The sequence below is a fragment of the Pleurodeles waltl genome, chromosome 8 (genome assembly GCF_031143425.1).
Source record: "Pleurodeles waltl isolate 20211129_DDA chromosome 8, aPleWal1.hap1.20221129, whole genome shotgun sequence".
Lineage (NCBI taxonomy): Eukaryota > Metazoa > Chordata > Amphibia > Caudata > Salamandridae > Pleurodeles > Pleurodeles waltl.
This window is the reverse complement of record NC_090447.1, coordinates 548,681,474-549,258,189: the sequence shown is the minus strand read 5'-3', so window position 1 is coordinate 549,258,189 and position 576,716 is coordinate 548,681,474.

Here is a 576,716-nt window from a genome sequence, read left to right as displayed (position 1 = left end):
CTAAGGTACTCCCTAGCCAGCCCTCTGGGCAGAGTGCCATGTATGTAGAAGGCAGGACATGTGCCAGGTTGCGTGGCCTGTCCTGGTAGTGACAAACAGCCTAACTTGGTGTCTCACTGCTGTGAGTGCTGCTTTCTCATACGATTTGCATTAAAAATGCCCTGCCTTATGTGTAAGGAGTATTGTCTGATTTATGAGGGGTAGCGTAGGCATGTTTGGTATGGTTGTAATGGTGGTAAGAAATGCTGCCTACTGGTGTAGGTGTATTTTTTATTACTATTACAGAAATGCCACTTACAGAAAGTGAGCATTTCTCTGTGCTTATGACTCTGGTGTTTTGCAGCTTGACTCCAATCCATGTCTGGGCAGACTGACAGTTGGGGCTTTGTGCATACTTTTCATACAGCCTGTACACAGGGAGGGTGGAGGTGTCACAGAAGTGCATCTACATTTTGTATGGTCTTTCTGGGCTAAGAGAAGGGAGAGGTGGGGCACACCTGGATTTGTAAAGGCTGTGCCCTGGCCTCGCACAATAGGGTTGTTTACCTCCCACTGATTTTTTAAGCCTGTGCTGGAGGAGAGAAGGGGCACTCCCAGAACCAGTTGTAACTGGTTGGAACCCCCTCTCCTCCTCATTGTAAGAGACACTGCAAACTGAGTATAAGTACAGGTTAATTTTCTCCACAATTTATTCTTGGGACTCCAGAAGACTTACGTGAAACTGGACACAGGAAGCTGTTGAAAGGACTCACCAGGACCACCTTGGACTGCTGCTGCTGTGCTGACCTATGACCTGCTGATTCACTTGGAGGAACTGCCACAATCTGCATCCTTTGTGCTGACCTGTTGTTGGGCCTACCAGCCCTGTGCTTCCCCCCCACCTTGCTTGTCTCCAGGAGCGGGTTGCTGTGGCCCCTGACCTCTGTTCTTTCTACAAGCCAGAGGAGTGCTGCAATTTTCCCCTAAAGCGCCTTCTAGCGCTTGTAGTGGGACGGAGGCACTTCATATGAGCTCCGTGTGGTGAGGAGATCACCGCCGCAGCCCGGGCATAGCACAATGAAGTGCGCTGTCTGTGGGGCCCCAGAACGCTCTGTAGGCACTTTTGCGAAGACTACACCGCCGTGACCCAGGCTCCTAAATTAACTCCGCGCCCCGGCTTTTGTGGATTACAGCGCGCCGGAGTTGCGCTGTCCTCTGAGCCCCCGGGGCACCACAAATCAAAGGAATAGGAGCAAGCGCTCCTATCATGCCCCCGGGGCAAGCTCGTTCCCAGGAGCGCCCCCGGGGCACAAGCAGGCATCTGCTTTGGTGCCTGCACTCCAGTGTGCCGGACCGGCTCACTGGATAACTCCTAAGCCTGGTGAGGGGAGAGAAGTCTCATCAGAGTATTAGTAACTTTTGTAACATTCTGACAACTGCTAAGGTAGCAGGGAATTACTGACATGTAGTGTTTGGTCTAATTATGTTTTGTGCAATACAGTTTATTTTTACTTAGCTCAGTGTTGTGTTTACTTTGTGGTGTACATACACCATGCGTCACATGTGTTGTGTGTGTTGTGCAAATGCTTTACACATTGCCTCTGGGTTAGCCCTGACTGCTCGTGCCAAGCTACCAAGGGGGTGAGCAGGGGTTATCTTGGACTTGTAACTCCCTTTCCCTGACTACAGTGGGTGGGTGCTGCCTGGCTTAGGTGCAAACCCTAGCCAACCAGAAACCCCATTTCTAACTCTTATTATATGGTGTATCATACCTTGACAGGATGATTTTATATGCATGACACAGGGGGCTGATTTATATAATAGCAAACGGCCCATTCTGTCAGGGGGGATGGAGTAGATTACTTCATCTCCATGGTGGAAGGACCGCATGCCAAATTTATAAATGACCGCCATGATGGCATTTATTTATAAAGCATTGACAGGAACTACCATGACAGCGGTTGCTGTCAATGTATATTGATGTGTGGTGCAGGGTTGGGTCAGAATGACTGACTCATGTACCAAACAGGTTTTTTTTTTACTTCTTTAGCTTTAGTTGTAGTGATTTTTGGAAAGAAAAAAGTAATGTTCCCCTCGCCATTTGAGTCATCCCCATTGGGGGGAAAGCATTATTCACATTTTCATGTCCCTCACCACCAGTGTTTGCCTAGCTATAACAGGCAGTAGAAAATGGCTACATGTCTGCCCATCTACATTGGTCTGGCACACATGAAGCCATTTCTCCAAAGGCTGCATCAAAATTGGGCAGGTGCCCCTTATACTGGTGGTCTGTAAACTCTGTCACCATTGTGATTACACACACCGTCACATATAAACGCCCCTATGTCTCAAAGTAGGCTGATGTGAGTGAGAGTTTGGAATCCAACGACAGTTGTTGAACTCAGAGCCCAACAGACACTCAGAAAGTGCAATGTTTTAGTAGATAATTAATTTGGTAGAGTGATCATGATCTCGAATCTGGTGCAGTTAGCAAAGTATCTTCAGATAGGAACAGTTGTTAGGTATAAGTGGGGTAGTGGTGATATGTAAAGGTTATTGGGTGCTGCGGTGCATTAGTGGCCAAATATAAGTTGCTGAAGTTATAATGGCTCAAATAAGTATTCAAAGAGAAGCATTTACCGTTAGACAGTGCCATGACCAAAACCTTCATCCTCGTTATCCATGTCTCAAGGACTCATGAAATGTTGCCTAAAATTCCTGTCTACCAAGGTTTGTAGCTAGGGATTTGCATCACAATCTATAGGTGGTTAAATTGGAACATTCATGCACCACCCATGGAAAGCCCACTTTTGCAAATTAACATAAAGCATCCAAATCTATGGGTGGGCAAATTAGAACATCCATGCACCACCCATAGAAAGCCCACTTTATGCAAAATAACATAAATCAGTTCATATTACAATTTTACATTACTTTGTGATACTATTGAAGGCAAATTAGAGTTTGCATAATTGTTAATTACAACCTAACACATTGCACAGGGTTTGTGTCACAAAAGTGATGCAAACACAGAGCAAAGGGTTAGTAAACCTGGGCCTGAGTGTCAGTAAGTAACAATGAAGAAGAGTGAATGCATGTGAGTGAGTCAGAAATAATAGGAATGAGTGTAGGGGAGTGTAAGAGGGTGTGTTGATGTTTTGGTCAAGTGACATGCCTTCCAAGAAAAAATCTGGGTAAATGATTATATGACATAACTTACTGTGATGTCATTAAGGTAAAAGAGTATGTGATGTCACCTCTGCTACCCCTGGCTTTTTGGTGACTCATCACCCATGTGTCCTGTCAAGACCCCTCTCTGTGATGTCTGGCAATTAAGTGTTCTGCTCCTACTGATAAGCACAAACACCTCTGAGCATTTGTAGTTCTAATATGCATAATGGCACATGCAGAACACTACCACCTATATCTTTAGATTAAACCCTTACTCAAGTGGCAGGGGTGAGGAAGCCCCCTTTTTCATCAAGAGATACATTTAATTTCATGACCTGTGTTTCAAACATTGACTGAACGATGAACAGACCTCTTATGAGCCTCAGTTCCATTACTAAATAACACATCCAGTCCAGTTTTTTTTCTTTGCATTCTAGAATTTATAGTCCTAATTGTATAAAAATCTAACTAGGACTAAAAGTCTTAGTAGGCAGTGGCGGCTGCCACTGAATGGGGGTGGCGGGATGGGTGGGACAGGACGGGGAGTTTAAAAAAAAAAAATAATGATAAAAAATAAAAAAACACTTACCTTTGAGGGGAGACACGTTTGTCTCGCCTCTGTCCTTGTCGTCTTCCTGTTCCCGGGTGCACACAGGCCCCCAGCCAGCCAATCATGATGCTGCTATCTCCAGCAAGACAGTAGTGTTGTGATTGGTCTGAGTGGCCTGCTTTGCTGCTCAGAGTGTGAGCTTGTGCATGTTCTCCACTCGGCTGTCTAAAACGGACGGGTAGAGAACATGTAGAGTGTGCATATATATTTGTCCGGCCCAACATGGCTGGCCAAACCGACATGAGCATATTGTGGTGCATAGCCCTCCTCTGGCCCCCTTCCTTCAGCAGAGCCCTTTCCTGCCTCTTACTTCCAGGAAAAATAAAATAATAATAATGTAGCATATGTTATTATCATTTTATTTTTCCTTTTTGAAAAATCCAGCGGGGCGAGGCTCCTCAACCTTAGCGGAGGAGCTCCCCCTGTTAGAAAACAAAGAAAATTTGCGGCCTGCATTGGTTACTTAAGCATAAAACTGTGGAGCACCAATTAGGCTGTATACCCTAAACAGCAAGTTTAAAAAACAGAAAACGTTTCAGTTTAAATAACTACATCAATGATTTAATCGGTAATGGAATGGATCAGTGGGAAACAGCTCAATTTCTGACAACCACCATCTAAAGTATAAATTTCACAACTGACAAATCAAACTTCCACCCTTCTGTGAATTGATGGTCATTATTTTGAGTAATAGCAACACCTGTTACTCGTAATTCTCAGAAAAAACAGAAGTGTCCTATGAAGTACTATTTAAAACGTATTGCTGAATGACATGAAATGGGTTGTAATACACTGAAAGTTCACAGATGAGTAAATGGGTCATACATACAGAGATAACTCAGCATGTACTTTATAGAGTGCGAGCCTTTTCCTTTTTTTCTGATAATTTGAATTCTGCAGTTTTCAAACAAAATTAAAAGTGCCAGCATAGAAGGAAATATAGTAGTAGGTATGCTACTTGACATGGCGCAGGATGAAGTCAATAAAATATTGAAAGGTTCTCACAGAAAGATCCGTTTGTAGACTACAGATGGACCAGTATGGACCAGTACCTAAAGATCCAGGATTGGGATGGAGATGTCTGTCATTTAAAAATATTTGATGCTTTGTTTATTTCAATTCAAGACAGGATGCCTCAGAAAAGTCACATGGTATACTTTATTAAATGTGTTATATTCCATATCACGTGTTTTTACAATGAAGAATATATTTTTTGCTACTGTCACCAAAACATTAAAGCACATATAAAGGCAGAAAGGTATGCTGCGATCTGACAGGGCACAACCCCAAACGTCTAAGGTTGACACTTGCTAGGTGTGAGGGGTTACTTTAGTCCTGTTTTTGCTTATTTTATACAGTTACTTCTAATTGTAATATTCCAGGCATAAATGCTTAAATTTAGGTGCCAGAATTAAAACAATATTTGCCTCTTGAGCTTCACACATTTTCCTTTATAATTATTCACACAAAGGGCCTGATTGCAAGGAACTTGTTAAATTGCAATCCCTGCGCAAATACCTATTTATGCAGGAATTACACAAACGGTGCTAGGTTCAGGGCAACCAGTAAATTCATCCTTTGAGGTTTTAGTCAAATTTCAATGTTTTATGATCAGATTTCGGTCACTGATACATCCCATAGCGAATTTCTATTTTGAAGGGATGCCCTTAACATGCACCTTCCAAACAGCAATTCGTTATTTGTTCCTAAACCTATTTCGTGATTCAACCGAATTGGAAGATGGGTTTAGTACATAAGAAAAAGCCATTTTGATATCGCAAGCTTTGTAATTTTGCAAATTACAGGCTTTGCATCTGCAAAATGTTTTTGTACATCAGGACCTTACGCACTTATTTAAAATCATCCAGAGCTGAAACTCACGCTGTGATGAAAGAGGTGGCCTGTGCATTAAACACGATGTGTGTATTTAGAAAAAAGTAGTTTGACTACATAAAAAATGTAGTAAAACCACTCTACGCATGCGAAATCAATATTTATGTTAAGAGCAAAAAGTTGTTGTTAACATGTATATGCCAGAGACCAGCAGAAACACAATATTTCCCATTTAATTCTACACTCAAGATGATAGCATGATTACCAATTGTGCTAAAGCATTTCCTGGAACCATGATATTACCATAAAATCCCAGCAAACTGTAACTTAAGAACCTAAAGTGCTACATCACCAGTATAAATATACCGTTTCAGTATTAGTGTCCACTTCTATCATTCACTCTTAATGCCCTAATAACATATCACAAAAATACAGAATACCGCATTACATTACAGAATTAGGTTTCAATACCACATGAAAAGTACTGGTGGTAACGATATGTGAACAAACCCGAAAAACAATTACCGTCACATTATCACCTCGAGTTATTCCCCATTTAGGGGCCAAGAACCCCGTATCCATGGCTAGTAACACACGTCCTGCATTTGGTGATTTTATTAGTGCACCAGGATATTAACTTAAGTATCTGCAGCTGTATTCAGCATTCTTTCAGGAGACCCAGAGGACTGGGCTGTTGCTGACTCTCCGGATATCTTTAATGGCTGTTCCGCTGCTCTTAAACCTGAGCATCAGCGCTAGCTCCATAAATAATTTAAATACTCCCGGCCCAGAAGTTATAAAGGGAACTGAAAAAACAGAGTGATGGACCCTGTTCAACGAGAAAATAATTCAGGTTAATTTGTCTGGAAATATAAAATGGTTCCCTCCTGTCCATGATTTCAAATCGTTCATTGCATTTTTTGGCTTTTTTATTTTACAGCAGTTAAGGAAATAATGTAGCAACAAAACCTTTAATTAGAAGGGAAACATTCCAGTGTCTTTTCTTTTAATTTGCCATGCTCTTACGCTTGCCATTTATAAATATAGCATTTCAAGATTTGTGGAGGTGAACGTGAATACGTTGGCTTTGTTCATCTCTTCACAAATCAAAGTGTAACAGAAGGACCATTATTTGTTAATTGTACACATGATAAGATGGTGCTAAATTTTTCACTGGAAGTTTGGGAATGGAATAGTATTTTGCAAACTGATCAAAGTCTCAAAATATGGAATTGAAATGGAATGGAATATTGAATAGAAAAAAATGGCATCGCAGGGATTTGCAGAGACACCTGTCTAATTAATATTAATTAGGCAGGTTGCAATTTGTCACCACCAATCAAAGGGATAACGACCTGCAAGGTTCAGCATAAAAACCCTCACTGAGAGATGGCAGTAGTTCCTTGAACCACCGAATACTCTCCCTGAAACCTTTTTCAAAATCCAGAAAGAGGAAGTGGCCCAAGGTAGACTCCTCCAGCTTTGCAAGTCAGTTACCACACCAGCTTGGGCGACAGTAAGTTTTCAATTTTGCGTTTGAAGAACATTCATACATCACGATCGGAATTGCTATCTTTTTATAGAGCAGCCCCAAACTCCTCCGTTCCAAATAGCGATTCTAAAACCATTTGTAGACCAAATTAGCGAGTTGAAATATTTTTTCTGAATCACCAAGAAATGTTAGTAAATTTAAAAAAGAATTTTTGCATTTGTAAGGCCTCTGATTTACCGCATCTAAGGTTCTGCAAATGCTAGAACCCGTTCTTCAGTGATGCCCCATATAACAGAAACACTAAACTGGTGCAAAACACAGGGCAAATGCATCTTCATTATTGTTGCCCATGGTGTAATTTAACATAGAGTAAATTATATTTGGACCATAGTAAGATATGGACTAAGTCTGCATCCACAAAATGTTTTCTATTTATTTAACTTGAATTGGATAAGATAAAGCACATCCGCTTTCCAAATATGGGGTTGGATGAGAGGCAAAATAATTTTCTCTACCTTCTCCTCCTTGGATAAAAATGGCACAAATAGGTTTGTTCTACTTGTTTAAATAAGTGCAGTTTATTCGATATGATGTATTTTCTCAGGTCAGTCGGATGAAATATTGTTTTTACTTTTTTACATTAACATGACAAAGTTGCTCAGTATGGTGTATCTGGTATAGAGGATAATTCAGACTGGTGTCTGCACAGAAAACTTGAGACTGCGTGTAGTTATTTAAGCTGTGTTTTTGAATGCTTCTCATACAGCCGTGCATTAATTTTCTGGAGAAATAAGACAGAATGAGAAGGAAACTGATTTTCTGACAGAGGGTCCCCAATGGTTTGTCGAAGCTACTTTGTGAATCATATACCAAGGTTCAGAAAATCAAATCTTAGGTTTGGAAAGCAGCGGTTAATAGTACATTAAGCAGGTACCAGTTAAATCAATAGGCCTGATTATTAATTAAAAATGTATAATTTCATATAAAGACATTGATGAGATGTAAGGCACATATATGGAGAAATGCATGTTTACTGTGTTATAATGAAAGAATGGTGTAAGAAATTGGGTTGTTGATTGACAAGGTTTGAACCCAGGTCAAGCAGCAACCACAATCCTTGCCAGGGTAAGGCACAAGCAAACTCCAAATTAACCAGTGCTCAACCCCTTGTAGTTTGGCACAGAGCAGCCAGGCTTTGCTTAGAGGCAATGTGTTCAGTATTTGTGCAGCACTTCAAACAATAACAAAGTAAAACCACATCACTGAAGGATTCAAAATTAGGAAAATAGACTCGTTTTCAATAAATAATAAAACAAGACCAAAACACAAAGCATCCAATTAGTAGAATCAAACATATTGAATTTTAAAGACTTTAGGGAATCTAGCACTAAGAGGCGTAAAGTGCCAACTGCTTCACAAGGACAAAGCCTCAAGTTCAAGCCAAATGTGATAGAGTGTGGGACAACTACAAGGCCCCTTTTAGGCCTGCTAAACAGAGGCAGCTCGTCTATTAGAGTGGAGGAGCATCACCAATTTATTACCATCCAATTTTTCATCAACTTGGTCTGAACTGAGTGTCGGGACGGAGCGAGGACTTATAGTGGCAGCAGCAGAGAAGAGTGGTGGGTTGCCTGTGCACTAGTTTTACGTGTGCATGTCTCTTTGGCGTGCTGTCTTGTGACAGCCAGCCAGAAATGTGCACTTTCAACCTCTCAACCCAACTGTCTTAGTTGGATTGAGAGCAAGCACAGGCCTCCAGTGTGGTCTGGAGGATTGAGATAGGCGGCTTCCTCCAATCCTGGTGCTTCTCTTATGCTGGATTTTGAGCATTAGAGCAGTGCCAGGATTTTTTAAGGGAATATGCTGGGGCCCATGCTGGAGGTCAGATGAGAGAAGAGGACCAGAGTGAGGAGGACATGCCGTCTGCTGCATTCAAGGTCAGTGGCTTTTCATTTTATTATGTAGCGTATGTGCATGCACCAACCCACCACCCATTTGTCCACCTCACCACTCTTGGAGTTGTCAGCCACCAATGCTGCTGAACAAAAGTACCTTAAATCCCTGGTTGCGGAGGGTTGTGTGGATCCACATCAAAGATATGTCATGCAGCCAAGGTGATGCATCGGTTCCGAGATGTGGCAAGGCTGCTCTGTGAGATCCCGTTGTGATGAGTGCCACTGGGAAGGGTAGACTCACAGATGGTTGAGTCCGGGTGCAGATGTAAGGTTGTTGGAAGTCTTTTATTTCCCTGAGGATTCAAATCAGGAGGTCAGCCAAATAGACTTTGGCGTGGCCCTGGGCTGTGGGCTCAAGAGTTGCATGTCCAGTCCTCACCCAGGCAAGAGAGCAGGAGGCAACAGTTCAGTACAGCAAAGCAGGAGTGGCAGTCCTTCACCAGCACAGCAGTTCTTCTTTCTGGCAGGGTATCCACATGTCCAGAAGTGTACTGAAGATTTGGTATCTGAGGTCCAGTATCTATACCCAGTTGTGTCTTTGAAGTTGGGAAGAAACTTCTCGAGGCATGCCTTTTAAGTAAACAGATGTCCAAACTTTCCTGCCTTGGTTCCATATTAACTACAGGGGGTGTTCAGCCCTTTGTGTGGACACAGGAGCTGCCACGGTCCAACCACTGACATCTCCAGGTTGTCCACAGCCTGGTGGTCTCGGTGGTTGCAATCCGCCAGGGTGGCATTGCATACAGTGCCACCCTGGGGATTAAGACTCCCCAATCTACCAGACATTTCATGGCGATTGGACCACCATGGAAAGGCTGGTGGAATGGGGGCATTGGGGCCCCTGCACTGCCCATGCACTTGGCATGGGCTGTGTGGGGGCCCCCATGGACACCCCCGTCGTGCTTTTCACTCCCTGAATTACGCCATAGTGCCGCTGGCTTGATTACAAGCTGGCATCAATGATAAGGCGGAAATGCTGTTTCTGCCTGCCAGCCCAGCGGGAAACTTGTAATAGGGCTGGCGGTGTTCTTGCCACACTGGCGGTCAGATGTTGGTTCAAGCTTCTGCCCGTCAAACTCATAACGAGGGCCATACTTGAGATAACTATAATTGGTAAATGTCAGCGTTTTTTCATGTATGTTTTTATATTGTTGACTCTATGTAGTTAAGTTTAGATCAGTGCTTCCACAGAAACAGCATTTTTTGGTTTCACCATTGACTTTTTTGTGCCATTTGGAGTGGTCAGATGAATCTGCATGAAACTTTCACAAAAAAAGTTCATCCATATCATCTAAACAACTGAAAAGTTTCAGGGTGACCTGTCATTCTGGGGCCCAAGAAAAAGAGAAGTCCCAAAAAGTTGATCTCACATGTTAATTGCCATAGGAACGTTTTAAAGCTGCTACAAATAATCAGTTGAATGGAATTTCACCTAATTTGAAAAAAGTTTGAAATATTCTTACGCTTTTCATTATTTGGTGTGAATTTATTTAGCTGTTTTCTAGAAATGTGGGTTTAAAGAGGTGCTTAGGATGATCATAAAAGGGATACAAAGTTAGGTATATCTAGGCTATTGGTGTCCAGATATGCTCTGCTTGGCCACTTTAAAGGGGACTAGTCAATCCTGATTGACTGGCCACAACCTGAACAGAATGTTTTGGCAGCCATTATATAACTCAGGACAAGGTCACTGCCTCCTAAAAAGGAACTGAAAAATACATAAGGGGCAGGTGAACACACCCGACCTCTAGGGGCATGTGAGGGGGGACTCCAACGTGACGCCCACATGGATAACATGTTGTGGCACCCAATGCAGGACTCAGGGACATTGGCCCCATTGGAATGGAGTACTGAAAGCCTGTTTAGAGGGTAAAAAAAAAGAAGTAGGACATACAAAGGGTGATACCAGAATTCAGTCAAATCCAAAAAATCTGCTGTTGATACCATACTAATTTTAGGAATGGTGGTATGGTGTAAGGTAAGTTTTTTATATGAAAAATGATAACCCTCTGCAGCGATTTGATGAACCATGTTTGCGAGAAAACTGTTATCTCTCATGATTTTTTTACAGGGGTTGTGGAAGCTGCTTGGAAGCTAAAACGAGAGCATATTTTTAGAAGCCATAATATCTCCCTCAGCCATGTGAGAATAAGTCCATACATGCCAAAATTTGGAAAGCAGAAAGAGGAACATTTTAGGACAATAATCAAGGGGATTTATTTTCCCTATTTGCTTGTATTTTGGACTGGAAAAAAGTGAATTAAGGGCATTTTTGGCTTTAAAAATGCAGAGTCTTTTGCCTCAAATGGGTCTGTTTTCATGTCTGAAAGTCTTATATTCTGAGTAAAACATGCACTTTCACCAGCAGCAGCCAGTCAGTTGATGCCAGTGTTCCACTGCAGCAGTGTTGCCAGATTTTGAGGCCTGTCCAAAGCCCAAAGTTGTCTGAATTCAAACCCAAATTCAGCCCAACACAGAATGGAATCAGGTTAAAAACCAGCTCAAAGTTGCAACCATCAAAGTATGCAAAGACGGCCTACAGGAAACATCCTTACCATCATTTGAATTTCTGTTCAATATGCGCTAAATGGCAGGAGTTTCAGTAGGTAATACTTGCACTTCTGCAATCAAGTTCAAATTCTATTAATAATTATTAGGCATGGGTGGAAAAATGCATTCCACTCGCAGAATTGGTAGAATTCAGGTGACTCCACACTTGGCATGTAATGTGGAGTTCCTGTGTATTTCTGCCATATGGTGTGTGGCAGAATTTTTTGCTGTTGGTGTATGCAAGACTCTGATATCACTCATGAGGATCTGATATCATGTGCTTGATAGGGCAAACACGATTTCCCCACCTACTAGTATGGCTTCTGGTCACCACGTACCCTTCCAAGTGGCAAGGAGCCATTTTGTGTGGGCAGTCAGTGTACTTTTGCTGTAGCCCTTCTTGTGTTGTTTGTTCTCCATTCACCCTTGCTTGCTATTGTTGCTGTTTGACCATGTGTCTGGCAGCTATTTTGTGTAGGCAGTCTGTGTGCTTTTGCAATATGCCTACATGTGTTCTTTGTTTTCCATGCCTCCTTGCTTCTTGTTGCTGTTTGTTTACCATGTGGCCAGTGGCCATTATGTGTAGACAGTCAGGGGCATATTTATATCCCATTTGCGCTGAATTTGCATCATTTTGTACGCTAATTTGGCGCAAGACTAACTACATATTTATATTTTGACTTTAGACCCGTCTAACGTGAAAATATTGGAGTTCGCACCATTTTTTAGATGCGTTAGCCTACCTTGCGTTAATGAGATGCAAGGTAGGCGTTCCCATCTAAAAAATGGTGCTCACCCAATAGCCCCATATTTATCCCCGGTGCTAAAATGATGCATGGGTGGGAGGAGCTTGCTTTGCACCATTATTTAATGCCTGGGTCAGAACAGGGGTTAAGGAACCTGTGGACCCATTTCCATGGTTAAACACCATGGAATAGGTCCACAGGTTCCCTCCTCAAGCCCTAGGAACATCCCCATCCACACCAGAGGGACACCGCAGGATGGGTGACCCCATCCCAGGTAAGTAGGGTAAATATAGGTAAGTAATTTTTTTAAATTATTGTGCCATCGGGGGCCCAACTTGGGGCCCCTGCATGGCACAGGGTGCAATTGTCATGCCCAGGGGACACTGGTCCCCTGTGCTGGCCGTTGTGGGCATGACTCCTGTCTTTTCTAAGACAGGAGTCATGTGGTATTGATGGTTTTGCATCAGAAAATGACGCTAAGCTAGTTGGAGTCATCTTTTTTTACTCTAACCAGCCTAGCGTAATTTTTTGGTGCAAAACCCCCTTCTCCTATACCCCCAGCCCCACCCGGCTAACGTATTTTTTTCATGCTAGCCCACCCCTTGTCCCGGCTTCCGCCATTCCATAAATATGGCACCCGGCTGGTGCTCAGGAATGGTGCAAGCCGGTGCTAAACTTTTTGGTGCAAAACTGCGTTAGTGCAGTTTTGCACCAAAAGGTATTCATATGCCCCTCAGTGTGCTTTTGCCTTAGCACTGCATGTGCTTTTTGTTCACCGTGACACAATGTATAGATGTTATTTAACCAAGTGGGCGGCAGTAATTTTGTATAGGCAGTCAGAATGCTTTTGCCGTAGGCCTGGATGTTTTCTTCGTTCTTCGTGCCTTCTTCCTTGCTGTTGTTGTTTGACCATGTGGCCTTTGGCCATTTTGTGTAGGCAGTCAGTGTACTTTTGCAATAGGCCTGCATGTGTTCCTTGTTTTCCATGCCCCCTTTCTTGATGTTGTTGTTGTTTAACCAAGTGGCCGGCAACCATTTTGTTTAGGCAGTCACTATGCTTTTTCCATAGTCCTGCATACATTCTTTGTTGTCAATGACTCCTTGCTTCTTTTTGTTGATGTTTGACCTTGTGGAAGGGGGCCACTTTGTGTGGGCACTTAGGCCCTCATTACAACATTGGTGGTAAATGGCGCTTACTGCCGTGCAGAAGACTCCCAACACACCGCTGCGGCCGCGGAATTCTGCCACAGCTATTACGACCCTCAGCTCGGAATCCGCCAAAATCTAGGCACCCACACAAGTCCACCACACCAAAGGTCAGTGATAAACTGGCGATAACAAAACCTCCACTGTGACGCCAACAGGAATACGCCCACACTATCACGACCCACGAATCCACGTGGCGGTCTTTCAATCGCAGTATTCCATTGGCGGTACACATGGCTGCACTCAAAATACACACACTCTTACAAAACACAACCACATTGGACAATTAAAAAAATACACACACCTGATACACATACACACACCACTCCCACACACCCACTACAATATAAAACCCACACCCACATTACCCACAAACCCTTACATCCAAAAACTTTGAAGAAGCCCAGAGAGACAGCAAAGCAAAGACAACACCAGCATACAGAGGCACACAACACCATCACACATACACATCATCGCACAAAACAACACACACCCCTAAACATCACCCCACACATCACAACACACACCACCTCACACATCACCCACACCACCCCGTGGCACCGCAAAGACACCCCAGGTTTTCTGAGGAGGAGCTCAAGGTCATGGTGGAGGAAATCATCCGGGTAGAGCCACAGCTATTCAGATCACAGGTGCAGCACACCACCATAGCTAGGAAGATGGAGCTATGGTGCAGAATCGTGGACCGGGTCAACGCAGTGGGACAGCACCCAAGAACACAGGATGACATCAGGAAGAGGTGGAACGACCTATGGAGGAAGGTGCGTTCTGTGGTCTCAAGACACCACATTGCTGTTCAGAGGACTGGCGGCGGACCTCCACCTCCTCCCCTACAACTAACAACATGGGAGGAGCAGGTCTTGGCTATACTGCATCCTGAGGGCCTCGCAGGAGTAGCTGGAGGAATAGGCTCTGGTAAGTTAAATCTTTAAGTACTTCATCCCCCACCCTACCTGCATGCTATCACATACCCCCACCCTCACCCCATCACTCCAACTCCTCACATATGTCCCACTATAAAAAAACCACACATCCCAACACCAAGCCCTGCATGCAACAACAAAGCATGGACACCCATCACCAATGCATGTCCACTACACATACCCACACAGACCCCTAAACAATTATCACACAAGGTCCTACACAAGAATGTAAGCACTGGGGTACAGGGTCACCCACCCATTGCACACCATGGCACACACAGATGCAGTAATCATGCCTTTACACCCCTGCAGGACCCCTACCCAACGTCACCGGACAGGAGGTTCCAGACATGTCCACTCCCCCCACAGAAGAGGCCCACCGTGATGACAGCAGCTCTTTCCAAATGGATCTAGATTACCAGCCCGGCCCATCTGGGACCTCGGGACAGTCGGTTCCCTTGACACAGTCACAGGCCACCACAGAGCCTCCCCCCTCAGGAAACAACAGCACAGCACCCACCCAGCGGGTCTCCAGGACACTTCAAGCAGCAGAGTTTCCACCACTACAGGGAACCCAGGCTAACCCAACACCCCAAGAACAGCAGGTACCTGGGGGCAGTGGTAGTGGGCACACGGTTCAGGGGACAGAGGCCCAGGAAAACCGGGGAACTGGGAGGGCTGCTGTGCAACAGGGGGAGGACAGGCCAGGGAACCCACTTTCCACGAGGCCCTCTCCAACATCATGGGAGCCTACCATCATTCCCAGGAGACGATGACAACGGTACTGGCCAAGTTTCAGGAGACCCAGTGGCTGCAGGAGGAACAGTATTTGGGGTTCAGGGGGGAAATCAAATCCATCAATGCCACCCTGGGCACCATTGTAGGGGTGCTGGAGGACCTCGTGAACACCAGGAGGGACACTGTGGCACAACAAGGGCCCCCTGACAATAGCCTGGACGATGAACTGCCCACCACCTCCGCCGGCGCTAGTGGACAGGAGGCACCGCCACAGGACACGACAAAAGCACCCCACCCCCTGCAGATGGAGAACCACCCTGCAAGCGGTCCCTGAGATCCAGGACAAAGACAGAGAACTATGCCAAGACCCCCGCCAAGAAATTAGACCACCCTGAATGTCATCCTTCTGTCCCACTTTGTCACCCTGTCCATCCTTAAACTGCCCTAACTCCACTTCCTATGCCCCTTTGAACAATGCACCTGTGAGATTAATAGACTGGACTCTGCCATGGACATTCCTCCACCATCACCCCTGACCATTTTTCAACCCCCTCCACTATTTAGCACTTGAATAAACACCCTTAAATCACAAAACATTCTGGAGTCAGTCTGTGCTTTCACAATTGTGTTTTTGCAATAACTGAGGGAAATAGCAATGTCCATTGTATTGTCAACATACATATGTCACACAGCTCTAGTCCATGAGGTAACATAGCAGAGGTCACACAGTGGGACCCACATCTGTGAAATGGAAAGGCAAAGTGACAGGTCAGGGTCCATACACTGGGTGGAAGTGACAGACAGATGAGAGGTAGAACAATTTTATCAGATGTAGGAGGCAGTGATGTCTTCTTACCTGTGTCTCACTGGAAGTATTAATGGATCACAGTGTTTCTGTTGTCTATGTCCTCTTCTTCTGCCTCCTCTTCTTCACTGTCCACAGGCTCCACAGCTGCCACAACACCTCCTTCAGGACCATCCTCCTGCAGGAAAAGCACCTGTCGTCGCAAAGCTAAGTTGTGCAGCACACAGCAGGCCAGGATGATCTGGCACACCTTCGTTGGTGAGTAGTATAGGGAACCACCTGTCATATGGAGGCATCAGAACCTGGCCTTCAGGAGGCCGAAGTTCCTGTCTATAACCCTCCTAGTTCGCCCATGTGCCTCATTGTAGCGTTCCTCTGCCCTTGTCCTGGCATTCCTCACTAGGGTCAGTAGCCATGACAGGTTGGGGTAGCCAGAGTCACCTGCAAATGTCGAGGGACAACTGTTAGATACACACTAACCCTTAGGGACAACCCCATACCCAGACACCAATGTCAACTGTGTTGGGACCTTGGGCTCACCTAATAGCCACACACGGTGCCTCTGGAGTTGCCCTATCACATAAGGGATGCTGCTATTCCTCAGAATGTAAGCGTCATGCACTGAGCCAGGAAACTTTGCGTTCACATGGGAGATGTACTGGTCAGCCAAACACACCATCTGCACATTCATAGAATGGTAACTCTTCCGGTTTCTGTACACCTGTTCACTCCTGCGGGGGGACCAAGGCCACATGTGTCCCATCAATGGTTCCTATGATGTTGGGGATATGTCCCAGGGCATAGAAGTCACCTTTCACTGTAGGCAAATCCTCCACCTGAGGGAAAACGATGTAGCTGTGCATGTGTTTCAGCAGGGCAGACAACACTCTGGACAACACGTTAGAGAACATTGGCTGGGACGTCCCTCATGCAATGGCCACTGTAGTTTGAAAAGACCCACTTGCCAGGAAATGGAGTACTGACAGGACCTGCACTAGAGGGGGGATTCCTGTGGGATGGCGGATAGCTGACATCAGGTCTGGCTCCAACTGGCACACAGTTCCTGGATTGTGGCATGATCAAGTCTGTAGGTGACAATTGCATGTTGCTCTTCCATTGGCGACAGGTCCACCAGCAGTCTGTACACTGGAGGATGCCGCCATTTTGTAGGAGGCTTGCCTGGCTTGAAGTGGGTACCAGAGGTACTTACACCTTGTGGCAGGTCCAGTTATCCCTTATTATTGTAGAAGAGGTGTTTCTAGCAGCTTAGGCTGATAGAAGGTAGCTATGGCAAAGCAGCTTAGGATGAACTAGGAGACATGTAAAGCTCCTACTATACCACTGGCGTCATATGCACAATATCATAAGAAAACACAATATACAAAATTACTAAAAATAAAGGTACTTTATTTTTATGACATTATGCCAAAAGTATATCAGTGAGTACCCTCAGTATGAGGATAAGTTATATACACAAGATATTTATACAAACCAAAATTAGGTAAGTAATAGCAAGAAAAGTAATGCAAACAGTGTAGAATTACAATAGATTGCAATAGGAACACATAGGTATAGGGGCAACACAAACCATACTCCAAAAGTGGAATGCGAACCACGAATGGACCCCAAACCTATGTGAGCTTGTAGAGGGTCACTGGGACTGTAAGAAAACAGTGAGGTTTAGAAAAATAGCCCACCCCAAGATCCTGAAAGGTATGTGTAACGTGCACCTACTACCCCCAGAGAGCACAGAAGTCGTGATAGGGGGATTCTGCAGGAAGAACAAACACCAGCAATGCAACAACAGTGGATTTCCGAACCTGAGTACCTGTAAGACAAGGGGACCAAGTCCAATACTCGCAACAGTATCGAGAGTGGGCAGGAGCCCAGGAAATGCCAGCGGAGCGTGCAAGGAAGCTGCCACCAGTTGGAAGAATCTTGGAGTTCTGCAAGAAAGAAGAGAACTAGGAACTTCTCCTTTGGAGGATGGATATCCCACGTCGTGATGAAGCTTGCAGATGTGTTCCAACGCAGAAAGACCACAAACAAGCCTTGCTAGCTGCAAGGGTTGTGGTAGACGTTTTTGGATGCTGCTGTGGCCCAGAAGGGACCAGGATGTCGCCACTTGGAGGAGGAGACAGAGGGGTCACCCAGCAACTCAGGGAGCCCTCACAGAAGCAGGCAGCACCCGCAAAAGTACCTGAACAGGCCCTTGGAAGGAAAGTGAACCAGAGTCCACTCAACGTCACACCAGGGAGTCCCACGATGCCGGAGGGCAACTCAGAAGGTTGTGCACTGCAGGAAGGAGTGCCGGGGACCCAGGCTTGGCTGTGCATGAAGGAAATCCTGGAAGAGTGCACAGGACCCGGAGCAGCTGCAAATCACGCGGTACTCAGCAATGAAGTCTAGCGTGCAGAGGCAAGGACTTATCTCCACCAAACTTGGACTAAAGAGTCACTGGAGGACTGTGGGAGTCACTTGGACAGAGTTGCTGAGTTCCAGGGACCATGCTCATCAGGATGAGAGGGGACCCAGAGGACCAGTGTTGCAGTCTTTTGGTGCCTGCGTTAGCAGGGGGAAGATTCCATCGACCCACTGGAGATTTCTTCAGAGCTCCTGGTGCAGGGTGAAGGCAGGCTACCCCCAGAGCATGCACCACCTGGAAACAGTTGAGAAAGCCGGCAGGATGAGGCGCTACAATGTTGCTGGTAGTCGTCTGGCTACTTTGTTGCGGTTTTGCTGGTGTCCTGAGCAGTCAGCGGTTGATCCTTTGGTAGAAGGTGAAAAGGGAGATGCAGAGGAACTCTGGTGAGCTCTTGCATTTCTTATCTGAAGAATTCCCCAACGCAGAGACCCTAAATAGCCAGAAAAGGAGGTTTGGCTACCAACAAAGGAGGATTGGCTACCAAGACAGGTAAGAGCCTATCAGAAGGAGTATCTGACGTCACCTGCTGGCACTGGCCACTCAGACCAGTCCAGTGTGCCCCCAGCACCTCTAAATCCAAGATGGCAGAGGTCTGGCACACACTGGAGGAGCTCTGGGCACCTCCCCTGGGAGGTGCAGGTCAGGGGAGTGGTCACTCCCCTTTCCTTTGTCCAGTTTCACACCAGAGCAGGGCTGGGGGATCCCTGAACCGGTGTAGACTGGGTTATGCAGAGATGGGCACCATCTGTGCCCATCAAAGCATTTCCAGAGGCTGGGGGAGGCTACTCCTCCCCAGCCTTCACAACTATTTCCAAAGGAGAGGGTGTAATACCCTCTCTCAGAGGAAATCCTTTGTTCTGCCTTCCTGGGCCAGGGCTGCCTGGACCCCAGGAGGGCAGAAACCTGTCTGAGGGTTGGCAGCAGCAGCAGCTGCTTTGGAGGCCCCGGAAAGGCAGTTTGGCAGTACCCGGGTACTGTGCTAGAGACCCGGGGGATCATGGAATTGTCCCCCCAATGCCAGAATGGCATTGGGGGGCCAATTCCATGATCTTAGACATGTTACATGGCCATGTTCGGAGTTACCATTGTGACGCTGTACATAGGTAGTGACCTATGTATATTGCATGCGCGTAATGGTGTCCCCGCACTCACAAAGTCCGGGGAATTTGCCCTGAACGATGTGGGGGCACCTTGGCTACTGCCAGGGTGCCCACACACTAAGTAACTTTGCACCCAACCTTCACCAGGTGAAGGTTAGACATATAGGTGACTTATAAGTTACTTAAGTGCAGTGGTAAATGGATGTGAAATAACGTGGACGTTATTTCACTCAGGCTGAACTGACAGGCCTGTGTAAGACTTGTCAGAGCTCCCTATGGGTGGCAAAAGAAATGCTGCAGCCCATAGGGGTCTCCTGGAACCCCAATACCCTGGGTACCTCAGTACCATATACTAGGGAATTATATGGGTGTACCAGTATGCCAATGTGAATTGGTAAATTTAGTCACTAGCCTGTTAGTGACAAATTTGGAAAGCAAAGAGAGCATAACCACTGAGGTTCTGGTTAGCAGAGCCTCAGTGAGACAGTTAGGCATCACACAGGGAACACATACAGAGCACATACTTATGAGCACTGGGGCCGTGCCTGGCAGGGTCCCAGTGACACATAGACTAAAACAACATATATACAGTGAAATATGGGGGTAACATGCCAGGCAAGATGGTACTTTCCTACACATCTCCTCACCTGCCCCAGCGGACGTGCTCTATGGATGAGAACAGCGAGCAGCGGGTCAGCCAACACTGAGGTACGAATTAAACAACTTTATTGCACACATTTGTCAATCCGCTATGTGCCTGTCTCTGTGTGTATGCAAGGCCTAGATATGTGTGACACATGTAAAATGAATGCCATGTGGCCCCCTGAAATGGCGGCTGCCTGACCTGTAATGTGGGACAAGGGGATATGAGGTAACTGCACTGGCGTTGTACACCGTCGCGGTAGGCGGTCAAAGACCGCGGCGCAATCCTGCATTGGTTAACATTGGACCCTATGGGTCCGAGGAGCCAATGACGATGTACGCCGGCGGTGACGGTACGCACCACCGCGGACGTGACCGCCATTTTCAGTCTGTTCACTCACTTGATACCTGATCTTCGACAGGAGAGGACCTACACTGCAAGTGCTGCTGTGACCTCAGTCTGGAAGCAACAATGGCTCAAGTGTCTGGGGAAAGGGCCCCTACCTTCACATCAGAGGAGTTGGAGAAACTAGTGGATGGGGTCCTCCCTCAGTACACGCTACTCTACGGTCCTCCAGACAAACAGGTGAGGACACTGTGAGCATGCTGTATGGGCAATGCCTGTTTGGAGTGGTGTGGATGGGAGATGGGGGGGGAATGAGGCGTGCATGATACGACGGTGAGTGTATGTGCGTCAGGGCAAGGGTGGGAACATGGGCCAATGACTATGACGGTCCGGACGGTTAATGTTGTACCTTTTCCCCTGTACTATTCCTGTAGGTCAGCGCCCACCAGAAGAAGGATATTTGGCGTGCCATCGCCAAGGACATCCGGGCCCTGGGGGTCCACCGGAGACGGAGCACCCACTGCCGTAAAAGATGGGAGGACATTCGCTGCTGGAGCAAGAAGACGGCGGAGGCCCAGCTGGGGATGGCCTCCCAACGTGGGAGGGTTGCCCGTCGCACCATGACCCCCCCTGATGTTCCGGATCCTGGTGGTGGTGTATCCGGAGTTGGATGGGTGCTTGAGGGCATCACAGCAGCCACAAGCGGTGAGTACACTCACATCCATCTGATTCAGCGCGCATTGGAGGTGTCTGGGTGGGGGAGGTGGGCTGTGGGTTCCCCTAGGCTAGGGCGAGCCTTGTAGGCAAGGACCCCATGTGAGGCAGGCTCAGTGGCACCCCATCCCCACCAGTGGTAAGAGCCAACTACACCTAGTCAGGCTCCTGTGACTTCCATGTGTGCAGCAATCGGGCATAGGCCTTGTACCCCATGTCCCTGTGATCAATTAGGGAACTCAAAGTGCATGGCGTAGTGCAGAGGGCTGCTGTGTCTGTAGTGTCCGCCAACTGTAGCGGTATTGCATGCACTGAACATGTTTTTCTACTTTCTTTCCCACCCCCCTTTGTGCTCTCCCTGTTCTTGTGTGCATTAGCATCATCAGGCGGAGGAGTTGTGCCACCGGAGCAGGAGGGAGCTGCATCTCACATGGCCACAGAGGGCGAGACTACGGACTCAGAATTCACCAGTGGGACGGAGGGCGAGGGGAGCTCCACGGCGGGACAGGAGCTGAGACCAGCGACACCACCTCCTCCTCTGATGGGAGCTCCCTTTGCGGTGGCGGGCCCCTCTGTGCCCACCGCATCTACAGGTACAGCCGCTACCCCCTACCAGCACCGCCCTCCCACCAGCCCCTCAGCGTGTGCCCCGTGGCCGCTCACCCAGGAGGGTGGGCACCTCCTTCTCCCCAAGCACCTCAGGCCCTGCCCCAGTCAGCCCTGCTGCCCTCAGTGAGGAGGCCATTGACCTCCTCAGATCCCTTACTGTTGGGCAGTCTACCATTCTGAATGCCATCCAGGGTGTAGAGAGGCAGTTGCAACAGACAAATGCATACCTGGAGGGCATTCATTCTGGCCAGGCAGCCCAACAGCGAGCCTTTCAGACTCTGGCCTCAGCACTGATAGCAGCCATTGTCCCTGAGTCTAACCTCCCCCCTCCAACTTCCTTCACCCAGACCCAATGCCCAGTATCTCAGCCTATCCCAAGCACACCCTCAGACCAGCATGCACACACCTCAACACACAAGGGTAGCTCTGGCAAACGTAAGCACCACACATCCCACAGGCACTCTCACAAGCATCATACCCATGCAGACATACCAACATCCACTGCCTCCACGGTGTCCCCCTCCTCCACGTCTCCCTCCTCCCTCCCTGTCACATCTCCATTCACACCTGCATGCACTACATCTTCAGCCACTACCTCCATCACCAGCACGCCCATCACCACACACCGCTCAAGTGCACTCACCACCCCCACTACCATTCACACATCCCCTGTGTCCTCTCCCAGTGTGTCTGTGAGCCCTCCTCCCAAACTACACAAATGCAGTCACACACCCACCCAACAGCCATCCACCTCACAACAGCCTCCAGCCCATGCACCTTCACCCAAAGTCAGCAAACGAACACCTCCTACAACCACTACCTCTTCCTCCACTCCCAAAACCCCTCCATCTACCCGTCCCAGTGTGTCTAAACAAATTTTCCTGTCAAACCTTGGCCTCTTCCCTTCCCTTCACCTCCCCCACCCCTTCCATCCCCTAGGGCCCGCCTTTCCAGGTCCCAACCCAGCACCTCAGCCACCACATCACCAGGAACAGTGGTGCCAGCAGTAGCTGGCTTCTGGAGTGAGCTAAGCAGCAGGGCAGCCAGTGTCCCAAGGAGCGAGGCCAAGTACATTCCCCCACCTCCAAAACAAAAGAAGTTGCCCACATCCCAGAGGGAGAAGGCCAAAACACCTGCCACCAAGGGCTCAGCCAGGATAACAGTTGGGAATGGCAAGACAGGTGCGCCAACATCCAAGGTGGGAAAGGGCCAGAGAAAGAAAGGCAAGTCGCCGCCAACCTGCTCGGTGGACAAGACTGCCACCGGCACCGCCACATGCACTGCCGCCACGGGCACCGCCACCAGCACCTAGTCTACTATGCCCTTCACCTGCACCGCAGACACTGTGCCCTTCAGCAGCAACAAGGTAATTGAGGCCGCCACCAGCACCTCCACTCAGGACACCGCTGCCAGCAGCAAGCTCTGTGAGGCCGCCACCAGCACCGCCGCTCAGGACACCGCCACCAGCAGCAAGCTTTGTGAGCCCCCCACCAGCACCGCCGCTCAGGACACCGCCGCCAGCAGCAAGCTCTGTGAGCCCCCCACCAGCACCGCCGCTCAGGACACCACCGCCAGCAGCAAGCTCAGTGAGGCCGCCACCAGCACCGCTGCCCAATGACCACCGCCAGCACCGCTGCTACTGAGCCCGCCGCCAGCGGCCATGCCACATCTTGTACCAGTGGCATCATTGCAGACATGGCTGCCATCCCCAGTGGTCATTCGTACGAGGCTGGTGGTCAGTTCCAGGGGCCTGGACAGCTTCCAAGTTGCCCCACCGTCAGTGGAGTGTCACATCCACTACCTCAGTCCTTGCCAGGATGAAGCACTCTGGGCACATAGCCCCTGCAGAACCAGTGGAGAAAGGCATCCACTACCTCAGTCCTTGGCAGGATGAAGCACTCTGGGCACAAAGCCCCCTCCAGAACCAGTGGAGAAAGGCATCCACTACCTCAGTCCTTGGCAGGATGAAGCACTCTGGGCACAAAGACCCCTCCAGAACCAGTGGAGAAAGGCATCCACTACCTCAGTCCTTGGCAGGATGAAGCACTCTGGGCACAAAGCCCCTTCCAGAACCAGTGGGGAAAGGCATCCACTACCTCAGTCCTTGCCAGGATGAAGCACTCTGGGTACATAGCCCCTGCAGAACCAGTGGAGAAAGGCATCCACTACCTCAGTCCTTGGCAGGATGAAGCACTCTGGGCACAAAGCCCCCTCCAGAACCAGTGGAGAAAGGCATCCACTACCTGAGTCCTTGGCAGGATGAAGCACTCTGGGCACAAAGCCCCTTCCAGAACCAGTAGAGATTCACATCCACTACCCCAGTCCTTGGCAGGATGAAGCACTCTGGGCACAAAGCCCCCTCCAGAACCAGTGGAGACTGTTAACCACTTGAGAGACTGTGGCTTTGCACTCCCCAGGATAAAGCAGTGGGCAAACCACCTACTGGAGAGACTTGTGAGACTGTAGCTTTGTACTCCCCAGGATAAAGCAGTGGGCAAACCACCTACTGGAGAGACTTGTGAGACTGTGGCTTTGCACTCCCCAGGATAAAGCAGTGGGCAAACCACCCATTAGAGAGACTTGTGAGACTGTGGCTTTACACTCCCCAGGATAAAGCAGTGGGCAAACCACCCAGTAGAGAGACTTGTGAGACTGTGGCTTTGCACTCCCCAGGATAATGCAGTGGGCAAACCACCCACTGGAGAGACTTGAGAGACTGTGGCTTTGCACTCCCCAGGATACATCAATGGGCATGGAACCCCCTCGTGGAGCTGGCGTGGTGCACTCATCCAGCTGAGGTGCCCCCCCTTCCCTTCCCCCTGAGGTGCCTGTTTTATTTGGATCTGATGTCCCTGCAGTGTTCTCTCCGTTCGGATCGGGTATCTTGTGTGGGCCTCGCCCATGCATTTTGGGCCCAGTGGTCCATGGACTATGTAGGTGCAGTACATGGACTTGAATTCTTGGTGTACATATTTGTTAATAGTGTATATATATTTTTGAGTAATGGATTTTTCATGATTACAATTGTTCAAATAATTTCCTTTTTTCCTTGCGTTCTTCCAGGGGGTGGTGGGGGGAAATGTAACGTTTCAGCATGTATTGGTGTGTGTGTTGTTGTGTGTGAGGGTGGGGATGGGGGTGTTGCGTGTTGCGTGCGTGTGTCACTCTCTTTTTCCTCCCCCCTCCCTTATGTTGTAGGTGCAGTACTTACCGTGGTCGTCGCCGCCGTCAGTCCTGCTCTTGGTAGAGGAGCAGGAAGACTATCGCAGGGAGAATTTGGAGTTCTGGCTCCATGGCGTCCTGGTTCCTCGTGGGGTGTGTAGAGGTGAGAGTTTTCCCTTCCAAGTCCTGTTTCCGGCACGTTCTTGTTCGCGTTGAAGCCGCCCCGGAAAAGGTGGCAGATTGGTCTCTCATAATAGTGTGGGCGGTACATTGTCTTCTGCCTGTCTGTTGGCGGTTACCGCCATGCTGTTTGTTTCTACCGCTGTGCCGGTCGGAGTGTTAAAGTGGCTGTCTATGTTGGCGGTTTCCTCCACGGTCATAATTCAATTTTTTTTACCGCCGACCTGTTGGCGGTCTTACCGCCCCTTTAACACCGGCCGCCAGGGTTGTAATGAGGGCCTTAGTGTGCTTTTACCATAAGCCTGCAAGTGTGCTTTGTTCTTCATGCCTCCTTTTTTGCTATTGTTATTTGACCATTTTGCTGATAGTCATTTTGTGTAGGCAGTCAGTGTGCTTTTGCCATAGCCCTGCAGTGTTAGTTGTTCTCTCTGCCTCCTTGCTTGCTGTTTTTGTTGTTTGACCATGTGGCTGATGGATCATTTTGATTAGACAGTCAGTGGGCTTTTGCCATAGGCCTGCATCTGTTCATTGTTCTTCATGACTTCTTGTTTGCTGTTCTTGTTGTTTGACCATGTGGTGGTGCCATTTGGCGCAGGTAGTCAGTGTGATTTTGCCATAGGCCTGCATGTGTTTTTTGTTCTCTATTCCCCCTTGCTTGCTGTTGTTTTTTGACTATGTGGCCAGCAGTCTTTTTGTGTAGAATGTAAATTAAGAAAAAACCTATACAAATCAAAAGTGTCCCTACTCTTTATGACTTGATTGCAACAGGGCACAATAGAACCACAAGTCAACTGAAACATGACATTGATTAACTATTGCACCGTAATAACAGTAGAAAAATGTTCGTTGAGAAATGACCTCCACAAATTGCAAAATCCACTACTCTCTGTAACTTAGTCCCAATAAGGCACATACAGAGTATAACCAGACCTGAGATGCTGTATCCAAGTCCGACGCGCTGTGTATACAAAACTAGCAACCCAATATCATGCATGTGTGGAATTGGTTCCCCTACAGAACGTATTTCTGAGTACATTGATATCTATCTACAGTCTTTGGTACAGAATTTACCATCTTACATACACTATACCAAAGACTTGTTGAATAAGCTGGAAGATGTGGAGCGGACAGAAACTTGCACATTTGTCACACTTGATGTCAACTCCTTATAGACTTGTACACCACTATTGAGGGCCTGCAGGCTCTTGCAACCACTTTCGCATCACGAGATGCTACACTATTTCAACACAGTTAAATATTACTGGATCTCACAAGGCTAGTACTAGAGAATACTGTGTTCTTACACAATAGTGACTGGTTTAGACAAACACAAGGAGTTGCCATGAGGGCCACATTGTCCCCCTCACATGCTAACCTATACATGGGGGACTTTGAAAAGAATAATCTGTGGGTTGCCTGACTGAAATCTCTAAAAGTATTTTATATGGCGGAAGGTTTAGTTTTAATATTTTTCTCATCTAGATAGGGAATAGGACAGATTTGGATATTCTATTGACCCATTTATAGAATAATCTGTATAATATGAGCTTTACTCATCACATTGATCCAAGACAAATTGAATTTCTGGATGTGAATATTCATGTAGAAGGATCCAAAATGTTGTCCAGACTTTAAAGAAAACCCATTCCCTGCAATTGAGTTCTACACGCACAGAGCACACACCCAAGTGTTCAAATCAATGCTATACCATTAGGGGAAATTACACAACTAAGGCACAATTGCACTGATGATCATGTCTTTGAGCATACACTGAATCTACTGGAAAACCATTTTAGACAAAGGGGATATCCCTAATTTGTACTTGGTAAAGCCAGAAAGAAAATTGACAATACATCACACAGGTCTCTTCTTAACTCTAATCGCCTGATATGGCTCGCAAAGTCACTCTCTTTACCGTATTTTTTAATAATCTTTGGCATCTGCTTAAACTGAGCAATATTTTGCCTAAACTAATTATAAAAAAGCCTGGCATTACTTACAGGTGGGGTCACGCCTCTAGGAAACATGCTACGCCCCGGCAACATTCACCCTGATTTATCCAAGAATCCCAATATCTGGTTGCCCAACAAATCCAAGGGTTTTTACAAATGTTGCCAACAAATGCATGCCAACATGTGATTGACAAAAAGTTGGATTTCAAATACAATACCAGCAGGACTTATTATGTGCAGCATTTTATAAATTGTAACTCCAAATATGTGGTTTACTGTACTGTCTGCACTTGTGATCAAACATATATTGGTAGTATTTGAACAGGATGGCCACTGCACACAGAGTATATAGTCCAATGGTGTAACAGGGAGAATATCCCTGAAAGTATAATGTTGAAGTGAAAAAGTAGGCTGGAGTCCAAGTTCTTGTTTCGCAGATGTTGCCTTTAATTATAGATGCCAGGGATCATTTGTGTCATCAACGAGATACAGCCAACACGTGTTTCGTCACACAAGTGACTTCATCAAGGCTGGGCCGTCCGGCCAGAATGGTAAGTAACAGCGGTAAGTGGCAAGGGAGCCCCGTGATCAGTTAGCTGGGCTCCAGTAGGTCAATTGAAACTGCTAAGAGTGGACCTGTCATAATGTACCTAGTTAAGGTAGTGAACACGTAAGAAGAAGGCAGTAGGTAATGGCAGACCCTGATACGCCTGTGGTCAAATACCTGTAAGGTGGCGGAGTGTTGCACCGAGAACTCAGATCAGGGTCCATGATCATGATCTGAGTTCTCGGTGCGACACTCCGACGGTGTACAATGCCAGCGCAGTTACCTCACATCCCATTGTCCCACTTTACAGGTCAGGCATCTGCCATTTCAGGGGCCCACATGGCCTAATTACCAACTGCGTCACACATACCTAGGCCTAGTCTCATAACACACATACAGGCCAGATTTTGTTTATGAATGGTGTTCGGTGTTCGGTGTAGACTGTGGGTACATACCTCTGAGTTGTTTGACTCTGTGCTCGCTTCATAGGCACCGTCCGCTGGGACATGTGAGGAGATGACGGAATCCTCCAGTGTACCGACTGCTGGTGGACCTGTCGACAATGGAGGAAAGAAGTTTGATCATCACCTACAGGTTTGACCGTGCCACAATCCAGGATCTATGTACCCAGTTGGAGCCAGACCTGATGTCAGCAATCCGCCATCCCACTGGAATCCCCCCTCAAGTGCAGGTGCTATCAGTGCTCCATTTCCTTGCAAGTGGGTCTTTTCAAACAACTGTGGCCATGGCATCAGGGATGTCCCAGCCTATGTTTTCCAACGTGTTGTCCAGAGTGTTGTCTGCCCTGCTGAAACACATGCAGAGCTACATCGTTTTCCCTCAGGTGGAGGACTTGAAAGGTGACTTCTATGCCATGGGACATATCCCCAACATCATAGGTGCCATTGATGGGACCCATGTAGCTTTGGTCCCCCCCCCCACAGGAGTGAACAGGTATACAGGAAATGGAAGAGTTATCATTCCATGAATGTACAGATGGTATGTTTGGCAGACCAGTACATCTCCCATGTGAATGCCATGTTCCCTGGCTCAGTGCATGACGCCTACATCCTGTGGAATAGCAGCATCCCTTATGTGATGGGTCAACTCCAGAGACACCGGGTGTGGCTATTAGGGGACTCTGGTTACCCCAACCTGTCATGGCTACTGACCCCAGTGAGGAATCCCAGGACCAGGGCAGAGGAACGCTACAATGAGGCCCGTGGGCGGCATAGGAGGGTGATCTAATGCACCTTCGGCCTCCTGAAGGCCAGGTTTAGGTGCCTCCATATGACAGGTGGATCCCTATTCTACTCACCAAAGAAGGTGTGTCAGATCATCGTGGCCTGCTGTATGCTTCACAACTTGGCTTTGCGACGACAGGTGCCTTTTCTGTAGGAGGATGGTCCAGATGGCGGTGTTGTGGCAGCTGTGGAGCCTGTGGATAGTGATGAGGAGGAAGCAGAGGAAGAAGACATTGACAACAGGGACTGAGTCATCCAGCAATATTTCCAGTGAAACACAGGTGAGAATACATTCCTGCCTACTACAAGTACTTTTACACTTCTACCTCTATCCTGTCTGTCGATTTCACCCAGTGTATGGTCACTGAGCTGTCACTTTCCCTTACGGTTTCACAGGTGTGGTTTCTAACGTATGTCATCTGCTTACATTCCTCGTGGACAGGAGCTGTGTGACATAGGTATGTTGACATTACAATTTCCAGGAAAATTTGTCACTGTAATTGCAAATACACTATTTCTAAATCAAAGACAGACTCCAGATCTTTTGGTGCTTTAGGTGTGTTTATTTACATACAAAATATTGGTGGGGGAAGTTAAATGGTGAGGGTTGATGGCGGAGGAGTGTCCATGGCAGAGTTCAGTCTATTTGTCTCATAGGTGCATTGCCCATATGGGCATAGGAAGTGGAGCTGGGGCAGTTCCAATATGGACACGGTGACAAAGTGGGACAGTGGGTTGACAATCAAGGTGGTCTCATTTCTTTTCGGGGGTCTTGGCATCGTGCTCTGTCTTGTTCCTGGATCTCAGGCACCGCTTGCAGGGTGGTTCTCCATCTGCAGGGGGTGGGGTGCTGGTGTGGTGGTCCTGTGGCGGTGCCTCCTGTCCACTAGCGCCGGCGGAGGTGGTGGGCAGTTCATCGTCCATGCTAATGTCAGGGGCCCCTTGGAGTGCCACAGTCTCCCTCCTGGTGTTGTGTATTTCCTTCAGCACCCCTACGATGGTGCCCAGGGTGGAGCTGATGGTTCTGAGTTCCTCCCTGAACCCCAAATACTGTTCCTCTTGCATGCGCTGGGTCTCCTGAAACTTGGCCAGGACCGTTGCCATTGTCTCCTGGGAGTGGTGCTGTGCTCCCATGATGGAGGAGAGGGCCTCGTGGAGAGTGGGTTCCCTTGGCCTGTCCGCCCCCTGTCGCACAGCAGCCCTCCCAGTTCCCCTGTGTTCCTGGGCCTCCGTCCCATGGACCGTGTGCCCACTGCCACTGCCCCCAGGTCCCTGTTGTTGTTGGGGTGGTGGGTTATCCTGGGTTCCCTGTAGTGGTGAACACACTGCTGATTGACGTGTCCTGGGTATGGAGGTATGGGCCCGCTGGGTGGGTGCTGTGCTGGTGTTACCAGAGGGTGGAAAGTCTGTGGTGGCCTGTGCCTGTGTGAGGGGAACCGACTGTCCCGAGGCCCACGATGGTCCGGGCTGGTCATCTGGATCCAGTTGGACAGAGCTGCTGTCATCACTGTGGGCCTCTTCTGTGGGTAGGGTGGAGATGTCTGGACCCTCCTGTCTGGTGGCGTTGGGTAGTGGTCCCGCAGGGGTGTAAAAGCATGATTATTGCATCTGTGTGTGTCATGGTGTGCAATGGGTGGGTGACCATGTACCCCAGTGCAGGCATTCCTATGTGGGGGCTTGTGTGATGATGGTTTAGGGGGGTGTATGGGTATGTGCAGTGGGCATGCTTTAGTGATGGGTGTCCATGCGTTGGTGTTGCATGCAGGGCTTGGGGTTGGGATGTGTGGTTTGTGATATTAGTACATTTGTGAGGAGTTGGAGTGATAGGGGAGGGGGCGAGGGTGGGGGTCTGTGATAGCATGCTGGTAGGGTGGGGGATATGGTAGTTTAAGGTTTGACTTACCAGAGTCCATTCCTCCACCGACTCTTGCGAGGCCCTCAGGATGCAGAATGGCCTAAACCCGCTCCTCCCATGTTGTTAGTTGTGTGTGGGGACGTGGGGGTCCGCCGCCAGTCTGCTGTACCCCCAGGCGGTGTCTGGAGACCACGGAACGCACCTTCCCCCGTAGGTCGTTCCACCTCTTCCTGATGTCATCCCGATTTCTTGAGTGTTGTCCCACTGCGTTGACCCTGTCGACTATTCTTCGCCATAGCTCCATCTTCCTTGCAATGCAGGTGTGCTGCACCAGTGCTCCAAATAGCTTTGGCTCTACCCGGACGATTTCCTCCACCATGACCCTGAGCTCTTCCCCCGAGAACCTGGGGTGTCTTTGCCGTGCCATGGGGTGGTGTAGGTGATGTGTGGGGTGGTGTGTGTGGTGATTAGTGTGGTGATATGTAGTGGTGTGTGGTGTTTTGTGCGTGGAAGTTGTGTGGGTGATGGTGTTGAGTGCCTGTGGATGGTAGTTTGTGGATGCTGGTGCCTCTCTCTGGCTTTCTCTCTGTGATTTTTGTCGTAGGGGTTTGTGGGTGATGTGGGTGTGTGTTTTATATTGTAATGGGTGTGTGGGAGTGGTGTGTGTATGTGTATCAGGTGTGTGTATTTCGAATTGTCCAATGTGGCTGTGTTTTGTAAGAGTGTGTGTATTTTGAGCGCGGGGGTGTGTACCGCCAATGGAATACCACAGTTGAAAGACCGCCGCGTGGATTCATGTGTCGTGATAGTGTGGGAGTATTTCTGTTGGCGTGACAGTGGAGGATTTGTTTTTGCCAGTTTATCACTGACCTTTGGTGTGGCGGACTTGTGTGGGTGTCTGAATTTTTTCGGATTCCGAGATGTGGGTCGTAATAGCTGTGGCAGAATTCCGCGGCCGCATGTTGGCGGTCTTCTGCACAGCGGTAAGCGGCTTTTACCGCCAATGTTGTAATGACCCCAATATGCTGTGTTACACACTTGGTTTTATCAATGCTTGTTTTACCAATACTTGTTTGCTAATGTGAGCAGGTGTTGAGATGTGCTTCTAATTGTGTGTTGTGCAGACATGTGCTTCTAATTGGGTGTGGTGACTCATCCACATGTGGAAACTCAACTGCTTTCCTGATTGGCTATAAATAACAGAGTGAAGCATGCCTCCCTGCTTGGCTTTGTTTTGCTTCCTGATCTCAGCATCTGATTCGGCAGTCCAGCCCCTGCTGTCATCCTCATATTCAGGACGTTTGAGGCAATTCTTTTCTCCGTTCCTGTACCAGCTGACACCAGGTATTCCTCCAGCACTCCGGAAAAGACTGCAGCTAAGTGACTAGTATTCTCCAGGGAGTTTGTTCTTTGAGAGCTGCGCTTTCCTAAAACAGCTGGTGTATTTCAGACCTTGTATTTTGGCAGAGTGCTTATCTTGAAGAGACAAATGCATTTCTGAACATTCTACATTATTATTGTAGTTACTTGCCTAAATGTGCTCCATGAAATCTGCTTGAGCTCAAGTACTACAAAAAGTGACAGTGCAATTTTAAAAGAGCATTTACGTGCCTTTTCTTTCTCTAATAGCATAACTCTTGGATTTACATTGTGTAATTCATGCTGTGTTTCAGGTTTGAGGAATTTGCTTTTGAAGGGTTTTTCACACACATAGTGAAACCAAACCAAACTGTGCCATCCAAACTGTTTAATCCCAGAGTGGACATTCGTATTTCTTGGATTGTTTTTGTTCTTTTAGTTTAACCCTATGCATGCAGGAAAGTTATACGTGATATCATTAATGCCCTTGTTTGTCTTTCTTGTGCATGATAAGTGCAACCACAGTTCTAATTGTAGTGTGCAATAGTGAATCTCTGTGAAGCCAGCCCTAGTGTTGCAGTACTTATTGTTATGGTACTCAGTTTGGGTTTTTGGTAATGCAGTGTTAGTAATTGTGCCAACAGTTATTATTATCCAAGAAAAGTGCTGGAGCATCCCAGTGTTATTCTACCACTCCTGTGCCCATATCAGAAAAAGAGATTCATTTTCAAGGAAGTTGAGTGCACTAACTCTACTATCACTCTGTCAACAACGACCTGCCCCCGAAGGTACAGGGTGCCTGGATGGACCGGCAAGATGTGGCAGTGTTTTGTCTCTTTCTCTTCCAATCCCCCTTTCCTTTTGGGACACCAGCCAGGGTTTCTGTGTCCACCTGGAAGTACTGAGCGGTATTCCAGGAGGTTGGGGGCATACCATCGCCCCTGCAGACATCCTGCTTTTCAGGTGAGTGGCCCGACTCGACAGAAGTGAGCCTCAGATTCAGTCTGCAGGTCCTGTCCCACCTGCCAGGCCAGTGGGAATTCAGGAAAAATGATGGAAGCTCCCCTAATTCCACTTCCCATTGTTGGCACCATCATTGAAAGAATGGCCATCGATTTCATTGGCCTTTGGATCCCAAGACAGCCCTAGGTAACAGGTTCATCCTGGTCTTGGTGGATCATGCCACACGCTACCCAGAGCAATCCCTCTGAGCATGATGACTGCACCTGTGGTGACCACGTTTCTGATGAGGATCTTTACCCGTGTGGGGTTCCCCAAACAGATTGTGTCTGACTGAGGCACTAATTTCATGTCTGCGTACATGAAGGCCATGTGGGATAAATGTGGTGTAAGTTAGTTCACCACACCTATCATGCCCAAACCAATGGCCTAGTTGAGAGGCTCAACAAGACCTTGAATGGCATGATTGCAGGCCTACCTGATGCCATGAGGCATAAGTGGGCTGTCCTCTTGCCATTATTTCTCTTTGCCACAGGTGCCACAGAAAGGAGTAGGATTCGGTCCCTTCAAACTCCTCTATGGCCACCCTGTCAGAAGACCTCTGAGCATTGTCAAGGAGAAGTGGGAGAAAGGTCCCAGGAACACCCTCCCCACCCAGGAGGTGGTCAGCTACATGTTTGCCCTCCAGAACCAGATGGACCACTTTTGGAAAAAGGCCAAGAGCAACCTCGAGGCCAGCCAGGAGGTAATGAAATGCTGCTATGACCAGAAGGCCACTCTGGTGGAGTTTCAGCTTGGGCAAAAAGTATGGGTCATGGAGCTACTGAAGCCCAGAGCTCTCCAGGACCACTGGACTGACCCACACAAAATCAAGGACCATAAGGGGAAGGCCACATACTTTGTGGGCCTACAGACCCCTAGCAACCCCTTAAGGGTGGTCCTCACCAACAGACTCAAGCCTCACTTTGAGAGGTTCGAAGTGAGCATGATCCTTGTGACAGATTAGGAGAGTGAACATCTTCCTGACCTCTTCTCTGAACAGGAACACGATGGATCAGTGGAGGGTGTCAACCTCTCTGCCACTCTGACCCCAGAGCAGCAAGCTGACTGTTACCGGTTGCTGGGACAGTTTGCCTTAGTGTTCTCACTCAAATCTGGACTCACACATCTGCGCATCCATGACATTGTCACAGGAGACAGTCTCCATGTAAACAACAAAATTTACAGGTTGTCAGACAGGGTGAGAGGCAGCATCCTCAGCATCCAGGAGTAAGTCTCCAAGATGAGAGCTTTAGAGGTGATTGAACCCTCTAGAAGTCCCTGATCCAGCCCTGTGGTGTTGGTACCAAAGGCCATCCCATCAGATGACAAACCAGAATTTCGGTTCTGTGTGGACAACAGAGGCCTCAATTCTGTCACCAAGACTGATGCACACTCCATCATCAGAGTTGGTGAGCTCATTGACAGGCTAGGTGCCTCCAAATTCCTCAGTAATTTTGATTTAACTCTGGGGTACTGGTAGATCGCCTTTACTGAGGGAGCCAAAGAGAGGTCGGTATTCTCAACCCCTAAAGTCCAGTACCAATTCTGGGTGATGCCCTTTGGCTTGAAGAATGCCCCTGCTACCTTCTAACTGTTAGCTAACAGAGCCCTGGCTGACAAGGAGTCTTTCTATGCTGCCTACTTAGACAACATTGCTGTCTACAGTGCCAGCTGGGAGAAACACTTTCACCACCTCCAAAAGGTGCTTCAGGACCTGCAACAGGCAGGCCTGACAATCAAGGCCAGCAAGTGACAGATTGGGTAGGGTTCTGTGTTGTGTTTGGGGCACCTGGTAGGTGGTGGCAAGGTGCAGCCCCTGCAAGGCAACATTGAAACCATTGTGGCCTGGCAACAACCTCAACCCCAACTGAAATGAGAACCTTCCTAGGCCTCACTGGCTACTACAGAAGATTTGTTAAGCACTGTGGCACCATTGCTGCGCCTTAACTGAGCTGACTTCAAAGAAGCAGCCCAGGTTGGAGCTCTGGACAGAGGCTTGTCAGAAAGCCTTTGATTCCCTCAAGGAAGCCATGTGCACAGCACCTGTGCTCAGGGCCCCTGATTACTCCAAGGAATTTATTGAGCAGACAAATGCTCCAGAGCATGGTATAGGGGCCTCTCCTCAGGCAGAGAATGGAGTAGAAAAGAAATGAGAAAAATACAGCTTCATAGACCACAGACATATCTGTCTGTTGGATAAAGCATGAGCAGTCGGAAACGGAGCTGGGTGAAGAAGATTTGGCAAAGTCATACACAACATTGGTTCTTACCCTTGCAAGCAGAGAGAATGAGCTTCTGGCTCTGGTGCTTCATTTAATTGAAAGAGCCATTGCTCTAAATGGCACTGGACTGCTGGCCCCCTGATTCTAAAGCGGCAGGAGTCTCCTGTTGCCGACAGATTGAGTGCACAATCGGGCTCCTACATCAGACGCTACCTCCCCACAGCACAGGATACTCTACCTGGCCCTGGACTACGTTCCCCAGATTCCAAAGTGGAAGGAGCCACCTGTTACCCACAGTTTGAGTGCACCAAGGGGTACATAAATCAGAGGCCACCTCCCTGCAGCGTGGGATACTCCACCTGGCCATGGACTACGGGCCTCAGATTCCAAAGTGGAAGGGGCTGCCTGTTGCCCACAGTTTGAATGCGCCATCCGGGGCATAAATCTGACGCCACTACCCTGCAGCAAGGGATGCACCTGGGCAAAGCCTGTCCCAAGAGTGGGCATGTCCTTACCCATCGGAGCCCAGAGGAGGCTGGGCCACCCCTCTTTTGGTTGAATTCCTGGAGTTCTTGGACGATGTGCTTGTTCGCTCACCTGTGACCTTCCAGGTACTGTGGTTGTGCTTATACACAAATATTTGTGGAGTGCTTTCCTTTCCCGTGAAGACTGTTTTAGAAAGTACAGGGGAATAAGGGGAGGCACCCTGCTCTCATCTATTGTGCCAGACTGATCCCTCGGAGTGCTGACTGCTGCTCTGACATTGGGAAGTAACTATACTAGTGTCATTGAAAGCACTGACAATACAAAACATAGGGATACCACCCTAGGTACTAACCAAGGAAGGAGGAGGGAAGCATCAAGATACTCCACACTGTTTGTAGAAAAGTTTGGCGGACTTAGACTCTTTTGAGGCATTGGGTGATATTTTACATTTTCATATTTAGCTTGTTCTCCCCCTCCTTTCTTTTTCTTCTTTTTTGTTGGGGTCAGCAGTACCAAATGACTCCCTTAATATACTATAAGGTGGTCCTGTCATTTTGGCCCCTTGGGGAAGCATCTTGGGAAGAGTGTAGTGCCAATCCACTTTATTTGATAATCCATACTTTCCTTCCGGAGTGAGGAATAGCATGGAAGCTAACTGAGTAAAAGAATGGGGAAGACCAAAGCAACTGAGGCACCACTGGGCAAGAAAAAGATCCCACAAATAATGAGAAATGCAGGAGAAAATTGTACAATGGCAGAAATGGATGACCCAATAGAAGTGGTCGAGTCTATGTTAATTGACAAGGCTAAGCTGGCCAAGACATCGATCTTGAAAATAACCGCCCTTTACACAAAGAAGGGGGAGACCCATCAGAAAAGTGAAATAGGACATAAGTCTGTCTCAGGTCACGGTGCAGAGCAACAGGGACCCCAAATTTTGACAACAGTAACCATTGACAAAACCGCAATGGTGCCAATCAAACCACTAGGTCCCCACCACAGAGAGAGCCCAATACCATTAGAATTAGATAAAGAGAGGAAGGGGGTTGACTTCTGATGTTACTTGTTCAAATAGATATATACCTTTGGCAACTAGAGTCAATCAGCGCTACTGAGTTAAACTCAGAAGGTCCCAGCTCGCACCCCAAGGGAAGTAACTATGAAAATTGATACCTAACAAGTGAGGTTGTCAATTTAAAAAATCTTGCTAAAACTCTATTGGTGCAACTAAAGAGGGCCAAGATGGATTGCTCCCGAGCATGTGGATGTGAGTAAGTAACATGCCATCTAAACCAACTCACCCACCGACTCAACATCTGTCAAATATACATTGCAAACCATGGCTTGCCCCAGATCAGATACACCGCACCTAAACCTAAACTGCCAAATAGATTTAATATGCTACAGATAAGATTATCAGAAAAGGAGGGCCATTGTGCATCAAGCGCTCCCTCTAAGGTGTCACAACTTCAAATCCCATTTATACAACAAATGAGGAGCATAAATACGCAACACTCACAAAGTAGGGCTGAGCACAGGTGGGGACAAAATTTAAATAATATGCAACATTTTAATGAGCGCTCAAACACACTCAGAGAATAGAGAGTGTTTTTTACAAACGTTCCAAAATTAGGACAAAATAGCTGTGAGAATGGGAACTGACTCAAAAACACAGCCATCTAGTGGATTGGGCACAAGCGCCAATGTTTGTCAGTTGTGCTATTGAGTATCGTGATAGCAGAATGGCTAGTCAGCGGGAATGAAAGCAATGACACAGTTGCCCTTCTTGTTTGTGATAAAACAATAGTAAACAGCCTGATCTCCTTGGATTTAAGATCTAGTCCACTTCTACAAACTACAGTACGACTTAAGCTACATAACCCATTGATCGAGGAAGAAATCTCATCTAGGAATCAGTATGCCCTGACCAGCCAACTAAGGCACAATCAACACATGACAAATCTTGAAGCAGTGGAATGACTGAGCTATATTGCACCAGCTGCACCAGGCACTAGGGAATTACTGTGCAATCAGGGCCAAACACCAAAGGGAACTTTAGGCACATTTCCAGACAGGACCAGATATCAGACCCTACAGAGGGAAGCCCGTAAAGAGTAATGGCACAGAGTTAAAACATGAGGCTGAACGAAGCACCCTGATAACATCTGATCTAGAACCCATTTATATGAGTCTCTTGGAATGTGTCAGGATTAAGATATACGCTAATGGACCCTGATGGACACAAGTGTGTTGACTGGATCCATCTCTGCCTTTTCCAGGAGACTTGGCTAGTGGGCCCTCCACATAAGCTGGGATATAAACTTTATCACATCAATGGAATCCCCTCACCGACTGGAATACCCTGAGGGGGGTTGGTCCTCTGGCTAAAAATCTCACTAAATACAACCATTACTGTGTATTTTAAACATTCATCTGACATTTTGGGATTAACATTAACTACACATAGTAAGACTTTATTAAACCTGTTTAATGTGTACATAAGGCCATGGAGGAGCAACCAGGAGTCAAGGGCTATGGAAACATTAGATAATGCTCTTAAAATTATAGCTCATAAAGATACAAGTATTATAGGAAGTGGCTTTAATTGTACATATGAGTTAACAATTGGCCTAGGATCTATCATGGAGGATGAGGGCATGGCAAAGGTATTCCTCAACTGAGAGCAAGCTCACCGGTACCATGCACAGTAGCAGCAATGCAGTTGGTATATCTCAAATTAGAACATGGTCTGAGAGCATGTAATGGTAGGATTAGTCCTGACAATTCCAATTTATACACATTCAAATGGAGTAGTACTCAATCTAAGTTAGATTACACCTCACATAGTACAACTTCATGGGATAGGATAACTACCTTTAAAATAGACAGCAGAGAAGACAGCAACCACTTCCTTCTATGCCTAGCAATGGCAAGGAGCTCCCCAGAAATGCGATCACATTCGGCAGGGGCATAGCATCCATACATCCGTCCCTTGGCAACAACCGTAGGACGGTAAAATGGCCTGCCATATTGAATAACTTAGAAATCTTGGCTAACATCTATAACATATTTTCTGATGTACTGAGCCCTAATGTTATCCGTACTTCAACTGATACATCAATACCGGAAAATCCACCAATCCTTGGTTAATGCCCTTAGACTGCACTTGACAAAGCCCTTAGTTTCCAAAGAAAGGCAAGGGTGGATAAAGACTCGTTGTGTAATCCTTGGTATTTGAAGGAATGCAAAGTGGCTAGGAAGTCATTACTTGAAGGCCAAAGATGTAACAGGTGTGCAAGAGGCCAGGGCTAACTATGAACAGTCATTATATAAAAGTGAAAGGAACTGGGAAGAGACAAACCGGCATGATTTGCTCCAAGCGGCTAAAAGCAAAGATACCATCAAATCTGGAAGATGATTGCCCATGGAAGCAAAGACGCAGTAAGCCGTATTGAGCATTATTTGCATCAAAGTACTGGGATTCAACACTTCACTTATCTGTACTCTGAACCCATCGAGCATAGTCAAGAAGCCCAATGGGCCTTGAAAAACTGCACAGATGAAGTTAGGGCATTTAAAACATATTTCAGTATGGAGGAGATGCTGGAGGCCATAGATGCCATCAAGCCAAATAAAGAAGCTAGTTTGGATAAAATCCCGGGCGACCTATTTAAACATGCTAAAGAAGTACGGGTCCCATATGCCAACTTAATTAGCAATGCAGTGGCCTCAGGAACTCCAGTTCCTCCCACATGAAAAAGGGCTAAAATAGTCCCAATTCATAAAAAGGGAGTCAGCAGGAACCAGGTAACAATAGGCCAATTAGCCTCATAGATGTACTACAAAAAATATATGCTAGGCAAGTACTAAGGAAACTGAATGATTGGATGGACGATAATAACATCGTATCAGTCTACCAGGCAGGGTTTAGGCCCTGTATAAGTACAATTGACCAGGTCTTCAGGCTCCTATGTATTCTGTGGAAATACACTAAATTAAGAGGGGGGACTGTATATAGCATTCACAGATCTTAGGGCTGCATTTGATTTAATTCCAAGAAGTCCTTTTTGGGCTATGCTTAGGAGCAAATGTGTACCCGACGACCTTCTAACTCAGAAAATTGGAATGCACCGAGGTACTTTTGTCCAAGTTTGAAGCGGTATGTATGGTGAGCTCGCAGAACCCATTTCTAACAACAGGGGAGTGAAGCAGTGGTGCATGCTCGCACCTACCCTGTTCTCACTCTACGTAAATGGTCTAGTTGGCCACCTCAAGAAATGCAGCCATGACTCTCCAAAGGTCTATGGGGCCCCCTCTCCAGTGCTACATTTTGCGGATTACACCATCTTTGTGTCACAGATACCTAGGGGCCTCCAAAAGCTACTTGTAGAGTTTCATACGTACTGTGCCACAAAGGGATTCTAAATCAATACCAGTGAAACAAAGTACATGGCTATTAAATCGCATAGAACCTTTAAGAAAAACCCTATTGTCCTAGAGCAAAAATTAGAGCACGTGTCTAACTTCAGTTACCTCACTATAATACTAGATTCTAGGTTTTCATGGCTCCTCCACATGAGCAATACAAAAGCGGTGCTTGTACAAAACTCAAGGGCTATTACAAGCAAACATCAAAGATCTAAATCTAAAACGGTCGCTCTGGCCCTAGAGGTATATAGACACAAAACTCAAGTTGTAGCCTTATATTGGGCTGAGCTATGGGGTACCAGTGACTCAAAACACATCAACTGAAAACACATTCTTGAAAGGGTTATTGGTGTTACCCATGTCAACGCTACTAACACATATGCATCAGAATTTATCAAACAAATAGAGCACTTAGTAACTCTGAAACCTTTGCTCTATAGGATAAGATTGAGGACAACGCAAGAACGGGTTCATTTATAGAGGAGGTCTTGAAGAACTGGTAGACCTCGATTGGTCCCTAACTTTCCTTTGACTATGACGTGTCCAGACCTGGTTTAGCAAGCTTGGCCTACTTCCTTATTGGAGCAAACCCCAAACATTGACACCAAATTCAAAGGTCCAACTGAAGCAAACAAATTGAGAGTATCTCTTAAACGCTTTACATCAAAACTCCAGATTAGGCAGGCTCACAACACAATTCATCATTGCCATGCCAAACCCAAGCTTTGAAGTGTTCCTTGATAAAATCCATCCCCAACTGGTGAAACCATTATATCTGAAACTTCGCTATGATACCCTCCAAGCTAAAGCTTTCACCGCAAAATGGAAGCTGCTTGAGATTACTGAAGAAGATCCAAATTGCACTTTATGCACTTTAGGTAGCTCTGAAAATATTGTACATATGTTGTTTTTTCGCATGGCCTATGATAAGCACATTAGGAAAATGATAAGACCGATTTGCAGAAAAATGGGGTATAGGAAACATCTAGAAACACTAAGGGGCATATTTATACTCTGTTTGCGCCGGAATTGCGTCGTTTTTTTTGACGCAATTCCGACGCAAAACTAACTCATATTTATACTTTGGCGTTAGACGTGCCTAGCGCCAAAGTCCATGGAGTTTGCGTCATTTTTTAGCGTGGACACCTACTTTGCTTTAATGAGATGCAAGGTAGGCGTTTCCGTTTAAAAAATTGACTCCGAGGCATGTGCGCCGTATTTACACTCCCGGGCAAAATTCACGCCCGGGAGTGGGCGGGTCAAAAAAAATTACGTACGGCCGCTTTTGCGCCGTTTTTTAGCGCCTGGAAAAGGCAGGCGTTAAGGGACCTGTGGGCTCGGAAGGAGCCCAGAGGTGCCCTCCCATGCCCCCAGGGGCACCCCCTGTCACCCTTGCCCACCCCAGGAGGACACCCAAGACTGGAGGGACCCATCCCAGGGACATTAAGGTAAGTTCAGGTAGGTTTTTTTTTTTTTTTTTTTTTGTGGCATAGGGGGGCCTGATTTGTGCCCCCCTACATGCCACTATGCCCAATGACCATGCCCAGGGGACAGAAGTCCCCTGGGCATGGCCATTGGGCAAGGGGGCATGACTCCTGTCTTTGCTAAGACAGGAGTAATTTCTATGGGGGTTGGGAGTTGAACAAAAATGGCGCAAATCGGGTTGAGGCGAAAAATTTGCCTCAGCCTGACTTGCCCCATTTTTTGGCGCCCAAGCTCCATATCCCCCTATGCCGGCGCTGCCTGGTGTATGTCGTTTTTTTCCACGCACACCAGGCAGCGCCGGCGGCTAATGCCAGCTAACGTCATTGATTAAATACGGCGCCCGCATGGCGCTTCAGAATGGCGTTAGCCGGCGCTAATTCTTTTGACGCAAAACTGCGTTAGCGCAGTTTTGCATCAAAAAGTATAAATATGGCCCTAAGAATTGTAAAATATGAAACATCTCCCTAATTAGTCTATGGCATGAGCAAATACCTACTTGCAGTGGGTTTTATACGTGGGAAGATGGGACTGAAATTTTAAACTGATATGAATTCATCATTCACTGGGTTAACTAATTATTGTTTTTATTTGTATAGATTAATTTTAGCTGTAGGTTATTGAGCAAATATATAATGCATTGATTTTAGACTGTGGCCCTCATTACAACCCTGGCGGTCATGGATAAAGCGGCGGTAATACCGCCAACAGGCCTGCGGTATAAAAAATGGAATTGTGACCATGGCGGAAACCGCTCAGACAGACAGCCACGTTAACACTCAGACCGCCACGGCGGTAGCAACAAGCACCACGGTGGTAACCACCAACAGCCAGACGGAAGACAATGTACCGCCCACGGTATTAAGACAGGACTATCCACCACCTTTTCCGGGGTGGTACCAACGACATCAAAAGCATGGCAGAAACAGAACACAGAAGTCAAAGGACTCACCTTTGGACACTCAGGGAATAGCCACGATGCCATGGATCCCGAGTTGCACATTTTCCCCATGTTTGTCTACCTCTTCCTGCATTATGAGCAGCAACACCGGCAAAGACGACCACAGTGAGTACTGCCGCCTAGCACACAAGGGAGGGGGAGGAAAAAGAGAGTGACACACACGCGCAACACGCAACATGCAGCACCCCCTCACCCAACACCATACACACAATCAGAGGCACTAACATTACATATTCACCCCCTTCCCCTTAGGAATAATGCAAGGACAAAAAGATTGGAATAAAGTGAGTGTAATGCAATAAAATAACATGAATAAGTGCATCAAAATACTAATGGATATACATATTTACAAATGGAGGGACACTGCCCAGTCCTCAATGTCCGTGGGGCACAGGGCCACAGCACTTAGGCCAAGGCCCCACCTCACTCCTGCAACAACACGGAGAGAACACTGCAGGGGGATCAGTTCAAAAACACACAGGCACCTCAGGGGGACGGGGAATGGGGGAACACCTCAGCCGGAAGATGGTACAACGCCACTGGTCCTGGAGGGGGCTACATGCCCTGTGTGATGTCCTGGTGACTGCAAGGCCACAGTCTCTCAAGTGGGTGGGTTGCCCACTGCTTGGTCCTGGGGAGTGCAAGGCCATAGTCTCTCAAGTGGATGGTTTGCCCACTGCTTGGTCCTGGGGAGTGCAAAGCCACAGTCTCTCAAGTGGGTGGTTTGCCCACTGCTTGGTCCTGGGGAGTGCAATGCCACAGTCTCTCAAGTGGGTGGTTTGCCTACTGCTTGGTCCTGGGGAGTGCAAGGCCACAGTCTCTCAAGTGGGTGGTTTGCCCACTGCTTGGTCCTGGGGAGTGCAAGGCCACAGTCTTTCAAGTGGGTGGTTTGTTCACTGCTTCGTTCTGGGGAGTGCAAGGCCACAGTCTCTCGAGTGGATGGCTTCTCCAGTGGTGCAGGAGGGGGCCTTGTGCCCAATGTGCTTCATCCTGCTAAGGATGGGGTGAGTGGATGGCTTCTTCCACTGGTTCTGGAGGGGGCCTTGTGCCCAGTGTGTTTCATCCTGGGAAGGATGGGGTGAGTGGATGGCTTCTTCCACTGGTTCCGGAGGGGGCCTTGTGCCCAGTGTGCTTTATCCTGGGACGGATGGGGTGAGTGGAAGGCTTCTTCCACTGGTTCCGGAGGGGCCTTGTGCCCAGTGTGCTTCATCCTGGGAAGGATGGGGTGAGTGGATGGCTTCTTCCACTGGTTCTAGAGGGGGCCTTGTGCCCAGTGTGCTTCATACTGGGAAGAATGGGGTGAGTGGATGGCTTCCTCCACTGGTTCTGGAGGGGGGATTGTGCCCTGTGATGCAGAACTTGAGGAGTGCAATGTCACAGTCTCTCATCTGGGTGTCACACCTACAGGATTTGCAGAGTCCAGCATGCACTACAGCCCATGGAGGCAGGACTACACACTGCCCACCAGCAGTGATGGCTACTCAGTGGTGGCAGTGATTGGGCTGGTGTCGGGGCTGGCAGTGGTGGGGGGAGGCTCCAGCCTATCTCCTGCAGCCTCGGACAGCTGCCCAATGGGGCTGCTGCTGCTGGTGAAGGTGCAGGTGACGGTGCAGGTGGCGGTGCTGCCGGCGGTGCTGGTGGCAGTGCTGGCAGTGGTGGGGGAAGGCTCCAGCCCTTCCCCTGCAGCCTCGGACGGCTGCCCACTAGGGCTGGTGGTGGTGGTGCACGTGGCGGTACTGGTGGCCATGCTGCTGGCAGTGCTGGCAGTGGTGCTGGTGGCAGGGCTGGCAGTGGGGGGGGGGCTCCAGCCCTTCCCCTGCAGCCTCAGATGGCTGAACCGCCATGCTGGGTGGTGGGGGCTTTGAATGAGTCCCAGCACGAGGCCTCCTGCCCTTCCTGCCTGCTGGTGCTGGCCCCTTGCCCTTCCCTTTTGCAGCTGGTGGTGCCTCCTTGCCCTTCCCTTTAGCAGCTGGTGGTGCCTCCTTGCCCTTCACTTTTGCAGCTGGTGGTGACTCCTTGCCCTTCATTTTTGCAGCTGGTGGTGCATCCTTGTCCTTCCCTTTGGCAGCTGGTGGTGCATCCTTGCCCTTTACTTTCAGAGCGCGTGGTGCCTCCTTGCCCTTCCCTGATGCACCTGGTGCATGCACACTTCCAGTACTGCTGGCTGGTTCCCGGGATCCTCTCCCACCTGCAGTAGCTGTCAACACTACTGTGGCCATGGACTGGGTGGCTGAGGTGCTCATCTGGGGTCTAACCACCCTGGCCTGACATGAAGGATGGGGGGAGGGATGGGGAAGAGGTTAACGGTGGAGAGGAAAAGCTTCTTAGGGGCATTGGGGTGGGAAGAGGGTGAAGGTTTGGGAGTGGAGGAAGAGTAAGTGGTTGTTGGAGGTGTGTGTGTGCTGTGTTTGGGTGCAGGTGCATGGGCTGGATGCTGTTGTGAGGTGGATGGCTGTTGGGTGTCTGAGTGCTTGCATTTCTGTAATTTGGGAGGAGGGGGCACAGACACAGTGGGAGAGGACACAGGGGACGTGTGCATGTATGTGAGGGTGGGGACTGCCAGTGAGGGGTGTGTAGTGATAGGTGTGACGGTGATGGAGGTAGTGGATGCGGATGAAGTGCATACAGGTGTGAGTGTAGATGCTACTGGGAGGGAGGAGGACGAGGAGGAGGAGGATGACACAGTGGAATCAGTGGATGTTGGTATGTCTGCCTCTGGATGGTGTTTGTGTGAGTGCCTGTGGGATGATGTGTGGTGCTTGTGTTTGCCTGAACCACTCCTGTGTGTTGTCCTGGGTGCATGCTCGTCTGCCTCTGTGCTTGGGATAGGTTGAAGTTGAGGGGAATGGGTGTGGGTAGAGGAAGGTGGAGGGGGAGGCTAGCAACAAAGACAATGGCTGCCATCAGAGAGGATGCCAGAGCCTGGATTGATCTCTGTTGTGCTGCCGAGGCCAGAGTGAATGCCCTCCAGGAATGCATTTGTTTGTTGCAAATGGCCTGCCAGCCCCTAGATGGCATCCACAATGGTTAGCTGCCCAACAGAGATGGATCGCAGGAGGTCAATAGCCTCCTCACTCACAGCAGCAGGGCTAACTGGGGCAGGGCCTGAGGTGCCTGGGGCGAAGGAGATGCCCACCCTCCTGGGTGAGCGGGCACGGGAAACTCACTGAGTGGATGCTGGGAGGGCATTGCTGGTACGGGGTGGCGGTTGTACCTTTGGTTGGTATAGCCACAGAGGTGTCCGCCACCACCAGGGAGCTTCCATCGGAGGAGGTATCATTGTCCGAACTGTCCCCTCCTGTCTCTGCCATGGTGCCCCCCTCACCCTCGGTCCCACTGGTGCCCTCACCGTCGGTGGATTCGGCCTCCTGGGCCCTGTGAGATGCAGCTCCCTCTGTCACCGGTGCCTCTGCTCCTCCGCCAGATGATGCTAATGCACATAAGGACAGGGTGACAAAACAAAAAGGGGGGGGAGAGACAAAGGATACACTGGGTCAATGGCTGCTCCAACACCACCGTTGGCATACACGACACACACACACAGGGAATAGCCCTACGCATTAGGCAATGCACTACCAGTCACAAGTCTAGTCACCAGCACATGGACAGTAATACCTAACACCACTAACAGAATATCAGAGACCCACAGACCCCTGCCCAGTAGTGGATACCTACTAGCTTGGTTGGAGGTGGTTTACATCAGACCCTGCCCAACATGGGACCTACCCTGCAATGTCCGCCCTGGCCTAGGGGCACCCACAGGCCCACATCCCCCACCCGGAGACCACCCCACCATGTGCAAGTAGTATATTTGGAAACTGTACTCACCCCCTTATGGCTGCTATGATGTCCTCAAGGGCCCACCCAGCTCCGGATAGGCCACCGCCAGTATGCGGGCCATCAGGGGGGTCAGGGTTCGATGGGCACCCTTCCTCATTGGGAGGCCATCCCCAGCTGGTCCTCCGCCTTCTTCCTTGCCCAGCGTCTCAGTTCCTCCCACCATTTCTGACAGTGGGTGCTTCGCCTGCCATAGACCACGAGGGTCCGCATGTCCTTGGCGATGGCACGCCATAAACCCTTTTCCTGATGGGCACTGACCTGCAGAAAAATACACATATAAAAAAAGGTATCAGTCAGACCGTCTGGCCTGTTACAGTCATGTCCCACCATAGCCCTCCCATCTCCTTATGCACAGACATTGCCCACCATACATGCAACCCGCTGCCCAGGACCCTTCCACCAACCCCCCCCTTACAGGAGGCCTTCAAACACAGCACTCCATGCATTCATGCCCCATGCATTGTGCTCACAGTGTACTTACCTGTTGGACTGGAGGCCCATACAGCATTTGGTACTGGGGTTGGACCCCCATCCACCAGTCTCTCCAACTCCGTAACAGTGAAGGCAGGGGCCCTTTCCCCAGTCACACGAGCCATTGTTGGTTCCAGACACAGGTCACAGCAGCGCTTGCAGTGTAGGTCCTTTCCTGTTGAAGGTCAGGTAGCAAGTGGGTGAACAGATAGAAAATGGCGGTCAAGTCCGGGGTGGTGCGGAACGTCACCGCCGGCGTACATCACCATTGGCCACTGTAACCCATAGGGCCCAATGGGATCCATTGAGGAGTTGCATGGCAGTTTTCGACCGCCTCCGGCAACAGCGCACAACGTCAGTGGAATTACCTCATTTCCACATGTCACTACATTCAGGACAGATGCCATTTCAGGGGGGAGGGCAGGCCATGGCACCTAACTGCGTCACAGTACGCATATGCACCATTTGGGCCTACACAACAATCGTGTGTTACAGTCACAACATGCAATGCAGTGTAATGTTTTGAAATATGGGATACTGACCAGCTACTCACCATTTGCCCCCTAGATTGCAACCGCTGCAGATGAATCGGAGATGGAGACATCCCCCCATGTGCAGGCCCCTGGTGGACTTGGCAACAATGGAGGACAGGCACATTATCCTCACCTATAGGCTGGACAGGGTCACAATCACAGAGCGGTGTGCCCAATTGGAACCTGACCTGATAAATGCTATCGGTCAGCCCACCGGGGTTCCCCCTCTTGTGCAAGTCCTATCTGTGCTCCATTTTCTGGCAAGTGGCTCCTTCCAAGTGACAGTGGGCTTGGCAGCAGGACTGTCTCAGCCAATGTTCTCAATAGTGCTGACCACAGTGTTGTCTGCCTTGATTAAACACATGCACAGCTACATCGTTTTCCCCCAGGTGGAGGATTTGGCCACAGTGAAAGCTGATTTCAATGCAATTGGACATATCCCCAACATTATTGGGGCTATTTATGGTACACATATTGCATTTGTCCCCCCCCCGAGAAATGAACAGGTGTTCAGAAATCGAAAGAGCTTTCACTCCATGAATGTGCAGATAGTGTGCCTGGCGGACCAGTACATCTCCCATGTCAATGTAAAGTATCCTGGGTCTGTACATGATGCCTTTATCCTGAGGAATAGCAGCATCCCATATGAGATGGCTCAACTCCAGAGGCACAGGGTGTGGCTAATAGGTGCGCCCTGGTGCCCATCCAGTGGATGTTGGTGTATGGGTATGGTGTGGGCCCTAAGGGTTAGTGTGTGTCTAACAGTTGTCCCTCAATATTTTCAGGTGACTCTGGTTACCCCAACCTCTCATGGCTACTGACCCTTGTGAGGAATCCCAGGACAAGGGCAGAGGAACGTTACAATGAGGCACATGGGTGAAGAAGAAGAAGAAATTAAAGGACATTCGGCCTCCTGAAGGCCAGGTTTCGTTGCCTCCTCTAACAGGTGGATCCCTATACTACTCACCCAAGAAGGTGTGCCAGATCATCGTGGCATGCTGTATGTTGCAAAACCTTGCCTTACATCATCAGGTGCCTTTTCTGCAGGAGGATGAGGCTGGAGATGGGCGTGTGGGAGCAGTGGACCATGTGGACAGTGAAGATGAGGAGGCAGAGGATGAGGACAACAGAAGTGCTATTATAAGACAGTATTTCCAATGACACACAGGAAGACACTGCAATTACACTTTCATTGACAGTTTTGTATTTGATATTGTCACTTGCAGGCTGATTTTCCAAATTCCATGCCCACTTACTGTACCCTTTGGCATCCCTATTTTCAGATATTTGTGTCCCACCATCGCTCCTGGTGTGTTGACTGCAGCCAACTACAGGTCATTCCTATGTATACAATACTGTACAGTTATATTGCAGTGTTTAAAGCTTGTTAAACAAATGCATGGTTAAATGATTTGACAGACTCCATACATGTATTTTTTCAAATGGTGTTTATTTAAGTGCTAATGATTAGAAGGGGATGTAAAATGGGCTGGGTTGATGGTGAAGGAAAGTCCAGGATAGAGTCCAGTCTATTTGTATCACAGGTGCATTGTCCAAGGGGGCATAGGAAGGGGAGCAATGGCAGTTCAAGGTGGACAGGGTGACAGAGTGGGACACAAAAGAGTCCTATGTCCTGGCCGGGGTCTTGGCAATGTTCTCTGGCTTCTGCCCGGATCGCAGGGACCGTTTGCGGGGTGGTTCTCTTTCTGCAGGGGGTGGTGTGCTGGTGGCCTCTTGGTCCTGTGGCGGGGCCTCCTATCCACTAGCGGCAGAAGAGGTGGAAGGCAGTTCATCGGTTTGGCTAGTGTCAGGGGCCCGGTGGTGTGCCACTGCCTCCTTCATGGTGTTGGCCATGTCAACCAGCACCCCTGCAGTGGTGACCAGGGTGATGTTAATGTCCTTCAAGTCCTCCCTGATCCCCAGGTACTGCCCCTCCTGCAGCCGCTGGGTCTCCTTCAACTTGTCCAGTACCTGGCCCATCGTCTCCTGGGAATGGTGGTATGCTCCCAAGTGCCTCCTGGAGAGTTGGTTCCCTCGGCCTGTCTTCCCCCTGTTGCACAGCAGTCCTCCCAGCTTCACTGTTGTCCTGTGCCTCGGTCCCCTGAACCGTGTGCCCACCGCCACTGACCCGAGGTCCCTGATCATCCTGTGTTTGTGGGGTGGCCTGGGGTCCCTGTAGTGGTGGACACACTGCTGATTAACGTGTCCTGGGGACAGAGGTATGGGCCCACTGGGTGGGTACTATAGTGGTGTTTCCTGAGGGGGAGGCTTTGTGGTGGTATGGAACTGGGCCTGGGTAACCGACTGTCTAGAGATCCCTGATGGGCCAGGTTGGTCATCCAGATCCAGGTGTCCACAGTTGCTGTCATCACTGTGGGTCCCTTCTGGTGACGTTGGGTGGGGGACCTGTGGGGATGTAAATGCAGTGTTATTGTTTCTGTGTGTGTCATCTTGTGCATGGGTGTGTTGCCCTGCATGGTTGTTATTGCCCTGGCAGCTTTGCCTTGTGTGAGTAGTGATTTTGTGGACTAAGTGATTCTCTCTAATGTGCATGCTTATACATTGGTTTTACATGCAGGGCTTGGTATTGGGATGAGTTGGTTGTGATGGCGGAGTATGTGGGAGGTGGTGAAGTGATGGGAGTGAGGGTAGGGGTGGGGGTCTGTGATGGCATGCAGGTAGGGGGGGTGATAGTAATAGAAATTTTACTTAACAAGGTCCAGTACTCCTCCTACTCATGTCAGGCCCTCAGGATGCATGATCACCAAGACTTGCTCCAAATGTATTTTGGAACAATGCATGCTGGAACAACGTATGCCTGAACAACGAGGTTGGAACAACGACCGCCTTGTTTCCACTAATGCCTTTACCACAAATGCATTAACAACGATTTTTCATTGTAAAGGCTTTCCTGGTAAAGGCATTAGTGATAGGCATGCATGGATCCAGCATGTGTCCCCCTTGGCCCTCCACCCCCACCCTAAAAATTACAGCGACCCCCCACCCCTCCCCTAAAACCACGCCAATCCCCCACCCTTGCCCCTAAAACTACCCCAACCCCCACCTCGTCCCTAAAATTACTGCGACCCCTACCCTGCCCCTAAAACAACCCCAACCCCCACCCCATCCCTGAAACCTAAATGTTCCCAACCCCCACCCCTTAAACCTAAAACCACCCTGCCCCTAAAACTACCCGAGCCCCCCACCCGCCCCTAAAACCCCCGACTGTGCCCCTAAAATGACCCGACCCCCCAACCCACCCCTAAACCCTAAAACCACCCCAACCCCCACCCCTAAAACGTAAACCACCCCAATCCCCCACCCCTAAAAACCTAAACCACCCGACACCCCCACCCCCAAATACTAAAAATACCCGACCCCCACCCCGCCTCTAAAACTAAAAATACCCCTCCCCCAAACCTAAACCGCCCGACCCCCCACCCCTAAAACTAAAAATACCCCTCCCTTCCCTCCCCACCCCTAAACCACCCCGAAGCCCCTCCCCTAAAGCTAAAACCCCAACCCCCACCCCACCCAAAACTAAAAATACCCCAACACTCGCCCCTAAAACTAAAACCCCGCCCCTAAAACTAAAAATACCCCGACCCCCCACCCTGCCCCTAAAACTAAAACCCCAACACCACACCCCAGCCCCTAAAACTAAAAATACCCTGACCCCCCACCTGCCACTAAACTGCCCGACGCCCCTCCCCTAAAACTAAAACCCCAGCCCCACCCGCCCCTAAAACTAAAACCCCCTGACCCCTACCCCTAAAACTAAAAATACCCCAACCCCCACCCCGCCCCTAAAACTAAAACCCTAACCCCCCACCCTTGCCCTGCCCCTAAAACTAAAAATATCCTGACCCCCACCCCGCCCCTGAAACTAAAACCCCAACCCCCCACCTGCCCCACTTACCTGACTCATCGCGTCGTCCTCCTCAGCTGACTCCCTTGTTCTGTGCCTTAACCACGCATGTGCGTTGTTCAGCATATGTGTGGTTAAGGCACAAAACAACGAAGTCATGGTTAAGGAAAGCGTTGTTCCGCTTTCGTTGTCCACGACTTCGTTGTTACGGAGTCGTCGTTCACGGCATTTCCCCTTGCTCCTCCTATGTTGTTAGTTGTCGGGAAGGAGGTGGGCGTCCAATGCCAGTCCTCTGTACAGCTATTTGGTGCCTTACTGCTGTGGAACGTACCTTCCCCTGAAGGTCGTTCCACCTCTTCCTAATGTCATCCCTTGTTCTGGGGTGCTGTCCCACGGCGTTGTCCCAGTCCATGATTCTCCGTCATAGCTCCATCTTCCTTGCAATGGACGTCTGCTTCACCTGTGATCCAAATAGCTGTAGCTCTACCCGGATGATTTCCTCCACCATGACCCTTAGCTCCTCCTCAGAGAACCTGGTGTGTTTGTTGCAGTGCCATGGGTGTATTGTGAGTGGTGTGGGTTAGGGTGTGTGGGGTGCTGTGTTATGGTGTGTGATTTGGGGTGCATGGATGGTGTATAGGTGATGGTGGTGTGTGTCTGTGGTCTTGTCTGTGGTCTTGCTATCTCTCTTGTGGCACTTCGTAAAGGGATCTGGGTAATGTGTGTGTGTGATTTATAGTGGTGTGTAGGTGTGGGTGTGGCGTGTGTATGGGTGTCAGGTGTGTGTAGTTTGAATTGTCCAATGTGGTGATGTTTTGTATATGTGTGTGTATTTTGAGCGCGGCGGTATGTACCACCAATGGTTTAGTGCCATTGAATGTCCGCCGCAGTGATTCGTGGGTCATAATGCTGTGGGCGTAGTTCTTTTGGCGTAATGGTGTGGGTTTTGGTACCTCCATTTTATCACTGACCTTTGGTCTGGCGGACTTGTGTGTGTGGCTGTATAGTGACGGATTGCTATGTGTGGGTCATAATATGGGTGGCGGTAATCCGCTGCATCGGCGGTATGTTGGCGGAAGTCAGCATGGTGGTAAGTGGGATTTACCACCAAGGTCATGAGGGCCTGTGTGTTTAAGAACTGTGTATTCACTTTTAGTGGTTTTTACTGAAAGAAAGCTTGATTAATTAAAGAGTCGCTAAACATTTGTTGCAGATAAACAACGCATATGCAATCAATATAAGTCAGAGTTAACTTAAAACCCTCTCTTCTTTACAGCAGTAAATTAAGGCTCTATGCGTCGTCTATTGTAACTCTGCACATCTTTATTGAACTGATTAGTTTGTGAACGAGGGGGGCAGGGGAGTGGGAAGAACTCTGTGGAATTGCACATACTTTGTATGTACCCCCTCGCAATTCCACGGACTAAAACTCCGTCAGTTATGCCCACCACTAATTTAATTAAAATGCCAACTAAGTTGAACTGTGAAATACAAGCACCTTTTCTGTGTTTAGCCACTAAAACTACAGTTAACATAATACATAACCTGTCACCTTCTGATGACCTTTGTGACACAAGGGGCTCTACTAAAGGTTAGATCACATCACATCACATCCTTACTTGTTTTTTTTGGTTGTTGGGACCATGTGGCCAGTGGCCATTTTCAACCAGTCACCTAATGTATTTTTAATCTCTTTTTTCCAGTTTTCAAAGCCATTTTCTAGGGACATTGATAGAGGTCGATTCCATTTTTCTTATTTTTTACTTTTTTCCCTGTTATCAGTTTAATGTGTTTGAGAATCATTGAAGTACATGTATGAACAGTGTTTATAATATTATATGAGTGCATTTTTCATTTGTTCCTGCATCTCCTTGCCTCCCAATGGATTTCTCATAGTCCCTAGTGACACAATAGCATTTTTTTTTTCATTTTCCGTCCATCCCCTGCCTGCCATAGGACTTCTTCTCTTAGACCTTAGTCACAGATCAGCATTACTGTTTTAAGGATTATTCCCTTTTCCCCCAGATGCCCTGCCTGCCATAGGCATATACTAGTCATCATTTTTTAAGGATTGTTCCATTTTTCTCCACAACCCCGCCTGCTATAGGCACACACCTGCATTAATTTTTTTAAGGATTATTACATTTTTCTCTGCACCCCCCAACTGCCATAGGTGCATACCAGCATTCATTTTTTCAGGATTATTCAATTTTTCCTGCAACGCCCGGCTGCCATAGGCACACACCAACATACATTTTTTTAAGGATTATTTCATTTCACCCTACACCCTCCATCTGCCACCGGTATCTCTGCTTAGAAGAACATGACCCAAACAGTTACATCTGAACAGCTATTCTGATTCTGATTTGATTTATGGATTGCAATCGATAGTCAATCAATAGTCAAAACACTATTGTTGTTAATTATTTACAATAACCTCACTTATTGTCTGTAATATGAATAATTAAAATTCCAAAAATGCCACTTTTTACTAAATGTTTTTCTTGTTTGTTTGCTTTTAGGTGCACAAGAAACATCACCCACAGTACTACCAAACAGAAGGCTGGCACAAAGTGACATGACCACAGCACATGACACCTCTGCTTCCGCTTGTACAGCTGAGTGCCAACTGACAGAACTTGAAGATGGCCCAAAGAAAGTTTTTCCTACCAAGAAAGTGGCTAGTGAGAAGGAGAAGAAGAAGCAGATTGCCGCCATTGGCGTGCCACCCTCCACCTTTTCCAGAAAACATAGTGGGCCTGTTGCACTGTTCCCTGGGCAGCAAGCTGGGGGCAGCACTCCTGCTGCACTGGCAGCACCACCCCAACATAAGCCAAAGGCCTTGGCAATGAGCAGTGAGTCTGAATTGGAGTTATCTCAGCTGCAAATAGTAGTAGTAGCAAATACAGAGGAAAGTGAACAACAGGAGCTGCAGCCAGCATTAGTCCTTCCTGAAGTAGGAACTGAACAGAAGGTAGAGCTTCCTGTAAGCAAGATTTACCTCTTCTTGAACCATTGCCTTCCCGATCTCCAGCAAGAAAAATTAAGGGTACTCCACCATCTTCTCCAAGTCCCCCTACTGATGACCTGGACATGGATTGGACCCTGGCTGAGTCCAAGACCCACCACGAGAGGCAAGGGGAAAGGAAAGTTCTTGAAAGCCTTAGAATTATGGAAGGGGAGTGAGAGGACAAGCCAGTCGTTGTCATGGAAGCTGGCTCAGAGGACATTGACATTAGCCCTCCTATTCAACCTGCTCAGAGTGTTGTGGCACCGTTCCACCACAACTACCAGCTTCCATATTTGTAAAGCCCCTACTGAGACCTGCATCCACCATTAGCTCAGTCGAAGTACGCACTGCAGAGAGGCAATTGTAGACATACCCACCTACCTCTAGTTCTTTGGGCATTGTTCGTGGCAGCAGTGGCACACTAAAAAGTTTGGGACTTCTTTATGATTAGCAAGCAGGGGGATAACATTGCAATATTTTCCATTTTCCATGCAAGTGTTTGGCGCAGTAAGCCTGGTTCACACTATGGCACTGGAGGCCAAATGACCCACATGAAAAACATCACACGATATGGTGGGTCAATTGCTGCAGGTGTTTGTGACAGAAGGGAATCCGTTCTGATTATGGTGGGAGGTGATGAGGAAAGCACTTCTGTCCCCAGTGCACTAGAAGAACCACCTCCATCAACAACCTCGAAATGGCACAAGACTCAGATGGAGACACCACTGCATACAGCTACGATTACCCCCAAATGCATATTAAGTCTACCACCTCCTGGTCCTCTCCGGAAGTTACCTGCGTGAGTGACACCACAAAAGAAAAAAATACAGGCTACTTCTACAGGCATATTTATGCAGGAAAGGCCCTATGAATGGCGCAACCACCCAACGGCATGTTTGTACAAGGTGAAGCTGGCTACAGTGTAAGCACTGGGCCTGCTCCCTTTTTCTTTTGTGGAAAGAGTGGGATTTTTTAGAAGTTGTGACAGCCATCTGCCCAAAATAGAAGAATCCCATTTTTTTATTTTTTATTATACAATAATAACAATATAGTCAATGTCCCACATCTGAGAGGCCAGCATCAACGAAACCTAAAATGAGTGAAGCATATTTAGGTACAACAACATGCAACCTTCTCACAGTGTCTTCCAATCAGGATTCAGGCTTCACTTCGCATGATATAATACTATCAAATTCTGTGCACTCCCAATGATCACACTGAGAAACGAGAGAACTATACAACAACCAACAGGTTCAACCCAGGAAACTAAGAAGAGAGAAGGAATTGAAGAGTAAAGTAAGGAATAAAGAAACGTGAAAGACAAAAGATCAGGACAGGTCTGCCGCCGACATTGCGTCAAGATTCCTGCAGACCTTATGGGATAGCACAGAGGGAAGGAAACCTTAATGCAAGCTATAGAAAATGCCAAGCTTCTAGTCGCTTCTAAAATCTCGATTCGCCAAAAAAGCTCACAGTGGACCCCATATATCTTTACGATGCTAGCTCTCAGACATGAGCTCCCAGTATATCATCAGCTGCTCCTGGCAGTATGAAGCATCCCGCAGCCACTCATGACCCTGAGGCGCTCCGCCATATCCCCAGCACATCGCAACCCTGCGCTTGGCCGGAGGAGCCAAAATGGCGCCGGGACGGCCGCTTGATACGAGTGCTCCGTCTCCGGCTCGACCAAGACATCCTGAAGGGCGCCCCTCGCAACCCTGCTGCAGCAGCCGGGGCGGTGGCCCGGTCGGGAAGGACTGGGGCATTTGCCACGGATCGGACGCGGCCCGGGAGGTGCGAGCGAGCCGAGGCCGTGCCGCGGGGACTCACACCGGACGCGGCAAATGGCGAGAGGAGCTGCATCAGCGGCTCCGGGCATGCTTCTGCCTCGCGCGGCCTGCCCTCGCCTTCTCCATTCGCGGCCCTGGGTGCCGATGCACCACGGCCGTGCAAGCTAATTCAGGATTTCCGCCCAGCACCACCGAGGCGTGCGTGGCTGGAGCTGGCCCGGGGGGCTGAGGCGCCATTTTGGACATCGCGGTAGCAGAGCCGCGAGGGCACATCCTAAAACAAAGAAAGGGCACTCCTGCCCAGAACCAAAGCACACTGCAGCCAACAGCCCAGGAGGGAGCAGAGGAACATGGGCAGGAGCCAGCACATCGCGGTGAGGGGGGAAACCTGGGGGGATTAACTCGACTTACGTGGAGGGGACACCCCTGGACTCCCAGCCACCCCCCCTCACTGCCCTAACATCAGCGCAACCCACCCGCGCCCCCTGGGATGGAGACAGGCAGCGCTTGAACCCTAAAAGAAAAAGGGTGCAAGACCAATAAGTGCTGCGTGCCTCCATAGGCTTGGCCCTGACAGCTTGCGTAGCGCAGATGGCTGGTGCGGGCTGTGGGTGCTAGGGCCGCGCTGGCGCCCCGCGGTTGCCACTTGCTTTAATTGCCCTGCGCTGCACGGAACCTGCCCGCGGCTTCAGACGTTCGCCCCCCTCCTTGGTCCCTTCTGGGCTACACCGCCTGCCTTGGCCTTCAACTACGTTCCCCCTTCCTCTGGGGACACCTCTGGCACCAGGCTCCGCCGCCACCTATGAGGGTGAGAGTGCTCTCCTCCAGCTGTTACGCTCCCCGCGCACATCGGGGGGCACCGCAGATAGCCCCATGGGGACCCAACGTCGGACCGTCGTGGAATCCGGCGCCCGCTGCACCTATCAGTGAACGCATGGCCACAGGCAATAAACACGCATAAACAGGAAATACGCCCTCCCTTGGTACTGCTGACCAACCCCACGCTCCCAACGCCGTACGTACACACCATATCGAGGACATTCAGCAAAAGTTTAACTTACCGAATCAAAAGTGCCAAATAGTGCGAAACTACTGCAGAGTAGGAGGAGACCTCGGGACAGCTAAAATGGCCGGCAGAGCCAAATCAGCCAAGAATTTGGACCGAAACACCCATGGACCAACACCTGCCGACCAACAATCTAACCCGTCCATGCAGTCACTGGAAAACACGCTCATGACGCATTCTGCTCAGTTTGAGAAAGTATTGCAGGCGATTTTGGACACTAAATCATCTCTAGAAAACAGAATTGACACAGTTGCACAAGACTTGAACCTCCTACGAGTGGACCATCGAAGTCTAGCTGAAAGAGTGAAAACAGCTGAAGCTGAAATATCCGACTTAATCCCAATGGCGCAAGGAAACCAAAAACAGATCCAGCACATGGACGCGGAGTTGAAGGTACTCTGGTAGAGATCGGAGGAAATGGAGAGCAGGGCGCGTCGCAACAACGTGAGGTTTCTGGGCTTTCCAAAAAGTATGCGACAACCGGAATCGGAAATCCCCCTGGAACAATGGTTAATCAAGGAGGTGTTAAATGGGGCTCCATCCAAGTTTTTCTCAGTTGAAAGGGCTTACAGAATTCCAGGCAGACCCCCGGCCCGTTGCCAGCCCCCTAGACCACTGATTGCTATATTCCTGAACTATAGAGATCGGGATGCAATATTGCAACAATTCCGCAGCAAAGGCCCATTTAAATATGAAGATTCGACTATTAACGCATACCCAGACTTCACACAGGAGGTGCAGAACCAACGCAATTCTTTTGTCAAAATTAAACAACGCCTACGAGAACACAACATAAAATATGCCTTGCTCTTCCCCGCGAAACTAAGGGTAGTAGCGGAGGACCGCACCCACATATTCACAAACCCCGAAGATGCCTGGACATGGCTACATGCCAAGGGCCTAGCTCATCCTCGGGAAGACACAGAAGGGGATGAGAAATGGCAAACTCCTGCTGCAAGGAAGCAATCCAAAAGACGAACCAGGGGCCAGCCTAACGACTGGCAGGCAGCAGAAGAAAGAGCAAAAGTGCTGAAAGAGACGCCTCTACACATGCAAAGCAACTGTGCAATTGCTAGGAAACCCCCAGAGCTGGGATCGGACTCAGACACGGCCAGTTCCACATCTATAATAATAGGAGAACTAGGTGGGCCAAAGGTCACCCCCAGATCCGCTGACGAACTTTAAGCTACACACATCCACCCTGAGAGACCGCCAGTGACAATGCTCGAAACCTGAAAACCTCCAGAGACTCTGTGGTGCCGGCGAGGCTTGGGGACAATGCGCCTCCAACAATGTGTATCTTTGATATAAATACTAAGCTAAGTTATTGGGGGCACCTGGGGGCGGTTTGCGGGTGGCGGAGCGGTGCTGAAGGGAATAATCTTACGTATCGAGGGGCGCCCAATGGTATTAGCAGACTAAGGCGGTCATTCCAACCGCGGCGGGCGGCAGTAGCCGCCCGCCTGGCGGGAACCGCCGAATGACCGCACCGCGGTCAAAAGACCGCGGCGGCCTTCTGGCTTTCCCGCTGGGCCGGCGGGCGACCGCCAAAAGGCCACCCGCCGGCCCAGCGGGAAACCCCCTGCAACAATGAAGCCGGCTCCGAATGGAGCCGGCGGAGTTGTAGGGGTGCGACAGGTGCAGTGGCACCCGTCGCGATTTTCACTGTCTGCATAGCAGACAGTGAAAATCTTTGTGGGGCCCTGTTAGGGGGCCCCTGCACTGCCCATGCCAGTGGCATGGGCAGTGCAGGGGCCCCCAGGGGCCCCACGACACCCGTTCCCGCCATCCTGTTCCTGGCGGTAAAAACCGCCAGAAATAGGGTGGCGGGAAGGGGGTCGGAATCCCCATGGCGGCGCTACAAGCAGCGCCGCCATGGAGGATTCCCTGGGCCAGGGGAAAACCAGCGGAAAACCGCTGGTTCCCCTTTTCTGACCGCAGCTATGGCCCAGGAAGCACCGCCAGCCTGTTGGCCGTGCTTCCGTGGTCGTTGACCCTGGCGGTCGGTGACCGCCAGGGTCAGAAAGACCCCCTAAGTCTGCGGAAAGATGTGAGCCCCTTATAAGAGCCACATCTGGACGATATGAGAATCCCACTATGCAAATCCAACCGGATATGGGTTATTTCACGTGTTTTTAAGTTTAGTAGTCTCACAATAGTTGTAAGTAGTAACGGGGATTCATTAAGGGCAGTTGGGGTTAATAGTTTAGTAGGAACGCATGTACCGGAATCACTCAAAGCACAAAATGAACAGCTGCACCCGCTATATTTAAATACCAGCTACAGAAAGGTAGTGACCAGGTGGGCCAACACTAGAGCCCAGAACCTTAACACAGAAACAAACCCCCAAAGCCCCATATGATGCCTTCCAGCAACAATACTAAAAACCAGTACATTATAGTAACATGGAATATTAGGGGCCTGGGGGCGCTGAGTAAACGGGCTAGCGTGCATGCTCGACTCAAACGACTAGGAGTGCATATTGCCATTCTACAAGAGACACACATGCTAGAAGGGTACTTACGCGACTTGCGCATGAAATGGGGAGGCCTGCTGATAGGCACAATGTACTCGGCCTTCGCGAGGGGGGTGTTGGTCTGGATAGCGGCAGGAGTCCCATTACTCTTGTCGACACACAAGATAGACCAAGGAGGGAGATATGTGGTGGTGGAGGGCAGACTAGACGGCAGACAAATAGCAGTGGTCGGCATATACGCCCCAAACAGTGGCATCACGGGTTTTCTCACCACTCTCACTCCAACATTACTGTCCCAGCCAGTGGCCCTGGCCCTCTAGGGTGGTGACTTCAATAGCACCCCATCTGTAGTATTGGATAGAACCAGTGCCTATCCGAGCTCACTAACTAACAGGAAACCCACAGGTCCCCTGCAAGATTGGGCAAGCGTTATGAGACTACACGACATATGGCGACTAGGTCACCCAGAACAAAGAGAATATTAATTTTACTCAGCACCACACAACACCCACACTAGAATAGATATAATATGGGGCACTCGCGAAATAGGGGCATTGGTTAGCGAATCGGAATACTTAGCAAAGACACTGTCGGATCATGCGCCATTGAGAGTAACACTGAATTGGGGAAGGACACGTCAGGCAGTCCCCACCTGGCGGTTCCAGGCGGAGGCATTACAGGACCAAGCATTTGCCGAATCATTGAAAGAATCTATAAGCCAGTACTGGGATATAAATGCTATGTCCGCAACAACATGGGCGACAGAGTGGGACGCCCACAAAGTAGTAGCACGCGGAGTATGTATATCCACCACGTGGGGAGTGAGACGCTTTTTACAGGCAGAGATTGGCAAACTAGAGAAGGAACTCAGGGCAGCGGAAATAGCAGTAGCACTAGGGGAAATCCCCAATACTGCCCTAAAAGAAAAGCGCTCAAAATATAATGACGCAGACAGCAGACTCTGCTCCCATGATTACAACTATTACTTAACCAGGTTGCAAACGGAAGGGGATAGATCAAGCAGAATGCTTGCATGGCTGCTCCGTGAAGATAGACAGCAAACTCCAATAGGTGCCATCCGAGTGGGCGCGCAGGATATGGCTACCACACAAGTAGAAATAAATGAGACGTTTAGGAAATACTACTCAAACTTATACACTAAACGCACCTCATGCACTGCTACACAACTCGAGGCTTTTCTCGCCGATTCCCTCCTGCCCCAACTATCACAAACAGATAGAGATATAATCGAAACCCCCATGACAATGGATGAAATAGAACTAGCCCTTGCACAGCTGCCCAGAAATAAAGCGCCTGGGGCAGACGGCCTCCCGTCGGAATATTATAAAGCCCACTTATCCTGCCTGAAACCCCACCTTCTAGGAGTGTTCACAGAAGCGTGGACTAACGAATGCTTGCCCACATCCCAAAGGGAAGCTATGATTGCGGTACTCCCCAAACAGTGCTGGGACCCCACAAATGTTAAATCCTATAGACCACTATCGCTTCTAAACACAGACTGCAAAATATAAGGCAAAATACTAGCTAACAGACTAGCTCCCCTCATGCACTTATTGGTACATGCAGACCAAAATGGCTTCATCCCAAGGCGCAACACCTTCCTAAATATTCGCAGACTACTGAGCATAATGGGGGACCCTCCCCGTGACGCACAAGAGGAAATGGTGCTCTCACTGGATATTGAAAAGGCCTTTGATACGCTTGAGTGGGATTTCCTACTGGCCACAATGGCTTGCATGGGAATAGGCCCCAATTATATTCGCTGGGTCCGGACACTGTATTCCAACCCAAGCGCGAGGGTGAAGACGGGCGGGGTGATCTCCGACAGCTTTTCGATCTCCCGGGGCACACGGCAGGGCTGCCCCCTATCCCCGCTATTGTTTGCCATAGCAATGGAACCGCTAGCGGCAAGAATACGTCTCATGGAACATGAATGGGGAATAATCAGGAACGGGCTACACCACACGATCTCACTATATGCAGATGATGCCTTAATATACATCAGGAACGGCCGCGCAGTTAATCCCTCAGTAATATCCTTATTGGCTGAGTTTGGAAACTTGTCAGGCCTTGTGGTAAACTGGGAAAAGTCCAGTGCGTTTCCCCTGGTAAAGCGGGCACCCAATAATCAGGATGCTCCTCAGATAGGGCGACTAAAGTGGTGCCCGGCAACAATCAAATATCTTGGGATAAACATATACCACGACACAGAAGATCTAAGAGAGGGCGCTAACCTCCAGAAAAGGCTCATTACAGTTCTGGAACAGGCTCCCACTCTCGCCGCCTGGTAAGGTGGCGATCGCCAACATGCTGATCCTACCTAGGCTGCTATACTATTTCGCGGCCTTACCAATAACTATTCCCAAAAGCTTCTTTAGCAATTTAAACACAGCTTTGCTGCAGCTCATTTGGGGCGGTGGCGGAGCACGGGTGGCTCTAACCACGCTGCAACGCCCGGTGGACAATGGCGGCCTGGGAGCCCCCAACTTTGAACGATATTATGCAGCTGCACAACTTCAGTGGGTCAAGAATTGGATCCACAGACCAGAGCAGGCAGAATCCACGTGCCTGGAGCCCCGGCTGAAGGGGACCCCCCTGATAATATGGCTGACATCTAAGCTCCCCAAGACGGAACAGGTCAACCCACTGCTTGCAGTTGCGCATGCGTGCTGGGCTAAATTTGTGCAAAAAGGAGCGGATAAGCCCCCTTACTCCCCACACATACCACTGAACTACCTATTGGCGGGGACCGCAGCCGGAATGCGAGCTGCGCGGGCGTGGAATGAAGCAGGAGTACAGACAGTGGGAGATTGTTTGGAAGATGGCAAGTTAATGTCATTCAAGGCTCTCCAGGCCCTCACAGAGATAAACCCCGGCCAGTTCCTGACATACCACGCTATATGCCACGAAATTAGAAAATTTGGGGGGGGCAGGTATCTCGGAACCGGCGATCTCCCCCGTGGTTCACCATCTTTTTCGATATAATGACCAAATAAAAATAATATCCAGCCTATACAGAACCCTCAACAAATCTCCCGAGCCACAGTTGGAGAAAGCCTGGGAGAGATGGAACGCTGTACTCCCCGCCCGATCCCACAAGTGGAATGGCCAAAAGCCTTGTTCCACGCCCGTTGAGTGTCAAGGAATCCCAGATTTAGATACACCCAATTCAATTTCACGCATCAAGCATATCTATCCCCAGCCAGGATAAAGCGAATGTTCCCCAACTCTGAGCCAGTATGCCCTAGATGCAAAGCACCGTCAGTACCCTTCTATCACATGGTATGGGACTGCCCCAATATACAAACTGCCTAGGTGGAGGTGGTAGGGGAGATATCCGAGTTAACGGGGCTTGTGTTGACAGCAGATCCCGGGTCCTGCCTATTGGGACTGAGAAAGAGACCAAAAAAACAAAGATACCTACACAAGTTTGTAGACCTAGCCTTTTTAATGTACAAAAGATTAATAGCAATACACTGGAAAGCCCCCAAAGCTCCTGATCATAAATCTTGGCATTCTCTAATACTACGTTGGGCTCGCACTGAATATCAGGTACTAAAAAGACTTGCGCGAGAGGGGCGACAACATACAGGGTGCACCACCTTGGAAACTCTGGTAACCAAATTGGAGGCCAAAAATGACGAGATGCCCCCATGAACCAGGGAACACATACCTGTAACAACTGGCATATAAATCTCTCTGCTTCCCCCACCACAGAGGCATAACCCACAGGGCGACCAGGCACAACAGCGCATACACCCCACCCCGTACCCCCTCCTGCAGTAACAACCCACCAGCTCTCCAACACAAGATTACCAACGACGCACAGGGCGTAGCATCACCCGGGTAGTCATCCATGCTCACCAATCTGAATGGTGCCCCCATCAGGTGGCCAGGAAACTTATACCCAGCAAAATAGGGTCAACACTGGTCACGAGCGAACACCTTAAAAGATAGCTAACAAATGATAAACTCGTGGCAAGTGCAGCTAGAAATGATACTGTAGAACTGGAAGTGTTCTGTGTCGTGTTTATTGGGGGGGTATGCGATTGTTAAATGGTTTTGATATTAGATAATGCCCTGGGCGATCCTGTCGTTGAAAATTGAACAGTTTGTATTGCATATCTGAAACATAAAATCAATAAAAATATATTTTTTTTAAAAACCTGCGCTTGGCCAGCAGCAACAGCAGCCCTATCAGTCTTATGTGAGCAGCGGGGACTCCTTCCACATATCCTAAGAGGGCAAGCTTAGGAGTGTGCAACAGCTCAGTATCAGTCATCTCCTCAATAATTCGCAACACCTTTGTCCAGTATTCACTCACCCCGGCACAACTCCATGCGAGGTGCAGAAAGTCTGCATCAGCGACCCCACATCTCTCACAACACTCGTCAGCGCGCAGACCCATGCGTCTCAAGCCGCAGGGTGCATGACACAGCCGATGTAAAAACTTAAAATGAATAAGGTGCAGTCGATAATTAGGGGACAACTCTCTCATATGCGTGCAGCATATGTGTCACACCTCATCTGAGATGGCCTCCCCGATGTCTGCCTCCCAGCGCACTCTCGCCCTCATCCCAGTCTCAGGCGACTCGCTCTGCATACAAGCATAAAGCTTGGTGATAAGTCTACGTGGGGATTGCGTCTGATACAGGAGCTCCAGCACACGACACACCAGAGGCATCGCGTGGAAGAAGGAGTAATGCGAGCAGAGCATAGCACCAATTCTAAGCACATATAGTTGGTTCGTCGCAGTGTCACGCCCATCACTTAACGCCACCTCAGACGAGATGACCAGTCCATCTGAAAACCAAGAGCCCAAGGTGGGCAGGCCGGACTCACGAAGAAACACATGCAGACGGGCATCTCTCGACAGCTGCTCGTCCGCAACATCCAAAACTGCCATCACAGGTGCGAACGGCTCACGCACTTTAACACGCCTCAACAGCACAGACAAGGCCCTCGCCGTGCAAGCCACAGTATTGACCTCACGCAACCTGGACCCACCCAGGCTCCCCAACACATGCAGCAGCCTATCAGGCCATATAGCGTCCGCTTCAGGTGCCAAATGTGGCAGATACCTCACAGGGTACAGCCAAAAATGTGCAAAATGTGCTGCGCACAGTAACAATAAAGCTCTAAATCTGGGGCCGCCAAACTGTCAATCTCAAACGGAAGTGTCAATCTCTCCCACGAAATTCTAGGCTATCTACCGGCCCAGACTAACTTCACCAGAGCAGACCTAAGCCTTTTAAAAAAACTCACAGTGAGAACAAGTGGTAGGTTTATAAACAGATATAGAAACTTTGGCAGAATTACCATCTTCGTTATGGTGATACGATCCGTCAGCGACAGCGGCAGCGAGCACCACATCTCCACCTTGTCTTCCAACCATGCAAGAGCTCTGCCTTAATTCATTGACCAGAGCGCAGTGACATCCCGGCTCAACCAGATGCCTAAATACCGCACCGGGCCATCAGCCCAGACAATTGGATACCCAGAGTGGAACTGTGTTGTAACCGCAGAGAGAGTTACCACAACCGACTTGGACCCGTTGATGGTAATCCCAGAGAGCTATCCAAAACTCACTATTTCGTCTAGCAGAACATCAAGATGTCGCTGCGGATCTCGGACATACCGAGCAATATCATCCGCATACATAAAAATTAGTATCGGACGATTTCTAAATGCCGATCCTCTATGATTGTGATGTTGATTCAGCCGGGCAGCCAATGGCTCCATCGCTATTGCAAAAAGCAGCGGGGACAATGGGCAGCCCTGACGAGTGCCTCTAGCCATCAGAAAAGGGTCAGAAATGGTCCAATTCACTCTCAACTGGGCTGAAGGTCTTGAATACAGCAATCGAATCAGTTGAAAAAACCTGGAGCTCAGTACCACCCGAGCCAGCAGGGTAAACATGTACGGCCACGCAAGAGAGTCAAAAGCCTTGGTAGCATCTAGGAACACCGCCGCAGCACATACATCAGGGTCGAGCGCACCACAAACCGCAAAGTAGGTACCGAAATTGTGCAATGTGGAACGGTCCGGTAGAAAGCCAGACTGGTCCGGCAACACCTGGGATAGGAGCAAAGGCTGTATTCGCGCAGCAATTAGCTTCACCAGGATCTTATTATCTATATTGATTAATGAAAGAGGGCGGTAAGAGTCACAGCTGCATGGATCTTTCCCTGGCTTTAAAATAGTCACAATGAGGGCCTCACACAGTGAGGTAGGAAGAATCCCAGCATCAAGCGCTTCTGCATAAACCTCCAGGAGGTTCGTCACAAGGATATCAGCATTTTCCTTATAGAAGGATGACGTTAAGCCATCCAGCCCAGGGGCTTTATCACCCGGCAAGCTGCGAATCGCATGAACCACGTCATCCTCCGAAAAGGGGGCATCTAGATGTGACCGATGTGAATTCTCAATCCACAACAAACTGATGTCCTCAAAATAATCAGCTGACGCAGCCGAGTCCAACCCAGGAGGTTCCGCATACAGATCCGCATAGAATTTAGTGAGAACGCGTTTAATCTCGTCAGTGCCAGTGTAAAGATCGCCGGCTGAATCCAACAATTCTACAATATAATTACTTGCCCACGGCTCACAGAGCATGCCTGCAAGCGTACGACCAGCTCTCTCCCCTTCACCATATCTTCTTGCCACAGTATGCCTCCCCAAGAAACAAACTCTCGCAACGCAGCCTCCTCATACTGTGTCATCGTACTTCTCAAGGTGGCCAGAGTATCGCCCGACCAATCCACCGCTAAGCGTTTTTCCAGATCAACAAGCTGGGCCTACAGCTCCGCCAGCTCCTTCCTCAGCACCTTCAGCACTCCATGCTGCTTAGCGATGCAAATGCCATGAATCACTACCTTAAAAGCCTCCCACACTGTTCCAGCAGAAGCCACCGACCCTCGATTCTCAGCAAAGTAATGCAGGATGGCTTCACGGCTCTCATTTCAGAATACCTCATCTCTAAGAGCACCATGAGTAAGTCACCACATGAAGGCCCGTGAGGGGCTTCCCGGTATAGTCAACTCCAGCAGAACTGGAGAATGGTCAGACAAAGTACGCGCCATGTGTTTAACCGACCACGTCCAAAGCTCAACATCCCTGGTACCAAGCCACCTGTCTATGCAGGACCAGCTATTGTGAGCATAATTGACACCGGTGCCCTCCATATCAGTACCATGCTTTGCCCTCCAAATGTCTACCATAGCACCCTCAGTCATCACATGCAAAAGCGCCCTAGCAGCTCCCACATGCTGCGGCCGAGCTGAGCTCTCACGATCTGCTCCCACAGCAAGGTTCCAGATCCCAACGAGTCAATAAGCCAACCCACCTCTCGGAAAAAATCAGGGTCGTCAGTATTTGGACCGTAAAGCGACACCAATCTGCAGGGCCTATCCAGCAGCATGCCGCGCAGCACATGTCTGGATCCACAAGTGTATTTTCAGTGCGCACTGTAGCCCCTTCTTAATCAGAATCACCACATAGTTCGAGTATATAGCGGTATGACACCCTCCAATCTAGCCAGCCTTTATCCTATTGCGGGTGGCCGCAACCAGGTGGGTCTTCTGCAGCAAGCAAATGTCAATCGCGTGGCGCTGAATATAGGCAGACAACAGTCTCATTTTGCCCCCGTCATTTAGCCCACGTACTTTCCAAGTGAGGCAGCGCACAGGCGTCACACTACTCCCAGCCATTCCAAACAGTCATCCAGCCACCCAACCCTCCGCACCAAAAGGTCCAGGCGTCGTCACTATGCAGAAAGGGAAGCAAAGGCAAGGATAGAAAGACATAGTAAGAATTCCAAAACCAGAACAATGCTAACCCCCACCCATGCTGACCCCCCAAACGGGTCTGTGCAGCAATCCCACCCAACCCCAAATACACCTCCCAAATTACAGTATTAAACAGTGTCAAAGGACTCATCCAGAGGGGCGTGGAAAAGGCCATCCAAGACACCATCCCATGCGGGATAGGTGGCAGGGGAACTCGCAATGCAACAAGTACAATAGAGCAGCCATCTTACATATTAAAAACAATAACTAGTGTATTAGCAGTAAGGCAGCGGCGGGGTCACCATTGCCCCGGCACAGCAGAGACTATTTAGTCATTGTCACTCAGGACACCTCTCTCTCCGCCAGAATCTCTCGAACCCTCCAACAGTGCCTTTTTGGGAACCGATTTTGCAAACTTGGCGGCCAGTTTCGGATCAGTAAAGAAACGCAGCTTGCCCTTATGCTGCACACATAGTTTGGCTGGATAAATGAGGGAGTATTTGGCATCCGTCTGACTTAGAGTGTGCTTGACTGGCAGGAAGGCCCTACGGGCAGCCTGCACCCCAAGGGTGCAATCAGGAAAAAAGTTAAGCTCAGTATTGTTGTAAATCACAGGTCTATGCTTTCTGGTCAGTCTAAGCACAGTGTCCCTGTCCCAGTAGTTCAGACGGATCCCAGCTTGACCTATTTTGCCAGAGTTGCTGTTCCAGCACTCCATTTGATGTGCTGCAATTGGTTGGACAAGCTTTGGATCAGCGTGCTGTTCACTCTATCCATTTTACAACAGTCATATGGACCAGCTGTCAAACTGCTAATTACATTTGTATTAATGCACACTGGATCTCTTTTGTGGGGGTTAGGCAATAGCTATCTGCAGGTCTCAGCACTGAAGAAACTTTTAAGGGCATTCAGTGGCATGCAACAGTAGCGATGTTCACCATGGAGAAATCCCTTACAGCTGCAAACATCTTGGAACACTTTAACAGGAAGGTGTTTGAATAACTATGACCTAGAGGTCTTAGAAATGAATTTGTTGCAATGGCAGTAATATAGTCAAGGCCATGGCAAATGGTGGTTATTTCACCTTGCTGCGCTTGGCACATTGCAACAACCTAATTGTGCAGGACGTTCTAAAAAATGAAGTCATAATCAGCAACATACTGACCACCTGCTGAAGAATATGCAGTCATTTCAGTCATGCTTTTAAAGCCCATAAGCAGTTGAGGATCATTCAGTGTGCTTATAGAGTATTGCTTAAATCCTCATACAGGAGATGGCAACACAATGGAATTTGACTTACTACATGTGGCAACATCTGTTTGAGCAGTACAGATTGATCACCGACTATGCCCTTGATTGAAGAGGGAATGCAACTGGGAAAAGCATGATCATGGAGGTAGACAAAAGGACCCTAGTCAAATGCCTGACATAAATCCTACTTCCTTTTGACGGTTTCACATAGGAAGTCAGCAAGGGGGACCGTACCATGAGCCAAACGATCTTGTTGTTCAACCTGCACCAGCATGAGTGATATATTTTTAAGTGAGTGTGAGTGATGATGGTTCATGTGATGGCAGAGAGAGATAGTTCAACTAATTTTAAACTTGATTTCGATGATGTGTAATGTTTGGGGGCTGATGGGTGATTGTTTTTGCATGAAAGTGATTAGCACTTTCACACATAGCTAGATTTACTTGCATGGTCCACTCCTTGCTGTACTTTGTTTCTGGTTCTTCAGAGACCAGACCAATCACTTTAGTTAACAAATACAAATCAACATCAAATAAAACCACAAAAAACATTGCTCTTCTAGTTCATCAAGAGCACTGTCCTACAGGTCTTTCTCTCTCAATCTCATTTTGGTCAGGAGTCAGACTGATTCATTGCTCAGAGTCAGAACTCAGTGCGGGACTACCTCAACAGCCAAAAGAAGGAAGTTATCATATTCACAGGAAAAACAACATGATGATGACTCTAAGAGGACTACTTAGCCCTGTGGACTGGAGAGAGGTATGTTGATTTGGGAGATGTGGAGTAGTATGCTGGCACAAATGTCCAATCCCTCTATTATATGGTTGGTGTAACTGGAGACAGACATGCGGATGACAGTCACATCATCACATGATAGACACATTCAGCTAAGTGTTATGACAGTTGGGAGATTGATCAACCAGCTTGAAGCTTACCTTCTGTCCTTTTCCTCGACTCTACAATATTATTACTGTTTTACAATCCACAGGCCTTCTCTTCTCCTGCACGAAATGCAAAAGCCAGATAACACTCCTGCTTACTTTACCAGACCAGTTCATCCAGGCACCCTAGACAGACATTCCTTGAAGAATACAGATGCACTGCCGATTTGGCATTTGTATACAGTATAATTTTTCATAATTTTTAGAACTGTGTGGGTTAACTCTTCCATATTTTCTATTTTTTACAGCTAGATGAGAGAACATTTAGATGTATACAAATGTGGGTCTCAGGGGCTGAAGGACTGTTTGCAATGAATTTAATTGAACTGTGTTGTTTCTTCATTTTCTTCCACAAAAAAGATTTGATGATGTGCTGCTCATTGACCTGATGAATATGTTTGTTGTGTAAATGTTTGTTTTTGTCACACCTTTCCCCAACAATCAATTTATCAAACCACTAACCCTCTTCCCCCAGGCTGTGTGATTTATTGAGGTGTGACGTAAATTACACCATAAAGGGAGAGCAAACTTGGTGGGGCAGATGTGGTGGAAGTGACACAGATTCACTGTAGGATCTTTTTAGCTGAACAATACAATAGGCCACACCAATCCTACGTACCTACCCAGGCATGAAAGAGATAACATAATCCTTCATCATAGTGCAGAACAGTTAGAACAATGTCTGACTCTGTTCCAGTGTTCCATGATAGTGCACATTAGTCCAAGAGTTTTTTGTCATGGTAGGCTGGTCTCAGTTCTCCATAAATCACCCACTAGCTATGTATTTTGTTTCAGTCAGGTTCCCTGTGATGAATAAATAATGTTTTTGATGAATCCAGCAGTTAGAATTCACCTAATTGAAATAGTGATGATTTCCCTGGTAGCAGAAGAAGAGAACACTAATACTGACACAATTAATAATTGAGAAGGCCCTTTTATGAAACCCTGCAATAAGGTTTGGGAAGATTTTTGAAAAGTACCATCCCCTAGTAGTTAAGTGGTTCTTTTGGAAGGAGACATAAATGATATTTTTGTCTATGTTGGCAGACCCCTACTGGACAAATAGTTACAAACGTTATGACAAGGGCAGTTACTATACTAACCACTACTATAGTGCATAATTGATTTGTGGCTGTGTGCTTCAAAGCATCATCCAGTGAAACAAGTTTGAATTAACTAAGTTGCTGTTGCCAGATGGTGCCACTCTGACGGCTGGGAATACAGGAGTACAGGAGGAAATGAGTAACCTTGTGAAAAACATGGCAAAAACTAACAGGTAGGGAAAGTTAAGGGGGAAAAGTTGATGTATATAAATGTGACAATTTGACAAGCTATTGGGGCAGCTCCGTGTTGAAGTGTCTTAACTAAACAGAACACTCAACAATGCTATAATACATTATACTATTCCAACTAGCAATAGAAAGACATTAATGAATGTTGACAGAAAAAAGGAAAACCCATTTGTTTTTATAATCCCCCCTTTGTATTCACAATAGGCCCACCCGCTTCCCAAGTCAAAAAGCCACAAAAAGATAGTTTGATTCAATCCAAACTCAAAAGAATGTAGCACAGTCCAATAAAGTCCAAAACCTTCCCCCACATTTGTCCCCCCACCCTCTCCACCCACAACATGCCCTCATACCAAAACAAAAAATCAATTAAAAAAGGGCCTTGAGGGCATCCAGGTGATGGGACAAGTCCTGCTTTCCTTAGCTAAGCAGTGCCGTCTCACAGGTAAGAGTAGCCAACCATTGTAAGACAAGGTGGAGTGTTGGGTACAACGAGGGGAGGGCATAGTGTTATGGGTGGCAGTGGAGGAACTTGGCTGCAGGTGGTGGCATTACTGAGTTATAGGAGGACCTGACTGATGTTCTGAGGTACCCTGTTGCACTTCCTGAGCTTATACCTGAGGTCCTCCAGTTGCAGGGCCACCAGACGGTGATATTGGGCAGCCACTGCCTCCAACCTTTGCTGCTGCAGCCAGGCAGCTATCTCCTGCTGTGTTTGTGGGTGGCCCGGCACCGGTTGGTGCCTGGTGCCATCAGTAGAAGTAGCTACATCAAGAATGCAAGAGAAGACAAATTATAAAAACTCGAATTGTGATGCTCAGCTCCAGCAGATTTATGCTTTCAATAGTGGAACAGTAGCAGAACATTGTTGTTCCCCTAGAGCCATTGGAATTTTATTTGGATATGATGAATTATATTGTTAGTGGCACTAATCAGTCAAACACAATCTGGGCCAAGTTTGGTGCCCTGATGCATCACATCATAGCCAGGTAATCAATCACAGCATGGAATGTAAGGAATAATTAAGCCAGAACACCAATATAACTAATGAAAAGAAAACACAATTTTTCAGAAGGATTTAATTTCATAGTGAAACAGACCACGCATTTGGTGTGTTAAAATTCTGGATTACCTGACATTAATGAGCAAGACATAGAAATATGTATGCTGCACAATTAATGCTTGACTATGTAACATAATTAAGCTATGCTGGCAGGTCTGGTGGTAAATCTACAGCATGTTTTTGGGGCAGCCAAGCAGTAGCATGTTGTGTGAACTTATAATTCCAATGGCTTACTACCCTAAATCCAAACTTAAGTTATAGGTTTAGGATGATTGTCTGGCAGATGAGACACACTTGGTGGATAAAGGATATTCCATCCACTGTCTGGCATTACAGTGGACAGTGCATAGAAGATTATGATGAACTAGAGGGCAGCAAATAGGATCTTTTATTTGTCGTAGAGTATCCCATCCACAAAAGTCCAAATCAGGCACAGGCCCTTAGTTACACATTACACCCAGGTCCCCAAAACAAATTACTAAATACCTTCACTTGGCAGTGGGGAAATAAACCAGTCCACAGGGTGGTAATTTGTATGGCGTTTAACTATGGAAAGGTTGGTTGGGACAGGGGTAAATAAATGATCATGTACTATGGATTGATGGTTCAAATAGTTTTCCTTCCATCAATCAATATTAAGAAGAACTTCAAAGTCACATTGATTGATGGGAGGAAAAATATTCCAACCATCAACCCGTAATGTGTTTGGAAGATAACTTCACTTGGGCAGAGAAATGTGGCACAGACATTACATGTCGAAGAATTTACTTTTGGTAGGCTGGGACAAAGATACAGAATGATGATGTGAAACACTAGTAGGCGACATAATGGACACTGGGAAAACATACCTTGTCTTTAGTTTGTGCATTGCACTCTTAGTTATGTTGTGCCGCTCTGCCTGCTATAGGCACACATGAATTCAATAAGCGCCTGCACTCACCTTAGCAGCAGCAACTGAGATTAGTAATACACCACACTTCAGTTTGAGGTGGTGAGATGCCAAGAGGATGGACTTAACTTTGGAGGTAATGGGATTTCGGCCTCACTTCATGAGTACAGCACATTGTTAATAAGAAAGCAAGGTGACTTACCACTTGTTCATGCCACCACTGGGACTACATCTCCCTCTCCCTGGGTCACCTCAGCCTGCACCTCCACTGACATCCCAGTTTTGACAGCACTGCTTGTGGAGGTCTGTCTGTTGAAAAATATAATGCACCCATTTTCGATACCCAATGGCCACCTAAGTATTTATTTTGCACAAGATACAATGGCAATGCCTTACTGCAGTTGGGTTAGCTATTAATCAGTATCTTTTTCTAGTGAAAGTGCATGACCATGATGAACAGTCTGTCTCTCCCTCAGTATTTTTCAGTTGTTTGATCAGCAAACTAACAACCAACATGTTCGGTGACTTGAGTTCTACTTGGGCCAGCCAGTGTGATCTACTTTATGTTACCAAAAATATTTCCCCTCTTGTAGTACCTAACAACGCAAAACCATGTAATTGACGGGGACACTAGGAAGGTTAAGAAAAAGGAGCAGAAGAATGGTACAGAGAGGAGAAATTCAGCTGTGTAAATGGGAAATATAGAGAAACACAGAGAAATATGCAGGGATATCAAACATCCAACATGAAAAAAGTAGTAAGTAGACAGAAGAGCATAATTTTAGTAGTGGAGGTTAAAATTTACTTACAGGGGCAGCAGAATCATCGGCCATGGCCACAGTGCTGGTGGTGGGGTCTTAGTCGCCCGCTGCGGTTGGTGGTACTCTGTATAAACACATTTTTTCAGCATTATACTTTTTTCAGTCTTATAGCCTATCCCTTGTTTCATAATCTCGACTAAAACCTCAAACCACAACATTTTGATTTTTGAACCATAGCATTCCAAACAATGATCTTTGCTTCTCTGCCCCTTTTTTGATAAGTAAAATAGGTTCCCCTTTGCGTACTGCACATCCAGGAGATTGTGACTATAATTAAATAAAGAGATAAAACCACAGAAGAACTCCAAATAGTTACATAACAGCCCTGATATCTTTTACTAAAACTGTAAGAGTGAATTACATGGTGACGAGTTGACTATCATGCTTTAAATTAGCGCATGCAAGCTCCTCCCTAGCCTAGCTCACACTGGAATAGAAACCTGGCAGTACCATTCACTTGACTTCCACTACCATCCCACATTCCCAATTTCCATTTCATACTTGATTCCCATGAGGCTGGAACCATGTACCACTAGTATACTCTATCAAGGGTTTGTGTTACCCTTGCTTTTAACGATTGTTTTTGCGCAGGGGGTTGCCCCTCAGTGCACAAAACAATATAACAGTCAAGGTTGTGGTGTCATATATGTGTGTGTGTGTGTGTGTGTGTGTGTGTATATATTAATCGAAAAACCAAGGTTATACGGACATCATACTTAGATTGACATTTTACCAATGCAAAGCCATACAAATTCAGCAGTTGTAGTTATATTTATGTTAAGAAACTATAACTCATGACCTAAAGTAACTTAATGGTACGAATCATAGTTTTTCAGATAAGTATAACTATAACTGATGAATTGCTATGTTTTTCTATGGGTAAAACGTCAACCTAACTATAAGGTCCCAATAACCTTTGGTGTTTTCAGTTAATTTTTATAATTTTCATAATGTAAAGTAATATCTAATTACCGTACTTTAATATCTAATTACCGTACTTTAATACGACCAATGGTGTACATGGCTTTCGTCAGTGTGCGCAGCTGTTCGCCACAGGACCTAGCCGCAGGTCCCCCCACATGCACCCAACTCCACACTGCAGAATTTTTGTTGTGTGAGTGGGTGTTTTTCTTTAATCTGCAGACCCTTCACAAGTTTATTCTGAAGGTCACAGTGAGAGCCATAATGGATCCCCCAATCGGGCCAAAAAAATTGGCCAATTTTTTACCATGATGGGTTTCTCAGAGATCACCCAACATCTCTCCTATGGGGTCAAGATACTTGTATCCTGGCCTCTTATGTCAGTTTTTCATTCTGCCTACCCCCAGCCAATTATAAGAAAGAAAATGGTACCCGCAACTTTCCTCTCAGGTTGTGGCCAGCCAATTAGGGCCATGCTTTCCCTCCTGATCCGCAGATCCTTTCTGAGTGGTTCCACAAAGGTTCCACATCCTTAGATATGTATATTTCTTTTTTCATTTAATAATTCCAACATTACTGAACGGATTTACACCAAATAACAAAAAAGTCTCTTTCTGGAGTGGTTCGGGCTGTAGTTGTGTTTAAAATCCCTATGGGAAATTGCAAGGGTTTTGGGACACCCCCTTTCTCTCTGCCCCCACTTGATGAATAACACCAAAACCTTCTACACAAAAGCTAAAGGGACTTGCATGCTGGTTTGCAAATGTTGTGAAGACTAGTCAAAGGTGCCAAAATTATAGGCAAAACAAAAAATGCTTTTCCTACTAGGTCCTACCTATGACTACCTACTGACGATAAATATATATATATATATGTGCAAAAAACAAAGGAGAACTCTGGGAAGTTCCCAATTGTAGGTGGAGAGCAGCTCTCCTTTGTTTTTTGCATAATTTATGCGTCACTCTAACCCTGAAAGGGCATCGTTTTGACGTATACTGGGTGCTCCCTTGTGTCTGGACCAAGCTAAACCCCTCTGAAGAGCTCTAATGAGAGTGAAACACATGTCAGGGGTTGCTTTACTCATTCCAGGTTGGGTTGGATAGTATTTGACCAGTCCAAAGCTGTAATACTGTGGCGGAGTGGTAAATGGCTTTTGTCATTTTACAGCTTGGCAAGGATGACACTGTGTCAATCCTATGCTTAAAGATTTTGCTGTACAAATGGCAAAAGACTTTGTCACTAGCTAGGTCGGCGTACATAGCACTGTGCTGATCCTATGCTTAAAAATTTTGCTAGATAAACAGACATTTAAGGTGAGCAAATCTAGAGTGTCGCTGGTGTTGCAGGGTGCTCCTTACTAGAGCTGCTCTCCACCTAAAATTGGGAACTTCCTATAGTTCTCCTTTGTTTTTTTGCATAATTTATGCGTCACTCTAACCCTGAAAGAGCCTTGTTTTGATATATATATATATATATATATATATATATATACATGCAAAAAACCCTGATCCCTGAAAGGGTTTTGGTTTGATATATATATACATATACATACATACTTTAGAGGGCTGTTACCGTTAAGCTCACATTTTAAACGTGCAAAACCATAGAAATTCACCTGTTATAGTTAGAGTTATCTCAAGTAACTATAACTCAAGTCCTAAGGTAACTATAGCTTGCGCCTCCCCCATGCACTTTTTTTGTTAAACATATTCCTACAAATATTGCATTGATATTATCAATGATGTCATCAAAGATGTCATGAGTGCCATAATTTTGGGGGTAATTAGCAGTGTATTGCGAAGGCGCGAGTTATAGTTACCTTAGAGCACGCAGGCGTGCATGGTTGGTTCGGCTTTGACTGTGTGCAGCGGGATTGGCCACAGGGCCTGCAATCAACCCCCATAGCTACCCAACCCCGCGCTGAGAACAGCTTTTGGCCATGTGCAGCGGGTGTTTGCCACAAGGCCAGTTCTGCGGCCAGACATTGCAGCTCACTCCTATAACCATCAAACCCCATGCTGCGCATGGCCTTTGGTTGTGCACAGTGGGGGGTTGGCCACAGGGCCTTGACTGCAGCCAGACCCTGCAGCCAACACCTCTAACCACCCAACCTTATACTGCAAACAGCCTTTGGCCATGCACAGCTGTAGTTGGCCGCAGTACAGCATGTCCCCAGCCGTTGGCCAATTTCAGCCCAAGGACTCCTTCCCCTGAGACACAGCCTAAATATTTATTTATTTTGGGGTGGGACAGACAGCACCCCTCCCCTGGCTAATATCAGCCCTAGGGAGCCCATCCCCTAGTGCCTGGCACAAATATCTAAATTATTAGGGGGTTGCCCATTTGTGCAGGAAATAGCGAAGTCTCATAACACAGTACTGCAACTTCCCACAGTGTTCTAATGAACATGTAGAGTGCTAATATTCTGTATTTATGACAAAACTGTGGCACACCTGAAGCTATCTCGATGGAATAAAAGCTGTAAAAGGTAAAGCATTTCCTTTAGAAATAAACTCAATTAGAGGGTTTGTTTTGTCCTAGAAATTATGATAAGTGCTCTAGAAAGCTGAAATGAGAACATATTTTCTGTGAATTCTCCAATATCTTTCTTGTCCATCAGTAAAACATTCTCACATGTAGACTGAAACATGGCCTTTCAACAACAGCAGCAGTCTGTCAGTTAACTCCCCAGTGTTATACTACACATTTACATAATGTTCTAATAATCAACTAGAGTGCTAACATTATATATTTTTTTACAAAGATGTGTGTAGGAAAGTCCTCCTTTTTGCCCTGGTCACCCCCACACTTTTTAGACAGGTACTGGTGGTTACTGACTCTTGGCTGTGCCCTGGGTACTGCTTACCAGTCCCAGGGCCGGTGCTCTGTGTAAAATGGATATGCAAATTAGGCTAATTATAATTGGCTAAGTTAACCTACCTATAAGTCCCTAGTATATGGTAGGGCATGTAGGTTTAGGGACCACAGCATAGGTAGTGCACCCATAGGTGCACTGCTGAGGTGCCCAGTGTCATTTTAAAGGCAGGCCTGGCTTGCTGGCTGCTTTTAAATTAAATTCAAATTCGACTTTGGAATTAAAAGTAGTTCCAAATTCTTAAACTACCTTATTTTTACATATAAGTCACCCCTAAGTGCCCCTAGGGCTGGATGCCATGTAACTATAAACAGGGACCTTATAAAAGTAGTTTTATAAGCCCTGTTGAGGTAAAAACTGCCACATTTGTTTTTCCCTCATTGTAGTGAATGGCCATCAAAGGCTAGAATGGGGAGACTTTATTTTAATTGTAAAAGTCCCCTTAAATGACAGATACCAAGAGTTTGGTATCAAATTAATTGTTATAATAAATCCCACAACTTCCAGTTGTGGGATTTAATATAACTTGTTCAGGTAAAGAGTTTTAAACTTTACCTGAAAAGTTGCCAATTTCAGCCCTGCTATGTTTTGCTGCTATGCTCTGATTGGCCAGCCTCTTGCAGCCTGGCCAGGCTGCATGGATGAGGTGTAAAGTGGCCTGGCTTCACACAAAGAGATGTGCCTGTGGGAGGGAATTTCCCCTCAGCAGATGGTGAGGCAGGAAGGAGGAGGCTGCCAAACTGGTCTTCAAAGGCAGAGAAGGGCATTTGGACCAACCCAGCAACACCCCCATTTCCTGCAACCCCAGACAACTAGGTGCCCCTTTGCTTAGATTAGGAGAGGGCAGGAGAGGGGTGTATTTATGATTTTTAGCCACACCAGTGGGTGGGCTCAGCCAGATGTAACCTCCAAAAATCATTTTCAGCCATGATGGATTTTTGAAGAATGTTGCTTCCTGGGATTGATTTTTGCCACACTTCCCAGGAAGTGGTCATCACAGGGGGAAGGACCATGCACCTGTTTGGAGAATCAGGACTCCCCTGTTTTTCACCCAGGATCAAGGATAAAACTGGCAGACCTGCACCCACACCTCAGATCCCCATCAGATTCCAATAAGGAAGAACCAAAGGAGAAGAAGGACTGCCATGCTGGACCCCTGGCCTGCACCAGGAACCTGCACTCAGAAAGACTGCACCAGCTGCATACTTCGGCTTCACCTCAAGAAGGACTTTGCCTGGCTTCAACTGGTTCAAGGAGGGACTCCCTGTTTGCCACAGGTGAAAAATTGCTAACCAGAGTCCCCTGCACCAACTCCTGAAGAAATCAACCAGCTGACCACTGCCCAGTGGGCAAAAAGGAGTTTGCGCCAGGTGCATTCTGGGAGTTGTAGTCCACACCCCAAAGGATCATCTCAGAGCTTCTGGACCTTTGGGGTGAGCTGTGGACCCCAAAAGAACCTTGAAAGAACATCTGGGAGAAGATCAAGCTCCATAGAAGGACCAACCCGCCCCGGCAACTCTAGCCAGCTTGCCTCAACCGTGACCCGTCCTGATCTGCAGGTTCGTCCCGGTGAAGAAAATCTCCAAAAAAAAGACTAAGGGGGTCATTCTAACTCTGGCGGGCGGCGGAGGCCGCCCGCCAGAGTTCCCCCCTCCAGAATACCGCACCGCGGTCAGGAGACCGCTGCGGTTATTCTGTGTTTCCCGCTGGGCTGGCGGGCGACCGCCAGGAGGCCGCCCGCCAGCCCAGCGGGAAACCCCTTCCCACGAGGAAGCCGGCTCCGAATGGAGCCGGCGGAGTGGGAAGGTGCAACGGGTGCAGTTGCACCCGTCGCGAATTTCAGTGTCTGCACAGCAGACACTGAAATTCTTTGTGGGGCCCTCTTACGGGGGCCCCTGCAGTGCCCATGCCATTGGCATGGGCACTGCAGGGGCCCCCAAGGGCCCCACGACACCCCATACCGCCATCCTGTTCCTGGCGGGCGAACCGCCAGGAACAGGATGGCGGTATGGGGTGTCTGAATCCCCATGGCGGCGCAGCCATGGAGGATTCAGCAGGGCAGCGGAAAACCGGCGGGAAACCGCCGGTTTTCCTCTTCTGACCGCGGCCAAACCGCCGTGGTGAGAATGCCCTGCGGGGCACCGCCAGCCTGTTGGCGGTGCTCCCGCCGACCCTGGCCCCGGCGGTCAAGGACCGCCGGGGTCAGAATGACCCCCTAAGTCAGAAAGTACAAAGTTGACCGGGACCTCCCAGCCAGCGTATCCGAGGAGGGCTCCAAGGACGTCGGATCAAGATCCAGGTTTACCCCGGTCGAAGGATTTTCACCTCAAAAAAGTGAATAAGTCCAAAGGTAAAAATCTCCACCGAGGATTCCCATGACGCAAATCCGGAGAAGGGTTCCAGGAGGTCAGATTGGACTGGCAGGTTCGTCCCGCTGAAGAAAATCTTCAGTAAAACAACTAAGTGCGAAGTTAAACTTTTGACCGAGGCCTCCCGCGGCCTGTAGCCGAGCCGGGCTCCATCGCGGTCGGCCTTAAACTTTGACTTTGCCCCGGTCGAGGTGCAACCAGATTGGCACTTTTTGTTTCTAGGTGCTAGAAAACAATAATTCTTTAAAAATTCATATCTCCAGTTCCCTTTATCCTATTTTATTCGTTTTTGTGTCATTTTAAAGATAAAAATATAATCTATTTTTATAAATTGGTTTTGGATTTTTAAACTGTTTCCTGTGTTTTAGTTAATTACTGTTTTATGATATTTGAATGATTTACACTCTGTCTCCTAAGTTAAGCCTTGTCGCTCGTTGCCAAGCTACCAAAGGTTGAACTGGGTTTAATTTACTGACACCTAACTGGACCTAAGTGGATGTTAGTGGCCTATTGTTAAGTGTAGGTACTTACCTGCACTTACCAATAACCCATTTTCCAACATTGTGGCACACCTGAAGTCATCTTTATGAAATCAAAGCTGTAAATCATTTAATTTATACATGAACAAAATGAGGGGATTCTTTTTGTTACATAAATTATGATTAGTGTTCTAGAAAGCAAAAAATGATAGTGCATTTCCTATGAGTTAATGACCTCCTCATCCATTTCATAAAACAGTCTGACAGTCTGAGTGAAGCATTCCCTTCTTACAGAAGCAGCAGACTGTTGGTTATCTCCCTAGAAATCAAATGCAATTTCTCACAGAGTTCTATTGAAGAACAACTGGAGCAATAACATTCAGCATTTGTGGTAAAAGTGTGGCACACATGAAATTGACTTGATGAAGTCACAGCTGTAAAATATTAAAGCACAATGAAGGGGTCTTTTGTCATAGAGCTCATGGTTAGTGCTCTAGAAGGCTAAAGTGAGGACACAGTTTCCGTGAGTTCTCAAACATCTTCTTCATCCATTTCAGTAAAATGTTCTGAGATTGAAACCTACCCTTTCAACACCAGCAGTAGCCTGTTAGTTACTTTCTTATTGATCAACTGCAGCTTTACCATAAAATTCTAATGAACCACTAGAGTGCCAACATTATTTATTCAAGACAGAAGTGAGACAATGCTGAATGCCATATTGTTAGGACAGAAACAGGAATGAAAGCAGAGGGATAAATATGTGGAGGACGGTACAGGTTACGGGTTATTATTATTTTAAACATAATATATTTTTTAAATGGCTAAAAATAGTTAAAGAGAGAGACGTCTGCATAAGTACAGCATTTTCTTTCCACATTTGACTGCAGAGTTTTTCTTTAGTAAATTTTAAGGAAAAATAAAACTGTTTCATTTTACTAAAAAATAGTAAAAATATATTGTTAAATATTATTGTAAATTAATTGTATATCTTTATTTTGAATGTAGAGTAATAAAAGCTACTGTACTGTTAACTTTATTTTGACCTAAATCTTTAATTATTTTAAAATACTTTTTTTTTAATAAAAACTCTTTTCACAATGTTTGAGTTAAAAATAAATTCCCACCTAAACAAAAAAAAAAAATCTACATTCATATTTATTAAGTTAAGTATAGAATTACACAAATGCAATGTGACAACTTTTTATTGAACAGTATTTGTACATTTATTTTTTAATTAAAAAAACACATTGTTAGAATATATTATAATTAAACAATAAACACGTTTTATTGTTATATATTTTTTACCCTAAATTGTATTTATATTTTATATTTTAATTCCATTTAACATTATTTACTATGAGGGTTTACTTTATTTTACATCCCAAGCTCTGTTATTTTCATTGACGGGGTGTTAAAGTAACATTGGGTGGCCATATGTGGTGCTGAACTTACTTCAGCTCTGAGCTGAAGGAAGCTACTATTATTTTGTGTACCTTTCTGACTGTAATACTTCAGAAGTGCAGTTTATGATTAGCAGTGGGCTTATTCTTTTGTGGGTGGGTTCAGGTTTTTCTCTAAACCATCTCTTAACCCCTCTCTGCTCCTCCTTTAGCCACTTCCATTTAGTAGTAAGTATTTTCCTGCACTCTTCTCTGTCCCTCCCAAATTTACTACTAAAACGTATAGTTACATGTGTGGAGACTCTGCTGTTGGAACAGAAATCTCCACACGGAAAAAGCAAGAGGTGGGAGAGAATAGCATTCTGTAGTACATTTGCAGTACTATTGCAGTTCTTCTAAACATTTGCTTTACGTTGAAAGGCCTCATACTCTTTATGCCTGCCACAATACCTATCTGTGGTTGGAGGGCATGCCTCATCCTCTCATTCTTTTAAAGGTACGACAACTACCCAAGTCTTCAGTCAACTTTGCTTTTTTTTCAATCTCATCTTATTCTCCCCACTAGGCTAAGTCAGAAGTAGAGCACAGGCATAGTAACAAGGAAAGCCACTGATTTACTGCATGGGCTGCTCAAACTGGGCACTTGTCACCTAATTGCCCAAACTTCCATGAACAGGCTGATGGCTGCCTTTATTCATACCTTAACCACACAGATCGTGGCACAGTGGTTGTTGAATAGGATACATTTATTTAGCATGTACATGTTGGTTATATACAAGTTCTTTGCTGCTAGCCCTGATGAAGCTCCAAGGATATCATCCTCAGAAAGGAAACATATGTTGGCAAGATCCTACAGAGCTCTGAACTAGCGTCAAACCATTTGATGCTAGTTCCCCTAACTACTGCCACTTTGCTTAAATCAGGCCCTAAAGATTTTATGACCCATACATATAATATAAAACCCAATGTCTCAGAACATATGTATATTGCAAACTTTAAGGATGTGTAGTTAGGAATAGGATAGGAGGAGTAGGCCACTGTAGTACTGGCAATAGTTAATGATTTTAAAGAGTCATAATGGCTAAGCAAACCAATTATATAAAGTACGTTCTTCCCAGTACCAAGCAGCATAGTTGAGCCATCTTTCAGAACATTCTGCCACTTTAAGAAAAAAGTCAGTGAAGTTATTGATGAAAGGAAAGGTTTAAATGTGAAGCAGGGCAACACAAGTTCCAGTACTGGTGACATCCGCTTTTTTTGACTATCCGGAACACACTGACCTGGGGATGGGGAAGAGGGAGAGAGAGTAAAGTATTATGCATAGTACTGTACCTCCCATGGAATTTTGTGTTTTCATGTAGGTCATCAGAAGATGAAAACCATCTCAAGGTGTCAATGGGGCAAAAAGTATTCATGAGTATGGTAATTGCCTTTGCCAATTGGCTCTGAAACTCCCAACTCCCTAGTATAAAAGTGCAAAGAGGCCACAACCCTTCCTATTTCTGCCAACTGTATTTGAATATTCCTTTAATATTTCCATTATATTCTCATTTTAAATGATTTGGGGTCAATCACCAAGACATGTAAGAGTACACAAAGGAATACTACAGAAGTACTACTCTACGTACTATGCAATGCCTTTATGAATATGTCCCATAGTGTCTTGGGTAAATGCTGTGGGTCTGAGCCAAATGGGAAGGTACCTCACCATAAAGCTGTAAAGGTTTGCCTGTTATACCTTCTGGCATAATAGTCTGCTAATAGGAGCTCCTTAAAGCAGGAGCTGAGCGGTGAGACAGTGTGATTAAGACAGATTGTCAAGATGGTGGAGAAGTTTGTATAGTCTCTAAAGAACATTGCTCATAGCGTCTACTGGAGATGTGGTGTTATTGGATCTGTATAGGATGCCTCCTTGGCATCTTCTATGTTTGGTTGTAAACACAAAAAACAAAATCTGCTTCTTCAAAATTTGGAGATGTATGAGGCTGTACCATCATAGTTTATTCCTGTCAGGCTTCAAACTCCTCCTCATATCAGGACAAGTTCAGTGAACCATCTTTTATTTTGGACACTAAGAGCAGGATTGTTGAACTCCTAGAACAAAATGCCACTGTCTGGAAATGGAGCTCACTTAATGTTGCACAAGTGGTTTGACTATGCGATTACTGTCTAAATGTAGTAACAACTTGCAGATCTTGCAAAACATTTCTCCTATGAACCGATGGATCAACTGGACATAAGACTCTACTGCCACAATCCAGGCTGGAAATCTTCTAGTCAACCCAATCTGGAGGAGATCTGAACCCCCATCCAAAAAAAGTTTAGGGGCCTGATAAGGACTCTTGTTGTAAGCTCTTGTTAGCAGAGCAGAATCAACCATCACCCATATTCAGTATATTTTCAACTAGGATGACACTGTTTTATGAAAATGGAATGTCACAATCAGTTGAAAGTTCAAGCATATAAGGAACCTCCAAGTAATGGATTAAACCATCATAGAAAATAGATGTACTCAATAAACTGTCCTACAAAGATGCCCAATAGTAGTAAGTGTATTATCCTATGTAACTTCCTTCCATATTTGGATTCTGATGAAGGTCAGCCTGGAAGATGTGGGCGCTCAGCAACTGTTTTTGTTCCTAGTGGATAGAAACATAACTGATCAGTTTATCAATGGCATGTAGTGGGCTCTTCTCCCTTTCACTGACAAATGGATGTAGGGCATTCATGATTGCTTATGTACAGACCATTAACTTTGACTCATATGTTTAACATAGTCATGAATGGGCTTTTGCCATTGCTGATAGTTGAAAGAATCTATTCAGGTTACAATGTGTGTGTGGCTCTTGTATTCAAGTTGCAGGATATGTGGGTGCATCAATCTCTTATTCAAGTTGCAGTAATGTGAGAATATTGACACAAATTTCAATAAGTACACAAGGTTTTGTAATTCTGCTAAGGTGAAATCTGTGCACTTTAACTTAGCATGAGCATATAGATCAGAAATGCAATGTTCCATGAATATCTGGATGACTTTAAATTAGGAGAACACATGCTTTAGGAACAAATTATTACATATTTTTTACTCTGAGTAACAACTTATGAATGATACTTTTGGTTTGAAGGTAATTTTGCCGTTCATAATTTCCTTAGCTGTTATATTGTTTTTGACATTTTCAAAGTCATAGGGAGAGATGTTGTCATTAGTCCATGTTAACAAGGAGTGAGTGTCAGAAATTGGGATACTATTGTGGAAAAATGCAACCCCTAAAACTTAATTAAGAGTCTGTCCAAAACAAAAGTTCTTAGAAAATCTCTGTGAAACATCTGAATGATATGGCAAAAGCAGTTTTATGGCTTGCGACTGATGCTCACTCCGACTCTCATCCTCCTTTGGTCCTTGGCTTTTTACCCACCCCTTAATCCCTGGATCAGTGCTTTACCAATCAGGGTGTCATTTGTACTTGTATTAGAGGAGTCATGCTGCCCAGGAATGTGGCTGCCATATGTACAGTCCTCAGTTGTGAACCACCCACTCCAACACAAGCACAGCCAATGCCTCCTCCAATTCAGGAATGTTCAAAAAGCTGTGGCAGTATGCCACATCTGAATGGTAGGTTGCAGTGAGATTTGAAGATTTACTGTAGGATTTAAGAATCCTGGGATTCCAGGATTTACCTAAGGATTCGAAGAGTTACCACAGAATTCAATTGTGCTATGACTGGAGGATCTACTGAAAGTCTAAATGATCCCATAGCCTGGTTAGATGCCTAGCTTTCCTCCTTATTAATGAGAGGAAGTCTTGACTTAATCTTTGCTCTTCATCTGCATTCTTGGCTCTCCAGCTGAGATAATCTTCAAGCCAAGTACGGAGTTCATCTTCTCAGAGGTATTCTGCTTATGGGTCACCCTAGAATTTCTTCTATAGTGTCAAGTCAAAGATTTGCGTCCTTGGAACTCTTCAAGAAATTTCCAGCCATCTTTAGAACTATTTAAGCTCTTCCAGCACTCTCTTCATGGGCCTTAGGTTTGTTAATAGACAGGGAGAGTGATATTTATTGGAAACTATGGTTAGATTATTTAACTGCACCTTGCACCTTTGTACTAGAATTCTGCCACACCTTTTAAGTTGTGCTGTAACTTTTGTCTCTTGGGTATTCTCACAATCATTTACATTGCAGATCGTGAGTGAACCTTTGTTTGTGTTTGGTGCCTTCATTTGTTGAGCTTTAACAACTCCTATAAGACATTGTAACAGGGCAAGCCTCATAACAATTCCCTTCGCTCAGGCAAGGTAAATCTGATGTTTCATTGAAATTCTGTGTGTTTGCTATAAAGCATATACTGCTAAATTCATTCTTTGGTATTTTTTAAGTTTCTGTAGATTCTTACAATTCTTGTGAAGTCCTTGTAAATAGAACATCTGCATGCAATTAAAATTGATCTAACAGATGAAAGGACCATTAGTCTTGACCTCGGTTTAGTACAAGAAAGCTATCACTTGTAAGATACTGAAGACCAGAGAGAGGTTCCAGTTGACAAGACAAGCTGTGTGACAGTAACCTAATGACATCTATTATTTGACTTCACTCATGCCAATACCTTTTCCCCTCTCTTCTCTGGCGGTATAGAGCACATACTTGGATGTGTTCAGAACTGTTGATGGGGAAGAGACTGGTGGTTCAGAGTCGTTCCTACATGTTAGTGATAACTTGACACAATCAGCAGCCGATTTTAAAGAAAAGTGAGCTAAGTTGATTCAGTACTAACAGTTTTAAAGGCAAGCACACAGCACAATACTATTCCTAAACCAATTTAGAAAATAGAGAAAATGTAATGAAGAAAAAAGACATAAAGATGATTAAAAAAATAGAGAAAAGTAGGTATGATTTTTTTCTGAATTTTAAGGTACAAAATGCCTAGAAAAAGTAAAACACCATTGAAAAACGCAATTGAAAAACAAGAGTTCACACTTGACAGGGACCTTAGCGTGATCTGTGGCTGATGATGATGGAGGTAATGTAAGATAACCAAGTGGTTTATCTCACTGAAGTCTTTTCAATGGAATAGAAATTCCTTCAGTTGGGAAAGGTCCACAGCTGTGGCCGGTGAGGATACCTCGAAGTCTGACATATTGTCACTGAACTCCTGCTTAAGCCATTGATTTTGGCACCAAAAGTTATGGACAGGAAAAAGATGGATTTTCTAGATGGCAATGTTGTTAATCAGGTCATATAGATTTGCTGCGCTACTCGTCCAAGGTTTTACTTTCACGCTTAGTCACTTTTTTGATACACAAAATTCTCCAGTGATGGAAAGCTTGAAGATGAAGCAGGGCAAGACTACAGGAGGCCCCATATCTCACATCTTTAACGTGAGGTCACTCTGAAACTGTTTTCAATGTTGCAAAAAGCTCAAACCTGGTTTCCTTGCTGGTTTTGGTTGCCACCTAAGTGAGCAAGCCTCAAAATCATATCCCAGTCCTCAAGAGGTGACAAAATGACTACTGCTTCTACTCAACTGTTACAAAAGTTATTTTTGGTCAATCGTTTAGCTTCCAGATCCCCAGAGCAGGGTTCTAAGGATCATACCTCACTACAAACATGTCTCTTTTATGGTTAGACTGCTCTGGTAATTTATACCTTCATTCTACTTTTTGTGTTGTTGGATTAGGCAAACATAATATCAACCACCAGACGCTGGAGAGCAGTTCTAGTCTCTGTGTGAGAACTGATTGAAAAGTCTTTGAGTCATCTTCATCCACCAGGAGTTAGGAGTTCCTGAGTCCAATTTTGCTGCATGAGTCTGGAGGTTTTTTCTTCAAGCAGGGCCCTTTTTTCAGTTTCAATCTTTCCAGGTCCATAAATGTTCTGACAAGGTAGTAGTTGAGGTGTCAATTTTATCCTGTGCACTACCTAGTGATAGGAGAAATTCTGTCACCCCATCCAAACTATTTTCTCACAGGCATCACTCCCTGCTGGCTGAATTCTTCTTCTGTAAACTTACAGAGAACCCCCTGTTTCAAAATGACAGAAAACCTCTTCCACCAGGCAGGTGTTCTCTCCAGTTCACTAGCCACTCACCAATTTGGATAAACTTTCATCCAACCAGACAGGGTTAGAAGTGGTTACCTCATACACTGCAACTGAAACCAGGCTATCTAGTAGGGTCATGGGCATGATTAAGGGATGCCTTTTTGGCATATCTCACTCAAACGAAGAAGTGTCAAAGCTGTTCTTTGTTGTGCCAGGTGTTTTGTCCTGTCACAGGTGGCTAATCTCTGCCAGTATTTAACCCTACCCTATTCTTCCTGGGCTCAGAGGCAGCCTATTGTCATCTGAAACAGAGCCATTATTTCTCCTAACCAAGGATGTCTCTTCCAGCTCTGGAGAGCCTGATGGCAAAGCTAATTGTGCACTGGTTTGTCTAAGACAGCACAAGGTACCTTGGGCAAGTTATTATTCCACTAAAGTTATCAAAATCTGATTTCACTATGAATAATTCTGTAATAATGTGTTACTCCACAAAATAACTGTACCTTGGGTACTTATGATACATTAAGGCAAAACAAGTTGATCACGTTGCAAGAGTTACTCATCAGTTACAAAACATTACTCAAACCTTTTTACACAGAGCTTATAAACCATCATAAGTCTTCAGACGAGAAAGCTAATAGGTATTTAGAAGCTGAATACTGTTATGAATATAGTTGTTTGCCTATTTCAAGGTACAAGGTTTTACACCTATATTTGTCTTGATCAAATGATTATACATGATGTAATTTGTATTTCAGGATGCACCTGCTGGGTTTACTTTTCTCATTGCTAGAGTAAATGTCAATTATGTATTATTATCCTGGGTTAAAAAAAAACCTGGCTGGGATGTGCTTTGTTTGCACTAGGATTATTTTGGTGTCATAAAGGCTTGGCATTTATCTCTTTTCTGTAGCATTTGTATATCATTCTAGATTATTGTGGCACACTGCCCTAGGGAGGGAATGATGAGAGGACTGGTTACTACTCTTGTTGGATCATAACAGGCTTATACTGGAGGCCTAACATAAGTTCTTTCTATTTGAAGATCCTAAAAACTGGTAATGGACTCCCCTGAAACCATTAAGGGCAGACCATTTGAAATGTTGACAACGTGAGCAGGAGGCATGTGATATTGTGTATGTTTTGGGGTCATATTTGATTTTACAACCCTACTGCTGTCAACTCTGGTACAGATTGGCATGTTTTGGCAATTCACATATAGTACCATTTGCCCATTTGTCCATTCTTTATGATGTGACTGATGTGAACGGTATTACTATACACATAGATACATGAATTATGACCTCCCTAGCAGCTGCCACACTTTGTCTATTGAGGTACAAGAGCAAACAGTTGGTGCAAACTTTGGAGGAGTGGTTAGCAGAACTCTCCAGAAATGCTCAGTTTGAAACAATCATATACAGGATCAAAGACAATTTAGATGTCTTTAATCAGATATGGGATGTTGCTTCCCCTAACTTAATTGCCTTCTGAGCTCTTGTTTTGCTCACCTCGCTTGCACTGGCTTCATTACTCTGGGCACTTTACCACTGCTAACCAGTGCCAAAGTTCATGTAACTTCTACTTGAAACAAGGTAACATTGGCTTCCCCACAATTGGCATATTTAATTTACTTAGAAGTCACTAGTAAAGGGCACTACCTGTGCCCAGGGCCAGTAAATCAAATGCTGCTGTTGGGCTTCCAGCACTAAAAGTGCTACCCACTTCAGTAGTCTTTTTAACGTGACTCAGACCTGCCATTTCAAAGCTTGTGGAGGCAGTTTTAAACTGCTGTGTCAACCTGTCAAGTTAATCCTCTTGCTAGGCCCAAACCTTCCTTTTTAGTGCATATAGTTCACCCCTAGGGTAGGTCCTAAGCAGGTCAAGGTGCAGTGTATTTAAAAAGTAGGACATGTACTTTTAAGTTTACATGTTCTAGAAGTACACAACTTTTACGTTAGTTTTTCACTGCAAGACCTATCGCTCCCATAGATTAACACTGGGATTGCCTCATTACATTTTATAAGTGTAATTGTCCAATTGGGAAGAGATGGGATCCCCCCAGTTAGGTGTCACTGGAATTACAGTTTAAAATCACAATTTATGGTGAACTTGAAATTGTAAATTGTAGTTTGAAAATGACCCTTTTGGAAAGTTGGCATTTTCTTACTTTAACCATCTGTAGGCCCTCTGTCTGTCTCTGAATAGCCATCTGGTTGGGTGACAGATGGGCTTTTGTGCATTCCTCCAGAGAGCCACACACAAAGGGAGCTTAGGTATGACTTATAGGCCATCCACAGCCTGATGGGCAATCCTGGGAAGGATAGGAGGGAGGAGCTGACACTTACACCTGAATGGGCTGTGTTCTGATCCTACCCAAAGTGTTGAATACCCCCTGCAGCGAGTCTGGAGCCAGGGCAACAAGAGCAAAAACTATGTGCGCTTGAAAGGCCTGTCTATGAAGTCTCTCCCACTTCAAAGGAACCATTGAGTATAAGTACTGGACCATTGACACCACCACCTCTGTATACCTCTGGACCTGTGGCTACTCTGCCAGGAAGAAGGACTGCTGTGATGCTGAAAGAGCTGCCAATCTGCTGGACCCTGCTGGATTCCTGCTCTGCTATGCTGATCTGCTGCTTGCTACCCTCCCCGCCTGATAGTGAGGAGGAATGGTCCAGAATCACTCCAACCCAGAACCAAAGTGACTCTATGAGCTTGTTTGGCTTACCTCATGTTCTTCTGAAGCCTGAGTGACACAAGATAATTCTAACACACCTGCTGCAACTCCTTGACCTATCTTCAACCAGCTCCTGACCTCCAAGAGGTGCCTCTCCAGTCCTAGGCCCCTGGAAGTGTTTTTGGCCCCTGAAATCAAGGTTTGTGTGCTATTCATGACTACAAATGGGCCCACTTGCACCAGAATCTGCCACTCACCCAACAAATCAGCGCAAACTGCCACAAGTTCATCTCTTTGCCCAGCAAGCATCACCTCTTGAGGCTAAAGTCTGCCCGTCTGTGGCAACCAGGCAACTCTTCATGTCGGTGAACCATTGCCAGCGTAGAACTCCTTGCTCCTTATAAATTCTTCTTCCCTGTGAAGGGAACTCTTGGCTTAATTTTTGAGAAGCTAAACCTTCAGCTGGACTTATCTGGGACTGTATCTGACCTGTGCTCCACCGCAGTTGGCCTGAACGGTTGGATTTAACCCAGTCTAGTACAACCAGGTATACACGGTTGATGCTTAATGCTTCTAAGCCCCAATCTGCAGGTTAATCTTTATAAATTCATATCTCAACTTTAATTTATTGGATTGTTCGACCTGACAGCCAACTTTTTGCCTGCCTCCCTCCACTGTTTTTGCTTTGTTTAGGACTCTGCGCAATTTACCACTGCTAACCAGTGCTAAAGTGAATATGGTCTCTCACTTAAAACATGGTGGCATTGGCTCCTACCAAATTTACATATTTAATTTACCAGTAAGTCCCTAGGAAACTGCACTGCATGTGCCCAGGGCCTGTAAGTTCAATGCGACTAGTGGACCTGCAGCACTGATTGTGTCATCCACATAAATAGTCCCTTAACCATGTCTCAGGCCTGCAAATGCAAGGTCTATGTGTGCAGTTTCACTGCAACCTCGACTTAGCATTTAAAAGTACTTGCCCCTTTTTCTACATATAAGTCACACCTAAGGTAGGCCCTAGGTAACCCATAGGGCAGGGTGCTGTGTAGATAAAAGGCAGGACATATAACTATGTGTTTTATATGTAGTGGTAGTAGAAAACTCCCAAATGTGTTTTCCACTGCTGTGAGACCTGCTCTTTTCATAGGCTAACATTAGGTCTACCCTCATATAATGTTTGAGTGGTAGATTCTGATCAGAAAAGAGTAGACAGGTCATATTTAGTATGGCCAGAGTGACAATTCAAAATCCTGCTAACTAGTGAGGTTGAGTTTTATATTACTATTTTAGAAATGCCACTTTTAGAAAGTGAGCATTTCTCTGCACTTAAAATCCTTCTGTGCCTTACAGCCTGTCTCCAATCCACGTCTGGCTGGTTGACACCTCCCTTTTGCATTTCACCCAGACAACCACAAACACAGGATGCTCAGTCACACTTGCTTCCATCTGTATACTGAATGGGTCTTCCTGGGCTGGAAGGGTAGAGGGCCTGACACTTACATTTCAAAGGACAGTGGCCTGCCCTCACACAAAGGAGTACCAAACTCCCTACTTGGACCCTGGCAGACAGGATTGTATTGAGAGGGGACCTTGTGCATTTCAAAACCACTCTTTGAAGTATCCCCCACTTCTAAGGTACTTTTGGGTATATAAACTGGGTCCCTGATCCTACCAATTTAGACTTTTTGGGACAGACACTGTGCACCAGAACCTGTATCCTGCCAAGAGAAGCTGCCTGGCTGCCCAAAGGACTCACCTGGATTGCTTTGCTGTAAAGGACTGCTGCCTTGCTGTTGCCCTGCTGCCTTGCTGACCACTGGCTCTGCTGAGAATTGTTCTCCAAGGGCTTAGATTGAGCTTTCCTCCTGTTTCCTGAAGTCTCAGGGCCAAAAAGACTTCATCGCTGCAAGGAAAACTCCTTGTACGTGAACATCGATGCACATCCTGCTGGAATCGACGCACGGCCTGCCTAGTGGTGAAATATTCACTGCACCTCTGAACCGGAATGATGCAGCCCCGCTCCACAAGTGGAGATCGAGGCAGTGCCAGTGTTGCAATGCACAGCCCACTGGATCGACCCAACGCCGAGCTGGAACGATGCAGGCTGACTTCCTGAGAGAAGAATCGACGCAGCGCCTGCCGTGCGACAGACATTTTGACGCATCGTCCACCAGATTGATGCAACATCTGTGACTTCCCCCTGCATGCCCAGAATTTCAACGCATCATCCATAGGCGTCAAAAGACCCCGCATTGCAAAGACGATTCAAGCAAGCATGCACTCCAGAATTCGACGCAAAGCCCTTGTTGCTTGGACAGGAATCAACGCATCGTCTGTGTGCACCTGGAAATCCTACACACACCTACCTTTTTCTACGCATCTCTTCATCTGCAGTCCTTGTGTGTGTAATTTTGACGCAAACTAGGTGCTTTGTGCTTGCAAGAGACAATTGTTGCTTTTAAGAACTAAAGACTCTGCTTATCATTAGAAACGTGATATTTCAACTTGTGATTATTAAATCTTGATTGTGTTGATATTTATTTAATCAGATAAATATCCTATATTATTCTAAACCTGTGTGGTGTCTTTTTGTGGTGTTCTCACAGTGTTATTGCATTCTTTATTGCACAAATACTTCACACATTGCCTTCTAAATTAAGCCTGACTGCTCAGTGCCAAACTACCAGGGGTGGGCACAGGATAATTTAGATTGTGTGTGATTTACCCAGACTTGGATTATGGTTCTCACTTGAACAAGGGTGGATACGTCTGACAACCAGAGACCCCATTTCTAACATGTGTTTTTGTTGTTTTCATCTTGTTTTGCTCTTAAAATTAAGCTCTATTTTTCTTACCAGGTGTGGGGTCTTTTCTAAGGTGATTTCACTGTTTTACTGTTTGAAATGTTGCACAAATACTTTTTACATAGCCTCTTACATTAAGCCTTCTGCTCTGTGTCACACAACCATAGATTAAGCACAGGTTTATTTAGGGTGTGTATCTGACTTACCCTGACTAGGATTGTGTTTCCTGCTAGAGCAGGGTGCATACCTCTGCCAACCAGAAGCCCAATTACAACAGAACTTTTTTCTCTCTATATCAGTAGGCAACTGTAAATCACTGTAACTGTAAAAAACTGTGAATCACACTGTAATGCATTTGAGAAGACTTTAATTGAAAATGCCATTTGGTTTCATGACTTGCAGTGACAGAATGGTTACTCTACTCTTGCACAATACCACTGTTTGTGATTTCTTGTCCACGCCTGCAAAAATGCTCTTATTAGCACCATACTGACAGGTAATTGGGTTTGACTGCCAACTAAAGAGAAGGAAGATTCATTTCACCACATGTGACTTTTGCATTTGTGCTTGTCTTTCCCCCTGTTGTCTAAACAGGCTCTTCTCTATATATTTTCTGCAGGGTCTGAGGGTACTTCTCCCTTGATACACAAGCAGTGTAGTATCTATCGGCCTGATCTGAAGTTAGGGGGATGGGTTACTCCATCACAAATGTGACTGATATCCCATCTGCCATATTACAATCTCCATAGGCTATTATGTGATAATAATACAGCGGACGGGATATCCATCAAATTTGTGATGGAGCAACCCCCTCTGCCAAACTCCAAATCAGGCCCTATGTTTCCAGACCCTTCTACCCTCCCTCCTCCCAACTCTACCCATTTCAGCAATACATTGCATCTTTCTATCACCACTTACCACGTAACTAGATTTAGGGCCTCATTATGAGTCTGGCGTTCAGTAGACCACCAGACTTGCTAATGGCAGTTGGACAGACGCCAATGCGGTGGTCGAAGCTCCACATCACAACCCTGGTGGTCGAGCCACCAGGGAACTGCCAGATCGGAGATCCCGGTAATCTGGGGGTAGCGGCAGTCCTAATTAGCCAGGGCAGCGCTGCAAGAAGCTCTGCCTTGGGATTATGACCACTTTCTCTGCCATCAGTTACATAGCGGTACCACAACAACGAAAAGACTGGTGAAGAATGGGTGCAGGGGGCCCCAGGTGGGCCCCTACACTGCCCATGCACTTGGTATGGGCAATGCATGAGCCTCCCTGACCAGCACAATCGCAATGTTCACTGTCTGCTTTGCAGACAGTGAACATTGCAAGGGTGCTGGTGCACCCTGCTTGCTAACGTATTGCTGCCGGATTGAATACGAGCCAGAGGCAATGCTGTAGGCTGTTTCCTGATAGGCCAGCACTTGGAAACCTGAGGTTCCACCACTGACCTAGTGGAAAACTATTAATGGTGCCGGCAGGGAGGTAGCCTGTATGGGGACCACCTCCCTGTCGGAAGTCATAATGAGCCCCTTAATCTTGATTGGCTCATGTTTGCTTCATACTCTGAAAATGCTTATGTAATATGTGTTCTGTACTTTATTGCTCAGATATTTCTAAATGTGCAATTAATTTTAAGAAGTACTGCAAAAAAAGGATTGGTACGAAGAAATGTAAAAGGTATCCAGTGAGCTTTCATTATCTATAGTTTCTGCATATCCTTATCTGTCATTTCCATGAAATGTCTTTTTGAGTAAATTGGCCTCATACTCAGGGCAATCCTGACCTGTACCCCTGCAGAACCCTAAGAAGATTATAATTCACTCTTCTGGTCTGGTTTTCCAGGTTGAACAATGCTTCCCTCAGGTGAAACTGATAGCCTAGGATTCCTAGACAACTGCAATGAAGTGGACTAATGCATGATCACAATTTATAAAAGACCAACTGTTTAATAGCTACACACATGCTTGCATGCACATACATTCTATATATATATATGTATATATATATATATATATATATATATATATATATATATATATATATATATATATATATATATATATATATATAAATAAGTATATGTATAGACATGTATTGATATACATATGTGCATCTATCTAGATAGATAAATAGATAGATAGATAGATAGATAGATAGATAGATAGATAGATAGATAGATAGATGGATATTACCTATATATATATATATATATAAATAAGTATATGTATAGACATGTATTGATATACATATGTGCATCTATCTAGATAGATAAATAGATAGATAGATAGATAGATAGATAGATAGATAGATAGATAGATAGATAGATAGATAGATAGATAGATAGATAGATAGATGGATATTACCTAGAGGCAGTTGCAAATAGGTAGTTAAAGTTAGGACCAAGATTCAATAGAAAGAGCATTTTTTGTTTTGCTATTAACGTTGGGGCCAGATACTGAATCTTGACAAAACTTTCCCCAAAAAGTATTAGCAGTGCATCACGAGGGCGCAACTTATAGTTACCTTAGGGCACGATTTATAGCTAAGTGATGTCATATGAGATGTCACAGGCCCCCCCCCACATCCCAAAAAATGAGCCCTGGCGAGCTCGTGGTCCTCCGGGCAGCATGAGGGAGCCAGTAGGCCCCCCACTTTTTTTAATTTCAAACTCCCCCCTTGACACAGGGGCATTGGATTAACAGAGCACGGAAGCCCACGCTTTGTTTTTAAAAAAAAAATATGAGTGGATTTGCAGATCGACCACGTCTCTGCTCGTAAAATAAAAATAAAAAATGCTTTGGGACCCCAGCACCAGAGCTAAGTGGTCAGGGTGTTCGTCCCCTGGCCCCTTATGTTTTTTTTTTTTTTACTTTTATTTTTGGACTAGTCCCAACATGGCTGACAACACTTCGACAGCTTCTGTTGTTAAAGTGTTAACAGCCAATCAGATCTCAGCACAAGATCGTTAGGAGTCCCGAATCCTAAATGTCACTAGATATAGAAATGTGTTTTCCCCTTAATCTCTCAAAAACTACCAAATGGAATTACACCAAAACAAAAAAGCACTCACTCTGGACCAAGACATAGCTTCATGCCAAGTTTGGTGTTAATCCGTCCAGTAGTTTTTGCGCTATCGCTGTTCAAAATCCCTATGGAAAAATGAATGAGGAAAACATGTTTTGAGACCCCCCCTTTTATCTCAGCCTCCCTCCCCTGGACGGATCACCTTGAAACTTTCCAATCAGCAGATTCATCAAGGGGTGCCAAAGACATAGGCAAGTTAAAAAACACATTTTGTATATAAACTTGATCCTACCTACAACTGCCTAGTGGCAACCGCCACTAGGTACTATGTATAAATACATATAAATATATATACAAATATATATATATATATATGTATGTATGTATATATATATATATATATATTTCTTCAACAGATGGACTGATAGCCATCTGACGGCTGCACCGATCCCATCAAGTATCTCCCAAATCTCGAAATCGATTAAATCCAATGCGCTCGTATTTAGTTCATGAATTTATTTTCTTATACAGGTAACACAGAGTCCTGAGTGTGATGTCATATATACATATACACACAAATAAATGTCAGTAAACTTGCCTCTATACTTAGACATGTCCCCTGCTAATGTATGAGTATGGTAGTGCTTTGCAACAGTCAATGCTGTCCATTGAGACATCACTCCAAGGTGATGGATGAGTATTGTTCTGTTTTATGACATATTGACCAGCTTCATTAAACATCGCCCCTTTGAGATGAATGACTGTACTAGTGGACTGCAATAAATCCATCTCTTAATTAAAAAAATGCTATAGGGTGATAGGTCGGTGTAATAAACATTCACAACAGACTGACCTCTCTGCTCACAACTTTCAGCAGGATAAAGTGTAATTTTACTAATGGTTTGTGACATAGTGGTCTCTTTGCTAAGACCTCTCTACTGATTGTATGTTACAGTGGTTTGTGTAAATCTGACATTTGCATTAAAATATCTTTACAGGTTCATGAATGAAGTTGTTGTGGTTTCCAGTTGTCTAACCTATACAGTTAGAAATGTTACTTTGGTCATTAGTGTTTAAAGTGGTGGTTCAGAAGAGACAGGACTGTCTACTGAGAACTGTCTCCTCGGTGATCAGTAAATGTAGTAGTTGAAAAGGTTACAATGAGCTTTTTGCTGTACATCTCTCACCTGTGTAATTTGCTTCTTTTGTGTTTAAATATGGTGTGTGAGTAGGTGTGTGAGTGGTTGTGTGGATGTTTAAGTGGTTCTGTGAGTGTGTGAGTGGGTGTGTCAATGTCTGTGTGGGCCTGTATGTAGTGGGTGTGTAAGTGGTTGTGTGGGTGTATAACTTGTTGTGTGAGTGTGTGATGGGTTAGTGGGTGGGCTAATGTTTGTGTAGGTCTGTGAATGGGTCTCAGAGTGGTTCTCTGGGTCTATAAGTAGGTGTGTGAGTGGTTGTATGGGTGTGTGAATGACTGTGTGAGTGGTTGTGTGAGTGTGGAAATATGTGTGTGAGTGCCTGTGTTGGTCTCTGAGTACATGTGTGAATGGCTCTATGAGTCTGTAAGTGGGTGTGTGAGTGGCTATACAAGTGTGTAAATAGGTATGTGAGTGGTTTTCTGGTTCTCTCATTGGGTGTGTGAGTGGCTGCATGGTATCTGAGTTGGTGTGAATTTGTTTTTATGGGCCTCTGAGTGGGTGTGTGAGTGGCTGTGTCGGTGTGTGAGTAGATGCATGAGTGGTTGTGTGGGTGTATAGGTGGGCATGTGTGTGTGGGAGTGGGTGTGTGAGTGCCTGTGTGGGTTTGTGGTCGGGTGTGTGAGTGGTTCTCTGAGCCTCTGAGTGGATGTGTCAGTGACTATATGAGTATGTGAGTGGGTGTGTGAGTGCCTGGGTGGGACTGTGAGTGGGTGTGTGATTGTGTGATAACTCGGACCCCACCATGCACATTTTTCTTCATTAATTTGACTGCTAATGCTTCATTTATATTTTTAAGAATGTTATATAAGTTGTCATGAGTGCTGTGATATCTGGGGTACTTAACTGTGCAGGGTGAGGGCTGGAGATATAGTTACCTTAGGGCATGAGTTATAGTTACGTAAAACATCTCTAACTATAACTACTGAATTTCTAATGTTTTTATAAGTGAATTCAGAACCTAACCTTAACATCTCTGTAACCTTTTTTTTTGGTGAAACTCTTTGTTTTTTTAATTCTGTTCCCTAACTATAACATCCCTGTAACCTTTGTTTTTTTCAGTGAATTTCATTTTTTTTTGTAACGTAAAGTAATTTTATTGACTATACGTTATTCCAACCACTGCTGCTCACGGCCTTCGGCCATGCACAGTGGGGTTTGGAAGAAGGACTTGGCCTGCGGCCAGGCCCTGCTGACAACCCCATATAACCACCCAACCCCACAAAATGCATGACCTTTGACTGTGCACTGTGGGCGTTGGCTGCAGGGTCCATCTCTCTGGGTCTGAGAAAAGGTGTGAGAGGGTGTCCCAGGATATGACAGTGGGTTTTATAGTATCTGCCTGGGTGTAACCGTGGGTGTGTGAGGGTCTATCTGGGTGTGAGAGTGGGGGTGAGAGTGTCGGTCTAGGTGTGAGAGTAGGTGTGAGAGGGAGTCTCAGAGTGTGAATGTGGGTGTAAGAGTGTCTTTGTGGGTGGGTGTGAGAGTGTCTGTGTGGGTCTGTGAGTGGGTGCATGAGAGTATGAGTAGGTCTGTGAGTGGGTGCGCGAATGTCTAAGTGGGTGCATGAATGTCTAAGTGGGTCTGGGAGTGAGTGCGTGAGTCTCTGAGTGTGTCTGTGATTGACTGTGAGAGTGTCTGAGTGGGTCTGTGAGTGGGTGCATGAGTATCTGAGTGGGTCTGCGAGTGAGTGTGTGAGTTTCTAAGTTGGTCTGTGAGTGGGTGTGTGAGTCTTTAAGTGGGATTTGAGTGGGTTCATGAGTCTCAGAGTGAGTCTGTGACTGGGTGCTTGAATGCCTAAGTGGGTTTGTGAGTGGGTGCATGAGTCTTTGAGGGAGTTTGTGAGTGGGTACATGAGTCTCTGAGTGCATCTGTGAGTGAATGCATTAGTTTCTCAGTTGATCTGTGAGTGAGTGCATGAGTCTCTTAGTGGGTCTGTGAGTGGGTGTGTCAGCCTGAGTGTGTCTGTGTGAGTGTCTCAGTAGCTGTGTGAGTGACTCGGCCACAAAGGAACCACACCTGCCTGTTTATCCACCAAGAGTCTGCAGTTTTGCATAAAATGACTTAGCAACTGAAGTCCTTTCTACTGGTTAGGTAGTAAGTGCTACCTCGTTGGGTAAATGTCCAGTGTGTATTCTACACTACAGCTGCATAATGGACCATGAGGAAATGTCTCCAGGGGACCATGTGTGCATTTAATAATGGGATTGTTCCTCATGTGTCTTTCTTCAGAATTCTTTGATAACAGTAACTCTGCCTTAGAGAGGCCTATGAGACAACAAAGACATAATACTCCACAAAATCAGGGTGCTCCTCTTATCTATTTGATGTAAGTGCTTCTTTGTTTTGTGGAGAAGTCCTCATATTCTTCGGCATCAAGAAAGCTGAACCAAAATTGACCGGAAACACACTGGGGGGGGGGGGTCTTGGTAAGCTGGTAAAAGGGAGGAAAACCTTTGCATACTACTAAGGTGGACAGTGCAGGACCAAGTGGATGGAGCTTTTAGGTGATTTGCACATTTGCATTCTTGTAGCAATTTAAAGGGAGACCCATGAACTCTAGGAGAGAGGGGCTGAGCGCAGCCCCCCCTTGGGTCGATTTTGGCCCTAGGTACCCCATCCCCCAGGGCGTGGCCTTCATTTATTAGGGAGGATGGCCTCCTCCCTGGGCTGATTTCAGCACCAGGGACCCCATCCTCTGGGGCCTGGGCAGCAATAAGTGGAGGAGGAGGGCCACAGGGCCTCACTCTCCAGGCTGATTTTAGCCCCAGGTACCCCAGGGCCAGGCTTTCACTAAATAGAGGAGGGGCACCTCTCCCCAGGCCAGTCTTGGCCCCAGAGACCCAAAGCCCCAGGGCCCGGCCTTCTGTCCTTAGTACCCTCCAAGGCATCTAGTGTGCAATGGGACTGCAAAGGGAGCCTCAAGTCCTGTGAGGTCTCCAACAAGCTCCCCGCCTCCTGCGGGAGCCGGCATTGCTTTTGCACACAGGGAGCTGCTAAACATGTAGCTCCATGTCTGCAAAAGCAATTGTTTCACCTCTTTCCCTGTCTGCATCTCTGCAGACAGTGAAAGAGATTAAATCTCGAGAGCCCTTTGACAGCTTTTGCCCCCTCTTGAAGAGTGTTTATTCTGACTTGGTGAGAGCTGTCAAAGCTCCTGCCAAGACAGAGCAAACAGCTATGTCCTGTGGGGGGACATCCCAGGACACAGCAGGAGCCGGATCTGGGGGATGGCAGTCCCCAGGGCCAATATTGGGTCCCTGAGGGGGCTTGCTTATCCCCCCTCCAATGTTTCAATTTGATTGTTGGGAAGTGGAGGACCCCAGGACTGTGGGCCGGCAACAGACTCTCTTCATCATGTTCTATCAGCCCTGGGTAGCTGGTGGTCCCCAGGGCTGTGGGGGTGCATACACCCTGCCTTAATTATAATAAATTGTCCCAGGGAGGTGGCTTTCCCTGGGGCTGCAGTGAGCCATGTGGGCCCTCCATGTAAATTTTAGATTTAGCCCTGATGAGGTTGTGGTCCCCGGGACTGTGGGGGAGACCTTATGGGCCTCCTCCGTTTCAAGTAACAATTTCACCCCGGGGAGATGGCAGTCCCTGGGACTGCAGGGGCAACGTGGGTCCCCCTTGCATGAACTTCATTTTTAGCCCTGGGGAGGTGGTTGTCCCTCCCGACTGTGGGGGAGGCCATACGGGCCTTCCTTATCTTAAATAAAGATTTTGCCCCATGGAGTTGGTGGTCCCTGGGTGGTCCCTGGGACATGGGGGGCATGCACCCCCACACATTGCAGCATAATTACCCCGTTTAAAAAAAAAAATCTCAGGAAAATCCTTAGATCCAGATTCGTGGATTTTTCAAAAATGTCTTTTTAAAAAATGTGTTTTACCCTTGGTGGTGTCTGTGAGGGACCCCTAGACCAAGGATAGGGGCTCAGGGTGACCTTTTTTTAAAACCTTTTTTGTGGGACTCGTTTAAAGCTGAGTCCCAAGATGGTTGCCGGTACTTCCTTGTTGAAGTGTTGGCAGCCAATCAGATATCAACAAGGGGATAGTTTGATCTGTGGAGTATCTGTGTCCGTGGATATATATATATTTTTAATCTACAATACCTTAAAAACTACTGAACAGATTTATACTAAATCACAAAAAGCATGATTTCTGGACTAAGAGGTAGCTTTCTGCCTCATTTGGTGCAACCATCCATCTGTTCAAGCTCTAGTCAGGGTTAAAATCCCATTGGGAAAATGCATGGGGAAAATGCATCTTGGGACCCCCCATTTTCTCGGCCCCTGCTTGACGAATCGCCCCAAAACATTCAAGACAGCAGCTGAATCCACTGAAGTATGCGTTTTGAAAATATTGTGAAGATTAGTCAAGCGCCACCAAAGTTTTTGTCAAAACAAAAAATGTTCTTCCTATGGAAACTAGGTCCTGATTATAACTACCTACTTTCAACCACCAGCAGGATATATACAAGTTTTTCTAGCAACGTTTTTAAGCATAGAATTGGCACAGTGCCATCCACGCTAAGCTAGAAAGCGACCAAGTATTTTGCCATTCGTACAACAAAATCTTTAAGCATAAAATTATCCCAGTGCCATCCTTGGTGAGCTATAAAATGACAAAAGCCTTTCACCACTCCAAGCATACTATCACAGCTTTGGACTGGTAAAATACCATCCAAGCCAACCTGGAATGAGCAAAAGAAACTTTTGACAAATGTTTTGATGTCATTACATCTCTTCAGAAAAGTTTAGCTTTAGCCAGACACCTGGGAGCACCCAGTATAAGTCAAAACAAAACCGTTTCAGGGTTAGAGTGAAACATAAATTATGCAAACCAGAAGAGAGAGCCCTGGGTATTTTCCAATTTTAGGTGGAGAGCAGCTCCAGTGAGGAGCACCCTGCAAACAAGAGCTACGTTCTAGATGTGCTCACCTCAAATGTCTGTTTTTCTAGCGGCACTTGATGGCATGTTTAAAGTGAACTGAGAGTCTGTAATCTGTCTTTCCACTAAAGCACGGAGTAATATATTTAAAGACAGCACAGGTGACTGTTTTTCTTTTGTGCAACCACATTGAGAAATAAAAATTTGCTGCAACACATCTGTGGTGCAAGAAATTGGATTTAAAGTACCCATGAGTGCTTCATCCATTTTTTGGTTTGCTATTTAATAACGTGTAGGTACTTGCACGTAATGGATGCACCCATTAAGGGTTCGGCATTTTAAAGTGGACTTTGGTGATGAAATGGAACAATGCCACAACCACCGCCTGCCAAAAGGAATGTCATACCTACTGACACAAGGTCAAACATTACGGGAATGTGAAAGCTCTGGTTAAAAAATTTGCGGTTTGAGGTATGTGAAGTCTGTCAAGTGGCAATTTGCGGTAAACGAGGGACGTTTCATCCTGCCGTGTTTCAACTTTAAATGTAAGAAAAACTTGATTTCCTGAGAAAAGTGGAGAGCAACATTTATTGGGCTTTTTAAGAACTTGTCACAATGTGATGACCCGTACTCACTGAGAATGTGACATCTACTAAAGAATATAAAAACTTACCGGTGTTGACTTTGAAATAATATGGAGTAGAAGACATGGAATAATGGTGGTACCTTGATGGCAATGTTTAAGGTGAACTGAGAGTCAGTCATTTACCTTTCTACTAAAGCACAGAGTAATTTATTTAAAGACGGTTCGGGTGACTGTTTTTCTTTTGTGCCATCACATTGAGAAAGGCAAATGTTGCTAAACCTGTCTGTGGCGCAATAAATTAGATTTAAAGCACCTGTGAGTGCTCAATCCAATTTTTGGTTTGCTAACATATATATCTATATATATATATATATATATATATTTATATATATACACACACACATATATATATATATATATATATATATATATATATATATATGTATACACACACACACAAAGAAGTACGCACCAGGACTTCAGGATATATACGTGAGTGGCAATAGTTTAATCACACCAAAAAACACAACTAGTTTTGGCTGAAACACACAGCTTTGATCATGTGATCAAGGCTGTGTGTTTCAGTCGAAATGCATTGTTTTTTGGTGTGATTAAAGCCTCTGCTCACATATATATCCTGATGTCCTGAGTGTGAGTTATATTTCTTTGATTATTTTTGATTTGGACTAACCGGCCTGCTCCGCAGGTTGACACACCACCCCTCATGGGCCAGTCAAGCCCAGAAGGAGTGTTTTTTTGTGGACAGCAGACAGTAAACATTGTGAGGGTGCCAGGTGCTGGGCAGGGGGACCCCTGCACTGCCCATGCCAAGTGCAAGGGCAGTGCCGGCCCCCCCGTGGCACGCTGTACCTGTTCTCCGCCAGCCTTTGCATGGCAGCGAAACTGCCATGAAAAGGCTGTTGGAGAACCAGGTCGTAATCTGCAGGGCGGATTTGCATGCAGCACCACCCTGGCTGATTGCGACCTACACCTGCCGTCAGCCTGAAGGAATCACCTATCCTAGAGGAAGCGGCAGAAGTCTAGCTGTCTGACCTGCGGCGTCATAATGTGGCAGTCGGACTGCCACAGCAGCAGCGGCCCTGACCACTATCACGAGTCTGGTGGTCTAGTGATCGCTAGACTCATAATGAGGCCCTTTGTATTTATGTTTTCCATGAACTTATGCAGTGGATGGCGGTCATCAGTAAAGCAGAAGAACTTTTTGTTTAAAATAAAAAAAAAGGTCTATACTAATCATGAAACTGTTCTGATCCTTTACTCTACACCCTCTCACTATTGCATGTCCACCTTCACAGGCTTTGTGTGATGCCCATGCTAGACAAATTATAGAATAAGATATGAAACATACCAAGTTGAAAATTGCAGCAAATAAATCATCAAAAATAGTAAATGTTTTAATTACCTGGCATTCCTCATAACTTCTATGCATTTTTCTCATTCCTGTCTGACACTCTCATTTGTTCACTAAATCTACAATAAACAGGTTATCATCTGCTACTATGCAAACAGAGTAGCCCAATTGCAGGCAGTTTGCTATGTATAAAAGAAACAGACATTTTCAGGCAGGCAATAGTGTCAAAGAGAAAGCAGGAGAATATATGGATGATGCCTGAAGAAATCTGCAAGTAATACATTAAAACAAGAGGTCCATGGTTCAAATCTGGGTGCTTAGCCTATCTGACGCACAGCTTTGGACCTTCCAAAAATATTCAAGAACAACAATACACAAATTAATTACGGATCCAGGTATCTGAGTTTACAACAGTTAACTAAGACACAGTCAACACAAGAATAGCCTGGGATACACTAAAGGGTTACATGAGATTGCTTGCTAAAGAATATGTAGTGCTTACTAGATGACTGAAACAATCAGCAGAGAACAGTCTGCCAATCCATTTATCAGCCTTAAAACTTAAAAGACCTCCATAACAAATAAACCAAAAGGCAAGGGGACTCAAATTTCAAAACAGTAACTTGGAAGGAAATCCTAAAAATATGCATACAAATTAAAACGTTATCCAATTAAAAAACTTACCAAACAATCCAGGAAATCTAAGCATCTACAGTTCGAGCAAGGAGATAAAATTGGTACTTTATTGGCCACTCAAACACTAATAAATACCAATACACAAAGGGTGCTCTAGAGCAAAACAATAGAAGTAGTGGTAAATACTATCAAATCAGTCTCATTAGTTAAGTCTGCCAATTTTGATGCAATTCCTACTGGATTATACAAGTTTTCACTTACAATAGCACATTTTTTTCCAGCTACTTACTGAAATATGGCAATGTGTGCCAATACCAACATCATAGAATATAGGCTTTTTAATATAGTATTCTACAAGAAGGATAAATCTCCCGACCTAATAGGCTCTTATTTAGGGTAAGGAGAATGATTTGTTCCGTCTGCGGAATTGGCAGAATTTTTCGACTCATGTTACTCTTGCACCATGAAGTTCCAGCCAAATCACCGCAAATTGCTGTGTGAAAGATTTTTTCCTGCAAGCCTCCAGAAATGCTAGCTTGAGGGAGACTTAGCATCCTCTAGTGTGACTTTATAACACTGGAAGTAGTGGGCAATCGCGGGCAGTCACAAGGCATCCGAGTACTGCTTCTAAAGCAGCAGCATAATCGACTTGAATGGTCACGTGCTCTTGTGCACCTTATGGTGCTGTGCACAGTGATTTTTCAGTGCTGCTCATCCTACTGGCACTAAATTGCAAGCCCGTTGCCAGAACTCTGCGGAATCATGCACAGTTTTTGTGTATCTCCATGGAATTCTACAGAATGAAATTCCATGAGTTCTGCCCACCCCTACACTTATCGCTCAATCTTCTTACTTTGCAGTGACTATTAAATCTATGCTAAAATTATTGCAATAAAGCACATTATCCTTGAAGTTGCTATTCTTGTGGGGCTTTATGCAACAGGTTGGCATCCTAACACAGGTTGTAAAGGGAATTAAAGAAATCAATTGGCAGTCTTTTGCAACACTTTCCATCAAAAGGCTCAATTTTGAAAAGTTTCCAATCACCTGGTGCACATGCCAAGGATAGCCTTTTTCACCCTGTCTATTTGCTTTACGTTTGGAATCCCTTTCATTTATCATAATGGATAATACAGTTGTTGAATCTATTAGACTACCTAGACATGTGATTAAAGTAATGGCCTATCCAGACGATGTACAGCTGATTTCTCTGGAACCTGTAAGGACACTTTTAGCAGTGCAGGAGATAACAACAGAATTCAGAAGTATTTCAGGATCTAAGCTTAATGTAGACACAATGGAAGCAGAGTGCGTCTTTGAAAGCACTATTTATACTGTCTGAAGTGTGAGATATGTAGGGACGGCACTCACAGGCACACACAAGGGACTTTATGATGCAAATTATAAGCAAACTCTAGGTGAAATCTCTCACATATTGAGCAAATGGGAAAGGCTCCCAATCACAGTATTAGGTTGTGGAAATAACAAAATGATAATATTTAACAGGTTACTCAGATCATTACCACTGTACCATGCCCCTACGTTCTTTCGAAATGTTAGAAAACCTAATATTATCTTTGTTAGACCTGACAACCCTGGTGTGATATTCCCCCAAACCTTTAGTCTTCACCCATCCTGCCTTGCTTATGTGTTTTTGTTCACTTTAGGACTCTGATAACCAATGCGTAAGTACTTGTGCTCTCTCTTTCAAACATTGTAAAATTAGACTACACCTAATTAGCACATTTAATTGACATGTAAGTCCCTAGTAAATGGTACTACAACTACTCAGTGCCAGTAAATTAAATGTCACTAGTAGCTTTGCAGCACTCATTGTGTCACTCACTGAAGTAGCTTTTTAAAACATGCCCATGCCTGCCAAAGCAGCATGGAGTGCAGTTTTAAACTGCCATTTCAATCTGACAAAGTAAACCTTTTACCTGGCCTGATCCTTCCTTTTTCTTATGTATAGGTCAATCCTAAGATAGGCCCTAAAGACGTACAGGGCAGAGAAATTGTTTTTAAAAGTAGAACAAGTGATTTTAAGTTTTACAGGTCCTAGAAGTGAAAAACTCCTATTTCACTTTTGCAAGGCATATCTCCCACTTGACTAAAACTGGGTTACCGTATTACATTTAATAAGTGCTAACTTTGGATTGGGATCTGTTGTTTAGACTCAGATGAATTATAATTTTAAATCATCTTTAATGGAAAAGTCAGATTTTAAGTCTCGATTCTGCAATACCACTTTTAGAAAGTTGGCATTTTCTTGTCCTAAACATTTGTGCCTCCTGTTCAATTCCCAAGTCTCATGGCTTTGAATGGCTATGCTTTCAGAGTTTTTGTAGTCCTTCCAGACAGTGACACAAAAGAGGATTAGGTGTGGACAGGTTGTGCCATCTTTCCTGGATGGTTGAAGGCAGAGCAGTACCAAGACCCACTTACATTTCAAAGGGCTTTGCAACTTGCATACACAAAGAAACCTTACATAATTAATTTGTCACTCCAGACATCTTAGAGCCTTGAGATAGGAAGGTAAGAACTTTCCAGAACCAAATGTGAGATTAATGTAGGGAATCCACCACTTCAATGGCTGACAAATGGTATAAATACTGGACCTCCAGAGCCACTCTCTGGTACACTCTTGGAGCTACAGACATTACAGATGAATGGCTGCCTTATTCCCCAGAGGACAGCCCTGCTGCTAACAGAGGCCTGCCCTGCTGCTTAAGGCCTGCCTTGTTCTCCAGAGGACTACCCTATTACTTGAAGCCTGCCTTGATCTCTGAGAAGGAAGACTGGGCCTGCTCCCTTCATCCCATTCTAATTTGAGTAACTCCAAGGGTCGAATGGCTGACCAAATGTTCTGAACTACAGGGACACAACAAACTCCAAAGGCCTCCCTGCAACTGCCCAGCTGATCTGCTGCAACTGGACTTTTCTGGACCTGCATCTGAATCTATGTTAGCCCTGCTGGCTTCTGCTAAAATTAGTTCCTGAGTCCCAAGAAGTGCCCCGGGTTGGCATCAGAGACAAAGAGATGAGATCCTGAACACCTCACAATACAAATGGTCCCCTTAGTGCCGAGACTGTGCCGACCTCGATGACTGCCATTGGAAAGTTCCGGTAAAGGCCTGCTCCTCGAGCAACAGTGATGGCCAAAGATGACCCACAATGAAGGATCTGCACTTCACACTGCACCGTCAGGCTGTTGGGACCCCCATTGCGAAGCTTCTAGCTACAGTGATGATGGTCCTTGCCACCCAGCGTGCTCTTTGTGTCCTACTCCATTGTGAATGGAACTCTGTGCACTGGTCTTTGAAAAGGTAATTTTTTCACAGGACTAAACTAGGTCTTGTATGTGACCCATGCTCCTTCACGGTCAGCCTGAACTTCTGACTTCCCCGGTCTAGATGCCTGCAAGTGGCGCTTTGTGCTTTTAGGTACTATTTTTAAGTAAAAACTGAAATTGCATATCTTCAGTTCTACTTATTTTTTTGTCTTTTTGGTAACATTTTATGCATTAAATTTACTTTTTTTTATTGGTTTGGGATTTTTCTTGTGTTGTATTTTCGCTCTATTACTGTTTGTGTTCTGCATAAATAATTTACATGTTGCCTGAATGCTTTGTGCCAAGCTACCAGAGGATTAAGCACAGGGTAATTTCAAGACAGTTTGTTGTTCATCTGACAAGGGTTGTGGTTGTTGACTGAGAGGGCCCTCCCACAACCAATTCCCCAATGTGTTGCAAAGGCCTTTAGAAAGATATTTCCAAAGCAGTCACTTGGGCAACTCCACATGCTTTACTTCAGCATCATTTGTTGAATGTAGTGGTGTAGCACCATAACTAGTGTTTGGTCTTAAGAAAGACACTTGGGTGCTGCAGTGCTCCTTAATGTGTTCTATTAATATGAGGATTATCAAGTGTATATTTAGTGTGTAAGGATTGTGATGCGAAAGGTGGACATTATGATAAAGTTGTGATTCCTTTTAAACAAACAAACAAATACTTGGGGTTGCACATCTCTTGTCACAGTACTCAAGTCTTGTCCTCACAGTACAGTCATTTCTTATGATATAACATGTGTGTGAGTGAGAGGAGAAGGGATTTCAGGAAATCAGAAATAAGACAACAGAGAAAACAAAAAATAAACTATGCACAGAGGCCATTTTTTATGATAGATTTTTTATCTCGAATATAAATCTGCTGGTCTTGTGAGTTTGGAGCACACATGTATTTATTTTCTTTCCAACCTGTTATTGGCTGCAGCTGTCATATTCTGGTTGAAACTGTGGTGAGGAAGTTGTTCAAGGTGGTAATGACTGATCAGCCTGAAATGCATATATGAAAAGAACCTCATTGGCTTGTAAATTCCAGGTATTATTTACTTGGAGTCACTGAGATAACAAAATCAGACAAGATAACCCTGATTTTCTTTCCAGTGAGAGCTATTGCACGGTATATATGTGATAAGTTACCCCCTGCCATACAGTATAGGGATATTGCAAGTCATGACAGTTCTGTGACCATATAGAGGAACAAGGCTGAGGGTTGAGTTCCTTTATAATGCCATAGAACATCAAGGTGACTTGCTTGCAAAATCCTCATAATGTTTGGAGGGGTGTGCTTCATTCCTTATAATACATGGTCACATCATCATCTATCCTACAAACCACTTAAATAATTTGTGTGTTGCTCTTTCATATGAAAGAAATATTATGTATGCAGACATGAAGAATAAAGGTAAATTCTGAAGTGCAACAAACACTAAAACCTGTTGGATATTTGTTGCAAAAAGAAATTAGAATCAGTTTAATGAAAATCACATTTAAAAGTGCTGTACCTCAATGAGGCAAAGTAATGAGGAGAGAGTCTAGCTTTCTTTAAATACCCAAAATGTATTGAAAAAATGGTATTGTGAATATCTGTGATGTCGAAACTCAACTACAATAACTTATTGCAGGTGAGTGGCTAGGTTATTTTTTATTACCGGCGACTAGAGACCTCACAAGTCGAGTGTAATAAGAAAACGAAAGACGGGCTTTTATACAGGGATTGAAGCTTACCATGTATTATATATAATTCTATATTTGCTGAACGCTTAGTAGATTTAGCCCAAGTGAAGCCCCAGACATGCGATCTCTTCGGAATTGAAGCGCAATGGTGTGTTAGAAGTTGCTCTAAAATTACGACTCTTTTCAAAACAGTTACAGTGCATTATTCGAATGCCAATAGTGCCCCAGAGGCTTCCACATAGTACATGTATTGAGTCCATAGACGTGTCATTTATTATATGGGGCCTTCATATCTTGACATCACCGATTAGGGTCCAAGCTGAAATAATATTTTAATGTCAATTGTTAATACGTGTTTTGCAATTCTGTGTCTCGGAATGAAAGAAAAACGCTTTCGAACTGCTCTCTCGTGAACCAAGACCAAAACAACAAAAATCCACAATACACCAGTCAAGTTATTAATAAAAAATAAAAAAGAGTCTTTAAGTAGTTTTAAACACACGCTAGCATTGCTAGTGTGAAAATGTACCTGGTGCGCGTCAAAAATTACGCCGCACTGGTGGGTGTGAGTCAAAAAGGGCTTGCAATGCGTTAATTTCACTCACGAGCGAGACCTTGTGTCGTTTCCCCCTTCTGTCGAGTCGGCGTGCGTCTGTTCTTCTCTCCGCAGGAGAGTGATGCATCGATTCAGTCCGCACACGTGTCCAGGCAGGCCTTGCGTTGTTTTTGCATGCACAACAATGGTTCCTGTCAGAAATCCTGCCGCACAATGATCTGAAAACCACGCAGTGCGGGTTGATCTCACAGCCTCTGTCAGCGATGCTGAGCATTGATTTTCAGCTGCGGAGGCGGAGGCGTGTCGTTTATTCAGCCACAGATCGGAGTTGCGTCGATCTTTTCCCCGCACCGCGCTCTGTGCGTGGATTTCTTCCTCTTAGGCTCCCAGCTTCTCCTTTCAGGGTCCCAGGAACTGGATGGGCACCACAGGGCAGAGTAGGAGTCTCTCCAGAGACTCCAGGTGCTGGCAGAGACAAGTCTTTGCTGTCCCTGAGACTTCAAACAACAGGAGGCAAGCTCTAAATCAAGCCCTTGGAGATTTCTTCTCAAGATGGAAGTCACACAAAGTCCAGCCTTTGCCCTCTTACTCTGGCAAAAGCAGCAACTGTATGATAGCTCCACAAAGCACAGTCACAGGCAGGGCAGCTCTTCTTCCTCAGCTCTTCAGCTCTTCTCCAGGCAGAGGTTCCTCTTGTTTCCAGAAGTGTTTCTAAAGTCTGTGGCTTTGGGTGTCCTTCTTATACCCAATTTATCCTTTGAAGTAGGCCTACTTCAAAGTAAAGTCTCTTTTGAATGTGAAATCCTGCCTTGCCCAGGCCAGGCCCCAGACACTCACCAGGGTGTTGGAGACTGCATTGTGTGAGGGGTGGCACAGCCCTTTCAGGTGTAAGTGACCACTCCTCCCCTCCCTCCTAGCACAGATGGCTCATCAGGAAATGCAGACTACACCCCAGCTCCCTTTGTGTCACTGTCTAGTCTGAGGTGCGTCCAGCCTAACTGTCAAACTGACCCTGACAGGGAATCCACAAACAGGCAGAGTCACAGAAATGGTATAAGCAAGAACATGCTCACTTTCTAAAAGTGGCATTTTCAAACACACAATCTTAAAAACAACTTTACTAAAAGATGTATTTTTAAATTTTGAGCTCAGAGACCCCAAACTCCACATGTCTATCCGCTCCCAAAGGAAATCTACACTGTAATCAGATTTAAAGGTAGCCCCCATGTTAACCTATGAAAGGGACAGGCCTTGCAACAGTGAAAAATGAATTAAGCAATATTTCACTGTCAGGACTTATAAAACATATTACTATATGTCTTACCTTAACCATACACTGCACCCTGCCATTGGGGCTACCTAGGGCCTACCTTAGGGGTGTCTGACATGTAAGAAAAGGGAAGGTTTATTCCTGGCAAGTGGGTACACTTGCCAAGTCGAATTTACAGTTAAAACTGCACACATAGAAACTGCAGTGGCAGGTCTGAGAAATGATTACAGAGCTACTTATGTGGGTGGCACAACCAGTGCTGCAGGTCCACTAGTAGCATTTGATTTACAGGCCCTGGAACCTCTAGTGCACTTTACTAGGGACTTACTAGTGAACCAAATATGCCAATCATGGATAAGCCAATTACATACACATTTTGTATAGGAACACTTGCACTTTAGCACTGGTCAGCAGTGGTAAAGTGCCCAGAGTAACAAAAACAGCAAAATCAGAGTCCAGCACACATCAACAACCTGGGTAACAGAGGCAAAAAGTTAAGGGAGACCACGCCAAGGATGAAAAGTCTAACATGTGAAAGTGGGGAGCAACTACCCAACCTCATGGGAGTTTTCATCACTAAGGCGGAAGAACCTGGACAGACCATCAGCATTGACGTGTTCTGTACCAGGACGGTGTTCCACCGTAAAGTCCACCCCCTGTAGGGAAATGGACCACCTCAACAATTTGGGATTCTCACCCCTCATCTGCATTAACCATCTGAGAGGCCTGTGGTCGGTCTAAACTCGGAAGTGATTCCCAAACAAGTAGGGTCTTAGCTTCTTCAGTTCCCAGACCACAGCAAACGCTTCACATTCTATGGCACTCCACCTACGTTCCCTAGGTAGTAACATCCTGCTAATGAGGGCTACGGGTTGATCTAGGCCCTCTTCATTAAGCTGTGAGAGTACTGCTCCAAAACCATGCTCTGAGGTATCTCTTTGCACAACAAACTCCTTGGAGTAGTCAGGTGCCTTCAGCACAGGTGCTGTGCACCTGGCAGCCTTCAGGACATCAAAAACGTTCTGGCAAGCCTCTGTCCAAATCACTTTCCTTCGTTGCTTCTTAGAAGTCAACTCGGTTAAGGGGGTAACAATGGTACCATATACCTTAATAAACCTCCTGTAATATCCTGTGAGACCTAAAAAGGCTCTCACTTCAGTCTGGGTCTTGGGAAGCTTCCAAGCCAGAATTGTGTCAATCTTAGGCTGATGTGGTGCCACCTGGCCACTCCCCACCTGGTGTCCTAAGTACACCACAGAACCTTGCCCTATTTGGCACTTGCTCGTCTCAATAGTGAGGCCTGCCTTCTGCAGGGCCTCTAACACTCTCCAGAGGTGTTGCAGATGTTCCTCCCATGTGGAACTAAACACAGCAATGTCATACAGGTAGGCGGCAATTAACTCATCCAGCTCAGGCAACACCTGGTTGACCAACCTCTGAAAGGTGGCAGGGGCATTCTTCATCCCAAATGGCATCACTTTAAATTGAAAGTGTCCATCTGTGGTAGGGAATGCTGACCTCTCCTTGACCCCATCAGTTAAGTTAAGTCAAACGTACTGAGGTACTTGGCAGCCCCTAACCGGTCAATGAGCTCATCAGCTCAGGGAATTGGGTGTGCGTCAGTCTTGCTGACCGCATTGAGTCCCCGGTAATCCACACAGGACCTGAGTTCTGCACTGGCACCAAGTGCAGCAGCCTTTGGGACCAATACCACTGGGCTGGCCCAAGGACTGCTGGAGTGCTCAATAACCCCCAGGGAAAGCATTTTGCATACCTCATCCTTAATGCATGCCCTGACCTTGTCAGTCACCCTGTAACCTTCTGTTTAATGGGTGTACTGTCCCCAGTGTCCACATCATGTGTGCACAAGTGTGTGACTCCTGGGATCAGGGAAAACAGTGAAGAAAACTGTCCCAACACGTGGCAACAGTAACCTTGCTGCTCCTCAGTCAGGGAGGGGGAGAGGATCACACCCTCCACTGACCCATCTTTTACTCCTGCAGACAGGAGGTCAGGAAGAGGCTCACTCTCCTCCTCTACCGCATCATCTGTTGAAAGGAGCATTGACAGCTCAGTCCGCTCCAAGTGTGGCTTGAGGCGGTTGACATGCAGGACCCTTAAAGGGTTCCTTGGAGACCGCAAGTCCACCAGGTAGGCGACTTTGCTCTTGCGCTCCACCACCTCAAATGGCCCAGTCCACTTATCCTGGAGCGCCCTAGGCTCCACTGGTGCCATCACCCACACTTTTTGTCCAGGTTGAAACTCAACCAGAGTGGCATTCTGGTCACACCAGCATTTCATGTCCTCTTGGCTTGCTTCCAGATTCTCCTGACCGAGACTCCTAAAGTGGGCAGTCTGGTTTCTCAAGGCCAGCATGTAACTGAATACATCCTGGAGGGGTTTACTAGGAGCTTTCTCCAAAGCTTCCTTAACCAGACTCAAAGGTACCCTCACAGGGTGGCCACAAATCAGCCCAAAGGGACTAAACCCAAGTCCCTTTTGAGGCACCTCCCTGTAGGCGAACAGAAGGCATGGCAAGAGGAAGTCCCACTTCCGCCTCAAGGGCTCTGACAGGCCCATGATCATGCTTTTTAAGGTGCTGTTGAATCTCTCAACCAGACCATTACTTTGGGGGTGGTAAGGGGTGGTGAACTTGTAGGTTACCCCACACTCCTTCCACAGAGACTTCATATACGTAGATATGAAGTTGGTACCCCTATCAGATACCACTTCCTTGGGGAACCCCATGCGGGTAAAAACCCCCATCAAAGCACGTACCACCACAGGGGAAGTGATTGATCTCAAAGGAATGGCTTCTGTGTACAGAGTGGCATGGTCCACCAATACCAGGATAAACCTGTTGCCTGTGGCTGTCTTGGGATCCAGAGGCCCCACAATGTCAATGCCTACCCTCTCAAAGGGAGTACTGACAACAGGCAAAGGCTGGAGAGGAGCCTTACATTTCCTCCCACTCTTGCCACTTGCCTGACAAGTCTGACAAGACCTGCAATGTGCATCAGAGTGCCTGCTCATTAGGGGCCAGTAAAAGTGGGTGACAAGCCCCAAATGTCCAGCTAAAGGCACATCATGAACCAACCCCAGTAGGAAGGCCCTGAAGCACTGGGGTACCACCAGCACACGGGCTGACCCAGGCTCAGGAACCTTAGGCTCACTATACAGGAGGTCATCCTCCCAATAGATCAGGTGTGATCCTGGCTCCTTGCCAGCTGCCTGGTCTGCAGCCTGCTGCTGCAAACCCTCCAAAGTATGGCATGTCTTCTGTGCTGCACAGAATGCTTCTCTAGTGCCCCCCCTTCCTGCTGCCACCCTGACAGCTCAGGGACCTCCCTCAGTTCAGCCACCTGTTCCCCTCTAGGCTCCGGGGCGTCACCCTCAGGCTCCACCTCCCCCAGGACTATGGGAACTTCTGGAGCCGGTTTCCCATGGCCCCTGCCCTTCCTCTTCTTGGCGGTCCCCTGGGCAACTTTTTCAGGCTACAGGGGCTCTTGATTACCCTGATGGGCTGCCATTGACCGGGTGGATACGCTTTCCCACCCAGGCAGACCCGACATCTCCAAGTGAGACCTGTATTCCACCTCCTTCCAAGGGAAAACCTCCAGGTCACTGCCTAGCAAACAATCAACAGGCATGGTTGGGCTCACAGCTACCTTCAAGGAACCTGAGACCCCCCCATTCAAAGGGAACCTGCGCCACTCTGCACAGGTGCTCTGAGTTGTCCACTGCAACTACTTGGTGAAGTACCCAGGGATCTATCTGCTCTTCAGACACCATCTGACTCCTCACTGTAGTCACACTGGCTCCTGTGTCTCTCAGAGCCTCCGCCCTCTGTCCATTAATGGTCACCCACTGCCTGTACTTCTTAGTGTTTTCAGGCACTACGGTCCTCTGGACCATCTCACTTTCCCCTAGTGAGACAAGGGTCATCTCAGCTGGTTCCCACCCACCTGAAACCAACTCCTCCACAAGCGCTACACTGGCCAAACCCTGGGACGATGCACCAGTGTGTGCCGGTGTACTTTTGGGGCATTTGGGGTCCCCCCTCACATGACCCACCTGGTCACATGCATAGCACTTACGTGGGGGACCCCCTGCCACTGGCTTTCCTTTGGACAACAATGGCTTCTTTACACTGGGGGGTTGGGAATCCTTACCCTGGGAATCAGTTTGGGGCCCTTTAGAGAACTCCCCCTGTTTACCCTTACCCCCCCTTTCTTTTGTGAGGGACCCTGCCCACCTTGGCATGGTCTCCCCCCAACCTCTTCTGGACCCTGGTGCTCTCCCAGCGATATGCTTCCTTTGCAAGCTTCCCGGGGTCAGTCAGCTTATTGTCAATCAGGTGGTGGCGCAGCTCTGGAAAACATAAACTGTACAAGTGCTCCCAAGCAATCAGATTGTAAAGCCCCTGATATGTAGTTACCTTACTGCCCTTCACCCGACCATCCAGTGACCTGCAATAAGAATCAACACATTCCAACCACGTCTGGGATTCCTTCTTCTTGTAGGACCTAAACTTATCCTTGTACTGCTCTGGGGTAGGACCATACCTTGTAAGCAAGGCATCCTTCATGCTAGAGAGGCTGGGATTCTGAGCATCCCCTAAGGCTGTCAGTGCATCCCTCCCCTCTACCTCAAAGTGCTTACACAGACCCGCCCCCCAATGAGCTTCAGGGACCAGATTCATGTGGAGAGCAGACTCATACCCCTTGAACCACAAGTATATGTCATCCTCCCTCTTGTAATCTTTCACAAGGTCTTTAGGAATGTGCACCCTCCTTCCAGGCTGCACTGTAGGGTTGCTGCCACCATCTCTACTGGACTGGGTTCTATGATCCATCTCTCTCAAGCTAAGCTCATGAGCCATTGCTAACTTCCTCTCCTCAAGGGCTAGCCTTCTCTGCTCCAATTGGTACTCCCTTTCTGCCTGTCTGTCCTATAACTCCTCAGGTGTCAGACCCTTAGATGAGACACTGCTACCTGCCCTGTAGACCTTCTCCCTGGACACAACAGGCCCACCCACAATACCATTGTGTAAGGAATACTCTTCCTCATCCTCCTCATCTCTCTCATCCTCTGTGTGCCCTTCAGTGCTCTTGGCTGTCACCCAGGCCCTCAGTGCCTTTAGCAGCTCCTCCTTCCTGGATGAGCTCTTAATGGGACAGTCAAAACTTTTACAGAACTGCTTCAACTGAGCCTTGGTATAACTCTCCAATTTCTCAAGGTCAAAGTCAGCTCCAACTGATGCATCTCCAGCTTGGGACATGATGAAGATTCAAAAACAAGTGCAAAGTTCCAAAGGCAGAAAAACAAGTTCCCAAATGAAGTTCCAAAGAAAGTCAATCAAGGAATCAGTGAAAAAATGGAAGTAGAACAAAAACAGTCCCAAAGAGAAAAAACAAAAGATCCCCAAACAAGTAGTATGTGGTCACGTAGTGGTCTGCACTCAAAATAGTAGTGTGCACTTAATCACTGAGGCCCATATTTATACTTTTTGACGCAAAACTGCACTAACGCAGTTTTGCGCCAAAAAAATTAGCGCCGGCTAACGCCATTCTGAAGCGCCATGCGGGCGCCGTATTTATTGAATGGCGTTAGCCTGGTGTGCGTGAAAAAAAAACACGTACACCAGGCAGCGCCGGCGTAGGGAAAAATGGCGTTTGGGCGTCTAAAAATGGGGCAAGTCAGGCTGAGGCAAAAAAAACGTCTTAACCCGATTTGCGCCATTTTTTTACGACGCCCATCCCCCATTGAAATGACTCCTGTCTTAGCAAAGACAGGAGTCATGCCCCCTTGCCCAATGCCCATGCCCAGGGGACTTGTGTCCCCTGGGCATGGTCATTGGGCATAGTGGCTTGTAGGGGGGCACAAATCAGGCCCCCCTATGCCACAAAAAAAAAAAATACTTACCACAACTTACCTTCTCTTCCCTGGGGTGGGTCCCTCCATCCTTGGGTGTCCTCCTGGGGTGGGCAAGGGTGGCAGGGGGTGTCCCTGGGGGCTTGGGAGGGCACCTCTGGGCTCATTCTGAGCCTACAGGTCCCTTAACGCCTGCCCTGACCCAGGCGCTAAAATCCGGCGCAAATGCAGGTTTTTTAGTCCCGCCCACTCCCGGGCGTCATTTTTGCCCGGGAGTATAAATCCGACGCAATAGCATCGCAGTAATTTTTTTAGACGGGAACGCCTACCTTGCATATCATTAACGCAAGGAAGGTGTTCACGCAAAAAAATGACGCTAACTCCATGAACTTTGGCGCTAGACGCGTCTAACGCCAAAGTATAAATATGGAGTTAGGTTTGCGTCGAATTTGCGTCTAAAAAAACGACGCAAATTCGGTGCAAACGGAGTATAAATATGCCCCTGAATGTCAAGTACAAATACAAGCCCAAATCCCAACCCCTGATCACCAATGTTAGAAATGGGGTCGTTGGTTGGCAGTCAGGTTACCCTCTGTTCAAGCAAGGACACTCACTCTAGTCAGGGTAAAAGAGAATCACCCTCAGCTAACCCCTGCTTACCCCCTTTGTAGCTTGGCAGAGCAGAAGGCTTAACTTCAGAGTGCTAGGTGTAAAGTATTTGTACCAAAACATACACAGTAACTTAATGAAAACACTACAAAATGACACAACACAGGTTTAGAAAAATAGGAAATATTTACCTAAACAAAACAAGACCAAAACAACAAAAATCCACAATACACCAGTCAAGTTATTAATAAAAAATAAAAAAGAGTCTTTAAGTAGTTTTAAACACACGCTAGCGTTGCTAGTGTGAAAATGTACCTGGTGCGCGTCAAAAATTACGCCGCACTGGTGGGTGTGAGTCAAAAAGGGCTTGCAATGCGTTAATATCACTCACGAGCGAGACCTTGTGTCGTTTCCCCCTTCTGTCGAGTAGGCGTGCGTCGGTTCTTCTCTCCGCAGGAGAGTGATGCATCGATTCAGTCCGCACACGTGTCCAGGCAGGCCTTGCGTTGTTTTTGCATGCACAACGATGGTTCCTGTCAGAAATCCTGGCGCACAATGATCTGAAAACCACGCAGCGCGGGTTGATCTCACAGCCTCTGTCAGCGATGCTGAGCATTGATTTTCAGCTGCGGAGTCGGAGGCGTGTCGTTTATTCAGCCACAGATCGGAGTTGCGTCGATCTTTTCCCCGCACGGCGCTCTGTGCGTGGATTTCTTCCTCTTAGGCTCCCAGCTTCTCCTTTCAGGGTCCCAGGAACTGGATGGGCACCACAGGGCAGAGTAGGACTCTCTCCAGAGACTCCAGTTGCTGGCAGAGAGAAGTCTTTGCTGTCCCTGAGACTTCAAACAACAGGAGGCAAGCTCTAAATCAAGCCCTTGGAGATTTCTTCTCAAGATGGAAGGCACACAAAGTCCAGTCTTTGCCCTCTTACTCTGGCAGAAGCAACAACTGCAGGATAGCTCCGCAAAGCACAGTCACAGGCAGGGCAGCTCTTCAGCTCTGCTCCAGGCAGAGGTTCCTCTTGTTTCCAGAATTGTTAGATATAAGACAGAAACTCACCTTTACTCATCTGCACACGTCCTCAGCCACCATGGACCCAATAGTACACATTCTGCAGCTGCTGCTGCTGCTGCTGCTTGAAGAAGTTCAAAACTCACACCATTGTGGGAGCAACCAATGGTAAACAACAATCTAACCTGTTCCCATGAACTCCTCAGTTAACAGATGCTCAGGCAGGTACAACTTTAGGTGCCAAGGGGCCTGGGCTAAACCTATTTTGGGGGTCCCTGTTAAGAACAGCTTCCACTGTAAGACCTCCAGTCAATTCTTTGTTGCTCTCTTTGGCCAGGTCACTGATACTGCACAGGCACACTCTTCTAAATGTTAAATGTGTGCACAACTAATTTTCAGGGTTAGTGACGTGTGGCCACAATACTGTAACGCAACAGCAGAAACTCACTAACATCAGAGCAAATAATTACTGCAACACCCTCCAACTTTTAACATGCTTGGTCCAGTATTGGTAGAAAATAAACTTGTGTAGGGATGTTGCATTAAACAGAAACACCACTTCACTGCAAAATTACTGCAATAGACTCTCACAAATCGGTCACATCAAAAATATTTTTGTAAAATGGAATTCTAAACAGTCTGTCAAAGAAGTATAGCAAGGTCATCATGGAAACACATGTAGAACACGGTTGGCTCAATCAAGGGGCCCCCTGAAAGTCTGGGTCCCTGAGCCGCAGTCCACTTTGCCCATGACCCAAAACATCTCTGTATACAGTTCCCTTGGCTTTAAGTATATCATGGATAGCCAGTAGCATCACCAAGGGCAATGCATATGTGTGCAATATATAAGTGCAAGATATTAAAACAAACACATAATTACATTCTTCACATACAACTAAAGTAGGAGTAAGGTACACACAAAACAATGAAAAAATGTCACAAAAAGAAGGTAAAAAGCCATGACAATCAACTCTCATCCAGGTAAGGACTGATCAAATAACTAACTTGCACACAAGCAACATATGTCTGACATACATCAGAGGGTGAAGTGCAAGCCAAATTAGGATGACATTGCACAAGATAAGCTGATACCTTTACCATTTGTAATACTACCCAAATCACTGTCTGGCCAAATTTGTATATATGCCACATATCCATGCATGGAAACAGTGCTCCTTGCCTGTACAAGTCCTGTACTGGTCTGAAAGTTTAAATATACAAACCTGGCCATGTTGATCACCAATCAGGGTGAACATAACACACCTCAGTCCCACATGCCAATGTATCAAAGGTGTTGGGAAGTAGAAGAGATGGAAAAAACATTCTGCAGGGGTACCTCGGAACCTCGAAGGGGTGTAAGGGTGGATAATAGGGGTGGATTCAGAGGTGGGAAAGGAGGTCTGAGGTGTGTGAGCGGTAGAAACCTTCTTGGGAGTGGGTGTTGGATGTTTAGAAGGGTTTAGGGCTAGGGAACAGGAAGGATCTTAAATAGAGAACTTTGTAGTGGGAATGGGAAGGATTGGGATCTTGGAGGGAGAGGGAGTCAATGGGTCTGATGTACTTGGATCTGTTGTGGGTACAGGTGCATGAGTGTCAAGTATATGTACTGTGAGCATGGGTGTGTCTTTTATATGTGGTGTCTGTTGGGTGCTTAATTTTGTACATCTGTGTTTCTTAGGTGTGTACAAAGGGAATGTTGGATCTGTGGGTGTTGCTGCAGTGGATGTGCTGGTTGTGGGTATTGTCAATGTTGATGTGGTGGTGACAGTGGGTTTGATTGTGTGTGGTATGTGAATGGATGTGATGGTGGGGGGCGGTGTGCATGTTGGTGTGGTGTTGTCTGTGCTGGCTATGGATAGGGGTGGGGGTCTGTTATGTGCAAATGTGTGTACTGTCACCTGTGCTGTGTGGGATGTGATGGGCAAGTGGTGTGAGTATGTGGATGTGGTGTTCTCAGTGCTGGTTGTGAATGTGATGGTGGTGGTGTCTGTCGGGGTGGTGGTGGGGGTGGTGTATGTCTGTTTTGATGTGTGCCTTTTTGTGTTTATGTTGATATGTGGATGTGCTGCTTGGGTCTGTATGAGTGGGTGAGTGAAAATGTCTGTATGTGCTTTGGACAGATGTGGGAAAGGCTATTGGGAGGGGGATGGGGCAGGGGAGGGACAGAAGGTTGGCGGGGGCATGGGAGGCTATGCTGAGGGAGGAGGCCAGAGCCTGAAAATATATCTGTAGGCCTGATATTACACTTTGCATGCATTCCAGGTAGGCCACCATCTGCTGCAGAAGTCTGACTAGCCCCTGGATGGCATTCGGAAAGGCTGTATGACCCACAGAGGTGGCCCTCAGGAGGTCAATAGCATCCTCCTTCTGCGCAGAGGTGGGGGGACAGGGGTAGGGGCTGAGGTGCCAGGAACAAAGGAGACAGGGCTACTTGCGTGAGAGCAAGCTCGGTCAACTGGATGGGGTGTGACAGGGAGGGTGGAGATGGAACTGGTGGTGATGGACATAGACAAAGTAGGAACAGTTTCTGTGGGTCCACCACCAATCAGGAGTGTCCACTGGAGGATGACATCGAGCTTCCATCCATCTTTGCACTCCCCACACCCTCTCAGTCACTGGGTCCTTCTGTGTCTGTAGACTCATAACCGGAACCACTGTGGTCAGTTGCTTCCCCAATGACATTGGCTCTGTCTCCTTCACTTGCCCTGAATGGTTCTGAAATTACATATAAAAATGGTTGCTAGCATCTGCGTGAATAAACCTGGCCATCGTATTCAAACACAAAACATTACAGAAGGGCACAGATTACTCCAGCTGCATGGTTCACTACATTGGCTTCAACATTAGCATGAGCACGTGAATGCATACTACAAAATGATACTATACCGTGATATAACCTGCCTACACTCCATCCTCATGTATATACTAGGACAGTTGATCATCTTGTATACTTTGGCTTTGTAGCATACCATACTGAACTGATGTCACCAGATATGATGGCTAACAAACATATATTTCCACAGTGTCCACAGAAGCCCCTGCATTCAGCTAATGCTCCGTTTCCTGAAACAACATCATGATGTGATGATGGGCAAGTCATTCAGCAATGTAGCTGAAATAAGTGTTGTAGCAGAAACCATGTCACGTGCAAAGGCTCAGTTCACACTGATGTTATACATTTCTTGATACCTCCTAATATGTCCATTATTAAGATAGTAAAATTAAAGCTGTAGTGAGGTAGCTCCGCTACATATGACATGTAGCATAGAAAATTAGGCTGGTGAGACTCATGGCAAATGCTTTGTGAGATGAATACTACAAATGCACACATCATAATAGTCCATATTGCCCTATGGACATCCCCAATCCTGCTTTGTGCTGGTGACAACACCTTTCTTAGATTGCATTCCTAAAAGCCAATACACCTTTGAAGTTTGTTGTGTGTAAATGATTACCTATGACATGAAGAGGTAGACACACTTCAGTCCAAATGGGATGGCACATCACAGCACCAATGTGCTGTACCAGTAGTGCAAGCACCAATGGCCTTCTACAACCGAGTTCAGAAACTCACATATGATCCCTACATTGCAACATCTCACTCCTTGATGGATGTCACCAGTGTGAGAAAGTAGCCTCTTTCTAGCATGGTTGCTTTCAATGCACACACTATTTCACAGCCATTTTCACTGCATTTAAGTAACTTATAAGTTACCAATATGTCTAACCTTCACTTGCTGAAGGTTAGGTGCAACGTTACTAAGTGTGAGGGCACCCTTGCACTAACAAAGGTGCCCCCACTTAGTTCAGGACCATTTCCCCAGACTTTGTGAGTGCGGGGACGCCATTACATGTGTGCACTACATATAGGCCAATACCTATATGTAGCTTAACAATGGTAACTCAGAATATGGCCGTGTAACATGTCTAAGATCATGGAAGTGTCCCCCTATTCCAAATCTGGTATTGGGGAGCCAATTCCATGCACCCTAGGGGCTCCACTATGGACCCCCAGTACTGCCAAACCAGCTCACTGCAGCTACAGCTGCTGCCACCTCACAGACAGGGTTCTGTCCTCCTGGGGTCTGGGCAGCCCAGTCCCAGGAAGGCAGAACAAAGCGTTTCCTCTGAGAGCAGGGTGTTACACCCTCTCCCTTTGGAAATAGGTATTACAGGCTGGGGAGGGGTAGCCTCCCCCAGCCTCTGGAAATGCTTTGAAGGGCAAAGATGGTGCCCTCCTCGCATAAACCAATCTACACCAGTTCAGAGACCCCTTCTCCCCTGCTCTGGTGGGAAACTGGACAAAGAAAAGGGGAGTGACCACTCCCCTGTCCATCACCACCCTAGGGGTGGTGCCCAGAGCTCCTCCAGTGTGTCCCAGACTTCAGCCATCTTGCTTTGCAAGGTGTGGAGGCACTCTGGAGGGCTCTGAGTGGCCAGTGCTAGCAGGTGACGTCAGAGACCCCTCCTGATAGGTCTATGCCTGATAAGGTAGCCAATCCCCTTCTCAGGGCTATCCAGGGTCTCTCCTGTGGGTTCTCTTCAGATTCTGCTTGCAAGTTTCCTTCAGGAATCCTCTGAAACAACTTCAGACTCTTATGACCTCGGATCAACTGCAGCCTGCTCCAAGAAATGCTGTAACTGCAACAAAGTGTCTACAAGAGACACTTTTCATCAGCAACCTCAGCTCCAAGTCAGCAACTGCAACAGTTTCCATGGTGTGCACGCTCTGGGGACTCACTGTCTTCATCCTGCACCAGAAGGACTGAAGAAATCTCCCATGGAGTGACAGAGTCACTCCCCTTCTCCAAGCAGGCATCTTCCAAGGCGATGACTAGTACGCTGGAACTTCTCTCACGGTGATGAGTGTGCTCCTAAGGACACAGAGAGTGGACATCATCAACATAGACTGTCCTGAGATCCTGCTGACGCAATTAGGAGGAGGTAATACCTTGCCTTCCCTGAGAAAGATGGTACCTCTGTGTATTGTGTCTTCACCTCCTGAGGCCTCTGTGCACTCTTTGCAACATTCCTTTCTGCACAGCCTGGCCCAGGCCCCCAGCACTCCACCCTGTGAGTCTCAACTCACTGAGTTGTTCTCCGGCGGTGTGGGACCTTCTTTTGTGTGCTGCATCAACTGCATTTTGCACCTCCTTGGAACCCGGATCCTGTGGCTTCTGGGGGAGCTGGCTGGCATCCTGAGGGCTCTCTAAAGTGCTGAGAGTCACCTCTTCCTCCTCACACAGAGTTGAGGCCCCCAGGTCCCTCCTGGGTCCATCCAGCGCCATTTTGATGAAAAGCGCACTTTTGTCATAGCCAAGGTTTGTTGGTGCCTTCCAACATGAAATCTCATCTACAATGATCTTCACACCGTGGGACATCCTTTGCATCATGCAGGAACATGCTGGCATCTTCCTAGGGTGCATTTCTGCAGACTTCTACTAACCGGGGACTCTTCATTTGCACCCTCTTCTGGGTTGGCAGGGGCTCCTGTCCTTCCTGGAGCTGACTTCTGGACTTGGTCCCCTTTCTTTGCAGGTCTTCAGGTCCAATAATCCAGCAGTTGTTCTTTGAAGGCTTGGTTGGCTGCTGCAAAATCCCACATACGAGGTGTAGTGTGTTCTACGGAAACTTGCAGTACTTTACTCCTGCTTTTTTGGACTCTGGGGTGGGGTAATTTACTCACATTTACTGTATTCTTACTCTCCTAGCGATTCTGCACAAACTACACTTGTCTAGGGGGGAATTCATGATTCACATTCCACTTTTTTGTATATGGTTTGTGTTGCCCCTAGACCTATTTTCTCTCATTGCATTCTATGGGATTTCCTACTGTTTGCATTATTCTATGACTATTTACTTGTCTAATTATGGTGTCTAGTGTATATATTGTGTATAATACTTACCTCCAGAAGGAGTATTGTCTCTAAGATATTTTTGGTACTGTGTCACTCAAATAAATACCTTTATTTTTGGTAACACTGAGTATTGTCTTTACTTGTGTATAATTACTGTGTCACTATAAGTGGTATTGCATGAGCTTTGCATGTCTCCTAGTTCAGCCTAAGCTGTTCTGCTATAGCTACCTCTCTCAGCCAAAGCTGCTAGAACACTACTACTTCACTAATAAGGGATAACTGGACCTGGTATGAGGTGTAAGTACCCAAGGTACCCACTACAAACCAGGCCAGCCTCCTACAACCAGTCAGTGAATGTATCTTGAAACTTTATTGCAGATGAAACTACAACAGGGAAAGGTACACTGGGTAGCATGTACACAATAATGTTTATGCCACCAGTGCCATCAGCACACTCATGTTACTGATGAATCCTAACTTACCAATGGGAAGTGTTGTCAAGTCACTGCAGCAGTGTACTGTATGCTATGGCACATGTAACATGGCTACCATCATATGAGGCACAGCAGTGAGTGAGCATCACCCCTGACAGAATGAAGGCAAGTGGCCTGTTTGGTACAACCTTCACCCAGAACATCAAACAACATGAGGTGATACTGAGCAAAAGAACGATGGATTAAACCCAGATCTATGACTGGGGGTGAGTGTTTGACAATGTGCAGCATTCCGTCCATCACTTGTTGTTTTTGCTTTGTCGCCCTAAGTGGGAAGGGTATGCCCAGACGTGGGTCCCGTGCTTCCCATGCCACTGGATTCAAGCTAGCCTGGCTGATGAGGGGTGAAACCCGAAACCGGTCCCAGGATGCTTGTTTCCGGTCCAGTGAGGACCTGGCTTGGCAGTTCGGTCTGGACTGTTCCCATGAGGAACAGGGTCAAGACTGATTTGCATATGGCTGGGTCCAAATTGGGGTGGCATGGTGAGCAAAAGAACGATGGATTAAACCCAGATCTATGATTGGGGGTGAGTGTTTGACAATGTTCAGCATTCCGTCCATCACTTGTTGTTTTTGCTTTGTCACCCTAAGTGGGAAGGGTATGCCCAGACGTGGGTCCCGTGCTTCCCATGCCACTGGATTCAAGCTAGCCTGGCTGATGAGGGGTGAAACCCCGAAACCGGTCCCAGGATGCTTGTTTCCGGTCCAGTGAGGACCTGGCTTGGCAGTTCGGTCTGGACTGTTCCCATGAGGAACAGTGTCAAGACTGATTTGCATATGGCTGGGTCCAAATTGGGGTGGCATGGTGAGCAAAAGAAAGATGGATTAAACCCAGATCTATGACTGGGGGTGAGTGTTTGACAATGTTCAGCATTCCGTCCATCACTTGTTGTTTTTGCTTTGTCGCCCTAAGTGGGAAGGGTATGCCCAGACGTGGGTCCTGTGCTTCCCATGCCACTGGATTCAAGCTAGCCTGGCTGATGAGGGGTGAAACCCCGAAACCGGTCCCAGGATGCTTGTTTCCGGTCCAGTGAGGACCTGGCTTGGCAGTTCGGTCTGGACTGTTCCCATGAGGAACAGGGTCAAGACTGATTTGCATATGGCTGGGTCCAAATTGGGGTGGCATGGTGAGCAAAAGAATGATGGATTAAACCCAGATCTATGACTGGGGGTGAGTGTTTGACAATGTTCAGCATTCCGTCCATCACTTGTTGTTTTTGCTTTGTCGCCCTAAGTGGGAAGGGTATGCCCAGACGTGGGTCCCGTGCTTCCCATGCCACTGAATTCAAGCTAGCCTGGCTGATGAGGGGTGAAACCCCGAAACCGGTCCCAGGATGCTTGCTTCCGGTCCAGTGAGGACCTGGCTTGGCAGTTCGGTCTGGATTGTTCCCATGAGGAACAGGGTCAAGACTGATTTGCATATGGCTGGGTCCAAATTGGGGTGGCATGGTGAGCAAAAGAACGATGGATTAAACCCAGATCTATGACTGGGGGTGAGTGTTTGACAATGTTCAGCATTCCGTCCATCACTTGTTGTTTTTGTTTGTCGCCCTAAGTGGGAAGGGTATGCCCAGACGTGTTTCCCGTGCTTCCCATGCCACTGGATTCAAGCTAGCCTGGCTGATGAGGGGTGAAACCCCGAAACCGTTCCCAGGATGCTTGTTTCCGGTCCAGTGAGGACCTGGCTTGGCAGTTCGGTCTGGACTGTTCCCATGAGGAACAGGGTCAAGACTGATTTGCATATGGCTGGGTCCAAATTGGGGTGGCATGGTGAGCAAAAGAACGATGGATTAAACCCAGATCTATGACTGGGGGTGAGTGTTTGACAATGTTCAGCATTCCGTCCATCACTTGTTGTTTTTGCTTTGTCGCCCTAAGTGGGAAGGGTATGCCCAGAAGTGGGTCCCGTGCTTCCCATGCCACTGGATTCAAGCTAGCCTGGCTGATGAGGGGTGAAACCCCGAAACCGGTCCCAGGATGCTTGTTTCCGGTCCAGTGAGGACCTGGCTTGGCGGGTGGCATGGTGAGCAAAAGAACGATGGATTAAACCCAGATCTATGACTGGGGGTGAGTGTTTGACAATGTTCAGCATTCCGTCCATCACTTGTTGTTTTTGCTTTGTCGCCCTAAGTGGGAAGGGTATGCCCAGACGTGGGTCCCGTGCTTCCCATGCCACTGGATTCAAGCTAGCCTGGCTGATGAGGGGGGAAACCCCGAAACCGGTCCCAGGATGCTTGTTTCCGGTCCAGTGAGGACCTGGCTTGGCAGTTCGGTCTGTACTGTTCCCATGAGGAACAGGGTCAAGACTGATTTGTATATGGCTGGGTCCAAATTGGGGTGGCATGGTGAGCAAAAGAACGATGGATTAAACCCAGATCTATGACTGGGGGTGAGTGTTTGACAATGTTAAGCATTCCGTCCATCACTTGTTGTTTTTGCTTTGTCGCCCTAAGTGGGAAGGGTATGCCCAGACGTGGGTCCCGTGCTTCCCATGCCACAGGATTCAAGCTAGCCTGGCTGATGAGGGGTGAAACCCCGAAACCGGTCCCAGGATGCTTGTTTCCGGTCCAGTGAGGACCTGGCTTGGCAGTTAGGTCTGGACTGTTCCCATGAGGAACAGGGTCAAGACTGATTTGTATATGGCTGGGTCCAAATTGGGGTGGCATGGTGAGCAAAAGAACGATGGATTAAACCCAGATCTATGATTGGGGGTGAGTGTTTGACAATGTTCAGCATTCCGTCCATCACTTGTTGTTTTTGCTCTGACTTTACTCAGCCATGCGTCTGCTGAAAACATCAAATTGGTAGTGGACTGGACTCTGCTGGCTTCCTTGGCATAAAGACATTATGCAAAGCACATCATCATGCACCTACTACCAGACCTACACAATCTCGAACTCTTCCTGTGCATTGGACATGACACCCCCCAATGTTGTTAGGCAAATGGCTACTTGTAAAAAAAAATAGTTGATAATGTAACATTAACAACTCTGGCCAGGACTCACCCCTTTGTAGCTGTTGTTGGGCCCTCAACTGCCCATCAACCTCATGATATGCCATGCCCAGTACACAGCCCATTATGTGAGTCATTTTGTGTCACATTTCCCGTCCAAGTTGGAAGGACTTCCCCAGCTGGACCTCTGTGATCTTTTGGACCTAGAGCCTCAGCTCCCTCTTTCGGCAATGAACACTGCACTGATGATATACCCCCAGGGTCTGCACCTTCTGGGCGATGGCGTTCCAAATGGTACACTTCTGACGGACGTTGACCTGTATGGATACAAAAGAGGAAACAAACAGTATGTCACTGCAATTAATGGGATATCTGTTTTGGTGTTACACAATTTGTCTACAAATAGCACAACTGTAAATCAAAAGTAAACTCATAACGTGTAGTTTTCACATGTTGAGCACTACAAAGACATGTCTGTACACTTAGGTAGTCATCTGCTGACCATCCTCATCCCTGGTCATGTCCTACACTGACTAAGCCAGCACACAAACATCATGTAGCCCTGGACCATCATACTTGTACTGTGATGGGGTCCACCATGAAACATGACACACCATTTTGAGCTTTAGAAGAGTAAACTATTATTGTACAGACACCTTTACAGCCAGGCCCATTGACTATGCATACAGTCCATACAAGCTGGAACCATGCTATAGACTATGGCCCTCATTCTGACCCTGGCGGTCTTTGACCGCCAGGGCGGAGGACCGCGGGAGCACCGCCGACAAGCCGGCGGTGCTTCAATGGGGATTCCGACCGCGGCGGTAAAGCCGCGGTCGGACCGGCACCACTGGCGGGGTCCCGCCAGTGTACCGCGGCCCCATTGAATCCTCCGCGGCGGCGCAGCTTGCTGCACCGCCGCGGGGATTCTGACCCCCCCTACCGCCATCCAGATCCCGGCGGTCGGACCGCCGAGATCCGGATGGCGGTAGGGGGGGTCGCGGGGCCCCTGGGGGCCCCTGCAGTGCCCATGCCACTGGCATGGGCATTGCAGGGGCCCCCGTAAGAGGGCCCCTACATGTATTTCACTGTCTGCTGCGCAGACAGTGAAATACGCGACGGGTGCAACTGCACCCGTCGCACAGCTTCCACTCCGCCGGCTCGATTCCGAGCCGGCTTCATCGTGGAAGCGTCTTTCCCGCTGGGCTGGCTGGCGGTCTGAACGAGACCGCCCGCCAGCCCAGCGGGAAAGTCAGAATTACCGCCGCGGTCTTTCGACCGCGGAACGGTAACCTGACGGCGGGACTTTGGCGGGCGGCCTCCGCCGCCCGCCAAGGTCAGAATGAGGGCCTATATCTTAAGGCTTGGACACAACTAGCAGCCCTTAAATTGTGACCTGTGATAGCTTCCTCTTTGATGATGTGTGTACATGTGGGCAACTTAGCATAATATCACTCTACATCTGATAGAGCTTGTGTAGTATGTACTGGCATCACAGGACAAACCTTTTGCTATATGTGACACTGTTACAGGGATGACATCAACATACCATTGCATTTCTTGTTTGGTTGGATGTAAAAAAACGGCTGATTTAGATATCAAAACCTCTTCTGAAGTAAACAACTATTTGCACTGTTAATATGTCACATGTGAAATAAGCCTGTAGAGTACAAGCATCTCATATGGGAAATTTAAACTAGACATGTAGGTGTAAGGGGACTGTCATTATGACACAAGACACATTGACAATGTAGCTCACTGGAATGAAGTATCAGGTCAAAGGGGTTACCTCAGTCACCATTCCAAATATATTCCAGGTAAAAGCAATCATGGCTAATGTTATTTGTTCAAACTCTTATAGTGATCATCTAAGGATCCACAGGGAAAATACTCTCGGTATCAGTTGTATTGCCACACAACCCCCGCCCCAGCATGGCCCATGGTTATGATTGGGCACAAGTCATTGTCGGGCCTTGCTCCCTGCAGGTAGAGCATACTAAACATCACATTTCCAACAGTTCAACACATCTGATTGCACCTTGGGGCCATTTAATATGTGTGTTGAAGGATGTGTGGCTTTCTTAAGGGATCTATAAGCTATCGGTAGCTCACAGACAACATTTTGGTGAGCCATGATCTAGGCTGAGTGATTTGTTGGCATTTACACCCCTACTAAACATCATCCTCAACTGCTCTGTCCAGAATACATTCACAGCTCATGCTGCAAAGGGCAGACACATGTTTGCAAAGTTACCATGATCTGAATACTAAATATGTCATAGGTATCATGAAATGTTTACATGCATAGAAATGTATATGTTCCACAAATGGAATCTATGGGTTTCCACACCTCACACATTCTAATGGTGATGTTAAGAACACAATGAATAGTGAGGGACAATCTCTGACACTATTGTCCCATGGAGGGACCACAATACTTTACACCAGTAATCAGACTGAACACTTTAACTCCGCGGCACATTGTAGTCTGTGGGAATGGAAAACGATGGAGTTAAACAAAGTTACATATGCATGCAAGATAGTTCCTTTGGTGAGCCGCAGAGCTAGCCATACAGGGAAATTACCTCATCTGCCAGCAGCTCCAGCTACTCTCCTGAGAAGGTATGAGCCCTCTCACCTGCGTGGCCTGCCATGCTTGCTCCCAGAGGTGACACACAGCAGCTAAAAATGGAGGAGGTCTTGATAGCATCAGTGTCTGGAGGCAAGTGAGGTATTTTTCAAACTGGCATGTACATGTCAGTGACATACGCAGTCATCAGTGTATACGGACACAGCCATTGGCCTTCTACCATCACAATCACCAACTTTAGCCTACGGCTGTGTCCATTGTGGACTCAACCACCCACTGCATAGCCAACTTTCACCCACGGCATCAGATGCACAATGTTCAATATACGAGGTCAGGCCACCATCATTTTAGCAGCTGAAAGTACTGTATTGGTGACTGTTAACTGTGTCACCACCACTCCAAATGTGGGGTTACATGTGCAAATATGTACAAATCCATTGCTATTTACATTTGACTCAAGTTTGAATTTTTCTAGAGCGTTAGTGTTGATATAGGCTAGATTAGCGTGGTGCAGTGTACACCGCTGTAGACAGTATTTTGTCCAAAAGCAAATGTCTATTAAAAAGTGGTGCAAATTATACCTTCAAGATGTATTATTTGCACAGTAATGGTCAAGACACATGTTGAAACCACAATAGGGATTGGTGAGGGATGTTGCACAATAAATTCTTTTGAAGTAATATGTGTATATTGGTATGTGAAACAGTTTGCCCTATCACATGAGTTTTGGCTTACTTCTCACATTTTTTACTGTGAACATTGTGAACAACTTCCATATACTGTTTTCAATTCATGTGTAGGTGCCCTGGAAATGGAGGAGATGACAGCCTCCTGTGTATTGGCCATTTCCAGACCTTCAGACCATGGAAAAAAGGGATAGCATCCATACGTTTTGCTTGATTAGGAAACCTATATTGGATCTACATCATCAGATTGAGTCTGATTTCCTGCCTCAAAACACCAATATCACATGTATCACACCAATTGTGAAAATGATGGCAGTAATGCATTTTGTGGCAACAGGTTCCTTTCAATCAACAGTGGCAATATGTGGTGGTATGTCCCAGCCAATGTTCTGTCATGTACTAAAAGATGTGCGTTTGGCAATGAAGAGACACCTGGGCAGCCTCATTCAGTTCCCCAGGTGTGTGGATTAAGCCAATGTGGAAGCTGGATTCTATGAATTAGCTCAGCTACTACATGTAGTTGGAGCCATTAATGGCACCCATATTGCCTTAGTACCATCGCAAGCCAGGGAACAAGTGTAATGTAACAGGAAGAACTTCTGTTCTATCAACATTCAAGTTGTCTGCTTGCCCGATTTGTATATTCCAAACATCTGTGCCTGGGTCCCTGGATCAGCCCATGATTCCTTTGTCATGCAGAACAGCACCGTACCCCAGCTGATGTCACAACTACATCCAAAGAGGGCCTGGCTTGTTGGTAAGTATGATCTGTGCTAACCTTGTGTGGGTAATGTCAGGTATTATAAACCGGAAGTGTGTAACTTATTGTTGCACTTCCATCTGTCTTCCATCTAGGAGACTCAGCCTATCACAACCAGCCATGATTGTTGGCTCTGGTGAGGAATCCAACAACGCCAGGGGAAGTCCACTTCACTGAGGCCCATGGAAGGCCTAGGCAGCCAGTGGAGCAGAATTTTGGGCTCCTGAAGCCCAAATGTAGGTATCTAGACAAAACTGGGGGAGCCCTCCTTTACTCACCCGGGATGGTATGTCAGATCACCATGGCCTGGTGCATGGTCCACAACCTAGCCCTGCAACAGAACATCCCTTATATTGCAGAGGATGGAGACCCTGAAGTGCCACAGGTTGAGGATCCTGGAATGCCAAATGATGGTGATGGTGGTGAAGAGGAAGGAGTTGACTTGCATCCAGATCTCATCAACAACTTGTCCTCATGAGTGTAAGTATTTGTGTAACATGTAATAAGTTGGATTGTAAAAACAACTGTGTGAGAGGAATATGTTAAGGGAAAATATCAGGGAGGGCAAGCTCTGGGTGATCCAGGTAGAAGAAGTTTGCTGCACAAGGTTATGACACATGGTCATTATGCTTGGGTTGCTTTTTTTTGCTCTGATGTTTAGTCAGGGACTGTGTTGTACAGGAGTTGACTATCTGAATTGTCTCATCTGTATGGTTTAACAGCTAATTTTCTTTTTTTACTGTTTTAGGTACCGTAACCATGGCATCATCATTTAGACATTTCAGAGTTGTGACATTTGTGGGTAGTTGATGCTGTTTGGAAGTAAAATGGGGACAATAGTTGTTCCTGGGTATGAAAGACACAGCTTTTTAGGTGTACAAATCTTGTACCAAGACAGATTGCACAGTGACAGAATAGAAGTTTTGAGGAATCCATTGGACATGTCATGTGGCGGTCAAAATGAAAAATGTGTGCCCTCGTGGGCTCCATCAAAATGTTTTGCGGTCTCAAATCGTGCTATTTTCCCATCAGATTGGCTAAACCCTCAGTGTGTGTGATTTGTATGTAGCTGTTAATGTGTCTCATACTTGTCTCATACCCACATGCAGGGCCTCTCTAACTGTGACTGCAGCTGATGTAGATGGCCCCTGATATAGAAAGAGGTAGATGGTGCAGGGAATGCCCTGCACAGGTGTATATAAATAGCCATCAGTACCCTTATTAGGGAGCCCATGTAGGAGTTATGGGCCTCCATCTGATGATATATGTCCCTCTGCTGCTGCTTCATCTCCCTGCGTTCAGTGAGTACCTGGCCCATCATGCCTTGGGAGTCCTTAAAGGCTCCCAATACTTGGCTGAAAGTATCCTAGGTGTGAGTGGCCCCAGGGCCTCATTCTGCTGGCCCACAATTATCCTCCCTCAACCCCTATCTCCATGAGCCTGTGCCTTTGGCCCAGGGTGCCCATATTCACTGATTATTGGCTCCTCTGTAACTGGAGTGGTGGTTGTCACATTAGGATCCAGCTCGGGGGGGCATACAATGGTCACTAGAATGCTAGGTACACAGGATGTGATGGATGATGCTGGCTGAGGTGTTGTAGCTGGGGTGGGAGATGTGGTTGTAGGCCCCAAGAGACTCACTGTTGCAGTCTATCCAGGCTGACCAGATGGACCAAGTCCATCATCCTCATCCAGATCACCAGAAGTGTTGTCATCCCTAAAGGCTTGGTCCTGGGGTGGAGTGGGTGTCTCTTCTATGTCCATGCTCTAGCCAGATGCTCCGCCAGATAGACCTGTTGTGAAATAGAGAACTTTGTTATTGATGGAAGTGTGTTGCCTACTTCCTAATGTTTTGTGACACAGAAAGTAGAAACCTAGAAGAAGACAAAATAGGTAAGTAATACCATTGTGATATATTTCAGTGATATTAAACTTGTTGACAGGACATTTGTAGATGTTAACTACTTACCTAAATTAAGCAGCTCATTAGAGGTATTTGTTTTTGTATTGAGGGATGAGGAATAAGGGATGAACGTGACATCTCCCACACATTCAAGCCAACACAGTGGACAGTTAACATGTGTATTTGACCATTCCAAGGCCTAGCTGTGTACTTAACAGGCAATCTCATCATGTAAGCAGTGCAGAGTCAATGGGTCACCTAGAACTTCTAAACAGCTGAGTTAATGTTATACCTTGCAAATATTTGGTCCGCATACTTGGCATGCTGTCACTCATTCCATAAATTGTTTCAGTTGGGGAGACAAGAACGACATAAAGCAAAGTAGGCAGAAATGTTTCTGATTAGAGCATTGTATGTAGATTATACTATATATTATACATAAGAAATGAACATCAGTTGTGAGATGTCAGACAAGTGAGATTGGTCAAAATTACAATTTTATTATGTTTAGAGTTGCATAAACAGGGCCTCATGGTAGTTGTAGTACTTACAATCTCGATTTGACAACTCTTACAAAAGAGTTAGTGTATGGACCATATTGTTACAGATTGACACATATCTTGGGTTCTGAAATGAGATTTTTTGTGGGACTAGACTTACAGACACTATGGGGGTCATTCTGACCCCGGCGGGCGGCGGGAGCCGCCCGCCTGGAGGGAACCGCCAGAATACCGCTGCGCGGTCAAAAGACCGCCGCGGGTATTCTGGGTTTCCCACTGGGCTGGCGGGCGACCGCCAAAAGGCCGCCCGCCAGCCCAGTGGGAAACACCCCCCCATGAGGATGCCGGCTCCGAATGGAGCCGGCGGAGTGGAGGATGTGCGACGGGTGCAGTACCACCCGTCGCGAATTTCAGTGTCTGCTGAGCAGACACTGAAATTCAAACTGGGGCCCTCTTACGGGGGCCCCTGCAGTGCCCATGCCATTGGCATGGGCACTGCAGGGGCCCCCAGGGGCCCCACGACACCCCTCACCGCCATCCTGTTCCTGGCGGTCGGAACCGCCAGGAACAGGATGGCGGTGAGGGGGTTGGAATCCCCATGGCGGCGCAGCAAGCTGCGCCGCCATGGCGGATTCCCATGGGCAGCGGAAAGTCGGCGGTACACCGCCGACTTTCCGTTTCTGGCCGCGGCTGTACCGCCGCAGTCAGAATGCCCGGCAGAGCACCGCCAGCCTGTTGGCGGTGCTACCGCCGACCCCAGCCCCGGCGGTCCTTGACCGCCGGGGTCAGAATGACCCCCTATAACATGTGGCGTGTGATGGTAATTGATACATGTGATCTTATATGCAACAATGTACATTGGCACTGAAAAAACAACCTTTCCTATACTTTGGAGGTTACATGTTAGGAAACTAGGTAGACAACACATTGGCAAAAGCTGGATTGGGAGCAAAAAGGACCTTGAGGTTTTGTGATAGTTAGTGAGGTGTAACTTACTCCACTCCCCAGGTATTCCTCTCAAGCCTTCAGGATGTGGGATCTGCAAGACCTTCTCCTCCCACGGAAACCATCAGATTGGGTTTCTTGGAGGACCACCACCACTCCTATTGGTCTTCATGTGTTGCTTGGAATCGGGGGCGTGGCCAAGATGGCGACCGGAGCGGCAGCATAAACTGCAGCTCCGATCCCTGGCCCGGTAAATTATCCTGTTGGAGGCGCCCGGGCCCCCCCGAGAGCGGGTCCGACTGCCGCTAAGAGGGCTGCCCGGGGGCGGCATCGTTAATCGCGGCCGGAGACGCGCTACTCGCATGGCTGGCGATCGGCTGGATTGAGGCCGTGATCGCGCTGCAGACAACGCGCTCGCGGCGAGCGCTACATGGAACCACCCGCGACCCGGTCCCAGAACACGGGTTCGCGGTATGCTGAGGCGACATAGCACCTTCGTTTTTACCCGGTGGTGAGAGGCGCCGGGGTGCGCGCTCTGGAGGGGCGGTGCCGTCCAGGCCACCTACGGTACAGCGCCATCTTAGCGAGATAAGCCCTGCCGGAGCAGGCTTACATGTTTTACACCCGGTGAATGGGGCTTCCCGTACTGTGACTCTCCTGCTGTTCTGCGGTAACACACCGTTCCGCGGCCGTCCTGGAGGTCGTACCGCACGGAACACGCCTCCTGTTGGTGTGGCCTGGGGATTGCGCCGCATGCACGGAAGGCGCCATTGTGAACTCTACGCGGAACTGTGCTGGCTGGAATTTATTTTATTCACTGCGGCGAAGCCCCTCAGGGGCCGAATCCTGTCAAGGTAGGCCCTCCCCCGCACCATAATCATCGAGATGAGAAGCCGGTGTGGATGTTCTGGTTTCCTCTGCCCACCCATAGCTGCATAGCGCCCCGCGCTCTGGCTACTGATTAATCCATCGCATCAACAGGCCCAACAGGCGGCGGCCAATACGTAACACCTCTGCATCCTTTGCAAACAATAGTGCCTAACTCTGCCATAAAAGGCCCGCTGGCGCGTGGGTGGCGCTGTGCAATGGCGCGTCGCATCGGGGCGCGCACCCTGTAAACTCACTCTGTGTTATCGCTGTGGGGCGGCATCGACCTGTGGCATCCCTGCTCCCTGCACAGAGCAGTCCGGGAAAACAGACTCACTAAATAACTGGCTCCAGTGTCGCAGGCCACGTTGGATGATAAATTGTGGCCAATTAAACGCACTGAATCAATGCGGATTGCTACACCAGCACAGGGGACCACAGCCGCAGCCCCTACTGTACGTATCCTTGTCCTGCATTGGCCCGTGCTTCACTTCTGGGAGACCGAGGCATTAGGAAGTCAGCTATCTGGGAGAGGGGTAAACACATAATGGACCTGGCTGTTTATAAGGGAAGTGCCTATTGATGACAGTTACCGTGTGGTAGTGCGCACACGCATGAATCATCCCTCTTGGGACACTAGTTCCCATGTGTTGCTGTAACTTCTGTCACAATGCACAGCGTATTGCTCCCTATTCCACCAGTCTTATAAATTCATACCAGCCCTGTCATTATTAAGTGACACAAGTGATAGCAAAAATACCATCCAAAGCCTTGCTTGTTCCTGGCCTTGCTCCTTTTCAACGTCTAGGCTCGAACTGGTGTGACACTTGACTAGATCGTGCATACTGCTTCGCGTTTTCTCAGCACGCTAACATCTAAGAGCTCCTGTACTTGCCAAATGGTCAAACCAAAAACCCCAGGTGCACCTCTGGGCAAGATGGAACACGCCACTTCATCCTCCTCAGAGCCCTACGCCAACACGCAAGTGGCACTTCAGAAACTAGAATTGACCCTACAATCACACACATCACAATTCGAAAAGATACTACAAGCCATTCTAGACACTAAAATTACTCTGGAAGCTAAAATAGGTTCGGTAACAGAAGATCTTAACATACTTCGCACTGACCAACACGCACTAGCTGATAGGGTATCGGAACTTGAAAGAGATACTGTGGCTATCCCCCGCTCGGTGAAAGATCTCCAATCGCAACTAGTTCACTTATCGACAGAGGTGGACTCTTTAAAACGCAGAGCTGAGGATGCAGAAGGTAGATCTCGCCGCAACAATATCCGTATGGTGGGATTCCCCGAGCGTGCCGAGGGCCTCAGTGCTGAACTATTTATAGAGAAATGGCTTACTGATACTATTCTGAAGGATAATATCCCGAAGTTCTTTTCTGTCGAAAGAGCACACAGGATCCCTGCCAGGCCTCCCCCTCCTGGCTCCCAACCACGTCCGCTTATAGTAAGACTCCTTAATTACCGTGACAGAGATCTTATCCTACAGTTATTTCGCAAATCTGGCCCGGTAAGCTTCGAAGATGGTGTGATTACAGCCTACCCAGATTTTACAGCAGAAGTACAGAAGAAACGCAACTCTTTCTACCATGTTAAGGCGTGTCTCCGAAAACACAACATCAAGTATGCGCTGTTGTTCCCTGCCAGACTCCGGATACAAGATGACACTCGCACACTCTTTTTTACCTCTCCAGAGGACGCCTGGACCTGGCTACATGCCAAGGGGCTAGCCGATCCATTAGACACAATTGCTCTGGGAGCCGATAGACCCTCCTCCACGTCAGGTCGCAGACAGCGCAAGAAACAAGGCGCGAAGCCCTCGCCTGAACAAGCGCAAACTGAACGCTCCCGACTTCTGCGAGCCACATCCAGATTTGTTAACGCGTCACCTACTGCCTCCTCTACACAAGCGGACGTTGAGCAGGAACAGGATGCAAACTCTGACTCAGCTGAATCCACACGTGGCCCTACCCTCACACCACGCACAGCAGATGATATCTGCTAAACAGCTGGGCCCTACTGGTTCTTACAGATCGTGGACAGTATCACAATACTATTACACCTCCTTCTGAGCGCCATCGGCATCCACCTGCTACGCCGCGTGATTTGATTGTGCCCCTGGGCGGCACACTCTTCACCACAAGTGAACAGGGCAAGGTAAACCCTAGACTCTGTATCAATGCTGCCCGACACCCCCCTGCTCCATATGGACCATTCTCTCATGCCAGCAAATGCTGGAATAGATTTCTATTTTTCAATTCAGTTGTTATTGTGTGTTGTTTTAGTGTGCTCCCTTTTATTTAATCGTTGGTTTTATCACATGTTAGTTAATTGCAAATGCAGCAGCAAATGTACATGTCATGATTATCATAGCAATAGGACTGCAGCTCGCAATGTCGCTGGTGTGGGTCGCCCAACCTTAGTGTGCGCATGTCACAATGTTTTTATGTCATGGTCAGCAGGCAATCATTCCCTTGGGCATACGAAAACCACAACAATATCATGGCCACTCAAACTCATCAGAGTATAGCAAAATACAAAGTGCTCACATGGAATATTAGAGGCATGGCAACCCCACGGAAGCGTCAGAGAGTTTACGCCTTTCTTAAGAGACATCAGATACATATAGCATTATTGCAAGAAACACATCTCTCTAAAGCTACGCTAGAAAACACACGCTCAAAATGGAAGGGGCAATTGCATGGCACAACTTCTTCATCATTTGCCCGTGGGGTAGCGATTTGGATCGCCCCCGGGGTTCCATTCACCGTGTCTCGCACACAATGTGACTCAAATGGTCGCCACGTGATAGTTGAGGGCATACTAGATGGATCCCCTTTAGCCCTAGTTGCACTGTACTCCCCAAATGTAGACCAGCGAGATTTCCTATCTACACTTTCAACCGGCAACCTTAATGACCCTACGTTGGAATGCGTTTGGGGAGGAGACTTTAACAGTGTCTTAGACACTCAAAAGGACCGCTCGTTCCCCCCGCTTACCTCAGCTCCTTCCAATCGTGCCTCTCAAGCACTAGCAAGCTGGGCTTTAAACAATGGCCTGAGCGAAGTATGGAGGATGGCCCATCCTGCCCAACGGGAATACTCTTATTATTCCCCTGTACATAAGCTGTATACCAGAATAGATATGGTTTTTGTATCTGCAACAGTGATTCAGAAGGTGTGCGGATCTGAATACTTAGCGCGCACTATATCAGATCATAATCCTTTATGTGTAACAATAGCTTGGGGTCACATGCACACCCGCATACCAACGTGGCGTTTACAGCCGGAAGCCCTTTTAGATCCCCCCTTTCAAACAGAGATAGCTAAAATATTAGCTGATTATTTCCTGCTAAATAAAAACTCGTCATCATCCCGCTCTATAGAGTGGGATGCCCACAAAGTGGTGATAAGGGGACACTGCCTTGCAGCCACGGTAGGGGTGAGAAAAGTACTCACTAAAGAGCTACAAACATTAGAGGTAAAAATCCGTAATGCGGAGGCTGCGGTTGTTGGGGACGAGTCCATACTAACAACACTGAATTCACTCAGGGCCGCTCGTAGCGAAGCAGATACTAGGCTAGGCAAACATGACTACAGACATTATATAACAAGACAGCACGCTGAAGGAGACAGATCCGGTAGATTGTTGGCTTGGCTGACTCGACAGCCCTCACAGCCAACACCTATCGGCGCGATACGTTTAAACCCCAACGTTATCGTTAACACTCAGTCTGGCATTAATGAAGCCTTTTTCACATATTATCGTACACTTTATACGTCTCCTCCCCCTCCGCCGGAATCACACCTAACTGATACACTACAACCTGTCTCTCAAAACCAACTTATCCTCGATAACACCCATATTCTAGATGGCCCCATTACCATTGAAGAACTGCGCTCAGCTTTGGCACAAATGCCGCGCAGTAAAACCCCCGGATCGGATGGACTCCCGGTGGAATATTTTAACTCTCATGCGAGTCATCTCCTGCCCCCGCTCGTTGAAGTGTTCAATGAGGCGTACCATAATTTGCAAATGCCAGACTCTTTGCGCGAAGCTTTAATAGTGGTCCTTCCAAAAGCTGGTCGAGACCCACTTGATGTTAAATCATACAGACCGCTCTCCCTCCTAAACACAGACTGCAAATTACTAGGGAAAATATTAGCGAATAGGCTCCTCCCCTACCTACCGAGTCTGATACATCAAGACCAGTCCGGCTTTATCCCCGGCAGGAGCACCTTCCTAAATATTAGGAGACTGCTTCATATAATGCATAACAACACGAACACCGAAGCGGTCGCCCTCTCCCTAGATATTGAAAAAGCGTTTGACACACTAAGCTGGAATTATCTTATTTGCACACTCAGGGCGTTCGGCTTCGGACCTGGCTTCATAAACTGGATCAGGACGCTGTACTCTAAGCCCACAGCACGTGTAAAAAATGGTCGCATTATCTCCGAAGCATTTGCCATAAGTAGAGGCACCAGACAGGGTTGCCCATTATCCCCCTTGCTGTTTGCCATTGCCATGGAGCCACTGGCAATCAAACTGCGTAGCTTCGCGCATATGTGGGGTATCCCGGAATCTAACACCTATCATATCATATCTCTATATGCAGATGATGCCCTGATTTATCTGCATAATCATTCTACCTCCATGTCAGAGGTGCTGAAATTGCTGGACTCCTTCGCCCTCGCCTCTGGACTTCACGTCAACTGGTCCAAATCCAGTATTTTCCCTCTTATCTCCATTCCGACTGATGCGCATATAACACTTCCGCAATATAAACTACCGTGGTCATATACAACCATTAAGTACCTCGGGGTGCAGATTTACCACTCTGTTACAGATTTAAAAGAGGGCAATATTGACAGAGTGGTGAGATCCACTCGCGGCTCGATACCATTCTGGAGCTCACTCCCTTTATCCCCGTTGGGCCGGGTAGCAATAACCAAGATGATTATCCTCCCAAGGTTCCTATATTATTTTACTGCCCTGCCAGTGTGCCTGCCACGCTCCTTCTTTAATAAATTACATTCAATATTAACCGACCTACTCTGGGGCAAAGATAGACGTAGAGTAGCGTTGACCATAACACAACATCCGCAGGAAATGGGCGGGTTGGGCATGCCTAACCTCGAAAGATACTACGCGGCCGCTCAACTGTCGTGGCTGGCTGGATGGCTGCATGATGCCCCTTCCGCTGAGGGCGCACTGCTGCAGTCATGTATGGCCCCCAAGGGGCTGCTGCTCACATTGTTATCTACCCCTCACTCCTTACCCTCGAAACACATACTGATGGAAGCAGCTCGCTTTTGCTGGTACAGATATGTCCATGGCAAGTCCCCCTCCCCCCCTTACTCACCCTTGATACCGCTGTTTCAATTGCCGGGCACCCAAATTATTTCAATACATCATAACACACGGGATATAAATACACTGAAGGTGGGCGATCTATACTCCCATTCCGCGCTGTACTCCTTTACGGAACTGGTGTCTGCCGGGGTGATGCACAATGGGGCCTTTTTGACATACAGCGCCATTAAACGACTGCTAAACAAGACCTGGGGCCTCGGCAATAATGTACCCCCTGAGTCCCCATTATTCACTACTATCCTTACAATAGGTAGCGCAAAAGGTACCATAACTAAAATATACAAAATACTATTAGCAGCAGTTTGCACTACCCTGCTGCACGCTAAAGCACGCTGGGACATGGTCCTTCCTACGCCATTACCACTAAAAACCTGGACCGCAGCTCTTGCAACAATCAAATCAATATCCCGTAATCCTCGCTTACGCTATACCCAATTTAATTATATTCACCATGCTTATTTATCCCCAGCCCGCATTCTGAGAATATACCCGAACACAACTCCGTCGTGCCCAAGATGTGCTACCCCGGCAGCTGACTTTTACCACATGGTTTGGAGTTGTCACTCAATAAACTCAGCCTGGCACCGAGTTACAAACGTTACAGCAGACATCTCATCCCTCGCATTATCCCCCATACCAGAGTCTTGCTTACTGGGCATACGGCACCGCACTAAGGGAGATAAACAGACACACAGATTCATAGACTTAGCGTTTGTTGTCTTCAAACGTCTGATTGCAACACATTGGAAGGCTCCACATGTTCCGTCCCATTCGGTTTGGCTGCGCGACTTACATAGTCGCTCGCAGGCCGAGGCACAGACACTTAATCTATTGCAACGTAAAGGTCTCATCGAAGTGGGCCCTGAAGTCTGGAATACCTTTGTGGTGGCAATAGAAGCGCGTGACGACCTGCACCCCCCGTGAATAGTGCAACATACACAAATCTTACAGCAAGGTGGATACGATCAGCAGGATACTTGAACTGTCTCAATCTTAATTATAGACATTGCTGACACTCTCATTCTAATCCTCAAAGTATTAACCTAACAAACCAGGCTGTTTCCACTGCGTACAAGACTCTACGCAGGTCAAACCCAGTTCGATCAATGCCAATTAGGCTCAGCATCCAGCTGAACCCCACAAAACACAATCCTTGCCCCACCTCTGTCCTTCGATCTAAACACACTTACAGATATTAGCTGCATTCCTTCCTCTAGCCTCTCCCTACCTCGGCTTGAGGTTGCAAATATTATCAATGACATTGGTCGTGCTTAGCTGCATTGATATTCGGCAAGTAGTTGCCGCACAGTATTTAAGCTGTATGTTTCCTTTTTTCTTGCTCTGTTGGCATTATCTTATGTTTGTTTATAATTTGATTTTTCTCTTTCTCTTTCATACCAGTTAATATGCAAAGAGGCTGTGCAAGATTATTTATGCAAGCAAATAATTCGATAAATTGTAAACAGCCAATGTACTGGTATGTGAATGTTATGTTTAATAAACAGATTTAAAAAAAAAAAAAAAAAAAAAAAAAAATGTGTTGCTTGGAATCCAGGAAACGCACCTTCCCTCTCAGGTCATTACACCTCTTCCCAACTTCCACCTGTGTGCACAAGGTGATACCAATCACATTCACCCTTTGTACATTTCTGGACCACATGTCCCTTTTCTGACTAATAGTGGGATGTTGGACTGGGGCGCCAAACAACTGAGGCTCTACTCTTGTAATTTCATCCACTATGACTGCCAACTATGCCTCTGGAAAACCTGGATTTTTGGGCAGTGACACATCCCCAAATTAAAGTCAGTGACAGTGCAGCACGAAATGCATAAAGGGACGATAGAAAAAGTGCTGGAAAGGTGTGTGGTGAGTGGTACTAGGGATAGGTAAGAAAGGCCTGCCTTCTCTCACCATATGTTGTGTCCAAATGGCTGAGCTGCAATGGATTGGCAAAGGATCATGGTCTGGAATGGAGTGTGTTTTATAGTGTGATTTTCAGGTGTATCCACTTGGCCAATGAACATCAGGTGTGTTGTATTTGTATCCATCCAATGGCACCCTGTATGGTGGTTTGCTGAGCAGGTACTGCAGCAGCCAACCGCCATCAGGGAACCACCACAAGAGGACCACCAGTGCCAATTTGTTTCCGCAATCTGCTCAGCAGAAACCTGTGACCCTGACGGCGACAGAGTATGAATAGTTAGCATTGCAGTTCGTCGCTTTGCAGGCAAGAAACACTCAGTTGGCACGGTCAGCAGTTCAGCCTGCATGCATCATAATAGGGTGGATGAAAGATCGCCAACTCAGTGGAGTACTTGGGACATTCACTACGGCAAAATGGCTTAACGATTGCCAAATCGGGCCCTCATTTCACTTCCAGACTAGTTGGAACCAGGCAGATTGCTGGTCCATTCTGAGTCCTGTATGCTATTGGCCTGTTGCCCTTGTGTGATAGTTGCATTTTGAGATTGGTGTACTGCCTCAAGCGCTATCCTGTGTGGAGGCACAAACATAAGACATGGTCCCTTGCTTTGCAAGTACCTGTGAAACCGATATTGCTGGTTGTGTTTTGTTTCCATGGATGTATTTAAATCTTCACAGGCATCTATGTTTACATGCAGCATTGAATATATGCCAAGAGATGAATGATTTCTGTTTTGTCTGAAAAACCTTAAACCCGAGCCCCACCATGGTTAAATGTGGCCTATATGTAAAACTTCATGACCAATAATTGTTTAGAAACATTCTCATAACTTATTATTTCTGTTTACATGAAACTGTGTTTTCTCAGTTTTACTTGCAGAGGTTTGCAGACAGCAGAGCTTAAAGAGTGTTACAACTGTTCACAAACATAGCATTTAGCCATTGGTCATGGTTGTATGACTTTATTGTGCTTTGCATCTACACTGATTGTGTTCTGTGACCTTACTAGAGATGTGATATTGTGTTTAGAATTGTATTTTATATACTTTTAATTTGATCTTAACTGTATAAACTGTAAATACATTTCATACGAGGTGGTAAAAGTGTTACCTAGCAACAGTATTTCGTTAGATGTTCATACTTTATTGCTGCTTGATTATCATCTTGCAATCTACCCAAATGCACACCACAAACCCACTCTTGAGTTAAACTTTGGACAGTCTACCCAAAGAGACAAGGATGTATGCACAGCAATAGTGTAGACCTAGCTATAAAGCAAATGATTAAATGATCCATCTCAGAAGGGCAGTGGGTCTAAATGTCCGAGCCCTTTAAAACAAGTGTTTCCACTATGAACCTTGCAATGAAAGGGCAGTTACCTTTGCATGTATTGTCTGTGGTAATCTCACAGAAAAACGATGTCGGCATGTCTCTACTTTATAAAATATTTAATACATAGCAATTGCCATGGAAACCCACTATGAAATTCAGTTCACTACCACATAAATTGTACTTTTAAGAATCAATTGAATAATCACTGCATAGTCAAAACAGTGAGTTAAACATTATCAACAAGATAAGACAGAAAATGCAAATAAAAGCAGTGAGGAAAAACACCACATAATGGTGGTTAATAGCACTTCAGAGAACCTACAACAAACGTACATGAATTAAAGACCTCAGCTTGAGCAAAGTACAATGTGATAATTCAGAACCTTGACTTCGATTGAAATGGAATTACATATAACAGATGGTAGACTCATATTACGTGCCCAGGTAACTTAGGTAATCACTGGATTGCTGTAAAATGTCTTTTAACACATCTGTGTGTAAGTCCAAATTACCTCAATTCTAAATATCAGGATATGCATGTTATTGTGATGTTCTGAAGGTGTTTGTCCAAATTTTCCAGCTGGCTATATAGTCTTTCAAAAATAATAATGTTGCATTTACAGTGTGATATCGAAAATACAATTGTGAAGAATAATGCAGGTAAGGTTACCATTTTTTATTCTGTTGATTAATATTGTTGTAAAAATATTGCTGTTCCTAATATCATTTTATGTTATACCATTTTTTCAATATTTTTGTAGTATTATTTTTTCATAAAATATAATAAGCATTTTATGAGTGGGATGTTGGTTTTGAATGTATTTGTGCAAGTAGTTATTTAAAAAAATACATTTTCTTAAAACAAGAATTATGTAAACCTAAAGTTTTGTGTGGTTAAATATTTTTAAAATGTATTTATATATATTGCATGCACATTTTTTACTTATATTTGTAGTTTGTCAATGTAAATGGATAATTTAGTGAAGTGTATTTAGTAGTGGGATGTAGAGTTTATAGAGGAAAAGGGTGGGGGTGTTTTAGACATTATTTAAACTGTTTAAATTTGAAATTAATGTGTGTTTAAACAAATTATGCATCAGATATGTAATTTGAAATATTCAGTAAATAATTGTACAACAAATGTTTTACCTTTTTTGCTATGCTTGAGGTTTTGCTTGAACATTAACTGTAATTTGTTACTGTTTAGTTTTTTATTTTTAAATTGATTTTATATTAATTGTTTATTGCAAGATTTAATATTCTTGGCATTGATGAGTCATTGAAAACTTTTACATGTAATTTTTTATTTGATTTTTAAAAGTTTTCTAACCTTACATATTTTATTGAACTTTTAAATAGTTTGTATGTTTTGAAAATGTTTATATAATTAGTATTTTAAGTTACTTTTATTTTTATTTTAGATTTCTTTTTATTTTTGATTATATTAAAAATTAATGAGTGATTATTTTACATTTTACTAATTCATACTTTATTTAATATAATTGTTCTTACATTAGAGTTAGATAACATATCCAATTAAAGTTTAACAATTTTATAATAATGTATGTTGGCCTGGCAATACTAATTTTAGGCCTGTTAAAGTCTAACTCCTTCCCCAAACATAGCTTAGGGCCACATTATGAGTCTGGCAGTCCAAAGACCATCAGACTCATGGTGACAGTCAGATCGCCGCACTCCAGGTGGTCCGAACGCCACATTATGACCCTGGCAGTCAGACCACCAGGGAACCGCCATCAACACCAGGAGCATGGTCCCCAACAAGCTGATGGTGGTTGCACTTGTGGTCAGCCACGGCGGTGCTGAACTCAGCACTGTCATGTTGAACTCCTGTTTTCTGCCAGCCTTTCCATGGCAGGGTACATAGTGCTAGGGGCCAAAGATGGGGCCCTGCACTGCCCACGCCAGCACCCTCGGAATGTGCACTGTGTGCTGTGCAGACAGTGCACACTCCAAGGGTGCTGGAGTGCTACGGTATTGGCCTCAGCTCCCTTAAGGGAGCCAAGACCAACACAATAACACTGTTCCTGCCAGTCTGATCAACAGGAATGTCATAATACAATGTTCCTGCCAGTCAGCCCGTCAGAAACATCATAATACAATCTGGGGGGGGAGCGGTCAGTATGACGGCTGCCTCTTCCCCTCGAGTTTGGCGGTTAGAGTTTTCTGACCGCCAAGCTCATAATGAGGACCGTAGATTGGAGTGGGGATAACAAATGTAACCCCTTCCAAGTCGAACACCTTCCCCAATGTAGTTTAAATTGGAGTGGGAATAGTAAATGTAACCCCTTTAAAGCCCAACATCTTCCATATTGTAGCTTAGACTGGAGTGGGAACAGCAAATGCAACCCATTCTCAGCCCCTAGGTTGGCTGCAGTATAGTGTTGTTGGGTTCTTACAAATAATTGTTAAATATTGGTTTTGTGACATCAATTTTATTTTTACATGATTAAACTTTTTTTACAAATAGTATTACAGTTTTATGCATTTTTTGATCATACGTGTATTTTTGGAGCACTTTTGTAAACATAAATTGAACATAATATATATCTGTATTCCACTCAAGTTATGTTTCATTAACATGTTTATCATTTTACTTTTTACAAAAAACATTTAACATATTTAGGGCCATATTTATACTTTTTGACGCAAAACTGTGCTAACGCAAAGCAAAGCTTTGTGCTTAGCAAAGACAGGAGTCATGCCCCCTTGCCCAATGGCCATGCCCAGGGGACTTCTGTCCCCTGGGCATGGTCATTGGGCATAGTGGCATGTAGGGGGGCACAAATCAGGCCCCCCTATGCCACAAAAAAAAAAAAAAAATGGCTTACCTGAACTTACCTTAATGTCCCTGGGATGGGTCCCTCCAGCCTTGGGTGTCCTCCTGGGGTGGGCAAGGGTGACAGGGGGTGTCCCTGGGGGCATGGGAGGGCACCTCTGGGCTCCTTCAGAGCCCACAGGTCCCTTAACGCCTGCCTTTTCCAGGCGCTAAAAAACGGCGCAAAAGCAGCCGTACGTCATTTTTTTTGACCCGCCCACTCCCGGGCGTGAATTTTGCCCGGGAGTGTAAATACGGCGCACATGCCTCGGAGTAAATTTTTTAGACGGGAACGCCTACCTTGCATATCATTAACGCAAAGTAGGTGTCCACGCTAAAAAATGACGCAAACTCCATGGACTTTGGCGCTAGACGCGTCTAACGCCAAAGTATAAATATGGAGTTAGTTTTGCGTTGGAATTGCGTCAAAAAAAAGACGCAATTCCGGCGCAAACAGAGTATAAATATGCCCCTTAGTTTATATTTTGACATGTGTCACTATTTTGTGCATCGTTTCAAAAAAAGTTTCACAAATGCAATTTATTTTTTAACATGTTATAAGACTTTTGTAAACATATGTATAGGTCATTTATTAATAAGTACTATACTATAAATATATTATTTTTAATATAATTTCTATATTTTGTCTTTCATTATTTTAGAACAAGGAATACAATTTATTTGAAATATTTCAACAGTTCTTTTTTGTTTTTAAACATTTTAATCATAAAATAAAGAATATTAAAGTGTATTTATTTAAATTATATTTAAACGCAAAGGAAGTCTTTTTCATTTTTTATTTAACTGTCATTTTTATTGCTATCGTTCATCTTTAGTCGGTTCATGTTTTTTTGGGTTGCGCTTGTTTCCTGGTGGTCGGGGTTCCAGGCTGCCACAGCATAGATCAGATAATACTACTGTAAGCTATTCTTTGGGGATTTGAAGATAATTTGCATTTTCCTACACATTGTTGTCAGAATGGAGGACTTTCCATATTGCTTCATGCATTCATTTAAAAAAAAATATATTTTGACCAACATTATTTTTTCATTTCCTTTATTTTTCAGTTTTCCTGAACAGATTTTTGTATTTTATTTTTCAGATGTTTATTAGTTTCCAAAGTGTCTGCATTCTCGCTGTGGATATGTTCATTTTCTTTCTTGCATTTTTTTGGCTTGTTTTTAGTGTTCTTGCTATGCATTTTAGGTAATGTAAACCTTGAATATTTCATACATTTCTTTAGTCTGTTTTGTTAGTTTAAGTTTTACCTGGGCGATAGAATGTTGTCTTCTAAGTTGTTGGTAGGTGTTGCTATATTTTAAGTATTTTTTAGGAATTGATAGAGTGTAGTGTACCTGTGGTCTAATATGGATAGAAAGGCAATGTGCTATCGTTCTATTGTTTTGCTCGTTTTGTCTTGTTGGGACATAGGGCCTGATTATGAGTTCCTGTCGGGCCCATTACGACTTTCCTGCTGGGCTGACGGGAGGAAACCAAGGTTTCCAATAACACTAAGGTTATGGTTTTATTTTGGCATTCACCTTGTATAGTACACATTTGTGTGAATGGTGGAGGCACAATTTAAAAGTACCTTCTATCCTCTATATCTGACTTTGTGTTAATCTTAGCAGTTTATTTTCTGTACCATAAATAATTATTTTTCTGTCGTTGTTAGTGTCATGCATAAGTCGCGGTTCTTCGCTTTGTGTTGTAGTTACATGATCACGGATATTTATGTCTTGGGATATTTTATGAGCAGCAGGGGTTTCTGTTTTAGGTCTTCTGGTGCATGTCATGAATCTTTTTGGGGTACCTGGTAGTTGTCCTCTAGCAAGATATTTGTTAAAGAAATCCTGTGGGTTCATTTAAATTAGTGTTTGCATCTCTAAGTTCTTGTAAAATATTTCTAACTTCTATTTCTGTCAAGTTTCGGGGTTGATTAAGCTCTCTAAATTTAATTGTTAAATTGTTTTAGTTGTAGTGCTCCCATAACAAGCAATCAAATAATGCTTTGTACATATCCAATTACAATTTCTGTGCTTGTGCTCTCTTGACTGTAAGTATATCCCATGTGAGACAATAACACTTTTCATTTTGGGATTTGATCTAAGTGGCTCTTTCCATCATTATATCTGTAGATTTTAGACTTATTTGCCAAGTACATGTTTGTAATAATTATATTTTTAATTACTATTAATATTTGGATGTGCATTACAGTTTGTTTCATGGGACCCTGCCATGAAAAAGCTGGCGGAAAGGAGACTCGTGATCAGCACCACAGTGACTGACCACAGTGGCCCAAGACTCAAGGGCACAGTAAATTAAAGTCTAAGGGCAGATGTAAAAATGGTTTTTATGGTTGCACACTCTTCAGTTAGGTAAAATACTGGGTTTGCCACAGCAAATTCATTTTTATATATTTACTAACTCTACGTGTGATTTTGGAAAGATTTTTCAAAACACAAACTGGATTTAGAAATGATTTCTGAATGTGTGAAATGAGCAGAGGGATGCAGCTAGAGCGATGAGTGCAAGGGGCACTTTCCTGGGATCTGGAACAGCACAAGTTCTTTGGTGTGGCTAGGGCACCCCGCTGGGTTGAATCTAGAAGCATGCATAGACAGCAGGGGGCACAGTGCATGCTGTCAAACGTAGCCAATAGGGTACGGGAAATGTGCACTGTGCTGCCCAAATTATTAAATGTAAACCTTGATACAAGAAGAACAAACGCACAGAGAGTACCTCTACTAGATAGACCACACCATGGGCTGAACCAGATCCATGAAGAATCCGAGCGTGGATCACATTCAGTCACAGACAGCACAATGCAACATGTAGTGACATCTCAGGACCAGGCAGAATCTAGTGGGGTTAATAAACCACATACAGACGGCAAACTGATTTGGGTGTTGGAGGTCATCAAGTCCTGCATTGAAGTTCTTGAATTCAAAATAGACATAGTTGCATTTGACTTGTGCAGCCTGTGCAATGACCACAGAAAATTGTCAGACAAGGTGAACTGGAACAAGGAGGGCATTGGGGAGGTGTTCCTGATGATGACAAGCTTCAAAGGCAAATGAGGGATCTCTCTGGGAGGGTTGCTCATCTCGACATGAGGGTAGAAGATGCCAAGGGGTGCAATCGGAGTGACAACTGTCAGAAAACATTAAAGCTGAAGACTTGGTAACATTCCTGGAACTATGACTATCAACAGAGATGACACCTCAGGGCTTGGCCTCTTTTTACTCTCTTGAAAGGGTGGACAGAGTGCCACCTAGATGTCTGCTGCTGGTGGTACACCCTCAACTGGTGTTTGCACACCTTCTGAACTATAGGGAAAGAGACTTGGGGGCATATTTATACTCCGTTTGCGCCGAATTAGCATCGTTTTTTTCGACGCAAATTCGGCGCAAAACTAACGCCATATTTATATTTTGGCGTTAGACGCGTCTAGCGCCAAAGTAGGAGTAAAGAGCGTCATTTTTTTGCGTGAACGCCTTCCTTGCGTTAATGAGATGCAAGGTAGGCGTTCCCGTCCAAAAAAATGTCTGCGACGCAAATGCGTCGTATTTATACTCCCGGGCAAAAATCACGCCCGGGAGTGGTCGGGTCAAAAAAACCCGCATTTGCGCCTCTTTTTAACGCCTGGGTCAGGGCAGGCGTTAAGGGACCTGTGGGCTCAAAATGAGCCCACAGCTGCCCTCCCATGCCACCAGGGACCCCCCCTGCCACCCTTGCCCACCCCAGGAGGACACCCAAGGATGGAGGGACCCACCCCAGGGACATTCAGGTAAGTTCAGGTAAGTATACATTTTTTTTTTTTAATATTTTTTTTTTGGCATAGGGGGGCCTGATTTGTGCCCCCCTACATGCCACAATGCCCAATGACCATTCCCAGGGGACATAAGTCCCCTGGGCATGGCCATTGGGCAAGGGGGCATGACTCCTGTCTTTACTAAGACAGGAGTCATGTAAATGGCGTCTGGGCGTCGTTAAAAATGGCGCAAATCGGGTGGAGGCGATTTTTTGCGTCAACCTGACTTGCACCATTTTTAAGACGCCCTAGCGCCATTTTTCCCAACGCCGGCGCTGCCTGGTGTACGTGGTTTTTTTCCACGCACACCAGGCAGTGCCGATCTGCTTGCGCCGGCTAACACCATTCAATAAATACGGCGCTCGCATGGCGCTTCAGAATGACGTTAGCCGGCGCAAAATTTGTTGACGCTAAACTGCGTTAGCGCAGTTTAGCGTCAAAAAGTATAAATACGGGCCTTGATACCCCAAAAATCTCACAGTATCAATCATTTGCAAGTGGAGAATAGTTGTTTGGCCATCTTCCCAGACTACATTTTTATAGTGCAGCATCAATGAATGGGCTTCTTAAAAATCAATAAAGAACTGTCTGAGGCCAACCTTAAATCCATGCTGATGTTTCCAGCTTGAATAAAGGTCATAATAGATGGGCATACTCTGTTCTTTGATAATTGTATGGAGGCATGGGATTGGTTGGAACTGTCCATAAGGACTGACAACAACTTCCAACTCCGAAGCACAGACAAAGGGAATGTCACAACAAAGCAGCAGTGAGGGGTCCCTTTTAAGGAGAAAGTTACACAAGAAAAAGAAGATGAAGTAGAAGCAGTGATGATGTTCTGCACTCTGTCACCACAAAGACTGTATGTGAATTTGTCTGTTGTGTTGCAGGAGAACTTGGAATAAGAGGAATCCAATGACAAAAAGAACAACTGTCCCTTACTGACACTGAAAATGGTGGAAGATATCTAACTGCTGTTTTGAGCGTTTGACACTTATAATCATTGTACTGGTCAAGTATTGCTGGGAGTGAAAGCTATGTTGGGGTGAGGCAGTCACTTAGGGGGGCCACCCAGGTAAAACCTTGCAGATGCATTAGTGGGAGATGTAATGGTGGGTGATGCAGGAAAGAATACCAGAGTCCAAGTTACCATCACCTATTACGCCCTCTTCCCGGGAGGGATAGGGAAGAGCGAACCAAGTTATATTCCAACATATAGGGAGTCATTTTGAGTTTTGGTGGACAGAAAAGGCAATCAGGTTGCCACCAGTGTGGCTGCCTTTCAACAGGGCCCATTATGAGTTCCCTGCTGGGTCAGCTAGCGGAAAAGGGGTGTTTACACCCCCCAAGTCTAGCAGGGAACAGCCTACAACATTGACAGCAATGTTGTGGTGCGTAGAGTGCACCAGCACCCGTTGTGCAGGTCACTGTCTGTAATACAGACAGTGAATTGCGCAATGGGGCTGGCTATAGGGGCCCCTGCACTGCCCATGCCAAGTGCGTGGACAGTGCAGCGGTCCCCCTGACAGTCCCCTGCACCCCGTCTCCTCCACCCTTTACATGGAGGTGCTACTGCCATGTAAAAGCTGGCGGAAAAGGTGTTGTAATCCCCAGGGTGGCGCTGCATGCAGTGCTGCCCTGGCGGATTAGGACCGCCAGCACCACCAGCCCCTCCTGCAAGGGAAACTGGCAGTGCTGGTGGTTTGACCGTGGCGCAACAGCCACGGTCGTATTGTGGTGGTCATACCGCCGCAAAATCGGTCAGACCACCGCGACCCTGGCAGTCTGAAGACCGTCAGGGTCGTAATGACCCCCATAGTTTTAGTTAAATGGACAGATGACTGCTGCTGTTCTGACCTGGGTTGTGGGAGTTGTGAACAGTTTTAGTTTGCTACCCCAGCCTGGCCAAATAATTGCCACTCTTCAAATAACAGTAGAAGGTGAAGCTGCACCAATCATTTTAGAGATGGAAAGCAGATGGCTAGTGACTGCTACCTTCATTAAAGAGGGAGGAAGTTTTGCCGTAGTGCAGGGCAGATTAGATGGTGTTCATGTGACATTGAGGCACATGTATCCCCCAAATATGGGACAGCCACACTTTCTACATACACTGGCTACACAGTTGGTGCAGGGCATGCAGCCATCCAGACTCCTAGAGGAATCTTTAATTGTGTCACTGAAGTGATCATTGACTGTTCAATTCCCTAATTGGTTGACACCTTGAGTATTAAGTTTACACAGGATTTTGGAAGCTATGCAGAAACTTTGGAATTGCATGACATATGGCAAACAAGGACATGGGGTGTAGAGAATTCTCATTGTACTCTCCAGTCCATGACCTTCATGTAAGACTGGACATGCTGTTGGGCATTGTGCAGGGGCAGGTCTGCCATACATATAAAGTATTTAGGCTGCACCATATCTGAACACTATTAACTTTTAATGTGCAAAGATGAGGCCAGAAGAGGACCCCGATCCCGATCTGGAGACTCCTTGTCTCCCTACCATAGACTCTGCTTTACAAAAGCCACTGGCTGATACCCTACAAGAGTATTTTTAACACAATCAGTACAACATGGGCCATATGTGCGCTCAAAGAGATGCATTCAAAGTGGGGATACTCAGCACTGCATTAACCAGTCATTGGAAATTTAAAAAATACTGGAAAGGAGCCTTATGAAGATTAAGGGTTAAATCCATGGGCTCAAAAGAGGCATGCCAACTGTGCGTACCCTGGGACCAAAACTTCTGACAAAAAATGAACAATATGCAACATGGCAATAGAGTTTAAGGAATATCTCACCACTGCACATGTGGAGTGTGGGAAAACAGGTAGACTCAATGCATGGCTAGTGAGGACTGAAACTAATGACAAGTGCAAACCTTATGTTAGAAATTGAGCTGGTGACATAATGCACACGCATATAGGCATCCATGCAGTATTTACTCAGAATTGTGAGGAGTTATATAACAAGCAGGATCCCATTCCTGATGAGTTAGTTAAGGCCTTGTTGGACAGAACAAGACTGCTGCAACTACTAGCGAAAGCGGGGGAAGCACAGGGGGCTAGCACAAAAATGGAAATCATTGGGGGACTTAAGAAATTGTAATGTGTTAAGTCACCGAAAATAGATGGCCTTCTGGTGAAGTTTAGTGAGCGTATATGCCTCTTTACTGATGCTACACTTGACGGAAATGTGTTCCAAAGAATTAGAGAGAGGCTTTCTTTCAGAAACAACACAAGAGGCACTGCTGATCTCAATCCGTAAGCCTAACAAATTATCTTTCAGATGTGGCATCATACAGGCAAATTTTCTATGTTAAATTTAGACTACAAGATCCTTAGTAAGGTATTGGCTGCCTGTCTGTATTTCTACTTACAGGATTTGATACATGAGGATAAAAATTGATTCATCCTTATCTGCAATACTTCCTTGAACAGAAGGAGACTGCACTGGAAGAAACTCCTCAAGGACAGTGCCCAAAGGCACTGGTACTGTCAACATACCTATTAAAGGCCTTCAACACTGCCCAGTGGGCCTTTCTCCAGGTGACTATGTTCGGAGCACATAAAGATGGGCACAGTGTGGGAGAAACGGGTGGCACTTCTGAACACTGGGGTGCAAGCTTCAGTACTCACTTACCAGTGCCTTTCAGAGTTCTTTTGGGTGTGTACTGCCACCAGACAGGGCCGGCTTACTGTTGCCCATGTTGTTCACTAGTGTGATCAAAACATACGTACGTATAGTGAGAGGGGGCAAGATAAGGGCATCCCTTGAGGGAGGGAGGGCATGGAATAGCTATGCTAATAGTATGCTCTGACATCTTAAGGAAGCAAATTGGGAGGTGACATGCAATATGCAGGTATTGAAGGAGTTTGACAAGGTATCAAGGCTCTGTCCTAATTGTGAAAAGGTGTGCACATTCCCAGTTGACCTAATTTAAATACTGGTACACAGTAGGTGCCTAGTCAGAGACTCCCATGGGAATCCATGATGTTGAAATACCTGGATGTCAAGATCTATCATGAGGATAAAGATAATAAGGAGGGGAACTCAAGGGGCACTGTGCTGGAAATGAGGGGCAGTGTCACATTTTGGCATACACTGAATCTCCCTCTTATGGCCAGAGTAGCTTACACAGAGATGGTAATGCTTCTTGTATCATGCATGTTTTGGCAAACCTACCTATCTGGATGCCTCACCGATCATTCAAAGCCAAGAATATACAGAGGGATCTGATTAAGGACGAAGGTAGACAGAGAATATCTCTCTGTATATTACAATGCCCCTCAGGAGAGGGTGGGTTAGACCGCCCAGATTTTGAGCTGTACTATGTCGCGGCACAATTGCAGTGGGTCACTAGATGACTAGACTATATGAGGCATGGAGAACTAGGGATTAATTGAGATGCTAAGAGTGAGAGGTCTATCCTGTTGTGAATGGAGATACACTCTTGTAAGGAGCCAAAACTCTTATCTACATCACTACACATTTGGAATTGAGTAATTAGAAAACCCAAAAGAGACCACTGTATGCCCCAGAGCTCTCATTAGTAGATTTTTCCTTAACAAGAGCACAGTATTTTATAGCCCAGAGAATGGAGAAGTGGACGGAGTTGGGATTACTCACAGTCAGCGAATGCTATGACCAACCGTTGGGTGCTATGCAGTCTCATCCCTGTAAGAGAGATAGACAGCTTGCCAGAATCACTGTTCCTGACTTATGGTGCACTAACAGATACGTGGTCACAAGGTGGTGGTGCAAACAGAAAGTCCCCACACATGATGCCTTATGGATATTATGGACATATGGAGGAGGTAAACAATTAGGGCCATAATTATGGCCTGGTTTGTTTCGCTCTTCCCCACACAACGTGGTGCAAGAGCGACGCAAACCTTAAGTGAGCTTTTTAAAGCCACACAAGGCTTCTTTCGTGGCCCTGTGTGGCTTCATATACCTCAAATATTGTAACACAACGCAAATTGCTGTGTCACATTATTCTGGGCCGTGAAGGAATTTCCATGGGTGTTGCGTGGGTGTTCCCACGCTACAGCCATGGATTTTGATGCATTCCCCGATTTACAAGAACTTGTAAACCTGGGAATGTGGCAAAAAGATATGCTTCCCCAAGAGAGAAGTAATGAAGACTAACGTGATTAGTTCTCCTTGTTTTTCCTTTTCTGTTTGTGTTGCATTCTGCAGCACATATTGAAAGAGGAAAATGCCTCTCAAGATTGTTTTTGTGCAGGAAGGTGTCCCTTCCTAGACAATAGCAATCCTGCATGCAACGCAGGCCCCTTGCACCATGATGCAAGGTGTCTGCATTTGGTGCTAGGTTGCCAAAAGAGCACCAGTGCAGGGGGAAAGGATAGGAATGGGCCATATTGATAAATATGGTGCATTCTTTCCCTTTCCCTGTGAACGAGGGCAGTGCTGCAGGATGACAGTTACCTTTGCACCATGGTGCAAGGATGCTTGAGTCAGTACTTGTCACCCACAAGTGTGCCAGCACAGAGAGACAGCGGGAGTGAGCCATATGTTAGTAAATACGGTGCATTCCTGCTCTCTCCATTTGATGCAGTGCAGCAAGCTGTCTTGCTGTATTGCATTGTGCTAAATGTTGATAAATCTGGGGGTTAGTCTAGAACAAGCACCACATTCAAAGGAGTACTTGGCTGAGAATTGCTGGATAAAGAATGAGCCCCAGTTCTTCAGTTTCCCCATCTGATAGCCAGAAACACCAGAACTGGATACACTCAACTTAAGAATCGCCATACTACTTAATTAATACCACATAGGTTAAATGAGATATCAGGTTCTGAAGATGAAGCATTGCTAATTACGAGAAGTAGACTTCATACGCATGGTCTGGAGTTGCCCGAGTATAGCTGGCTTCTGGCTCAAAGTGACAACTCATCCAAAATGCATGACACATAGGACACATCAAGAAACTGACAAAATGGCTCCTAGGCCTGTACCTTAGAGTGAATAAATTGAAAATATGCTGTACATTCCTATACTTGGAGCAAATAGCAGCAAAGCACACAGTAGCAATACACCGAAGGTCACCAAAGGGCCCAAAGCACAGTAGGACGAATATGAGAGTGTAAACATAGGGAGTAGCAGACGACGCAACCTTGAAGGCAAAGCAATGAAGGGGCATGAGCAGTCAACCAATGGCAATAAAGTGGATAGAAATACTAAAAATCTTTGGCATGCAGAAGGGCAATGATCTTGGGAAGCTCACTCAAAAATAGGAAGTAAATGGAGAAATGAGGAACTATCATCTGTACGTATCAGCACCATCAGACAGACATACTCAAATGCAATATTGAGAGTGATATGAGGTCAGAGTAGAGTATGGACATTAGCTAACAACTGCTGAATAAGACCAGCCTGTTTTTCAGGAATTTTGTAGTTATATGGTTAAAAGTTGATATTAACACTAAACTCCACTATAGATACATTGATTAATATTTTTTTACTAACTATGGACCAAATGAACAAAGCATTTTTCAGGCTGCAGACAGGCTGATTAGCAGACTCAACAGCTAGTGGCCTCAAACATGTTTTTTTAGTGTACAAACCTCAAATTGCAATTTGGTAATAAGTTCCCAAATTTAAGTTTAGTTTTGCAACCCAAATAATGAATGATGGTGCTATGTATTAACGGTTTGCAAATGAATTCCGGTCACAAAACATTAATATTTTACCACTTCTTCAAGGAGTGGTAAACCATCTGCAAATGGTAAGGGGCCCCAGGGAACCCTTTCGCCTTTGAGAATGTTACAAAAAATATTTTTTAAGAGCAGGCAGTGGTCCATCCAACCACTGCCCACTTTTAAAAATTAAAATTAAATATTTCATTTTTTGTTTTTGAAGCGCATCTAATTTTCCTCGAAGGAAAACAGGCTGCATTAAAAAAAAGATTGCTTTATTTAAAAGTAAACACAAACATGGTGGTCTGATGTGCCCAGCAGGCCACACATTACTGTGATGGCCAGTGCTTAATTTGTTAATAAAAATGTGCGGTGCCTAAAGCTCTCCTCTGAAGCACGTGGCTGCTCCAAAAATGTTCCAGCACAGGTTCCTGAGGCAGTATAATATTAATGCCATCTCAGCCCTCTTTAATCTATTTATAGTCTGCTCCCTGCCCCTTCAGATCACTCTTGCAGCTTTCTGCTTTCTTCCTTTCTGAGGCTTTCCCATCCTTTTCTTCCTCCATCTTTCCCATATGTGTCTTTTGCTCGCAGTAAATGCTTGATGCAGAAAAATAAGTGCCGGCCACCCTCCCAAAAAAGTGCTGTGCCCCTTACCGGCAACCACCAGCTCAAATTAAGCACCGGGGATAGCTATCATTCTGGATGTGCAGAACACTAGAGAAACTGAGCACGTCATGATTACCATGAGAGTCACATGCAACAGCCACTGTGATATATTGTCATGAAGCAAAAGATGTTTAAATGTCCAGTCAATGGTTACAACTGTAAAATGAATAAAAAATAAATATTGAAAAAAATTGTCTTAGTTATAGATTATCGTAGTTGGAGGCATAAGTAAAGCCAGGCGATCAATAAATTCAGAAATCAAACTTGGATTGACGAAGTTTGCACCTGCAAATGCAATTAAATAGAAGTTGGGAGAGGAGACGCTGTATCGAAAATCAGTTGTGTCCATGCCTTACAGTAGCTGAATTATTACACGGAGTCGAAAATAAATTGCAGTACTTAAAAACGCTTGAATATTTTTTTTAAATAAGGATATACATGCATTGTACAGTGCACTGCACCATGCTTAGCCAAGATGAGCAACCTACCTACAAATTAAGCCAAGTGCATTTATCAATGTTGTAAAAAATAATTGAAAGTTCAGGCATTTGATGCTTCGAAGACCAATGCCTTATTTACTATTACCTTTTGAACTTCAAATATAAAATAACAAGGTGGGGATGTGCTGCTTTTGTGATTAGTGTGAGAGTTTCTTTAAAACGAATGCTACTTTAATATTTGTTAAAACGAGTGCTGATATAAGCAGGAGTCAAAGTTCCTTCCTCTTTATTCCTCTCCATTAAAAACACTTTTGAAGTTTTGCTTATGAAGAAGCCAAACAACGACATTTCTCCTCACTGCCCAAACTATAAAACTAGTGTTAGAGACTCTCGTGTGCCCACAAATCAAGAAAAGCAACTCAACCCGTCTTGTTTATTACTTTGTATTTGTTAAATCAACTAAACGACCTATGCATATATATGCTCAGTTTGCATCCACCATGCCCTGATAGATCCCAGTGGAATGAATGCCACAGGAACAAAAATTGATTGTAAATAATGTTGCATGCTCCGTAACTCTCAGTACACCCTTCCACACCATTCAAGGGCCCACAACAGTGTGGATAAAATAAACTATCATTTCTTTGCCTCTTAAATTAATTATCTATCTACAAAAAAATCAGGTTGTCTCTGGCGCTGGTCACCATACATGCAGCACATTCCAAAACATCATGGCTGGTGAAATGTTTTTGGTAGATAATTACATGTACCACCTACTGCTTTGACTCAGTGGGATGGCCATACCATTTTTAGGGACACAAGTGCTTAGTGCGATTCAGTCTTTCAATTAAGGACCTAATTATGAGAACGGCGGTGTATCCGCAGTGGCAGTTGAACCACCATGCCAGTGGTGGCAGTTAGACCACCGCACCTTGGCGGTCCGATCGTCACATTATGATACTGGCAGTTGGACCACCAGCACACCCCCGCCACTGCCAGGATCAGAGATCCCGACGAGTTGGCAGAGATGTAAGTCATGGCGGATTTGCCTTTCCACTGCGCAGACCCCATCATGGAAAAGCTGCTGGAAAGGCAAGAATGGGGCCCTAGGGGCCTACATTGCATGGGCAGTGCAGAGACTCCCGTCAGCACCCTCGGAATGCGCACTGTGTGCCATGGCAGACAGCACTCATCCAAGGGTGCTTGTGGCACTGTCTATGCAACAGCATTGGCTTCGACTCTTCCTGAGAGCCGAGGCCAATACCGCAGCACTGTTGCCACCAGCAAGTCCAGCAGAAACATCATAATACAGCGGTGGTGAAGCCGCTGGCTTGGCGGCCGCCTCTCCACCATCATATTGGCGGTCCAACAGTCAGCTGCCAACATTGTAATCAGTTCCTAAGTCTCAAACAATAAAAGGAAAGACAAAGTGTGTGGCAGTTAGCTCTGTTCAAAGCACAGATAGCCCAATCTGCTTCATTGAAATCTGTCTATGAAGCTTAAAAACAAAGGTTTGTGCACTAGGGACTTAATTACAGAAAATACTCAGGGGGCGCAATAACCACAAGCAGCAGTTGTTTCTGCCTCTGGATGCTTTGGTATTACAGAAGAAGCTGTACAAGCTTGTGCAGGACCTTCTGTAATAAGAATTGCTCAAGTGCAAAATATGTGCCAGCACCATTACTGAGGGAGTTTCAGCATTTGTATGGGAGCTTTGCCCCATGCAAATAAAGGAACCCTTTGTCATTGCACCTATGTAGTACTACAGACACTGGTGCAATGAGAAAGAAAGTGGCAGTAGACGCAATGATTGTTAACCAGATGGTTGTATTGCACTGTCAGTGCTCCCTTGGAAGGAAGGAATGCAGTTTGCAGGGACTGGTGGGCCGCACTGGAGGAAACCAGAGGTGGCCCACCTGCATCCTCAGGTGGCCACCCAGTGTGGATAGGACTAATTGGCCCTTAGGTGAGGAGGTGAGCGGAGGCCCTACACTTTTACTATTTGGAGCTCCATTGGTGTTGATCCCTGGGTGGAGTAGTGGGCCCCAAGAGTAGTGGGCCCCAGAGTCCTGTTTGTCACCACTGGAGGCTCCACAGTGATGAGGGGTAGGAGACAGACTTGGGGCCTCTGCAAGTGAGGGCATTGATTAACAGGGGGGGAGCTTGCGCTGTGCCCGCTTTGGGGGCCCCCTGTTGCCATCTCACCCTCCTTGAGAGGAGATCCCGGGGGGGTCTTGGCCAATGTCACCAGGTAGGGGTGCAGCAATGTGTGCTGGAAACAGGATCTTGACACTGGGACGGTCTCCCGATTTAGGTGTGAGGTCTAAGTAGTGGCATCTTGCACCTTCCTGCTGAATGAGACAATGAACCACCCCAGGAAACATGGTGAAGGGCCCAGAAACCTGGAAGAGAGGAGCCAAAGTTATCCAGTAGTAGGAGTGCCCCACCAGCCATGCTCAAGAGCTCTGCCCAGTAGTGTTGCAACATGGTCAAGAGTGTGAAAAAGTGCGACATGGACTCGGGAGGCTCGTTGCAGCCCAATGGTAACCCTGCTCACTCTGAGCATAGTGAGGCACCACCGACTGGGCTCATACCCCTCTCCCCCATGCTTCAGAATGTATTGCAGGTAATCGCTGCCTCACATGAGGCCTTGGAAACCAAAATTGACATACTAAGCACCGTTCTGGGCCACCTATGTGATGACCACCAGTGTCTGGTGGAGAGGATCACAGCGACTGAGAAGGAGTTACCTGACATGGCTCCAGTTGTGGCAGCGACCAGCGCTCGAAGGAGCTCTATCGAATACCGACTGAAGCCACTTGAAACTAGGGCAGAAGATGCTGAAAATAGAGTGCTCCATAGCAACATCAGAGTAGAGGGGCTCCCGGAGAAGGTAGAGGGCTTGGACATGGTGGGATACTTGGAGGACTGGCTCCAGCGCGAAATCGCACCTGAGGGGTTATTCCCCTTTTTCACTCAAGAGAGGGCACATAGAGCCCCTGTTCGACCGCTTCCCAGGGAGCTCCTCTGAGGCCTGTAGTGGAATAACTGCTACACTTCAAACACCATTACTTCATTCTGCAGCAGGCTCACTAAAAGGAGACTCTTGTAGTAGAGAATCATAGAGTGATGGTTTTTCAAGACTTTTCCTGGGAGGTACAGCATCAGTGAGTGGCTTTCACAGAAGTGAAGAGAAAGTTACAGGAACTGGGAGTGGTGTAGTCCATGCAGTTCCCAGCCAGGCTCAGAGTGATGACGCCAGTGGGGTACAGTATTTCTCCTTGGCTCAGGAAGGTTGGACTAGCTTGAGTGGGGTGTCCTGGGCACAGCAATGATGGCGACACCTGCGTGCCTGCAAGCAGAGATCCCCAGCCTCATCTTGATCCCCTATGGAGGCGGAAGCACAACTCGAGCACCTGAGAGTGATCGGAATGGTAGCCTCATTGAGTGGTAGGGCATCTGATCCACAGTCCCTGTTTCAGAAGCTGAACTAGGGGGGCTCTGACTATAGGAGCAGATCACTTGCATCAGGCCATTCTAGTGCTGTATTACCAGCGATAACCCCCAGGATGGCGGATTAACTGATTTGATGTACTGTGACTGATTGGGAGCTTAATTGCACTGGAATGGGTGGGTGGCTTTATTTTACTTTACTATGATGGGGTAAAAGTTGCCTGGGTGGGAGCTCCTCTGCCTGGGGATGGGATGTGCAAGAGTGCGTCATGTAATGATTATTTGTTGGATGGATGGGTACGCAGAGCAGCCGGAGCCTGGTGCTGCTGATTGTCTTCTCCCAGAAAACTTGATAATGTAAAGAACTCATAGTTGTTTTACAGTTTGGATGGGTGGGTGTTTCTCCCTGTCCTTGGGTGTAGGAGTTGGGATGTGTTGTTCCTGGGTATGGTTTGGGGTTGTGGGGACATCCCCTTGAGTCAGGCTTTAATTACCATTAAATGCATCATACATAGGAGGAAGACTTGTAGTTTCCCCCACAATATTTTATTCAGATGAGTGGAAAGCCCACTGAGCACCCCGCTGGCTGCCCATTTAACAAGAGCATTTTTATAAATTCACCAATTGGAACGTCCGGGGCATCCACACCACGACTAAGAGGCACAAGGTGTTCTCGTACTTACAGAGACGGGGAGTAAACATTGCTTTTTTACAGGAAACACACTTGATGGGCAAGGAGGGAGCAGCGATGCAGTGGCAATGGAGAGGTAATGCCATTTACACTACATTCTCTGCATCTATCAGGGGGACACTGATCTGGGTCAGAGCTGGTGTCCCCTTCCAACTCAGGCATTCCATAATAGATCCAGAGGGAAGATACGTAGCTGTGGTGGGCTAGCTGAACAGACTAGACATTTCCCTAGTCAACATATATGGCCCCAAAGTCAATCAATCCACTTTCTTCAACCAATTATCGTCCCAGCTGTCCACCATTCTGGCAGGCATGATAATTATGGGGGGTGAATTCAACTGTGTGGCGGACCCTGATCTGGACCGCTCCCACCCCACGCTGCCGGACTTTCCGATCCACTGAGCTGTGCACGCGCTTTGTGAATGGCGGGAGAACTGGGGCCTGATGGACATCTGGCGACCCCCAAGAAAGTGATTATTCCTTTCTTTCCACACTACATTAATTGCATGTATGACTTGATAACTTCCTCTGTTCCTCAGACATAAACTCATATATAGGGGGAGTAGAATACTTATCTTCTACAGTATTGGACTACAACCCTGTCTTGCTCCAGTTATAATGGGCTAGGCCCTTAGCTCAGAACCCCACCTGGAAGCTGAAACCCGAAGCCTTAGAAGATCTCCCATTCAGAGATGCCATTTGTGGAAAGATGGTGAGCTACTTTTCTGACAATGAAGGGACGACTTTGGCCAATCAGACTGAATAGGAGGCTTTGAAAGTAGTCATCCAAGGTCATTGCATAGCAGAGTCTATAGGGGTGCGCTCTACTCTCTTGTGAGAAGTCGTAGCTGCAGAATCCCGACATTGCACACTGGAGTTAGACCGACCGGGCCATCCTGACCTGCATCACTTCCTATTGGACACCTGAGAGAGTGTTGCGGAGCACACTGAGCGTGTCCGCTCCTTTGACCATAACACATATGTTGACAGGTCTTATGCGGAAGAAGATTGAGGAAGTCACCTTCTGGCATGGCTAGCTAACCCTGCTCGAAAGGGCTCTCCAATAGTGAAGCTAATCACTCCCGAAGGGAAGCCCCCGTGAACCATGATAAAATCAATGAAGATTTCTCCTCATACTACCAAACTCTTTATACCAGCAGACTGCCCGCTGATGTGGTAGGATGATACTGGTTCATCCGGATGCCTACAATACTATGGCCAACCCGAGATGGTGCTGATAACTTGGGGGCAGATATGACCCTGCCGGAAGTATTGGGGGCAATTAAAGGAATGGCCAGAGGTGAAATCCCTGGATCGGACGGTCTACCAGTCGAGTTTTACAGCACATATGCAGCTAAATTGTCTCCCCAACTAGGGAAACTATACAATGGGGCCAAAACTGATGGCTGGTTGCCACCGTCCAGCTGAGAAGCACTGATAATCCCCCTGCTGAAGCCAGGGAAGTCTGCTACAGAACTTGGCGCCTATAGACAGCTTTTAATGCTCAATGTAGATCACAAAATTTTAAGCAGGGTCCTAGCCTCTGGACTACTCCCACATATGGTCACGCTGATCCACCCAGACCAGACAGGTTTCATCCCTATGCGCAATACTGCCTTCAATATAAGGCGTCTAATGGCTATCCTGGAGGATGACACCTACGATAAGGGCAACACCATTGTCCTGGCAGTTAACATCGAGAAGGCATTTGATTGTCTCGAATGGGACTATTTATATGATGTCAAGGAACTTACAGGGCTGGCAGCAGACTTTGCAGCCTAGACATGCCTCTTGTACACCAGCCCAACAGCCCCGGTCCATACAGCTCAGTATATTTCTGAGAGTTTTAGAGTGGTGAGGGGCATGAGGCAGGGCTGCCCGTTGTCCCCCCTACTATTTGCCATTGCAGTGGAGCCCTTGGCATCACTAGCTCGCTCCAGATCATACTATGAGGGCATCCAAACCGGGGATGGGATCCAGAGGATTGCTTTATAGGTGGATGATCTCCTCATGTTTTTGCATTACACAGAGAAGGACTTGGGGGATACTAGAACACTTCTGGAGAGCTTAGCCAATGTCTCAGGCCTGCAGGTGAATTGGGTGAAGACAAAACTCTTCCCTGCCAGCAAGAACGCCGATCTTGGGACCCTTCATCAGATTTCGAGTTGGAATCCATGCTTAGGGGGCAAAAATATCATTCCCCTAGTGACTCATCTGAGGGTAACTATGGAGTGGCGATTCGTAACTTGAAGTTGCATTGCGCCTTGTGGCAGAAGCTACCAACATCCGTCGCGGGCCGCACAGCCCTACTTAAAACGGTGGCCTTGCTTCACCTTATATCTCTTCTGGGCTTTCCCGCTCAGGCTTCCTCAGTCCTTCTTTGACAAATTAACTACTATTGTTACTGTATTCATATCGGGCACATGATGCAGAAGAGTAGCACTTTCTACCTTTCAGGGCAGAACATCACAGGGAGGTTTTGCAGTCCCAGAATTCATGTTTTACTACATAGCAGCTCAGCTGCAGTGGCTTGCAAGGTGGATGGCAAGCAGACAATCCACTGATGAGCACATAGATCATTTTACCCTTCCCCAGGATTCCCTACTGAGGCACATATTAAGAATGCCTGGCACCCCCAATCCACCACTGCAAGCCCACAAGACCATGCAGAAATGCTGGGCACGATGCCTGAGAAAGACAAATACCAAGGTACCATGTTCTCCCCCGCTTACTCTGGTGGACATTCCATTGCTTAAACGTGACAGTAGATGGGGAAGGCTGAGCAACTGGATTGAGGCGTGAGCTACCAGGATAGGTGACCTTTTTCGGGACTCCACTCTACTCTCTTTTGCCGACTTTAGAGAGGAGTTTGACATACCGACAGGTAATTTCTTGCTACATGGATCAACAACCGTAACCATCCACCAACACTGGGGAATTGGGAATGCAGAACCCCAAGAACATCCCTGTTGTACATATGTGCTCCAAGTGGTGGGTACATTCAAAGCAGTTATCTGCTTGTACAGCTATTTGCAGACTGAGGCAATGTGGCCTCTCGATGCCCTCCGGGCTAAGTGGGACCTTGACTTGGCAAACCCGATTCCAGAGCGAGCCGGGAGAACATTCTAGAGATGAAGGTCTCCAGGAATGCAAGATTTAAGCTAATTCGTTTTTACATCTTGCACAGAGCGTACCTTTTCCCAGATAAAATCAACAAATACTTTGGCATAACATAGGCAGCCCGCCTCAGGTGCAGGATGCAAGAGGTCTCATTCCTGCATATGAAATGGTTGTGCTCTGAATTAGCCCTTTATTTGGCTGAGAACATGAGACTGCTGGCGGCGATCACAGAGAAATTGGTCCCAACCACTCTGGCCCACTGTCCTTTGCACTGGTTCCCCCACACTTCCAAAAATAAGGTGACTAGCTAATTTCAGCACTTAGGCCTAATACTAGTGAAACGGGAGATCACCAGGCAATGGAAGAACCCTAGCTGGCTGTCCGCGCTATCGTGGTGATGTGAATTGGAGAGATGGGCTGGATGTGAGGGAACTCTCCTACGTCAAGAAGCTCGCAGGGGGATTGGATGAATTGAAATAGCACAGGCCTCATAATTGCTCACTGATGGCTTGAAAGAATGGGATCCTCCTTAGAGGGGCAATACATGAGAACCACCCCCAACACTTAGCTGTTTCTCACACAATAGGCCACACAGGCAGGACGTGGAGGTTGCCCTGGACTAATAGCCACCAGCATTAGAGGACCCATGAGCAGGGGAGAAAATGCTTGTTAGAAATGGGGTCTTTGGTTGGCAGCCAGGTTACCCCCTGTCCAAGCAAGGAGCCTCACTCTAGTCAGGGTAAGTCACACACAATCCAAATTATCCTGTGCCCATCCTCTGATAGCTTGGCACTGAGCAGTCAGGCTTAACTTAGAAGGCAATGTATAAAGTATTTGTGCAATAAATCATACAATAACACAATATAGCACCACAAAAATACACCACACAGTGTTTAGAAAAATATACAATATTTATCTGAGTATTTGCAGGTCAAAAAACGATAAAAGATGCAATAAGAAATTGTAGAGATATCACTGAAAAGTGATATGAAGTGTCTTAAGTCTTTAAAAAGCAAACAAAGTCTCTTTCAAGCACAAAGTACTTGGTTTGGAGTGAAAAATCTCCGCAAAGGGCCGCAGAGGAGGAGATGCGTGGAAAATGGTGTGTGCGTTGGTCTCGCCCCTTCACACACGGACTTGCGTCGTTATTTTTCACGTGGGTAAGACGTTGCATCGATTTCCGGCACGCGAACAGTCTCCTCTGTGGGTCGCGGGATTTTCAGACGCCCTGGGGTCTGTGTGTGGATTTCTGGGATTGTTGTCCGGCTGCGCGTCGTTCCGGTGGGCTGTGCATGGAATTTTCTCCCTCACGGCAGGCGTCGCATCAATTTCGCCTCTGGAAGTCGGGCGATGTTGTCCAGGTGGGCCGTGCGTCAAAGTTCCGGTTGCACTGCAGGCGTCGCGTCGATCTTTTCCTTGCGGGGTCGAGCGGCGTCTTTCCGGATTGGCGTGCGGGTTAATTTTTCACCGCGGAACAAGCTGTGTGTCGAATATTTCACCGCACAAGAAGTCCAGTTGAAAGATGGAAGTCTTTTTGGTCCTGAGACTTCAGGGAACAGGAGGCAAACTCTATCCAAGCCCCTGGAGAGCACTTCTGCAGCAAGGGAAGAGTTCAGCAAGGCAGCAGGCCAACAGCAAGGCAGCAGTCCTTTGTAGAAAGCAGTCAGGTGAGTCCTTTGGGCAGCCAGGCAGTTCTTCTTGGCAGGATGCAGGTTCTGGTCCAGGTTTCTTCTCTAGGAAGTGTCTGAGGTGGTAGGGCATAGGCCCTGTTTTATACCCAAATGTCAATACCTGCAATAAAGGCAACCAGAGACTTCAAACTACCAGGCAGCCTTTCATTAATGTGCTATTCAAAGATTCAAAGTGCAAGCACTAGTTCGCACCTGCAATCTGAAGAGTGCACTGACTTTATTAGGGGCCATTGTCCCACTCTCTACCTGATGCTCCCAATTAAGGGTGTGTCACATAGTAGAGTGGGATAGAGTATCCTATCCATAATGAAGCCCCAGGGACCGTATTAAAGAAAGAGTCCCAGGGAAGCAAGGGTTGTGTGTACCTTCTTTTGCACCCCCAGGCACTTTGGTTTTATTGAAGGGGTTACAGATGCTTGTGTGGGCCCTTATGTACTTCAGATCATGCCGGTACTAAACATGCATTTATAGCATTTTTCCAATTGTGGAACTAAAAATGTCATATGTGCCCTTCCCTTTGCCCTTCATCACATTGGTAAAACTACACAAGAAGTGCGTATTATACAACATCAGTCTCGGAGTCACTGTAATGTTGTTAATGCCCCCTCAGTGGACCATTACACACAGAAGGGGTGTGCACCAAATGCTTTGAAATGGTTTGTTCATGAAGTGGTTAAATGCTCCAGAAGGAGACAAGAAATGGACTGTTTGCAATCAATAAAAGAACATAGGTGGATATGGTCAGCGGGCACTTTTAAGAAAGGATTGAACCAACAGGTTGAACGGAATGTTTTCTAATTTCTGTATCATCATGTCTGTATCATTTTGCCATGCTGCCCCCTGCTGTGGATTACATCCACATATGCTTAGATGTTGGTTTGTATTTCTACTAGATTCTAGCTATATGGTTGTTAATATTAAGCGGATGCATATTGTTCCACGTTTTTGGCCTTGGTAATAGCTCAAGTATTTTGGTTTTGGGTACATTTACATTAGTACTAGTATAGTGAAACCACTTGTTTTGGTTATCATTTCTAGTTTTGTCCCCTCACTTTGGGGTGATGTTGTTGTAGTTTTAATTTGTATGCAATTTCTTATGCTAAGTATGTGCTTTTAGTCATAGTGGCATTGTTTCATTACAGATTTTTAACTGTAAGCCTTCCTTCTAAAGATGGCCACTGCTGTTTGAGGCGGAATCAAGTGACCTTGAACGACGTGCCTTCACTGGTGGCCAGGTTCTGAAGACGAGGGTTCCTTTGCCCCTTTCCTAGGTTGGGCTTACGTTTCCTTTTTGATACCAGGTGAGTTCCATTTCTACAGTGTATTATAGTGTGGAATTTCTCTTCTAGGATGGCCATTGTTTTAGGCAGAATCATATGACTTGGAACTACGCTCTTTTACTGCTGAACACACCTGTGTATTCGGCGCCTTGCAAACTATTGTTTCGAGTGGGCCTCGGGGCTGATGCTTGCAGCTTCTTGAATAAGTGTTTCGCTGTTTTATGTTTTCCTCTTTACCTGGTATTTTTTTGCAATCACAGTTACTATGACAGTATGATTTTGTTTATTTACATACAACTTGGTTCAGACAAGTGAGTTAATTGACCTGTGATCTATCAGCATGGTAGTGTGACATTCTCTGGAGATATCTTTTCGGACTTTCTATTTGGATTGATGATTGAATTATCTATTAAGAGGAGTTATTACCTGCCGATGATCCCTGGATTTATACCAGTGAAATTATGTTTGTGATGGATCATTACTACGGGGGGCAACAGTGTTGACTACTCAAAATGCATTTCAATTATTGACATTGAATTGATGTAATTTTATTATTTTTTTCTATACCAATATACTCTTTACTGTGTTTTGTTCATCTTCAATTGTATTTGGTGATGTGCTGGTTGGATTGTGCAACTAACGTAAGAAGCAAAGACGAAATAATTCCTCCAGGAACATTGTACCTTTAGCAGGTACTAAACATGCAGCAGCACGATCTCAGAGGGGAATGTGCTCTCCTGCATGGTCCCTTAGCCTGATGAAAATTAGAGATCGTATTGACTTTCTACCAGCGCCATCTTACTGATGCACTCATATTGTTAAAAAGACCAACAGGAGGCACAATGACTGTGTGTCACAAAGAGGTGGCATACAGTCTGAGCTCCATCTGAGGACACCTATTGGTAACTCATAATTTTGGTTGTACCACCATGCAGTACAAAAGTGACATTATAATGTAATCAACAATACATATATTGTGTATCTTAAAGTTACTAATGTACAGTGGATCACTTAAATCATATTATTGAAGGTGTATTCACAGTTGAGGATTAGAACTTCATATGTATGTGTGTACTTATGATTGACTTTAACATGCTGGAATGTAGTACTCATGCACATGTATCTCTTGTACTCTGTCTATGCTATTGTGGTGAAACTGCATATAATCATGTTTTATTTATGATTCGTGTTTCATTTATAATTGCAAGACACACTTATAATCATGTATTTGAATGTGCATTCATTTTTCTTATTAAGTTAGCATAATCAAAGGCTTGAAACATTTTATTTTTTGTGTTTATCCTTCAATGTGGAATTTTGCTTACACTGCAATATATTTTCTTTGCAGGTGTGTCTCTGTGAGCCTACCGTTAATGAAACACATGCTGTGTGTATTGAAAATAGTGGGGTATGGGAGGATATTTTGACAAGGACAAAGGATGGTTAACGAGCTACTAAGAAAAGGCTCCTGTTTGTGTACCAGACACTAAGAGATCCTCAAGGCAATCCTGATGCCCAAGTCATTGGATGTGATATTTGAGGGAAGTTGTCAATTCCAACTGTGCATGGAAGATGAAACACTACTGGTGTGGATGACATAGGTTTCTCAAAGGCTCTGTAGGCCTAATTAGTATTCACCTAGGTAGATGAGAGCAGAGTTCTTTGAGGCTTGGAGGGTACAGAATCTTCTACTCTTTATTCCATTTGTTTGGCTTTATGCCATGCGCCACCTATCAATAGAATGTCTAAAGAGGTTTCTGTTATGCTGACACTTTCCTATAGTCACTGAGACATAATTAGGATTTCCCCTTAGCTTAATTTAGGGTATTTTGATTAATTTAGTTTCTCCAATGATTAAGCAAGAGGGTCTGCACTTTATATACCAGTTATCAGATTCTGTTTCTCATCTTTTGTACTGCTTCAAATGAAATTCTAGTATGCCTTATGCTTATACGATTTAATCACATATGACCCTTTCCTTCACCTTTGGTGATTTTATACTTATATAACACATTTTTTATATTCATTTATATAAGTCTTGCTCTTAATTTGTAATAAACATTTGAACTTTACTTACCACCTCCTGGATTTAACGTTTGACCAAATAGTTTACACTGTTATTTGATTTGAAAGGTTGGTTTTGGTTTTAACTCTTCTTTACCCCTCAAATTTCCCAAAAAAGGTTCATCAGAAGAAGTAAGAATATGGGCAGAGTGTCATCACTATTGAACAGAGATGACTTTACAGCTCAAGTTTCCCTGCCCCTGCCTGCCGGGTAATCCTTTTCCCCCTTTCAAACTCTGTCCTGATTCCGGCCTGTACATTGGAACATGGGCAGGTGACTTCAAACAACCTGCATGCCTTTCACTAATGTGCTATTCTGATTGTAGGCACAAGGTTGTTCCTACACTGGAAACAGCTCATTCACAGTAATAGGGCACACTAGCCCTCTCTACATTCAGCCCACCTACTTAAAGATTCTTCATTGAGCACACTGGGGCAGTTCATCACATAGGTAATATGGACCCTGAGTAATTGCCATCCTTTAAGATATTCCAGAAATCAAGTTGGGCTGGTGGATTGCAGATCTTTCCATGTTTCAGATGGCTAAAGTTAATCTAGTAGGGCTAGATCCATGGGATTGTTTAGCAGGGCTCCCAACCTCCCTGTTTGTTAAAGGTTTGTCCCCCCTAAGCTTGTCTTTCCCTTCCTCCTCCCACCCTTGTTTCTTTTACTCCATTCTCTCTCTATCCCAAGTGCTACCTGCTCTTGCTTTTTCAAAGAATACATTCCTTTCCACTAACATAATATTTTTGTGGAAAAGGTAATGTTGTCATTTTGACTCTTCTCCATAATGGAGCTCCGTCGGGTTGACTATCTTCATTATAGAAACTCATCGAAATAATAAAATTCCGACTTACACAACCCATTGCAACCCTTAATTAACGCAAAAGCATCAGCTTTTTTGAATCAATGCGATCACATAGGAGATGGGGACTTGGAGCAGTGTAGCTCATTTGTTTAATAAAAGGAATATATTAAAGATGCTCTGTAATCAATTCTGATGTTTTGGGACCCATAACATGATGCATGTGAAATACTTTGTGAATTATAAATCTGAGGTAAATTTTAAAATTAAAAACAAGGTAAAAAAATCACAACTGGACTGCAACAAAAAAAGTTACATTGCCCATGACAGCTGACACGGGTTAACCTCACCCTTCCAAAATCATTCATATTTCCTCCTCCCTCTCCCCTTACCCCAAGGACATTGTGAAGGATATGATTTTGACTTTAGAATCAAATCTCCAGCGTCAGCAGGGAGAATAGAATAAATGTTCACTGACTGCCACCCACCCTTACCCTCCAAAAGCAGTAGCACAAACCCAGTGCATTTCCCATTCCATAGAAAAGCATCACTTTGTTGCATGGCAGCAATTAGGGATAAAAACAGTTGGACAACTTTATGATCTGAATGATTTTGACATGCTGGCGGGCTACAAGCTACATATGATCTTCCTCACCACTTTTTCTTTAAATATCTGCAGCTAAGAGATTACTTTCTGTCTGGTCTGGATCTTCAAATGATATCTGAAAGCTCTGATATTATGATCAGCTTGCATAGGCCAAATAGGAAATCTCTGATCAGTACAATTTATCAAGGGCCCTTGAGGCCTGGACCAATGATAGTATGTTCTTGGTTGCTAAGTGGAGTAAGGAGCTTACGTGTCAGTTCCTGCCATCAGAAATACACAGTGCTTTGGAGACTGTTGATGACTTGGTACACTTCATAAATTTTAAAATTCATCAGTTTAAGTCCATATGCATGCTATATCATACTCCTGGGAGAAGAATTAAATGGGGTGGGAATCCGGATGCTGATAAAACTAGCTCTTTTAAGTGTGGCTGACAGGCAGCTGGTATTCTCCACGTTTGGGAATTGTGGGAAGTGGTGACCCAAATAGTTGCATCATACCTTGGTCTCTTCCATACTTTGCCCCCAAGGAAATAATGACGGGATATCAAATGGTATATGTCTATGGGCTGAGAAAACTGCTGTCTATAATTATTGTTTCGGCCAGGCTTTGTATTTCCAAACTATAGGTAACCCCCATCCCGCCGGGGGTCATCGAACGGTGAGGGGGCTATTATACAACTCTATGAGTCTGAAATTTCTTTGGCCAATGCCAGGGGTGCTTCTTCACTCAGGAAACTCAAGAAACTGGGCAGGATTTGGGCGGCTTTTAACTGGGAGCCACAGACAAATATTTAATTAATTTTTGCAAACTCACAGTCTATAGGCTTAGACCAGACGCAGTCGTCTGCTGTATGTACTGCATGGCCTTTTCGGAGTATTTTGTTAGTTTATTGTTTGGTATGTCTCGTACATGGGTGTAAATCCATGTCTGTGTTATAGGGTGTTTTCCCTAATTGTGTGTTTTTTTCTTTTCTCTTGTCTTGTGGTTTTGGTGGTATGTAAGCTGATGCTTTTTGACTGTTTAATAAAAAATAAAAAAATAAAAAAAGGAAAGCAGCACTTCAACCTGTCTCTGGAAGAGAAATGTTACATATGTGTCATGTTCATCAGTCACTCGTCTTTCTCTGTATTTTGATTCATCACTGTGTGGCACCAGGCAGGCATTGAGATCTAAGAAGCGGTTATGAGACAAAAGAAGACAGCGCTGATGTGAAAACGAGTGAAGTGTACAAGTGGGAAAATAGTATACTGTACAGAGAAACTGAAACATTTCCTAGCACCTATCAAGCTCTTCTTCTGGTTTTTGAAAACACATACTTTTCAAACAAATCAGACTACCAACTCAATAAGAAATAATGCAAACCAGGTAGTATACGCATATTAAATTCGATCTCCGTAATGTAACAAGATATAAGGACAGACGCGTGCACTCTTTTTGCTATCATCATGTCAGAGCTGCCCCAAGTGGCAGGTTTTGGTATTGCAAACACCTAGTTTGCAGTGTTCCGAGGTTACATTATGATTCGTGAATGTCTGGGCGATTTATGATCGCTTCTGTGATCAGAAAACATTGAAAGGATGCCGACTGAGAAGTGTGGAGTGGAAGCTGTTTTTGAGGAACAGCTTCCATTGTGTACTTGGCAGCTGCATGCAGCAGAGTGAGCAGACAGTGGTCTAAAGGACTGGTAGAAATTCCCTCAGTTATTCCCTTCAACGTGTGCTACTTTTAGAGGACCACAGATTCTCCTTTTGGTGACAGTGGTCCCAATACTAGCACTGTATAAGTAGGAATGAAAAGAAATACGTCTGCTCCCTCCTGTCTGCCCCCGTTTCTCTGTACACAGAGTCAGGATTCTGCACATCTTTGCAAACGGCCTTCTTGCACGTGGCCTGATTAGTAAGTCTAGCAGAGAGCAAATAGGTGAATATCGATGCTGGTCAAAGCATAGAGTTTTGTTGAAACCTGAGCAATTATGTATTTGGCCCATAGCCATAGGTGACAGATGATAATTGATGTGCCCTTTTGGGAAATTAGATGAGTAGTTTCAGTAATGTCTGAATGTTAGGTGAAAGCTTTCTTGAAAAGACTTAACCCTTAACAAATTAAAGGCTCATTCCTCAGAATATAATTCTAAGTTTTACATTCTGCTTTTATGCAGTGATTCCAGCTTGTACTGTCAGCAGTTTATTTTATGAAATAAAGCACAGAGTTATGTTAGACATACATGTGGTTCGTGTAATTTAGCTTTTCTTCAAGCATTGCTCCAAAATATAATGTAATGCAAAAGGGTTGATGTTGTTCAGTGAACCTAGCACTTTTTTCTTGTGATTCACTGCCCATATACGACTGTGGTGAATCCATCTGTGTAGTTGTAGAAGCGTAGGTGTAGAAGGATTACGGCACCATTCAATGGGGGAATAGGAAGAGTGACCCAATCTTCAGATTCCCACACTTCTCTGTTTTCTAGCAGATTCCTACTGAAAAAGTGCTTTGGGCAAGGGAAGCCGAGTGTTGCCACCAACTAGATAGAAACATTTTAGATACCCCTCAATTCGAACACCCTTGCCTCTGGACTTTTCTTAGAAATTCACTGATGTTCCCTTAGCAGACCCAACAAAATCTACACCACCTAAATATTTGTCAGATTTGAGTCGTGTTCAAACTACGTCTGATGGGTCCGTATTATCGATTTGGAAGACGTTTGCTGGTTTAGTTCGTAGTGTTTAGGTATGTCTGTAAGGTAATCCAGCCCCCACCCCTACATTTGATGTTGATGGCTGCCTTCTTCTTGTTGGACAATTCCCACTCGCTAAAGTGCTAGCCTACTCCAACTGGGGTTTAAGAGTTAAGTGATCTCTGTCAGCTGGCAATAATTAACCCGGGCATAGACCCAGTCATATTTCTGAGCTGAATACTCTTGCAGGGGGTCAAAAGGGAAAGCAAGGAATTGTCACTTTTTCTGTAGCTTATTTACCCGGGTGATTTAACAAATGGTTTCTGCTGTATTTAGTAGACTGAAAATTGATTTTTGGAGCTCAGTGGAACTGCTAAGGAGAGAGTACAATGGGTTCCATCTGCTATTTGGACCCAGGAGTCTAATGTTGGCCATTGATTTGGGGTTTGTATTTAACAAGTGCAAGATCCTTAATTTATTTCTGTTTAATGTATATGTAGTGCATTGTTCAAAAAGTCATATGCCTCAAATGGATACAGAAAAAGCCATTTGTAACTTATCAACGAAAATGTCCAACAGTGTAGGTTTTTCGTAGTGCTGCATTGATTACGAAATCCCAAAAATGTAAAACTATTTTTTTAAATCTAATTGCTTATAAGTGTGACATTTTATAGCATGATAGACTGAGCTGAAAGTGTATTATTTGTTGTCGGAGTTGACAAAACGTCTTTACATTTGACAGTATTGTAACTAAATGTGTATCTGCTACCTAGCTGACAAAGGTTTCCCAACCTAATTATTTTTAGGCAGATATGTCGTTTTTGTAGTAAATTTTCTCACTATCAGCACAAAGTAAGATTGCATGTGGAATTTCTGTTGGAAAACTCCAATATTGCCAAACTTTGCCCATGTCCAATAAGTGAGCCACTTGACCAGCAGTCAACAAAAACAACTGAACCCGACATTCATTTTACTGAAGCTTTTCTAGATTTACACCAGCGAAATCAATTCCTTTGAGGGATGTATTGAAGCCTTATCCTTCACCGATGATATTGTCTGCATCATTGTTGCACTCCTCATGTATAAAAATGAATTTCAGGACCTTCCTCTCTGATTCCCATGAAAAAAGCACTTTCCTCAATACAAAAAGTCAATTCTAAGTAGATCTGGGGGACCATCTTAAAACTATAGGAAGTTATGGTCAGAGTCATAATAAACTATTAACAATCAAAGACTACATATCTGATTTCTTCAATCCATTAGCAGTGTCAATATGTTTCATTAAAGTCCTATCAACATCCACCTTTACTTTAACCAAGGTGACAATTGGAAGTTAGAATTGCTTGCTTACAGGAATGTTGAAAAAACCAAATGCATCTCAAAAGTCAATAAGGGTAAAGTACCTCAAAATATATCAATATGTGTCAAACAACTGTCTATTATAAGAGAGGATGCATCGGTGTTTGAGGCACCTTTCATAAACCCAATTGACTTAGTAGTAGTTGTTATCTAACAGCACCCCTAGTACGCAAGTGACGCTGTAGGATGTATTAGTTTAGTGCTTACTTTCAGCTCCCAAACAACTTAGGCTTCATAGCACAACTTTGGAAGCCCTCCCCCCAAGCGTCCTGAAGCAGGGGATGAAATGAATACTGCTTCCATATGCTGGCTGTTGTCTTGCCCTGCTGTCACTTGGAGACAGCTAAGAAACCCTCTGCTCAAAGTCAATTTCTTGATACCTGAAGTCCCATCCATGTTGTTTAAAAAATCAGGGGCAGGGAATAGGGCTAGGGTGAATATAAACTTAAGGACATATTTACAAGAAAGTGGCATATCGGTCCTGATGTGCCACTTTTCCTGCGTCGCTCTTACCCCCCCTAATGACACCATGGTTGCACCGTTTTTACAATAAGACACACCATGACAGTCGTTACCACAACAGAGTCAACATTTTTGGAGCTGTTGTGGCGCTTTACTGCACTAGCATAAAAAATGTTTGCATAGTGCAGCAAAGCACAGGTAAGCCCATAGGCCAATACAGGAGCGTCACTTCATGGTGCAGTGAAATCTTATAAATTTCACTGTCATTTTTTCAGGCCTCCCTGCGGGGGAACGCCCCTCTTGCATACATCATGGCTGGTGCAGCGATAATGTGGCGCAAGGTGTTAACAATTGCATTGTACCACTTTGTAGATATGGAGTGGGGGAATGGCCTCCTTAACACCACCTTCGCATTAAAAAAAATGATGCTAGGACAGCGCAAGGTGGTGGTAGTGGCTTGTAAATATTCTCCATCATTTCTTGAGCAGTCTGGCAAAGTAAGGATAACCATAATTAAATAAAGATAATAGAAAAGCAAATCCAGACCTCCATTTTTTCAGATAGGAAGCACAATGCTTCTTTTATGGGAATATACAATGCCTACAGTATTTTAAATATCATTGTGTTATTTATTTAAAGTGTACATCTACCACTGTGAGACTAGTTTTAATTCTACAGTTCTACTAGTAATATCAGATGATTTTAATTTTGCTTTAGTGTTAATTAACAATAACAATATTAAACAACCCTCTCAAATCCCTTTTTTTAAAACTTGCATAGCAATAAACCTCCACCATAGAGGTGTGGAATGTATGCGCTCCAAGCATGTTCATAATCAGTACTGTAAGATCCAACAGTGATTTCACAGATCCCTCAGCAAGGATCTTTGTAACTAATCTGCATCGTTTCTGAAATATTAAGAAAATTAACTCAACTCACCTTGTTATTTTTGCATGTTTTTCTTACTCCTGATACATTTTTCATATTTGTGTTTCGCTGGCTAATACCATTACCTTTAATTAATGACAAATATCACAATGTCTTCATTTCAATTCACATTTGATCACTCAACCAATTTTGTAATTTTGTTAAACCATTTACATGAAAACTAGTGTCCGAGGTTTCTTTGAACTAAATTAACAAATGTCAAAAAAATCAAAATGCTTGTTTTGTTAAACACATCATCAAGGCCCCCATCTTATGAAAGCAAATATGTTCAACGTACCCTAATAACTATTAAATCAAGGCACCTCCTGAGCAATATAACATTGCAAAAACTACAAGAGTTGTCTTGAGTAACAAAATGTATGAGTCCACCTCCGAAAATGCTAGAACTCTCTTACTACACACTCAGGTGGATTTACAAGCCCCTTGATCTGCCTTAACACCACTTTAGCATCATTTTTATGACGCTAAGGCAGCGTTAAGGTGGCCAATCTCCCACATCTTATTTACAAAGTGACGCAATGCATGCATTGCACCACTTTGGAGCCCCTTGCGCCATTGTATGCCAGCGCACAGGGAGTCTCGAAAAAATGGTACTGTTGTATTCACAACATTTCACTGTGCAATTTTACCCATCATTTTTAATGCCTGCTCAAAGACAGCGTTAAAGTGAAGCACCTATAATAATCTATAGGCCTCCCTGTGCTTTTCTGCACTAGCGCTAACATTTTTGGGGCTAGTGCTGCAAAAGCCACAGCAGCAACAAAAACGTTGATGTTGCTGTGGTAACGACTGCCATAGTGCGCCATATTGTAACTATGATGCAACCATGGTGTCGTTAGGAGGGGAAGGAGGCCGCAAGAAAAGTGGTGCATAGGGACCGATGTGCCACTTTCTCGTAAATATGCACTTCATGGCCTCATTTACAAAACATGATGCACTGCTACTGCAACGCAGTGTTACGTTAAAATATTTAATGCTGTGTAACTACAAATCCTAACGCCATGCTTGCGCTGTAACAAAACAGAGCACCATGGCATTAGGATTGGGGCGGAGTAAAAATTACGCTAGCCTGTGCACTGCATCGTAAAAAAGAATTAGGCTAGTGCTGCAAATGTCAAGCCTACCGTCACTTTTGCACCTAAAAGCTGTGGAAAAACAGCTGCAAAATGCTGCTTTACAAAACAAACAGGAAACACAGAAGAAATGGAGAAGCCAGGAGTCCAGAGACTCCAGGATAACCCCAAAAGCCCCAGATCAGCCAGGATGTCAGACAGACTCCTAGGAGAAAGGGAAGAGAAAGAGGAAGTGCAGGTTCAGTGAGGAGAACAACTTGTTGATCACAGAGGTGACGGAGCATCAACAACAGTTTTTCATCACCTCCAAATTGCCGTTAGGGAAGAAAGAAGCAATATGGCATCCATGGTGGACAAAGTCAACAGCGTGGCAGAGGTGAAGAATACAGCCATTGACTGTAACAAGTGCTATCAGGATTGCAAGCGCAGAACAAAGGAGGAACTGGCCGGCAAACCCAAGGCAGCATTGCAGGCCAGAGGTGGAAGTCCAGCACCCCAAGAGCAGCTGAATGAGTTTGAGGAGATGGTGGCAACTGTCATCCATGAGGAGTTGGTGGCAGGAGTCTCAGGACAGGGCAGTGCAGCAAATGATAAGCTACAACATCCACATGGTAACTTGCAGTGGGGAGCAATGTGGTAACTATGCAATGTCAAAATGGGGAGGTAGGCATGTCCCAGTGCTAAAATTCACTGTCTGCAGGCAATAGGGTATAATGCGCCCTGACCTCCCACAATTAGCGCTTCCCAGGCCAGAACCATCCCCTCACTTTCTTCATTGTGTGGAGTGCAGCATCATTCCATGTTTACCTCACTTTGTTCCTCATGTATGAGGAAATGATGCAGTGCAGCACAGCCAGCCAGCTTGCTGCACTGTCCTGTGTCATGTAGAAAGTGCAGGGATGCATTATATTCACTGAAATTCAATGCATCCCTGTACTTTCCATCCCTGTACATTCCTCAGCGATGGCACACACATTCTGCTGCATAGCTACAATGCAGGCATCTTTGAGCCATGTAGCGACTCAATCTCATTTGGGCCTATGCACAGTAATCGAGGATGTAAATCCTCTAAATGGAATGGTTGTGTCACAGGACAAGCAACTCATCCGAGAGGGGAAAGGTGTGGATGATGGGAGGCATACACATAGGGACATGGCAAAAGACATGTGTATTGTATCCTGCATGAAACTAAATTACACCCAGCTGACATGGTGGGCAGGGTAGTGCACACAGGTGTCAGCTGACATGCAAGGGACCACAGGAACACATCACAAATTATCAATTGGAGGGTGGGTGATGTGAAAGTTGCACAACACTGGAACATGTATGTACAAACTAATGATTATGTTTAGGTATTGTGTGACAATGCTACTGCTCTGCATGGTAGGTGCTGACCTCTCATGGCAAAATTACATTTGGTTTGAACAGGGAGCCTGTGCACAATGGAGAGGTAGGAATGGACATGTATTCTGCATAGTACCTACGCAAAATACACATTCACCACTCGATCTGACTGTGCAATAATAGTGGCAAACTAGAGAAGTGATGGCAGAGAAGAACCCATTGTTGGACCACAACCTACATGACATGTGGACTGGAGGGAGCATGCGGCACAGTTCAAGAATGAGTATGATGCAACAATATCTCACAGTGCCACATGTATAATTTGGAGGGTGTCAAACAAGGATTTGAAAAGGGATTCCAAGAAACACCTAGTCACTAACATTTATGGGACCAATGGAGGAACTCAGGCTGAAGTGACTGGGCCTACTGATGAGGGATTCAAATGTAGGGACTTGCCACCAATCACATCTCCAGTACAATGTGGATTGAGGCCCCAACAATTGCTGTCTATAAAAAAGGAACATGTAGTCCCACTGGAAATGGACATGCATGATCGACTTGTCGTAGGCATTTGAGAATGAATGTATGATTTGGGTAGGATTATTGTATGCCACACACCTGTGTACCAGGACCCAAAAGTGGGTAATTTTACTAGGTTGGTACACGTATAGGCCCTCATTGTGACATTGGTGGTAAATCTCACTTACCGCTACACTGTTGGCCACCAACTTACCACAGCGGCGGTGAAAATCTGTTCTCCATATTATGACACACACACCAATCTGACAGAATACAGCCACATACACCAAACCGCCAGACCAAAGGTCAGTGATAAAGTGGCTACATCAAAACCCACACCGTTACGCCAAAAGAACAATGCCCACCACATTATGACCCACGAATCACCATGACGGACATTCAACGACGGTAAACCATTGGCGATACATACCACCGCAGTCACAATGGCCACCCACATACAAAACAACACTATATTGGACAATTCAAATAACACACACCTGACACCCATACACATACCACACCCACACACCCACACACCCACACCACTAGAAAACACACACCCAGAGTACCCACAACCCTTTATGACTACAAAGCATTACCAACAGAGAGACACCAAGAACACTGACACAACTAGAAACACACACTACTCTCACCTATACACCACTCACACACTCCACATTACACACCCCAACACATTACCCAACAGACCCTCACCAACACACCTCACAGAACACCCATAGCACCACAAAGACACCCCCGTTTTACAGAGGTGGAGCCAAGGGTCATGGTGTAGGAAATGATCAGGGTAGAGCCACAGCTATTTGGAGCACAGGTGCATCAGATATCAATAGCCAGGAAGATGGAGCTATGACGGAAAATCATGGACAGGGTCAAGGCCATGAGACAGCATCCCAGAACTAGGGATGACATCAGGAAGAGGTGGAACGACCTACAGGGGGAGGTACGTTCCATAGCAGCAAGACACCAGCTCGCTATCCCGAGGACTGGCAGTGTACCCTCACCTCCTCCCCCACAACTCACAGCATGGGAGGAACAAGTCTTGGCAATACTGCATCCTGAGGGCCTGGCCAGAGTTGGAGGAGGACTGGACTCTGGTAAGTCAGCTCTCTACTATTATCACCCCCTACCTGCATGCTATTAAATACCCTCACCCTCACCCCCATCACTCCACTACATCCCACACACCCCACAATCACGTCTCACTCATCCCAGTGCCAAGCCATGCATGCTGTACCAATGCATGAACACCGCTCACTGCACTGCATGGACACCACTCACTGCACTGCATGGACACTCATCACTAAAGCATGCACACCATAGAGAACTAACAATCCCACCATACACTAACATACACAAGTGAAAGCTGGCAGGGCAAATCAAACCATAGAGGGGAAGCCACGGTAGTACAATATGTCAGGCACATAAACCATAACACATCTGTTACATCCCCACAGGTCCCCCAGCCAGTGTCACCGGAGAGGAGGTGCAGCACTATCCAGTCCCCCAACTGAAGAGGCCCACAGTGATGACAGCAACTCTGGTCTTCAGGATCTGGATGACCCGCCTGACCCATCAGGGACCACTGGACAGCTGGCTACCCAGGCCCAGTCACACACCACCACAGAGCCTCCCCAATCAGGAAACACCACCACAGCACCTTCCCATCGTACCCACACGTCTGTCCCCATGACATGTCAATCAGCAGTGTGTCCACCTCTGCAGGCACCCCAGGCCACAGCTCACATACAAGACAATCAGGAACTTGGGGTCAGTGGCACTGGGCACATGGTTCAGGGGACAGAGGCACAGGCGAACAGGGAAACTGGGAGGAGTGTTGTGCACCAGGGGGAGGACAGGCACAGGGAACCAACTCTCCAGGAGGCACTCTCAGAGATCCTGGGTGCCTACCAACATTCCCAGGACACGATGGACAAGATCCCTGACAACGTGCAGGAGAACAGGTGGCTGCAGGAGGGACAGTACCAGGGGATCAGGGAGGACTTGCTGGCCATCAACAACACCCTGATCTCCATAGCAAGGGTGCTGGCAGACATGGCCAACATTATGAGGGAGGCAGTCTCACAGCAGTGGGCCCCTGCCACGAGCCAGACATCTAAACAGCCTTCCATTTCCACTGCTGCTAGTGGCCAGGAGGCCCCGCCACAGGACTTACAGGCCAACAGCACCCTTGCCCCTGCAGAAGGTGAACCACCCGCAAACGTTCCCTGCTATCCAGACAGAAGCCAGAGACACCTGCCAAGACCCCACCAGGAAATTAGACTCTCCTGATTGTCCCCCTTGTGTCCCACTCTGTCACTTTGGCCACTTTTAACTGCCACTGCTCCCCTTCCTATGTGCCCTTGGACAATGCACCTGTGCTACAAACAGACTGGAACAATACCCTGGACTTTCCTCCATCATCACCCTATCCCATTGCACTTTCCCCCTATATGTTAGCACTTCAATAAACACCTTTGGATCAAAATCGATTTCAAGTATTTCATGTGTTTCAAATATATATTGATTGAAACAGGGACAACCATTGGAAATTAACTGTACATAGAATGAGCATAGATTAATGACCTGTAGCTGGCTGTAGTGATCACACCAGGAGTATATGTCAGGTCACCAACATCTGCTAAATGAATTGCCAGAGTGTTGGAAAATGGGTTATTGGTAGGGCAGGTAGGTACCTACACCTAGCAACAAGCCACTAACCTCCACATAGGTACAGTTAGGTCTCAGTAAATTAATCCCAGCTCAACCCTTGGTAGCTTGGCAACGAGCGTCAAGGCTTAACTTAGGAGACAAAGTGTAAAGCATTCAAATATCACAAAACAGTAATTAAATAAAACACAGGAAACAGTTTAAAAATCCAAAACCAATTTATAAAAATAGTTTATATTTTTATCTTTAAAATGACACAAAAACGATTAAAATCGGTTCAGGGGAACCGGAGATATGAATTTTTAAAGAATTATTACTTTTCTAGCGCTTAGAAACAAAAAGCGCCAATCGGGTCATCTGGTTGCACCTCGACCGGGGCAAAGTCAAACTTTCAGGCCGACCGCGATGGAGCCCTGCTCGGCTACAGGTCGCGGGAGGCCTCGGTTAAAAAGTTACCTTCTGACTTAGTCTTTATTTTGAAGTTTTTCTTCACCGGGACGAACCTGCCAGTTGAATCCGACCTCCTGGAGCCCTTGTCCGGATACGCGATGTGGGTTTCCTCGGTGGAGACTTTTACCTTCGGACTTAGTCGTTTTTTCGAGATGAAAATCCTTCGACCGGGGTAAACCTGGATCTTGATCCGACGTCCATGGAGCCCTTCTCGGATACGATGGCTGGGAGGTCCCGGTCAACTTTTTACGTTCTGACTTAGTCTCTTTTTTGGATGGGACGAACCACGAAGTCAGGCCGGGTCGCGGTTGAGGCAAGCCGGCTAGAATTTCCGCGGCGAGTCGGTCCCTCTCTGGAGCTTTTTTCCCAAAATTCTCAAATCTTTTCCAAACTTCTGGGGCTTCACCCAGATGTTCTTTTAAGGTTCTTTTGGGGTCCACAGCTCACCCCAAGGGTCCAGAAGTTCTGTGATGGTCCTTGGGGGTGCGGACTTCAACTCCCAGAATGCACCTGGCGCAAACTCCTTTTTGGCCACTGGGCAGTGGTCAACTGGTCTCTTTTTTCAGGAGTTGTTGCAGGGGACTCTGGTTTAGCAATTTTTCACCTGTAGCAAACAGGGAGTCCCTCCTTGAACCAGTTGAAGCCAGGCAAAGTCCTTCTTGTGGTGAAGCCCAAGTGTGCAGCTGGTGCAGTCCTTCTGAGTGCAGGTTCCAGGTGCAGGCCAGGGGTCCAGCAGGGCAGTCCTTCTTCTTCTTTAGTTCCTTTCTTGTTGAATTCTGGAGGGGATCTGAGGTGTGGGGGCAGGTCTGCCAGTTTTATCCTTGCTCCTGGGTGAAAAGCAGGGGGGTCCTGATCCTCCAATCAGGTACAGGGTCGTCCCCCTGTGATGACCACTTCCTGGGAAGTGTGGCAAAAATCCATCCCAAAAGGCAACAGTCTCTAAAAATCCAACATGGCTGAATCTGATTTTTGGAGGTTACATCTGGCTGAGCCCACCCACTGGTGTGGCTAAAAATCATAAACACACCCCTCTCCTGCCCTCTCCTAATCTAATCAAGGGGGCACCTAATTGTCTGGAGTTGCAGGATGTGGGGGTGTTGCTGGGTGCTGCAAATGTCCTTCTCTGCCTTTGAAGACCAGTTTGGCAGCCCTCCCCCTTCCTGCCTCACCATCTGCTGAGGGGAGATTCTCTCCCCCAAGCACATTCCTTTGTGTGAAGTCTGGCCACTTCACACCTCATCAAGGCAGCCTGGCAGAAGCTGCTGCAGGCTGGCCAATCAGAGCACAGCAGCAAAAACAATGCAGAGCTGAAATTGGCAACTTTTTAGGTAAAGTCTAAACTTTTTACCTGGACAAGTTATATTAAATCCAACAACTGGAAGTTGTGGGATTTATTACAACAATCAATTTGATACCGAATTCTTGGTATGTAACATTTAAGGAGACTTTAAAATTTAAAATAAAGTCTGCCCATTCTAGCCTATGAAGGCCATTTACTTCAATGAGGGAAAAACGAATTTGGCTGTTTTTACCTCACCAGGGCTTATAAATCTATTTTTATAAAGTCCCTGCTTATAGTTACATGGCACCCAGCCCTAGGGGCACATAGGGCACACCTTAGGGGTGACTTATATGTAAAAATAAGGTAGTTTAAGACTTTGGAAGTACCTTTAATTCCAAAGTCGAATTTGCATATAACTTTAATTTAAAAGCAGCCAGCAAGGCAGGCTTGCTTTTAAAATGACACTGGGTACCTCAGCAGTGCACCTAGGTGTGCACCACCTATGCTGTGGTCCCTAAACCTACATGCCCTACCATATACTAGGGACTTATAGGTAGGTTAACTTAGCCAATTATAATTAGCCTAATTTGCATATCCATTTTACACAGAGCACAGGCCCTGGGACTGGTTAGCAGTACCCAGGGCACCATCAAAGTCAGGAAAACACCAGCAAAAAGAGGAAAATGGGGGCAAAAAGTTATGGGGCCTCTGCAATCAGCCCTGTTTTCTCACACAGAGGGAACAGTAAGTGGGCATAGAAGTGGGAAATATGAGCATGCCATTGCCACACAAATTACAACCAAAGTCATTGAAATGTAAAGTTACACTGTCTTACCTTTGTGTCATTGGAAATATTGACAGATCACACATGTTCTGTTGTCCTCATCCTCTGCCTCCTCATCCTCACTGTCCACAGAGTCTACTGCTGCCACAAGGGCATCTCCAGTCTCCTCCTCCTGCAGATGAGGGACATGGCGTCTGAAGGCCAGGCTATGCAACATGCAGCATGCCACTACTATCTGGCAGACCTTCGTGGGTGAGCAGCACAGGGATCCACCTGTTAGAAGGAGGCACCAGAACCTGGCCTTTAGGAGGCCAAAGGTCCTTTCAATGATACTTCTGGGTCGCCCATGTGCCACATCATAATGTTTTTCTGCCCTTGTCCTGGCATTCCTCACAGGGGTCAGCAGCCATGATAGGTTTGGGTAACCAGAGTCACCTGCAAATATTGACGGACAACATTTGGGATGCTGCTATTCCTCAGGGCAAATGCTTTATGCACCGACCCAGGATACTTAGCATTGACGTGGGAGATGTACTGGTCCACCAAGCACACCATCTGAACATTTATTGAGTGGAAACTCTTACGATTCCTGAACACCTGTTCATTCTGGCAAGGGGGGAACAAACGCAATATGTGTTCCATCAATCGCCCCAACTATGTTGGGGATATGTCCCATTGCATAAAATCTGGGGGTAGCTGCACATGTGTTTTATCAGGCAGACAACACTCTTGTCAGCACTATTGAGAACATTGGCTGTGACATTCCTGCTGGCAAGCTCACTGTCACTTGGAAAGAACCAGTTGCCAGGAAATGGAGTAGTGATAGCACTTGCACAAGAGGGGGATCCCAGTGGGGTGACCTATAGCAGATATCAGGTCAGGCTCCAATTGGGCACAAAGCTCTGTGATTGTGGCCCTGTCAAGTCCATAGATGAGGATAATGTGCCTGTCCTCCAGTGTTGCCAAGTCCACCAGGGGTTTGTACATGGGGGTATGTCTCCATCTCCTATTCATCCACAGCGGTAGTAATCTAAGGACACAAGAATGAGGAGCCAGTCACAACATGGATAATGGAGCTACAACAGTAGTTTACATTCTGTAAACATGTAATGGGTCAGTGTGATTTGTCCAGTATGTGCCAAAACCTCTTGTGTGGCAGCATTATTACAGAGGCCTGCCCCCCTCCCCTGAAATGGCGTCAACCTGTCCTGTGTGGAGGGACAGGTGGAAATGAGGCAATTCCGCTGACGTTATGCGCCGTTGCGGGAGGAGGTCGGGAACCGCCGTGCAATTCCTCATTGGTTATTATTGGGACCTATGGGGTACAGTGGCCAATGGTGTTCTATGCCGGTGGTGATGGTATGCACCGCCGCAGACGTGACTGCCATTTTCTATCATATTCCTCACTTGATACCTGACCTTCCATAGGAGAGGACCTACACTGCAGGTGCTGCTGTAACCTGTGTCTGGAACCTACCATGGCGCGTGTGACTGTGGAATGTGCCCCAGCCTTCACTTCAGAGGAGTTGGAAAGACTAGTGGATGAGGTCCTACCCCAGTATGGACTGCTGTTTGGGCCTCTAGACCAACAGGTGAGTACACTGTGGGCACGATGCATGTGGAAAGGATGCATGGAGGGGTGTGTGTGAAGGCCTCGTGTAAGGGGGGTGGGTGGATGTCCTCTTGGCGGCGTACAGGTTGTGTGCTGGGCTATGTGTGTGCCAATGGTAATGGAAATGGGTATGGTGGGCCATATGTGTAGCAGGCTGGACTCGTTGTCTAATGGTATTTCCCTGTGTGTATTGCCTCTGCAGGTCAGCGCCCATCAAAAGAAGGGTATTTGGCGTGCCATTGCTAAGGAGGTGCAGACTCTGGAGGCCTATGGCAGGCAGAGCACCCACTGTCGGAAACAGTGGGAGGACCTGAGATGCTGTGTACGGAAGACGGCAGAGGCCCAGCTGGAGATGGCCTGCCAACGGGGAAGAGGTGCCCGTCGAACCCTGACCCCCTGATAACTCTCATACTGGCAGTGGCCTATCCAGAGCTGGATGGGAACTGGAGGGCATCACAGCAGCCACAAGGGGGTGAGTACAATACCCATCATTACAATTTACTCATGGTAGGGTGGTGGATGTTTCTCAGTGGGTGCCCCTAGGCCAGGCCTGACATTGCAGCGTAGGTCCCCTGGTGGCTAGGGTTACGAAGGGATAATCCTGCTACCTAGCTCGTAGGCATCCACTACTGGTCAGGGCTGCGTGGCTCCCAGATCTGCTGCAATTGGTAGTGTGTGCCCCTCCTCATGCCTTTGTGGCTAGCAATATCATTGGTAGTGCAATGCATAGTGCGTAGGGCTGTTCCCTGTGTGTGAGGGTGCTGCGTACGCCAACGGTGGTGTTGGTGCAGCCATTGACCCAGTGTATCCTTTGTCTCTCTCCTCCCCTTTCTTTTTCTGTCATCCTGTCCTTATGTGCATTGGCATCATCTGACGGAGGAGCAAAGGCACCGACGACGGAGGGAGCTGCATTCCACAGGACACAGGAAGTCCACCGACACTGAGTGCACCAGTGGGACGGAGGGCGAGGGGTGCACCACGGCAGAGACTGGAGGGGACACTTCAGACTCAGATACCTCCTCCGATGGAAGCTCCCTGGTGGTGGCGGACACTTCTGTGACCACCCCTACTACAGGTACAGCTGCCACCCCCGTACCAGCACCGCCCTCCCAGCAAACCCCCATTGAGTTGCCTGTGCCCGCTCACCCAGGAGGGTGGGCATCTCCTTCGCCCCAGGCACCTTAGGCCCTGCCCCAGTAAGCCCTGCTGCCCTGAGTGAGGAGGCTATTGACCTCCTGAGATCCATCTCTGTGGGGCAGTCAACCATTGTCAATGCCATCCAGGGGCTGGCAGCCCAGATGCAACAATCTAATTTATTCCTGGAGGGCATTCACACTGGATTGGTGGCCCAACAGAGATTGATTCAGGCTCTGGCCTCCTCTCTGATGGCAGCCATTGTTCCTGTTTCTACTGTCCCCCCTCCAACTTCCACTTCCCAGTCCCATTCTCCTCAACCCCAACCCAAACCAAGCACACATACAGATGGGCATGCACACAAGACAACACCCAAGAGTGTCACATGCAAACACAAGCACCACACCTCATCCCACAGGCACTCAGACAAACACCATTCATTTGCAGACACTACAACGTCCACTATTTCCACTATCTCCCCGTCCTCCCCCTCCACCACCTCCCTCCCAGCCAAGTCCACACTCACACCTGCATGCACTACATCATCATCCACTGCCAACATCATCAGCACGCCAAGCAGAACACACACCTCACTGGCAGACACTTCCACAACATCCATGCAAAACATCCCCTGTTTCCTCTCCCACCGTGCCTGTCCTCCCCCCTAAAGTACACAAACACAAGCACTAAGGCACCCAACAGCCATCCACCTCACAGCAGCATACAGCCCATGCACCTGCACCCAAATCCAGCAGACAGACACCTCCAACAACCACTCCCTCATCCTCCACTCCCATTCCTTCTCCCTCTTCCCACCCTAATGTCCCTAAAAAACTGTTCCTATCCACCATTGACCTCTTCCCTACCCCTCCCTTCCATCCTGCAGGTATGGCCAGGGTATTACAAACCCAGCCAAGCACCTCAGCCACACAGTCCACAGGCTCAGTTCAGTCCGCAACCACTTGTGGTAGAAAGGAATCCAGGCCACACTTACTGAAGGGGAAGGAGCCTGTGCCAACAGGCAAGATGGGTAAGGAGCCTGCACCAGCAGGCAGGAAGACTAAGGAGCCTACACCAGCAGGCAGGAAGACCAGGAGCCTGCACCTGCCAGCAAGAGGGTCAAGGAGCCTGGGCCAGCAGCTGTGACGGAGCCCCCACCACCAAGCATGGTTGTACATCCATTGGACGGTGCAGGGAATGTGCAGGAGCTTCCCCCCCCCCAGCAGCACCACCGCAGTGCATCCATCCGAGGGTGCAGGGGATGTGCTGGAGCCTCCCACCACCACCAACACAGTGCAGCTATTACTGCCGGCAGACGGAATGTAATCCTGCGTCCATGGGCTGCCGTGCAGCCTGTCCCCACCAGAACCAGTGGGCAAGACACTCACTGAAGAGACTGTGACTTTGCACTCCCCAGGACAAAGAGCAATGGACATGTTGCCCCCTCCAGAACCAGTGGGCAAGTTACCCACTCCAGAGACTGTGGCCTTGCGCTCCCCAGGACAAAGAGCAATGGGCATGTTGCCCCCTCCAGAACCAGTGGGCAAGTCACCCACTCCAGAGACTGTGTCCTTGCACTCCCCAGGACAATTCACAGTGCATGTTGCCCCCTCCAGAACCAGTGGGCAAGACACCCACCTGAGAGACTGTGGCCTTGCACTCCCAATGACCAAGCACAGGCATGTTGCCACCTCCAGAACAAGTGGTCCTGTTTCAGATCCCGGCTGTGGTGCCCCTCTATTTACCAACTGATGCCCCTGCAGTGTTCTCTCCATGTTGATGCAGGTGACAAGTGGGGCCTTGGACTTTGGCCTGTGGCCAAGTGGCCCACTCAAAAGGAGGACTGGGCTGTGTCACTTGTTCTGTACATTTGTATATAACTGTTACATTGCCTAAATTATTATTCATACTATGTTGATCTTATTACATTCACTTTGGAAAATTCGTTTTGTCCTTGCATTATTCAGCCAATTTAGGGGGTTTAACTTGTTTTCTTGTGCAGCTGGTTGTGTGTATGGCATGTGTGTGTAGGGTATGTATGGTGTGTGTGTGTGTGTCACTGTCGTTTTCCTCCCCCTCCCTTGTGTCCTAGGTGGCTATACTCACTGTTGTCATCTTTGCTGGCGTTGGTATTCGTGGTGGAGTAGAATGTACAATATCATCGGAAATACTTGCAGTTCAGGTTTCATTGCGGCGTGGTTCTTCCCAGTGTCTCCAATGGTGAGTCCTTTCACTTCTGAGCTCAGTTTCCGCCAGGCTTTTGATGTCGTTGGTACCGCCCCGGAAAAGGTGGTGGAATGTCTGGTCATAATATGGTGGGCAGAACCTTTACTTCCGCCTGGCTGTAGGCGGCTACCGCTGTGGTGTCTGTTGTTTCAGTTCTGGCGGTCGGTGTGGTACATTGGCTGTCTTTCAGAGATCTTTCCGCCATGTTCATAATTTGGCGATAGTTACCACCAGCCTGTTGGCGGTATTACCACCACTTTATCACCGACCACCAGGGTTGTAATGAGGGCCATAATGGCGTGGGCCTGAGTCATATGATGTGTGATACTCTGCAGATAAACAAATCACATCAGGATGTTATGGGGAATGTAAGTGACCCAAACATCACAGTAGGACAGAGCCCAAACCCTCAGAGCAGGCATACATTGTCTGTGAGAACAATCCATTTGTAATGTAAATCTTGGGGAAACTGTGCATCAATACCTAAGCCCAACAGGTGAATTACACATCACTGTTCAACTCAGGGCCCCATGTCTGAGGAAATGATGCAACTTGGTGCTGCAAGCCAGCTTGCTGTGCTGCATTGTTTTTAAAGTGCAGGGATGCTTTGTATGTACCAAACTTCAACATGTGCGTCTAGTTTTATTAGTGAAGCAGAATGCAGCACACATTGAAACAGGAAAAAATGGGGACTAAAATGTCAGTTCTCTCCATTGCCCCACTTCAATGCCACCTCAGAGGTTGTGTAGCAATCTGATGCATTTCCACATATCTAAATCTGGGAATTAGGCACATTCATTTGGATTCAATGGGTGGTTGGGTGAGAACACCCATAGCAACTCCCATGGAACTCTTCTTTTATGCAGTGTAATATGTGAAAGGGGTACCGACTTACAGGGTCATGACAAGCTACACAAGGTGGCATGGTGTGGCCTTGGAAATTAGGGGCCTGCACACTGTGCCACTGGAGCATTAAATTCAGTGTCACTCCAGCTGGATAGTATGCTGCTAGGGCCTTGGAAATTATCCCTTTAAAGTGCTCCCTTGGAACTCTTGATTATAAACCTGATCAGTCATGTCAACATCTGGCTGAACACAACAATAACTTACCTCCATTTCATTGTAGAGGATGTCACCATACCTCCTGGCCAGCTGCCGGTCCTGGATTTCCTTCAATGATGTGGGTGACCAGCTGCAAACCATACATCCGGATACCCTCCAGCAAATCCTGGGTGCCATCCAGACACCATCTCCAGGCACAGGAACGCTAAACAGCATTGCTGGGTCTCCATATTGTCCACCCAGCATCCAAAATACACCACATGACAGCTCAACAGGAGACCTGGACTCCCACGACACAGGACTTACATTCCAAAAAACTGCGATAGGAGTCAAGCAGGAGCTGGCAGATATAGTGCAGTGGGGATGGAGACTGTGACGGGTACCCTAGAGGCAGTCCAGTGGTGCCTCAGTCTGAATACGGATACCTCAGCTTCCATACAAGGCACCTACTCTCCGCTTCATGGCCTCCAGCAGTCCCTAGCTGACGCTGGTGTCACGAGGCAGAGGCATGAGCAAATGGCCAGTAAACGTGCCATCAGCGAGGTTGCCAATAGGTTGGGGTCAATGAAAAATGTCTTGAAGTCCATGGAATGGAAGCAGGACTCCCTCATTGCCACATTGGGTGCCCTTCACTGTGACATTGCTACAGTGTTGCAAACCATGCAGCTCCTCCTTGCTGCTGTGCTGCCTCATGTGCTCCCACAGATGAGTGCTACCATGGACACATCATCAAGATCTTCAGCTCCTGATGTGTGTGCCTCCTTCTACTTCAACCCCTATAACATCCCTGTCATAGGAGACACCACATCAAAGGATGACAATGTGGAAGGAAAATCTTTTACCAGGAGAACTGCCTGGTAGCTTTTGTATGTGGCACATGGCCGCTTTCTTCTTTTCTCTGTGAGTAAGATTATGCCAGTGTCAAGACACCTAACACCATCTTTAATTGGAATCTCCCCCTGTTTTGCTCTCACATATGTGGACTGTCACTGTGGCCAATCTTCCCTAATGTCAATGTGGTCCTCCTCACTAAGGCACTCCTCTCCTACACACGTTCCATGACATGTTTAACCCCATGGTCTCTGCCTGGACATCCAAAGGCTGAATACATCTGTTGTTCTTACACACAATGTAAATCAGTTCTGCATGTAAATGACACATGTAACTAAAAACATGCCCTGCAACCTTGGTGTATGTGTGTCTGGAGCAGGAACAGCATGAACATGTTCCTATGTGTTAAGCAAATACACTGACTTCTCACCAAAGGGATATTTGTGGATTGCAGTCTGAGACAAAGCCACACAGACTGAGTGAACATGTTTGATGAATATGATATGTATGTTGGTATAAAATCAGTTTTAAGGCTCCCAGGCATGTAATGCAACAGGTATCATGCTGTCATTGTGACAGCTCATGTAACACACACCACAGGTTGCTGGTCTAAGCAAGGATAGTAGCAACAATCTTGCATTGATGTGACAACCAAACGTTGCAAGTTTAAGTGTGTGAGGGGCAGGCATGAGTGTGTGAGTAACAAATCCATGATTTAGGGTGAGCAAAATAACAGCAACATTCCACAAATGCATGTCCAATGACTCATCAAGACAGAGCAAATGTACATGAATGTCTGTTATGGGAAGTGTATTAATTCACATCCAGATTGTCACTTACATTGGTCAATGATGTTTGTATACACTCAATGGGATCCCATTGCCAACCTGACACGTACTTGCCTATAAGGAATTTACCTTGTCACAAGTTTACAAATACTGCTTGCAAAGCCAAATGCATGTACCTAACATAACCTGTGAAGACATGCTAAATCCTGGAAAGTAAATTGTGATTGAGGCCATAATGCATGAAACAACAAAACTGAATAAAACTATGAATCTTTCACTAAAAACTACTTAAGCAACCTAACCTAACTATCCTTACTTATCCTACACTACCTTAAAGTAATTTATATCTACTACTAACTTAACTTATAGTAATTTTTCGTATACATTTAAGGCCACATGATAAACATTAATCCCCTCTAGTCCCCTCAAAACACATCCGTAGACATAAACTAACTAAACATCTTGGCCTAAACAAAGATATGATATTTTTGTATTTAAAAAAAAAAAAAATGTTTTAAAGTACACCGCTAATAACATCCAATAAAAAGAAACCCCAAATAAAGTACTCCCCCCTAATAAAAGGTTCTATGTACTAAAACTACCCTACACTACACTAACGTACCTAACACTATCTAAAAACCTCAACAATAAAAAAACTATATCCAAGGGAAAGGGAGGTAAGTGTACATTTGGGACATTTTGCTCCTCATCGTCTGATCACAGCTGCCTTGATCTTCAGGAGCATGATGATCACCTGCTCATTCCTGTGCTCCAGGCTGCACAACTGCAACTTCATGTCTGCCACTTCCTGCTGAATGTCCCACTCAAACTCTGAACTCTGCCCAAAGTACATTTGGAGGGGCCTGTGGTGTGGATAGGGCAGTTGTCGTGGTGGTGGAGGTGGCTGGACCTGCCCCTGCAGGCCCACCACCATCTGTGGCCCGAGCATCGCCCTTTCCATGATGGGTGGAGGTGGCTGGTTCCATGGCTGGAGCCCCTTGGGGAAAGGCACTCCAGGAACCTGATGTTCTCTACCAGTCATATGTCTTCCCCATCCTCTTGAAGGCCTTTTACACATGGCAGGTATGGTAAGAGTGGTGGGCCCTTTTTTCAAAATTTCTCTTCTGGGATGGAGTCATGCTTCCTGAGTAAACAGAAGGAATACATGTCACACAAAGGCATTTGGCAAATGAACATCAAGCATTCCATGTAAATACTATCTGCAGACATCACCTGATGCACATCACAAATTACAATAACATCTTGAAGGTCAAAGTGAATAGATATCTGCCCAATATCCATCATCTCCATATTGATTATAGTCAAGATATCAAGGCCAAGATAAAGTTACATACTAGCATTGGGACATCTTTGAATGACCGTGTCATCATTGACTATGGTTATGATAAATGCTGTTTTGTGATCATGGTATGGCACACTCATCATGTTGCATTGCTCATCAGTGTCCCATCTGCATACTCCATTGCCCTTGGAGCCATTGGCATTTAGCAAACGTATCTGAGCAAGGGCTGTAAGTTAGATGGCATGTCTCACAACATTATGGGCCAGATGCATAATGATTTCCAATATCGATTGCCAAATTGCGATTTTTTGCGAATCGCAATTAAGTAATTGCTGTTGGAATGTATGAAACTCCAGGAGTTTCATATAATAATAACTTTATTCAGTATGAAAAAATTCATCCATTACAATAAATATTCTCCAATACATTTGTTAAAAATAACAATAAAACCATAAATAATAAGAACACCCATCAGGAATAAAAAACATATATAACCACATACATAGAAGCAATAAAATAGAAAATTCATTCTAAAAACTCCACATTATTATGCCAAGTAATAGCTCCCTTCAGGAATGATCCCAGCCCCTTCCGCACCAATACATCTGAGGCAATCTGCAACCACATAAAAGCAGGACGATATTGCACAAAACCCTTGGGCCTTAGAAGAGGTAATAAAAAACGAGTTCTGAATGGTGCATAAAAAACACAAAACAAAGTAAAATGGGGCAAGGTCTGTTGGGACACCCCATCACAGGTGCAAGGTCTAATACAGTTGTCCCCATACTGACCTAACGGGAAACACAGATTACTTCTGATGATTCCCAAGCGGAAACGGGTTATGAGAGACCTTTCCCTCACATCCTTTATCTCTAAGAGATAGCGCTCAGGACCTACCCACATCTTTAGCATAATAAAATCCCTGATCGATTTTTTCCCTAAGGCCTCCCCCTCCCTCCTGTTCTTCTGGATCCTTAAAAAATCTCCTTAACCCATTTCTTGTCACAGCTAAACAGGCCTTCGGGATGATCATCCAGTTCAGGCCGCCCCAGATCACGAGCCAACTTCCTTATGTGCATCAACCAGGGAATATTCTTTGCATTATCACAAGCCATACAATCCAGACAATCCTTTAAAATATCCCTATTCAGAGTGGCATGTTCGTTAGTCCAAATTGAGATCCATAGCAGAAGGGGAGCCAACTGAATAGTGGCCTGCACAAACTCCAGCTCCAGTTCCAAATGGAGGCTAAAACCAGGGATATTTTGTCCAACTCCCAATAGCCTTCTACAGAACCGATTTTCTTCCACCGTGAGGGCTCGGGAGTCCCTATACCCCCAAAGTGCAGCACCATACAGCAAGACAGGGAGACATTTCAGCCTATAAATTTCAAGCAAAGGCTTGATAGGTTTACTGCCTACCCTTACAGCAAAGTCAAAAGTCGCGACAACAGCTGCATGAAAAAGCACACCCCTTCTGGCAATACAAGGTTTCCAAGATCCTTTCTCATCAAAAATAATCCCTAGGTATGGAAACTCATGGACCCTGCTAATAATTTGATCCTCCACCCTTAGCTCCCCCACCCTACTCAAGGGTCTTCCACACACCATAAAATGAGATTTCTTAAAATTGACCTCTAAACCCAAAGCTGACATAAAGGAGGTATAAGCTCTAACTATTTCCCGGAGACCATTCATAGTACGGGCCATGAGGACTGCGTCATCCGCGTACGTCAGCACAGGGATATCAGTACCATTCACCTTTGGAACATCCCTACAATGTTTCCTCAGAAAATCAGACAGTCCATTTGGATATAGAAGGAACAAAGTAGGAGCCAGAACACACCCCTGGCGCACACCCCTTGAAAGCTTAAAGGCCTCTGAGCATTCCCCATTCGACCCACCCTCACATTTGCAACCATCCCAGAATGTAGATATTGGAGCAACTCTACAATATTAGGATCCAGCCCTAGCTGATTTAATCTTTCCCATAATATAGACCGTTTCACCTTTTCGAAGGCACAGCTAAGATCCATAAAAGCAAGATAGAGCGTACCTTTCCTGGCCTGCGTGTATTTGCCGATCAGCATCAATAAGTTGAGACATTGATCTTGCGTGCCAAGGCCTTCCCTAAAACCATACTGGTCCCGGCTTAAGACATCATTCCCTACCATCCAGGACTCCAGGCGCCTTAAAATAATCCATCCCAGAATCTTCGCCAAAGAGTCCAGTAGAGAAATAGGGCGGTAGGACTTAGGATCATTTCGGTCGCCCTTTTTAAACACTGGGACAATACATGCCAGTCTCCAAGAGGCAGGGGTACCCACAGTAACTGCTGCATTAAGGACATTTAAGAGAACAGGTGCCCATAACTGGGGGTTCGCTTTATACAAGTCCATAGGGATCGAATCCGGGCCCGGAGCTTTATTGCTCGCACTACACTGTATCGCATCCATAACTTCCTGAAGCGAAAACCTAATTGCTAGTTTGGGAGCCATCTCATACTCGTTCTCCCGGTGATTTCTTAGGGGAGAACCCTCAAAAATACTATAAAAGTAAGCAACCCATGCTTCCGGGGCGATGTTACAGCCAAGGCCCTCAGATGTATCTGTTCCAAAGGAACCTTTATTTACCACTTTCCAGAACAGGCCAGGATCCTTCAGAGCTATGGCATGTTCTAACTCTTCCCAGGCTTTATCTTTATGTTTTATCTTACTATCCCTCAAGGCCCTCTTATATTTCAATCTAGCTTCTTTAACGAGGACCCAATCTCTAGGATATTTCTTAGTAGCCATCTTCAGGTTTGCCCTTGCAACATAGCAGGTCTTATCATACCAACCACAATTACGTTTGCTAGGTAGGCTGCCTACTGAAAAAAGGCAGTCTCTCACTGCTGCATTTACTACTGTTATTGCATTCATAACAGTTTTAGGATTAGGAGCCTCTATCAAAAGTGTGTCCATAAATAAATGTAAATTTCCCCCCACCACCCTTTCTACAACTTTTAGGGAATCCACTTGCCTCCACCCAAGCTGCCTACCTTGGTCCTTTATCTTCACTACTACCGGCCTACCTCGTCCTAATTTTCGTAGGGCCCCATGGAGTTTAAAGGATACTATAAGGGGATTATGATCACTGAAACTCTCCCCCAGCACCTCCCCCCCAGTCACCAGGTCTTTCAAAGGTGGAGTCATAAAAATATAGTCAATAGGGGATTCAGATCCTCTTCCCACATAGGTTGGGAGTTGATGAGTGCCTACGGCTTCTATGTCACACAAATTCAGAAGGCCCATCTTCCTGAGTTCCTTGATTATAACCCTGCCTCTGGAGTCCTGCAGACCATCCACTAAATTATCCTTGTAGTCAAATATAAAGGGATTAACCACAGTGCTGAGCCTCCCCAGCTTGGCATTAAAGTCTCCAGAGACAATAGCACAGAATTCTAACCCTATCTCCTCCATTCTGTGTTTCAAAACCTGAAGAACGGAAAACAGGGCCCCAATTTGGCATCCCACATCCCATACAGCATTATAAAAGTTACCCAGTAAAATATTAAGATTATTAGAGAAAATTACCCATACCAGCAATATACCTTGGTGATTGCAGTTAATTTGAAAAGCACCCACTATCTTAGAGAGGCGAATTAGGGTAACCAAGCCGCCTTTTGAGCGGCCACCAAGAGACTTCACAGCTGGAATTGCAAATCAGATATACCCATCCCACACAGACAACCCCTCTGACCAGGTTTCCTGAAGCATGATCTCATCAAAAGGAGTCACACACCTAATCCACGCCTGATCAGATAATTTAGCATCATAGCCCGCAATATTCCATGAGATAAGCTTACACTGTGGGGGCACCTCTTCCCGTATAGCCAGAGTCTTGGCGCATTGTCAGTCCACCCCTTCCAAGGATAAATTACTGTTAGAGACAGTTCTTCTGCTGTATTCCCGGTGACTATTTTGACCCAGGGGAGGAAACCTACCAGAACCCAAAGATACTCCAGCACTCAATCGCATGTGGTCATAAAAATAACCCAAAGGGACCATACCAATTGCACCAGCTCTAAATAGAGCAGGGCGGTAGGTAGAAAGGAGCCTTTGACTCAGGGCTGGGTATCTAACATTTATAATAATACAATCTTTATCCCCCACCTTTTTTTTTGGGCCCAACCCATCCAATTCTTCTGGCAAACAAAATATCATTGAAATCCTTGCATGAGAAATCACAGTTCTTACTCAACCAATATCCAGCCTTACTTGTGAGTTGGGCCGTGGACTCAGTTACCCCGGGGGCAAGAGCAGGTACATTTGTCAACACCACCACATAAGGGGCACAAGCTGGGGGGAGATCCAAACAGGTCAATGCAGGCCTGGCCGTCTGGAAAATCAGATTATTATTCCCAACCAGCTGTTGGTCAGCCCCCCCGTTACCACAAATTCAGGATCAGGCTGCCTACTACAGCTAGGCCTATTGATAATCCTATCCGCCCTTAATATAGAAGTCGGTGCAGCCAACGCAATCTCAGCATGAGCGCCCTGTCCCCCAGAATTTCCAGAATTGACCAATAACTGAGATGATTTTCCCAGAGGCCCCAATGGCCCGCAGTGTCCTCCGGCAGGGGCAACTCCTCACAAGGATGGGATCGCCTGGTCGGGGCCACACATCCACCTACACAGTGCTTCCCCTGACTTCCTTGCACCGATATCGAAAAAACTGCCTTTTCTATGGCTGATAATTTCGCCACAACGGGGGGTAAAATCTCCTGGATAATTTCACGAAATTTTGACAATAAAATAGTAACATCACAACCCAGCTGCTGGCAAGGTGCAGGGTCACTTCTTGTACCCTTAGGAGGTTCCAAGGGGGGTGTTTTCGGCTTGGGGATTGATTTCTTTAAGACCTTTTTTTTCCTCGGGGGGGACTACATTTATCCAGGGGGCAGGCTGGGGGAGAAGATAATAAAAGTCTTTTGCTCCTTCTGGAAGGTCCTTGGCCACCAGAACCCTCTGTTGACTCAATTAGCTCAATTTGAGCTTTGAGCAGTCTCATCAGCAACCATAACAGTACCTTGGTCTCCCCCCGGGTAAGTTACCTCCACATCCACAGCCTCACGAGGACCACTATCTAATGGGGCCAGACGCCAGTCCTCCAGTTCCATGGATAACCTCCTCTCTGCCAGGTCAATCTCCTTTGTTACGACCCCGACAGCTCTTGCGAGGAAGGAGTCCAATGTGGTGGTGCCACTCCCCTGTCTACTACCGCCACCCCCCCCCCATGGGACCAGTTAACGGTCCTCTTTTCCTGCCCATTTAAAAAAGATTTGAGTAACGAATCAAACAGAACAAATTAAAATAAAAATGAGAAATATTAAAAGCCCACTAGAACCACTAAAAACCCCCCAATATTAGTAAATGTATAAATAGTCACCGTCTACTGGAGATGAAAGAGGGGTGGCCCAGCCCAGCCTCAGACGGGCGATGACGGGCGCGGTTGCGGGAGCGCGATTTAGTTATTAAAGGGCTCCTGCCCAGTGACGCCGCCTCCACACACCTCGCGCTTCCCGCGGTTGCGGGAGCGCGATTTAGTTATTAAAGGGCTCCTGCCCAGTGACGCCACCTCCACACTCCTCGCTGCCCGCGGTTGCGGGAGCGCGATTTAGTTATTAAAGGGCTCCTGCCCAGTGACGCCGCCTCCACACTCCTCGCTCTTCCCGCGGTTGCGGGAGCGCGATTTAGTTAATAAAGGGCTCCTGCCCAGTGACGCCGCCTCCACACACCTCGCGTTTCCTCGAGTTTCATATAGCGATTTACAAGGGTTTGCAAATGGACCTATCTCATTAATATTCATGAGATAGGTCGCAATTTGCAACTCATTGTGAATGGCTACAATAACAGCATGTCTGTGATTGCTTTTTAATAAGGCAAACTTTTTTTTTTTTTAATGCAGCCCGTTTTCCTTAAAGGAAAACGGGATGTGTTCAAAAAAGAAAAATGAAAAGTTTTCTTTACATAAATGTCTTAAAAAATGTTTTCGCATGCATTCACAAAGGAGAAGGGGTCCTTTGTGGACCCCCTCCCTTTTGGGAATGGGTTACAACCAATTTGAAATTGGTGGTAACTTCAGTTGTTTTGTGATTGCACTCGCGGTCCCAAAACAATCATATATACCTCTTCGATTTGGTGTTAGGAAGGGAAGCCCTTGACACGCCCCTTCTCAATACCGAACCGGTATGTAGTCGCAAATCCAATTTGCGATTTGGTAACAAGTTACCGAATCGCAAACTGGATTTGATACATACCAAAATACAATTTCACGATCGCACAACTGTTTGATACATCTGGCCCTATGTGCCTAATATGGTAAGGGCACATATCTGGACATATTGCTACATGGAACATAAATGTGCCAGGTATCTTATGTGAGAATGGAGGGTGGACAGCTCACTCACATCACACAGAGATGCCTGAAACTACTCCCTTATCCACTCATAGTAGTACATGGTGGTTGGTGCCATGACTCCTAGCAAACTCCGCAAGTAACTAGTGTATCCCACTATGAAGCCCATTGCCTGTACATATAGGTACACAGTTCATGTCACCTTGTTGCACACCAGCACACAGCATAGCCATTTAATAGGTGGGTGTAAGCATCCCCTGCAAAGGGATCTTGGAAGAGCAATGGCTAATGCTGTTCATTGTATGTACCTGTTTGCTTTGCACCCTGTAGACTCTCAATGCCAGCACTATCTGAAGCTGAATTTAGTACTGGCATGTTGTATGACACTGCTGTATGGACATCCCTATAGTATAACACACATTTCTATATCTTTGAAGGTGACAGATGATAACAATGTTGATACACACAACATTGAGTATGGGTATCATGCCACATAAGTTGGCAATTCAACTGCAAATCCAAGTGTGGTATGTTGACCATTGTCATGCTAATTGTTGGACTTTTTTCCTTATGCACGGTCATCCCCAGTCTTTTTGCCTCCTATTTTTTCTGACCTGTCGCTGACGGCTCTTGGACTCTGAGCACTTTATCACTGCTGACCAGTGCTAAAGTGCAGTTGCTCTCCCATCTAAAGTTGGTAAGATTGGCTTATACCTAATTGGCATATTTATTTTACCTGTAAGTCCCTTGTACAGTGGTATCTCTATATCTCCATACCCGGGGCCCTAAAATTGCTACTAGTGGGCCTGCAGCGCTGCTTGGGCCACCCACTGAAGTAGACTTTCAAACCTGTCTCAGGCCTGCTAGCCTGTGTGCACAGTTTTCTGCCCAGGGACCTGGCATCTAAATTTACCTGCCAGGCCCAGAACTCCCCCTTTACCACATGTAAGTCACCCCTAAGGTAGGCCCTAGCTAGCCCTCTGGGCAGGGTGCTATGTATGTAGAAGGCAAGACATGTGCCAGGTTGCGTGGCCTGTCCTGGTAGTGACAAACAGCCTAACTTGGTGTCTCACTGCTGTGAGTGCTGCCTTCTCATAGGATTGCATTAGAAATGCCCTGCCATATCTGTAAGGGGTATTGTCTGATTTATGAAGGGTAGCGTAGGCATGTTTGGTATGGTCGTAATGGTGATAATAAATGTTGCTGACTGGTGTAGGTGCATTTTTTATTACTATTACAGAAATGCCACTTCTAGAATGTACACATTTCTCTGTGCTTATGACTATGGTGTTTTGCAGCATGACTCCAGTCCAAGTCTGGGCGGAATGACAATTGGGGCTTTGTGCATACTTTTCAGGCAGCCTGTACACAGGGAGGGTGGAGGTGTCACAGAGGTGCATCTGCATTCTGAATAGTCTTCCTGGGCTGAGAGAAGGGGGAGGCGGGGCACACCTACATTTGTAAAGGCTGTGCCCTGGCCTCACACAATAGGGTAGTTTACCCCCAACTGATGTTTGGAGCCTGTGCTGAAGGAGAGAGTGGGCACACCCAGAACCAGTTGTAACTGGTTGGAACCTCCTCTTCCCACTATTGTAAAACACTGTAAGGACTGAGAATAAGTACAGGGGATTTTTCCCTACAATTTGGAGACTCTTGGAATCATTTTGGAACTGGACACAAAAGGCTGGAAGGACTCACCAGGAATCGCCATGGACTGCTGCTGCTGTGCTGACCTGTGACCTGCTTGGTCACTGTAAGGACTTGCCACCTGCTTGCATCCTCTGTGTGCTGGCCTGTTCCTGGGCGCCCTCCCCTGTGGACCTGTTCCTTAATTTCTGCTCCCCAGGGGCAGGGTGCTGTGGCCCCTGACCCCTGCAACATTGTGAAGCACGAGGAGTGCTTCAATATTTTACCAGACGAATCGCTTTGGAATGCGCTTTATATTTTTGAAGTTTAGCGCTTGAGGAGGAAAAGCGTTGCCTCTTTTATTCTTTTAGTGCTTGAAAAGGGCTTTATTATGGGGAAAAGATCACTGCCATGACCCGGGCTGTATCAAAGTGTAGCACCGGAGTTGCACTGTTTTCTGTGCCCCACGGGCATTAAGGAAACTGTCAAAGATTGAAGATTGGAGCGAGCGCGCTCCTATTGTGCCCTGGGGTGAAGCGTGCTCTGTAGAGTGCCCTCTGAGCACAAGCAGGCACCTACTTTGGTGCCTGGTGCTCCAACGACCTGGGCAGGCCGCGACGTCTGTTCTATGTCGGGCGGGGGAAGGAGGCCTCATCGGAGGCTCCCCCGCCCCACCGGGCCACGTTCTCCTCTTCCAGGAAGTGCAGGGGAGAAGGAAGTCTATCCCTGCCCTACCGGAGCCCGGGGCCGTTTCTGCTGTAGAACCGCAGACCGGTTGGAAGCCTCATCGGAGGCTCCCCGCACCGCTGGTCCCTTTGGTGTGGCCCCTTGTGGGCCGGTGCAGAAATGTTGACCCCACCCTTGTTGGAGGGTCAGTGAAGGCCTGGGGGCCCTCAGCAATTGTGGGCCCCAGGAGGGGCCCATCCTTGAAACAGAGGGGGTGTGTGGTACCCCCTCCTATTTAAAGTCCTGCCTGACCTTGGCCCCCCTCGTGGGGGCCGGTGGAAGCCCAGGGGCCCCCAAGTGATCGTGGGCCCCAGGAGGGGCCCATCCTTAAAACGGAGGGGGTGCATGGGCCCCCCCCTTCCCAAAAAGTAACTGCTGACCTTGCCCCCCTCGTGAGGGCCGGTGAAGGCACGGGGGCCCCCAGCAATTTCAGGCCCCAGGAGGGGCCTGGCAGTACTGCAGAGGGAGTGCGTGCCGCCCCCCCCTCCAACCCACAACCCTCAGGAGGCCACCACGTTGCGCAGAGGAGCATTGGGGGCCCCTTCTTCGTTCTTTGGGCACTGGAGGTGCCTTCATCTTAAACAGGTACTTTCTACAGGATCTACATATGGCATAAGTTCTTTTAGGGACTTTTTTTTTGTTATATGTTGCCTACCTGTTTTAGGATGTTTCATATGTGTATGCAAATTTTCCTTTTATGGGCATAACATGCTAATATGTTTTTCTGACTTGATATACGTTTTATAATGTTCCTAATATGGCGTTTATGATATTCTTATGACAAGTGCTTTAGTGTAATAACGTGTTTCCTGACTACTGCTTATGTTGCAGAATACTGAGTAACCGGTGTGTTATATGTGACTACTGCTAGTTTGCAGAGTAACTAATGTGTAATGTTCTGACAACTGCTAAGGTGGCAGGATACTACTGATATGTGATGTTTGGTCTAATAATTGCATTGTGTACAATACAGTATATTTTCATGTAACTTGGTGTTGTTTCCCTTGTGGTGGGGATAGTGGTCATGTGTGTTGTGTGTGTTGTGCAAATGCTTTACACATTGCCTCCGGGTTAGGCCTGACTGCTTGTGCTAAGCTACCAAGGGGGTGAGCAGGGCATATCTTGGACGTGTATCTCCCTTGCCCTGACTAGAGTGGGTGAGTTCTGCCTGGCTTAGGTGCATACCCTGGACAACCAGAAACCCCATTTCTAACACTCATCTTAGGGCCCTATTGACACGGTCCTCAGTCCTTGAAGTACATGATTTACTGTGATGTTCCTGTGGCACAAACAGCTGGAAAAAGTTCTGTGAACCACATATTTTCACCTTGCATTGATGTATAGGGCCCTGTACTTCTAGCACATGTTCTTACTGGACATCCGTGTCTTTTGACTCATGCACCATGTGTGGGCTAACCAGAAACATCAGGCATAGATTGCACTGTGAGTAACAGAAGCCTATCTGTGCATATGAAACGCTTTACTCAGGTATACAGTGCCCTGACATGTTCAGTAATGATTCCACAGCCACATATGTTCACAGATCCTAGCATTGTGGCCATTGCTCTTTGATTATATCGGCATATTTGTGATAGCAATCAGAACCACCTTGATGTTAGTCAGATGCAAAGGCACATCCTGGACCCAAACACTTCCTCAGCCTGTCCACAGCACACCAGGTGCGTGCACCATGGTGCTAACAGGAAAGTGTCTGACAGGTATGCTAGGGGCATTGCTCAATGTGGGGGCAGGACAGTCCAGTTTTCAGAAACTTTTGTGTCATGCTTTATCACTGAAATGAAATGCCTTTTCTGGGGTATGATGGCATTTGAGTCCTAACATATGTCAACCACTGACACAATGGGCCAGAGTTACCAGCCCAAGTTTCATCCTGCACCACCAGAGCAACATGTCTAGTGAGTTTATGTGGCACAGTGTGCCTGGCCATGGGAACAAGGCTGGCAATACATCAGAGTGATACGTCACACCAGGGGGAGCATCACAGTGGCCCTATGGGACTGAAAAAACGTATGTATCCATGTTTTCCTGCTTTCTTTGTGTGCTGCTATCTACGGCACACATAGACAAGGGACAACACAATTTAGGATTGTGAATGGCCAGAAAGGTGTTCCTTGCTGCACTTGTACACTCATCCCTGGCAACCATGTACCCTTGCAACATGACACAAGGGTGCCTGCATTGGTACTCATTAGCAATGTGTGGGCTAGCACAGGGGACAAGCACAGGAATGTGCCATATGTCATATTTGTAGCACATTTCTGCACTTGTTGCTTGGTGTAGCAATATGACCTGCAGCCTTGACCTGTGCCCTAAGTTAGTAAAGGAGGCCCTAGGGGCAGCAGACATCTACTTGCAAATGTGATACAAGAATCACTCATAAAGATTGTGTACTTTCCAACAGCTTCACCGACTTCTATCCCAAGGTAGTCCAGGAGGTCACGTTCCTGTGAGATGATGTTTGCCCATTAATGTTTGAGCTGGTGGGTTGTCTGCTCCACCTCGAAGATCCGCTGCATGTGGAAACAGAATTCCCTCAAAGCCGCCTGTGTGCCTCCGTCCTGTGCCCCGGGATCCGTCACCCACCCATGGTCACCATACTTGGCAAGTAGTGGGTGACCAGCCAGATGAAGCTCCCCCAACGCTTCTGCACTCATGTCACAGGTCCTTCTTTTCCCCCACATGTCCCAACCCAAACCTACAATAAACCGAATACAAAAAGAAAATCCCAAGCTACCTCCAAAAGCCCCAACAGAGTAATCAACCCCAAGGACAAACACCAAACAATACACAGTAAATAACAATACAATATACGAGTAGACTCAACAAAACAGCCATCAGGAACACAACAGAGACAGCAGACAGCACAAAAGACTCCTGTAACAGCACTCCTCAACAGAATTCTAGCACCACACAACCTCTCACAAGCACAGAAAGAAAGATTGTGAGTGTAAGAGAAAGTGAAAGTAACTTTACAGTTCCTGGTTTGAAACATGGTTGATCCATTGTATCACTTCCTGTGCTTATGCAGCATGTTTGTGTCAATGTGTCATTTTTTTTACACTACACTATACTGTGTGGATTTAAAAAAATGCATGACGAAGCACCATGAGGAATTCCCAACGCATCGCATGGACTGTCAACTTTTGGCATACGTGATGGCTGAAAAAACACACATTGGGAAGATGCATCACTATTTTTAACGCAAAGAATGAAATGTGTGTATCTGTTTATGGTGTCATGTGGGATTCATTTTCATAGTCATATGGATTGCTGTATTGCCTGTGAGTAGTTGTGTTTTACACTCTCCTCTCTTTCCATGTGTCCAATGCATGTTTTGTAAGTGTGCATGGGGGAAAGTACATGCATTACAATGATCAGACCATGCATAGGGTTCATTTTCTATGTTTTGTTGACACTACACCTTTGAAGGGTTGCCCCATGTGCCAACTACTTGCTGACACCTGAATCCATTGCTTAGTTTACACCCAGGAATGCCACATCTAAGATAGTGCAGAATACTGCCAATATGTGATGTGTCCCACAGTGCACACAGCAGGCTGTCAGGCAATGTAAGGGGGAATTACAGTCTCCAGTGGATGCAAAGCAAGCTAATACACACATGTGAAGGGATATGTGAATGGTGCAATTTGCTCATGTTCCCCCCAGAAAGGGGCCTGTTATCTGGGGACACACTGCCAGATTGCCACCGGAGATTATCTCTGCACCTGTCATCACATTTTACATACAGTTGACAGTCAAAACTTCCCGGCCCTATTATCTACTAGGGACTTATAGATAGCTTCATTCCTCTTTGCTCTATTATCTACTAGGGAAGTGCAGGAGTCTGCCCTTGGCAGTTGTACTTGTACCACTTCTCCATATGCCTTCAATTCAGAGTAGTACCCCTAGGCCTGGTTAGCAGACCCAGGCTCCAGCCAGGGTCAGTTACCAACGTTTTCTGTCAGTCACATTTCATTGTATACGCAAACAGGATGATTTTCTCACACTGTGACTGGGCAGATAATATGGCTACACACTTTTTGTGATGATATGTGTTATATTACATAGATACACTTTTTCTTGTAATCACACTCTTCTGACATTGTGTGAGTCATTCACGCATGTACCACACACATTACTAGCATATGGTGTTTTGTAGCCATTTTAGTTAAAACTCCATACCTGTTATTTTAGCAAATCTAGGCCTGCCGCTGTGCACTTTTACCTAGATATATTTTATTCAGCTTAATTTATTATTTTAACAGTAGCCACATTTGCGGTCCTGTTTTATTTTCTCTATCTAGGTTTTCTATGCCTAGACCGGCACTGCGTTCTTAAACAAGACATTTCTTTCACTCTGTGCTTTTCTCAAGGCTGCAGTAAGATAGGTTGCTGGTAAACGTGGTAACGCTTTGTCTCTAGTGTTCATAGAAACATATACACTCTTACATAAGGATCCTTTCTCAGAACATCAGCTGTTTCAATATAAGAACACTTCTCTGTCCCATACATGTTAGAGGGAGATTCCAGCCAGATGACCACGACTGTATGCTGATTGCTGAACTCTTTGCTACAGCTGCTTCTGTATACTACAGGCCTCTTGCTCAGGTATGAGGAATGATGTCTTCCCAGGGAAACCTGAAGGGCAGAACTAGAGCGTAATATGCTGTGCTCTAACATAGCCTAGGTAGGAACTATTTTAATGATTCTAGTGACAATATGGTAGTGTTATTTTGAATGCTTTACCCTCCTCATCACAATTTTATTCCTGTCATGCTTTATCATCCTGGTTCTTGCAGTACATGCTTTATTATCTAAGATGCACTTGCTTCATTAAAACCTTACTGAAACACATACTGCCTCTGATTGTTCTTGTGCATGTGAGACTCCTGTAACTGAGAGAAACAGATGTGATCTGAGTGACCACGATTTCCCTGAGGAATCAATTGTGTTGTGCGCTTGGCTACCCAATCATCTCTGCTCTTGGGTAGAGATGAGGCACTGTAAGTTAGCCAGAACGAAACCCGGATAAGGCTGACAGGTGTCACCTGTAGTGGGTTCAGACTCAGTCCCCCCCAGTGCAAGTGACTCTGCAGCCCAAATCCAGTAGTCTTATTAGAATAATGAGATCCTACGCGACAATGGCACATCAACAATGTTGCTGTCATTGATGTTACATCTTGTGCTTGCTCCCCATCTTCACCATACTCATCGTCCCAATCTTCATGCTCCCCATTGTCATTGAGCCATGGGAGAGTTTGCCCTACACATGTGTTCTGCAATGTACAGCACACTATTATTGGTTTAGTTGCTCTTGGTGGTGAGTAGGCTAACTGGCCCCCAAACATACCCTGACTCCTGAAGTAATACTTTTGTACTCAGAAGTTCCCTCCACAATGTAGCATGTCATGTTTAGGACATGATTATGACTCTACTGGGGTAGTGTATGGGTGGGCTGTGAGAATTTTCATCCACAGCTGCAGTCTATATCCTTTGCCAGTTGCACAGTGAGTAGGGGTGGATTTAGGCGATGGTCATTACAGCTAAGGGTCCCACATACATTTACAAGTCATTCTGTGTCCTGGTGTACTCAGACGTACTGACAACAGTATGTGATGTGCTATGCCATTGATTGGCATACATGCAAAATGATCACAGATTTGATGGACAGTGTGCTACACACACTAGTATACTGTACACTGTGATACACTTACTATTTGTCATACATGTAAGAGCAAAAGATGTGGACGTTGTGAGTTGTCACCAGTGTCATGAATCTTTCACCCATTGAGTTCACACATATCTCACACTGATCCACTGTTGCAGTTTATGACTACTGATTACATACCTTTCCATACAGTTTAACCCTAATGCATCACATAGTGATTCATATCTATCCTTTTGTACTGACAATTCGATATCTGATTTGAGTGTTTTCAGTTCAACGTGTTTGTTCGACAGGCAATGCATACGTTACACACCATACTTTTCAGAAATCAGTGCATTGTGTCTAGTAGTTTGAGGATGATGGCAGTGTTCACACTTGATTGACAAATGTTGTGGTCTACTTATGGTTTCCTGGATGTGGGTGTGTTATTTTTTAAGTGGGACTGTGACAAACACTCTAAGGCATATGTTACATTTACTCATTTATTGACATTTTTGGCAGTCGTGCCTTCAGTCACATGTGCTTAACTAAAGAATTTCTACACAATGTGTGCATGTTTTCATACACCTGCAGCAGTGATCTGGAGGTCAGGATGATGTTGTGGCTCATCCTCTTCCTCTTCCCTTGGTGCCTCCTGTTCTTCATCCCAGTCCCATTTACATTATGGAACGTGTGCAAAACTGGGTTGAGATGTCTTCACCTGTATGTCAGGGTGGTTTGCATTACATATGTGTACTGGACCATGGTGCATATATGTGTAAGAGGCCTCATCCTGCAGCCACTATCTGTGCGGGCAGACAGTTATCTGTGTATTTTGTCCCCATATCTATTTGTTATTGTGTCAGTTAGGTACTTTTTTCCCGCCTACAAGCAGGCCATTTCCATCCTGGAATCCTGGTTAATGATGGATTACCGGAAGATGTAGGCATCATGTACACAGCGCAGTTATTTGGCCACCATATTCAGGATCAGCCCATGATGGTCAACAATGGCCTGTACATTCATTGAGTGAGTATGTTTCCTATTCCTGTAAAAGTGTTCAGTTGAAGCGGGAGGAATGAGTTGCATATATGTCCAGTCCATGGCACCCAGCAAATGCTGAAATCCAACAATGATGTAGAAACCTTGTTTTATTTCCTGCTGGAGCTGCTGGGTGTCAGGGAAGAGGATGTGGTGGGCGTGAGGTGGATTATGCCATCCAGGACAAAGGGAAGGAATGTTGACAGGGATGGCTGTAATACTCCTTTCACTTGTGGTGCAGTGGTCTGGAAGAAGCCAGGCTCAAGCATATGTAGCAGGGACAGGATCTTGGTCAGTATTAGTGTGTTGGTCACCCTGTCAACCGTAGCCTGCAGTCTGGGTGCAATGAGATGGAGCACTTGAATGATGGACTCACTGCACAGCCAGTAGAAGGTGATGACCTCTTCCTCCCTGAGGGCAATCAGGGATGTCTGCTGATGGTAGATGCTCTCCTTTCTTTTGTACTGCCTCTGTGGTGCAGGTGGTGGTAATTGTGGTGGTGTTATTGAATGTGGTGGTGATGGGGGGTTTGCAGTGGTCTTGGTGCCCTAAGCTGTATTAGGAGTAAATCCATGTTGTCCTCCAGGTTACCAGAGTGTTTTGTGTGTGTTCTCCTTTTGTACGTGTACCAAAGAGTCCCTTTAATGCCTAATCTGACCAGACATTAAAATGTTGATTCTAGTCAGACTTAGTGCAACTTTTCCTTAGTGTGCATCGTTTTTCAAAAAGCTTGTAAATACACCTGTGTCGAAGCAGTGTCATTTTGTAAGGGGGAGCGCCTACCTTGCATACCATTGTCGGTATCTAATGCAGCCAGATCCAACACTGTTACAAAATGACCCTGCGGTAGAAAAAGTGACACTAAGGCCTCTAGCATCACTTTGTAAATATGGAGTTGTTTTTGCGCAGACACTGCATCAAAAATAATGACGCTGCGGTGGTGCAAACTTCCAGAACATAAGCCCCTCAGTCCTCCTCCTCTGCTGAACAAGCAGATGGTGAACATGGCATCAAGATTAAAACATCTAACTTACCTCTATAAATATGCCAAGTGTGTACAGCAAAGCTTTCCACCTCTCACTTGCTTCACATAACTAAAAAGTAATAAATTCATCCCTTCTGAATGGAGGCATTCCAAGACCTGTGAAACATGTCTTTACGACTCATCTGAAAAATTTGTTTAGAGGACCTGGAAATTCTGGTAATGTACTGGCCAATCTCCAAACTACTTACTATGGTAAATATATGGAAAAGGAAACAGTTTGCCAACTTCAAGATTAAATAAGTTCAGGCCAATAAGTAGTCATCAAATTGTACCATCCAAGAGGCGACCATCCTTTTTATGGACAAGGACAGGAACAACAGCTTTTATATTCTTAGACCTGACAGCCACCTGTACTTCAAAGGATCACAAAATACAATTAACAGGGTTAATTGGTGTGCCACAACCTCCTCTATAGTAAATCCAATTGATTCTATCTAATTGGAACTATAATTCAGTCAGGAAAGATTTCTTCAAGCATAGCACTATGCACATGACCTCAGAAGTTATACCTTTACTCCTCATTGTTAAACATTTAAGTGCACAACATTGGTTTTATTATCATGTGTAGGCTAATTACGTCCAAATTTAGGTACTCATTCATTAACAATAAACAAGTCATGCAACACAACGCAGCAAGACAACTTGCTGTGTTGCATTGTGTGACAATTAGAGAGGGGACGAATGTGCCATATGTACTAAGATATAGCACAGTCCTGCTTTCTCCCTGAGATGGCGCACTGAGTGCAGCTTAGCACCAATGCAGGCACTGTTGCCTCATGGTGCAAGGGTGCCTGCATTATGTCCAGGATTGTTTTTGTGGAGGAAGGGGCACCTTTGTGCACAAACGCAATCCTCTGAAGTGATTTCCTCTTTCTATGTGTGCTGCAGAATGCCACACACATAGAAAGAGGAAAAACAAGGAGAAATAAGTGTATTTCTCCATGTTTCGTGTCACCTGGAAAAGTATAGCGTTTTAAGGCATTCCTAGGTTTACTAGGCTTAGTAAATATGGGAATGTGCCAAAATCCATGGGTGGATGCGTGGGGACTCACAAGCTTCACCCATGGAACACCTTCCCAGGCCAGAGTAATGCCAGGCCTCGACTTGCACTGCCTTGTGTTACTCCCGATTTACTAGACCACGCAGAGCCACATAATGCAGTGGTAACAAAAGGGCTTTGTAAATCACCCCAACAACAACCCACTTAAAGGCCATTTGTTTTCCAGTGTGTAAACAGAGATGAAACTCACATTCTGACAATGTAAAGAGCACGGTTCTGTTCACTGCCTTTTACTTGGCCCTCAAGCCATGGTATCATCTCTGTTAGCATGATTTACAGTAGGCATTCTAGAGACGCCTTTAAACTACAAGATGAAGTTTCTTTCAAAAGCCAAAGCAGTGATCAAGGATGCCAACTTGCAGTTCTATTTTTTTTTTAAAAACAATTATTGTTACTTTTTCCATCAACGGAAAACAATTTTCTAAGAAAAGTAATTTCACACGCTACCTGTGAAAATAGTCAATTTTGGCTTACACCTGGGTCATTCATGTTTTCGATATGAGCACACAAAAAACTATATTGGTGGCATTTCACAAATATGTTAACACTACAATTTCTAAATTTTAGCAAATGTAAAAAAAACTTCAGTTGCACGGTTCTCTAACGCAGGAGATCCTCTGGAAATTTACAAAAAATATACATTTACATTGAATATGCCTGAGACATTTATGGATCAGGCTTTCGATTGCAAAGCTACTCATCATGATTAAACTTTGTGACTCAGAAGAATTCTGTAATGTATGCAAATTGGAAATGTATGACCACGCACGCCTATATTTCAGGACTTTTGTGACTCACCCAACATGTTTCTCTTGACGTGATATGGTGCTGGGCGTGTAACGTGTCTTGAATTAAATGTATTCTCTATTTGTAAGCAATTTAATATCCAATAATTTCGTACAATAACACATTTTCATGATCCTTCATTGTATTTATCATCTTGACGGATTTTTGAGGAAAGCTATGTTGCTTACCTCCAAAATTCTAAAGATTCTCAAGAGGTGAGACATGCAAGTAGGATAGCAACGTCAGTGTCTAGGCAACAGGGTCAAGCGCAACATCTCTTTGCATCGTCTCACCTTTGGTAAAAACAATAATTGTAAAGTTGAAAGCCAGTTTATCAAGAATGGAGACAACTCATAGATTAAAATTGCTTTAATTGTGTATAAAGGACCAAAACCTAATAAACATTGCAGTTATCTTGTCGCATCCTTACCAAGCCAGAAAACGTAGTGCATCAAGCGGTTCAGACTCCCACAAACCAGCCGCCTCAATGCAGTGCTTTCAGTAAACATGAAAGACGGACCAGACGAGGTAAACTTCTTTTAAGCTCTGTAAATTACATAAACAGGTTACAAATTGCAGGCTGTCTGGCTTTTTCTAATGGCCACCAGGTGATAAAGAAGTGCTAACAGTCGTAATCCATCTTTCATTTTTGTTGATCCACTACATAATGGAATAGAAACTGAGGCTATATTTATCTGCAATTTCAGAAGCCAATCTAGAATCTCAAGCATCAGAAACACCATTCACTGCTATCAGTTGATTTATTATGTAAGGGCTCACAAAGGAAGTTTACTCAAATGCACCAACAAGACTATACGTCACATGTGTGCAAATGTATGACTTGAAATTCATGTAATTTTACTGGATTACTTCTGAAACACTATGCCAATCATAACCATCGATGTTGATTCACCAAAATGATGGGCATGGTAGGAGTGACATTGAGTTCCTGCTCGTTCATCGCTGCTGCACCACTAGTGGCCCATCCTTAATTATGGAGGGGCCACAACTCCACGCCTCACCTTTTGGCAGACTTGAAGAGTGTCTGTCAGGCTAATTCTAGCTCAGCCTGACAGACACTCTTTATGCTCAGCTCGGACAGCCAGACACTAGAAATGCACTGAATGCGCAGGTGCCTGGCTGCCTGAGCTGAAGTTTGCTGGACTAAAGATGTCACACATCTCTGGGCGTGATCTCTTAATACTGGCAAGTGCTTGGAGGACCTCCCCCTCATAATGTGGGAGAGCATCACTAATAACCTCAAAGCTGGGCTCTTCAGTTTTAACCCCTGAAATGCCCAGGGCCAAGTGCCTATCATTGACGCCTTGTAAAAGAGCCGGGTGGGGTTGGCAAGCCTCACAGACCCCATCCCACTCTGTGATGAGGGAGGGACAGCCGCATGTGCCCATTGGCTGACCCTAGGTCAACCAATGACAGGAGGTGCTAGTCCCAATTCTGTAGGAACATTGAGACCAAGATATCCTCTGCGGCCTCTTGGTTATTTTTATTTTCATGTTTGAGTGCATGCATGTATGTAAGAATGTATGTGTGTTAGTGAGTGCATCCTGTGAGTAGGTGTGTGTGTAACTGGAGGGTGTATGTGTGCACGCTTTTGAATGCAAGGGCTGTTCCCTGATCCTGTTTGAATTACCAACCACGACAGAAGCGCACATTGAAAACATTATTTTAAAATGTACTTATTGCAATAGAAGGAAAGTCAAATGCATTTGATCTACCTTCATTAACTAGAGAGCTGCCATGATAGCCAAAAGGTAGTCATGAAGCCCAGAGGTATTAACACTTCCCAACATGTTTTCTTCACAAAAGCGATGCAAACACAGTGCAACATGTTGTGTTGAGATTTACTTTCAAGTTCAAATCCTATTTTGTGATGGAAAGTTGGCTAAAATAATGAAAAGAAACACTTTGCATAATTTTGCATTTCTTTCCACCAAGGAAGCATTCCATGGGTGGTATATTGGCATTCCCATGGAAGCACCTATGCGTTTTAATGCAAATCCCTATATAACAACATGGATAGCCAGGGATTTGCATCAAAAAGGTATGCCTCCACAAGGAAGGTGTAACGATAGAACTAGTTTGAAAACTCTCCACATTTTTCCAACTTTGCGTGTGTGATGCACTGTACAGCACAGATGCAAAATGGATAATGTATTAAATCATACTGTGTGTACTAGAAGTGTCCCCTTCCAGTACAACAGCTATGCTTGACAGAAGGCACACACCTTTGCACTATTGTGAGTGACAAGGTGCAAGGCAGGCAAAAGTAAAGCAGCTCAGTGGTAGAGGAAAAGAGAATCCTATCTTAGTAGAGATTTCTATCTACCTTTGACAACTGCAACAAAAGTTAGCAAATCTGCCCATCAAAGGCTGGAGTGCACCAATGATATGGGTGTGGCATCACCATCACATACCAAAGAGTAGTCAACAAAATCCCTTATACAGCCTCAGATGGCTGCAATTTCTACCAATTTCCAGGGCCATTCAATGCCCACCCAAATTCACCATAAATATGAACACAACCTCAAATGCCCAAACACAACCACCACATGAACAAGTAGTGACAACCCCTCAGATAGACACTCACATGCCCAATTCCCACTTTAAAGTAATGCAGACTCTACTAAAGGCCTGATTTAGAGTTTGACTTGGCGGTAAGGAGCAGTGAAAATTTACCATTTAATTGCCCACTCTAAATCGGAAGGGTGGTCGAAACGCTGAACCTCCTACAGGCATAACTCTGTCAGGCCTTCAAGGAGTTTGTCAGCAACGGAGCCAGACTACTCTTCTTTGCTGACATAATTAAGGTCTGCCCATCTGTAAATCAGGTGAGAAGACCTTTAGTTTGGTGGAGAGAGGGTACTCCATCATTGTGGCACAGTACTCTCTCCTCCAAACTATCACCACGCCAGATATACAAAGTGGCGGAGTGCATGCTTTGCACCACTTCGTAATCCCTTGCACCACATTATTCCTGTGCCAGGCATAATGTATGCAAGGAGGACATTCCCACGTTCAGGGAGCTGAAAAAATGGCGTAAAGATTTATTTGCGGCGTTATTAACGCATACACAGAGCAGGCATTATAAGGAGGCAGCCCATTGATTACAATGGGCCTCAATGGGTTTTGCAGATATAGCGTAAACATTTTTTACACTAATCCTGCAAAGCACCAAAGTAGCGACGAAAATGTTGAGTCTAGCTCTCTAGCTACCGCCATGGTGCGTCGAACGTTAAATATAGCTCACACAAGGTGGCGTTAGGGGGGCGCTAAGGGGTGCAAGAAAAGTGGTGCTGCAGTAGATGGTCTAGGGCACCAAATACAACTGTTAAAAAACGTTTTTTTAAAAAGATAACTTTTTTTTTTTATTCAGCTCTGTTTCTTTTAAGAAAAATCGGCTTTTTGACAAAAATAATTTACTTAACCCCTTCGCTGCCAGACCTTTTCCCCCTCCTGTGCCAGACCTTTTTTTGCCTATTTGGGGCAGTTCGCGCTTAGGCCCTCATAACTTTTTGTCCACATAAGCTAACCAAGCCAAATGTGCGTCCTTTTTTTCCAACATCCTAGGGATTCTAGTGGTACCCAGACTTTGTGGGTTCCCCTGAAGGAGGCCAAGAAATTAGCCAAAATACAGTGAAAATTTCGTTTTTTTCAAAAAAATTGGAAAAAGTGGCTGCAGAAGAAGGCTTGTGGTTTTTCCCCTGAAAATGGCATCAACAAAGGGTTTGCGGTGCTAAACTCAGCAGCTTCCCAGCTTTCAGGAACAGGCAGACTTGAATCAGAAAACCCAATTTTTCAACACAATTTTGGCATTTTACTGGGACATACCCCATTTTTGCAATTTTTTGTGCTTTCAGCCTCCTTCCAGTCAGTGACAGAAATGGGCATGAAACCAATGCAGGATCCCAGAAACCTAAACATTTCTGAAAAGTAGACAAAATTCTGAATTCAGCAAGGGGTCATTTGTGTAGATCCTACAAGGGTTTCCTACAGAAAATAACAACTGAAAAAGAAAAATATTGAAATTGAGGTGGAAAAAAACATCAATTTTTCTCTACGTTTTACTCTGTAACTTTTCCCTGCAATGTCAGATTACCGAAAGCAATATACCGTTACGTCTGCTGGACTCCTCTGGTACCCAGAGCCAATAAATGAGCTGCACCCTGCAGTGCGTTTTCATTCTATACCGGGCATACAGCAATTCATTTGCTGAAATATAAAGAGTAAAACATTTCTATCAAGAAAACCTTTGTATTTCCAAAAAGGGCACAAGATAAGGTGTTGAGGAGCAGTGGTTATTTGCACATCTCTGAATTCCGGGGTGACCATACTAGCATGTGAATTACAGGGCATTTCTCAAATAGATGTCTTTTTTACACACTCTCCTATATTTGGAAGGAAAAATGTAGAGAAAGACAAGGGGCAATAACACTTGTTTTGCTAATCTATGTTCCCCCAAGTCTCCCGATAAAAATGATACGTTACTTGTGTTGGTAGGCCTAGCGCCTGCGACAGGAAACGCCCCAAAACGCAACGTGGACACATCCCATTTTTTTTAAAGAAAACAGAGGTGTTTTTTGCAAAGTGCCTACCTGTAGATTTTGGCCTCTAGCTCAACCGGCACCTAGGGAAACCTATCAAACCTGTGCATTTCTGAAAACTAGAGACCTAGGGGAATCCATGATGGGGTGACTTGTGGGGCTCGGACCAGGTTCTGTTACCCAGAATCCTTTGCAAACCTCAAAATTTGGCTAAAAAAACATGTTCTTCACATTTCTGTGGCAGAAAGTTCTGGAATCTGAGGGGACCCACAAATTCCCTTCCACCCAACGTTCCCCCAAGTCTCCCGATAAAAATGATACCTCACTTGTGTGGGTAGGACTAGCGCCCACAAAAGGAAATGGTCCAAAACACAACGTGGACACATCAAATTTTTTCATAGAAAACAGTGCCTACCTGTGGATTTTGGCCTGTAGCTCAGCCGGCACCTGGGGAAACCTAGCCAACCAGCGCTTTTTTGAAAACTAGAAACCCAGGGGAATCCAAGATGGGGTGACTTGCCGGGCTCTGACCAGGTTATGTTACCCAGAATCCTTTGCAAACATCAAAATTTGGCCAAAAAAACACTTTTTCCTCTCATTTCGGTGACAGGAAGCCCCCTGCCCGGGAGCCACCCTTGCCTACGGGGTCGCTCCCCCTGCGTGACATTGGCGCCAAAAAACAAATCCCCGGTGCCTAGTGGTTTCTGCCCCCTTGGGGGCAGATTGACCTAAAGTTGGCCAATCTGCCCCCAAGGGGGGCAGAAATGGTCTAAATACAATTTGCCCCCCAGGGGAGCGACCCTTGCCTGATGGGTCACTCCCCATTTCTAAAAAAACAAACAAAAAATAAAACACAAAAAAAAAAATTGCCCTGGCGCCTAGAGGTTTCTGCCCCCCCCCCCGGGTGCAGAAATGGCCTAAAATAAATTTGCCCCCCCAACCCCCTCCCCTCCGGGAGCGACCCTTGCCTACGGGGTCGCTCCCCCTGCGTGACATTGGCACCAAAAAACAAATCCCCGGTGCCCAGTGGTTTCTGCCCCCTTGGGGGCAGATTGACCTAAAATCGACCAATCTGCCCCCAAGGGGGGGAAGAAATGGTCTAAATACAATTTGCTCCCCAGGGCAGCGACCCTTGCCTGATGGGTCGCTACCCATCTAAAAAAAAAAACAAAAAAAAACACAAACAAAAAATTGCCCTGGCGCCTAGAGGTTTCTGCCCCGGGGGGGGGCAGAAATGGCCTAAAATAAATTTGCCCCCCCAACCCCCCAGGAGCGACCCTTTCCTACGGGGTCGCTCCCCCTGCGTGACATTGGCGCCAAAAAACAAATCCCCGGTGCCTAGTGGTTTGTGCCCCCTTGGGGGCAGATTGACCTAAAATCGGCCAATCTGCCCCCAGGGGGGGCAGAAATGGCCTAAAATAAATTTGCGACCCTTGCCTAAGGGGTCGCTCCCCTTGCGTGAAATTCACGCAAAGAAAAAACTCCCTGGTGACCTCGTCCAAGGCACAGAAGCGGTTAAAGACAAGGTGATCTACTGACCATAGAAGGCCACCATCTCTTTGATGGCCACTAATTGGAGTGAGTCACAATTTGCAACCTATCTCATTATCAGTGAAGTGGAGGTAAATTGGAGTTTCTTTCCTCTCCAATAATGGACATTTGGAATATCTCTCTTGCTTCAGATCTCTACCTGACCTCTTTTAAAACATGCACAATTACTCCACTTTTGAATAATCCAGAATGTAAATCCCAGCAGCTGGCCAGCTATAGTACAATTACCCAGACAGCAGCAGCAGCTAAAACTTTGGAGGTATTCATAATTAAACAGTTTTGTTCCCCTTTTTTCAAGTATAGCAAACTGTTTTAATTTTACCTATACTTTACCATGTGGAGTTTTCCGCCTTTACTGCAGAGTCTCCCTAAGGTAAAGTATAGATAAAATTATAAAAATATTATTCAACTCTGAAAAGTTAGTAAACATATTTTTATTTTAAATAATGTTCTAAATTATATGCATATACCTATTTTTAATGTAGAAAAATGCTACAAGGTTATTAACCTAATTTTGAATTAAATTGTTCAATATGTTAAACATTTTAAATAAGTTTAAATTATTTTCCAAAGATTAAATTGAAAATACATTCCCCTAAGGTAAAAAAACATATATTATGCATTAATCTTTATTTAAAGTGAGGTTTAGAATTACTTAAAGTAATTCAATTATATTTTATTAAAATGTAAAATCACAATAGTTTTTAAATTTGAAAATGTGGTTAGACTATTTCATAATTACATAATAAATAATGAATATTTTTATGTATTTTTAACATTAAATTAACTTTATTTACACTTGAACTATTTTAATTAATTTAATTTAATTTAAGTTAACAATATTTCATATATATTTATTTGTGAAGTCCCTACTTACATTATTTTCTAAGGGAGGGTGTTGAAGCAACAGTGGTTGCTCATGTGTGGAGCTTGGTGTACTTCAGCTCTGAGCTGGAGTAATTTACAACTGTTTTGGTTATCTTTTTGGATGTAGTACTTTAGAGGTGCAGTTTGTAAATAGCAATTGACAGTCGTTTGGGGGTGGGTGCATGTCATTCTGTAAACCCTTCAGTGCCAGGCCTTTTCCCCCTCAGGTGCCATGCCTTTTTTTTAGCTATTTGGGGCAGTTTGCGCTTTGGCCCTCATAACTTTTTGTCCACATAAGCTACCCACGCCAAATTTGCATCCTTTTTTCAACATCCTAAGGATTCTAAAAGTACCCAGAGATTTTGGTTCACCTGGAGGAGACCAAGAAATTAGCCAAAATACAATGAAAAGTTAGTTTTTTGTTTTTAAATGGGAAAACGGGGCTGCAGAAGAAGGCTTGTGTTTTTTTCCCTGAAAATGGCATCAACAAAGGGTTTGCTGTGCTAAAATCACCATCGTTCAAGCTTTCAGGAACAGGCAGACTTGAATCAGAAAACCACATTTTTCAACACAATTTTTGCATTTTACTGGCACATACCCCAATTTTACTATAATTTTGTGCTTTTAGCCTCCTTCCAGTTAATGACAGAAATGGGTGTGAAACCAATGCTTGATCCCGGAAAGCTAAACATTTCTAAAAGGTAGACAAGATTCTACATTCAGCAAGGGGTCATTTGTGTAGATCCTACAAGGCTTTCTTACATAAAATAATAGCTGAAATCAAAAAATATTGAAATTGAGATGAAAAAAGACAAATTTCTCCACGTTTTACTCTGTAACTTTTCCGTGCGATGTCACATTTTCAAAAGTAATATACCATTATGTCTGCTGGACTCTTCTGGTTGCAGGGATAAACAGGGCTTGTCGATTCATCAAGAACCCTAGGTACCCAGAGCCAGTAAAGGACCTGCACCTTGCAATGGGTTTTCTTTGTATAACGGGTATACAGCAATTCATTTGGTGAAATATAAAGAGTGAAAAATAGGTATCAAGGAAACCTTTGTTTTTCCAAAATGGGCACAAGATAAGGTGTTGAGAAGCAGTTGTTATTTACACATTTCTGAATTCCGGGGTCCCCATACTAGCATGTGAATGACAGGGCATTTCTTGAATAGACGTCTTTTTTACACACTGTCTTCCATTTAGAGGGAAAAAATGTAGAGAAAGACAAGGGGCTATAACACTTGCTCTGCTATTCTGTGTTCCCCCAAGTCTCCCGATAAAAATGGTACCTCACTTGTGTGGGTAGGCCTAATGCCTGCGACAGGAAACGCAACATTGACACATCACATTTTTACATTGAAATCTGACGTGTTTTTTGCAAAGTGCCTAGCTTTGGAGTTCAGCCTCTAGCTCAGCCGTCCCCAGGGGAAACCTACCAAACCTGTGAATTTTTTTAAACTAGACACCTAGAGGATGGGGTAACTTGTTGGGCTCTTACCATGTTCTGTTACCCAGAATCCTTTGCAAACCTCAACATTTGGCAAAAAAACAAATTTTCCTCGCATTTCGGTGATAGAAAGCTCTCACATTCCAGAAGGGCCTTCCACCCAGCATTCCCCCAAGTCTCCCAATAACAATAGTACCTCACTTGTGTAGGAAGGCCTAGTGCCCGCGACAGGAAATGCCCCAAAACACAACGTGGACACACCACATTTTCCCAAAGAAAACAGACCTTTCTTTTGCAAAGTGCCTAGCTGTGGATTTTGGCCTCTAGCTCAGCCAGCACCTAGGGAAACCTACCAAACCTGTGAATTGTTAAAAACTAGACACCGAGGGGAATCCAAGATGGGGTGACTTGTGGGGCTCTCACCAGGTTCTGTTAGCCAGAATCCTTTGCCAACCTCAAAATTTGGCCAAATAATTTTTTCCTCACATTTCGGTGACAGAAAGTTCTGGAATCTGAGAGGAGCCACACATTTCCTTCCACCCAGCATTCCCTCAAGACCTCCGATAAAAATGGTACTTCACTTGTGTGGGTAGGCCTAGTGCTCGAGAAAGGAAATGCCCCAAAACACTATGTGGACACACCAAAATTATCAAATACAAAACTACCCGTTTTTGCGGGGGGCACCTGCGTTTTTGGTCCTGGGCTCAGCAGCCATAGAGGGAAACCTACCAAACCCAAACATTTCTGAAAACTAGACACCTGAGGGAGTCCAGGGAAGTGTGACTTGCTTGGATCCCCCAGTGTTTTCTTACCCAGAATCCTCAGCAAACATCAAATTTATCTAAAAAGAAATCACATTTTTCCCACATTTCTGTCTGGGATCACCACACAGGCACAAATTTCCGAACACTCAACGTTCCTCTCAGTCTCCCGGTAAAAATGATACCTCACTTGTGTAGGTGGGCCAAGTGCTCGTGACAGGAAAGAGCCAAAAACGTGTCAAAAATGTGGGAGAACCAAAGCGGGTCCAATAGGGCAATTTGAAAAAAACGTTTTTAGGCTGACAAGTGGACCAGAATGTTTATTAGTATAGATGCGACAATGCTGGGTGGTAGGAATTTTGTGGATTCCTGCAGATTCCGGAAGGTTCCATCACAGAAATGTGGGAAAAATGTGTGATTTCAAGCAAATTTGGAGGTTTGCAGGGCATTGTGGATAAGAAAATGGTGTGTGGTGCATGTGAAGCACACCACCCTGGACTCACCCATATGTTTAGTTTTCAGATGTGTCTAGGTCTCATAGATTTTTCTACATGGCAGCATCCCAAATTCCAAAAAGTGCAACCCTCACCATTCCAAGTGGGACGATTTTGAGAGTTAGACAAGCTCTTATGGCTCAAATGTAAAACCAAAACCCAAAATAATCAAATGTCCTCTTGCTAAAGGATGTTTTAATGTATGGGGGGAGAGGTTGTCTCTTTCAGTTGGGGTGGGGGCATAACCATGCCCATACTGGTTGGTAGCCACCACCCCACTATTTTTTTTTTAATTCCCTGGCATCTAATAGACTATATGCTGCCTCTGGGGTAATTGCCCCCTCTTCCCACCAGTGGGCAGAACAACTTTGTCCCCATTTAATTTGGGTCGGGGTATGGCAATACCCCCACCCTCTTTTTTTAAAAACAAATCTTGCCTGGTCTCTGGTGGGCTTTCTGCCCCCGTGGGGGAAGATGGGCCTTGCAAAAATAGGCTGATCTGCCCCCATGGGGGGCAGAAATGGCCAACACTAATGTGTGCCCATAGGGAGTGACCCTTGCCCAAGGGGCTGCCCCCCAAACAAAACACACACACCTGTCCCTGGTGCCTAAGTGGTTTCTGCCCACCCTGAAGGGCAAACAATGACCTAAAATAAATTGCCCCCCCGGTGAGCGACCCTTGCTTAAGTGGTCACTCCCCAGCTGCAAAAAATAAAAAAGATTAAAAATCCATAGTGCCTAGTGGTTTCTGATCGGCCTAATTTAAATAGGCTGATCTGCCCTAAAGGGGGCAGAAGTGGTCTAAAGTAAATCCCCCCCCAAGGGGAGCGACTCTTGCCTAAGGGGTCGCTCACATTGTGCGAAACTGATGTAAAAAAACTCCCTAGCGTATAATTGTTTATGCCCCCCCTGGGGGCAGATTGGCCTAATTAAAATAGGGTGATCTGCCCCCAGGGAGGGCAGAAAAGGCCTAGTGATATCTTGCCCCACTGGGGAGCGCCCTTGCCAAAGGGGCCGCTCCCCTAATACATAAATAGTAAAATAACAAACAAAAACAAAGATTCCTGGCAAAGCAATCGGGCTGCAGAAATTCTCAAAGAGACATGAAAGGCCTTTCCTTTCATGTCTCTGTGCCACCCCCAGGATCGGAGTAGAAATGCAAAGGCGATCACATGCTGATGCGATTCCCCTTCCATCCCTGCTCATGGGAGGGGGTGCAAAGCCCTCACGGGGACCGCTAGCTCTTCCCCCGAGGGCCTATACGAGGACGAGGTGGTTACGTCCCTGCCGCCTGAGCGCCACAGTAGAGGACATAACCACCTCATCCTTGGCACCCAAGGGGTTACATTTCTCCCTAAAACCTTCCTTAGTCCTCAGTAATGCCATCCTATTTATTCATAAGTATTCCCCATTTTCCAGCCACTCTCCTCTGTTTCTCCTATATTTATTGCTAAAAAGTACAGAGATCTTCACACAGAATAAGATAGGAGAGGAGGTGTTCAAACCTCAATCTGTAAGTTTGTTAATAGCATTTTATAGTATTTTGTAGTAATATTTTAGCACTACAAAATGTAATGCAAAGTGCAGTTTGTGAGTAGGCCTCATAATCTATAATTAAAGCATTGCTGACTTTTGATCCTTATAGGATCCAAAGTGCATGGCATAATACCACTATGATGCATTGCTCATGATTTCTTTGGTGCTGACTACTTGTGCTAATAGTTCTGCACAGTGGTGTTAAATATTACTCACCAGCACCATGCTCACTCCTTCTGGAGTTCGAGATTTACACCAATCTATCCTTTCATCATGGGAGACTACTGCATATTTTTCAGACCACAACATAATAGGTTGTTGGTAGCAGCTTGTTGTAGATTGTGCCTTTTTTATGTATCCCTGTCGTGGAGGCTATTTTCTACCATATGTCATGACTGGAGTCCCGTCTTCCAAGAGCATAAAATGCATGTGGTAGGTATATGAGTGTGTACATAAAATTATGTAGTAACAAGGAGGGAATACTTATCACAAGGATATCTTCCAGGTCTAGTAGAACTGGACTGACAATTATGTGTTTACTTTTATGAGAATATGGACCTGTAAATCTGTAAATTACCAGGTGATAGAAATAACAAAAAGGTAGAGGACCCACATCACAAAGATTCTGCTACAGTTAGGCATGTCTTACTTTCAGCTTATAGGCTTAAGTAGTGCCTTAGGGGCTTATTTAGAGTTTGGTGGATGTGGGACATCCACCAAAAAGTTATGGATGTCCTATTTACTCTCTATGGACAATTTAAAACCCCAATCTATATAAATTGTGTAGATTTAATATCTTCCACAATTGGTGAAAATTCTGCAGCCATTGACTTCTAAATCCGACGCATACTCATGCATGTACAAGATTAATAATGTCTTACCAATGGTTTCCATCAGTAAACCTGTCATACTTTTGGAAGCACTTTAGGAATCAAGACTGTATACCCAGGTATAACTCACCTCTAAGATAAGAAAAAGACACACCTAAACATATTAAAATTTTTATGAATCAAGTCTGAATCTTCTCATTCATCCTTAAAGCACTGGATCTGCAGTAAGAGTGAAATGGACCCAACCCAGCTTCTGTTCTGTTTTTAGAATAGGAAACTGTTGGACCTGACATTGTTGGTGTGGTTGGTTGTTCCCTGACATTTGCCTTCAGACATCTTGTTTCTGCTGACATTGCTTTTTCAGGCCTTACGATTCTGTACACTTTTTCTACTGCTGACTAATGCTAAAGTGCTTGTGCTCTTACCATTAAATTTGGCAATTACAAAAACTTGGGCCCGTATTATACTCTGTTTAAGCCGGATTTGCGTCATATTTATGGAGTTAGAGTAATTTTGTTGCCCTGGAAACCTACCTTGTGTCAATGAGATGCAAGGTAGGCATTCACAGGCAAACAATGACTCAAAGGCATTTGTGCCTTATTTATACTCCCGTGCAAAAATGACACACGGGAGGAGGAGGGCCTTCAAAATGGCTCTAAGCCTGTTTAGAGTCATTTTTAACACCTGGGTCAGGGCAGGCGTTAGAGGACCTGTGGGCTCATTTCCATGGTCTCCAACCATGGAAGCAGTCCACAGGTACCCTTACCTGCACCCAGGGATACCCCCTGCCGCCCTCGCCCACCCCTGGAGGACACCCATGGATGGGGGGGACCCATCTCCGGTAAGTACAGGTAAGTAGAGGTAAGTAATTTGTTTTCTTTTTTTTAAGTGGCATAGGGGGGCCTAACTACATGCCACTCTGCCCAATGGCCATGCCCTGTAGGGAAAAGTCCCCTGGGCATGGCCATTGGGTAGGGGGGCATGGCTCCTGTCATTGCTAAGACAGGGGTCATTTCCATGGGAGTTGTGCGTCAACAAATGGCGCTAGTCAAGTTAGTGTCAATATTTTTGACTCTAACCTGACTTGCACCATTCTTTGACGCACAACCCCCAGTCTTCCCTACGCCTCCGCTGCCCAGTTAACGTCAATTATATTGACTCTAACCAGGCCACAGCGCCGGCTACCGTCATTCATTAAATATGACGCCCGGCTGGCGCGTTGGAGTGGTGGTAGCCGGGATTAAACTTTTTGACGCAAACCTGTGCTAGTGTAGGTTTGCATCAAAAAGTATAAATATGGGCTTGGAGTCTTCAAGCAAGTTTAATTGAAGATTAATTTCAAAACCAGCAGGGCAGTGTGACTGTCTATCTGCCTCCACCACCCGGCTAACTGTCACTCCCCTTCACATCGCTAGCTAACACTGCATCCCAACACATCTTTCTCCTTTCAAAAACATGGCAAATAACAAATATACAATATATATATATATATATATATATATATATATATATATATATATAACAAAAACTAATAATACATTCCAACATGTAAGAACATTGACATGAAAACATCAATTTAATAACCAATACCGTCTAATGTAATGTAATATCATTTTTTATATTATTCTATATCAAGACCAATGCACAGTAAGGCTTATTATAACTGTTCATGCATATTTACAGCATCTGACTCTACAATATAGGTTCTACATCATAAGGTAATCACAAAATTTGTTAGGTAGACTTGTTTTCCTCAATGAAGGTTCCCGCCTTTCCTTTTCTCCTTTCACATCACATATGACTTTCTTCCTTCCTTCCTTCTTGTTATAAAGCTAAGCTTTACCATTTGATTAATGGGTTACCACTATTTTATGCTTATTCCACCATTTACCATCCTCCAACTTTACCACACTTTTTCTTACTTCTAACACTTTTTAGGTTGGGAAACTTTGGACTCACCCATAGGTAGGATTCTTGGGCATTTTACTTTCAAATAGTCTCCTACCACCACCTTGAGCTCATTCTTACCCTTGTTCACATACTTGTTTTGCATTAGTACTCTTTTCTTCCCTACATCTCCCATTTTTGATCTAGATACTGGGAATTCCCCCATTCATTCTCTCAACATTTTGGAAGCTGACACATGACCTCTTAGCAATACAAAAGGTGACACTTCAATGTCAGCATTTGTGATGGAGTGAACAGCCCAAAACTATTTTCTTAATTCCAATTTACAATCTAAACCACTGGTCTTAGCCAGTTGCACATTTTCCTTCAAAACCCTGTTAAATCACTCAAAAATACCATTACTCCTTGGATGATATAAGGAAGTGTTTGTATGTCTTATCCCCAAGAACTTCAAAAATGTCATTAATTGTGCAGATGTAAACTGGAAATCGTTATCCATCAGAATTTCATCAGGAATTCCTTCTTTGGAAAAAATAGACTCCAAAAATTCCATAATGCTTAAAGTATTCTGAACCTTTACAAATTTAGCTGCAGGCCAATGACTGTAATATTGAATGGCAACTATGCCATACTCTGGAGTTCCAACAGATAAAATCATTTAACCAGTTATGTCAATAGTTAATTTGTTCCATGCCCTACTCAGAACTTTGAGTGCTTTCATAGGATTCAGCACCATCATCTGCAACTTATCACTGATCGCAACATTCATTCAATCTGTTGCATAATGCTCTACATTTCTATTTAATCCCAGCCACCAAAGGTCTCTCACGTTCTCCTCTTCATGGCTCACATGCCTATATGTCCTTCATGGGCTAACACAAGCACGTTATTCCTTTATTCCTCATTCCCTTAGGCACTACCAGAAAAAACCGTTAACAAGTTATAACTCCTCAAAAACATGTTTGTACTTCATTCCAGAATTATTTTAAGGGCTCCACCTTGACCACCCTTGACAAATCCCTTTCATTACTTCCTTCATTTTTTGATCCAACTCACATTCACCCACTTATTCTTCCTTTGATATGGCACCTTCAGAATGACTTTCAACAGTGCACACTAGTTCTGTACCATCTTCCTTTGAATGATCTCCCTCAAAATCTTGTTCACTACATGGCAACCCGATGAGTAATTTTTTCTTCCCTGGCATGTACTCAACCTTAAAGTTATACTCTTGGAGCGTGTACTGCCATTCAGCAATTCTTGGTGTAACATGATCTCCTCCTTTAGTGGTAAACTACTGCACCAAAGGTTTGTGATCCACACATACAGATTAATGTGAACCCCACATATATGGCTTAAAGTGGATAATACCCCACCACTATCAGAGAGTAGAATCATTAATTTCCTCTTAAACTTCTAGATGTGAAGGAAACCGCTTCCCATCCCCGTGTTGCTTGAGAACAGCCCCTGAAACCTCTTAGACTAGCATGTAAAATGTAAAAAATGTAAATTAGCACTTGTATAGCGCACTACTCACCCGTTAGGGTCTCAAGGCGCTGTACTCATACCGCTATGGAACCCCTCCTGGCTTTTCCCTGTGAGGCGCCCACTCCTGAGCACCCCCAGGGTGAAGCCAGGCATCCAAGCGCTGTTGGGGCCGTTGTGGAGATTAAGCAAGCTATTGCCCAGAGTTGCAGAGTGGGACCCATGAATTAGATTAGGCACCGAGGCGAGAATTATCTGGTCAAGGGGAATTGAGCCCAAGACCTGCCGAAGCGGGACTTGAACCCTGGTCTTGAGCCAGATCTCTGCTTCAGGGTCTGCCGCTCTAACCATTGAGCCACACTTCTCCACTTATACGTTTTAATAATTGTTGATCTCTGGTGTGAACAGATTTTAACAGAATTGCAAGTGAAACTTCCTTTTTAATTTGATTAAATACCTTATCACAATCACTAATCCATTAAAAGTTAAGAGGTTTTTTTTCAAAAGACTTCTCATGCTGTATGTGTTCTCTGCACACTTGGAAAAACACCTGGTGAAAAATTCAGTCAAACCCAGGAATGATCTCAATTGATCTTCGTTCTCGGGGTGGATTAAAGTCTTCAATGGCCTTGATCAAGCTTTTTTTTGGTTCAATTCCATTGGCTGAGAGTTCGTTTCCTATTTATAATAGGGGTATTCAATTTACACTACTTTGGACTGAGTGTTGCTCCATCTGCTTTTTAAAATAAAATGTGTGTGATTTAACATTTTATCATGTTGCTCTTGATCCTCCCCATACACAAGCACATCATACTGAAAATACCTTTACCCTGCCCATATCCTTAAACAAGCTCCTCACGACTCTTTGAAAAATAGCCAAAGCTGATGCTAGTCCAAAGGGCATGCATCTGAATTGATATAGACCCTCTGGGGAGATAAACAATGTATGATGCCTGTATTCCGGCTGTATGCTAATATGATGATATGCAGATGTAATAGCAAGCAAACTGAAAATCTTACCTCCCTTAAGTGAAGACAACATCTCTGTGATATTTGGCAATGGGTAACTATCAACCCATATCTGGTTATTTAGATCACGGAGATACACAATCACCCGCATAGAATCATTAGCCATATGAGCTAAAACAATAGGCGCAACCCCATCAGTTGGTTTATTGGGTTCCATTACTCAATGTTTGCATAGTTTTTCTAGCACCTTCTTTAATTCCGGTCGCAAGGCTAAAGGTACTCTGTGAACCCTATATAGGACAGGTTGAGCTCCATCTTTTATTCTTATTTTGTTCATAAGTCCCTTGACTAATCCTAGCTTCTCTCTGAATACTTCTGGGTAAAGCTCCTCCCATGTATTTTTCTTCAATGCTAAAACTTGCACATACTCTTTCTTAAGTATCACTTGGTCCAGATTATTGGGATCTGCATAATGCCCAAATTTCCTTGGTCATACCATCTCAACAAACAAGCATCATCATGAGCCACATATACAATCCCCTGTGAAATGTAGTATTTAAACCCTAGTTCTGCCTCAACCTCTCCTAATACGTCAGTTAATTTACTCCCATAAGCACCTCGACAAATGGCAGAACTCCTCAGTTGAAACCCTCGTCCACTGAAAGCTTCCTTCCATCTTTTTTCACTCAGTAGTGTGAACGGAGATCCAGAGTCTGCCATATCCCTAACATCCACACCATTTATAGTTAACATGCAGAAGGGTCTTTTTGTCTCACATAATGCCACTCCCCATACATCCTCCATATTCTTGTCTGAACTCATATTGCTAATTGTTAGTACTTCACTTTCTCCACTAAAAGTAGTATCATTTTCATTGAGTTTGCTTGATTCAAATGTATGTATTTTTCATGAGGATGCCTTGCCAACTGACCTACACACCCTTGCAAATGCCACTTTTTCATGCACTTAGGATATGATCTTTCAATGACTGGGCACACACTAGCATTACCTAGATGATACTTTCTTGCAACATTCTGACTGTTTATAGTTTGAATTGTTCACTTTTTCACTTATGTTTGACTTCTCTACTTTATCCTTCTTTTTAACCTTCTTATATTTACTCTTAACAGACAAAACACTTTGTGATTGCAACTGTGACTTAACCTCAGACATAGACATATGTTCAAAATATGATGCTGTACTTTCAATTCTGATCGCAATTTCTACTGCTTTCTGTAGATTTGATTAAGAAGTGGATAACAAGGCTTCTTGTACCTTTTTGTTATTAGTGTTGCCTCTAATAATTTCTTCTTCAAAAGCTTTATACTCACAAGATACATCTAGAAAACCTAAAGCTCCAACATAGCTCGATGCAGATTCACCTTCAACTTGTACTCTTTTGAAAAATGTATGTCTTTCCATTATGACATTTATCCATGCCTTAAATCTCACATCCAGAGACTTGATGGCAGAAGCATATTCATCCTCTCCACCATCTCCTTCCCCTCAAGGTACGTATTTCTCTTTGAATATATTTTAGACTTTTGCGACCCTCAGTGCCCAGACAATGTTTGAACATGGTGAATTTCTTCTTGTGTACAAATGATTCTCCATTAAGAGAATCTAAACATCCTTCAAATCCTTCTTTCCACTGCTCCCAATCAGCTTCAAGTGATGATGAATTGCGTAGAAAAAAGGGGGGGCATTGATGGTTGCCTTGTTGATCTCTTGAATGTGTTATAGAATTCAACAGTTAAACATTAAGGGCCAGATGTATCAAAGGGTTTTACCCATTCTGTGTCTATGGAAAAATGTTTTAGTACATCTGGCCCTAAATGAGGTCTGTGCATCACACAAAATGCACAAAATTGATGTCTAATTGTGGCTTCATTATGTGATGCCACTGTAATGTAAGGTGTGCGCATCGTGAACTGAAGAATCGCCAAGGTGTGCACACCACTGAATGCCGCAGGACAATGATGATAAAATGTAATGAAAGGTGTGTGTCACCAACTGAAATGCATTAATACACTTCTACCAATGATGGTGTGAGCATCACCAATTAATGCATATTTCATGGCCTCCAAAATAGGAAAATTGTTGTGTGACGTGTCAATGATGTGAATGCACAACAATGATACTAGCTGCATGTTGTGATTAACCCAACATTAACTGTGTCAGAAGGTGATGCGCAGCACTTCAGTGACATAACTACATACCTGCACTGTTAGCCGGTCGCGCGCTCAAGCCTTGGTCACACTTGCGCTATGATCAAAGACTGTACCCTATTACAGCCACATAGTATGTCGGAAACAGTTGATCACCTCTCCACCTTGTGGCACCACATGGACCGCACAGAACATAGAAAATCTTTTCGGTCCATTGCAGCACAGGAAAGTCTTCACAGTTTGATTGTTTAAGCATGGGACATCCTGCCATTGGGCAACTTATCACCAATAGTAAGACACAGAGGGGGTCATTCTGACCCTGGCGGTAAATACCGCCAGGGCGGAGGTTGGCGGTAGCACAACCAACAGGCTGGCGGTGCTCCGCCGGGCATTCTGACCGCGGCGGTACAGCCGCTGCCAGAAGCGGAAAGCCGGCGGTGTACCGCCGACTTTCCGCTGCCCATGGGAATCCGCCATGGCGGCGCAGCTTGCTGCGCCGCCATGGGGATTCTGACACCCCATACCGCCATCCTGTTCCTGGCGGTTCGCCCGCCAGGAACAGGATGGGGGTATGGGGTGCCGTGGGGCCCCTGGGGGCCCCTGCAGTGCCCATGCCAATGGCATGGGCACTGCAGGGGCCCCCATAAGAGGGCCCCACAAAGAATTTCAGTGTCTGCTTTGCAGACACTGAAATTCGCGACGGGTGCAACTGCACCCGTCGCACCTTCCCACTCCGCCGGCTCCATTCTGAGCCGGCGTCCTCGTAGGAAGGGTGTTTCCCGCTGGGCTGGGCTGGCGGGCGGACTTTCGGCAGTCGCCCGCCAGCCCAGTGGGAAACCCAGAATGACCGCCGCGGTCTTTTGACCGCAGTACGGTCTTCTGGCGGTTCCCGCTTGGCGGGCGGCTACTGCCGCCCGCCAAGCTTAGAATCAGGGCCAGAGTCTTCAGGTAAGTTTAATAGAATTTTATTTTCAATAACAGCAGGACACCACAACCATCTATTCACCTCCACCACCCAGCTGTCAACCCCTACATTCTCAACCCGCATTCTAAGTTCCATCTCTTCTCACATTCCAATAGCGAACCATTCCTTTTAAAATTCCTTGCAATGTACATCTCTACCTAACATTGCATTCCAAGAGTAACATTAGCTTATCTCCAATTACCATATTTAAGTTACATATGAGTCCAGGGCCTGTAAATGAAAAGTTACTAGTGGGCCTGCAGCACTGATTGTGCCACCCACTTAAGTAGCATTTCAAGCATGTCTCAGGCCTGCCACAGCAGAGTCTGTGTATGCAGTTTTTAACTGCCATGTCAACCTGCCAAAATAAACCTTTTGACAGGCCCAAACCTTCCTTTTTAATATATGTAGGTCACCCCTAAGGTATGCCCTAGACAGCCACAAAGGCAAGGCTCAGTGTACTTAAAAAATTGACATGTACTTTTAAGTTTTACATGTCCTAGTGGAGAAAAACTCTTTAGTTCATTCTTCACTACTGAAAGGCCTCTCTCTCCCTTTTATAACATAGAAGTTGCCTTATTACATATTATAAGTGTAGCTTCCAGATGGGAAGAGAGGGCCCCTTCATGCTTGGTGTCTCTGGAATCACAATGTAAAATCCTAACTTATGGTGATGTTCTAGATTGCAATTCTGAAAATGCCACTTTTAGAAATTTGTCATTTTCTTACCTTAGCCATTTGATTCCTGCAGACTGTCTCCGGTAACATGACTGTGTGTAGTTGGCAGTTGGGCTTTGTGTATTCCTCAGAGTCACAGAAACACCCAAATGAGTGCTTAGGCATGACTTAATGAGTCATTCTGAGCAGAACGGAAAAGTGGAGCTGGACAAAGCTTCATCTACACCTGAATAGGCGTTGTTCTTCCTACACACAAAGGGCTTAACGACCCTGTATTGTCACTCCAGTTAGCATGGAGCTAGGGCAGGGGAGGAAGTTGAATTTTTACACTTTGAAGCTGCTGTTTAGAATCTTCTCCCACCTTCCAGAACCAGGGCACCAAAGTATAAATACTGCACCTCTGACATCACCACTTCAGTACACTTCTGAACCTGTGGATACTCTGCCAGGAAGAAGGACTGCTGTTCTGCTGAAGTACTGCCACTCTGCTGGACTCCTGGTTTGCTATGCTTGTCCGTGAGTGAGAAGGAGTGGGCATGCATCTCTCCAACCCTGAACCCAGAGTGACTCCAAGGGCTATTTGGCTGGCCTCCTGACCTGCAGTCTCTGGGACAGGAAAGTCTTCCAACTACTCTGCTGTTACACCTGGACTCTGTCAACTGTGAGTGTGCCCTGCCAAGCGGTGCCACACCAGTCCTGGCCCTTGGAAGTGGGCCTAAGGTATTCGCTCCAATGGAACCGACCCATCCTCTGCTGTGAGAGCAAAATTAACCCATCTCTGCTGTTACAGGGAACAGAACCTACACATCAGCGATATGGCACGAGTTGGAACCGACCGAACCAGACTTGCATCACCACTGTACCTCGCATTTTGGGCAGGTGTATCACTTTTGGAAACCCTGTTGCAAATTTTTTCCCTTTGCAAGGTCCTCAACAATGATGCTGAAAATCTGCATTGCAACCTTTGTGCTCATTTGACCCGACACATCACCTCCACTTAATGATTTATCCTCGACACCGGCCATCATATCACAAATCCTGGTACGTGGATCCTTGACATTGACACAGCAGGAATTCGCACCCCAGCTTCGTCACATCTCACAACCAATGCATCACCAAAGGCTGCATGGAGCAGAACCAACTCATTGCCTGTGTTGCATGGTTGGGAACTAATGCAACTCTCCACAACAGGGATTAAAGGTACTTTGGTTCAGCAGGCCTAATTGGTTCTCTGTAGCCAGCCTGCACTCCATCACAGCTGGCCTGAACTTTAGACTTTGTCTCATACCAGTGCAACCAGATATCCACGATTGGCCCTTCAACCTTCTAAGCACTACTTTACAGTTTATTCTTCAAAAAAATCTTGACTCAACTTCTACTAGTTGTTGTTTTGGTCTTGTTTTATTTATTATATTAGGTTCTATTGCTCTAACCTGGCATGAAATCCTTTTTGTGTGCCATTTCACTGAAGTGTTGCACAAATACGTTACACAATACCTTCAAGTTAAGCCTGACTGCTCTGTGCCAAGCTACCAGAGGGTGAGCACAGGTTAATTGGGGGTTTTCTTGTGCCTTAACCTGACAAGAATTGTCGTTGCTGCTTGAGCAGGGCTCAAACCTCAGTCACCCACAACCCAATTTCTCACATTAGTGATCAGCAGTGAGGGTAGGATTAGTGTTTGTGCAGTGCCACGCAGTGATTTTGTGTACATTACTGTAGGAAACTGGGTTTCTGGTTGCCAGAGATATGCATTCTGTCCAAGTAGGAACCACAATCCGAGTCAGGGTAAGTCAGATACACACCATAAATTAACCTGTGCTCACCCTCTGATACTTTGGCACAGAATAGGCAGGCTTTACTTAAGAGGTAATGTGTAAAGTATTTGTGCAATACTTCAAATAGTAACATAGTGAAAACACCACAAAAAGATTAGGTTAGAAAAAAAAGATTATACTATTGTGAGCTAAACAAGTCCAAAATGACAAAAATCCAATATGTAGAAGTCTAGATCAGTATTTTTAAAGAATAAACTGAAAAGTAGCGCTTAAAAGCCTTAATAGCAAACCAGGGATATCTGTTCAGCTAGATCGAATTAAATCCAGAAGTTCAGGCCAACCACGATGAAGCTCAGGTCAGATACAGTCCCGGTTAAGTATTGCCAAAGTTATATCTTCCCACGACTCGAGCCAAGAGTTCAATCCCTGGCTATTATGCCAGGTTTTAGGTTTACTTAGGCCTTCATTACGAATTTGGCAGGAGTAAGATTGCAGCTGTCAAACTCACAGAGAGGAGTCATGCCGGCTGCTTCCCCCCCAGTCGTTCTATGATGTTCCCTTCAGGCTGACCATGGGGAACATTGTATTACGATGTTCCCGCTGGTCAGACAGATGGGAGAAGTGCTACGATATTGGTCTTGGCTCCCTTAAGTGAGCTGAGGCCAATACCGTAGCAGTACAGCACCCTTGGAATGCCAAAGGTACTGGGTAGGCAGGCCCCTGCACTGCCCATGTCGTGGGCATTGGCAGTGAAGGAGTCCTCCTCTGCCCCCTGGCACTGTATTTCCACCAGACTTTACCATGGCCGGAACCCTGCATTGGAAAGGCTGGTGGAAACAGGAGTCGCGATCAGCACGGCGCTGATGAGTTCAGTGCTGCCGTGGCTGACTATGAGTGCAACTGCCATCGTAATGAGGCATTAGTGTTTTTATAACTGTTTGTTGGTGATAATGACAAATGCATTGATGATGATGATGAAAAGTAGATGATGATGATCAAGATGAGGGAGGTATCTGCATTCAAGAGTTGGCAGAACTCAGAAGATCCATTTTGCGTACAAGCAATCCGAGATGTCACATTTGTTGTACTATTTACATCAGTACAAAAAAAGTGTTAGCTTTCTGTGGGATTCCCACACACACGATTGCAAACTGTCCCTTTCTGTCTCAATGTGGAACTCGAAAAGTGCTATAGAAAACATATTTTCTAATAGCAATTGTCATTTCGAATGTCTCCTCTGCAATTAGCAAATCAGTTCGTGGATCCCAATGTTTTACTGGCAATCTGCTTCCTGCTGAAAGTTGGTAGTAAATTACCGTCCTATCAAATCAAGTAATAATGTGTTCCATTCATAGTAATTATTGGTCGTAAACAATACCTTTATAACACAGCGAGGTGCCCGCCTGCCTGTCTGTCTAACTCACATATCTTGATGACCCAGACATTTTATATACTGCTCGTAAATGTCACAACTATGTATGCCCTGGAAATCTGAATTCATTAACCTACTGCACATGCTGACACTGATAAATTGAGAATGGATTGTAAATCAAGAGAGAATTTGACTATTTTAAGCACTTCCTGCCAATGTCATTCCAAAGAGCAGCAACACAGAACATGAGAGAGCGTATTTTGATATTACATATTATAGACGTGAAATACTTATGTCTAACAATGCTGTATTAATAAAACATTTATCAAAAGCGTATTCATAAAAATGGAGAATCGTTCACATGTATAAACTAATGTCAACTGTAAGGAATAATTGTTTATAGTTTGCCTAACTGAGCACATTAAAACATATAGAATTGCATTCATTAAACTCGTATATCTTAAGTTAGCGTGAGTCAAGCAGAAGCTGTGTAGCTCTCATATTAAAGGCGTATTTTTCCTGTCTCTTCAGTGTGCAGAAACTTGCAAACAACCATGACCTAGCTATTGTTCTCTCTGTATTAGTTCGACACATCGGGATATTTTCCCATCCGCATGCTAGCATCTTTTAGTATAAAATGATTGTGCCTCGAAACATTTGTAGATACTTCCAAGGACAATGAGACGAGGGAACGAGAACTTTTAACCTGAGACGTGTGCCAAGCTGATGAAGTAACCCCGGATATGCCACCTACGGAAGACTGATTATGAAGACCAATCAGAAGCCAATATTATATCAAGAGATGACAAATGCATTACTTAATGTATAATTTGATAGGTTAACAATGATGGGGTGTATTGACTGACCAATAGAATTTTGGGGAATGAATTACTAGAAAGGGATAAAAACCCATGACACAGGAAATAACCAGGCATTAGGTAGGGAATGATATTGATTACATCCCGAAACTCTGTCACACTTTTCTGTGATTTGAGACTTAGACAAACTATTCTTGCCCATATTACTGCCCCTTACATTTTCCTCCTTATGAGGAGAGTGTCTCTTGCCTCTAACTTAGATAGACTGACGGCGATCTGACTGATGTCCTGAAGACGAAGACTGATCCTGAATGCTGACCTAATCAGAGGAGGGTAATTATATAATTGCTAATGGAAATTCATTTTGCCTTTCTTTCTAGGTACCAACTGCTGTGTGTTTTTGATAGAGACCTTAGTTAGATGTTTTCCAAATTGGTGTTCAAAATTGTTTTGCATGACGCCCAACATGCCAATGCTAATTAGAGGTTAGACGAGGTATTCACTCTGACTGACAAACTGACGTGACTGACGTGGTGCTATGCTGAACTAGTATCTTAGAAATTCGAAGTGTTATAATCCGCTTATATCTATCTGATTATTCATGTTACTAATCTTTGCATTATCGAAAGCCTATTGTAGTTGCCATCTTATAATCGTGCTTATGTGTTTATTGACTTTGAGATTAATGCCTATGCTACTAGATTGTAATCAATAGGGAATAAATTTATTAACTCCATTAAGGTGTGGTTATTCATGACTGAAAGGTCATGGTTGCGCCGAACGTCTAATTTGATGTTAAGCGTTGACAATGTTATTGACCTATTGATTGATGTTTTGATTAGTTATCTCGTCCTACGGTGTCTCACCACTGGGCCCAAAGATTCATTGGCCTAAAACGAGTCCTGATATGTATAAATTGACATAGACGGTCGCGTTAACAGTTCTGGTAGCAGAGTACGGTTTGGCCCTTGGGGGCCCTAGGACGGAGTTTTCACTGTTCAATTGTTTTTTTTAATGATAATGCAATTTGGAAAGATGATGAGTTGCTAGATCTGCCATGGGCTTTCCCGGGATCTCGGAACCTGCCTAAATGAGTTGGGAATGTTCTCAGCGCCATAGTATGTGTGGTTAGGGTTTTGCGCTTATTAAATCTTATGCACTTTTGCAGGTGATTGTGAATACTTGAGTGTGATTAGGCCAAATTAAGTGTTGTTTAGAAGGAGTGGGCGTACTCCACAGCATGAGAGTAGGGAAGTCGGCGTACTTCATGTGAATGTAGCGATTGTTGCTCAAAATTATCCAAGTGGTTGGTTGTCGTATACTGGCCTATTGAGGTCTAAAACTCCGGAGTATGATGTTAAAATGGTTTATGTTGTAATTTGTGCGGTTTAGTAGGTCAATCGGGTGTGGTTGACAGATCGAGTTTCGAGTTATGATGCATGTGTGTAACCTTCGATGGAGATTTGACAAGTTCTAAAGTGCACTAGAAGGAGTAATTGACAAGTCGAGAGTAGGATTTGCAGGACGAATTCTGCTTGCGTATGAGGGAACTGAGAAGGAGAGAGTAGCGGCCGAGGCTTCAAGTGAAATCTCTGTAAAGTTCTGAAGCGAATGTGTTACCCTTCCTGTAGTAAACTGGCAGATTTGTGTTGTCATTCAAGTGCTAGCAATAATTTGCATTAGTTTGTATGAGTTGTAAGGAGTTAGTGAGGTGTGGACAAGCCGCAAGACTTTGTCAGCCGCAGAGTGTGTGAGTGTGACGTCAGTGGTGCCGCGCTGGGATAGGTCAGATGTCGAGAGGGGTCGCGCACGGATTGGCTGCCGTCCGTGAGAGACAATAGGTTGAGCAAAGGGTAGGTGAAGAGTGTTCTGGGAACAGAGCCGTTTCTGAGAAAAAATAAGATAAAATGAATTTTGTTAAAGCATTTAAAAGCGCATTGAAAGGAGATGTGTATATCGTTGCGACTGATGGGGAACCTACACCACCTGAGGGTACGCCAGCTTACACGGTTATGGAAGAAAAGGGTGTTGCACCGTGTTTATGGATAAAACAATGGCGTAAACTGACAGAGAAAGAAGGGTGTCTAGCATTTCCTGAACATGGAACGTTTAATCAAAAGGTGTTAGAAAATCTGAGGTGGATGTTAAGTACGCAGCAACCACCTCCACGACCAGCACAGTATGAGGCTTTGGCAATTTGGGACCTGATGGCTCTTAAACATAGACAAGAAAGATTTCACAGGAGACTGACAAGAGCTGAAAAATCCTATGCAGAGGCTAGGTGGGATAATGAGAACAAAATGTGGAGACGAGGAATAATGGATGGGTTGAAGCTGTTTCCGGCAATAACCCAAGGAGAGGAAACACAGGGAAAGAAAGCTTCTTGCAAAACTGATAAAGAGCCAGTCAAACATAAAGAGAATAAAAGATCTTGGGAAGAAGAGGACGATTCAGATGATGAGGCGTTTATGGATAGACTGTTACATGATCGTCCGCCACCTTACGCGGTGAACGACAATGCTCCAAGTACTAGCTTGGATCCTGGGAACCAGACGAAAGAGAAGGGTGTTACTGATACAGTGCAGAATAGCGATACAGCTTTGATACAGAATGTTGTCAGTGTACCCACTGCTCCAGGCCCGCTGATACAGTTACAGCTTCCACCACAGATAAAAATAATTTATCCTGATGTTCCAGTGCTTGAGACTACTACGAACTTGGTGGTGCAGCCAGACCCAATATATACAAAGCCAAGGTTAATGCAGATTGAATCAACTCCACAGTTAGTGTCACAACCGCCAAAACTGATACATGGGTACAACCCAGTAGCGGGTCCTTTAAAAGAACCTGCACCAGGATTATTAAATCAGACCTATGGTGTTGAAGCTCCAAGAAGCTTGGGAGCAGGCCAGACACCTGCCGCTATATCACTACCCATTACAGTTGGTCCCCCGGTGCCGTTATACGCACAGGAGAAAACAAGGATGTGTAAGCAGGGAGTCCTAACTCATGAAATGATAAGAGGAGGGCCTCTTATAACTCCACAAATAATGACACAGGGAGGACAGGCTTGTGAACAATCAAGACCCTTAATGGACCTTAGTCAAATAGGAGCACCTCTTGAGGCAATGCGACAAGCAGAATTGGGAGTCTTGACTCCCCAAACTATGAGTACAAATACCTCATACACTCCAATGATACATGCAGGGAACATTTCACTGCAGGGTTTTACAGTACAACAGTTAAATGAGTGGTTAGAGAAAACCTGCACATCACAAAGGGCTACAGCTACTGCTATCGAACCTGAGAAAGAGAAACACGATGACTACCTGAATCTAGTACGGCTAGGAGCAGAAGCTGCTGAATTGGTGGATGGAACCATGGGAGTAAATAGATTGGATTCCTACACTGAGGCAGAATTAAGGTACCTATGTCCTAAAATCACCAAAGAGGTAGGCAAAGTACACCAGAAATTAACGAATTTGGCAGACAAATACAATATCGACATTGGGAACACAAAACATTTGAAACGGAGTTACAGATTAGATTTTGACTCAAAAGATTTTGAGCACATGAGATCTGCAGGCATGAAGACACATTTGAAAGAGCTGCTGCAAAGCGCACAAACTTGGGGAGCACTAGAGAAATGGGAAGGTCGATGGATGAAGAAAAAAGATAAGGGAAAAAGAGATAGTCCAGTGTCTAGTGAAACAACAGTCACACCAAACTTAGAGACAGTGAAAATCCTACCTATGACAGAAACAGCTGGTGGTGTTTTGGTGCATGTGCCTTGGTCCAGGGGAAACATTTTGTCCTTTACGAATGATTATCCCAGGTTAAGAGAAAAACCGATCGAGTGGTATCAACAGACAGATAGATTCGTGAAACTTGCGAAGTGTCTCTGGGAAGACTTAAATACCTTGTTTGAGATTATTGTTCTGCCAGACTTGTGGCTTGAGTGCAAGAGAGGGGTAGATTGGCCCACAAGGGAACCGGCAAGGGATAAAGTGACTGGAGCACCTTCTGAAGAGGTGATGAAATATTATCATAAAGTAATTGAGTTTTTGAAACAAAAGGTGTCGCCGAAGGTGACTGATTGGCAGAAAATTGACCGGACCTCTCAAGAGGTTAAAGAGTCAATACATGCATATTATGAAAGATTGTTAAAGGCATTCAAACATTACAGTGGTACTGAAACAATTGAGCCGAAGGACATGAATCATCTTGTGTTCAGATTTGTCGAAGGGCTGAGACCGGAGGTCAGCCAAATGATAAAAAATCATTTGATTTGTTGGCAAGCTAAACCGATTGATGAAGTATTACAGTACGCGAAATACTGTAGTGACGAAATTGAGTTAAAGCAGAAAAAGTTGAAGGAGAAGGTGATGGTGATGCAGATAAGAGCTGCACAGGCTGGAATACAGGGAAATGGTGTTCAGCAAATGATACAGCAACAACCGCAACTGAATGGTGTGTTTCAGGCACAGCCGAGAGGTAGAGGTCGAGGGTTTGTGAACCGTGGTGCGAACATGAATAATGTTGTTGTTCAAGGTGATGGTCAAGGAGTGAAAAAGATGTCACCATGCCATGCGTGCGGAGGCGTAGGACATTGGAAACGGGATTGTCCAAATATAATGCAGGATGGTACAGTTCAGCAGAGTAACAATGCCGGTACATTGCAGAATTCACGAGGTATAAGAATAAGACACCCGAATCAGAACTATCAAAGTAATTTGGTACAAATGACAGGGGTGCAACCTATGCAGCAAATGCAAATGCCGCGTTTCCAAACAGTGTCAGTACAACCGATGCAACAGCAGATCCCTATGGTGCCTAGACAGCAAATGCAGTTACCCCTAGCTCCGATGGGACAGCAACAGGTGATGCTTCCTCAACAGGTCACAGGTCAAGTAACAAGTCAAAACAACACTGTACAACAATTCCCACTAAGAGGTGAAAATGAGATGAATGGGGACTGGTCAGATGATAGCTCAGACAGTGAAGAGTGCAGACTCGCCGCATCCTTAGAAGTAGACCAGAGAGGCCCATATGTGGAGGGAAAAGTAATGGGCTACAAAGTCTCATTTTTAGTTGATACAGGAGCTACACGCTCTACTGTTCGCAGTGCAGAGGTACCAAGATTACCTCTCTCAGGGCGCACCATACGAGTGGTCGGTGTGGCAAATCAGTACCTGACTAATCCAATCACTGACCCAGTGCAGGTTGAAATTGGAAATTTCCAGGGCCTGCATAGATTTGTTATATGCGATTCAAGTCCAGTATCCTTGTTAGGAAGAGACTTATTGTGCAAAACCAAATGTTCAATTACCTGTTCCGATGGTGGAATAGAGGTTCAGACAAACAGTGATGACGAGGCAGATGAGGGTCAGCTTATGGAAGAAGAAGGAGAGATGAATGAAGATTACCCTCTAATTAACCTTTTCCCAGTGTTCACCTTGATCGATCTACCTACTGATCTGCAAGGATCGGTGATAGAGAAAGTATGGGATTTGACTGGAAAGGAGGTTGGATTAATAAAGGGAGTAAAACCAATCAAGGTGCAGATAAAGCCAAATGCAATATTCCCACAATTGTCATAATATCACATGACTCAGGATGTCCTTATTGAAGTGACCCAGATAATTGCAGATTTTCTCAGACAGGGAGTCTTGAAAGAAGTCCTGAGTAGTCCATGTAACTCTCCAATTATGGGTTTGAGAAAGTCCTGTGGGAAAGTTCGAATTGTGCAGGATTTGAGAAAAATAAACGAAATCGTGGTAAAATTCTGCCCTGTGGTTCCCAACCCAGCAGTAATAATGTACCAGGTTCCTTGTGATGCTGAATGGTTTACCGTAGTAGACCTATCACAAGCGTTTTTCTCGATTCCACTTCATGAAGACAGCCAGTTTTTGTTCAGTTTCAAATTCCTGGATAAAGTATACAGTTGGTGCAGAATTCCTCAGGGGTTTTCTGAGTCACCATCCATCTTCAATCAGATATTGAAGAAGGATTTGGAACCTCTTGTGCTACCTTACAATTCGACTCTTGTGCAGTACATTGATGATTTGTTGATTGCATCCAAAACCAAAGACAGCTGCAAATATGATACCATTGCCTTATTGAATCATTTGGGAAAAAACGGCCATAAGGTGTCACCTAAAAAGCTGCAGTACTGCCAAAAAGAAGTAAAATATTTGGGACATCTGATTGAGAAAGGGTCTCGAAGAATATCAAAAGAAAGAATAACAGTTGTTTTACAAATGAATCCCCCAACAACAAAGAGAGATGTCAGAATGTTCTTGGGAATGGTGGGCTACTGTCGCCAGTGGATACCCAACTTCTCGATCATTTCAAAACCATTAACGAAGCTGACAGGGAAGGAAGTTAAGGATGAACCATACACAATCACATTGACAAAAGAAGAGCTTGAGTCATTTCTAGAGCTGAAAGAATGCATGTGCAGAGCTCCAGCATTAGGAATGCCTGATTATGAGAAGCCATTTTTGTTGTTCTGTCATGAACGTGATGCTTGTTCTTTGTCTGTTTTAACACAGGTCCATGGAGATGCAAATCGCCCTGTAGCATATTTTTCGGCTACTTTGGACCCTGTTGCAGCAGCCTTACCGGGTTGTTTGCGAGCAGTCGCAGCAGTTGGTCAAAGTCTTTCACAAATCGAGGGCATAGTTATGGGATATCCCCTAACAGTATTGGTTCCACATTCTGTTGAAATTCTGCTGACACGAACCAAGACACAACACATGACAAATGCCCGACTTACCAAATATGAGACAATTATTCTGGGGTCACCAAATGTCACATTGAAAAGGTGTACTGTACTGAACCCGGCAACTCTACTTCCCATTGAGAATACAGAAATAAAAGATGGGGAAGAATTTGAGCATGATTGTCTGGAGGTAACTGAGCTCAGTACCAAACCTCGCTCAGATATAAAAGATACCCAGTTAAAGGAAAACGATTACATTATGTTCGTTGATGGGTCCTGTCTAAGAGATTCATCAGGAACCTTGAGAGCTGGTTATGCAGTATGTACCATGTCCGGTATAGTCGAAGCCTCCTGGCTCGAGAAAGTGTTTTCTGCAAAAGTGGCAGAATTGATAGCTCTCACAAAAGCCTGCCATGCTGCTGTAAATTTAAAGGTCACAATCTATACAGACAGCAGATACGGATTTGGAATTGTGCATGATTTTGGCCAACTCTGGTCACAAAGAGGGTTTATGACATCCTCTGGTTCACCAGTGAAAAATGGAGAACAGATAAGAGATTTGTTACATGCGATTCAGTTGCCTCTTGAAATTGCTGTGGTGAAATGCAGTGCTCACACCAGGTCACAAGATTTTGTGTCAATGGGGAATGGTTATGCAGACCAGGTTGCCAGATTTTGTGCATTAAACTGTATATCCTTTAAAGAACAATGGGAGCTGTTACCACAACCTGAGAATGACACAACCTTAAGTTTAGCATTACGAGTGGTTGATACCTTAGACGAATTAAAGACATTACAAAGCCACGTTGGTAAGGAAGAAAAACGTTCTTGGCAGAAAATGCAGTGTGTACAGAGAGAAGACGATATTTGGGTATCAAGAGAGGGAAAACTAGTGTTGCCAAACAGTCTTCTGTCACAATTTGCCCGATTGTATCATGGGCAGGCCCATTTGGGAAGAGATGCCATGATCAGATCATTTAAGATTGATTGGTTCAATCCAAAATTCAGACATGCCGCAGAAATTACTTGTCACAGATGCGTCATTTGTCAACAAATGAACGCTGGAAAAGGAACTGTGGTAACTTTGAGCCACATTGGAAGAGCTGGTGGTCCATTTAATAAGATCCAAATGGATTTCATTGAAATGCCTGTTTGTGGAGGTTTGAGATACGTGTTGGTGATTGTGTGTGTTTTTAGCCATTGGATTGAGGCATATCCCACACGTAGGAATGACAGTCTCACAGTTGCAAAACTACTACTCAGAGAATTAATACCCAGGTTCGGGTTTCCAGTTTCTATAGAATCAGATAGGGGAAGACACTTCGACAATGAGGTGATTAAGCTCCTGTGTGCCGCACTCAACATTGAACAAAAGCTGCATTGTAGCTATCGCCCTGAAGCTTCAGGACTAGTCGAACAGATGAATGGTACTTTGAAATCAAGAATAGCAAAAATGTGGGCAGCAACAAACATGAAGTGGCCAGATGCATTACCTCTAGTGCTGATGTCTATGAGAAACACGCCAGATAAGAAAACAGGATTGTCCCCACATGAAATCCTCATGGGCAGAGAAATGAGGTTACCGGCGGTACCTGCAAATGCACTAGTGAATATTACAGATGATATGGTGTTGGATTACTGCAAGAGATTGGCTGACGTGATTCGCTCTTTCTCTCACCAGGTGGAAGCTAACACGTTACCACCAATCGGCGAACCAGGACACTCTCTGCAAGCTGGAGATTGGGTGGTTGTCAAGAAGCACGTAAGAAAATCGTGTCTTGAGCCGCGTTGGAAAGGGCCATATCAAGTGATATTGACGACCACCACTGCTGTGAAGTGTGCCGGGGTTCCCAACTGGATACATGCCAGTCATACAAAAAGGGTAGCGTGTCCTGTTGAAGAGGAACTTGAAAAATCCGGTGCAGAAACCTCAAGAGGAGAAGTCTCAGAATCAGAGATCAGTCAGGAAGGATCTGAGACTACAGGAGAGCCCGCTGAGAACAGCCGTGTCCCTCAAACTATCAGTGAGTTCGAGAGAGGTGACAGAGTGCCAATCTCAGTGGAGGCAGCAGGAGAACAAAGTCAAGGAGAGGTTCTCCCAGAAGCAGACGAATACAATTCAGAAACTGAATACAGTGTCGAACAAGGAGAGAGAGACAAAGAAGTGTCAAATTCAAATCAGAACGAATCAAGATCTGCCGAACGAGTTCCAAACCTATCAGGAGAAAACACCATATTATCAGAGGAGGATGCTGTCCAAGGTACTGAAGGAAAACGCCGAAGTAAGACGAACAGAGGTGACAATTGGCCAGAAAATTCTCACTTTAGAATAAGAGAAATAGCAAATGAAACAATAATAGAGGAAAGCGATACCTCACGAGCAGATGATCTGAGTGAAGGAGAACAGCAAGGTGAACGAAGAATAAAAAGAAAAAGAATAGCAAACAGAAGATATACCGGTCCTGAATGGGCATACGCTACAACCGCTGAATGGCAACAAGAATTCTTAGCGTTCTGTTTTGATAGAGAAGTACCAGGCCAGTACTACGGTACCTGAAGAAAACACAACAGGAAGATTGAAAAGAAAGACATTGAAAATTGTGAAAGCTAAAAAACAAGAATCTTAGAAAAAAAAAAACTACCGGAAAGTGACATTAAACCTGGATTTGACTTATAGAAACCTGATTACGACAAGCTGCTAACCTGAATTGACGAAAAGGGTCCTGGATTGAGTGAAGACGCTGTAAATTACGCAGAAAGAGCTTGCTACTCAGAGTTGATTGTTGATCTACTGTTTGATTCTATACAAACATGGCTTATAGTAACAAGGGAAGTAAAGTGTGTGGCTGGTTAGGACTTATGATAGGTGCTGTATGTGCAATAATGATTGTGGGAGTGATTGTAGGAATGCCATGGAAAGAGAGTGAAACTATTAATGCAACTTCAAAACCTGAGACTACTACTACAACTAATAAACTATCACCATGGGAGAAATTCGAGCAAGACACAAAACACCTGCATGAGGGAACTAACCCAAACGGAGAGCTTTCTACTAATGTTTTCTATCGCCTACTGAATGAGTATGTGGAAACTATGAATGCGAAAGACTGTTATGTGTGTACTAAAATTCCTTAATCTGTGCAGGAGGGAGTTACTTATCATAGCCTCCCTCTTACGTATAGGATTAGTTGTAGCTTGCTACTAACAAGATTTTATGATCAAGAGCATGTGCAATATTTTTATTCAAATTTGGATGTGTTTTCTTTTGTGCCTGTTATCGAATTCTTAAATAAGTTAGCTAAAGAGCATGATATAAAATTAGTTAGAGGATTCTTTGAGCCAACACTAACATTTGGAACTGCTTATGCACATCGCAATAACTTAACATGCTTACTGTCTCCCGTAGAGAAAAGCTTTTTAGATCACACAGATGATAGACACAAAGCATTAAAGGAAAGGTTAGAAAAAGGTTTAGAAAAACGCACTTATGCAAACGATTATGCTTATACTGAAATTAAAACACAAGGCAAGTTAGCTATAGATGCATTACACGTAGGTAGACTCTGTATATATAGACCGAAATCTGATCAAGATAATTTGTTTGTAGGAACGAGTGAATGTAGACATGTGTTTTTGTTTCAGAGCAAATGGACCTTTATGTTAAATGGACAAGACCAAGCGATTCCTGGAATCTATTACATCTGTGGGTTAAATGCGTATTACCGTCTCCCAAAGGGATGGTATGGGACATGTTATTTGGGAATAATATTCCCAAAGATTTACCAGATTGATGACTTAAAACAACTACCTAAAACGTCTGAATTACAACAGACCAGACAAAAACGAGAATCAGTGGCGGCTGTCATTGGTGATATATTTGGAGCTATAATCCCTTCAATAGGGGTTGTCTTAAATTCTATGAAGATTCAAAAGTTGTCTACTATTGTGGATAACATGCTGACTAATTTCACAGGAGCTATACTCCTGATGGATACAGAACTTGCTGCAGAAAGAGCTATGACTCTTCAAAACCGGCTTGCTTTAGACATTCTTTTAGCAAAGAGTGGAGGTGTGTGCAAAATGCTTAATGAGCGACATTGTTGCAAGTATATACCTGACAATAGTAAGAAAATTAGAAGCATGCTTACTAACCTGACTAGAGATAGTACAGATTTGAAAGATCTAAAAGAACTGGGTGTTTGGGAGAAATTTGGAAAGGGAATTGCCCGAGTGGGAAGCTGGTTTACCAACATTTGGAATGGGGTACTTGCGAAAATCATGATGGGATTGTTAATTGTTCTGATTTGTTTATTGGGATTTTGGGGAATATGCAAAATTAATGAAAAGGTGAAAAGAAATTTGGCTAACAGAAGTAAAAGAAACGAAGAATGTGAAAAAGAGAAAATGTTTAATGAAATATGGGAAAGCTCACATAAAGGAAAAGATGTTGAAATGCGCATTATGCGCAAGGCAAAAAGTTAAAACCTGAAAGATTTGTGATGACGAGCGTCATCAGAGGAGGGACTGAGAGAGCGTATTTTGATATTACATATTATAGACGTGAAATGCTTATGTCTAACAATGCTGTATTAATAAAACATTTATCAAAAGTGTATTCATAAAAATGGAGAATCGTTCACATGTATAAACTAATGTCAACTGTAAGGAATAATTGTTTATAGTTTGCCTAACTGAGCACATTAAAACATATAGAATTGCATTCATTAAACTCGTATATCTTAAGTTAGCGTGAGTCAAGCAGAAGCTGTGTAGCTCTCATATTAAAGGCGTATTTTTCCTGTCTCTTCAGTGTGCAAAAACTTGCAAACAACCATGACCTAGCTATTGTTCTCTCTGTATTAGTTCGACACATCGGGATATTTTCCCATCCGCATGCTAGCATCTTTTAGTATAAAATGATTGTGCCTCGAAACATTTGTAGATACTTCCAAGGACAATGAGACGAGGGAACGAGAACTTTTAACCTGAGACGTGTGCCAAGCTGATGAAGTAACCCCGGATATGCCACCTACGGAAGACTGATTATGAAGACCAAACAGAAGCCAATATTATATCAAGAGATGACAAATGCATTACTTAATGTATAATTTGATAGGTTAACAATGATGGGGTGTATTGACTGACCAATAGAATTTTGGGGGAATGAATTACTAGAAAGGGATAAAAACCCATGACACAGGAAATAACCAGGCATTAGGTAGGGAATGATATTGATTACATCCCGAAACTCTGTCACACTATTCTGTGATTTGAGACTTAGACAAACTATTCTTGCCCATATTACTGCCCCTTACATTTTCCTCCTTATGAGGAGAGTGTCTCTTGCCTCTAACTTAGATAGACTGACGGCGATCTGACTGATGTCCTGAAGACGAAGACTGATCCTGAATGCTGACCTAATCAGAGGAGGGTAATTATATAATTGCTAATGGAAATTCATTTTGCCTTTCTTTCTAGGTACCAACTGCTGTGTGTTTTTGATAGAGACCTTAGTTAGATGTTTTCCAAATTGGTGTTCAAAATTGTTTTGCATGACGCCCAACATGCCAATGCTAATTAGAGGTTAGACGAGGTATTCACTCTGACTGACAAACTGACGCGACTGACGTGGTGCTATGCTGAACTAGTATCTTAGAAATTCGAAGTGTTATAATCCGCTTACATCTATCTGATTATTCATGTTACTAATCTTTGCATTATCGAAAGCCTATTGTAGTTGCCATCCTATAATCGTGCTTATGTGTTTATTGACTTTGAGATTAATGCCTATGCTACTAGATTGTAATCAATAGGGAATAAACTTATTAACTCCATTAAGGTGTGGTTATTCATGACTGAAAGGTCATGGTTGCGCCGAACGTCTAATTTGATGTTAAGCGTTGACAATGTTATTGACCTATTGATTGATGTTTTGATTAGTTATCTCGTCCTACGGTGTCTCACCACTGGGCCCAAAGATTCATTGGCCTAAAACGAGTCCTGATATGTATAAATTGACATAGACGGACGCGTTAACAAACACAAAATGTACAATGTTACTACAAAGGGAATACGATTGACACATAAATAGGCCCTTTTCTGCTGGCCTCTGAACTGCCAGATGATTAAGTTTTTATGTGGTGTTTAATAATATATAACGTTATCTATTCCAAATTGATATATTTATTTGTTTTGATCTTGTTGAAACGATTATGGTTTTTTATGTCTGAAAGCATTTATAAGTCTTTATTTTGTTTTTTATTGTAGCTCTTTTTGTAATGCATTGTTCTATTTGTTGTTGCACGAATTGCTCTTTATTACGGCAGTGTGCATGGGCAAGAGAGTCGTTGCAACTGCATATTTTCTCTTTAGCTATCATTTGAAAAAGTTGGAGCAGGAGAGAGGCCTTTGTTCATTGGCCCTTCAGAGTCTCACAGCAAGACTTTCCGTTATCAGGCGTTTGAGATCTACCAATTGCTTCCCCGTCCATAGTGCTCATCAATTTCTCTTCGGAGGACTTTAATGTTCTCGCTTAGAGGATTACTTGGTTTAATTTTTTCGTGTTTTAATGTCATTGTGGGATTTCTCACTTATTGCAGAAGAGAGCAAGAAGGACAGGTTGTCCCCCCCGCCTCAGAAAGCCTCAGGGATTTTATGTGCTAGTGGGTGGTGCTCCCAAACTCAGAGTTTGTTTCACTGAAACACAAAAGTAATGGCTCGGATGCTATGGGACTATTCTTCATATGTGACAAGGACATTGATTGATTTTCCTGCCCATGAGAGAGATTGTCTCTCATGGCGACCCAGCCAGGGGATTCCAGTACTCCTCACTGGGGTCACGATGGAATGACCGTGACTGACCCAGTTGCCCTGTAGTAGACGAATCACTGATTCCAAGACTTTCAATGGTGAAGCAAGCTGAAGCTTCGCTGTACGAAGCTTAGTGCTTTCCAAACCTCTAAATTGGGAAGAAAAATGTAAATTTGCCAAAATTGTCATCCATCATAGTTTTGAGGATGTCTTCTCAAATAAACCCACTTAGTATTGATGCCAGCGCTTGATTCCTGCTGTTTTCTGCTAATTTGGTGTATATTTAGGTGCTCATTTCGACATCTGCAGACTTTTGCAAAGAACACTGTCGAAGTGGGCACCAAAAAACCACCAGTGTTGGTGGTCCGAAGCACGATATATTACGAGTCACCTACGGATTTCCGTCCATGAACAGGCAGAAATCCGACACCATCGGACTGACCAACGGCGGGTGAGAGGGGGTTCAACCGCCAGCACAGCCAAGCCGCAAGGTCTCCGCCTGCCAAATTACGAGAAGTAGTATGGCACGGCGGTCCTTGCACGGTGGTGCTGCATGGGTGGTGGAACTGCCGACAATCACCTCGTCCTGGATGACTGCCTCGACGTGGGCTGCTGTGCGGCCCAGAAAGGTATGTGGTATGTGCATGTGTGTGGTGTGTGCATGTATTTGTGTGAGCATGTGTGTGTCAGAATGGGTGTGTGTGCATGTGTGTGTGACTATATGAGTACGTGGAGGGGGAGTGTGTGGGTGCATGTTTGCGAGGGTGGGGGTGTGCATGTATGCAGAGAGGGGTGTGTGTGTGTGTATGAATGCGCAGGGTGCGTATGCATGCAAGCAAGTGTGGGTGCATGTCTGTTTGTGTGAGAGTGAGTAGGGGTGCGTGTCTGTTTGTGTGCGAGCGAGTGGGGGTGTTTGTATTCATGCAGGTAGGGGTGTGTGTCTCCAAGTGTGTGGACGTGTGGGGGTGCATGTGCCGGCAACAGGAATGGGGATTTCTGTTGCCACGTGCGTTACCCTGGTGGTTTGCACCCGCGTAATATGGCCGGCAGTCTGAGGCATGCCGCTGGCCCATTGAAGGCCCCCGCTGGCCGCAGCGGTCCACCTGTACAGCCGTGTGGCTGTTTCCAGTCGGCCACACCGCCATGCTTATTATGCAGCAGTCTTCACCGCCAGGCCCGCGGCGGTGAGACCGCCTTCTTCACCGTGGCAGTCCTCGGACTGCCGCTGTCGTAATGAGGGCCTTAGTTTCATTTAAATGTTTGGAGTTTGAATTCCTACAGTTTGGTAATGCTAGAAGCCAGGGAATGACAGGCCTCTGTGAGGTTGCAGCACTTGTTCCTGTGGTCCTGCAAAAGCTTTCACTGTAAAAAGCTCTAAGCAGTAAACACCAGGAAATATTGCCCACCAAGATCGTACCTTTTTGTTTAGCTTCTGGTTATCTTGTCTGAAATCATCAGAGGTTGAAAAAGTTATCATCCTACTTTTCCAAATTATTTGTAGGTTTTTCTTGGTTGGTGCAATTATTCCCAAGCCTTAAATAGCACTTCTGGGGGAACCAGTCTCTGGATGACATGTCTTGTTGTCTGTGCTTATACTGGGAAGGTAAGGAGACACACTGCTCTAAACCTCATGAATGTGGGAGTCTTTCAGAGCACAAGAGGTCAACAGTGCAAGCAGAGTGTAGGTACAGCTTAGTATGGGATTTGTAACTGTGATGCACATATTAAGCGAAACATGCAGCTGTAGTTAAGACAAACTTCCAATCCAGGTGACACGACTCTCAGGAGACTTGCAATGTTGGCAGTCATTTTTGATTCATGTAATATAACTTGAACATGATTCAGAATGTTCTTTGCTAGGGCAATCAAGAAACAATTTAAAGACTTGCTGAACAAAGAGCAGTATTCTGGATAGCTCTTGTAATAAGGACTTAGGGCCAGATGTAGAAAGAATTAGTAACAAAAATTGGTCACAAATAGCAACCAGTATTTCTTTGAAAATAAAGAGTTTTATATGACCCCCACATATGTTCTAATAGGACAGTACATACATTTTGAATTCAGAGCAGGTCAAAATCCAAATTACCACATTAAGTAAATTGCAGTTAAAATGTGACTTTGATTGGAGGCTATTCCAGGGATGGTGCGATGGTCAGCAGACCACCATGTCTATGCCTGTTTCCCAATAAAGCAAACTGTAGTAAAATGCAGCCCATTTTTCTTACGGGAAACATTTTTTTTTAAAAAGTTTGTGGAAGAATTAGCAGAGGACTGCTGGACCAATGCCTGCTTCAAAACGTTTATCAAGATTCACATTTTGTAAATGCATTATTATCCCAACTCGGGGGTCTGTAATTGTTTGATGTTTTGTGGCCCACTTATGCTTACAAAACATTGCTAAATTACATAATGATTAGCCATATTGCAGGGATGCCTACAACACACCCCTTCCAAACTGTGAAGAGTTTCCATCCACAAAGCCATTTTAGGAGTCAGTACATTTTTACTCACTCCTAAATTGTCTTTATTGTATTCACAAATTCCTTTTAAGGGTCATAAACACGGAATTGGAGCAGTTACAACCTTTAATATGCTTAGAACATCTGAACCCTAGACTTACATATGCACATTATTACTGGTTCTGTCCATCCATGGATTGTAACTTATAATTGCACCGTCTATTCTTCCGGAAAACCAAGAAGAATCCTCACTTGTATAGACTATGTATATCAGCTTTTTGACTCACCTATTGTATTTTGTTAAATCAGTGTGTGCTACACTTGACAGTTTTAGGGGGTCTTCCCTAAAACCTTTTGCCTGTTGCCTCACCTTTTTGCTGATTTCTTTTTGTTGGCCTTAGGACTCTAAGGCCCATATTTATACTCTTTGATGCACAACTGCGCCAACGCAGTTGTGCGTCAAAAATTTTACCGCCGGCTAACCCCATTCCAACGCGCCATGCGGGCGCCTTTTTTATGTAATGACGTTAGCCGGCGCTGCGGACTGGTGTGCGTCAAAAAAAATGACTCACACCAGGCAGCGCCGGCGTATGGGAAAATGGGGGTTGTGCGTCAAAAAATGGGGCAAGTCAGGTCTGAGGCAAAATTCAGGCCTCAAACCGGATTTGCGCCATTTTTTTTGACGCCCAACCTCCATTGACATGACTCCTGTCTTAGCAAAGATAGGAGTCATGCCCCCTTGCCCATTGGCCATGCCCAGGGGACTTATGTCCCCTGAGCATGGTGATTGGGCATAGTGGCATGTAGGGGGGCCCAAATCAGGCCCCCAATGCCACAAAAAAAATCAGAAAAAAATACTTACCCGAACTTACCTTTACTTCCCTGGGATGGGTCCCTCCATCCTTGGGTGTCCTCCTGGGGTGGGCAAGGGTGGCACGGGGTGTCCCTGGGGGAAGGGGAGGGCACCTCTGGGCTCCTTCCGAGCCCACAGGTCCCATAACGCCTGCCATGACCCAGGCGTTAAAAAACGGCACCCATCAGGCTGTGCGTCGTTTTTTAAGGCCCACCCCCTCCTGTGCGTCAAAATGACGTCAGAGTATAAATATGGGGCACAGGCCTTAAAGTAATTTTTTGGAAGGGAACGCCTACCTTGCATATAATTAACGCAAGGCTGGTTCCCCCTTCCAAAAAATGACGCACATGGTGGAATTTTGACGCCCGCGGGGTCGGACGTCAAAGTATAAATATGGGGCAGGGTTTGCGCCGATTGTGCGTCAAAATTTTTGACGCACATTCAGCGCAGAGTATAAATATGCCCCTAAGCACTTGACCACTGCTGACCAGTGCTAAACATAGTTTGATTGATACATCCACAAATAACATATTTAATTCACTTAGAGGTCCCTAGTAAAGTGCACTATATGTGGCAAGGGCCTATAAATTGAAAGGAACTAGTGGGACTGCAGCATTGCTTCTGCCATCCACTCAAGCAGCCCTTAAACATACCTCAGGCCTGCCATTGCAGAGCTTCTATGTGCAGTTTAAACTGCCATGTCCATTTGGCATTTAAAACCTCTTGCAAAGCCTTAAACCCCTTCTTGTTTTATTACATGTAGGTCACCACTAAGGAAGGACATAGGTAGCCCATAGGGTAGGGTGCTACATAACTAAAAGGCAGGATATATACTTTTACATTTCACATGCCCTGGTAGTGAAAAACTCCCAAAATCATTTTTCACTAACGCTCTCATAAGTTAACACTAGGGATTTCTCATTACACATAATAATCTGTAATTCCTAACTGAGAAGGAGTAGATATGTCATATTTAGGACCTATGAAATTGTAATAATAAATCCTCTTTAACGGTAGAGTCAAATTTATTGTTACAATTTTAAAGATGCCACTTTTAGAAAGTTGCCATTTTCCTGTTCTTAGCCCTGTGTGTCTGCAGCCTGCCTCCCTGTGTGCCTGCAGCCTGCCTCCAATACACATCTGGGCTTGGTGACAGCTGGACTTTGTGCATTCACTCTAGACAGTCACACACAAAGGGCGCTCAGATGTGACTGATAGGCCATCAACGTCCTGATGGCCCATCATGGGCAGGATGGGTGGGAGGAGCTGACACTTACACCTGCAAAAGCAGTCCTGCTTCAACAGAAAGGACTCCATAACCCCCTGTAATGAGTCTGGAGCCAGAGCAGGAAGAAAGGACATCTGTGAACTTCAAAGATCCAGCTGTGCCTTTGAAGTACCCCCACTTCAAAGTCACAACTGGGTATAAGTACTAGACCTCTGACCCTACCAAATCAGTACTCTACTGAACATGTAAAGAACTCTGCCGGTAAGAACGACTATTGTGCTGCTACAAGGACTGCCACTCTGGACTGCTTCTCTGAAGGAACTGCTTTTCTACTGTGCTGCCCTGCTACCCTCTGCCCTGCTGAGAAAGGATTAGCCTCATCTGACTTGAACCCAGAATTACCTGCAAGAGCTTGATGGCTTGCCTCCTGTTCTTTTGAAATCTAATAGGCACAAAATACTTCTAACCCATCATCAACAACACCTGGACTTTTCTTGCTGCAAGTCTTGCCCTGCCAAGTGGTACCACTCCAGTCTTGTAAGTGGTAATAAAGTGGTGCAACTGCTAGAACCTATGCATCAATGCAGTTTTGCTGCTCAGAACCGGTGTACCTTCATCAAGGCCGATGCATTGCCACTGCTGTGAAGATCCAAGACATCGCATCACCATCAACACCAAAGCATCACCGCTGCTGTGAGGATCAGGAGCACTGTGCTGCTAACTCTGCATGGTTCGAAGCCGACACATCATCTACATCTTCAGGATCAACTCTGATGCATCTTCTCCCTTTCTTCTCGCATCGTGACTTAGACATTGACATATCTCCAAACTAAGGTACTTTTCAGCGGGCCATGGCTGGTCTCTGTATCCAACCTGCGCTCCGACATTGTCGGCCTGACTTTTCAGATTTGACCCGGCCTAGAAAGAGCAAGTAGCCAGGTTGGCACTTTATGTTTCTTATTTGAAGATTCACATCTCAACTTCTACTTATTGGATTTTTTGCCTTCATAACAATATAACCTATTTTTCTAACTTGGTGTGGTTTCTTTTTGTGGTGTTTTTACTGTATTAGTGTTGCACAAATACTTTAAAAATGTCCTCTTAAGTTAAGCCTGCCTGCTCTTTGCCAAGCTACCAGGGGGTGAGCACAGGTTAATTTATGTATTTGACTTACCCTAACTAGGACTGTGGTTCCTGCTTCGACAGGGTGCATACCTCTGCCAACCAGAATCCCAATTTCTAACACTGGGGGAGTGATTTCTTATTGTCTAGAGGAGAGGTACAATACTAAAGTGTGTTCATTACAGCTGACAAAATCTATTCACTAAAATTTACTCAGAGCACAGACTTAATTTATGAATCACTGAAGGTAGTTATACAGAGTGAAATGACTAATGTAGTTCAGGTATTCTCATGCATCTTTTAAAGATGTTTCATTTTTATCTCAATCCCAGAAAGTTCCAGCGTTAGAACCAGCTAAATACAAATGGTAATGCAGAGATTATTACAAGGTCATATATCATAATAGGACTGATGATTTGGAACTTCCATTGTGAAATACTAAACGAGTGATTTGAGTGATTTCTTGTTTTAGATATGAACCCTTTTTGTACTGCTTTTTGAACTGTAAGAACAAGCAGAATGGAAATATAAAGGGGGTCATTCTCACCCCGGCGGTCTCTGACGGCCGGGGCCAGGGTCGGCGGGAGCACCGCCGACAGACCGGCGGTGCCCCGCAGGGCATTCTGACCGCGGCGGTTCGGCCGCGGTCAGATGAGGGAAACCGGCGGTCTCCCACCGGTTTCCCGCTGCCCTGCAGAATCCTCCATGGCGGCGGAGCGCGCTCCGCCGCCATGGGGATTCTGACACCCCCTACCGCCATCCTGTTCCTGGCGGGTCTCCCGCCAGGAACAGGATGGCGGTAGGGGGTGCCGCGGGGCCCCTGGGGGCCCCTGCAGTGCCCATGCCAATGGCATGGGCACTGCAGGGGCCCCCGTAAGAGGGCCCCACAAAGTATTTCAGTGTCTGCTATGCAGACACTGAAATGCGCGACGGGTGCCACTGCACCCGTCGCACCTTCCCACTACGCCGGCTCAATTCTGAGCCGGTGTCCTCGTGGGAAGGTTGATTTGCCCTGGGCTGGCGGGCGGCCTTTTGGCGGCCGCCCGCCAGCCCAGGGCAAATCCCAAAATACCCTCAGCGGTCTTTCAACTGCGGAGCGGTATTTTGGTGGGGGAACTTTGGCGGGCGGCCTCCGCCGCCCGCCGAAGTTAGTATCTTTTCCTCTCTCATCTCCTACTCCCCTTTTCCAGGGTTCACTGCTAACCGGCAGGTATCCTCTGCATGGTTGTCAGTAGCTTCAAAGAAGTTCTTAGACTGACATCGCTTTTGTTGGATTTGGATTGCCAGATTAATGCAAACTCAACAGCTTGCCTAGCCTACATTATCATTCAGCCTTAGCGATGGATTTTGAAATTGCTTTATACCAAACCTTAAATGCAGTAAATAAATTACAGCAGGAAGTGAGTCTAATGTGATTAGAGAGTAAAACTTTATAATCTGAATTAACTCAAGGTAAAAGAGAATTTGTGTTCTTTTTTAAGACAAAAAGTAAAGATGCTAGTCGGATTTTGTCAGAAATGGGGTAGATCATTTTAGAGTGGAATAACAACTTTACAAACACAATTAGGTTAAACCAAAACACAGTTCTAGGAGAACCTTTGTTCAACTCCTGGTAGCTAAGTCAAAAACCGCAAGCAATCTCCAGAAAAGTGTTTGTCAACTTAAAGCAGTTCCAACAAGTTGTAGTGGATCCTATTTAGTTTTTATTGGAAATCAGGAGATAGCTTAGCCTTCTGGCTTGTAGACCTGTGCCCCCGTCTCCTAGTGACTTTTACCCTACTTAGCCTGCTCTGTTTTAGCACATTTATTTAATTATTTCTTCCAAGATGGCTGCTATGTTTATAGTCAGGAAGATGTTTTTATTTCACGTTATCAGTGCCACTCTATGAAGGCTTCACTATCAGCGTCAAAGACAAATGAAATACGTAGGTATTTACATCATGTACTTTCCCACTTACGTGTAACAGTAACATAATGTACTTTTTCAGGGAATTGTTTATATTATTGCCACCCTAAGCATGCCTTCTTATTTATTGTTTGGGAACATACCTGCGTCTGGGGTCCTACAATATCTATATGGATACATCTCAGGCAGACAGGGTTATCAGAGGGATTCCTACCAGATGCCATCAACGCTAACTATATGCTACACGTTGCCTTGATGCAGAACCAGCCTTCATGTCCCCATGGAGTCTGATATAGAGACCTCATTCCAAGGTAATGGGGGTTGGGTCTCATTCTTCTCATGGACATGGTACTGGCAGATTAGGTTTAACACACCTAGCTCTCTTTAGGGTAGAGATTAGGTTTATCATGCTAGGGTATAAGGGACTATTTCACATCTCATGTTATTGCAAGATGGTGGGGGGGTTTTATATTCATGACTCATTTTTAAAATGATGTTTGCATTGTTCATTATCCTAATCATTGCAGCCCATGCAATTTACAGTAGTATGCAGTCTTGTCAATAAAACCTATTGAAAACCTTGCTGCATCTCCTTCATTGCCTGTGTGTGACTGAGACCTGTTGCTCATGTGAGAAAAGGGTAATCTGCATTTAACGACGACTGCCCTGACCTGAGATGTCGCACTCTTGAGTCCACGTGGAAAAGCTGCCCCAAATCACCTTTTACTATTTAGGTTTTTGGTGAGGTATTGCGTGTAAGCTGGGAGGGTTGGGCTGATAGTTGCAACTTGTTGTAGGATTGGCCTAGTCACCTACAAAGAAAAGTGCTGTCTTCCCTAAACCAGGAGAGCTAGAACTAGAGTCCAACTACAACAAAGTTTAAAGTAAAGTAAAACACAACACATTAAAATTCGCAAAGTGTTGGATGTGGTAGCCACCTGGTCACAAAAAGAGGTTTCAAGCTGTGCAGTGGCTATTTTGCTGCCGGTATTTTGTTTTGACAATTGACCTCTGTACTAATAAGTCAGTTCTCAAAATGGAGAGTAGCAGGGGGATGCTGAATAACCTGCCTGAATAATATTCATTAGGGGAGTCTCACTTTGTGGCCTTCACCATTTAGCTAAAAGCATAGGAAAGGTGACCTGCAAAGAATGGCACACCCACCATCACTGTGTTTACGTTCCAAAAGAGATTCTGATTTTTAAACAAAGCAGCCTGAGTTCCTTAAAATGAACAGGTGTCATTTAAAAAAAATTAAGTTATCCCATTGGTAAAACTTCAGTGATAGAAGATAGTCATCCCATAACCACAATTTGCTACTGACAAGCCTGCCACCTCAATTCACTAAGGAGAAGGTGTTCAAAGTGAACCCCTTCACCTTTGTGAGTCTATTACATCACCTACCTGGAAGTCACTAACTGATCAATAGTTTGTGACCAAAATTATAGTCACAAACCATTGATGTATATGATTCCAATTTACAATGTGGAAGGAATACCTTGTCTAAACTCCAATTCATGAAATGGGTTAGGACAATGGCAAAAATAATTTTTGTATTTGCAAACTCTGTAAATTTCTGTGGATACCAGAGCTTGCAACTGCTACATCCCTTTGTCGTTTATGCGCAAAAAACCTACCATGATCATTAAAATAGGATAAGCACACACATGTTTGGGACTATGGTCCTGGGTGTGGAAAGGGGGCAGACCATCCACCCTCTCCGAATGACAGGTATGAATACAGCTTAACATGATGGCAAAAGGATGACATATACAAGGAAGATACCCTTGAGACTGCTTATGAAGTTAATAGTCATGGATGTTAATCCTTCAAAAGTATAGACTACACTATAGAGGTTGCTTTGGTGATCTTGTATACTCAACAATTGGCCTAGAGAAACCTCACAGTACACACTTAGAAGGCAGTCAACCCCCAGACACTCTATCACAGATATAAAACAACCTTAGTTAGCCTATTAGGCATTCATACATGACCTGATGGCATTCAACCTCTCCCCCTTCATCAGATAGCCAGCCCAACTCTCCAGCTCATAGTAATAGCAAATACATAGATTACAGATACTGGCAAAACTATTCTAAGACCCCCTAGAATGGGTGTTTATTAACATTGGGGTCTCTAGGTGGCAGGGGTATATACCCAGTCTAGGTAGGGACCACCACTCTAGTCAGGGTAAGTCCGATAAACACTAAAAGATAACCTGTGCTCACACTCTTGTAGCTTGGCTCATCTGAAGAGGTAATATGTAAAGTGTTTGTGCAACACACACACACACACACACACACACAGAGTAATACAAAGAAAACACTGGAAAAAATCCACACAGGTTTAGAAAAAATAGACAATAATTTTATAAATAAATAAAAAACAAAACAATAAAAATCCAATAAAGTAGATGTCAAGATACACATTTTAGAAGAAGAATAAAAGAGCTCTATTTCTTAGAAGGAGGTTACTTGAGGTCACCCTGGACCAGGGCAAAATCAAAAGTTCAAGCTTACCCTGAAGGAGCGCAGTCTGGGTATAGTAGCCATGGAAGCTTGGGGAACAGAGTACCTTGATCCTAGTCGCAAGCATAAGATGCTTTGATTTTCCTCATGCAGTACAAGTGATACTTCGGTTCTGAAGGTGATGCGCCGGGTTTCTCCACGCAGTTATGCGTCAATCTTTCTTCAGAAGTGGCAGCAATGCGTTGGTTCTGATGCGCTGTCAAATGCGTTGGTTCCGAAGCCAAAGCACCGGGTTTCTCCACACAGTAAAAGAATACACCAATCTTCCATCAGCATTGGTTCCGATGTGGCGACGTTGCAATGGAGAATCGATTGTTCCGAGTTCGGTGCTCTGGTTCTGTTCCCACAACAGTGCTGACGCGTCGGTTCCGCTGGTGCAAGTATCTGGGCCCACTTCCAGTAAACCAGGCACAGGAGCAGGGGTAGAGTTTCTGGAGCCAGGTAAGTAAGGGGAGGGACTCTGTGCACTTCAAAGGCATCTTTTTGAAGTCTCCCTCTCTTCAAAAGCTCAACTGCATATAAGTACTGTACCCAGACATTCTGCCAGGAAGAAGAACCGCTGTACTGCCAGGATGGACTGCCACTCTGTTCAACCGCATTGCTGCATTGGCCTGCTGCCTCTTGCGTGAGAGTGAGAAGGACTGGACTTTGCTCTCTACATCCTCTACAGAACCTAGTGACCCCAAGGGCTTGCTGACTTGCCTTCTATTTTCTGCAGTCTCAGGGACATCATAAAACTACCTGCAACTCTGTTCTTGCTGCTGGACTCTGCCATCTGTGAGTCCTACCCTTCTCTGTGGTGCCAATCCAGGCCTGGGTTGTAAAGTGGGTTTTTCAGCTGTTTCTCTGCTAAATTTGGCACATCTGAGGATGTTGCTGCATGGCTCAATGACACACTGCATACATTTCAACAGATGTCGATGCAGGACCTGACTGCAAGTCTCAACACCTGACTGCATGGATTGGTTCTGATTCATCACATTCGCATCGCTCAACGTCAATTGTTTGCTCCAGCCAAGGTACTTTTTCAGCAGGCCCTGTGAGAGTCCTGCAGCTGGCTTGTCCTCCATCATGGTCAGCTTAAACTATGGATTTGCCCCAGTCTAGCACGACCTCAAGTAACATTTTTAGTGCTATTGACTTTAAAGCACTACATTGCAGTTTATTCTTTAAAAATTCATAACTCAGGATTTACTTATTGGATTTTTGTCATTTTTGTTTTGATTTTCTCAGATAAATATTCTCTATTGTTCTAAGATGGTATGGAGTCTTTCTGTGTTTTTTTACTGTGTTACTGTAATTTAAGTGTTTCACAAATACTTTACACATTGCCTCTTAAGCCTGACTGCTCTTTGCCAAGCTATCAGAGGGAGAGCACAGGTTAATTTGGTGTTTGTGTTTGCCTCAACCTGACAAGAATTATGGCTGAAGCTTGACCAGGGCTTACAACCCAGTCAATGAACAACCAAATTTCTCACAGAAACAATCACAGGAAAGGCCTCTCCAGATCACTCTTGACAGTGAAGGTACATTATTAGAGGCTATAAAGCCATTCTCATATACTGTCCAATATCAATTGCAATAGCACTGAGGAAGAGGTCTATGACAAAGACATCTATATTGTGGCAGTTGATATATATATATATATATATATATATATATATATATATATATATATATATATATAAATATATATATATATATATATATATATATTTATATATATATACATATATATATATATATTTATATATATATATGTACACATATATATATTTATATATATGTATATATGTACACATATATATATTTATATATATATATATATATATATATATATATATATATATGTACACATATATATATATGTATATATATACATGAATTCACTGAAAGAAACAAAGGTTACAAGGGTGTTATAGTGAGGTTAATGTTTTGCCATTCAAAAATTAAAGAAGTTCAGAAATGTTTGTTATATTTATACTTATATTAAGAAACTATAACTCTTTGCCCAAGGTTGCTTTCCAGCAAAAGCTATAGTTATAAGCATAACTATAACTGCTGAATTTCTATGTTTTTGTATGGGTAAAACATCAACCTAACTATAACATCCCTGTAACCTTTGTTTTTACAGTGAATTTCTATGTTTGTTTTTTTATCACACGTTAATAATCCTGTCAGGTTGCAGCCAGCCAACCAGAGCCTTGCTTTTCCCCAGGATCTGATGAGCATCCAAGAAGGTTCAGAGGAGGATCCTCAAGTCCACGGATCAGCCGTAAACAAACAATTGGCAATTGTTTTTACCATGAGAGCCCCCTAACCCTCGATGTGTCCTGTGGAGTCAGAATACCTGTATATGGTAGTTAGACTGTTTTATCCCACCCACCTAGGCAATGTGAGAAACAAAATGGCAGCCGCAACTTTTCTGTCAGGCTGCAGCCAACCAATCAGGTCCTCGTTTTGCCACAGGATCCGAGGAGGATCTGCATCCCTATATATACAAATTTGTTTTCATTTAATAACTAGAAAACTACTGAACAAATGTATGCCAAATAACAAAAGGGCCTCTTTCTGGACCAAGAGCTACCTTTCTGGCAAATTTGCTGTAATTACATCCGGGGGTTTTGGCATGTAGAAAGGTCTTCCGTTTTGCACTGCTCACTCCCAAATGTTTTGACTGATGCTGACTTTGCCTGTGCCCTGGCACTGCTTACCAGCCCCAGGGTCAGTGCTGTGTCTAAAATGGATTACGCAAATTGGCCTAATTATAAACAGCTGTACCAACCTACCTATAAGTCCCTAGTATATGGTATGGCATGTAGGTTTAGGTATAGATAGTACATCCATAGATGCACTGCTGTGGTGCCTAGGGCCATTTTAAAAGCAGGCCTTTCTTGCTGGCTACTTTTAAGCTAAAGTCAACCCCAAATTCAACTTTAGAATTAAAAGTTCTTTCAAAGTCCTAAGCTACCTTTTGTTACATATAAGTCACCCCAAAAGTGCCATAAGTGCCCCTGGGGTGGGGTGTAGTGTAACTATAAGTAGGGACCCTATAAAAGATGTTTTTTAAGCCCTGGTGAAGAAAAAATAGCCACATTCATTTTTCCGCATTGTAGTTATAGGAAAGTACCCTCTTTCTTGGCATGATTACCCTCATTTCTGCCTGTTGTCAGTGTGTTTGACTGTGTTCACAGGGATCTTGCTAACAAGGACCCCAGTGATTATGTCCTCTCCTTCCTAACTTGGTAACTTGTACTATTTTCACCCCACATTTGACATACTGGTGCCCCCAGGTAAGTCCCTAGTATATGATACACAGGTACTCAGGGCATTGGGGTACCTGGGGATTCTAATGGGCTGCAACATGTATTATGCCACCCATGGGGAGCCCATGCAAAGTATTCTGCAGGCCTGCGTGAAAGGGTGCATGCATTCCTTTTTCATTCCTGGTCACTGCACCAGGTCACTGTAAGTCATCCCTATGGCAGGCCCTCCTAGCCCAGAGGGCAGGGTGCAAGTACAAGTACCTGTGTGTGAGGGCACCCCTACACTAGCAGAGGTGCCCCAACAAACTTCAGTGCCATTTTCATGGACTTTGTGAGTGCCGGGACGCCATTGTATGCGTGTAGCTGGACATAGATAACTACCTATGTCCAGCTACATAATGGTAACTTTGAACCTAGGCATGTTTGGTATCAAACATGTCGGAATCATACCCCAATACTGTTCCCCGTATTGGAAGAATGATTCCATGCACTCTGGGGGCTCCTTATAGGACCTCAGCATTGCTCCTACCAGTCTTCCAGAGATTTCCAGGCAGTCCAAGCTGCTGCCACCCCTCAGACAGGTTTCTGCCCTCCTGCTGCTTGAACAGCTCAAGCTTAGATAGGCAGAACAAAGGATTTCCTTTGGGAGAGCGGGGTAACACCCTCTCCCTTTGGAAAGAGGTATTACATGGCTTGGTAGGGGTAGCCTCCCCAAGCCATTGGTATGTTTTGAAGGGCACATTTGGTGCCCTCCATGCATAAACCAGTTTACACCATTTCAGGGACCTCCAGTCCCTGCTCTGTCGTGAAATTGGAAATTGGAAAGGGAAGTGACCACTACTCAGTCCCTCACCACCCCAGGGGTAGTGCCTAGAGCTCATCCAGAGGGTCCCTGGGTTCTGTCATCTTGAATCCAAGGTTGGCAGAGACCTCTGGGAGCACCTGAGCCACCAGGCCAGGCAGGTGACATCAGAGCTCCCTCCTGATAGTTGGCCACTTGCCTAGGTGACCAATCCCCCTTTCAGGGCCAATTAGGGTCTCTCTCATGGGTGGGTCCTCAGATTCAGCTTGCAAGATGCCAGCACGACTCCTCTGCAACTTAGACTTCTAGCCACTGGAACTGCACCTTGACCCTCCGGGAACTGACAATCTGCATCCATGAAGAAGACTCTTCCTGCAACATTGTTTCCATGGCTCCTTCCACCTTCTGCAACATTTCCCCAGCTGTGCATCATCTGAGGGTGGTAAGTCTTCAGTCTGCATGAGAAGGAAGGAGGAATTTCCCTTAGAGTGAAGGAGTCTGCAGGCACCTACAGCAACGTCGACCGGCTGCGTGGATCTCCTCTCATTCTGAACTGCGTGGATCCTGCATCATGGGTGGTAGTCCACAGTAGTCCTCTTGGTCCTCTCTGCCAGCTGTTCAACTTTGGTAGAGGTAAGCCCTTGCCTTCCCACGCAGGACAGTACCCCCATACACTGCATCTCTTGCAGCTGCCAAAGCTTGTTTGCATCTCCTCCAAGGGATCTTCAGCTTATGTATAGCTCCAGCCCCCAGCACTCCTTCCTGCCATGCACAGCCCTCTGCGTGGTTCCCCTGCGGTGTGGGACCCTTCTTCAGTCGTGCTGAGTGGGCTCTTCTGCGACTCATGTGTCCCCATCCTGTGGGACTCCTGTGGGTGCTGCATTCACTTCTGTGGGCTTTCTTTGTTGCTGAGGGTCCCCACTGACTCCACCTAATGGGTTGAGTCCTCCTCGGCCTTGCTGGTCCCCAGAAGCTCCACTTTTTACCAACCGGGACATTTGCCTCTGCCAAGTCTTGTTGGTGGCATTCCGGCACCAGTACCCGACTGTAATTCTTTTTTTAGTGTTGGATATCATCTGCATCCCTCAGGAACTCTTCACCGACTCCAGGGCTGCAGTGCTGACCTTCTTCATATCACCGTCGACCAACTCCTGTATCCACAGCTGCATGGGTAGTAGCTCCTACTCCTCCTGGACTCTTCTATGACTTCTGGACTTGGTCCCCTTTTTCCACAGGTCTTCCTCTTCAGGAATGCACTACTGATTTCTTGCAGTCTTGCCGGGGTGTTGCATTTTATTCTTTTCCTTCCTCTTGGGTGGTTTGGGGAAAATCCACTAACTTACTCCTTTTCTCCTGGTCGCTAGGGTGCACTGTGATACTTACCTTTGGGGTTTTTTTGCACCCCCAACTCCCGTCTACACATTCCCCTTTCCTTAGGTGGGGGTCCTGTGTTCGCATTCCATTTTTTTAGTATATTGTTTGGGCTCCCCCTAGGGTCACTATTGTCTAACTGCATTTGCACTGTTTTCTATCACTTCCTATGCTATTTCTGGTGACTAGTGTATATAATTAGCATATTACTTACCTCCTATTGGAGGGTTTTCTCTCTAGTACTTTTTGGTATTGTGCCACTAAAATAAAGTACCTTTTTTTTCACAACACTGAGGCCCTTATTTATACCTTTTGGTGCAAAACTGCACTAACTCAGTTTTGCACCAAAAAGTTTAGCACCGGCTTGCAACATTTCTGTGCACCAGCCGGGCACCATATTTATGGAATGGTGCAAGCCGGTGCAAAGGGTAGGCTAGAGTAAAAAAAAAAAGTCTTTAATCGGGTGGGGCTGGCGGTATAGAAGAAGGGGGTTTAGCACCATAAAATGACCTTCGGCAGGTTAGAGTAAAAAAAAAATTACTCTAACCAGATTAGTGTCATTTTATGGTGCTAACCCTACCATGTATATGACTCCTGCCTTAAAAAAGGCAGGAGTCATGCCCACCACCCCAATGGCCAGCACAGGGGACAAGGGTCCCCTGGGCATGGCCATTGCACCCTGTGCCATGTACGGGGGCCCATTTCAGGGCCCCCTATAGCACTTAAAAGAATAAAAAGCAATACTTACCTGTATTTATCTGTACTTACCTGGGATGGGGTCCCCCATCCTCCGCAGTTCCTCTGGTGTAGGTGGGCGTGCGCCTGGGGCCTGGGGAGGGCACCTGTGGGCTTATTCCATGGTGTTCCACTATGGAAATAGGCCCACAAGTCCCCTAACCCTGACCCAGGAGTTAAAAACCGGGGCAAAGCTAGCTTTGCACCATTTTTTGACCCCACCTCCTTCCCGTGCACCATTTTTGCATGGGAGTATAAATATGGTGTTAAGGCCATAGAGTAATGTTTTGCATGGGAATGCCTACCTTGCATCTCATTAAGACAAGGTAGGTTTCCACTTTCAAAAAATTACTTTAACTCCATTAACTTGGCGCTAGATGGGTCCAGCACCAAAGTATAAATATGGAGTTAGTTTTGTACTGAATTAGAGTTAAAAAAAAATACGCTAATTCGGTGCAAACAGAGTATAAATATGCCCCTGAGTGTTTTCTTTCATGTGTATAAGTGCTGAGTGACTACAGTGGTATTGCATGAGCTTTACATGTCTCCTAGATAAGCCTTGGCTGCTCATCCCCAGCTACCTCTAGGGAGCCTGGCTTCTAGACACTGTCTACACTACAGTAATAGGTGATACTTGGACCTGGTATAAGGTGTAAGGCCCATATTTATACTTTTTGACGCTAAACTGCGCTAACGCAGTTTAGCGTCAAAAAATTTTGCGCCGTCTAACGCCATTCTGAAGCGCCATGCGGGCGCCGTATTTATGGAATGGCGTTAGCCGGCGCAAGCAGACCGGCGCTGCCTGGTGTGCGTGGAAAAAAACCACGTACACCAGGCAGCGCCGGCGTTGGGCAAAAATGACGTTAGGGCGTCTTAAAATGGGGCAAGTCAGGTTGAGGCAAAAAAATCGTCTTAACCCGACTTGCGCCATTTTTTAACGACGCCCATCCCCCATCAACATGACTCCTATCATTGTAAAGATAGGAGTCATGCCCCCTTGCCCAATGGCCATGCCCAGGGGACTTCTGTCCCCTGGGCATGGTCATTGGGCATAGTGGCATGTAGGGGGGCACAAATCAGGCCCCCCTATGCCAAAAAAAATTATTACAAAAAAAAAAAAAAATACTTACCTGAACTTACCTGAATGTCCCTGGGGTGGGTCCCTCCAGCCTTGGGTGTCCTCCTGGGGTGGGCAAGGGTGGCAGGGGGGGTCCCTGGGGGCAGGGGAGGGCACTCTGGGCTCATTTTGAGCCCACTTGTCCCTTAACGCCATGCCTGACCCAGGCGTTAAAAAGCGGCGCAAATGCGTCTCTTTTGCCCGGGAGTATAAATACCACGTAAAGGCCTGGGAGTCATTTTTTAAGACAGGAACGCCTCCCTTGCATATCATTAACGCAAGGAAGGGGTTCACGCTAAAAAATGACGCACATTCCGGGAACTTTGGCGCTAGACGCCTCTAACGCCATAGTATAAATATGGCGTTAGTTGGCGTTAGTTTAGCGTCGAATTTGCATCGAAAAAAACGACGCAAATTCGGCGCAAACGGAGTATAAATACGGGCCTAAGTACTTTAGGTACCAACCACACACCAGGCCAGCTTCCCACAGTAGTGAATGGACTCCATAGGCTAACATGGGGAGACTTTATTTTAAAATAATAAAGTCTTATTTTCCACACGAAACAGCTGAATATAGTAAGTTTAATTTAATATATCTTGGATAGGGAAAGAGTTTTACAACTCTTGCTAAAAGTTTCCAACTTCAGTCCTGTAGTGCCCTTCTCTGATTGGTTCAATGTAGGAAGCAGGCTCTGTATATAGTGTATCAAAATGAGATGTGGTGTGCACAGAGCCCAGGGGTTCCCCAGAGGCTTAACAGGGGCTAAAGTAGATAATACTAATTCTGTCTTTTGTGGCAGTGTGGTCGAGCAGTTAGGCTTCTCAGAGGGTAGTGCAAAGCATTTGTTGTACACATGCAGACAATAGAAGATGCACACACTAAGGCCCATATTTATACTCCCTTTGCGCCGGATTAGCGTAATTTCTTTTTACGCTAATCTGGCACAAACTTCACACCATATTTATATTTTTATATAATTTCAGAGTGTGCATCATTTTCTGGATGCGTGAAACAGCCTTGTGTCAATGAGATGCAAGGTAGGCTTTCCCATCCAAAAAATGACTCAAACATCCGTGCACCATATTTAACCAACCGGACAAAAATGATGCACGGATGGGAGGCAGACCTGGAAACTGGCGCAAATCCCGATTTGCATCAAATTTTACCACCTGGGTCAGGGCAGGCGTTAAAATGGGGCAAACACACCACTACTTAAGGAAAACTCACACAAGCAACATCATTGCTCAAGAAGGATGACATGGAGGTGCTACTCATGCACCATGCTGGAAGATGCAGAGCACAGGACCAACAGCAGCAGCTACCACCACAACAAACGTGGACCCCAAAGGCAACACAGAATGCAGGAGAGGCTATTCAGGACCAGGACAACCCTCCTGGGCCTCAGGGAACATGATATCATTTAGAGGTCCAGATTCAACTGGCAAGCCATACAGCAGCTGCAGCTCCAAATTGAGCCACAGTTAACAGCCAGCTTGCAGACACACCACATTATTCCACCGGAGACCAAGCTGCTAGCTGTCCTGCACTTGTTGGCAAGTGGCTCATTTCAAACTACTGGTTCCCTGGTTTCCAGGGTCTCACAGCCCTCATTCTCCGCCTTACTTCCCAAGGTACTTGATGCCATCATCTCCCTCACACCCCGCCACTTCAGCTTCCCCAACACACACCAGAAGAAGCAGGAGACCAAACAGGGGTTTTACCAAATTAATGGCTTCCCGCACATGCTTGGTGCCATTTACTGCACACATGTCCGGATTGTGCCACCTGCTGCAACTGAGCACCTATACCACAACAGAAAGCACACCCAGGCCATTATTGATCACCAGGGATTGTTCACCAACATCATGGCAAAGTATCCTGGGAGTATACATGATTCCTTCATCTTCCGCCACAGCACCATCAATCGGCACTTCCAGGATGGACGATAAGGCAATGGCCTTCTTCTTGGTAAGTCCAGAAACCTAGTAAAATACACACAGCACAGCAACCCTGTAGGACACACAAGACATATACCACTACATTGACACATGGCCAGGAAGACACTGAGGTGTGACACTGTTAGTTAGGTTTGATATCCTGACCCAATGGGATTCACACCTATGGACAAATGATGGCTGCGAATAACAATAGATGCCACTCTAGAGCCACAAGGGACCAATTTAAAACCACACAGTGACAATGCCATGGCCTTAACTGGCAATACAACTTGGAAGATTAACCATTCAATATCACATAAGGCCACAGTCAATCCCACACCCTTCCAAGCAATACGTTGTGTGTAAGGGATGTGAAATGTGTGTTGCTGCAAGTCAAACAACATGAGACATATAGCATGATGCCGCTGACTCAAATGAAGGTGACATAGAATTATTGAGGCAGTACCAACATCCCACCTCACTCCTGGGGTGACATTGCCAGCTAGCAATAAGGAAGCGGACTGTGCAATGAAAACATGTTGATGTGACACTAATGCAAAGTGCACACTGCTACACATACTGAAAGAGACAATTCCCCATCTACATAACAGATGTACAGGGAGATGGACCTTCCTACACTAAAACATTCACCCCCACAACCAGGTTAGCCAGCTCACCTGGAGCAAGTTCACTAGTGTAGGTGCATGGTTGCACATGAGCCAACTGGGTGAGGGAACAAAAACAAGTTTGCGTAGAACTAGTCACACATGGGATAATTATGCATTGTCAATACTGAGCACTTCAGTGCTGCCAACTTATGGAGATGTGTTGTCTATTGTCAACCAGCCAAATCAAAGGACCTCACTGTTGCATTTCATCTGCAGTTACATATGTCTAATTGGATGGGATGTCCAGGCCATGTAGTGCAACCATGTTACCACCACAGTGGAATCTATTGTGTGTGTGGAAGTATCATGTCATCTCCAGTGAATGCACACAGGCACATCTTTCTCACTACATAACGCATGGGAGATACACACTGAACTGTCAGTTTCTAAGTATACCAGAGATATCAGGTCAATTAGCCAAACACCAATTTTGCTAGTCAAACAACTCAATGCAGAAAGACCCTCACAGAAGCCTAGGATCCCACACAATACCACAAACATGAGTCACACATGACACAAGATAACAACTGCCATGCAAAGTGACATTCCCAGTGCAACCAGCAACAAAATACTTACCCCTATTTTCTCTTTCAGCTCATCAGGGTTATGGGATCCAGCTATGAATCATGACCCCATTTGCCAACCCAAGCACAGCAGCAGAGCGTGCCTATAATGAGGCACATCGGAGGACACGCACCATAGTTGAATGGACTTTTGGCATCCTAAAGTCCAGATTCAGGTGCCTGGACATCACCGGAGGCAGCCTCCTATATTCCCAAGAAATGGTCTGCAAGACCATTTTGACCTGTGCCATCCTGCATAACATTTGTGTTTGGAGGAACATTCCCCTATATGAACCTGAACAACAACTGACTGAAGAGGAGGAGGAGGAGGATGCTGTCCGGGAAAATGAGGGAAAACATCCTAACACAGCTGCAGGAATGCATTGCAGACAACATATAGTACAAAATGTTTTCCAACAATAGTCACTATCACCACTTTGTTACAATATGGAATTAAACAGCTCACTTTATCACTCAATCATGCTCTGGGTAATTATTTATGCATCACATGATCTCTAGGAAGCATAGCATAATCAGAGTATTGCCTCATGGAGCATTGCAGAAAGACAGATTTGTATACTTCAGATGCCACATCACATTTGATGGGTATGAATGTACAGCAAACATCACACACAGTTTGTATGAAATACATCCTGTCTATTTCACATTTGAAGGACAATTTCATAGGACCACAGCTATGAGACACATCCATGTTGCCAACATGGTCCATTGCAGCATATAACCCCCAACAAAGACACCATCAATCATAAGGTAAAAAAGTGCATCATACATGAGGCAGTGGATGTGAAATTGCATTGGTAACAGGGATGTATGACCAGACCCTTGACAGCAGGAAGTGTGACATCAGCTATCTCTGCAAGGAGCATGTGTGACAAGAAGTGCATCAAACCTGAAAATGGATAGCACAAGTGCCCCAGGTATGACAAGCAATGCTCACAATACATGCCCTGCGCAGTCCATCCCAGGTAATAAGTCCCACCACTGCCATGTTTTAAGACTCTGCCCACCCTTCTCTAGGGGCTGCTGTAAATGCACTATCTGTATCCTCGGATTCATCATCTACACTCACCCAGACTCCCATTCTGACTCCTGTGTGCTACCCTTTTCAGTATGGCATGCCATAGTTCTACTTCATCAGTCTGCATGGACTTCAGGTCCCATAGTGCACTGTCTGGTAGTCGGTAAGACCTGTAATCTGCTGTCCATTGCTTCCCATGGGAATGGTCCGGTTGGCCCCTTATACTGGATTATCAGCTCCAGGACTTGTGAGAGACTGAAGCTGCACAAACCTGTGAGCACTCTCATGCAGCCGAGCCATTTGACTTTGCTCTGCCATTGCTCCTGCCTGGAACTGCTTAGAAGCTGCCATTTCCTGAATCTCTGTGTTGTGCATTGGAGTACAATTCATTTGTGTACCAGAGCCCTTGTTGGATTGCGTTACAGTGCTGAGTACATCAGAAACTGCTCTTTGTTTCCACAGTGTTGTTCCTGCTTGTTCCAGTCAGACTCTGCTCACTGTTTATCTGCCTTGTTCATGTTTGTTCCTGACAGAGCCTGCATCCTGTTAGCCAGACTGGTTCCAGTCTTTGCGTTAACCAGAGACTTTCCCTGTGGCTACATTTGCCTCATAGTTGATTTCCATGCCCTCTGTTTCCTCTTGGGGAATTGTGTCTAGTAGGTCTACGATCAGTCCTCAACTGTATAGAATAGTTTAATTTGTTTTCTTATCTTTTTATGTTCCGGGACATGTTTTCAAAGGGGCGAATCCAGCCCCCATCCCTTGTCTGGTTTTGCATGTATTCATTAGTGCCAAACAGTGACAGTGTGCTATGGCTGTATACCTGGATTTGTAGCTCCAGCCCATCAAACAAGAGCTGCTAATGTGTATGTAAGGACAATACATGTTTGTGCCCTGACGGTCCAGACACAGATTCACTTTTGCCGCCACCTTTTGATGGGGCTTGCGTGGTGACTAGCTGTGAGATTAATCTGTACAGAGGCACTGATGTTCACTGTAGCTGTGGGAATTTCAGAGCCCTACCCTGTGTACAAATGTAGTAATGAGCCCTGCGTGTTTGTCCATTACTGATCCATAATGTATTTGACCACAACAAGGTTGCTCTGTCATCACCCTTCTGACCATTTCTGCTCTACCATAGCTGCCCTATCCCCTTGTATGCCATTAGCTGATCTTTGGCTTTAGGTCAAATCTGCTTTGAAGGATTCTCAGTTGTTTCAAGGGTTGGCTCCACAGACTCCTGACTAGACCTGCACGTAACTGTTACACCATGGAGTCCAATACTGACACAGGGTACACATGCCCACACCTTGAAGTGGACACTTTTGTACAATGAACCACTGGAAATATGTGAACACATGCAGCATGGTCTGCTGGTCCACCACTGCCACTGGAGGAACATAGGTCCTTTACATTAGTCAAACTATGGTGTACATAACAATGTTATGATTGGATTTAAGACTCTGTGTCACAAACACTGTACCTACCTAGCATGTTCAAATGCCTGACTCATGGGTTGTATACACACAAATGACCATGAAGTGGTAGCCAACATTTGATGAGATGTGAGGAGTAACATATCTGACATAGCCCTCATCAGCTGTCCTCGATCCTTCCTGTGTATTGTTTGTTATGGGAAATGTATTGTCCTCAATGTCAAGCAAGTACACAAAGCATAAGAGGCAACAGATATTACAAACACATATCATGACTGATGTACCTCATTGATTAGCATCTGATGTTGATACCCATTTGTAACACATTCATACATGAAAATTACGCCAAATGTTTTGCATGTCACTCCCACAGAGGCACACAAATAACTTTAACAGTCAATTCACACACAAAACACACAGACCATGAATCATTTTTTTGCAGCATAGTCTTGCTGTCCTCTATTGATGCAACACTTGCACAAACTTGAAAAATCAATTTTAATTTCCAAAGTTTGTGCTGCTGTTGCATCAGTTAAGAGAGCTAATCCTGCACAACAATATGAGTATTATGGGCCACAGTAGTGTGGTCTGCCACATGTGCCCAAACACTAGAACAAACATTGCAGGTCATACCATCCTAACTTTGTCTAGTTATAGGCTGCATGCATGTTAACATTTGAAAAATGATGCAAACACAGTTTAAGACAGAATTTTTTAAGCAAACACATAAAAAAATGATGGTAACGCACATTATATATCAATGGGTCCCTAGGGTTAATTCCACCAGCGCATCCCAGGCATGCGGATATCCATTGAAAATGTATTGATCCATGAATGTGTGGGATTTTGACGCATATGTGTCAAAAAACATTGACGCAAACTCCGTAAGCGACAAAAATTTACACGCAAAACAAAAAATGTGCCGCAAATGAGACAGGAAGTGATGTAATAGGATATCTTGTTTACAGAAATGGTACAGTGGGTGTACTTTCACTTTCACTTTGCAGTCTGTGATTATTCTAGACTGTGTGGCTGTGTTTTGGATTGTCTCTCTGTGGATTTTGTGATTTTGTATCCTGTGTGATCTATATATTGTCTTTTGGTGGTTGTTAAGTGTATTTTGTATCCTGTGTAAGTGTATTTGTGTCTTTAATTGTAGTTAGATTTGTATTTGTACTGTTGTGAGTCTGTTTGTGGGTAGTATTAGTTGGGGTAGTTTTGGGCTGTCATTGGGTTAGATAAGTTTCCTTTTTCTACCTCCTTTCCCTGTTTTTCCCTCTTTACTTTTAAATTATTGTTTTGTGTGATGTCGGGAGGGGCACAGCTGGGGCGCATGGGTGAGGAGGAGCTAGGGGCATTTGTGTGGCTGGTGTGCTACTTCCTCCCCCTGATGTTAGAGGCTGGGGGCCTCACACGGAGGCAAGACGGCTGAGGTGAGCAAAGGTGCTGTTCCACCTCAGGCGGATTTTCAACACCCAACGTAATGATCACCAGCTTAAGCATCGCTGGGCTGACCAGGTGGCCCGATAGCAGGACCTGCTGGACCACCTGGGTGTGGTGTTTGGTGGCCCTGTTGGTGAGTACCAAATTGACTAATTTGTACAGTATGATGATCTGGAGTAACAGTAGCAGATGTTGTGACATGCTGCATGCAGCATTTGTGGGCATATGGAATGCAGGTTGGACAAACTGTGAGTGTACCAGGAATGGGATGTATTACACATGGTAATACATGGTAACAATGCAGTCCACAGTTTTGTTGAACCATGCCCGAACAGTATTCAGGGCCATACGTACCAAGCTCTTGATAACCTTCACTATTATCTTAAACCCATATTTCTACTTTGTTCACGCTGCATTTGTGTAATTTCTGGACGCAAAAGTAGAGCACACTTGCTACATTCAAATTTCTTTTGCTAATTTGCGCAGCTGTTGTGTCAACAGATGTAGCAAATGCAACACAAAATAAATTAGACATCTGGGCCTAAGTTCACTGTTTCTGTGTGTTTACGTCAGGACAAATAATCATTCACATGGCCAAACCCAAATAGGCCATTATGCTACCAGATTGCATTATCACAAAACAGGGTCATCTCGTGGCATTTCGGAGTAGGCGTTGAAATCCTATCATTGAGTAGCAGGGCCCAATGACATTTTTTGCTTGGGCACAATTGCCGGGACTGAGCTATTGCAGTTACCATCTGTGTCACATTGGTGCCAACCCATTTTCAAAAGTGAAAGGATCAGCATGGGATCCCTGCTCTTTGTGAATGCATGGTCACAAACTATTTTTGAGCATGATTTTGTGCAAGGGACCACTGACTGCTTCCATAATACTATTTAAGTGAAGAAATAGGTTGTTAAATTACTTTCTGTACACCCCTGCTGAAATATAGCAGAATTTCTACAAATGTAAACTTCTCAGTATGAAGGCAGTCACAGACATGGTGGTCTGCTGAGCTCAGCAGGCCAGCATTCCAGTGAGTGCCGCCGTTCCCAAGGTGTTTTCAAATAGAGACCTACCTCATCATGATTGCAGAAGTAGGACATTTGCTACTCCATTTTTCATTGGCGAAGAGTGTCAATTCGGGTGTACTACCTCTGATCAGTCAACTTGCTAATTGTAAGTTTCTGAATCTGGCAATGTGTGATTCACAATACCTGATATAAGTACACATGGCCCAGAGAGACACAGTTCAGGTGCAATAACTACACCTGTGCCCATGCATTCTGTCAACGATGACACTGTCAGCATACATCATTTTGCAGTTTTGGAACAGAAAAGTGGCCAATCCATGTTTAGCGTAACATTGTCATCAATTAACACACAGGTTCCCTGCCATCATGATTGTCCAATGGTTGGCTCACTCCTAGTTGTCAGGCCTCCTTACATCTGTCACACTGACTAAATCCATGTACAGCTGGACAAAGCTTTGTGGTTGTCCTTGATGGCTGAAAATATGTATTGCATGCCCATCCCCCCTGAGGCACAGGGTTAGGGGGAGAAAATATATGGAGCTAGGTGTGATGGTCACAGTGTAGATGACAGACATGAAATTCAAGCATTCATGTGTGCCACACTACAATGCCCCCTTATGATTACCAACTGCATACCATCCTGCCAGTTCCATATACAAATCAGAGGTCTTGCGTGCCTTGAATTCGGTCCAGAAGATAGGGATTAGTTAGCCTGGCACATGTTGAGTACTTGCAGCATTTGTTACGTGCCCAATAGCACTACATATATGCACAGATCAGTTAATTAAGTACACACCTTGTTGTGCATTGCTGTGCTGTGAGATAGCTGATGGGTAGGCTGCGTTGGCATGTCATTCCTCAGGGACATTCTATCATCTGTACTGTGATTTGGACTGCATGTGCTATTTGTGAGGAATTGCTTGATTATCATCTGTACATGTATCACACAATGATGTCACTAATGTTTGCCTGTCTCTATTTTTACAGCTGCCCACATGAATGCACAGGAAATCCATGAATTTCAGAGGCCGGCAGTGTTGTACAGGCACATCCTCGATGTGGAGGCTGGGTACCACATGATGGGTAGGCGGTATCGTCACGAGAGAGCCACAGGTGCATGGAGGGCTTTTAGCCAAGGGGGGCCAGCATTATCCACAACAGCCGCCACCACACCAACTGCAAGCACAGTGGACACTGGGATAACAGCCACTCCAGCTGGACCCTCAGCCTCATCAGCACAAGGCCCAACAGCAGCACCATCTGCACCACCACCTCCAACCACAGCACGAGCACCTGCAACATCAAGTGCAACTCAGACCACCACAGCAGGAGAAATGGACATGGCAGCATTGCGCCACCTCCAACGTGACATACAACGTATGATGAGGTGCATGGGCAGTCTACAGCAGGAGGTGGCCCGCAACAGCAGGAGACTGAGGTTGATAAAAAAAATACTGAGGAGGGCAAATCTTTGAGTTTATTGTTCCTCACCCCTAATTCCGTCTCCTCTTTCCTCATACTGTTTTTTAGTGGTTTTAGGGGGCTTAATGATAGGTTTGAGTAGGCTTTTAGTTTATTTAGGATAAGTAGGTTGGGGTGGGGGAGTTATATTATTACATGTTGGTTTGTGGGTGGGTAGGGGTTGATGTTGGGGTTTCTATGTATTTCAAAAATGTTTTTTTTTAAAATACAAAAAAATATATATTTGTTTAGGATTAGTTAGTATGTGTTTAGGTTAGCATATGTTGTCCTACATGTGTCCTGTCATATAAGGGGGGTCAGGGGTTGATGTTTAGAGTGTTTAGTTACATGTGGCAAGTAAGTTTAGCTTAGGGTAGTTAGGGCCAGTTGTGGGTAATGTATAGTTAGGATAGGTTAGGTTAGTTTAGGTGTTTGACATAGTTTAAGTTTCCTTTCATACATATATAATAAAGTTTTATGTACTCCTTTATAGTATGTGTCATATGCTTGGGGATTAGGGCCTTTGCATGAGTGTACAGTATCAAATTTGTGTTTGTCTGTGTGTTCCATCCTGCATCCACATCCTATTCTTGACATAGTTATTCCCTCTTTCAAATGAGCTGTCACATTGGAAGCTACAACAAAGCTACTTCTCTATGCATCTACCACCCATTGAACCCACCACTCAAAGTGACTATGGTTCCCAATGTATGGTAAAGGTTGGTGTGATTTTAAAGCTGTCATCGTTTGAGTCCTGTGTTGGAATCTTGGGCACTGTGGGACGTCTGCCTGCAGCCTGATGTTCATGTGAACTCTGATAAAGTGAGTGGTGTCATAATCTTATGAAGTTCAGTATACATAAATCACACCTATGATTTATTACATTGTGCTCCCAGGTGACGTTATTGTCCAAACACTCATACGCATCAATTCTTGCTGTATGGTGTGGGTGTGGGACAAAAGATTAGAGTCATATGTCACATACACAATGATTGTCTTGTAGGGGATGTGGGCAGCATTGCGTTTCATCTTGTAGATACTTTGGGCCCGACATATACCTTTTCTACACAGCATTATACTGTTTGTGATGCTTTAACTTCAGAAATAAGCCAAAAGCAGCACAGATGATGATAAAATCCAGACCTTTGTGCATAGATATCAGCCCACATTCTTTCTACACTAGTAGATTGACATTCTGTGGCCATTGACATGTTACATGCATCACAAAACTCCTGCACAGGTGATGTGTCACATTACACAGAGACAAAGTGGTTGTGTAGGTGCTGTTTATTTTAAAGTGCTGTAGTGCTATATTTACATAGTCCAGGATTGTAAGTCCATTAGTGTGACGCATTCTATTGTGACGCAACACAAGTGCAATGGTGAGGGACATGTCATTGGACATGCTGTGATGGAGTGTCATTCATGCTGTGATGGAGTGTCATTCAGTCAGGAACATGAATTGCCAATTGGGTAGTGAGAGACAATTACAGTCCATAGTGGTAAGGTAAACAGTGTGTTGGAGAACAGTGTATGTTACCAACTGTAGCAAGACTGGCATGTTATCAAGCAAAGAACATAGGAAAATCACTGCCCATGTGGCATGGACTGGTGCTACCGGGTAATCCTATGGGTGAAGGTGATCTGTTCCACGTCTTCATCTTCTGATGTGTGTCTAGTCTCCATTGCCCTTGATGGTGGTGGGTTTGAGGGGGCAACACACACATCAGTGTTTGAAGAAGTGGATTCTGAATTCCCGGTAGCTGCCAACTGTGGGACCATTCAGGGCATAACTGCAGCTAGGAGGAGCTGCTGGTTATTGAGTATAGCAGCTGCATCGCTGTGGTATGCAACCAGGTTGGCCCTGAGGGGATCATGATTGTAGCCTTGCATGCAGTAAAATATTTGGGATGCCAGGTGTTGTGGCAACTCTCTAACTGCTGTGGTGAAGTCCCTCACACACTGCTTTAGTACTTGCAGTAGGGATTGTTGGATTTGCATGGCTGCTTACTGTTCTGCGGATGTCATCATGCACATGCGCATCCCCTCAAGGCTGGCTCCCATATTTTGCATCCCCACCGCACCTCCTTGACAAGCTCCTGCTGAACTCCCACAACTGTCCTCTCAAAGGTGGTCCCACTGTCATCAGAGTTCTCAGCTGTGTTTGAGCTGGCAGGTCGTACTGTTGGTGTGGTGGGTGGGTCCTCTGTGATGGCTGCTACATCTGTGCTCATCCTTGCGACTGAAGGTGGGGTCTGGAGGGTTCCCAGGACATCTTGGAGGGTTTCCTGGCTATTGGTTGTCAGCTCATCATCCATGTCATCAGGGTAGTCCAGGACAGGCATGTCTCCAGGAGAGCCATCGTCCTCTACAATTAGTGTGTCTGTGTTCTGGCAGTTGTAATGTGACGTCACTGACTTCCTGTTAGTGGAACATTGTAATCTTGGTTCCTGTTCATTGTTCCTGTCATTAATATTAGCATTCTCACAGGCCTATGCCCCACCTGCATGTCACACGTAGGGGCATATTTATACTCTGTTTGCACCAAATTTGTGTCACCCACCATCAGCAACACGGGGTGGCCGGGTGCACAGGTCAAAGTTGAGGCAAAATTAACATGGGCTCCTATGGAGACTGGTGGACACCTGGAATCAAGCCTGCCTGCAGGTAAGTACCCGCGACTTCAGAGGGCAGACCTGGGGGATTTAGAGGAGCACTGAAGGGGCACACCTAGGCACCAAACATACACCCTCTGTGGGACTGTAGCGGCTGGGTGCAGGGTGCAAACAAGGCATCGGATTTCCAATGATTCTCTATGAGGGGACCCCGGTGGTCACTCAGATGCTGCAGGCAAGGTCAAGGGAGTAGACTAGGAAAAGCCACAGGTTGGATAGGGAGGAGGACCGCCTGATGAACGTAGATGCACTGGAGGTCGGGTTCTCCAAGACCCAGAGGCTGCAAGTGCAGTAGTCTTTGAGGTGTCAGATATCTTCATCCAAAGCGTTTGCGGTCAGGGGGAGTCCTCGGGATTCCCTCTGCAGGCTCCATCGTGGAAGGGTGGACAGGCCAACCCAGGGTGGGCACTTGCTCAGAATCGCGTGGGGATCCTCTCTAGTTGGTGGGGCCACCGGGACAAGGGCCGTGGGCGTCAGGTGCAAAGTGGTCAGGACTCAGGCATCTGGAGTGAGGCTAGAATCATTGGTTGTTGTTTCTTCTTGGACAGGGCCACTGTCATGGGAGTTCTGGGTCCGTTTGGGTGCAGACGAAAACAAATGATGGACGGAATGAGGAAGCAATCAAACATTCACCCCAAGTCACAGATCTGGGTTTAATCCATCAATTCCTTTTCTCACCATGCCACCCCAGTTTGGAACCAGCCATATACAAATCAGTCTTGACCCTGTTCCCCATGAGAACAGTCCAGCCTGAACTGCCAGGCCAGGTCCACCCTGCACCAGAACAAGCATCCTGGGACCGGTTTCAGTGTATCACACTTCATCAACCAGGCTAGCATGAATCCTGTGGCACAGTGAGCCCAGGACCAACGTCTGGGCATACCCGGCTCACTTATGGCAACAAACGCAAACAAACACAAATGATGGACGGAATGCGGAACCAATCAAACATTCACTCCCAGTCAGAGATCTGGGTTTAATCCATCAATTCCTTTGCTCACCATGCCACCCCAGTTTGGACACAGCCATATGCAAATCAGTCTTGACCCTGTTTCCAATGGAAACAGTCTAGCCCGAACTGCCAGGCCATACCTCCCTGGACCGGAAACAAGCATCCTGGGACTGGTTTCAGGGTATCACCCTTCATCAGCCAGGCTGGCTTGAATCCAGTGACACAGTGAGCCCAGGACCAACGTCTGGGCATACCCGGCGCACTTATGGCAACAAATGCAAACAAACAGAAATGATGGATGGAATGTGCAACCTATCAAGCATTCACCCCCAGTCACAGATCTGGGTTTAATCCATCAATTCTTTTGCTCACCATGCCACCCCAGTTTGGACCCAGCCATATGCAAATCAGTCTTGACCCTGTTCCCCATGGGAACAGTCCAGCCCAAACTGCCAGACTGGGTCCTCCGTGGACCTGAAAACAAGCATCCTGGAACCGGTCTCAGGGTATCACCCTTCGTCAGCCAGGCTAGCTTGAATCCAGTGGCACAGTGAGCCCGGGACCCTCATCTGGGCATATTCGGCTCACTTATGGCAACCAACTTAAACAAACACAAATGATAGACGCAATGCGGAACCAATCATTCACCCCCAGTCACAGATCTGGGTTTAATGCATCCATTCTTTTGCTCACCATACCACCCCAGTTTGGACCCAGCCATATGCAAATCAGTCTTGACCCTGTCCCCCATGGGAGCAGTCCAGCCCCAACTGCCAGGCCAGGTCCTCCCTGGACCAGAAACAATCATCTTGGGACTGGTTTCAGGGTATCACCCTTCATCAGCCAGGCTAGCTAGAATCCAGTGGCACAGTGAGCCCGGGATCCATGTCTGGGCATACCCAGTGTACTTATGGCAACAGACGCAAACAAACTCAAATGATGGATGAAATGCGGAACTAATCAAACATTCACCCCCAGTCACAGATCCGGGTTTAATCCATCAATTATTTTGCTCACCATGCCATCCCAGTTTGCACCCAGCCATATGCAAATCAGTCTTGACCCTGTTCACCATGGGAACAGTCCAGCCCAAACTGCCAGGCAAGGTCCTCCCTGGACCAGAAACAAGCATCCTGAGACCGGTTTTAGGATATCACCCTTCATCACCCAGGGTATCTTGAATCCAGTGGCACAGTGAGCCCAGGACCCACGTCTGGGCATACCCGGCAAACATATGGCGACAAACACAAACGATGGACGGAATGCGGAACCAATCAAACATTCACCCCCACTCACAGATCTGGGTTTAATCCATCAATTCTTTTGCTCACCATGCCACCCCAGTTTGGACCCAGCCATATCTAAATCAGTCTTGAACCTGTTCCCCATGGGAACAGTCCAGCCCAAAATACCAGGCCAGGTCCGACCTGGAACTGAAACAAGCATCCTGGGACCGGTCTTAGAGTATCACCCTTCATCAGCCAGGCTAGCTAGAATCCAGTGGCACAGTGAGCACGGGATCCCCATCTCGGCATACCCGGCGCACTTATGGTGACTGACGCAAACAAACACAAATGATGAACAGAATGCGGAACCATTTAAACATTCACCCCCAGTCACAGATCTGGGTTTAATCAATCAATTCTTTTGCTCGCTATGCCACCCCAGTTTGGACCCAGCCATATGCAAATCAGTCTTGACCCTGTTCCCCATGGGAACAATCCAGCCCGAACTGCCAGGCCTGGTCCTCCCTGGACCAGAAACAAGCATCCTGGGACTGGTTTGAGGTTATCACCCTTCATCAGCCAGGCTAGCTTGAATCCTGTGCCACAGTGAGCCCAGGGCCCATGTCTGGGCATACCCGGCTCACTTATGGCAACAAACACAAACAAACACAGATGATGGACGGAATGCGGAACCAATCAAACATTCACTCCCAGTCAGAGATCTGGGTTTAATCCATCAATTCCTTTGCTCACCATGCCACCCCAGTTTGGACCCAGCCATATGCAAATCAGTCTTGACCCTGTTTCCCATGGGAACAGTCTAGCCCGAACAGCCAGGCCAGGTCCTCCCTGGACAGGAAACAAGCATCCTGGGACTGGTTTCAGGGTATCACCCTTCATCAACCAGGCTGGCTTGAATCCAGTGACACAGTGAGCCCAGGACCGACGTCTGGGCATACCCGGCGCACTTATGGCAACAAACAGAAATGATAGACGGAATGTGCAACCTATCAAACATTCACCCCCAGTCACAGATCTGGGTTTAATCCATCAATTCTTTTGCTCAGCATGCCACCCCAGTTTGGACCCAGCCATATGCAAATCAGTCTTGACCCTGTTCCCCATGGGAACAGTCCAGCCCAAACTGCCAGGCCAGGTCCTCCCTGGACCAGAAACAAGCATCTTGGGACTGGTTTCAGGGTATCACCCTTCATCAGCCAGGCTAGCTAGAATCCAGTGGCACAGTGAGCCCGGGACCCACATCTGGGCATACCCTGTGCAATTATGGCGACAAACGCAAGCAAACATAAATGATGGACAGAATGCAGAACCAATCAAACATTCATCCCCATTCACAGATCTGGGTTTCATCCATCAATTCTTTTACTCAACATGCCACCCCAGTTTGGACCCAGCCATATGCAAATCAGTCTTCACCATGTTCCCCATGGGGACAGTCCAGTCCGAACTGACAGGCCAGGTCCTCCCTGGACCGGAAATAAGCATTCTGGGGCCGCTTTCAGGGTATCACCCTTCATCCGCCAGGCTAGCTTGAATCTAGTGGCACAGCGAGCTCGGCACCCACGTCTGGACACAACCTGCGCACTTATGGCAACAAATTCAAAAAACACTAATGATGGATGGAATGTGGAACCAATCAAACATTCACCCCCAGTCACAGATCTGGGTTTAATCCATCAACTCTTTTGCTCACCATGCCATCCCAGTTTGGGCCCAGCCATATGCAAATCATTCTTGACCCTGTTCCCATGGGTGCAGGGCAGTCCTCTGGAGTTTGGCAGAGGTCGCTGGTCCCACTTGATACGTCGCTGTATCTTGGGTAGGTTCTTTGAAGCAGGAGACAGGCCAGTAGGGCTGGGGCCAAGTCAGTTGTCATCTTCCTTTTTCTCTGCTGGGGGTTCAGTTAAGCAGCCCTTCTTCTTTCTTGTCAGGGTGCCAGGAATCTGGTGAGCTGGGTTCAGGTAGGCCCTTAAATCCTAGATTTAGGAACATTTCATGGGTCAGAGGGCAGTAGCCAATGGCTTCTGTCCCTGAGGGAGGCTATACCCTCCTTAGGTCCACTCCCTTTGGGGAGGGGGGGCACAAACGTAACCCTATTGGTCCCTCTCCTCCAAAGCAAGATAGAGGATTCTGCAGTGAGGGATCACCTCAGTTCTGGACACCTTAGGGGTGGTCCTAGCTGGGGTGGTCACTCCCCCCTGTTTACCCTAATTTTCCTGCCGGACTCGCTGCCTAAAGTGGTGCTTTGTCCAGGGGGTAGGCAACTCCACTAGATGGAGTGCCCTGGGGCATTGTACCCCGAGGCTTGAGCCTTTGAGGCTCATAGCCAAGTGTTACAGTTCCTGCAGTGGGTAGGTGGGAAGCACCTCCACCCAGGACGGGCTTTGTTTCTGACCACAGAGAGTAGAAAGGCTCTCACCCCATGTGGTCAGAAACTTGTCTGAAAGTGGCAGGCTGGCACATAAAGCTCAGGCCTGCACTAGCAGTTTGGCTGACATACAGGGGGCATCTCTAAGATGCCCTCTGGGTGCATTTTTCAATAAATCCCACACCTCCATCAGTGTGAGTTTAATGTGCTGAGAAGGTTGACATCAAACTTCCCAGTATTCAGTGAACCCATTATGGAGCTGTGGAGTTCGTAATGACAAACTCCCAGACCATATACTCAATATGGCTACTCTTCACTTAGAATGTCTAAGAATGGACTTAGACACTGTAGGGGCATATTGCTCATGCAGCTATGCCCTCACCTGTGGCATAGTGCACCCTACCTTAGGGCTGTAATTCCTGCTGCAGGGGTGTCTTACCTATGCCACAGGCAGTGGTTTGTAGGCATGAGACCCTGATGGGGGTCCCATGTCAAATGTGCCTTTTTCTCCCCACCAGCACACACAAGCTGCAAGGCATTGTACATTTGCTTGTGGGGGGGGGGGGTCCTCCAGGGTGGCATAATACATGCTGCAGCTCTTGGGTACCTTCCCTGGCAACAGGGCCCTTGGTCCCATAGGCACCTTTTACAAGGGACTTAACTGTGTGCCATGTGTGTGCCAATTGTAGAAACAAGGGTACAGATTTTGGGAAAAACACTGGTGCTGGGGCCTGGTTAGCAGGATCCCAGGACACTTTCAATCAGAGTTGGCATCAACATCAGGCAAAAGGTGTCTGGGGGTAACCATGCCAGTAGTGGCACCTTCCTACAGTCAGCCTCTGGCAGCCTGAGCAAGGCTGCCTTGATGAGGTGTAAAGTGGGCTGAGCTGAAACAAAGGAAGAATCTGGTGGGATGAGAACTGCCCCAGCAGATAGTAGAACAGGATGGGGGTAGAGCAGCCAAACTGGACTTCAAAGGAGCAAAGGATATTTGGGACAGAAACTGGACCTTCCCCATTTTCTGCAGCCCTAGATAGCCAAGTGCTCCCTGATTAGATTACAAGAGGGGCTGGAAATGGGTGTGTTGAGAGAAACCAGTTGGTGGACTCTGCCAGATCTAAACACTAAGGGGGTAATTACAACATTGGCGATAAAAGCCGCTTACCGCCGTGCAGAAGACCACCAATACACTGCCGCGACCGCGTAATTCCGCCACAGCTATTATGACCCACATCTCGGAACCTGCCGAAATTCAGACACCCACACAAGTCCGCCACACCAAAGGTCAGTGATAAACTGGCGAAAACAAATCCTCCACCGTCACACCAACAGAAACACGCCCATGCTATCACTACCCACGAATCCACGCGGCGGTCTTTCAAACGCGGTATTCCATTGGCGGTACACACCGCCGCGCTCAAAATACACACAACTCTCCAAAACACTGCCACATTGGACAAATCCAAATACACACACCAGATACACATTCAAACACCACTCCCACACACCCAACACAATATCAAACAAACACCCACATCACCCACAAAGTCCTACGACCACAATTATTGACGAAGGCCAGAGAGACTGCACAGCATAGACAACCCCAACATACAGAGGCACACAACACCATCACCCACACAACATCCATGCACAAAACACCACACACCACTACACATCACCACACTCATCACCACATACACCACCCCACACATCACCTACACCACCCCATGGCACGGCAAAGACACCCCAGGTTCTCCGAGGAGGAGCTCAGAGTCATGGTGGAGGAAATCGTACGGGTAGAGCCACAGCTATTTGGATCACAGGTGCAGCACACCTCCATAGCTAGGAAGATGGAGCTATGGCGAAGAATAGTCGACAGGGTCAACGCAGGGGGACAGCACCCAAGAAATCGGGATGACATCAGGAAGAGGTGGAACGACCTACGGGGGAAGGTGCGTTCAATGGTCTCCAGGCACAACATCGCGGTACAGCGGACTGGCGGTGGACCCCCACCTCCTCCCCCACAACTAACAACATGGGAGGAGCAGGTCTTGACCATTATGCATCCTGAGGGCCTCGGAGGAGTCGGTGGAGGAATGGACTCTGGTAGGTCAAATCTTAACTATCCTATCCCCCACCCTACCTGCATGCTATCACAGACCCCCACCCTCACCCCCTCCCCTATCACTCCAACTCCTCACTAATGTACTAATTATACAAACCACCCATCCCAACACCAAGCCCTGCATGACACAACAAAGCATGGACATCCCTCACTAAAGCATGCCCACTGCACATACCCATAACACCCCCCCAACCATCATCACACAAGCCCCCACACTGGAATGCTAGCACTGGGGTATGCAGTCACCCACCCATTGCACACCATGACACACACAGATGCAATAATCATGCTTTTACACCCCTGCAGGACCATTACCCAACGTCACCAGACAGGAGGGTCCAGACATCTGTACCCCACCCACAGAAGAGGCCCACAGTGATGACAGCAGCTCTGGCCAACTGGATCCAGATGACCAGGCTGGACCATCGTGGGCCTCGGGACAGTCGGTTCCCCTTGCACAGGCACAGCCCACCACAGACCTTCCACCCTCTGATAACACCAGCACACCACCCACCCAGCGGGCCCATACCTCCGTACCCAAGACACGTCAATCAGCTGTGTGTCCACCACTACAGGGAACCCAGGATGACCCACCACCCCAAAAACGACAGGGACCTGGGGGCAGTGGTAGTGGGCACACGGTCCAGGGGACGGAGGCACAGGAACACAGGGGAACTGGGAGGGCTGCTGTGCGACAGGGGGCGGACAGGCCAAGGGAACCCACTCTCCACGAGGCCCTCTCCTCCATCATGGGAGCATACCACCACTCCCAGGAGACGATGGCAACGGTCCTGGCCAAGTTTCAGGAGACCCAGCGCATGCAGGAGAAACAGTATTTGGGGTTCAGGGAGGAACTCAGAACCATCAGCTCCGCCCTGGGCACCATCGTAGGGGTGCTGTAGGACATACTGAACACCATGAGGGACACCGTGGCACTCCAAGGGGCCCCTGACACTAGCATGGACGATGAACTGCCCACCACCTCCGCCGGCGCTAGTGGACAGGACGCCCCGCCACAGGACCACCACACCAGCACCCTACCCCCTGCAGACGGAGAACCACCCGCAAGCGGCCCCTGAGATCAAGGAACAGGACAGAGCACAATGGCAAGACCCCCGCCAAGAAATTAGACCACCCTGATTGTCAACCCACTGTCCCACTTTGTAACCCTGTCCATATTGGAACTGCCCCAGTTCCACTTCCTATGCCCAAATGGGCAATGCACCTGTGAGACTAATAGACTGGACTGTGCCATGGACATTCCTCCACCATCACCCCTCACCATTTTACCACCCCCTCCAATATTTAGCACTTCAATAAACACCCTTGAAGCACAAAACAATATGGAGTCAGTGTGTGATTTCGAAAATATGTATTAGCTATGACAGTGACAAAATCCGTTCTCAAATGTAATGTCAACATACCTATGTCACATCACAAGTCCATGAAGAATGTAAGCAGATGACACACATTGGTAACCACACCTGTGAAACCGTAATGGAAATGTACAACTCAGTTACCAAATACTGCTTGAAATTGACAGACAGGATAGAGGTAGAAGTGTGAAAGTTCTTATAGTAGGCAAGAATGTGCTCTCACCTGTGTGTCACTGGAAATATTGCTGGATGACTGAGTCCCTGTTGTCAATGTCTTCTTACTCTGCTTCCTCCTCATCACTGTCCACAGGCTCCACAGCTGCCACAACACCGTCATCTGGACCATCCTCCTGCAGAAAAGGCACCTGGCGTCGCAAAGCAAGATTGTGAAGCATACAGCAGGCGATGATGATCTGGCACACCTTCCTTGGTGAGTAGAATAGGGAACCACCTGTCATATGGAGTGTGAGAAACTGGGGCTGATTGCAGAGGCCCCCTAACTTTTTGCCCCCATTTTCCACTTTATGCTGGTGTTTTCCTGACTCTGATGGTGCCCTGGGTACTGCTAACCAGTCCCAGGGCCTGTGCTCTGTGTAAAATGGATATGCAAATTAGGCTAATTATAATTGGCTAAGTTAACCTACCTATAAGTCCCTAGTATATGGTAGGGCATGTAGGTTTAGGGACCACAGCATAGGTGGTGCACACCTAGGTGCATTGCTGAGGTGCCCAGTGTCATTTTAAAAGCAAGCCTGCCTTGCTGGCTGCTTTTAAATTAAAGTTATATGCAAATTCGACTTTGGAATTAAAGGTACTTCCAAAGTCTTAAACTACCTTATTTTTACATATAAGTCACCCCTAAGGTGTGCCCTATGTGCCCCTAGGGCTGGGTGCCATGTAACTATAAGCAGGGACTTTATAAAAATAGATTTATAAGCCCTGGTGAGGTAAAAACAGCCAAATTCGTTTTTCCCTCATTGAAGTAAATGGCCTTCATAGGCTAGAATGGGCAGACTTTATTTTAAATTTTAAAGTCTCCTTAAATGTTACATACCAAGAATTTGGTATCAAATTGATTGTTATAATAAATCACACAACTTCCAGTTGTTGGATTTAATATAACTAGTGCAGGTAAAAAGTTTAGACTTTACTAAAAAGTTGCCAATTTCAGCTCTGCATTGTTTTTGCTCCTGTGCTCTGATTGGCCAGCCTGCAGCAGCTTCTGCCAGGCTACTTTAATGAGGTGTGAAGTGGCCTGACTTCACACAAAGGAATGTGCTTGGGGGAGAGAATCTCCCCTCAGCAGATGGGGAAGCAGGAAGGGGGAGGGCTGCCAAACTGGTCTTCAAAGGCAGAGAAGGACATCTGGAGCACCCAGCAACACCCCCACATCCTGCAACCCCAGACAGCTAGGTGCCCCCTTGATTAGATTAGGAGAGGGCAGGAGAGGGGTGTGTTTATGATTTTTAGCCACACCAGTGGGTGGGCTCAGCCAGATCTCTCCTCTAAAAATCAGATTCATCCATTTTGGATTTTTAGAGACTGTTGCCTTCTGGGATGGATTTTTGCCACACTTCCCAGGAAGTGGTCATCACAGGGGGACGACCCTGTCCCTGATTGGAGGACCAGGGCCCCCCTGCTTTTCACCCAGGAGCAAGGATAAAACTGGCAGACCTGCACCCACGCCTCAGATCCCCTCCAGAATTCAACAAGAAAGGAACTAAAGAAGAAGAAGGACTGCCCTGCTGGACCCCTGGCCTGCACCTGGACCCTGCACTCAGAAAGACTGCACCAGCTGCACACTTGGGCTTCACCACAAGAAGGACTTTGCCTGGCTTCCACTGGTTCAAGGAGGGACTCCCTGTTTGCTACAGGTGAAAAATTGCTAACCAGAGTCCCCTGCACCAACTCCTGAAAAAGTGACCAGCTGACCACTGTGCAGTGGCCAAAAAGGAGTTTGCGCCAGGTGTATTCTGGGAGTTGAAGTCCGCACTTCCCAAGGACCATCACAGAACTTCTGGACCCTTGGGGTGAGCTGTGGACCCCAAAAGAACCTTAAAAGAACATCTGGGTGAAGCCCCAGAAGTTTGGAAAAGATTGGAGAATTTTTGGAAAAAAGCTCCATAAAGTGACCGACCCGACGCGGAAATTCTAGCCGGCTTGCCTCAACCGCGACCCGGCCTGACTTCGTGGTTCGTCCCGGTCAAGAAAAACATCCGAAAAAGAGACTAAGTCCGAACGTAAAAAGTTGACCGGGACCCTCCAGCCATCGTATCCGAGAAGGGCTCCACGGACGTCGGATCAAGATCCAGGTTTACCCCGGTCGAAGGATTTTCATCTCGAAAAAACGACTAAGTCCGAAGGTAGAAATCACCACCGAGGAAACCGACTTCGCGTATCCGGACAAGGGCTCCAGGAGGTCGGATCCAACTGGCAGGTTCGTCCCGGTGAAGAAAAACTTCAAAATAAAGACTAAGGCCCTCATTCTGACCTTGGCGGGCGGCGGAGGCCGCCCGCCAAAGTCCCGCCGTCAGGTTACCGTTCCGCGGTCGAAAGACCGCGGCGGTAATTCTGACTTTCCCGCTGGGCTGGCGGGCGGTCTCCTTCAGACCGCCAGCCAGCCCAGCGGGAAAGAGGCTTCCACGATGAAGCCGGCTCGGAATCGAGCCGGCGGAGTGGAAGCTGTGCGACGGGTGCAGTTGCACCCGTCGCGTATTTCACTGTCTGCGCAGCAGACAGTGAAATACATGTAGGGGCCCTCTTACGGGGGCCCCTGCAATGCCCATGCCAGTGGCATGGGCACTGCAGGGGCCCCCAGGGGCCCCGCGACCCCCCCTACCGCCATCCGGATCTCGGCGGTCCGACCGCCGGGATCTGGATGGCGGTAGAGGGGGTCGGAATCCCCGCGGCGGTGCAGCAAGCTGCGCCGCCGCGGAGGATTCAATGGGGCCGCGGTACACTGGCGGGACCCCGCCAGTGGTGCCGGTCCGACCGCGGCTTTACCGCCGCGGTCGGAATCCCCATTGGAGCACCGCCGGCTTGTCGGCGGTGCTCCCGCGGTCCTCCGCCCTGGCGGTCAAAGACCGCCAGGGTCAGAATGAGGGCCTAAGTCAGAAGGTAACTTTTTAACCGAGGCCTCCCGTGACTTGTAGCCGAGCAGGGCTCCATCGCGGTCGGCCTGAAATTTGACTTTGCCCCGGTCCTGGTGCAACCAGATGACCCGATTGGCGCTTTTTGTTTCTAAGCGCTAGAAAATAATAATACTTTAAAAATTCATATCTCCGGTTCCCCTGAACCGATTTTAATCGTTTTTGTGTCATTTTAAAGATAAAAATATAAGCTATTTTTATAAATTGGTTTTGGATTTTTAAACTGTTTCCTGTGTTTTATTTAATTACTGTTTTGTGATACTTGAATGCTTTACACTTTGTCTCCTAAGTTAAGCCTTGACGCTCGATGCCAAGCTACCAAGGGTAGAGCTGGGATTAATTTATTGAGACCTAACTGTACTTTTGTGGAGGTTTGTGGCTTGTTGCTAGGTGTAGGTACCTACCTGCCCTACCAATAACCCATTTTCCAACATGGAGGCACCTGAACCTGGCCTTCAGGAGGCTGAAGGCGTGTTCTATCACCCTCCTAGTCCGCCCATGGGCCTCATTGTAGCGTTCCTCTGCCCTGGTCCTGGGATTCCTCACTGGGGTCAGTAGCCATGACAGGTTGGGGCAACCAGAGTCCCCTAATAGCCACACCCAGTGCCTCTGGAGTTGACCCATCACATAAGGGATGCTGCTATTCCGCAGGATGTAGGCGTCATGCACTGAGCCAGGGAACATAGCATTTACCTGGGAGATGTACTGGTCTGCCAAACATACCATCTGTACATTCATCGAGTGATAACTCTTCCGGTTCCTTTACACCTGTTCACTCCTGTAGGGGGGGGACCAAAGCCACATGGGTCCCATCAATGACACCTATGATGTTGGGTATATGTCCAAGGGCATAGAAGTCACCTTTAACTGTAGCCAAATCCTTCACCTGAGGGAAAACGATGTAGCTCCTCATGTGGTTCAGCAGGGCAGACAACACTCTGGACAACACGTTGGAAAACATAGGCTGGGACATCCCTGATGCCATGGCCACTGTTGTTTGAAATGACCCACTTGCAAGGCAACGGAGCACTGACAGCAACTGCACTTGAGGGGGGATCCCTGTGGGATGGCGGATAGCTGACATCAATTCAGGCTCCAACTGGGTACACAGTTCCTGGATTGAGGCACGGTCAAACCTGTAGGTGATGATTAAATGTCGCTTCTTCATTGTCAACAGGTCCACCAGCGGTCGGTACACCGGAGGATTCCGCCATCTCCTCACATGTCCCAGCTGATGGTGGCTAGGAAGGACAACAGCGACCACAGAGTCAAGCAACTCAGAAGTAGGTACCCACAGTCTACACAGAACACAAAACATAATCCAAAAAGTAGTCTGTATGTGTGTTGAGTCCTGGCCTAGGTATGTGTGACGCAGTTGAAAATGAAGCTATGTGGGCCCCTGAAATGGCGGCTGTCTGACCTCTAAACTGGGACAATGGGATGTGAGGTAACTGCGCTGGCGTTGTACACCATCGCGGTAGGTGGTCGAAGACCGCTGCGCAATGCTGCATTGGTTAACATTGGACCCTATGGGTCCCAGGAGCCAATGACGAAGTGCGCCGGCGGTAATGATACGTACCGCCGCAGACGTCACCACCACGGACGTGACCGCCATTTTCTATCTGTTCAATCACTCGATACCTGATCTTCGACAGGAGAGGACCTACACTGCAAGTGCTGCTGTGACCTCGGTCTGGAAGAGACAATGGCTCGTGCGTCTGGGGAAAGGGCCCCTGCCTTCACTGCACAGGAGTTGGAGAAGCTCGTGGACGGGGTCCTCCCCCAGTACACGCTACTCTACGGTCCTCCAGACCAACAGGTGAGTACACAGGGAGCAAGTTGTATGCGCTATGCCTGGGTGGAGAGGGCTGGTTGTAAGAAGGAAGGGGGCAGAGTTCTGCGTGCATGAAGGACTGTGAATGCATGTGCCACATGGCAAGGGTAGGGATGTGGGCCACTCACTTTGACGGTGCAGTTGGTAATGACTTCCCTTCTTCCCCTGTACATGTCATGTAGGTCAGCGCCCACCAGAAGAAGGATATTTGGCGTGCCATTGCCAAGGACGTCCAGACCCTGGGGGTCCACCAGAGACGGAGCACACACTGCCGTAAAAGATGGGAGGACATTCTCCGCTGGACCAAGAAGACGGCGGAGGCTCAGCTGGGGATGGCCTCCCAACGTGGGAGGGGTACCCATCGCACCATGACCCCCCTGATTTTCCAGATCCTGGCGGTGGCCTACCCTGAGTTGGATGGGCGCTTGAGGGCATCACAGCAGACACAAGGGGGTGAGTACACTCTCACTCAGCTAACTTTGCGCGCAGTGAATGTGTCTGGGTGGGGGAGGAGGGCTGTCAGTTTCCCAAGGCCAGGGCGAGTTCTGTAGGCTAGGCCCCTCCGTAATGCAGGCCATGTGGCACTCCACCCCACCTCTGTAGAGCGCCAAGTACAGGTATACATGCCCCTGTGTCATCTATGTGTGCAGATGTCGACCATAGCCATGTAGCCCATATCCCAGGAACTGCATCAGTAGAGCCCAACAGCGCGGCGTAGTGCAGGGGGCTGCTGTGTCGGTATTGTCCGCCAACGGTAGCGGTAAGCCATGCACTCAAACTGTCTTTCTTCTGTCGTCCCTCCCCCCTTTTTGTGCTCTCCCTGATCTTGTATGCATCAGCATCATCAGGCGGAGGTACAGTGGCACCGGAGCACGAGGGAGCTGCATCCCACATGGCCATGGAGGGCCACACCATGGACTCGGAATACACCAGTGGGACGGAGGGCGAGGGGAGCACCACGGCGGTCACAGGATCAGCAACCAGTGACACGGACTCATCCTCCAATGGGAGCTCCCTTGTGGTGGTGGCAAAATCTGTGCCCCCCACTTCTACAGGTACAGCCGCCAACCCCCTACCAGCACCACCTTCCCAGCAGCCCCTCAGCCTTCGCCCCGTGCCCACTCACCCAGGAGGGTGGGCATCACCTTCGCCCCAGGCACCTCAGCCCCTGGCCCTGTCACCTCTGCTGCCCTCAGTGAGGAGGTCATTGACTTCCTCAGGTCACTCACTGTGGGGCAGTTTACCATAATGAATGCCATCCAGGGTGTAGAAAGGGAATTGCAACACACAAATGCATTCCTGGAGGGCATTCATTCTGGTCACGCTGCCCTTCATCGAACCCTGCAATCTCTGGCCTCAGCACTGATGGCAGCCATTGTCCCTGTGTCTAGCCTCCCCCCTCCAACTTCCTCCACCCAGACCCAATCCCCTGTACCTCTGCCTATACCAAGCACACCATCAGACCAGCCTGCACACACCTCAAAACACAAGGGAAGCTCAGGCAAACATAAGCACCACACATCCCACAGGCACTCACGCAAGCATCACACACATACAGACACAGCAACATCCACTGCCTCCACTGTGTCCCCCTCCTCGACATCTCCCTCCTCCCTCCCAGTGTCGTCTACACTCTCACCTGCATGCACTACCACTACAGCCACTAGGTCCCGCACCAGCACACCCACCAGCACACCCCGCTCACCTGCACTCACCACCCCCACTACCACTTACACGTCCCCTGTGTCCTCTCCCAGTGTGTCTGTGACGCCCCCTCCCAAAGTACACAAACGCGGGCACACACCCACCCAACATCCATCCACCTCACAACAGCCTCCAGCGCATGCACCTGCACCCAAATCAACAAAAGTTACACCTCCTACAACCACCTCCTCATCCTCCACTCCCAGACCCCCTCCAGCTACCCGTCCTAGTGCTCGTAAGCAACTTTTCCTGAGCAACCTTGACCTCTTTCCCCCCACCCCCCCCTCCAATTCATAGGTCCCGTACTAGCACCTCAGCCAAAAAATCGCAGGTACCTGTGGTGTCTGTTAGAGGCATGTGGAGTGCACCGGACACCAGGCCAGCCAGTGTGACACGGAGCCAGAGCACAGCCAGTCCCCCCGTGAAGCACCAGAAGTTGGACAGTGCCCGGCGGGACAGGGGGAAGACTCCAGCCGGCAAAGCCGCTCACAAGGGTCCCGGGGGAGTGTCCACTCAGCTGTGACTCCTCCCAAGGTGGGGAAGGGGCAGAAGAAATCGCCAAAGTCTGGGAAGAGCAGCACGGCGGAGAAGCCCGCCATCATCCCCGCTGCCCAGGAGGTCACCGCCAGCCCCATCGTCAGTGGCCAGGAGGCCACCGCCAGAGTCAGTGCCAGGAGGGCAGTCCCATCGTCACTGGCCAGGAGGCCACCGCCAGAGTCAGTGCCCAGGAGGGCAGCCCCATCGTCAGTGGCCAGGAGGCCACCGCCAGAGTCAGTGCCCAGGAGAGCAGCCCCACCGTCAGTGGCCAGGAGGCCACCGCCAGAGTCAGTGCCCAGGAGGAAAGCCCCATTGTCACTGGCCAGGAGGCCACCGCCAGAGTCAGTGCCCAGGAGGGCAGTCCCATCGTCAGTGGCCAGGAGGCCACCGCCAGAGTCTGTGCCCAGGAGGGCCCCGGCAGCCACAGCCCCGCTGGGCAATGAGGGGCCGCCATGGCAAACACCGCTGCACAGGTCAGAGACAGCAAAGTCAAGCACCGCTGAACAGGGCAAGCACCGCTGAACAGGGCAAAGACCGCCATGGCAAGCACCGCTGAACAGGTCAGAGACTGGAAAGTCAAGCACCGCTGAACAGGGCAAGCACCGCTGAACAGGGCAAAGACCGCCATGGCAAGCACCGCTGAACAGGTCAGAGACTGCAAAGTCAAGCACCGCTGAACAGGGCAAGCACCGCTGAACAGGGCAAAGACCGCCATGGCAAGCACCACTAGCCCATGTGCGGAAGGGGCAGTGACGGAACTGGGACCGTCACAGTGAGAGTGATGCACTCTGGGCACCAGTCCCCCTCCAGAACCAGTGGAGACATGCATCCACTCCGGCTGTCCTTGGCAGGATGAAGCACTCTGAGCACCAGTCCCCCTCCAGAACCAATGGCGATGCATCCACTCCGTCTGTCCTTGGCAGGATGAAGCACTCTGGGAACCAGACCCCCTCCAGAACCAGTGGAGAAAGGTATCCACTTGAGAGACTGTGGCTTTGCACTCCCCAGGATGGTACAGTGGGCAACCCACCCACTGTAGAGACTTGAGAGACTGTGGCTTTGCACTCCCCAGGATTGAACAGTGGGCAACCCACCCACTGTATAGACTTGAGAGACTGTGGCTTTGCACTCCCCAGGATGGTACAGTGGGCAACCCACCCACTGTATAGACTTGAGAGACTGTGGCTTTGCACTCCCCAGGATGGTACAGTGGGCTACCCACCCACTGTAGAGACTTGAGAGACTGTGGCTTTGCACTCCCCAGGATTGAACAGTGGGCAACCCACCCACTGTATAGACTTGAGAGACTGTGGCTTTGCACTCCCCAGGATGGTACAGTGGGCAACCCACCCACTGTAGAGACTTGAGAGACTGTGGCTTTGCACTCCCCAGGATGTAACAGTGGGTAAACCCACCCATTGTAGAGACTTGAGAGACTGTGGCTTTGCACTCCATAGGATACACCAATGGGCATGGAGCCCCGTCGTGGATCTGGCGTGGTGCAGTCATCCGGCTGAGGTGCCCCCCCTTCCCTTCCCCCTGAGGTGCCTGTTGTATTTCTATCTGATGCCCCAGCAGTGTTCTCTCCGTTTTGCTCAGGTATCGTGTGTGGGCCTCGCCCATGCATTTTGGGCCCAGTGGTCCACGGACATTGAATGGTGCATTACCTGCACTACTATTTATGATGTCTATTTTGTTGAATGTGAAATTATATGTGTATATATTTGCTTACTGTACTTTTGCTATATTACAATGATTGCACTCATTTCATTTTGTCTTTGCATTCTTCCGTGGGGTTTGGGGGTTGTTACTGTAATGTTTGGATATGCATTGGTGTGTGTGTTGTAGTGGGTGAGGGTCGAGGTGGGGGTGGGGGTGTTGCGTGTGTGTGTCCCTGACTTTTGCCTCCCCTATGTCGTAGGTGCAGGACTCACCGTTGTCTTCGGCGCCGGCGTTGATGATGATCGTACAGGAGCAGGAAGACTATCGCAGGGAGTATTTGGAGTTCCGGTTCCATGGTGTCCTCCTTCCTCGTGGAGTGTGTAGAGGTGAGCGTTTTCCCTTTGAAATGGCTGTTTCCGCCGTGTTTTTATCCATGGTGAATCCGTCCCGGAAAAGGTGGCGGATTGGTAGGTTGTGATACTGTGGGCGATACTTTGTCTCCCGCCTGCCTGTTGGCGGTGACCGCCGCACTGTTTATCTGTACCGCCGTGGCTGTTGGAGTGTTAAAGTGGTTGTCTATGTTGGCGGTTTCCGCCCCGGTCATAATTACAAAAAAAAATCTGCCGGCCTGTTTGCGGTCTTACCGCCGCTTTAACACCGTCCGCCAGGGTTGTAATGACCACCTAAGATTGAATTTTTGCCATCTTGGATTTTGGAGGAATGTTGCCCCCTGGGATTGATTTTTGCCACACCTCCCAAGAAGTGGTCACTCAAGAGGGTGGTGGGCTGCACGTGATTGGACAGGAGCGACCCTCTGCTTTCCACCCCAGGAGGAAGGATAAGTATGGCAGAGCTGCCCCATAATTCAGATCCCTGCTGTAAGAAGAGACAAGATGAAGAAAGACTGCCCTGCTGGACACCTGGCCTGCACCTGGAGCCTGCACTCAGAAGGATTGTACTAGTTGCACACTTTGGGCTTCACCAAGAAAAGGACTTTGCCTTACTTTTACATCCCCAAGGACTCCCTGTAAGCAGTGGGTACAAAGAAGCTGATCAGAGTCCCCTGCATCAGGTTCTGCAAGAATAGACTAGCTGACCAGTGTCCAGTGGCCGTTTAAGAAGTTTTGCCTGGTGTATTCTGGGATTTGCAGTCCCAAACTCTAAGGAGCAACTCAGACCTTCTGGAACCTCAAAGTAGGTTTGTGGACACTTTGAGGACCCAGGAAGTACTTCTTGAAGAAGATCCAGAAGTTTGGAGAAGTTTGGAGCAACTTTTGGAAAAAAACTCCATAAGAGGACCGACCCGATGTCGAGAATCAAGCTAACCCACCCTGACTTGCAGGTTCGTCCCGCTGAACAACTCCATAGCCCCAAACTTCCAGGATTTGTCCCGGGGCTCATGGAAAGGCAATCCGACGATGTTGCATCGAAAACGTAGTGGAAGAAAAGCTCTGAAAAAGTTTTTAAGTTCGAAGGTAAAAGTTTGACTGAGGCCTCCCGCGCAGCATATCCATGGAGGGCTGCATTGTGGTTGGCCTCAACTTTTGACTTTGTCCCAGTCAGAGGAAATCTTCCCAAAAAAGTTTCAAAGTCTGAAGGTAAAAACTTGACCGAGCCCCCCATGCAGTGTATCCGAAGAGGGCTCCATCATAATCAGCCTCAACTTGTGACTTTGTCCCGGTCGATTGCGACCAGATGTTTCAGAGTGGCACTTTTGTTTTTTTGGCCCAAGAAAACATTTAGGCCCTCATTATGAAATTGGCGGCAAATACTGCCTACCGCCACTGCGACGGCCACCAACATACTGTCGCCTTGGCTACCGACCGTCCATGGCATTATGACCGTAGACGGAACACCGCCAGAAGGCTGGCGGAATTCCCTCAATGGTCATGGCCGTGGACGGCGGTAAGGTGGCGCTTCTGCCAGCAGTGGCGCCACGCCAGCAAAACACCGCCTACCGTATCAAGTTCCATGATACGGCCTGGTGGTGTTTTGCTGGCGGACGCTGTTACAGGCAGCAGCGCCGCTTCCCGTCTCCTGCCAGAGGACCCTCTGCAAGGAGGTTGGTCAGGTTCTCCGACAGGAGGGAGGGGTGGGGGGGTGTTGTGTGCGTGAGTGGGGGTATGTGTGACTGTGTGTGAATGCGTGCATGCGTGTGGAATGCGTGTGTGCTTGAGCGGGTGTACGTGCATGGTGTGTCATGATATAGTGTGTGTGCCTGGATGTATGTTCGTGAGTGTTGTTGTGAGTGTGTATGAATGTATAAATGCGTGGGTGAATGTGTGTATGTGTGTGTGTATGGGTGTATATATATGTGCGTGTATGTGTGTAAATGTGCGGGGGTCAGGAGAGGGAGGGGGAAGGTGGGGGAGGATTTTGGGGAGGGAGAGGGGGACAGGGGAGACCCCTATCAGTGCCAGGGAAGGAATTCCCTAGCACTGATAGTCGGCCACAGAGAGCCACCAGCAGCCATAATGGCGGTCGGCAGGGAAGTGGAGGTTGCTCCACCTCTACCGCCCGTCAACAGAACACCGCCCACCGAATCATGTTCCGTGATTCGGCGTGGCGGTGTTCTGTTGATGGGGTGCTGGCGGCGGAGCAGCCCCCATGGATCCCGTCCCCTCCCAGTAAATCAACGGACCAGGTAAGTTGATCGTCCGTTAGGGGAGGGGGTGAGGGCTGTTGTGTGTGTGTGCGTGCATGGAGGTGTGCGTGTGAGTATGTAGAGGGGGTGTGAGTGTGTGTATGCATGCAGGGGGGTGTTGTGTTTGGAAATTTGTGCGTGTCTGTCTGTGTGTATGTCTGAATGGATGTGTGAATGTATGTCTGTGTGTGTGGCTGTTGGCATGTTTGTTGATATGTGTGCGGGTATGTGTGTTGGTGGTGTCTGCATGCGTGTACGGTGTGTGTCTGGGTTGCGAAGTTGGGGGTAGGGGTGGGGAGGGGGGTCCTGACACCTTTGGGGGTGGCAGGGTGGGTGAGAGGTGTGGGGGAGGGCTCATGGGTGAGGGTTGGGGAGACCCCTATCAGTGCCAGGGAAGGAATTCCCTGGCACTGATAGTGTTTACCGCCATGGAGTTCATGGCGGTTCCCAACCCCATGAAATCCATGGCGGTCAGCCGGGTCGTGATACCGCCGGTGGTCTTGTGATGGCGGCCGGGCTGGAGACCCAAGTCTCCAGCCCAGGGGCAGTCTCCGCCCTGGCGGTCGGAACAGAGAAGTGGCGGTAACCACCATGGTCATAATTCCATTTTTTCTTTTACTGCCAGCCTGTTGGCGGTAAGACCGCCACTTCTCTGACAACCGCCATGGTCGTAATGAGGGCCTTAGTATTTTTATAAATTGGTGTTGAATTTTTATTGTGAGTTGTGTTTTACTTATTTACTGCTGTTTTCATAGTAAATGCTTTACACACCTGTCTCCTAAGTTAAGCCTAACTGCTCATGGGCCAAGCTACCAAGGGTTGAGCATATAAAAATATTAAAACCAAGGAAAGTTACCACCATACTCCAGGATCTTGAAATGTCAGCAAGATTTATTTAAACGAGTTTAAACTGCAAACACCAATGCATGTGGACTCTGAATGAGTCTGCACCACCACCAGCTGAGATACCACAAAGAGTGGCCATACTGGAAACATATGAACAGCAAGGAGAAGTAAGAGGTGAAGATTCGCAAGCTGCAACACCAGCTCAAGTGCCTGTCGTTTCACAGAGTGGCATTGAAGTCTCTAATCAAGGAAAAGCAGAGACTAACTTTCAACTTGGTAACTTTACTGAGAGACTAGATGGAAGATTCAGGTGAGGGAACAAGCACTGAATCAAGAAGAGTCACCCATAAAGTTGAATGGCCACAGAACTGTAATGCAGAAAGAAAGAGGAGTCTGTCAGTTGATTGGATTCCACTAATTTTTCCTAAAGAAACAGAGTTGAGTGATGAAAGTGGTACAGAAGGAGTAGTTGTCGGAGATATTCAGCACCTGAGTGGTCATACTACATGGACTAAGTAATGGATGTTATAATCATGAAACTTGAACTGTTTGAACCCCCATGATTTCACAACACTGAGCATTATTAGAATACACATTTTGAAAAGAAAAACAAACTGTGAAAAATGATCAGTCAGTAAAAAAAATGATCAGACCTATCCAGTTGGCGCTGGTCAGATGAGCTGTTGCAGGGAAGGCCTCTAAATGCTAGTTCTGTCCCTGTATCTCAAACAGGAGGTCAGCCAACTGACCCTTGAAATCACAGGGAATATTAGGTAGAGAGCACAAGCACTTTACCCCTGGTTAGCAGGCAGAAAGTGCAAAAAAGTCCTAAAGCCAAAAAAAACAAGTTCTCCAATAATAGGGGGGTAAAGGCAACATGTCTGGGGGAATACCACGCCAAGGATGTCAGGTGTAAAAGTGGGACTGAGTGAGTAAATCAGGGTGACACCAATTAAGTCTGAAGTGACATAAAAGGTCAGTTGACTGACCTCCAGTTTGTGATACAGAGAAACAACAAACATTTAAGGCTTTCTCTGCAACGGCCCAGCTGACTAGCACCAACTGGATCTCTCTGATTCCTATTGTTGGCCTATGCTGAGTCCTGATCCCCAAAAGGTGCCCCTAGGTTCTGGACCCTTGGCTGGCATCAGAGTGTACTCCACCTGCTTCAGAACTGAAATCCACTTGAACATCCAGAAGTTGGGGCTCTTCACGATGACAGACTCCTCATATTAGCAATGACTTCCTCATATCCCACTTATATCAAGCTCCAGCGATGACCTGCTCCTCTCACAATGATCCTCATAGAGCCCCCACCATCTTGAAGCTCCAGTCAAGGTTCCTTGTGTGGACTTGGTCTCAGAGAAGGTAAGGTCTGCACCAGGACAAATGAGGACAAGTTCAGGCTGATCTCGATGTCAGTCAGCCTGAACTCATAACTTTGACCTGGTTCAGTGTGACCAGATACCTGTGAGTGGCCCTTTGTGCTTTTGGCTTGATTTTCACCTAGAACTTTAAATACTTTGCACATTGCCTACACGTTTATCTTCAATGCTTTTGTATCATACTACCAGAGAGCTAAGGACAGGTTTATTTAGTGACTTTTGAGATTCACCCTGACAAGGACTGTGCTTATTTCTTTACTGGGGCTCTCAACTTTCTCGACTAATAGGCCAATTTCTTGCACTCACTCATTCTCACACATTGAGATTCACTCAATCTCACTTTGACTCACTACTGAAGGATTTATTAATGTTGGAGTATGCAGAGGAATGAGAAGAGATGTTTTTAAATCTCACTCAATGAGCAACCAGTATGCAAATAGTAATGTGGATATTGTTTTAGAATAGTTCAATTTTATGGAAACATCTTCCTGTATTGGCGTCACCCACTCTGATAGCCTGAGCACCATACTGTGTTTCATGCCGAACAACAGTGACATATATTACACAACAAAATAGCAAAAAAATCTACATAATAAAAACAATCAATTTTTCCAATTTAAAATTGATTTATAGTGATGACCAGCTTAATGCAAATTCCTTTGATTTAGGATCATGGTTTCATTGAATAGACAATGTATTCAGTTCCAAAGCATTAGTCATGCTCAATTATCCCTACTAATTAGCAAAACTAAAGAGTGCAGGAATGGTTTGATTCACCTAAAACCATCTGATTGGTCCCCACATCAGCTAAACTCTGGGGAAGCAAAAATTGTTTTGCAATTACTATAATTTTCTTTATCCTTTAATTTGTTGATGGGGTTGTTTCTATGTGCAGATGATTTTGTGTATGTACTTTACAATTGTTTTGAACGACTTTCTGACAGAACACAAATTTTAGATCACCCATGGTGAAATTAAACACTTTAGAGGCTGTCTGCAGTAATTGTGTTCATTTGATTGCAATGTGGCAGTTAAGCTAATGCGGTTCCTGTTTAAAATTCACATTTTTCTCATGTTTTCCTGTAGTAAACATTTAGGGGTATATTTATCAACATTTTGTCCCATATTTACTAAGATTTTCCATATGGGTTTTATTACTTTTGTGGTACAGCCTGATGCATAATAATTTTTGTTATATACCAAGCCATGCAAAGCCTCTTAGCGTGACTTTGTATGGTTTAGTAAATAGAAAATAAAGCAAGGCAGCGCATAGTGAAGCCGTTCCATCGGTGGAGCAAAGAAGTTCTCATGCATCCATCCATGAATTGTGGTGCATTCAGAGATTTAGAAAGACTTATAAACCTGTGAATGCATCAAAATGCTACACCTTCCCCAGTGAGGCTTAATGAGGAGAAATATCTTTATTTCTTATTGGTATTTCCTCTTTCCACATGTGCTGCATTTTGCGCAGGCATAGAAAGAGGAAAACTCAGTTTAGGATTATTTTTTGCTGGAAGGTGTCACTTCCTGCACAAAAACAATTCTGCCTATAACTCAGTCACCCTTGCACTATGGTACAAGGGTGCCTGTGATAGCGCTAGGCAGCACACAATGCACCAGTGCTAGAAGGCAGCAAAAATGTGCCATATCTTGGTTGCTTTCTCCCTTTCAAACTATTTTTAGCAACAACTTTGCTTGCTAACGTGCATGAACAATTAGTAAATTAGTAAATTAGCCCCTTTGTGTCTAGTTGTGATGCAAACATGACACAAAATGTTATTTATGTTGGAGCGCTGCCTAAAGTAACACAAAGGGCCTGATTCTAACTTTGGAGGACGGTGTTAAACCGTCCCAAAAGTGGCGGATATACCACCTACCGTATTACGAGTCCATTATATCCTATGGAACTCGTAATACGGTAGGTGGTATATCCGCCACTTTTGGGACGGTTTAACACCGTCCTCCAAAGTTAGAATCAGGCCCAAAGTCTTGACACAAATTCCTAGCTACCCACATTGGTAGACAGGTATCTATGGTAAAAACATATTTCTCCTCAAAGCAGGTGTAAGGTTTGAGAAAAACATTTCTAACTCTGCATGTGTGCTGCAAGTTACAGCACTCATACAAAATGGGAAAAGTATTAACCCCTTCGCTGTCAGACCTTTTCCCCCTCAGGTGCCAAGCCTTTTTTTGGCTATTTGGGGCAGTTCACGCTTAGGCCCTCATTTCTTTTTGTCCACATAAGCTACCCATGCCAAATTTGCGTCCTTTTTTTCCAACATCCTAGGGATTCTAGAGCTACCCAGAGTTTGTGGGTTCCCCTGGAGGAGACCAAGAAATTAATCAAAATACAGTGTCATTTCTTTTTTTTTAAATGGGAAAAAAGGGCTGCAGAAGAAGGCTTGTGGTTTTTCCCTGAAAATGGCATCAACAAAGGGTTTGCAATGCAAAAATTACCATCTTCCCAGCTTTCAGGACAGGCAGACCTGAATCTGAAAACCACATTTTTCGACACAATTTTGGCATTTTACCGGAATATACCCAATTTTTACTATTTTTTGTGCTTTTGGCCTCCTTGCAGTTAGTGACAGAAATGGGTATGAAACCAATGTTGGTTCCTGGAAAGCTAAACATTTCTGAAAAGTAGAACTAAAATTCTGAATTCACCAAGGTTTTTTTTGTGTAGATTCTACAATGTTTTCCTACAGAAAATAACAGCTAAAATAAATAAATGTTGAAATTGAGGTAAAAATAATTCTCCACGTTTTAACCTGTAACTTTTTCCTGCCATGTCAGATTTTTTAAAGCAATATAACGTTACGTCTGCTGGACTCTTCTAGTTGCGAGGATATATAGGGCTTGTGGGTTCATCAGGAACCCTAGGTACCCAGAGCCAATAAATGAGCTGCACCTTACAACTGGTTTTCATTCTATACCGAGTATAAAGCAATTCACTTGCTGAAATATAAAGAATGAAAAATAGGTATCAAGGAAACCTTTGTACTTCCCAAATGAGCACAAGATAAGCAGTGGTTATTTTCACATCTCTGAATTCCAGAGTCCCCATACTAGCATGTGAATTACAGGGCATTTCTCTAATAGATGTCTTTTTTACACACTGTCTTACATTTAGAAGGAAAAAATATAGAGAAAGACACGGGGCAAAACACGTGTTCTTCTATTCTGTGTTCCCCCAAGTCCCCCGATAAAAATAATACCTCACTTGTGTGCGTAGGTCTAATGCCCGTGACAGGAAATGCAACATGGACACATCACATTTTTACATTGAAATCTGACGTGTTTTTTGGAAAGTGCCTAGCTGTGGATTTTGATCACTAACTCACCTAGGGGAATCTAAGATAGGGTGACTTGTGGGTTACCCAGAATCCAGTGCAAACCTCAAAATTTGGCAAAAAAATACTTTTTCCTCACATTTCGGTGACAGAAAGTTCTGGAATCTTAGAGGAGCCACAAATTTCCTCCCACCCAGTGTTTCCCAAGGTCTCCCGATAAAAATGGTACCTCACTTATGTGGGTAGCCCTAGCACTCGTGACAGGAAATGCCCCAAAACACAATGTGGACACATCACATTTTCCCATAGAAAACAGAACTTTTTAGAAAGTGCCTAGCTGTGGACTTTGGCCTCTAGCTCAGCCGGCACCTAAGGAACCCTACCAAACCTGTGCATTTTTTAAAAATAGATACCTAGGGGAATTCAAGATGGGATGACCTGTGGGGCTCTCACCAGGTTCTGTTACCCAGAATCCTTTGCAAATATCAAAATTTGGCCAACAAACACTTTTTCCTCACGTTTTTGTGACAGAAAGTTCTGGAATCTGAGAGGAGCCACAAATTACCTTCCACCCAGCGTTTTTAGATAAAAATGGTATCTCACTTGTGTGGGTAGGCCTAGTGCTCATGACAGGAAATGCCCAAAACACAATATGGACACATCACATTTTCCCAAAGAAAACATAGCTGTTTTTTTCAAAGTGCCAAGCTGTGGATTTTGACCTCTAGCTCAGCTGGCACCTAGGGAAACCTACCAAACCTGTGCATTTTTTGAAAACTAGACACCTAGGGGAATCCAGGATGGGGTGACTTGTTGGGCTCTCACCAAGTTCTGTTACACAGAATTCTTTGCAAACCTCAAAATTTGGCCAAAAAAACACTTTTTCGTCACATTTCGGTGACAGAAAATTCTGGAATCTGAGAGGAGCAGCAAATTTCCTTCCACCCAGCGTTCCCCCAAGTCTCCAGATAAAAATGGTACCTCACTTGTGTGGATAGGCCTAGTGCCCGTGAAAGGAAATGCCCCAAAACACTATCTGGACACATCCAAATTCTCAAATACAAAACTATCTGTTTTTGCAGGGGGGCACCTGCGTTTTTGGTCCTGGGCTCAGCAGTCATACAGGGAAACCTACCAAACCCAGACATTTCTGAAAACTAGACACCTGAGGGAGTCTAGGGAAGTGTGACTTGCATCGATTCCCCAGTGTTTTCTTACCCATAATCTTCAGCAAACTTCAAATTTAGTTTAAAAATCACATTTTCCCCCCTTTCTTTGTGGGATCACCGCACTGGGACAAATTTCCTACCACCCAATGTTACACTCAGTCTCCCGGTAAAAATGATACCTCACTTGTGTAGGTGGGCCATCTGCCTGTGACAGGGAAGAGCCAAAAACATGTCAAAATTGAGGGAGAACCAAAGTGGGTCCAAATGGGCAGTTTGGAAAAAAACATTTTTAGGCTGTCAAGTGGGGCAGAAGTTTTATCGGTATAGATGAGACAATGCTGGGTGGTAGGAATTTTGCGGGTTCCTGCAGATTCCGGAAGGTTCCATCACAAAAATGGGGAAAAATGTGTGATTTCCAGCAAAGTTGGAGGTTTGCAGGGCATTGTGGGTAAGAAAATGGTGTGGGGTGCATATGAAGCAAACCACCCTGGACTCACCCAGATGTTTCGTTTTCAGATGTGTCTAGGTCTTGTGGATTTTTCTACATGGCAGCGCCCCAAAGTCCAAAATGTGCAGCCCTCACCATTCCAAGTGAGACGATTTTGAGAGTTAGCCAAGCTCTCATGGCCCAAATGTAAAACCAAAACCCCAAATAATCAAATGTCCCATTGCATGCCATAGGATAAGATGTTTTAGTGTGTGGGGGAGAGCTGAAAGACTTTTACCCCCTTCAGTTGGGGTGGGGGCATAACCATGCCCATACTGGTTGGTAGCCCCTGGGGTGTGGATTGGGGGTAATTGTTCCATCTGCCAACTGGTGGGCAGAACAACTTTGGCCCCTTTTATTTGGGGTGGGGGTATGGCCATACCCCCACCCTCTTATTTTGAATAAACAATCTTCCCTTGTCTCTGGTGGGCTTTCTGACCCCCTTGGGGGCAGATGGGCCTTCCAAAAATAGGCCGATCTGCCCCCAAGATATGGCCAACAGTAATGTGCCCCCACTTGGAACGACTCTTACCCAAGGGGCTGCCCCCCCAAACAAAACACACACACCAATCCCTGGAGCCCAAGTGGTTTCTGCCCCTCGGGGCAGATTGGCCTCAAAGAAATAGGCCGATCTGCACCGAAGAGGGGCGAAAATGGCCTAAAAACAATTTGCCCCCCCAGGAGCGACCTTGATTAAGGGGTTGCTCCCCTTATCAATATAAATAAAAAAAAAAAAATCCCTGGGGTCTAGTGGCTTCTGCCCTCCCCCCCCAGGGGCAGATCTGCCTAATTAATATAGACCAATCTGCCCCTGGGGGGGACAGAAAAGACCTAATAAAAAAATTGCTCCCCTGGGAGCGACCCTTGCCTAAGGGGTTGCTCCCCTTATCAATATAATTTTTTTTTAAAAATCCCTGGTGCCTAATGGCTTCGCCCCCGGGGGCAGATCGGCCTAATTAATATAGGCCAATCTGCCCCCAGGGGGGCAGAAAAGGCCTAATAAAAGAATTGCCCCCCGTGGAGCGACCCTTGTCTGAAGGGTTGCTCCCCTTATCAATATAAATAAAAATAAAGAAAATCCCTGGTGTCTAGTGGCTTCTGCTCCCCCTGGGGGCAGATCGGCTTAATTAATATAGGTTGATCTGCCCCCAGGGGGGTAGAAAAGGCCTAATAAAAAAATTGCCACCCTGGGAGTGACCCTTGCCTAAGGGGTCGCTCCCTCATCAATATAAAAAAAAAAAACTGGTGCCTAATTGCTTCTGCCCCCCCGGAGGCAGATATTGGCCTAGTTAATATAGGCCGATCTGCCCCCAGGATGGTCAGAAATGTCCTTAAATAACATGCCCCCCTTGGGGAGCCGCCCTTGCCCAAGGGGCCGCTCCCCTTATGACAATTTCCACAAAAAAACAATTCCCTGGTGTCTAGTGGCTTCTTGCAGCACGATTGCTATGCGCAGAGAGACTGGAAAAGGGAAGGAAAAGCCTTTCCTTCCCTTTTCATGCCTCTCTGCCTCCCCTGCCCCCGTAATGAGGAGAAACTAATCAGTTTTTCCTCGGTCGCGGTGGAAGCATTGCTTGCAGCGCGACGGGAGCTGAACTCTGATGGGGTCAGAGCGCTTTGGCATGCTGACGTCATCAGACGTCACTGGAGGTCGTGGGGGGGCCGAAGGGTGGAAGGGGAAGTGATTCCCCTTCCAGCCCTGCCCTTGGGGGTGGGAGAGAGGCCCTTGGAGGGAGTGTCAGCGCTTCTCCCAAAGCCCAGTCCCAGGACATAATGGTTACGTCTGTGGCACCTGAGTGCCGCAGCCACGGACGTAACCATTACGTCCATGGGAAGGAAGGGGTTAAAAATAGTTTTTTACTGAAAGGACCCTCTTCCACCACAGAACATATGCTTGACATTACACACATACCTTGCACTTTGGTATGTGCATTGGCACTAGGCAGCCAAACGTTCATCAGCAGGTAGGGAAAGAGATACTGGGTCATAATGCATCAGATATGTTTCTGTTCTGCTCTCTCCCTTGTGAGAAAGTAGCCTCTTTCTAGCCTTGTTACCCCCACTTTTGGCCTGTTTGTGAGTGTATGTCAGGGTGTTTTCACTGTCTCACTGGGATCCTGCTAGCCAGGGCCCAGTGCTCATAGTGAAAACCCTATGTTTTCAGTATGTTTGTTATGTGTCACTGGGACCCTGCTAGTCAGGACCCCAGTGCTCATAAGTTTGTGGCCTATATGTATGTGTTCCCTGTGTAGTGCCTAACTGTCTCACTGAGGCTCTGCTAATCAGAACCTCAGTGGTTATGCTCTCTCATTTCTTTCTAAATTGTCACTAACAGGCTAGTGACCAATTTTACCAATTTACATTGGCTTACTGGAACACCCTTATAATTCCCTAGTATATGGTACTGAGGTACCCAGGGTATTGGGGTTCCAGGAGATCCCTATGGGCTGCAGCATTTCTTTTGCCACCCATAGGGAGCTCTGACAATTCTTACACAGGCCTGCCACTGCAGCCTGAGTGAAATAACGTCCATGTTATTTCACAGCCATTTTACACTGCACTTAAGTAACTTATAAGTCACCTATATGTCTAACCTTTACCTGGTAAAGGTTGGGTGCAAAGTTACTTAGTGTGAGGGCACCCTGGCACTAGCCAAGGTGCCCCCACATTGTTCAGAGCCAATTCCCTGAACTTTGTGAGTGCGGGGACACTATTACACGCGTGCACTACATATAGGTCACTACCTATATGTAGCTTCACAATGGTAACTCCGAATATGGCCATGTAACATGTCTAAGATCATGGAATTGCTCCCTCTATGCCATCCTGGCATTGTTGGCACAATTCGATGATCCCAGTGGTCTGTAGCACAGACCCTGGTACTGCCAAACTGCCTTTCCTGGGGTTTCACTGCAGCTGCTGCTAACCCCTCAGACAGGTTTCTGCCCCCCTGGGGTCAAGCCAGGCTTGTCCCAGGATGGCAGAACAAAGGACTTCCTCTGAGAGAGGGTGTGACACCCTCTCCCTTTGGAAAATGGTGTGAAGGCAGGGGAGGGGTAGCCTCCCCCAGCCTCTGGAAATGCTTTCTTGGGCACAGATGTGCCCAATTCTGCATAAGCCAGTCTACACCGGTTCAGGGACCCCTTAGCCCCTGCTCTGGCGCGAAACTGGACAAAGGAAAGGGGAGTGACCACTCCCCTGACCTGCACCTCCCCTGGGAGGTGTCCAGAGCTCCTCCAGTGTGCTCCAGACCTCTGCCATCTTGGAAACAGAGGTGCTGCTGGCACACTGGACTGCTCTGAGTGGCCAGTGCCACCAGGTGACGTCAGAGACTCCTTGTGATAGGCTCCTTCAGGTGTTGCTAGCCTATCCTCTCTCCTAAGTAGCCAAACCCTCTTTTCTGGCTATTTAGGGTCTCTGTCTCTGGGGAAACTTTAGATAACGAATGCAAGAGCTCAGCCGAGTTCCTCTGCATCTCTCTCTTCACCTTCTGATAAGGAATCGACTGCTGACCGCGCTGGAAGCCTGCAAACCTGCAACAAAGTAGCTAAGACGACTACTGCAACTCTGTAACGCTGATCCTGCCGCCTTCTCGACTGTTTTCCTGTCTGTGCATGCTGTGGGGGTAGTCTGCCTCCTCTCTGCACCAGAAGCTCCGAAGAAATCTCCAGTGGGTCGACGGAATCTTCCCCCTGCAACCGCAGGCACTAAAAAGCTGCATTACCGGTCCCTTGGGTCTCCTCTCAGCACGACGAGCGAGGTCCCTCGAATCCAGCAACTCTGTCCAAGTGGCCCCCACAGTCCAGTGACTCTTCAGTCCAAGTTTGGTGGAGGTAAGTCCTTGCCTCACCTCGCTAGACTGCATTGCTGGGAACCGCGACTTTTGCAGCTACTCCGGCCTCCGTGCACTTCCGGCGGAAATCCTTTGTGCACAGTCCAGCCTGGGTCCACGGCACTCTAACCTGCATTGCACGACCTCCTAAGTTGTTCTCCGGTGACGTGGGACTTCTTTGTGCGACTTCGGGTGAGCACTGTTTCACGCATCCTTGTAGTGCCTGTTTCTGGCACTTCTCCGGGTGCTACCTGCTGATGAGAGGACTCCTTGTCTTGCTCGACGTCCCCTCTCTCTCCTGGTCCAATTTGCGACCTCCTGGTCCCTCCAGGGCCACAACAGCGTCCAAAAACGCTAACCGCACGATTTGCAGCTAGCAAGACTTGTTGGCTTTCTTTCGGCGGGAAAACACTTCTGCACAACTCTCCACGGCGAGAGAGATCCGTCCACCAAAGGGGAAGTCTCTAGCCCTTTTCGTTCCTGCAGAAATTGCAGCTTCTTCTGTCCAGTCGAAGCTTTTTTGCACCCGCAGCTGGCATTTCCTGGGCATCTGCCCATCTCCGACTTGCTTGTGACTTTTGGACTTGGTCCCCTTGCTCCACAGGTACCCTAGATTGGAAATCCACAGTTGTTGCATTGTTGGTTTGTGTCTTTCCTGCATTATTCCTCTAACACGACTTCTTTGTCCTTAGGGGAACTTTAGTGCACTTTGCACTCACTTTTCAGGGTCTTGGGGAGGGTTATTTTTCTAACTCTCACTATTTTCTAATAGTCCCAGCGACCCTCTACATGGTCACATAGGTTTGGGGTCCATTCGTGGTTCGCATTCCACTTTTGGAGTATATTGTTTGTGTTGCCCCTATCCCTATGTTTCCCCATTGCATCCTATTGTAACTATACATTGTTTGCACTGTTTTCTAAGACTATACTGCATATTTTTGCTATTGTGTATATATATCTTGTGTATATTTCCTATCCTCTCACTGAGGGTACACTCTAAGATACTTTGGCATATTGTCATAAAAATAAAGTACCTTTATTTTTAGTATAACTGTGTATTGTGTTTTCTTATGATATTGTGCATATGACACTAGGTACTGTAGTAGCTTCACACGTCTCCTAGTTCAGCCTAAGCTGCTCTGCTAAGCTACCATTATCTATCAGCCTAAGCTGCTAGACACCCTATACACTAATAAGGGATAACTGGGCCTGGTGCAAGGTGCAAGTACCCCCTGGTACTCACTACAAGCCAGTCCAGCCTCCTACATCCCTTTCAAGTAAAACAGAACAGCAACTTTCAATAAATGGGGGCCAGTTTCATATACAGTGAGAAATACTGTGAACTTTGAGATATTTTGATTTTGTTTTTTCAGTTGTATTGTATTCTGAAATAGTTTAGTATTATGGTGGTATTAGATTTCTTTGTGTATGTTTTTGATGCTTATGTTGCTTACTTTAGATATGTCAACCAATGCTGCTACATTTCCAGCAAAACGTAGCACACGCCTTGAAGATTTCTACACTGTCTAAGGTGGTAAAGTAGGACTGTTTCAGGTCTTCAACTACTTAGGAAACCAGCAGATCCAAAATTGTAACAGAAACAGTTAACATAGCCCAAACTTTTTGAGCCTATTTTCAATGAAAGTAGTGTAAAATATATTTCTCTGCGTGCACAGCACTACACATAGCTGGAACAGCTAGAATAAAACATTTTTTAACACCTTGACATGTTGAATGGACCTATGTCATATGTGAAATTTTCTGTCAATTCTGGCGGTTCATTCAACAGCACCGCATTTTAGATTTTTAAGTCTCTTTCCCCTTCCTAAGTCTGCGCTAGAAATCCATACATACAAAGCAGTGATGACTAAAAAGCCAGGAGTGACAGAAGTTATCACACATAACAAGGGCTGAAAAGATTTGATGGTTTTGCAGATGTAGCAAACGTCTGTTATTTTGCACTGTTTATTTATAAAAAAAAATGTTTGATTCTATCTGGGTTTTTCCCTTGAGTTCCTGATCAGCAGTTAAACTCCTTGTGCGGGTCAGAAGGGATAAACAGGGACAAGTATGTTGTTTATCAGCTTGTGATCTGGCTGGAGGGGTGATGTCTGGCCCATCCCAGGGTGCTGGTTTGGCACAGCTGGAGGCCAGGCTGTGCCTCTTCTCGCAAGCCCACGCCCGCCAGCTGCAACCTTCCAGGTAGAGATTTACACCAGGTAAAATTAAGTCTGGTCTTAACAGAATTTAATTTCAGGTTCAAAAACACCAGACCATTTGAAGTTATCCGAAGTGGAATACCTCCCTGCAATAATGTTCTAGCCATTTCATAATGATCCTCAGTGTACTCTTGAGAATATATGATAGTTGCAGATTTCCAGGACTGCTCTCATGAGAAACTATTTCCGCAACAGAAATATAATAGGTTACGTTTCCTAATAAGCATATCATTTTACCTGTGTTCTCATTCTTTCCCACACTGAAAGTACATGTACTACTGAACCAGACATAATTACATTTGCAGGCATTTGCTGTGTGGGAATCTGCATATAAATGTTAGGAGAATTAACACACACTTGCATGTTTTTGCATGTTTACAAAGCTTTGTGCATAGATTGCCTAAGTGTCAGGGATTGGTTTATTCATTTGGGAGGAGGTGACATCCACCACCTTCATAAGTACAATCTGATCAGATCAAAGCTCAGTTCTGAGAGAATCTCTGCTCAACCCCTGGTTCCTCTGACCCAAGTTGTAGGCAACCTCAGAGAACTGCTTGTGAGGTTGAAGCAGTAGCAACAATTGTAAAGTGAAGAACAGAACTCAATAAAATGCCTACGGCACCTAGAAAACGTAAACCACCATTGACTGTGATAGTGTTTAAATCACTAGTACCTAGGCATGATGTCAACCTGAACACAATTAAGCAGAGGTCAAGTACAGCAAGCAAGTCATCCTGGTCAAAGTTTTTACCTTCTGATTTAGGCCCATATCTATGAAGGTTTGACACAGCACAACACAGCAAGACAACTTGCTGTGCTGCACCAAATGGAGAGGACAGGGCTGTATCTAGCAAGATATGGTACATTCCTGCTCTCTCCTTGCACTAGTACCCTTGCATCATTGTGCAAGGGTGCCTGCATTGCAGGCACAATTGTCTTGTGCAGTGAAAGGCACCTTCCGCCACAAAAATAATTATTAAACACATTTTCCTCTTTCTAAGTGTGCTGCAAAATGCAGCACACTTAGAAAGAGGAAACACTGAGGAGAAATAAAGATATTTCTCCTTGTTGCACCTTTACCAGGAAGGAGTCTAATTTTGATGCATTCCCTTGATTACCAGTCTTTGTAAATTTGGGAATTTCCCAAAATACATGTTTAGATGCATGGGTATACCCACATTCCACCCATGGAATGCTTTTCCATCGCAGAGTAACACAAGGCAGTGACTTGCGCTGCTTTGCGTTACTCTAGATTTACTAAGTCACACAGAGGTGTCCTTGCGTAGCTTGGTAAATCTGACTTAAGGATTGTGTTGCCCTTGCGTCACCTTGTGTGATGCAAGGGCAACACAATCCTATGACAAATCTGAGCTTCAGTCTCTGACATTCAATTCAAATCATCCAGTGGTGCAAGGTCCAAGGCTGTGGCCAGCCAGGATACCTTTAAGATTCTTTGAGATTGAGCTTCCTCTGAAGCTATAGGTTGTCATGGCAGAAGCTCCAAGCAGAACAAGGTGGAATTCATGACCTCAAAGTGTGCTTCAATGGTCAAATATATTTCTACCTTGCCCAGCTTCAAAGGTTTACCTTCATACTTAGTCATTTTTTTGGAAGGTAAAATCTTTCGGTAGGGCAAGCCTCAAACTATTGCTGGGCAGGAATATGTAAGGTAATATAACTTTAGTATGAGCTCCCGCTGAATGTATTTCCATCATGGCAAAAATCTCCAAGCAGGATGAGCCTGGTTTTCCAGTCTGCCTTGGGTCCACCCTTCCTGGCAAGGCTTTGTGCTTTTTCCCAGTTCTCCATAGGTGGAAAAAACTTCCCACTTTTCTCTGAGTTCTGGGCAGTCATGCAAACCTTACTACTCATGTCTAGCCTAAAGGCATTAGGGACTAGTTTATCTATGGTTTTGCATCAGGGCTGCATTACTTTTGTGACACAATCCCAACACAAAGGTTTTTTGGGGCATTTACTAATCCACACAAAAAACATTGTGTGGCTTTGAGTGGTTTAGTAAATACAAAGTACCACAAGACAACACATAACACTGCCTTATGTTACTTTGCAACGAGTAGGCATTACATGAGTGGAGCATTGGTATTTTCATGCATGCACCAAAGGATTTTGATACAAACACAGATTTACAAAGACTTGTAAACCTGGGTTTGCACCAAAATTGTGCACCTACCCAACAGGAGAAAAGAGGAGGGATATGTTCTTCCTCCTCATTACTTCCTCTTTCCATGTGTGCTACATTCTGCAGCACACATAGAAAAGGAACATGCCTCTAAGGCTTGTTTCTGTTCAGGAAGGGAACCCCAACTGCACACAAAAAAAAGGAAATTCTGTCTGCAATGCAGGCACTCTTGCACCATGGTGCAAAGGTGCTTATGTTGGCCCTAGGCAGCACACAGTGCACCAGCACAGGGAGAGAACTGAAATGCTCCATATCTTTATAACCATGAAGCATTTGTGCTCTCTCCCATTCCCGTAATGCAGTACAGCAAGTTCCCTTGGTGCGTCACAATGCTCGACTTCATGGTAAATGTGTCCCCAGGTTTCTATCCAGTCAGATCTCCAATTGGGTCAAACCTCTGTGGTCAGCTGGGCTCTCTTGGAGTCAAGAGTCCTTATGCTTCTACTTGAAGGAGGCAAACAGGAAGCCAACCATTTGACCCCTGGAGAGCAGTTCCAATCCAATCCTAATTGTTTTACTACAGTCCCCCAACCATCAAATGCAACACGTTCTCTTTGCCTTACTGTAAAGTTACCCAGGAACCACTTTTTCAGTAGGAAGGAGCCCTTCTGCAATTAGTCAAGTCTGTCCTCTAGTCACTGGCCACTTCCTATTATAATGTGCTCTCCTCCCATTTGTCAGAGTCTGAACTGGGTCTCTCCACCGGAATGACTGGGACCTGGCCATTGAGTAGGGTCCTAGGAATGAGGAGGAAAATCCCTCCCTGACACCTCAAAGTTAAAAAAAGGTTGTCCTTAAGCTGTCCTTTGTTCTGTCAGCTATTCCTGTACATTCCCAGATAGCTAATCCCAGGCAAATGGTCAGCATTTAACAGCTCTCTGTCCTTCCTGGGCTCAAAGGCATACCAATGTCTTCTGAACCAGGGTCATTAACTCTCCAAGCCAAGGAGGCATATTTCAATTATGGAGGTTTAATGAGTGACAGATCATCACTATTAATGGTTTTGAGCCTGTTCTGGTTCAGGCAGTCTTATTTACAATTCAATATAGTTAATTTCCATTCATGTTATCAGCAATCTAATTACATCATTAAATTAGATTTTGACAATTAAGTCAGAAATAACTTTGAAGGATTTGCTGCAATTTCTTGATGTGCAAAAATACATGCAAATATTTTAATCATACATAGGGCTGTCTTATGGAAAGAGGACATAAACAGTGAAGTCACAATGGCAGAAAAGTTAAATAGACTGATTGGGTGAAACCAATTTTATCGATATCATGTTAGGGGTCAAACACACACATTGGGGTACTGATTAGCAGCATCACAGAGCACAGATTATAGTACTACCAAAAGAGGGGTTCAGAAAAAGACAAGAAATGTGGAGTGACCATGCTATATTAATGAATTTTTGACACTGAGGTATGGCCACAAAAGTGACATTAGTAGGAAATATGTTCCACCATAATGATAAAGTTATTGTGTGAGCAAACCCTATTTGTGAGAGCAAAAACTTATCACTCTAGATTCTCGGAATCAGAATGGGGTATTTGGCTTCGTAAAATAAATTTTTGCCTTCTACTGCACCTCTTTTGGTTTACTTTACTGGCTATGACTCTAGACACTGCTTTCTTAATTACCACTATGACGCAGTAATCTTTGGACACCATATAAGATGGACTCTCAATCTCTTGAGTAATCAAAGGATTAGTTGATTAAAGCCCTTGTCTATAAATTCAGACTCAGTTATATGTATAGTATGCATTGGACATCTAAACCATATATTAGCTCATTGTTTAGCAAACTTTGTAATATTACCATGTGTGAAAATCATGTGTACTCCACTTTCTTTTTGTTTTAATATTATACTGGGAGCTTTCACCAGCAAGCATTTGAATAATTCTGTTGCCTTTGTGATCTATAGACAGAGAAATTGCTCAAGTTGAGTTCAACCCATAACCACACCTAGCCAGCTTACCAAATGGACATTCTCTCCAAATATATTAAAGGATAAAAGTCTTTCATTTATTTAATGGTACAAGACATATTCACATTCCAACTCTCCACACCTGGCTGTCACGTTGGAGCATGAAAAACGTTTGGCTTCCTGGAATGGGGTTTTATGTAAGAATCAGTTGTCTGGTATTGACTGGGATCCTCTTTTTGAAAATAAAGTTAATATTCTTTTAATTTTCAGAGACCTTCTATTTATTTTGATATGGTGCAATACTTGTATTTCCCTACCAAAAGAGATATTTGTTAGCATTGCCTATTATTTCCACTTCTTTTTGTTTTCCGACTAGAACCTCTTTCACCCTGATTTCCTCAGAAACCATAAGGAAAAAATCTCCACATTTGGAAATAATGAAGAAAGTATTCTGCTTCTGTAGAATATATTCTCATGTACAGAGATGAATTTGCAAATATACTACCATACATTGTTGCAGAAATAGATCAATTTGTCATTGATTCCATGTATAAATTGAAGTAAATTAGATGTACTTCTTTTGAATATGTAGTATTATAAATGATATTTAAAATGAGGTTCAGTACAAAAATTAAATATTTAGATGTTTGATTCTTTAATTCTATTAACATCATACAAGTAACTTTATTTATTTTTTTGCACTGCACAAACATTTTCAAATATTTGTTCTATGTTATATCTTCTATGGTAGGGGCATTTATAGTCTATGAACATTATGATCTCACAAGTAGTGTTATTGTATGTTTTGATGTTGCCAATTATTCTACTCAAAACAATTGCTCCATAGATTAAATAATTTATAAATTCCTTTGGAATATTAAGAGGATTAGAGTATCACTTTTCTACACTCAAACTAAATAAGAGTGGTATTACATTTTCCGGATTTTATCACTTCATGCTGCTTTTGCTTTAATACAGACCTGGCAATTGTTGAATGGATCAGCAGATGTCAATCCCACTCTCCTCATTAAAATAGAACATATTTTTGTATCACTTTACTTTTAAAGAATTTGTAATTTTATCACATAAATCCCTATGCACCCTGGTCCATCTTTAACTTCTACAAATAGATTACTTATTTCTCATATTATCCAAAATCTACCTGAAAAGGACAATCTCCTCTGCTTTCCTATTTTTACGCGATTAATCAAAGAATTGTTTTTGAGATCTTGGTATGACACCAATTGGTTACAGGTGATATGTGCACGTTTTATTTAATCGGCTGCAAGAAATTCTAATTTCCAGAGTAAGCAATATGTTAGACCTTTTGAAGCTTTGGGAACCTTATCCTGATTTCGAATTCCCTGCATGCTAAAAATCTTAATATTCATTTTGATGACTAAATTGACTCACATTTGGCCTCTAAAATGTACACTACGTTAAATTCCCTTAATGAAAGTAGAGTCAAGTCTAAAGTTGAATTGCTACACGAAGAAGAAACTAAATTGATTTTGTCAAGTGACTAATGGTTATGTATTTGAGGAAAATTAACTGCAACTTCTTGTGCAGGTAATATATCTCACTTTTTTCCTTTTAATAGTAACTTCTAGTTAGACATTCCCTGCTTCTTAAAAATACCAGCACTGGTCCTGATCTTTCCATAATGCAAACTTGCATACAAATATGATTTTCCATTGCCATTTTGTTCAACAATTTTGGAACCTAATTTTAACTTACTTAAAGGCTGTAGTCATAACAAGTATTCATTTGGGATGGTATCTATGACATGGAGCTTTCAGCCTCTTAAACGTAAAAGTGTTGATATGTTTATAGCTAATGCTTTTCATTTAATTACTTCTAATTGAAAGAAATTTTCAGAATTGTCAATTCCTGCCTGATGAAGGTCAATGTGTTTTAATCATGCAATCGCCAATGTTAGTTGTAAACCATTTCTCATGCATGTTAAAAATGCTGTTTTGTGGTCCCCTCCACCAATCGCTTTATCCACTGCTTGAATTTTTGATGCTTGTCCTTCAGTTACACAACACTTAGAAAATAAACCTTGAAAATACAAATATTTAGCTTTCTTGATTGTTTAATACCGTCTACATTTTATATTTCATTATTTAACATATATGTTGCCAACCTTTTTTTGTAAAATTCTCTCATATGTTCCTTAGCTCCCGCATATCTCTAGTATTTCATATTCTACATTTTCCTAATTAATAAAACATGAAAGCAACACTACCCATCGTCTCTGATAATTTTGTTTAATTGTTATTTTATCCTTTTTGCTCTCCTCTTTTGCATCTTTCTCTTTTATAACATTCTTTGTTGTATTTTTCTCGATAATTCTTTTTGTTTTTTTATATTTTGTCCTCTTTCGAAATATCATCTGTTTCTGTTGTTATTAAAGCAACCTCTATTACTCTGTGATCTTTCCTTAATATTTTTGGTGGGCGAAACACAGCTGACACATATGGCCTTTAAAGGCCAACTTTAAGTTTGACAGAGCAGAGTGCGCCTCTATAATGGATATTTATAGCGTTGGGCACTCTGCATCTGGGATTTAAGATTTTCGCCCTTCTCTTTTCTGACCCACTTTTGGGTTGATCTGTGTTTCATTTGACACAATTTAACTGTGTCTACACTTGTCTATGTATGAGCAGTGTTTTCATTTATGAATCATCATAATATAATATCTGATAAAGTCAATTATACTCATAGGGGCATATAGATGCAGGTTTTGCATCGCCCTTGCACCATGCAAGGAAGCACAAGGACTATACAGAACCTAAGTTGGAATATCAAGCCAGGCACGTCCACCTTGCATGGCTTGATAAATCCAGAGTAACACAGCGCAGCACTGGCAGGTGTTCCATGGTTGGAGTGTGGGTGTTTCTACGCATCCATCTATGGATTTTGGCACACTTCCAGAGTTAACAATACTGGTAAACTTGGGACTGCGTCAAGATACTATCGTCCCCAGGGGAGGCGTAACAAGCAGAAATATTTTTCTTTCTCCTCGTTTTTCCACTTTCTATGTGTACTGATTTCTGCAGCACACATAGAAAAAGGAGGGAGCCTCATTGGATTATTGTTGTCCTGGAAGGGGTCCCTTCCTGCACAAAAACAATCCTGTCTGCAATGCAGTCTCCCTTGCACCATGGCGGACGGGGGCCTGAGTTGCTGCAAGATAGCACATTGTGCATTTAAAGGACAGGAATGCGCCATATAACATTAAATATGACACATTCCTGCCCTTTCCCTTTTACACAGTGCAGCACAGCACATCAAGGTGGCTTGCTGTGCTGCTCTGCCCGAAAGTTAAATTCATATGCCCCATAAGGTATAATATGCTTATGTCTTCATTTATTGGTGTTTTGTATCATGACATATACACACAATCGCTTGAAATGGGAAATTATACCTCTTTCGAACACTGTGATTTGAAATTTCTTTTCATCCTGGTTCCACAAGGGGTTTATGGGTCTGCTACTATGGATCTAACACACTGAAGTAAGAGGTAACAACTTGTGTCTGGGTCAGGAATTCAGACACCTGGGACTTACTTTATGATCCAAAATAGGATCAGTTTCAGACGGGTTTAGTTAAAGGAAACACTACACAGGGACTTCTTTCAGGAAGGCATTTACAGAAGAAATTGATGAGCAAGCAACTCCTCTGAGTATTCAAGCTCAACTCTAATTCTCTCTCTCCAACTGTATACTTCTCACTGATCTTCATCTCAGTTCTCAACGATTGGACTTCCTTGGATGATATCTCGGAATGTCTCAGTTCATGTTGTTCATGGTACATTTTCTCTCTGAGCGCAGAAGCACAGAATTAATTCAGGCAACTATCCAGATGGGAAGTTAACACAAAGGAAAACTGTGAATGCATCTATTTTAACAAAAATCATCGAAGGCAAAAACATCTCACTGTGCCTAAAGGAGCAACCATGGACTGCACAGCCAGTACTGGGGGGTAGCGAAGAAATCTTCCTGTCCCTTGAGGCGCTGCTGTAGACTGAGCCCAGTTGTCATCAAGAAAGCGGCCCCTCAAAGCATCAACCAAACATGGCTTCACTGTCACCCACTGCAGAACCATAACACACACTGGACAAACTACCACATGGACTGCGCGCTGAACTTAGTGGCCTACTGGGGCAACAAAGTATGAACAATGGCTCCCAACTAGTAGCAGTAAGACAGTACAATTTTATGACACTTTAACATTTTGTGCAAAAAGACTGAACAAATCCAGATGGCCATGAGGGGTGCATGTAAAATCTGTGCAATCAGTTCCTGTTTGAAGTTTTGCGCTGGGGTGGTGCGCCTACATGTGTGTGCCAATGGGCACTCCTCCTGAGAGGCTTGATGACATAAGATAAATCAAACCACATTCTCAAACAAAGGAAGAGCAATACATTTGATCACAATGCCCCTCAGCAGGCAGTTCCAGCTGGTTCAGCCCCATAATCTTCCTTGGATGTGCTTGTAGAACTAGCCACCTCAGTGAACCAGACATCATGCTACAGATCAAACATATCTCCTGCACACAATAAAAAATTTAATTGGATCAGTCAAACTTGACGTGGCATTGTTATGCCAAAACCTCCATCACAGGGCAGACTGAGTGACTTAAATCACAGTTTATAACCTCTGCTAAAATCATCCGAAAGAGTAGCGAGATGTTGAGGGCCATGTGAGGCTCAATATATTAGAAGAAGACTTTATTCTGTATGAAATAATTCAACCATTAGAACAAATAAACAACAATACATTAGCCAAAATAGCAATAAGACAATATATAATAAAAATATCCATAAAAAATACAAACAGATAAAACCTCATTATTAAAAAATTAAAATAAGAGAATTTCATTATAAAAACTCTACATTATTATACCAAGTAATAGCCCCCTTCAAGAATGATCCCAGCCCCCTCCTCACCAATGCATCTGAGGCCATTTGCAGCCACATAAAAGCAGGGCAATATTGCACAAAACCCTTAGGCCTCAACAGAGGTAATAAACAACTAGGTCTAAAAGGTGCATAAAAAAGGCAAAATAATGTAAAATGGGGCAAGGTCTGCAGGGACAACCTGTCACAGGGACACGGTCTAATAGATTGTTCCCCATGCTGGCCTAACGGGAAACATAGATTACTTCTAATGATCCCCAAACAAAATTAAGTAATAAGAGACCTTTGCCTCACATCATTTATCTCTAAAAGATAACGCTCAGGGCCCACCCCCATCTTTAACATAATAAAATCCCTGACCGATTTTTTCCCTAAAGCCTCCCCCTCTCTTTTAGTCCCCTGGATTCTCAAAAAGTTATCCTTAACCCAATTTTTATCATGACTAGTCAGGCCCTCAGGATTATCAAACAAATCAGGCCGCCCCAAATCATGAGCCATCTTTCTTATATACGTCAGCCAGGGGATATTCTTTACATTGTCACAGGCCAAACAATCCCTTAAAATCTCCCTATTAAAAGTGCCATGTTTGTTACTCCAGATAGAAATCCATAACAAAAGGGGAGCCAGCTGGATGTTGTCTTGCACAAACTCCAGGTCTAATTCCGAATGATGGCAAAAACCAGAAGTATTTTGGCCAACTCCCAATAACCTTCTACAGAAATGATTTTCTTCTACAGTAGGGGCTCGGGTATCCATATACCCCCAAAGTGCTGCACCATACAACAGGACAGTGAGGCATTTCCGCCTGTAGATTTCAAGCAAAGGCTTAATAGGTTTACTTCCTACCCTTACAGCAAAATCAAATGTCGCACCAACTGTAGCATGGAAAAGCACACCCCTTCTGGCAATACAGGGTTTCCAAGTGCCTTTTTCATCAAAGATGATCCCCAAATATGGGAACTCATGAACCCTGCTAATGATTTGATCATCAATCCTTAGCTCCCCCACCCTACTCAAGGGTCTGCCACAAACCATAAAATGTGATTTCTTATAATTAATCTCAAGGCCCAAAGCTGACATGAAGGAGGCATAAGCTCTAACAACTTCAGGGAGACCATTCATAGTGCGGGCCATAAGGACCGCATCATCCGCATACATCAACACAGGGACATTAATGCCATTCACCTTTGGGACATCCCTACAGTGTTCCATCAGAAAATCTGACAATCCATTTGTATATAAAAGTAACAGAGTGGGAGCCAAAACACACCCCTGGCAAATGCCCCTTGTGAGCTTAAAAGCCTCTGAACATTCCCCACTAGTCCCCACCCTCACATTTGCAACCGTTCCTGAGTGGAGACGCCAGAGCAACTCTACAACGTTAGGATCCATCCCTAACTGATTTAGCCTCTCCCGCAGTATAGACAGGTTTACCTTATCAAAGGCACAACTAAGGTCCATAAAGGCAAGGTAGAGGGTGCCCTTCCTAGCTTGAGTATATTTACCAATCATCATCAATAGGTTAAGGCATTGTTCTTGCATGCCGAGACCTTCCCTAAGTCCGTACTGGTCCTGGCTTAAAATTTCATTTCCTATCATCCAGGCCTCGATACGCCTTAAGATGATCTGTCCCAAAATCTTCACAGAAGAATCAAGGAGGGAGATGGGGCGATAAGACTTAGGATCATTCCGATCACCCTTTTAAAATACTGGGATAATACAGGCCAATCTCCAAGAGGCAGGAATACCCACAGTAACTGCCGCATTGAGAACATTTAAAAGAATAGGTGCCCATAACTGGGGACTGGATTTATACAAATCCATAGGGATCGAATCCGGGGCTTTATTACTAGCGCTACCCTGGATTGCATCAATAACCTCCTGGAGTGAAAACCTGATTGCTAGGTTGGGAGCCATTTCATACTCATTATCCCGGTTATTTCTCAGGGGGATTCCCTCAAAAAGTCTACAGAAGTAATTTACCCAGGCCTCCGGGACAATATAACAGCCAAGGCCCTCAGATGTCTCTGTTCCAAAAGAACCTCTATTTACCACCTTCCAAAACAAACCAGGATCCTTCAAGACTATGGCATGCTCCAACTCTTCCCAAGCTTTTTCTTTGTGTTTTATCTTACTATCCCTCAAAGCCCTTTTATACTTAATCCTTGCTTCTTTCACAAGGACCGTATCTCTGGGATGTTTCTTGAGGGCCATATTCATGTTTGCCCTAGCGTCGTAACAGGCCTTGTCAAACCATCCACATCTGCGCTTACTGGGGCGGCTGCCTATTGAAAATAAACAGTCTCTTACTGCTATATTTACTACTGTGATTGCATCCATAACTGCCTTAGGACTAGGAGCCTCTATCAGAAGTATTTCCATAAACAAATGTAGGTTTTCCCCCACCACCCTTCCTACAACTTTTTGGGGATCTACTTGTTTCCAACCAAGCCGCCTGCCCTGATCCCTTATCTCCACTGATGAGGGCCCACCTCGTCCTAATTTATGTAAAGCCCCTGGGAGTTTAAAGCAAACTATAAGGGGATTATGATCACTAATACACTCCCCTAGCACCTCTCCACTGATCACCAGTTCTTTCATAGGTCAAGACACGAAGATATAATCAATTGTGGTTCCAGACCCTCTGCCCACATAAGTTGGGAGTTGGTAAGTATCTACTACTTCCAAGTCACAGAAATTCTGAAGGCCCATCTTCCTAAGTTCCTTAATCAGAACTCTGCCTCTAGGATCCTGCATACCATCAGCCGAATAATCCTCGCAGTCACACTTGAAGGGATTTACCACTGTACTAAGACTTCCTAATTTTGCATTTAAATCTCCAGACACAATAGCACAGAATTCCAGCCCCACCTCATCCATTCTACACTTCAATACCTGAGGACTGGAGAAGAGGGCCCCAATTTGACACCCCACCTCCCAAACAGCATTGTAGAAATTTACCAACAGAACATTAAAATTGTAGGAGAACATTACCCATACAGGCAATATACCCTGGTGGTTGCAATTGATTTGGAATGCACCCACTATCTTAGAAAAGCGAATTAGGGTAACCAGACCACCTTTCGAGCGGCCACCAAAAGACTGCACAGCCGGAATTGCAAATCTATCATACCCATCCCACACAGCCAACCCATCCGACCAGGTTTCCTGGAGCATAATAATATTGTAGTTAGCCAAACACCTAACCCAAGCCTGGTCAGATAACTTGGCATCATACCCCACAATATTCCATGAGATAAGATCCCTTCCTGTGCGATTACGGTCTCGTGCATTTTCAATCCGCCCCTTCCAAGTCTAGATTTCTATTGTTAACAGCTCTTCTGCTGGTTGCCCGCAGGGCATTCTGACCTAGGGGGGGATTCCTGCCAAGTTCAAGAGAAAACTCAGCACCCAGTCGCATATGATCATAGAAATACCCCAGTGGGACCATACCTATTAGTCCTACTCTTGAAGAGGCAGAGCTATAAGTAGAGAGAAGCCGTTGTGTCAGGCCAGGATATCTAACATTTATAATAATACAATCTTCATTCCCCTCCTTTTTTTGGGGCCGACCCAATCAATTCTTCTAGCAAACAAAATGTCCTTAAAATCCTTGCACGAAAAATTGCAATTTTGGCCCAACCAATATCCAGTCTTATTTACTAATTGGGCCGTAGACTCAATTGCCCCAGGGGCAAGGGGAGGGACATTCGTCAACACCACCACATAAGGGGCACAAGCTGGGGGGAGTTCCAAACAAATCAACGAAGACCTGACCTTCGGCAGGTTCTGATTATACTTCCCATCCAGCTGTTGGCAGATCCCCCCAACTGCCACAGATTCAGAATCAGGTTGCCTGCTACAATTAGATTTAATAACAGCCCTCCCACCCATTGGTAGGGTAGTAGATGGAGCCGGGGCAATCTCAACACAAGCACCTTGACCCCCAGGATTTACAGGATTAACCAATTGCTGTGGCATTTTCCCCAGAGGCCCCAAAGTCCCCGCAGCTTCCTCCTGCAAGATCATCTCCTCACTTGGTTGGGATTGACTGGTCGGGGTCACACATCCACCTGTACATTGGCTCCCTTGACTTCCTTGCTCACATAGCCGAAAAACTGCTTTTTCTATAGCCAATAATTTCGCCTCAACAGGGGACAAAATACCCTGAATCATTTCCTGAAATTTTTACAATAAATTGGTTACATTGCAATCCATAAGCTGGCAAAGTTCTGGGCCACTATTCATCCCCTTTGGGAGTTCCAAGAGAGATGTTTTCGTTTTGGGCACCGTTTTCTTTAGTACCTTTTTCTTCCTGGGGGGAGGACTACACTTATACAAGGGGCAAACCGGGGGAGAGGACAGCAAAAGCCTTGTAATGGGTTCTTGCTCGAAACAGGTTGGTAAAGAACTATGGAGACACCTAATTTGGTGGTAACATTATTTTCTTTTATTGTGATATGGGTTTAGGGGAATTATAGACGTTGTTTGCGTTTTCTTTCTTGACCAATGTCACTGATATTGCCTTCTTCTCGTTTAATCAGGAAGATGATAATTTCTCTGTTCTTTTCCTAGGGATTCCAGGTATTTGTCGCAATCCCAGCCTCAAAAGGAAGATGACGTCCCCAAAAGGAAAATGGAAAGAAAAACTAGGTAAGTGTAGACTTTTGGGTTTAGATATGTTTATATAGGTTAGTAGGGAGGTGGGGGTAGGTTGTGGGTTGGTGTGGGAAATAATGTGCTGTATCGTGTTTCACCCATCCCGTGGTCCTAATTTTCTCTCTTACTCTTGGTCTCTCGTTTATATGGTAGGAGAGTGGTTTCTTCACCCCCTCCTTACGTGTTGCTAGGGAATTTAAACACTCCTGTCTAGCTTCCCTCCTCCCGGTCCCTTCCCGGTTCCTCACTCGCTTCCACTCTCTTTTTCTCTACCCGCATCGGGTAGGACTTTTACAATAAGGTACGCCCATACCTGTGAGAGCCACACCCCTCCAGGGACGTGGCGGCGTTGATCGTTATCCCTTGATTTCTCGGCGTTCTCGTCGACAGCTTCTCTATCTTCCTCTGCATCTCCTCCTGCGATCCTCGATCCAGCACAAGGACTCCTCACTCTCCCTTCAGGCTCCTCTCGTCTCTCTCTCTCTCCTTTTGCGTCCCGAACCCGGATATCCGTATCGGATTCCACTTCCAGGTTAGCCTCTCTCTCAGCCGTGCCCCCGGGGTATGGGTCATCGGGTTTGTGGCTTTGTTGTGTAACCGTTGTGACAGGCGCCCAGTTAGATGTCCCTTCCCACGAGTGGGGCTGTTCGAGACCCTGAGCCAACGGATAACAGGATAGGTAGTCGGCCTGGCCCATTAGTTTTCCCAGAAGGTGGCACACCTGAAAGGAGAAAGGTTGGAGTTCCATAAACCATCTAAGTATGCGGACGCTGGTATCTTTATGGCGCGATAGCCATGTCAGAGGAGCGTGATCAGTATATAGCAGAAATGGTCGTCCCAGAAGATAGTATTGAAGGCTTTCTATGGCCCATTTAATGGCCAGACATTCACGTTCTATAATCGGGTAGCGCTGTTCCCTGGGTAGGAGTTTACGAGTGATAAATACAATGGTGTCGTCATCACTTTTCTGAAATAAAATCGTCCCCAAGCCTACATCTGAAGCATCCGTTTGTAAATGGAAGGGTTGACTGAAATCGGGACAGCGCAAAATCGGTGTGGTTGTGAGACAGTTTTGTAGGGTTGTATAACTATGGTGTTGGGCTGGGGTCAGTCTTGTTAATTTTGTAGGATGCCCCTTCTTTAAGAGGCCGGTTAGGGGAGCCGGCAGGGTTGAGTAATGGGGGATGAATCTCCGATAATGGCTTACCAGCCCCAGAAAGGAGCGTACTTCTTTCTTGGTAGTAGGGCTTTTTATATGCGTAATGGCTTCCACTTTGTTCAATTGGGGTTTTATTACTCCACCCCCTATGTGATGACCTAAGTATGCGATATCTGTGTAAGCTAGGCGGCTTTTCTTGGGATTAGTAGTGAGTCCTGCTCGCTGTAGAGCAGAGAATATGTTGTTGAGATGGTTCAGATGTTCCTCCCAGGTTTCGCTATATATTACAATATCATCCAGATATGCGGCTGCGTATCTGGTATATGGTCGCAAGAGGGAGTCTATAAGGCATTGGAAGGTGGCGGGGGCACCATGTAGTCCAAAGGGAAGGACATTAAAGTGATAAAGCACTGAGGCTGTGGAGAAAGCTGTTTTTTTCTTTGTCTGTATCTGCCAATGGAATTTGCCAATATCCCTTGGTTAAATCCAGGGTGGACATGTATTTGGCCATCCCAAGCTTTTCTAGGAGATTGTCCACCCTGGGAAGGGGATAGGTGTCAAACTGGGATATGGCGTTGACCTGTCGAAAGTCAATGCAGAAATGTATGGACCCATCAGGTTTGGGGACCAATACGACCGAGGAGCACCAGGGGCTTTTGGATGGTTCTATAACTCCCATGGAAAGCATTTTCTCTATCTCTTCTTCTACTAAAATGTTCCTGGCTTCAGGTATGCGATAGGGTCGGAGCCGTATTATCTTTCCGGGCATTGTTCTAATATGATATTGTATTAACAAGGTTTTTCCTGGTCGGGTAGAAAACAGTTTATCGTGGCTGGAAAGTAGTAGGGTTAACTGGTCTTGTTGTTTTGGCAAGAGACCCACATTTTTTGTGGTTCTTCTAGTGTTGGGTTTACAGGAGTAGGACACCATCCAATCTCCAGTTCCCTTACGGTGTTAACCAAGTAACCGGCTAATGGGGCTCTTAGGGGTTCAGGAGGGTCTTCCCATTTTTTCAACAGGTTTATGTGAAATATTTGGGTTCTTTTAGGGTTCTCTGTTATTTCGATGGTATAGGTAACAGGGGTTACGGTTCCTAGGACCTTACAGGGCCCTTGCCATCTAGCCAGGAGTTTATTCTCCAAGCTGGGTAGAATGACAAGTACTTTGTCCCCCTTACTCAAGGTTCTCATTTGTGTATTGAGGTCGTAATGATGTTTTTGTCTACTTTGGGCTTTCTCTAAATTTTCCCTGACATCCTCCCATACTGTTTGAATTTGGAATTTTAGGTCATTAGTGTATTCTAAGAGGGTTTTTTCTCCCCCTTCCTCCTCTTCCCACAATTCCGCCGCCATGTCTAGTAGTGTTCGGGGTTGTCACCCAAAGACCAACTCAAATGGACTATGTCCTGTAGAAGCTTGTTCATGTGTCCTAATGGCATAGAGAACTGAGGGTAGTTTCCAATCCCAGTCTCTGCCTGACGCGGAAAAAGATTTTTTTTAAAGGGTTTTTAAGGTACGGTTGTATCTTTCCACTAAACCGTTGGTTTGTGGATGATAAACCGCGGTTCTCAGGTGTTTAATCCCTAGTAGTTGACATATCTGAGACATTAAGGCCCATATTTATACTTTTTTAGAGCTGCATTTGCGTAATTTTTTGACGCATAATCGGCGCAAACTTACAAAATACAATTGCATTTTGTAAGTAACGCTGCTTTTGCGTAAAAAAATGACACAAATGCGGCTCTAAAAAAGTATAAATATGGGCCAAAGTTTGACATAAACTGGGTTCCTTGGTCGCTCAGTATTTCTTTAGGAAAGCCCACATGGGTTAAAAAAACGATAATGGCGTTAGCTACACTTTTGGTATTAATGCTGGACAGGGTGATGGCTTCGGGATACCTGGTGGCGTAATCCACTAGTACCAGTACATATATATACCCCTTTGAGGAAGTTATGAGGGGTCCTATTATGTCCATTCCTACTCGGGAAAAGAGTACTTCAGCAATGGGCAAGGGTTGTAGGAGAACCTTTCTCTTGGGTCTGGGATCTATAATCTGACATTTAGGGCATTGCTGGCAAAATTTCCTAATCTGGGAAAACACTCCGGGCCAATAAAACCTTCTTAATAGGTATTCTTCAGTTTTCTCTCTTCCGTTTCCCCCTGGGCTGACCAGTCGGTGCCTTGGTTCCAACCCGTCAGACTAGTGGGAAAGTTATAATAGGGCAGGTGGGGAGGCCCCCAGCTCTGTTGCAGTCTCCTTACCACGGGTCTGGCGGTCGGGTTTGCCAACTGGCAAACTCGTAATCAGGACCTTAATCTTGAAAACTGGCTAAAAAAATCATACCATCTGAAACCTGTACTGTTTCATCATTAACAGATCCACTGAACCCAGACCCAGAAGCCACTGCTGGGCACACAACACTTAGAATCATGTCTGGTTGATCTTGAACTATAAAGACGCAGATTAAATGCTCCAAACAGTGCTAACTACAGGCGAAATTTGCTAGGAATAGTAGACCGTAAAAATATTACCAGACTATAGCTGACAAGCACGAAGCCAAACGAAAACCTTTGAGGGAGTCAAAGGCAAACTCTGGGCAATGAGCATTAAATTAATGCTGTATACCATGGTAAACTAAAAGTAATTTTCCAATCAAATTGAGCGATTTCAATCACTGCAAAATTTAGTTTGATACAATTTAAATACCAACACTGGGTAAAATTAATGAGAGTTAAACTCCAACGCATTAAACATGACTTAAATGCTAACTGGAGGAAGGAGACTTGTTGCATATTTTCTAATGTTATGGAGCCGTGAGAGATTCCGGAGGACTGTGGCAGGCAAATGCAATCAAGTCATATGTATGTGGATTTTGTTTAGCCCGCTAATAGTCTTATGAAATATGCTAGAAGAACTGGGTCTTAAGAGATATCAGAAATTATTTCCTAACTTAGACTGTCAGGACACTATGGTATGGGTGCAAATGCCAACCCCATGCATCCCTGCAGATCTGATTACAAGTACTTAATAGAACAAACTATACATAGGAGATTCTGAGGGTAAAAGTGAAGAAGGATAAGAGAGAAACACTGGAATGACCCAGCAAAGTCTTCAAGACTATGACACTCACTCCATAGTTTTTAACCATCTAAAGCCTGAACAGAGTATATTATTATGTGTGGACATCGATAGAGAGATTGTTGTAGGTATTATGACAAGTAATTGACATAAGGGTAGGACATCACCAACAGTGTGGGTATACACTGGAGTAGCAGACATAGAGGAGAGGAGCATGTGATAGCAATAGGCTTCCAAGTTTGGACAGAGCACTGACAAAGAGAACTAAAGGAAGGGACAAAGATAACAGAGGTGAAGGTGTAGGGAAGCCCAGGTAAGAACACGTATGAAAGCAAAGTAAACCTAACAAAATGTACAGTTGCCAGGCAAGGTGTTTACAGATGTGTTGGTTTAAATACTGTCTCTTATTCACTTACATAGGCCTCATAGTGGCCAAAAGAGATTTAACGCAAGACTTGTGTAATCTAGTCAAACCTAGTAGAACCATACAGAATCATGGTGTAGGTGAATGTAGACTGCTGAAATAGCCTTTCTATAAAGCAAGGGGATGAGATGTCTTTGGAAGCATCAGAAAATCTAGGGGAGAGGAATTGGGCTCAATACTGGGGTCTCATGAATTGAATATAGAATAATTTCTACTTGATGAAACTGAATATTCTGTGCCTGCATCAGTAATGTGTAATGTTGCATATAAATTAATGCTAAAGTGTATACTGTAACAACACTACGGGCCTAATTACAAGTGGCGGTCCTTGGACCGCCACTCTCGCAGTGGCTGTTGGACCGCCGTGGTTGTGGCAGTCTGACTGTCACATTACGAAGTTGGTGGTCAGCCCCACCAACCTACCACTGTCTCCGCTGGGATCAGAGATCCCGACGGGCTGACGGCAGTCCAGGTTGGAATCAGCCAGGGTGGCGCTGAACTCAGCGTCGCCCTGCTGATTACAACTTGGTTCTCCACCAGTCTTTTCATGGCAGTTTCACCACCATGAAAAGGCTGACAGAAACCAGATGCAGGGGCCACGGAGTGGCCACAGGGGTGCACTGCACTGCCTATGTGCGTGGCATAGGCAGTGCAGGGGTCCCTCAGACAGTGTGCATTACGAGGTTTCTGGTGCCCCCTGCGGGTGGCAGCATTGCTGCCAGCTTGATTACGAGCCGGCAACAATGCTGCCGCTACTTTCTCTCTGGTCTGACTGGCAGGAACCTTAGTTTCCACCAGTCAGCCCAGTGGGAAAGACATAAAGGGGCCAGCGTGGAGGTAGCCAGCATGGTGTCAACCACCCTGTCGGGAGTTTAGTGGACGGGTGTTCCTATCCACCACAGTCATAATCAGGCCCTCTGTTTGTTGTTTACATGGTTCTAATTGTCTCAAAAATAGTTATTCCAAACTATTATTAAAACAATTCTTATATCTTTTTCAAAAATAAAAAATAAATGTATAGAAAACATGGCAGGATTACGACTGAAGCCTATGTGACATGATCATACACAGAGCAAAATGACTATTATAACAGAGGAATCATCATGTAGTCAAATTATGTCTCAAAGGAGTTGTGGAAGAATGGAAACTCTATTTTGGTAAGATTTAATATAGAAAGACTGTGAGCATCCTTGTTTGCTTGAGGGTGAGTCAGTCCTTAGGATGATAAATGTTTTTGACTGTTGAAACTCTGAGTTACAGTTGAGTCTCCATTTCTGTCTGTTTGTATTTCAGAATATCAAGGAAAGAAATATTGACAAACATATTTCCCAAAAAGTATAGACAACAGAAATATCAACTCCACATACCTTGCATGTAAATTCAGAAATAGTGATAGCAGAATTTTAGAAGACCTCAATATCATAAAAAAAGAGGTCAATATTTTGAGTTCTAAATTTTAAAGACTATTTTACCTTTAAAACATATAATAGGTTTAAAAATAGTATTACAATTTTAAAAATAGACTTATAATACACATATATATTGAAAATGAAAAGTGCCAACTATAAATTTAAAATATGTACATGAAAACAATCACAATAAAAATTAAGATAACATTTAAAAATATTATTCAGCATAAATATATAATACATTATGAATACATAATTATAATGATAAGCAATAGATATTAAAGTATTCCAAAAGAGAAAACAAAATCAAGATTAACAAATAATAAAATGTATATTACTTCACAAAATGATAACAAATTAAATGAAACTCACTTTTTATACTAAACAAACAACACATCATTTAAAAAATTAAAATAAAAGAAATTGCACTTGTAGGGCTCAAATTCACTACTACCACTCCAATCTGACTGAAAATGGTTATGTGTTGGACTTTAGAGGGGTCAGACTTAGGGCCTCATTGTGAGACTGGCTGTCCTAGGACCACCAGACTCTCAGTGGTGGTAGGACTGCCATGGCTGTGGCTATCTGATCGCCACATTAGAAGTATGGTGGGCGGACCGCCATCTCCGCCAGGAACCCGCCGGGGTGGCAGTGGTGTTGGTTGTAATCAGCGAGCGCGGTTCTGAACTCAGCGCCGCCCTAACCTTGTTCTCCGCCAGCCTTTTCATGGCGGTTTCCCCACCATTGAAAGGCTGGCAGGGAACAGGTGCAGGGGCCACGGAGGTCCTGCAATGCCCATGGAACGCATTGGCAGATGGGCAGTGCAGTGGCCCTCCTGCCCTGCACCGTCGGAATGAGTACTGTCTGCGTGCTGGTCGGCACCCTCTGTGCTAGGGGATTGCACTCAGCACGTTTAAGGGAGACGAGTGCTATCCTGTAGCACTGTTCCCACTGGTCTGACTGGCGGGAGCACTCCATTTCAAGGTTTCAGTTCAGACCGGCGGAAACCTCGTAATTGGGCGGGGGAACGCCACCGCCTCCACAGTGGCATCCTTCAACAAGTTTGTCAGTCCCGCATTTATAATGAGGCTCTTACTCTTCCAACTTCAACATACTCAGAAGTACAAAAAATATTGAACTTTGGTGGGGACAGGGTGACTATTCCCACTCCAATTTTAGCAAAAGTAGGGAAAGTGTTGGACTTTGAAGGGGTCACATTTATTATTCCCACTCACATTTGAGCAACTATAGGGAAAGTATTGGAGTTTATTGGCGTCAAATTTACTATTAACACCCCAACGTAAGCAAAAGTCGATAAAGTGTTGGGCTTTGGAGCAGTCGGATTTACAATACCCACACAAATTTAAGCAACAGCAGGGAAAGTGTTTCCCTTTGGAGGGGTTACATTTACTCTTTCCACTCAAATCTGAGCAGCTGTGGGGCAAGTGTTGGACTCTGCAGGGGTCAGATCTACTATTCCTAATTTTTTTAAATTAAAACATTTAAATAGACACAGAAATTATGCACTGTGAGGGGGCCGGGGGCTGCAGGACTTCCCCATCCAGACTCCTTTGCGGCAGGAAGCCACCCCTGCCGTTTCCTTCGCTCCCGGAAGCGCTTATTATCAGACTTTTGGCCTTCTGCGCGGGACATACTGTGAGGTGGCTGGGGGCTGCAGGACTACCCCATCCAGACTCCTTTCAGGCAGGAGCCGCCCCTGCCATTTCCTTCTTGCCCAGAGGCACTTATTATCAGACTTTTGGCCCACACGCGGGCATGCCCGGGCCGAGAGCAGGCCCATCTGTGCCCATCAGTGACCGGAAGAGACTGAGCGAGGCCCTGCCTCTTGGCTTGTTTGTTTAACTTGTAGGAGGGACACTGGGATATTGTGTGATTTCATTGCATTAGCCCCTATTGATAAGTGGTCTCACGATGGGGAAGCAGAAAAATTCAAATGGGCTTGCAGGGGGATACAGGCCCAAAATTGATAACTAGCTATCTTATCTCTGTGATGGGAGCTATAGAAACTGAGATAGGGAGTGTAGAAGCTAGTTTGGGCCCAACTCTAAAGAAATCTGGATTAGGAGACAAAGCAGAAGCAGCCCCTCCGTGAATCTCCCTGTAGCCATGCCCAGGAACCCATGTGCTGCTATAGAGCAGGAACACCCAAATGAATCTACTTCTTTAGTAATTACTGATAGCACTCCCCCTAAAAAGAGCAGACAACAAGGCCCCTAAAATATCATAAATCCTCCTTCTGGTTCATCATTGTTGTACCCAAAGACTATAATTTCTTCTGGGAAGGATCCATTAGTTCCAAAGAGGGCGAAAGGAAGGCATCAGTCAAAGAGGTCTCAGAGGCCCACGAGTGAAAGTGTTGCAAATGAAAAGCCTTCTGCCATTTCACATGATCAATTTAGTCAGATTGAAATCTTTTTCAAAGATATCAAGCAACTGTGCTCTCTAGTCTTACAGAAAATGGAAGCTCTGGAAGGCAAGGTAAATGCTAATATTGCTACTGGGAAATCCTTAGCACTTTCATCTCTATTGGGAGATAATAATTTGGCTGAAATCCGCAAATTTATATGCCCTCCCGCTTCCATCACCCCTATATGTCAGAGTGAAGGTCTAAATCAAGGGCATCAACAAACTGATAGTGCTCTAATCCCGGTAATTAAAAGACACACACAAAAATTACCTTGCCAAGAGAGGGCTGAGGAGTACCTCACCCGTAAGGCCCCTAAGCAGGTTTTGCCATCAATAATTCCCAACTCTCACTCTCCTTATCCATGGATCCCTCCAGCCTGTACCCCTTATATCCTGATTTTGGAAAATGTACCTAGAGTGGCTACCATGCATTTGGAATCTCAAACTTCTCTGCGTAATAAAGCTATGTACTGGGTTAGGAAATATTCGGGCTGGAGTTCAGATCTTTCTGGAGAAAGTTTAACTGTGAGAAGGATACCACGGATAGGCTCCTCCAGTAAAGCCTCTCTAGGGGACTGTATTATCTTTAATTTTAGGAACCCACAGCTAGTCACCACTCTGCATCACCGTTTATCTACATCAACACTTGACCTTGGATCTATAAGGGTAAGATGGCTGTTATATTTCTCTTCTACTCAGGCACAGCAGTCTAGTTCTAGTAAACCTGACTTGCAGAAATCCAGCTGTTCCCATCAGTCTAGGCTCTCTAATTGTATAATTTCTTTAGCTAACAGCTCAAAGTCTATGAATTACTTGGAGCAATTGGATTGACCATCAATCCATGGGAAAGTGCCAGAGGGAGGTCAGGAGATAGATACATTCCCTACAATAAACATTTATCCCTCTAGTTTAACTAATATTTCTTCTGTCAAAGTTTCAGGGCTTATTTCATGGAACGTGGCTGGATTGAGGGAAAAGTTGGATAAGTCAGCTTGGTTAAAGTTTGTGGGTCAATACTCAATTGTTTGCTGTCAGGAATCTTGGCTTTTAGATCCCCCCTATATTAATGGCTTCACCACCTATTTTTCCCCTGCTATCAAATCACCATCGGGACGGGGCAATGGAGGTTTGGCTACATTTATATCTGTTTCTGTAAAATAAGTAGTTACACGTGTCATTAATACAACACCATACTACCTGGTACTCCTTCTTAAATTGTCTGGCCCATATGATGTTTTATTGATTAACTACTATAATAACATCTTTGACTGGTCAGACATGAGTGTGATTGATAGTCTGGAACTCAAGATCCATGGTACCCTGAACAGAAGCAGGAAGGATATTATGATTATGTTGGTGGGTGATTTCAATGTCCATTTATGTGATTCGGAACTATTAGACTGTTGTGCCATTACCAATTAATAAGATTGCCCCTTTCAGCATTTCAAACATTCTCCTTATGGGAATGAGTTAAACTGACTGATGGCTGCTAATATGCTGACATTTCCAACCCCGGAAGTCAAGGGGATTCCTATGTTTACAGGGGGAAGTGCACAATTGATAATTGATTTTATAGTTTATTCTAAAGATCTTACACCTTTTGCAGGGAAGTTTAGGATGATTGCAAATTGCATGAGCGATCATAACCCCCTAACCCTAGAGTATAGGCAAGGTGGGGATAAGGGTTCTGATTGCGTGTCGCAGCAGCCATTTTGAGTTTCAATAGGAGCAAAGGCGCGATAACCAATTGGGGGAAGGTAGATAAACACAGTTTTCATATAGATTTGATGAAGAACAAGAAGGAAGAGATTATGACTGCCTTATGTGAATATGCCCCAGCACAAAATATTATTGAGACCTTTGCAGCTATAACAAGTTATATGGCTGATAAATTACAGTAGTCAAGTATTAATAGAAATAGAAATCCCCGCTGGTTTAATCACACATGTACATCTATCCTCAAAGATCTATAGAAGATCACTAACTCTGGACCACACAATCAATCTGATATTAAAAAGGCCAATAGGATTTATAAGGTCACTCTTGCTGCTAGGAAGAAAGAAATGAGTGAGCTTGCCTGGGATGAGTTAATTGAGGCCAGTAGTAGTAAAGAGACAAAGGCTTTTTGGAAGGTGGTTAATTCCACCCCACTTGCGGAGAAAGATAATTCGATAATAGACACTGTTGCCCCCTCACAAGTTTGGCTGAAGCACTTTTTCAAAATTTGCACACTTTGCAAAGAGATGTCACTGGGTTTGTTAAAGGGGGGAATGCATTTATAACAGCCCTTCATAATTTATTGGAAGTATCTGAGGTATTTCAGGCTATTCAAAACTGCCCCTCTGACAAAGCTCCTGGTCCAGATAGAATTCCAGCTGACATATATAAAGCTCTGCCCGAATGTTAGCCCCTTCTTCTATGAGGGCTGCTATGAAGGGCCCCTTGGTAGACACCTGGAGTGAGGCGATAATTTGCCCATTTTCAAGAAGGGGGGCAGAGCAGATCTGCAGTGTTATCGCCCAATTTCTCTCATAGACAGTTCTCTCAAGATTTTAGGGCATGTGCTATTGAGTAAGTTAGAACACTGGGATAAGGAGACCAATAGCCTATTGAAGGCCCAGTTTGGGTTTCAACTGGGGCTGGGCACAATTGAACAGACTCTCAACTTAACCCTGATAGTACAGAAATATACCAAAGCTAAAAAAGGCTGTCTCCATCTAGCATTTATGGACCTATCCTTTGCCTTCAACACAGTTGATAGACATAAACTGTGGTCTGTCATGCCAGATATGGGAATTGATGAAGACTTGATCTCCTTACTCAGTAGACTTCATGCCTGCACTACCGCTTTGGTTCGTTTTAGCCAGGAGGGTGATCTCACTGAAGAATTCCCCTCTATGAAGGGAGTTAGAAAGGGGGGGTGTTGGCGCCTTTTCTTTTTCTGCTCTATCTTAATGGCTTAGAAGATTTTTTTTATGTAAGATGGGGAAGGACCCCACTATTATTAATTCTTAGCCATTACCAGTATTACTCTACACAGATGATGCTGTCCTTATTTCAAGGACAGCAAACGGCCTGCAAACCCTATTAGATGCTTTCAATATTTTTATGGGAAATCTTGGCCTTAAAATTTATAGAACAAAATCATATGTGATGAAGTGTGGCCGAAAGACATCAAAAAGCAAAAACTTTGTTTTGAAGGATGCAGAAATACTTAAGGTCCCTAATGTTACTTATCTGGGGGTCCCAATAGATGTTGATTTTAACTGGAAATCTTCAATAAATGTTCGTGTTCTGCAGTCTCAAAGAGCCATTGATACAGTTTTTAGGTTCTCAAAGAAACTGGCACATAAACCAGTTAAGGAAATTATGATTATTTTTCAAAGTAAATGTCTTTCAATTGCCACATTCGGAGCTGGGGTGTGGGGTTTACGGACTGTTCAAGTCTACAGGTAGTGGAAAATACATTTTTGAGAAGGCAGTTAGCAGTATCCACTCCAGCTGCTTTTTGCCATGATGAAGTGGGGCTGATTGAGATAGCCGATTGTATAAGAATGCAACCTTTACTGCTCTGGCTAAGAGTATGACTAAATCCTGAAGCCCACTTGTGCAGAACTGTGATCAGGGACTGTTTGTTACTGAAGCGCTCTATGGGTATTCCTTGGATTAGATATGTAAATTCCATGTTCTCTCGTCTTGGGGCAAAGGAATATTTCCAGAATCCTACCTCCTTGCCAGGGGTAGGGCGGGTGTATAGAGAACTAAGGATCTGTACTCGCACTTTAATCATAACCCGGATTTAACTGGTAATATGTCTGGGGCTCGGGAGCGTCTGTCTCTAAAGCCATTACTTCCCAAGTTATATCTCAGTATGATCACCTCCAAACGGCACAGGTTTTTACTCACTAGATTCCGCCTAAAATCCATACATTTTTTATTGAGATTTCCTACTCAAGGTACCGGGGTTCAAGAATCTGCCACCATGTGGTTGTGATGGTACATCGCATCAAAGTGCCTTTCATTTTATCCTCATTTATAATCTATACAGAGTCCCCAGAAAAAGGTTTTTACGCCCAGACCTTCTTCTCTCAGGTACCAGACGCAGTTATCCAGCCTTTTCTTATTTACAGGATTTGGGCAGAGAAAAGACAATAGAGGAGGTGCTAAATTTCATAAATGCTGCTATTGGAATTCGTAACTGTTATTAACTGTTTTAATCTGTTTTTAAATTTGAAACTGTTATTTATTTTTATTTATCAAGTTTTTCTGATTATGATGTTTGTAATTGACTACATCTTTTATGGCTCTTTTGAGCGGAATAAAGTATTTTGATGATGATGATGATGACACAAAAATTCAATTTTCAGCATCTAAATTACATGTGAAAAATAATTTTAGTAAATACAAATTTTTATATCAAAATTATTAAGTATTCTTAAAACAAATATTTTCAATTAAACACTTCCCAACCTACAGCCTAACAAATAATCACTAGCATACAATTAAAATGAATGAAAAATCTTAATGAAATAAAACATGAGAAACTAATAATAGTATATTAAAAATGCTTAAATTTAATTTAATACAATTAATACAAAATATTTGAAAAACAATTAAAAATTAAATACATTGGTGAACCAATTAACAAGTAATTAATCACCTAATAATAAAATTTAAATAAATCAATGATTTTTTTATCAATTATATATACATTAAATTTAAAACATATTTAACTGCAATTAGTAATTTACAGATATAAGAGTTTCCTACCCTAATCACTTTTGTGTTTTTATATAGGCTTGACTCTAGGCCAGTAAAATAGTTATCTCATATATATAAAAGACAATGTATCTCTGTGAGTCTTTATGAACCAGGTGTGTGGTGGTATGTAAATGTTGATCAACTCTAGTCCATTGAAAATAGATTTGTGAACTGTATTTTAGCAATTCAGAATTCAGTAGCCCTGTTTATAGGCAATGCAGAACTGATTTTAAATTATTTAGCTGACTCAGCCCACCTTGCAATATTACTGTTAAGGCTTAAGATATATGGGCCTGTTGTAAAAAATGTTCATCTCTGGGTGGAGTCAGTGGAATCCGGTGGCTGAAATATATTAAGAAGTTCTTTGAGCAATAGAGTACTCCTGATCTTTATGTTAACCCTTGATCTTATATGTTTTTTCCCAAAGAATGTGTAAAAACCCTCTTCACTTATTACTCATTCGATGCCTGTGAAAAAATGTTATAAAACATGCAAACGGTGATTGCCCATTCTAATCTTATTACCACCGTGAGAATAGAGGCATACCTGTATTATTATGAAACTCTCAATATAGGGGCATAGTTATACTCCATTTCTGCTGAATTTGCGTAATTGTTTTACGCAAATTTGTTGCAAAACTAACTCCATATTTATATTTTGACATTGGATTAGTCTAAAGTCAAAATAATGGAGTTTGCACCATTTTTTAGATGCATGAACCTACCTTGAGTCAATGAGATGCAAGGTAGGTCTTCCCATCTAAAACATGGTGCTAACCCCATAGCCCCATATTTGTCCCCCTTGCTAAAATGACACACAGGTGGGAGGAAGGGCTAAATAATGGTGCAAAGCTTGCTTTGCACCATTATTTAATGCCTGGGTCAGACCAGGAGTTAGGGGACCTGTTTACCGATTTCCGTGGTTGAACACCATGGAAATGGGTCAAAGGTGCCCTCCTCAAGCCCCAGGTACACCCACACCAGACACCCGAGAATGGGGGACCCTATCCAAGGTAAGTAGGGTAAGTATAGGTAAGTATTTTTATTTTTAAAATAATGAGCCATCGGGGGCCCACCTTGGGGCCTCCTACATGGCACAGAGTGCAATGGCCATGCCCAGTGAACACTGGTCCCCTGTGCTGGCCATTGGGGTGGTGGGCATGACTCCTGTCTTTTCTTAGACAGAAGTAATTTTTTGGTGCAAAACCCCCTTCCCCCATACAGCGACCCCTACCCAGCTAACATCATTTTCCCAGACTCTAGCCCAACCTTTGTGCCAGCTTGCGGGATTTGATAAATCTGGCACGCGGCTGATGCCCTGGAATCAGGTAAGCTGACGCTACACTTTTTGACGCAAAACTGCGTTTGCACAGTTTTGCGTCCAAAAGTATAAATGTGGGCCATAGTTTTAAGTCAACAAGATTTAGACTGAGCACCTTCCATGTTTTGTATGCCTTTCCTATACAGGTATCGTTGTTTAAGTCCCTTTCCGAAATGACCCTGTAACAATACATTCCCGCAAAGCACAGTGCTCTTTATGTTATACACTGTTGACCCTAAATAGAGCCATTTTACTGGAACATATTCCAAGGCAAGAACGCTTTATAAGATGCTCATATTCAAAACATAAAAGAAGTTTGAACTGTGATAGCGATCTGTTTTTATGGTATCTTAATCTGTCTACACAGGTGTGTAAAATGTTCTGGCAACTTAAAAAACATCCTAGAGGGTGTGTAAAACAATCATTCCTAATAATTTCCACAGCTGTTAAATCCCTGCCATTTTTCTTTGATCCTAAAAGTTCTCCCACTTTTTTCTTTTTTTCCCAAACGTGTGCTGACCCTCATCTAAAGTGTCTCCTCACACTGCACAGAGGTGCTTTGCTGCGTCACGCTTAGTGTATCCCGAAATGGGAGTCCTCAATTGGTTTCCCCCACGCTGAAATCTCAATGGAGTAGCTAAGTGTTGGTGTCCGAGATACAGTACTTATACCCAGTGGTGGGTTTGAAGTGGGGGATACTTAGACAACTTACCTTTGAGGTGCACAGAGCTCCTCCCTTCCTACCCCAGCTCCAGACTCCCCACCTCGTGATTTGCATCCCTGTGTTTGGGGAAAGGACACAGTCTATTCAGGTGTAAGTGAGGCTGGGTCCAGCTCCTCCCTCCCATCCTGCTCGAATGGCATATAAAGTCACACATAAGCTCCTATTGTGTGTGGCTGTCTAGGAGGAATACATAAAGTCCAACTGTCAACTACCCCAGACATGTGATCAGAGAAGGCTGCAGGCACTAAATGGTTGAAGCGAGAAAATGCCAACTTTCTAAAAGTGACATTTTCAGAATTGCAATTTAAAATCTAACTCCACTGTAAGTTAGGATTTAAGTTGTGATTCCCAATACACCAAACTTGAAGGATCTATCTTTCCCCAATTGAGAATTGCACTTATAAAATGTAACATGGTATATCCAATATTATCCTATGAGAGAGATAGGCCTTGCAGTAGTGAAAAACACTTTTGAGAGTTTTTCACTACCCAGTCAGGTAAAACTTAAAAGTACATGTGCTGCCTTTTACATACATTGTACCCGGCCTTCTTGGGTGCCCAGGGCCTACATTCTATATATAGAAGGGGAAAGTTCGGACCTGGAAAGAAGCTATAGAAAGGAAAGGTTTGGGCCTGGTAAGAAGTTTATGTTGCACAGTTGAAATGGCAGTTTAACGAGTGAGTGGAGTGTCTGTGTGCAAGTCTGCAAGTGAGTGGGGGTGCATGTGTGCAAGTGTGCGTATGCGGAGGAGGGAGTGTGTTAATGTATGTGTGTGTGGAGGGGTAGTGGTGTGCATGAATGTGGAGGGAGTGTGGGTGTGAATGATTGTGGATGGGGCGCGTATGTGTGACTGAGGGTGTGTGTATGTCAGTGTGTGAACGGGTGGGGGGTGCATGTAGGTGTGGGGACAAGTATGCATGTGTCTGGAGGTCTGCAGCCTCGTAATCTGCCTGGCAGGCTGAGGCCTGCCACTGTGCTGGAGGTGCTCACCTTCGGCCACGTCGGTGCAACTGCACCGGTGGGGCCAGGTAGCGTTGTGGCGGTTTGGCTTCTGCCAAACTCTACAACTTGTAATGCAGTCGTCTTTACCGCCGGGTCAGTGGCGGTAAGACTGCCACAGTAAGGCTAGCGGTCCGATGAATGCCAGCCTCATAATGAGAGCCTCAGTTTTCACTGTTGCAAGGCATATCTCTCTCATAGGTTAACATGGGGGCTGCTTTTAAATATTGTTAAATTGTAGATTCCCTTAGAGAGCAGATAGAATATGGAGTTTGGGGTCTCTGAACTCACAATTTAAAAATGCACTTTTTAGTGAAGTTGGTTTTTAGATTGTTAGTTTGAAAATGCCACTTTTAGAAATAAGGCATTTTCTTGCTGAAGCCATTCAGTGACTCTGCCTGTTTGTGGAATCCCTGTCTGGGTCAGTTTGACAGTTGGGCTGTTTGTGAACCCCCCCAGACAAAGGAAGCTGGGGTGTAGCCTGCATATCTTGATGAGCTATATGTGCTAGAATGGAGGGAGGAGTGGTCACTTACACCTGAATGGGCTGTGTCTGCCCTCTCACAATGCACCCCCAACCTTCTGGTGTGTGCCTGGGGCCTGGCCTGGGCAAGGCAGGATCTTGTGAACAACAGAGACTTTCCTTTGAAGTATGCCTACTTTAAAGGCAGGAAGAGGTATAAGTATTGGAACCAAAGCCCCAGAAAATTAGATCACTTCTAGAACCAAGAGAAACCTCTGCCAAGGAGAAGAGCTGAAGAGCTGAGGAGAAGTGCTGCCTCTGCCTGTGACTGTGCTTTGTTGGGCTATCCTGCAGTTGCTGATTCTGTCTGTGAAAGGGGACAAAGACTGGACTTTGTTGTGCATTCCTGCCAGGGAAGAATCTCCAAGTGCTTGAATTGAGCTTGCCTCCTCTTTTGAAGTCTTAGGGCCAGCAAAGACTTCCTCTGCTAACATCTGGACTCTCTGCTGAGGCTCCTGCCCTGCCAAGTGGTGCCCTATCCAGTCCCTTGGCCCTTGAAAGGTGAAGTTGGCAGACAAGAGCTGAAAATCCACGCACAGAACACCGTGCAGGGACATTTTCGACGCACCATCTGCAACGTAGCTGATAAACGATGCTCCGCCGGCCTTGTGGCTAAAACCAATGCTCCTCTTGCATCGTGGCAGGGAGGTCGACGCATCCCGGCTGGAGAAATGATGCGCAACACCCTCTTGGGGTTGCTGATAACGACGTAAACCCCATGCAGCGTGGTGTTCTAACACCGTGCAACAGGATTTTCCACGCATCATCCCTGGGTGTCAAAGTCAACCCGACTCTGTGCAGATCCGAGGTGCCCTGCCCAGAAATCAATGCATTGCTCTCTTGCGAGGGAGAAACTCAATCAATCACCTACCCGAACTGAGAAGAAACGACGCACGGCCTCCCTTGCAAAGAAGGAATCCACGCATCGCTGACTTTTCCGACTCACGCTCACCTGTGCAGCTTTATTTTTTATGTTAGCCAGGTACTTTGTGCAAAATCATCATTTACATTGTTTTCTATGGAGTAAAACTCTTATTCCTTTGAGAATTCATATTTTAACTTGTGCATGTCGGATTTTTGTTGTTTTTGTCTTGTTTGATTTAATTAAATATTTCCTATTTTTCTAAACTGGTGTGGTGTCCATTTTGTAGTGTTTGCACTGTATTACTGTGTGTGTTGGTACAAATGCTTTACACATTGCTTCTGAGATAAGCCTCACTGCTTGTGCCAAGCCACCAAGGGGGTAAGCAGGGGTTATCTAAGTGTATTTCTCCATTACCGTGACTAGAGTGAGGGTCCTTCCATTGACAAGGGGTACCTGACTGACAATCAAAGACCCCATTTCTAACAATAAAATAGAATTATGTGATCTGAATGGTAAACATTCTTAGTAACAGGCATACTAACCCTCTGTGAGACTTTATAGTGCATCAAAACTGCCATGGGACAAAACTCCTATCTCCCTGCAGCAGCTCCACTAATCACCAGACTTATCTTGACATTGTTGTTCATGCTTGAAAATGACTGGACACACAAGGAACTCATCCAGCGGGTGATTTTAAACAGATAAAATATTTCAAAACGAGCTCGGCACTAGGTGCTATGGCACTGGTTGCACCAAGCTAAATGGGGCCCTGGGTGTAATAAGACCAACTTTTCACCAAAAACTCAGTATCCAGAGCTCAATAAAATGAGGGCCCCAGCATTTGGTGGCTCTACGCCACCGAAGACCATGGAGAAACACCTGGATACTCTGTGTAACACATTCTGTGTCTCAGCATCCTCTAGATTCTCCAAATCGTCCCTACAGATCCATTGTGTCAGTGTGATACTATTCACTCACAGTATATCTGACATCTTGGGAGCATGTGTTGTAAACGTTTTTTAAGTAAAGATGCCACGTGCCTGTGCAAAGATGATGGCTTTTAGTAGGCAGTTGCATATTTGGTTGCTAGGCTTCAGAAAGCGTATTGTTGATTCCGTTCTCTGGAAAACCAATAAACTGATTCTCTCACCTTTGACCTTCTGACCAACGGGCACATGTTAAACACAAATCCCAACCAAAACACATGCACATATACACACACACACGCGATCCCCAATCTCCTCTTTTGAGGACACTTGTTAATTTCTAGTTCCTCTCCGGCATAATATCTCTTACTAAAAACGTGAAAGACCTATGTTTTCATGGCTTGGCTGCGTACAGAGGAGAAAGTAAAGAGACGTCGAATGAAAGATTTTTTTAGACAGAGGGCAGTGATCCTAAAACAGAAAGAATTCAAATCGAAAGGGAATGCAAGAGGAAGAGAATAATACGTGAGGAGAGAATACAGACAATCATCTAGCTAAATCCTCAGTCATCAACCATTAATCCATAAATTAATCTCCACCTTGATCCGTTCTTATATTCACCATTCCACAGAGCCCCATCCAGAAACTTGCCAATCATTTAAGAAGAACTTTCACATAGTAGCCATTATTGGTTTTGCCACTATTTGTTTTATTTGCACTGTAGCACTTGTAGTTTACTTTTATAAACAGAAAGCCAAACGTAGAATTCCCAGACTGTTAACAAATACCAGGATTGAATACATTACTTAAGCCTCACTTGGGACTCCTTTGGAGCTATGTTGAAAGGTGGAAACACTCACTTATATGAAAAAGTACCCCCAACTGTACATTTAACAAAAATATTAAAAGCCTCCTTGAAATTCCATTACCCAGCAAAGATATTGAGCCTGCCTCCTTCTATGTCTATGTGACAGTATGCTGGAACTCCACAGTGGCTTGTAAGAGCCTTATAATGTACAAACGGGTAAATGTTATCACATATTTATTCATGTGCAGCTAATGCTGCGTTGCATAATGTGCTGCAGGGCCTTGATCTCAGAGGGTGACAAAGCTAGGAAGAAGTGTACAAGTACGATCAACGAACATTTCCAGCAAAGAGCCCGAAAACTGTAAGTAGAAGTACAGAACATTATGATTACTACTAAACTGTTCAATTCTGCCAGTGAAATGCCAGAAACAAAGGTTTATGTCCTGTTAAAATTATGTTTAATGTAATGTCTGGTATCCTGCATTTTATGACCGTCGTAAACCATAATAACCAATTCTCATTAACAAGAGAGTGTTCTTTTTTTAAAGCCTTTACTATGCCTGAAGTATGTCTGTGGGGCAAGATGCGTTGATTCCTTGCAATTAGTGAGGATAATAAACTGCTGACTCACTGAGTTCCATTTTGTCTCCATTTACAATCCAAACCCCAAATGAAGTGCACTGAACAACAACCTGATTCTATTAGGAAAATATGCCAGAATACAGCATAGAAAGCTCCATTGTATTGTAGACCCGAAGGAAAATAAAACAGCCAATTGTAGGCCAGACATTTCTTGACCACAGCCAGCCTTCCAGGTATAATTCTTGCAGGGTTAAAATGGCCGCTGTCTAGTCATGTCTGCGTATCCATGAATGAGTCTGTTATTTCTAATGTAAAGTCACGTTGTGTAGTGAGGTTCATATACTAATTGCCCAAGCAGCTGTCTTTGTTTCTTCTGAATTACGGTGCATACAAAGCCAGGTTTGTTTAAATGTGCTGCGAAGTACAGCGTTGTAATCGCTTGTAAGACAAGGTGTCATTTTTCCTTCTGCAGCATTAATGCAGTCACTCATAAAAGAAGTTGGAGGGAGCTAATGTAGAATTTATGCAACGGAGCGTTTGCTTCTTCACAGCAAGTGAGCATATTTACTGAAAATAAACAAAGGAAAGGAATTAATTTCCCCGAGGAAATGTGTTTCATGAATGTTCTAATGCATTGATGGAAGCTCTTCAATCCCAGGGAATTTGCATTTCCTTTAGAGCAGCGAGGGCAGTGTTTGTTGTTGTTATTTGAGGATAATTGAGATTTCACTAAATGCTTATTTCTTGGCAGGTTATACACAGACGGTGAGAAAGCACTTGAGAGGGAGCGGGTTTATGCCAGTGGTCTGATCTGCGGGGACTTCAGCACTCGGAGTTTCGAAATATGGAAAGGTCTTTAATAGAGGTGATTTGGCAAAAATATTTTACTTCACACTACTTCATTGAATCTCAGAGTTTTAGTTGATACTAAACGACAACAGCCACATTCAGCTGACAATTGAAACTGCGTCATGAGGTCATCTTCATCTAGTCTTCGGATCATTTTAGTCAAGAGCACATTAAAGAGGAAAAGGCAAATTACAATCCTAGCATGAATTGTGAAGTTTGGTTAAACTACCAGACTCGTTGTTACTTACATCACATTTCCTCTGTCTTCATTTGGCTATGCTCGCTTCCCATTAGAGCCATATTCCAGATAACATGCCTGTCTTAGGCCTTCCACCAAACCTTTGGACACATGACTAAAACTTTCAGGAGACTTCTGAGATGTCTTTAGCAAAGACAGGATGCGCCAATTTTGAGATGCAGTGAATTCAGAGATGAACATTTTCATGAAGAAACCAAAGATCTGTCAATCTCTACCCAGGAGCTGCAGTATGACTGCTCCCTACTTCGTCTGGCCTTCATAAAACAGAACACATATTAAGGGGCATATTTATACCCTATTTGCGCTGAATTTGCATCCTTTTTTTAAATAAATGCGGCGCAAACTTAACTCCATATTTATTTTTTTACGCTATACCTGTCTAGCATCAAAATATTGGAGTTTGCACCATTTTTTGTATGCGTGAACTCACCTTGCGTCAATGAGATGCAAGATAGGCATTCCCATCCAAAAAATAACACTATCCCCATAGCACCATATTTAACTCTGTGCTAAAATTATGCAGGGGTGGGAGGTGGACCCAAATAATGGTGTTGAGCTTGCTTAGCGCCATTATTTAACGCCTGGGTCAGGCCTGGCGTTAGGGCACCTGTGGACCCATTTCCATGGTCAAACACCATTGAATGGACCCACAGGTGTCCACCCCAAGCCCCAGGAACACCCCCACCCACACCAGAGGGACACCAGAGGATGGGGACCCCATCCCAGGTAAGTAGGTTAAGTATAGGTAAGTATTTTTGTTATTTTTTTTAAGTGCCATTGGGGGTCCAACAAGGGCCCCCCTGCATGGCACTGGGTGCAATGGTCATGCCCAGGGGGCACTGGTCCCCTGTGCTGGCCACTCGGGTGGTGGGCATGACTCCTGTCTTTTTATGAGACAGGAGTCATGCTTTAGGATAGTTGTGCACCTGGAAATGACGCAAGTCTGGTTAGCGGCATTTGTTTTGCAGCTAACCAGCCTAACGTCATGTTTTGACACACAACCTCCTATTCCCACACCGCCACCCCCCGCCTAGTGTAATTTTTGTTGACACTAGCCCAAGCTTCGTGCTGTCTTGTCCCAGTCCATAAAAATGGAGCCCGTCTGGTGCTCAGGTATGGCGCAAGCCAGTGGTAAACATTTTGGTGCAAAAATGCGTTAACGCAGTTTTGCACCAAAAAGTTAAAATATGACCCTTAGTATCTACCTTAGATGCCAAAGCCACCGTGAGATCTGAATACAATGGGTAATGTAATGTCTGCATGATTTTCAGTAGAGCCTTTACGTCTGGCACTTGTTTCACTCCAACTCAATTGGTGACCTTTCACTAGGCCTAACTAACTCTAAGGTAATCTCCTTATTTAAACCCTCACCACTTGTGCCTAAATCCTTGAAAGGACTTGCAAACTACTGCTAGGTAACACTCACACCCTGCGACCTTCAACTTGCCCTGCAACTCATAACTTCTGTAGCATCTACTGATTGCTTTTACATTCCCTCTAGGTCTTTCTGTGCCAGACTGGACCTCATGAACACTCCCTATCAAACCCATTCTGTTTGCCTCTTCTTATTTTGCTCTCCTTATGCCTATTTCTAGACTAAGCATATTGCTTAGCAGCGAGTATCCAACCCAGACCTTTGAATCACTTGTATCTTAAACACTAGTACCCACTTTGATATCCTTTCAAGGTTTTTATTCAGGACATCTGGCTGTCACCATCTGGCGGGGTTTTCAAGGGCTTCACTGGCTTATGGACGATTTCAAAGGCCACCAGGTGGTGATGTTTGAGAGAGCTACTGATATTTGATCGACACTGCACTCCTTTAAGGAGCAAATAGGTCAGGAATGAAGAGCGGAGACAGTGGGTTTTCACTAATCAGAGAGTGTTGCTGTAGTGGCATCAGCTACTGAGTGGCCTTGAACCATCTGCAAGAGCTGCAGAAGGAGAATGGCAGGAACGTGACTAAACCGAGTGCCAAAAGAGAGGTGGAAATAGTACTTGACACAGAACAAACCCGTACACTCAAATTAAACCAACAGTACAACAGTTCCATAGGATTAATTTCAAGAAAGTGCATACTAGTATCTCCAAAAGAAATTGAAGAAATGACCAATTTTAAAGACATAAAATGCAATACCAAGACACCCACTGTTGTGATAAGAGTAAAAGTGCATTGATCTTCACAAGAGACAACTCATAGATATTAGTCCACATTATGCAGTGTTCTCATTGTGCAGAGGATTTGTACAATCTGGCATACAGTCATTTAATAGTGCGTTGTGCAACAATTAATATTGTTAGTCCATTCAAAATCATGAAGTTCGTGTGATTCAGTAAAAATCAATCCTTAGTTGTTTGTCAACATTTCGGTCCTAAGAGCAAGAAACAGCAGGTCTCATCGGGACTTTGAAGCCATCTTATCAAGAATGTGATCCTTGCCCATAAGCAACTTTAGCTCTAAAGTATATTTTATATGAAAGGTCCAATGAATGGTGTGAAAGACAAAGTTAGTTCGCCAGAACAATGGCATCTCAAACCGTCCCTTCAGACCTAAAATTGCACAGGTTGAGAGATAGGTCCTCAATTAAGAGTCCACCTCTTTAAATCTAACAGTTTGTAGCCTACCTACACGGGCTCAGAAATCTGCCTCAACATAATCCTCCTTTCCGCCTCAGCTGTATCTACTCATAGTACTTTCCTGAATAGTCGAAGCAAAATGTCGAAGGTAATGATTTATTGCAAATTCAGCCTAAATATCGGTTTCACTGTGGTCGATGGCACGGAACGAAGGGAAAGTACAGGATAGATAGATATAGTGAAATGGTCGTGCAAGTATATATTGACAATGACTGAACTCGGCCTATCCGAAGTCAGGGTAGTTGAAAAACTCGGCCTAGAGGCTTCCATTACAGAACATGTAAAATACAGTATTGTGGAATGTGTTGTAAAGGGGTGATTTGGATCGACATTTGCTTTTACAGAGTATGATTTTGATTTTGATTCGTTGGTAGCAAAGAAGAATAAACAAGATAAGGTCTAATAGGTTTAATAGTATAGATCTGTTTGAAGGTTAGCATAGTTACTGCTGTGCCATACCTGGAATTCGTGTTTGCACAACAATGCTATTTGATATTTGACATTCTTTTTTGGAAATGCGTAATGAAAAATATTTAAAATAACAACAGATGGCCCCTCCAAAAAAGAGTAAACGTATTCAGTTTTATTTTTTGAAAATCATGTTAAAGTGGCTTTCGGAATGAGAAAGGGATGAAAACACTTCCATATTAAATAGGGGTTCGGGGGAAAGAGCTGTTTCACATTTCTCCATTGCAGAAACAGAAGAAAGTTAATGCAAAAATCACATTTCACATGATTTACGGATGCAGATGTTGCATCTAGTTGAGAATCTGCACATAAGGTTTTTAGCATGGGAATACTTCTCCAAAATATATGAAATTTGTAGATTTACAGAAACAATACTGCTATCGAAACCTCAGCTTTTTTTTAGTCTGTCCTAGAGAGGTTGGAGTGTAGAGGACTGTCATATCGGTATTCCCCTTACGGTGGTCTTGTTCATGATTGCTTAATTAGTGATGATTGACTACATTTTCACCACACTGACTTTTTGGTTCTAGCAGAGAGAAACATTCAGAAAAAAGAATGCTTCCATTGCACTTGAATTAAGTCCTCAGAAACGTATATCCTTCACGGCCTCATATGTTGAAACGCTGGTTCTTTTGAGGGGAACATATTGTGATCATATTCAGAAGCAACCGTGAGAATTCATGGAACTTATGCAGATAGTAAACTATGTTTACATACATAGGGAAGTTATGGACTCCTCAATGCCGTATGCTTTACTATACTACATTGCAAAAATATATGATAGCCACGTACATTGATATCCATTTTGCTACGCACACACTGCATGTAAGGCACATCGATGTACAAGTGCCAATAAACAACTGGCATTAACCAAACCTCTAGCTAGAAAAGTGCACTAATTGTCAAATTCAGTTCACTTTACGTTTGTACTTCATAACAATTTACTTCTGTGCATATTTTTATTCATTCACATTTAGAATCAAAAGTTACACTTTATTGCATTTTCTGCACTACCTGTGCCACATGTATTTGTTTGCAATTTATATGTACAAATAAGTGTAGAGTGTTTTACTTATGGTTTTAAAATAACCAAAATATGAGCAGCATACACTGTTTAATCTGAGCAAGTAACTTCAGTAGGCCCTCGTAGCATCTTTGGGAGCCTGAGAGTTTTTCGTCTACTCCTGCAAGTGGACATCACACCAGACTGCAAAGCTGCGCTGCCTCACCTTACAGGTCAATACAAGCCCAGGTATTTCTTAATTTGACTGTGACACCAAGGGTGACACACTAGGGGCCTGATTTATACTTTTTTAACGCCGCAGTTGCGTAATTTTTTTATGCAAAAGTGGCTCAAATTTGCAAAATTCAATTATATTTTGTAAGTTTGCGCCGCTTTTGCGTCAAACAGTGCCAAAATGCGGCGCTAAAACAGTATAAATCAGGCCCTAGATGTCACATCATCATGGGAGTGTGTGCCACCTGCACACCTGCTGCTCTATGGCCTCCGCAGTGATCCTTGAATTTTCACTCCCCGTGCGTTCCTATTTCAGCGCGATATGAGTGTCCTTGCGGCCAATTCAGGAGGAGAGATCCCTCAGAGCAGTGTCATCTTAAGGATTTTGGGTGCCCGGGACAAAACATTTTGGTGCTCCTGTTCGGAACAGCCTTGGATTTTATTATTCATTTCCTGCTCATTCAACCCAAATAGTGTAAAAAGCTTCCGCATTATATATAGTTAAGCTCTCAGCAATAGGTAACACATAAACAATTAACTATATCTTACCCAATGGTCAAAAGTCTTTAAGATTATCAGCATAGATAGGACAGAGTCAGAGGTAGTCAGAAAGAGGGAGGGAGGTTCAGATAGAAAAAGAGACAGAGGTGAAATAGAAATTTCACATTCCAAAGGGTCCTTGGAATGTGGGGGCACTGGAAATTGCCCATTTTGCCCATGGCTTAAAAGGTCTCTGTCGTCGGAGCCCAATAAATGCTCAAGTGCTCAGCATTTTATGGCAGTCTGCCGTGCCTACTGTTGCAGTACTTTGGTTCCGGCCGCCTCCCACAATTATCCACTAAGTGGAGGGTTCTGTGTCTCCATATACCCCGAAATCCCTCACTTACCTCTAGCACTTCACTTTAAAAAATGTAAAAAAAAAAAAAGAAAAACGCACATGCAAGGAAGCTGTAGCATTATACATTCACCATTTGTCATGATCACAACTGACCTGGGAATCAGAGGGCATGTCATTGTTGTGTGTATGTGCAGGCAAGGAGGCTCAGTCAGACTAGGCAGGGCCTGGAGAGAGAAGGGAGTTGGTGGTCATGGTGAGAGGTGATTTATTTGCAAACAGAGAGTGAGTATATAGGAATGTCTGAGGTGACGGTGAAGGCTTTCCTGAAATGGATGCCGAAGACACTGATGGAATAATAATACCATGTGTTTCCATAGATATTTATGAGTGAGCTGTACATTGACGGCGTATTCACATCGCGGGGCTGAAGACCGACGCTTGTCTTCATTTGTATTGGGAAAACAAAGGAGAATGCAGATGAAGAACAACATACGCCCCAGGAACATGGTGACGACGCATGCTTTCAGAGTTACACGAGTGTAGACAGTGGGTCCAATGCGAGCAAGGTAACAGTCATGCCATGGGTCCAATGCGAGCAAGGTAACAGTCTTCCTCCGCCCCTCCTAGTCAGTATCACAAATTCAGACATTTTGGGGCTGCAGTGGCTCGATCACACCATGGACTCTGGGGTCAGTGCACCTGCTGCACTAATGATAACTATGTCCCTTCTGACGCGTGTCCATGTTCTTTATTCTACCCGTCTTTCATTTTTTCCTCCTTCACTCGATCACTCTCCCCACTCGTCTTGTTCAACCCTTTTACTCTCTCCATCCCATCTGCTTACTCTTCCCCTGTCTCTTTTTGTCACTAACTGGTTCTCGTCTCATTCCTCTGTAACATCCTTATTTCTTTCTCTTCCATTGCCTCTTTCGCTTGTCCTTATCTTCTTCCTCTCTCATCATTAACATCTTCTATCATTCTATCATGTTTTCCTGTCTTCCTTTCCTTTCTAATGCTCACCCTCTCATTTCATCCCTCTTCTCACTCTTACCTTCTGTTCCTTATCCACTTACTCCACTGTGCCACCCAAACCCCTCAAGGAGTAAACACAGAGCCAGGCCCAAGGCAAGCTTTGTGTTTAAACAAAAATGTGAGCGAACAGCCTTTTCAATAACTGCAAAACAGTGCAGGGCAGGCTGAGCCCTTTCCAATCTCTAGGCCATGACGCAACTGCACTAGCTGCACACTGAAAATGTTTACCCTCAGTACAGACCTTCAATCATCTTACAGGTTACTATACCCCTGACATGCTTGGAATCTGTAAGAGGCTCAGGATGCACTCATTTTTCTTCTTTTTAATAATCACTGAGGGTTTCCTAATGCAATAGACCCATTAGGATGTGTTCGGCTGCATGCTGGCCTTCCACAACCAGATGCACTGCTTCTGAAAGAAAGCGAAAAATAATCTTGAGGCCAATTAGGTTATGAAGCTCTGGTTTGATCAGAAAGACACTCCGGTAGAGTTTTAACCTGGCCTGAAGGTTTGGGCTATAGAGCCATGGAGCCTAGAGCTCTCTGTATTCACTTGAGAGACTCATATAGGGTGAGGGAGCAGAAGGGGGAGTCCTCCCTCGTGGTGGAGCTCAAGACCCTTAAGAACCCCTTAAGGGTGCTCCACATGAACAGCCTCAAAGCCCACTTTGAGAGGTCTGAAATTAGGATTCCCCCTGATGACAGATGAGGGAGTGTAAGAGAGCCTCTCCCTGACCTCCTGTCTGCTCAGGAACATGATGGGTCGGTAGAGGGTGTCAACTGCTCCTCTATTCTGATCCCAGAAAAACAGGATAATTGTCTCCAGTCACTAGGGTAGTTCGCTTCTCTGTTCTACCTCACCCTTGGACTCACACACCTTTGCGTCTATGACATAGACACTGGAGACAGGCTACCTGTTGAAAATAAGGTTTTCATATTGTCAGACAAGGTGAGGCCAGAGTCAAGGAGGAGGTCTGCAAGATTCTGGCATTAGGAGCAATTGATTCCTCCAAATGTCTCTGGTCTAGCCCTGTGGTGCTGGTACCCAAGGCTGCCCCACCACACATAACCCTAGAACTTGGGTTCTCCGCAGACTATAAGGGTCTCAATTCTGTCATGAAAACTGATGCACATCCCAACCCCCTGAGCTGTTGAGCTCATAGACAGACTGGGCACTGCTAAATCTCTCAGCACTTTTGATTTGACATCAGGATACTGGCAGATCACTCTAACTGAGGGGTCAAAGGAGAGGTCTGCATTCTCAACCCCAGAAGGCCACCTCTAGTTTAGGGTAATGTCTTTTGGTTTGAAGAATGCCCCTGCCACCTTTCAGAGGTTGATCAAGAGGGTCCTGACTGGGAAGGAGGCTTTCTTTGCCGCCTACCTGGACAAAATAGCTGTCTTCAGCTTGGAGGAAACCTGCACCCACTCCAGGAGGTGCTTCAGGCCTAGCAGCAGGGAGGCCTGACTATCAAGGTCAGTAAATGCCAACTAGGGCAGGGTTCTGTGGTGTATCCGGGCAACATGGTGGGAGGGGCAAGGTGCAGCCCCTCTAGGTCAAGATTGAGACCATCCCGGACAGGCGCTTCCCTGAAAGACAGAAAGAGGTGCAGGCCTTCCTGGAGCTCACAGGATACCATAGGAGTCTTGTTAAGGGATATAGCACCATTGTTGTACCCTTAAGGGAGCTGACGTCAAAGAAGCAGCCCAGGCAGTTGATCTAGACAGATGCCTGCCAGAAAGCCTTTGATTCCTTCAAGGAGACCATGTGTATAGCTCCCATACTCAAGGCTCCTGACTTCTTTAAGAAGTTCATAGTGCAGACAGATTCTTCAGACCATGGCAAATGGGCTGGCCTATGACAAGCTAAAGGAGGAGGGCCTAGACCAACCAGTAGCCTTCATTAGCAGGAGGTTAATTCCACAGAAAAAGAGATGGAGTGTGATTGAAAGGGAAGCCTTTTCTATGGTCTGTGCACTGAAGATGCTGAGATCATACCTCTTTGGTTCAGACAGACAACAGGCCCCTCAGATGGATCATGCAGATGAGGGATGAAAATCCCAAATCTTTGAGGTGGTCCATCTCCCTATAGGGAATGGACTTTATGGAAAAACATCATCCTGGGTCAGACCATGTCCATACTGATGATGTATCTATGGGCCAGATGTAGGAACCGGTTTGCATGTCGCAAACTGCGAAAAACGCAGTTTGCGACATGCAAAACGGCCATTGAGATGCTGATTCACGACTCGCAAATAGGAAGGGGTGTTCCCTTCCTATTTGTGACTCGCACCGCGATGCAGAATTGCTTTGTGACCGCGAAAGTGGTCGCAAAGCAATTCGCAGTTAACACCCACTTGAAGTAATTCCAATGGACCACTGCCTACTCTTAAAAAATGAAACCAAATGGTTTCATTATTTTTTTGTATTGCAACTCGTTTTCCTTTAAGGAAAACGGGCTGCAATTCAAAAAAAAAAAATGCTTTATTAAAAAAGCAGTCACAGACATGGAGGTCTGCTGTCTTCAGCAGGCCACCATCCCTGTGAATGCATGGACTTGCTATGGGGTCGCAAAATGCGACCCACCTCATTAATATTCATGAGGTGGGTCTTTGCGACCCCATAGCGAGTCGCAGAAGGTGTCTGAGACACCTTTCTGAATACAATTTTGCGAGTTGCAAATTGCGAGTCGGTCTGACTCGCAATTTGCAACTCACAAAATTTTCTTTTGTTACATCTGTCCCTAGGTTCTTCAGGCCTCAGTGTTGAAAACTTCCAAGGGGTTAGGTGGTTCTCTGCACTTTCAGATAGGGGGTACACATGTTAAAACTGTCAGCCTTAAGGTGATCTTCCCCCAAATTTTTGCCTTCCTCTTCCTTTTATTTTCTGAACTTGTTTTTGCTGGCAATAGGTCTCTGCACACTTTACCATTGTTAACAGGTGCTAAACTGCATGTGCTCTCTCCTTAAAACTAGGCGTGGATGATAAATTCCGCTTCCCCGGTGGAGCTGGCAGAATTTTGGCCAATCTGGATTACGCTCTTAACTCAGAGTTTCTCCCAGATTCCACCAACTGCCATGTTGCAGTGTTTTTTCACATGCAGCTCACTAATGATAAGTTGGTGAATAAGAACTGGTGTCCCCAAGCCATGGTTTTTGGGTGCTAGGAAGGCACCAGGTGGGATGGTATCACCACAAACTGTTGCGAGCAGACGTGACCATTCACAGTGAGACTGCTGCTGCTCGAGTAGAAAATCTACTCGAGCAGTAGCAAAATCAGCTAGACCAGCCGTGCCCTCTGGCATGTTGCTTGGTGCCGTTTGTCCTGTTTTTTAAACTTGGATCAAGCTCCTGGAACTACAATTCAGTGCAACATCCTGATTCCTCCCATTTGTGACTCTTCACAGAATGTCGTGGAGCTCTAACGTAACTCCACAGAGTTCCGCAAACTCCTACTTGAAACATGGTAACATTGGCTTCTCCCCAATTATCATATTTAATTTACTTCTAAATTCATAGCAAAATGGTACTACAGGTATCCAGGCCTTTAAATTAATTGTTACTAGTGTGCCTGCAGCAAAGATTGTACCACCCATTTAAGTAGCCCTTTAAAGATGTCTCAGGGCTGCCAATCGAGAGCCTGTGTGTGTAGCTTTAAACTGCCCTTTCTACTTAGCAAAATACATCTCTTTCCAGGCCCAAAGGTTCCTTTTTAATACATATACGTCACCCCCTAGGGTAGGCCCTGGACAGCCCAGAGGGCAGGGTGCAATATCTTTAAAAAGTAGGACACGTATGTTTAAGTTGTATAGGTCCTGGTAATGAAAAACTCGTACATTCATTTTTCACTACTGCAATGCCTTTCTCTCTCATATAATAACAATGAAGTTGCCTGATTACATTTTATGAGTGTAATTTCCAAATGAGAAGAGATAACTGCTTTGTGTTTGGGGTCTCTGGAACTCTAATTTAACATCTTAACTTATGGTGAAGTCGAATTTAAATTGCAATTCTGAAAAAGCCACTTTTAGAAAGTCAGTATTTCCTTGCCTTGGCCATTTGGTACCAGCAGCGTGTCTTCGGTCACATGACTGGATGTAGTTGTCAGCTGCGCTTTGTGCATTCCTCGTAGACAGCCACACACAGTGGGAGCTTATTTGTGATGGGATGCACCATCACTGCAGTATGGGAGTAAAGGGCTGGGTCCAGATTCACTTACACCTGTATAGGCTGTGTACTGACTCCACTAAAGATAACTCCTGTATCTAATCTACTCTACTCTGCTGTTGTGCTGCAGAAGGACTGCCGCTCTGCTGGAGTGCACTTTACTGAACTCCTACTTCACTGTGCTGACCTACTGCTTGCTGCTCTCTTGCCTGGTGAGAAGGACTGGACCTGCATCTATTGAACCTTGAACCCAGAGTGTTTCTAAGGGATAGTTGTCTCTCCTCCTAATCTGAAGCCTCAGGGACAGAACAGACTTCCAACTACCTTGCATCTGTACCTGTACTTTGCCATCTGTGAGTTTACCCAGTCAAGTGGTGTCATCCCACTCCTGGACACTTGGAAGCGGGCTTATGGTGCTCAACAGCCTCTGTGAATCCAGTGGAATCGATGTATCTCCTCTGCTGCACAGGGCAACCCTGAGCGGAACAGATGCTGCACGGATTAGACCCATTGTAAAGACCTGCATCACTTCTACAGTCCATATCACCTTTGGAACCACTGCTACGTGATGCATCCTTGGCACTAGCCCTCGCATTCTGACGCATAACTCAAACTGCATGCCGCATCCTCGACACCGGACTTCACATCATAAACCCTGTCAATGCAGTCCTTTACACTCCAGGACCTCGCACCACAGCCTTGCTATATCTCAGAATCGAAGCATTACTTCAGCCGTGCAATGCATCTTCAAAGGAAGATGGCAGTATTTTCTCTAAAACCTTTCAAATTCAATACTGCTGTTATCTATTAACTGGATTGTTGTCATTTTGGTACCTTCTTAAGAAAAAGTATGGACATCTGCACAAATTTTTTATTTACAAATTAAGCACTGGGTGCACACCATACTTGTTTTGTATGTGCTTCTTTTCTACTTTTCTGAAACTTTTCTGTTTAGACTCACTTTTTAAGCATAGTCTGATGGTATTTGTGCGTAAATTAATTTTAAGTGTTGTGATGTACCCAATGGTTTAAGTGGATCACAGAATACACTTCCCATTACCTTGTGCACTCCTCTGGTTTTGTCAATCACATACAATGTATGCATATATACATTATTGTGTTTCCTGGGAAATCAGACGTTATGTCTGGATAAAGAATAAAAAATGATTCCCTGCAGTACTGTTCTTATGTTGTATTTGTGTGAATCTTATTTTTGTCACGTCAAAAGATGAGTATATGTTAATATTTTTTGCATGCACATTATATTTAGTAATATACACACATCTCTAAGTTCACATAAGTGTTCAACATGTGTTGATATTGTGAACATTTGTAATCTACCACTCATTTAACTTCTTTTCTACTTCCTTAAAGCACTCTCATGCCATACTTCAGCTGACTCTGTGGCAAAATTCCTGAAAAAATAATAGACAATTACTAACATACCCAATTGACAATTACTAACATCTCTCTATGTATAAGAAAGTTAAATAAAGTTCATGTAATGTTTTTATGATGCATAAATCAAGCACACTCAAAATATTTTGGTGCATATGATTGCAGTTTTCAAAAGTACTTATCAATAGCAGATTTCCTTTACCAAGAAATTGTTATATGTCTGAAATGGAGGAAAACATGCTGAGGACAACAAACCCAGCAGCTCTGTGTGTTTCAAAAAACATTTTACTAAGTTCTGTTGAACTCCAGCATTGGAAACCAAAGTTAAAAACTAAGAGCCAAATTTCAAGTTTAGTAGACAGACCGTGCTCTGTCAGGATCATAGGGGACTTTGGAGGTCATTCCGAGTCCGAGACTGCCAGGGTAGGGGACGGAGGAAGCACCGCCAACAGGCTGGCGGTGCTTCTGGGGCTATTCTGACTGCGGCGGTAAAGCCGCGGTCAGAAAAGGGAAGCCGGCGGTTTTCCGCCGGCTTCCCGCTGCCCCTGTGAATCCTCCACGGCGGCGCTGCAAGCAGCGCCGCCATGGGGATTCCGACCCCCTTCCCGCCAGCCTGGTTCTGGCGGTTTTCAACGCCAGAACCTGGCTGGCGGGAACGGGTGTCGTGGGGCCCCTGGAGGCCCCTGCAGTGCCCATGCCACTGGCATGGGCACTGAAGGGGCCCCCTAACAGGGCCCCACATTGTTTTTCAGTGTCTGCTTGGCAGACACTGAAAATCGCGAAGGGTGCAACTGCACCCGTCGCACACCAGCAACTCCGCCGGCTCCATTCGGAGCCGGCTTCCTCGTTGCTGGTGCTTTCCCGCTGGGCGGGCGGGCGGCCTTTTGGCAGTCTCCCGCCAGCCCAGCGGGAAAGTCAGAATGACCACTGCGGTCTTTTGACCGCGGTACGGTCTTCTGGCGGTTCCCGCCAGGCGGGCGGCGACCGCCGCCCGCCAAGGTAGGAATGACCGCCTTTATCTCCACCATCCCAAGGGATCTCCATCTGCCAAATTTGAAGTTGTCTAATGACACTTATTCTAAGGCTCGGGGAGGGGAGCCATGTGGGCTTGCTCCCCTTATAAATAAATCTGGCCTGAGGATGGAGTCCCTAATGCCTAATGAGGCTTGGAGAAGGCGACTACACATCCCCCTCCCATTTAAAATGTATATGGGCTAGGTCGTAAGGGTCCCCAGGGCAATAATAAACTTGGGCAGGTGGGTCCCACAGCCCCCCTTCCAATTAAAAAAAAAAATAGATCATTAGGGATTAAGTTCCCAGGGCCTAATACGGCTGGGGGACGACCAGCATGCCACCCCCACCAGCAGGCCCTTAAAAAAACAGCACTGTTGGATGAGGTCCACAGGGACTAATAATGCTCGAGGAGGAGGACATACACCACTGCTCCTCTTTAAAGAGTGAAAAACAGAAAGAGAGCACTCTGCCTCACACTCCAGCATGTAGTCACTCCCATTGCATCATGGTAAATGCAGTACAAGTTTGTTTCGTATCCATAAAGTAATCTAAAGTTTTGCACCTTAGTAGGTGCAGCAAGTGCTGTAAATCTCTGAACGTGTGTTTCTGGGTTCAGCCATTCATCAGCAGAGAGCAGCTTTGTCTGTGGGGTTGCTGGAAATGCTGCAAAAAGTTATCTCAGGTTTATGTACCACTCACTGGCACACAGGTACTTCAGCCAGAGCTCATCAGCTCATTGGTTCAGGGGAGCCTTCTTAAACAGGAAAAACAGAAAGGGAGCACTCTGCCTCACACTCCAGCTTGTAGTCAGTCCCAATGCATCATGATAAATGCAGTACAGGTTTGTTTTGTATCCCTCACGTAATCTAACATTTTTCACTTTAGTACGTGCAGCAAGTGCTGTAAATCTCTGGACACGTGTTGCTGGGTTCAGCCTTTAGTCAGCAGAGAGCAGCTTTGTCTATGAGGTTGCTGGAAATGCTGCCAAGCTCTCAAGTTTATGTACCACTCACTGGCACGCAGGTGCTTCAGCCAGAGCTCCTCAGCTTGTTGGCTCAAGGGAGCCTTCTTAAACAGGAAAAACAGAAAGGAAGCACTCTGCCTCACACTCCAGCATGTAGTCAGTCCAAATGCATCATGGTAAATGCAGTACAAGTTTGTTTTGTATCCATAAAGTAATCTAAAGTTTTTCACCTTAAGAGGTGCAGCAAGTGCTGTAAATCTCTGGACACGTGTTTCTGGGTTCAGCCCTTCACCCGCAGAGAGCAGCTTTGTCTGTAAATGCTGCCAAAGGTCTTCTCAGGTTTATGTACCACTCACTGGCACACAGGTGCTTCAACCAGATCTCGTCAGCTGCTTGGCTGAAGGGAGCCTTCTTAAACAGGAAAAACAGAAAGGGAGCATTCTGCCTCTCACTCCAGCATATAGTCAGTCCCAATGCATCATGTTAAATGCAGTACAAATTTGTTTTGTATCTTAAAGTAATCTAAAGTTTTTCACCTTAATAGGTGCAGCAAGTGCTGTAAATCTCTGGACACGTGTTTCTGGCTTCACCCCTTCATCAGCAAAGAGCAGCTTTGTCTGTGGGGTTGTTGGAAATGCTGCCAAAGGTCCTCTCAGGTTTATGTACCACTCACTGGCATGCAGGTGCTTTAAAAAGAGCTTGTCAGCTCATTGGCTCAAGGGAGCCTTCCTAAACAAGAAAAACAGAAAGGGAGCACTCTGCGTCACACTCCAGCATGTAGTCAGTCCCAATGCATCATGGTAAATGCAGTACAAATTTGTTTTGTATCTTAAAGTAATCTAAAGTTTTTCACCTTAATAGGTGCAGCAAAGTGCTGTAAATCTCTGGACTCGTGTTTCTGGGTTCAGCCCTTCATCAGCAGGGAGCAGCTTTGTCTGTGGGGTTGCTGGAAATGCTGCCAAAGGTCCTCTCAGGTTTATGTACCACTCACTGGCATGCAGGTGCTTTAAAAAGAGCTTGTCAGGTCATTGGCTCAAGGGAGCCTTCATAAACAAGAAAAACAGAAAGGGAGCACTCTGCGTCACACTCCAGCATGTAGTCAGTCCCAATGCATCATGGTAAATGCAGTACAAATTTGTTTTGTATCTTAAAGTAATCTAAAGTTTTTCACCTTAATAGGCGCAGGAAAGTGCTGTAAATCTCTGGACTCGTGTTTCTGGGTTCAGCCCTTCATCAGCAGGGAGCAGCTTTGTCTGTGGGGTTGCTGGAAATGCTGCCAAAAGTCATAACAGGTTTCTGTACCACTCACAGGCACACAGGTGCTTCAACCAGAGCTCATCAGCTCGTTGGCTCAAGGGAGCCTTTTTAAACAGGAAAAACAGAAAGGGAGCACTCTGCCTCACACTCCAGCATGTAGTCAGTCCCAATGCATCATGGTAAATGCAGTACAAGTTTGTTTTGTATCCATAAAGTAATATAAAGTTTTACACCTTATTAGGTGCAGTAAGTGCTGTGAATCTTGTGACATGTGTTTCTGGGTTCAGCCCTTCATCAGAAGAGAGCAGCTTTGTCTGTGGGATTGCTGGAAATGCTGCCAAAAGTCCTCTCAAGTTTATGTACCACTCACTGGCATGCGGGTGCTTTAACCAGAGCTCGCCAGCTCGATGGCTCAAGGGAGCCTTCTTAAACAGGAAAAACAGAAAGGGAGCACTCTGCCTCACACTCCAGCTTGTAGTCTGTCCCAATGCATCATGGTAAATGCAGTACATGTTTGTTTTGTATCCATAAAGTAATCTAAAGTTTTTCACCTTAGTAGGTGCATGAAGCACTGTAGATCTCTGGACATGTGTTTCTGGGGTCAGCCTCTCATCAGTAGAGAGCAGCTTTGGCTGTGAGGTTCCTGGAAATGCTGCCAAAAGTCCTCTTAGGTTTATGTACCACTCACTAGCATGCAGGTGCTTCAACCAGAGCTCGTCAGCTCGTTGGCTCAAGGTGTCACATAGGTTCTCATTATCCTAATGAGACTACTGGATTTGGGTGGCAGAATCACCTGGACTGCGGGGGACTGAGTCTGAACCCACACCACATGATGCCTGTCGGCCTAATACAGGTTTGTTCTGGGCATCTAGCAGTGCCACATCTCCACAAAAGAGTAGGGATGATAGGGCACCTGGGTGCATGACATAAATGACTCCTCAGGGAAATTTGGTGTAAATCCATTCAGTAGTTTTTGCAATATTAGAGTATTAAAAATATAGCTATTCAGGGACATAGACCCAACAGTCCTCATGCTGATATCTGATTGGCTGCCAACACTTCAACAATGATGTGTCAGCAGCCATGTTGAGACTCAGCTTCAGCTGAGTCAGACAAAAAAAAGATAAAATAAAAGAAGAAGGGCCAGGGTAGGGTCACCCTGAGCCCCTAGCCTTGGTCTAAGGGTCCACCACAGACCACGCCAGGGCTAAGAAACATTTTTTTTTAAATCTTTGAAAAATCCACAGATGTTTCCAAGATTTGTTTTTTAAAAGCGCTGTTCCCCCACTTTTCCATTTCTTTCCCCCCCGAGTAAGCCAGGTCCTGGAGGCATGGGGGGGGGTAAAAAAGGAGGGGGCGCACAGGCCTTCCTCCTAGGGCTTGTCAAAGACCCGGGGACATCTCCCCAGGGAGCTGTAAAATAAGTGAGCGGGGGCTGTGTGCCCCTGCGCCCTGGAGACCACCACCTTCCTGTGACAAAATAGCAATTTTTAATGGGGGAGGCCCATAAGGCCTCACCCTGAGCCCAGGGGATCACCACCTCCCTGGAGTAAAACTGTAATTTGTAATGGGGGAAGCCTGTACGGCCTCCCCTAGAGCCTAGGGGCTGCCACATCCCTGGGGCTAAATATGAAATTTATGCAGGGGATCCATGTGCCCCCAGAGCCCCAGGGACTAACAGCTTCCTGGGGCACTTTATTTAAGTTGATGGGGGGGCACCCAACCCCCACCTCCCAGGGGCAAAATTAAACATTGGCCACTAATGGACCTTTGCACTGCAATGCCCAGGGTCAGCTCCTGCTATGTCCTGGGGTGCCCATACCCCCAGACATAGCTGTTCGCTTTAACTCTGGCAGCTGTCCTGTGAGGTCACCAAGCATCTTGCTTGTGTGCCGCTTTGAAGTAATTCTATGGAGAGACCATTGCAATAACAGTACCAGTGGTCTCTCCATAGAACAACTTCAAAGTTGCATACAAGCAAGATGTTTGGCACAAATGTTAAAGTTGCACATCAGAACATATTCACCTCTGGCCTACTGGTAACCATCTTGGTCTGTCACTCAGTAGATTGAAGGATCAAATCCTAGTAACTCATGGCAGTGGAAGGACAAGGGCCTTTTACTATGGGAAGAATATTGTTTCCTGAAAAAGGATTTTCCCAAGTTACCTATACTATATATTCTCCCTAAAATTCATAAGGATAGAGACAACCCTCCGGGGAGACCAATAGTTTCCTCATGTGGGAATGTATTGGAAAATGTGTCCAAATATGTGGACTTCTTTTTGAGGGAATTCATTATGAATTTACCCTCTTACGTTTGGGACACTAAAGATTCGGGACACTAAAGATTTTTTTAGGTAAATTAGAAGGCATTATTTGGGAAGAGGATTTCCTGCTTATATCCTTAGATGTCAATTCTCTGTATACCATCATTGATCATGAGAAAGGCATACAAGCATGTAGACATTTTCTTCATACAAGGTCTTTAAGATATCTGGCACATACCGACATGATCATTGAGATGATAAAATATTGCCTGACTAACAATATTTTCCTATTTGATGGCAAGCTCTATAAACAAGTTCTTGGGACTGCAATGGGTACTTGCTTTGATCCCAGTTTTGCCTGTTTGTTTTTGGGTTTGTGGGAAGAAGAGATTTTTAAGGATGAAGAAAAATATCCAGAAACTAATCAGGCCACACTGTGGCTTAGATATATCGATGACCTTTTTATAATTTGGAAAGGATCTGAGAATGAGGCTATACGGTTTATTGAGAAACTCAATGAAAATGATTGTAATATCAGATTGACATATAATATCAGTCGTTTATCGATTGTTTTTTTGGATACTAGAATTAAGATTAAGGATAACATGATCCATACTGAACTTTGTTGAAAAACTACAGCAGGAAATAGCTTACTGCATGCCACTAGTGGACATCCCGATAAACTTAAATGGAGTATCCCTTATGGAGAACTATTAAGGACCAAAAGTATCAGTAACACAGATGAGGCATTTGAACAAGAACAGAAAGATATGGTTATGAGGTTTAAACAAAGGGGCTACCCGGATTGGGTAATCAAAAAGGCTACAGAAAAAATCAAGAAAGTAGAAAGAATCCAGACTCTTTTTGATGATACTGCGAAAGCGGAAAATGAGAATAATGAGGACATCAGATTGATCTTAACCTACAATGAGGATACTACACAGATTAAAAAGATAATTTCTAAACATTGGAATACCTTGAAGTGTGATCCTATTATTGGTAAAGAGATTCAGAGGTGGCCCTTGATTACCTATAGAAGAGTGCGTAATCTTCATGATATGTTGAGATCAAATGATGTCACTTCTATTCCTGTTCTGTTCTATTCTGTTCCTTTGGTAATCTAGTTGAATAATCTGTTTCAATTAGATATATGCTTATACATATATATATATATATATATATATATATATTTATTCTTATTTAACCAGCTTCTTACCCATTTGCTTATATTTATATTTATAAGAGAAGAAAAAACGTAGTCCTGTTTCCATGCCTGTGCCTGTTGGGTATTTAATGTTGTGTGTGTTGGTTGAACTATACACGTGACCAAGGCTGCTTGCCAGCCGAAACGTGTTGTGTGTGTTAATAAACACTATTAGCTTTTGAAATCCTGAGCGTGCGTTTACTGTGGAAGTTTTTGATTTTTGAATGAAAATTAACCGGAGTGCTCTGCCGGTTGTGCCGCACCACCCCTCTAGAGCCGTCTGGAGCCCGTTTTTGAGGACGTATTGTTGGGATTTTTTTTTTTCAAGGGCTCCCTCTGGCCGGCCGTTTACACGGTGAAGATTGTACGATCCGGATTGGGAGGCTCGTGCACTTCTTAACAGTCAAGAGATTATCCGTGATATTTTGGCTGTTCATACGGCATATACCTGGAAGTTGCCGATTCGACATTGATGGTTGTTGGTTTTACGTGACTCTGACGCTGTGGAGCTTCGGCGATTGAGAGCGGAATTAACGATCGCGTACCTGGAATACGGTGAGAGCATGGGGTTCTGATCGTTTAAGCTGATATTGGGACGCCAATGGCCGCGCAGTTGGAAACCTGCGGCTTAGACGTTAATGTTTTGAAATTCCAGCGCATTACAACAGCAACAATTTAGGAACGGGGAGAATTCTATCAAGTAACTTTCAAACTCTCGCTACTCCTTGAATTCGATTATTACCCAGGACCCGGTAAGATTTCGGAAGGTGTTTGCAACAGGTGATGTGTGAAGAGTTACTGAGTATGCGATAATTATTAAGTGTAACAGCTATAATTCGCACACTTATTTCCTGGAATATGTCCTAGTATTTACAGGCTGTGTATTTTTAAAAACGAGTTTCTCTCTAAAAGATAAGGTAAGATTTTCAAGAAGGCATAAAATATTCATTTTGGTCTGACATGTTACGGCAAGGGGAACTGGGTATTTTACCCAGGGGATTTCATTTGATGGATTGAACAATATTTTCGTTTTTTATTACTATTTGTATAGTTTTCTCTATCACATTTGGATTCGGTAATAGGTCAGCATATATGGATGATGATATTGATAATCAGAGAAAAATGGCTGCTCAGGCATTGTTTGCTAAGACTACTATAAGAGGAAAACTGCTTGGGAATGATGTAGGTTGCAATAGTGATTTAAATACACTACTATATAAGTTAGATAAATTGTGTAAGCAAGAAATATCTAAATGTTGGGAAGCTACCTCTTTACAGAATTACATTGATCAGGATATGGTCCCGAGAGGATTGAGAATTTCTATTACACCAGCATATGAGTCATCTAATCCTGAGATGTTGAAAGAATGGGTGGAAAATTCGGCAACCAGTTCTAAACAAATGCTTGAAATTTTGGTAAAATATGCATGGCGTGGCAGAGAGATTTTGCTAGCAGATATCAAGAAAATAAAAGAGGATTTGGCTTCTAGGTCCCGAAAAAGAAACTATTTCTCGTTTCCTTGAAACAATGAAGATAAAGCTAAAAAAATATGAAGATGACATAAAGATTAAAAAACAACAAAAACTTCATAGAGATATAGGAGATTATGAAAGCGGAAGGATCTTGACATTTAGCAGGAAATATGATCATCTATACAAGCCAGGATCAAATTATTCTATGCCTGTGGGTCAGCTTTCAACCTCTGAAAGTGAGCTGGAAACTGCAAGAGAGATTGACTCTTTAAGTTCAACGGATAGTGAGATTTCTAATGTTGAAATTACCAATAAGCCGGCTACTTTTTTAGACGAGTATCGCCTGCTGCGACGTGGCAGGCAAGTTCCATACAAACAGAAAGGAGAGGGACAGAGCTACAGAGGCAGATCAATGGGCCGAAGAGGAAGACAAGCCGGAGTCAAAAGAGGAGAGAGACATCTAGAAACCGTAACAAGAAGAGATCTGAATTCGGAGCAAGTGGGAGAAACAACAAGAGTCTCCAATGCACCGACATAATGGATAATGAGATGGTGAATAAGACTATTATCAACTTATCAGATCACCAGTTAACAGAGGAAGATAAAAAAACATTATGTCTAGGTCTTTCCTTCTGTCCTACTGCACGATTTAATTAAGCTGAAACTCGTATTGATTTGTTCAAATTTATAAGAAAATTAAAACTAAAAAAGTGGTTAAAATTGAAAGGAAATATCGGTAACTGCTTAGAACCACCTATGACCAATGACAGTGGTGAACATGTTTTATCTATTAGTGATGTTGACACTTTGTTAACCCTTCATGAAATAGAACAAGATCAAAGGGTACAGATCAATGGGAAAGATTTACATCAGACCTTAGATGATTTGGGCATTGTATATGATCTTGCAGCTCCTTCTGGTTTTAAACCTAAGTCGACATTTTTTCCGAATATGAATCATGACAATATTGACACTTTCTATGATATGGCAGTTCAAAGCTTGACACATTTTCGACATCGAACATGGTTCAGCTTAGATACAATAACAACATGACATACAGACAAAGTGAAACTATTAGACTATTAGCGGAGGATTGTGATACCATTATCTGTCCAGCTAATAAGGGAGGGAATATAGTACTTTGGAAGAGACAAAGATACATTGATGAGGTTATGCGACAACTGAGTAACATACAATTCTATAGGGTTGTGACTAAAGATGTATATACGAATAGTATTACAGGAATTTGGCACCTCTTCACTGAGTGGAAGGACAAGGGCCTTTTACTATGGGAAGAATATTGTTTCCTGAAAAAGGATTTTCCCAAGTTACCTATACTATATATTCTCCCTAAAATTCATAAGGATATAGACAACCCTCCGGGGAGACCAATAGTTTCCTCATGTGGGAATGTATTGGAAAATTTGTCCAAATATGTGGACTTCTTTTTGAGGGAATTCGTTATGAATTTACCCTCTTACGTTCGGGACACTAAAGATTTTTTTAGGTAAATTAGAAGGCATTATTTGGGAAGAGGATTTCCTGCTTATATCCTTAGATGTCAATTCTCTTTATACCATCATTGATCATAAGAAAGGCATACAAGCATGTAGACATTTTCTGCATACTAGGTCTTTAAGATATCTGGTACATACTGACATGATCATTGAGATGATAAAATATTGCCTGACTAACAATATTTTCCTATTTGATGGCAAGCTCTATAAACAAGTTCTTGGGACTGCAATGGGTACTTGCTTTGCTCCCAGTTTTGCCTGTTTGTTTTTGGGTTTGTGGGAAGAAGAGATTTTTAAGGATGATAACAAATATCCAGAAACTAATCAGGCCACACTGTGGCTTAGATATATTGATGACCTTTTTATAATTTGGAAAGGATCTGAGAATGAGGCTATACGGTTTATTGAGAAACTCAATGAAAATGATTGTAATATCAGATTGACATATAATATCAGTCGTTTATCAATCGTTTTTTTGGATACTAGAATTAAGATTAAGGATAACATGATCCATACTGAACTTTTTTGAAAAACTACAGCAGGAAATAGCTTACTGCATGCCACTAGTGGACATCCTGATAAACTTAAATGGAGTATCCCTTATGGAGAACTATTAAGGGCCAAAAGAATCAGTAACACAGATGAGGCATTTGAACAAGAACAGAAAGATATGGTTATAAGGTTTAAACAAAGGGGTTACCCGGATTGGGTAATCAAAAAGGCTACAGAAAAAATCAAGAAAGTAGAAAGAATCCAGACTCTTTTTGATGATACTGCAAAAGCGGAAAATTAGAGTAATGAGGACATCAGATTGATTTTAACCTACAATGAGGATACTACACAGATTAAAAAGATAATTTCTAAACATTGGAATATCTTGAAGTGTGATCCTATTATTGGTAAAGAGATTCAGAGGTGGCCCTTGATTACCTATAGAAGAGTGCGTAATCTTCATGAAATGTTGAGATCAAATGATGTCACTTCTATTCCTGTTCTGTTCTATTCTGTTCCTTTGGTAATCTAGTTGAATAATCTGTTTCAATGAGATATATGCTTATACATATATATATATATATTTATTCTTATTTAACTAGCTTCTTACCCATTTGCTTATATTTATATTTATAAGAGAAGAAAAAACTTAGTCCTGTTTCTATGCCTGTGCCTGTTGGGTATTTAATGTTGTGTGTACTGGTTGAACTATACACGTGACCAAGGCTGCTTGCCAGCCGAAATGCGTTGTGTGTGTTAATAAACACTATTAGCTTTTGAAATCCTGACCGTGCGTTTACTGTGGAAGTTTTTGATTTTTGAATGAAAATTAACCTGAGTGCTCTGCCGGTTGTGCCGCACCACCCCTCTAGAGCCGTCTGGAGGCCGTTTTTGAGGACGTATTGTTGGGAAAAAAAAAATTCGAGGGCTCCCTCTGGCCGGCCGTTTACACATTGAAGATTGTACGATCCGGATTGGGAGGCTCGTGCACTTCTTAACAGTCAAGAGATTATCCGTGATATTTTGGCTGTTCATACGGCATATACTTGGAAGTTGCCGATTCGACATTGATGGTTGTTGGTTTTACGTGACACTGACGCTGTGGAGCTTCGGCGATTGAGAGCAGAATTAACGATCGCGTACCTGGAATACGGTGAGAGCATGGGGTTCTGATCGTTTAAGCTGATATTGGGACGCCAATGGCCACACAGTTGGAAACGTGCGGCTTAGACGTTAATGTTTTGAAATTCCAGCGCATTACAACAGCAACAATTTAGGAACGGGAGAATTCTATCAAGTAACTTTCAAACTCTCGCTACTCCTTGAATTCGATTATTACCCAGGACCGGGTAAGATTTCGGAAGATGTTTACAACAGGTGATGTTTGAAGAGTTACTGAGTATGCGATAATTATTAAGTGTAACAGCTATAATTCGCACACTTATTTCCTGGAATATGTCCTAGTATTTACAGGCTGTGTATTTTTAAAAACGAGTTTCTCTCTAAAAGATATGGTAAGATTTTCAAGAAGGCATAAAATATTCATTTTGGTCTGACATGCTACGGCAAGGGGAACTGGGTATTTTACCCAGGGGATTTCATTTGATGGATTGAACAATATTTTCGTTTTTTATTACTATTTGCATAGTTTTCTCTTTCACATTTGGATTCGGTAATAGGTCAGCATATATGGATGATGATAATGATAATCAGAGAAAAAGGGCTGCTCAGGCATTGTTTGCTAAGACTACTATAAGAGGAAAACTGCTTGGGAATGATGTAGGTTGCAATAGTGATTTAAATACACTACTATATAAGTTAGAAAAATTGTGTAAGCAAGAAATATCTAAATGGTGGGAAGCTACCTCTTTACAGAATTACATTGATCAAGATATGGTCCCGAGAGGATTGAGAATTTCTATTACACCAGCATATGAGTCATCTAATCCTGAGATGTTGAAAGAATGGGCGGAAAATTCGGCAACCAGTTCTAAACACTTGCTTGAAATTTTGGTAAAATATGCATGGCGAGACAGAGAGATTTTGCTAGCAGATATCAAGAAAATAAAAGAGGATTTGGCTTCTAGGTCCTGAAAAAGAAACTATTTCTCGTTTCCTTGAAACAATGAAGATAAAGCTAAAAAAATATGAAGATGACATAAAGATTAAAAAACAACAAAAACTTCATAGAGATATAGGAGATAATGAAAGCGGAAGGATCTTGCCATTTAGCAGGAAATACGATCATCTATACAAGCCAGGATCAAATTATTCTATGCCTGTGGGTCAGCCTTCAACCTCTGAAAGTGAGCTGGAAACTGCAAGAGAGATTGACTCTTTAAGTTCAACGGATAGTGAGATTTCTAATGTTGAAATTACCAATAAGCCGGCTACTTTTTTAGACGAGTATCGCCTGCTGCGACGTGGCAGGCAAGTTCCGCACAAACAGAAAGGAGAGGGACAGAGCTACAGAGGCAGATCAATGGGCCGAAGAGGAAGACAAGCCGGAGTCAAAAGAGGAGAGAGACATCTAGAAACCGTAACAAGAAGAGATCTAAATTCGGATCAAGTGGGAAAAACAACAAGAGTCTCCAATGCACCGACATAATGGATAATGAGATGGTGAATAAGACTATTATCAACTTATCAGATCACCAGTTAACAGAGGAAGATAAAAAAACATTATGTCTAGGTCTTTCCTTCTGTCCTACTGCACGATTTAATTATGCTGAAACTCGTATTGATTTGTTCAAATTTATAAGAAAATTAAAACTAAAAAAGTGGTTAAAATTGAAAGGAAATATCGGTAACTGCTTAGAACCACCTATGACTAATGACAGTGGTGGACATGTTTTGTCTATTAGTGATGTTGACACTTTGTTAACCCTTCATGAATTAGAACAAGATCAAAGGGTACAGATCAATGGGAAAGATTTACATCAGACCTTAGATGATTTGGGCATTGTATATGATCTTGCAGCTCCTTCTGGTTTTAAACCTAAGTCGAAATTTTTTCCGAATATGAATCATGACAATATTGACACTTTCTATGATATGGCCGTTCAAAGCTTGACACATTTTCGACATCGAACATGGTTCAAGCCTAGATACAATAACAACATGACATACAGACAAAGTGAAACTATTAGACTATTAGCGGAGGATTGTGATACCATTATCTGTCCAGCTGATAAGGGAGGGAATATAGTACTTTGGAAGAGACAAAGATACATTGATGAGGTTATGCGACAACTGAGTAACATACAATTCTATAGGGTTGTGACTAAAGATGTATATACAAATATTATTACAGGAATTTGGCACCTCTTAACTGAGTGGAAGGACAAGGGCCTTTTACTATGGGAAGAATATTGTTTCCTGAAAAAGGATTTTCCCAAGTTACCTATACTATATATTCTCCCTAAAATTCATAAGGATAGAGACAACCCTCCGGGGACACCAATAGTTTCCTCATGTGGGAATGTATTGGAAAATGTGTCCAAATATGTGGACTTCTTTTTGAGGGAATTCGTTATGAATTTACCCTCTTACGTTCAGGACACTAAAGATTTTTTTAGGTAAATTAGAAGGCATTATTTGGGAAGAGGATTTCCTGCTTATATCCTTAGATGTCAATTCTCTGTATATCATCATTGATCATGAGAAAGGCATACAAGCATGTAGACATTTTCTGCATACTAGGGGCCAGATGTAGCAAAATGCAAAATTGCGACTTGCAATTTGCGAGTCCATCCGACTCGCAAATTGCAAGTCGCAATTTGCTATGCAGTACGGTGTCTCAGACACCGACTGCGACTCACAATGGGGTCGCAATGACCCACCTCATCAATATTCATGAGGTGGGTCGCAAATTGCGGCCCCATTGCGAGTATAGGCACTCGCAAACATGGAGGCCTGCTGTAGTCAGCAGACCTCCGTGTTCGTGACTGCTCTAAATAAAGCAGTTTTTTTTTTTTTAAGTGTAGCCCGTTTTCCTTAAAGGAAAACGAGCTGCACTTAAAAAAAAAAACCGAAACCTTTAGTTTCGGTATTTTTTCAGGGCAGGGAGTGGTCCCTTGGACCACTCCCTGCCCTGAAAAAATATTTTGGGGTCCACTCACAAAGTGGAAGGGGTCCCATGGGGACCCCTTCCAATTAGCGAGTGGGTTACCATCCACTTGAAGTGGATGGTAACTGCGAGTCCATTTGCGACCGCGTACGCGGTCGCAAATGGAATTGCATCCCATTGCGAGTCGCAAATAGGAAGGGAACACCCCTTCCTATTTGCGAGTCGGAAATGCATTTTGCGAGTCGGTTCCGACTCGCAAAATGCATTTCTGCATAGCAAAGAGGCATTTGCGCCTCGCAAACGGCGATTTTCGCCGTTTGCGAGGCGCAAATCCTTTGCTACATCTGGCCCCTAGGTCTTTAAGATATCTGGTACATACTGACATGATCATTGAGAAGATAAAATATTGCCTGACTAACAATATTTTCCTATTTGATGGCAAGCTCTATAAACAAGTTCTTGGGACTGCAATGGGTACTTGCTTTGCTCCCAGTTTTGCCTGTTTGTTTTTGGGTTTGTGGGAAGAAGAGATTTTTAGGGATGATAAAAAATATCCAGAAACTAATCAGGCCACACTGTGGCTTAGATATATTGATGACCTTTTTATAATTTGGAAAGGATCTGAGAATGAGGCTATACGGTTTATTGAGAAACTCAATGAAAATGATTGTAATATCAGATTGACATATAATATCAGTCGTTTATCGATTGTTTTTTTGGATACTAGAATTAAGATTAAGGATAACATGATCCATACTGAACTTTTTTGAAAAACTACAGCAGGAAATAGCTTACTGCATGCCACTAGTGGACATCCAGATAAACTTAAATGGAGTATCCCTTATGGAGAACTATTAAGGGCCAAAAGAATCAGTAACACAAATGAGGCATTTGAACAAGAACAGAAAGATATGGTTATAAGGTTTAAACAAAGGGGCTACCCGGATTGGGTAATCAAAAAGGCTACAGAAAAAATCAAGAAAGTAGAAAGAATCCAGACTCTTTTTGATGATACTGCGAAAGCGGAAAATTAGAATAATGAGGACATCAGATTGATCTTAACCTACAATGAGGATACTACACAGATTAAGAAGATAATTTCTAAACATTGGAATATCTTGAAGTGTGATCCTATTATTGGTAAAGAGATTCAGAGGTGGCCCTTGATTACCTATAGAAGAGTGCGTAATCTTCATGATATGTTGAGATCAAATGATGTCACTTCTATTCCTGTTCTGTTCTATTCTGTTCCTTTGGTAATCTTGTTGAATAATCTGTTTCAATGAGATATATGCTTATACATATATATATATATATATATATATATATATATATTTATTCTTATTTAACCAGCTTCTTACCCATTTGCTTATATTTATATTTATATTTATAAGAGAAGAAAAAACGTAGTCCTGTTTCTATGCCTGTGCCTGTTGGGTATTTAATGTTGTGTGTATTGGTTGAACTATACACGTGACCAACGCTGCTTGCCAGCCGAAACGCGTTGTGTGTGTTAATAAACACTATTAGCTTTTGAAATCCTGAGTGTGCGTTTACTGTGGAAGTTTTTGATTTATGAATGAAAATTAACCGGAGTGCTCTGCCGGTTGTGGCGCACCACCCCTCTAGAGCCGTCTGGAGCCCGTTTTTAAGGACGTATTGTTGGGGGAAAAAAAATTCGAGGGCTCCCTCTGGCCGGCCGTTTACACGGTGAAGATTGTACGATCCGGATTGGGAGGCTCGTGCACTTCTGAACAGTCAAGAGATTATCCGTGATATTTTGGCTGTTCATACGGCATATACTTGGAAGTTGCCGATTCAACATTGATGGTTGTTGCTTTTACGTGACTCTGACGCTGTGGAGCTTCGGCGATTGAGAGCGGGATTAACGATCGCGTACCTGGAATATGGTGAGAGCATGGGGTTCTGATTGTTTAGGCTGATATTGGGACGCCAATGGCCGCGCAGTTGGAAACGTGCGGCTTAGACGTTAAAGTTTTGAAATTCCAGCGCATTACAACAGCAACAATTTAGGAACGGGAGAATTCTATCAAGTAACTTTCAAACTCTCGCTACTCCTTAAATTCGATTATTACCCAGGACCGGGTAAGATTTCGGAAGTTGTTTACAACAGGTGATGTGTGAAGAGTTACTGAGTATGCGATAATTATTAAGTGTAACAGCTATAATTCGCACACTTATTTCCTGGAATATGTCCTAGTATTTACAGGCTGTGTATTTTTAAAAACGAGTTTCTCTCTAAAAGATATGGTAAGATTTTCAAGAAGGCATAAAATATTCATTTTGGTCTGACATGCTACGGCAAGGGGAACTGGGTATTTTTCCCAGGGGATTTCATTTGATGGATTGAACAATATTTTCGTTTTTTATTACTATTTGTATAGTTTTCTCTTTCACATTTGGATTCGGTAATAGGTCAGCATATATGGATGATGATACTGATAATCAGAGAAAAATGGCTGCTCAGGCATTGTTTGCTAAGACTACTATAAGAGGAAAACTGCTTGGGAATGATGTAGGTTGCAATAGTGATTTAAATACACTACTATATAAGTTAGAAAAATTGTGTAAGCAAGAAATATCTAAATGGTGGGAAGCTACCTCTTTACAGAATTACAGTGATCAAGATATGGTCCCGAGAGGATTGAGAATTTCTATTACACCAGCATATGAGTCATCTAATCCTGAGATGTTGAAAGAATGGGCGTAAAATTCGGCAACCAGTTCTAAACACATGCTTGACATTTTGGTAAAATATGCATGGCGTGACAGAGAGATTTTGCTAGCAGATATCAAGAAAATAAAAGAGGATTTGGCTTCTAGGTCCCGAAAAAGAAACTATTTCTCGTTTCCTTGAAACAATGAAGATAAAGCTAAAAAAATATGAAGATGACATAAAGATTAAAAAACAACTAAAACTTCATAGAGATATAGGAGATTATGAAAGCGGAAGGATCTTGACATTTAGCAGGAAATATGATCATCTATACAAGCCAGGATCAAATTATTCTATGCCTGTGGGTCAGCTTCAACCGCTGAAAGTGAGCTGGAAACTGCAAGAGAGATTGACTCTTTAAGTTCAACGGATAGTGAGATTTCTAATGTTGAAATTACCAATAAGCCGGCTACTTTTTTAGACAAGTATGGCCTGCTGCGATGTGGCAGGCAAGTTCTGTACAAACAGAAAGGAGAGGGACAGAGCTACAGAGGCAGATCAATGGGCCGAAGAGGAAGACAAGCCGGAGTCAAAAGAGGAGAGAGACATCTAGAAACCGTAACAAGAAGAGATCTAAATTCGGAGCAAATGGGAAAAACAACAAGAGTCTCCAATGCACCGACATAATGGATAATGAGATGGTGAATAAGACTATTATCAACTTATCAGATCAACAGTTAACAGAAGAAGATAAAAAAACATTATGTCTAGGTCTTTCCTTCTGTCCTACTGCACGATTTAATTATGCTGAAACTCGTATTGATTTGTTCAAATTTATAAGAAAATTAAAACTAAGAAAGTGGTTAAAATTGAAAGGAAATTTCGGTAACTGCTTAGAACCACCTATGACTAATGACAGTGGTGAACATGTTTTATCTATTAGTGATGTTGACACTTTGTTAACCCTTCATGAATTAGAACAAGATCAAAGGGTACAGATCAATGGGAAAGATTTACATCAGACCTTAGATGATTTGGGCATTGTATATGATCTTGCAGCTCCTTCTGGTTTTAAACCTAAGTCGACATTTTTTCCGAATATGAATCATGACAATATTGACACTTTCTATGATATGGCAGTTCAAAGCTTGACACATTTTCGACATCGAACATGGTTCAAGCCTAGATACAATAACAACATGACATACAGACAAAGTGAAACTATTAGACTATTAGCGGAGGATTGTGATACCATTATCTGTCCAGCTGATAAGGGAGGGAATATAGTACTTTGGAAGAGACAAAGATACATTGATGAGGTTATGCAACAACTGAGTAACATACAATTCTATAGGGTTGTGACTAAAGATGTATATACAAATAGTATTACAGGAATTTGGCACCTCTTAACTGAGTGGAAGGACAAGGGCCTTTTACTATGGGAAGAATATTGTTTCCTGAAAAAGGATTTTCCCAAGTTACCTATACTATATATTCTCCCTAAAATTCATAAGGATAGAGACAACCCTCCGGGGAGACCAATAGTTTCCTCATGTGGGAATGTATTGGAAAATGTGTCCAAATATGTGGACTTCTTTTTGAGGGAATTCGTTATGAATTTACCCTCTTACGTTTGGGACACTAAAGATTTTTTTAGGTAAATTAGAAGGCATTATTTGGGAAGAGGATTTCCTGCTTATATCCTTAGATGTCAATTCTCTTTATACCATCATTGATCATGAGAAAGGCATACAAGCATGTAGACATTTTCTGCATACAAGGTCTCTAAAATATCTGGCACATACTGACATGATCATTGAGATGATAAAATATTGCCTGACTAACAATATTTTCCTATTTGATGGCAAGCTCTATAAACAAGTTCTTGGGACTGCAATGGGTACTTGCCTGTTTGTTTTTGGGTTTGTGGGAAGAAGAGATTTTTAAGGATGAAGAAAAATATCCAGAAACTAATCAGGCCACACTGTGGCTTAGATATATTGATGACATTTTTATAATTTGGAAAGAATCTGAGAATGAGGCTATACGGTTTATTGAGAAACTCAATGAAAATGATTGTAATATCAGATTGACATATAATATCAGTCGTTTATTGATTGATTTTTTGGATACTCGAATTAAGATTAAGGATGAGATGATCCATACTGAACTTTTTCGAAAAACTACAGCAGGAAATAGCTTACTGCATGCCACTAGTGGACATCCCGATAAACTTAAATGGAGTATCCCTTATGGAGAACTATTAAGGGCCAAAAGAATCAGTAACACAGATGAGGAATTTGAACGAGAACAGAAAGATATGGTTGTAAGGTTTAAACAAAGGGGCTACCCGGATTGGGTAATCAAAAAGGCTACAGAAAAAATCAAGAAAGTAGAAATAATCCAGGCTCTTTTTGATAATACTGCGAAAGCGGAAAATGAGAATAATGAGGACATCAGATTGATCTTAACCTACAATGAGGATACTACACAGATTAAAAAGATTATTTCTAAACATTGGAATATCTTGAAGTGTGATCCTATTATTGGTACAGAGATTCAGAGGTGGCCCTTGATTACCTATAGAAGAGGGCGTAATCTTCATGATATGTTGAGATCAAATGATGTCACTTCTATTTCTCATATAAAGGAACACAACTTACAGGGATTCTTTCCATGTGGCCATTGTAAAGCATGCCGTAATAGTGTGGCAAGGAAAGTGTACCCTACAAATAAACCAGGGACGAATAAACAAAACAAGCAGTTTTTGACATGTAGTACTCCATTCACTATTTATGTAGTGGAATGCCCTTGTCTTCTTTGGTATGTGGGAAGTACAAAACATGCAGTGAAAAAACGTATCCTTGAACATATGCGTGCTATTACAACAAAGGATCCACATTATCCTGTAGCTAGACATTTCCAGGATATTCATAATTCTGATATTTCTTTGTTATCTTATTTTGGTATTGAACATGTGCCATCACACCATAGAGGTGGTAAGAGAGAGTTGACTTTACGCAAAAAAGAATCCAGATATATTGTGGATTTGGACACCAAGACACCGAGAGGATTGAATATTGGTGAAGAGCTGAATGCCCACTTGTTTGATGATTAATATGATGAATTTGTTATGGTATAGGGAACTGTTGTTGTTGCATCTTACACTTTATAGTATAATTAGTAATATTTTATACTGTGATTAGTAGTGGTTTTCCAATTAGTTCTTATTTTAATTCATTTATTTTGATTATGTCTTTTCAGAATGGTGGGCTCTGGATGGATTCCTGATTCCTGATTTCATTAGTGCTTGTCCCTTCACGTGGTGTTATGGGTATTGGCTATATAGAAATAGTGATGAGTTTTTCTCTATAGCTTTGCAATGATTTAATATGGAGAATGTATTTTAATTTTCCAAGAAAAGAAAAACATTGGCATCGCTTAGCAATTTGGGGGTATAGATTAAAAAAAAATTATATATGGTATGTGAATTTTATTGTCTTAAGTAGAAGGGAATGAAATTTAGAATTTAGATATTGGCTTTGTTTACATTTAGGAAAAACAATTTTCTCTTTAAAAAAAATCTCTTTATTTTATGTATATATGAGCCGTATTTATATTTATATCTATATTTATACTCATATTTATATATATTTATATTGTTATTATCTTTTGGTATATGAGTGTTCCTTTGGTAATCTAGTTGAATAATCTGTTATCTATGAGATATATGCTTATACATATATATATATATTTATTCTTATTTAACCAGCTTTTTACCCATTTGCTTATATTTATATTTATAAGAGAAGAAAAAACGTAGTCCTGTTTCAATGCCTGTGCCTGTTGGGTATTTAATGTTGTGTTTATTGGTTGATCTATACACGTGACCAAGGCTGCTTGCCAGCCGAAACGCATTGTGTGTGTTAATAAACACTATTAGCTTTTGAAATCCTTAGCGTGCGTTTACTGTGGAAGTTTTTGATTTTTGAATGAAAATTAACCGGAGTGCTCTGCCGGTTGTGCCGCACCACCCCTCTAGGGCCGTCTGGAGCCCGTTTTTTAGCACGTATTGTTGGGAAAAAATAATAATATATATATATAGATAGATAGATAGATATAGATATATACATATATCTATATATATCTATCTATATATATTATATATATATACATAAATATATTGCTCAGTGGTGATTGCCATAGGGTAGTTATAGTCAGGTGAGTGTTTACATAGGCAATGCCTTTTTTGCTTTGTTAATAACTTTGGTGCAGGTTGATGAATTTCCACAAAACTTTCAAAAATGTTTCTCTTGTTTTCCTAGTTTGTGCATTAGAATAATCACAGTGATCCATCAAGCAGGGCTAGAGAAAAAAAGTTAGGTTCCAAAATACAAAATCACCATATATTTTCCATAGACCTTTTTAGGCAGTGCTACTGCAAAAAGTGCTGAATGGACTTCTAACAGATGTGGCAGGAAGCCAGATTGTGGTCTGGAAAGTATGCTTTTTGTGATTTGGTGTGAATCCGTTCAGTAGTTTTTGAGATATTAAGCTCCAAATATGCCTGTCTGTCTGGATGCTTATGTTTGAGGAACTCTCACAAAAGTCCCTTAATCACAATTGTTTTAAAACAAAGCCTTCTGATTGGCCAAGCGGGGGCTTTTTATTCTTGGTATCAAGGTTGTGAATGGTTGCCAGCCACATGATGAAAAATATTGCTAGAATCCATTACAGGACTCTGGGTCTTAGTCCCCTGACCTTCAATGTTATCCAAAAATATAAGGTGGCAGGGTTGGGATGCCCTGCCTGGTAGCCTTGATGTGGGTTCCCAGAAGGTCCCCTCCAGGGTCAAAAATACAAAACATGTTGGGCTTTTTGCCTCAATCCCACTGGACTCATGGAAGATAAAAAAAAATGCAAAAAAAAGAAAATGGTGTCCCTCCATTTTTAAAAATATTTGAGGAAGAGACGTGAGTGGGGGCCCTCTCCCGAAGCTGATTTGAACCTCAGGGTCCTCATCCACCCAGGCCCAGCTCTAAAAAAGCAGTAGGGACACACCAGAGAGTTGTTAACCCATCGTAGCTCATTCCTTGAACAATGTGAATATGTGAAACAAACTGCATTGGTGACTCTTGACAATAATGATGAATTTCAGCTAAGGTACTTTTTTCTTGCAAAATGCTTTTTATTGAGACGTTAAGCATTAAAATATTGTTTTACCATAACGCAATAAGAACATATACAACCAATACTTTACTTCATTATAAATTTGCAATACATGTTGATTTTTCAGGATGACCTAACAACACCTTGATGTCATACCTGAGAGCTGAAGCCTTGTAGTGGAGATTTCAGTGACACCAAAGGCTCAAGACCTTTCCTCTGAACTATAGCTCCAGGCCAAGTTAACTTTTTACAAGCACAAGTACTTCCATTACATCACTCATGTCTCTTATCTTGGGTTCCTCAGACTGCATGACCTTCTTTCACATTTCCACTCCAGAACATGTTGAGGATGAAAATATTTGTTTCTTCCCATGGCTTCAGGTAGATCTGAAGTGATGAACCACAACCAGGTACCTTGCTTTAATGCTTATGCTTGGCAACTTCCTTTAGTACCCAATATTTCAGGGTTTGGAACCTGTTTTTAATGTTCTCAATATCATGTGCATATATTGATAAACTTTTCACTTTTCCATTAACTCCTTCCACAAGCATGCAATTGTTTTTGATGGCATCTTCAAAATGAGAGGGCGTATCATACAGTCATGGTGTTTTACCTCTTTCTTGGCACGGACCTCCATCTCAGAATCTGTAAACATTAAGGGCCAGATGTAGCAAGCCGTTTGCATGGCGCAAACTGTGAAAAACGCAGTTTGCGCCATGCAAACGGCCTCCTGCGATTCTCATTCCCAAATTGCGAGTCGGTACCGACTCGCAATTTGGGAATGCGAGTCGCAAATAGGAAGGGGTGTTCCCTTCCTATTTGCGATTCGCATCGCAATTTAGAGTTGCTTTGTGACCGCAAATGCGGTCGCAAAGCAACTCGCAGTTACCACCAGTGTCACACTGGTGGTAACACATTCGCAAAAGGGATGGGGTCCCCATGGGACCCCTTCCCCTTTGTGAATGTCGAAAAAAATATTTTTTCAGAGCAGGCAGTGGTCCTATGGACCACTGCCTACTCTGAAAAAAACGAAACCAAAAGGTTTCGGTATTTTTTTCATTTTGCAACTTGTTTTCCTTTAAGGAAAACGGACTGCAAAATGAAAAAAAAACCTGCTTTATTTAAAAAGCAGGCACAGACATGGAGGTCTGCTGACTTCAGCAGGCCACCATCCCTGTGAGTGCAGGGACTCGCTATGGGGTCACAAAAAGTGACCCACCTCATGAATATTGATGAGGTGGGTCTTTGCGACCCCATAGCGAGTCGCAGACGGTGTCTGAGACACTGTTCTACATCCTGAATTCATGGATTTCCTACATCTGGCCCTAACTTCTTTACCTTGATGGGGTCCATGATGGAAGAGTTTGGCAAGATTCTGTTGTGACACCTGAGTGATATCATAGGTTGGCACTGAATTCTGTTTGTCTTGTTTTAAGGTGTGTTGCCTGTTCACTGCCACACAGATCACTTCAGTAAGACTGACAAAGCTCTCCAAAATGTCCACTCCAAGCAATCAAGAAACTTAAACACAGCTCATAGTGCCCATACCGCACCCTGAAGTTGTTTGACCTCCCACAGGTAAAAATGAAATTAACTAGATATAAGACCCTACACCAAATCCATTAATCACTGCATAACTCCATTTCAGGTTACCTGTCCAAGGGTTTCCAGGCTTATCACTCTTTCAGAAAAGTGAAGAGAACATTTTAATTCTGCTCACTATCAACTCATCAAAAATATCTTGAAGATACATCTCTTTATGTGCTAATCTCTACTCTACAATACCCACCATCCCCTACTAAAATGCTTAGTGGATTCAATATGTTTGGAAAAACACACCTCTTCTGCCTCACTTGTTGCCTGGATACACAATAATAGCCTTTAAGTCCCACCTCCCACATCAAGCACTAGGCATAACCCACTCATTCAAATAGTATTCATCTTTTCAAGCTGATTCCCTAGACTAGTCACACCACTGCCAAAAACCGTTACCACTACAACAAAGTCCTATTATTGAATGTTGTAACATCTTGACTTTTTTGATCCATGGCCTTACTGTCTACGTGTCCAGGGGCAGATCATTACTTATTGATCGCTACCCTCAGCAAAGTGCATAGAAACAGTGGTAACATAGCCTATTGTGCTTTAGAAAATAACCAAATGCATTTAAAAACGATAAGACTAGAATGTTAGGTCAACATTATAATGGTCAAAAGTGTATAGGTGTGTTATACACAGACCACAGAACAGAGGGACTAAATACAGATGTAAACGGTAAAGCGTGCAATGAAGGAACTAAGCATTTGCTTGAAAGTTTCAGAAAGAATCTGTAACTTGCAGTTACATCATGAGGTCTCCTATTCAATTATGTTGATCTTTCAACTCATTATGTTTGTTCGCCTTTCCCTCCTGGCGTGAACTTTCTTTCAATCCAGATGTTGCTGGTGTGTGTGGTCAGCCAATTAAGTTGCTGGCTGATGCAATCTGTCTGAATTTGCATAATGGAGCCAAGAGGATTGACTGAAAGCAAACATTCTGTGTCTGATGTGTGCCAACCTTTTTGCAGTGATTTGCCACTCATAGCAGGGAACAGATGATTTTTTGCCTTGAACAAATTGTTTAGTATTTTATTAAACCAATGCTCAGTGCCAGAACTATGAAATATTGGAGAGGTACTAGATGAAATGTTTATAAATGAACAGACCTAGGCAGCATGGTTGTAATGCCATGTGATGGCAATGGCAATGGCAATGTAAATATTTATCTAGTAGTATGATATATGAAGAAAACAGGCAACTGACTTTACATTCTTTCTCTCTGAATTTTATGTTTATTTTTTTTCATTTGGATTTTAGCACTAGCTTTGGATCCATAGGTGAAAGAGAGGGAAAGAAACATGTTTCTTTACAATATTTTCTGAATAATAACATTTAGTTGCGCATGTTATAGTTAACTCACAGATACTATGATGTTGGTTAAAAGAGTTGAAGCCTTGAACCTATTGTAAATTGGACAAAAGATTTCAGACCTCCAACTGGAAATTCTTGGTTATACTCTGATAATCTATTTTTCAACAGCTGTAACTTTGCAAATACATATCCTTCTGATGCAAAGGAAGAAACATAATAAAACTAGGACAGCACACAAAATTAAGTCTAATTTACAAGTCGAAAGCTCCAACAAACATCGCAATTCAAATGATATAGGTGGAATTTTTGTTATTTATTCCATATCAAACAAGGAGTAAAAAGTTTTGTTCTGATGCAGAGTTGGTGCAGCTGACGTTTTTTATCAAAATTATTTTATCAACTCATGCATAGTTTACTGAACATGGATCTTCTTAAGTGCAATGTTATAGCATCAGTTCACATATTATTGAAAGTGCTTCACGTCATGGTGGATCGGGGATAACTGTACTTCAGAAAAAGTATACTAAGGCCCAGATTTACAAGACTCTAGACTTCATGTCCCCCCCCCACCGCCACCTAATGGCACCTTTGGTGTGTCATATTTACAATATAATTTTTAAGGTTATTGTGGCATTTTGCTGCACTAGCGTCAAAAATGTTGATGCTAGTGCAGCAAAGTGGAAGGAGGCCCATTGATTTTAATGGATGAATCCTTTAAAAGCCTGCTTTGAGTAGGCATTAACAATGACATCAAAAATGGCCCAATGAAATCTTGTAGATTTCATTGTGCCATTTTTGTGGGACTCCTAATGCCAGAAGGCCCCTCTTGTGGTGCAAGGGGTCGTGACATGGCACAATACATGCATTGCAACACTTTGTAAATATGGTGATGTGATTTTTGCCTTGTTGAGCCACATTAGCATATAAAATAGCACTAATGTGGTGCAAGGAGGCTCTTAAGATTCTTAGAGAGACTGAGAGACACACACTTGAAGTTGAGGATGGTGAGTCAAAGTGAGTCATGATGGCCTTGTCCATGTATGTTAACATCTAACCAAATTCCAGTAGAAATCAATGGCATAATACAATGATGTGTTCAGTTCAGCCAGCTGGTCAAATGATTTAATCTGAACAGCAATCCCAGTTAGGGATGCTAAAAGAACTTTTTTAAGGGACACTCAAGGTAGCAGGTTTGCAGGTATTAGAACCACTATCAACAATTGTTGCACCATGTTAAGACTATAGTAGATGTGCACTATATGATTTCACTACTATTGTTCTGTGAAAGTCCTCAAAGATATGAAACTTGTTGGACAGACACAAGCTGAAGAGGTGAACTTCAGAATGTGGCTTCAGTTGAAGAGAAATATTAAGCTTTCAAGAAACACCTGCTCAAATGAGATTTACCACACTATGGAACTGCTCAGCTTTAGCTTTAAATGTTAATAGTAATGGGGCATTTAGTGTAAATCCATGCAAATTAATATTCCCTCATAGGATAATTGGCAGGTCCTCTGTGAACTCTGCAGAAAATTATTCCTCATATTTGATGCTGATGATATATTCAGTGTATTCTCATTAGCACACAATGGTGTCAGTTCACCAGCATCACACGAGTACCAGAAAGTACACCACATGCCCTGCACCCCTAATACCAATAGGAAGCATAGGTAGTGGGGCTAAGATGTGTGTGTTTTATGGGGGCCTCTCAGAATAGCACCTAAAGATATCTGCCCACTGACAGTAGTTCAACAAGAAGAGGAAAACCTGTCAAAGAGGTTTCAGTTACTGAGTCAGGACAGACTTCAAGTCTCTTCTCCTGAGGATATAACGGATGTTACAAAGACAATAACATTCACACAACAGTATTGCAGAGGTTCATTACAGCTGTTGAATCACTGAAGGATACAATGTAACAATATAGATGTTTTTAGATGCATGCCCTTCCTTTCACTTCTATCACGGCCTAAAAAAATGCAAAAACAACATGTGATGTTTCTGCCACAGATTTCATCTCCTTCTTTTGTTTACATGCTATTTCTCCTGTTGTCCTAGCTTTCTCCTCACCAATATCTAGAGAGTACAATCACACCATAATCAACTGTATAAGAAGATCTGATAGCTGGAGATGTAATGGTATTTGCCCGAAATGAACAGAGTGGTGGCTTCTGCTAATATCATCAATGAGGGTTCATGTTAAACTTGGCTTTACCCCTTCTGTCAACCTACAGTGAACAGAGTTACTCAGATTACCATCTACAGAAGGTAATTCCGCAGGAGAGGCCTCGGAATATACAGTCTGAACTGTCCTCAAGGATTTAACAGTAAGATCATTGGGAAAAGAGTAATTTCAGACATCCTGCTCCCAGCACAGGTAACTGTCTCCATGGGGTCTCTTGAATTAATAACTATATGTAGGTAACACCTTCATAAGTCTGATCTATTAGCAGCAATAACATTTCCAGTAAACTCTGAATAGGAAACTAGTACACAGAGGCTTCCACTCACCTTGCTAAATACTGACTTCCCCTTTTTGGTGATGTTGGTCCTTCTAAGGTGCCCCCAGTCACTGCTTCATAGGGGTACATTTTATTTTAACACAAGTTTCTTTACAGTAAAGTTGTCATGTGAACTACTTACAAACAGTTAGAACATGCTATCTACAAAGTTTAAAATGCTTGATGTTATACAAAAGTAGTGCACCATCTGGTTGTGGTAGCCCTTCCCAGAAACTCCCTCATACTTTTTTTATAACGTGGACAAGTTAACATGATATGGCAGGTGCTTTTGTCCACACTGATCTCACAAGGGCAGACCTGATGCTTAGTTCTATATTACCTACCCCAGATACTTTTAATAGCCCTTAGTGTAACACAGCTGAGCCTTAATACAATAAAATGCAAAACTTAGTGGCTACTATTGAAAGGTAAGTATTTCTGTTTAGATGCATGATTCGTCAAGAGGTAGTCATTGTAAGTGAAAAACCTGCAACACACAAAAAGTGATGGGAGGAGTGCTAGCAACAAATCTAATTACTGTCAATAGTTTGTGATAGCATTTCAACCCATTGTTGTTTTGGCCACCATCTTAACTCAATTTGGACCCAGCCTTATGCAAATCAGTTTTGACCCCACTCCAGTAGGAACACTCCAGCCCGAATTACCAAGGCAGGTCCTCCGTAAAATGAAACACAAGCAACCCAAGACAGATTTCACCCTGATTGGGGCTCATCAGTTGGGTGTGGCCTGGTTCCAGTGGAACTGTGAACATCGGACCCACGTCTGGGCATTACATTAAACATACAAAATGTGATGAGAGGAATGCTTAAATAAGTCTAACCAATTGAAATCGCTGTGGGTAGCATTCTATGCCCTCTCATATCCATCATGCTACCTCGGTTTGGACCCAGCCATATGCAAATCAGTGTTGACCTTTCTCCAATAGGAACAGTCCACTCCAAACTGTCAAGCCAGGTCCTCCCTGATCTGGAACAGTCCAGCAGGAATTGTCAAGGCAGGTCCTCAGTGAAATGGAATACAAGCAACCCAAGACAGGTTTCACCCTAACTGGGGCTCTTCATTTGGGTGTGGTTTGCTTCCAGTGGCACTGTGAGCCATCTGTGCATATCCTTGCCCCTTGGTGAGGAACATCAAGCACACACAAAAGACTTGTCATGTGCTCAATATGCTTGTCATGGACACCTTCTTCATCTCATCTTTTATTTTTATTAGTTCTTTGAAAAAGAGCCTTTTAGATATCCCATCGCCTCTAAAACTGATGTATCAAACTCCTTTAAAGCTGGAGTTATTTTTTCCCAGAGGTGCTGGGTAGAGTAATGACACCTGAGTTAAAAACATAGGCCCATATTTATACTTTTTTAGCGCCACATTTGCGTCATTTTTTGAGGCAAAAGCTGCGCAAACTTACAAAATACAATTGTATTTTGTAAGTTTGCACTGCAAACAGGAGATTTGGCATCTCTCCTGTTTACTTCTTGCTTGTAGTTAGTGAGACCACTTTCAAATTTGACCGCCCTAGACTATGCTCCAAATTAGTCAACTGTAGTTACAGTATGTTAAATATGTTTCATTATGCGAACCATTGGACCTTAGCTAAGTGGATTTAATATTGGAAATATGATATTTGGTGGTCTTGTGTTTTGGCACTTTATTAGTGGTACCCAGCCCCCTACACCAGTTAGGAGCATACCCAGATAATGTAAATCAGTGACATCTCCCAGCTACTCTTCATTTAGATACAATTTACATGGAAGAAGACTGGTCCAGATTCTCATGATCATTGTCTTTTTCAAATTACTATTAAGACCACTGATTAAAGCGAACCTAGCTGCAGCAACAATACATTTTAAAAGCCCTTTAGGGGTTTGATAATTAAAGGCAGATTACCCACGTACAGCAGAGCTGGTTAATGAGTTCCCATAAGTGAGGACCTAGTGGCTCAGCCAAGAAAAGGGTGCCAGGGAGAGTGCAGACAAAAATGCATCAATATGTAGTGGCAAAGAAAATAGACCTCAGCCCTGAATCGTATTGGCTTAGCCAATGCTTTATTCTTACTTCTCTATACTACAAAAAATGCAATTAAAAAAGGGTGGAGCTTGTGGGTGATTTTGCATCCTTGAATATTCAGAAGTAATTAAAAGTTGGAACCATTAGTTCTGCATTTAGAACACGAGTCCAAAATGCTTTTGGCCAGAACACATGAATAGGGGGGAACGCCATAAAATAAACAGCATGGAAGTTAGGTAGGCAGACAAGCCATCCATTTATGAGTAAGTGGCTGATTCAAAGCCCACTCCAAGTAAATTGGATACAAGATGTCTAACTAAAGAAAGCTTTCAGTAACCCAGACCTTAAAATGAGACATTACCACTGGCATAAAGAGAACAGAAAACATGTATGTGCCTTACTACCCATTTTTACAACAATCTGTTAATCCTGCACACAAACCTAGCTGGTACATGAAACACACGTTGCTTATTCCATGTTGTTCTGTATGCGCTATTAACTGTGGAACCTATATGACCATTCCTCTTGCAACATAAAAACCCTAGGAGGGAGCCACGTCTGTTTTTGTGCTCAAACTATATTTTCATTATCTGTAGAGTGGTTAAGTTATATATTAAATGCAGACAGAATCCGTCATGTAACATCTGACTCTCTCTTATAGCCAGGACAGCCAGTTTGTACACTGTGAGTACATAATATAGGGAAATATATAAACAGGGATACTGTGTGTCGATAATACTCGCACTCAACTGGAGATACCCTTACTTTATCATACCTGTGGAGGGCACAGCTGCATCGCCAACATCGGCCTCCGTGCTCCCTGCAACTGCCACAGCATGGAGTTCTAAGGGTGATTGGAATTCAATTCGAAATTCCAGTCATCACATAAGCCGCAACAGATACTCAATAGTACCCAAACTGTTTTACACTCACTAGAGTTTCGAAGTCCATCATGCAACACACAGTCTTACAACTAATTACCTAAATAAGCAAACCCTGTCTTTGTCTTTGGCTACCTAAAGTGTAAACAAAGCAAGGCATACCATCATTAAGTCTCCTCTTGCTTGATAATAGATGTGCAGGAAGCAGAGCCCGTTAGTGCCTCCCCAATTAAAACACCGACAAACAAGAAAAAGTAAACACTTTCAGATGCAAGTCAATTTACCTAGGCAATTGAGCTAATGTTGACTGCGGCCCTCGCCTGATCCCTTAGCCTGCGGGCATTGATTGCGAGTGAGGCTGGCAGAAGGGCAGCCAGTCCCAGTTGACAGTTTGTGATAATTGCACTAGATGTCAGTTCTGCTTCATTTTGAACAGGCAGCGAACGTGTATGCGTTAAACAGTCATGGGAAGCCCAAGGGTCATCTGTTCCTCGAAAAACACAGTGCATTAGAGCTGCTTCAATGGCAGGTTCTCTCATGCTGGCACTGCATCCCCCACATCCTCTGCTTGGGGACCAAGAAGAGCTTTTTATTGTTGTACTGTATTGGATTGCAAAATGTATATTGGGCCAGATGTATCAAACATTTTTGCGATCGCAAAAATGCATTTTGGTATGTAACAAGTCCAATTTGCGATTTGGTAACTTGTTACCGAATTGCAAATTGGATTTGCGACTACATACCGATTCGGTATTAGGAAGGGGCGTGTCAACGGTGTCCCTTCCTAATACAGAATCGCAGAGATATGTATGATTGTTTTATGACCGTGGTTGCGGTCAATCGCAGTTAACACCAATTTCAAATTGGTGGTAACCCATTCGCAAAGAGGAAGGGGTCCCTGAGGGATCCCTTCCCCTTTGTGAATTCATGCAAAAACGTTTTTTAGGAGCAGGCAGTGGTCCCACGGACTACTGCCTACTCTTAAAAAATGAAAAGAAAACTTTTCATTTTTCATTTTTTAACGCATCCCGTTTTCCTTTAAAGAAAACGGAATAGGTTTAAAAAAAAAAAAAGATTGCTTTATTGAAAAGCAATCACAGACATGGTGGTCTGCTGAGCCCAGCAGACCACTATCCCTGTGATTGTAGCCATTCGCAATGGCTCACAAATTGCGACCTGCCTCACGAATATTAATGAGGTAAGTCCATTTGCGAGCCCTTGAGAATCGCAGCATGAAACTCCTGGAGTTTCATATATTCCAAAAACGATTACTTAATTGCGATTAGCTAAAAATCGCAATTAGGTAATCGCTATTGTGAAGAATTATACATCTGGCCCATAGTGCTTACTACCCTATGTGGGGCACTGAAGCACTTTTCTACATGTGTAGCTCGCTACGCGTGTAGGGTGTGTGGTTGGGAGTGTCTTGTCTTTGTCTTCATCCAGTTTAGGAAGTCGTGCGTGATGGCCGTCGAGGTGTGGTTATCAAGTTATGCAGCGCAGCACTTAGCAGTGAAATGGGTAAAGAAGTGTAAAAGAGAGGTTCATAGTTTATGGTCTTCAGAAAATTGACAGCTTTAAGCAGCTCTGCAGGTTTCTATATGGTATATCCTATGTTCATAGTCCACTTAGCTGGTAACTGCACTGGGTTGTCTAGCCTGGGATATTTTGTTTAAAGTTTACAGACATGAGCAGACATAGGTTAATGGGAAAAATGATGGCGATATCTGTTAGGATGCACTTTGTTCATTTCATCCTTATCCAGGGCTACTGGAATTATGCCACAGAGGTCGACAGAATTATTCAACAGGGATATTTAAAGTATGTGGCTAGATAAGGCAAATTATGGAGTGTAATGTGTCACATTTTGTGATAGTATTACTTAATTATTTTGTCATTTTCTTACTCATGAAAGTACTGTCTGGGAAAAGGTTTCACATTATTATTACCAATTAAACACCTCAAAACAGCTTTGTTTCCTCTTTCTAAGTGTGCTACATTCCGCAGCACACTTTGAAAGAGGAAAAGTCCTTTGGGAATTGTTTTTGTGCATGAATGTACCTCTTTCTGCACAAAAACAATCCTGCCTGCATTGGTGCAAGGCAGCACATTGTACACCAGTGAATGGAAAGAACAGGAATGTGCCACACCATGTTACATTTGGTGCTTTCCTGATTTTCACGCAGCACAGCAAGGTGGCTTTCTGCACTGCACTACATGAGATAATGATAATAGTCTGTAACTTGTGACTTGCAGTGGTAGACTAAATTACCATCCTATGATGGCCAGCAGCATGTTTCAGATGTCTCCAGTTATTGCATTCCTGTTCAGTTGGTGATGGGTGGCTTATTTGCTGCCGACTATTACAGCATTGGGTGATAGCCATGATCCTTAGCAGTTTTTTCTTATGTGAGTGAAAGAATGTCAAGCAGTAAAGGGAATTATTATTCAGCCCCTGTGAATTACAATCCACTGCACAAACACTCAGTGTTATGGTGGTAATATTAGTGGGGGGTTTGTTTTGTGTTGTAATTGCATTTATATAGCATTGACTACCCTCTACAAAGTTCGGTGGCACTTTGAGCCAGGTAGCCACGCTCCTCCTGAACCTAGGGTTAGTAATTTTTGTCATTGATGGTTATTGGGATTAGTCTTGTGCTCTAAAGGAAATCATTTCACACCTCTACTCCAGTTTCTATTTGTTAGACTAAATTAATAGGAGTTAGGATCTAGTGGGAAGAATTATATAAATTAATTCACTGGATGCCAGAATAAATAGAAGAGATACAGGTCACTAGGTACTGCTAGGTTGCAAGGGTATCATTTTTAGAGAAGAAGTTGTAATATTTGAAACGGAGTGTGGGCAATTTGCAGAGATACCATAATAGGGGTTAAGGCAAACATGCATGTGTCATAGACTAGACAGAATGAGAAAGAGGAGGCATGCAATGCATGGATGAAGGAGAGAGAAACTTGAAAGAAAGCGAGGGTTCCAAATTGTAATTTATAATTTGTCTTATCATCAGACGAGTTAAGCGAGAACAGAGTCTGGTTTAGTGAGTTTTTGTAAATTACTTCTTCTTAGGGCGGGTGGCACTGGGTCTGTCTCCAATCTGGAGTACTAGGATTTATGCTCAATGAAGTGTAAGATATTGCATCTAGCTGCCATTTGGCCATAGTGCAGTGGTAATAAGACACACAAAAGGAAAGACTGTCTTAAAATGTCCTAACTTGAGCAATAGAAACTGTAGTTCTACTCCTCGTACTTACTGTTTACCAAACCTGCAGTGTTCAGGAAAAGCAAGTATTCAGCAGGCCCTTCCTAATTTGGCCCAATCTGAATTTCTAAAACAGCCCTGTCAAAATTATTTTTCACTTTAGTGTCTGTTCTCCACTTTTAAGTCATAGGAATGAAGCCAATACTCTTCCTCTTTCTAGGGACTCGATTGTATCTGATACTACAGCAACATGTGGCAAGGTTCTGCAGAAAGCCCATAATTTCCTTATGAACGTATGCACCGTGTGGCTTATTTACAAGCCCCTTGCGCCACCGGTGGATCAGTTTTCCCATATAAAAAGTGAGGACGGCTCAAGGGGCTTGTAAATAAGCCCCTGTTGCCCTTTAACCTTCAACTCGATATCACATTTTTTACATGCATCCTGCACTGAAAATGCGCTTGGTAGTGTGACTACTCGTGTTCTACGACCATAACCCTGTGCAGCCTCAAATATATGAGCCTCGGCTGCAACAAGGCACCTTTCAACTGATCTTTGAACAACTCCTACTACTGTTTAAGGTTTACCTACGCTTGAGCTTGTTCGTGTGGATAACATAGTTTACTCAAGGTCACTTGTTTTTAGCATGAGTAGTCACCAGAGCTCCTCTTTTTTGGGTCCAAAAGAAAGCAATAATGACTGTAGACCACGAGATCGACTGACATTACAGCCCCCATCATAGTGAGTCCTCCATAATAAATTGCACAACACTGAGTGCAGAACTTCAGGAAATATCTGAGATACTTCCAGATTATGTTCAGTGTCCTCGGCTGATATCCGATTGCAACCTGTAGGCCACATGTTAAACTCTGTCCTTTAGTAATAGCTCAGCTTTTCATCCTTACAATGCCTCTATAACAATACCATTCAATTACACTTAATTATGTCCTACCACCTGACGATCCAGTCTTGCAGTGCACTATTCATTATTACCTTTACTAATAAAGAATGAATATTTTATTTCATAGTGGTCAAGGAATGAGACACGTGAGGCCAGGAGAAACGTGCTATTTTTCACTGTACAGTTGCTGTTGAATGGTGCCACGGTGCTTTGAAAACAGCGTGGATCGCATTAACTTGGTGTGTCTTGTGGTTTCCACACTTGCAATCTATAACATGTTCTCCTTTGTAAAGTGTGTGCAAATGCATATAACAGTGAATAGTGAAACAAAGCAATTTTATCACAAATGCTATGATGCGAAGAATGAATATCCTCTACCCTCTTTTAATTATGAGATATTTTACGTTTTCTTTCATCCCTCTGCAGATCGGGGAATGAGTATGTATAAACTATGTGCCTAAAGTTTTCAACTCTTTAAATGCTGAGATACACAATCAGCATCTAACTTCTGCAGTCATTCTAGTGTGCTGTCACATTCCATATACACCAAACTTAGTAACTTTAATAAAACCTATAAATAAGTAGCAGAATATTAATTGAAAAGTGCTACATATTCACATTCACGCAGGAAAAAAAACAGCCATGGCTTTTTTTTCAGAGGCTTTGGATATATGTGGAGTTTGTTGTTTGTGAGTCTGCCCATGTCACTGACATAACTTGTGATCTTAAGCAGGCTCCTCCTCCACACTACACTGGCTCAACCAGTGCCACTGACGTGCCCTCTTCTCCAAATTCCAATCATTCATTGATGCACCATGTGCTCCTGGGAAGTCCTGTCCACTCGCCTGGATCACTCATTGTCACTGGTTGATGAATCCTGAGCTGAGTCCTGGGCAGCCGCCCACAAGCCCTGCGCTCCCCCATCACTCACGAACACAGTTTATGGTTTGAACAACTCCCCGCCCTCAGGACCCTATCTACCTCTCTCCGCTTTTGTTGATGACATCATACTGTCCACAGCACTTTCCGGGAGCTGGCATCAACTGCATTGGCCAGTTTACTTTTCTGTCACAATTGAATTTGGCATTTGCCATCTCCAGATTTCTATCTCCACCCGTGGGCAAAACACTCTTCAGATAACTCTGGTTTGTGTATGACGGAGTAAGAACAGCAAAACAAGCCAGCATCACTACAAACCCATCCAAACCTTAATTGTAGCAGGCCTTTTAACATTTCTGGAGAGAAAGATTACCTTTCCTAGCTGTAACTATTTATGAAAAAGACTAGTGCGATGGGGAAGGTTGAGGAAAAACAGAGAAGAGCAACATGGAGAGGTAGGGGTGAAGGATATAAGTCACTTAATCAGACCACTGTGAGATTGAAAAGCTCCTGAACATGACAAACATATAATTAGGAGGAAAGATAGCAACTCGGGAGCAGGGTTGCGAGACAGACAGCAATGCCATCCAATCATGACCAAGTGGCTGATCTAAAGCCTACTCTATTTTGGAAAGAATAGGTCAGCCAACAAACTTTTAAAGCTATCTGTAGTCGGGACCTGTAAGGGAGCTTACAAGCAGCACTATTTCAATCCATCTGTGATTGGAATTTTACATTTTCTTCCCTGTACTGCTGTCCATGTTTGTCATGAAAAGTGAAAATGGTCCCATAAACTTAGGAAAATCATCGACTTTAGGAAATGGCCCTTTCTGCAGGGTCATCTTCAGGCATTTTTGCCTTCCTCTGCCTCTTTTTCTGGCCCTGTTTATGTTGGCTTTAGGGCTCTGTGCACTTTTTCACTGCTGACCAGTGCTAAAGAGCAAGTAATCTGGGTCTAAAACATGGTAACATTGGCTTCTCCATGATTGGCATATTTGATTTACTAGTAAGTCCCTAGTAAATTGAACTTTGTGTGCCCAAGACCTGTAAGACTAATGCTACTAGTGGGCCTGCAGCACTGCTTGTGCCACCTACTAAGATAGCCTTGCAAAATACATGCCTCAGGGTGCCATCGCAGAACCTGTGTTTTCAGTTTTAAGCTGCCATTTCGACCTGGCAAGTGTACACACTTGCCAGGCCCAAACCTTCCTATTTATTATGAGCTTTTCTTCCCTAAGGTAGGTCCTGGTAAGCCCCAAGGGCTGGGTGCAGTGTATTTAAAAAGCTGGACATGTACTTTTAAGCTTAACATCTCCAGGTAGTGAAAAACTCTTAAATATGTTTTTCACTATTGCAAGGACTCTCTCCCATTGGCTAATATGTGGATTGCCTTGAAACATCTTTTAAGTGTAATTTCAGTTGGGAAAAGGTAGATATTAGGAATGGGGTCTTTGGTTGGCAGTCAGGTTACCCCGTGTCCAAGCAAGGGCCCACAATCTAGTCAGGGAAAGTCACACACAAATCCAAATTATCCTGTGCCCACCCTCTCGTAGCTTGGCGCTGAGCAGTTGGACTTAACTAAGAAGGCAATGTGTAAAGTATTTGTGCAATAAATCATGCAATAACACAGTGAGGGCACTATAAAAGACACCACATAGGTTTAGAAAAATATAGGATATTCATCTGATTAAATTAAGGTAAAAAATGATCAAGATTCAATAAACACAAGTCAAAATATCACTGTTGTAATGATAAAAAAATGTCTTTAGTTCTTGAAAGTAACAATTGTCTCTTGCAAGCACAAACTACCTGGTTTGCATCAAAATTGCACGCACGAAGACTGTAGAGGAGGAGATGCGTGGAAAAAGGTAGGTGTGCGCACGCAGACGATGCGTCGATCCTTTTCCACACGGCAAGGACTTCACATCGAATTCCGGCATGCAAGCTTGAATCCTCTGTGCGATGCAGGGTCTTTTGATGCCCAGGGATGGTGCAGGGGAATCTGGGGCGTGCTGGACAAAGTCACAGGTGCTGCGTTGATCCGGTGGGCGATGTGGGGAAGCTTCTGTCGCATGGCTGGCGCTGCATCGATTCCTCTTGCAGGAAGTCAGGCTGTGTCGTTCTGGCTCGGCGATGCGTCAATCTGTTGGGCTGTGCGTCAAAGTTCCGGTCGCAATGCTGGCGTTGCATCAATCTCCACTCGGGGAGACGGGCTGCGTCCTTCTGGTCGGCGATGCAGTGATTTTCTCACTGCTAGGCAGGCTGTGCATCGATTTTCACCGCACAAGGATTTTCTTTGCAGAGATGACGTTTTTTGCCACTGAGACTTCAGGAACAGGAGGCAAGCTCCGTCAGGATCCCAGTAGGGGGTTTGGCAGTCCATTGTGTGAGGGCAGGCCACTGTCCTTTGATATGTAAGTATCAGGCCCTCCACTCTCTCAGCCCAGGAAGATCCATTCAGTATGCAGATGAGTGCAGCTGTTACTGAGTATCCTGTGTTTTGTGGTTGTCTGGGTGAAATGCACAAGGGAGCTGTCAATCAGCCCAGCCCAGACGTCGATTGGAGACACAGAAGGATTTATGTGCAGAGAAATGCTCACTTTCTAAAAATAGCATTTCTAAAATAGTAATATAAAATCCAAACTCACCAGTCAGCAGGATTTTATATTATCATTCTGACCATACTAAATGTGACCTGTTTACCTGTTTCTAATCAGAATCTACCACTCAAACAGTTTATGAGGGTATCCCTAATGTTAGCATATGAAAGGAGCAGGCCTCACAGCAGTACTTTTACCTACACAGCACCATGCCATCTGGGTTACCCAGGGCCAACCTTAGGGGTGACTTACATGTTGAAAAAGGGGAGTTTAAGGCTTGGCAAGTACTTTTAAATGCCAAGTCGAAGTGGCAGTGAAACTGCACACACAGGCCTTGCAATGGCAGGCCTGAGACATGGTTAAGGGGCTACTTATGTGGGTGGCACCACCAGTGCTGCAGGCCCACTAGTAGCATTCAATCTACAGGCCCTGGGCACATGTAGTGCACTTTACTAGGGACTTACACGTAGATCAAATATGCCATTTGGGTATGAACCAATGTTTCCATTTTTTAAGGAAGAGAGCATATGCACTTTAGCACTGGTTAGCAGTGGTAAAGTGCGCAGAGTCCTAAAACCAGCAAAAACAGTGTCAAAAAGTGGAGGGAGGCAGGCAAAAGGATGGGTGTGACCACCCTAAGGCTGTCAGGTCTAACAATAGAAAAATTAAGTTTGATGTCTCTTGACTCACAATTTAAAAACACATCTTATGGTAAAGGTGATTTTTATATTTCAGGTCTGAAAATGCCACTTTTAGAAAGTTTTCATTTAACTTACTTTAACCATCCCGTGCCTTAGTCTGACTCCAATCCAGGCCTGGTCTTTGTAAGGTTAGGTGACAGCTACCTTTATGCATTCCATCCAGATAGCCATAATTACAGGAAACGCAACTACCCCTGCATTCTGTCTGCAAACTGTTGGGTCTTTCTGGACAGGAAGGGTAGAGGGGTTCTCACGTACACTTCAAAGGGCAGTAGCCTGATGCCACACAGGAGACTGATAACCCCCCATACATACACAGACAGCTTGGCAGCAAGGACTGGGCTGACAGGGCACTGTGGCACTTCAAAACCACTCTTTGAAGGTTCCCCCATTTCAAAGGCGCATTTGGGTATAAGTACTTGGCCTTTGACACCATATACTCTGAACCCTTCTGAACTGAGGACATTCTACCCGGAAGAAGGACCGCAGTATTGTCAGGACTGCCACTTTGCTGTTTGCTATGCTGTGTTGCGTTGCTGCCCACTGCTTCTTGCCTGGAATTGAGAGGACTGGATCTAACGCTCGACATCCAGCAGTCTAAAGTTTCTCCAAGGACCTGACTGAGCTTGCCTCATGTTTCTGAGGTCTCAGAGACATCAAAGACTTCACCTGCATCTCCCTACTAGCACGTGGGGTCGTCTAATGTGAGTCCTACTCTGCCAAGTGGTGCCAAATACAGTTCTGGGCCCTTGGAGGTGAGTGTGGTGCTGCAATACAAGAACTGATGCAACAACACTGGTGCGCCACTTGGAACTGATGCATCCATTTGCAGAAATGCTGTCTTGCCACTGCCTGAACTGAAGCTGTGGACACTGCTCCCCGACTACATGATGCAGCAACTTAAACTGACAACACAGCTCTGATGCATCAGGACCAGTACTCATCCCTTCTGCACATTGAAGCATCAACAACTTTGCCCGATCAGGAAACAACGCATTGTCTGCAAGCGCATCGCATCTGCTCCTCTGGATCAGTGTAACGTCACCGGGCCTCAATACAACAAAGGTACTATTAGCAGGTTTGCATGGCTCCTGTACCCAGTCCGTGCTCCATCATGTTCAGACTGCACTTTTGAATTTGACCCGGGCCAGCATGACCTGATAGTTCTGGTTTGAGCTATTGTCTTCTAAGCACTGCATTTTGATTGAATGATTGAAAATTCATAACTTGACTTGTGTATGTTGGATTTTTATTGTTTTAGTCCTGTTTGACTCAGATAAATATTGGCTATTTTTGAAACTGGTGTGAAGTCCTTTTGTGGTGTTTTCACTGTGTTTCTGTGTGTGTGCACAACTGCTTTACACATTGCCTCTTTAGTTTAGCCTGACTGCTCTGTGCCAAGCTACCAGAGGGTGAGTACAGGTAAACTTAGTGTGTATCTCACTTGCCCTGACTAGGATTGTGGTCCGTTCTTGGACAGAATTCAAACCTCTGTCAACTAGAGACCCGGTTTCTGACATCAACCTTGAGCATTGAAACATTATACATGTGTTTCTCCTCAACACCAGGTTTCCTCCGGAGCCAGTGGATTGGTACAGTGAAAAATAAACACCACCATAGAACAGAGCACATTTTGTGCATTCATGAGAAATGGAAAACACTGTATAAAGGAAAATATGAACTCAGTGTGCAGGCTAAAGGCCCAATAAAATGACTGTGGCCTAATGAGTTTAACTTGAAGACACAATTTTATTAATTCTAATTTTGCACCCTCAATGCCACAAAAAGAGGACCTGTTAATAGAATAGAAAAACATCCTGCTTTAATTAAGTGTCAGATGTACTTAGGGATTTTGCAGGTGAAAACCCATTGATTCACAGTGTCACAAAGATTGCAATGGCAAAATCCCTATTTCTATTGTACAAACCAATTTAGCAATTTGGAAATGTTTTTCTGAATCACAAAATGAGGTTACCAAAATATACCAAATTTAAATTTGCAGGAGCCTGTCTAGGGCATTTCATCCAAGTGCCAACTCTGTAAATTATGTATTAATGGTTTGCGATTGTTATTACAGTTGCAAACCATTGAACTGTTAGCAACTTCTAAGTTATGGTGGTAAATGATTCACAAAAGGGGAAATAGGCTACTTTGCTGTAGGAGGCTGGCCCTCAATGAAGTGTGCAAAGCTAGGCACACTGTGCAGATGGTCCAGGCAACAACAAGTTGGTTTACAGGGGCAAAAAGTAGATCACCCAATGCTCTAATTTTTAAGGTAGCTTAGTCGAGCAGTTAGGCCAATCTTGGAGAAGTGCAAAGCATTTTTTGTACTCACAGTATCAATCATGCAACTCATGCATTTGAAGGAATAACTTGAGACAAATTTATAAAAATATTTTAGATTTTTATGTAATTTTTAAGGCCAAGATTATTAAAATTGGTTAAGATCCTTTTGAGATTTGGATTTTTGAAGTTTAATAACAATAGTCTTTCTGTATAGGAATCAATGGAAAGTAACATTTAAAAATACATATAAAATTCTAAAATTGAGTTACCAAGTTCTTCTTTTTCAGGTTGGTCGAGGTGGTTGGTGGGCACACTGTGCCAGCTGGAGAAGTTTGGGTGGCTCACGGTTCCGCCGGGAGCAGTGATGAAAAGTCTCTGGAGCTGGTGCAGGGCCACTATGTGGGGCCACTTGGAAAAGCACTGCACAGGTAAGTTTAGAGATGGTTCCTTGGGGTCCCCTTGGAGTGTTCAGGTTGCAAGGGGTAAGGTACCCTTAGGGCACAGCAGGTTTTTCATTGCCTGGCACAGGGTAGCCGGGTGCAGAGAGAATCGGTGAGCCAAGAGCTGTGAGCAAGGTTGCCCTTTTGGAGCTGGAGGAAAGTTGGTTCAAGGATCATTTGCAAGGCAACAGGGGTGTTCCTGAAGTCCCTCAAATGGGGTTTCCTCCTGGTCGTTTTTCAACCCAAGAAAGGCTAGTTTTTCTGGTGTCCGACATCATCTGACCAGTACCGAGGATATTGGTACAGTTTGACTGCTGGAGGGCACAGTACCACCAAACTAGGCACACTTGCAGGGTTTGTCCTGACGGTCGTTGGTGTGTCATCAGTTCTGGTGGCAGCTTCCAGTTCAGGAGTTAGAGGCCCTTCAATGAAGTGACCCTCACTGGTTTGCTGGTTTCTTCTTTGTTGTAGAGTGGTACCTCTACTCTGGAGGGAGTTCTTGGGTGGTTGGCGAAGCCTGGAGGTCCTCTGGGGCTCTTCAGGTCAGCCCAGTTGTCCACCTTCTCCTCAGTGGTGATTGTCTGGTCCTGGGTGCAGCAGGCAGGGTTTGGCACCTTTTCTTTGTGCAGCAGGTCCACAGTTCTCGTGCCATTGGATCATCTTTTTTTTTGTGTTCATTTTGAGCCTTGGATTAATCTTACTTTATTGTACTCTACCAATATCATATTATTGGAAGTTGTATACCCGTAAATTGTAATACTGACTGTTCTCTATAAACCTGTAAATAAGATGACGTTTTGAAAAGACTATGACAAAAAGACAATTAATAAATATTGACAATACGAACTCTATTCTTAATCTTAAAAAAAACTCCCATATCTTAGCACTCCTTTGTGATCTTCGAATCTGAGTCTAATTTGAATAAAGTTTATTTTTTTTGTGTTGTAGTATTTTATTGCATTTAACAGCAAAGAGCATTCCAAGCAGATACAATGTAACATATTACAACCTCACAAGGCAAAAATAAAATTTAGTCCACGTGAGTTAAATTATAAAACAATGATTCAAGAATGATATGTTTTTAGGGGAGCACAAAGGTGTTGTCCAAGATAGATCTATGGATACATGGCGCACTTATCAATGATTGTGGATCCTAACATTTATTGGGGGGGGGAAGGAGGAAAGAAGAAAGAGAAAGAAAAGAAGAAAGGGGAGGGCGGAGAAATAACAATAGAGACCAACAAGAAAGAGTAATGAATGAGAAAAATAGTGACAAGGGCAATGAGGATACTCCTAATGACAATAATAACAATAATGACATCAGAGGCAATCGCCAAAAATCACCAGATCAGGGAATAGCAACACGTACTGGGAGGGGGGGAAGGGTGATGGGGAAATAGGGGGATGGGATGTGATGGGGGTAGGGATGGGCAGGAAAATATAGACCTTCCAGATGTCTGCTAATAGAAGGGGAGAGGGAAGGGGAGGGGTAGAGAGAATCAACTGACGGTTTCTGACAATTTTCCGGAGTTTGTTTGTCCGCCCCTTTTAAACCTAGCGTCTCTGTTTATCATCTTCTCCCTGACTTGAGTGGATTAGGGAGATAGGTTTGCATCCGTCATAGTTGTGGTTTTTCTGGTAGGAACGGGGACTATCCGAGACTGCTTAAGTGGGAATAATAAAAGTTGTTCCCTATTAATCGGGTATTGCAATAGTAAGGGGTGCGGTGGTTAGGATGGTATGGGAGTGGCATGTCCATGTCTTAAAGTGTTAAACAAGGGAAAGGAGAGAAGGGAGGGAAGGGGAAAATATCAGAGACGATACAAGGAAGAAGAAGCGGGGAGAGAAGAGAAAGGAGGGAAGGGAGAGGAAAAGAAAAGAGAGATGAGAGGAAAGAAAACGAGAAGAGAAGAAGAAGAAGAAAAAAAGAAAAGAAAAAGAAAGGGACTGGATGAGTGGGGGAGGGAGGGAGAACCTGGTGTCGGAGAGGGGAAGGGGGGAAGAAGGGATGACCAAGAAGAGATAGGTAGACAGGAGGGAGGGAGTAGAGAGGGGATGTGGGAGGTGGTGTGAGATCCAATCAGGTGTAGTGATCCCAGAGCTAGAGAAACCAAGGAGGGGGGGAAATATGAGATGATAGAGAATAGAAAAATAGGAAGGGGGGGTGTGGGGGGGAGAAGGAAGGAGGGGAGGGTAATAGGGGAAAGAGAAGGGAAGCAGAAGGCATATGCATGGGGCCGGCTGGTGAGCAGTAGCACTAACTATGCTGTCGATGAAACCTCGGGGAGGAAGAGGGCCCATACCTGAGCAAAGATGGCAGCCTGATCTTGAAGGTTATAGATGACTCTCTCATGCGCGGCAATGTTAAAAATAGCCACAGTCCATTCCGTGGGGCGTGGGTGGCGTCGCAGTCCCCCAGTGTCGCAGGATGCATATTTTTGCAGTTGCCAAGGCTGTGTGTAAGAGTCTTTTTTGTGGTCGTGATAAGGCCGGAAGAGGGGTCATATCATGTAGCATGGGGGTTTGGGAGCAACATAGAGTCTGCCAGGGCATGCTCCAGCCATTGGATCATCTTGTTGCTGGTCTTCCTCTGTCCATTAATCTGATTTCTTGGTCTAGGGATGACCACTAAATATTGTATTTAGTGGGCATTTTAGGGGAAACCTGGTAGTGTCCAATGGGACACTTACCTTTGGGTGGCTACACCCACTATAGTGACCACTTCCTGTGGGAAGGGTCACTTCTCTATCCCTGATTGGCTATTTTCCTTCCATCTAAGATAGAGGAAAATGAAATAGAGTGCCCACCTCACAGGCAACACTTTAGGGGTGGTGCATGCGAGGTGGGGCCACTCCCCCTGCTCTGTGTGTGGTTTTCCGTCTTGGCTCCCGTCAAGGGGCATTGTTCTACAAACCAGAGAGACAGGGCTCTCAATCAAGGTTTGTAGATTTGGTGCCTGGAGGTGGCAGGCTGAATAGAGCTAGTCGTCAACCTTGCCAGGCTAGTTAGCTTTTGCAAAGGGCACCTCTAAGGTGACCCCTGGGTACATATAGGGATAAATCCAATACTGGTACCAGTTTGGATTTATCATTCTGAGTTGTTTGATACCAAGCAACCCAGGATTCAGGGTAGCTGTAATGTTGCTGGGAAACTTGTGTTGACCAGTATCCAGCACATGTATTAAAATGGCTGGTCTGTTCACTCACTATGTTGTAGGTTTGGCAAGGACACAGTGGGGCTGTAAAGCCTGCCAAAGGGGTTTCTTACCCATAATATATGCAGTGTATGGTAGACAGGGCACACAGGTAGCATGCCATGTTGAGTTTGTGTTTTAGGTTTGGACTAGTACAGTCAGCCTGCAATGGCAGTGCTGGGGGCATCTGGATCCAGGGCCCTAGAGGGTGGCACAATCACAATCAGTGCTGCTGCCCTCAGGAGCCTACCCATAGTACCCAATGCATTGGATATCTAAGTACCCTTTTACTATGGACTTGTAGTGGTAGCTAAAGGTGCAGCCAATTGTACCAATGCACCACAACAGTTTTAGGGAAAGAGCTCTGGCACAGGGAACCTGGCTAGCACGGAACCTGGGCACTACAACTTCAAGGCTACATCATACAGCAGGCAAAAAGAGGGGGCCAACCACGTCAAAAAGTGGCCTTTTCTCACATTTGCCCCACCCCCTTTTTAAAATCAGGGTGGCAGATTCAGAGGCAGTAGACAGTGGTTCATCATACCTCTGCCTGGTCTCATTAAAGTTTTCCAAAGTGCAATACATTTTGTTTCAGTAAAGCAGCTATGGTTCCTTTAAGTAGTAAATATCAGAAGCAGTGTTTTTGCACTTTTATCTGCATAATTGATGCAAAAGATTGAGAACCATCTTTTCTGTAGCTAAAGTGTGTGGAGTTTCCATGTAGAAATGTAGTGGTGTGGCAGTTTTGGTCCTGTAAAATCCATTGCTTTGCTAAACACAAAAATTGTTCTAAGTGCACAAAGACACGAAGAACCATTTTCCACCTGTGTAACACAATGTTTACACCATCTAGGGAACTCAAAAGACCCTATAAACAACGTTAAACTTCAACAAAACAAAACCGCACATCAAAGCATCAATAACATACACCTGATCTAGCTGAACAAACAATAGGAAAATAGATATGTCCAGCAATAACAATCAGCCTGAATCTATTTGATTAAGGTAAATAATAGAACCTCACGATCATGATTATATTTCACAGGCCAGGATTAAATGTCTATACCCTTTCAAAAAATCTGTGAGCCGTTGCCAAAACAATTGAGCGCTTCCAAGTACAGGAAGATGTAATCCTTCGCAATGAAAACTGGTTTAAACAGAAAATGTATTTTGAAGCACTCCCCGTATTTTGCAACCTCTCCACCACTAACAACAGAAGCAGACCGAAACTCAGAATGTTAACAAATCAATGATAGAGGAGGCAATATATGCAGAATATAAAAGACTGCAACATCACTTCCACTGCTGCTGAAATCTCAGACCTCCTGTCTTACAGGGAGGGCACTTGAATGCTGAGGTAGACCCTTGGTTGGGAGAATCGGAAAAATATGTGAAAGTGGGGCAAGCAGGAATCAAGTCAACCCTCAGATATAATCAGATGACAAAAGATAAGAAAGTAATGATTCTGGCCTAATTTGTGGCAAAGCAGACCTTGAGTAAGACATGCATGCATGCATGCATGCTCCAGTGGTGGAGAGGTGTTAATGTGGAGCAGTTGAGAGATTTATAAAGATAAGAAAGCGATGTTGAAATCCTCTTTTAATTCAAAGCCTCCGGCAATGTAATACAGCTCATGTAAACGGAACACCTACTTTGTACGAGTATATAGAGAAGGGTATGGGTCAGCGAACATAAAGTGACCAATGAACATAAAATTGTGAAAGGCAAAAATCTGAACAATAACCTACTTTTATTGGAAAAGAGAAGAAAGGAGACCTCTTGATTCATTTGAGGTGACGCCAAGAACCCCAACAAATGTAATCAATAAGTAATAAATATAAAGAAATTGTAATGCACAGGAAGTAACAACTGTATAGAAGAAAATGGTTTGACTAGTTCTATTGGGCAACTATTTATAAAGGGTTTACCCTGTGTTCCTAAGAACCTGGGCTCTAAATATGGTGTCACACACAAACTGTTCTGTCGGGTTTACTATATATATATATATTTTATATATATATATATATATATATATATATATATATATATATATAACAAAATATTGTAAAACATTTCTCAGAAACACACACTGGAGTCAAAAATCTTAGAAGTCTGTTTAATGAAAACAGTGCACCATTCAAGTATACAATAATTTCTACTGAGATGCTCCGTAAAAAGTGCAAAAAGTGCTCAGGACGTGCGCAAATAGGTGTATAAACTATATAATCAAGAAACCATAAAGCAACATTCATATTCTTTCAAGCTGAGTGCCTGGTCAAAACGATCTTGTACTTAAAGTCTCTATAGTTGGGACATTGTTGAAAAGTTTCCAAGTACTCTATTGGCCATACTTGAGTCCTTTAGACACAGGCCACCAGTGTGGACACATCAACGTTTAAACCAGCTGAAAAAGTGTGAAAGTTTTACATCAATGAGGGGTCCTCTAGAACAGTATAAAACTTATCAGCAACGTCCCGAGTACAGAGTCTTTATGTGGAATATGGTGTCGACCAGGCCCTCAGACTATTGTTCTATTGGGCAGTCAATTACAAAGAAAAGAAGGTCTCTTGAAATTGGGTTTCATGGACCACAATAGATGAAAGGCAAGGTAACAGCACTAGTAAAATATATGGATCATTTGCAAATGACGTTCATTAATTAAAAATCCCAGAAATTGCCAATGGAAGATACTCATCCTTCCATGGAGATAGAGGCCAGCTATTTATTGACAGTTAGCATTAATCTGCCAGCGGGAACTAAATGCACTGGTAAATCATCCGTCATTGTTATCATATGGTTTTCAAAAGGACCAATAACTAGAATTATAGTATACATAAGGACAAGGGTCCAGGCCCAAAGCTTCTACTGAATGATTTATGTAAGCATTTCAATTGCTGGTTATGCCAATTAAGCAAAAATGTTTGCAAATGTAACCCAGAACAAACTTTAGGAATGGCTGGAAGATGAGTAAATGATTATATAATTCAAAGCACGGCCGGCTCCCCCCACCTAATGACCACTTCCTTGGATTCCCTCACTACAGGCAAAAGTGCCTCTCATCTTTCCATAGTTCTCCTTTCACATGTACATTCATTTGTTTTAAAGCTCTTGTAAACGCTGGCTGTATCAATCCACTCAGCTATCCACATAAAATATAATTCTGTTCTTTGCAGCAGGCATATTAACCCTCTACGCTACTTTATGGCGAGTCAAAGCTGACGCTAGAAAAATCTCCCATCTCTCTCCCTAGTAGCAACATTAATCACAATAGGAATCTTGATATTTTAATTGCTTCCTGAAGGCTGGACCCACGAGAAACTTTCCAGCAGGTGCTTTTAAATAGCAATTTTCACAAGTTATTGCTAAACATAGCGACCCTCTGAGGTCACCGCCCCCAATCCAGGACAGCACCCGGTGCGGCTCCACCACTATCACCACCCTAAAGCCGGCCCTGATTCCAAGAATGATTCCATCCAGGTCTGTCAACCATTAACCATCCCCTACACACTGGACAATCTTTTAGCAAAATGCACAGAACGAAGGAAGATGTTTGCCTCATGTTTTAATAACACATCAGTGTTCAATCTACCTAAAAGACACAATCCATTGGACCAAACTGAATGTCACGTTCATCAACTTGCTTATTTGATCAAGCAGTTGTTTGCTGCTACCACATAAAAAGCTTTAATGTAGGATCCAATGCCAAATGTTTTCAAACAGGCTTGCTCGTTGCCACCTTGCTATTCAGCATTTACCTCTATGAACTACCTGGCATACTACACTGAGAGACTTATCCACAAAGGTATACCTACATGGGAGTAAATGTACATGTGTACATTTATTCTTCCCTTTTGTAGTAAATGTGCTAATTTTACCTATTTATCATTTAGAAGTGTAAATGTATTACAAAATTCAGGCTTACATCTTACCACCCCCTTAAACTCCTGTTGTAGCATATTTTATTAGGGTAAAGTTACTACTTGTAACTTTTTATACATAAGCAGAGATCACAGTCATGGGATCTCAATATTGTAAACCATAGCGAGAAGTAAAAATGTTTGATACATTTTATAGAAAATTTGCAAAGTGTGACAGCACTATTAACTCAATATTAAAATAAACATTTGATTATCTAAATATATTAAATTGAACTAAAAGTATTGAATAAAAGATGTATTTAAATAAAATCCCCACCTAAGGTAAAATGTTTAGTTTGTTTTGTTATGTATTAACAAATATTACATTCTGTGAATAACATCACTTTAAATTGAGGTATTTACGTTAAAAAAAAATATATACATTTAATTATAAATTAAACAATTTGTTAAAATAAGTTAAAGTAAATTAATATTTCTTTTTCATTTATATATATATAATCGTTTAATCATTATATTAAATGTATCCATGTTTAAAAAGTAGGAATAAACTAATTTTTTTCAATTTTTTTTATAATAAGGTTCTATTTTAAGTCTCTGTCTACATTATTTTCGATGAGAGGGTTTTGAAGTTATAGTGTTTGGTCTTGTGTGGTGCTACTTACTCCAGGTCTGAGCTGACGTACATTTACAACTGTTTTGGGTTCTTCTTAGCTATAGTGACCTTAGAAGTGCAATTTGTGAATAGCAATGGACATACTCTTTTGTGGTTGGGTGTATAGCCCTCCCTAAATCCCTCCTTAACCCTATGTCAACACCCGCTTAATCCTCCTTTCACCTCTGCCATTGTTTGTAAGTATTACCCATTTTCTAGCCACTCCACTGTCTCATGAAACATAGGTGTACGTGTGAGGAGATTTCCACAGTCAGGGCCCAACATACTCATGCAATTGAACAATGTAATATAAACCTATTGTCCAGAACAGACATAAACTATTTTCTGCAATGTCAGTTTGCATTTAGGAATCCATATTGCTCTCCCAAACTAATGTTTACCACTCCAGTGAGATGAGCCGTGAGTCCAGCTACTTTAGTTACGTTTTCTTGAAATATTGTGAAGTTTTAGCACATCCTGCCAGAGATGGGTAACTTACCAGTCAGGTATGCTGGTGTGTCACTTCTAATGGCCTTAGGTAATGAAGCTGGTCTTGAAGTAATGCAACCCTAAACTGGGAACCAGTGTAGTTCATTCAGTGGTGGGGAGGTAATGGTTGAACATGTTCAAGTGGTTGATAAATGTTTTGTGCTCTCGATTTCTACAAAATAAAACTTTAATGTATATTATGACTGGGTTGATCGTGGCGAAATAATGCAAAACAGTCATTGACTGAACCTCATCACTTACTCTGTAATGTTATTCTGTCTTTCTGTCTTTTCAATCTCTAAATCTAAATGTAGAATTCTCTGCAACACAGACTGATGAAAAGTGACAACAATTTAACTATGCGATAATTTTCAAGCTGTTTGTCAAGGTTGGTTTACTAATTGTCTAAATTCTACCCTGTGAATAGTTTTACATCATAATGTTATCATGATCACAAGTTAAAGTGGTTGTTTAATACAACTTTGTGTACTATTTCTGTAAAACATGTGCCCCTACAATTAATACAGTACAAATTACCTTGTAACATGGAGACTTGCAGCTCATACTTCCACGCATAACCTTCAGTTTGTAAAACAATTGAATACAGTTACATACCACAAACATATTATTAACTCTATGCCCGACATACCATTTTAAATTGCACTTCTCCAAACCTTTGTTCAAGTGCTTGTCAGATTGCAAAATAGGACATGCAAACAAAATTGGTTAGTTGTTCCAATTGGTGGCCTTACAAGAAAGTTTTTTATGCCTTGTTTTTCCTTATAACTATAGGTCAGTATTAGACCTGACAGCCTTAGGGTGGTCACCCCTAACTTTTTGCCTGCCTCCCTCCATTTTTTTTTACCCTGTTTTTGCTGGCTTTAGGGCTCTGCACTCTTTACCACTGCTAATCAGTGCTAAAGTGCATATGCTCTCTCCTTTAAACATGGCAACATTGGTTCACACCTAATTGGCATATTTGATCTACTTGTAAGTCACTAGTAAAGTGCACTACATGTGCCCAGGGCCTATAGATTGAGGGGCATATTTATACTCCGTTTGCGCCGAATGTGCGTCAAAAATTTTGACGCACTTTCAGCGCAAACGTTGCCCCATATTTAAACCCTGACGCCCGATCCGGCGCACCAGGAAAATGGCGCTATGTGCGCCAGTTTTTGGAAGCCGCACCCCGCCCTGCGTTAATGACATGCAGGGTAGGCGTTCCCGTCCAAAAACAGACGCACATAGCGGTGCGTGGTATTTATGCGCCAGGGCAAAAATCACTCCCGCGCGGCAGGCGGCGCAAAAAAATGGCGCAAAGCACGAATAGCGTGAAATTTTAACACCTGGGTCAGGGCAGGCGTTAAAATGGGGCAAACACACCTGTACTTAATCAGAACACACAGAACAAACAACAGAGCAGCAGAGCAGCAGAGCAGCAACAGGGAGACATGGAGGTACTGTTTCTTCAACGTGCACGTAGACGCAGAGCCCTGCAGCAACAACAGCAGCCACAACAACAACAGCAGGGACCCCAAAGACAGCGCAGAAGGCAGGAGAGGATATTCCGCCCAAGAACAACCCTGAATGGCCTCAGGGAACGAGACATCATCCAGAGGTACCGGTTGAACTGGCAGGCCATTCAGCAGCTGCTGACAAATATTGAACAGCAATTGGCCCCCACTTTAGTGACTCCACGCACTATCCCAACCGAAACAAAGCTGCTTGCCGTACTTCACCTGCTGGCAAGTGGCTCGTTTCAGACAACTGGTGCCCTGGTTGGTGGAATCTCACAACCATCTTTCTCCGCATTCCTGCCTAAAGTACTGGATGCCATCATTGGACTGACACCCCGCCACATCTGCTTCCCTAACACAGTGCAGAAGCAGCAGGAAACAAAACAGGGGTTTTACGCCATCAGAGGCTTTCCGCACGTCCTTGGTGCAATCGACTGCACACACGTACGCCTTGTGCCACCTGCTGCGAGTGAACACCTCTACCGCAACAGGAAGCACACACATTCCATCAACGTGCAGGCCATAGTCGATCACCAAGGACTGATCAGCAACATTGTGGCTAAATATCCTGGGAGTGTACATGACGCATTCATCTTCCGTCACTGCACCATCAACCAACACTTCCAGGATGGACGGTATGGCAATGGACTACTTGTTGGTAAGGACAAAAATCTACTTATATACTCACTGCACAGAAACCCTCTAGGATAAACAACACATACACCACAATAGCAACACCTAGACAGGAACACACTGAGGTATTCACATCACTAGCCATGTGTCACAAGTCACCATTGAACCTCTCACACATTTGAATTTACTCCACAGCTTAGTGTGAAGACATTCATGACTGTGATTGTCTAAATGTCACCTTGCAAATTGGAAGTCTCACAATAACCTGTACACTAATACAATGCATAACTTTTAAGGGATGGGATGGCCTGGGTATGTTCATATGAACGTTTCTAATACCCTTTCATGTTTCAACTCTGCATGGAACTATCATCACACCCCCAGTGAGGACACACGGACACCTGTGTCACAAGTCACAATGCAAGGGAGGGCACACTGTACGTGAGAAACCAATACATCCTGCTGACAAACAGTTAGACAACAAACACTTGCTCAGCCAAGGAAAAAAAACAATGCCAAAGTTTCCACCAACAACCATAGGTTGTCACATTAGTACACAAAATAGTCACAGACAACACAACACAACTACTGCCATCAAAGATACGTACAACAGTGCCTCCTACATCTAATTGATACCATTCTGTGTTTCTCTTTCAGCTGATCAGGGGTATGGCATCCAGCCTTGGCTAATGACACCATATGGGAACCCAAATACTGCTGCTGAGCGGGCATACAATGACGCCCACAAGAGGACACACAGCATTGTGGAGAGGACCTTTGGTATCCTAAAGTCAAGGTTCCGCTGCCTTGACATCACTGGCGGAAGCCTACTATACTCCCCAGAGATGGTCTGCAAGATCATACTCACTTGTGCCATATTACACAATATTTGTGTAAAAAGGAACATTCCCCTCCTTGAACCGGACCCAGACATGCCTGAGGATGATGATGAGGAGGATGCTGGCCTGCAACAGGAGGGGGAACAACCTAACACCGCAGCAGGAGTGCGTAGGCGCCAACAGCTTGTGAACAATTTTTTTACTTAAGTTATTATAATCACTTGTATTCCACACTTGTAAATAAACACAGATAACAAACACCACATCATGCTTTGGCCTATTCATTTCTGACCACCTTTAGTTTGAAATAGCTGAAGATGAATGTCGCCTCATTGATCAAGAATGCCATTAAAATTCATCTCACCAAAAATAAACATCACAACTGTATGCACAGAGGGTAGGATGTGACATGTTACATTACCATATACAGAGCCCAACAAGAGTACAAATGTGACAATTACACATGCCGGATCCAAACAACTGAAACAGTCTCTCATCCAGCCCAAAATTGGAGATCATTTGAAAGTCACATCACACGTGTTCAGAGACAGGGTGGGACCATCCATGTGTACGTGAACATGTCATCAATGGCTTCTCTCAAGTGTATGATGTGAGCAATACACAATTGCAACAACATCAGCTGCCACTAACTCAGGAGGAGACCTTGAAGTTACAGTGACAACATACACACAGACAGGTCATACTGGATCCACATTCCCACACACATGTACACATATGTCATACAACCAACCTAATATTTGAAAGTAGACCATCACAGTTGTGTCCCAGTTTGAACCTAGCAGGAAGATTGTAACATGACACTAAACCAGTTTATGCAGAAAGGGACACAGACAAGCAAAAAAATCTTCGCATTATCACATCGTGAACGCTGAGAGTCTTGCAAACTTAGTCATATGAAAATGGTATGCAACTTAGCTCCAAATCATCATTACTGCAAACGTCAAATGGGCTAATGAGATGAATGAATGGTCAACAGTCATTCATACCATATGGCCTTACATTCGCCCGCTGCTGCAGGTTTGCCATGATATGATAAAAATACTCCATGGATACAGTAGCTATTCTGGATGGTCAAATCCTAGGGTGCTGGGGGCCTAACTCCACCTCTACCACCCCCAAAACATACAAGAATCATGTACTTGTGAACTAAACACATGCATAAGGCACATGTGTGGCCTCCATGTCACAAGTCCTACACAAATATGAAACACAAAATCATAATGGGACATGGTCAGCCCCATAAAAACTGAAAGTGACTCTCCCACTCCCTGTTAGGACTACAGATAAAAGCATCCCCATCATAAAGGTGGGCACATTTTGGAGACGGAATACATAATGGTATCAAAAACATCATTTCAAAATAGCCATCAGCAATTACACCAAATATGTTGTCAAATATGGTCAATACATTAGTTAACGTATCCCAAACATCACAGTGTGAAGGCCGTCTATACATAAAAGTACGGACATTTGTCATATACAAACACAAATGTGTCTCACATCGCACCGTTTGACCATGACAAATCACCTTTCCAAAGCTAAACACATGAAGACATTTGGATAAATTTGCTCCATATTCTACGCATACAGCATGGCCGTCATAATTTGTTCACGTACATGAGTGCACACAATGCAGAGTCAGATACAAATGTATCCAAAAGTGTCTTGATATTTCGCCTTCAAAATATTATTTACATCCACAATAATTTTGACTCTGCATCAGTATTAATTATTAATATTCATAACATATTTTTTCACTCCGCATCATGTGCACCACTGTACGTGTAAAAAAAACGACGCCCATGATGTATGCGTGGTGAAATTGACGCTACATGCACAATATGTTGGTCATTTCATGTACAGTATTAATTATTAATATTCATAACATATTTTTTCACTCCGCATCATGTGCACCACTGTACGTGTAAAAAAAACGACGCCCATGATGTATGCGTGGTGAAATTGACGCTACATGCACAATATATTGGTCATTTCATGTACAGTATTAATTATTAATATTCATATCATATTTTTTACTCCGCATCATGTGCACCACTGTACGTGTAAAAAAAACGACGCCCATGATGTATGCGTGGTGAAATTGACGCTACATGCACAATATATTGGTCATTTCATGTACAGTATTAATTATTAATATTCATATCATATTTTTTCACTCCGCATCATGTGCACTGTAATGCGTCATAAAAAATTGACGCACAACTGTGTATGCGTGAAAATATGACGCATAACGGGAAAATAAAAACGGCGGCCATTTTATGCAGGAAGTGATGTAATAGGATATCCTGTTTACAAAATATGTACTGGGAGGTAACTTTCACTTTGCAGTTTCTCTAGACTGTGTGGTTGTGTGAAAGGTGTTGTCGTGTGTTTTACTGCTCTAGTGTCCTATGTGCCTTGTATTTTGTCTTAGTGTCAATCTATTATTGTTGTATCACATTGTCTCAGTCTGTTTAGTGTTATTTTGTCTATACCTGTGATAGTTTGTATTGTCTGTGGGAGTCTGTTGTGGGTAGCATAGTTTGGGGGGTTAGTTGGGCTATTTTTCTACTTCTCCTTTTTCTTTCACACCTCTACCTTTCCCCATTTCCCCCTTTATATTTTATATTTTGTTGGTACATTCTTATCCCTCTCAATATGTCAGGTAGGCCTCGCCTGTCCAGGATGGGGGAAGACGAATTGGGGGGGTTCATATGGCTCGTAAGCAATTTCCTCCCACTAATGCTGGAAGCTGGGGGCCGTGTGATACAGGGGTATCACACGGAGGCCAGGAAAATCCGGTGGGAGAAGGTGCGCCATCACCTGGTCCGGGTCTATGGGAGTCTCAGGAATGTACACCAACTCAAGCACCGCTGGGCAGATCTTATCACCAGGGAACAGGACCTGCTGGACCACCTGGGACTCCAGATTGGTGGCCATGTTGGTGAGTAAAAAACAATTACATGGGAATGACAGAAATCGGTGTCGGAACATGTGATGATTGTTAGCGAATCTGCAAAATAAGTAGCTGAGTGTGTGTAATGCCAGGGAAACCTAGGCCCATGGTTATACACATTAATCCCCATTCTTGCAACACATGTACACGCAATGACAGCTTTATAAATTCAACATCTATTTGTCTTATGCTAAGTCGCCCCCTCTCTGCGTAACCCAAAATGTTTCAAATGCTGCGCTACAAAGGTATACATATGTGTCCTAATGTGTATTTGTTGCAGAATGTGTATGAAGACCTATGCTACCAGTCCGATGGATCATTTTTGCAACACATACCAGATGCCTGTAGCTGCATGTAATGTAGTGTTGCCTTTGTGTCAGAAAAGCAACACGTGAACGGCTCCATTTGTACTCCACTGGTCATAATGGCCAGTGAGTATGTCATGTAGAAACAACATACCTACATATGCAGACGCCATAGCTAGACAGAAAATTGGAAACACATGATGATGCTATACATGTGTGTTGCCGTCACGTCACATGAAGTTAGTCATGTTGTTCACACATATTTCACATGTGTGTCTGTTTGCTGTCTGTTGACCCTGTCCAAATAGCCTGTTTAATTGTGAGTGGTCATGCAGTCCTCATGGAACCAGTTTTGGAATGTCTCTCGGGGATGCACATGCTGAGATGTATGGATAACATTATTGTTGGGGCATACTAATGGAGGATTAACTTGGATGACACCTGACTGTCCTGACCACTGCATGAGTGTAGTAGGGTGTGACACTGGAGCAGGAGACTCATCCAATGTTAATGTTGAATACAAAGTGATCCATGCAGGATGAGCATGTGTGAAAGTCTATCATTACCATGTCATTTTCACACAGTGTAATTGTAACAGAAATCTTTTGTCCGTTCACCCAGTATGAGTATAATCTTTGTTTCATGCTTTACAGGTGGACCAGCCCCGTACACCGTGGGAGAGGTGGCCCATTTTGACGACCCCGATATCTACAGTGAGTGTCGCCTGAGTGCGATTTACATTGTTTGGTAATGACGCATGATGGATTACTGTGTGTTCAAGAGAATTCATGATTTGATGTGCTGGCCGTTCATTGGCTTTGTTCTTTTAGTGTGATATCAAATTAGAATTATGTTTCTGCAAAGCAATACGTAGTCATCTCTCAGATTGAGGGGCTGTAGCCCATTCAATTATGGCGGCAATTGGGAATAGTATGACTCATTTCGAATAGACTGGTCAATGTTAGACTTGGTCAGGGACTTGCCATGAACTGAGTCTGCATATCAGACTGACAGTCTCCCAGATAGCTTAGGCACATGGCATTGATGACAAGTGCTTCTTCCTAGTTGAGGATGGACTGTGTACACTGTAGGTTGGATCTTCCATGGGCATGTACTTCCACAAGGTGAACTCGAAGTGTGTGGGACTTGAGTGCAATGCCCTAGGTGTTCAGTTGAATCATGTGAATGGGTGTACTACCTCCCCTGTGTGTGTTGTTAAACATGCCTCACTAATAGTATGTTATGTTGGGCTAAGTCATAACATTTTGACGTGTGGACCTGGGATGTGACAAGGTTGGGCTGACTACAACGTGTTGCTAGCCCTTCATAGGTGTTGTGTGTGAAGGCACATAATTGTTGCACTTTCTGTACACTCCTGGGTGTGCATTGAACATGGGATTGTTGGTTGTTCTTCCCACACCACCCACAAAGACTGGGATGTTACTGTGAAACAGGGTACCTAGGACTGTAGCAACCAGTATGTTACACGTACTTAACACCTTTTGTGACTTGAGTTAGTACCTTGGGCCAGAGTGAGAAAAATGTCTACACGTTGCAAATGGCATAAATATCTGTGTGGGATTTGCAAACGTCTGTTTCCTAATCCAAAATGTCTTTGGTGGTCATGTACATATGAGTAAAATGCTTTTCAAAATTGATATAATGAAGGGTTTTACCAGACCTACTTGCAAATCACAGTGGTAGGCAATCCCATTTGCAACCGAGTACGTGGTTGCAAAGTGAGTAGCTGTTATCATCCACTTGAAGTGAATGGTAACCACCTTGCTGACTGGAAGGGGTCCTCATTGTAAAGCTTCAGCCTTTGTGAGTGGACTAAAAAAATCCTGCGCAAAAAAGCCAGTGGTCTAAGGGACCAATAATTACCGTGAAAATTTCCAAGTACAATTGTTGTGATTTAAAAATAATTGCAGCTCATTTTTCTTTCCGGTAAACGGCCTACACTTGGGGAGAAATAACTTGCTTAATTTAAAAACAGTCACGTCTATGGAGTTCTGCTGGTCCCAGCAGGCCACCATCCCCGTGAGTGCCCATGTTGCTAAGGTGGGGCAACTTGGAACCCACATCATTGATGTTCATGAGGTGGGTTTTAGGGACCCCATAGCGACTCGCAGACGGTGTCAGAGACACCGTTCTGCTTTGCAATTTGCTAGTTGATTTTCCTAAATTCCTACATCTGACACCTAGTGTGGACACATGATTCTGGGCCAGGGGTTCAATCTTAGCACACAACTAATTAAAAATGCTATTGAGTGAGGAGTGTGAGTGTAATCACATAGAATGACATATGTACTGAAGTCAGTATGCGGAAGAGCTGGTGCCATAATGTCAAATGCCTTAGGTATGATTTGGATGAGTAGTTTAGGGTGATGTCATCCATCATGTAGAGACATGGATATGCTAGGTGTGATATGACCTTAGGGATGCATGATTCACATGTACTTCCTCTGAGCATTTCCGTGAACTATGTTGTAACAATTGCTGCATACAATATATTTCTAGTAATGGACAAATGAGCCATTGTGGGATTCAACCCACTGTAAATTCAATGCTCAATATTTCCCTTTTCTCTTCACAGCTGCAAACCTGAGTGCCACAGAGAGCAACCATTTTGAGCACAGGGCAATGAGGTACAGGCACATCCTGCAGGTGCAGTGTGGGTATCGGAGGATGGCCCGCAGATACAATTCCGATCGGGCCTCCGGGGCGTGGTATGCCACACCACAGGCTCCACCAAGGGTGCCACCTACAACCACCAGGTCTGCCCAAGGGGACCCAGCGACGGACCAGCCATCTTCCTCAAGACCTGGACCCAGCCGTGTGTTGGGAGCAGGGCTGTCCCGTGGCCACTCCACTCCAGCGACAATCTCCACCTCCACCGGCACGCAGACCAGCAGTGACCCTCCAATTGACCCTGCAGCCTTCCAGGCATTGTCTAGGAAACTGGACAGGTTAATTCAAAAGGTGGACAACCTGACGGAGGACATGGCGGAGGTTAAAAAGAAGGTGCATTCCATTCGGCGCACACTTCAGAGGGCAAATCTTTAGTTATTTTGCCCTCCTGAACTTTTACCCCTCCCCTCTCCCCTCTTTCCTCTTTTCATACTGTTAGTTGGGTTTGGGGGGTTAGTTGTAGGATAAGTATAGGTAATTAGCTTAGTTAGTGTTAGGTAAGAGGGTGGGGGGTCCTTATACTTTCTATCTAATATTTTTGTGTGGGTGGGTGGGTGGGGGGCAATGTTGGGATTCCTGTTTAACCCCTTCCCCGCCACGGACGTAATGGTTACGTCCATGGCAGCGCCCGTGTGGCGCCATGGACGTAACCATTACGTCCTGAATGCTGCCCTCGGGAGAAGCGCTAGCGCTCCTCCCGAGGGCCGCCCCCCCACCCCCCTAGGTCAGGGCTGACAGGGGAATCCCTTCCCCTTCAACCCCCGACCCTCCCCCCACCCCCCCCTGTGACGTCAGCGCGCGAGCGCGCGCTGACAATCACACAACCTCCCCCATCGCGCTGGAAGCATTTCTCTTTCGATCACGTGGGGGAGGCCCGGAGGGGCTTCAAAGGGAAGGAAATGTATTTCCTTCCCTTTGAAGTCTCTCCGAGGGTTTCAAAAGCCGGATTGCTTGCAATCCGGCTTTTGAAACCCCACTAGACACCAGGGATTTTTTTTTTTTCTATGAAATTGACAGAAGGGAGCGACCCCTTGGGCAAGGGTCGCTCCCAGGGGGTCATTTTTTTTTAAGGCCTTTTCTGCCCCCCCTGGGGGCAGATCGGCCTATTATTAGGCCGATCTGCCCCAAGTGGGGGCAGAAACCTCTAGACACCAGGGATACTTTTTTTTGGTTTGTTTTTTTATTTGTTTTCTTTTGTTTTTTAGGTGTGGGATGCGACCCCTTAGGCAAGGGTCGCTCCCATAGGGGGAAATTATATTTAGGCCATTTCTGCCCCCTTTGGGGGCAGATTGGCTTATTTTTATGAGGCCAATCTGCCCCCAAGGGGGGGCAGAAACCACTAGACACCAGGGAGTTTTTTTTGTTTGTTTGTTTTTCACGTAAGGGGAGCGACCCCTTAGGCAAGGGTCGTTCCCTTGGGGGGCAAATTTATTTTAGGCCATTTCTGCCCCCCATGGGGGCAGATCAGCCTATTTTTATTAGGCCGATCTGCCCCCACGGGGGGCAGAAACCACTAGGCACCAGGGATTTTTGTTGTTGTTGTGTTTTACAGATGGGGAGCGTCCCCTTAGGCAAGGGTCGCTCCCCTGGAGGGGCAAATTGTATTTAGGCCATTTCTGCCCGCTTTGGGGGCAGATCGGCCGATTTTAGGTCAATCTGCCCCCAAGGGGGGCAGAAACCACTAGGCACCAGGGATCTTTTTTTTGCGCCGTCACGCAAGGGGAGCGACCTTGTAGGCAAGGGTCGCTCCCCGGGGGAGGGGTGAGGGGGGCAAATTTATTTTAGGACATTTCTGCCCCCCCTGGGGGCAGATCGGCCTATTAGTATTAGGCCGATCTGCCCACAGGGGGGGCAGAAACCTCTAGGCGCCTGGGCAAATAGTTTTTTTGTGTTTTTTTTTTGTTTGTTTGTTTTTTTAGAGATGGGGAGCGACGCATTAGGCAAGGGTCGCTCCCCTGGGGGGCAAATTGTATTTAGACCATTTCTGGCCCCCTTGGGGGCAGATTGGCCGATTGTAGGTCAATCTGCCCCCAAGGGGGGCAGAAACCACTAGGCACCAGGGATCTTTTTTTTGCGCCGTCACGCAAGGGGAGCGACATTGCAGGCAAGGGTCGCTCCCCGGGGGTGGGTGGGGGGGCAAATTTATTTTAGGCCATTTCTGCCCCCCTGGGGGCAGATTGGCCTATTGGTATTAGGCCGATCTGCCCCCGGGGGGGGCAGAAACCTTTAGGCACCAGGGCAAATTTTTTTTTTTTTTTTTTTTTGTTTGTTTTTTTAGAGATGGGGAGCGACGCATTAGGCAAGGGTCGCTCCCCTGGGGGGCAGATTGTATTTAGACCATTTCTGTCCCCTTTGGGGGCAGATTGGCCGATTGTAGGTCAATCTGCCCCCAAGGGGGGCAGAAACCACTAGGCACCAGGGATCTTTTTTTTGCGCAGTCACGCAAGGGGAGCGACCTTGCAGGCAAGGGTCGTTCCCGGGGGGTGTGGGGGGGCAAATTTATTTTAGGCCTTTTCTGCCCCCCTGGGGGCAGATCGGCCTATTGGTATTAGGCCGATCTGCCCCCGGGGGGGGCAGAAACCTTTAGGCGCCAGGGCAATTTTTTTTTTGTGTGGGTTTTTTTTTTGTTTGTTTGTTTTTTTAGAGATGGGGAGCGACGCATTAGGCAAGGGTCGCTCCCCTGGGGGGCAAATTGTATTTAGACCATTTCTGCCCCCCTTGGAGGCAGATTGGCCGATTGTAGGTCAATCTGCCCCCAAGGGGGGCAGAAACCACTAGGCACCAGGGATCTTTTTTTTGCGCCGTCACGCAAGGGGAGCGACCTTGCAGGCAAGGGTCGCTCCCCGGGGGGGTTGGGGGGGCAAATTTATTTTAGGCCATTTCTGCCCCCCCTGGGGGCAGATCGGCCTATTGGTATTAGGCCGATCTGCCCCCGGGGGGGCAGAAACCTCTAGGCACCAGGGCAAATTGTTTTTTTTGTGGTTTTTTTTTGTTTGTTTGTTTGTTTTTGTAGAGATGGGGAGCGACCCATTAGGCAAGGGTCGCTCCCCTGGGGGGCAAATTAGATTTAGACCATTTCTGCCCCCCTTGGGGGCAGATTGGCCGATTGTAGGTCAATCTGCCCCAAGGGGGGCAGAAACCACTAGGCACTGGGGATTTTTTTTTTGGCACTAATGTCACGCAAGGGGGGGCGACCCCATAGGCAAGGGTCGCTCCCGGGGGGGCAGGGGGGTTGGGGGGTGGGGGACAAATTTATTTTAGGCCATTTCTGCCCCCCCTGGGCCCGGCTGAGCTAGAGGCCAAAATCCACAGGTAGGCACTGTTTTCTATGAAAAAATGTGATGTGTCCACGTTGTGTTTTGGGCCATTTCCTGTCGCGGGCGCTAGGCCTACCCACACCAGTGAGGTATCATTTTTATCAGGAGACTTGGGGGAACGCTAGGTGGAAGGAAATTTGTGGCTCCTCTCAGATTCCTGAACTTTCTGTCACTGAAATGTGAGGAAAACATGTTTTTTTAGCCAAATTTTGAGGTTTGCAAAGGATTCTGGGTAACAGAACCTGGTCCGAGCCCTGCAAGTCACCCCTCCTTGGATTCCCCTAGGTCTCTAGTTTTCAGAAATGCACAGGTTTGGTAGGTTTCCCTAGGTGCCGGCTGAGCTAGAGGCCAAACTCTACAGGTAGGCACTTCGCAAAAAACACCTCTGCTTTTTTCCAAAATTTAGGATGTGTCCACGTTGCGCTTTGGGGTGTTTCCTGTCGCCGGCACTAGGCCTACCCACACAAGTGAGGTATCATTTTTATCGGGAGACTTGGGGGAATGCTGGGTGGAAGGAAATTTGTAGCTCCTCTCAGATTCCAGAACTTTCTGACACAGAAATGTGAGGAACATGTGTTTTTTTAGCCAAATTTTGAGGTTTGCAAAGGATTCTGGGTAACAGAACCTGGTCCGAGCCCCGCAAGTCACCCCTCCTTGGATTCCCCTAGGTCTCTAGTTTTCAGAAATGCACAGGTTTGATAGATTTCCCTAGGTGCCGGCTGAGCTAGAGGCCAAAATCTACAGGTAGGCACTTCGCAAAAAACACCTCTGTTTTTTTCCAAAATTTAGGATGTGTCCACGTTGCGCTTTGGGGTGTTTCCTGTCGCCGGCGCTAGGCCTACCCACGCAAGTGAGGTATCATTTTTATCGGGAGACTTGGGGGAATGCTGGGTGGAAGGAAATTTGTAGCTCCTCTCAGATTCCAGAACTTTCTGCCACAGAAATGTGAGGAACATGTGTTTTTTTAGCCAAATTTTGAGGTTTGCAAAGGATTCTGGGTAACAGAACCTGGTCCGAGCCCCGCAAGTCACCCCTCCTTGGATTCCCCTAGGTCTCTAGTTTTCAGAAATGCACAGGTTTGGTAGGTTTCCCTAGGTGCCGGCTGAGCTAGAGGCCAAAATCTACAGGTAGGCACTTCGCAAAAAACACCTCTGTTTTTTTCCAAAATTTAGGATGTGTCCACGTTGCGCTTTGGGGTGTTTCCTGTCGCCGGCGCTAGGCCTACCCACGCAAGTGAGGTATCATTTTTATCGGGAGACTTGGGGGAACGCTGGGTGGAAGGAAATTTGTAGCTCCTCTCAGATTCCAGAACTTTCTGCCACAGAAATGTGAGGAACATGTGTTTTTTTAGCCAAATTTTGAGGTTTGCAAAGGATTCTGGGTAACAGAACCTGGTCCGAGCCCCGCAAGTCACCCCTCCTTGGATTCCCCTAGGTCTCTAGTTTTCAGAAATGCACAGGTTTGGTAGGTTTCCCTAGGTGCCGGCTGAGCTAGAGGCCAAAATCTACAGGTAGGCACTTCGCAAAAAACACCTCTGTTTTTTTCAAAAATTTAGGATGTGTCCACGTTGCGCTTTGGGGTGTTTCCTGTCGCCGGCGCTAGGCCTACCCACGCAAGTGAGGTATCATTTTTATCGGGAGACTTGGGGGAACGCTGGGTGGAAGGAAATTTGTAGCTCCTCTCAGATTCCAGAACTTTCTGCCACAGAAATGTGAGGAACATGTGTTTTTTTAGCCAAATTTTGAGGTTTGCAAAGGATTCTGGGTAACAGAACCTGGTCCGAGCCCCGCAAGTCACCCCTCCTTGGATTCCCCTAGGTCTCTAGTTTTCAGAAATGCACAGGTTTGGTAGGTTTCCCTAGGTGCCGGCTGAGCTAGAGGCCAAAATCTACAGGTAGGCACTTCGCAAAAAACACCTGTTTTTTTCCAAAATTTAGGATGTGTCCACGTTGCGCTTTGGGGTGTTTCCTGTCGCCGGCGCTAGGCCTACCCACGCAAGTGAGGTATCATTTTTATCGGGAGACTTGGGGGAACACTGGGTGGAAGGAAATTTGTAGCTCCTCTCAGATTCCAGAACTTTCTGCCACAGAAATGTGAGGAACATGTGTTTTTTTAGCCAAATTTTGAGGTTTGCAAAGGATTCTGGGTAACAGAACCTGGTCCGAGCCCCGCAAGTCACCCCTCCTTGGATTCCCCTAGGTCTCTAGTTTTCAGAAATGCACAGGTTTGGTAGGTTTCCCTAGGTGCCGGCTGAGCTAGAGGCCAAAATCTACAGGTAGGCACTTCGCAAAAAACACCTCTGTTATTTTCCAAAATTTAGGATGTGTCCACGTTGCGCTTTGGGGTGTTTCCTGTCGCCGGCACTAGGCCTACCCACACAAGTGAGGTATCATTTTTATCGGGAGACTTGGGGCAACGCTGGGTGGAAGGAAATTTGTGGCTCCTCTCAGATTCCAGAACTTTCAGACACAGAAATGTGAGGAACATGTGTTTTTTTAGCCAAATTTTGAGGTTTGCAAAGGATTCTGGGTAACAGAACCTGGTCCGAGCCCCGCAAGTCACCCCTCCTTGGATTCCCCTAGGTCTCTAGTTTTCAGAAATGCACAGGTTTGGTAGGTTTCCCTAGGTGCCGGCTGAGCTAGAGGCCAAAATCTACAGGTAGGCACTTCGCAAAAATCACCTCTGTTGTCTTCCAAAAATGTGGATGTGTCCACGTTGCGCTTTGGGGCGTTTCCTGTTGCGGGCGCTAGGCCTACCCACACAAGTGAGGTATCATTTTTATCGGGAGACTTGGGGGAACGCTGGGTGAAAGGAAATTTGTGGCTCCTCTCAGATTCCAGATCTTTCTGCCACAGAAATGTGAGGAACATGTGTTTTTTTTAGCCAAATTTTGAGGTTTGCAAAGGATTCTGGGTAACAGAACCTGGTCCGAGTCCCACAAGTCACCCCTCCTTGGATTCCCCTAGGTCTCTAGTTTTCAGAAATGCACAGGTTTGGTAGGTTTCCCTAGGTGCCGGCTGAGCTAGAGGCCAAAATCTACAGGTAGGCACTTCGCAAAAAACACCTCTGTTGTCTTCCAAAAATTTGGATGTGTCCATGTTGCGCTTTGGGGCGTTTCCTGTCGCGGGCGCTAGGCCTACCCACACAAGTGAGGTATCATTTTTATCGGGAGACTTGGGGGAACATAGATTAGCAAAACAAGTGTTATTGCCCCTTGTCTTTCTCTACATTTTTTCCTTCCAAATATATGAGAGTGTGTAAAAAAGACATCTATTTGAGAAAAGCCCTGTAATTCACATGCTAGTATGGTCACCCCGGAATTCAGAGATGTGCAAATAACCACTGCTCCTCAACACCTTATCTTGTGCCCTTTTTGGAAATACAAAGGTTTTCTTGATAGCAATTTTTTACTCTTTATATTTCAGCAAATGAATTGCTGTATACCCGTTATAGAATGAAAACGCACGTCAGGGTGCAGCTCATTTATTGGCTCTGGGTTCCTCGGGTTCTTGATGAACCTACAAGCCCTATATATCCCCGCAACCAGAGGAGTCCAGCAGACGTAACGGTATATTGCTTTCGATAATCTGACATTGCAGGGAAAAGTTACAGAGTAAAACGTAGAGAAACATTTATGTTTTTTTCACCTAAATTTCAATATTTTTCTTTTTCAGTTGTTATTTTCTGTAGGAAACCCTTGTAGGATCTACACAAATGACCCCTTGCTGAATTCAGAATTTTGTCTAGGTTTCAGAAATGTTTAGGTTTCTGGGATACAGCATTGGTTTCATGCCCATTTCTGTCACTGACTGGAAGGAGAATGAAAGCACAAAAAATTGCAAAAATGGGGTATGTCCCAGAAAAATGCCAAAATTGTGTTGAAAAATTGGGTTTTCTGATTCAAGTCTGCCTGTTCCTGAAAGCTGGGAAGCTGCTGAGTTTAGCACCGCAAACCCTTTGTTGATGCCATTTTCAGGGGAAAAACCACAAGCCTTCATCTGCAGCCACTTTTTCCAATTTTTTTGAAAAAAACAAAATGTTCCCTGTATTTTGGCCAATTTCTTGGCCTCTTTCAGGGGAACCCACAAAGTCTGGGTACCTCCAGAATCCCTAGGATGTTGGAAAAAAAGGACGCAAATTTGGCTTGGTTAGCTTATGTGGACAAAAAGTTATGCGGGCCTAAGCGCGAACTGCCCCAAATAGGCAAAAAAAAGGCCTGGCACAGGAGGGGGAAAAGGCCTGGCAGCGAAGTGGTTAATAAAAAAATAAATATATATATATAACAAAAAAAAAAATACAAAAAAATATATGTTTGTTTAGGATAGTATAGTATGTGTGTAGGTTAGTAAGTGTTGTCCTGCATGTGTCTTGTCTCTTAATGGTGGGTGGGGGGTTGATGTTTAGATCGTTTCGTTACATGTGTAGAGTAAGTTTAGCTTAGGTTAGTTAGGGACAGTTGTGGGTTAGTAGTAGTCAGGTTAGATTATTGTAGGTTTACCTTTCCCGTATTTTATAACTACTTTTAAATAAAAAATTTGTTAACCCTTTACCTGATGCGTTAGGTGCTACCTTTTCATGGCCTTGACATCAGTGTAGCAGAAATGTTAAGTATGACATTTGTGTTCCATGCTCCCTATCCCCAGGCTTATGAGGTTTAACATGCCAGCTACCCGTGTGCTAACTTGGTAAGTATCCACCATGTTGGAGAGCCACCATTGGTAGTGTGCATTGATCATCAAGGTTTGGGGTTGGTATGTATCCTACTTCACAAAGAGTGCTTCCAGACTTGTTATTGTAGGTAAATAGATAGGTCGGACAGCATTGTGAAGTTCAGGGAGAGCTTTATAGATGATGATTTGTTCACACTCTTGTCTTGTTGCTATCATTGCTGACCTACATCATGTGTGTACTGATTCAGCATGACTTTCCTTCATGGAAGTATACGCCGTAAGGGTGATTGATGCAGTGTAATTTGTTTATCATTCCTTTCATTCTACAGCATAATTTCAAATTTTAGTATTGCATGGTGCCTACATTTCTCAGCCACCATTAGTTGTGTAGAATAGCTATAGATGGTGCATCATTCTGTCCAACACAGCATGATTGTGTGTGCTTAGTCCCTTCATCAGTTATTTTCCTCAGTATAGTAAAGCTATGATGCAATCCTGGCCACTGCACAGATGATTCAGTATACATGAAATCAGGACAGTAGTATAGAGAATCGACATGGTTTCCACACAGCCACTTTGGAGTTATCTACTGCACAGTTGAATTTTGAAATGACACAGAGACACAATAGGTGTGCAAGTGATATTTATTTATAAGTGGTGTTGTGCAAAATGTCCATTCACCATGTTTGCTGACTCCTTTCTGGTGCATTATTACATGGTGATCCTACAGAAGGGGTGTGGATGATGCTCCTGACATGCTGGGGTGATGTCACAGACAGTGCAGAGGAACATGAAATGCCAAATGGTAGGAGAGAAACATTCACTGGCAAGGTGGACAAGTCAGACAGTGGATTGCCGAACAGTCATTGAGGTTAGTTGTAGTGAGACTGGCATGTGTCAAAACGTAGGACCTTGGTCAGAGTAGGGCATGGTGCAGGGACTAGGGCTTCCGGGTACTCTTGCGTGTGAATGTTATCTGTTCCATGTCTTCTTCTTCTGATGTGTGTGTTGCCTGGTGTGTCCTTGTTGGTGTTGGTTGTGAAGGGGCAACACACACCTCAGTGTTAGAAGACATGGAGGCAGACATTCCGGGGGCTGATCCCTGTTGAGTAAGGAAGGGCAGTACTGCAGCAAGGAGGGCCTGCTGGTTTTTCAGAATGGCAGCCACATCCCGATGGTAGGCAGCCAGGTCGTCCCTGAGGGGTTCTATGTTGCATTCGTGCACACGTTGAGTGGCTTGCAGTTTGAGTTGTTGTGTCAACTGGATGACAGCTGTGCCAATTTCCTTCAGTGTTTTTGAAATGTCCTCCAAGAGAAAATTTCTGGCTTGCATTGCAGCTGCCTGATCAGCAGTTGACAACATGCACGAACGCACCCCCTCAAGGCTGGCTGCCATATTTTGCATCCCCACCCGCACCTCCTTGGCCAGCTCCCGCTGGACCCCAACGACAGTTCTTTCGAAGCTGGTGCCAGTGTCGTCAGAGTCCTCAGCTGTGTTGGAGCTGGCAGGTCTTACAATTGGGGTGGCGGGTGGTTCTACTGTGGTGGCTGCTTCTTCTGTGCTCCTCCTTGTGACTGAAGGTGGGGTTTGGAGGCTTTCAAGGACCATGTCAATGGTCTCTTGTGGGAGGTTGATGGTGTCGTCATCCATGTCATCAGGGAACTCATGGACAGGCAGATCAGCAGGAGATCCGTGTTCCTCTGCAATGAAACAGGGTACAATTAGTGTGTCTGTGTTGTGACAATTTTGCAGTAAGATACAAGCCTTTGGATGCCTTAACATTGTACTCTGTGTTTGTCTAGGTATCTGCTGTCCGTCATAGGGCATTGTTGTAGGCCTATGGCCCACCTGTGTGTCACATGTTTGATATGGATCTTTCAGACATGTCTGCCAGGTCGCCTCTAGGTGTTGCTTTGTAATTATTTAGGAATAGGTGTTTTTTTCTCCAACTCCTCACTCGGTGTTTCACTATTGTTATGGAGGGACATTTTGTAGGGTGGGCTCTCATTATCCAACATGTGATTCTTGGCTTTCTAGGCAGCAGGATAGCTAATGGTGTGGGGGACTAAGTTTGACCCACTTGAAAATAACTCTGTCACCCAGATATTCAATTTAGCTAAGACTAACTAGCAGTGCCTCTGGTCTCCCACATCAAAGGAATGTTTAGACATCCGAGCGCATGACATCTTTGGAACTTCTCAGGGAAGTGGTGGTCACTCAGGTCCTACACATTTGTATCTTTTCCGGTAGGTTCCCATACACAAATGACATAGACAGTATTAGTTTGATATGAAGTTTCATTGTACAACTGACTTGTAGGAATTTAGGTGTGAGCCCCATTTACACAAACAATACACACTGTTAGAATTGAAATAGTCCGCAGGAGAGTAATACATTAGTACACAGCTTTCATGCTGCCTAACTGTTTCTACTCTCCCCCTGCATGTTCTATGTATAGCACAGCTTGTTAAGTTTGGAGGTTGCCTGTCAGAATCACAGGGGAGACATCATCCCTCATATCAGAGGAATGGGCTAGGATCTGGTTGTGCATCAGCAGCAAGGCAGGCAGCATCTAGTTGTTATTTTCTGTTTGGAAACTCCCCCATGCGTGTCTTGGGACAAGGGAGTGAATGTAAAAGACATATGTCATGGTGATGACAAAGTTTCCCTAAGCAGGAATGCCAAACCTTGACCCCTACCACATCTATCAGCAGCGTACCAGACGGTATCCTTGACTGGGGCACACAGTGAATATGTTCTGGCAAACTCCAGTGCAGAAGTAGGCAAAACAGTGTGATTTGACTAATTGCCAACACCTTCGGACTGACTATTTGCTACATTAACTGATAGGAAGGGCAATGAGAATCATTTAGTGCAAATTGCTCTGAGGCACTTAGATGTGAGCAAATGAGTATAAGTACATTCAGGGTAAGATGCACAAAGGCCTCCAGCCTGAGGCTAATGCGCAAAGTATACGTTTCACTTGCCACACTACACTTTGACTGACTGTGGGTGTTGTGACTGCCCTGGCAGCACACTTGCCTCTCAGGCCCTGCCCCATACACTTTTTATTCACATTGCATGATCTGTACATGTAACATGGCATTACCTATGCATGTCAATGTTAGGATGTGGTATGGATGTAAACATTCTTGATGTTTTGAGATGATGTTGGGTGATGTGTTTTGAATTGGATTGGCCTGTTTATCGTATGAAGGTCCTATTTGTTTGTCCGACTTTGCAGGTGTGTTTCAGTGACCAGTTGCCTGTGTCCCCTCCTCAATGTTGTTGTCTGAGCAGTATGACATTAGTGATGTAGCCTTGTTAGCCAGGCACGTGAGGGACCCTGACGTATGCAGCATGTGTGTATCGTTAGTGCTGTGTGGCTCCTATTGCTGTTTACTTAGGCTTATGTATGTGTCAGTTATGGACATTCGGCATTTGAGTGTACTGGTACCTTTGTCTTATTTCTAGGAGTAATTGCAGATGTCACCCTCACCCCCTAATTTAGGTATGTATGTTTCAGGGTCGGGTTTCTGCCATTTGGTACTATAGCTGCACAGAGATGAGAGGTGTTATTGTCAACTGTGTTTGCAGTTAAGTTACAGTTGTTGTATTTGCTACTGCATTACAGATAGGGACCTAGTTGATGTAGAATAGATTTTGCAATACAAGTGCCTGGATGTGGATTTGAGGTAGTGTCCTTCCCACCTGTCACTGCTTTCCCTTGGCTCTCTTGTTGTAATTACAGGATGTCCCCGTGGGACTGTTGTGGTTGCTGTATTTTGTCGTGCCCCAGCTTCGGTCAGTACTGGGCATGCCCCCCTGCCGTGCCCCTTTCCCCATGCCACTTCATATATGTGCTGACTTACATGCATTGTGTAGTAGGTATCCCCCCCCCTGCTTACAGTCCCCATTATTGTATTAGGATTCCCCATGCGACTTACCCTGCATGTGCGTAGTGTCGTGGTAGTCTGCGCTGTCCAGTCCTTGAATCCCTGTGACGATCTCCTCCGGGATGACTGCTGCGACCATCTCCTCCATGTGGTCCAGGGCCTCCTGTTGTGCTGGACTTCCCCCTCCAGTCTGCATTGCTGCCTTTCTGTTCCTGGCCATTTTCTCTTTGGTCCTACGTTTGCAGTCATGCCAGCGTTTCTTACACTCGGTGACTGTCCGGCGTTCTTCAGCCACACTGTTAATCTTGTCCACAATTTGTTTCCAGATGGCCTCTCTCCTACTGAGTGGCAATTTGGAGGTGATGAAAAGTTGGTGCTGGTGTTCCGTCACCTCTTTCACCAGGATTTCCTGCTCCTCTGCACTGAAGCGACACTTTCTTTTTTTTAAAAAAATGTCCTGGTTCCTGTATGCTTCCTCCTGGCTGGTTCCTGGTCTGCTCTCATCCTCCTGGGGTCTGTTGGGGCATCTAGGATCCATTTTGGGTCTCCTCTCCTGAAAGGGCAGTTTTCGCGCAAAAATGTGACGCAATTGCGTGAAAAAAAACGGCGTTTTCACGATTGCGCTGTCGTAAATCGACCCACAGTGATGTGCGTCGCATTTACGTTGGTTTCCTTTACGACAGACCGACGCTGTCTGCGTCACGAAATAATGACTCCCACCTGTTGGTTGCGCCGCCGTACGTCAAAGTATAAATTTGACGCCCGCATGGCGCATCCAAATGGCGTTAGACGGCGCAAATTTTTTTTCCCGCAAAATTGCGGCAAAAAGTATAAATATGGCCCTGAATGCTACTAGTTGGCCTGCAGTGCTGGTTGTGCCACCCACATGAGTAGCCCCTTAACCATGTCTCAGGCCTGCCATTGCAAGGCCTGTGTGTGTGCAGTTTCACTGCCACTTCGACTTGGCATTTAAAAATACTTGCCAAGACCCCCTTTTTCTACATATAAGTCACCCCTAAAGTAGGCCCTGGGTGACCCAGAGGGCAGGGTGCTGTGTAGGTAAAAGGCAGGACATATATCTGTGTGTTTTATATGTCCTGGTAGGGGAAAACACCTAAATTCGTTTTTAACTGCTGTGAGGCCTGCTCCTTTCATAGGCTAACATTAGGGCTACCCTCATAAATTGCTTGAGTGGTAGATTCTGATTAGAAAGGGGTAAACAGGTCATATTTAGTATGGCCAAAATGATAATATAAAATCCTGGTGACTTGTGAAGTTGGATTTAATGTTACTATTTTAGAAATGCCACTTTTAGAAAGGGAGCATTTCTCTGCACTTAAAATCCTTCTGTGCCTTACAGCGTGTCTCCAATCCACGTCTGGGCTGGGCTGGTTGACAGCTCCCCTGAGCATTTCACCCAGACAACCACAAACCAAGGATTCTCAGTCACACCTGCACACATCTACACACTGAATGGATCTTCCTGGGCTGGAAGGGTGGAGGGCCTGACACGTACATTTCAAAGGACAGTGGCCTGCCCCCACACAATTGACTGCTAAACCCCCAACTGGGACCCTAGCAGACAGGATTGTACTGAAAGGGGACCTTGTGCAATTCTAAGCCACTCTTTGAAGTCTGCCCCACTTCAAAGGCATATTTGGGTATATAAACTGGGTTCCTGACCCTACCAACTCAGACACTTCTTGGGACAGACACTCTGCACCAGAACCTGCAACCTGCCAAGAGAAGCTGCCCGGCTGCCCAAAGTACTCACCTGGGCTGCTTTGCTGAAAGGACTGCTACCTTGCTGTTGTCCTGCTGCCTTGCTGGCCTCTGGCTCTGCTGAGAAGTGCTCTCTTTGGCTTGGATGGAGCTTTCCTCCTGTTTCCTGAAGTCTTAGGGCCAAAAAGACTTCATCTCTGCATAGAAACTCCTTGTGCAGCGAAAATTGACATACATTCAGCCAGAATCGACACACAGCCTGTCCAGCGGTGAGAAAATCACTGCATTGCCAAACCTGAACGATGCAGCCCAGCTCCCCAAGTGGAGATCGATGCAGCACCAGTGTTGCGACCGGAACTTTGATGCACAGCCCACTGAATTGATGCATTGCCGAGCCAGAACAATGTGGCCCGACTTCCTGCAAGAGGAATCAACGCAGTGCCTGTCGTGCAACAGAAACTCCGTCGCATCACCCGCCAGATTGACGCAACAGCTGTGACTTTGTGCCACACGTATCGTCCCTAGGCATCAAAAGACCCCACATTGCAAAGAGGATTCAAGCCTGCGTGTCGGAATTTGACGCAAAGCCTTTGCTGCGTGGGAAAGAATCGATGCATCATCTGCGTGCGCCCGGAAATCCAACGCATACCCTTCATTTTCCACGCATCTCCTCCTCTGCGAGCTTTGTGTGTGTAATTTCGAAGCAAACCAAGTACTTTGTGCTTGCAAGAGACAATTGTTGCTTTTAAGAAATAAAGACTCTTCTTATCATTACAAAAAGTAATATTTAAACTTGTGATTATCAAACCTTGATCGTTTTGACCTTAATTTATTCAGATAAATAGCTTGTATTTTTCTAAACCTGTGTTGTATCTTTTTGTGGTGTTCTCACTGTGTTGTGGCATGATTTATTGCACAAATACTTTACACATTGCCTTGTAAGTTTAGCCTGACTGCTCAGTGCCAAGCTACCAGAGGGTGGGCGCAGGATCATTTAGATTGTGTGTGACTTACCCTGACTAGAATTGTGATCCCTATTTGGACAAGGGTGTATACCTCTAACAACTAGAGACCCCATTTCTAACACTCAGGTTATGATTTTAGATTTCCCATAGTTTATTTGGATATCAACAGACCTGCAGTAGGTGGTTCTTCATATAGCAGCTTGTGAAAGGTGTTTTCATTTGTAGCCAAGATCTTGGAATTGTCTGTGTATCGCAATATGTTTCTTCTTATGTGTCTACTTTTAGAAATTTCCTCTGACACTTAGAGGCCTGTTCACGGACTGCATTATGTAGAATGTTTAACAGCATTGCAGTAGAAATATTCACATAATTCAAAATACTGGTTACTAACCCGCTGACAGAGGTCTATGCCTCTGTCTCCACTATCTTTTCTGTGTTGAAATTTACATCTTTGCAGTGTGTGCTCTAAAGGCAAAGCTGCAGAGATGGTTGAGAATTCAGTCAAAGGTGTCGCACGATTTCTACACTACTTTTGTGAAGGTTCACAACTACACATCTTTGGAATCAGTCTTGTCATTTTGTATCACTCCTGGGAGTAATCCAGAAAACCAATTAGAAGAAGATGCTACAACTACCACAGGCATATCATTTGCCTTTCTTGGAGACCAACTGCTCACTTAGGAAGATTGACCATGAAACAATCAAGACTGTACTGAAGTATGCAGCCAAGAAAAATACTGCAAAAAACAATAACTTGATCAAAGAATGCTGGAAAGAATCGAACTTTGACAAAACTAGTTCAAAAAGAAAAGTATTCATTAGGTTGGAGGCAGCAATGGCTGCCTTCAAACAGGAAAGTAACCCTCCTTGGTCCATGCAAAAATAAGCTGTTGAAGTGGTGTGTGTCGAAGGCATTCAATGGGCATGATGATTAGAAACCAGTAAAGCCATGCTACTATACCTAACACTACAAGGCTGTCCAGAATTGAGAGAACTGTTTGCCCCTTTTATATTGTATTTACTGGAAAAGAAGCCTGCCTCAAAAAATATGGCAAGCCAGCAGTGAGCTTTGACAATACCCAAAAATAACCCTAAAAACGTCAACCATGTCCCTCAGCACTGTTTATGATGTAAGGAGGCAAAAGAATATCACTAGGGAAATTGATCATGACCTTTCAGACAGATAACCAGGATGACAAGCTGCCTGCTTGAGGATCAATCTATTTTATTTGTACTTTTATCTAGTATGACCCAAGCCCCAGGCAGGGTTGCCACCTTTCCCAGAGAATACCAGCAATCTGTTCACATTCTAACATTCTGCAAAGGCCTGAACATAATAAAGTATAACTTTACATGAAACCATATGTATTCTTTTTTAAACATGGCCTTTCTGTCTTTGTTTACTTCAATTATTAGACAGGGGTATTTGAGCCTGCTGCATTTTAAAGTATTTTCTATGTACATTTACTGTTTAAAGTGAGGACTGATAAGGATAAAAAACATATAAGCTTTAGGTGATATTCCTAATTTTGCACCGGCAGGGACATCCAAATACAGACGTACCAGTAAAAACACAGCCATAAGGGAACCTTTGCCATAAGAGTATCCAAACCCTTTTCAAAAGTGAATATTACGAGGATACAATTTTTAGGTGTGATCCATCAACTTGCTTCACTCATGCTGGAGTTACACAGGGTTTGAGAAAGGAACATGCAGGGGGACGATCAGCATATAATCATCAAGAAGGAAATTAATGAATCACAACCATAGATGTTTTCAAACCAGTAGAAGGGCCTGTCACAGAAATTAAAACCCAAAATTGTTCTGAAATGCCACACTTGTTACCAGTACTCAAATATCATTTATTTACTGAATGTAAATTAAGATTTGAATAAGAAAATTGAAAATGTGAATAGTCTACATGCTTCATTCGCAGCCCTGCGTTCTTCATTCCATGATGCTCATATTAAACTGAACAGGATGGAACAAATAAGAGGTGTGCCCAGCATTCTGCTAACAGCATATACTGTACTGCTGCCACTGTGAGGGTAAACATTAAGACAAGGCAGTCAAAGAGCAGCTTTAAAAGCACATATTTACATTCCTCATGCCGACTTTTACTTGCAGCAGCCTTAGGGTTTGAGTGATTGCTTGCCACTCCCTGAATACCGTGTATAAGCCCTGAGCAAGGCACTATTACAGACAGACTTCCCTTGAGTACCATACATAGGAAGAGAAGAGCTCCACCATCTTTAATCTGTTTAGAGCCATTCAGGGAAACAGTGTGGAATGGTATCTTAGTTTGGGATCATCACTTGAATCAACAGTTTTTCCTCCACTTGTCCTCATCCCACACCTTATTAAAACTAAGGGCCCTGTTACAAGTACGGCAATCTTGGGACTGCCATACCAACATTGGTGGGCTGACCGCCGCATCCGCGACGGTCCACCACCAGATTAGGATGGTGGAAGTCAGACCGCCAGCACCGGCAGCATCAGAGCTGCCGCAGTTGCAATGCTGTCCGTATTTAGACCTGCCTGTCCGCCAACCTTCTCATGATGGAGACACCACTATGAAAAGGTCAGTAGAAAGGAAAGGAAAAGGCCACAGGGGGGGTCCCAGGACGGAAATGCCCATGTCCTCAGAATTGTCCTGGCCCCCCTACCAGCATTTCCTGTGGGGGCACTGTCTGCCATGCATGACATGGTGCATGGCAGACAGTGCGCCCAACTTGCTGGCAGCACAGTCAGTGAGGCCGGCTTTGGTGTCGGCATGCTCTGACAGCCGGAGCCAATGCCAGCTGCAATGACTGCACCACGAGCCCAACGGGAATGTCGTGATGTGGCGGTTGGGAGGCCGCTGGTTTGGCAGCGTTCTCCTGACCTCCCACATGGCTGTCTGGCGGTCCGACTGCAAGACTCATAATCGGGGCCTAAGTTTCTAATGTGTCTCAATCTGGGAATTTTAGCAAAGGATTCTGCATGTTTTTAGCCTCTTCGATCCACTGGGCACAGAAACTTTATTCATACTTCACACTTCCAGCCTGCATCTGTGAATTGGTAAGATTTCCCCAGCAATTAAATGAGAGATTCTATGTACATGACAAAAGAGCTGCTTCTATTGCTTGTATTTTAATCTGTAGACCCACCAAGATTTTTAACATTAACCCTAACACTCCTATTGAGGGGCGTGGTCAAGATGGCGGCCGGAGCGGACGCTTAGTTCGAGCTCCGCTCGCGGCCCATCAATAATCTGCATAAATCTCCATCCCCTGTGGTCCCGCCATAGGGGATCCTGCTCCCGCCCCTCTCCACCCCAATATCTCACCCTCTCATCGGCGGCCTAGGCTGGGGGACCGGCGACACCGGCTCTCGACTGGGTGATTGACCCCGGGCCCCGTGGCAGTGATGGAGGACACCGGGCCCATTGCTGACCGGCCCAAGTGATAACAGAACTGCACTGTGGTATGATTGGTAGTCTCTCCGACCACTGTCGCCTGAAAACTTTGGAGCAACTGCCCCTGTGCTCTCCCCGGGGCTGCGGCTTCAGCGATCGACAATTGTAGTGACCCAGAGGGGCGAGGAAGGTGAGGTGGACTGGTGCCCCCGTGACGGGCCGGGCTGGAAGTACCCAGGGAAGGTGCTGAGCCCTGCTGCGGATTTTGAGAGGATCGTGATATGCATCAGGGGCAGGCCATCCAGTACGTTAATTAGTGGTCAAGACAGATGCATCACGTGCAATTATTGTGAAACCGAAGTCATTAAGGGCACACCCCAGCACAGGGGCCGGAGCCTCACTCTCAGAGGGGACAAGGGAACTCAAGCTGACACTCTACAGAGGATGTCCGAAACTTTGGCCATTCATTCAGCGCAGGTTGACAAGGTACTGGAAGCGGTGCTGGACCCTAAGACCTCATTGGAGGGGAAAATTGATTCGGTAGTGCTGGAAGTTAATCTCCTTCGAATGGATCACCGCAAATTGGAGGACAGAGTCACCATCACTGAATCAGCACTTGAAACGGACCAACCCAATATCTCCAACATGAAAGCTCAAATCAGACGCATGGATACTGAAATAACACTACTGCAGTGTAGAGCTGAGGACGCAGAGGGCCGCTCATACAGGAACAAGGTTAGATTCTTGGGTATGCAAGAACGTGCGGAGGTCCCCAATGCCAAACTCTTCTTGGAGCGCTGGCTGAGGGACACTGTGTTGCTTCAGAGTGCATCGCCTCTGCTGGTGGTGGAACGAGCCCACCGGATTCTGGACGGGCCGCCTCGTCCCGGTGCTCCACCCCGACCGTTGATCGGAAGATTCCTAAACTACCGTGATAGGGATCATGTCCTACAAGGCTTCCGGACTCAGGGCCCTGTCCATATGGAGAACATCGTGGTCACGGCATATGCAGATTGCACAGTGGAAGTCCAGCGCTGGCGCGCCACTTTCGCCAAAGTAAAGCAAGTACTATGAGACAAGAACATTACTTACTCCCTCTTGTTCCCGGCCCGACTGCGAGGGGTGGACGGTGACAGAACGCTCTTCTTCCCATCATCGGAAGATGTATGGATGTGGTTACAGGCCAAGGGCCTTGTAGGCTCAGTAGAGGAGGCTGACGGGAATGGGGACTGGCTCACCTAACGCTCTCGGAAGAAGAAAAAAACAAACACTGGGATCAAAGCGCGCCCATCAAAATCACAAGCCTCGGACGAACAGGCACAAGCCCTAAAAGAGGCTAATATGTTTGTGACCGCGCAAACACTACTCAGAGTTGAAATCAGAGACACAGACTCTGGCTCTTCGCAGGGCCACCTAAGCCCCACGTCGTCACCACTTATATTTGGTCCTGATCTGACTCCACGCACGGCTGATGACATTTGAGGCAACGCATGTGGGCTTAGACGAGCCGGAGATCTGAGCTCTCAGAAACATAAAGGAACATTATGAGACACATGTGGCCCGTATGGAGTTCGCGCTGCCGTGGCTGTCCGGGGCCCGTGACCCGAGCATGTTGCACCCCCTTGGCCGAGACGAGGCCGGAACCAGAGCCGGAACTGGATGCCAAGTCAGCTCTTGCTTTACTGGGACAGATGTGGCTGGGGGCTGGACGACCGAGACCGAAAGGGGAGCATGATCATCCGTATGGGCCAAGGACACACATCGACCCATATTCTCTCCAACCACGCCCCTACACCCATATGGTTACCAAATGGACCTCGATTGGACTAGTGTCTCTGTTGGCACCGGTTGTGCCACACAGTTTAATGTTGCTCTGGTTACTGTAAGTTTGACTGCATCTTTCTATCTTTTCTTTGTACAGCATTTCTTTCATGCTCGTGGGGTGGGGGAGGGAGTGCGGGGGTTGGGAGGACAGTCCCTGGGACATAATGTGCTCCTGCTTGGTAGGGGGGCGCTGTGGTACACGGCAATTACAAAGCGATCGCTTTATGTAACATTTTAACTAATATCCCCAAAAGCTGCAGAATACACGCTTATCTTAAACGCCATAAGATATACATAGCTATACTTCAAGAGACCCACCTTGCGACTCACAAACTGGGTAATATTGGCAAGAAGCAGTCAGGTTCAATATATGGCACTAAAACATCGACATATGCAAGAGGGGTGATGGTGTGGATTGCCCCGGGAGTCCCCTACACAGTTAAGCATGTGCAAATAGATGCGGATGGTAAATATGTCCACTTAACAGGGGAATTGGATGGGAAACAGATGGCCATAATGGGAATATATGTACCCAATGCTAAGCAGAGAGATTTTCTGTTGTCTACTTACGCACTGTTATCAAGGGACACGTCAATGCATAGTATCTGGGGAGGGAACTCTAATTACGTGCCAGACGTAACCATGGATAGATCCCACCCCCTGTTCGAGGGCGCCCATAGCAGGAGAGATTCTCCCAGGCACTGTGGACCCGGCTGTTAGAGAGGAGACTTCATGATGTCTGGTGGGGCTTACATCCCACAGACAGGGAGTACTCCTTCTTCTCCCCGGTGCACCATCTTCACACTCGGATAGACTTACTATTGTGCTTAGGTGAGCTCACTCATCTCATGGATAGTGCATCATATGTGGCTAAGACTTTATCGGATCATTGCCCGCTGGTTGCCGCAGCACGTTGGGGTAGGCCGATTACACAAATTCCCACCTGGAGTTTGCAACCTTCCCTACTGCAGGATCCCCCCTTCCGAGCTGAACTGGCGGATGGCATAGACTCATACTTTAAAATAAACACTCAGTCGGCATCATCGCAGGCGGTTGAGTGGGACGGATATAAGGTGGTGGCATGTGCATGTCGGCGGGTGGGGGAGTCCGTCGCACCTTAACCTCAGAGCTACATAATTTTGAGGACAACTTGCGTGGGGCGGAGAGGAGGGTGGCGACTGGCGAGGGAGACCTAGGCGATATGGCTGGACTAAAAAAACAATGGACCGAGGCTGATGCGCGCTTAAGGAAATTTGATTATCGACATTACGTAGCTCAATTGCACGCCGAGGGGGACCTTTCCAGCAGACTATTGGCCTGGCTAGTGAAAGGCGAACAACAACACACCCCCATAAACGCCATCCGTCTAGACACGGGAGACATAGTCAATACACAGCTAGAGATAAACAAGGCTTTTAGACAATATTATGCCACCGTGTACAAAGCTGGGCCCCTCCCGCCCTCGGAACAGATGAGGGAATTTTTCCAGGCATCTCAATTAACTCGCCTGACGGAATCACAGTTACTCGAATTGGAGAAACCCATAGAAATGGACGAGATCCAGCAAGCTATGCGGCAATTAGCCCATAATAAAGCCCCTGGGGGGACGGACTCCCAGCTGAGTACTATCAAATCTTCTCAGCGCAGACGTTGGCACCTTACCTGGAAATGCTAACGGAGGCGTATGAACGGGGTCGCCTCCCAGAGTCACAACAAGAAGCAATAATTGTGGTCCTCCACAAAAAAGGCCGCGACCCCCTGGATGTTCGTCCTACCGGCCCCTGTCTCTCCTGAACTCAGACTGCAAATTGCTGGGGAAGGTGCTAGCAAATCAACTCCTCCCACTGATGCCAACCCTGGTTCACCTGGATCAGTCCGGTTTCATATCCGGCTGCAGCACCTTCATCAATATCAGATGCCTCCTAAGGCTCAAAGCTGAGTCCCCAGAATTAGACCACGCACGAGTAGCGGTATCTCTAGATGTAGAAAAAGCATTCAACACGCTGGGCAGGCCATTCCTGATGGAGGCATTGAGACACATGGGATTTGGCAAATACATTTATGTGCTGGGTATCAACCTTATATGCAGACCCCAAAGCAAGAGTTAAGACAGGGGGGATTGCATCCGAGGAGTTCGCGATAGGCAGAGGCACCAGACAGGGTTGCCCCCTATCGCCACTCCTGTTCCCACTGGCAATCGAACCACTAGCAGCGCAGCTGCGTACTTCGCATTGGGGTATCCTAGATGGAAGCGAACATCAAATCATCTCGCTATATGTGGATGATGCGCTAATATATCTACGCAACTGCTCCGACTCCCTGCCGGACTTACTACGATTGCTGGACTCTTTTGGCAACCTATCCGGTCTGCGAGTAAATTGGTCAAAATCATGTTTGTTCCCGATGCGACCGATCCCGGGACCGCAGAAAGATGAATTCTCTACGCATGATCTGCAGTGGTGTCACACCACTTTCAAATACTTAGGGGTGCATATATACCACGATGAACTGTATCTCAGGGAAGGGAATCTGGATCGGACGATTAGGTCCATAAGACGCTCGGTGCCCTTCTGGTGCCCACTTCCACTCTCACCCTTAGGGAGAGTGGCAATAGCTAAAATGATTGTCCTCCCTCAAGTATTGTATTACTTCTCAGCTTTGCCGCTAAAGATTCCCAAGAACTTCTTTGCACCCCTGACTAGCCTGTTGACAGTACTGATATGGGGCGGGGGATGCCATTGAGTGGCCCTAGCCAAGACTTATCTGCCACTGGAGGGGGGGATGGGTGCACCGGAGTTCGAGCTGTACTATGCAGCAGCACAGATACACTGGATTATGAGCTGGATGTGCAACCCCCTCTGCCCGGAGGGCACCTCGCTGGGACACTCAGACGAATTAAGATGGCTCATCGGCCGAGAAGGTCCGTCGCCCCACAGTAATATTCTGATGAGAGTGGCTGACTGGGTTTGCCACCGATACGTGATGGTGAAGGGGCAGGCTCCGCCGTACTCGCCTAGGATCCCCCTGCTCGCCATCCCCGGAATAGACAGAATAAAAGGGCAGTTCAGACTGGCCACCTGGGCCACAAAGGGTATACACACTATCGGAGAAATTTTCGGGGGGGGGCGCTTTCTACCATACGAGACACTAGTGAGAACACAAGATCTGGGCTAGGGTGGATTTCTTGCACAAGGCGTTGCAGCGGCTGATGCGTAACACATGGGGGAATGGCAATAACGAGCCGCAAACGTCAACGGCTCTTCACGAGCTACTGTTGGGCTCGGGCGCGCAATCCGATATATCCTGGCTATATAAAACACTACAGGCTTGTCATGAGGAGGCGCAGACACAAGCAAAGACCAGGTGGGAGGCGGCCTTGCTCTCACCTTTACCCACACAAACTTGGAATACAGTGCTCACAACCACCAAGAGGTGTCGCAAAATGCTCGTTTCTGATACACCCATGGTAATTACTTACACCAGACATATCTTACTCCAGCCAGGATAAAGCGTATGTTCCCGCACTCTACCCCAGATTGCCCGAGGTGCGTGAAGCTAAAAGCTGACTTTCTTCACATGACGTGGAGTTGCCCATCGGTACTCCGCGTATGGCATGATGTTACGGCAAAGACGGCTGTCTGGTCGGGATTGCCCTTACTCCCTACTCCTGAATCTTGTCTGCTAGGGGTGCATCGGCGGCACAGGAAGGAGAAGCAGAGACACTGATGCGCGGACCTTGCGTTTGTCCTACTCAAATGCCTAATAGCGATCTAGTGGAAATCACCCAGTGTTCCAGACATACACCGCTGGTCATCTGAGCTGTTGCATTGGGCTAGAGCAGAGGCACAGATGCTACACACACTACGCGAAAGCGGGATGGTGGTCAAGGGGGCAGACATATGGAATTCCTTCATAGTGCAGCTGGGACAGAAGGATGATACCCGGCCTCCTTGATCCGAGGCTGCTCTATTAGTACTGGCGCGGGGAAGGGGACGACTGAAGGGGCCCCAGGCAATGGGCTGGAAGGCTTGCTCACCCGAATAGATGCTGCGCAGGCCTGAACAGACACATGGTGTCGGTGGCACAGGATATAGCTGGGGGCGTGAACCATGGGTGTCTGGATCTCACACACATAGCACCAGCGATCGCGCTGTTAGGATCCCCACACATGCTCGAGGACACTGCCGAGCCCCCCCCAACGAGGCGACCCCGTCTCCCAGTGCACAGGCCCTCTGCGGCGTCGTGGTGCTTCCCCCGCCTCCTCTCTCTCTCCTGTTCTCACCATGATATGACATGTCCTCCCTATCCTCCCCCCTTCCTTTCTCTCTCTCCCTACAAATGCCCATGCATGAGTTTGGGCCTGCGGCGAGCAACCTTTTCTCCCTGCTAAATGGCGTTTTACTGTTACTCCCTTTCTTTCAAATGTTGAACAAGAGATCTTTTGCTGCACTGTGATGGTTGACGGGGTGCTCTAAATGTAAGACAACTTGGTATAATAATTAGTTCTTATATTTATATTATTGTAAAGAATTTGACAAACTCAATAAACAGATAAAAAAATAAAAAAAACTCTAACACTCCTATCTCATAACTACACATCGACAGGAGGACAGGTCTAATTACATAGGCTGTGCTAAACTAACCAGCTATCTGTTTCATTTTTACTTTACCAATTCCCAATATCTGCTAAAGTCACAAAAGGGAGAGGGTGGAAGAGTTTAACATTAGTCACTGATAAATGATTGTTGATATGATATTTAAAATAGCAGATAACAACACTTCTACAAGGTAATAGAAACTAAGGGCCTGATTACAAATTTGGGCGGTCATGGGACCGCTATGGTTGCAGCAGTCACCCCACCGCAGTGTTGGCGGTCCGACCACCGTACTATGATGCATGCTGTTACATGGACGAAAGACCTCTGCAATCCCGCTGGCAGTACCAGCAAATCTAGACTTCTGCATTGGTGAGATAGGTCAATGCATCCGCCGGAGGGCAAACTACAAGTGTAATCTCCGGAACAATTCCGAGGTGGCTCTCCACAGACGTGACTTTGGGTGTCCAACCACCACATCTGAGATGATGGTAAAGGAGGCTTATAAGGCTGAAACTCACATGGAATCAGATTCACACCTCCTGTGCCACCATGGAGTGGATCATAAATGCACGCCGTCATGAACACAACCGACGGTAAGCCAAACACTTACATATTTCCATCAACTCCACAGCAAATTGATGCCCAGCAATGGACCTGCCATGGTGTAAATGGTCAGTGGGCTAAATATAAATTGTGTGCCCCTGATCTGAGTTGTACTCAATGTATAACCCAATCACGGCCCTCTGCCCTCCTTGGCCAGGTCACTGGCACTGCACAGGCACACACTTCTCAATTTTAAATATGTGCACAACTAATATTCAGTGATAGTGATGTGTCCATAATATTGTGGCGCACAACAGCAACTCCTCATCAATATCCCACCTACAAATCTAAGTGACACCATCACATTGCTTACATACCATGGCTTGCTGTGATATCAAAGATACATCTGTATGGATGTGTCATTGACCTGAAACACATGTTCTCTGACAAATCTCTGTAATGGACTTCCGCATATCACCCACATTTCAAGAAAATACAAGGTAAATGGGATGCAAAATAATCAGTGTGAGAAACATTAAAAGGTCACAATGTAAAGAATCCTTGCAGGATAGGTATGCCTCTACCAGGTGGTGTCATGGAAGGCTGGTGACCTGGGCTACAATCCACTTTGTACGTGCCTCAAAACCACTATTTGCACAGGAACTGTGTCTTGATGTATATCAGGGTCAACCAATAGGATAACCAAGTGCCATGTAACTGTTGGAAATGTGTAAGTGCAAGTCATGAAAGCAAATACAGCAGTAACAACATGGGTCACACATTTAGTAAAAGTAGGTGTAAGGTAGACGCATGAAAATGGACACACCCATTAAAATGTATAGAAAGGTATGACAATTGAATACCCTGCATGTGTGGACAAACACGAACCCTAGCTTGCACACATTAAACGAATGACCCACCTATATCATAGGGAGCAAGATAACCCAATTGATGTTGACATTGGCCAAGCCAAGATGAAATACTTACCATATGAAACACCATCCAATGCAATATGAGCCCCAATATGATTACATCCCACATATCCATCCATTGATCATTTCCCCTTGTCCTGGGTGACTCTAGCACTGGTTCCAAGGTCACATCATACCAACCACATAAAATGGATCATCAATCAGGGTAAAACAAACACAGCTGTAGTCATACATCCCAACATATTCATGAACATGAAAATGGCAGAAAAGTAATTGCAGGACTAATGTGTATGAACATTTCTAAATTATTTTTATTGGAAAAAATGAAGACATGTAGACAAGGCCAATGGCCAATCCAATTGTTAAATGTGAGTCAGCACAATGCTGTGCCACTAAACTTTCCTCGTAGAACACTCCCATACGATCCTCCCCAGTGGTCAGTCCAGCTTTGGGAGGGGGTGTATTTTTACAGGGTTAAGGGCAAGTGCAAACATTAAACTTTCTTTTGGTAAATTGGTAGGCTGTTCAGGAGGGATTAGGGGTTGGGTGTTTGAGGAAGTGGCGGTATCAGGTGTGGGTGTGTGGGTTGTTGGTGCGTCTGTGTGTCTGAAGTATGATGTTTGTGTCTTGTAGGTGTTTGTTGTGTGGGTGAGTGTGGGTGTTTGCATTTTTTTGTGGTGTGTGTTGTGGATGTGCTGGTATACAGGGAGTAGGGGAATGTCTCTGTTTGTGTGGGTGTGGTGTCTGGGGGTATGGTGGGATCAGTGCCTAGGTATGTGGGTTTGGAGTCTAGGGTATAGTGGGGTGGGGGTGTTGGCTGGGTATCTGTGGGTGTGGCTGTTGTATTTGGGGGTATGGTGGAGGTGGTGGATGGGTCTGTGGGTGTGGTGTCTGGGGTATGGTACGAGTGGTGATGGTTGTGAGTGGTGTGAGTGTGTGGTGAGTCATTGCGAGCTTGTGTGCTTTGTATTGTTTCTGTTTATGTGTGCTGCTTGGGGCTGTTGAGGTATGTGCATGCTTATGTGTGTGTGCTCGGACAGGTACGGGAATAGGGAAATTGGATGAGGAAGAGGCAGGCGATGGGTGGAAGTATGGGATGGGTGAAAGGCTGCCATGGGGGAGGAGGCCAGAGCCTGAAAAGATCTCTGTAGGGCAGACATAGAACTGTGGATGCCTTCCAGGTAGGCCACCATCTGTTACAGATGGCTGCCCTGCACCTGGATGGCATTCAGTAGTTCCGTCTGACCCACAAATATTTTTCTTAGGAGGTCAATAGACTCCTCGCAGCAGGTGGAACAATGGCAGAAGGTGAGGTGCCTGGAGCTAAGGAGACAGCTCCCCTCTTGGGTGAGTAGACCAGGTAAACTGGGTGGGGAGCAACAGGGAGGGTGGAGATGATAATGGGTTTGGTAGACAAGGATGGTGTAAGAACTGGTCCTGTGTGTTCCACCACCACTTGGGAGTGCCCACCTGAGCTGGACCCCAATGAAGATGATGTAGAGTACATGTCCTCGATGGTACTTGCCTCACCTCACCCTCTGGGCCACTGGGTCCCTCCGTATCTGTAATGTCATGACCTGAGATACCGTGGCCAGCTACTTCCCCAAAGATGTCGGCCCTGTCTCCACCATTTGCCTGGGATGATGCTGAAATGACAAATATAAATAGGGTCATTGCATGTGCCAGAACACGCTTTGCCAACAGTGGATCACTGAACATTACTATAATGTACAGTAGATCCAAGCCACAAAGGCCACCAAAGTGGCTCCAAAATTTGCAAGCCCACATGCATGCAAGCTACATGAACTGTAAATAGTTGCTTACAGTAAAGTCAGAATCACAGCCAGCTCCAATTGCATTAGTGAAGTTGTGCAATCACAATACCCATGTATCAAGAAGGAGACCTTGTCACCTTCAATGGTATGGCTCATGTAGCATAACTCAGTAAACTGTTGTCATCAAATAGTATGACAATGCCAAATGTATTCCTATAGACTCCATGCAAGGCCCTGCAATCAGCAAATGTTCATATACCTAATACCACATAATGATTAAATGATAGTCAACTAATGCGGCTATGCTACAGCCAGATATACGGTAGCCGGAAGAAGGTGACATGGAAAAACTCATAACACACCGTAGAAACTTCCCAATGGTAACTTCCTAGTATGACCATTGTCAAAATAGTCTTATGAAAGTTGTACTACTGTAGCTTCACTATATAAAACATGTCTCACAGAAAAGAACACTGGAGACAATCTGGTCAAAATGTCTGAGAGATTTGTCTACAGATATCCACAGCACCATGAATCAGCTAGGCATAGGCAAATCATCAGTCGCGATTGATAATGGTGGGAACACCATTCTAAAATTTCATAACTAAAAGCTAATAGTCCATTGACTGTTGTTGAGGCTCAGGGAATCTCCATTACCTGAAGAGGTGGTTTAATCTGTTTCTCAATGGGAAGGCACACCACTGTACCTTTTTGTCATGCAAACACAAATTCCATTGTATTACTGAGTGCACACATTCACACATGATTCACACATTTCTGCATGTCACTCCCTGATGAAGGTCAATAGTCAGGTAATGAGCCATCACCAATAAACATGTGCAAATCACTACGCTTAATAATTCCACATCAATGACATTGAAATGCACATTGTGAAAAATTACTGTAGGTCTACCTGTCATGTCCTTCATTGCTTCAGCAATTGGACATGACAAATGATATTGAGTAATGGATTAGGGTATATTTGGCCCACCAACCAATGTTTACACTCTCCTGTCTGTGATAACCCATGAACTGTATACACATCACATATAACTATTTTCCAATATTTTTTTGCATGCACACATAGGAGATGAATGAGACATCATACCACAAAGACAGGTTGATCATGTGTGAAACAGTAGTGTAAAGGATACTACAAAAGTAAAAGGTACACATGCCAATATGTAGGCACACATACTGTGACAGCAGTGATGTTAGCCAACATATGTAACTGTAAATTCCCCACTTACCAGGGGAAAGTATTGCTCAGTGACTGCACCCAAAGTGCCCGATATGCTATGTCACATGCATAAGGGCCAGCATCACAATAGGTACAGTAATGAGGTAGCAGCACTGAAGACAAGTGACCTGTTGGGTATAAATGCCAATATACTCACTTGAGCAGACACATGGCTGAGTACAGTGATCAATCAGCTCATGTTATTTGATGTTGTAGGTGACACACTAAATGAAAAGGGGTCTGTTGGGTACAAATGTCACCCACAACATCAAACAACATGAGCTGATTGATCACTATACTCAGCCATGTGTTTACTCAAGGGAGCATATTGGTAGTGAACTGTACTCTGTTGTGTACCTGGTCATTTGGGCTCATCAGTATGTACCCACTACCAGACCTACACAAGCAATAACTCTTCTTGTGCATCGCACATGGGCCACCTCCCATATTCAGTGGGAGATGGCTGCTTCTAACATATAAACATGACAATATAACATGTGAATATCCCCTTGTAGCTGTTGTGATTCCCTCAACTGTCCATCAAGCTCAGGGTAGGCCACCACCAGTATGTGGGCCATTAAGGGGTTCAGCGTCTGGCAAGTGCCCCATCCTTGTTGGGAAGAAGGCCCCCAGCTGGGCCTCCATGATCTTCTGGGCCCAGCGTCTTCAGTCATCCCACCTTTTCTGACAATGGACGCAGAGTCGGTGATAGGACCCCAGGGTTCGCACTTTCTGGGCGATGGCTCTTCAAATAGTTTGCTCCTGTTGAACGTTGACCTGAATGGATACAGTAGCTAAATGAAAAGATCATAATTGCATAATTCAGGATATCTGTTTGGTCAACACACATTTTGTAGGCACCTAGCACAAGCATTTTTAAATTGTTAACACACTACATGTGGACATTTCATATGCAGATAAGTAGAGGGACACACATACACAATTTTGTAGTAATCTGCTGACGATCTACAACCCTGGTCATGACCTGCACTAACTAAGCCAGCCCACTATCATCACATAGCCCAGGTCCAACAGGCATGTGTAAGAATCACTATGAAACACAAAACACCATTGTGACAATCTGAAGGGTAAATTACTTGCTCATGACTGTACAGACACCTTTACATCCAGGCACATTAACTTGTTGCGTATGGTCCATAAAGGCTACTACCATAGTATAGACTATACCCTAAGACTTAGGTGACAATGAAAGGCCTGCATGGGTGTTTCACTAGGAGCTTCTTCTCTGTGGATGTGTAGACATGTGGAGTACTGAATGGAATCCCATGCTACATCTGATTGAGTTTGTGTGGTATGTAGTGCTATCATTGGATATACCTTTTACCATATGTGACACTCTTACAGAGATGACATTCAACACACCAAGGTATGTTTGGTCTGATCTATTGAATGTAACATAGCTAGTGATTCAAATGTAATGATATCTTTCGAATTAACCAACTATCTGCTCTTTATGTTTGTCACTTCTGCAATAGGCCAGTACAGTGCAAAAATGACTTAGGGAAAAGTGACAACAGACCTATGGGATTAAGGGGCCTGTCAGTAATACATATCAAACATTAACAATGTGGGCCAATGGAAAGATGTAGCAGGTCCGAGGAATCTGCAAGTCTACAGGGAGTTTACCCTCTGCATCAGTTGCAGTGACACAGTAACTCTTCCCCAGCCTGGGCTATGGCCCCTAATGGAAAACCTTTCACAGGCTTTGCCCTCCGCAGGCTGAGCATACGGAACCAACATGAACATCACGTTTCCATCACTTCAATGCATAACAGTACACCTTGTGGCCATCCTATCTGTGAGCTCAAAACTGTGTGGCACTCTGAAGAGGTCAGTGAGGTTTAGCTAGCTCTCAGACGATAGTTTGCCCAGGTCTGATCTGGTCAGAGTGATAAGTGGGACTGTACACATTGCTAACATCCTCCTTGTTGAAGTAAGCCTCAGCAAGGCCTACTAGTGCAACAGGTTCACCTTTTCTCTGCACAAAGTCCTTAGACCATGTAGGAAGAAGTTGGCACAGGAACTGAAATAAAAGACAAAGTTTATTAACCTCATGAGGTGGTACTACAGTTCAAACAGCACCCTTAGGTAATGTCTGAAGTAGCACACTGAACTGAAAGAGCATGGTCCTTTTATACCCACGCAGGGGCTAAAAGGAGGTGGTACAATTATAGAAGCAAGACTTGTATACATGTAAGGTCATGTGGAAAATGCACAGTCGACAGGTAGGAGGAGCTAACAGTTTTCAAGGACTAACAGCTGCAGACCTTACTGAGCATGTGCAAAAGTGGGAGATGCTATACATAACTTGTCACTAGGCAGATTTCAGGAGTAGTTAACAGAAAGGTAGGACAGAGCACATGGTGAGCACATGGCAGCATGTGGCAGAGAAAATGGCTGCCATGAATACAAAATGGATTCCGCAAAATGTTCACAATAGTTACAAACACAGATGTCTTCCGCTAATGCTTAATCTAATCGCTGCTAAACTACAACATCCTCAAATGCTTCTTACATTATACATAATGCTATAATGCAAACACATTTTTTGTCATTTACTATCCTCTGATCATCAAATATATCATTGTTACCCTGAAAAGTTTACTTGCATAGACATGTGAATGCAACAGAAGGAGGATCTAGGGCTTATCACACATCACACAACACAATGTTCATTTTTAATACACAAAGTACAGGGATCCACAATCCATGACAAGTACATCCACAAAATGTAACTGCAGTCATCGAAAAAGATATCAGGGAGTTAGAAGCACATTGTAGTCTGTGAGAAAGGAAAGGATGGTGTTGAACAAAGTCAAGTATGTATATGAGGGTGTCACCTGTTCCTCTGGTAAGCCATAAAGTTGACCATACAGGGAAAGGACTGCTTGCACAAGTTTTTCAACTCCTCTGAGAGAAGGCAAGGGCCCTTTCACCTGGTTGGCCTGGAATGATTGCTCCCAGATGCCCCAGACAGCAGCTAAAATGACAGAAGTGCTGATGGCAGCAGTGTCAGGAGGCAAGTGAGCTATTTGTGAAACCACAGTGTACATGTATGTCACATACGTGGTCATCAGCATAGATGGGCACAGCCATTGGTCTGGAACCATCACAGTCAACAACATTAGCCTATGGCTGTGACCACCGTAGCCGAAAATGCCCACCATGCAGTTGACTTCCGCCAGTGGTGGCAGCTTCCAAAAGCCCAATATACAAGGTCAGGCATCTGCCATTTTAGCAGTTCAAACTACAGTATTGCTGACTGGTAACTGCATCACTACCACTGCAAATGTGTTGTAACGTGTAAACATATGTAATACTCCATTGATGTGTAATTTCTTTTACACAGTCATCAGTGTGTTAGTGGTCATAAATGCCATAAAAACCGCGGTGCACTGTATAACGCCTGTGATGATATTTTGGGAGGTCAAAACATACTTTTCTATATCAAGGTGCACATTAAGACCATATAGGCATATAATGTGCACATATATTTTGAAGACATGTGTAGACACCAATGATAATTATAGCTGGATCTTGGGTAGTAGACAATTGAAAAGTGAAATGTGTGTAATGGTTTTTCAGCCAGTAATGTTTGGTCACATTACTTTTGTCTTACTCATCACATGTGTTGCTCTGTACACTGTGAATGATGCACCTATTTATATGATTCCATACATAGGTACCCTGAGAGAGGGAGAAGTTGGCAACTTCCAGTGGACCTTCTATTTCCAGACCTTCAGACCATGGAAGAAAGGGATGTAATTCAGCAGTTTCGTCTGAACAGGCAAACTATACAAGATTTATGTCATCAGTTGGAGCCAGATCTCATGCCTCAAAACATTAATCCAACATGTATACCACCCATTGTGAGACTTACGCAGTATACACTTTCTGGCCAAAGGGTCCTTTCAATATACAGTGGCTATATCTGGTGGTACGTCTCAACCTATGTTCAATGGTGTTTTAAAAGACATGCTGTTAGCAATGATGAAACATATTGACAGCTAAATCAGGTTCCCGAGAGGTGAGGATTTAGCCAATGTGAAGGTTGGCTTCTATGGACTTGGTCGCCTCCCACATGTGGGGGAAGCCATTGATGGCATCCATATTACTTTAGTGTCATGACATGCCAGTCAACAAGCCTCTTGAAACAGGAAGCACTTCCATTCTATCAACATGCAAGTTGTCTGCTTGCCAGATTTGTACTTTTCAAAAGTCTGTGCCCGGTTCCCAGGTTCAGACCATGATTTTTTGTAATGTGGAACAGCACCATACCCCAGTTGATGTAGGAACTATATTGGGAGACGGCCTAACTTTTTGGTAAGTAACGTCTGTCCTAACTTTGCGTGTGCAATGTCAGGTGCGATAATCAGGAAGTGTGTGACTTGTTGTAGCACTTATGTCTCAATACAAAACAGGAGACTCATCATATCCCAACCATCCTTGGTTGTTAACACCACTGGGGAATCCAACTATGCCTGGGGAAGTGTGGTTCTATGAGGCCCATGCAAGAACTTTTGGGCCCCTGAAGGCCAGATGTTTTGTCTAGACAAGATGGGGGAGCCCTCCTGTACTCACCGGGGAGGGAATGTGTCAAATCACTGTGGCCTGCTGCATGCACCATAACATCATCATTCAAAGGAACATCCCTTACATCACACAGGAGGGTGAGCCTGAGGTGCCACAGGGTGAAAGACCTGAAATGCCAAATTATTATGATAGTGGTAAAGAGGAAGGAGCTGACTTGCGACAAGATCTCATTGAAAGCTACTTCTCATGAGTGTAAGTATATCATGAGATATCATGACTTTGACTGCACAATGAACTCTTGTTGTGATGATGTGAGAAGTGTATATTTTTTAAAGTGTTAGGAGGCTGACACTCTGGCAAAATCTGGCATAGGGCTTTTGGTGAGGAATCTTTTGATACATTCACATTTAGTAAATGTTGCTTTATGTCAGATTTTTGTCATGGACTGAGTTCTCCAGACGTTTGCTTTGTGAAGTGTGTCATATGTATGGTTTTGTAACTATACTCTTTTTTTGTGTTTGTTTAGGTACCTTCACTATGGCATCTTCATTTGGACTTTTCAAAGTTGTGACATTGGCAGGTATGTGATGGTGTTGTGACATATGAAGTGGACATAGATTGTTCCTGGGAATGTATGTCACAGACTTTGGGTGTACAAGACAGGTTGCCAAGGGATAGGATGGAAGTTTAAGAGACACCATTGGACTTGCTTTATGTCATGTGTTGGCCATGATGCATTATGTGTGTCATCATGTGGTCAGAACAAATGTAGTTGTAAGCCAAATTCATGTTAGGTTTACTTTACATTGGCTAAGCACTCCTTTCTTATGAACTGTTTGTAGCTATTGCTGTGTCTCATCTTTGTAGGTTAAAGTGCCTGTGGCACATCACTGACATTTGTTTGTGTCATACCACCAGATGCAGAAGCACTGGAATGTAATGACCCTGTGATCAGGAAGTGTTTTACCGCCATCTGTCTGAATCTTGCATTATATGATGTTGAATTCCTTTTGGGAGGTAGGCGATATGCTCCAGCTGATGACATAAACCAAATTCATTGTTGCCTATTCTACAGAACAATGTCTGATATATCCCTTCCTTCCATGTTCTTGAGGTCTGTACCTTTAAATCTGATCACTTATACAGTACAATTCAATCATGTTTGATTTTCTATGTGTCTGACATCTTGACAGTCTATGATTTTAACAATGTAATAAAAATCTTCTCAGACAAGACACTCATATGTATGTGTTAGTGTGGCATGGTTGTGATCCTGAGTAAAACATTTTGTACATGCAACATATCCATGCATGTTTTATTATTGTAGTGTTCACATAGGCCCTCATTATGACATTGGCGGTAAATACCGCTTACCGCTGTGGCGACGGCCGCCAACATACTGTTGCGGAGGTGAACATCTGTTTGTCATATTATGACAGACACACACCAAACCGTCAGAATACTGCCACAAACACATATCAGCCAGACCAAAGGATTGTATTAAACTGTCAGTACGAACACCCATACCGTTACACCAACAAAACAACAGCCTGCACATTATGACCCACAAATCACCACAGCGGACATTCAACGGCAGTAAATGATTGGAAGTATACACCGGTGCGGTCAGAATGGCCACCCAAATACAAAACAACACAACATTGGCCAATACCAAAAACACACACCTGACACTGATACACACACCACACCCACCCACTAACAGCACTATAAAACATACACCCACATTACCCACAACCCTTTGCTAACACGAAAAAAATCCAAGATATAGCCACGCAAATCATAGACACAACTACACACACACCACAAACATCCATTCATCCATCACGCACCCACACCCCACCACATAACTCAACACCTTCTGCACAACACACACTACACAATACCCATGTCCCCACAAAGGCCCCCCCATTTCACTGATAAGAAGTCGCAGGTCATGGTGAAGGAAATAGTCAGGGTAGAGCCACAGTTGTTTGGAGCACAGGTACAGCAAATCTCCAATGCCGGGAAGATGGAGCTATGGCAGAGAATCGTGAACGAGGTGAACGCCATAGGGACGACATCAGGAAGAGGTGGAAAGACCTACGCTGGAAGGTACATTCCATAGCAGCAAGGCACCAGCTCGCTATCCAGAGGACTGGCGGAGGACCCCCACCTCCTCCCTCACAGCTGACAGCATGGGAGGAACAAGTCTTGGCAATATTGCATCCCAAGGGACTCACTGGAGTTGCCGGAGGACTGGACACTGGTGAGTCTACATTCACTATCTATCCCCCATACATGCATGCCACCACCACCCCTCACCCTGACACCTATCACTCCACTCCATCTCACACAGTGCACCACCCCAATTAACTAACCTGAATGCCAAGCCCTGCATGCCATACACACTGCATGCACATCCCTCCCAGCCCTCTATGTCCACCCACCACCAATGCATGCACAGCATGGGGAACCAACAATCCCACAGTAGATCACCGTACACAGAGGTAGCAGGGCAACAGCAACAATATAGGGGAAGCTACGGATACAGAATATGTCATAGATGTAGCATACCACATCACTTACATCTCCACAAGCGCCCCAGCCAATCTCAGCGGTAAGGAGGTGCCACGGCTACCCAGTCCCCCACCAGAAGATGCCCCCAGTGATGACAGCAACTCTGGACTTCTGAATCTGGAAGAATTCCCTGGCCCATCAGGGACCACTGGTCAGTCGGATACCCCGGCCCATGCCCACTCCACCAAAGAGCCTCCCCCCCTCAGTATCCAACACCACAGCAGCCACCCAACGTCCCCACACCTCTGTCCCCAGGACATGTCAAGCAGCAGTGTTCCCACCAGTGCAGAGAGCCCAGTTCACACCTCATAGCCAAGAGAATTAGGGTCCCGGGGTCAGTGCCAGTGGGCACACCGTTCAGGGGACACAGGCACAGGGGGCCAAGGACACACAGAGGACAGCTGTGCGCCAGGGGGAGGACATGCCCAGGGACTGACTGTCCAGGAGGCACTCACTAATTTCCTGGGGGCTTACCAACAATACCAGGACAAGATGGGTCAGGTGATAGACATTATGCAGGAGAACCAGCGGCTGCAGAAGGAACACCACCAGGAGATCAGGAAAGAATTGCAGGCCCTCAACACCACCATGATCTCCATAGCAGGGATGCTGGGTGATATGGTCAACATCATGAGGGACTACACAGAACACCAGCGGGCCCCTTCCACTAGCCAGTCAACTGAACAGCCCTCCCCATTTGTTGCAGCTAGTGGACAGGAGGCCCTGCCATAGGACCCACAGGCCACCAGCACCCCATTCCTCTGCAGAAGGTGAACTACCCCGCAAACGGTCCATGCGAGTCAGACAGACACCAGAGGCACTTGCCAAGAACAAGACCACCACCGGGAAATTAGACTCTCCTGAATGCCACTCTGTCACCTTGTCCACTTTGAACTTCCATTGCTCCCCTTCCTATGGCCCCTTGGACACTGGACCTGTGCTACAAACAGACTGCACCACTACACTGGACTTTCCTCTACCATTACCCCATTCAATTGCACTATTCCTTCATAATTTTCACTTCAATAAACACCCTTGAACACAACTTGAGTAATAGTGGTTTATCTGACAGAAATGTGCAATGTTTTGAAATGTATCATCCTCTGCAATTGTCCAGAACTTTGTGATTCCATCCAAAGGATGGCCTGTAGCAGTTTGTAGTCATCACATCAGTAGACAGTTGTAACCACACCAATATCTGCAAAATGGGAAGGCATAGGTGACAGTCAGTTGGGATGCTAAGGAAGTGACTGCCATCTTGCTATAGCCACACAGAAAAATAATTTATTAGGGAAATGGTCAGTTCTACTGTCTTACTTGTGTATCATTGAAAGTACTGCCGTGTAACTGATGTCCTGTTGTCCACATCTTCATCCTCTTCCTCCTCATCCTCATCCTAACAGTCCTCAGGATCCACTGCTGCCACAGGAGCATTTTCACCCTCCGCCTCCTGCAGATAGGGCACATGTCGTCTGATGGCCAGGTTGTGCAACATGCAGCATACAACAACTATCTGGCAGACCTTCTCAGAGGAGTAGCAGAGTGATCCACCTGTCTGATGGAGGCATCTGAACCTGGCCTTCAGGAGACCGAAGGTCCTTTCAATAATTCTCCTGGTACACCCATGAGCATCATTATACCTAGAACAAAAGGAGGGGATAGGAGGATTTATGGTCCAGTGTATATCCTCCAAAGAACCTAATAATAGAATATGATACACTGTTCCAAAAGAATAGGGAGAAGGAGAAAAAAGAGTCCTGATCATCAGGAGCAAGAGTCCTCACACACCATACTCAGTGTCATGCTTCATCATCGGACAGCTCCTCGTCAGACCGGCGCTGCAATGTCTTACGGGCTCCCCCCTAAAAAGGGGGGGCTCTTTGCCGGAGATCTTTTGTTTTGCCGATGGTGCCGCGGAGCCAAGTATGGGTCCGTGGGGAAAGAAAATACAAGAGTAAAGAATAAAATTGGCTCAGGACCCTCACTAATTGATTTATTCTTTGATGTTGGGAGATGGCCAAGATTAAAAAATGGCAAGGGAGTGAAGACAGAGGTAATGCTCAGACACTCACACTAGACAATTATAGAGGAAGTCGGTAATTATCCGAAATTCCTTAATATGTGGTCGACATGTTTCGCGTCTTCTTATGGTCCCAACAGGATCCTATGACGCTTCTTCAGGACCTATTAAATAATTGGAATTCTTCAATCGAAACCAAGGTGAAAAAAATATATGTATATTGACTCCTGCAATCTATCGTTTACAGTCAAAACGTCGTCAGTCACTTACTAGGATGAAACAGGACTGGCTTTCTCCTATCAGTCACCCTAAATACAAAAAGAACAGAGGTTAAAATTGTATAATCTCTTCGTTGAACATGAAAGAGTAATTCGATCAAGTCAATGGTAAAATAGTGACAAACTGTGCAACACATTGTGATGGAGTGGAAGGTAGCAACCCATGCTGATAATATATTGGTTGGGCTTACCATCTCCACTAGAGAAAGGGCTTCATGGGATCACGTAGGCCTGATGCCCGATACACAACCATTCTGGTCAAGGTAAACAGAGACACATAACAAGGAGAGCACAAGAATGAGTAAACAAGTAAACAACAGAGAGTCTGTTCCTCAATAGTAAACCAAGCTACTTCAACAGTGCCAAACTGTAAATAAGAAAAACTTCGCAATGCAGTCAGCTCGAAAAAGCGCTAAATAATATATACTAATATGCGCAATGAAACAACATTCACATAATCATGGAAAAAATCAATGGTAGAGGCAATAGCCACGGGTTCTAGGTGCATGTACATGTAATCCGTATCACAGTCACATTTAAACAAGTGCTCAAAAGTAGTGAGATTTTCACGTTAGGGGCTCGGGGTTTAAACACATACTAGGTCCCTCCCCCTTGCTGCCAAAGACAGCCGAGCAGTTAAACAGAAAGATTCAGAGTAACTGTCGGTAAATGGATCACTTTCTTTGTTAAAAAAGGAAAGAGGTACCGACGGAGGAGACACGCGTACCCCCCATGGGACCGATATCTCGAGTGAACAAGACGGCATTCCGTCCAAAAGTATCCGTCAGGACGTGGAGGCACTTACTTGTGTGTGTGCCGGTGTCCAGACGTAGCACCTACCCTCAGGCTCCGTTCCCGAATGAGACGGAAGCCAGGTGCTCCAAGGACATAAATAATACGCGTGGAGTGCGCGCGAGCGTCAATTATTCAATAGGTTGCATAGCAACATCTCCCTTCGCACAAGGCGCGATTGGGATGGAAAACAATAGAGATAGAAGAGGGGGGTTCCAAGTACGTAACTAGGAAAGGAAAAACATGGCGGCCATCTTAGGCAAGTCTGGATATAAGGAAAATAGGTGTATAAACCACTCTAGGACAGCATAAAAAACTCTGAATGCCCCCATCTGATACAGTGACATGCTCATAGCTAATTCAATCCCGTAGAGAGCACTCATTTCAATAGTAGGAAATGTAAAGAATAGTAAACAACTGACGTAGGGGATGTTACCACCGTAGCTCATATTGTTATAGTCATAAGAGAACACATTTGTATACATCTTTCAGCCATAAGTGGATGATAAGTCAGCTGATAATTATCTACATTGAAAGGTTGAACCAGGGTATGTCCTCATTCAACCCTTGGCGATGGGTGTTAAGTCTGTAAACCCAGCGCTGTTCAAGTTCAAAAAGTGGACGAGTACCTTTTGAGGCACTGGTCTGTAACACAACCCACCACATATCATCTGGTGTATGGTTGGACTCAATGTAATGGATGCTAAGTTTAGTTGTGACTCTCCCGCAGCGGATGTTGCTGCGGTGTTCATTTATTCTTACTTTCACAGCTCGTGTGGTCATCCCTACATATCGTAGATTACATGGGCAGGTGATCAAATAAACACAATTGCGAGTATTGCAATTAGTATGTTTCATCAATCGCCAAGTTAGTATGGGTTCGAAATCTAGGGTGTCTGTCCGTTTAGTGAGAGAGCAAACATTGCAAGATCCACATGGAAAATGACCCTTGACTGGAGGAAGATCCCATAGGGATCTTTGGCTGGTCGAAGTCATAGTGAGTCTTGGTCGAGTGTGTACTAACATATCTTTATTGTTAGAAGTCCTCTTAAAAGCAAAAACAGGTTTAGGAATACTCTCGCCTCCACTGCAGAGAACAGACCATCTTTTGTTAATAATCTTTTTGACTGTATTAGAGAATGGTGTGAAGGTGGAGACACACGTCAGTTTGGTTTCTGTGGATCTGGGGGTCAACTGTAATAGTGAATCTCTGTCACTATATTTGGCTCATTTGTAGGCCGTCCTTATGACTTTATCAGGATAATGGCGGTCATGTAGTTTTGTCTGGAGGTCAGTAGCTTGGGTATTAAATAGCTTAAGGTCACTACAATTCCGTCGGAGACGCAGGAATTGCCCGTACGGTAAATTGTCTCTCAATGCCTTAGGGTGATAACTGTCGTATAATAACAAGCTATTCCGATCGGTCATTTTATGATAAGTTCTTGTCTTCAGTTTACCTCCCTCAATGCTGATCACTAAGTCTAAGAAAGGGATCTCAATAGTAGAGACAGAGGATGTGAAGTTCAAGAAGGGATCAAGACCATTAATCCAGGTCGTGAAAGAGTCAACTTCTGAGACAGAACCATGCCATACAACTAAAATGTCGTATATATATCGACGCCATAGTTTAATGTTGTCAAAAAAAGGATTAGTCTCTGGCAGAATGAAGCGCTTCTCAAAATCATACATATACATACATGCTAGACTCGGGGCAAAAGTACTACCCATCGAGGTGCCGCGGATTTGATGGAAAAGTTTATCCTCGAACTGAAAAAAAATCCTTTTCAAGGCGAGGCTAGCACAGTGCATGATGAAATGAACAGGGGTAGTTGACTCCAATCTGGCTGACAGAAGGGCTGCCTCAACTACCTCCAGTGTAGCTGCCTGTGGGATGTTGGTATATAAAGCCTCAACATCAAGAGTGATGAGGGCATGAACGTTGACTGTTAGGTTTATAGTTTCAATGAGATTGAGGACATCTTTTGTATCCCTAAGGTAAGTTACCGATTGTTGTACAAGAGGTCGAAGAAAATGGTCACAAAATATGGATAGTGGTTCGAGGACAGACCCAATCCAGTACCCAGAAATTCTGTGATATCCACTTGTTGCCGCAGGCCTCCTCTATCATACCCCGGATCTCAGTTTGCAAACTGGCTGTAGGATCCTGGGTAATCTGTGCATAATAAGTAGAGTCGCCTAGAATTTCTGGATACTGAGGATCCTCGCACCCCATACTTCTACTGTCTCCCAAAGATTCACAAAGGCCGGTCTCCCCCACCAGGCCGCCCGATAGTTTCAGGGATATGTGTCGACCACATATTAAGGAATTTCGGATAATTACCGACTTCCTCTATAATTGTCTAGTGTGAGTGTCTGAGCATTACCTCTGTCTTCACTCCCTTGCCATTTTTTTATCTTGGCCATCTCCCAACATCAAAGAATAAATCAATTAGTGAGGGTCCTGAGCCAATTTTATTCTTTAGTCTTGTATTTTCTTTCCCCATGGACCCATACTTGGCTCCGCGGCACCATCGGCAAAACAAAAGATCTCCGGCAAAGAGCTCCCCCTTTTTAGGGGGGAGCCCGTCAGACATTGCAGCGCCGGTCTGACGAGAAGCTGTCCGATGATGAAGCATGACACCGAGTATGGTGTGTGAGGACTCTTGCTCCTGATGATCAGGACTCTTTTTCTCCTTCTCCCTATTCTTTTGGAACAGTGTATCATATTCTATCATCATTATACCTATTCTCAGCCGCTGTCCTCGGATTCCTTACAAGGGTCAAGAGCCAGGACAGGTTTGAGTAGCCAGAGTCACCTGCAAGAAGTGAGGGGCAAACATTAGCCTTCCACAATGGCATGGGGGATGACTCCTGAAGGTATACACTGACATGCATTGGGTGGGGACTCAGGCTCACCTATAAGCCACACCATGTGCCTCTGCAGTTGTGCCATCACATGTGGGATGCTGCTATTCCTCAAGGCGTCATGCACCGACCCAGGATACTTAGTAGTGACGTGGGAGATGTACTGGTCAGCCAGGCACACCATTTGGACATTGAGTGAGTGGAAACTCTTCCGATTCCTGAACACCTATTCATTGGCCCAGGGGGGACAAATGCTATATGTATTCTATCAATGGCCCCAATAACATTAGGAATATGTCCCATTACATAGAATACAGCCTTTACAGTGGACAAATCTTCCACTTGGGGGAAAGCGATGTAGTTGCACATGTGTTTGAGAAAGACAGACAAAACCCTTGCCAGCACTATCAAGAACACTGACTGTGACATTCCTGCAGCCAAGTCAAGAACACTGACTGTGACATTCCTGCAGCCAAGCCCACTGTCACTTGGAAAGAGCGAGTTGCCAGGAAATGGAGCACTGATAGGACCTGCACAAGAGGGGGGATCCCAGTGGGATAACAGATAGCAGATATCAGATCAAGCTCCAATTGTGCACACAGTTCTGTGATTGTGGCCCTGTCCAGCCTATAGGTGAGTGTTATGTGCCTGTCCTCCAGTGAAGCTACGTCCACAAGGGGTCTGTATACGGGGGCTTACCTCCTCCTCCTATTCCTCCGCAGTGGTAGGTACCTAAGGGACACAAGAGTGAGAAGGGAGTGACAAACCGAACAATGGAAGCACCACTTCAGTGTACATTGAGCATGCATGTGACTGGACTATGTAAATGGCAATGTATGTAGAATTGACAGCAGTGACACAGTTTTCAATTTAAGATTGTGTACCAGCACCAAAACATGGCGAACGCCTGTCCTGTGTGTAGGGATAGGTGAAAGTGATGTAACTCCACCGGCATTGGGCGTCATGGCGGAAGGCGGTCTAGCACCGCCGTGCTATTCCTCATTGGTTAAAAGGGGACTCTATGGAATACAGTATCCAATGAGGATAACCGGCAGCAGTGATGCTGTACACTGCCGCGGATGTGAAAGCCATTTTCTGACTATAACCTCACTTGATTCCTGACTTCCCACAGGACAACACCTTCACTGCGTGCTTTGCTGTAGCCTGTATCTGGAACCTGCCATGGCCCATATGACAGGGGAAAGGGCCCCTGCCTTCACTTCAGAGGAGTTAGAGCACCTGGTGGATGGGGCCCCACCCCTGTATGAACAGCTGTATGGGCCTCCAGAGTAAAAGGGGAGTACACCATGGGGACGTTGCATGCGACAAGGCTGCATGGAGATGTGTGTGTGCGCTGGCAGTGTGTCATGTTGGTGGGGGTTATGGATGGTGATAGTGTACATGCAGAGCTCCGGGTGAAGTGTGTGCCTGATGAGGGGAAATGGTTTTTGTGGGCCATGTATGTGACAGGCTGGATTGTATGGTTAATGGTGTCCTCCTGTCTGTGTTTCCTCTGCAGGTCAGCGCCCATCAGAAAAAGTGATTGTGGTGTTCCATCGCCAAGGACGTGCGGACCCTGGGGGTCTATACCAGGAAGAGCACCCACTGCAGGAAACAGTGGGAGGACCTGAGATGCTGGGCCCAGAAAACTGTGGAGGCCCAGCTAGGGATGGCCTCCCAACCAGGGAGGGGTGCCTGTCGGAACCTGACCCCTCTGGTGGCCTGCATACTGGTGGTGGCCTACCCAGAGCTGGATGGGTGCTTGAGGACATCACAGCACCGACAAGGGGGTAAGTCTAGTGTGTGTGACATCCATCTTTGTTTCCTGGCATGGAATCCTGGTGGTGGGTTTAAGTCAGTGGGTGCCCCTTAATGCAAGCTCATACATTGCTGCATTGTCCAACTCAGGGTAAATGGGTGAATAGCAAAATCTGGATAGCTAGCTAGGTGGCATTCAATGTCAGACAGGGATTAGTAGGTCCCAGGAGGGGTGCAGATGGCGATGTTTGGCTCTCATCCTGCTGTGCTACCTAGCCAATGAATGCCAGTGCGGTGCATACTGCTCAATCTTGGTTCCTGTGTGTGTGCATGCCATCTGTGGTGTTGGTGCTGTAATTGACCCAGTGCTTTCTTTCTTTCACCCCCCCATTATTTTCTGTCATCCTGTCCATGTGTGCATTAGCATCATCTGGCGGAGGAGCAGGGGCACCGACGAGTGAGGGAGCTGCAGCCCACGGAACCCAGGAGGCAGAGTCCACTGATGCCGAGGGGACCAGTGGGATGGAGGGCAAGGGGAGCACCATGGCAGGGACACGAGGTGACAACACTGACTCTGAAACCTCCTCTGATAGGAACTCCCTGATGGCGGCGGACAGATCTGGAACCACCCCAGCTACAGGGTCAGCCGCAACCCTTGTACCAGTACTGCCCTCGCAGTAGCCCCCCACCGAGTTGCCCGTGCCCGCTGCTGACCCAGGAGGGGGGACATCTGCTTCACCCCAGGCACCTCAGGCCCTGCCTCAGTCAGCCCTGCTACCCTCAGTGAGGAGGCTATTGACCTCCTGAGATCCATCCCTGTAGGGCAGTCAGCCATAGTAAATGCCATCCAGGGTCTGGCATCCCAGATCCAGCAATGCAAGGCCTTCCTAGAGGGCATTCACGGTGGCTTGGCAGCCCTACAGAGATTGTTTCAGGCTCTGGCCTCCTCTCTGATGGCAGCCAGTGTCCCTAGTCCTACTGTCCCCCCTCCAACTACCAAATCCCAGTCCCATTCTCCTCAGCCCCAACCCATCCCATGCACACATACAGACAAGAATGCACACAAAACATCACACAAGAGTGGCACAGACAAACACAGGTAGCAAACTTCAAGCCACAAACACTCACACAAACAAAAGATATTTGCACACACAACATCCACTGCCTCCACTGTCTCCCCCCTCCTCCTCCTCCCTCACAGGCACATCCACACTCATACCTGCATGCGCTGCATCAGCAGCCACCACCACCATCACCACCTCATGCAGCACACCCACCTCACTTGCAGACACCTCCACAACATCCTTCCACACGTCCTGTTTGTCCTCTCCCACCCTGTCTTCCCCTCCTAAGAAACACAAACGCTCGCACTCAGACACCCAACAGCCATGCACCTCACACACACACATTGTCTATGCATCTGCATTCAAGTCCAGCAGATGTATACCGCCTACAACCACTCCCTCTACATCCACTAACATCCCTCCTTCCACATCCCGCCCCAAAGGCACTAAGAAGTTTTTCCTTGCCCATCTTGACCTCTTCCCTCCCCTTCCCCAACCTGTAAGTGCAGGGTCCCAACCACCCAGCCCAGCACCTCAGTCAACCAGTCTGCCACTGCTCCCACAAAGAAATATGCTGCTGGCACTTAGGGGCCCCTGAGTGGGACGACAGCCACTCCAAGTAAGACAACACCTTTGCTTCAAAAACAGAGTTCTAGGGTGGTGAAATCTATGGGACAGAGGAAGAGGTCAGTGGAGGCACCTCCTAAACTTGGAGGCCAGGACACAAGTCATATGACAAAGGCAAAGGGGGCCCATCCCAAGAAAGAACCCAATGATCCCCCTCCACCACCTGAGGGCATATAGCCCACCCTCCAGGGACTGTGGCCTAACATTCCTGTCCAGAGACTATTGGGCAAGGAGCCCCTTCAGAACCAGTGGGCATGATACCCACTCTAGATGAGGTGCGCCCAATCCCCCTGCCCATTTCCAACATGATGCCCCTAAACAGTGGAGTCAGAATGATGTCAGGAGTCAAGCTGGGGCTTGGATGATTCCCTGTGTCCATGTGGCCCTTTGGTACTTTGGACTGGCTATTGGCCCAATCTTTACATTGATGTCTACATTTTGATTTCATGATTTATTATGGTAGCTGTTGGCTGCAAATTGGTGTTCGTACTTCTGATTTTTGTCCTTACATTATTTGCTCGTGGGTCCTGTAACAGTTGATTTACTCTGCAGCTGGTTATGTGTGTGTGGTGTGTGTGTTTATGGTGTGTGGTGTACATGTGTGTGTGTGTGTCACTCTCCTTTTATTCCCTCCATCCCTTGTGTGCTAGGCGGCTGTACTTACTGTCGTCGTCTTCATCGGCGTTGGTGCTCCAGGCCAGCCATGGCATGGTAGAGCATCGGGAAGACTTTGAGTTCTAGTTCTATGGCGGCCTCAGAGTCCTCTGTGTCCCTGAAGGTGAGTCTTTAGTTTTCTGTGATGTGTTTCTGCCAGGCCTTTAATGGCATTGCTACTGCCTCGGAAATCCTGGTGGTGTGCTATGTCATAATATGGTCAGTGGTACCTTGACTTCCACCTGGTTGTAGGTGGCTACCGCTGAGGTCGGTGGTGTTAGCGCCCTGGAGGTTGGTATGGTACATTGGCTGTGTATGGAAGGTCTCACCACCATCATCATAATTTGGCTGTAATTACCGCCAGGCTGTTGGCAGTATCACCGCCACTTTAACAGTGGAGGTCAGTACACAGCCAATGTCATGATGACCACCATAATCTTGCATATCTACATTGCTAAATGAGAAATTTACTACAGCAGACAATGTCTTTGTGACTGGTGACTTTCTTAAAGTGTTAAAGGTGAAGACATACTTGGTGCAAAAATAAACATAAATAAAAAGTGAAGTACTCAATCATGAGGAATGAAACCATAGATGTAGATGCCAAATCATCTGAATTCCAAAGTCCAGATTACTCCTCCGAATTCCAAAGTCCAGATTACTCCTCGATCATAAATGGAAAAGTGGCCAGAATTACTCCACAGAGTGAATGTGTGACACACAAAGGAGGACATTAGGCTTGAGGTTTCTTTCTGGCAGTGGTGGGTGCCTTGACTTCCGCACCTCTTGGATATTTGCATGGATTTTCCCGCTTGCGAGGTTTCAGGGGTTCAGCTGCTACAGAGGCAAGTGTGTCTGACGGTGTTTCTTCCTCTGCAAGGGCCTCTCTTCCTGTATCTTCCACAGATGTAGATGGACTTTATAGGAGGCTGGCCCTCTATGTAGTGTGCAAAACTAGACACACATTGCAGGGGGTCCAGGCAACCACACATTGATTTACAGGGTAAAAACTAGATCACCTAACGCTCTAATTTTTAAGGTAGCTTCGTCGAGCAGTTAGGCCAATCTTGGAGAAGTGCAAAGCATTTGGTGTACTCACAGCATCCATCTTGCAACTCACACACTCAAATGAATAAATCTGAGGACCAAGGCAATCAATATTGGTTAAGTACTTTTCAAAATTTGCATTTTAGGCGTATAATAAAAATAGTCTTTTTGTGTGTAATTACGCACTATAGGAATCAATAGAGGATAGCCTTTAAAAATACATATAAAATCACACATTTGGTTTACCAAGTTCTTATTTTGGAGGTCATCAGTGGGTACACTGTGTCAGCTGGAGAAGTTTGGGTGTCCCCCGGTTCTAGCAAGAGCAGCGGGAGAAGGACCCAGGAGCTGGTGCAGGGCCACTGCGAGGGACCACTTGGAAAAGCATTGCACAAGTAAGTTTAAAGGTGAATCCTGGGGGTCCCCTTGGAGCGTCGAGGTCACAAGGGTAGGGGACCTTTAGGGCACAGCTGGCTCTTCGGTACAAGGCACAGGGCGGCCGGGTGCAGAGCAAATCTGTGAGCCAGGAGCTGTGCGTAAGGTTGCCCCCTGAAGAAGGAGGTTGGTCGCTTCAAGGGTTGTTTGTAGGACAACAGGGGCACTCTGATGAGAGGTCCAGGTTGTTTCTGAATTCCCTCAACTGGGGCTTCCTCCTCGTCTTTTTTCAGTCCCGGGTGGACAGTTTTTCCTGGTGTCTGAAGTCAGGTGACCACTACCTAGAGTATTAGTATGATTCAGCTGCTAGAGGGTGCAGTGCCACTAAACTTGGCACACTGGCTGGCAGGGGGTGTCCTTCTGGTAGTTGGTGTCAAGTTTGGTCTGGCTGTGGTGTCCGGTTCCAGAGTTAGAATCCAGTCAGTGAAGCGGACCTCACTGACTTGTTGGTTCCTTGTAGATGTAGAGTGGTACCTTCACTCTGGAGGGGGTTCTCTGGCAATTTGTGAAGCCTGGAGATTATCTGGGGTTCTGTAGAGTTTTTCCAGTTGTCAAGCAGCTCTTCAGCAGTGATTGTTGTGTCCTGGGTGCAGCAGGCTGAGTTTGGCGCCTTTTATTTGTGTAGCAGGCCCACAGTTCATGTGCCCTTGGATCTTCTTGTTGCCGGTCTTCTCCTGTCTGTCAAATCTCCTTTCTTGATCTAGGGATGACCACTAAATACTGTATTTAATGGGCACTTTAGGGAGGACCTGGTAGTGAACAATGGGTCATCTATCTTAGAGTGGCTACAGCCACTAAGCGACTACTTCCTGTGGGCAGGGATCACTTCCTGTCACCTGGTTGGTTATTTTCCTTGCATCCAAGATGGAGGAAAATGAAATGGAGGGTTTACTTCACAGGCAACACCTTAGAGCTGGTGCATGCCAGGTAGCGCCACTGCTCCTGGCTTTTGTTTGAATTTCCCACTGTTGCTGCCACCAAAAGAGATGGTTTGCAATGGGGGTGGCCATCTGCTGCCAGCAGCATGCCTGGGGATCAAGTTTCAAAGGTGGTAACCCCTTTGAAGCTCACCACCGGGGCAGTGCACATTTCTGAGGGAGTGGCTGTTAGCATCTCCACCCAGTAAGGGCTTTGTTCTACAACCCAGAGAGAATGATCTCTCACCTCAGGGTTGTAGATTGGCTGTCTGGTGGTGACAGGCTGGATGGGACCAGTTAGCAACCATGCCAGTGTAGTTAGCTTTTGTAGGGGGGGGGTACCTCTAAGGTGACCCCTGGGTACATTTATAGATAAATCCCATACCGGTACCAGTTTGGATTTATCATTCTGAGTTGTTTGATACCAAACAACCCAGGGTTCAGAGTGGCCATCATGTACCTGTGAAACTTATATTGACCACTGTCCAGCACGTGCGTTAAAATGGCTACTCTGTTCACTCACTATGTCTCAGATTTGGCAAGGACACAGTGGGGGCATATTTATCATGTAGCTATGCCTTCACATATGTTATAGAGAACCTTGCCTTAGGGCTGGAAGGCCTGCCAGAGGGATGTCCTACCCATAGTGTATGCAGTGTATAGTGGGCTGGGCACACAGGCAGTGAGCCATGTCGAGTTTGTGTTTTAGGTTTACCCCACAGTACTCAGCCTACAATGGCAGGACTGGGTGCATCGGGGTTCATGGCCCTAGAGGGTGGCACACTCAGTACTGCTGCCCTCAGGGGCCTACCTTTAGTACCTCCTGCCCTGGGTAATGAAAGTACCATTTACTAGGGACTCATGGTGGCAGCTAAAGTTGTTTCCAATTGTACCAATGCATCACAACAGTTTTAGGGAAAGAGCTCTGACTGAGGGAACCTGGTTAGCAGGGGCCTTGGGCACTAACAACTTCTAGGCTACATCATATACCAGGCAAAAAGTGTTGGTTGACCATGTCAGAAATAGGTCTTTTTTCACAGGCTTGATGTAGTTGCACGACAGGAAGGGGTAGATGTTGGTGTAAAAGCCCTTCTCATGGTTGTATGGCTGTCAATCAGTTAGGGTGCCCATGTTGGAGCTATGGGCATCTATTTGTAGGTACATGTCCCTCTGCAGCAGCTTAATTTCCCAGAGTTCGATAACTACCTGGCCCATCACACCTTTGGACTCCTGATAGACCTCCAAGACTTGGCTGATGGTGTCCTGGTCATGAGTGGCCCCAGTGGCCTCACATTTCTGGCCCACAGCATCCTTCCCATGGGCCCCTCCCCCACAAGCCTGTGACCTTGGCCCAGGGTGCCCTCTCCAACAAGGCCCTGGTCCCACTGTGCCAGGGGTATGATTTGCACTTCAGGATCCAGGACGGGGGGTACAAGATTGTACTAACTGTGCAAGGTACACACATTGGGGTTATGTTGTTGACTGAGATGTTGTATAGCAGCTGAGGTGGGAGGTGTTGATGTGGGCACAGTGAGACTCACTGTTACTGTCCGACCAGGCTGACCAAATGTGCCAGGTCTGTCATACATGTCCACATGTCCAGGAGTATTGTCATCCCTGAGGGCTTCATAGGAGGGTGGGTTGAGAGTCTGTTCGGTATACAATGTCTGCCCAGGTTCCGTGCCAGTTCGACCTGTTGAGAAATTAGAGTGCATTGTTATTGGTAGAAGTGTGGAATCTACATCCAAATGTGTGGAATCTACAACCAAAGGTCCTAGAGACCTAGGAAAATGTTAAGAGGTGGGGTTTCCTTTTTCACATATTTTCATGGTATTGAAGTTGTTGTCAAGACATTTGTGGGGGTTGCAAAAACTATTAGGACTGAGCAGCTCATTAGATGTGGTAATAAATTGCTTTTTTGATTAAGGAATGAACATGACATTTAACACACAACCAACGCTATGGAGAAGTGACGTGTATTTGACCATTCCAAGGCCTAGTGGTGTAAGATACAAGTGAACACACAACTTGGTTGTATATATAGCAGTAGAGATCATGTGAGCAGTGCAGAGTCAATGCATTACCTGCCACTTCCAATCAGCTGAAGCAGCTTAGGGCCTGATTTATACTTTTTGATGCAAACCTGCATTACCGCTGGGTTACATAAAAGTATAGCGCCGGCTAGCGCCATTCCAGGACACCAGCTGGGCGCCATATTTAAGGAATTGCTCCAGCCGGTGCTAAGGCCTGGTTAGAGTCAAAATGCATGACGCTAACTGGGTAGGGGAGGCGTAGAGAAAACTGGAGGTTGTGTGTGAAAGAATGGCACTAGTCAGGGTAGAGTGAAAATAATGACTCTAACCTAACTAGTGCCATCGTTAGACACCCAACCCCCATTGAGATGACTCCTGTCTAAGTAAAGAGAGAGTCATGCCCCTCAGCCCAATGGCCATGCCCAGGGGAGTTAAGTCCACCATGGAAACAGGCCCACAGGTCCTCTAACGCCTGCCCTGGCCCAGACGTTAAATAATGGTGCTAAGCAAGCTTAGCGCCATTATTTAGGCCTGCCTCCCTCCTGTGTGTGATTTTTGCACGGGAGGATAAATAAGGTGCCTGGGCCTTAGGGTCATTTTTTGCCCGGGAACGCCTACCTTGCATCTCATTGATGCAAGGTAGTTGTCCGCAGGCAAAAAATTACTTTAACTCCAAAATTTTGGCGCTAGACATGTCTATCACCAAAATATAAATATGTAGTTAAGTTTGTGCTGGATGTGCATTAAAAAATGTTTATGAAAATCGGGCGCAAACACAGTATAAATATGCCCCTTAATGCCTTAAACCTACTTGATGTACACATTTGGTAAGGTGTCATTCATTGCATCAATAGTGTCATTGGGGGTTACCAGGACAACATCAAGCTAGGTAGGCAGAGACATCTCAGAGTTCAGCATGATACGTAGATTGCTCAGTCCATGAGTAAGTAACAGTTGTGAAATGGCTAACAAGTGTCTTTGTGCAAGAGCACAATGGCCTCTCATTTTGAGTTACAGAAACAGGGTTTCATGGTGGTTGTAGTCATTTCACTTTCTAACTCACAACACTAGACAAATGGTAAACTCCATGATGAGTGGACATCAATTGTGGCATGACTAACAAGTGTATTTGTGCAAGAGCACAATGGTATCTGGTTTTGAGCTACAGAAACAGGGCCTTGTGGTGGCTGTAGTCATGTCACATTCTAACTCCCAACACTACACAAATTATTAAATCCATGATGAGTTAACATCAGTTGTGGCATGGCTAACAAGTGTCTTTGGACAAGAGCACAATGACCTCTTGTTTTGAGCTTCAGAAACAGGGCCTCGTGGTAGTTGTAGTCATGCCACTTTCTAACTTCCAACAATCGACAAATGGTAAGCTCTGTGATGAGGGTACGTCTGTTGTGACATGACTAACAAGTGTCTTTGAACATGAGCACAATGGCCTCTTGTTTTGAGTTACAGAAACAGGGCCTCATGGTAGGTGCAGTTATGTCACTTTCTAACTCCCAGCACTAGACAAATGGTAAATTCCATGATGGTGAACATCAGTTGTGACATGGCTAACAAGTGTCTTTGTGCAAAAGCACAATGGCCTATTGCTTCGAGTTACAGAACCAGGCCTTATGGTAGTTGTAGTCATGTCACTCTCTCTACTACCCAACACTTGAGAAATGGTTAGTCTGACATACCTGTTGCCACACTGCAGTTAGGTTGGACCATACATTTACATGTTGACAGATACCATGAGTTCTGGCATGACCTTTTGATATTAAAACAATTACAGACCCCATTCTAACATATCACATTTAATGGAGTTTCATGCATTATGTACAATAATACATATGGACAATCTACAGTCTCTGATACTTTAGGTATTCCATGTTAGGAAAGTAGATGAACAACACAATGGCAAAAACTGAGATGTGAGCACACATGACATTGAAGTTTTTGACAGTTTTGGTGGTATAACTTACCAGACTCTGCTCCCCCAGCTATTCCTGTCAAGCCCTCAGGATGCAGGATGGCCAAGACCTTCTCCCAGGTAAAGAATTGTAATGGGGCACTGAGAGGACCACCACCAGTGCTTCGGACTCCATGTGTTATCTGGAGGCCAGGGAATGCACCTTCCCCCTTAGTTTGTTCCACCTCTTCCTAATATCCTCCCTTGTGTGCAAGGCTGTACCTACAGCATTCACTCTGGGGACTCTCCTGTGCCACATTTCTGTTTTCCTATTGAGAGGAGTATGTTGGACTTTTGTGGCTTTACTTTTATGATTTTATCCACCATAACTCTGGACTCTTCCTCTGAAAAAACGTGGATTTTTGGGCCGTAATATGACTGTATATTAAAGTGGGAGACAGTGACTAACTAAAAAAGACAAGTGATACTGGGGAAAAGAAAATTAGAGGAAGTCTGTAAAAGTTATTAAATGGGATTGGAAAAAAGGGCTGCCCTATGTTACAAAAATGATATAATGATGTGTGATTACTGTCTTGATGTGCTGCAGTGGAGAGGCAAAGGATCATGGTCTCGGATGGGGTGTGCTTTATAGTGTGATTTGCAGGTGTGTCCACATGGCCAACGGATGTCAGCTGGGTTGTTTTTGAATCCATCCAATGGGCACTTTTCCAGTGCTTTGCAGAGAGCGTACAACAACGGCCGATCGCCATAAGCTAACCACTGCAAGGGGGCTGCCATGTGAACTGTGTTTTTATAATTGACTCGGTGGTAGACTTCGGCCAAGACAGCAATGGAGTATGCACTGCCAACATTGCAACCCGCCACACCGCGTGCGGGCAGTTAGATGAAGATGTAGATGTGGTCGGCAGCGCAACCAGCATAAATCGTAATACGGCGTGTAATAGAGTGGATTAGCATATAGTGCAGTTGTGTACACTACAGTGACATACAGTGGAGTGTGTTAGAGTGGAGTTGTGTACAGTGGAACAACACAGAGTGGAATGTCATACATAGTGGGGAACACAGGTGTAATGTAGAACTGAATGGCTTAACATGGAATAGCATTGGGTGGAGCAGAGTACAGTGGAGTAGCATACAGTAGGGTGACATACAATGGAGTGAGGTACAAAGGCATACAGTAGAGTAGCATAGACTGGAGTGGTGTAGAGTGGAATGGGTAAAGAATAGTGGTGTACAGTGGGATGTTGTAGAATGAAGCGAGGTAGAGTGTGGTGGGGTAGACTTTACTGACATATAGGCGGTCATTACAACATTGGCGGTAAAAGGCGCTTGCCGCCGTGCAGAAGACCGCCAACACACCGCCGCGGAATTCCGCCACAGCTATTATGATCCACATCTCGGAATCTGCCAAAAGTCAGACACCCACACAAGTCCGCCACACCAAAGGTCAGTGATAAACTGGTGAAAACAAAACCTCCACTGTCACGCCAACAGAAATACCCCCACACTATCACGACACACGAATCCACGTGGCGGTCTTTCAACCGCAGTATTCCATTGGCGGTACACACCGCCGTGCTCAAAATACACACACTCTTACAAAATACAGCCACATTGGACAATTCCAAATACACACACCTGAGACACATACACACACCACTCCCACACACACATTACAATATAAAACACCCCCCCCACATCACCCACAAACCCCCACGACACAAAGTCCCGAAAAAAGGCTAGAGAGAGACACCACCAGCAAGAACAACAGCATCCACAGACACACAACACCATCACCCACACAACTTCCACGCACCTCACACAACACACCACTACATATCACCACACTTATCACCACACACTCCACCCCACACATCACCTACACCACCCCATGGCAAGGCAAAGACACCCCAGGTTCTCGGAGGAGGAGCTCAGGGTCATGGTGGACGAAATCATCCGGGTAGAGCCACAGCTATTCGGAGCACAGGTGCAGCACACCTCCATAGCTAGGAAGATGGAGCTATGGCGCAGAATAGTGGACAGGGTCAACGCAGTGGGACAACACCCAAGAAATCGGGAGGACATCAGGGAGAGGTGGAAGGTGCGTTCCTTGGTCTCAAGACACCACCTGGCGGTTCAGCGGACTGGCGGCAGACCCCCACCTCCTCCCCCACAACTAACAACATGGGAGGAGCAGGTCTTGGCGATTCTGCATCCTGAGGGCCTCGCAGGAGTAGGTGGAGGAATGGACTCTGGTAAGTCAAATCTTAACTATTACATCCCCCACCCTACCTGCATGCTATCATATACCTCCACCCTCACCCCCAGCACCTCAACTCCTCACAAATGTCCCAACATCACAAACCACACATCCCAACACAAAGCCCTGCATGCGACTATAAAGCATGGACATCCATCACCAAAGCATGCCCACTGCACATACCCATACACCCCCCTAAACAACCATCACACAAGCTCCCACACAGGAATGCTAGCACTGGGGTACACAGTCACCCACCCATTGCACACCATTACAAACACAGATTTAACAATCATCCTTTTATACCCCTGCCAGACCCCTACCCAACGTCACCGGACAGGAGGGTCCACACATGTCCACACCACCAACAGAAGAGGCCCACAGTGATGACAGCACCTCTGTCCAACTGGATCTAGATGACCAGCCCAGACCATCGGGGACCTCTGGACAGTCGGTTCCCCTCACACAGGGACAGGCCACCACAGACCTTCCCCCCTCTGGAAACACCAGCACAGCACCCACCCAGCGGGCCCATACCTCCGTCCTCATGGCACGTCAATCAGCTGTGTGTCCACCACTACAGGGAACCCAGGATAACCCACCACCCCAACAGCAACAGGGACATGGGGGCAGTGGTAGTGGGCACACGGTCCAGGGGACGGAGGTCACTGGAACACAGGGGAACTGGGAGGGCTGCCGTGCGACAGGGGGCGGACAGGCCAAGGGAACCCACTCTCCATGAGGCCCTCTCCTCCATCATGGGAGCATACCACCACTCCCAGGAGACGATGGCAACGGTATTGGCCAAGTTTCAGGAGACCCAGCGCATGCAGGAGGAACAGTATATGGGCTTAAGGGAGGAACCATCAGCTCCACCCTGGGCACCATTGTAGGGGTGCTCAAGGAAGTACTCAACACCAGGAGAGACACTGTGGCACTACAAGGGGCCCCTGACACTAGCATGGACGATGAACTGCCCACCACCTCCGCCGGCGCTAATGGACTGGACGCCCGCCACAGGACCACCACACCAGCACCCCACCCCCTGCAGAGGGAGAACCACCCCGCAAATGGTCCCTGAGATCCAGGAACAAGACAGAGAACGATGCCAAGACCCCCGCCAAGAAATGAGACCACCCTGATTGCATCCCACTGTCCCACTTTGTCACCCTGTCCATAATTAAACTGCCCCAGCTCCACTTCATATCCCCATATGGGCAATGCACCTGTGAGACTAATAGACTGGACTCTACCATGGACACTCCTCCGCCATCACCCCTCACCATTTCACTACCCCCTCCAATATTTAGCATTTAACTAAACACACCTAAAGCACAAAATAATCTGGAGTCTGTCTGTGATTTCGAAATAGTGTATTAGCAATTACAGTGACAAAATGTTTTTGAAATAGTAATGTCAACATACCTATGTCACACAGCTCTAGTCCATGAGGAATCTAAGCAGATGTCACACAGTGGGACCCACATCTGTGAAACCGTAAGGGAAAGTGACAACTCAGTGACCATACACTGGGTGAATACGACAGACAGGAGAGAGGTAGTAGTGTTAAAGTACATGTAGTAGGCAGGATTGTATTCTTACCTGTGTCTCACTGGAAATATTGCTGGATCACTGAATCCCTGTTGTGCATGTCTTCTTCCTCTGCTTCCTCCTCATCACTGTCCACAGGCTCCACAGCTGCAACAACACCGCCATCTGGACCATCCTCCTGCAGAAAAGGCACCTGGCGTTGCAAAGCCAAGTTGTGAAGCATACAGCAGGCCATGATGATCTGGCACACCTTCTTTGGTGAGTAGAATAGGGATCCACCTGTCATATGGAGGCACCTGAACATGGCCTTCAGGAGGCCGAAGATCTGCTCAATCACCCTCCTAGTTTGCCCATGGGCCTCATTGTAGCGTTCCTCTGCCCTGGTCCTGGGATTCCTCACTGGGGTCAGTAGCCATGACAGGTTGGGGTAACCAGAGTCACCTACAAATGGTGAGGGGCAACTGTTAGAAACACACAAACCTGGAGGGATAACTCCAGACCCAGACAACCATTCCCACTGACTTGCTTCCAGGTGCTCACCTAATAGCCACACACAGTGTCTCTGGAGTTGACTCATCACATAAGGGATGCTGCTATTCCGCAGGATGTAGGCGTCATGCACTGAGCCAGGGAACGTGGCATTCACATGGGAGATGTACTGGTCTGCCAAACATACCATCTGTACATTCATAGAACGATAACTCTTCCGGTTTCTGTACACCTGTTCACTCCTGTGGGGGAGGACCAAAGCCACATGGGTCCCATCAATGGCACCTATGATGTTGGGGATATGTCCCTAGGCATAGAAATCCCCTTTCACTGTAGGCAAATCCTCCACCTGAGGGAAAACGATGTAGCTCCGCATGTGTTTCAGAAGGGCAGACAACACTCTGGACAATACGTTGGAAAACATAGGCTGGGACATCCCTGATGCCATGGCCACAGTTGTTTGAAAAGAGCCACTTGCAAGGAAATGGAGCACTGACAGCATCTGCACTTGAGGGGGGATTCCTGTTGGATGGCGGATTGCTGACATCAGAACTGGCTCCAACTGGGTACACAGTTCCTGGATTGTGGCACGGTCAAGCCTGTAGGTGATTATCAAATGTCGCTCCTCCATTGACGACAGGTCCACCAACAGTTGGTACACCGGAGGATGCCGCCATCTCCTCCCATGTCCCAGCGGACGGTGCCTCTGAAGGACAACAGCAAGCACAGAGTCAAACAACTCAGAGGTACGTACCCACAGTTTACCCAGGACACCAATCATACATAAAAGGTGGCCTGTATGTGTGTTGAGACTAGGCCTAGGCATGTGTGACGCAGTTGAAAATGAAGCCATGTGAGCCCCTGAAATGGCAGCTGCCTGACCTGTAAAGTGGGACAATGGGATGTGAGGTACCTGTGCTGGCGTTGTGCACCATCGCGGTACGCGGTCAAAGACCGCGGTGCAATGTTGCATTGGTTAACATTGGACCCTATGGGTCCCAGGAGCCAATGACGATGTACACCGGACGTGATGGTACGCACCGCCGCGGATGTGACCGCCATTTTTTATCTGTTCAATCACTCGATACCTGATCTTCGACAAGTGCTGCTGTGACCTCGGTCTGGAAGAGACAATGGCTCGTGCGTCTGGGGATAGGGCCTCTGCCTTCACATCGGAGGAGTTGGAGAAGCTCGTGGATGGGGTCCTCCCCCAGTACACGCTACTCTACAGTCCTACAGACAAACAGGTAAGTACACAGGGAGCATGTTGTATGGGCTATGCCTGTGTGGAGAGGGCTGGATGTAAGAAGGAAGGGGGCAGAGTGCTGCGTGCATGAAAGACGGTGAATGAATGTGCCACATGGCAAGGGTAGGGATGGGGGCCAATCAGTTATACAGTGCAGTTGGTAATGACTTCTCTTCTTCCCCTGTACATTTCATGTAGGTCAGCGCCCACCAGAAGAAAGATATTTGGCGTGCCATCGCCAAGGACGTCCGGACCCTGAGGGTCTACCACAGACGGAGCACCCACTGCCGGAAAAGATGGGAGGACATTTGCCGCTGGAGCAAGAAGACGGCGGAGGCTCAGCTGGGGATGGCCTCCCAACGTGGGAGGGGTGCCCGTCGAACAATGACCCGCCTGATGTTCAGGATCCTGGCGGTGGCCTATCCGGAGTTGGCACCACAGCAGCCACAAGCGGGTGAGTACACTCTCATTCTGCTGACTTTGCGCGCAGTGGAGTTGTCTGGGTGGGGGACGAGGGCTGTGGTTTTCCCTAGTCCAGGGCGAGTTCCGTAGGCAAGGCCCCTCCGTAATGCAGGCCATGTGGCACCCGCCCCACCTCTGTAGACTGCCAAGTACAGCTATTCATGCCCCTAGGTCATCTATGTGTGCAGATGTCGTCCATAGCCTTGTAGGCCATTTTCTAGGAATTGAACAGTGGAGCCCAAGAGCGCGGCGTAGTGCAGGGGGCTTCTGTGCCTGTCTTGTCCGCCAACGGTAGCGGTAATCCATGCACTCAACATGTCTTTCTTCTGTCGTCCCCCCCCTTTTTGTGGTCTCCCTGTTCTTGTGTGCATTAGCATCATCAGGCGGAGGAGCAGTGGCACCGGAGCGTGAGGGAGCTGCATCCCACATGGCCCTGGAGGGCGAGACTACGGACTCGGAATTCACCAGTGGGACGGAAGGCGAGGGGAGCTTCACAGCAGGGACAGAAGCTGAGACCAGTGACATGGACACGTCCTCTGATGGGAGCTCCCTTGTGGTGGCGGCAACATCTGTGCCCCCCGTATCTACAGGTGTAACTGTGATGTATTGATATGCATTAGTGTGTGTGTTGTAGTGGGTGAGGGTGGGTGAAGGTGGGGTTGTTGCATGTGTGTCCCCCTGTTTTTTGCCTCCCGCCTCCCCTGTGTCGTAGGTGCAGTACTCACTGTGGTCTTCGCCGCCGGCATTCGTGCTCCTGGTAGAGGAGCAGGAAAACTATCGCAGGTAGAATTTGGAGTTCCGGTTCCATGGTGTCCTCGTTCCTCGTGGAGTGTGTAGAGGTGAGCGTTTTCTCTTCGAAATTCCTGTTTCCGCCATGTTTTTATCCGTGGTGGATCCGCCCCGGAAAAGGTGGCGGATTGGCCTTTCATAATAGTGTGGCGGTCGGAGTGTTAAAGTGGCTGTCTTTGTTGGCGGTTTCTGCCACAGTCGTAATTGCAATTTTTTTACTGCCGGCCTGTTGGCGGTCTTACTGCCGCTTTAACACCGTCCGCCAGCGTTGTAATGACCACCTCAGTGTATTAGCTTACTGTGGAGGGGCAGAGAGTGGAGTGTTGTAAAGTAGTGTAACATACAGTGAAATAGAGTAAGGTGGAGTGGTGTAGACAGGAGTGGCATACAATGGAGTAGCATGCAGTGGAGTGGTGTAGAGTGCAATAATGTTGACTGTTACTGACGTACAGTGTAATGACATAAAGTAAAGTGGCATATAGTGGAACAGCATAGAATGTTGTAGATTGGAGTGTCATTCAGTTTAATTGGTTAGAGTGGATTGGTGCAGAGTGGAGTAGTATACAGTGGAGTGGTGCAGAATGGAGTGATGTACAGTGTAATGGCATATAGTGGATTGTTGTAGAGTGGATCGTCATGAGGTGGAGAGGTGTACAGTGCAATGGTGCAGGCTGGAGTGGCATAGAGTAAAGTAGTGTAGAGTGGAGTGGCATAGAGTGTAGTGGTACAGAGTGGAGTAGGGTAGAGTAGAGTGGCATAGGGAGGAGTTAAATGGTATAGAGTGGAGTGGCATAGAGTAGAGTAACATATAGTAGAGTGGTGTAGAGAGGAGTGGCATAGAGTAGAGTGGCATAGTGTGGAATAACATAGAATGGCTTGTCATAAAGTGTAGTTACTTACAGTGGAACCGTGTAGAGTGTATTGGTGTACAGTGTAGTAGCATATAGTGGAGTGGCATAGGCTGTAGTGTTGTAGAGTTGAGCAGCATACAGTGGAAAAGCTTACAGTGGAGTGATGTACAGTGCAGTGGCATATAATGGAGTTTGTTAGAGTGGAGTGGCATAAAATAGAATAGCGCAGAGGAGTGTACAGTGGATTGGCACAGAAAAGACTGACATAGAGTGGAGTGTTGTGGAGTGAACTGGCATGGAGTGAAGTGAGGTACATTGTAGTGGCGTACATTGTATTAGCATAAAGTGGAGTGGTATAGAGTGGAGCGGCGCATACTGGAGTGGCATACAGTAAGACAGCACACACTGCTGCGGGGAAGAGTGGACTGGCATAAAATGGAGAGGCATAGAGTATAATAGCGTACAGTGGAGTGGTGTATGGTGAAGTAATGTAGAGTAGAGTGGAGCAGAATGGAGTGAAGTACAGTGTAGTGGCCTACAGTGGAATAGTGTTGACTGAAGTGGCATTGAGTAGAGTCGCGTACAGTGTAGCGTTATAGAGTGGAATTTTATAGAATGGAATACCATAGATTTTGGAGTGTTGTAGAGTGGAGCGGGGTGGAGTCTAGTGTGGTAGAATGTAGTGGCATACAGTGTAATTGCATATTGTGGAGTGGCATGCAGTGGACTAGCGTAGAGTGTAACCACGTAGAGTGGAGTAGTATACAGTAGAGTGGTTTAGATTTGAATAATGTTCAGTGTTACTGGTGTGCATTGTAGTGAATTAGATTGGAGTGGCATATAGTGAAATAACATAGAGTAGAGTGGCATAGAGTGGAGTGTTGTCCAGTGGAATAGCGTAGAGTGTAGTACGGTACAGAGGATTGGTGTAAGGTGGAGGGCCTTAGAATGTAGCTATAGAATGGAGTGATGTACAGTGTAAGAGCATACAGTGGGTTTTCATTGAGTGAGTGGCATATAGTAGAGCGGTGTGCAGTGGAGTGGCATAAAGTGCAGTGGTATACATTGAAGTAGTATAGTAGAGTGACATAGAATGGAATAACGTAGAGAGTAGTGTTGTAGAGTAGAGATATATACAGTTTAATATACAGTGAAGTAGCGTAGAGTTGAGAGGTACACCATGTATTGATGTACAGTATATTAGCGTTTCATAAAATGGAGTGGCACAGAGTGTAATAACTTATTGTGTAGAGGTGTAGAGTGGAGGAGAGTGATGTAGAGTGGAATGGCATAGAGTGTAATTATGTAGAGTGGAGTGGTGTAGAGTGAAGGGCATATATTAGAGTGGCATACAGTGGAATATGGCAATTGAAACAGATGTAGTGTGAAAATGTGTTAACAGATGTCAAAGTAATTTAGAGAAAAATAGATTACTTGGTGTAAATGATAATTTTTGGTAGTGTGTGTGTGAATAGTTTGAGTAGTGCAAAAAAGTTATTATTTTTAAAATACTTAGTTATGTATTGTGCTGCAGTATACCACAATACATTTATGTTATACTGTGGTACATGATTATGATAAGGCAGTATGTGATTGCCTAAAGGCTGTGCTTACAAAAGATAAAAGGCAGCCACGTCATTTTCAGAATATTTTTTTCTGGTTTAGGGCCTAAAACCTAGGTAAGTAGTAGGCTTTATTGTTGTTCCCTACCTGTTACCACATTATTAAAGTGATAATAGTAAGAGAAAGGTATTTAGAAGTTTCTATAAATTTTTAACCCCCTTGTGTACATGAAGCTGCACACACACACAGAAAGCATGTGTGGAGGATGGCTCCAAATGGTCCTGTCACCCAACCACGAGGGATGCGCTGGTGTCCCCCATGGGCCAGCCCGCAATATGGCACTCGCAGGGATGGCAGTGGAAGTGGCTTCTGCTGTTACTCCTGCCACCTCCTCCAGTGATCTGCTTCCTGCACCAGGAGGAGAAAGGAGGAGAGTTTTCCTCCTGATGGGGGGGGGCTGCGAAGAAACACCGACAGGAAAGGAAAGAGTTTTTTATTTTCCCCAGTGTCTCTTTAAACTGCACTCCTTCTGCATGATTGCACGTGGGGCCAAGATCCTACAGCAGGAGTGCACACTAATCCACCAGGAATTTTTCTTTGTGTTGTTTTGTTATTTTGAGGAGCCACAGCTTGGGCAAGCTTTGCTCCCTTTTAGGGTTCATATCTTTTGTCTGTTTCTGACCCTCTTGGGGGCATTTTGGCCATATCTTGAGGCTGATCTTCCCCAAAGGGGCAGAAGCCACTAGCCATCAGTGAAGTATTTAATTGGACAGGTTAAGGAGTGACCCTTTGGGCAAGGGTCTCTCTCCTTTAAGGGACATATATTTCGACTGTTTCTGACCCCCTTTGTGTAGATGGGCCATACTTTTAGGCCGATCTGCCTCAAAGGGGGGCAGAAGCCACCAGGGATTTATTTAATTGTTAATGTTGAGGAGTGGCCCCTTGGGCAAGGGTTGCTCCCCTTTAGGTAGGATATATTTTGGGTGTTTCTGCCCCCCTTGGGGTCAGATCGGCCATCATTTTAGGCCAATCTGCTCGGAGCCACAAGCCACCAAGAATATTTATTTGAGCATGTTAGGAAGCGACACCTTGAGCAAGGGTTGTTCACCTTTATTTGGGCAGTTATTGTGGCTGTTTTGGCCCCCCATGGTGGCAACCTGGCCATATTGTTAGGTCGATCTGTCCCCAAGAGCGGCAAAAATCCATAAGACATCAGGGAAAGTTGCTGTGTTTGTGTGTGTGTGTAAACTAGAGTTTGGCTGATGGTTTGCATGTACTGACATTTGGCTGACTGTGTGTGTACTGGCATTTTGCTGGGAGTGTGTGTGTACTTGCACTTGGCTGGCGGTGTGTGTAGACTAGCGCTTGACCAGCGGTGTGTGTAGAATAGTGCTTGCCTGGCATTTTTTGTAGAATGCTGCTTGTTTGGCAGTGTTTGTGGACTAGTGCTTGGCTGGTGGTGTGGGGACTGGTGCTAGGATGGCAGTGTATTTAAACTGTGGATTTTGTTGGCAGTGTGGTCAACTGGCTTCTGTATGATGGCCTGTGTTGACTGGCTTCTGGCTGGTGATGGGTGTGGCTGGCATTTAGATTGTGGTGGGCAGAAATTATAGTGTTTCACAATGTTAATTGTTTTATTTCTTGTCATCATTTGCATTTGTGATCTTCATGTTTTATTTCTCATTTTTATTCAAGTGCACAGCTTTTGTTTTCCTTTGCTGTGTCTCCCGCTTGTGGTTTCAGCACTGGTAGAGCTACAGTTTATGTAGTTGCACGTGTTTAGTAAGAACACATTTTTTATACTGTTTACTTCAAATGAGTATCATTGCCCTCTATGAATGCGTTTTTTGTAAATGGTGTAATAATAACAACATATTTAGCTTCTGTTTTATTGTGTGTGAAATTCTCCTTGAATTTGTGCACAATGTGTATTGTGTTGTCTTGTTGGTAATTTTCTTTTCTTTGTACTTTCTAGTAGGATATCGTTGGTGCTTGCTGTGTCTGTGAAGTGTTGGTGCAGGTGATCCTGAATCTAGCTGTCTCTGGCAAGTGAGTGGTATCATATTTAATTATGTAGGTTTTTGTGTACTTTGTATTGATTGACTTTTCCTTCCAGATTACTATATGCCAGTAGTTTTACTTTTGTTTTTTTTTATAAAGCCACACTTTCTTTATTACTTATCTTAAACACTGTTGATTATTGTTGACTTCATTGTCATGTTACCTTTATTAGTAAGGATCATGGCTAGCCGCAGGATTAGCACTCAGCAGCTTGTTGGTATGCTTTTTGAATCTTCCTCTGACCATGTTGATGAGACTGAAACTGCATCTGAGGCAGAGGAGGAAGTCCAAGAATCTAGCAGTGAATTTTCTGCCAAGAGGAATCATCTGATGATGAAGCCACTCTCAGTGCGGAGGAAGTACCTCTTTTAGAGGAGGACAATAGTACAGGAAGATTCGTCTAGATTGCAACCTGAGGCTGAAAGGCTGCCCATTGGAAGTGCTGAACTCTGAGTTGCACCAAACATGGTGCATCTGGTGTTGCCTGCCATTACTGGTGTTACAGGGTGTATACTGAATACTGAAACGTTTTTGCCTATAAATTTCTTTTAGTTTTTTTATGGACATTGTATTTTGGGTGGGATTGTTGAACAGACCAATTTGTATGTTGAACAGTATTTGACAGAAAACATTGACAGACTTAAGCCCTGCTCTACAACTTGCAGGTGGACTCCCGCAAATCTGGTCGGTATGAAGAAGTTCTTGGCTTTAACTTTTTTGGTGGGCTTGAATAGGAAGCGGTCACTGTTTCCATATTGGCCTACTAGTCTCCTGATAGCTATATTTCCTGCAACCATGAATCATGATCTGTATTTGCTTCTGCTTCGGGTGCTGCATTTTTTTTTAGAATACTTCAGCATTGCCACAAGATCACCCTGATTGTGACCATCTCTTCAAGATTTGTCCTGTACTTGATCAATTTGTAGATCACTTTTCAGAGATCTATGATTCAGGGAAAGATATGGCTGTGGATGAGCCTTTGGTCCTGTTCAAGGGCCATTTGGTCTTTAGGCAGTACATTCCTAGCAAGAGGGCACGGTATAGAATTAAGATGTATATGCTGTCTGAGAGTAGTACTGGATATACCTATAATTCAGGGTATATACTGGTAGGGATTCCACTATTGACCCCCCCCCCCGGTTGTCTGTCCACTTTTGGAGTCAGTGACAAAATTCTGTAGAGTACATTTTAACAAGAGTCATAACTTTTACCTAGATATACCTAGATAACCTACACCTTTGTGCAGTTGTTCAAGGAATTCAAAGTGGAAACTGCTGCATGTGGCACAATCCACTCTAACCCGAAAGGTTTCCCTAAAGCGCTTGTTTGGAAGAAAAAAAACTTGAGAGGAGACAGTGCTGTGGCTTGCGTAGTTATGAACTTCTAGTTGTGAACTTTTCACACAGAAGAGTTGTCTATATGCTGACTACCATTCATTATGAAAGTACTCCACCTGTGACTGTTTGGGGTCATATTGCTAAAGTATGCAAACCTGTGTGCATTTTATACCACAATAAGCACATGGGTGGTGTAGATAGAGTAGATCAGAGGTTGCAGCCTTACATTGCTGTTCGTAAGCCATGCATTTCGTCTAAGAAGTTAGTTGTCCATTTGTTTCATTTGGCAACCTTCAATGCTTTTGTTGTATTCAAGGATCATTCTCCAGATTCAAAGATGACTTTTGTCCATTTTCAGCAGTCTGTGATAGGCAGCCTTGTTGTAGTGGAGGAGGCAAGTGCTCTTAGAGCTGGAATGGTGGATGGATGTGGCTAGATTGATAGATCACCACTTTCCTATTTACATTCCTCCAATGCCTAAAAAAATCTTTCACCTGTAGGAGATGTAGAGTCTGGGTCCGAAAAGGTGTGAAGAGGGAGAGTAACATGTACTCTCCCATTATCTTCTAATCCTGTACTATGTGTGTCAGAATGTTTTAAATTGTACCACACACAGTGAACTGTCTGACCTGTATCATTTCATATTTTTTTGGTCAAATTTCACGGTGGTCAGTAGCGTGATGTACTTAGTTTGAGAAGTTGTGTTTCTTTCTAGTTATAGTTTTTTATCTACTTCCAATTGGTTTGTGTTTTCTTTTTTGTTAAAAAAATGTGATGGCAGTGTGTGTGGTGTGCGTGGGCTGGCGCTTGGCTGGTGGTATGCGTGGAATGGTGCTTACTTGTTGATGTGCGTGGACTGGGCCTTGGCTGATAGTGTGTGTAAACTAGTGCTTGGCTGGCAGTGTGCATGGACTGGCACTTGGCTAGCGGTGTGTGCAGACTAGCACGTGGCTGGCAGTGAGTATGGACTGGGGCTTGGCTGACAGTGTGTGTGGACCAGTGCTTGGCAGGCAGTGTGCGTGGACTGGAGCTTGGCTGGCAGTGTGCGTTGACTGGCACTTGGCTGGCAGTATGTGTGAGCTGGAATTTTCGCTTGCGGTGTGTGAGTAGTGATTTGCTGCTTGTCACTGCACACAGACTTCTAGCCAAACGTCAGTCCACACACTCCATCAGCTGCCAGCTGGTGTGATTGCTGTGTCAGTCATGTGAGCATATGAAAGTTATGAGCCCTTGAATGGCTCTGTCAGTTGATGTGAGTGTTGTAACATGCCGGGCCATTGGCTGGCGGTGTGAAAGGTCTTGTGTGTGTCATGCATGAAAGGTTAGTGAATGACCTGTAAAGCAATTGGTGCCTTGTCTAGGCTTTACAGTTCACAAGCTATGGGTCATTGGTTCTGTTTTTTGACCTTTCAATTATTAGCAATTTATTTAATTTGTTTAAAATCTCTTGTTAATACAACTTACATTTTGAATCTTTCATTCACCCTTGTGCTAAATCCAACCAGTATGTGTGTGTACTCGAGAAATAAATGTTTGTGCAGTAATATTTGTCTTTCTCTGACAGGGTATACATTGTCTCTAGGAAAAATCTACCAACTCTAGACATTTTCACAAACTAGACACCCATGGGAGTACAGGGTGGTGTGCCTCTCTTGGATCCCAACAAGTTTTCTTATCCACAATGCCCTTCAAACCTCAAAATGTGACTAAACTCACACATTTTCCTTGTATTTCTGTGCCAAATTCTTCCAGAATCAGAAGAAAACCTCCCAATTTTTCCCACCCAATTTTTCCCACCTATCCCAATAAAAATGCTGTCCCACTTGTGTGGCTGGGTCTAATGCCCATGAGAGGAACGGATCAAACTAACATCAATGACACTCTTCGCAAAGGGACCCTCATTGACTTTATTTTGATTTGTTCTTTTGTTGGCACTAGGCCGAGCCACACAAGTGAGGTACCATTTTTATCGGGAGACTTGGGGGAATGCCATGCTAAAGAAAGTTCATGGCACCCCACAGATTCCAGAACTTTCCATCACAGAAATGTCAAGAAAATGTGTTTTTAGTCAAAGTTAGAGGTTGCTAAAGATTCTGGGTAAAAAAAACATTGTGAAAGCCACGCAAGTCAGCCCAGCCTGAATACCTTTATGTGCCTAGTTTTAAAAAATGTACAGGTTGGCTAGGTTTCCCTAGGTGATAGCTAAGCTAAGGTCCAAAATCTAGAGCTAACTATATGGGAAAAAAGAGGGTCAGTTTTCTGTGGAAAAATGTGTTGTATCCATTTTGCTTTTTGCATTGTTTCCTGTCATTGGTACTAGGCCTACCCACACAAGTGAGGTATAATTTTTATCGGATGACTTCTGGGAATTTCAGGTAGAAGGAAGTTTGTGGCTCCTCTCAAGTTTTAGAACTTTCCATCACAGAAATGTGAGGAAAATGTGTTTTTTTAGTCGAAGTTCGAGATTTTCCAAGGGAATCTGGATAAAGACATATGGTGAGAACCTTGCAAGTCAGCCCACCCTGGTTACCCCAAGGTGTCTAGTTTTCAAAGATGTACAGGTTGACTAGGTTTCCCTGGTTGCCAGCTGAGCGAGGGTTCAAAATCTAGAGGTACCCACATTGAAAAAGGAGAGTCCGTTTTTGGTGGAAAAATGTGCTGCATTCATGTTGCGTTTTGGGCTGTTTCTAGCCACAGCCACTAGGCCTAACAACACAAGTGAGGTACCGTTTGTATTTGGAGACTTGGGGGAATGCAGGGTGGTAGGAAGTTTGTGGCTCCCTGCAGATTCCAGAACTTTCCAACACAGAAATGTGAGGAAATGTGTTTTTTTAGTCAAAGTTTGAGGTTTACAAGGGATTCTGGGTAAAAAATGTGGTGAGAGCCATGCAAGTCAGCCGACCCTAGATAACCCTGGGTTTCTAGTCTTCAAAAATGTACAGGTTGGCTAGTTTTCCCTAGGTGCTAGCTGAGCTCGGGTCCAAAAGATAGAGCTACCCATAATGAAAAAAGAGGGTCAGTTTTTCATGAAAAAATGTGCTCCTTCCATGTTGTGTTTTGGACCGTTTCCTGGCACAGGACTTGACCTACCCACACAAGTGAGGTACCATTTTTATTGGGAGACATGTGGTTGCGCAGAATAGTAGAACATTTGTTATTACCAACTGGAGTTTGCTGCATTTGTGCCTTTCAATTGTAAGCCAGTTTAAAAGAAAGATGACATTTTGAATAATACCTTCCAAATCATACACTAGTAGGGGTCCCATAAATTCAGAGATGTAGAAACAACTACTGTTCCTAAACTCTATATCTTGTGCCCATTCCAGAAACATAGAACGTTCCTTGCTACCCATTTTTCACTCTGCCTATTTCGCTATAAGAATTAGGCTATTCTCTGTCCTCAATGAAAAACCATTGGTTGGTGCAGCTCAATTGTTTGCTTTTGGAACCGTGGGTTCTTGGAGAACCGACAAACCCCATATATCCCACCAACAGGAGGGATTTAGCAGACATAGTGGTATATTGCTTGTGTAAATCAGCCATTGCGACAAAAAGTTACAGATGAAAATGTTTTCCTACTCATTTTCAATATTTCTTTATTTCAGTAGTTATTTTCCTTGAGGGATCTACACATGTGACCATTGGTTGGATTCAGAATTTTGTCTACATTCAGAAATCTATAGTATTTCTGCGTCACCCATGGGTTTCATAGGATTTCCACCACAAACGTGAAGTAGGATGCAAGCCCAAAAAATATGGAGGATAGGCTACTTCTTAGAAAAATGCAAAAACGATGGTGCAAAATTAGGTTTTTTGATTCAGCTCTGCATGTTCCTGAAAGTTGGGAAGATGGTGACTTTAGTACAGTAAATCATTTGACACTTTTATCTAGAGCATTTTTCCCTAAGTTCTTTCAAAAGCTCAAAATTTTGCTATATTTTTCCTATTTTCTCAGTCCCCTCCAGGAGGGGAAGTCACATACCCATGGTATCTTTAGAATCCCCAGGATGTTGGAAAAAGGGCACAAATTTGGCCTGAGTAGCTACCCCAAAGGGCCAAAAAGGGCTCAGCACGGTTGTTGGTGGGGAGGCGGGGGAGGCCTAGCAGTGAAGAGATTAAATATATAGACACCTATAAATATTTTTCCCTGCCCATTATCACTTTAATAAAGTGGTAAGCGGTAGGGAAAAATATCAAACATAATGCTTACCTACATGTAAGGGCGAAACGCAGAACACAGGCAAAATATACCTAAAAACAACATGACTACCTTTGTAAAGGCAGTCATTAGCCAATCACATGATGCCTTGTCATCCCTATGTATCAAGGTAGTTCCATGAAACACCATACAATTTTGTGAAAATATTCCAACAGATGTCACTAGTTCAAAATACCTGAAACATACTTACCCTACTTACCAGTACCCAAAAGGATCATCTGCAAGCTATATTGCCTAATTCTGCCAAATTTCATATAAATCTGCTCGGCCGTTTTCATGCTATGTGAGATACAAAACTCTATGGAAACTCCATTAGTGAAAAATGTGTTTTACACCCACTTGACCACTCACCACGAAACTTAGCATCATCTACCAATGTTGGGAGGAAGAATAGGTCTGAAAAGTGTTGTGGAAATTTGTCAAACAGCTGCAAAGTTATTTATATATTCACTGAAAAAACACAATTAAAGTTATGCTAAAGTTAAGTGAATAGTTCAGTGACAACATTAACATTTTGAACTGAAAAAACACAGAAATTCACCAGTTATAGTTTGCACAGCTAACTTTAGCTTGCACCCGCATCATGCACTTCTTATGGCCTTATACATTACATCACTCATGACATGTTCTATGACATCATTTGTGACATCACTGATGACATCTCAAATGACAACATTGATATCATTGCTGATGACATCATCCGAGCTTCTTTTGTACACATTACTTCATATGGTATTAGAGGCCTAAAATTGAGTACAAAATAGATAAAAGTAAAATGCAGTATCATTAATGGCATCACAAATGCAATTTGCTTAGTTGCCATGTGCAGCAGAGTTTGATTATGGAGGTTGGCCTGCCACCAGACCCTGTGCCCAAACAACCAGCAGACAGCCAACCCCACACTCTTTTTTATTTTTTTTCGGTCCTCATTAATCTTCTGACATTCCACTCCAAAAAGGGGGGATTGGGCAAAGAATCCATCTGCTGCAGATTGTATAGTCATTTACTCATTGCACAACTCCAGAGACCCATACCTGTCTGGAATGTATCTGACCTCCACTATAACCACATTACCAACATATCGTCGGAATACGGTGCAGAGGTGTCTGGAAGTACTCATAATCATAGGACCATACCTAACTTACTGCCCACCCATATCCATTCCAGTATCCAACCATTGTTTCAGGGGGTCCCAAAACCTGTATCTTTTACTATCCTACCTCACACCTATCTTCCAGTTATACCTCATGGAGTCTTTCTATTCCGAGAAAGTGGGAGGAAAGACACTGATCCACTTTTTGCATATTTCCCTCCTTGCCACCAGCATCATGTAAAAGAGCAGTTTAGCATCATCCTTGTCTATCTTGACTGCTTTATGCTGCCACCTAAAAATGACTAATGACGTGCTTACCTTGGGGCTCCGAGGGAGTATTTCCTTAATTGCTGCACCAACCTCTTCCTAAAACTTACTGAGCATTGGCCATTCCACAAACATATGTAAATCATCTGCGTATTCCGCCTCACATTTTATCTACCTGACTGTAGTGTTCTGATCCCGTATGGAGAGCTTTGCTGGCATCCAAAAGACTCTATGAACAGATTATTCCTTCTTAAAGCAGGAGATTTAACCGCATTATACAAAAGTGCAATAGTTACTTGAAATAAATCCTTTTGCTGTGGCTCTGGCAAGCATTCTTTCCATAACACTTCTGGAAGAGTAAATTTGCTGTCCACAATGTCCAGGAGTTACCAGTACCATCTGACCACTTCCTTCTTCGCAGCAGTTCCCAGCTGCATCACCTCCTCCAAACTGCTCGTACCTCCCACTTCCTTATTTAGATGATTCACCCAACTTTTTATCTGAAGATTTTTACATTTGGACAGATTACCCATTGCATCTCCATTCAAATTTTCATATGACATGATTTCTCCAATATAAAAGAACTGTACCCATTGCAACAGCCTAGCTTCTCTCAGTAGAGTTGCCAAAGCATCTTTTGTCCATTCAAGTGAGCCAGGTGAGTCCCAAACAGGAGCATGTTCATTATAGTAGGTTAGATTTGTAATCCTCCTAACCATATACCAGAGCTTTGCTAGATCCTGCAACACCTTAAATTGCATTTTCTTGAAAAATCTAGGGTCTCCAAACTTATATAAAAAAAACTATTCTGCCGCTCACAGTTTTCCTTCATCATTCCTATCAAGATCTGCCCCAAATACGAACATCCTGATTGATTAAAGAGGTCCTTTGCATTTTTCAGAAAAAAAGCCCACGCATAATATTGCATATCCGTGAGAGCCAATCCCCCTTTCTCTTTTTTTCTTCTCAACTTTTTCCTGGAAATACAAACTCCCTTAGAGGCCCAGATAAAACTACTTATTTTCCCTTGGAGTTTCCTAAAGCTGTCTTGGTTATACATTAATGGTATTGAGTTAAACATAAATGTAAATGTAGGTGCAACTGCCATCTTAACTAAATTCACCCGCCCTATAATAGTTAGGGGGAGATTTGACCATTTTCTCATTAACTGATTCACTTCAGTCATCACTTTTATGAAGTTTGTGTCCGCTAATTTACTTATCATGCATTATGATGACTCCTAAGTACCTAATCCCCTGTTTTTTTAACTGTAGGCTTACCTGTAACCATATTCCATGCCATAACCTCTGTCTTTTGATTATTAACCGCATAACCCGATATTTTCTCAAATTCTTCCACTGCCGGTTTAGCCTGAATCAAGTTAGATGTATATATCATCAAATCATCTGCATACAGAGAGACTTTCCTAGATAGCTTCCTACACATAAATGGGGAGATCCTCTGATCCCTTCTAAAACTGCTAGCTAATGGCTCAATATATAGATTGAACAACAGCGGAGATAACGGGTACCCTTGTCTCGTTCCCCTTTCTATTTTAAATGGGGGTAAGTGAACCATCAACCAAAATTCTGCCACACAGATCGTGGTAAATTTTTTTAAACGTCTTTATACACTGACTACCCACGTTATAGACCTCACACACCTCATTTAAATAAGTCCAATTAACCCTATCAAATGCCTTTGTACCATCAACCAATACAACCGTCAATGGGGTTTGACACGTAGTGGCAAAATCAATTGACCCTATCAACCCATGGGTCAATTCATGCATGTACCTTACTTTAAAAAAAACCTTTCTGGTCTGTATGAATAAGCTTCCCCATAACCTCCCCTCCCCCCACCAGCCTTCCTGCCAAAACCTTTGCAAAGATTGTTATGGTTTAAAAGGGATATTGGGCAGTATGACTCACATTTTTTGGGGTCTTTCCCTGATTTTAGGATTATTGTAATGATAGCTTCATTCCAAGAAGGGGGGACCCTCTCATCCACCTCTATTATATCATTGCACCATTCCCACAGAAAATTCGTAACACAGCTTCCTAGGGCTTTGTATACCTCCACCAGTAGTCCTCCTGGTTCTGGGGCCTTACCAAGTTTGCTGGACCATGCAGCTTGCTCTACTTCTGACAACTTAATCGGTTCATTAAGCATCTCCATTTCTTCTTCACTCAGGGCAGGTAATTCTAATCCTCCTACCCACTGCTTCACCGTCACAGGAGAGACCTCTATTTCCTCTGTACATAAATCTTTGAAATAATTATAAAAGCTTTCCTCCACCTCTTCCCTACTTCTCCTGACCTGCTCGGGGTTTCCACCTCGAATTTCTACCAACCTATTTCTAACTACCTCAGATTTTATTTTCCAGGCCAAGATTTTACAGCTATTTTCACAGTATTTAAAATGTGCCACCCTGTTTGCCTCACATCTCAATGTAACCCTACTGTCTATCACTGTTGCCAATTCCGCACGAGCCTCCTAACACAGTTTACATTGCTGGGCAACTTCGCCTTCCTAAAGAGATTCTGTAGTACCAATCTCTGATCAACTTGCTGTACCTGACTTTCTAATCTAGTTATCTCTCCATTATATGTTTTCCTCTTAAATGAGGCTGCTCTTATCAGTCTCCCCCTCAAAAAGGCTTTGAAAGTTTCCAAACTAGTGCGAGCGAAGCCGAGCCCTTATTAAAATTAAAGAATTCTACTGTTTCTGCCCATAACTCCGCTACTACCTTCTCATCTAATAATAGTGTTCTATCTAAGGTCCACCTTCTTTCTCCTTTAAAAACTGGTAGCCTAAGCTTCAGGCTGATAGCGGAATGATCAGATAAATGAGCCCTAACATGTGTAATATCCTCCACTAGCTCTTTTAGGTCACCATCTATGTGAGGACCAATCTAGTTCATACTTCAGTACAACATTAAAATCCCCATTCCATATTATAGGCTCCCAGTATTGCAGATGAGACACCTCTGTCAATGGGGTTATATAATCTCTATTAGGTCCATAATATCCCACCTATGTAAAAGCACAATCATATACCATCAATTTCCCCACAACCCACCTCCCAGATTTATCTACTAGACCCTCAACAAAGGTTATATTGATGTTTTTTATTAAAATAGCCACCCCCTTACAACCCCCTGTATATTTAGAGCTTGCAACCCATTGTACCCATCTACATGATTGAAATATCTCCAAACATTCTTGCCTGGAAAGATGTGTTCCCTGCAGAATCACCACATCAGCTGGGACATCTTTCAGATTTTGCAGAAATCTCTTTTGTCTACTTTTCACCCACTGGCCATTAACATTCCAGGGCAGGAATCTCAACTCTTTTACCATCATCCCCCAACTTAAACTTCCACCCACTATTTGCATCTCTTCTCAACCCCCTCTCCCTCCAACCTGTTGAGGACCTTTTCCTATTTTCTCCTTCTATACTTCCCCACCAGTGCAACCCATCACCTCCCCAATTCCATCCCACCCCCCCTACCCCTGGGTGAACCCACCTGATCTTCCTAATCCGGCGCTACTGCCTTTTAGGGGGTCGCCGCACCGGACCTGGAGACTGCCTTTTCTCATAGCTGAATAATCTGGGCTAGAAGAGGGAGACGCCCTTGAGCACATACCCTTCTCTAAATTCTTAATCAGACCATCTACCTCGCACCAATTACTAAAATTGTATATTTCATTATTTGCCATTACCATTAGGGATGCGGGGAACCTTAATTGGTCTGTTGCCCCCAACTTTTTTAATACATCAATTCTTTTACCCAACTCACATTGTTTGTTTACAGTAATAGATGCCAGATCTAATCTAATCCGACAACAGTTTTTTCTTCAGTACTACTGCCAGAATACGTTCTTTAACTGCATATGTATGTATATAGACCAGAATCTTCCTTGGCTTATCCCTATCAGAGGGCATTTTTGTCAGGACCCTATGAACTCTTTGAATATCTTTAACAATATCAACTTCAATATCCTCAAAATTTACTTCTTGTTATATTGAGCAAACTACCAGCCCCTTCAGGTCATCTTCTTCCAATCCCTCAGGGACTCTGAGAAACCTCAAGTTGTTTCTCCTTTGATTATTTTCAAAAGACTCCATCTTAGCCATTATCCTGGCTTCTCCTGCTTTCAGACTTTTTATCTTTTCTTTGTTTTCCTCCACTACAACCCTCAAGTCACCAACTTCTTCCTCTAGAGCAGCTGTTCGGCCTGCCAAATCAACTTTTTTACCGAGATCCTCACAAAGATTCTTGATCTCAGCCTGATTCATTTTAGAGGTCTCAAAACCCCCCCTTAATTCCATTGATAATGCTTTCAACATACCAGTAACAGAATGTATAAAAGAGTCTTCAGTGTCCTTCCCTTCCAAAGGACCTGCTTAGTGTAAAGATTGTACATCCCCTTTACCCTCCTGTCCTCCTCCCGGAGGCTCTTGATTGTGCAGGCATACTTCCGAACAGCTATGCTGTGCCCATGTCAAGTTATCTCCTGAGACAATCAAGTCCACAGCTACTGGGGCCGTCTTCTCCTCCTCCCTCTTAGCCAGCGGTAAAGTTTCTTCCTCAAACTGTAAACTCCCCTCACTGGTGGGCATTTTGGGCATTTCTGGTAACACTCTGAAGTAAGTTCTTAAAGATGGAGTAACCCTTGCTTTCAACCAGCTACAGTTCACAATTTATTTAAAACGGTCTTCGTTTTATTATGACAAATTTGTGCTTCCTTATTGCCGACCATAGTATGACTCTGAATCTGAGCAGTCTCTTAACTTACTTCACCTATAGTGCTCTTTCTTGCTTTTTCTTCCTTTTCTGGCACTCTTCAAAGGATAAGCTAATCCACTACTGCAACTCCTAGATGCCACTTTTCCTCTTTTTTTTGGGAAGGGACAACCCCTCTGTCCTTCCCTCCAACAAACACGGGGTAAAAAATGGAGCATATCCCCCTGAGGACAACACAATATTGTTTACCCCTCTATGGGTTCCTTGTGTACCTTCTACTGCAGGGAAATCACTCCACCTGCTTCTTCCAGGCTACCTCCTCTTGAGCTAGTGCTAGCTCTGCCACCTTTGCCCTGAAATGAGATTCTTGCCACCACCTCTCATCCTCATTGAACGTCCGTTGCTGCTCTCAACAATGGCACGGCTCGCTCGAGTCTCGAAAGCCGCGCATCCCTTCCAATCCCTAACCCGCGATTCTTAATGCTTCCAAAACCTTGCCACATCTCCGACTGCCAGTTTCATTCGCTCCCCCCACCTCCGGTAAGTCATCTGCTAATTTCCTTCTTCTGTCTCCTGGTCCGCCTCAGCCAGCCACCATGTTCTCCTTTATGTTGCATGCATAGCCTTAATGTGTGCAACATAGGATTGCAAACTGGTCCCTGAGGACCCTAATGCCAGGGCCCCTTCCTTGAGCCTTATTAAATGAAGGATTGGGATTCAACCCCGAGCGAGTGCCAGTGGCTGAGATTAATTCATGCATTCCATCTATCACTTTGTTATTTTTGCATTTGCTACTCTAAGTGTGCAAGGTATGCTCAGACACTGGTCCTGGGTTCCCTGTGCTACTGGATTCATGATAGCCTGGCTGATGAGGGGTGATACACTACAATAGCTCCCAGAATGCTTGTTTCTGGTCCAGGGAGGACCTGGCCTGGGAGTTTGGACTGCACTGTTCCCATGGGGAACAGAGTCAGGACTGATATGGCTTTGTCCAAACTGGGGTGGCATGATTGCCAAACAAAAATGGGTTTGGATGCAGCCCGAGTGATTGCCAGTGGCTAAGATTAATTCAAAAACTTCATCAATGACTTTGTTATTTTTGCATTTGCTGCCCTGAGTGCGCTGGGTATACCCAGATGTGGGTCTAGGGCTAACTGTGCCACTGGATTCACTCTTGCCTGATTGATATGGAGTGATTCCTCTAAACTAGTCCCATGATGATTGTTTCCAGTCCAGGGAGGACCTGGCCTTGCAGTTTAGGCTGCATCGTTCCCATGGTGAACAGGGTCGACTGATTTGCAGAGAGCTGGGTCCAAACTGATGTGGCATCGGGGGCAGCAAAACAATGGATTGGGATGCAGTTTGAGTGATTGTCAGTTGCTGAGATTAATTCAGGCATTCTATTTATCACTTTAGTATTTTTGCATTTGCCATCCTAAGTGCTCCGGGTATGCCCAGACGTGCGTCCTGAGATCACTGTGCCACTGGATTTAAGCTAGCCTAGCTGATGAGGGGTGGTACCCCAAGACCAGCCCCAGCATACATGTTTCCGGTCCAGGGAGGACCTGGCTTTGCAGCTTAGGCTGGACTGTCAGGGTCAAGACTGATTTGCATATGGCTGGGTCTGGGTGGCATTGTGAGCAAAAAACATTATGGCTTGGGATGTGGCCTGAGTGATTGCTAGTGGCTGAGATTAATTTATGCATTCCATCTATTACTTTGTTATTTTTTTATTTGGCACCCTAAGTGCACTGGGTATGGCCAGGTGTTAGTCCTGGGCTAACTGTGCCACTTGTTTCAAGCTACCCTGGTTCATGAGGGATGATACCCTGAAGCTGGTCCCTGGATGCTTGATTCTAGTCCAGGGAGGACCTGGTCTGGCAGGATCAAGACGGATTTTCATATGGCCGGGCCCTAACTGGGGAGGTATGGTGGGAAGAAAATCAATGGATTCAGACATGGCCACGAGTGATTGCCAGTGGCTGAGATTAATGCAAGCATTCCATCTATCACTTTGTTATTGTTATTGTGGCACCAAATCACAAAAAGAGGTCTTTCTGGACCTAGTTCTAGCTTTCTGCCAAATTTGGTATCATTCCATTCAGTGGTTCAGACTAAAATCTCTATGGGAAATAACTTTAGAAACACACATTTTTTTAACCCCATTTTTCTCGGTCCCTAGTTGACGAATCACCCCAAAACTTTCACAGGAGGGCAATTTTGGGGGGAAATGTTTGTGAAGATTCATATATATGTACATATATATATATATATACATATATACATATGTATATATATATGGGTGCCAGGGCATTGCTTATATAATGCACAGGGGGCCACCTGCCATTCGGCATCCCTGGGGACCACCACATCCCCGGGGCTTTAATCTAATTGTATCGGGGGGCCAGGCACCCCCCACAGCCCGGTGGCCCACCTCTCCAGGAAGCTCTCAGCCCCAGGAGATACTCCATCCCCCAGGGCCCAGCATAATTATTACTTTTTGAGGGTGGCCGCATGGCCCCCCTCCCCAGGGATGATCTCGCTCCTGGGGACCCCAGCCCCCAGGGCCTGGCCTGAACATTTTGTTTTTGAGGAGAGGGGGCATGTGGCCCCTCTCCCCAGTCCAATCGTGGCCCCAAGGGCCCCATCCACCAGGGCCCAGCCTTCTAACATATATTTGTTTGGGTAGGGCACGTGGCCCCCCTCCCAAGCCAATTTTGGACCTGGGGACCCCATCCCCCTGTGCTTGGCCTAAATATTTTACTTTTTTTTTTAGGGGAGAAGGACCACACGGCCCCCCTCCCATGGCTGATCTCGGCCCTGGGGACCCCATCTTCAGGGACCCTACCTAAATATTTATGGTTGTTTTTTTAGAGGGGGGGCACGTGGCCCCCCTCAACAGGACACATCTGAGCCCAAGGGAGCCCATTCCCTGGAGCCCACCCATGTGACCTGTTGCTAAAGCAGTGCCCTCTCTGTGAGAGCAGTTTCCTCTGTATTCCTGCCTGCATCTCCATAGACAGCTCTCCCTTCTTTGAAGCAGAGTGTTTGCTGTGACTTGGTTTCAGTTGTCTAAGCTGTCACCAAACCATAGCACACAGCTATGTCCCTGGGGTGGGCACCCTGAGACATAGCAGGAGCTGGCCCTGTGGGGGATGCGGATCCAAGGGCCATCAGTGGCTCCTTCTTCCCACCAAAATAGGCCTCAGGAGGTGGTGGCCCCTTGGGTGCAGAGGGTTTAAAACAGACCCCCTTTCTATTTTTTTTAGTATATGCCCCGGGGAGATGGTTGCCCCTGGGGCTGCAGGTCGGCTTTGCGGCTACCCCACACAGAATTAAATTGAAGCCCCGGGGTGGTGGTGGTGTCCGGGGCTGCAAGGGTGCCACACGGCCCCCCGCACACAATTAAATTGAAGCCCTGGGCAGGTGGTGGTGCCCGGGGCTGTGGGGAGCAGGTGGCTCCCCACGCATTATATAAGCAATGCCCCTGGGTCTTGGCCCACCCGGGGGTTCCAGAATTACAAAGCATGTGAGCCTGTGCTTCATTTTTTTTTTATTTTAATTTTCACTGAATCTGTGGTTCTGCCACGACTCTGGGCAACATTTAAAAAAATGATTTTTATCCCTTGTGGGGAGGGGGATCCCTTTTGGACCCCAGCACCAGAGCTAAGGGGCAGATTGTCTGTACCCAGGCCCTTTTTTTTAATTCTTATTTTCTCAAAAACTACTGAACTGATTTACATAAAATAACAAAAAGTCCTCTTTCTAGACCAAGAGCTGCCTTTCTGGCAAATTTGGTGTTATTCCATCCAGTAGTTTTTGCGCTATCGCTATTCAAAATCCCTAGGGAAAAATAAATGGGGAAAATGTGTTTTGGGTCCCCCTGTTTTTCTCGGCCCCCGCTTGATGGATCAACCCAAAACTTTCCAGACAGCAGCTGAAGTGAGAGTCATATTTTCTTGGAAAATGTTGTGAAGATTCATTAAGAGGTGCCAAAGTTATTAGTAAAGCAAAAAACTTTCTTTCTATAGAAACTAGGTCCTAACTATAACTTCCTATGGGCGACTACCACTAGGTAATATAAATATATATATCACAATTACCCATACTGGATTCCTCCACAAGTACCAGGTGCAGACTACTGCGGTCCACAAATGCTGTTTATTTCTTCATTCAGCACAAATTCACCATACCGCATTTCTGCCACACAAAATGTCCTTGCTAACAAAACACATGGCTCCATAACGAATGAATTTATATAATCCCCACATGACAAACACTACTAAAGAGAGACTAAACACAAAACATATAATGACACATTTTGTGCAGCTGATACGTCTGTTGTTATTGCTACTCATGAGGTGCTTATCACAAAATAGGTTTTGACAATTTTTATCCCAGTGTTGTTTTACATTCATATTATTTCATCACACACCTACAGTGATAATTACATTTTTAAATTGCATTTGACCGCCAGCTCCCAAAACTCGTAATTATATCTTTAAGATGTTCCTCTTTTGTGAACAGATTATCAACAAAACAAAACTATAATGACCAAGTGGGCTAATCACTCTCATTCTTTAGTTGGATTTGTTTATCACAGTTATTTCTACAAACGAATAATGAAAATGTGTGAACTATATACTGCATCTTTTCACATTCAACAAATGCCAACATCACCCTCAATCAACACTCCAGGTTAGCCCTTGAATCTCCTGAATACTAAAAAAATCAATAAAACTTATACCCAGTGCTTACTTAGAGTGATCTTCCCCAATTGCTCCGAAGAGAGCAACAACAACAGCCCCTCTATTTGATGCTAACTTTATTACCATAATCAAGTTCACAAACAGAGAAAACAAATCAAATCAGACATCCAAAAATTATCACTTCAATAACCCCCCTCCTATCAAGTCATCCTAAAGTTAATTGGTTCATATCAAAAGGTTTTTGGTTACAAGAAATTGAATAATTCCTCCTCCATTTTGAGACCATTCTGAATTTTTGAATCCAATCCAAATATGTATTTACTCTATTTCTGTCTCAATAAATGTTCACGATTTCCGCACATGTCTCGCTACCAGGTAAGACCAATCTTTGTTGGTTATTGCATGCCTATGCTGTCAGATCCTCTTAAGGACTGGAAAAATTGTAGTCCCTACATAGCGGAGTCCACACTGACACTGCAGTACATATGTTGCATAATTGGTTCTACAAATAAATAGACCTTTGATGTTTACCAGTTTGTTTACGAAAACATCTGCTCTCCAACTTATCTTGGGATACATATACTTACAAATCTAAGAATTCTACGTGTGTTTCACTTATATGACTAGTGAAGTGCAGATTTAACTCATTCTCAATGATTACTTGTACAACTAAGTCTGCTGAGTTTAGAGAATCTATCCAAATTAAAAATAGGTAGTCTACAAATCTCAGCTACAAATTATGTGATCTTTCCAATTTTCTCTGTGGTCCGTGATGAGTACCTGTTCCTCCAACCTGAAAACACAAGTAACTGGGGGCGATGCAGGTACCCATTGTGATCCCACACATTTGTCTAAAGATGTCATTATTGAATAAAAAGAAATTGTTCACCAAACATCATCTAATCATTTCAGGTAACATCACTGTGTATTTATATAATTTCAATGGTGTGCTGGTCAAAAAATGATCTACTGCACGGAGACTATGAGACCATGCTCATGCCTCATACTACACCATGGTATATCATCTATTCTTCTAATGAAATCTCCGGTATCCATTATATATGACGAGAGACTGAACACATATCCTTTGATGAAGAAATCTACATATTTTGAAGTATTTTCAAACAAACTGTCACTCGCCAAGATAATTGGTCTCTCCATTGGCTGTACATGTCTTCATGTATGTTTGGAATAAGAGAGAAAAATTATATATATATATATATATATATATATATATATATATATATATATATATGTGTATATATATATATATATATATATATATATATATATATATATATATATATATATATATATATATATATATATAACCTAGTGGCGTAGCCAGTAAATAGTTCTAGTCAGGACCTAGTTGTTGAAAATTTGGAAAAAGCGTTTGCCTATATCTTTGGCACCAGTTGACAAATCTTGACAGATCTTGGTTGCTGGGAGTGTAGTTGTGTTTGCTCTGACTTGCTGGGAGCTGTCAAAGCTCCTGCTAAGTCAAAACAAACAGCTATGTTCCAGGGGTGGGTACCCCGGGACATAGCAGGAGCCGGCCGTTCAGGATGGTAGTCTCCAGGGCAATTATCGGCTCCATGAGGGCCCCTTCCAACATTTAAACAGTCCCAGGGTGGTAGTGGTCCCCAGGGGTCCATGATGGGCTCCCTTCATTATTTCAATTTAGCCCCGGGGAGGTGGCAGTCCTTGAGACTGCAGGGGGTTCACAGGACACCCCCCTCTTGAAGGTGATTGTCCCACAAGTCCCCATACTCTTTGATTTAAGCCACTGGGATGTGGCGCTCCCTGGAGCGTAAATGACCCAAGAATAGGGCCTGTGTGCCCCCTTCCTTATTTTTTATATGCCCCCAGGACCTGGCCTACCAGGGGGCTTTACTAAAATAAGTGTGTGAGACAGCTTTAGTTTTTTTCATATTTGCCACAAATTTGCGACCATGTTGTGAATTTATGGCAATTTCTTTTTTTTTTATAAAGAGCCTTTTTGGCTTGGAGAGCTAAGGGGTCTGGGACATTTTGGGGTGATCAGTAAAGTGGGGGCCAAGAAAATGGGGGAGTAAAAGTGTGTTTCCCATCATAATTTCCATAGGGTTTTTTAACACAACTACAGCCCAAACTGTTGGAGAGAACTGCATCAAATTTAGCAGAAAAATAGTGTTTGGACCAGAAAGAAGACATTTTGTTGTTTGGTGTAAATCAGTTCAGAAGATTTTCAGAAACTAAAAGAAAAAGATATATAGATATCTAGAGGTGTGAAGTATTCATGAATAATAGTGAGCTCATGCAGAGATCTGCAGAGCTCTGATTGGTTGGCAACACTTCAACCAAGAAGTGTTGGCTGCCATCTTGGAAAAAAGGTAACAAATAAGAAAAGGGGCCAGGGTAGGGACACCCTGAGCCCCTAGCTTTGGAATGGGGTCCCAGAGGGACCCCCTAGGGCAAACAAAAACTTTTTTTTAAAAATTGCTACAAATTCATAATGAATAAGTGAACTTACGGTAGAAATGTTTACAAAACAAGTGTGGTCTCCTGTGTTTGTTTATTGTAAAGCCGCTGGGTGGGCCAGGTCCCGGGGGCATGCAAAATAAAGGAGGGCAAGCATGGGACCCCCCTCCAAGGCACTTTTATGTCCTGGGGACCATCACCTCCCCGGGGTTTATTAGTTTTATGAGGCAGGCCCACTGAGTGTCAGCCTCTTGGCTGGTGAAGCTCTCTCTGAGATCTCCTGACTCCTTCTGGGCCAATGATGGCATATACACCGGACCCTCGACACCCCCATCCACTGCAGCTCCAGCCTCAGGGATAGAGCAGGGAAGCTTCTGCCAGGCACTAAAGTGGGCTGGAACCACAGAAATGGCTGCAAACTCAGAGTTTTAGGAGCTGTGACCAATATTAGACCACATTTCAGTGCAGTGGATTGAACGAAAACTGAGCAAACAAAAGTGCTGAATAAGGGTTCGATTGATCAGATTTGTCAAATGATGTAAACTATACCGAACGCTTTAACCACTGGAGTGTAATGTGCTCTGTAAACTTGGTTGGCATGGTGGCTTAATTTCCCCCTACCCTTTGAGTGTTTTCCTCCTCCTTATTCAGAGCTGCTCTTACCCGCTAGGCAGTATGTAATCTGCACCTTTTTAAGGAGCAGTCTCTTTTTGTTATCGACTGAGCCTTCTGCTCCCCTTACTTTGTATGTCTCCCTTTCCCCTCCCAAAGCTACTCTGCTTCTGTGTCCCTGTGCGTGTTTCCCTTTCTCCATGCAAACCCCCCATTTAAACCCTCTGTGTGTTTATCTGCTTCCCTTGTATCCCCCTTTCTCACCCCTCTTATTGCCCTGTGTTTCATCACCCCTCTCAGTGCCCTGTGTTCCACTCTGTGTGCTCCTCTGCCACTCCCCATTGCCCCTGTATTCCTCTCCCTCTGTTCTCACACCCCTCCTAGCAGCATGTTTATATCACCCATTGCTGTCCCCTTGTGTTCTACTCTGTGTGCTCTTCTGCCACTCCTTGTTGCCCCCTGCAGCCCTCTGTTCTCCCCACTCTCCTCGCCCTGTGTGTTCATCACCCCTCTCAGCACCCTGTGTTCCACTCCATGTTCCCATCTGCCACCCTAGTCATCCCTCTCCTTGCAGTGTTTTCATCACCCTTCTCAGCACCCCGCGTTCCACTCTGTGTGCTGCTCTACCACTCCCCGTTGCCCCTGCATCCCTCTTTCTCTGTTGTCACCACTGTTGTAGCCCTGTGTTTTTATCGCTCTTTGCTGTCCCCTGTGTTCCCCTCAGTGTTCTCATCTGCCGCCCTAATCATCCCTTTCCTTGTGTTTTCATCACCCTCTCAGTATTCCATGTACTAAACTGTGTGCTTCTCTGACACTCCTCCCTTCCCCTTGCAGCCCATGCTCTCACCCCTCTCATTGCCCTGCATTTCATCACCCCTTGCTGTCCCCCGTGTTCCACTTTGTGAGCCCCCGTGACACACTCCTTTGCCCCCTGAATCCCTCTCCCTCTGTTCTCACCCCTCTCCTTACCATGTGTATTTATCACCCTCTGCCATCTCCTGTGTTCCACCCGATGTTCTCATCTACCACGCTAGTCATCCCTCTCCTTGTTGAGTTTTGATCACCCCTCTCAGCACCCCGTGTTCCACTCTGTGTGCTCCTCTGATAATCCTCACTGCCCATGCACCCCTCTGTTCTCACCCTTCTCCTTGCCCTGTGTGTTCATCACCCCTCTCAGCGCCCCGTGTTCCACTCTGTGTGCTCCTCTTCCACTCCCCTTTTCCACCTGCAGCCCTCAGTTCTCACCCCTCTCCTTGCCCTGTATGTTCCTCACCCCTCTTAGCGCCCTGTGTTCCACTCCATATTCTCATCTGCTGCCCTAGTCATCCTTTCCGTGCCCCTGGCTCTTTTCCAGCTGTGCTAAGCCCTACAGTTGAAACCCTGACTTCACCACTCCTGCTGCACTTGTTTCTGGCTCCTCCCCAAAACTAGCATGGTTTCATGAACACATTATTTAATATTAACAACAAAGTGTCCTGTTCTTCACATTGCAATAACCTGTTTGGTGATGAAATGCTGTAAATGTATTGACATATCTATGTTTTCATGTATGTGCTTGGAATGGCCGCGGTATATTCCTTTGTGGTCGGTGTCCTTAATTCCTTAAGTGTTTACAGCGCATATGCTTTATTGTTTTTGGCGATAATTTAAATTTTGTGACATGCACTACCTTCCATGGTGCTTTACAGCATTTTGTTTTGCTGGTGACAGCTAAAATGTCACTGAGTTTAATTGGTCAGCCAGCAGTGTGGCTAGGCGTGTGAAGCCACCTTGGACGTGACCCGTAGAACATAAGGTCAAAACCTAGCAGGGCTCGACTCAGCTCTTCATTCTGCTGAGGTCATCAGTTCAACGCTATTACGTTATGTAACAGTTGACACCTGTTATGTACAGCGCTTTGGAGTTGCAGTCCCTGGGAATAAGTGCTATGGTAATATCGCACTATTCACTATTATTATTATCTTGGCGGAGCTTGTGGCTTTTGAGTGCTGTTCGTTGGAAGCTTGTAGAACTGTATCCCTCCGTTTCCAGCTGCTCATAAAGAACTTTGAACTGAGGAGATGCTGAAAGTAGCGCTGTTCCTTGTGAACACTTCAGCAGTGCATGTGCATATACGAGAACTAGGATGATGTGTTTTTTAGGGGTAGGTGAAAAATGTGACTCTGCTAGTGGAATTCACAGATTTTTCCCCACTCCGCGCAGAGTTCTGAAAAACTCAGAGAAGTGTTGTGGAGCAGAGATTTGGGAAAACTTGGCTGATTGCAGAAGCCCCCTAAATTTCTGCCCCCATTTTTCACTCATACGGGCATTTTTCTGACTCTGCTGGTGCCCTGGGCACTGCTAAACAGTCCCAGGGCCTGTACTCTGATTAAAATGGATATGTAAATGAAGGTATTTATAATTGGCTGTAACAACCTACTTATACATCCCTAGCTTAGGGTAGTGCATGTAGGTTTAGGGGCCCCAGAATAGGTAGTACACTCATAGGGGTACCACTGTAGTGCCCAGTGTCATTTTAAAGGAAGGCTTGCCCTGCTGGCTCCTTTTAAGGTAAAGTTAAACCCAAATTCGGCTTTGGAACTCAAAGTACTTCCAAAGTCCTCAGCTACCTTATGTTTACATATGGTACCCCTACGGTGTGCCCTAGGTGCCGCCACGGTTGGGTGCAGTGTAATTATAAGCGTGGACTTTATAAAATATGTTTTATAACCCCGGTGAGGGAAAAATAGTTACATTTGTTTTTCCCAATCGCAGTGAATGGGCTCCGTAGACTGCCACGGGGAGACTTCATTTTAAAATAATGAAATCTTATTTTCCATAGCAGGGAGCTAAATATGGCATGTTTAGTACCAAATTAAAAGTTATAATAAATCCAACAACTTGACACTGTTGAATTTAATATAACTTGCAGCTAGAAAGAGTTTTATAACTGTTCCAAGAAGTTACCAGTTTCAGCTCTATAGTGCCCTGCTCTGATTTGCAAGCCTCTGACAGTCTGGCCAGGCTACCTTGATGAAGTGTGAAGTTGCCTGGGCTGATACATAGGAAGCATCTGTTGGGAGGAGATCTACCTCAGCACAGGGTGGGGCAGGGCAGCCAATCTGGTCTTCAAAGGAGGGAAGGACATTTGTGACAGCAACGGTATCTCCCCCATTTCCTGCAAACCCAGACAGCCAGGTGCCCCCTAATTAGATTGAGAGCGGGCCGGAAAGGGGTGTGCCAATCGAAACCTAGCCATACCAGTGAGTTGGCTCACCCAGACCTAACCTCTCAGATAGAATTTTTGCCATCTTGGATTTTTGGAGAATGTTGCTCCCTGGGATTTATTTTAGCCACACTTCCCAGGAAGTGGTCACTCAAGAGGGTGGTAGCCTGCACGTGATTGGACAGAGCCCCCACCCTGCTTTCCAACCACAGGGGAAAGGATAAAAGTGGCATAGCTCCACCCCACGTAAGGTCCCTACAAGGAACAAGAAAAGAAGAAGAAGGACTGTCCTGCTGGCCCCCTGACCTTCACCTGGACACTGCACTCTGAAGGACTGTACCAGCAGCACACTTGGGCTTAACCACTAAAAGGATTTTGTCTGCCTTCACCTGCTTCAAGAAGGGACTCCCTGTTTGCTGCAGGTAACAAATACCTGACCAGAGTCTGCTGCATCAAGCCCTGAAGAAAATGACCATTTGACCAGTGACCAGTGGTCATTTTTTAATTTGAGCCAGGTGCATTCTGAGAGTGGGAGTACTAACCCTCAAGTAGCAACTCAGAGCTTCTGGAACCTTCAGGTGAGTTTTGGATTCCTAACGGACCTTCAAAGACCTTCTGGAAGAAGATCCAGACATTTGGAGAAGTCTGGAGCAACTTTGAAAAAAAGCTCCATTAGTGGGCCGACCCGACGTCTGTGAGTCAAGCCGGCTTACGCCAACCGCAACCCGGTCTGACTTGCAGGTTTGTCCTGCTAAAACAATTTTTTGGGCTGTTCATACTTTTTACAGTGATCCTTTTAAATTGCTTTTACTTTTATTGTAGAATTTTGTTCATGATATATATGCTTATGTAATAACATAATGCAAATTGAATATATTGCTACATCTTACTGTTGTGCAATAACACTATAACATGTTTGTTATAATAACACCCAGAGCAATACATTCTGAAAAGTTCTATGTGTCAAGATTCTACACCAATCTTATACTGAGCAATTGCAAACATAGGGGCTACATTTCTAATAAAAGTCCAGCTGTTATCAACTAACACTCAAGTCTTCCCTCTTCTATCCCTTCTATTTAATCCAACTAACAGAATCACATATTGTCACTCATCTTAACTCATTTTTCCCTATACTAATCCACCACTAATCCTTTGGGATCTGGAGTAGCGTGCTACTTGGTGAAAAGCGCTTTAGCGCCTCATCAGGGATTGTAAGCACTATATAAATACAGTTGCAATACACAGTTACAACACTATAATGCGGGCGGGCCAGTCCTCAGCCCTGGGGACCGATACTTTCCTGTGGTCAAAGACATTGTGGCCCTCATTATGACTTTGGTGGTCTTTTTCAAAAACCACCAAAGCTGTGGCTACCAGTGTTGGCGGTCTTCCGCCCACCATCTTACGAGTACTGCAGGATTTCTGCAACATTTTGGGTGGAAATCCTGCAGTAGTCGTGCTGGCGGGTGGAGGCACATGAGCAGTTCCCCAACCGGCCCTGCCCTGCCAAAAGGACTTCACCAGCTGTATTACGACCTGTAATATGGCCATGTGGTGTCCTGATGGTGGGGTGCTGCCTGGGGTGGAAGCGCCCGTTCCCTGCCGGATGACCTCCTCGCCTGATAATTTAAGTCGGGCACATGACAGCGGATGGGGGTGGGAGGGTGGAGGGTGTTGTGTGTGTGAGTGGGTGTTTGTATGTGTGTGTGTATGCATGTTTGTATGAGTGCTTGCAGTGAATGCGTGTATGAATGCATGTGAGTGAATGCGTGTATGTCAGTGTTGGTGAATGAGTGTATGTGGGGTGCGTGTCTGTGTGCATCTGCATGTATGTGGGGAGGGTGGGTAAGGGGCGCTGTACCTGAAGGGGGGTATTGTGCTTTCCAGTCACCCGTAGCCTTTCCGCCAGGGTTTTTGTGGCAGTGCTACAGCAGCAGAAACCCTGGTGGAAAGCTGGCTCAATATACCGCCGGCGGTCTTCTGTGGACTTCCGGGTTTGAGATGCTCATCTCCTGCCTAGCGGGTCCAACCTCCATGGCAGCATGATTGGGGATGTGGGGGGTTGGCATAGGCCAACTTGCCACACTCATAATGTGGCGGTCTTCAACGCCAGCTTGTTGGCGGTGAAACCACCACTGTAACAGGGTCATAATGATGGCCAATGTGTGTAGGGGGACCACATGGTCCCCCGCGGCCCCGGGGACCACCCCCTCTCCAAGGCCAAAGAAATTATGAGTACAGGGGTCGCGTGGCCGCCCGCAGCCATGGGGACTGCCACCTCCACTGCCACCTCCTCAGGGCTATTCATCTTAATTAAGGGGAGATGCGTGGCTCGCCCACAGCCCGGGCACTGCCTCCTCCCTGATGCTAAAGGTATTATGAGTATGGGGGACTGCATGGCACCTCGCAGCCATGGGGACTGCCACCTCCTTGGTGCCAAATAAATTATGAGTGGGGGGCGGTGTGCAGCCCCACACAGCCCCAGGGACTGCCACCCCCCTGGGACTATTCATCTTACTTAAGAGGCGGCTGTGCCGCTCCCCCACAGCCCTGGGGACCTCCATTTCCCTGGGGCTGAAGGCATGTGTGGGGGCACGTGGCCCCCCTGCAGCCCTGGTGACTGCCACCTCCCTCGGGCCGTATGGGGGCATGCAGCTCCTCCCCGCAGAGCCAGGGACCACCACCTCCCCAGGGCCAAAGACATTCTGTGTGGGGGGGAGCCGAAGGTCTTGCACAGCAGTGGTTGGATTAACGTATAGTAATTAAAATTACTTTGCATTAAAACAAAGCATAGAAATTCACTGAAAAAAAAAAAAAAAAGTTACAGGAACATTATAGTTAGGAAATAGAATTAAAAAATCTTAGAAATCCACTTAAAAAAACAAAGGTTACAGAGACGTTATAGTTATACTCACATTTGACACATACAAAACCATAGAAAATCAGCAGAAACAGTTACCTGAGCTAACTATGAATTGCCCCTTGTAATGCACTGATTATGACCGCACATATTACATCACTCATGACACGTTACTGATTACATCACCGATGACATCTCAAATGGCATCAATGATGACAACACTGATGGTATCATCCACAGAACCTCTCACATACCAACTCATATCCTCATGCAAACTCTTGTACATCCACACACACAACTACTCACATACTCATTCACAGACCCATAAAACTACTGACACACACCCACTTACTCATTCAACAACTGACCCAGCCACTCACTCCCCCATACTGCACCAACTCAGCTATTCACACACTCAAACAGCTATTCACACACCCACTCACAGACCCATGCAGCCAGACACACCCACTCACACCCATACAACCACTCACATAACAACTAATACACCCACATAGCCACTGACACACCCACTCACTCACTCACCCATGCAGCCACTCACACACACTCACTCACTGATACAGCTACTCACACATCCACTCACTCTCCCATATAGTCACTGACACAGCCACTCACATAAGCATTCAGCCACTCATATACCCACTCACTCACCCAGACATTCACTGGCTTACCCACTCACTCAATACAGTCACTAACACACCCAGTCGCTCATTGATACAAGCACTCACACACCCACTCACTCACCCGTACAGCCACTCACACACCCTTGCACTCAACCAATGCAGTCATTCAGACAGCCATTTGCTCACCCATACTGATACTTACACATACAATCACTCTCCCATACCGCAAATGACTCAACCACTCACTCACCCATAGAGCCCCCAACATGCATAGTTTTTTCGTCAAAAATGTTACCGCAAATATTACATAGATATTATCAATGATGTTATCAAAGATGTTATGAGTGCCGTAATTTGTCGGGTATTTGCCAGTGCATGCTGTGGGAGTGAATTATAGCTATCTTAGGACATGAGTTATAGTTACTTGAGATCATTCTAAGTATAACAGTTGAATTTCTATGGTTTTGTACATTTAAAATGTGAGCCTAACTATAACATCCCTGTAACCTTTGTTTTTTTCAGTAAGTTTCTGTGGTTTTTTAACTCCATTTCCTAAATATAACGTCCCTGTAACCTTGTTTTTTTCAGTGATTTTCTATTTTTTTTACGTATAGTAATCTTCATTACTATATGTTAATCCAACCACTGACGAACACAGCCTTTGGCCGTGCACAGCGGTGGTTGGCCACAGAGCCAGATTTGTGGCCAGAACCTGAGGCAAACCCCCTAGAAGCACCCAACCTTTCAACATTCACGGCCTTTGCCTGTGTACGGCAGGAGTTGCCTGCAAAGCCTGGCCTGCAGCCAGACCCTGCGGCCAACCCCCCTAATCACCCAACTCTACACTGTGCATGGCTCTTTGGCTGTGTGTGTCAGGATTTGGCTGCAGCCTGTCTTTCTGGGTCTGAGAATAGGTGTGAGAGGGCATGTCTGCGGATGGGAGTGACTGTGGGAGTCTGTCCGGGTGTGAGAGTGCGTGCATCAGTCTCTTAGTGGGTGTGTCAGTGTCTGCACAGGTCTGTGAGTGGGTGCATGCATGTGTCAGTGGGTCTGTGAGTGGGTGTATGAGAGTCTGAATGGGTCTGTAAGTGCGTGCATGAGTGTTTGAGTGGGTCTGTGAGTAGGTGCATGATGGTCTGAGTGGGGCTGTGAGTGGGTGCACAAGGGTCAGAGTGGGTCTCTGAGTGCACCCTCCCACAGACCCAATCAGACCCTTGTGTGCCCACTCACAGCCCTAGTCGACCCTCATGCAGCCACTCACAGACCACTCAGACACTTACGCACCCAGTCACAAATCCACTGAGACTCTCACACACCCACTCATTGCCCAACTGACACCCTCATACACCCTCTCACAGACCTGCACAGACACTGATGCATCCACTAAGACACTGATGCATGCACTGTCACACCCAGACTCTCACAGTCACTCTCATCCCCAGATAATCCTCTCGCACCTACACCCAAAGAGACAAAGGTTAGAGCGACGTTATAGTTAGACTCACATTTTAAATGTATGAAACCATAGAAATTCATAAGTTATAGTTACAGTTATCTCAAGTAAATACATCTCGTGCCCTAAGGTAACTATAGCTCATGCCCTCACCATGCACTGCTAATTACCCCATACATTATCACTCATGACATCTTCCATGACATCATTGGTAATATCACTGAAACATTTGCACTAAATTTATTGATAAGGAAACTGTGCATGGCCAAGATGTGAGTTATAGATACCTTTGAACAAGAGTTATAGCAACTTGAAATACCTCTAACAACTGAATTTCTATCATTTTGTTAGTGTAAAACCTGAAACTAAGTATAACGTCTCTGTAACCTGTGGTTGTTAGTGAATTTCTAAGGGTTTTTTATTCTATTTCCTAATTATAATGCCCATGTAACATTTGGCTTTTTCAGTGAAAAATATATACATATATATATATATATATTTCCGACAAATAGTTCTCCGCATGCAGCCAGAATCCAACAGGGCGGCCTCTGCGCTGCCGGGACGGAGCACCCCGCTTCATATACCAAACATACTCCAATGTAAGAGATGCGCCGTTTAGCCAAATTTGTAGCATTAAGAAGCACTTTATTCATCAATTTCCAGCATCAAAGTCAAGTGTTCTCTCCTAGAATCAAGCGTTCTCTCCTGACGCGTTTCGGCTTCCCTGTAAGCCTTAATCATAGGTGCTTGATTGGTCAGATGCTTGATTGGTCAGATTTAAAAAAACAACCACGTGGTGAAACTAAGCCACCCTTATATCTTGTGGCCTTAAAGTCACAAGATCTTTTTAACGTTTTCTGAAACACGCATTAATTAGATGTACTAATTTCATATTGATCCGTGCAGAATAATGTTCTTATATCGCTTAAATTTCAACATCCACTGTATATTTATATATTCATTTATCATTGTTGCTGTGTATTAATCTTTTAGTTCATTTGAAAAGAACACCGACAATTACTAATTTACCTCGTGTTTTCAGAATGCCTTAAAACTTCATAGTACTGAGAAAATCAGCCTTCTTATTAGCTGTATTCTTACGAATTTACATTTCTTAAGCGCATTCAGGGGCATATTTATACTCCGTTTGCGCTGAATGTGCGTCTAAATTTTTGACGCACATTCAGCGCAAACGTTGCCCCATATTTAAACCTTGACGCCCGAGCCGGCGCAAAAGGAAAATGGCGCTATGTGCGTCAGTTTCTGGAAGCGGCACCCCGCCCTGCGTTAATGACATGCAGGGTAGGCGTTCCCGTCCAAAACACCACGCACACAGCGGTGCGTCGTATTTATGCTTCCGGGCAAAAATGACTCCCGGGCGGTAGGCGGAGCTAAAAAATGACACAAAGCACGAATAGCGTCAAATTTTAACGCCAGGGTCAGGGCAGGCGTTAAAATGGGGCAAACACACCTGAACTTAATCAGAACACACAGAACAAACAACAGAGCAGCAGAGCAGCAGAGCAGCAACAGGGAGACATGGAGGTGATTTTTCTTCAGCGTGCACGTAGACGCAGAGCCCTGCAGCAACAACAGCAGCTACAACAACAACAGCAGGGACCCCAAAGACAGCGCAGAAGGCAGGAGAGGATATTCCGCCCAAGAACAACCCTGCATGGCCTCAGGGAACGGGACATCATCCAGAGGTACCGGTTGAACTGGCAGGCCATTCAGCAGCTGCTGAGAAATATTGAACAGCAGTTGGCCCCCACTTTAGTGACTCCCCGCACTATCCCAACAGAAACAAAGCTGCTTGCCGTACTTCACCTGCTGGCAAGTGGCTTGTTTCAGACAACTGGTGCCCTGGTTGGTGGAATATCACAACCATCATTCTCCGCATTCCTGCCTAAAGTACTGGGGGGCATATTTATACTCCGTTTGCGCCGGAATTGCGTCGTTTTTTTTTTACGCAATTCCGACTCAAAACGAACTCCATATTTATACTTTGGTGTTAGACGCGTCTAGCGCCAAAGTCCATGGAGTTAGCGTCATTTTTCAGTGTGGACACCTACTTTGCGTTAATTGTATGCAAGGTAGGCGTTCCTGTCTAAAAAATCGACTCCGAGGCATGTGCGTCGGATTTATACTCCCGGGCAAAATTCACGCCCGGGAGTGGGCGGGTCAAAAAAAATGACGTACGGCCGCTTTTGTGCCGTTTTTTAGCGCCTGCAAAAGGCAGGCTTTAAGGGACCTGTGGGCTCTGAAGGAGCCCAGAGGTGCCCTCCCATGCCCCCAGGGACACCCCCTGTCACCCTTGCCCACCCCAGGAGGACACCCAAGGCTGAAGGGACCCATCCCAGGGACAATAAGGTAAGTTCAGGTAAGTTTTTTTTTTTTTTTTTGTGGCATAGGGGGGCCTGATTTGTGCCCCCCTACATGCCACTATGCCCAATGACCATGCCCAGGGGACAGAAGTCCCCTGGGCATGGCCATTGGGCAAGGGGGCATGACTCCTGTCTTTGCTAAGACAGGAGTCATTTCTATGGGGGTTGGGAGTGAAAAAAAAATGGCGCAAATCGGGTTGAGGCGCAAAAATTGCCTCAACCTGACTTGCCCCATTTCTAGATGCCCAAGCTCCATTTTCCCCTACGCCAGCGCTGCCTGGTGTACGTCGTTTTTTTTAACGCACACCAGACGGCGCCGGCGGCTAACGCCGGCTAACGTCATTCAATAAATACGGCGCCCGCATGGCGCTTCAGAATGGCGTTAGCCGGTGCTAATTTTTTTGACGCAAAACTGCGTTAGCGCAGTTTTGCGTCAAAAAGTATAAATATGGGCCTGGATGCCATCATTCGCCTGACACCCAGCCACATCTGCTTCCCTAACACACTGCAGAAGCTGCAGGAAACTAAACAGGGGTTCTACGCCATCAGTGGCTTCCCGCACGTCCTTGGTGCAATCGACTGCACACACGTACGCCTTGTGCCACCTGCTGCGACTGAACACCTCTACCGCAACAGGAAGCACACACATTCAATCAACGTGCAGGCCATAGTCGATCACCAAGGACTGATCAGCAACATTGTGGCTAAATATCCTGGGAGTGTACATGACGCATTCATCTTCCGTCACTCCACCATCAACCAACACTTCCAGGATGGACGGTATGGAAATGGACTACTAGTTGTTAAGGACAAAAAACAAACTGATATACACACTGCACAGAAAAGCTCTAGGACAAACAACACATACACCACAATAGCAACACCTAACCAGGAACACACTGAGGTACTCACATCACTAGCCATGTTTCAGAAGTCACCATTGAACCTGTCACACATTGGAATTTACTCTACAGCTTAATGTGAAGACATTAATGACTGTGGTTGCCTAAATGTCACCTTGCAAATTGGAAGTCTCACAATAACCTGTACACTAATACATTGCATAAGTTTTAAGGTATGGGATGGCCTGGGTACTTTCACATGAATGTTTCAACCACACTTTCATGTTTCAACTCTGCATGGAACTATCATCTCACCCCCAGTGAGGACACAAGGACACCTGTATCACAAGTCACAATGCTAGGGAGGGCACACTGTACTGGAAAAACAAATACATCCTGCTGACAAACGGTTAGCCAACAAACACTTGCTCAGCCAAGGAAAAAAACTCAATGCAAAAGTTTTCACCAACAACCATAGGTTGTCACATTAGTACACAAAAGAGTCACAGACAACACAAGACAACTACTGCCATCAAAGATCTGTACAACAGTGCCTCCTACATCTAATTGATCCCATTCTGTGTTTTTCTTTCAGCTGATCAGGGGTATGGCATCCAGCCTTGGATAATGACACCATTTGGGAACCCCACTACTGCTGCAGAGCGGGCATACAATGACGCACACAAGAGGACACGCAGCATTGTGGAGCGGACCTTTGGGATCCTAAAGTCAAGGTTCCGCTGCCTTGACATCACTGGCGGTAGCCTACTCTATTCCCCAGAGATGGTCTGTAAGATCATACTCACTTGTGCCATATTGCACAATATATGTGTAAAAAGGAACATTCCCCTCCTTGAACTGGACCCAGACATGCCTGAGGATGACGAAGAGGAGGATGCTGGCCTGCAACAGGAGGGGGAACAACCTAACACGGCAGCAGGAGTGCGTAGGCGCCAACAGCTTGTCAATAATTTTTTTTCTTAATGTATCATAATAGCTTGTATTCCACAATTGTAAATAAACACAGATAACAAACACCACATCATGCTTTGGCCTATGCATTTCTGACCACCTTTAGTTTGAAATTGCTGAAGAAGAATGTCGTCTCATTGAGCAAGAATGCTATAACAATCATCACAACAAAAATAAACATCACAAATGTATGCACAGAGGGTAGGATGTGACATGATACATTACCATACACAGAGGCCAACAGGAGTACAAATGTGGCAATTACACATGCCTGATCCAAACACCTGAGACAGTCTCTCACCCAGCCCAAAAATGTAGATCATTTGAAAGTCTCATCACACGTGTTCAGAGACAGGGTGGGACCATCCATGTGTACGTGACCATGTCATCAATGGCTTCTCTCAAGTGTGTGATATGAGCAATACCCAATTGGAACAACATTAGCTGCCACTAACTCAGGAGGAGACCTTGAAGTCACAGTGACAACATACACCCAGACAGGTGATAGTGGATCCACATTCCCACACACATGTACACATATGTCATACAATCAACCTAATATTTGAAAGTAGACCATCACAGTTGTGTCCCAGTTTGAACCTAGCAGGAAGAATGTAACATGCCACTAAACCAGGTAATGCAGAAAGGGACACAGACAACAACTAAATAATTGTCATCAGCACATGAGGAACGCTGAGAGTCTTGCAAACATAGTCATTGGAAAATGGTATGCAAGTTTGCTCCAAATCATCAATACTGCAAACGTCAAATGGGCTAATGAGATGAATGAATGGTCAACAGTCATTCATACCATATGGCCTTACATTAGCCTGCTGCTGCAGGTTTGCCATAATATAATAAATAAAAGCCATGGATACAGTAGCTATTCTGGATGGGCAAATCCTAGGGTGCTGGGGGCCTAAGTCCACCTCTACCGCCCCCCAAACATATAAAGAATCTTGTACTTGTGAACTAAACACATGCATAAGGCACATGTGTGGGCTACATGTCAAAAGTCAAACACAAATCAGAAACACAAATTCATAATGGGACATGGTTAGCCCCATAAAAACTGTAAGTGACTATTGCACTCCCTGTTAGGACTATAGATAAAAGCATCACCATCATAATTGTGGACACAATTTGGAGAAGGAATACATCATGGTATCCCATCCATCATTTCAAATTAGCCATCAGCAATTACCCAAAATATGTGGCCAAATATGGTTAATACATTATGTAACGTATCCTAAATATTACAGTGTGAATGCCTTCTATACATACAACAACGGACATGTGTCATATCCAACCACAAATGTGTATCACATAGCACCGTTTGACCATGACAAATCACCTTCCCCAAGTTAAAAACATGAAGACATAATAAAAAAATGTGCGCAAAATTCTACGCATACAGCATGGGCATCATAATTTGTTCACGTACATGAGTGCACAGAATACAGAGTCAAATATAAATGTATCCAAAAGCTTCGCATATTTAGCCATCAAAATATAATTTACATCATATATTTTTTTGACTGAGCATCATGTGCACTCCTGTACGTGGACTAAATATGACGCCCATGATGTATGCGTGGTAAATTTGACGCAACATGGACAATATGTTGGACATCTCATGTACATTAAAAAAATATTAATATTCATATCATATTTTTTTGACTCAGCATCATGTGCACTCCTGTACGTGGAAAAAATATGACGCCCATGATGTATGCGTGGTAAATTTGACGCAACATGGACAATATGTTGGACATCTCATGTACATAACAAAATTATTAATATTCATATCATATTTTTTGACTCAGCATCATGTGCAATGTTATGCGTCAAAAAAATATGACGCACAATTGTGTTTGCGTGAAAATATGACGCATAACGGGAAAATAAAAACGGCGGCCATTTTCTGCAGGAAGTGATGTAATAGGATATCCTGTTTGCAAAATCTGTACTGGGAGTTAACTTTCACTTTCACTTTGCAGTCTCAGATTTATCTAGACTGTGTGGTTGTGTGAAAGGTGTTGTCCTGTGTTTTACTGCTTTTGTGTCCTGTGTACCTTGTATTTTGACTTTTTGTGATTCTATTCTTGTTGCATAACATTGTCTCAGTCTGTTTAGTCTAGTTTTGTCTATTCCTGTTTTTGTTTGTATTGTCTGTGGGAGTCTGTTGTGGGTAGCATCGTTTTTGGGGTTAGTTGGGCTATTTTTCTCCTTTTTCTTTTTCCTTCACACCTCTACCTTTCCCCATTTCCCACTTTTACTTTCTTATTTCATTTGTCAATTTTTCTTGCTGTCAATATGTCAGGTAGGCCTCGCCTGTCCAGGATGGGTGAGGATGAATTGGGGGAATTCATATGGCTAGTTTGCCATTTCCTCCCACTGATGCTGGAGCCTGGGGGCCGTGTGATACAGGGGTATCACACGGAGGCAAGGAAAATCGGTGGGGTAAGGTGCGCCATCACCTGGTCCGGGTCTACCGGAGCATGCGCAATGTCCATCAATTGAAGCACCGCTGGGCAGATCTGATAACCAGGGAACAGGACCTGCTGGACCACCTGGGAATCAGGATTGGTGGCCATGTTGGTGAGTACAAATCAATTACATGTGAATAATAGAAATCTGTGTGGGAACATGTGATGATTGTTACCCAATCTGCTAGATAAGTAGCTGACTGTGTGTAATGCTAGGGAAACCTAGGCCCATGTTTATACATTTATATCCCCATTTTTGCACCACATTTTCACGCAAAAACAGCAGCAACTTACAACATATATCTGTATTTTGCAAGTTTGCCCCGTCTCTGCGTGACAAAATGATGCAAATGCTGCGCTACAAAGGTATACATATGTGCCCTAATGTGTAGTTGTTGCACAATGTGTATGAAGACCAATGCTAGCAGTCAGATGGCTAATTTATTCTACACATAACAGATGCCTGTAGCTGTATGTAATGTAGTGTTGCATTTGTGTCAGACAAGCAACACGTTAACAGCTCTATTTGTACTCTACAGGTCATATTGGCCAGTGAGTAAGTCATGTAGAAACAACATACCTACATATGTAGACGCCATAGCTAGACAGAAAATTAGAAACCCATGATGATGCTATACATGTGTGTTGCCTTCACGTCACATGAAGTTAGATATGTTGTCCACAGATATGTCACATGTGTGTGTGGTTGCTGTGTGTTGAACATGTCCACCTAGCCTGTTTGATTGTGAGTGGTCATGCAGTCCTCATGGAACCAGTTTTTGGATGTCTCTCTGGGATGCACATGCTGAGATGTATGGATAACATTATTGTTGGGGCATACTAATGGAGGGTTAACTTGGACGACACCTGACTGTCCTGGCCACTGCATGTGTGTAGTAGGGTGTGTAACTGTAGCAGGAGACTCATCCAATGTTAATGTTGAATACAAAATCATCCATGCAGTATGAGCATGTGGGAAAGTGTATCATTACCATGTCATATTCACACAGTGTCATTGTAACTGAAATTATTTGTCAGTTCACCCAGTCTGAGTATATTCTTCCTTTCATGCTTTACAGGTGGACCAGCCCCGTACACCGTGGGAGAGGTGGCACATTTTGAGGACCCCGATACCTACAGTGAGTGTCGCCTGAGTGCTATTTTCATTGTTTGGTAATGATGCATGATGGACTACTGTGTGTTCAAGAGAATTCATGATTTGATGCGCTGGCCGTTCATTGGCATTGTTGTTTTAGTGTGATATCAAATAGGACTTCTGTTTCTGTAAAGAAATACCTAGCCATCTCTCAGATTTAGGGGCTGTAGGTCATTCCAGTTGGGCCGCAATGGGGAATGGGATGAGTCATTTGGAATACACTGGTCAATGTAAGACTTGGTGGTGGACTTGGCATGAACTGAGTCTGCATATCAGACTGACAGCCTCAAATATAGCTTAGGCAAATGGCTTTGATGACAAGTGCTTCTTCCTAGTTGAGGATGCACTGTGTACACTGTAGGTTGGATCTTCCGGGGGCATGTACTTCCACAAGGTGAACTAGAAGTGTGTGTGACTTGAGTGCAATGGCCTAGGTGTTCTGTCGAATCATGAGAATGGGTGTTCTAGCTCCTCTGTGTGTGTTGTAAAACAGGCCTCACTGATAGTATGTCATGTTGGCCTAAGTGATATCATTTTGACATGTGTGGACCTTGGATGTGACAATGTTTGGCTGACTCCAACGTGTTGCTAGCCATTCATAGGTGTTGTGTGTGAAGGCACATACTTGTTGAATTTCTGTACACTCCTGGGTGTGCATTGAACATGGGATTGTTGGTTGTTCTTCCCACACCACCCTCAAAGACTGGCATGTTAATGTGAAACAGGGTACCTAGGACTGTAGCAACCAGTATGTTACACGTACTTGACACCTTTTGTGACTTGAGTTAGTACTTAGGGCCAGATGTAGCAAACTGTTTACAAGTTGCAAATGTCATAAATTTCTGTTTGTGAGTTGCAAACGTCTGTTTCCTATTACGAAATGTATTTGGTGATTATGAACATATTTGCAAAATGCTTTTCCAAATCCAAAATAGGAAGGGGTTTTCCCGTCCTATTTGCAACTCACAGTGGTATGCAATTCCATTTGCAACCGAGTACGTGGTTGCAAAGTGAGTCGCAGTTATCATCCACTTGAAGTGGATGGTAACCCACTTGCTAACTGGAAGGGGTCCCCATAGGAACCCTTCACCTTTGTGAGTGGACCTAAATAATCCTGTACAAAACAGCCAGTGGTCCAAGGGACCACTAACTGCCCTGAAATAATCCAAGATTGAAGTTGTTGTAATTTATTTCTAAGTGCAGCTCTTTTTCCTTTCAGGTAAACGGCCTACACTTGGGGAAAAATAACCTGCTTTATTTAAAGGCAGTCACGGCCATGGAGGTCTGCTGTTCCCAGCAGGCCTCCATCCCCGTGAGTGCCCATAGTCGCTAAGGTGGCGCAACTTGGAACCCACCTCATTGATGTTAATGAGGTGGGTCTTAGCGACCCCATAGCGACTCGCAGACGGTGTCAGAGACACCGTTCTGCATTGCAAATTGGTAGTCGCAATTTTCCATCTTCCTACATCTGGCCCCTAGTGTAGACATTTGGTTATGGCCCATGGGTTCAATCTTAGCACACAACTAATTACAAATGGCATTGAGTGAGGAGTGTGATTGTTATCACATAGAGTGACATATGTAGTGAAGTCAGTATGCGGAAGAGGTGCAGCCATGATGTCAGATGCCTTAGGTATGATTTGGATGAGTAGTTTAGGGTGATGTCATGTCATCCATCATGTAGAGACATGGATATGCTAGGTGTGATATGCCCTTATGTATGCACGCTTCACATGTACTTCCTCTGAGCCTTTCCGTGAACTATGTTGTGACAATTGCTGCAACCAATACATTTCTAGTAATGTACAAATAACCCATTGTGCTATCCACCCAATCCAATTCCAAAGGTAAATATTTGCCTTTTCTCTTCACAGCTGCAAACATGAGGGCCGCTGATCGCCACCATTTTGAGCGGCGTGCCATGAGATACAGGCACATCCTGCAGGTGCAGTGTGGGTACCGGAGGATGGCCCGCAAGTACCATTATGATCGGGCCTCCGGGGCGTGGTGGGCCACACCACAGGCTCCCCCTACATTGCCACCAACAACCACCAACACCACATCCACCAGGTCTGCCCAAGTGGCCCCAGCAACGTCTGCAGCAATGGACCCCGCATCTTCCTCCAGACCTGGACCCAGCCGTATTGTGGTAGCAGGACTGTCCCGTGGCCAACCAACTCCTGCCACAACATCAACCTCCGCCGGCACACAAACCAGCACAGACCCTCCTGTGGACCCAGCTGCCTTCCTGGCATTGACCCGAAAAATGGACAACTTGGTCAAGAAGGTGGACAACCTGAGGGAGGACATGAGCTACATTAAAAAGAGGGTGCACTCCATCAGGCGCACACTACGGAGGGTGAACCTGTAGCACTTTTGCCCTCTAGAACTTTTACGCCTCCCCTCTCACCTCTTTCCTATTTTCTACTGTTAGTTGGGTTTTGGGGATTATTATTAGGATAAGTATAGGTAATTAGCTTAGTTAGTGTTAGGGAAGAGGGTGGGGGGTCCTTATTCTTTCTATCTTATTTTTTTGTGTGGGTGGGTGGGTGGGGGGCAATGTTGGGATTCCTGTTTAAAAAAAAAAATATATATATATATCAAAAAATTACAAAAAAATATATGTTTGTTTAGGATAGTGTAGTATGTGTGTAGGTTAGTAAGTGTTGTCCTCCATGTGTCCTGTCTCATAATGGTGGGTGGGGGGTTGATGTTTAGATCGTTTCGTTACATGTGTAGAGTAAGTTTAGCTTAGGTTAGTTAGGGACAGTTGTGGGTTAGTAGTAGTCAGGTTAGATTAGTGTAGGGTTTTCCTTTCCCTTAGTTGCCTCTTGTATTACTCGATTGAAATAAATATATAGTTAACCCTTTACATGATGCGTTAGGTGCTACTTTATCATGGCCTTGACATCAGTGTAGCAGAATGTTTTAGTATGACATTTGTGTCCTATGCTCGCCATCCCCAGGAAATTGAGGTTTAACATCCCAGCTACCCGTGTGCTAACTTGTTAAGTATCCACCATTTGGGAGACCCACCATTGGTAGTGTGCATTGATCACCAAGGTTTTGTTTTGGTATGTATCCTACTTCACAAAGAGTGCTTCCAGACTTGTTATTGTGGGTAAATTGATAGGTCGGACAGCAGTCTGAAGTTCAGGGAGATCTTTGTAGATGAGGAGTTGTTCACACTCTTGTATTGTTGCTTTCATTGCTGACCTACATCATGTGTGTACTGATTCAGCATGACTTTCCTTCATGGAAGTATACTCCGTAAGGGTGATTGATGCAGTGTAATTTGTTCATGATTCCCTACATTATGCAGATTTAATTCTTATTTAAGTATTGCATGGTGCCTACATTTCTCAGCCACCATTAGTTGTCTAGAATAGCGATAGATGGTGCATCATTCTGTCCAACACAGCATGATTGTGTGTGGTTAGTCCCTTCATCAGTTATTTTCCTCAGTATGGTAAGGCTATGATGCAATCCTGGCCACTGCATAGATGTTTCAGTATACATGAAATCAGGACAGTAGTATAGAGAATCTACATGGTTGCCACACAGCCACTTTGGAGTTAGGTACTGCACAGTTGAAGTGTGAAATTACACAGAGACACAATAGGTGTGCAAGTGGTATTTATTTATAGGTGGTGTAGTGCAAAATGTCCATTCACCATGTTTGCTGAGTCCGTTCTGGTGCATTCTTACATGGTGATCCTACAGAAGGGGTGTGGATGATGCTCCTGACATGCTGGGGTGATGTCACAGACAGTGCAGAGGGACAGGAATTGGCAAATAGTAGGAGAGAGACATTCACTGGCAATGGGGACAAGTCATACAGTGGATTGCCGAACAGTCATTGAGTGTAGTTGTAGTGAGACTGGCATTTGACAAAACGTAGGACCTTGGTCAAAGTAGGCCATGGTGCAGGGACTAGTGCTTCCGGGTACTCTTCCGTGTGAATGTTATCTGTTCCATGTCTTCTTCTTCTGATGTGTGTGTTGCCTGATGTGTTCTTGGTGGTGGTGGTTGTGAAGGGGCAACACACACCTCAGTGTTAGAAGACATGGAGGCAGACATCCCGGGGGCTGCTCCCTGTGGAGTTATGAAGGGCAGTACTGCAGCAAGGAGGGCCTGCTGGTTTTTGAGAATGGCAGCCACATCACGATGGTAGGCAGCCAGGTCTGCCCTGAGGGGTTCTATGTTGCATTCGTGCACACGTTGACTGGATTGCAGTTGTAGTTGTTGTGTCAACTGGATGACAGCTGTGCAGATTTCCTTCTGTGTTTTGACAAGTTCCTGCAAGAGCGATGTTCGGCCTTGCATAGCAGCTGCCTGATCAGCAGTAGACATCATGCACGAGCGCACCCCCTCAAGGCTGGCTGCCATTGTTTGCATCCCCACCCGCACCTCCTTGGCCAGCTCCCGCTGTACCCCAACGACGGTTCTTTCGAAGCTGGTGCCAGTGTCGTCAGAGTCCTCAGCTGTGTTGGAGCTGGCAGGTCTTACAATTGGGGTGGCGGGTGGTTCTCCTGTGGTGGCTGCTTCTTCTGTGCTCCTCCTTGTGACTGAAGGTGGGGTTTGGAGGCTTTCAAGGACCATTTGGATGGTCTCCTGTGGGATGTTTATGGGCTCGTCATCCATGTCATCAGGGAACTCAGGGACAGGCATATCGGCAGGAGATCCATGTTCCTCTGCAATGAAACAGGGTACAATTAGTGTGTCTGTGTTGTGACAATTTTGCACTAAGATACAAGCCTTTGGATGCCTTAACTTTGTGCTCTGTGTTTGTCTTGGTATCTGCTGTCCGTCATAGGGCATTGTTGTAGGCCTATGGCCCACCTGTGTGTCACATGTATGATATAGAGCTATCAGACTTGTCTGCCTGATTGCCTCTAGCTGTTGCTTTGTAATTATTTAGGAATAGGCATGTTTTTGTCCTACTCCTCCCTCCGTGTTTAACTATTGTTATGGAGGGACATTTTGTTGGGTGGGCTCTCATTATCCTACATGAGATTACTGGCTTTCTAGGCAGCAGGATAGCTAATGGTGTGGGGGACCCACTTGTAAATAACTCTGTCACCCTGATATTTATTTTTGCTCTGACTAACTAGCAGTGCCTCTGGTCTCCCACAGCAAAGGAATGTTTAGACATCCGAGCGCATGACATCTTTGGAACTTCTCAGGGAAGTCGTGGTCACTCAGATCATACACAATTCTCTCTTTTCCGGTATGTTCCCATACACAAATGACAAAGACAGTATTTGTTCAATATGAGATTTCATTGTACAACTGACTTGTTGATATTTAGGTGTGAGCCACAATAACCCAAACAATACAAACTGTTAGAATTGAAATAGTCCGCAGGAGAGTAAGACCTTAGTACACAGCTATCATGGTGCCTAACAGTTTCTACTCTCCCTCTGCTTGTTCTATTTATAGCACAGCATGTTAAGTTTGGAGCTTCCCTATCTGAATCACTGGGGAGACATCATCCCTCATATCAGAGGAATGGCCTGTGATATGGTTGTGCATCAGCAGCAAGGCAGGCAGCGTCTAGTTGTGATTCTCTGTTTGGAAACTCCCTCTTGCGTGTCTTGGGACAAGGAATTGATTTTATAAGTCATATGTCATCATGATGACAAAGTTTCCCTACGCAGGAATGCCAAATCTTAACCCCTACCACATCTATCGGCAAAGTACCAGACTGTGGTGGTCATTCTGACCTCGGCGGTAAAAGGCGCCTACCGCCGGTCAGAAATCCTCCATAATTCCGCTGCGGTAACCCGCCACGGTCATTCTGACCCGCAGCAGCCAACCCTCCGAAAATCCGACAGCCACAACAGACCGCCAGACCAGCTGTCGGCGGAAAAGTGGAGGTGACCAAACCTCCACCGTCACGCCAACAGAAATACGCCCATGCCATTACGACCCACGAATCCACGCGGCGGTCTTTCAAACGCGGTTTTCCATTGGCGGTACACACCGCCGCGGTCAGAATACACACAAACGAACAAAACTCAGCCACATTGGCCGATTTGAATTCCACACACCTGATACACATACACACACCACTCCCACACACACAATACAATATAAAACACACACCCACATCACCCACAAACCCCTACGACCAAAAATTCAGAAAGAAGCACTGAGAGACACATCAGCGATCACAGAATACCATCACACAGAGGCACACTACACCATCACCCACACAATATCCACACACAAAACAACACACACCACCACACTCAACACACTTAACTACACATACTCCACCCCACACATCATACACACCACTCCATGGCACCCCAAAGACACCCCCGCTTCTCAGACGAAGAACTCAGGGTCATGGTGGAGGAAATCGTTCGGGTAGAGCCCCAGCTCTTCGGCACACAGGTCCAATACACCAGCATTGCCCGGAGGACGGAGCTATGGCAGAGGATTGTCGACAGGGTCAACGCTGTGGGACAGCACCCCAGAAATCGGGAAGACATCAGGAAGCGATGGAACGACCTACGGGGGAAGGTGCGTTCCATGGTATCCAGGCACAACATCGCCGTGCAGAAGACTGGTGGAGGACCCCCACCTCAACCCCCACAATTTACAACATGGGAGGAGGAAGTCTTGAACATCCTGCATCCTGACGGCCTCGCAGGAGTCGGCGGAGGAATGGATACTGGTAAGTTGAAGCTTCACTACTGCTTCCCCCCCACCTGCATGCCAAATCATACCCCAACCCTCACCCCCATCCTCGAACCCCACCCTCACCCCCACCCCCATCCTCACCCCCACCCTCACCCCCACCACCATCCTCACCCCCTCCACCATCCTCACCCCCACCCCCAGCACACCTATTCCCTGCCAATGTCTCACCATCACAACCCACACATCCCAAAACCTAGGCCTGCATGCGTCCACTAAGCATGGACACCCCTCACCAAAGCATGCCCAATGCATATACACATCCCCCCCACAAGCCACCCTCACCAAAGCCCCCACACACGAATGCCAGCACTTGGGGACACGGGAACCCACAGATACACCCATATGCCACACATTGAAACTATAACCATACCTCTATACCCGTGCAGGACCCGACCGTCAACACACCGCCACGGAGGGCCCAGAATTCTCCACACCCCCCACCCAAGAGGCCGTCAGCGATGACAGCAGCTCTGTCGACCTGGACACTGATGACCAGCCCGGACCATCGGGGACCTCTGGACAGTCGGTTCCCCTCACACAGGCACAGGCCACTACAGACCCAAACCCCTCTGGGAACACCAGCACAGCTCCCACCCAGCGGGCCCATGCCTCTGTCTCCAGGGCGCGTCAATCTGCGGTGTGTCTACCACTACAGGGCACCCAGGATAACCCACCACCCCAACAACAACAGGGACCTGGGGGCAGTGGTAGTGGGCACACCGGCCAGGGGGCAGAGGCCCAGGGAAACAGGGCAACTCGGAGGGCAGCTGTGCGACAGGGGGGGGACGGGCCCAGGGAACCCACTCTCCACGAGGCCCTCACCACCATCATGGGAGCATACAACCGCTCCCAGGAGACGATGGCGACGGTACTGGCCCGGTTCCAGGAGATCCAGGTACTGCAGGAGGAACACTATCGGGGGTACAGGGAGGACATCAGAGCCCTCACCTCCACCCTGGTTACCATGGTAGGGCTGCTGCAGGACCTCATCAACACTAGGACGGACACTCAACAACAACAAAGGGCCCCTGCCACTAGCCTGGACCAAGAACAGCCAACCACCTCCGCCGGCGCTAGTGGACAGGAGGCCCCCGCACAACAGCAGCCCACCAGACCCCCACCTCCTGCAGGAGAAGAACCACCCCGCAAGAGGGCCCTGAGATCTCGCAAGAAGACAGAGTAGGATGTCAAGACCCCCGCCAGCAAAGGATACCACCTGATGTCAGCCCACTGTCCCACATTGTCACCCTGTCCATCCTTGAACTGCCCATGCTCCATCTCTCCACAGGCCTCTGGACAATGCACCTGTGTGACTGTTACTCTGGACTCTGCCATGGACATTCCTTCACCATAGCCCCCACCCACTTGAAACCACCCATCCCATTTTGAGCACTGAAATAAACACCTATTTTGCACAAAACTATCTGGAGTCTGGCTGTGATTTCAAAATATTGTAATTGACATGACATTGCAAATATGTCCTTGTACATAGTGAAGTCAACAAACAGCTGCCACAAAGCTGTAGTCCATGGGGAAACGAAGCACAGGACTCGTAGTGGGGACCCCAGATCTGAAATAGGGAGGGAAAAGCCACAACTCAGTCATCATACACTGGGGCAAATAGACAGGCAGCAGAGATGCAGGAGAGTAGTTCACATTTACTAAATTATGTTTGAATTGTTACCTGTGTCCTATTGGAAGTACTGTTCAATGATTCTGTCCCTGTTGTCTGTTTCAGCCCCGTCGTCTTCCTCCTCGTCACTCTCCACAGGTTCCACAGCTGCCACAACACCACCGTCTCGACCATCCTCCTGCAGGAAAGGCACCTGGCGGCGCAAAGCCAGGTTGTGAAGCATGCAGCAGGCCACGATGATGTGACACACCTTCTTAGGTGAGTACATTAGGGATCCCCCTGTCATATGCAGGCACCGAAACCTGGCCTTTAGGAGGCCAAAGGTGCGTTCGATCACCCTCCTAGTACGCCCATGGGCCTCATTGTACCGTTCCTCTGCCCTGGTCCGGGGATTCCTTACTGGGGTCAGTAGCCACGACAGGTTGGGGTACCCAGAGTCCCCCAATAGCCATACACGGTGTCTCTCTAGCTGTTCCATCACGTAAGGGATGCTGCTATTCCTAAGGATGTAGGCGTCATGCACTGACCCTGGGAATTTGGCATTTACATGCGAGATGTACTGGTCAGCCAAACACACCACCTGGATGTTCATGGAATGGTAACTTTTTCTGTTCCTGTACACCTGCTCCCTGTCTCTTGGGGGAACCAAAGCCACATGGGTCCCATCAATGGCACCAATGACGTTGGGAATATGTCCAAGGGCGTAGAAATCACCCTTCACTGTAGCCAATTCGCCCACCTCAGGGAAAATGATGTAGCTCCTCACGTATTTCATCAGGGCAGACAACACTCTGGATAACACCTTCGAAAACATGGGCTGAGACATCCCAGAAGCAATTCCCACTGTTGTCTGAAATGACCCACTTGCCAAGAAATGGAGTACTGACAGGACCTGCACCAGAGGGGGAATCCCTGTGGGTTGGCGGATGGGGGACATCAGGTCGGGCTCCAGCTGGGCACACAGTTCATGTATAGTGGCACGGTCAAGCCGGTAGGTCAGGATAATGTGGCGTTCTTCCATTGTCGACAGGTCCACCAGCGGTCGGTACACGCGAGGATTCATCCGTCTCCTCGCCAAACCCAGCGGACGGTGCCTAGGAAGGACAACATGGAGCACAGAGTCAAGCAACCCACAGGTACGTACTCACAGCTTGCACAGTAAACGATTCTCTATGCAGTGAATGGCGTGTCTGAGTGGCTATGCAAGGCCTAGGCCTGTGTGACGCAGTTGAAATTGAGCCATGTGGACCCTCGAAATGGCGGCTGCCTGACTTGTGAAGTGTGACAATGGGATGTGAGGTCAATGCGCTGGCGTGGCACACCGCGGCGGTCGGCGATCGAAGACCGCGGCGCGAAGCCGCATTGGTTAACATTGAAGCCTATGGGTTTCAGGAGCCAATGGCGAAGGGCGCCAGCGGTGGCGGTACGCACCGCCGTGGTACGCACCGCCGCGGACGTGACCGCCATTTCCTATCTACTTATCCACTTGCGACTTGAACTTTCACAGGAGAGGACCTATACTGCAAGTGTTGCTGTGACCTCGGTCTGGAAGGGACAATGGCTGCTGCGACTGGGGAAAGGGCCCCTGCCTTCACTGGAGAGGAGTTGGAGAAACTTGTGGATGGGGTCCTCCCCCAGTATGCGCTACTCTACGGTCCTCCAGACCAGCAAGTTAGGTTAATTCTATATGGATTTGGGGCCACTGGCTGGCTTGGGGGCCTGGCGGGGGGCCTGGCGGGGATGGGGGGCATGTTGGGGCTGGCGGGGGGCCTGGCGGGGATGGGGGGCATGTTGGGGCTGGCGGGGGGCCTGGCGGGGATGGGGGGCGTTGGGCCACTGGCAACGAAAATGCAGACAAACTTGAACGTGGTATTTCTCCCTCCCTGTACGTGTCACATAGGTCCGCGCCCATGAGAAGATCGGGATTTGGCGTGCCATTGCCAAGGAAGTCCGGACCCTGGGGGTCCACCATCGACGGGGCACCCACTGCCGCAAGAGGTGGGAGGACATCCGCCGCGGGACCAAGAAGACCGCCGAGTCTCTGCTGGGGATGGCCTCCCAACGTAGGCGGGGTGCCTGCCGTCAACTGACCCCCCTGATGTTCTGGATCCTGGCGGTGGCCTACCCTGATTTGGATGGGCGCGTGAGGGCAGCACAGCAGACACAAGGGGGTGAGTACAAGCATTATCTACTCTGTTGTCGCGCAGTGGAGGTGTCTGGGTGGGGGAGGAGGGCTGTGGGTCCCCCTAGGCCAGGGCGATATCTGTAGGCTGGGCACCCCCGTAAGCCCCTGTGTCCCCAGCCACCACCCTCAGTAGTGTGTCAGTACAGCCATCCCTGGGCCGTGTCATCCATGGGTGCAGATGTCAACTCTAGGCGTGTAGGGCATGTTCCACGGAATGCGTAGCGGACCGCAAGTGCGCAACTTAGTGCAGGGGGCATCTGTGTCTGTCATGTCCGCTAACTGTACCGGTGATCCATGTACTCAAAATCTCTTTATTTCTCTCTCCCCCCCCCCTTTTTGTTTGTCTTTCTGTGTTTGTGTGCATCAGCATCATCAGGCGGAGGAGAAGTGGCATCGGGGCAGGAGGGAGCTGCATCTCACATGGCCCAGGAGGGCCATGCCACAGAGTCTGACTGGACCAGTGAGACGGAGGGCGAGGGGAGCTCCACAACGGGGACGACTGGACCCTGCAGCGACACGGACACGTCCTCGGAAGGGAGCTCCCTTGCGGGGGTGGCACCATCCGTGCCCCCCGCCATTACAGGTACAGCCGCCACCCAGCGCACCATCTCCGCCCTCCCAGCAGCCCCTCAGCGTTCGCCCCGTGCCCGCTCTGCCAGGAAGCCGGGCATCTCCTTCGCCCCAGGCACCTCAGGCCCTGCCCCTGTTACCCCCGCTGCCCTCAGTGAGGAGGTCATTGACCTCCTCCGAACGCTCATTGTTGGGCAGACTACCCTTTTGAATGCCATCCAGGGGGTGGAGAGGGAGGTTCATCGCAGCAATGCGTACCTGGAGGGCATTCGTTCGGGTCAGGCTGCCCATCAGCGATCGTTCAGGCTCTGGCCTCAGCACTGACGGCAGCCATTGTCCCTGTCTCCTGCCTCCCTCTACTAACTCCCTCCTCCCAGTCTCCTGTTCCTCTGCCTGTCCCACCCACACCATCAGACCAGCCTGCACACACCTCAACACCCAAGAGCAGCTCATCCAAACACAAGCACCACAGATCACGCAGACATTCACACAAGCAACATTCCGATGCAGACATGCCAACAGTCACTACCACCTCTGTGACCCCCACCTCCTCGTCTCCCTCCTCTCTCCCTGTGACGTCTACACTCACACCTTCATTCACCTCACCATCAGCCAGTGTTTCCATCACCAGCATACCCTCCACTACAGTCCGCACACGTGCAGTCACCACCCCCACTGTACCTACCACTATCCATTGTCCCAAGAAAATCTATCTCTCTACTGCTACCTTCTTTCCTGACCCTGAGCCCCCCCCTCCTTCTCGTCGGGGGAAAAAGAGCACCTCAGCCACCACCAGCCCTGCAGCCCCCTTGACAAGGGTGCAGGGGTATTGGAGCCCACCAGCCCGCAGGTCTGGATCTTCGCCCAGCAGCAAGGGGACAGCCAGCCCACCCCCTGGGAAGAGGAGCAGAAGGCGGAAGGGCCGCCGCCGGAGCCCGGATTCGATATCCCCCCAGGACACTAGCCAGCCACCGTCAACAGCCACAGCTCCAAAGGGAGGAAAGGGCCACAGACTCCCGACTAAGGAGGGCAAGGGCAGCAAGGCGGAGAAGTCAGGCAGCAGGCCTGCTGCCCATGGAGGACCCGTCACAGCTGCCCAGGAGGAGCCCGCAACCCCCATAGCCGCTGCCCCGGGAGGAACCGGCACAGCTGCCCCGGGAGAGCCCACCACCCCCATAGCCGCTGCCCAGGGAGGACCCAGCCCAGCTGGCCAGGAGGGCCCCACCACCCACAGCCCAGGTGGGCATTGAAGGAGCACCATCCCCGCTGCCCAGGAGGGCACCACCAGGCAATGAGCAGTTGGCCATAGAATGGCCGCCGTCTCCAGCACCGCTCCGCTGGGGACCGCCGTCTCAAGAACCGCTGAACTGGGCCCTTCAAGGCAAGAACCGCTGAACTGGGCCCCGCCGTCTCCAGCACCGCTCCGCTGGGGACTGCCGTCTCAAGAACCGCTGAACTGGGCCCTTCAAGGCAAGAACCGCTGAACTGGGCCCTTCAATGCAAGAACCGATGAACTGGGCCCCGCCGTCTCCAGCACCGCTCCGCTGGGGACCGCCGTCTCAAGAACCGCTGAACTGGGCCCTTCAAGGCAAGAACCGCTGAACTGGGCCCTTCAAGGCAAGAACCGCTGAACTGGGCCCCGCCGTCTCCAACACCGCTCCGCTGGGGACCGCCGTCTCAAGAACCGCTGAACTGGGCCCTTCAAGGCAAGAACCGCTGAACTGGGCCCCGCCGTCTCCAGCACCGCTCCGCTGGGGACCGCCGTCTCAAGAACCGCTGAACTGGGCCCTTCAAGGCAAGAACCGCTGAACTGGGCCCTTCAAGGCAAGAACCGCTGAACTGGGCCCCGCCGTCTCCAGCACCGCTCCGCTGGGGACCGCCGTCTCAAGAACCGCTGAACTGGGCCCTTCAAGGCAAGAACCGCTGAACTGGGCCCCGCCGTCTCCAGCACCGCTCCGCTGGGGACCGCCGTCTCAAGAACCGCTGAACTGGGCCCTTCAAGGCAAGAACCGCTGAACTGGGCCCTTCCAGGCAGGAACCGCTGGCCCTTTGGCAGACGTGGCAGGGCAGGATCTGTCTCAGGCAGGGCTGCAGGATGTCCTCTGGCCAACATGCCTACTCCAGTGGCAGTGGAGTCTGTTATGGACTGTTTGGACTGTGGCTTTGCTCTCCCCAGGATGGCCCAGTGGGCAGGCCACCCACTGTATGGACTGTTTGGACTGTGGCTTTGCTCTCCCCAGGATGGCCCAGTGGGCAGGCCACCCACTGTATGGACTGTTTGGACTGTGGCTTTGCTCTCCCCAGGATGGCCCAGTGGGCAGGCCACCCACTGTATGGACTGTTTGGACTGAGTCCCCTCGTGGATCTGGCGTCGTGTACTCAAGTGGCTGAGGTGCCCCCCCTTCCCTTCCCCCTGAGGTGCCTGTCCTTTTTTCTTTGTGATGCCCCTGCAGTGTTCTCTCCGTGGAGTTCTTGTCGTGGGACTGGGCCTTGCCCCTTTGCTCAGGACCCCTGTGGTCCACGGACAGTGGTTGGACTACATTTAGTAGCTGTATATATTTTGTACATAGTTTATTTATTTATTTGGATTACTGCTGTCCATTTTTCAATATATCTGCCCGTTTGAGATCTCTTCTTTTGGTCTTTGCATTATTTCGGAAGGGGGGGGGTTGTGGGTTGTGACAGTGATCTGTGGGAATGCATTGATGTGTGTGTTGTAGTGGGTGTGGGTGGGTGGGTGTGTGCCGGTAATCTTTTCCCTCCCCTGTGTCGTAGGTGCAGTACTCACCGATGTCTTCCGCGCCGCCGGGCGTGCTCCTGGTACAGGAGCAGGTATAGGAGTGCGGGGATGACCTGCAACTCGGGTTCCATACTGCCGGAATCTCGCGTGGAGTATGTGGAGGTGAGAGTTTTCCCGTTCGTAGTCTGTTTCCGCCGTGTTTTTATCGGCGGTGCTCCCACCCCGGAAAAGGTGGCGGATTGGTGGGTCGTGAGAGGGTGGGCGATACATTGTCTGCCGCCTGGCTGTTGGCGGGGACCGCCGCGCTGTTTGTTTGTTCCGCCGTGGCGGGCGGAGTGTTAATGCGGCGGGCTGTGTTGGCGGTTCCCGCCAGGGTCAGAATTGCATATTTTGGACCGCCGGCCTTTTGGCGGGTTGGCCGCCGCTTTATCACCGACCGCCAGGGTCAGAATGAGGGCCTGTATCCTTGACTGGGCCACAGAGTGAATATGTTCTGGCAAACTCCAGTGCAGAAGTAGGCAAAACAGTGTGATTTTACTAATTAACAACACCCTAGGACTGGCTAATTGCTAATTTAACTGATAGGAAGGCCAATAAGAAGCATTTAGTGCAAAGTGCTCTGAGGATCTTAGATGTGAGCAAATGAGTAAAAGTACATTCAGGGTAAGGTGCACACAGGCCTACAGCCTGAGACTAATGCGCAAAGTATACGTTACACTTACCACACTACACTTTGACTGACTGTGGGTGTTGTGAATGCCCTGGCAGCACACTTGCCTCTCAGGACCTGCCCCATACACTTTTTATTCACATTGCCCGAAATGTACATGTGACGTGGCATTTCCTATGCATGTCAATGTTAGGATGTGGTATGGATGTAAACATTGTTGATGTTTGAAGATGATGTTGGGTCATGTGTGTTTCATTGGATTGGCCTGTTTATCGTATGAAGGTCCTATTTGGTTGTCAGACTTTGCAAGTGTGTTTCAGTGACCAGTTGCCTGCGTCCCCTCCTCAGGTGTTGTCTGAGCAGTATGACATTAGTGATGTAGCCTTGTTAGCCAGGCACGTGAGGGACCCTGACGTATGTAGCATGTGTGTGTCATTAGTGCTGTGTGGCTCCTATTGCTGTTTACTTTGGCTTCTGTATGTGTCAGGTATGGAAATTCGGCATTTGAGTGTACTGGTGCCTTTGTCTTATTTCTATGAATAGTTGCGGATGTCATCCACACCCCCTAATTTGGGTATGTATGTTCCATGGGGAGGTTCCTGCCATTTGGTACTGTAGCTGCACAGAGATGAGAGGTGTTATTGTCAACTGTTGTGGCAGTTACATTGCAGTTGTTGTTTTGGCTACTGGATTACTGATAGGGACCTAGTTGATGTAGGATAGATTTTGCAAGACAAGTGCCTGGATGTGAGTTTGAGGTAGTGGCCTTCCCACCTGTCGCTGCTTTCCCTTGGCTCTATTGTTGTACTTACAGGATGTCCCCATGGGACTGTTGTTGTTGCTGTATTTTGTCGTGCCCCAGCTTCAGTCTGTGCTAGCCATGCCCCCCTGCCGTGCCCCTTTACCCATGCCAGTTCATATATGTGCAGACTTACATGCATTGTGTAGTAGGTATTTCCCCCCCTGTTACAGTCAACATTATAGCATTATAATTCCCCATGCGACTTACCCTGCATGTGCGTTGTGTCGTGATAGTCTGCGCTGTCCTGTCCTTGAATCCCTGTGACGATCTCCTCCGGGATGACGGCTGCAACCATCTCCTCCATGTGGTCCAGGGCCTCCTGTTGTGCTGGACTCCCCCCTCCAGTCTGCATTGCTGCCTTCCTGTTCCTGGCCATTTTCTCTTTTGTCCTACGTTTGCAGTCATGCCAGCGTTTCTTACACTCAGTGACTGTGCGGCGTTCTTCAGCCACACTGTTGATCTTGTCCACTATTTGTTTCCATATGGCCTCTCTCCTACTGAGTGGCAATTTAGAGGTGATGAACAGTTGGTGCTGGTGTTCCGTCACCTCTTTCACCAGGATCTCCTGCTCCTCTTCACTGAAGCGACACTTTCTTTTTTTCCTAAAAATGTCCTGGTTCCTGTATGGGTCCTCCTGGCTGGTTCCTGGTCTGCTGTCATCCTCCTGGGGTCTGTAGTGGCATCTGGGATCCATTTTGGCTCTCCTCTGCTGAAAGGGCAGTTTTTGCGCTTTTGACGCAATTGCGTGAAGAAAAACAGCGCTTTCCGGATTGCGCTGTCGTAAATCGACCCACAGTGATGTGCGTCGCCTTAACGTTGGTTTCTTTTACGATGGAACGCCGCAGTGTGCGTCATGAAATAATGACTCCCACCTGTTGGTTGCGCCGCCGTACGTCAAAGTATAAATTTGACGCCCACACGGCGCTTCAAAATGGCGTTAGCCGGCGCAGATTTTTTTGACGCAAAACTGCGTTAGCGCAGTTTTGCGTCAAAAAGTATAAATATGGCCCTCAGTCCTTTACACCTTTTTCTTGACAGTGTCTTTTTAGCAAATTTCAGAAATTATGTAGTTGAATGACTCCATGCATTATTCCGACATCAAAATACAGTGACTAGTTTGAAAACCATTTTAGATGACACACTTCTTCGCTTCCTGCTATGCATGCCTGACTGACCAGCTTGATTTTATCTTTCAATCTCTTCTGTGTCTCACTTGTGCTAAACAAACAGTGAATGGGAATATGAAACGTTCCCCATGCACCTCCCTTGCCCAGTTTTTCTTGCATACATCATAATGTTCCTTTACTGGTTGGGAAATCCTGTACCTTTATTGTAGAATTGACTGGCAGAAAAAACGGGCGGATTTGGCTGTCATTCCATAAATCCGACAAATAGTTCTCCGCATGCAGCCAGAATCCAACAGGGCGACCTCGGCGCTGCGGGGACGGAGCACCCCGCTACATATACCAAACATACTCCAATGTAAGAGATGCGCTCCTATATATAAATACACATTCACACACACACACACTTCTAGAGATGCCACTCTCTCTCCTCTGCTCCACCAATTTCTACAGATAAGAGTCTGATCATTCCAGTCCTCTCAGGTTCAGGGTTTTTACCAACTCTTGTACTGGATGAAATGAAATGCCTTGAACACTCTTACTACACCTCTTGCCACAACAATCATAACAACAACCCATTAAAGCTAAGCTTAAATTTAATAAGGTCTGTACTGAATCCAGAACTAAGTACTATGGGTAATGTGGGAAGTCATTAAGAAATTATCTCAAAATCAAACAGAATGAATTACTCATTAAGACAACTATAGATGACACCGACACAATCCACTACAAGGATGCAGATTCTTTAGCTCAATTTCAGAAATTCTATACTAAATTGTATACACTGGAACATCTTCCCTCAGATCCCAATATTCTCCAGTACCTATCTTCTGTTCAAAAACTGGACTTTTCCCAAATGGATGTTTCATCTTTAGAAACAGACATTACACATATAGAACTTGACCTTGCAATACTTTTCTTAACAAAGATAAAGCTTGAGGGCCAGACAGTCTTACAGCTGAATTCTGTATCCACTTCTTCAAATACTTATTTTCAAATTATGTGCCCTTATTCTCTCCTTCACTAATTCCTCTACCTAATCTGGCTCTTTTCTAGATGCTCTCATCTGCCTTCTCTTGAAAGATGGTAAGGACTCACATTATTGCAAAATGTATTTCCCTTGTCATCCTGGACTATAAGATTTTTTAAAGCACTAACCTCTAGGTTAGAGCTTCTTCCTCCTAACCTTTTGGGAAAGGAACAATCAGGTTTTGTCAAGGGCAGATACCTCTCTGATATTACTTGTTTGTTCCTTGATATTATTTCCAGATCAGCAGATATGCCTGATCAACTGGCAGCTGTTGCCTTAGATGCAGAGAAGATATTCAATTGTGTAAACTGGGCATTCCTCTTCCATACCTTCACTTGGTTTGGCTTTGCCCCAAAAATCACTACTTTAATTTATCTTTTTTCACACTTCTCACCAAACTGTCATATGTGCTACTTCATACTTTCCCCTAGGCAGAAGAGTTTGTCAAGGTTGCACTCTATCCCTATTTCTCTTTAACGTGGCTCTGGAGCCATTTCTGTCTAGGATCAGACTACATACATGCATACAAGGATTTACTCAATGCACCAAAAATGTTAGATCAGCTGCATATGCTGACAACATTTTGCTATTTATATCACAACCTCATTCTTCTTTCTCTGCTTTTGCTTCAGAGGTTACCTCTTATGCTTTGGTATCCGGATATAAATCGAGCCACTACAAGTATGCGATTTTACCCCTAGAAAAATCACTTTTAATATGATTTTTCTTCCCCCGATTTTAATCAACAATCTATACAAATTAAATATCTTGGCCTTCAATTTACCCAATCCCTTACCACTTCACTGTCTACTAATATTGATACCTGTATACAAAAAATAACTGCATTGACTAGCAGATGGCATCCTTTGCATATGTCTTGGTGGGGTCGACTTGACTCTATCAAGATGATGTTGGTTCCCATTATCCTTTTCACTATCTCGAACATTCCTCTAAGCATTCCCCTTAAGTTATATGAAGATGTATTCAATATTAGCTTCCTTTCTTTGGAATAATAAAAAACCTTGCTTGTGTTTACTCAAATTACAATGTCCCAAAGTCAAAGGTGGAGTGAATTTCCCTGATTTCTCCAAATATCATAAATCTTTTTTATGAAAGCAAACTGTGAATTTGATCGAATCTTCCTTACCCTACACTCCATTATGGGTAGATTTGAAGTGTGCGCCCCTATCGCCTTTTTGCTTTCACAAATACTTAACATTCATGTGTAAACCCCAAACATTTTCAACTCTAATCCTCAGGAACTCTTGTAGATTACTAAATTAAGTCATTCCATGCTTCTCTTTGGATTCTACCATTTGGTGCAATCAATATATTCAGATGAAAAACAGGCCAATTTATTGGCAAACCTAGAGGACTAGAGGGCTAATCTGAGCTAACCAACTGTTCAAAAAGAACTCCCCGATAACTTTCTCACAAGTTCAGAAACTCTTCGGTTTGCCTTCCACTTTCTGAAATGGATTTGCAACTTTGCACAAAATCATCTTTCAAGCATACATGTATTTCAAATCAGTATCCACACCTACCCTCTCTCCGCTTACTACTCTTGCTGATCTTTTACATACAAATCTAAAGGCCTCCACTATTTATTCTCACCTACAATGTTTCTCTACTAACATACCTAAAACTAGTACTGAATTAGCCTGGTAAAGAGATCTCTCCGTCACTTTATTCATATTGACTTGGAACAAAATTAGGAAATCCTCTTTAGCAGCAAACACAATGCAAACACTTTTTTCGTATATAATAGGCTTTTTATGACACCAGCATTCCTACATAAGATTTACCCGGATGTTCCAGACACTTGCTGGACTTGTTCATCACCACAAGCTGATTTGAAACACCTATTATTCACATGTCCCTCGTTTTGTTTTTTCTAGACATAAGTTTGGGACGAGATGAATTCTACAGTTCATTCTAATATACCTTTCTCTGTTTACAATGTGTTTTAGGAAGTGTATTTGATGCATGGGTAAACGTTTCATTCAATGTAAAAATATTGGACTTATTATTATCAATTACCTTTCATCAGATTACTCTGAACTGGAAAGATTCTATGCAAATACCCCCTAAGGAGTGGTAGTATGCCATCTGTCATAACCATCCACTGGATACTGCATATATGCACTCGTTATCTCTTGTTTTAAAACAAAAAGACCTCTGGACACCAGTTGCAGTTCCTTGACACGTCTGACCGCCCCCCAGCCCCACCCCCACCTAAGGCTCAAGACATTCTTCAACCACCTTGACTTTCTACTCCTGGCCAGATTGTCTTTCTATTGTGTAGCTTTTAAATATAATATTATTACTTATCTTGTGCTTATAATCAGACATATTAATTTTATGCTTGTGTCATCTTTCTCCTACCCTTTCCCAACAGTTGTTTGTATTATAATGTATTCTTTTATAAATATTCCTTGTTTATAGGTTGTACTACATTTTTCATAATATATTTATTCCTTAAAATTTTAAAAAAATAACGCTATAGTAGGGTCTGTGAAATGAAGCTTGCACACAACTCCTGGTGTGGCGAATCAGTTTTAAAACTGTTAATAACATCCAACCAACACAAAGCTTTTCTGCTAACAAATTTTACCTAATGAAATACTGTGTACTGCTAAATGTAAAACAATATCAGAAATAATAAAGATCAAAGAATGTGTAATTATCTTAGCTAACGTATTAACGCAGTAAAGTCGGTAAGTAAGTAAGCAAGTTGAACACTGTGTTCTTTTCAAATCGACATGAAACTTTTAATTAAACATTGGTTTATAAGCATACAGTCATAGCTAAATTACAGCTCTAATGAGAGTCAGAGAGAATAAACCATTTAAATAACTGCATGGCAAAGGAGGATTTTTTGTTAATGAGTTGTTTTGAATGACTGTGTCTCCTCCTTTTAGCTCATTTACAGTCTGGATTATATTCAAAGCTAAGTGTAATATTCTTGGGAATCAGGAAAGGCGAGAGTCAGAATTTGCAGGTGTGATTCACAAGAATAGAAGTGCCTAAATTATGTATAATGAAAACTCAGATTAAACAACGGGTCGGCTCACAGAGATTGTGGTACGCCAACAAGTGTCATCTGCACAAACAAGTAACACCTGAAACCCCTGTAGCATGTTGTTGTACCCATATAGAATGCTTTGGCCTTATTCCAAGTTCGTTGGAAATCAAGTTGTTATATGTCGCACCTCATAAGTAATGATTATGCATGGTTTGTTATTTATCGGATTATATAAATAGTATATATCACATGTTTTTGGGGATTAACGTGGATTTTGGTACTTACCACAAACAAAGTCTGAATGGTATGGTAAATAAAATATACTTTTCCCCAGTTATTTTCTAGTTGGTTTGACCTGCTGATATTTAATGAAAGATGAGATAGTTAGCACACTCAGGGCCTGGTTTAGAGTTTAGTGCGGAATGGGTTACTCCATCACAAATGTGATAGATATCCGGTTCACCTTATTACAATCCCATTATATCCAACGGGAATCATAATTTGGCGGATGCGATATTTGACATATTTGTGACGGAGTAACCAATCCTCCAAACTTTAAATCAGGCCCCAGTTATTACTGAATATGTCAAATAACACCAACTCGTAATTCTGACTCCATCGTAAGATTTTGTGCAGAGATCGAAATCCACTCCTAATAAGGGCCTTCGAAGTTTACTACATTGGGGATATAGTGGTTCTGAAGTTAATTTTACAGGGCTGTTTTTTGCATTACACAATAGGAGATTGCATTTATTTCAATGTTGTGTAATCCACACGGAGGACCTGATTTAGACCCTCATTATGACTTTGGCAGTGTTTTCTGAAGATCGCCGTGGTGGCAGCTGCCAGTGTTGGATGTTGTACGACCGCCGTATTATGAGTCACAAACAGAAGTTCACCTAAAATCAGTAAAAAATCCTACACCGTCAGGGCAGCTTACAGCCGGAGAGAGGCGGTCCCGCCACCAGCACCGCCATGCCAACAACATACCTCCCACCATATAAGGACCCACAAATCAGCAAAGTGGTCCTTCCACGGTGGTAAACCATTGGCGGTGCAAACTGCTGCGCTCCAAAATACACCTCCAGAAGAACCCAAGCAACGTTGGACAGTACGAACACCCCACACCTGAGACACACACAGATATCAGACACACCCACGCACACCGCTATAAAACATATCCCCACACATGCCACAAACCTTTGCGAAAAAGAACAATTCACACAGACCCGGAGATACTGCCATAACCAATACATAGCACATATATCCCATTGGCATACACACGTCTCACACAGCACAACTGCACACAAATACCACAAACCACCACCACACCAACCGAGACACCCCATCAAGCACCAGAGACATCACCTTAGTGCACAACACCCCCTACAATCCACTTCACTACCACCATGTCCCCTCAAAAGCATTCACGATTCACAGACAAGAGTTGAGGGTCATGATCGAGTAAATCGTCAAAGTGGAGCCACAACTGTTCGGAGCACAGGTCCAGCATACACACATTGGCAGGAAAATGGAGTTATGGTGGAGGATCGTCGACAGGGTCAATTCAGTGGGCAACCATCCATGCACAAGGCAGGATATCAGGAAGAGGTGGAACAACCTATGGGGGAAGATGCTTACCATGGCATCACAACTCCACATTGCCATCAACAAGACTGGCGGCGGGCACCCACCTCCTCCCCTAGAGTTGACATCATGGGAGGCGAAGGTCTTGGACGTACTGCATCCAGAGAGCCTGACTGGAATAATCGAAGGACTAGAGCCGGGAAGTGACTAACACTCCCCTACCACCAACGACTTCTGTACAGCATGCGTCCAAACCACCCTATCACTCCCTAATGCAACCCACCTCACACTTCCTCCCACTACCAAATCACCTAATGCCCCTCCCCTGCATGCCACACCACCTCACTGCCACCATCCCCACATTGTCTCAGCCAGATTGCACGGATAACACTCACAATGGCAAGCACTACAACTCCCACAATGCATGTCTCCCCACACATGAAAAGCTGCCAGGCCCACTTCACAGTGGAACACCTGCACCTAAAACCATTGCAACAGCTACAAAAAAATGGATGTTTTGACTGTGTACCACTACATGACAATGACAGCTATGCTATCCACAATCCTACATTCCGCATGGTACCAATCCCACAATCCATCACCCACTAACAATGTCTCCTGTCCAGCATATGTCAATGATATCGTGGGGAAGCAAGTTAAGCAAATATATGCGTCATACAATGATACGAACAAGTACACCTCCACAATGTAACTCTCCCCCACTCCATCCACAGGTACCACTGCCACTGCCACCATGCAGAGGATGCCAGAGACAGACAGGCCTCCCTAGGATGAAGGCCCCAGTGAGGAATACAGCTCTGGATCTCTGGACATTATGACTTACCTGGCCCATCTTGGACATCTGGTCAGTCCACAAACCCCAGCCTCACCCTGCCCACAACTTAGCCCCCTACCCCTGTTGTAGCAACAACACAGGAAATCCCTTGTCCTCAAACCTGTGTCCCAAGGACTGTTCAAACATCAGTGTGCCCCACAGTACAGGGACCTGAGTCTACCCGTCACACCCAAGACAATGATGGTCCTGGTATAGCTGGGAGTAGGCACACTGTGCCAGGGGCACAGGGGCACAGGGGGCCAGTAAGAGGGCACCGGTGGGCCAAGGGATGGGGCCCCCGAGGGAAAGGACTGGCCAACAGGCCATCTCCCAAGTCCTAGGTGCATACCAGCAATCCTAGGGCAAGATGGGGCAGATACTCTCCACCTTGCAGGAGAACCAGAAGCTGCAGAGGGAACACCACCAGGAGGTCATGCAGCAGTGGCACCATGGCCACCATTGCAGGGGTGCTAAAGGAACTCACAGCCATCCAGTGTACATCCTCCTCCTGCCAGCAGACCCCTTCCACTAGCCACATAACCTCTGTGCCATCCACTTCTGCCTCAGATAGTGGAATGGAGGCTCTGCCAGAGGACCCACAGGCCACTAGGACCCCTCCATCTGTAGGTGAGGACCCCCCCACAAATGAGGTCATCCATCCAGACATCCTGCAGGAGCTGATGTCAAGACCACTGCCAGGAAGTGAAACCCTCCTAAACATTCTCCCTTGAGTGCCACTGACACAGCCTGTCGACTGTCCACTGTCATCTCTCCATTTTCCCAGGGCCCTTGGATACTGGACCTGTACTACCAACAGCTAGCCCAACTGCTCTGATTATTTCAACCACCATGACCCCACTCATCACCAATTTCACTTGTAAATCACAATAAACACCATTGAGCACAACTACTGCTTACCTGTCTTTATTGAAACATGTATGAATTAACTGTTGTACAATATGTCAGCTTACTTAAACCGTTGACCAGCAAAAGCCTGCAAGATGGACAGAAGGGGGAGGCACGTGCAGCAAGTTTGGTAGAAGGACAGACTCATCCTCAAATCTTGTGTCAATAGAGCCACCAATCAGGGCAGGAACCAGAGTACGACAAGCCAAATTACCTACAATTACACCAAGACAGGGACAACTATCACGGTAGGAATCACTGTTGCCCAGCCAACACACATGCAGTACATTGTCATCCTCCCTAATACAAATACCCAAGTGGCATGTGAGCACAAATGACCATAGCAAATCCACATTTACAAGACATCTATTCCGAGTGGCCCATCCCTCACAGCTCACAGCACACAACTACAGCAAGTTCTACTGTCAATATGAGTTACCTTTTATATCCGTCCATTATGTACAGTAAGGACAAGTTGCTATACGGTTGACACAACCTTGGTTACCAGTCATTTAGCAGTTTACACTGTATAACTCGGACCATACATCATGGCCATTTCCTTGCATATGTGATAGCAGCCAAAATCACAGTATACATAGCACTGACATATGAACAGTGACACCTTCCCTGATGAGGAATATGTAGTTGCCACAAACCCACACGGAGGGATAGCTGCACTTTACACCTCCACTGATGGCACACACCAGGTTGAGCTATGTCACAAGGCAGTAAGAAGTAAAGTTCACATACAGAACACTTGACACATACTTGTAAATCATTGGAAGTATTGTTGGATCAACTCTGTCTTAGAGTCAGCTACATCCTCATCATCTGCCTCATCATCAGTGTCTGTGTCACCATCAACAGCCACAGGTCCAGCTGCCACCTGCCCAACATCCAGTAATGGTATGTGACATCTCTGAGCCAGATTGTGTAGCATGTACTAGGCAACTATCATCTTGCAGACCTTCAGTGGTCTGTAGAGCACAGCACCTCCTGAGACATGTAGACACCGAAATCTGGCCTTTTGCAGGCTGAAGTTCCTCTCAATAACACTCCTCGTCCTGCCGTGGGCCTTATTGAAATGCTTTTCACCATCTGTTGTTCGATATCTCACTGGTGTCAGCACTCATGGAAGGTTAGGATAGCCAGAGTCACCTGTGTGCACAAAGGTTGGACCTATCACAATACCGGTAGTGACACAGGGTATAATGTGAAGAGAGGTGTCATAACAGTTGCACACATACTATTGGAAACATACCAATGAGACAGGCCCTCTCTCCCTGTAGTTGTGCCATCATGTGTGGCACATTGCTGTTCCTCAGAATGTAGGAGTCATGCACAGATCCAGGAAACTTGGCTGTCACTTGTGAGATGTACTGGTCAGCGAGACACACCACCTGGACATTGATGGAGTAAAAGCTTCTCCTGTTCCCATATACTTGTTCATTCACCTTGGGAGGAACAAATGCAATGTGAGTGCAATCTATAGCCCCTATCACATGAGGGACATGTGCCATAGCATAGAGGTCAGCTTTAACAGTGGCCAAATCCACACATTGGGGGAACCTGATGTAGCTGTCCAGGTGTTTCAGTAAAGCACACAGTACATCGTTCAATACTATACTGAACATATCTGCTGCCAAGCCCACTGTCAACTGGAACGAGGCTGAGGCCAGAAAGTGTAGAACAGATAAGACCTGTGCTGTGGGAGGGATGGCATACGGATTACGGATGGATGACAAGAGATCCGGTTCCATTTGGGTACACAGTTCTATGATGGTCTGACAGTTCAGACGATACATTTGAATGATGTGTCTCTCTTCCAGGGTAGCAAGGTCGACCAGGGGCCAGTACACTGGTGCATGTCTCATTTCACCATTGCAAGGTATCTAGAAATAAGGGAGAGGAAAAGCCACACATTGATGTCGACAGTACACGTGCCACCAAACATGATCCATGTATCTTGGTAACACACACATTTGGTTATGCCGTCTATGATGCAGCAAGTGACTGCACATGTCAGGTCATAGTTAACATGTTGTACACACACTTGACTATCCCTGAGTGTGAACCTCGCTTTGGTGTTTGAACATGGATCATGTATGCACCTGTCGCTATAATTCATACATGATGCACTTATAATTCACATACAATACATTAACTACATGTAAAATGGCAGCCGCCTGTCCTACAAGCACAGGACAGATGGAAGTGACCTAATTCTGCCAGCGTTAGTCGTCATGGCGGTAGGTGGTCACAACCGCCGTGCAACTCCTCATTGGATAATATTGTTGCCTATGGGAGACTGGGGCCAATAATGATCACCGCCGGCGGTAGCGGTCATGTACACGGCGGCCTTGACCGCCATTTTGTGTTGCATAGCTCACTTGACTCCTGACATTTGTGCAAGCAAGACCTCCACTGCGTGTGCTGCTGTGTTTTGTCTCAGGGAGCCAATATGCCACATCCTGCAGGAGATAGGGCCCCTGCCTTCACCCAGGGGAAAGTGGAAAAGCTTGTGTATGGGGTCCTACCCCTGTATGGACAGTTATATGGGGCACAAGAGCAGCAGGTGAGTCCAGTGTTCCTGTCCTGTCTGATGGTGATGTGTGTAGGATTGAAAGGCATTGAGACAACGCACATGGAGTGGATGCATGCAGATAGCAAAGGAGAAGGTGTGGAAGTGCCATTAAGACACGTTTGTGTGGTCCTGAGATGTGTCCGCTGCTATTGGTGTGATGCCACACTACATGACTTTCTCCTTCTGGCTGTGTCACCCATGCAGGTCAGCACCCATCAGAGGAAGGGGATTTGGTGTGCCATTGTCAAGGAAGTGTGGATAAGGGGAGACCAATGCCGGGTGGAGCACCCACTGCAGAAAGCGGTGGAAGGACCTGAGACGCTGGGCCTGGAACACCACGCAGGCCCAGCTGGGGCCAGCTTCTCAACAAGGGAGGGGTGCCTGTTGGATCCTGACCCCCCCTTATGGCCTGCACAGCAGTCACAAGGGGGAACGTACGCAGTCACACCTCCCTAATTTTGGGCAAGCATAGGTTTAGATAGCCTACTAGTGGGTAGATGTTGTGTATACCTAGGTAGTTGCACATCAGCTATGGCTATGAGCCATGCTGGCAGGAACTGAATAGGTTATGTGTGCCAGAACCTTGCAGACGGTGACTCCTGCTGGTAGGAACTTACATTTTGGATTTTATCTCCTGACATATGTCATATTTTGGGTGACCAGCTCTTTCCATTAACATCAGTATACGTGAGGTGTCAGTACATTGCCATCACTAATAGTCTGGCACTATGACATAGGTAATTGGTGTGATCCAAATCAGCTGCCTCAGAGTGTAAGTGTAGATTGCTGCAGGGGACAAAATGTAACTGGCCACATTGTTGATGGATTTGTTGACATGCTACCTTGCCTTGCAGTAATTGGTAGAGTAAGGAGTACAGGGCAGGTCTATGTAAACGACAATAGGTATGTGCCAAATACTGTGCTACTGTGTATTGTATGGCCCTTCATGTAGTCACAGGTGCCAATGTTCCCACATTAGTTGGATTACAGTGCATAGGTTCTGTTTCCCCTCTGATTTCCCAAAGTTGAGCCTGACAATGTAAAGGAATGCAATGGCATGGCATACCAGCAGTTAATTAGGTTGTCAGTCTGTGTGTATGATGTGTAGGTATTGACCCATTGCACCCTTTCTTCCTCTCCCACCCTTTGTCACTCTCCTCCTCTGTCTTTGTGTGCATCAGCATCATCAGGTGAAGGAGAAGGGGCACTGGCTGCAGCGCACTGGACCCAGGAGGCTGATACCAGCAGAACCCAGGGGGCCAGAGGAACGGAGGGAGAGAGGAATGCCATGGATGAGAAGCGATCCACAACATCCTCTTTGGATTCCTCCTCTGATGGGCACTCCCTGGCGAACCCATCTGGTGGGGCCAGCGCAGTACCATCCTTCTCTGCCACCCCCTTACCAGCACTGCCCTCCCTGTAGCTCCCCACCCAGTTGCCCTTGCCTGCTCACCCAGGAGGTTGGGCATCTCCTTTGCCACAAGCACCTCTTCTCCTGCCCCTGTCATCCCTGCTGCCCTCAATGAGGAGGCTATTGACCTCCTGAGGTCAGTCAATCATTGTGAATGCCATCTAGGGTGTGGCATCACAGATGCAGCAGACCAATGCCTTCCTGGAAGGCATTCACAGTGCCCTGACTGGCCTGCAGAGATTCTTTCAGTCTCTGGCCTCCTTGTGTCCCTTCATCATCTGTTCCCCCCTCCAGTTACCTGTGCCTAATCCCACACCCCATTCCCCACACCCATCCAGAGCACACAGTTCAGCCAGCAATCATCCACCTCAACAGACACGGTTTGCAAAGACAAACACAGGCACCAGAAGTCCCACCACCACCACGCACACAGCCAACAATCACATGCAAAAACAACAACATCCTCTCCCCACACAGACTCCCCCATCTCCTCCCTCACATACACAATTCCACTCACACCTGCTTTCACCACATCAACACTCCCAGATCCATTCGCAAGTCCCATCATGCCCACCGTCACGACAATAGCAGAACCCCATACATCCATCCCATTCACCACATGTGCACTCACTACAACTACCCACACCCCTACATGCAGCACATCCACCTTACCTGCAGGCACCACCCCAACAGACACTCACACATCCACTCTGTCTCTCCGTGCATCTCCTCCCCCGCTCCTCCCAAGACACCTAAATGCCCACACTCACCCACCCAACATACTCCCATCGCACACATGGATCCACCCATGCACCTGTACCCAAGACACCTATCAAGACACACATCACAATGACTCCCTCTCTCCCCCCACCCCTTTTTCCCATGACCACCCTTTTGTTCCTAAAAAAAGATTCCTTTATGAGTTTGCCCTGTTCCCTACCACTGACCGTGTTTCCCCAAGCACCCTCATACTCTCCCCATTCCCAGTCCTTCCACCCCCTAGGCCTCCCATGGCCCCCCTGGTAGTGCCCATGCCCCTCACCCTCCACCTCCATAGACTACCACCACACCAAAGGGCAAGAGCCCTCCTCCTAAGGGCCATAAGAAGGGGATAACCCCCCCTCAAAATTTAAATCTAAGGGCACCCCTCCCAAACCTAAGGACCCCCACCCAAACCCAAACCTAGGAACCCCCCCAGCCCAAACTCCCACCTCACTCCCCCATCGCCCTGAGGTGCCTGTATGCCCCATTGATGCCCCTGGCATGTGGAGGTCATTTTGCAGTCAGGCATCAAGTTGGGGCCAGGAACTCTGCCCAGTGTGACTGGGACAATGAACACTTTTTGGACTGGCCATTGGGCCTCACTTGAATATAGTTAATTTATTTTATGTGGACATGATTTTAATATATTTGTACCAGTCACTCGTTGGTATCGAGATTTACATACTTGTCCTGCCTTTCCTTCCAGATGTATGTGTTGTATATGTGCCATTTGGTGTGTGTCTTCAGTGTATGCGATGTGTTGTGGGGGTGAGTTGCGCTATGGACTTGTTGAGATGTGTTGTGTGGCATTGCATGGTGGTGGTGTGTGTGTTGTGATGCATCTGTGATGTACTTTGTGTGTTGGGTAGATGTGGCGTGTGATCTAACTTGTTGTTTGTCAGTGTTATTGTTTGTATTGGTTGTGTGCTGTTGTTACGTGTTGCTGGCGGTATGTGTTTTCCTGTGGAGGTGTTCATTGTGGTTTCTGCCAATGTGTTTGTGTGGTTACGATGGTGTTGTGGTTGTGTGACTCTGTGATATTGTGTGTGGATGTGTCTGGCAGTGGCGGTGGTGTGTGTGTGTGTAGTGTGGTGTGTGTATGACACATTTATGTTGGATGTAGTGTGTGTTGTTTGTGTGTGTGCATATGTCACTGCGTTTGTGTGTTGGTACGGTGCATGTTTCCATGTGTGTGGGCATGTCTAGCCATGGCGGGGATCTGTGTTGTGTGTAGGTGTGTACTAATGGCCTTCCCTTCACTGTGTGTGGGTGTATTACAGGTGTTGTCTTCGTCGCCGTCACTGGTTCTGGAGTTGTATGGCCAACAGTGGGAAGACTTCCAGTTCTGGTTCCATGGCGGCTCTGGACGTGTCTGTGTTCCTGGCTGTATGCTGGGTCATAATATGGTCAGGGGAAACATGGTCCCCGCCAGGCTGGAGACGCCTACCACTGGCCGCGGTGGTCCACCCGCACTGGCAGTCCTGGTGGTGTTATGGCTGTGTTCTGTTGGTAGCACTGCCATGGTCATAATATGGTGGTTTTCACCTCTGGTCCAGCGCCGGAATTGCATTGTTTTTTTTTACGCAATTTCGACGCAAAACTAACTCCATATTTATACTTTGGCGTTAGACGCGTCTAGCGCCAAAGTCCATGGAGTTTGCGTCATTTTTTTGCGTGGACACCTACTTTGCGTTAATGAGATGCAAGGTAGGCGTTCACGTCTAAAAAATCGACTCCGAGGCATGTGCGTCGGATTTATACTCCCGAGCAAAATTCACGCCCGGGAGTGGGCGGGTCAAAAAAAATGACGGACGGCCGCTTTTGCGCCGTTTTTTAGCGCCTGCAAAAGGCAGGCGTTAAGGGACCTGTGGGCTCTGAAGGAGCCCAGAGGTGCCGTCCCATGCCCCCAGGGACACCCCCTGTCACCCTTGCCCACCCCAGGAGGACACCTAAGGCTGGAGGGACCCATCCCAGGGACATTAAGGTAAGTTCAGGTAAGTGTTTTTTTTTTTTTTTTGTGGCATAGGGGGGCCTGATTTGTGCCCCCCTACATGCCACTATGCCCAATGACCATGCCCAGGGGACAGAAGTCCCCTGGGCATGGCCATTGGGCAAGGGGGCATGACTCCTGTCTTTGCTAAGACAGGAGTCATTTCTATGGGGGTTGGGAGTGAAAAAAAATGGTGCAAATTGGGTTGAGGCGAAAAAATTGCCTCAACCTGACTTGCCCCATTTCTTGACGCCCAAGCTCCATTTTCCCCTACGCCGGCGCTGCCTGGTGTACGTCGTTTTTTTTAACGCACACCAGACGGCGCCGGCGGCTAACGCCGGCTAACGTCATTCAATAAATACGGCGCCCGCATGGTGCTTCAGAATAGCGTTGGCCGGCGCTAATTTTTTTGACGCAAAACTGCGTTAGCACAGTTTTACGTCAAAAAGTATAAATATGGGCCTTTATCCTCACATTTTAGTGATGGAAAGTTCTGGAATCTGAGAGAAGCCATAAATTTCATTCCACTCAGCATTCCCTCTAGTCTCCTGATAAAAATGGTACCTCACTTGTGTGGGTAGGCCTAGTGCCCACAGCAGGAATAGATCACACAACGGTCAATGTTGGTCCTTACATGAGGGCAACTGTTGACCCTTGGGTGATCCATTCCTGATGCAGGCGCTAGGAACAGGCACTCAAGTGGGGTAGCGTTCTTATTAGGAGAGTTGGGGAAACACTCAGTGGTAGGAATTTTTGGGATCCCAGCATATTCATGTAGTTTGTTTGACAGAAATGCAAGAAAAAATTGAGTTTTTATTCAACATTTCACCTTTGCGGGGTATTCTGGGTAAGAAAACTTTGGGGAATCCACACAAGTCACACCTCTATGGACTCCCCCGGATGTCTAGTTTCCAGAAATGTCTGGGTTTGGTCGGTTTCCCTATATGGCCGCCGAGCCCGGGACCAAAAACGCAGGTGCCTGCCTTACCAAACCAGATGGTTTTGTGATAGATAATTGTGATGTCCCCACAATACAATTTGGGTGGTGGAATGTGGGGATGAACAAAATTGGGGAGCTCCCAAGAGAGAACTCTCTCTGTGCTTGCTTCCGCATGCACCTGCTCTCTGGGTTGGGCTAACCTGCTATTTTCACGCTGCACAGATTGTCCTCATCACCTCCCTTATAATCAATGGAGGAGGAATTATCGAAGGGGACTCCTCTGACTGAAAAATCAGTCCCAAAGTCTGCGCCAATGTCCTATCCCTCAGATGCTGTCTCAGTATCTGCTGTCTCAGTCTCTGATCCTACGTCAGAGCTTTCCTCTATAACCGCGTGAGGGCTTGAGCAGCAGTCATCCAACAAGATGCAATCTCTGCTACTGGCTAAACTGTTGCTCTAAAACTCTAGCCTATGTAGATATTCACAAAATTGCTGGTGTGTGTTTGTGTGTGTGATATGTGCAACAGTAGAGGTCACCTTACCTTCACTTCTTCCTTCAATCAGCTCGTTCTTTCCAGACACTCAAAAAAAGACACACTATTACTTCACCTTGTCACATACCAATCGTCACAGTCTTTAGCACCTCTAGCGCCCAGTCCAACAATCGTTATTGGTGCTCCCACTCCCATGACCTCCTGCTCGGATTCCCTCACTACCTCCCAGCAAAAGTGCCCTTCATCTCTCCATTGCCCTCCATGCACATACATTTCATTTGTATTTTAGCACGGGTAATGGCTGACTTTACTAATCTACTCAGCTATTTACAATAAATACAGATTTGATCTGTAGGCATATAAACCTTCTGCGCTACTTTATGGCATCACAACTACCACTAGACAAAAGTCAGATCTTTTTGTAGCCGAAACATAATCACAAGACTTACTTGACAACAACCAGGGGGGGGAATAAGACTCATGTTACTCCCACATAAGTCTTTACTAGCCATGGGACCGGCAGGATTTGATGGTTTAATTAATTCCCGTGGAGGTGCTGTACGAAAGGAAGCTACTAATCTCAGGCCGCTGCCTAATCCTGTATGACTGACTACTGAATCAGCAACTAATGTGACAGCCCGCTCCAAGGCCTTACATTTGACGGGGGATGATAAAGCACCATCATTAGACATTTGTAGTAATGACCCGAGCGCGGTAGATGCTGGATGCACAACCGTGGTGATAAACCATCATAAATGTACGTTAGATCTTATGTCATGGAACGTTGCCGGCCTGGCAAAGAAATTAGATGATGGTGAATGGGCCTCTTTTATTAAAAAAATAGATATATGTCTGTTTCAGGAAACTTGGGCGGAGGATGCTACCAATATAGATGGATTTCTCTCATTTAGTGCACCTGCAATACCTCCAGAGAAGGGCAGGGGCCGGGCGAAAGGTGGGCTTTTATTACTTGTTAACAAGAATCTGCAGTGTGACTATAAGCTTTTGGAAATTGATTCTGTAGATCTAAAAGCCATGTGTATTACGTTCAACAGAAGATTATCAATTGTTATTGTTAATGCTTGCATACGATCGGTCCCATATCGCTCTGAGTCCCATACCCTGGCTATTTTGTCCGAATTTGTAGGAAGCCTCCACCCCTCAACTATCCTAATCATAGCTGGAGATTTTAACTGTACCTTCGAGCCTTCTATTCTCATAAGTGGTTTAACTGATGAAGAGGATGAGCAGTGGGGGATCCCACAATTATCCACTACTCGGCCTTGCAAAAAATCTCGGGTGGCCATGCAATTAGCCACATTATGTTTAAACCATGGCCTTAGGGCCTGTAATGGTAGAACTCCATCTGATATGAACAGCGCACCAACTTTCAAAAGGGGCATGTCTATAAGCACTATTGATTACTTCTTTGTCGATGTTAGGTTGTGGCCCCATTTGGTAGACATGAAAGTAGAAGTGAGATGTGATAGTGACCATTTCCCTTTGCTCCTGGAGAAATGTTCAGGAGAACACTTAATAACTATGCTACAATAATTCCGCCACCTTGCTAGAACAACAAATTTACTAAGATTACTTGGCCAAAAGTGATGTCCAACCCTCACCATATTGGAGCAATATATCAAATTTTCTTAAATAGTTTGGCTGAGTACGAAGATCAGGCTGTGGAGAATATTCTGATTCTCAAAATACATGACAGCATGACTACTCAGCTACGGGGGTTCTTTTACAAAACAAGGCGGTCAAAGCCACATGAAGGGAAAGGGGCACGTAAGGGATGGTTCGATGAGAGGTGCTCAAAGGCTAAGTCTGGGTTAAGACCAGCAGTAATGTCTGGTTCCCAGGGGGAAATTAAACAAGCTAGGTCCTTATACAAAGTAACCTTGTCTAATGCAAAAAAGCGGTGGGAGGATTCCCTGTGGCAGGAATTATTAGATGCTTCCAGAGAGAAGAATAACAAGCGTTTTTGGGAACTTCTGTCTAAAAGAGAAAATGGAGGTAGGAGTTGTCCCAGCAACCATATTCAACCAGAAAGCTGGGTAGAGCATTTTACTACTCTTTATGCCCTACCAGAGGGCCCAATGGACACCAATGTGGTCCACTCTCCAACAAAACTGTTGGATTCAAATTCCAGCATGGCCCTCCAAGTGGAGGCCCAGTGTGTCCCTGAGGGTTACCTCATCTTTAAAGTAGAAGAAACCCTTGAGGCTATAAATAGCCTGAAACCTGGCAAAGCACCTGGACCGGACAAGCTTCCTGGAGATCTCTATAGATCGGAACCATATATCTGGTCCTGGTATATTAATGCCATCTCAAATAGCATAGCTGCAGGGGGACAAATTCCAGGTACATGGAAGGGGGCAGAGATCATACCCATTTATAAAAAAGGAAATGCTAATCTCCCAGCTAACTATAGGCCAATTAGCCTTATAGACAACTTACAAAAGATCTTTGCTAAACAAATTTTGCAGAGGCTAACCAATTGGGTTGAGGAGTACCAAATCCTTTCCCCATTACAGGCAGGGTTTCGTGCTAAAACTAGCACGATAGACCAGGTCTTTCGACTGGCCATATTGTATTGGAAATATGTTCTTGTTGCCAAGCAGTGCCTGTATGTAGTATTTATAGACCTGCGATCGGCTTTTGATTTGGGCTCAAGAGCCAAACTGTGGGAAGTGCTGGGTAGATTGGGAGTTCCAGAGGACCTACTACTCCAGTTAAAACGATTGCATGAGAACACTTATGCCCAAGTGAGGTGGGGTGAACAAGGTGAACTGACAGAACAGATCCCAATTAGAAGGGGAGTTCGCCAAGGTTGTGTGCTAGCCCCCTTACTGTTTACCATATTTATCAATGAAGTAGTAAAGGCTGTGTCCATAGGCCAGAATGATGCCCCCTCCCTGAACACACAAAAAATCCCCATCCTGCTCTTCGCCGATGATTCGCTTCTCATCTCTAAGACACCAATGGGGTTGCAAACCCTCGTTGACCGGTTTAATCAATTTTGTAGCGATCATGGGTTGGAGGTTAATATTAACAAAACCAAACTGATGGTGTTATCCAAGGGACCTAGGAAAAAATGTTCCATTCATATTGAGGGAGTACCCTTGAAGGAAGTAAGCTCTATAGATTACCTGGGAGTTAGGCTAACTAGTAAACTATTATGGGAAGAGCAGATTACAAAATGTGCAGGGCTCTTACAACACAGAGCCTCATCTATATTGCGTTTCTATCAAAGCACCTCTACAAAAGTTGTTTCCCCAGCAATAAAAATGTATACATCTAAGGCTCAAGGTGCAGCCCTGTATGGAGCGGAGGTATGGGGTTACGCTAACTGTAACAAGATCAGTGTGGGAGAAAACAATTTTGCAAGGGCTTTAACTGCATGTCCACGCACCACACCCCTGCTTCCATTATTTCTAGATCTGGGGTTAAGCCGAGTAGCAGATCTAGCTACTCTAAGACCTCTCCTTTATTGGATCAGGTTATGGATAACCCCCGAACTAGATATATATAAGACCTCATTACTCGATCTATTGAAATGCCAAAACACTATCACTCTTCCCTGGATTCGCCATGTGGCCCATTGGCTTCGGCTATTGGGCCTGGGTGATTATTGGGAAAATCCCCACAAACTAGAGAGACGGCATAAAAATGTTTTAAAGTTAACCTATTGGTCTTATGTTAAGGATAACTACATAACCCACAAATCCCATGGTCGCTTAATTAATTCCTTCATTGATATTAAATGGTCCCCAAAGTTTGAATCCTATCTGGATATTATACCGGGTTTGCAGGGCAAGAGCTTGTATGCAAGGTTTCGTTTTGGCTCTTTGCCCTTGATGTCATTGATCCATAGGTGGGGGTCGATTAATCTTCCCGATATATGCCCTGCCTGTGGCAGTACTTTTGAAACCATTGAGCACTTCATGTTCTTCTGCCCAGCCTATGCGATTCCACGATCAAAATGGATTCGCAATATTTGCAGGGCTATGGGATTTAAGAACTGCTCTTTGGCTCTACGGGTTCTAAAAAGCCATAATTCAGCCGACGTAATTATTTTAGTAAGCAAGTATTTAGTAACAGCTTGGCGCATACGATGCCACCTTCAAAAAGTAATTTAAGGTCTCATTTCTTTTATAGATAAGTTTTAGAGTCTTATGTGTAATTCAAGTTATTGTTTTAATGTTTTTATACCAATTTATAGATGTGTATTTATTTATTTACTTAAGTATTACTTATTATCTTTGTTTTTATGTGCTTTTATGGTCATTGATCGAATAAAGCTGATGATGATGATGATGATGATGACTTACTTGACTTTTTTATTGCTGCCTAAAAGCTACAGTTGAAACGCATCAGTGAAGTATGTGCATTGCTTTGAAGATGTAAGCTGCAACTGCAAGAGAACTGGTGAATAGATATTTACAGAGAGAGAGAGAGAGAGAGAGAGAGAGAGAGAGAGAGAGAGAGAGAGAGAGAGAGAGAGAGAGAGAGAGAGATCACTTTTATATGTGGGTGTGGTTTTTCTGGGTGAAAAGAACAGAACTGATGGCCCGTAGTATCCGGGTGAGGATTACCTCAAGAATACCTCCTAGGCTGAACAGTTGTCCACAGTGGGTGACACACTATGGCCCTCATTACAACCCTGGCGGTCGGTGTTAAAGCAGAAAAAAAAAGGGATTACAACTGTGGCAGAAACCACCAATATGGACAGCCACTTTAACACTCCGACCGCCACGGCGGACGATAGAAACAGCGCAGCGGTCACCGCCAACAGACAGGCGGGAGACAAAGTACCGCCCACCCTATTACAAGAGGCCTATCCGCCACCTTTTCCGGGGCGGAACCAACGATATCAAAAGCACGGTGGAAACAGTACACAGAAGGGAAAACACTCATCTCTCGACACCCAACGAGGAACCAGGACGCCATGGAGCCCGAACCACAGTTGTTACCAATGCTATTCTTCCTCCTCTTGTATCAGGAGCAGCAAAAACGCCATCGACGACCACGGTGAGTACTGCACCTACAACACAGGGGAGGGTGGGAGGGAAAAGAGAGTGACACACACACGCAACAAGCAATACTCCACCCCCCCTCACCCACAACACCATACACACAAATAAATGCAACAGCATTACATATACACTCCCTCACCCCCTGGAAGAACGCAAGGACAAAAGGAAATTATTGTAACGATTGTAATCAATAAAAATCAGTATATAAAAATATGTACAGCAACTACACAAGTCCAGATAGTGTACTAATCATTGTCCGTGGACAACTGGGCCCAAAATGCATGGGCGAGGCCCACACATGATACCTGACTCAAAACGGAGAGCATACTGCTGGGGCATCAGATCAAAAATATACAGGCACCTCAGGGAGAGGGGGAGGGGGCACCTCAGCCGGATGAACGCACGACGCCACTGCTGGACGTGGGGGCTCCATGCCCATTGATGTATCCTGGGGAGTGCAAAGCCACAGTCTCTCAAGTCTTTCCAGTGGGTGGCTTGCCCACTGATTTATCCTGGGGAGTGCAAAGCCACAGTCTCTCAAGTGGATGTCATTCTCCACTGGTTCTGGAGGGGGCCTGGTGCCCAGAGTGCTTCACCTGCCAAGGACAGAGGTAGTGGATGTCTTTCTCCACTGGTTCTGCAGTGGGCCTGGTGCCCAGAGTGCTTCATCCTGCCAAGGACAGAGGTAGTGGATGTATCTCTCCACTGGTTCTGGAGGGGGCCTGGTGCCCAGAGTGCTTCATCCTGCCAAGGACAGAGGTAGTGGATGTATCTCTCCACTGGTTCTGGAGGGGGCCTGGTGCCCAGAGTGCGTCATCCTACCAAGGACAGAGGTAGTGGATGTATTTCTCCACTGGTTCTGGAGGGGGCTTGATGCCCAGAGCGCTTCATCCTGCCAAGGACAGAGGTAGTGGATGTATCTCTCTACTGGCAATGTGGCTGGTACAATTCCCTCACCTGGGTGTGCGTGCCGCAAGATTGGTAAGGTTCAGGTAGCATGATACGCCATGGAGGCAGTGACATACCCCACACTGCTGCGGCTGCACCTTCCACCTGCAGGTGTAAACAGTGATGGAAGAAATGCCTCATGGAAGCTGCCACAGTTCAGGAACTCCACTCCAGCCTGAGACGACTGACCACTGGGGATGGCAGCTGTGTCAGCGGCAGTGCCTGTGTCCGAGGATGTCGCCCTTGGTGGCTAGTACTTTAGACTTCTCCCTCTGGGATGTGGGCACCTTTTTCACCTTGGCAGGTGGCGGAATATCCTTGCCCTCGCTACGTGGCATACTGGCAGCCCTGATGGGTGGCGCACTCCATGACCCCGCAGTTTCTGGCACCACTGTGCCTGGGGATTTGGTGGCAGAGGTGCTGGGCTGGGACCTGGAAAGCCTGGCCCTAGGGGAAGGACGGGGGGTAGGTGTAAGGAAGAGGTCAATGTTAGCCAGGAAGAGTTTCTTGGACACACTGGGATGGGAAGATGGAGGGGGTTTGGGAGTGGAGGCAGAGGTAGTGGTTGTAGGAGGTGTACGTATGCTGAATTTGGGTGAAGGTGCATCGGCTGGAGGCTGTTGTGAGGTGGATGGCTGTTGGGTGGGTGTGTGCTGGCATTTGTGTACTTTGGGAGTAGGGCTCACAGACACACTGGTAGAGGACACTGGGGATGTGTGGATGGTAGTGGGGATGGAGAGTGCACGTGAGCGGTGTGTGGTGATGGGCGTGCTGCTGATGGAGGCAGTGGCTGAGGATGCAGTGCATGCAGGTGTGAGTGGAGACGGGACTAGGAGAGAGGAGGAGGACATGGAGGAGGGGGACACAGTGGAGGCTGTGGAGGTTGCTGTGTCTGCATGGGGATGGTGCTTGTATGAGTGCCTGTGGGATGTGTGGTGCTTATGTTTGCCTGAGACACTCTTGTGTGTTGATGAGTGTGCATGCTGGTCTGATGGTGTGCTTGGGATAGGCTGAGGTACAAGGGATTGGGTCTGGGTGGAGGAAGTTGGAGGGGGGAGGCTGGACACAGGGACAATGGCTCCCATCAGTGCTGAGGCCAGAGCCTGAAATGCTCTCTGTTGGGCTGCCTGCCCAGAATGAATGCCCTCCATGTATGCATCCTGGATGGCATTCACAATGGTAGATTGCCCAACAGTGAGGGATCTCAGGAGATCAATAGCCTCCTCACTGAGGGCAGCAGGGCTGACTGGGGCAGGGCCTGAGGTGCCTGGGGTGAAGGAGATACCCAGCCTCATGGGTGGGTGGGCATGGGACACACGCTGAGGGGCTGCTGGGAGGGCGGTGCTGGTGGGGGGGTGGCGGCTGTACCTGTTGATGCGGTGGGCACAGAGGTGCCCGCCACCGCAAGGGAACTCCCATCAGAGGAGGAGTCACTGTCACTGCTGTCTGCTCCTGTCCCCGCTGTGGAGCTCCCCTTGCCCTCTGTCCCACTGGTGGCTTCAGACTCCGTTGTTTTGCCCTCCAGAGCCAAGTGGGTTGCAGCTCCCTCCTGCTCCGGTGCCAGTGCTCCTCCGCCTGATGATGCTATTGCACACAAGAACAGGGAAACCACAAAAAGGGGGGGAAGACAGAAGAAATACATGTTCAGTGCATGCAACACCACTACCGTTGGCGGACACAACACACATGGAGCAGCCCTCTGCACTACGCCATGCACTAACAGTTCCTAGAAATTTCACCTGACCATGGGGTACGAGGCCAATTGCTGCACACCTGGAAGTCACGGGAGCCTGACTAGATGTAGATGCCTCTTACCACTATTGGGGTGCCACATAGCCTGCCTCACAAGGGACCTTGCCTACAAACTTCACCCTGGCCTGGAGGAACCCACTGCCCACGTCCCCCACCCAGACACCTCGTAATGCACACAGAGTCAGCTGAATGAGAGTGTACTCACCCCCTTGTGGCTGCTGTGATGCCCTTAGGCGCCCATCCAACTCCGGATACGCCACCGCCAGGATCCGGAACATCAGGGGGTCATGGTGCGATGGGCACCCCTCCCACGTTGGGAGGCCATCCCCAGCTGGGCCTCCGCCGTCTTCTTGCTCCAGCTGCGCAGGTCCTCCCATCTTTTATGGCAGTGGGTGCTTCGTCTGTGGTAGACCCCCAGGGTCCAGATGTCCTTGGTGATGAAACACCAGATACCCTTCTTCTGGTGGGCACTGAACTAGAGGAATGGTACAGGGGGCAATGGAAATCACTTACCCGTCCGGACCATCATACTCACTGCCCCCCAGTTCCCACCCTTGCCCTGACGCACATACACTCCCCATCCGCACATGCAAGCCTCAGCCCCCCCGTATCTTCCATCCACAACGCTCAAAACAGGCATTGCCCATGCAGCATGTTCACCGTGTACTCACCTGTTTGTCTGGAGGACCGTACAGTTGCGTGTACTGGGGGAGGACCCCATCCAGTAGTTTCTCCAACTACTCCGAAGTGAAGGCAGCGTAGTTACCTCATATCCCCTTGTCCCACCTTACAGGTCAGGCAGCCACCATTTCAGGAGGCCACATGGGATGGATGTTATCTGCGTCACACCTATCTAGGCCGGGAATATAGACAGATACCGGCACCTTGCGGATTTATTACGTTTCTGAAAATTAAACATTGTGATACCTCAGTGTTGGATGACTCTCTGCTCGCTGTTCTCCTCCACAGGGCACGTCCCCTGGGGCAGGTGATGAGATGGCGGCATCCTCTGGTGTACAGACCCCTGGTGGACCTGTCAACAATGGAAGCGAGACACATCCTGGTCACAAACAGACCTGATCGCGCAACAATCCTGGAACTGTGTGCCCAGTTGGAGCCGGACCTGATGTCAGCTATCCGCCATCCCACAGGAATCCCCCCTCTAGTGCAGGTCCTGTCTGTACTCCATTTCCTGGCCAGTGGGTCTTTTCAAACAACCGTGGCCATGGCATCAGGGATGTCCCAGGCAATGTTCTCTAACGTGTTGTCCAGAGTGTTATCTGCCCTGCTGAAACACATGCGCAGCTACATCGTTTTCCCTCAGGTGGAGGATTTGCCCACAGAGAAAGGTAACATCTATGCCCTGAGACATATCCCCAACATCATTGGTGCCATTGATGGGACACATGTGGCATTTGTCCCCCCCCGCAGGAATGAACAGGTGTACAGAAACCGGAAGAGCTACCATTCGATGAATGTGCAGATGGTGTGTTTGGCAGACCAGTACATCTTCCATGTCAATGCCAAGTATCCTGGCTCTCTGCATGACGCTTACATTTTGAGGAAGAGCAGCATCCCTTATGTGATGGGGCAACTCCAGAGGCACCGTGTGTGGCTAATAGGTGAGGTCAAGGTCCCAATACAGTTGACATAGGTGTCTGGGTATGGGGCTGTCCCTAAGGGTTAGTGTGTGTCTAACAGTTGACCCTCGACATTTGCAGGTGACTCTGGTTACCCCAACCTGTCATGGCTACTGACCCCAGTGAGGAATCCCGGGACTAGGGCAGAGGAACACTACAATGAGGCACATGAGCGAACTAGGAGGGTGATCGAGCGCACCTTCGGCCTCCTGAAGGCCAGATTCCGGTGCCTCCATCTGACAGGTGGATCCCTCTACTACTCACCGACGAAGGTGTGCCAGATAATCGTGGCCTGCTGTATGCTGCACAACCTGGCTTTGCGACGCCAGGTGCCTTTTCTGCAGGAGGATGGGCCAGATGGTGGTCTTGTGGCAGCTGTGGAGCCTGAGGACAGTGGAGAAGAGGAGGGAGAAGAAGAGGATATCGACAACCGAAACAACATCATCAGGCAATACTTCCAGTGAGACACAGGTAAGAAGATGCCACTACTTCCCACATCTCAGTCTATTGTTGGAGCTAGCATAAGTGTGCCATTTTCATTTAGTGTATGGACCCTGACTTGTCACTTTGACTTTCCATTTCACAGATTTGGGTCCCACTTGGTGCCTTCTGCTATGTTTACTGCGGGCCTACAGCTGTGCTACATTTGTATGTGAACAAGTAAATTGACATTGCTAAATTCCATAGTTATTGCAATTACACATTTGTGAAAGCACAGACTGACTCCAGATTGTTTTGTGATTGAAGTGTGTTTATTCCTGTGCAAATAAGTGGAGGGGGTTGTAAAATGGGCTGGGGAGATGGTGGAGGAACGTCCATGGCAGAGTCCAGTCTATTTGTTTCACAGGTGCAGTGTCCAAAGGGGCATGGGAAGTGGAGCAATGACAGTTTGAGGATGGACAGGGTGACATAGTGGGACAGAAGAGTGACATTCAGGGGGGGTCTCATTTCTTGGCGAGGGTCTTGGCATTGTTCTCTGTCTTTGTCCTGGATCTCAGAGACTCTTTGCGGGGTGGTTCTCCATCTGCAGGGGGTGGGGTGCTGGTGTCCTGTTGTTCCTGTGGCGGTGCCTCCTGTCCACTAGCGCCAGCGGAGGTGGAGGGCTGTTCATCGTCCAGGCTAGTGTCAGGGGCCCCTTGTTGTGCCACTGTGTCCCTCCTGGTGTTGGCGAGGTCTGCCAGCACCCCTGCAATGGTGACCAGTGTGGTGTTAATGGACTTCAAGTCCTCCCTGATCCCAAGGTAGTGTTCCTCCTGCAGCCGCTGGGTCTCCTGAAACTTGGCCAGTACCTTTGCCATCGTCTCCTGGGAATGATGGTAAGCCCCCATGATGTTGGAGAGTGCCTCATGGAGAGTGGGTTCCCTGGGCCTGTCCTCCCCCTGACAGACAGCAGTCCTCCCAGTTTCCCTGTTATCCTGTGCCTCTGTCCCCTGAACCGTGTGCCCACTGCCACTGCCCTCAGGTCCCTGATTTTCTTGGGTTGGTGGGTTTGCCTGAGTTCCCTGTAGTGGTGGACACACTGCTGATTGATGTGTCCTGGCGACAGAGGGATGGGCCCGCTGGGTGGGTTCTGTGCTGGTGTTTCCTGAGTGGGGAAGCCCTGTGGTGGCTTGTGCCAGTGTCAGGAGAACCGACTGTCCGAGGTCCCTGATGGGCCGGGCAGGTCATATTGATCCAGTTGTGCAGAGCTGCTGTCATCACTGTGGGCCTCTTCTGTAGGGGGACTGGAAATGTCTGGCACCTCCTGTCCGGTGACGTTGGATTGGGGTCCTTTTGGGGTGTAAATGCATAGTTATTGTATCTGTGTGTGCCATCATGTGCAATGGGTGAGTGACCCTGTACTCCAGTGCTTGCATTATTGGCTTGGTCCTTGTGTGATTGGTGATTTTGGGGCATGAGTCTCTGTACTGGACATGCTTGGGTGATGGATGCCCATGCATTTGTGTTCCATGCAGGGCTTGGTTTTCGGATGTGTGGGTTGTGTTAGTGGGGTATCTGTGGGTAGTTGGGGTGATGGGTGTGAGGGCAAGGGTGGGAGTATGTGATGGCATGCAGGTAGGGTGGGGGTATATAGTAGCAAAGATTTGCATTACCAGAGTGAAGTCCTTGTGCTACTCCTGCGAGGCGCTCAGGATGCAGTAACTCAGTGTTTGATGGTCGTGTAGTGCCACAGGTCCAGGTCCGGGATGCCATAGCCATCCTGTAGTGAAGGAAAGTCTATAAGGCTTGTATTGTTGAAGAGATTACCAATCCTTTATAATTGGCATATTGCCAGTTGTGGAATGCATTGCTTCTCAGGGAGTAGGGGAGGAAATGAATGTTTGCCAACGATTGGGATGAGGGGAGAGTTGTGGGTGGATAAACCCTTCAAGATTTTGACATTCTCCCATGTGGCCACCACTGCACTTGGGACCGGTGAGATGTATACCCCCTAGGGACAGTGTTGTTTGGGAAGCAATGGGATCTTGCAGACATGGAGGCCAGAAAAGCCTTGATCTATGAAGCACCAATGTTTTTCAGTAGGTGGGCCGTTCCATTCTACCATGTAACACTACTGAGCTTCCATAAAGTAGTGGGAGAGATGTGGAATCTCCAGGCCACCCACTCCCCATGGGTAACCAGGCTCATATCCTAGCCATGTTCTGTTTTTTGCCCCCCAGATATAAATATCTATAATTTGTTGTACCCTCCTAAAGAGGTGCAGCAGGGACTAAAGGGTCTGCATGACATAGAGCATCTAAGGCAGAAGAGTCATTTTCACTGCCACTATTCTACCACCCATGAGAGACCTCATTCCCTCCATGTCTGTAGGTCCAAGCATGCTGTATCCATGAGGTCAGTGTAGTTGCAGCCTGCTGTGTTCCCTGGAGAGGGGTAAACTTTGGACCCTAGATCTGAAACTCATTGACTTGCCCATGGGAAGGGGAACTGTTTCTCCAGTTGGAGCTGATCTTGATGGTAGTAATGGTTATGTAAGTAGGTCTTTAAGGAATGTTAGCATGTTAGTGTGTAATAGAACTGATGATATAGTAGTGACAGTCAGAGTCTGTTGAAAACCAGCGCTGATGGAAAGAAGATGCTTTATGGTGTGAGGGGCTGTTAATACAGATTCATCTTTCACATACATTGTGGAGTCATCACTACAGAACTGGCCGCGAGCGAGAACAGCATTTTTCAGCCCCTACACCACTACTTTTGTATAAAAGGAAAAGCGGGTCAGAGAAAATATTGGCGAGCGACACAGTGGAGGAAAGAATAGAAAGATTTGTGGATATCTTGCACTGATGGAAATTAATTAAGTATACGTTACATTTGAGGCGTCGGATTTGAGAGGCGGTTGATCTTAATCAGTGTGAGCTGCTGTGGAGTATAGAGCTCACGCTGCTATGGAGTATGGAGCACATGGAAGCGCAAGCTATTCAAAACGCATGCTGTGTGAATTGCAGCTTCAATGATATCAGCTGATGAAACAAGGCAGTAAGGGCTACGTACATGATCTCGTAAGCGTGCATGCCGGCATGCCACCATTTTGGATTTTTTTCATCTGTGACTTGCAACATTATCAGGACTGGAAATAATTGGGCTGGAATACAATTGTTGCGATCATGAGAAAGCTTGGGCAGGGATATCGGTGAGACATCAAATTTAATAGCGCATTACAGAAAAGTACATTTAAGCATTTGGTTAAAGGAAAAAAAAGAAGAGGAAAATAATATATATTTTTTTTTTAAAGGGGTTTTGTGTGTTTCAGTACACACTATGAATACATTACACTTGAACAACAAGGATATCAAAAGAGATTTGTGGCTGTGTATAAACGGTGCGCACATCTAAGGTTTCTATTGTCCTGAATGTTGGAAGTTCATGATGGTGTGTCTAATTAGACAGAAGGAAATGCTCAAGTGGTAGTGCACCCAGCCACAGGGTGCGGTAAACTGTCACCTGAAGGTCACAGTCCATGTAAGAGAAGAAAACACCACGGCACATCCCAGGATCAAGGTGAGAAAATGTTATTCATTGGTGTTAAATCAGGGTGGAAATCCTCTGATATCATGAAATGCACTGGATACGTAGTATGGAAGCACTGTACAATTTTCATGTTTGTGAAAAAACAGCCGACACGTGTTTCGTCATCCTTGACTTTTTCAAGGCTGTAAGTATATACAAATAGGATGTATCAGTCACAGAGCTTAATAATACATAGAAATCAGAGTGGATTTTTGCGTTGGAGACGTGAAACCACATTGGAAGTAATGGATAGAAGCGAGAAGCCCAGTGTCCTAGGATAGTGTGTACAAAATTTTTTGAAAGTAAAGGTGAGGACGATGCCTACATCAGCCAATGTGTTGATGGACTAGTAATATAGCAGTGGGTGGCAGGACGGGAAAGAGCATACTAGTGCTCTTGTGCAAAGGAGAAAAGTGGCAGGACACAGAAAAACCATGCAAAAAACCATTTACTGACTGCAAAAGACACTATTATCTGTGGTGTACCAGATGATTAATGATCTTCACCAGTGCGGTAAAGTGGATATAAGAAAAATGAAGAATGTACAACTAGAAATGGTATGTTTAGGCGGGAAAAATATAAGTATATACCTTGTAGTATACGAACTAAATGGTTAATCTTGATACAATTCCAAGAAATCTGAACCGTCCAGCATAGTGTACAAGTTGTAGTATAAATGTAGTTCAATGCCCGAGACCATGGTAAGTCTGAAAACAAGGAGGAAAAAATATAAAAGCGGTGAGCTAGAAAAATGCCAGACGAAGTGCAATATCGTATAAGGTCACAAGTCCAAAAAATTTGGTGTTCACACGCCGTTAGGGGCGAAATAGAACTGGAAAAAGTCTTATCGTGAACAGTCTGTAGAATATAAAAGGGAGAAGGGGGGTGTGATCGAGTGGCGGAAACTGCTGGCGTCCCGCTGCCCATTAATAGCGAACAAAAAGTAATGTAATTGAAAATATTCGATGCGGACGTGCGATCTGGGGACTAGAGAACTTCTAAAGAACCCTTTAGCCTTTTCCGCGGGTTTGAAGGAGAAAAAGACTTGACAGTAATTTATATCACGGTGGACTACAAAATTATAAGAAAAAATAAATGAAAAATATACATGAAAATGTATCGGGCGGGGTGCAGAATGGATATTGGTAAATGATCACAGGGACAAATATAAGACCTGCATGTCATTGGGGATGAGAATAGGACTAAGGAAATCTCCTTTAAGGAGCGCTCTGTTGAAAATAAAATGTGAGAAAGAGATATAGGAAGTTACCCGCACCACGTGCAAGCATGCATCAAAGGCAGTAGTCTACTTTGATGTGTTAAGTGAAAAACAATAAGCATCATGCTAGGAGCAGGGATGCATGTACCCAGAAGACAAAAGTAATGAGCATATCTAATATTACAGTTTCAAACGTAGAAGAAAAATATGTTTTAGGAATAAAAGATCTTTAGTATAAAAATTAAATAATTAAACAGTGAAAAGTACTACAGAGGATATAGAATTATAAACAATAAAATCTCATGAGTAATATCAGAAAATGTGAATGAACAAATCAGCAACCACAGAGCCAATACGTAAGAATATGCTATTGAGCCAAGGCAAATAAGCAGGCATATAGTGACAAGCAGAGTTCATGGAAACTTACAGTTCATGTAGATTATGTAATACAGTCACAAATCACATCTCAGATATGATTGTAATAACATAACAGAAAGTGCTCCTTATTTCAAGTTGAAAATCTATGTCATTGATTAAGTCTCTCATATGGATATTACAGATAAATCAATATGTTGAACAAGTGACAAATGACAGTACCCGTATTGTGTAAGTGATGGTCTATAGAAACACATGGAGATCTTTATCAGAGTTAAGCCCCTCTTCCACAGAGCGCAGTTTGACTATCCATCTGCTCTCCAGTTGTCTCAGGAGGAGAGTTTTGTTGCCCCCCCTTGGACAGTTACCTAGGGTGGCAATGCCATGTGTGTGTATGTCTAGTTTCTCATGTAGAGGGTGTGCTGAGTTATAGTGCACAGCAAAAGGATAGTCCTTGTTATTGTTTTTAATTGCCCGGATGTGTTCTTGTAACCTTTCTTTGAATGGTCTAATTGTGCTGCCAACATAATTTATTTTGCATATACAGATGATACAATATACAATGAACTTGGTGTTACAGTTCATAAAATGTTTTATAGTGTGCGTTATTTTTGTGTTGTGACAGAAATTCTTAGTTTTGTCCAAAGCATATTCACAAACATTACAATGAACGCATTTATAGAACCCAGGTGGTGGTGAAGGTAACCAGCTGGCATTGGTAACAATTGGTAAATAACTGTGGCACAATTTGTCCCTCAGGGTACGGCCTCTGCGATGGATCATGTCCGGTCTGTTCTTTAAACCCTTCCTGAGACTCTCATCAGACAGTAGAATGTGCCAATTTTTCTTGAGAATCTTAAAGACTTCTGAGCTAGCACATGTGTAGGTGGTTATAAATGCTGGTGCTTTTATATGGTGCGTCTGTATCTGTGTTTTTTTCTTCTTCTTCTGAAATATGGATGTCCTGTTAATCTTCATGATTCTCTCCTGTGTATTGCTTATTAGTTTCTTTGAATAGCCTCTGTTCAGAAAACGATATTCTAGTAGATCTAACTGTCTAGAAAATTCCAGATCCTCCTGGCAGTTGGGTCTCACCCTTACCGCTTACCCATATGGGATGGCTTTAATTTGGGAATGCGGGTGGGCACTCCTAGCGTGTAGAATGGAGTTTGAGGCGGTGGCCTTTCTGAATAGCCTAGAGCGGATGTGGTTGTCAACAGTGTATAGTGTCACATCCAAGAAGTCAACACTCACAGAGCTAATGTTACAAGTAAAATGTAAATTGTATGAATTGATATTAAAGTGCTGGATAAACCGATCTAGGGACAAGCGATCACCTGACCAAAAACGGAGGATATCATCAATGTACCGACCCCAGTAGAGGATATGCTGCGTGAGTTCTGGTGGACCGTTTGCCCACAGGTGATGATGTTCGAAATGGCCCATGTAAAGGTTAGCAAAGGAGGGTGAAAATTTAGCCCCCATTGCCACCCCTTGCTGTTGTCTATACCAGGATCCCTCATGTAAGAAAATGTTGTTGTTCATGACTAGATTGATAAGATCCATCAGCATAGTGGAATGTTAAAAAAACATGGCTTCCCTTTTGTCTAGAAAAAATCGGATGGCAGCCAAACCTTCCTTTTTAGGTATGCACGTGTAGAGAGAGGTTACATCTAGTGTAACCAAAAAATGGCCATCTGTCCATTCATAGTCTGCAGTGAGACTGAGAAGGTGTGTTGTGTCTTTAAAGAATGACGGCAGGTTACTTACAAAGGGTTGTAAGAAAAGATCTATATACTCTGACAGTTTTTCGGTGGGTAAGTTGATGCCGGATATGATAGGTCTGCCCGGTGGGAAGGGTGCTGGTTTATGAACTTTGGGAAGGATGTAGATGCATGGAGACACGGGTGTTGAGTTGAAGAGATACTTGCCTTCAGAATTAGTAAGGAGTCCTCTGTTCATCCAAAAATTAAGTGTGGTCTCTATCTCACTGGTGATTTTGACAATGGGGTTGGTAAGAAGTTTGCAGTAGGCTATTTTGTCTTGGAGTTGTCTATCTATTTCTCAGACGTAGTCATTGCGGTTCATTATGACAATATTGCCACCCTTCTCAGCCTCCTTAATGACTACATCTTTCATATCATCCAGAGACTGTAGGGCCCTGAGCTCCTGTGAGCTTAAATTGCGTGGCCGGGATTTATGGCCAAGTGAGTATAGATTCTCCAATTTGTAAAGATCATTAGTAACCAATTTGTGGAACACATCTATTGCATTGTCTGATGAGAAGATAGGTGTAAATTTGGATCGTGGTCTAAGACCACTGGCGCAGGTGGTTGAACTACTGAGCCCAAGGTCTCTTAAAATGTCATCACAGGTGGGTGCATTTCTGCTACTGTCATCGTCTTCTAAGGAGAGTAGGGTCTGTATGTCCCTAATATCTCCAATGGAGAAGTCGCAGGTAGTAATGTTGTCAGTTTGTCTTTCGTTTATTACGAATTTGTGATCGAAATATTTCATTAGTTTACATTTCCGTGTGAATTTAAAGAGATCAATATGCATCTCCGTAAAATCGGAAATGCCATTGGAACGAAACACAGGCCTTTCTTAAGGACACTCAGTTGTTGTTCGTCTAAGGTCATGTTTGATAAGTTGATGACACATAGGTCATCATTGTGAGTGGTACAATCGTCTAGTTTTTCATGCTGCGTGTTGTTGATCTTGTGGTAACCCCGGTCTTGTTGTTTGTTAGTTCCGCCCTTGTTTGTCTTACCCCTTCTGGTTCTCTTGTGTGCGTGGCCTGTGTGTTTCTGCTGTGCCTCTGTCCTCTGCGGAACTTTTCCATCTCTAATAAAAAAGTAGATTTACTGTGGGAGAGGAAACCCTGTTCCTGTCTAGAGCTGCTCGCTTCCTCACTTGTAATGCTAGAGCAGCTGGATAATTCAGTGTCACTAGACGTGATGCTAGAAACAGTTTGTACTGGCGGTAGTGACGTTCTATTAGGCCGATTGTCATTGATAATGTTATCAAATTTATGGGCAAAGGTAAAGACCCTGCCTGTGGCGTAATCATTAGCATCATGTCTTAGCTTACGCATTTTCTTGTCCTTTATGTAGTTCTGATGTTGTTGGAGAACATTATTTAGGATATCATAATTCTTATTTATGTCTTCCTTGAGGTTCGTGTCCCGGATATCTTTCTCTAGTGTCTCGATATCAACGAGTAGACGGTCCCTCTTTTCTTTGGCATCCCTGATGAGTATGTCCATGATGCCAAATGAGGAACTAATCAGTAGTTGTTCCCACTCTTGCAATAGTAGGGGATTGAGATCCCCAAAAGATGGAAAGAGTACAACTCTAAGTCCCCTGGGTATTTGTTTAATTTGTATGTAGCGTTCAAGAATAGTAAGGTCCCACCATCTTGAGAGCTCTTGTTTCTTAAGTCGCTCTAGTCTCACAAATTTCATTTTCAAACCCTCTTTTTTACTGTTGCCTGTCGTGTCAGTAATGGCTGTGTCTTTGCCAGTGAACAGTTCTTCTAATAGGGCCTCTCGGTTATCATTAAATGTAGCCATTGTGTGAGCTTTTATCCGAAGAAGCAGAGCAATACGAATCTACATTCAAAAACCCAATAGTAGAGAACAATTTTATAGTAATGTCATTAGTAAATATGTAATACATCAGGAGTGCGTCCCCGTACACATACTGTATGAACAACAAGGATATCAAAAGAGATTTGTGGCGGTGTGTAAACGGTGCGCACATCCAAGGTTTCTATTGTCCTGAATGTTGGAAGTTCATGATGGTGTGTCTAATTAGACAGAAGGAAATGCTCAAGTGGTAGTGCACCCAGCCACAGGGTGCGGTAAACTGTCACCTGAAGGTCACAGTCCATGTAAGAGAAGAAAACACCACGGCACATCCCAGGATCAAGGTGAGAAAATTATATTCATTGGTGTTAAATCAGGGTGGAAATCCTCTGATATCATGAAATGCACTGGATACGTAGTATGGAAGCACTGTACAATTTTCATGTTTGTGAAAAAACAGCCGACACGTGTTTCGTCATCCTTGACTTTTTCAAGGCTGTAAGTATATACAAATAGGATGTATCAGTCACAGAGCTTAATAATACATAGAAATCAGAGTGGATTTTTGCGTTGGAGACGTGAAACCACATTGGAAGTAATGGATAGAAGCGAGAAGCCCAGTGTCCTAGGATAGTGTGTACAAACATTTTTGAGAGTAAAGGTGAGGACGATGCCTACATCAGCTAATGTGTTGATAGACTAGTAATATAGCAGTGGGTGGCAGGACGGGAAAGAGCATACTAGTGCTCTTGTGCAAAGGAGAAAAGTGGTAGGACACAGAAAAACCATGCAAAAAAACATTTAGTGACTGCAAAAGACACTATTATCTGTGGTGTACCAGATGATTAATGATCTTCACCAGTGCGGTAAAGTGGATATAAGAAAAAGGAAGAATGTACAACTACAAATGGTATGTTTAGGCGGGAAAAATATAAGTGCATACCTTGTAGTATACGAACTAAATGGTTAATCTTGATACAATTCCAAGAAATCTGAACCGTACAGCATAGTGTACAAGTTGTAGTATAAATGTAGTTCAATGCCCGAGACTATGGTAAGTCTGAAAACAAGGAGGAAAAAATATAAAAGTGGTGAGCTAGAAAAATGCCAGACGAGAATGCAATATCGTATAAGGTCACAAGTCCAAAAATTTGGTGTTTACACGCCGTTAGGGGCAAAATAGAACTGGAAAAAGTCTTATCGCGAACAGTCTGTAGAATATAAAAGGGAGAAGGGGGGTTTGATTGAGTGGCGGAAACTGCTGGCGTCCCGCTGCCCATTAATAGCGAACAAAAAGTAATGTAATTGAAAATATTCGTTGCGGACGTGCGATCTGGGGACTAGAGAACTTCTAAAGAACCCTTTAGCCTTTTCCGCAGGCTTGGAGGAGAAAAAGACTTGACAATAATTTATATCATGGTGGACTACAAAATTATAAGAAAAAATAAATGAAAAATATACATGAAAATGTATCGGGCGGGGTGCAGAATGGATATTGGTAAACGATCACAGGGACAAATATAAGACCTGCATGTCATTGGGGATGAGAATAGGACTAAGGAAATCTCCTTTAGGAGCGCTCTGTTGAAAATAAAATCTGGGTTCTATCAATGCGGTCATTGTAATGTTTGTGAATATGCTTTGGACAAAACTAAGAATTTCTGTCACGACACAAAAATAACGCACACTATAAAACATTTTATGAACTGTAACACCAAGTTCATTGTATATTGTATCATATGTATATGCAAAAAAAATTATGTTGGCAGCACAATTAGACCATTCAAAGAAAGGTTACAAGAACACATCCGGGCAATTAAAAACAATAACGAGGACTATCCTTTTGCTGTGCACTATAACTCAGCACACCCTCTACATGAGAAACTAGACATACACACACATGGCATTGCCACCCTAGGTAACTGTCCAAGGGGGGGCAACAAAACTGTCCTCCTGAGACAACTGGAGAGCAGATGGATAGTCAAACTGCGCTCTGTGGAAGAGGGGCTTAACTCTGATAAAGATCTCCATGTGTTTCTATAGACCATCACTTACACAATACGGGTACTGTCATTTGTTACTTGTTCAACATATTGATTTATCTGTGATATCCATATGAGAGACTTAATCAATGACATAGATTTTCAACTTGAAATAAGGAGCACTTTCTGTTATGTTATTACAATCATATCTGAGATGTGATTTGTGACTGTATTACATAATCTACATGAACTGTAAGTTTCCATGAACTCTGCTTGTCACTATATGCCTGCTTATTTGCCTTGGCTCAATAGCATATTCTTACGTATTGGCTCTGTGGTTGCTGATTTGTTCATTCACATTTTCTGATATTACTCATGAAATTTTATTGATTATAATTCTATATCCTCTGTAGTACTTTTCACTGTTTAATTATTTAATTTTTATACTATATATCTTTTATTCCTAAAACATATTTTCCTTCTAAGTTTGAAACTGTAATATTAGATATGCTCATTACTTTTGTCTTCTGGGTACATACATCCCTGCTCCTAGCATGATGCTTATTGTTTTTCACTTAACACATCAAAGTAGACTACTGCCTTTGATGCATGCTTGCACGTGGTGCGGGTAACTTGCTATATCTCTTTCTCACATAGTTACCATCCACTAATCTATCAGAAATTTTCCCTGTGTTTTCAACATAAACACGTGATTTTTTAATCATTTACATTACTCGGACTTCCCCTTGCTCCGTCCAAACATGGCGGCTCAATTTCGGCCCGTATAGTCCCATTTGTATTCACACGCCCAGTCTCGGTTTCCACTACAAACATCCGGTTCCTTGGCTGGCGAACGTCTCTGGGACGACGCCATACACACACGGCTTACACACATCATGGACACCTTGAAGGTAAGAATTGCCTGCTTAGTTCGTTTCCGTCTAATCCGCTGACGAGTTCAACTGGTTTTCACTTTCCCTCCTCCCTAGGGCTCACGTCCCTTAAATTTATGATTTTAGTTTTTCTCCCATTTTTGTTCAACCACCTCGTCTCCGCTCCTAAGGGCGCTCGGACGCTTTGGGAGCCCACCGTTCGATCGCACTCTGTTTTATTTTCAACAGAGCGCTCCTAAAGGAGATTTCCTTAGTCCTGTTCTCATCCCCAATGACATGCAGGTCTTATATTTGTCCCTGTGATCGTTTACCAATATCCATTCTGCACCCCGCCCGATACATTTTCATGTATATTTTTCATTTATTTTTTCTTATAATTTTGTAGTCCACCGTGATATAAATTATTGTCAAGTCTTCTTCTCCTCCAAACCCGCGGAAAAGGCTAAAGGGTTCTCTAGAAGTTCTCTAGTCCCCAGATTGCACGTCCGCATAGAATATTTTCAATTACATTACTTTTTGTTCGCTATTAATGGGCAGCGGGACGCCAGCAGTTTCCGCCACTCGATCACACCCCCTTTCTCCCTTTTATATTCTACAGACTGTTCGTGATAAGACTTTTTCCAGTTCTATTTCGCCTCTAACGGCGTGTGAACACCAAATTTTTGGACTTGTGACCTCATACGATATTGCACTTCGTCTGGCATTTTTCTAGCTCGCGGCTTTTATTTTTTTTCCTCCTTGTTTTCAGACTTACCATGGTCTCGGGCATTGAACTACATTTATACTACAACTTGTACACTATGCTGTACAGTTCAGATTTCTTGGAATTGTATCAAGATTAACCATTTAGTTCGTATACTACAAGGTATGCACTTATATTTTTCCCGCCTAAACATACCATTTCTAGTTGTACATTCTTCCTTTTTCTTATATCCACTTTACCGCACTGGTGAAGATCATTAATCATCTGGTACACCACAGATAATAGGGTCTTTTGCAGTCACTAAATGGTTTTTTGCATGGTTTTTCTGTGTCCTGCCACTTTTCTCCTTTGCACAAGAGCACTAGTATGCTCTTTCCCGTCCTGCCACCCACTGCTATATTACTAGTCTATCAACACATTGGCTGATGTAGGCATAGTCCTCACCTTTACTCTCAAACTTTTTTGTACACACTATCCTAGGACACTGGGCTTCTCGCTTCTATCCATTACTTCCAATGTGGTTTCACGTCTCCAATGCAAAAATCCACTCTGATTTCTATGTATTATTAAGCTCTGTGACTGATACATCCTATTTGTATATACTTACAGCCTTGAAAAAGTCAAGGATGACGAAACACGTGTCGGCTATTTTTTCACAAACATGAAAATTGTACAGTGCTTCCATACTACGTATCCAGTGCATTTCATGATATCAGAGGATTTCAACCCTGATTTAACACCAATGAATAAAATTTTCTCACCTTGATCCTGGGATGTGCTGTGGTGTTTTCTTCTCTTACATGGACTGTGACCTTCAGGTGACAGTTTACCGCACCCTGTGGCAGGGTGCACTACCACTTGAGCATTTCCTTCTGTCTAATTAGACACACCATCATGAACTTCCAACATTCAGGACAATAGAAACCTTGGATGTGCGCACCGTTTATACACAGCCACAAATCTCTTTTGATATCCTTGTTGTTCATACAGTATGTGTACGGGGATGCACTCCTAATGTATTATATATTTACTAATGACATTACTATAAAATTGTTCTCTACTATTGGGTTTTTGAATGTAGATTCGTATTGCTCTGCTTCTTCGGATAAAAGCTCACACAATGGCTACGTTTAATGATAACCGAGAGGCCCTATTAGAAGAACTGTTCACTGGCAAAGACGCAGCCATTACTGACACGACAGGCAACAGTAAAAAAGAGGGTTTAAAAATGAAATTTGTGAGACTAGAGCGACTTAAGAAACAAGAGCTCTCAAGATGGTGGGACCTTACTATTCTTGAACGCTACAAACAAATTAAACAAATACCCAGGGGACTTATATTTGTACTCTTTCCATCTTTTGGGGATCTCAATCCCCTACTATTGCAAGAGTGGGAACAACTACTGATTAGTTCCTCGTTTGGCATCACGGACATTCTCATCAGGGATGCCAAAGAAAAGAGGGACCGTCTACTCGTTGATATCGAGACACTAGAGGAAGAAATCCGGGACACGAACCTCAAGGAAGGCATAAATAAGAATTATGATATCCTAAATAATGTTCTCCAACAACATCAGAACTACATAAAGGACAAGAAAATGCGTAAGCTAAGACATGATGCTAATGATTACGCCACAGGCAGGGTCTTTACCTTTGCCCATAAATTTGATAAAATTATCAATGACAATCGGCCTAATAGAACGTCACTACCGCCAGTAAAAACTGTTTCCAGCATCACGTCTAGTGACACTGAATTATCCAGCTGCTCTAGCATTACAAGTGAGGAAGCGAGCAGCTCTAGACAGGAACAGGGTTTCCTCTCCCACAGTAAATCTACTTTTTTATTAGAGATGGAAAGGTTCCGCAGAGGACAGAGGCACAACAGAAACACACAGGCCACGCACACAAGAGAACCAGAAGGGGTAAGAGAAACAAGGGCGGAACTAACAAACAACAAGACCGGGGTTACCACAAGATCAACAACACGCAGCATGAAAAACTAGACGATTGTACCACTCACAATGATGACCTATGTGGCATCAACTTATCAAACATGACCTTAGACGAACAACAACTGAGTGTCCTTAAGAAAGGCCTGGGTTTCGTTCCAATGGCCTTTCCGGATTTTACAGAGATGCATATTGATCTCTTTAAATTCACACGGAAATGTAAACTAATGAAATATTTCGATCACAAATTCGTAATAAACGATAGACAAACTGACAACATTACTACCTGCGACTTCTCCATTGGAGATATTAGGGACATACAGACCCTACTCTCCTTAGAAGACGATGACAGTAGCAGAAATGCACCCACCTGCGATGACATTTTAAGAGACCTTGGCCTCAGTAGTTCAACCACCTGCGCCAGTGGTCTTAGACCACGATCCAAATTTACACCTATCTTCTCATCAGACAATGCAATAGATGTGTTCCACAAATTGGTTACTAATGATCTTTACAAATTGGAGAATCTATACTCACTTGGCCATAAATCCCGGCCACGCAATTTAAGCTCACAGGAGCTCAGGGCCCTACAGTCTCTGGATGATATGAAAGATGTAGTCATTAAGGAGGCTGAGAAGGGTGGCAATATTGTCATCATGAACCGCAATGACTACGTTGGAGAAATAGATAGACAACTCCAAGACAAAATAGCCTACTGCAAACTTCTTACCAACCCCATTGGCAAAATCACCAGTGAGATAGAGACCACACTTAATTTTTGGATGAACAGAGGACTCCTTACTAATTCTGAATGCAAGTATCTCTTCAACCCAACACCTGTGTCTCCATGCATCTACATCCTTCCCAAAGTTCATAAACCAGCACCCTTCCCACCGGCAGACCCATCATATCCGGCATCAACTCACCCACCGAAAAACTGTCAGAGTATATAGATCTTTTCTTACAACCCTTTGTAAGTAACCTGCCATCATTCATTAAAGACACGAAACACCTTCTCAGTATCACTGCAGACTATGAATGGACAGATGGCCATTTGTTGGTTACACTAGATGTAACCTCTCCCTACACGTGCATACCTAAAAAGGAAGGTTTGGCTGCCATCCGATTTTTTCTAGACAAAAGGGAAGCCATGTTTTTTTAACATTCCACTATGCTGATGGATCTTATCAATCTAGTCATGAACAACAACATTTTCTTACATGAGGGATCCTGGTATAGACAACAGCAAGGGCTGGCAATGGGGGCTAAATTTTCACCCTCCTTTGCTAACCTTTACATGGGCCATTTCGAACATCATCACCTGTGGACAAATGGTCCACCAGAACTCACG